The 576,716-nt window shown below is 38.3% G+C and overlaps 1 protein-coding gene and 2 non-coding genes across 7 annotated transcripts; 1 reads left to right on the top strand and 2 right to left on the bottom strand.

The window, feature by feature from the left end:
- Positions 1–194,079: 194,079 nt before the first annotated feature.
- Positions 194,080–574,735, bottom strand: CNTN3 (contactin 3). 5 transcript variants are annotated; one of them, XM_081528272.1, is made up of 23 exons: positions 574,293–574,735; positions 480,265–480,399; positions 452,553–452,679; positions 437,742–437,917; positions 371,965–372,060; positions 320,827–321,030; positions 319,273–319,375; positions 318,569–318,753; positions 313,305–313,441; positions 312,051–312,180; positions 309,471–309,621; positions 278,969–279,096; positions 276,515–276,690; positions 248,543–248,660; positions 247,526–247,684; positions 247,277–247,426; positions 245,320–245,390; positions 244,139–244,373; positions 240,959–241,074; positions 222,146–222,332; positions 200,458–200,570; positions 199,662–199,830; positions 194,080–194,233 (listed from the first exon to the last, which is right to left on the bottom strand). In XM_081528272.1, exons 2-23 carry the CDS (start codon positions 480,317–480,319, stop codon positions 194,130–194,132), a joined length of 3,090 nt encoding a protein of 1,029 aa, XP_081384398.1. In that variant the 5' UTR covers positions 480,320–480,399; positions 574,293–574,735; the 3' UTR covers positions 194,080–194,129. The 5 variants fall into 5 exon arrangements, with proteins under 5 accessions (XP_081384398.1, XP_081384399.1, XP_081384397.1 ...); XM_081528273.1 differs by lacking the exon at positions 194,080–194,233 and adding an exon at positions 196,460–197,374; XM_081528271.1 differs by lacking the exon at positions 194,080–194,233 and having other exon boundaries at positions 197,727–199,830.
- LOC145522140 (small nucleolar RNA U13) lies at positions 359,149–359,253 on the top strand. The gene has a single exon (XR_014065950.1). It is a non-coding gene; the product is annotated as a small nucleolar RNA U13 (small nucleolar RNA).
- TRNAG-CCC (transfer RNA glycine (anticodon CCC)) lies at positions 482,456–482,528 on the bottom strand. The gene has a single exon. It is a non-coding gene; the product is annotated as a tRNA-Gly (tRNA).
- Positions 574,736–576,716: the final 1,981 nt, after the last annotated feature.

Below are 576,716 nucleotides of genomic sequence, written 5' to 3'. Positions count from 1 at the left end.
GATTCAAATGTATTTTTTTTAATGGCTGAGTAATATTCCATTGTGTATATGTACCACAGCTTCCTTATCCATTCGTCTGCTGATGGACATCTAGGTTGCTTCCATGTCCTGGCTATTGTAAACAGTGCTGCGATGAACATTGGGGTACACGCGTCTCTTTCAATTCTGGTTTCCTCGGTGTATATGCCCAGCAGTGGGATTGCTGGGTCATATGGCAGTTCTATTCCCAGTTTTTTAAGGAATCTCATATTCTTATTCTTAATATGTTAATATTTTAACATGAACTAACTGAAACATATTTAGTATTTAAATTATATGTATGGTGATTGCAGCCATGAAATTAAAGGATGCTTACTCCTTGGAAGGAAGGTTATGGCCAACCTAGATAGCATATTTAAAAGCAGAGACATTACTTTGCCAACAAAGGCCCGTCTAGTCAAGGCTATGGTTTATCCAGTAGTCCTGTATGGATGTGAGTTGGACGGTGAAGAAAGCTGAGCGCAGAAGAATTGATGCTTTTGAACTGTGGTGTTGGAGAAGACTCTTGAGAGTCTCTTGGACTGCAAGAAGATCCAACAAGTCCATCCTAAAGGAAATCAGTCCTGTGTGTTCATTGGAAGGACTGATGTTGAAGCTGAAACTCCAATACTTTGACCACCTCACATGAAGAGTTGACTCATTGGAAAAGACCCTAATGCTGGGAAGGATTGGGGGCAGGAGGAGAAGGGGACGACAGAGGATGAGATGGCTGGATGGCATCACTGACTCGATGGCCATTGGTTTGGGTAGACTCCGGGAGTTGGTGATGGACAGGGAGGCCTGGCGTGCTGCAATTCATGGGTTCGCAAAGAGTCGGACACGACTGAGTGACTGAACTGAACTGAAATGATACAATCTTGACAGAGCACATCAAGAGCACATCTTCATTTAATGCCTATAAACTTGACTTCAAAAGAACCCTCCTTTGTGCAACTCTTAAAGAAGAATATAAAGTTGAAAACACTAAGTCTAAAAAACTATAATAAATATATATCAAACTTAGGACATATGACATGCTGTATTCAGAAGAAAAAATTTTAGCATGAAACATGTAAATATGAAAGGAAATATAAAACTAAGTGAATTAAATATTTAACTCAAGAAATATAAAGGATTTATAAGTCTTTTTAAAAAAGATGGCAAGAAATAGAGATGAATGCAGAAACTAAATGAAATAAAAAAGCAATAAAATAAAATAATTAAAACATCAATGACTTATTGTTATCCTACACAAATAAAATAATCAATTTCCCATTACACTAATCAGGAATAAAAAAGGACAATTAAAAAACGTGGAGATGATCACATATAAAGACGAATTATAGGAGCAATTTTTCAAAACTCTAACAAAGCACACTTGGAAACCTGAATGAAGTTAATCTTTTGTAAATATAAGCTAACAATATGGATCCTGATATAGAAAAGACAGAAATAAATCTGCAAACACTAGGAGCTCATTTCAGAGAGCCCAACACAATGTACTAACATCTTTTTAAGCATTTTCGCATAACCTAAATCTTTCATTTCTTAAACTGTTGCAGAAAATGACAAAAGAAGATAAAACTCCAAATTCTTTTTAAAACACCTAATATGTTTCAAATACAACAAAGATCATTATCTTAGAATATGTTAGTTGGTTCTAATTTATTAATGATATGACTCAAATCCTCTGCTAGATTTAGTATGTTTTACCTGCCATGGGCTCTCAAAACTGAGTTATTATCATTTCAAGTGGCTTACAACAAGATACATTTATTATCACAGTTCTAAAGCTCAGAAGTCTGATATGGGTCTCATGAGACCAAAATCAAGATGCTGGCAGGGCTTTGTTCCTTTCTGGAGGTTTTAGAAAGCAGTTTGTTCCCTTGCTCCCTTGGGGTTGGCAGAATCAGTTCTTTGTCCTGGTGCTCCCTGCTTCCTCGCTGGCTGTAAACTGAGGGCTATTCCCAGCTTCTAGAAGCTGCCTGCACGCCTTTGCTTGTGGATCTGTTCCTCTATATGCAAATCTGGTAACTAGGTCAAGTTTCTCTCATAATTCAAATCTCTCCCCTCTTTTAGTCCATCGCTCCTCTCTGAAATCAATTAAGGAAATGTCTCTACTTTTAAGGATGCCTGCCATTAGATAAAACCCACACAAACAATCCAGAATAATCTCTCCATCTCAAGCCAAATAACCTTAAGTACATATACAAACTCTCTTCTGCCCTGAAAAATAACATACTCATAGGTTTTGAAATTTGGGCATCTCTATGGGAATTAACTTTTCCTTTGAACCACCCCATAACAACCAAAAAAAAAAAAAGTTATACATTAATTTCATCTTTACATATTGATACAATATGGATAACCTATATAAACACAGTAGCTAGTAAATTTAACGGCATGTTAAAAGAATTACCCCTTTGGCTAAGTGTGATTCATCCTGAAAATTTGAGACTTATTTAAAAATGTAACTTATCATAATATATCACATCATTCAGTTTATGACAGATCAATACATGTTTTTGTTTAACACTTAAAAGTTTCTTATCCACCTCATTAAACTATTAGGAAAAGGATAAGAAAGTGGGCTGGAAGAGGTAGCTTGATCTGGACCTTTTCGTTTCAATGGCTCATGATACCAAATAAGCCAGAGCACTAACAACTGACTAACCACTCAATACAGCGAGAGGGTAGGTAGTACTGCACCATTTTATGCAAGAAATCAGGCTTCATTCATGAGATACCTTGCCTAAGAACGCTTGGCCTGAGGGTTTCCTTCCATTATCTTTTCTTCCCACTCCCTTCATGGTCCTAGTGGCCACCACATCGGCACACTGGCACTCTACTTCCAAAAGCCTTTCAGACACTAAATGTGGATGGAAGTATAAATGAACAGTTTAATTTCTTAAGAGTCAAAAAGGACCTTTTACAGTCTCTTCTTCAACTCTGTGTTTTTGCAGAGTAGAAAATGACATAAGATACAGGATTCTGCATTTATTTTGAAACATCATCTGGATTGAAATCCAGTCATCCAGTTCCTTCTGCTATTATGCTGCTTTGATCATCCTGGGTGAGGCAGAGGCAAATGCCACAGAAAACTTGCTTAGCTCTGAAATTAACTAAGTTCCAAACAAAGTGAGATCCTGACATTCTTGTGGTTGCTTTGGTTTTTTGGGGATGTACTTCCTGTTCTGCTCCTTGTCTCTTGGTCATGGTACTGTGTGTAAGATCACCATCAGAACTCGGGAAAGAAGGTAAAACTAAATTTGTGACTCTGCAATTGATTAAAAATCATTGAGACATTTGATCTCTACTGAGAAGCCATCTTCTTCCCAGGTCTTCACATCACCTTCCCTCTACACATAAGAATATAATCCAAGATTCACTCCTCAAATTCGAGTTTCACATCTTGACTTCCCAGCACACAATGACATATTCTCTTTCTAAACCCCATGTACTGAATATCTATTATGGGCCACATATTGAGTCAAACACTTTAAAATATCTTCATTTATTTAATCTCAGAACAACTTGCTGAGGAAGAATTATAAGTTTTAAGATGAAGAGTTAAGAAAATAAGAAAGGATCATAATATTAAGAGGACTAAAACCATAGCCACTGTTTACTGAGACTGGCCCATGGACCAAAATATGCAGTAGGTTTTCTGTGTATTAGCTTGTGAAATTCTTCAATAATTCTATAATAACTACTACGATTGTTCCCACTTCATAGATAAGAAAACTGAGGCATAGGGGGTTCAAGAAACATCCCCTGGAAAAGACACTTAAGTAGCAGCATCGCATCTTGAAGCCAGGCAGCTGAATACAGAACCTAGGTCTTAATCACTATTATATTTGCCCAGGTTTACACAGTAGATAAAAATAATCTTACAGAAACATGAAGCTAGGCTTCAACAGTACATGAACCGAGAACTTCCAGATTTTCAAGCTGGACTTAGAAAAGGCAGAGGAACCAGAGCTCAAATTGCCAATACCCAATGGATCATAGAAAAAGGAAGCGGATTCCAGAAAAAACATCAATATCTGCTTCATTGACTACGCTAAACACTTTGACTATGTGGATCACAACCAACTGTGGAAAATTGATCAAGAGATGGGAATACCAGACCACCTTACCTGCCTCGTGAGAGACCTGTATGCAGGTCAACAAGCAACAGTTACAACCAGACAAGAAAGAATGAACTGGTTCAAAATTGGGATAGGCATATGTCAAGGCTGTATATTATCACCCTGCTTATTTAACTTATATGCAGAGTACATCATGAAAAATGCTGGGCTGGATGAAGCACAAGGCAGAATGAAGATTTAAAGGAGAAATATCAGTAACCTCAGATATGCAGATGATATCAACCAAATGGCAGAAAGTGAACAGGAACTAAAGAGTATCTTGATGAAAGTGAAGAGGAGAGTGAAAAAGCTGGCTTAAAACTCAACATTCAAAAAACGAAGATCATGGCATCCAGTCCCATTACTTCATGGCAAATAGATGGGGAAACAATGGAAACAGTGACAGATTCATTTTCTTGGGCTCCAAAATCACTGTGGATGGTGACTGCAGCCATGAAATTAAAACACACTTGCTTCTTGGAAGAAAAGCTATGACAAACCCAGACAGCGTATTAAAAAGGAGAGACATCACTTTGCCAACAAAGGTCCATCTAGTCAAAGCTACGGTTTTTCCATTAGTCATGTATGGATGTGAGAGTTGGACCGTAAAGAAGGCTGAGAGTCAGAGAACTGATGCTTTTGAAATGTGGTGCTAGAGAAGACTCTTGAGAGTCCCTTGGACTGCAACGAGATCAAACCAGTCAATCCTAAAGGATATTGGTCCTGAATATTCATTGGAAGGACTGATGCTGAAACTGAAGCACCAATACTTTTGCCACCTGATGCAAAAGGCTGACACACTGGAAAATACTCTGATGCTTGGAAAGACTGAAGGCAGGAGGAGAAGGGGACAACAAAGGATGAGATGGTTGGATGGCATCACCAAATCGATGGACATGAGTTTGAGCAAGCTCCGGGAGTTGGTGATCAACAGGGAAGCCTGGCATGCTGCAGTCCATGGGGTCACAAAGAGCTGGACACAACTCAGAGACTGAACATAACAATACCTAGAGAAACAACCCACATGTCCATATTCAACTGAGAATGGATCAACAAAATATGGAATATTTTTACAGGGATATCATTCACAATAGAGAGAAATGAAATACTGACAAAGCCTACAACGCCTAAGTGATAGAAGCCAGTCACAAAAGAATACACATTAACTGAACCCACTTATATGAAATGTCCTGAACAGGCAAATCTACAAATATAAAAAATGAAATAGGGGTTACCTTAGGCTAAGAAGAGAGGGAATATAGTTGAAGGAAAATGCAGAGTGACTGCTAATGAGTATGAGATGCTTTTGCAGGGGAGGACAATGAAAGTATTCACAATTGATTGTGGTTGTCATTGCACAGTTCTGTGTATATACTGAAAAATCACTGAATTTTACAATTCAAATAGGAAAATTGTATAACATGTTAATTACATCTCAATAAATTTATCTTTAAAAATAGGGCTAGAACATCAACCCGAGTTGTTTGGATTTAATTCTGTGCTTTTTTGGGCTATACCTTGCAAGCCATCACTTATTAAGCCTCGCCTTGTATCACTAGTTAGCTCTCCTTATTGGTTCTTCTCCTCTTCCTAATCAAATAAACCACTGCTGGGCAAGAATGGCATAGTAATTATCTTTGTTGCATCAGATCCTCAAATGCCAATTCTGGTATTGTTATTCCCAAAGTCAGCTCAATACATTTTTTGTTTGTTGAACGATTAAAATAAAATACTTCCAATTGAGGTGATTCTAGGCTTATAGAAAAGGACTGTTTCTGAAAAGCTGAATAAGGTTTTAATGCGAATGTCTAAATATTCTTGTGTGCTCAATATTTGGAAAAAATCATTATCACCATGTCACTATCTCTGTCTTAGAGTGAACAGCCATCTGTCTATTTTGTATTTTTGGAAATCTGATTTTTGGAAGTCATACTCATGGCCCCTTAAAGCAGGTACATTTTAAATCTTCTTTTTCTCAAGTTGATTTGGTTCACTGGTACAACACTGGAGATTCTACCTGGAAAAATTGAAATGTATTACAAGTGTTTTTGACATTTAGTGTCATAATATTCTAAGTGGGTTTAACTTTTACATCTCCATTAGCTGGTGGTAATAACATAATAAAAAGTAACAAATGACTGGAACATTCCAAAGGAGGATAAACAGCTATAAAGATATGTGAGAGTAATGCTGCAACAATTTCCATGGATTTGTGCTATCAGAGAATCACACATAGTAGAATGCAATAAAATACTACTTTTAAATGTTCCATTTGTTCTTACCCACCTTGCGCAGTCACTACTAAGTCTTTTAATCATATAGTAAGGGCATTCCTTGCCCTTGTCTCTCCTCTCTATCCCTCCCACTACATATGATTTCTCCCAAGAGGATCATGGGAATCATCTGTTGTTGTTATTGTTTAGTTGCTGTTTAGCTGCTAAGTCATACCCAACTTTCTGCAACCCCAAGAACTGTAGCCTGCAAGACTCCTCTGTCCATAGGATTCTCCAGGCAAGAATACTGGAGTGGGTTGCCATTTACTGTGATGCAAAACATTCTTAGGTATCCTTGAAGACAATAGATAAAAGAAAGATGGCTGAAAAAGAGGGGATAGAGGGAAGAAGAGACCATTCTGTTTGGAGAAGAAAAGAACTTCCACTGAGATCACTAGGATGCCACCCTTTCTTTTACTGTCTGGATAACACAGTCCATTCACTCACTGGTATGAATACCGAGTTTGACAAAATGGGTCAAATCCCTGTCCCCACAGATTCTGCTCCACGCATTCTTCCCCTCACCTTCCAGGGCAGGTGCACCTACAGAACCTGGTAATAAATGTCAAAACACTTTCTTTGTTTGCAGGCAGCATCTTCTACGGCACAAACCATCTCACACAGCCTCATATTTTATGGAAAACTTAACTTGTGTAAGTTTGAGTATTTGCATTCAATTTTAAGGGTAGAGAAAGAGTGAATTAGTGGATGGAATATTTCAGAGGTGGATCATGGGACCTTATGATCTTTCTAAAATTCTCAATTCCCTTGCTTTTTTGGCACAAATATTACACTACATTAAGTTATATATTTTGGTATAAAATGGCTTCCAAAAGCAATTCAACCTCATCCATACTCAATCAAGGAAATAAAGACAGTTCCAATGCTGCTTGGAAAATCTAGCTGGATTGAACTGCCAAGAGACAATACATATTATTTTCTAAAGGTTGGTTCAAGAATAATACGTATTAGTTATGGCTGCATTCCACACTGGCTATAGAATGAATAATTATCCTATCATCATAGTCTACTTCATTTTATTAAGTTGGCCAAAATGTGTTCTCTGCATTTGCTTTTTTAGTGGGTTTATAGAATTTATATTAATTCAGTTCAGTTCAGTTGCTCAGTCATGTACGTCTCTTTGCGACCCCATAAACCGCAGCACGCCAGGCATCCCTGTCCATCACCAACATCCAAAACTTACCCAAACTCATGCCCATTGAGTCGTTGATGCCATCCAACCATCTCATCCTCTGTCGTCCCCTTCTCCTCACACCTTCAATCTTTCCGACCATCAGGGTCTTTTCAAATGAGTCAGTTCTTTGCATCAGGTGGTCAAAGTATTGGATTTTCAACTTCAACATCAGTCCTTCCAATGAACATCCAGGACTGATTTCCTTTAGGATGGACTGGTTGGATCTCCATGCTGTCCAAGGGACTCTCAAGAGTCTTCTCCAACACCACAGTTCAAAAGGATCAACTCTTCAGCGCTCAGCTTTCTTTATGTCCAGCTCTCACATCCATACATGACTACTGGAAAAACTATAAAAAATATAATTAGTTATATTAAGTATATAACTAAAATATCCTTTTAAAACATCAGCAAATAATATATCTGATAAAGAACTTGTGTGTACATATATAAAGAATACTTATACCTCATTAATGATTTAAAAAACAGCTTAAAAGTAAAACTTCATCTCTATGACATTCTATCCCCAAACTCATAACCCTAGTCTCATTATGGGAAAAATCATGAGACAAACCCAGATTGGGAGAGAGTCTGCAGGATAACCGGCCAACACTCTAAGACTTTCAAGGTCATGAGAACCAATGAAAGTCTTTGAAACTGTCAAAGACCAGAAGAGAAACATGACAACTAATGCAGTGTAGTATCCTAGGCTGAACACTGAATAGAAAGGGGAAATGAATGGGGAAATTGATGAAATGCACATAAAATCCATACTTCAGTTAATAGTAATTTATCAATGTCAGTTTCTTAGTTGTAACAAATATACCATGTTAACATAAAGTATTAAGAGGTATACAAGAACTCTCTGTTCCACCTTAGTATCTTCTTTGTCAATATAAATTATTCCAAAATGTAAAGCTTATTTTTAAACAATGGGTAAAATATTTGAATAAACACTTCACCGGAGAAAATATACTAGTGATTTAAGGCAAGGAAAGACATCCAACATCATTTAGCCATTACAGAAATGCAAATGAAACCCACAAGCAGATATCACTACAAACATAAATCGAAGAGCTAAAAAAAATAGTGGGACTTCCCTGGTAGTCCAGTGGCTAAGACAGTTTCAATGCAGGGGTACTGGGTTTGATCCCTGGTCAGAGAACTAGATCCTGTATGCTACAACTAAGAGTTTGCATGCTGCAACTAAAGATTCCACACATTGCAATGAAGCTTGATGAAAAACCAAGACACAGTGCAGCCAAACATAAATTAAAAAATAAATATTAAAAAATAAAAATAAAAAATAGTGACAACACCTAATGCTCTTAAGGATACAGAGAAATTGGATCACTCCTACATTACTGGTACAAATGTGACACAGTAAAACCCCTGCAGAAAACTGTTGAGTGGTTTCTAATAATATTAAGTACAAATTTACAATGTGACTTAGCAACTCCACTCCTAATTATCCATCCAAGAGAAATAAAAATATATGTTCATGGCAGCATTATTCATAGCAGCCAAAAAAAACAATGGAAACAACCCAAATGTCCATCAACTGGTGAACTGATACACAAAATATGGGTTGTCTATACAATGGGATATTATTCAGCCACACAACTGAAAGAGGTGCTGATTCATACTACAACATGGAGATATGTATACACACACACACACATATATATATATACACACACACAAACACACATACATACATACACATACCTTAAAAACATTATGCTGAGTAAAAGACAGACCTAAGGATGGACCACATAGTGTGTGATTCCATTTCATTGACAGAAAGTAAGTCATTGGTTCCCAGGAGTTAGGGGTGGGAACTGGGAGTAACTGCAAATATACACAAGGCTTATTTTGGGGCTGAGAGAAATGCTCTAAAAATGACTGCAGAGATGATGATAGAAAATTAGTAAATTTATTTTAAAATATTCAATTGTCTTAAGTGGATTTTGCTTTATATAACTTAATATATCAATAAAACTGAAAAACATGCTTTCTGTATAAAATTGAAATTATGAAGGAAAGTATAAAGTACTGCTAAGTCACTTCAGTCGTGTCCGACTCTGTGTGACCCCATAGACGGCAGCCCACCAGGCTCCCCCATTCCTGGGGTCCTCCAGGCAAGAACACTGGAGTGGGTTGCCATTTCCTTCTCCAATGCATGAAAGTGAAAAGTGAAAGTGAAGTCGCTCAGTCGTGTCCGACTCTTTGCGACCCCACGGACTGTAGCCCACCAGGCTCCTCCATCCATGGGATTTTCCAGGCAAGAGTACTGGAGTGGGTTGCCATTGCCTTCTCCGAAGTATAAAGTACTTATTACTAATTATTCCATCACTTAAAAATATATTTTGGTACATATCTTTTCAGTTTTGCTGTTTCCTATTGATTTTGATTTTAAAATCAGGGCAAGTCAAATTTATTTTTTCAGTTGATGTGTATTAACTTAAAAAGTTAACTAATTAGGGTTGATATCTTAGGAATTTTATTGACAGAACATGATCACCCCTTTCTCTCATCTGGTTTAGTCCTCGGTGATGTAATTGCCAGGTAGCACTGACCGCTGGTCCAACCAGCCTGGAAAATCTCGCTTCATCTTTGCTCCCAAAGTACACACAAGTCACAGCTGCACTTCTAATCCAATTAGAAACACAAAAGCTCTGTATCCAAAAGAACAACTCAGGAAATCAGGAAGGTTGCACACTTGACTTTGGCTTTTCAGACCAGAATGCAGCGGGCACTTTTCTTGTCATAGGAACATGTGAGGATGTCAGACCCTGTCTGTGACCTTTGGTGGCCATGCTGTGCAGGGAGCTTCCTGCAGTTCTAAGAAGGCTCAAAATGAAACATGTAAGGTTATTAGGGAGGTGTTTTTTTTTTTTTTTTTATTCCTTTGTTTCATTTTCCTTTTTTATTATGGTCATTTTTGGTTTTCCAAGTAGAAAGGGACAGTTCAGACATTTCTGAAATGAATAACAACATCCCCCAGCCCAGACTTATCCAGAAAATTTTTAGCTGATCCTAAATGAGATTTTTAGCACATGCCCGAGATGCAATTCATCTTAACCTGTGTCTAGACGATACAGGCAAAGACAAGTTTGCAGAACAAAAGACGCTATAGGCCAGATACACACAAACACCAGTATGGCTTATATTGTTTCTTTCAAACCACCTGCTGTCCTACACAGACTTTCTTCTCAGACAGGCAAAGGGTACAGACAAATCTTGTCTGTCATAATGGATAAAGTGAGTGAAAGTGGAATATCTCAACAAGTCTATATATTTTTGTTCTTTGCCAACTAAGAAGCACTCATAAGGTTTCTCATGCTGTCTGAGTCTTGATTTTTTTTTTTTTCTCTGCTTGCTGTGAAACAATGGGGAGGCATCTTTCCTAGCACTTAACTTAATTCTAAACACCCTAATTAGAAGATGTAAAGCACCATTAGAAACATGCCCACAAGCACTAGAGGGCAATGCTGGACAAATATTACTGAGATTCAAGGAAACACTAGTGAGTAGGGACTAGCACCTCAATCGTTTTCAAATGAACGGTGCTTCAGAGGCAACTTTGAATATTCTACCTCCCTGAGCAGGACGCAGCCTTCAGCTCTTTCCTTCCAACCTGATTACAGGAATGGACAAAGAGGGTGAGGCTTTCTTGGTAGCAATCAACTTTGCTTCCTGGCTTCATCAGGGCTTTTTGCCCAGACTGAGGCTGGGCCAGTTAAAGAGCAGGTTGGCAGAGTGAGGAGATAATGGCCAACGTGAAAGCCAAGAAAGTGTCTGGAACCAGAAATCAGAATCAAAGCCTGACATCTGCAGTAGAAATAAAAAAGGCTGTGTACTCAGCTGGCTCTCATGATCTCAAAAAGGATGTAACAGGGCTGAAGGAGTTACGTGAGAGTGAGAATTATTCATACATATTCATAAAAACTAATTTGATTAAAATCTAGATAACAACTCACTAAACTATAAGATGATATTTTGTGACAGGTGTGGTGATGGTGGTTGTAGTAACAATACAGGATTCAATTCTGTTTATTTTCCATTTCTCTCTCTAATGCAGTCTCCTCGGGCTGTGGAATCATGGTGGCTGCTCAATCAGTTCAGTCGTTGTCGTGTCTGACTCTTTGTGACCCCATGGACTGCAGCATGTCAGGCTTTCCTGTCCATCACCAACTCCTAGAATTTACTCAAACTCATGTCCATCGTATTGGTTATGCTATCCAACCATCTCATCCTCTGTCGTCCCCTTCTCCTCCTGCCATCAATCTTTCCCAGCATCAGGGTCTTTTCAGATGAGTCAGTTCTTTGCATCTGGTGGCCAAAGCATTGGAGTTTCAGCCTCAGCATCAGTCCTTCCAGTGAATATTCAGGACTGATTTCCTTTAGGATGGACTGGCTGGATCTCCTTGCAGTCCAAGAGACTCTCAAGAGTCTTCTCCAAGACCATAGTTCAAAAGCATCAGTTCTTCGGTGCTCAGCTTTCTTTATAGTCCAACTCTTACATCCATACATGACTACTGGAAAAACCATAGCTTTGACTAGACGGACCTTTGTCGGCAAAGTAATGTCTCTGCTTTTCAATGTGCTGTCTAGGTTGGTCTTAGCTTTTCTTCCAGGAGCAAGCGTCTTTTAATTTCATGGCTGCAGTCACAACCTGCAGTGATTTTGGAGCCCCCCAAAATAAAATATCTCTCCATTTCCATTGTTTCTCCATCTATTTGACATGAAGTGATGGGACTGGATGCCATGATCTTAGTTTTCTGAATGTTGAGCTTTAAGCCAACTTTTTCACTCTCCTCTTTCACTTTCATCAAAAGGCTTTTTCGTTCTTCTTCACTTTCTGCCATAAGGGTGGTGTCATCTGCATATCTCATGTTATTGATATTTCTCCCAACAATCTTGATTCCAGCATGTGTTTCATCCAGCCCAGCATTTTGTATGATGTATTCTGCAAATAAGTCAAATAAGCAGAGTGATAATATACAGCCTTTATGTACTCCTTTCTCTATTTGGAGCCAGTCTGTTGTTCCATGTCCAGTTCTAACTGTTGCTTCTTGACCTGCATATAGATTTCCCATGAGGTTGGTCGGATGGTCTGATATTTCCATCTCTTGAAGGATTTTCCAGTTTTCTGTGATCCATACAGTCAAAGGCTTTGGCATAGTCAATAAAGGAGAAGTAGAGGTTTTTCTGTAACTCTCTTGCTTTTTCTATGATCCAATGGCTGTTAGCAATTTGATCTCTGGTTCCTTTGCCTTTTTAAATCCAGCTTGAACATCTGGAAGTTCATGGTTCACATACTGTTGAAGCCTCACTTGGGAGAATTTTGAACAATACTTTGCTAGTGTGTGAGATGACTGCAATTATGCAGTAGTTTGAACATTTTTTGGCATTGCCTTTCTTTGGGATTGGAATGAAGACTGACCTTTTCCAGTCCTGTGGTCACTACTGAATTTTCCAAATTTGCTGGCATATTGAGTGCAGCACTTTCACAGCAACATTTTTTAGGATTTGAAATAGCTCAGCTGGAATTCCATCACCTCCACTAACTTTGTTCGTAGTGATGCTCTCTAAGGCCCATTTGACTTCATGTCCAGGATGTCTGGCCCTAGGTCAGCGATCACACCATCGTGGTTATCTGGGTCATGAAGATCTTTTCTGTATAGTTCTTCTGTGTATTCTTGCTATGTCTTCTTAGTATCTTCTGCTTCTGTTAGGTCCATACCATTTCTGTCCCTTATTGAGCTCAATTTTCTTGAAGAGATCTCTAGTCTTTCCCATTCTATTGTTTTCCTCTATTTCTTTGCATTGATCACTGAGGAAGGCTTTCTTATCTCCCTTTGCTGTTTTTTGGAACTCTGCATTCAAATGGGTGTATCTTTCCTTTTCTCCTTTGCCTTTCGCTTCTCTTCTTTTCTCAACTATTTGTAAGGTCTCCTCAGACAACCATTATGCCTTTTTGCATTTCTTTTTCTTGGGGATGGTCTTGATCAATGCCTCCTGTACAATGTCACAAACCTCCATCCATAGTTCTTCAGGCACTTTGTCTATCAGATCTTTTTCCTTGAATCATGGAATCATGTTGCTGCTGAATACTTGAATAAAATCCCCTAGTACATATTCAGCAGCATCGAGGAACTTGCTAGAAATTAATATTAATACTCAGACATGACTGCAGTCCTCCCAAGGCAGGATATCTGGCAGTGAGGCACAGAAATCTGCATTTTACATCATACATATGAAAGTTTTACAACCACTAGACTAGAGTGAGGGCCGAACAGGCTGTATTTAGGAAATAACTTTTACATGGTATCATATTTATAACAATCATGCAGTATGTTATCAACTATCTCTTTTACACTTGTTTTTTTTATCATATACACACAATAAAATCTTTACATGCTAAAACTTATTTCCCAGAATACATAAATTATTTTTATGCACCTGAAGATGTATTTTATTCATAGCATTGATTTAAATATTGATGGCTAGATTCTAAAACTAGCACAAGAATTCTTATTAAATTTCTAACAATAGTACTGATAGTAAAGCATACAAATGTATAAAGCTTAAGTTTACAAAAAAGGCTTCAAATAGAAGATACAATAGATTCAGGCAACTTTCTTAAGGGCATACAATTAGCACCGAGTAGGGAGTCACATTTGAATCCAGAACTTGGAACACAAAATCTGTGTTCTTCTCATGACATCAAAGTTCCTTATACTGTAAATGAAGTACTCTAAATATTCAACAACAACACAAGGAATATTGTCACCAGGATATGATTTAGACAAAATGGTACTTCCTTAAAATATTCTGGTGTTTGATGAAAATCAGGTTTAATTAGAAAGGAAGGAAGTGGACAGCATTTTCTGGAAGTGGAGGGAAATTTTGGACCATTTTTCAAGAATTAAAGAGGGACTCCAAGTGTGTAAAAGAGATTATGTGGGTGAATCTCACTGAGTTCTAAACTGGAAAATGGAAACCCTGGGGGCATGCGGTGAGTGCCCAGTGCCTCTGCAGGGGAAGAAAGGCAAGAGGGGTATGTGTTTGAGTTGGGGGTTGGGTGGTTACTTGCTATGAAAGCTGAAGGTCTTGGCACATCTTAGACTGAGCAAGACAAGGGAAATTGTGACTGGCTTATGACCAATCCATCAACATTTACTGGGGCACCACCAAGTCCTAGGGCTAGGACAAGGGTGAAAGGGGTGAGGCTACTGCCTCCGCTGCAGAATCAAAGCGGGCAAAACAACTAGTCAGTAGTGGTTTAAAACGCAGTATTTTAAAACTTCACAATAAACTCATAGAGCACAGACTTGTGGTTGCCAAGTATGGGGAGATGGAGTGAGAGAATTTGGGACTGGCAGATGCAAGCTAGTCCTATTATATATAGGATGGGTAAACAACAAGGTCCAGCTATATAACACAGGGAACTATATTTAATATCTGGTGAGAAACCAAAGAGGAAAAGAATATTAAAAAGAATATATATATGTAATGTGTGTGTGTGTGTATATACTGAATCACTTTGCTGTGCATCTGAAACTAACACAACATTGTAAAACAATATTTCAATAAAAATTACAATAAATGTAAGAAATCCATGAGGATGAAAATAGCAAAATTTTAAATAAAGATGGGCTCCATTTTAGTTTTTCATTTGTTTCAGGCTCCAGTATATCACTAATACTGATCCTGTCTTTATTACAATTTTGACATATTAACTTGGGGTGTTTTTTGCATTGATTTTGATTTTGGAAAATATAGCAGGAAAATAATATTTACTTTGATTGTCAGCTACCTTGATTATTATCTAGTTAAAGACTCAACCTTACACAATGCACCCTAGTGTTGGGCTGAAAGCTTTACATCAAGTACCTGAAGGCATCATCACGACCCACTAAGCACACAATTTGTTAGGTATGCATATTATGGGGCTATTTGATTCAAGAAACAACTTTGTATTTGAAAATCAACACAAGCACATAAAAATACATGCATATATACAAATATCCCAAATATTTGAGAGACAGCAGATATCCATTAAATTCCACATGCCGGTTTCTCTTTGTAAAAGCAACAGAACACAAGACACAGTTCCATGTGTTTGAATCACTTGTTTTCCTAATTTTGTATGTGAAACATGCTTGGATTGTATTAGTCCTATAAACTGTAGGAATCACTGGACCACCACTGAAAGAAATGTTTCTCAAAATCTATACTTCAGACTGTGAGTGGAGGATCTATTCTGGCGGCTTCTTGAGATGGAGAGATCTTAACAGTGAAGGAACTGGTTGGGGATGGAACTACGTAAAAGGAAAAAGAGAAAGAAGATGAGGCAGAAGCACCAAAAAGAAACACAGTCCCCCCCACCCCCCAAGGTAGTTCTTGACTTCCTTTGTCTCAGAATCACCTGAAGCTTGTGAACTTCTCCCGAGTTTTAGTTTCAGCTTGTCTGAGTCGGATCCCCAGCACCACAGAGGATGCTAGGTGCAGCTAGGCTTGAGAACCACTATACTAGGGGACACAGAAGGCCAGCCTGGACTGGGTCAGTGTAAATGGAACTCTCTAAAGTCCTGCTCAAACAATGGTAGATACTCAATGCTGGGCATCCCCTACAGTTTTACTGGGCTGTGAATGGGTTTGTAAACTGTGAAATCTGAGCTATTCTGGGGAATAGAGGAAAATTTTAAAGGAGATGTGTGACTGCAGAAGGAGAGGGAAAGATGAGAAAACTGAGGATGAGATTTTCAATACCTTTACGGTGTACAGGGTAGCACATCTGTCCTTCTATCCATGTGCCCATGTGATCTTCAGTAAAACATTTATTTCTCATGATGGCCTCTGGCAAAGGCTGTCTGTGGGAGCTGATGTCAAATTGCTGAGGGCTTTTTAAGAACAGAGAGTTAGAAGAATAGGAACTTCCCACAGGAGATTATGCTTCAGGTACAAAGTTTAATAAGGAAGGGGATCCTGGCAAATACAGGTCAGCGGATCCCAGCTTCTGAACACAGAGGGTGCCCTGTGTGGCTGCCATCCTCTGAATGAACTGGAATTTCACATGAATGGCGACTGGAAAGCATCTCATTTTTCTGAAATCATAGTCTGAGTGGAATCTGTACTCTGGGTTTTTTGGTATTGGGCTGTTACTACTTATTACATCCCTTTTTACAACCTCTTGTTGAAGAGATTTTTCACCAGTGAAAGTGGTGGTGTGTCAGTGTGTTATATTTTTCAAGTTGAGCTAAGTGGTATGAGTCATCACAGCCCCCAACAGGTACATATAGTCCCTATGAGGGTTACACACACCTACTCCTGATCATTTTCTCTCATAAGCGGAGTTAAAAGCAAAGTGTTATAAAAGAATTTCATGAAATGCCAGCGCCATGAAAGTGTTAAGGATAAGAGCAGCAATTTCTATTTGAAGATGATGTAGCCCAGACATTTGGAGGTAGAGCTGACTCCTCATGGCTGTACCAGCTTCGCTTCTGACCTTGGAAAAGAGATCTAGACTTCTGTGCTCAATTAACACCATCTTCCCAATTTTTCATATTAAATAAAAAGAGAGATAGGGTGGCATTAAAAAAAAATGGCCACAGCAATATCTCTGCTTGGCATGCTGCTTTCCAGAACCTTCTTACTTTATTTTTCTCTCCTTGACCTGGACATCCTTGTGACTATGTGGACAAGGCTGGCAGAGCTGATGCTCTGAGACTTCCTAGACTGGTCACATCCCGTCCTTGGATGATACATGAGATGGTCCATTGCCCTCAAGACACAGTGATAAAGAGACCATATCATGCAAAGAGACCCCAGAAAGACAGAGAGAGGTGCCTTAGGAGCCATGATTATTCCAGAGTCTTCCCAGCTCAGGCATGTAGTACATGAATATATAAGTGAACTTTGTATGATTCTAGCCCCCATCTATGAGCTGCCCCAGATGACACAAAATGGAGCAAAGAGGACTCATGCCACAGAATGCTGCATGAATTGCAGATTCATGTGCAAAATTAACACTGTCATCATTTTAAGACATCAAGTTTTAGGATGGTTTGTTACACAGCATTAGATAACCAGAAGAGAGACAGAATGTCTATCAGTAGCAGTAAACACCATCAATGAAAGGAATATTTCTGATCATCTAACATAAGAATAGCAACCTTTGCCAGCCACTTTCTGTACTGTTTATATATTTTACTTTTCTTTGTAGTAAATACCACCACCTACTAATATATATTATATATTTACTTGATTGCTTATTTATTTCTTTTTCTCTACACTAACAGAGTAAGTTCTACTAGGTCAGAAAGAGACTATAGTTGTTCACTTTTGAGAATCCTGATGCACTAAGTCATAGTATTGTGACTGGAATGAGCAAAGACACTTTATGAGGGGCCTGATACTATCAGAACAGTTAGGAAATACATTTTAAATCTATATTTCATACTGCTTATGAGATCGGGTCAAACACTTGATTTGAATAAAAAATATTCTTCAACAAACTTCCTTTTATTTCAGCAGAATTTGCTGAATTAAGTTTTTGTTAAGTATTTTCCTACCACTTAACACCATGAGAAGAGACAAATCCAACATTTGAAAGGTGTGTGTTTCCCTTTACTGAAAGAAACTTGATGATTTATGAAATGTAGGTATGCCCAAACTTCTCATGAACCTAATGAGTGATATCTTCATAAAACAGTTAAAGAAATGAAAATTAAGGTCAGATTTATAAAACCCTAGTAAGGATTCTGGCTTCCCAGGTGGCATAGTAGCAAAAAGTCCGCTTGCCAATGCAAGAAGGAAATGGCAACCAACTTCAGTGTTCTTCCCCGGGAAATCCCATGGAGAAGCCTGGTGGGCTACAGTTCATGGGGTTACAAAGAGTCAGACACAACTAAGCACACACACACACACACACACATCATGTAAGAAAGGGGTCTATGACATGACAGAATATTAATTACAATAAATGGTTCAGGGCATTATTTAAGTCTCAGATCCATGGACACAAGTCACCATATTATTGTGGAATGACTGAAAAGAGTATTGAAATAACATATGATCTTATTCACTGTGACCACAAAGCCAATTCTGTTCAATTTTTCTTTTGATTCTAATTTTAAATTTCTCAATTTTAAACTCCACATCAAGTGTTTGCTGAAAAGAATCTGCTAAGCAAGGCTATCAAACAGGAATGGAAAGGTTCCTCTGTGTGATCCAAATGACTTGCTCTAAGCTCCACCCAAACAGAGTTAATGAAAGGGCCAGAGCTTGATATAGATGGTCAGATTTTATAAACCAATGGCTCTAAAACAGATTCAAAGTTTGGGAACATTTTAATAGGAACAGTTCAGATATTTGAACAGTCTATGCAAGTCTTCCCGGGCATTTATGCATTAATGAAAACTTTTCCTTCCTTAATTTTTATCTAGCATTACTAAATAAAACAGTTACAGAAACTGAGTTAAAGAACACCGGATGCCTCTAACACCACACATGCATACCTTGAGGGCACTAGAAGCCTTTAGACACCATATTCTCACAGCAGAAAACAAATAGAATCAACTTTATTCTCTAACCATATAATCAAGACTCACTGTGCTTTCCAGGAGTAGACTTGAGTAACACAAAATATCCATTTCCTTAAATGCTGATACAGCAAAACCAGTTACTTTGTGTGGGATATTAACAACAACACAACAAATGACAAAAAAGAGCTTCAATGAGCAATTAATACAAAATAGCTGTTTTTACATCAATTATTTTCTTAAGGGAAATATAATCATTGAATTGACTGAAATATAATCACCAAAGTGAAGAGGAACTAAAGAGCCTCTTGATGAAAGAGAAAGAGGAGAGTGAAAAAGATGGCTTAAAACTCAACATTCAAAAAATGAAGATCATGCCATCTGGTCCCATCACTTCATGGCAAATAGATGGAGAAACAATGACAGACTTAATTTTCCTGGGCTCCGAAAACACTGCAGATGGTGACTGCAGCCATGAAATTAAAAGACGCTTGCTCCTGGAAGAAAAGCTGCGACCAACTTAGATAGCATATTAAAAAGCAGAGACATTACTTTACTGACAAAAGTTCTCCAGTCAAAGCTATGGTTTTTCCAGTAGTCATGTATGGATATGAGAGTTAGACCCTAAAGAAAGCTGAGGGCTGAAGAATTGATGCTTTTGAACTGTGGTGTTGGAGGAAGCTCTTGAGAGTCCCTTGGACTGCAAGGAGATCCAACCAGTCCATCCTAAAGGAAATCAGTCCTGAATATTCATTGGAAGGACTGATGCTGAAGCTGAAACTCCAATACTTTGGCCACCTGACGTGAAGAACTGACTCATTTGAAAAGACCCTGATGTTGGGAAAGATTGATGGCAGGAGGAGAAGGGGATGGCAGAGGATGAGATGGTTGGATGGCATCACTGACTTGATGGGCATGAGATTGAGCAAGCTCTGGGAGTTGGTGATGGGCAGGGAAGCCTCACATCCTGCAGTCCATAGAGTCACAAAGAGTCGGACACAACTGAGCAACAGAACTGAACTGAATCTTTGAATCAATAACTAACAATCTTAAATTCTCATGACACATGTTGTCATATTTGCTTCCAGAAATGCAATGTGCATTTACATTCCATTAACAGTGTGTTAGAGTGTTTATCTGAGTGAGCTTTCATCAGTAATGGGCATTATATTTTTTTAAATCTTTGTCTACTTCCTAATTGAATAATTTCCATTTTTTTGCTAAACAGTAAGGTTCAGCATTTTTAACTTCCTAACTCATACTTACTTTTTTATTGTGGTAAAATATATATAACATAAAATGTAACATTCAACTCATTTTAAGTGTACAGGTCAGTGACATTAAACATATTCACAGTGTAGGAGAGAAAGAAGAACATTGCACTAGCCAAAAAGTTTTATTTGGGTTTTTCCATAAGATGTTACAGAAAAATCCAAGTGAACTTTTCAGTCAATGACATAATTTCCCTCTACCCTTCTGAGTTCTTGGCTGATACTTCTGTAATACAAAACAGATTAATAAGACAAAACATACAGAATTTATTAGCATGTACCTCATATATATACATATATATGTATATATATGTATATGTGTGTGTATGTGTATATATATATATATTTTATATATATGTATATATATATTAGTGTGTGTGTGTATATATATATATATATATATATATATATATACACACACACACACACACAGGAGACACCCAGGGAAAATGAGTAACTCCCTTAAGTGGCTTAGAATGCAGCCTTAAACACTATCCTAATAGAAAAAGAGGGGGCCAGATTGGGGGACATATAGACCTTTTAGAGGAGCACAAATGATTTCTAGGAAAGATGAATGGGTGCTTAGAAGAACAAGAAGGAGACATGATAGCTTGGGACAAAATTCATCTGAGTGTAATGTCAACCTCTAGTCTCCTTTCCTGTTACAAAAGTCAAAGTTTCCTGGTGGATGAAACTGCCAGGGAGGGGATTAACACTTAAACCCTTTTGAAGGATCTGTCTTTTGACAGATAAGGGAAATTCAAAGAAAGCACCTCCTTGCATTTGCTATTTATTAAGTGCCTAGAGCTCAACAAAAGTAAATATGGTAAGGCGGCCTTTTTTTGGGTGACATACTCTGCTACCCCCCAGCAATGCTGGGCAACCATCACCACTACCCAACCACAGAACTTTTCCACCACCCTCAACAGGAATTCTGTACCTGTTAAATAATAACTCTCTATTCCTCCCTCCTCACAGATTCTAGTTATCCCACGTCTATTCTCCATCTCCAATGATCTGCTTACTTTAGGTACCTCATATTAGTGGAGCTGTATAATATTTGTCCTTTGGGGATTAATATATTTCACTAGCATAATGTTTTTAAGGTTCAGCCATGTAGCATGTATCAGAATTTCATTCCTTTTTAAGGCTGAATACTACTCCATGGTGTGTATAAGTTGTTATATAATACCTTTTGTTTACCCCTAAGCTAAACTAAAGCACATGGGAGAAAGTTTAATCACAACTCATGAAAGGAGAAATGCTGCTTCTGAGAAAATAAAAAGGGGGAAAGCAAGCAAAACAGTCTTTGGGGACAGAAAAGGCTTGTATCAATGTGTGGTTGAAAGACAAGGGCAATGTCCTGGTTGAAAGATATCCAGTGGGCATTTTAAGAATGTGGATATCTAATGTTTATTTTTAACATGACTACTTGTAATACAACTCCTCTTCCAACTTTGTAAAATCAACACATTACACTCAGAAGTGTACAGTAGGAGTGATGCTATTCATTTATTTGTCAGCATCAATTGAAAATGAACTGATCTTTACGACTGGTTCGGAAGGACTCAGAATTGATCAAGTAGTGTCAAGTTCCCGGGAATCCACTGAAATATGGCAGAGGGCTTTAGACTCTCTCTGGGCAGCATGAGGGCCAAGGCAATGACCTCAAACTTCAAGGGCTTAGGTGTGCATTTTATGAGATAGCTGGTCTAGGTATACTTCACTGCATTTTGCACTTGGGGAATTTTGTGATGCTGGGCAGTGGCAGCAAACTTCAGTTTCCAGTCAGCCACTTAATCAGGAGGGTCAAAAACTGACACACTTAGAGTGATTCAGCACCCAGAAAACAATTCTATTTTTCAATTTTCAGTTCAGTATCTCACAAATTATATGAGTTATTCAAGACTTTATCATAAAATAGCCCAATGGTTAGATGGTTTTGCCCAATGGTAGGCTAAAGCAAGTGTTCTGAGCATGCTTAAGGGAGGCTGGGATGAGTGATGATGTTTGGAAGGAAGGGATATTAAATGTATTTTTTGTTTAAGGTATTTTCAACTTTAGATATTTTAATCTTATGATGGGCTCATCTAGCTGTAACCCCATGTAAGTCAAGGAAGATCAGTATTTTAAAAAAACTTCCACCTTAACTATTAGAAAACTTTCTCCTGGTTGGTGTTGACAATCTTTCCATTGACACACAATGCTTTCTATTCAATTTCTCTTTGTGCATTTTAATCCCCATCCCCACCCTGAACACACACACACACACACACACACATGTACACACACACACACACACTTCATCATTCTTTAACTTTTTGGCTGCTTCTTGCCAAAATTAGACATCTTTCTCATAACATCCCTCTCTTTTGAACAGGTAAGAAAATCTGTTAAGATATCGATTTGGACATCATTAAAAGGCAGTGTTGGCCTCAGTGACTGATATGTTTGCTATAGTATGTGAATCCTTATCAGCAATCAGCCTGATGAAGGAAAAAGTCACCAGGACAAATAAATGAAGGGCCTAACGATGCTATGAGGAAATGGGTTTTGAAGCTCTACTCCCAGCATGTTTATTACGGGGCCATGTCCCACATTATGCTCATCAGTTGTTCCTCTGGAATCACTGATGTGGGCTGATGTCAGTTCTGCCCTCTCAGGCATATCTCTGAATTACGAGAAAGATAAACGGATCAGATAGAGTAATCAAACTCTCTGTCGAGTGTAATTACTTGAACTCATTTTACAGGCATCCTTGTTCATATGACCTTGTTTAATTCCCAGAACACAACTTGATGTTCACCCTTTCGTGACATGCACACTGAAGAATTCTGGCACAGCGACCAGGGATGCCTGCACTCTGCAGGCCGCTGCCTCCTCGCTTTCTGCACTGCTTTCTGATACCACATGGACAAACTGGAGGCAAGTTTGGGAAGGCTCCGATCTAGACGGTGGACACGAAAATCAAAAAGTGAAATGAATGAACAACTGTCAAGGGGATGGTTTAATTGTTCTTTCCCTTGTTCAACCCACAAATTAGCTATTCTAAAAAATGTCAACATGTTCACTGCCCTTGAATATACTTTCCATGAAAGACTGACATTGAAATGAATATTACGACACAATGTGCGTGGAAAAATGCTATGGCCAAAAGACTACATGAAATGCTTCCAAGGCTGGGAGTTGAAGCTGAGTCAAACGGAAAAATTCTTAACTTTATACATTCATTTTGAGTATCCCTTTCTACGTGTCTTTCTTATTTACCTTTTTTCTTTTGTGGTTCTTTCTATGTACTGTAGACATGACTATGAATATGAGGTTGAACCAGAAAAACAGGCTTTTTCCATTCATGGAGTTTATGATCCAAAGATTACAGTACTTTGTCTTAGAAGCACTTTTTATTTACTAATAATTTCACCACCAACAAAATAGCAACCCTTCATGATATTGATAGGTGATATTTCTCAGGCAATTGGTATGGGCCCTGGAACTTTGAACTTGGTATTGGTGAAGACTCTTGAGAGTTCCTTGGACTGCAAGGAGATCCAACCAGTCCATCCTAAAGGAGATCAGTCCTGGGTGTTCATTGGAGCGACTGATGTTGAAGCTGAAACTCCAATACTTTGGCCACCTCATGCGAAGAGTTGATTCATTAGAAAAGACCCTAATGCTGGGAAAGATTGCAGGCAGGAGGACAAGGGGACGACAGAGGATGAGATGGTTGGATGGCATCACTGACTCAATGGACATGAGTTTGGGTAAACTCCGGGAGTTGGTGATGGAGAGGGAGGCCTGGCGTGCTGCGGTTCATGGGGTCGTAAACAGTCGCACACGACTGAGCAACTGAACTGAACTGAACTGTTCCAAGCGTCATTAAACATATTTAATTCTCACAGCAATGTTGATGTGAGTATTCTTATTATTCTCCTTTTTACACATGAAAACACTAAAGAGCAAGGACATTAAATAATGTCTGTGGTCACATAAGTAGTAAATGGGAGAGTCACTCTGTGATTTGAGATGTCTTATACCAGATAGCATTCTGTACTCTCTTCTGAATATTGGGTGCTGGTGCACCCCTTGAACCTAATTTTTCTCCAAGTTCTGTTCTGATCGAAGGAGAGGAAGGTCAAATGAAGCCAACAAACAATCACTCTCTCACTGAGCGAACAAAACGGCCCAGGAAGACTAGAAGTGCTCAGTAGACAAAACAATGAAAACAATGAAAGAGGGAGAGGGTGAAGAAGTGTTAGGTAGGAGAGATTTGAATTTAGATGAAAAAAAATCTAAAGATATGCTGTTGTATCTTTAAGCAGCTAATGAAGAACAGTCACACTCTAAACTTTTCTCGATGAATCGGGAATATCATTATGAACAGCAACTAATTATCAAGGATGATCTCAGCAGTAACCTGAGGGTTGGAGGTCTTTCATTTCCTAAAATAACTGAGTCGAGATCTCAAAACTATTCTAAGCACTTTCTATCACTTCTTTTGATATGAGGCTCCCTGTTATGGTTGTGTGCCTTGAAGGAAAACTTCCTCTAGTACTTACAAGCATCTAAATTTTGGTAAATTGGTAACCAAAATTTTAGAATTCTATCTAAAATTCAGTGACTGGATGGGATTAGAGGCTTTTCTCTAATGAGATCATTCTACTTTGGCCATCACTGACATCTGTATGGCCACAGGGTGCAACTGGTACAGATCAAAATGAACGACCATCATTGGAGGGAACAATGAACCAACCATTCAGAAAAATAAATGATTTATTTTTGCCTATGAATGTGTTTTAAAATAGAAAGTAGGTGCTTTTTAAAATATGGGCCATTATCTTCCATTTCTAGGTAGTAAATTTGTTTCTTTTTATTAGCCAACTTTGATGCAAAGTTCAAAGGTTAGTGGAGAGTGGAAAATATGAGACAAAAATGTTCAAAGACCAATTTTTGATTTATGCAATAGCTTTTAGAAGGGGAAGTGATTGTGTGTGTGTGTGTGTGTGTGTGTGTGTGTGTGTGTGTGTGTGTGTGTGTGTGTATGTATATATAATTGGCTAAGCCTATTCTGGATCACCATCTTACAAGAGACGGCCAACCAAATGATGCTGCTTTACAGACATGGGAATTAGTACATGTTCTGTCCTGTGTCTGTGTTGTGGATATGAAGGCAGATGAAAATAATCATTTCTCAAGATGTTTCAGCACTCTCTGACATAAATCACAGCAGGATCCTCTATGACCCATCCCCCTAGAGTAATGGAAATAAAAGCAAAAATAAACAAATGGGACCTAAGTAAACTTAAAAGCTTTTGCACAATGAAGGAAACTATAAGCAAGGTGAAAAGACAGCCTTCAGAATGGGAGAAAATAATAGCAAATGAAGCAACTGACAAAGAATTAACCTCAAAAATATACAAGCAGCTCATGCAGCTCAATACCAGAAAATTAAATGGGCCAATCAAAAAATGGGCCAAAGAACTAAACAGACATTTTTCCAAAGAAGACATACAGATGGCTAACAAACACATGAAAATATGCTTAACATCACTCATTATCAGAGAAATGAAAATCAAAACCACAATGAGTTACCACCTTACAATGGTCAGAACGGCTGCTATCAAAAAGTCTACAAACAATAAATGCTGGAGAGGGTGTGGAGAAAAGGGAACCCTCTTCCACTGTTGGTGGGAATGCAAACTATTACAGCCACTATGGAGAACATAGTACAGTGTGGAGATTCCTTAAAAAACTGGAAATACAACTGCCATACGACCCAGCAATCCCACTGCTGGGCACACACACTGAGGAAATCAGAATTGAAAGAGACACATGTACCTCAATGTTCATGGCAGTACTGTTTACAATAGCTAGGGCACAGAAGTAATCTAGATGTCCATCGGCAGATGAATGGATAAGAAAGCTGGTACATATACACAATGGAATATTACTCAGCTATTAAAAAGAACACATTTTAATCAGTTCTAATGAGGTGGATGAAACTGGAGCCTTTTATACAGAGAGAAGTAAGTCAGAAAGAAAAACACCAATACAGTCTATTAACACATATATATGGAATTTGGAAAGATGTTAACAACGACCCTATATGTGAGACAGCAAAAGAGACACAGATATAAAGAACAGACTTCTGGACTCTGTATGAGAAGGCGAGGGTGGGATGACTTGAGAGAATAGCACTGAAACATGTATATTACCATATGTGAAATAGATCACCAGTCCAAATTCAATGCATGAAACAGGGGACTCAAAGCTGGTGTACTAGGACAACCCTGAGGGATGGGATGGGGAGGGAGGAGGGAAAGGGGTTCAGGGTGGGGGACACATGTATACTCATGGCTGATTCCTGTCAATGTATGGCAAAAACCACTACAACGTTGTAAAGTAATTAGTCTCCAATTAAATAAATTAAATTAAAAAAAAAAAAGGATGTTTCAGGAGTTAGAAAATTTCCAAATGGCTTCTTTGTGCCCTTTCTTATCTCTGAGTCTGAGTAAGCATGCGGTTTCTTGGCCCCTTATGCAGTCCCCACAGAAGTGAAAGGTAGTCTCTGTTTGCTAGTGGCAGCCTCATTAATAACTGGTATCTGTGAATATTAAAATTATTTTGTTTCTAGATTTTTAATATGAAATGCACATAGCAAGTGATTTCAGCTCCCTAAGGAGCCATGGAAAACACAATTAAAACAACTAAAATGTTCATAAGAAAGCCCATATAACAAGTCCTTTAAAAAATCAAATAGCAATACCGAGGCAGTGAGGATCTCTGAATTTTGTTTTGAGCTATTGGAGCATTAATACATAGAAATAAAGACCCACTTGATAGTGTGATTTGAAATGTTTCCATCTGATATCGCTTTACCCACTGAAAATTCATTTTCTTGAAAACTTTTGGCTTAAAATATGCTGGCTTAATGCTGAGGTGAAGAGTGACTGTGGGTGTAATTGTGACATTTCTCCACATCTTTGGCATTTTGTCCATTTATATATCATCACCATGGCTACTGTGATAACATTTAAAAGAATTCCGATGTAAATCTGACAGCACCTCATTAGGTTTTCTTAGAATCATGTAATTAGGTCAGAAAAGACCGCTGATTGAGAAGGTTAAAGCTGCCTGAGACTGGATCACATATCCCGATTAACAATCACAACATTCATCTCAAAAGTGCTCCCTAATTTAGTGGATGCTCCTTTCAGCTGGGAAACAGGAGATAGTTTTAAAACTTAAAGGTTTAACAGGAAAAAAGAACAACCTTGAGAGATCATTTCCTGTCTTGGAGGTGTGGCCAGACACAAAGAGAGAGGGTTGCTTTTCTCCTTTCTTTTAAAAGGACTCACACATGCTTTGATGCTGGTTTCAGAAAAGCTTAGCACCCTGTGAAGGTTAAGTCTCTGGATCTCAATATTGTAATTTACCATCTTTATTTTGCTTAACAAATTGAATAAAATTAAGGACAGTAAAAGTGCCATTAAATCAAGGTTCTCTCAGGATGAAAAGCCACCTACCGACAGATATGGCACACATCTGATTCATTTCCTTAATAATTTTTAAATATAAGGTGTATTCCTGGGTCCAGAGGTGAAGTTGAAGTTCAGCATAATTTTTAAACAAACACACTCTGTATTCTGTAGAAGGGAGTGTGGCATGAAAGCTATTTAAGCCATCACCACAGCCGCCTTGTTTGCAAAAAGGCATCATAAATGCTCAGTTTGACATTCTTTGGGGTTTCAACTGAGGGGAGAATGTTTACACACTTGAAATCTTCTATAATGAGGAAGAATTTACACTAATTGGCAATTCTAATAGGAGAGCTGATTAGCTCTTACAAATAGCTCAACTCCATTATTTGACACGACTGCGCAACAGTGGCCTTAAGAGAGCTCTCTTCAATTTTATAACAGAGTGGGGAAAAAAATGCAGACAAAATCAATTTGCTATTGTTTCCAAAAAGTGTTGCTGTCCACCATGGAATTGACTTATAAAATTTGTGCTTAGCATCAAATGATCCAATCTGAGAGAGGAATCTATGTAGACGCACCTACCATACCAAGTGAGCGGAGTCAGTGGTCTAGAAGCAAACTGCAGAGCGGAGCACTTGCAGAATATTTGTTATCATGTGATGCTGGTATAAAATGTATGTTACATTAGAACAGATTTCTCATCGATAATACGATGGTATGCCCTCTGCTTTTCCTCAAAATAGTGTGTTTCCAACTCTTCACCAATCCAACAGTCAACAACTTGAGCTCTTTACCACTCCACCTGACTTTCAATCAGTGATGATTAATTGAGATGGGGATTATTTGAATTTCTTAAGACACATTTCATTGCCATAACATAGGGTTGTCACAGCTGAGGGTTATGCTTCTGGCATCTAGTGGGTTGCTTTCAAATTGTGGTGCTGGAGAAGACTCTTGAGAGTCCTCTTGGATTGCAAAGAGGTCAAACAAGTCAATCCTAAAGGAAACCAACCCTGAATATTCATTGGTGGGACTGTTGCTGAAGCTGAAGCTCCAATATTTTGGCCACCTGATGCCAAGAGCCAACTCATTGGAGAAAACCCTGAAACTGGGAAAAATTGAAGGCAAAAGGAGAAGGGGGAGGCAGAGTATGAGATGGTTAGAGAGCATCACCAACTCGGTGGACACGAGTTTGAGCAAACTCTGGAAGATAGCAGAGGATAGAGGGGCCTGGCATACTGTAGTCCATGGAGTCACAAAGAATCAGACATGAGTGAGCAACAGAAGAAGAATAACAACATCTAGTGTGTGGAGGCCAGGGATTCTGATAAACATCCTACAATGCTCCAGATGGACCAAACATAAACAGTGCAAAATGTCAATGATCCTCAGTTTGAAAAAAACTCTTTACATAAGTCCACTGATTTTTTTCTTAGTAAACAAGTAAATGTTTCTTTAAAAATCATTCATTGCCTAGCCTTCCAAATTTGTTCATTCCATCTTTTTATGAAAGAGAAGATTCTGATGGAGCTTCAATATGTAAAGAACCCTAAATCTTTCAAAGTCATTATCTCCAGAAACAGAGGAGCTGACATTTTTCTCTGAAATCACTAGACAGAATCCCTTCACTTTGCTCTTTAAAACACATGTCTAAAGAAGGTGGCCTTTTGGTCTAAAATCCTGGGAGGAATCAGCAATCTTCCAGGCAAAGATGCTCCTTAGGAAAAGCAATTTGTGGCATGGTCAGCTTTACTGTTATCTCAAAAGAGGGCATGAGCAAAGGCCAGTTCTGGGCTAAAAGCCAGATGCGGTGAAAATCCTTTATAGTGACCAACAATGGACCCTTGGGTAAGCTCCAAAATGCCACTAGTGATGAGAGGAACAGCAAAGCAAGTCAGAAAAAGTCCTTGTTTTTAGACCAAGTGAAAACACTGCTGAAAAGGCAAATCTGAGCTGCCTGCACACCACTCCATTTTTAGACAGACAGGACTCTCTCTTAAAAACAGTGAGGGAAACTGAAGGTATATGTTTCACGACAAACATTAAGTCAGAACAAACTTATTCTTTACAGAGCAACTTCTGTACTGGAGATTATGTCTGTTGCCACATAATACAAATATGCAAGTATTAAATTATTTCAAATGGCAAAGTAGAAACTTCTCTAAAAATGGGCTCATGTATCATATATCTACCTATCCCACCTAACTCTGTGACAAAATGGTTTGGAGTCCACAGGAATTATTGCCCTATAGAGAGAAAGCTTATGAAGTAGGTATTTTAAATTCAAGACTGCAATTAAGTTAGCTCAAGTTAATGTTTCAGGATTTATGCCAACACAGAACTCTGGAAAAAGCTGAGATCAGACCGCAGACTGCATTTATTATTCTGCATATATATGGGGACAATAATCCTAAAAAGACAAAGCATTCCTCTTCAAGCTGTAATCAAAAGGGGATGTATGGCATGAATCTAGTTGAATTTTGGCAAGATGATGAGATGATATTTTGCTGTAAGTTCTGCAAAGATCAAGTGTCTGTTAAACTAAAAATGAAACTGGCAGTTTCTGCTTACTCTTAAAAAATTAATGGAAAGCCAAAGCGTAGAAATTAGCAAAAGTTTCATGTTTAGCAAAAGTTTATGTTTCCACAAGAAGTATTCTACCTTCTTAACTTCTCTATTTGCTTCTCTTGCCAAGGTTTTTTTACAACCTATAAACTTTCTTACCAAAAAAAAAAAAGACTTGAATTTCATTGGAAAGACTTCATTTGGTTTAAAGAATTTCATCCCAGTTCACCACTCTTTTTTAACATTTTTCTTTACTCATTTATCTGACAGTTTCTGGAAATACAAGGCAGGTGCCATAGTATACCATCTATACCACATGGAGGTAAGAAGAGAGAGAAAAAAGGGCTTAAGAAAAGAGGGGAGGAGGAGATTTAAAAAGCTCTTATAAACCGTATGACCATGAAGAAAGCCAAAATTTACTTTTTCTCATCTTATGCCAGAGATACAGGGAGATTAGACATCCAAATACACATCAGTTAGCTTATATACTTGTGTTGTATGGTGCTTGTTAGTCATTTTTAATTGAATTCATCACTTGACAGGAAAAAAGGAAAATAGTTAGAAACTGACCAAAAACATCACAGCCTTTCCCAGCCCTCCCAACAGAATATTGCCTAGATTGTCTGACTCCATGGGGTCTCTGGGCATTTCATTGTCTTTGAGCTATTTTATAGCCCTGTAAGCTGTAAAATACTGATAACAACACAAATGATTATTGTCCATAGAAATGCAAATTGCTCCTAGTGCAGATATACGAATTGATGATTATTGCCCCATGTATTGGAGAAGGCAATGGCACCCCACTCCAGTACTCTTGCCTGGAAAATCCCTTGGACGGAGGAGCCTGGTGGGCTGCAGTCCATGGGGTCGCTAAGAGTCGGACACGACTGAGCGTCTTCACTTTCACTTTTCACTTTCATGTATTGGAGAAGGAAATGGCAACCCACTCCAATGTTGTTGCCTGGAGAATCCCAGGGACGGGAGAGCCTGGCGGGCTGCCATCTATGGGGTCGCACAGAGTTGGACAGGACTGAAGTGACTTTGCAGCAGCAGCAGCAGCCCTATGGATATTGCCCAGATTTCCATGAAGTAAGCAAATTTATTTCAGTAATCCTGTTTGCCTATGTATGTATCTGCTATTCCAATGCTTCTTTCAACTAGTTGTAACATCTGACTGTTTCCATTATTAATTCATTAGTTAAGCAAAATATTTGATACATATTCATTTTCCATGTAAATGAAAATCATGATTATATTGTCTTTTTTAAATTATACTTTGAGGTAACCAATGTTTTAAAATTGGAAGATAATACTCAAAAGTCAAGTTCAACATCTTCTTTTAAATAACATATTCCAGCAATCAAAGGTTGTTGTGTTTTACAGGGATCAGTTAGTTCTAACAGAGAATTAAGTTGCTTATATTTATCAAACCAATCAAATCACGGCATAACAGTGACCATTTCCCTGTCTTTTGTTTTATCCAACGTATGCATGTCTTCACTCCCAATTCCCTCCCCTTAACATTGGCAGACTCTCTAGTATATTTAAAAAATGCTCTTCCAATCCATATTTTATAGATTTATCTAGATATATGGCTCCTTAGAAACATTTAGTTAGATCTATGGATCCTTGAAAATACATAGTGTTGTTCTGTATGTTTAAGTTACACAACCAGTAGTTTAAGACATATCTTACTCTGTTTCTTTTTTTTTTTTTTTTTTTACACAATATTGTTTTTGAGATTCATACAGCCATGGGTAAATAAAGTTCATTATTGAGGATGGTTGCAGAGAATTCTATCATATGTATTTAACGCCAGTCCTCATCCTTTTTCCTGTTAATGGAATCAAAGTAATCTCCAACTATCCGATACCCCACAGCATAGCAATGACCATCTTGGTACATTATCTCCTGTGGACCTGGGAGCTAGATGTGAACTTCTGGTCTGACAATATTCACATGCTTGGTTAGGCTCAGCAGTGCCACATAGACCCCCATTAAATAGGGACTCCTCTCCCACCATCATTGCATGAGTGTTCCAGGTCCCACAGTACTTCAGTATTAACACAACTTTTCCATTATTGCCAAATGTACAGATTGTGCAATGGTATCTTTTTTCTATCTTTGACATAAATCACAGAAAGATCTTTTTGATTCACCTCCAAGAGTAATGAAAATACACAAAAATAAACAAATGAAACCTAATTAAATTTAAAAGCTTTTGCACAGTGAAGGAAACCATAAACAAGATGAAAAGACAACCCTCAGAATGGGAGAAAATATTTACAAATGAAGCAACTGACAAAGGATTACTTCCCAAAATATACAAACAGCTAGTGAAACTCAATATTAAAAAAGCAAACAACTCAATCAAAAAAATGGGCAAAAGACCTAAACAGATATTTCTCTGAAGAAGACATACAAATGGGCAAGAGGCAGATGAAAAGGCGCTCTGTTGTTGCTGCTTTTTTTTTTTTTTTTTTGGCTTCTTGTTTTAATCGCTAAGTCATGTCTAACGCTTTTGTGACCCCATGGACTGTTTACCCGCCAGCCTCATCTGTCCATGGGATTTTCCAGGCAAGAATACTGGAGTGGGTTACCATTTCCATCTCCAGAGGATCTTTCCCATCCAGGGATTGAACCTGCATTTCCTGCATTGGCAGGTGGATTCTTTACCACTGAGTCAACAGGAAAGTTCACAAAGATGTTCAACACTGTTGATTATTAGAGAAATGCAAATCCAAACTACCATGAGGCATCACCTTGCACCAGTCAGAATGACCATCATCAAAAATTCTACAAATAATCAATGCTGGAGAGGATGTGGAGAAAAGAGAACCCTCTTAAACTACTGGTGGGAATGTTATTGATATAGCCACTATGGAGGACAGTATGGAGGTTCCTTAAAAAACTAAAAAAAAATACAACTACTATGAAGTGTGTATTAGTCACTCAGTTGTGTCCAACTCTTTGAGACTCCATGGACTGTAGCTCACCAGGCTCCTCTGTCCATGGGATTTCCCAGACAAGAATACTGGAGTGGGTTGCCATTTCCTTCTCTAGGGGATCTCCCAGGCCCAGGGATCGAATCCAGGTCTCCTGCACTGCATGCAGATTCTTTACCAACTGAGCCACTACTGGGCATACACCCTGAGAAAATCATAATTCTGTCTTAATTTGCATTTTCTTCCCTATGACTTATTTTCTTCTTGAGGGTGCCCTTGATGTTAAGAGAATAGCAGCTACAGAAGAAGAGAGCCAATAAATACAGAGATGTAAAAGAATTATACCCAATTAATTCTTGTATTTCCGGTCCACAAATAAAGAAAGAATCATTGATTCAACCTTTTTAAGATTAGATCTTAGGCTTCCCTGGTGGCTCAGACAGTAATGAATCTGCCTGCAGTGCAGGAGACCCAGGTTCTATTCCTGGTTTGGGAAGATCTCCTGAAGGAGGAAATGGCAACCCACTCCACTATTCTTGCCTGAAAAATTCCATGGACAGAAGAGCCTGGCTGGCTATAGTCCATGGGATCACAAAGAGTCAGACATGACTGAGTGTCTAATCCACACACAGGATTAGATCCTACAAAATGTAGGTTATGTGATTCACACATTGAAAAACAAACAGGAAAACACATGCAAATTCTAAAAAAAGAGAAACAAATTGATCAAATATTTAACTAAATTTCTGACAACTAGCAATTAAAATTTAGGTACGGTTCCATTGCATACGCTGTGTACACTTATATATGACACAGATTATTTATTTTCATTTCACACAGGGCTAACTTCATCAATCATAGTGGATATGGTACTAAGGGACTACAATGCTGTTAGTGGCTCACAAAACTTTTTTTATTATTACCATTATCTATTATTCTGACATCATACATACTTGTGTTATGTAGTCCTGGATATGCTAAAAACAACAGTTTACACCTGAAAACCTTAAAGAACACAGATAATCTTGTCTTTTATGCTTCCTCTTTTGGCGGTGACTACAAAATAAATGAAACAGGAGCTCTTTTGCAGTCCAATGAGAGAATAAGGACATGCACAAAAAATAGATGGTAAATGCACACTGTCATGATGGAGCATATGGGGTCCCTCGGAGTAACACTAAATCCATTCTAAGAATCACCTTGGGGTGCAGGTGAGGCTCGGGGAGAAGATTTCAACACTCTCTGTTTACCTTCCTTTCCTTTACCTTCTTTACCTTTCCTTCTTCTGCCCTTCCTCAGTCTATACGATGACCAAACCTCTTCCATCTTAAATAAGACCCTACAACCTCATCCCATACTGCTCTTTACCGAGCCTTTCTTCTTAAATCTCTTAAAAGAACTGTTTATATCCCTGCCTCCACTACCTCACTGTCTCTCTTCTCCTTCTTATGCCTCTTCTATCTAGATTCTCCTCCCTCACTCTACAACTAATACTATTATATAAAAGAACTACAACAAATTGTTTAAGAATCCCTTTACTTTCAGACATTTATTTTCCATCTTTGGCCATAAAAAATGATGTTGCTATGAAGATGTTTGTTGACTCTCTCTGGGCATAGGCAGGGGGTATTTCTTCTGAGATGAATTTCTGGAAATGGAATCGACAGGTCCAAAGAACAAAAGATTTAATAGATACTGCCAAAGTTTCTTCTAAAAGGACTGAATTCACCAACTGATATCCCTCTAATGGATTTCTCTGTAGCAACTGGTATTAGATTGTTCTTTTGTGTGTGTGAAACTCCCAACCCTATTGATTCTCAAATTCTAGTGGAGAGGAGCAGAATTAGGGGAGTTGGTTAAAATGTGGGGTCCTGGACCCTCACCCTTGGCCAGAACTTTCGACAAGCTTCCTAGATGATTCTGAGGCACTGAATAAGAGTTTAAAGAAACTGTCCTTGTCCCTTGGCCTGCCTCCTGCCTCTGTCTGTCCCATGGAGCTTTTCTTTTTATGCTCAGCCCTTCGACTGTGGTTACTCAGGTTTATCTCCTCTCACTCCACATAACATCCTAAAGTATTAGTAATGTTACTCACTCACATAGTTTTAATTACCACTGATATGCTGATGAATCCCAGAAATACATCTCCAGCTCTGAGCTCTCCCGAGAATATCATACCACATGTTCGGCTGTCTATGGGCTCTATCCAAACAGAGAGTCCACAAATTCAAAGTGACCAAATTCAAATGGCATCATCTTTCCCCACAAATCTACTCTTTCTGTATTCTGTTGTTGGCAACCGCATTAGAAATCTCTCTGCTGCTTCTCATTCATTCCCCGTTTCCCATCTAGTTTCAATATTAAATCCTATTGATTACATCACCTAGATAATTCTCCAGTTCTTTTGTACCTTCTATACCTAGAACTACTGCCCTCATTCCTGTCATCTGTAATCTCACAGAGGCTTTCTAAATGGTCTCCAGGTCTCCCTCCTTTCATCTTTCTCTTTCTGATCTACTCCTCTCAGAGCCAGAATGAGCTGTCACAAAGGCAATGTGGCCAAGTAAGTCCCTTCTCTCAAACCTCTGCAAGCCTCCATAAAGTAAGATATGCCAGAGCTTCTCTGGTCCCTCCTCTCTCACCAGCTTTCCCCTCCCAGCTCTTCTCATTCTGCACATCATTCCATCATAACACAAAACTGGGTCCATTTTCCTGGCACAATATGCTGCTCACGACTTCAAGCTAATGCCATTTCCTTTGTCTAGAAAGACTGCCTGCCTTTTATTTTACTGTGTCCAGTAAATTTTTATTCATAGTTTAAGACTTAATTTAGGCATAATCCCTTCTGGGGGGCAGTCTTGGAGTTCAGCTCAGATAAAAGACGTACCTTTTGTGTTCCAGAATCACATATTCATATTTTCACCTTCCCTTTCTGCAACAAATACTAACAGAGTAATTCTTATCCACAGGGGTCATCATAATAAACATTGGGGGCACAGTGGAGAATAAAATGGAAGGGACCATGGAAACATTATAGGATTTACTGTATCACAGTCAAGTGTGGTTTTGCATCTGCCTCCTCAAATAGACTGTCACCTCCTTAAACTTAATGACAATGTCTTACTGATCATCTTTGTATCCTGTTTCTTTGGAATAGGTCCTCAATTAATACTTTGGTCAAACATGGACAGTTTCCAACCAAATGAGACAAAGATGACTTACAAATTAAGTGAAAGTTTCAACTAGTATTTGAGATGAGTCTTAAGCTCAGTTTTCTAGAAGAGTGTTTTAATCTGAGACAGGAAAAAGTTATTTTTCACAAAATAATCATAGAGATAAATATTCTAATGAATTCCAGGGAATCCAAATCACCTTATATTTTACCATGTAGTTCAACAGACACTTGGACTTAAAAAATTTCCTTGTGGAAAAGAAAGCTTTAATTAAAATTGACCAGAGATCCGTTTTACTAGTTTGTAAAATATGGTGGCTTATCAGAGATACCCACAAACATCTCAGATGAAACTGAAAGGCCACAAACAAGCTCCATTTGAGTGTCAGCAACTCCCTGGACAATGGAAAGGCCTGGTACTTTCATAGGATTCTGATTATAGGCTTGAGAAGGGTTTGTAAACTCAGCATACAGGTTTATCAGAAATACCAGATGCTTCCTGACTATGAAGAGTGTTCAGTCCCTGTGAAAGAACATTTTGCTGAATTAGACTTCTATTACATGAAATTTCAGGAGTATGAGTTTGGGTTCAGGAAAGTAGTATTTGGATCTCTTTAGGTTTAATTTTTTAAGCATAGGTATTTCCTAAACGGTAAGGCCTACATGGTGTTTTAAAAGTGCCTACATTCCATTTCAGAGTGATGGTAGAATATATATCATGTCCATGAGTCAGAACACCGCCTCACACCTTTTCAGCAGGGAAGTTTTCGAGAGTCCTCTAGACAGTGAGAGTGATGTAGCAGATGTTAACACAAAGGAAAGAGCAAATGAGATGTGAATTACAGGGTGACAAGGCTTGTAAGAATCTCATTTGTTTAACCATCTGAATGGCACACTCTAGGTACTAAATGAGCTAGAGAGTATGGAACACAATTTTCTGAATAGCCAAGAAGGTGATTTAATGAACTATGCCCACTTGAATGTCCTCACAGCCTCTTGCCTTTTCAACCAGCCATAGCTTACTTAGCTTTTCTCTCCCAGTCTTTGAAAGGAACCCTTTGGATGATGATGACCTTGTCATTCCATTTTCTAGGTAATGTAACATCAGGGATTATTACATGATTAGTAATTTAATTACCAGGTGTATTAGCAGATATTTTTTTACAAATTAAGAACTTACTCTTAATATCTTAATAACCACTCGACTTCAGATTTGGCGGTTTGTGTTATGCACATTTAATGGCTCCATTTCTTCATTCCCACCCTGGCTGCTGGGAGGTATGAAATCCCCAACTTTCCAAAATGTTGCTTGTCTAAAAACAACTCTGTGGTTTCCCCGATGTTTTTAATGGCTTCACAACGTGATCAGATTCGTGATGCAAAGGTACTGGCCCAGGAAAGCTTCTCTTTTCCTGTCACTTCTGAAACCAGGTGAAATCATTTATTCTTGAGTTGAAACTAGAGACTATAATTTAATTTGCCAACAATAATGGAGAGTTGTACCACTTATTTCTCATTCGCTGGATGTGTTTCCCTGTTCACAGATGAGAATTTCAGTGAGCTGGGAGGATAAGTTAATTTTAAAGCTCACCCACAGACCTGCTATCCTCCACCTACTTCTGGGAAATAATTGGATAGGGAATAACATTTAAAACAGACAATAGGTCTGTGGCTGCAAAGTCAACATTTCCAGGAAACTTTTCTGACTTGTAGACAATGTGGGTAGGCTTGTTTTAATGTTCTAATTAAAAGTAATTTGACTGCACTGTATATGTCAGTATAGTAAACAGGATTTCATTTTTCCATTTTGTTAACAGCTACGCCAGTTCAGGAATATATAAACCTAATACAACTGATGTGAGGGATACAAAACATGTTTTTGTTTTTAAATATTAACATTAAAATATACTATAAGTGTTATGTCCTAAAACTTAAAGATATCCTCTGTAGGTGTCTTATATTTCTGATAACTCAGAAACAAAGAAAGACCAAAAAGAAAGGAATTTCTTTAAAGGTAAGTTGAAGGGTCACAAGAGGTGAAATGGGGGAATTTGATGATCCAGCATCCAAGGTTAAAACAGACACCCTCTCAAAGAAGTTAATAAAGTAGGGAAATCACAGGAAGCAACCACACTTATCTCTTGCACCAGTGATGTGCTGGAGCCAGCTCCAACAAGGACGAAATTATTCCCATCACTTCTTGACTCTGAGTTAAGTGGTATCTTGTCGGTTGCTTAAAATTGGCCAAGATAGAATTATTTGTACCATGGGAATTAGCAAAGGCTGTGGATCTATTATTTTGCTTTTGTTTTTCCAGGCATGCCACTATATTTTGACCATTGGCAGTTGGGTCTCATAAGGAATGGAACCTGAAATAGAGAAGAGTCAACCAAGACGATTCTCTCTGTAACCCTAGAATTTCAGAGCCTCTTGTGACTCCTGTTGCTGCTTTCATTCTCTTCCTGTGGACTTTTTTGTCAATTGACACGGTTTCCAAGTTGAAATAGCCTAAGGAGACATAGAATGAAACCAGAGCCCCTTGCATCATCAGAGTCCCTAGTATCAGCAAAGAGAAAATGAGTGGTCTGTAAGAAGAATCTTGAGTCTTCCTTTGGAATGTGGCTTCCACCCTTGCCCCCATAGAGTCTAGTCCATACTCACCAGCCAGAATGACCTTTTCTATCTGATAGTCAGTGCATATCATCCTCTGCTCAAATCCTCTAATGGATTCCATCACGTTTAAAGCAAATTCGGCTTTCTCTCCATGACCTAAAGGACCCACTGTTCCCTCTCCAAGATCCAAGGGTGCACAATTCTCTCCACTTGGTCCCCTTTCTTCCGGCCATACCCTTCTCTTGCTGTTTCTCAGACATGCTGGGCATCTTACCACCTGAGGCTTTTATAAATTCTGGTGAATGTGGACTAGAAAGGCGAAGTTACATGGACTACAGGGGAATGATTGCATCGGGACAGGTGTTAGTCAACATTAGTAGTTTTATGAAACATATGCCCTGAACAGGAGGTGCAAGCAATATCTAGACAGTGAATGAGATTTGTGAACAGATGAGATCAAAGGAAACTAAGAGAAAATGAAGAAATGCTAAGGAGGAAGAAAATACTTGGGTGCAAAGTTACATCAAGGCTTTCAAGTGACCACAAGACACATAAGAGCAAACTGATCACTATTAATGAGATTTCTTTTCTTTTAAGCAATGCATGGTATTTTGGAGAGAGTCAAAGAATTGTGAGCTAAATCAAGCACAAAATTGAACATAGACAAGGTTGGCAAGTGTTAAAAAATGTGAGTCAATGGAAGCATATACTATAGTTTTCTTCTGATAAAAAAGGATTCCTGCTTTTTCATACCTAATACAAATCACTATGTAAATAAAAACATTTTTCAAAAGCTAGGCATTGAGATATTATATTAATCCCTGTAGTAAGCAATCAATAACCACTAACTATGAGCCAACTCTAGAGAATTAAATTATATAGAGAGGATTTAGATAGATATAATTATGTACATAAGTTAGGTATGTATAATTTTATATATATATATAATATATATATATATATAATATAATTTAGATAGCTGTAAGTACCAATCCATGTATGTACAATTTTTCTTATATCCCAACAACTCAATGTGAGGGATGATATTAGGAATTTCGTATTACTCATGAAGAAACCAAAGTAGGGAGTGGTTAAATAACTAGGCTGTAGTTTGATTAATCAGTAAAGTTGCTTATGCATAGGCAGTTTACAGCCAAAGCCTACTCACTTAGCCATTTAGATTCAGATTTTCAAAAATTATTTCTTAAATATTTATAATTTCTTAAGCTTTTAAGGTTAAGACTTCCTTCAGTGAGAAACTTCCATGTTAGCTGTTTCCTCAGTCTTTACATCTGAGTCACAAGCTCTCCTGCTCTCTGCCCATCCTCATCACCTGGCTCTTGTATTACTACCCAAACCCCTAGCTCCAGTCTTTTCCATTTCAATCCACGGTGCCAGCATAAAGGTGCTCACCCTCACTCTTCTCAGTCTGCACAATCGGCCCCTCATTCCTGTGTGGTCTGTGTCCCTGGGCCCGTCTCTAAATGGCTTGTTACTGGTCCACAGTGAGGGAAACATAGACATGGAAAGCATGCATTCAGTCACTTATCGCTATGCATCAGAGTTATTGACATATTTTGAACTCAGTGATGACAGTTTGAGTTTGGATTTTTTGTCTGTCCCTTTTACTTTCGTTTTTACAGTAATTTTTTATCACATTTTATACAAGTATGGATATGCAATAGATTAGAAATGAAAAAGGGCTTTTGCCACAGATAACTTTAGCAACACTTCTGCCCTGGAAGGTGATCAACCATCCCACTTGGCCAGGATTCAGGGAGTTCCCAGGACCCGGGGCTTCACTTTTTACAGCCGAGAAAGTCCCAGGTACGCCGGATGTGTTGGCCAACTTGGTCTCCAGGGCCTAACCTACAGTCTGAACGCCTCCGCTTGTCTTCTACAGTTTCTTTTTTATTTGGTCTCATCTTACCAGCCACCCTGGCTTTCTCCTTTGCCCCAACATATACCATTTTATTTTCTGAAATTGAGACTTGTCAGTGGAAATGCTCAGGGCTGGAGGACATGATCCACCTTGAATGCCAACTCAGATTACATATCGTTACCATCCACAGTGCTGTGCTGAGTCCTTGTCTGAGAAAGTCAGAGGATTCAGGGCAGAGGGAAGAACAGGGCCTTCAGAGTAAGATGGCAGGACCCATTCTACCATGCCCCCATGCCTGTCCTATGACAGTGACCTCCCTCTTTAATCCAGTTCACTCAGTTTAGGTTAATTTTATGTGTCAACGTGACTGGGCCACAGGGTGCCAAGATAATAGGCTAAGTATTATTCTGGGTGCTTGTGCACCTGCGTGAGGGTGTTCTGAGTGAGATTTGCATTTGAATCAGTAAACTGAGTAAAGCAGAAGACCCTCTCCTTTGTGGGTGGGCCTCATCCAGCCCATTGGAGGCTGGAAGAGAACAAAAAGAAGTTAGGGAGAATTAGCTCTCTCTGCTAAATCTGTTCTGAGCTGAGATACTGGTCTTCTGCACTCAGATTAGAATTTACCATTGGCTGCACCGTCAGCTCTCCTGGTTCTCAGGCTTTGCAGACTAGACATAGAATCCAACGGCTGGCCTGCCTGGGCCTCCACTTTGCTATTGGCAGACTGTGGGACTTCTCAGTCTCCATCAACATGTATCCTGTGAGTCAAATCTTTATAATAAATAGAGAGATGATATAGACATAGCCACAGACATAGACACAGATAGAGATATATATGGTTCTACTTTTCTAGAGAACAGCGGTTAATACACTCGAGCATAAACTAGGGTTGGTGTCATGGGACTCCTGGGCAGATTACAGGACACAATGTGTAAAGCAGGTTAGCAAGGCACTGAGCATGTTACTTGGTACAATTAAATTATTACCACTATTTCAATAGTGAGTAATGCCATTGTCCATGGGTTGGAGGGTACATGGAGGTAAGTGAGAGAGGACTGTGTAGATGGCATGTATTTGTCTCTCTTTCTTCAATTTGACAAAAACACATGTGGATCACTCTGTGGAAGTTTTCCAATTTACTGTCGGAATCAGGTCCATATTAATTTTGAGTCTCAAAAACCCATACTGTTAAAAAGAGGTAGATGATGTCTGATCATATCTCTAATGTATGTATTATATTATAATGCATCATATTAAGCACACAACATTGATAAATATATTTTAAATAAATAAAGGAGACGTCTCAATTCATTGCTGTTCCAAAACAATACTGCCTACTTTTTACACATCAGATGTCACATTATTTTTTCATGATTTTGTATTTACTTGATTTAGTTGATATCGGTCTTAAGTTTGTTATGCTTAAATCTATACACCCTAATTTACAAGGCAGTATTTGTTAACAGCATGTAAATATTTTTGAAAAGGCGAAAACCATTCCAATCAGACTGTGAAACTTTGCACTGTATATAAATTTCACTTTCAAAGCCAAACTTTTGTATGAGACGTTATGCCACGATGTTTGCCTTCTTGCTTTGTATCAGCATATCTCGTAGGTCATTAGGATGGTAGCTGTAATTGTCACCAGTCTAGTCAAGTGTGAATCTTACATGTGGCGCTTTCTACTGTTGGCTGTAAAAATGCCGTAAAAAGCTGAAGGTCATTCTTACCGTCTGTTCATCTCTAACTGCAGAAAAATACAAGCATTCCTTAATGCTTAATATTACCAATTACAATATTCATTTTAGGAATAATCGAACTGCTGTAGAAGTCTGGTCAGTTTGCTTAGACTTCATGTTTTTTGCTCCAGTCAACACTGAACTTGGTCATTTTTACCGAGTTCTGCCTGCTTTAAGCGGCACAAGTGAGGTCTTTGGTCACAAGTAGACCTGAATTTAAAACTTAATTTGTACCACTGCGTGATTATTTATCTTTCAAGCTGTTAGTTTAACGTCTGTAAAATGGGAAACCAATACTTACTGAAAAGGGACTTTGTGAGGCTTGAATGGGATGATTATTTCTTTATTTACTCAACAAATATTTATTAAGTATCTACGGACTGAAAGCACTCTTCTAGATGCTGAGGGTACAGCAGTTAAGAAACACCCCCATTTCAAGTACAAAACACGTGACGTGGTGTTAGCGTCAAACGGATCGTTAGTGTTGAGGTCTTTCTCTTTTAAAGTCCAAATTATTTTATGTTCTATGCTTTCATGTGCACCAGATTATATATAATATTTTAGTAGCTTTTCAAGTGTTTCTGTCCCATAACCAACTAGGCTCTTTGAGGACAGGGGTAATATCTTAAATGTTTTTCTGTTTTATATAATGCCTGGCAGTACTAGGTGGGAATCAGGCAGCTCACTGACAGAATCACCAATGAATGACTGGTATTTTGTCTGGAGAAGCTGGAGGGGAGAGATGGCTTGAAGACCAATAGCATCAATTTAGTTCTTAACTTCAAAGGCACATTCTTTGACGACTAGACTCAATTCCCACATTTTACTGGATATCCCAAAGTGTGATTGCTGAAAGAATATTATTATTTGTCAGGCAGGATTAGTAGAGGAATACACTCTGCATCACTGGCATTTCTCTGCACATTCTAGCATCAAAAATTAATGTTTGACTTCAGAAAAAAAAAATTAAAAGCCTTGAGCAGCATGACTATTTTTAAATGTCATGCTCAATATATTTCATCACCACACAACTATTAATAATTTTTTAAAATATTTAATTATAAAATTATCTTCCCTTGGATAAGAACTGGGGTTTTACAATATTCCTCCCACCTTTTCATATTTATACATTCATGCACATGCCTGTACACACACACACACACACACACACACACACACACACACACACAAGCACTTTCCCTGCATTCAAAAATTGAAAACTTATTCTCACTCTATTTTTAGTCTAAAATAAATAAAAATGACTTTTGCTCAGTATTGTGTGAACTTTAGTTTCTAGAATTTTTTGAGTAGGGCATATAGATTTTCAATATATTATGACTGAATCAGCATTTTGGTAGATATGTAAGACTGTCCTCAAGAATGTTTTTAACTGTTTTCATTAATGCAAAATAATTAATCCTCTATTTCTAAATGCCCCAAAGATAAGTCCAGGAGAGAATAAAAATGGTTTGAAGGAGAGAATATATAGAGTCTTCAAAACTATACTTTCACTTAAACAACATTGTGACATTCATTTAATTTAAACTCTGTCCATTATGACTATAGAAATCTAATTCCCTATAATGCAAATATTACCAGACACAGGAATTTTATTCATTTCTGTATGTTGAGATCAACACATTTTTTCTGAATAATTTTAGAGGGCAGAAGACCTTGTTCAATTACAGGACCAGCAAGTAGAACTATAAAACACATATATAATCATATCCCAAATTACTTTCTTTGAATTACCACATTTTTTTTATTTTCTTTTGTGTAATAACCACTAGAAACTAATGCCACATAGTTACAAATTGGGTCTTGTAGAGCCACGCTTGTTCTTGGATGACAGCCTCTATTGTTGATTGACACTTCCAGGTGCCAAAGAGACCTTGCCAGTTGGAACTTGATTTATCATTAACTTTTTACCATTGTACCTCACCACCTTTTTATTCAAGTCACTCGGACTGCATAAACTACAGAAGCTATTTTCGAATTTTTACTGTTTTTCCCAATTGCATTTCACTGCCCAACTATTGATTTTTCCTTCATGGAATGCTTGGATTCTGAATCAGACACTTTTTCTTGCCAGTGTCTGATTCAGAAACATGATACCAGATGCTTGTGTGACAGTCAAAATTGTATAATTGGTCTCCTTGGTTTATATATTTTTTTTCAAATCCTTCACTGATTTATCTCTCTTTATACTCTTACTGGTTTATACCCTTCCTTCCAATCCATTCTACACACTGTCACAAAGACCGATCTTCCTCAACAACACTGTGAAAATACCTCATCTTTTCAGTCCTTCCTTGACTTCACAAGGCACAGAAACACTCTACAACTGCACCAATGTTCTGTTAAGTCCTGATTCTAGTATCTCACTGTCTTGAGTATATTGAAACAATAAATTAGCATCAAATGAATGGTTACTCCTTGTGCCACACTGTTACAAACATTAGCTGCTTTTACAAATGAAATATCTTTTTACTGACATATACATAGAGAGCAGGGTGTGTAATTATACAGCTTGATGAATTTTCATGTACAAAAGACCCCTCTATAACCTGCTCCCAAATTTCATTATTTGCTTTAATCATCACAATTATTTTATGTGATATTGTGATCTGTGTAAAAGAGGTCAGTTATAAAAGGATGAGCTTAAATTTAAACTGACCCATCAAAATCCAGAGCCTATGGTCTTCATGACATTTGTAAGCATTATCTGCTTTTGCTCCAGACAAATGTGTATAATCGTTGTCCACTAAACCCACTTTGTATTTTTTTGCCTCCATTCTTGTTTTTTTTTTATAACCCCTAACTATTCCCTCTCTTTTTTCCCCTCTCTTCTTAACGTTCCTTCTAACTCTGACTTCTGTTTTAATAATCAAATCAAGTCCTATTTCTCACTGCTTGGTACATTTTGGCAGCACTGGGCAGCAAACAGAATCCAAGATTCATAGAGAGAGAATTCTGGGTTCAAGTTCCACCTGGGCCCCTTACTGGCATTTACCAAGAGTCCCTGTGCATTGTCCCCATGTACTGGGTGGGCCAAAAAAGTAGACTTAAAAATAACCTTAGAGTTTTTCTAAAGTGAAAACCATCCAACATAGACTGCTTAGCACAATGCCTGGTAAGTAATAGACAGTCTTTAAAAGATAATCTTCATCCTTAATAACTCTTCAGCATCTCTTTCTCTCCCTCTAATAACTGTTAGTCTCCACCCATTATTTAACTTATTTACCCACAGCTGGTGATTCTCTTTATCTTTGTCCTAGATTATTACTGACTCCTATTCTACTTCATCTGTATATATTTCTTGTGTTTCCTAACAGTTGGTAAGCTTCTTGCAGGGAGAGAAGGCATTTTGTGCTTATGTGTACTGTTCATTACAGACAGGCTCTGAAGCCACCCTGTATGTATTTGCTGTTTCATAAACAAACCAGTTCATAGTAACCAACAGATGAGAAATTACGACATGACACATAAAAATAACATCTAACAACAACCTGAACCAAATTTAATATTTTCGGTAAAATTATTTCCCCAGTTGCACTGATAAGAGGAAAACAACTGACATGAATTGAGCTTCTTAGTTTAATTAAATTACCTATTCCACCATGGTTCTGGGAAGAAAAAAATGCATAATTCCATTAAAAGAAAGAAGAATACAACTCTCTGTGAAATTAAACTGCTGTTTTGAAAAATCCACAGGATTTGGTATTGTTGTCTTTAAATGAATGATCTAACCCTTTGGCTGTAAGAAGCATTCATTGTACAGGTGTAAAAAGAAACAAAAGCAGCCATGCAGAGAAGAAATAACTGCATTCTTGGAACAGAAAGTAATCAGGTTGGAAATGTAAGAAATCAAGTGGGAAATGAATGAGAGTCTTAACAAATCATCAATACACCAATTCTTGCCAATGGTTCCACCCGTTAAGACAGGTAGTGATTGTTATAATTTGGAAAATAATTTCCTTTGAGATTCTTAAAGGATGAGTTGTTTGAAAGTTGTTTATGTCCTAGGAAAGTTGTTTAGACCTAGAGTCTAGGTTTTTACAAGCTGTCCCACTGTTTATTGTTAATATTTATATGTCAGTGATACAAAGAAAAGATACTAAATGGTAAGTGTTTGAAATACCAAGATGTTTCTGAGAAGGAATCATTCTTGCTCACCTGGTCGGATCCTGAACACTTCTGAAAGGATAAAGTCCAGGTAAGGGGAAATAAAAATAAGAAGGGAATTAGCAAGGATATGTGGGTCTTATAATAAAGAGCTTATCTAGAGAGTAGAGAGAAGAGGCTGCAAGGGAAACTAAGAAGGAGAAGTTGGGGGTGTTGGAATGAGGACAGAAGATTTTAGAGCAACGTATTTGAGTTTGACAGACTGTGAAAATAAGAAGGAGGATGAGAATATTAATTGCTAAGAGATATGAATACATGCTCCCTCTGCCATTTTTGTGAGAGGCAAATATTATACCAGAGCTTCCCTGGTGGCTCAGTGGTAAGGAGTCCACCTGCAATGCAGGAAACACAGGTTTGATCCCTGGGTTGGGAAGATTCCCTGGAGGAGGAAATGGCAACCCACTTCAGTATTCTTGCCTGGAGAATCCCATGGACAGAGGAGCCTGGTGGGCTACAGTCCATGGGGTTGCAAGAGTTGGACACGACTTAGTGACTAAACCACCACCACCACATTATACCAGGGCAACAGTCAGCACAAATTTGATGAGCTGAGAGCCTTACTCTACTTTAGCAAACTTAAGAAACAAAATAATGCCCTCCTGCTCTCAACATCCCCCTAATGTTTCTTAGGAGATACATCTTAGGTATCTATTTGGGGGTAACTTACTATAAAAGCAGCAGCAGCAGCCATAACAGCTGTTAATATTCATTGAACACTTACTATGTGCCAGTGGGAATCAAATAAGAATGAGTCTCTGGGTCATTCTACTGTATTATCACAAGCATATTTTATGGTAATTGCTTTTATTATCCCCAAATGACAAATAAGGAAACTGAGGATCATAGTAGCTCAGCAATTTTCCATAGCACATATACTAGTTCAGTTGTAGGACTACCCCAGACTCCAAATACAGAGTCGTAATTACTACAATGCCTTATAAAACAAACAAAAAACCAAACTGTGACATAAATTTATTGAGTGCTTACTCAGTGCATCAGAAAGTACATTTGGAGTTTTACATGCTTTGTCTCTCTTAATCTTCAGGAAAAATGTTTTAATATTGCATAAAGTATCTCTAAGCCCCAATCATTAATGCAATTTGATACCTAGAATCTACAGTATTGATTAAATGTTCCTCAAAATCTAAACTGTTTAGTGACAAGAATGCTACTAATTTAAAGTAAGTAGACTGGGAGTTTGAGGTTGACATGCACACACTGCTTTATTTTAAATAGATGACCAATGGGGAACTGCAATATAGCTAGCAAGGGAACTATGCTCATTGGTCTATAATAACCTAAATAGGAAAAGTACTTGAAAAATAATAGATATATGCATAAGTGAATCACTTTGCTATACATCTAAAACTAACAGAGCATTGTTAACCAGCTATGTGTATGTGCTCAGTTGCTTCAGTCATGTCCAGCTCTTTGTGAGCCTATGGACTGCAGCCCACTAGGCTCCTCTGTCCATGGGATTCTGCAGGCAAGAATACTGGAGTGGGTTACCATGCCCTCCTCCAGGGGATCTTCTTGACCCAAAAGTGAACCTGCATCTCCTGCATTGTAGGCACTGAGCCACAGGGGAAGCACTCCAATATAAAATAAAAATTTAAAAATCTAAAGTAAATAGAGCTCTACGTGCATGATACATTGCCTCAGGTGTGTCTGACTCTTTGTGATCCTATGGACTGTAACCCACCAGGCTCCTCTGGTTTGCCTTTTCCTTCTTCAGGGATCTTCCCGACCCAGGGATACAACCCACATCTCCTGTTTCTTGCATTGGCAGGTGGGTTTTTTATCACTAGCACCACCTGGGAAGCCCAAATAGAGCTCCAACTACAACCAAATCCAGACTACTTTCACTTTTGAGAAGGTGGAGTCAAGGTGTTTTCACCATCAAGTACAACTCAAAACCCTAGAAATTATATACAAAGTAGATATAAAGTAAACAAATCTTTGAGCTTGTTGGGATACTCAGGGCCCAAGGAGTGACAGGGTGATTGGTTTCCTGGGTTTTCTATGTATGCCTGATAGGGTACTGCCATGCCAAAGGGCAAAGGCAAAATATCCTAACAAAAGCCTGGTATCTTCAACCTAAGGACAAGGAAAAGATAGCCGACCAAGACAAAAACAAAACAAACAAACAAAAAAAACAGTTTTTAGAAAACCAACACTACTCTAGCCAACCATCACAGAAAAAAACACTGTGGAATCTCCTTCACCCATGCCAATAAATGTTAAGGCAGACCCTCTGGTCTACCCTCTCCAGGCTGTAATAGGGTACTCCAATCGCCCCTCTAGCCTGGTGTCAGAAAAGGCTGAGTAGGGAGTTTGGACATTAATTCTATGAAAGTGAAAGTTGCTCAGTTGTGTAGGACTTTTTGCAACCCCATGGACTGTAGCCTGCCAGGCTCCTCTGTCCATGGAATTCTCCAGGCAAGAATACTGGAGTGGGTAGCCATTCCTTTCTCCAGGGATCTTCCCAACCCAGGAACTGAACCTAGGTCTCCCACATTGCAGGCAGATTCTTTACCATCTTGAGCCACTAGAGAAGCCCTTTAATCCTATGGGACAATAATAAACCCATTTTTTTCCTCTCTGTAATGTCAATGAAGACCACATAAGAAACTTAGACTTCCACCTCCACGTGGCAGGAATGGAGATACACTCTTGCTCTTCACTGGGGTGATGTCGAAGGAGACCTGATGGAGAGTCAGGAATTTTACCACCACCCAGTGTTGGCAATAAGGCCCCTGTCTCTCCTCACGATGCCAGTAGGAGAAACACGGGAGTAGTCAAGAGACATTCTTACCCCTTTCAGCCGGGTAACTATCTTATCATTGAAGCTTACTGAGATCAACTTAGCAGGAAGGAGTTCACTCCACTAAAATGAGTGTTAACAGAGACACCGTGGGAAATATAGACTTCTCCCTTTACCTAGCAATAACATAAGAGCAAACATCCTTTCTGCCATAGCAATGTGAAAGGGTTACAATATTTAAGATAGAAAGATCTAGAGTCTGAAAGCATAATACCCAGGATGTCTAAGTTTTAATAAAAAAAAAAAAAAAAGCACTTATTATATAAGGACCCAGGAAGATCTTAAACATAATGAACAAAAGACAATAGCTGTCAACCCTATATTGACACAGATGATTTAAAGCAGTCATCATAAAAAAGCTTCAATAGGAATTAATTATACATTTGAAACAAACAAGAAACAGAATGTCTTAGGAAATAAATAGAACATTTCAGTAAAGAAATGGGAGAAATATAGGAAACCAACTGGAAATTTTAGAACTAAATATATATATGAATGGGGAATTATTTTTTTAGAGTCAATGCATAAGCTTATCAACAGAATGGAAGGGAAAGAGCAAAGAATTAGTAAACTTGACGCTAGAACAATACAAATTAACCAACTTGGACAACAAAGAAAAAAAAATTCAACAGCAACAAAAAAATAACAAAGCTTTTAGATCCTGTGGAACTATAACAATCTTGCCACAGGAGTCCCTAAAGAAGAGAAGAGAGAAGCAGAAATGAAAAGATAGTGAGAGAAGTATTGGTTGAAAACTTGCCAAATTTGATTAAAAGAAACACAAACCTAAAGACTGTAGAAGCTGAACAAATTCCAAATGGGTTAAAACCAAAAACGTTCACTCAAGCATGTATAATTATACTTCTGAAAACTAAAACCAAAGAAAAAACCATAAATGATAAAAGCTAGAAAAAAATAAATGCATTACATATAGAGAAAACAATTTTATTGATAGCAGATTTCTCATCTGAAACCACAGACATCTGAAGGATGTGGCACATTTTTTAAGTGTAGAGAGAAAAAGATTAACCCAGAATGCTAAGCACCTTCAAAAATGGAGAAAAAAATCAAGATATCAAGATATTCTAAAGATGAAAGAAAGTTCAGAGAATGTGTCAATTGCAGACCTACCCTAGAAGAATGGTTACAAGAAATTCTCTCAATAGAAACTAAAAGGAAATTAAGAAAGAAGGAAGCTTGGAACCTCAGGTAGAAAGAATAAGATAATATAAAATATGCATAAATATTCTAGACTTTCTTTCTTTCTTGAATTTTCTAAATCATGTTTGATGTTACATCAATAAAAAAGTTTAACAACCATTTGCTGCTGTTCAGAACACACTTAGAAGGAATATTCAAGAGAATTATGTAATAATTGTGAGAAATTAAAGGAAGATAAAGGGAAATAAAATGTCTTTGATTTGTTCTAAATAATAAATTGAGGATACAAGTAGATTTCCATTAGTTACATGTGTATAAGAACCTACGACCTAGAGTAGCCACTTAAAACTATGCAAATAAATACACTTAAAAATGCTACATATAAAATATGACTATAAAATATCCAAGTAATTCACGGGAAGATATGAAAAAGAAGACAACAAACAAGCAGCATATTTAAGCCCCGATATATCGATAATTACATTAAGTGTAAAACCAAATAGTTTGAATTCACCCATTAAAAGGCAGAGATTGGCAGACTTAATTTATAAACATGACCCAACTCACTTCAAAAATAGTAACACAGGTTGTTGAAAGTAAGAAAATGCAAAAGCTTAAGCAAGAGAATGCAGGAGTGGCTACATTAAAATCAGATATATAGCACTTCAGAGCCATGGATATGATCAGATTCAGAAAAGAGCATTGTCTAATGTTAGAAGTGTCTCAAAAGATAAACCAACACTAAATGAGTATGCAGCAAACAAGAGATGCAAAAGATGTGAAGCAAATATTAGCAGAACTGAGAGGAGAAAGGGGCAAATCTGTAAGAATAATTAGAGACTTAAACGATCATCCTTAATGATTCATAAAATAGCAAGTCTAAGTATTACCAGGAATATAGAAGAACTCGACACCATCAACCAATAGAACCTAATCAACAGCACAGAAGAGTCTGCAGAAGAACAGCTGCAAGTGCCCACAGACATATACCAGGACAGGCCATATCATGGACTATAAAACAAATCTCAAAAAACTTAAAGAACTGCCATATGTAAGTATGTTCTCTATGATGGTATCATATAATAACAGAAAAATAATAGGAAAAAAATCTCCAAATATTTGGAAACTAAGCAACACCCCTCTAATAACCCACAAACCAAAGATAAAGTCTCAAATGAAATAAAAAACATTAAATTAAACTTAAAACATAATATTTCAACATTTGTGGGACACAGACAAGCAAGTGCTGAGATGAATATAGCACTAACTGTGTACACTGGGAAAGAAAAAAGGTACCTCAAATTAATAGTCCAAGATCCTATCAAAAGACCTTTAAAAAGAATAGCAAAATAATTCCAAATCAAGTAGAAGCAGGAAATTAATAAAAAGAAAAGCAAAACTCAATGAAATTGGAAACAGGAAAATAACCGAAAAAATTGATGAAATAAAGAACTAGTTGTTTTAAAAAATCAATAAAATTGGCAAACTAACCAGATTAACAATGAAAAAAATTAAGAGGAGAAAAATTTCAGTATCAGGAGAAAAACTAGTTATCACTATGGATCAAAAAGCAAAAGCAAAAAAAAGGAAATAGTACACAAAACCATGCACACATACAATTTTGATAATTTATGTGAGATAGATCAATTCCTCTAAAAAATCAGTGTACCACATCACATGCAATATGAAATAGATAACTTTAATAATTCTATACCTATTAAGTAAACTGAATTCTTTCATTATTAAAAATGTCCCAAGAAAACTCCTTGCCTAGGTGGTTTAACTGGAGAATTCTACAAAATGTTTAAGGGATTAGTACCAATTCTAAGACTTCCGAGGTGGTGCTAGTGGTAAAGAACTTGCCTGCCAGGCAGGAGACTTAAGACATGTGGGTTTGATTCCTGGGTTGGGAAGATCCCCTGGAGGAAAGCATAGCAACCCACTCCAGTATTCTTGCCTAGAGAATCCCATGGACAGAGGAGTCTGGCGGCCTATAGTCCATAGGGTCCCAAAGAGTCAGACATGACTGAAGTGACTTAGCACGCATGCACACACCAATTCTAAATAATCTCTTCAAGGACGTGTAAGAGAAAGAAACCCTTCCCAGTTCATTTAATGAAGCTAGTATTATCCCGATACTGAAATCAGTCAAAAACAGTACAATAAACGAAAATGACCTATCAATATCTTCATCAATATAGACAAAAATAATCCTTTAAAAAGTTAGCAAACAGAATTCAACAATGTATGAGAAGGATAATACAATATGACTAAGTGGCATTTATTCCCCAGATGCAAGCCTGCTTCAAAACTAGAAAGATAATCAGTATAATCCACTATATTATTAACGAAGAGATTTTTTCAGATAGTATGAATCATTACAGAGAAAGGATCTGACATAATTCACTTTCATAATACACTTTCATGATACAAGCTCTCAGAAACAGGAGAAACAGAGGGGGAACTATAATGAGTCAATAAAAAACATCTGCAAAAACCTTCAACTAACATTTTTAACAACTTATTTACATCTAAGATTGCTTCCCTGATAGCTCAGTTGGTAAAAAATCCTCCTGCAATGCAGGAGACCCTGGTTTGACCCCTGGGTCGGGAAGATCCGCTGGAGAAAGGATAGGCTACCCAACTCCAGTATTCTGGCCTGGAGAATCCCATGGGCTGTATAGTCTATGGGGTCGCAAAGAGTCGGACAGGACTGAGCGACTTTCACTTTTCATTTGCGTCTAAGATTGGGAACAATGCAATTTGGTCTGCTTTCCCCACAATGATTCATCACAGTATCGAAAATTCTAGCCAGCAAGGCAAGGAAAGGGTAAGAAAAGGAAGTAAAAGTACACAAATTAGAAATGAGATGTGAAACTGTTCCTTTATATTTATTTACAGTTGATATAATTGTCTATATAGAAATTTTCAAGAAAATCTCCAAAAAAAGGTAGAATTAATAAGAGAATTCAGCAAGGTTACAGGATATAGAATAAGATAACAATGAATACTTGGGAATCAAATTTTAAAAAGTGTAATACCATTTACAATGGCTCAAAGAAACAGAATGCTTAGGTGTAAATATAATAAAACTTATATGCTAAAAATTATAACACTAATGAAGGAAATCAAAGATTTAGATAAACTGAGATGTAACATTTCTTGGATCAGAAGATTAAACACACTAGAGATGTTGATTTTCCCCAATTTATATACAATAATGAAATTCCTATAAAAAATACAGCATGTTCTTTTTTTAAATAAATATAAGGCTATTCTTAAATTTATACTTAAAGACAATGGCACTAAAGTAACATCCTCCCACAAAAAACAAAATAAAAATTGAAGGTCTCGCTTTTTAATCTACTAGACACAGCTGACTCCAGAAATTTAAAAAGGTGACTCAAAAAATTATTTGATGTACAGAATGGGGGAAAATATTAGCAAACCACATATCTTGTCATGGATTAGTAACTAAAATTTGTTTTTTTTTAAAACTCTCAAAACCCAACAGTAAAAGGACACACACAACTCAATTCAAAAATGGATAAAATATATGAAAAGGTATTTCACCAAAGAGGACATAGAGATGTCAGATAAACACCTAACATTGAAAAGATGTTCAATACTATTAGCTATTAGGGGAAGGAAAATTAAAACCACAATGACATAACTGTACTCCTATGAGAAAGGCTAAACAGTAGTGAGGACAAGGAAGGCTGGTGAGGATGAGGAAGAACTGAGTAACTAATAAATTGCTAAAGACCATGTAAAGTAGTAAAGCCACTATGGAAAACTGTTTAGGTGTTTCTTAAAAAACTAAACAAGCAACTGCATTATGACTCAGTAATTGCACTCTTCAGTATTTATCCCAGGAAAATTAAAACTTACATTTATACAAATGCTGTACATGAATGTTTACAGCAGCTTTATTCATAAAAGCCCCAAACTGGAAAAATCAGAAGTCTTTCAATGATGAATGGTTAAACAAACACTGATACACCTATACCCTGAAATGTTACTCAGCAGTAAAAAGGAATGAAATATTGATGGATGTAGCAACCTGGATAGATTTCCACAGAACTATGCTGAGTGAAAAAAGCCAATCCAAACAAATTATACATTGTATAATTCCATTTAAAGTCCTTGAAATGAAAAAATATATATAGAAATGAAGAACAGACTTGTGGTCACCAGAGATTAAGAAGCAAATGGGCGTGAGAGGAAAGCAGTATTATTACAAAAGTCTCTATGAGGAATTCTATTTTAATCACTTCCTCTTTACCCCATTAGTGAAGGACAGATTCCTGCCCTGGGGCTACGGGGATGGCCAAACACCTAACATCCAATCCTGGACAAAGGAGATCAAATGGAGCTTATCCGTCTCATGCAGTCACAGCCCCGAGAAGGAAAACTGCACCACACTTGACCACACGGGGGCTGCGTGGAGATGGAGTGAACGACCAAAGGTTGCAGAGGGAGGCTTTTGTGGTATAAAGTTTGGGGTGACCCTTGGTTCCAATGTAGAGATGTGATTGGTTTATTTGAACAAATCCATGGGTGCCAGGGAACCAAAGCTCACTGCTCAGGGCTAAGCAGGAACTGGGCTTGCCCCCCCTTGTAAGGAGTGTTCTTTAGCTAAGGGTCCTTATCTGCTGGGCAGGAGAGGGAGAGGGCTTAAGATCAGGTCATTGGAGGACCTCTCTGTTCTTGATACGAAAACAATACCATATCGGGCCTGAAATTGAGGACCTATACTGTAAATCGTTTGGCAAAGGAAATGTTCTGCATCTCAACTGCATCAAAGCTAATAACCTTGTTGAGGTGATATATACTGTAGCTCTGTTAGTCCTGACTAGTGGAGGAAACAGCGCAAACCAGCAGAATGGTAGCTTAAGAAGATGAGGGAGTATTTGGCATAACCAGGACTTATTCCAGGAAGAGAAGAGTTGCTTGTGAAAAGAGACAGGACTTGAATAGACAGCCTCCAAAACAATGTAAGCCTGCAAGTCTCAAAAGACTATTACAGAATTCAACAAGTATTCTCTCTATGTATTTGCATGCTGTCTATAGTCCATTGCTTTTTTTTTTTCAGTGTATATTAGGATGTGCAAAAGAGGGAGAAGAATGGCCTTCCCTCCTGGGCAAGATGCAGCTTATCAGTTTTCAGACATATGAATGGATCAGAGAAAATAGAAGCTAACACAATCCAGTATGGTTCTGGTCAGTACAATACAAAAGTGCTCAGTGAATACACGAAAGGTTAGATTTGGGTGTACTCATAAAGCAGGAAATGGAAAATACACAAAATCGTAATAATATAATTTGGAGATGTAAAGAGAAAGAGAACAGGATAGGCTTTGAGGAGTAAACAACAAAAGGTACAGAAATATATATAGTGTATCCAGTGACAACAATAAGCCCAGCCCGAAGAGAAATTTCATTGTGGAGTTCTCAGTGGTTAAAATATCACATTCTGATATTGGACTGTCTAGTTCCAGCCATTTAATATAGGGCAAGTTATCTAACCTCTCTGAGCCTCATTTCCTCATCCATAACAAGACATGATGAAAATGGCACTTTTAATAATATGGTTGTGATGTAAAAATGTGAAAATAGGTACAAAGAGTTTGTCATAGTGCCTGCCATACAATACGCACTTGATAATTATTAATGATGATTTAAAAGTTTTAATCATACATAGATTGGGCCAGATAATCAGGAGTTTTAAAACTTCATGACCCAGAATCACAACCTGGTGGGTCTAGGAATCAATGAGGCGCCATGGAAAGCGAGAAAAGGATCTAAAATCATTAAATAATAATCTTGACTGGAATATTTATTGATGGTAGAACTCTTTCATTTGCTGTTCCTCGCAATTATTTTGTAATATTGGAGTTATTATGACTGTTTTATAGATAAGGAAGATGAGGCAGAAAGACAGTGAGTTACTCAAGTTCATACAGCAAGAAAGATTAGGACCAGGCTTACTAACTCTTGGTCCAAAGCTCAGTCTGTCTGTCAGTGGTTTCTGTGGAGAGTTTCTGGCAATCCTGCAGAAGGGCTAAGTTCCACATCAGCAGGGAGAGGATGAGGCGTACACATGGAAGCAAAGAAGCACAATATAGAACTTCATTATTACATACCAGGAAAGGAATCATTTAGACAAATTCATCTTTTAGTAGAGTAAAAGTTGGGTGGGGAGAGGTTTGAGCTGAGGGATCATGTTATCACAATAATCCAAGAATATGAAGAAAACATCTCCCTTGCTTTTGGTAATTGGAATGGACAGGGCAGCTGGAACATCTAAAGGAGGAGTCTACAGGGAAATCAACGAATATTTTGAGACAGATGTTTTAAATCTTAGAGCACTGACCTCTATCCTTTGATATCTTTTATATTCATTAGTTAACCTGGCTTTTTCCAAAATGTCCCCCCAAACTATTAATAAAACCCTCTTCATTATGATTACAAGGGGTCAAAGATCTTTATCTTTTTTAAACTATAATGACTATTGTGAAATGCTACTATTATTTCCTCTTTGGACAGAGGTTTTTGACACATATAATTTTTCTGAGAGTTTCTTTGTCTAATTTTCTCTCTAACCACAAATTTACTAGGAGAATGGTAATTATATGGTAAACATCTGGCTTTGCCATTATTGCTCACAGTATTATAATTTTCTAACAATAAACCTGAAATTTTTCATGAATTATAAACACAATTAGCTGTCAAAGCCCCTTTTTAATTCACAAAGAATTAGAGAGACAGTATTCTTGAGTTTTTCTCAAGAACAAAATTTAGCATTATGATAGCTATGCTTCTTTTCAATCTTTTAACGAATATTGTCTGTAATTCTCAACTCTGAATATTATTGAGTGATCACATTTTTCTTCTGTTTTAATTTTAGGTGAATTCTTTTGTTTGACAATTAGAAACATAATTAACTGTAATTTCAAAGCTTACCTTTGATTTCTAAGAAAAGGAGCTACACTAAGATTTAGAATAGCATATGAAGTGAAAGTAAAAACAATGTGATCAAATCTAAAGCAGACTGGGAAACAATCTAAGCCCAAAGACCTAATTTAGCTGTCTAACAATCACAGAAATAGTTTCTCATTTTGACAAAACTTATTTTACTTTTAAATTTCACTGACATTTGTACAAAAGATGTTGATATCTTAGAAATGAAAAATCTAGTCCCACTGACAAGTATTAGAGTTTCTGTGTATGCAATGGGACACAAATTAATTGGGGAATATTCACAGTCTTTCCACCCTCTCCCTTCCTCCTCTGAGAGGCTCATAATTTAGCACAACTATCTTCTCCCTTCTTCTTTCTAAAGAGCAAATATCTCATTCCACTAGAGAGAAGCTAGGTCAACCTATAGCATATAGGAATGGATTGAGAGGGAGCAATGGAAAGATCTAGAAAGGACTAAATGTTATAAGGATGGAGGAAATTCTGAAAAACTAGCACATGTAACAGAATTGAGTATAAGAGAAAAGGAGATATTAGCTTCTCCATGGAAAATACTCCTAGATTCCTTTTTTGTAGGGTTATCAAAAAATACATGGGCTCTTGTTGGATAACAGAAAAGGAGTTCACCCCCCTGGAATGGGTGTTTTCTCTTTTTCTGATATGTGGTCTTTGATCCCACCCTCAACAAAAGGCTCCCCCAAAACCTGTAGATTCCCAAGTGATAACAGCACTAGGAACAACTTTTGTTCTAATGAGGCAACTCTGGGTGGGCTTCTGGATGGCCTCTAGATGCAGACTGGTCACCAGAAACATAAAACCATAAAGCTTAGAATTTTTAGCCCCACCACCCATTCTCCAGAGAGGGGAGAGGAGTTGGAAACAAGCTTAATGGTTGATCATGCCCACATGAGGAAGTCTCCATAAAATGCCCACAGTGTAAGGTTCAGAGAACTCCCAGGTAGGTGAACACGTCCACAATCTGAGAGGGTAACACCCCCCCAATTTCACGGGGACAGAAGCTCTTGTGCTCATGACCCTCCCACACCACTGCCTACGTATTTCTTCATCTGGCTGTTCATCTGTGCCTTTCTCGCATCCTTTAATAAACTGGTAAACATTAGTGTTTCTCTGAGTTCTGCAAGAACCTCAAGCAAATTAAATGAACCTAAGGAAGAAGTCATGGCACCCTGAAGTTAACAGAAGCACAAGTAACAACCCAGAATTGCAACTGTCACCTCAAGTGGGGTGGGAGAGGTCTCGTACAACTGAGCCTGTAACCAGCAGGATTTGATGCTATCTGCAGGCTGGCAGTGTCACGATAGAGCTGAACTGAAGAACATTCAGTCAGTGTCATGAAAATTGCTTGGTGCGGGAAATCACTCCCTCCCATTTGGTGACCACAAAGGTCAGAAGTTAAGTGTTCTGTAATAAGCATCATGTAGACACAGCAGGGAAAACTGGGTTTTTCCTATTACTGATGTTCAGTTAAATGTGAATTTCAAACAACAAATATTTTTTAATGTAAGGATGTCCCAAATGTTGGGTCATTTGGTACTTACTCCCCGCCCAAATCTGTCAGTCCTTCTTCATATTATCTATTAAGGAATGGATTCTTTTAAAATTACTTTAGCTGTTGGACTAAGTATCTTTGATAAGGCCCTATTTTGAGATAGGACTAAGAGGATTTATGCTTTAAGAGTCACATTTCTAATAACAGGCATCAAAGTGATGTCTTGGGAACGTTGTTAAAGAGAGGTAGAACCTGTGTCTTGAATACCCTGAATTTGCTGCAACAGACTCAGCATTGAAAGATCTGAGTGTGTAAGCATGAACGAAAGAATAATAATAATAACTTAACAAGATCTCAGAAGCTCACAGAATGTCATGATATAATCTGTTTCAATAATTTTTTTCTGTTTCCTCGGGATTTCACTCCATAATTAAAGCAATCATGGAAAGAACCAGATGTACACTGTAAGGTCAAGCTTACTGTAATTATTCACTATCACATTTTTGGCTGAAATTTTTAAACACAAAATTCATTCCCATAGCAGAAGAGAGAAGAACTGTGCTATTGCAATTTCACTCACTTATTTTAAAATTTAAATATGGGGAAGAAATTATATACACAAAGCTGTTATTTGGCTGTCTCTTTGAGTATGCAGAAGACAGATAGAACTCTTCATGCGATATGGGGCATGACTGCATTCAAATAGGCACTATAATTAGTCACAATAACTTTTTTTCACGCTGCTGGAAAATGCAGAATATCCATACGATAAGCTCTGAGCCTCAGCTGGCTGTATTTTATTACACTAGTAAACGGGTATCTGATTAAAATAAAAGTTGAAGGGCTTTCTCTTTTGCAAGTTTTCCTAATAAATTTCTTTTCTCAGCCACCCTTAAAGTTTCTGTGGTTCCAATGTTTTCATACAAACTTTCAACAGTCCTTGACTAAACTCTGCATAAAATCCATGTGTGCTTTTTATGGCTGATGATGCACTTTGTTATGTGGCTCCAGGGACTCTGCAGCCCCAAACTCCACGATCGTGACACGATGGGCAATTTTTTGGACAAAAGCCTGTGCTCCCTCTCAGGTAAGCAACTTTGCTCATGGTGGCCATCCTGGGTGGAAAACACTCGTCTCTATACTGCCACTTCTATCTGACTGACTCCTACTTAGTCTCCCATTATCAGTCAGCTTAGATGCCACTTCTCCTGAGAAGTCCTTCTTAATCAAGATTCATTGGGTGAAGCTGTAGTTAGCTCCCATACATCTAGACTTTATGTTAATGATGGCAATTATTACACTATGAGCAATTACATTAGAGCAATATTACACTCAGTTGTACATGTTCATTTATCTATATGCTTGGTAAAGAACCCACCTGCAAAACAGGAGATCTAGGTTCAATCCCTGTGTGGGGGAGATCTGCTGGAAAAGGGAATGGTTACTCACTCTAGTATTCTTGCCTTAGGAAATCCCATGGGTAGAGGAGCCTAGTGGGCTATAGTCCATGGGGTCGCAAAAGAGTCGGATACGACTGAGCGACTAAGCATGCAGACAGAGAAGTTCTTTTAGGATCGAGTCTTATTTATATTTTTATCTCCAGTACCTACCACACTGTTCTTACATAATGGGTCCTCAATAATTGCTGTTGAATGAATGAACACATAAATGTTTGTGCTGCTGGGAATTTAATCTGTTATGGCAGATTTTCCATTGGCAAACTGATTGTATCAGCAAAGCAAACAGCCATTCCAGTGAGAAACTGCTGAAAATTGCTGCAATTAGCAAAAACAGGTGGAATTTTGCAGGCATCTGCTTTTAGTACAATTCATTCTCTTCGAAAAATACTCAGAGAAAAGGGGTTTACTTTAGGTGCAACCAACTGTGTTCCAGTCTTGCATCACACATCACATCTTGAAACTGTAATAATCGCTAGCAGGAGTGAATGAAAAGTGATACTTTTATTGTTGTTGTTTAGTCACTGAGTTGTGTTTGACTTTTATGATCCTTTTTATGGACTGTAGCCTGCCAGGCTTTTCTGTCCATGGGATTTTCTAGGCAAGAATACTGGAGTGGGTTGCCATTTCCTTCTCCGAGGGATCTTCCCAACCCAGGGATTGAACCCAAGTCTCCTGCATTCCAAGTGCATTCTTCACCGCTGAGCCACCAGGGAAGAAGAAGTAGTAGGAGATACTACTCTCTCTTAAACACCTTCACTCTTCAGGAAGTCATGTGGATGGTGTGGACTTCCATGCAATCCATCAATTGATGAATGATTCAGTCCATTTTTAATTTCAAGTTCTACTCTAACAAAGGCCATGGATGCACAGTCAATACTTGACCACTTGAAGCTCTATTTCCCAGGTTGATAACTGTTCAATTGGTCAATTGCTCAGAAGATAATCCAATTGACTGTCTAAATAATTGAAATACTAGAAATTATATTGTATTTTAAAATTTCTTAAAAGTCTTTTGAAGGCTGAATCAAATTAGCCAATTAAAATCTGCTGATCTGCTCAGCCATCAACATACCAACATCTGCCTTAAGTAACCATACAGATTCAGACAACGGTGGTGAGAGAAGATGAAAAATTTGATGATTTATGTATTTTTTTAAATACGGTGGCTCAGATGGTAAAGCATCTGCCTACAATGCGGGAGACCTGGGTTCAATCCCTGGATCGGGAAGATCTCTTGGAGAAGGAAATGGCAACCCACTCCAGTATTCTTGCCTGAAAAATTCCATGGATGGAGGGGACCTGGTAGGCTACAGTCCATGGGGGTCGCAAAGAGTCGGACACGACTGAGCGACTTCACTTTCACTTTCTAAATACAGGAAGACAGTAGAAGAGGAAATGAGAAGTCCCCAGTGTTTGAATCTGATTTCTATAAGAACAAAATAGAAAATTCCAAAATGCATCCCCAAACTAGCTGTTTAAAGTAAGAGTATTATCTCCACCCCGCTCCCAATTATTAATAGCTAGAATACCAGGATAAGCTTAAGTAATTATACATAATGGTTACAAGTATTCCAAGAGTCAGGAGTTACCCTACAATGCTTCAGTTCAGTGTCAGGCATTATAAACAAATCTGTCGTTTATTGACAACTTAAACAATACTGAAATATTTCAGGAGTTTGTATAATTTACTATTATTGGGGGGGCAGCAAAATGTAATAACTTAGTGATTACCTTGTATTATTGTTTCTTGAGTGATCCGGGATATAATGGCAGAGTGAGTTGAAATATCAAATAGCTACCTTAAAAGTGTTGGGAGCTGGAGTAGCTACATCTCTGAGCATCTATACCAAAGAGGATCAACCTACTAGATTTGATATAAGCTTTCCAATTTATCCATTTTGTTCTGAGTGCTACCCATTTGAAATCTCTGCAGTGTGATTTTTACAGCCAGATAGGAGAAATTTATTAGACACTGATGGAAAGTGTTGGGCCAGATATAATGGAAAAAAATACCTAGGTTCTACCCGGGCTATTTTCTTGGGCTTCATAAAAGAAATATAGAATACTTAGTGTTGCCTTGGGATTTATTGCCTCAGTTTGGGGACCCCTGGACATACTCAATGCTGACATCTTCATTTGATTTACACTGTCTGTTACAGACTGATGGGTCTTTTGAGAAAATACCAAGTACTAATTATAAATAACCTTAATGAAGTTATAAATATGGCCTCTGGGCCTTCAAATTTTCATCCGTTTTGCTTTCATGAAACAAAAAGCTTTCAACCTGCAGTGAGTCACAGTGTCATTTTTTTAAACATTTAAACTGTCTCAGAATCTGACAGGTGTGTATCACAGAGCATTTAAAGGAGAATGTTTTACTTAAGTAAGTTACAATGCTACAAAACACTGTCAGAACCCTGCAAAAACACTTCACTTCAAATATGTGACTCAAGAAAATGCTAGAAATGATGACTTCCTAAAACATCAACTAATTTTTATTTTGGGTTTGTTGGTGATAGACTAGGACAGTTTTCTTTGGGAATGATAAAATCCAAAACTGGCTGGAGATGATCCATTAATATCCATTTTTATTGCTAGTGCAATACTGGCCTGAAGTATGTGGAATGGGAAACTCCCTTGGTTACATCAGCTTGGGAACAATGCTATAAACTTAAGAACTCTACTCTGAACATCGTAACTCTCCTCATTTCCATGATCTTGATTGGAAACAAAGCAGTCAATTGTAAATAAACTTTTCCAAGGAGTCAGGGGGCTTTCTTACTCGACTTGAGCATCACTTACACTTAGTTCAATTCAGTCACTCAGTCGTGTCCGACTCTTTGCGACCCCATGAATCCCAGTACGCCAGGCCTCCCTGTCCATCACCAACTCCCGGAGTTTACCCAAACCCATGTCCATTGAGTCGGTGATGCCATCCAACCATCTCATCTGCTGTCGTCCCCTCCTCCTCCTGCCTCCAATCCTTCCCAGCATTAGGGTCTTTTCCAATAAGTCAACTCTTCGCATGAGGTGGCCAAAGTATTGGAGTTTCAGCTTCAGCGTCAGTCCTTCCAATGAACAGCCAGGACTGATCTCCTTTAGGATGGACTGGTTGGATCTTCTTGCAGTCCAAGAGACTCTCAAGAGTCTTCTCCAACACTACAGTTCAAAAGCATCAATTCTTCGGCGCTCAGCTTTCTTTATAGTCCAACTCTCACAGCCATACATGACTACTGGAAAAACCATAGCCTTGACTAGGCGCACCTTTGTTGACAAAGTAATGTCTCTGATTTTTAATATGCTGTCTAGGTTAGTCATCACTTTCCTTCCAAGGAGTAAGCGTCTTTTAATTTCATGGCTGCAATCACCATCAGCACTGATTTTGGAGCCCCCCAAAATAAAGTCAGCCACTGTTTCCACTGTTTTCCCATCTATTTGCCATTAAGTGATGGGACCAGATGCCATGATCTTAGTTTTCTGAATGTTGAACTTTAAGACAACTTTGTCACTCTCCTCTTTCACTTTCAACAAGAGGCTCTTTAGTTCTTCTTTGCTTTCTGCCATAAGGGTGGTGTTATTTGCATATCTGAGGTTATTGATATTTTTCCCAGCAATCTTGTTTCCAGCTTGTGCTTCTTCCAGCCCAGTATTTCTCATGATGTACTCTGCATATAAGTTAAATAAGCAGGGTAACAATATACAGCCTTGATGTACTCCTTTTCCTATTTGGAACCAGTCTGTTGTTCAGAAACCTCAATAATTACCATGTATAAACTTGAGATTTACAGACCCAAACTCTCCACTTCCTTCCTGCTCTGAAATGCAGAAATAACCTAAATGTATCTCCAATCACTTTCCTTAAGAATGTAATCCTCCCAACCCATCTCTCTCTTGATAGATTTAATTTACTCTATAGCATGAAGGACTATTCCCTCTTTTTTTTTTTTCAGATTAATTAGACAAAGGTTTATTCACAAGGAGACTATTTAAACATGCGGGTGGGGTATAGAGGAAGACAAGAGATAGTTCAGGAACCTATCTGGGCTGTTAACGCTGCTTGACCTGAATGGGTGGGGAGAAAGGGTAGAAATTAGGGAATCTGTAGAGTCCTATTCATCGAGCCATCTTGAGAGGGGAATTACCTTCAAAGGAGGTTCATAGCCAGCCAAAGGCAAGCTTACTGGGAGGTTGCCAGGGAATTACTCCCTGCCTTCTCTTGCCTCCCTTTCACCAATCTCCTGCTAGGGTGCTGCCCCTACTTAAGCTGAAGCCGGTGAGCAAAGAGCCCATTGACTTACTCTGCACAGTTTCAGTGCACTGGGCAGACCATGGGGGGACAGTGGATCTAAAGGAACCAACAGAAGGTATTCAGTGCACAAACTCGACCATCCTCTTTCTTAAATGTTTCACTTATTTATCTGTCTCCCTAAACTGCAATGCAAGCTCTAACAAAAAAGGGGCTATGTTTTTCTTTTTGTTTTTGTTCACTGCTTTATCCCCAGGAATGTACAGAGGACAAATCAAATAAATGGTTGTTGAATATAAATGAATAAGCACATAAACTGACAATAATAAGCTACTGATTAATAAAGGTTGTCAAGTGGAAAACAAATCTGAAATTAGATAGGGAGAGAATTGATTCAAAAATACTACTGCCAGGCGCGGAAGGAGCATATTGCAATTGGGGAACGGAAGCTGGTGCTCTAGAGAGAAGACCCTGACTGTAAGGTCTGTAAGCATCTCAAAGGACATGTAGAAAGATTAGTCTGGTACACGAAGGGGTAAACAAGGTTAGAAAGAACTAGGGGTGTGTGTGTGTGTGTGTGTGTGTGTTGTTAGGGGAAGGTGGAACAAGGATATGGTGACCTTGTAGAGTTCATCAGGAATGTTCTTCCCTGAGGTTAGCCTGTTTTCAGTAGGAACCATTGAGGAGGTGCTGTTCTGCTTTCCAAGGCTTGTTGTGATTACTCTACTCACGTCAAGTTAGCATGTATTTTGTCCAGATTGGATAGTGGGGGCAAAAAGACAGCTAATCATTAATAAGACAAAGAATGAGAATTTGGAAGATCTGTCTCTGGCCTTGTAAACAAGAAGGGGGAGGAGCAAGGCATTTAAAATCTTATCTAAGTCACATGGGGATGTGTAGTTCTTTGCAGTAAGCTATTTCCCATAATACAAAAGCGCAAAGCTATTTCTTGACCACTGGGATTTTCCAGAAGCACAGGGCTTGGAGAAATTTTGACATTGTCAAGGGATTTATGTCAGTTCAGTTCAGTTCAGTTCAGTCGCTCAGTCGTGTCCGACTCTTTGCGACCCCATGAATTGCAGCATGCCAGGCCTCTCGGTCCATCACCAACTCCCGGAGTCTACCCAAACCCATGTCCATCGAGTCGGTGATGCCATCCAACCATCTCATCCTCTGTCGTCCCCTTCTCCTCACGCCCCCAATCCTTCCCAGCATTAGGGTCTTTTCCAATGAGTCAACCCTTCGCATGAGGTGGCCAAAGTATTGGAATTTCAGCTTCAACATCAGACTTTCCAATGAACACTCAGGATTGATCTCTTTTAGGATGGATTGATTGGATCTCCTTGCAGTCCAAGGGACTCTCAAGAGTCTTCTCCAACACCACAGTTCAAAAGCATCAATTCTGCGGCGCTCAGCTTTCTTCACCGTCCAACTCTCACATCCATACATGACCACTGGAAAAACCATAGCCTTGACTAGACGGACTTTTGTTGGCAAAGTAATGTCTCTGCTTTTAAACATGCTATCTAGGTTGGCCATGACCTTCCTTCCAAGGAGTAAGTATCTTTTAATTTCATGGCTGCAATCATCATCAGCAGTTATTCTGGAGCCCAAAAAAATAAAGTCTGACACTGTTTCCACTGTTTCCCCATCTATTTCCCATGGAGTGATGGGACCAGATGCCATGATCTTAGTTTTCTGAACGTTGAGCTTTAAGCCAACTTTTTCACTCTCCTCTTTCACTTTCCTCAAGAGGCTCTTTAGTTCTTCTTCACTTTCTGCCAAGGGACTACCAAATGAATAACATTGTAAATATAAAATGTAGTCAAACAAGAGATAGTTAGAGATTGTAGTGTACATCAAGTACATCTCATTATATTTTTTCCTACTTCTAGCTGTGTCATTCTAGTAAGATGTTGCTTCATTTACACATTTATCACAATAACAACTACAAAGAGAACAAGGGTGGGAGTAGTGTTTGCAGTCCTGCCTGCCATTCATGGGTTAGAGACAGTGGGAAGCATGATATGATTCTTTCCTCCTTTATTTGGCAGTACTAATTGTGATGCTACTATTTAAAGATTCTTTGTTGATGTTGTTGTTGTTTTTTAATGATAATGAACCCCATGAACAAACCAACTACTTTCATGTGGTTTTTCCATCTCAGTAAACAGCAGATTCATACTTTCTGTTGTTAACGTCTCAAATCTGGAGTCCTTCTTACTCCTATCTTGCATTCACAGCACATATTCAATTGACCCACAAAATGTCATCAAAACACAGGTATAATACAACCCCTTCCTACCACCTCCCCTACTGCCTGGTCCAAAGACATCAACTGGAGTTCTACAATCATCACCATTATCACCATCAGGTCAGACATGCTCCCACTTTAGTGGTCCTGGCTCCCTGTTCCTGTTCCCTCTGTACAGAATGCTCTTCTTCCTTCATGCTCTCTCTGTACATTTTTTGGTTCTTGGCTTAAATGTCACCCTATCAGAGAGGTCTTTCACATCCACCCTGTACAGCTACCCCCTCATCCCTCAGAACCCCCTTTCTCTGCTTTACCTACTTTATGACACTCATCACCATGATTCATTCATTCATCACTTCCATCACTCAACCATAGAATGTTTTATTCACTATTGTGTCTCTGGCACCTAAAACAGCATCTGGCGTAGCTTAGGCATTCAAAAACTATTTGTGGATGAATAAATGACTTCTCTTTTCATGAAATTTCAAATTTTCTGTATAACTACCTTGCTCTGGAATAGAGGAAGAAAAGAGAATGACTTATCAGCACTACTGAAGAATTTTTCAGATTGTCATAATGATCTCCCCTTAGGAAAAGAGAAAAGTTATACTGACTACATTCAAGTGATTTTTTTTTTTTTTTTTGGTACAAATTCTCCTGTGAATATAAGTTATATACTATAAACATAAACTTACATTTTATGTTCCATTCAGGTAGATGTTATTTTGGGTCTTATTCATCCTTATAGACATAGCATTTGCCACATGAATATAGGTTGGCATAACTTGACCAGAAAACAGGTTTTTTTCAGTTTTTCGGAATTTGTATTTTTAATCAGCTGGGTCAGTAGTTTTTAGACCTCTACTCATTATAGTAGGTTTAGGGAAGATACGATAACAACAGATATGGGCCAACCTCTAATGGAAAAAGTCTTGTGAAAGTTGGACCAATCAAAAGCCAGCCTTGGGCTTCCCTGGTGGCTCAGTGGTAAAGAATCTGCCTGCCAGTGCAGGAGACAGAGGTTTGATCCCTGATCTAGGAAGATCCTAGAGGCCATGGAGCAAAGGAGCCCATGCTCCACAACTACTGAGCCTGTGCTCTAGAGCCTGAGAGCTGCAACTACTGAAGTCCACGTGCCCTATAGCCCGTGCTCCAAAATAAGAGGAGCCACTGCAGTGAGAAACCCGTGCACCACACCTAGAGAGGAGCACTACTCTCTGCAACTAGACAAAAGCCTGCACAGCAACAAAGACCCAGTACATCCAAAAAAAAAAGCCAGCTCTGCTTTAATGGAAAGGACATGAAGAGAAAGCATTGCAAAAGCTCTGAGATGTGAATCTAAACTGAAAATGGTAGAATTGGCACAGAAATCTGTACTCTTTGCAAGATATTCCAAGACTGAGCTTACATCTCACTCTTCTTGAACAGGAACATTGGCCAGACCACACAGTGTAGCAATCCATCAATGGGATTTCATCCTGGGCCCCAACCACTGCTGGGAGAAGGAAGCCAGGGACATGAAAAACCTTGCTCAGGAACTAGGGGTGGAAGAATAAATATAAGAACATAGATATGAGTTTCTTTCATTGATAAAATTTAATAAACAAACCTTCTTCTTTTCTGTGGAAGTTCAAAAACTATTTGGGTATAAAATATCCTTCAGGATTAATTAGACAGCCACATGTGAAAGAACAAAACCAAACCATTATCTTATACCAGGAACAACAACTAACTTAAAATGGATTACAGATTTGAATTAAGACCTGAAGCCAGGAACTCCTAGAAAAGAAAATAGTAGGCTCTGTGACATGTGTCTTGATGATGAATTTTTTGGATTTGATATCAAAAGCAAGGGCAACAAAAACAAAAATATGTAGGGGGCTTACATCAAACTAGAAAGCTTCTGTACAGCAAGCCATCAATAAAATGAAAAGGCAAACTACAAAACAGGAGAAAATATTTGTAAATGATATATCTGCAAAGGAATTAATACCCCAAAATATATAAAGAGCTCATACAACTCAACAGCAAAAAAAAAAAAAAAAAATCTGATTTTCAAATAAGCAGAGGATCTGAATAGACATTTTTCCTAAGAAGGCATATATTTGGCCAACAGGCACAAAAAAGAAGCTCAACATACTAATCATTAAGGAAGAATAAATCAAACCATAATGAGATATGACCTCACATCTGTTAGCATGGCTATTATTAAAAAGACAAGAAATAACATATGTCTTTAAGGCTGTAGAGAAAAGGGAACCCTTCTACACTGTTGGTGGAAATGTAAATTTGTACAACCACTACAGAAAACAGTATATAGGTTCCTCAAGAAGTTAAAAATAGTGCTACATGATTCAGCAATTTCACTTCTGGAAATTTTTTAAGGGCCACGAAGGCAGGCAGGATGGACTCTAGAGGCAGTGCTGGTCAATGGCTGGCTCTTGTTTTCACCTTCTAGTGACAGAATCTTGGATCATACTGAGGGCCCTGGGAGAGGATCCAAGGCAACACAAGAGCACCTAAGGAATGGAGCACTTGGGAGCTCAGTGCTGCCTATTTTGTTCTTTTAAGCCTTCCCACCTTCCCACCCCCCGCAAAAAAGTGGGCAAGTGAAAGGGATAACACAAAACGTATTGGCATGTGTCCTGAGTCCTGGCCCACATCTCCTAAAAGCTGTGCAAGTTCCTCAGTGATAGGAGTGTTTTTCATCCTAATGGGATGACTCTGAGTTGGCTCCTCGATTAGAGCTCATTGCCAGAAAGATAAGCCGTGGTGAGAAGTATGGCATTTTTAGCCCAGCTCAGCATTCCCTTGAGTAGAGAGAAGGGCTGGAAATGGTAATAATAACCCATCATGCCAATGTGAGGAAGCCCTGGGAAAATCCCAAAAGAACAGGGGTTTGGTACGTTGCCAGGTGGGTCAATTTGTGGAGGTGCTGGGAGAGAGCATGGAGATTACACACACACACACACACACACACACACACACACACACACACACACACACACACAGCTTGTACCTATGTGGTTCTGTGCTTCTTCACCATGTGGATGCCCATCTGTACCCTTTATTCTACCCTTTAACAAACAGGTAAACATGAGTGTTTCCCTGAGTTGTGTGACTCACTCTTGCAAATTAATCTAACCCTAGGAGGGGATCATGAAACTTCCAACCTAGAGCTGGTTGGTCAGAAGCACCAGTGATAACCTAGGCTTTTGTGTGTTATCTGAGATATGTGTTGCTGAGGAATGCAGTGGAGGGGGTAAGAATTTGGGGAGGGGTAGTCTTGTGAGACTGAGCCTTTAACCTGTGGGATCTGAAGCTATCTCCAGGTCAACAGTGTCAGATGTGAGTTGCCTTGAAAGATACCCAGCTCATGTCACAGAGGACTGCTTGATGTGAGGAAAACGTCCACATATCTGTTGATCCGAAGTGGAATATTTTGTGTGAGTAGAAAAGGAGAATCACAAGAAAGAAACACACAAGTAGGGAAGTACTGGGTTTTTCTCTACACAATGAAAAAAACTGAGTTTTCAATTCCTAAGATGGAAGAACAGACTTGCTCAAGCCCCCAAGAGGTGACTCTGAATCTAGTAAACTTTCCATTCCTTCACCCAACCAAAAGAGGTATGAACATCGCTAAGGCATTTTCATGCTAGACAGAACTTAAAGGATGACCTTCAGACAGGAAACAGAATGACTGTGCTGATCTGGGTGTCCAGGGAATGCAGAAGCCTGGGGAAATCAACAAAGGTCAAAGCCTGAGAAATGACAAATGAGTGTCTCAGGTACTGCCCATGGAGAAGTTTCTAGACATGAAGGGAGGCAACTACATGATTTTTTTTTTTTCAATAGCTGAGTTTTGTACTTCAAGGTACCTTCAAAGATGGCAGAGTAGAAGGACATGCACTCATCTTCTTCTGCAATAACTCCAAAATTACAACTCACTGCTGAACGACCACCCACTGGAGAATGTTGGATCCCACCAAAAAGAAGATACCCCATGTCCAAGGACAAAGAAGAAGCCCCAGCAAGACGGTAGGAGGGGTGAAATCGTGTTTAGAATCAAACTCCATACCCGCCAGAGATGCTCAGAGAAATGCAAAAAGACAAAATGGTTCTCTGAGGAGGCATTACAAATAGCTGAGAAAAGAAGAGACAATAAAGGCAAAGGAGAAAAGGAAAGATATATCCATGTGAATGCAGAGCTCCAAAGAATAGCAAGGAGAGATGAGAAAGCCTTCCTCAGTGATCAGTGCAAAGAAATGGAGGAAAACAATAGAATGGGAAAGACTAGAGATCTCTTCAAGAAAATTAGAGATACCAAGGGAACATTTCATGCAAAGATGGGCACAATAAAGGACAGAAATGGTACAGACCTAACAGAAGCAGAAGATATTAAGAAGAGGCGGCAAGAATACACAGAAGAACTATACAAAAAAGATCTTCATGACCCAGATAACCACAATGGTGTGATCACTCACCTAGAACCAGACATACTGTAATGCAAACTCAAGGGGTCCTTAGGAAGCATCACTGCAAACAAAGCTAGTAAAGGTGATGCAATTCCAGCTGAGCTATTTCAAATCCTAAAAGATGGTGCTGTGAAAGTGCTGCACTGAAGATGCCAGCAAATATGGAAAATTCAGCAGTGGCCACAGGACTGGAAAAGGTCAGTTATCATTCCAATCCCAAAGAAAGGCAATGCCAAAGAATGCTCAAACTACCGCACAATTGCACTCATCTCACAAGCTAGTAAAGTAATGCTCAAAATTTTCCAAGCCAAGCTTCAACAGTATGTCAACCATGAACTTCCAGATGTTCAAGCTGGATTTAGAAATGGCAGAGGAACCAGAATGTTGTCAAATTGCCAACATCCGTTGGATCATCGAAAAAGAGAATTCCAGAAAAACATCCTATTTCTGCTTTATTGACTACACTAAAGCCTTTGACTGTGTGGATCACAAAAAATTGTGGAAAATTCTGAAAGAGATGTGAACACCAGAATACCTGATCTGTCTCCTGAGAAATCTGTATGCATGTCAAGAAGCAACAGTTAGAACTGGACATGGAACAACAGACTGGTTCCACATAGGGAAAGCAGTATGTCAAGCCTGTATGTTGTCACCCTGCTTATTTAACTTATACTCAGAGTACATCATGAGACATGCTGGGATGGATGAAGCACAAGCTGGAATCAAGATTGCTGGGAGAAATATCAATAACATGAGATACACAGATGACATCCTTATGGCAGAACACGGAGAAGAACTAAAGAGCTTCTTGATGAAAGTGAAAGGGGAGAGTGAAAATGTTGGCTTAAAACTCAACATTCAGAAAACTAAGATCATGGCATCTGGTCCCATCGCTTCATAGCAAATGGATGGGAAACAATGGAAACAGTGACAGACTTTATTTTTGGGGCGCGCAAAAATCACTGCAGATGGTGACTGCAGCCATGAAATTAAAAGATGCTTGCTCCTTGGAAGAAAAGCTATGATCAACCTAGACAGCATATTAAAAATCAGAGATATTACTTTGCCAACAAAGGTGCATCTAATCAAAGCTATGGTTTTTCCAGTAGTTATGTATGGATGTGAGATTTGGACTATAAAGAAAACTGAGCACCGAAGAATGGATGCTTTTGAACTGTGGTGTTGGAGGAGAGTCTTGAGAGTCCTTTAGACAGTAAGATCAAACCAGTCAATCCTAAAGGAAATAAGTTCTGAATATTCATTGGAAGGGCTGATGTTGAAGCTGAAGCTCCAATACTTTGGTCACCTGATGCAAAGAACTGACTCATTGGAAAAGACTGTGATGCTGGAAAAGATTGAAGGCAAGAGGAGAAAGGGACAACAGAGAATGAGATGCTTGGATGGCATCACTGACTCAATGGACATGAGTTTGAGTAAGCTCCGGGAGTTGGTGATAGACAGGAAAGCCTGGTGTGCTGCAGTCCACGGCGTCACAAAAAGTGGGACAGGACTGAGCGACAGAACTGTACTTCGAAAAACAAACATCCTTTTGCAGATTAGCATTCAAAGAAATTTTGCTTCTTCCTTTTCTTGGTCCACTGACCTTAACAGGTTTTCATTTACTTTGTGCTCTCTTGCTTTCATCTTTAAATACTGTTTTATCTCTCTACAATAAAGGATAAGAATGGTAGAAACTAAGTTTCAGAAAAACTTCTAAGCACTGCATTTAAACAGTTACAATTTCTCCAAAGGTAACATATTCTACTCTCCTATTAAGTCCCATAGCAATTCAATTACTTTTCAAAGTGCCAGAACTTTATTCAAACTGCAAGCATCTTGGAAAGGGGGCCATGCTCAGAAGCCTTGCCAGAATCAAACTTTAACTAGACATTTTAAACCTGTAATTCAGTACAATTCTGGCAATCTGACTGCAATGACTGGTTTAGAAATGGATGCAGAACGTTCACTGGTTACCTGGATACAGCTGAGAAACTTTTACTAGAACTGGATAGGAAGAGAAACTTTCCCCGTGACCTTTGTGAGATTTCTTTCCCACATAATACATAAGAAAGCCTGATATAAAGTGCTGATAAGTCTATTACCAATGTGTCTTTTCAGTCAACAAAAAAGAGTTCTAACATGATTTGAGTTTCTGGATGCAACATGTCTGAAGCTCTCATACTCCCATTAACCTTATTTTTGGACTATGGCCGGCATGAATTTACTTTTTTGGCAACTGACTAGTACACTTAACTTTTAAACTTCATGAAGCCCTGTGTTGTTATCAAGTCGTCAGGATGGGTATGGACACATGGCCCACGTATTTAACCTACAATTTCAAAATGCTGAAAAGAGTGAACAGAAATTGCCACCAAAAAAAGGGTGGGGTAGATTTTTACCTCAGGAATTTCTTATAGAAAACTGTATTTATCCATAAGCATCAAAAGAACTGATCTTCTTTGAAAATCTTTCAATTATGGCAGGATAATGAAGATATTTCATTCATTTTTCTTGTACCTAATACTCGTAACAGTCACCTTTCTCTATTTGCACTTTCATTTTTTATGTTCATATGTGAGTATTTCAAGTTTGCAGTTCATGTAGAGGAATCACTGAATTGTTTTCTTTCTTTTATGAGCCTTCATGGAGGCTTCCTGGGTGGCTCAGATGGTAAAGAATTTGCCTGTAGTGTGGGAGACCCGGGTTTAATACCTGGGTTGGGAAGATCCCCTGGAGAAGAGAATGTCCACCCACTCCAGTATTCTTGCCTGGAGAATTCCACAGACAGAGAAGAGCCTGATGGGCTATAGTAGATGAGGGTGCAAAGAGTCGGACACGACTGAGTGACTAAGCATGCACACGTGCAAGGTGCTCTGGGGGTTACAATTCCTCCATTGAGGATACAAGCCTAGGTTATAGGTTCCTTAGGAGAATGGGCAGTGTCTCTTTCATCTGTGTCATTTCTGCTAATCAACATGAACCCCTTTTTTGTGATCTTTATCTTTGTTCTGTAGTTTGTATATGAGTCACTTGGCTACATTTATGGCCTTGAATGAGTGAGCAGTATCACCTTCAAAGCAGAATAAATTTCACAGTACCTTTGGTCAACAGTATATTATCAGCAAAATATTAGAAAACAGCCCTGCCCAGCCTCCCTCAGCCACTCATCCCTCTTTCCTACAAGTGTAAGAAGCTGGCATTTTTAATTTAAAGCTATGATCTACCAAAAGATTTGCCAATGGAGAGCTTTAAAAATTCCTTTTTGAGAACCCTGAATTCAGCCCTATTTTCTGAAGAAGAAACATATTTCTCTTTCTGATGCTGAAATACCATCTAAAGATTCTCCAAAGAACTTGAATTGGGTTTTCACAGATTTTTGAGAGAATTTTTTCCCATAGCCTCTAGAGAAAATTGCTTCCCATTTCTTTAAGTAAAAGGAAACAGTTAGCGGGGGGAAGAATAATTTTTTCTATTCAAATTTTTTTTGTGCTGTGATGTTCTTTGGTTCCCCTGTGAGAAAACAGCTGCTGCTATCTTATTTCTACCTTTGTATCTGTTTCTAAATTAACTTATGATTGATGCTGCCTTTGTTTTATTTTACCACTACCACTGAAAGATGAATTATGAATTAATAGGGAATTGCTAATTTCAGCACAATCAAGAACGTCTTTAATAAATGAGGACTGCTCATAAAGAACCAATAGATCATTATGGTAAGCATTAATAACTTACACTAAACTCAATGTGACCAATACATAAAAGAAATTTATTATAAGTATCTAGAAATAAACTTATGCTCACCTTAGATATGAGTTATACTTGTTGACTCGAGTCAATATGATAATGAGAGATATTTTCAAGGCCTTGGGAGCAGGTTTTTATGTCAGAGACTGGAGAGTAAATTTAATTGACACCTCCCTGATATTCAGACTTGCCTTATCTGTATAGCCTTCACATGAATTTTCAATTCGATTTTGACTTCAAATGGGAGTTCCCACAAATCCAAACACCTTGTTGAAGCAGCAGAAAATGAATTATGTGGATAACAATATTTCATCAAGCTTGAAACTCCACTGTGTTATGTCCAAAGCAGTAAAACTGTGTAAATAAATTGTTAAGTCACAGTGAAATTGATGACTTGTATCTCATGTTTTAAAACCAAGATGACTAGTTAAAAAGAGAGAGAGAAGGAAAATCATTCCTTTGACTTGGCTCATTCTATTGTTATTTTCAAGTTCAAATGAATGTTGGAGCAAAAAGCTATCCTATGAGACCTAAATACCTTCAAATTAACTTCTGTGACTCTCTCTCTCTGGGTGTGTGTGTGCATGTGTGCATTTTTTTTGGCTGCCTTTATTTTACTGAGATTTTCCTACTCAAAGATTAAAAAAAAACAAACCATGTGATTGCATTATCACTGTGTAGGAGAGTAAAGTTTGCCGTGACACCCCCTCCCAATATGTCCATTAGGTATGAGAATTAATTTAGGCTGAGTATTTTTAAGAAACAGAAGATTCATAAAAATCTCCTCTTCTCTACCCCTTCACTATCTAAAAGAATTTAGATGGAGGGCCTGTTGCCAGAATAGAGCTACCACTAGAGATATATGCCAAGCATATAGGCTCAATGTGCTGAGTAAACTTCGCAGGGCCTAGGGCTCAGAGTCCACTGTATGTCTCAGCAGCTCTGTCTGGCCCAGCAAACATGTGTGTGCCATTTGCTTTTCCATCTCCAGGTGAAATGCCGTTTTCTGCTTTGACGTCTCAAATCCCTATCCCCAACATCCTCTTCTGCTTTTAGCTGAAGATGGTATTTAAGGTGAAGGTTTCACTCATTCTGTTGAGTTCCTAAGTTGTTTAGTCTCTGTCATGCATGCATGTTATTAAACGTTTCATTTTATCCTGTTAGTCTGTCTCACGTCAATTTGATTTTTCGACCAGCCAGAAGAATCTAAAAGGATAAAACTGTCTTCTTGTCTAATAACTGTACTGTAACAGGACATACTGTTTAACTGTAAGGGATGGAAAAGTTTTCCTCATTCCTCTAAGGATCCCTGGCTAGGTATGAAAACTGAAGTGAAAAAGACAGACGAACAGGAGAAAAGCATACACTTGTTATGAATTTTTACGTGTACACGGGAACTTTTGCAAGAGAATGAAGGCTTAAAGAAGTGACAAGAGCAGGAAGTTTTTATTTCATTCAGATAGAGAAGCAATAAATTTGTGAAGAGTTCACCAAAGAGTTTGGTCCAGGAGTAGTAGTGGCTAAGAGTTAAATAGAAGTTAAGGATTAGTTTAACGAGGTTTATTTGTACAGATTTCTCAGCCCCAGGTTCCCAGTCTCTGGTGACAAGAATACATTCCATCCTCCTGGTTCAAGCAGGGTGACTTTCACATGGGAACTTTATGACTAGTCTCAAGAAAGAAGGGCTTGGGGTAGGGGTGGGTGATCACAGTGAGTGACCTTCCTGCTTCTGCCATTTTTTTGTTTCAAACTCTTTTTGCTTAAGATATTCAATATGCCAAAGTCCCAAGTTGTGTGGTAGATTGTTCTGAACCTCAAACCAGCTTATCATCAATAAAACTTTAAAAAATGTACATGGCTGGAATATCAATTTTGATACAAAGGATAACCCAGGTAAGTTAAGTTCTCTACCACTTGTCACACATTTTAAGCATCACCACCCCAGTCAAACTCAAATACCATTAAAAATTTCCTCACAAAGGGCCAAAGTCAGAGACCCACCTGGATTTCGTTTTACCAGGTGGGTCTCTAACAAGTTGCTGACAAACAAACAAAAATATAAAATCAGCGGTAATGGCATCACCATCTCCTTCTCAAAAGACTATTTGAAGATATTTTTGAACTCTGGTCTGAATCAGAAAGATCAGTAGGGAGAGCTACTGCTAGAAGAAATCTACTCTGGGGAAAAACAAAATTTCTTAGGTAGATGCAAGTAGAAAAGAAGGAAAACAAATAGCCTGAAAATCAACATAGAAGTAAGGCAAAACATGGTGGTTCCCAACAATCTAGAATTATCAGTGTAGCTACAGCTAGAGTGTTAGGATCTGCACTAGACCTCTGGCACCCAGAAAGTAGGGTGAGTGTATTACATACTAGAAGTCCCATTCCATTGGCTAAAGTACTTTCTTTTTAAAGGTTCCCTTACCAGATTCGAACATTCCCAGAAGAGACAGTTTATCTGTTTATCGACTACTTTCCCTTGAGGACTACAAACAGAGCTGGCCTGAGCAGGTAAGAGGTCTAAGAAGGATGTTGAGATCTCAAAGGGGAAGGAGAATAACTTCTGTTGAAGATAAAAGAAGGGAGAACAGGTCTAGTCAGAAACAACATAGGAAATAACTGTCATTCCTGCTGCTGCTGCTGCTGCTAAGTCGCTTCAGTCGTGTCCGACTCTGTGCGACCCCAAAGACAGCAGCCCACCAGGCTCCCCCATCCCTGGGATTCCCCAGGCAAGAACACTGGAGTGGGTTGCCATTTCCTTCTCCAATGCATGAAAGTGAAAAGTGAAAGTGAAGTCGCTCAGTCGTGTCCGACTCTTAGCGACCCCATGGACTGTAGCCTACCAGGCTCCTCAGTCCATGGGATTTTCCAGGCAAGAGTACTGGAGTGGGGTGCCATTGCCTTCTCTAAACTGTCATTCCTAAAAGGCAGCAAAGATAGCAATGGTGGCAAATGAACTGGTGGGAGTTGTTTACCACATTGTTTTAGCACCTTCCATTGAAAGCAACCCATCTGTTGCTGCTTCAACGCTGGTCTTCATCTAGGCAGCCATTCAGGCTGGGCTGCTTTGCTCTTCAGTGGTTGAGGAAAGATTTCTACATTGAGTGGTACCCGGACCTGATGATGATTCCCACTGATTCTTCTGTCAACTGCATCTAACTAGCTCCTAACCCTCTTATTTTTTGAGAAGGAAATGGCAACCCACTTCCGTATTCTTACCTGGGAAATTCCATGGATAGAGGAGCCTGGTGGGCTACAGTTTATGGGGTCATTAAACATCCCATAAAATTGGGGATGTGGGCTGAAAATCAGTGTATTTTCTACCATGCTTGTCTTTATTATTTTAGTGATTTCATTGAGAATTAGGGATGGTAAAGAGAGAGTGTGTGGGTAGGAACGGTTTTAATTGGCTGTGTTCGTTTTACCATCTTTACCCAGAAAAGTGGTTGCTATTGGTTATTTGAAATCGATTCTACACTATTACAGAATTTATTCCTCTTTTAACTTTTAGAGAGAAGCTCGCAAGGCAAGATAGATAATGTTTTCAGAGATGTGACCTGGCTCTATTTCATTTGGGGATGTAGGAATAATAGACTGCATTTATTGTTTAATATGTGTCAGGCATTGTTCTCAGCTTTAAATATGCATGAATGTAACTTTACAATAGCCTTATAAGATAGGTATACTATTATTATCCCAAGATTATAGCTGGGATACCCACCTGAGAAATTTGGTTCCTTGGGACACACTTGTATCACTAAAACACACTGCCTCCTTTTATGCTGGGGGAAGCTGTGACCATATTCTCCATGCTTACAGATAAATTTACACGTAATTCTTTGTTGTCTACATTCTGTGTATTTGAATATTAAGTTAAAATAAAGACAAAAGAAAACCCAGACCTCCATACTAGCCTTGTATGCTTCACTGAAGTTACACAGACTTCATGCTTTCTGAATCATGACTATTAAGAGTCCTTTTCCTTGCACATCAAAAAACAAAACTGGCAGTTTCCATGTGCTGCGTATCAAGGGCAGAGAAGGCAAAACCCAGGAACTCTATCACAGAATATATAAAATTTCTACTCTAAAAATCAAACTTCTCATTTGCAATGATTTCCCTTTCTTTAACCTTTCACCAAGTCGGAGTCCAATAGTTTTTTCTCCTCCAGGAGATCACACTTTGGCATCACAATGGAGGGAAATTGTCAGTCCTCAGGTCAAAGTTCTTTTAACAATTATGTGCATTTAGTTCATATTTTAATCAAATTTTCTTCATGTGCATATCATATATTCATTGTCAAAGTACTGAGTTTAAATCGAAGAGCAAGGTACTTCCTGTGATTAGCACAGTCAGTATTCAGACAGCAGAGACAAATCTCTCAATGTCCTTTGGTTGTTACAATTGGCCCATTGTTCCAGAATGGAAAGTGTCTCTCTACAGATTTATTTTTCTTGGTCTCCAGAATGCTTGCAAAATGTTATCTCTCTCACCATTCTACAACATGTTGGCAACACCTGGCTGCCATGAGGCTGACATTATTGTTGTACTGCTTTGCCATCAGTTGCTCATGATTGAATGTCTTCATTCTATGTCATCTTTTGATGTCTTATTGATACTTTATGGGATATTTTGTTACTGTCATAAATCCCACATTTTAGAAGCTCTTTAGGTAATAATAGGTTTGATGACCACATTGGGAGAATCACATATTTTTTGTGGAGGATATATTCCAAAGTACTTCCACAAATCAAAACTTGTATAATCCAAATCCCACTCTGACAAATGAAGTAATGTCCCTGCATGGCAACAACACTGGCCCAGTCAAGAGGTCACTTAACATGGACATTTTGCAAGTCTGAGAAACTTAAAAATCTTAGACTCATCTTTCTTCTATTTTTAAAATATAGACTTTATTCATACTTTCATGTTGTATGCTTTTAAATTTCATAATCAAGATTAGAATAAATAAAGCCACACTGTATTCTATCCTCTCATCTAAGTTTATGGAGGAAAATACATATTAAAAAATTGAATTTAGTTTTTGGTTGTACTTCAGTTCAGTTCAGTTCAATCGCTCAGTAGTGTCCAACCCCATGGACTGCAGCATGCCAGGCCTTCCTGTCCATCACCAACTCCCAGAGCTTACTCAAACTCATGTCCATCCAGTCGGTGACGTCATCCAACCATCTCATCGTGTTGTCCCCTTCTCCTCCAACCTTCAATTTTTCCCAGCATCAGGGTCTTTTTCAATGAGTCAGCTCTTCACATCAGGAGGCTGAAGTATTGGAGTTTCAGCTTCAGCATCAGTCCTTCCAATGAAAAACCAGGACTGATTTCCATTAGGATTGACTGGTTCGATCTCCTTGCTGTCCAAGAGACTTCCAAGAGTCTTCTCCAATACCACAGTTCAAAAGCATCAATTCTTCGGTGCTCAGATTTCTTTATAGTACAAATCTCACATCCAAACATGACTACTGGAAAAGCCATAGTTTTGACTAGATGGACCTTTGTTGACAAAGTAATGTCTCTAATTTTCAATATGCTGTCTAGGTTGGTCACCGCTTTTCTTTCAAGAAGCAAGCATCTTTTAATTTCATGGCTGCAGTCACCATCTGCAGTGATCTTGAAGCCCCCCAAAATAAAGTTTATCATTGTTTCCACTGTTTCCCCATCTATTTGTCATGAACTGGCAGTGACAGTATGACAGTAACAAAATAGATGAGACTGGATGCCATGATCTTAGTTTCCTGAATGTTGAGTTTTAAGACAACTTTTTCACTCTCCACTTTCACTTTCATCAAGAGGCTCTTTAGTTCTTCTTCGCGTTCTGCCATAAGGTTGGTATCATCTGCATATCTGAAGTTATTGATATTCCTCCCAGCAATTTTGATTCCAGCTTGTGCTTCATCCAGCCCAGCATTTCTCATGATGCACTCTGAAAGAAGTTAAATAAGCAGGGTAACAATATATAGCCTTGACATACTCCTTTCCTGATTTGGAACCAGTCAGTTGTTCCATGTCCAGTTCTAACTGTTGCTCCATGACCTGCATACAGATTTCTTAGGAGGCAGGTCAGGTGGTCTGGTATTCCCATCTCTTTCAGAATTTTCCACAGTTTGTTGTGATCCACACAGTCAAAGGCTTCAGCATAATCAATAAAGTACAAGTAGATGTTTTTCTGGAACTCTCTTGCTTTTTTGATGATCCAACAGATGTTGGCAATTTGATTTTTGGTTCCTCTGCCTTTTCTAAATCCAGCTTGAACATCTAAAGTGCACAGTTCACATACTGTTGAAGCCTGGCTTGGAGAATTTTGAGCATTGCTTTGCTAGCATGTGAGTTGAGTGCAATTGTGCGGTAGTTTGAACATTTTTGGGCATTGTCTTTCTTGGGATTGCAACAAAAACTGACCTTTTCCAGTCCTGTGGCCACCACTGAGTTTTTCAAATGTGCTGGCATATTGAGTGCAGACCTTTCACAGCATCATCTTTTAGGATTTGAAATAGCTCAGCTGGAATTCCATCACCTCCACTAGCTTTGTTCATAGTGATGCTTCCTAAGGCCCCCTTGACTTTGTATACCGAGATGTCTGGCTGTAGGTGAGTGATCACACCATTGTGATTATCTGGGTTGTGAAGATCTTTTTTGTACAGTTCTTCTGTGTATCCTTGCCACCTCTTCTTAATATCTTCTGGTTCTGTTAGGTCCATACCATTTCTGTCCTTTATTATGCCCATCTTTGCATGAAATGTTCCCTTGGTATCTCTCATTTTCTTGAAGAGATCTCTAGTCTTTCCCATTCTATTGTTTTCCTCCATTTCTTTGCACTGATCACTGAGGAAGGCTTTCTCATCTCTCCTTGCTATTCTTTGGAGCTCTGCATTCACATGGGTTTATCTTTCCTTTTTTCATTTGCTTTTCACTTCTCTTCTTTTCACAGCTATTTGTAAGGCCTCCTCAGACAATCATTTTGCCTTTTTGCATTTCTTTTTTGGGGGGATGGTCTTGATCCCTGCCTCCTGTACAATGTCATGAACCTCTGTCCATAGTTCTTCAGGCACTCTGTCTTGCAGATCTAATCACTTGAATCTATTTGTCACTTCCACTGTATAATCATAAGGGATTTGATTTAGGTCATACCTGAATAGTCTAGTGGTTTTCCCTACTTTCTTCAATTTAAGTCTGAATTTGGCAATAAGGAGTTCATGATCTGAGCCACAGTCAGCTCCCCGTCTTGTTTTTGCTGACTGTATAGAGCTTCTCTATCTTTGGCTGCAAAGAATATAATCAAACTGATTTCGGTGTTGACCATCTGGTGACGTCCATGTGTAGAGTCTTCTCTTGTGTTGTTGGAAGAGGGTGTTTGCTATGACCAGTGCGTTCTCTTGGCAAAACTCTATTAGCCTTTGCTCTGCTTCATTCTGTACTCCAAGGCCAAATTTGCCTTTGATTCCTGGTATTTCTTGACTTCCTACTTTTGCATTCCAGTCACCTATAATGAAAAGGGCATCTTTTTTGGGTGTTAGTTCCAGAAGGTCTTGTAGGTCTTCATAGAACCATTCACCTTCAGCTTCTTCAGTATTACTGGTCGGGGCATAAACTTGGGTTACTGTGATATTGAATGGTTTTCCTTGGAAATGAACAGAGATCACTCTGTCATTTTTGAGACTGCATCCAAGTACTGTATTTTGGCCTCTTTTGTTGACCATGATGGCTACTCCATTTCTTCGCAGGGATTCTTGCCCACAGTAGTAGATATAATGGTCATCTGATTTAAATTCACCCATTCCAGACCATTTTAGTTTTCTGATTCCTAAAATATCGATGTTCACTCTTGCCATTTCCTGTTTGACCACTTCCAATTTGCCTTGCTTCAAGGACCTAACATTCCAGGTTCCTATGCAATATTGCTCTTTACAGCATCAGACTTTACTTCCATCACCAGTCACATCCACAGCTGGGTGTTGTTTTTGCTTTGGCTCTGTCTTTTCACTCTTTCTGGACTTATTTCTCCACTCATCTCCAGTAGCATATCAGGTACCTACCGACCTGGGGAATTGTACTTACCAATACCAAAAATATAACAGTGAGGGATGTGAGGAAAGATACTCTTTCCTAGCATGGTAAATGGAACACAGTTGTGACTAAGTATATATTCAATGAAAAAGTGAATGAATGAATGAATAAGCTCTTATTGACCTCTAAATTACTTTCTTAACATGTGATCTCCCTGTACGTAGAGTAAAATTTTTTAAATATGTAAAGTCTTTTCAACTTTGTAGAGGAATCTCTATTTATTCTCTTGGCATTTGTAATGCTTCATTAGGAACATGTTAGTTGTATCCTTAGCGTTATTGATTCTAAATGGAGTGAGTGTGAGTTGACTGATGTAGATGCCAGCAAAACCCCATTCTATCTAAGACTACACAGGTAAAACTACAGTTTCCAGAAGAAGGGGGACAGCATTGATTTAGCTTCGCCCTGCCCCTCACCCCCACCAGGCTGCATCTGGCAGGCTGAGGTCCTGTTAGGGAAATTTAAAAAATATATTCTTGTTTAGGCTTCAGAGACAATGCAGAGCAGGCCTCTGACCTTGCTTCTAACCTGCCTGGACACTGCCCTGACTGAGTGACTGTAAGTGACTGTCTGCTGTGAGTGCAAGACTTGCAGCTCCTTAGATAAGATGGGAGAGGAAACTTGCTGTTGAATTGTTGAGCCCCTGAAGGGGACCTGGCCAACCAAGCCCCAGGTTTAGCAACATTCCAAGTTTTATAAGACACACAGCATTAACCTGAAACCAGGCTTGCCATCTGGTCACAGACTGATGATAATATCAGTTTGTGTCTGTCCTGGGATTATAAGCAGGAACCCTGAACTGCAATCTTTGAAGTCTTACCTGTGGAGCAGACACGCTGCCTGGGCCCCTTTCCCAACTGGGGACCCCATATGTGCTGTGACACAGGACTCCCCAGGGCTGTTTAAGTCTGAATGTTGGTCAAAATCCAATTTGGTGACGTATCCTCTGCTCTTTCCATCTCTCTTTTTCTTTTAATGTTAGTATACTGAAAATAAGCTAGATAATTCTCTACTAAATATTTGCATTATTTATGTGTATATAATGAGTGGCTTATTTTGTTAACAAATCCTTTGAACCTGAGACCAAAGTGAAAACTTTCGGCAAAACAGCTCTCCAACTGCAAACCCCCATTTCCGGAGCAACAGGCATATGCCAGGCACTGTCTTAAGCACACAGAAGGCACCCTCCTCTTGATTCCCCCAACCAGCTGCATGGAAGACCTTTTGTTAATACCCATTTTATACATTTAGCGACATTTACCCCGAGTTCTCAGCTAATAAATGAAAAGATTCAAACACTATTTGCATCTTTAACCACTTTGCCTACTGCCTCAAAGATAGAGAAATGATCGGGATGAGAGAGAAATCAAAATACTGGTTTTTTAATGATCAGTATTACTCTGGGAAATTAGTCTGGATGATTAAAAGCAGGGAAAGACAGGGTAACGATTCTCAACTCTCTGAAAGGTTACCATGAAGTAAAAATTAGATTTGTCTATAGAACACCCAACATTAGGTGTTAGGGTTAAGAACGGAGGTTTTAGGGTGAGCAATTCAACTTCAATACACAAGAAACCCGAACAATATCTACAACAAAAAGATTACAGGCTGCTTTGGCAGGAAACAAAAGTTTCAACCAGAGACATGCTAATGACTTGCAAAGACGATAAAGAATAGATTTGTAGATAAACAGGTACATCAAGCGCCGTTAATATCCCTTTCAAAGTAAAGATTTTATGATTCAACAGAAGCTAGTAAAAGGAAGGAGAAGAAAGGGGGAAAATATTAAAATTTATTGGCCACCCAGTTAAGAACCCTATTTATGCATCATCTCACTATTCACCATAAGGTCAAGACTGCCCATCAGGTTAAAATCTCCATTTCTATCTTATGTACAAGGAACAAAAACCTGATATTATATGCCCATCTTGCATACATGGAAACTGAGGCTTAGAGTATATATGTGTGTATATATACACACATATTTATAAGTATATATAATATGTATATGTGTGTATGTGTGGGTTAAGTCATTCAGTCATGTCCAACCCTTTGCGACCCCATGGACTGTAGCCCACCAGGCTCCTTTGTCCATGGGATTCTCCAGGCAAGATTACTGGAATGGGTTGCCATTTCCTTCTCCAGGGGATCTTCCAGATCCATGGATTGAATTAGGTCTCCTGCATTGCAGGCAGATTCTTTACCATCTGCGTGACCAGGGAAGCCATAAGACATAAATAATTTATCTAACACCACACAGTTGTATAATAGCAGACCCTCAGCTTAACTTCTGACCTTTTTGACTCTAAGCAAAGGTCCTGAGCAGAAGGAAGAACAGTGGATGTAGAACTACTGGAAAAGAGACAGGGAAGCTGTTAAAGAAAAAGAATATTCAATAACACTTGTTATAGTTGGCAAGGCAGACTAAATTTATTCAGGATCATCCCAGTAGGTGGGGCTTCCCAGGTGGCTCACAGAATTGCAGAATCCACCTGCCAATTGCAGGAGCTGGGGGAGACGCAGGTTTGATCCCTGGTTCAGGAAGATTCCCCACAGGAGGAAATAGCAACCCCTTCCAATATTCTTACTGGGATAATCCCATGAACAGAAGAGCCTGGCAGGCTATAGTCCATGGGGTCGCAAAGAGTCATACACAACTGAGTAAATGGGCATGCATGCACACACCAGAGAAGGTACACGAACCACTGCAAAGGAATTTTACAGTGTGGGAAAGAGACTGGGCTCAACACTGAATACAGACAGGCAAGTGGGGACTGACTTTCAAGAAGCAAGCATGGAGGTCAGTGGATGGGGAATTATTAAAAGGGAACGCCAGGGGTAGGAGAGATTTGGGCTCAACCAACTGAAAAGGAACCTTGCTGAAGACCAACCAGGTTATTGACACACCACTGGTGGAAGTTGAGGAGACCAATCAGGTATCAAGGGTGGGGAGTTCTGATTCAACTGATTCACATGTTTCTGCTAAAACTTGGTTTTCCTAGGAAGCACAGAGATGGACCTAGGAGAAGTTTCAGGAAACTTAATCAAGTTAGGTCAAGCAAAGAATCTCAAGGCCAAATGTAAGACAAATTCATTGTAAGAGATAAATAAGGAGAAGTCAGAAGCTGGTGCTTGGCTGAAGAGGCAGAAGCTCCAGAATCTACCTTTGAGGGAAGGGATGGCAGTCAGTGGGAGTTGTGGGGACAGGAGGGAGAAAGTATGGGTGCAGCATAAATACCTGCCAGGGGAGCCTCATATTTGCACTAAGGACTTAATGTTACTGCTCCACATAAATCCATTCTAAAACTGAATATAGAGAAACTGGTTGATGCAAAAGAGATCAGAACTGGGGTGGGAGGATTATGGAGGAATAATTCATGTATTTCCATCTAGTTAATTTATTAGCCACTGACTAGAAGCCCCATGACAAGTAGTGTCTAAGTAATTTGGTTATGACTTCTTACGGGCAACTTGGAAGTCTTAATGGGCATTTCTCCACATTCATTTCTTCAGTGAGTATGTGCTAGATGCTCACTCTCTGTCACCGGAAAAAAGACATGAACCCCTATCTTCATGGTGCTTACATTTGGGAGCAGAGACTAAAATAATGAATAAATACATTCTTGAGCACACCAAGAGAAGTGCTGTGAAAGAAAGAGCATAATAAATGGGTTGGAAGGTCGGGAGGAAGCTTTCCATTTTAAATTCAGCTGCTGAGAAAGACGCATTTGAGGAAAGGCTGGCAGCAGGGGAAGAACTGACCGTTGTAGATATTCTAGACCCATCCTTCTAGAGGGAGGAATGACAGGCCACAAGGAAGGAAACATGGCCACGTGTGCTCAGAAGAGCGAGATGTGTACGGGAGAGAAAAGAGGAGAGGTTAGAAGAACCAGAAGCTGAGCTCACGTCAGACCTTCTGGATCACTGCAAAGCCATCAACTTGCACTCTGTATGCAATGGAGAGCTACTAGAAAGTTCTGAGTGTAGGTGTAGCATGATCTAACTTGTATTTTTAAATTATAAAATAGATACCAAGATATCCCACTGTGTTCATGAAAAATGGATAGTCTGCTAGAGGCACCATAAAAAAATAGAAGATTCCTACTGCCTGTCACATGGAGGAGCATATTAAAATTCCCTTCCATGAACATATCTCACTTGCCCTAAAAAAAAAAAAAAAAATTCTTACTGCTAGTAACACCGTCTCCTTCCCCTCTTTCTGACTGAGCTGCCAAAAGTCTTGTCTACTGTTCTCAGCTCCTGTTTTCAGCCTCTCTACCTCACTTGGCAAAACAAGTGTTCTCTATTTAACTCTAGAGCATACTTCTTATTTTCTGAAGCAGGCCCCTGGAAAGGCTCCATCCCTTATTCGACCCAAACTGATCAAAATGTCCACCCAAGGAAACCAGGTCCTCCCCTCAGGATACTTTTGCTGCTAAAAATAAATAAATAAAATTTTCCCTATATATGCTGACATTCAAAAATACACTAAAAAAGATTTGAAATTAGGGTTTTTTAGAGTTAGAGATCAGAGTCTTTTCTGGTGTTAGTTCCTTGGACTAAGGTGTGTTTGCTCTCACACCTTATTTCAGAAGAGGAAGTATTTCATCACACTGTGGGAAGTGATGAGATATCAGCAGAACCCTGAACAGAAGGTGAGGAAAGGAGGTTTCCTTTCCACTTCCAAACTGAAGTGGAAATTTCAGTTTGTGGAAGTGAAAACTTCCACTTCCAAATTATCCAGAAACAGGCCTGTCAACCAAGGACTAGTTAAAAGGCTCATGCTGTGGTATGACTAGAGGAAGAGATTTTGAGATTTGGTTTATTCAAAACCGTGTTCTTCATCAGTTAAAGCCAAAGCCCCAGAAGCAGAGGCAGCCTGCAGGGAGGAGAAGGAGGAGGATGGCTGGGCCAGCTGACCACCAGGAGGAGACAGACGGGAAGTGCTGACAGAGTGGGTGGATGTGTGAAAGTCAAGCGTTGCGGTTTTGCCCAAGGCTTAGCCAAAACAGAGACCAGAGGCTGTGAAAAGCAGGAGACTCAAGTACATCCAGTTCCTTCTCCCACTCTTTGCAAAGGTGGTACCACCCGCGGGAATAACAACTCTTCACTAGTCTTCATTATAATAATAGAATGTCCTCCACAGATCAAACATCCACAGTACAAAAGATTCCCAGTCTTCATTCCAGATGGGCAGTGGGTAACACTAGAAAATTTCCTTATTCACAGTTACTCCAAAAATACAAGCCATGCCTTAGAGCCCTGCTACTCAGTGTGAAACTTACCCAGCAACATCTGAAAAGTTCAAAATGCAGATTTTTGAACTGCCCCCCCCAGTCCTAATGCATCACAAGCTAATTTAAACATCCTTAGGGGCTTCCCTGGCGGCTCAGATGGTAAAGAATCTGCCTGCAGTGCAGGGAACACAAGAGACACAGGTTCCCTCTCTGGGTTGGAAAGGTCCCTTCAAGGAAGAAATGGCAACCCACTCCAGTCTTCTTGTCTGGGAAATCCCATGGACAGGGGAGTCTAGTGGGCTACAGTCCAGAGGGTCCCAAAGAGACAGGACTAAGTGACTAATACTTTCACTTTCAATGATTTACATGACCGTTAAAATGATAGCAGTAGTATCTTACAGCAGTGATTCTTGAACTTTGCACATTACACTCACCTAGAGAGCATTTTAAATGTCCCTATGTAAAACTGGTACTTCAATATCATATATTTCTGTTACTAGTACTTTTTAAATCCTCAGGAGATTCCAATAAGTAGACACGTTTGATGATCAGAGCCCTAAAGATGATAACTACATTTGCATTCAAATGGGAACATGCCCCCAAACCTTGCATTACTGATTACCACTGAGGTTTTTCCTGGTAACTTAAGTATTGAAAATCTCAATAAATCCTACCACAAAAAATTCATGGTTAAATTTCCAAATTCTGGTGACATTAAACAATTTCTAAAATTCCAATGATACTCATTTTAATTTGCAGCAGATCTGTAACTGACAAATGGTCAGAGAAATCCAGAAAGACTGCTCAGTCTCTTTACCCAGAAATGTCAACAATTCTTTGTCTTTAAATACTGTTCATACTTCAAGTTTGTTTTTTAGATGCAATAATTTCTTGTTTCTTATTTCTCAAATCATTACTCAATAAGGGAAATAAAGAACCTTAACTATGCTCAATATTTCTAGGCATGATGATTACAAGTGTTTTGCAAGTTAGCTTCAGGAGCTGAAAAGATTTCTCAGTGGCAGGTGATGTTTTTGTTGAATCAACAAGATAGACGGGTCTTGTGGTTGGTGTTTAGTAAGTCAATCATCTTCACTACACAATGGGTAACACTGAAATAAATTTTTCTTTTATTCATTGGAAGGCTATCTTGTGACATTAAGAACAAAGAAAATCAACTCTCCAGGGAACCAGAGTCAATCTTCCAAAATGTAACACATCCATTAGCAGAAAAAAAAAAAAAGTGTCAGATGAGAAACAAATTGGCTAAATTGGTTGAAACATTTCTTTAAAATTGTTTACATACTAAAGGGAAGATAAAATAAATAAGATCATCATTTTCTAACACACAAGTATCTACTGATTTTCAACTGTTTCACATTTCAGATTTTTCTGTTCTTACATTTTAGCACTTTTGGTTATGCTGCTGCTGCTGCTAAGTCGCTCAGTGGTGTCCGACTCTGTGCGACCCCATAGACAGCAGCCCACCAGGCTCCCCTGTCCCTGGGATTCTCCAGGCAAGAACACTGGAGTGGGTTGTCATTTCCTTCTCCAATGCATGAAAGTGAAAAGTGAAAGTGAAGGCGCTCAGTCATGTCCGACTCTTAGCGACCCCATGGACTGCAGCCTACCAGGCTCCTCCATCCAGGGGATTGTCCAGGCAAGAGTACTAGAGTGGGTTGCCATTGCCTTAAGCAGCAGAAAATAAAATCAAACTGACTTTAAAAGAAAAGAGGACATATTTATCGGTGCACATAGCTAAAATATTCAGGTGTGTCTGGCTTCAAGCACTGCTGTATCCAGATGTCCAGATTATGCTAGAAATGGCCTTCCTCCTTTCAAAGTCAAACTTTTTCTCTTGCTGTCTTAATTTATAGTTAAATTTTCACTTCATAATAGGTCATTATATTCATTAAATTTCCTGTATATATTTCACTGACTTGTCTTGTTTCAATTGCCCATCTCCTTAATCAAATTCCTGCTGAAGGAGATGTTCGTTGGAAAATCAACAAACATCTGGATTCCAGTGGAAGATGGAGCCAACTTTGTTTAAACTACATACAGTGAGAAGAGGGGAATGGTATTTCCCTAAAGGATAAACAAAGGTTTGATGTCAGAAAAGAAAATACAAATTCTGCAGAGGCAAAATAATACTCCATAAAGGCTCCTAAATTATTTGTTTTGAAAACAAATGTATGATATTACAATTATTTTTGAGAAGTTCAGGAGAAACCAGCTTGGAGCATCATCAATTTTCTTTCTTTTTTTTTTTTTTTATCTTGTGGTGTGGGCTTTCAACACATAGAGGTTGTATCAATTCCATTTGAGGAAACAGAAACTGTCTGATGTTCTCAATCACAAATCTCAACAGTATGTCTCTTAAAGAGGAAACTAGGGACAAGGTAGGGTGAGATGTTCAGGCACAGTGTGGGAAGCCTTACTTGTCGAGTGTTTGCTTTGTTGGATGCATTGTTGCATTGTGAAATCCATCTCTTTTGAGCATGGCCAAGTGCTAATTTTTATAAGTACTGTCTCCTTTATCCACCTATTGTTGACATAAAGATGCTTACCGTCACTGTATCTCAGTAACTAGAACAATTAAAATAAGCTCTCTAAAGATAAAGACTCTGTTTTCCAAAATGCAATACATTCAGGATTTCAAGGTGAAATCCTAAGATTAATAGCTATCTGTTCTCTATTAGCATAACCTCTAGCTGCCAGAAATTCAGGGTGGATCCTGTCAAATAGTAGCTAGTATCAAGGCTACAAGGAACAGAGAACATGATTTGGGGTCTTAGGGATGGCAATTCTAGAGACAAATTCAAAAACTAAAAGGATGTTCTGGAGACCAGAAAGGGTCAGGGACTTGTAAAGGCAAAGCCACAAAGTCGTTTAAGCTATCTTGCAAGAATTAGGATTGGCTCTGAAGCACAAATGAATATTTGTCCTTAGGGGACTGGGTGTCATAGGATAGGGACCCAATAAACAGTTTGAGTTTCTGGAACATTGTGCACATGTCCTGAGCACCTGCACTGAGACAGCAAGTGGTCAGAATCCACATTCCATCAGCAGGAGACTTGCCTAAGTCTCACTTTCACAGTGGCCCCTCAGCTCCAGTTTACAGAGCTCTCTTAACAATATGCCTCCATTTTCGTTTTCTTTTCACAACCCAGACACAGCAGTCACATGACTAAAAGTGAAATCTCATCTATTTTTATGTCTTGTATTGGATTTTTTTTTTAAGTAAAGATAAAGCATTTACAAGACTAAGTGAATTAAAGAAATATAATTGATGAATGAAATAGTTAAGAAATGCTCAAATATTTTTGTGGAAGCTGTCTTTCAGTGAATTATGGGTATACAGAGAAATATGCTATATAGCTGCCTCAGCATCTTGTCTATCTTCTACCCATTCCACACCAAGAATTAGAATATCAGCCCTTATTCAGACTTGTCAATGTGTCAACCTACAAGATTCACAGCATGGTATCATTTTAAAAAATGAACACAGTTGCTTTAAAGTACTACTTCACAATCTCAGCACTATTAATATTTTGAGCCAAATAATTCACAGCTGTAGCGGACACTCTCATGCGCTATAGTATGTTCAACAACTGTGCTAGATTCTACCCAATAGATGCCAGTACCAGCCCCCAATTTTGTAAGAAACAAAAATGTCTCTGACATTTCCAACTATCCCCTGGGGTGCAAAATCCAATCTGGCTGAGAACCACTGCTTTAAAACCTAAAATAAAAACAGTGAAATATGTGGAACACATTTTACCAACATAATGTGAAAACTGTAAGCCACTGGAGGCGGGGGCAAAATTTGCCATGCCTAAATGTGTCTCCTTGGCATGAGGATTATTTTAGGCTATTTTTAAGAAACAGAAGACTCAGTAATTTGTTCTTTTTACCTCCCCCTTAACTGCCTAAAAAATTTTAGTTGAAGACCCTGGTCTAGGAAAGCACTCTCACCAGAGATGTCTACAAAGAACGTGGGCTAAGCAGGGGAGAGCAAGCTCGGAAGGGGCTGGAGACCACTTTGTTGTCTCTGTGTGGCACAGCAAACATCTGTTCACCAAATATCTAGTTTCCCATCTCCATGTGAATTGCCTTCCTCCTTTTTGAAGTTTCAAAACCCTACCCTTCTCCCTTTCTTTCAAATGACATATAAGCCTCAACTGCCTAACTTTTCCTTGGTCTCATTTCTCTTATGGGGGCCCTGTAGGCATAAGATTAAACTTGTTCTTTCAGTTCAGTTCAGTCGCTCAGTCATGTCCGACTCTCTGCGACCACATGAATTGCAGCACGCCAGGCGTCTCTGTCCATCACCAACTCCCGGAGTCTACCCAAACCCATGTTCATCGAGTCGGTGATGCCATCCAACCATCTCATCCTCTGTCGTCCCCTTCTCCTCCCGCCCCCAATCCTACCCAGCATTAGGGTCTTTTCCAATGAGTCAACCCTTCGCATGAGGTGGCCAAAGTATTGGAGCTTCAGCTTCAACATGAGACCTTCCAATGAACACCCAGGATTGATCTCTTTTAGGATGGATTGATTGGATCTCCTTGCAGTCCAAGGGACTCTCAAGAGTCTTCTCCAACACCACAGTTCAAAAGCATCAATTCTGCGGCGCTCAGCTTTCTTCACCGTCCAACTCTCACATCCATACATGACCACTGGAAAAACCATAGCCTTGACTAGATGGACTTTTGTTGGCAAAGTAATGTCTCTGCTTTTAAACATGCTATCTAGGTTGGCCATAACCTTCCTTCCAAGGAGTAAGCGTCATTTTAATTTCATGGCTGCAGTCACCATCAGCAGTGATTCTGGAGCCCAAAAAAGTAAAGTCTGACACTGTTTCCACTGTTTCCCCATCTATTTCCCATGGAGTGATGGGACCAGATGCCATGATCTTAGTTTTCTGAACGTTGAGCTTTAAGCCAACTTTTTCACTCTCCTCCTTCACCTTCATCAAGAGGCTCTTTAGTTCTTAGGTTAATTGAATTCTTAGAACAGCCAGAAGAACCTAGAAAGGGCAGAGGAAAATATTTTCCTTCCCCAAACACCATAATATAAATATCTTGCCTTGTCTCATCCCTTAAATTCTGGCATTGTTACAATAATCTTGTTGCAATTACCCATGAACCTATTTTTTAACAGTTGTGAGAATAAAATCTGAAACTGCAAAATAGGGTTCCCCTGGCCACATTAACCTTGAAAGTTACAGTAAAGAGAACTGCTGTTTAAAGCAGTGCCTGATGGACATGCTTGTTTAAATGAAGATTCCTCTTTCCCACTTTGCTTCTGATGTCTGCTGGTCACTATAGCAACAAGAACAGGGGAGATTCAGAACCAGGACATATGCACTCCAGCATGACAAGTTCAATTTAAATCTAGATCAGCAATGTAACTCCCAAAAAAAGAAAAAAGAAAAAAAGAAAGAAACCCCTCAAAACTCAGAAACATAATGAGTACACATACACCATCAGAACATCACCATACTTTGCTGTGGCATTCCTAGTGACACTGGTTTAAAAAACAAACAAACAAAAAACCCCAAAAACTTTGGGATTAAGAGTAGGAAAAACTCAAATATTTTCATTAAGGCATCACTTTTTCAAATCCCTTCTGGGTGTTTTGGATCCTTCAAATCTCAGGCAGGTTTAATAGAGTGTCCTTTTTTAGCACTTGGATAATTTTTTTGCCCATAAGATAGAGTGGTGATGTCACCAGTAATAGTGAGTGAACAGAATTTTGAGTATTTAAATCACGCAAGAATACTCATATATTCCAAGTAAGGAATGAGCACAGAATCACCAAAGAGGGTGGAGGGGGAAATCTATACTCCAATGGAATTTTTAAATTTTATGTCCTATCAAAGTTTTAAAAATAAAGTTAGAGTAATGTTTACAGCCAGAGATTTATTTCCAAATCGAAATTGCAAAGTGCCAAAGAGAAACAATGAGTTATTTCCTAGTGGGATTAAAAGTCATTATTTAGGATATGTTATTTCCTGATTTTTATCACTGCAAATTCTTAAAATGATGTTTAGAGCTTTCTTTTCTTAGACACTGCTATAGCAATACTTCAGTTTAAGGAGCTTGGGGATTGAATTTCTTACTCTCATAAACTCAAACTTCTAAAGGTGACTTTAATATATCTCACTATGGATTAGTTTTTGTGTAGAACCAAATTTAAGATATTTTTAAAAACCCATGCTATAATTTTAATAAATCTCCTAGAAAAAATTAGATAAAATGTATAACTCAATCATTCCTTTCAAGAAGGCAGTTTATACTTATACTCAATTTAATTCCTCATATGCATCTATAGGGCTTTCCGGGTGGCTCAGTGGCAAATAATCCACCTGCCAATGCAGGAGATGCAAGAGAACCAGGTTCAACCCCTGGGTTGGGAAGATACCCTGGAGGAGGAATGGCAACCCACTCCAGTATTCTTGCCTGGGAAATTCCATGGGCAGAAGGAGCCTGTTGGGCTACAGTCCATGGGGTCACAAAGAGTCAGATACAACTGAACGCTACATACACGCCTCTAAAGACCACTCTTCCCAGCAACTGACAGAATTTATAACTATGTCTGCTCTGCTGTGGGGTTGCCCTTCAAACATTCTTGAGAGATACTGGAGTTACATTTCTATTTCTTATTCTCCAGGTTAGCTTTTCTAACTCTAAAAGTAGTTCTTGGAACTGGCTTTCAGCTTTAATTTTTTAACCACTTTGGGTCTCTCTTGATTCAGAGTAACTTTGTAAATGTGGTTGTACCTATGTACCGAAAAGGAATGGAGTTTAATAAAATGCAGAGCAAATAAAACCTTTTAAAGTCTATTCATATAAACTTTGTATTTTATTACTTAAGGGCATATCTATGTCTATCTATCTATATATACACACACACACATATATATAAAATATAGTACATATATACATAATATATAACATACATATGAAAATATGTATACTAAAATATGTATGTATTTAAAAACTACCAAGGGTTTAAGTGATGAAAGACTGGCTATTTTCTTAATGAACTTAAGAGTCTTTGGAATTTAATCCATAGTTTTTCTTTAAATTATCTTATCTACTCTCAGATAAATATCAAGTTAGTTATCTTTCGTATGTGATAAAAACGACAAACCCCACTAGGCCCAAGACTAACAATGATATAGGGAATTTGCTAGAGTTCAGTTTCTAAGGTTTAAATGTGATGATGGATAATCACAATGAACCATAAGATATTAAAGAAAGGTCCTTGACTAAGAGTAAGAAACATGCAGCATTAATCACAGGACAACAATCTGTTCCCATGAGGGCTTGGTAAAGATAAATTTATAGAAATTTCAAGTTAATTTGTCCATGTAGAGAATGAAAAAAATGAGAAAAATAGAAGAGTACTTGAGTTTGCTAATATATTCCCTTTTATATAAAATTTAGTCATGTAGACAGTAAAATTTCTGAACATTAAGTTAAATGGAAAATGATATTTTCTTGTCAAATTCCAAGACATATTTAGATGATTTTTTTAAAGCCAAATATATATTTTATCTATATCTGGCTTCTTATTAACTTTATGTTAACTGTGGAAATGGCAATAAATCCAAAAAACTAACAATTGGCTTAGATGCATATATTTTGAAGACTTAGAAGTTTTTCAACAGCTTACAGTTGTAATAAAATTAAAAAGGAAACAAACAAACACAATTCTAGGGTCCTACAAAGCATGTAAGGTCAAAACAACTTATTTTGAAAACAACTGAAATTAATGATCCAGAATATGCAGACACACCCTTATTTCAGAGAAAACTACATGCTAGGTCAAATACCCTGTTTAACTCCTCCGCGAAAACTGTTGCATCATTTGTGGGGAAGATAATTTTTAACCAGAGATTAGCTAATTTATTTTATCTTATAATATAATGAGCCAATTTTATATTGATGTACAGGGTCAGGCATAGGCCCAGGTTGAAGCTATTAGGTGAAATGACATTAGGTGTTTATTGGTGGATAAATGACTTTCCCCCAAGGTTAAGTCAGGAAGAGTCATCTCTTCTGTAAGGCAAGTGAGGCACCTGCCTCAAGCAGAAAGTTTGAGACAAATTATCAGTGATCAAGACAAACAATGCTTTAAATGCACTAGTTCTAAAGATTAAAATAAATACAGAAATACACAGAGCCACAAATACCACATTTTTTAAAAAGAGGAGAATCTGTATTGATTACAATTTATTACTGGTAACAACAGCTAGCCACTTGCTATGTGAAATTTTTTTGTGTTTAAAGACTTTTAAGATTCACTCTTTTCCACGCCACACTTTGAGAAAAGGGAGATGACTATTCCACTTTTTTATTTGGTCTTTATGCTACTGTTTCATGGTTAACTAAGAAATATTTTCACTTCATACTCATTGCTATCATAATATGCAGTTGAGTATGTTGCCTTATAAATATACTGCTCCCTGATAGTTCATTTTAGATATTAGGAGTGAGAGTCACCCTGAGCACCCACTCTTCCCTGAACATTTACTCAAGACCCAGCACTGTCATTATGCCTCACACACTAGGTGCCAAATAACTATCGACTCAACTGAAAGTTAAGGTAACAGCTCTGGCTGTGTCCACTTTCAATCTTTTTCTTTGATAATCCCAGTTGTATACTTAAAGCTTATCCTCTTTTCATTTTCTTGAAGTTGGCTACAGAGCATTTATATTTTTTTATATAATTGAATACGTTAACAATGCTTGTCTACAACTAATTGGATGGTAAAAATTATTATTATTTATTCCTTCTCCTTTTGTTTTGTTGTTGTTGTTCAGTTGTTCAGTAGTGTCCAACTTTTTGCGACCCCGTGGACTGCAGCATGCCAGGCTTCCCTGTCCTTCACCATCTCCCAGAGTTTGCTTAAATTCATGTCCATTGAATCGGTGATGCCATCCAACCATCTCATCCTCTGTTGTCCCTTCTCCCGCCCTCAGTCTTTCCCAGCATCAGGGTCTTTTCCAATGAGTCAGTTCTATGCATCAGGTGGCCAAAGTACTGGAGCTTCAGTTTCAGCATCAGTTCTTCCAAAGAATATTCAGGACTGATTTCTTTTACGATTGACTGGTTTGATCTCCTTACAATCCAAGGGACTCAAAAGAGTCTACTCCAGCACCATAGTTTGAAAGCATCAATTCTTCGGCACTCAGCCTTTTTTATTGTCCAGCTCTCACATCCGTACCGGAGAAGGCGATAGCACCCCACACCAGTCCTCTTGCCTGGAAAATCCCATGGACAGAGGAACCTGGTAGGCTGCAGTCCATGGGGTCGCAAAGAGTCGGACACGACTGAGCGACTTCACTTTCATGCACTGGAGAAGGAAATGGCAACCCTTTCCAGTGTTCTTGCCTGAAGAATTCCAGGGAAGGGGGAGCCTGGTGGGGTGCCATCTGTGGGGTCGCACAGAGTTGGACACGACTGAAGTGAGTAAGCAGCAGCAGCAGCACATCCATACACGACTACTGGAAAAACCAGTATTTGGACTGGTTTTTGACCATACAGACCTTTGTAGGCTAAATAATGTCTCTGTTTTTTAATATGCTGTCTAGGTTTGTTTTAATGGTCATTTAATAAATGTGAATTACAGGCATGCTTTTTTTAAAAATTCAAAAGGAAGGTACTTTGAAATAAATCAGAGAATATATGCACCCCCAGTTTTTAATTTTAATTCACCGCTGTATTTACCTAAGCCAAAATGTAACATCCCCATCATATTTCTAAATGACTTAGCTTAAAATGTTTCTTGAGATTCTCAAAAGCAAAAAACACTTATCCTACAGTAGAGGTCTTCCTGATTTTTTTTTCGTAAATTTTTTTCCGTTTATATATAGAAACTACGAAGAAATAAATTATACACCCACTTCATGGAAAGATATGCTCTACCTTAGCAATTTATACTTTTCCAAAGACATTGCCTCTGCTTGTTACTTGGGGAAAAATATTATTACATCGAATATTTATACTGCATTCACCCATTTCTTCCATCCCCCAACCCCCATCTCTGGCAACTACCAATAAGTACTATCCATGAGCAAGCTGTGTTTTTTCTTTCCCAGATTATACATATAAGAGAAATCATATACTATTTGTCTTTCTCTGACTTATTTCACTCAGAACAATACCCTCGAGGTCCATCCATATTGTCACTAATAACAAGATTTCATTATTTTTTATCGCTAATATATATATATTAGCCATATATATGTATTTGTTATATTTACTATATTTATGAATATATATGAAATAATTATATATGCATATATAATTCAGCCATTATATGGGGGGAGTTACCATAGTTTTTTATTCATTCATCCATAAATGGATATTTAAGTTATTTCCATATCTTGCCTATTACGAAGAATGTGTCAATGAACATTGGGGTGCCTATATCATTGGAGGTTAGTATTTTCATTTTCTTTGAGTAAAAAGCCAAATGAATTGCTGGGTCATACAGTAGCTCCATTTCTAATTTTTGAAGACACTTCATACTATTTTCCATAGTGCTTATACCAGTTTACATTCTCACCAACACTGTACAAGGGTTTGCTTTTCCCCACATGTTCACCAACACTTGGTATGTCTCATTTTTTTGAGAATAACCATCATGACAGGAATGAGGTAACATGTCATTATGGCTCTGATTTGCAGTTCCCTTATAATTAATGATGTTAATTATTTTCTCACACGTCTGTTGGCCATCTGAATGTCTTCCTGGAAAAATGTTTATTCAGATCTCTTGCCCAATTTTTAACTGGGTAGCTTGTTTCTTTACTACTGTGTTTTATGATTTTTTTTTGAGTTTTTAAAATATATTTTGGATATTAGCCTAAGTAATTCAGGGCTGCAGGGGCAGCACCTCAGTCTTGAGGGTCTAATCGGCTTCTCTGTGTATTGTGAGTGTCGATGGATGGCTTCCGTTTTGTGTTCTGAAATGGTTGCCCGGGTCCTACTGCCAAGCTCACTTTTCCGGTAATTCAAGACGTGGCCGTGTTTCTGTGCTGTGAGGTCATGGCTGAGACGTTGCACACATAACTTTCTTTCTCAGCCCACTTTGGCTGCTATAAAACATACCACAGGCTGGGAGCTCATCAACAACAGAAACTTGTATCTCACAGTTCTGGAGGCTGGGAAGTCCAAGATCAATGTGGTCAGGTTCTGGTGAGGAGCTTCTTCCTGGTTGATCCTTCTTGTTGTGTCCTAACATTGTGGAAGGGACCAGGGACCTCTCTGAGGTTTCTTCTGCAAGAACGTTAATCCTATTCATAAAGTCTCCACTCTCATGATCTAAGCACCTCCCAAAGGCCCCACTTTCTAGAATACCACCATCTTTGGGTGTTAGGATTTCAATATAGAAAGTTTAGGAGGACACAAACTTTCAGACCACTTTCCTTTGCAGGCCAGAGGGAGTATTTCTTTGTATGACCATGTCAGTTTGAAAGAACACAGCTAGTGAATACAATTTCTAACTTTTTGGCCATGTCCCAATAACAACTGAGAAGACCTATTACTAAAGAAAGAAAGGAAAGGATCCGTGAGGTAACCAGCATTTTCTGGCACAAATATTAATGGAGGTGGAAATGTGAATTTTGTATCAATTGACTGTTTGATATTTCTCCATTATCTTTCTTTCTAGATCACTGAGCCATAAAATTACATGCATATGCTGAGAACTGTATCACACATGAGATAGTTAAGATGTAAATCCCCATGAGGACAGCCAAAGGCAGATATACTTGCCTTCCAGGGCATGTGGCAAGGTTGCAATATAAAGATTAATCTTTGAGTGGCTCCAACAGAAACTGGTGAATATGAAACAACTAAGCCAACTATTGTTGACTCAAAGAGTATGGGCAGAGTCAAAGAAAACTGCTATGAGGACACAGGATAGAGAACATACACTCTTCCAGTCAGGCCAGGGTGTGGGGCTCCAAAAAGAAATTTGTGGATTGGGGGAGGGTCCAAAAAGAATGCCTAGTGTTGTAGGAACACAGTATGACTCAGGAAAACAAAAAATACCATCCGGAATTTGGATTGGCATCTTGGAAGATGCAGAGAAAAATAAATTTTCTGTTCTTAAAAAAACATACAGTCTCACTGTCATTCACAGAATTAACTCAGGTAAAAGACTTAAACAACAATGTGGGAGGGAGCAGGACTGAACTAAAATGAGACCTTAAAATATAAGAAATGTTTAAAGAGTGTCTCTGGCTGATTGATCTGTAAAACCTGAGCTAGACAGAAGATAATCAAATATATACTGATCCTTATACTATGCACTGGTTTTAATGCTATTTTAAAAACTCTTCCTCCAAAAACAGAATCTGGGTTTCCATCCTCCAAAGTTCTTTTTCCAACCTTTTGACAAAATCAATTGATGAAATATTTGTTGAATACTAAGTAATACGATCTGCTGCCCAGTGTGACCAAGATAGAGCTGTGGCATTTGAGATGCTTACAAGTAGGGCAGAAGGAGGAGGTAGGCTCCCACACAGATGGCAATGCCACACTGTAACATAATGCTAACCCTAAGACGCAGCAAAAAGCAGAGCCTACTGGACTGAGTTACTTCTGAGAGCAGATTTCATGGGGAAAAAGTAGCATTTAAAAAATCTCCTCGAGGAGGCAAAGATTTAAGAATAACTACCAGTGGAACAGAAAGGCAAGAGCATGCAATGAACTCTCCGTATCAAAGAAGAGAAGGAAACAGAGAATGCGGGACACAGACACACCCGCTACATTCTGTACAATGGTCTGTCTGGTCTGTCAGACATTTATTCTACCACCAATGACATGCTCCAAACCATGTCTCTTTTCTGCCTCATATTCCACCTACAATGCCAGTACCTCCAACTAAGCATCCAAGACTCTGTCTTCTATCCAGCAACTGTCATGGCCTCCTGTTGGATTGCACTCTGATGCCTGCAATTCATTCTCCATAAAGCAGCCAGATGTCTTTTTAAAAGGCAAAGCCTATCCAATCTTTTTCCAGCTTAAAGCCTTGCAGCAAATTCCTAATGTGAACAGGGGAAAATTTTTATGTTTTTAACTCACCCTTTGAGGCCCGCAAGACTTGGCCTTTTATAGAAGCCCAACAAATCCATCCACACTCACCTCCACGTGTATCGTAATGCTCTGTTCACAATGCTCCACTTTGATTTCCTGCCTTACAACTCCTGAGCATTCTGTTCCTTCCTCTAGAAATAATTTTATTGGGCAAATTTTCACTCATCCGTTAGGTGACATCTTAGATGTCACGTCCTCAGAAAAATATCCCCTTCAATCTTAGTTGTGATTCTTTGTTAAAATCCCTTACTAGTTCCTTATGATTTGTAGGCTGTCTCCTGATTTCCAACATGTGTGATCAATGTGTAATATCTGTCTCCATTAGGGCTATTAAACTCCATGAGAGTAGAAACCAAGCTGATCTTATGAAATACTTTGTCTTTGGTGAATATCACTCAAAAGGTCTTCATCGAATAAGTGAATTAATGTATGCATGAATGAACAAATAATTAAGGACTTTCAGCAAAGATGCAATCTAACATGATTTTAAAATCCTTCTGATGTTTTGTCTTCACAAGATGAAGACATCTTTGTACCAAGATACACTGAAATAGCTTACATTTCTACTGTAGGGTTTTTGAAGACCAAAGTAAATAAAATTCAGACAAGTAAATGAAAATATCAATCTTGAAGATTCTGCATATCTGATAAAAAGATAATTACAGATAGCACATACTTGAAATGATATCTAGACAAATTATGCATTATCTAATTTATGCTCATACAAAGGTGACCATTATCATCCCCATTTGGTTGTCAGGAAAAGTGAGGCAAAGAACTATGAGGGGATTTCCTTTGGATTGTCCAGCTGTTAGGATGGCAAAGTCTGGAAACCACAAAGTGTGACTCTTGGTCATAATACCTCTTGGTTAGTTTGTCCTTTAAGCGAATATATTAAGTTGATAACGGTTTCTCTGAAAATTTAGACTTTTGCTGCTTGAAGTAATGTTTCCTTTACTATAGTTAAAATATGATCTAATCCAGGGGTCCCCAATCTCTGGGATCCAGTGCCTGATGATCAGAGGTTGAGCTGATATAAAAAAAAAATAAAGCATACCATAAATGTAATGTAGTTGAATCTTCTCCAAGACATCCCCGCTTCTGGAACCCACTCTGAGGAAAAATTCTTCCACAAAACTGGTCCCTGGTGCCACAAAGTTTGGGGACCACTGATCTAATCAACAGTAAGGAGGAATTTAGACTTTGACTACAATAAGACATACTTTAGGGCCCACAATGGTTACCTTTGTATGGGGGTAAACTAGGTTAAAATATATCCTCTATCATGTGAATACTTTGAGATCACTAACCAATCCCATTGTTTTCAGTTTTTTTAAGCTCTGTTAATGAATTTTAACTTTTGAAAGGATTACTGTTTCTTGTAAAATTATGTCATATTTTATGCTGCATGGCAAGATTTAAGGCCCAAAATAATGGCACCAATTTAGAAAGAAAAATATCTGTTGGTAGTTTAGTAAATTATACCAGATGGGTCTTGTTAAATACAACTACTTGAATATTTGACTTTTTAGTAAAGAATATTATGGTAAGACATAATTTTAATACAGTTCCTTGGAATAACTTTTTTATTCTAAACCAGTTTTTCTTTTTTTTTTTTGTCTAATACATATGAATCTAGAATTTCATAGATAGAATTATCCTCTACTAAATCCTGTTCTTACTGTTACTTGGGCAACACTTTTCACATCACTAAAGAATGAAGGAAGACATCGTTAGATTCAATTTGAGTTAAACCAATCCTAATCAATATTTTTTGGGTCTCTAAGTATTAATTTTTAATAAGTGCATCAACTTGTCTCTTGGATGATATAATTTATACACTTGTCTAAGTGACCTAAATGTCAGTAAATTACTGTTTTAAACCTTTCTCTGTTAATTAATTCTGCATCTTAGTAGATGCTAAGAAGAGTTTTCCTATGTTTGGTATACAGATACATAGGAACTCCTACATGTGCAAATATGTGTATGTGTATTTCAGCTAATACAATAGGTATTCCAATGAATACATACAACCTAATGGTTAAGATAATGAGTTTTAAATAAAGATCATCTGCAGTCTAATCCTGGATCCAAATCATCTATTAACTTTGTAGTTCTATGGCTGAGTAAATCCATTTATAAAATGGAGATGAAATTGCCTATCTTACAGAGTTTTTATAAAGATTAAATGTGATAAGATAAACTTTTAACAGGAAATATTCTAAGTGTATGTTCAATAAATGTTTGCCATTGTAATACAATTATAAAATATCTGAGCCTGTTATGACAGAACTTCAGAAATAACTTAATAAGTGAAAAGATTTCAATTCTGTTATTCTATAGGATTTGAAATTTTTGATCTATTTATAAAGAGATTTTCTGATTTGTACTGAGAGATTCATTTAAACTAGCACTATTTCTCATGCTCTACTGTATCTCTCATTTTGATTCATTTTTATCTTGTGATGTAAAAGGAAAACAGTAGGAAGCAATATTTCAACACTCAGTGAATCTAACTAACCTCAATTCATCACTAACCACTCTTAGAAATCAAAACCATTCTAAGAAAACAATACTTACAATGAAGAGTGATACTTTAAGCCTTCAAGTAGGAAAGATTTAAGCACAAATACAAATCAGTATGCAGTGTGCAGGGTCTGAGCCTGGGTTTTACCAACTGGCACTCCTGAGCTGACATTTTGGCATATGGAATTTTCATTTGAGCAACAAAATGCATCTAGTTGTGTAATTTGCATTCCTCAATGAATGCATGTAGAAAGCAAGAGTAAATAGTGTTTTAATTTTTGAAGTGAAAAATGATTGGCTCCTGGAAGACACTGCCTTCCAAGAATCTTCCTGGCTTAGAGTATATTAATGAAATTGTAGGGGAAATGAGAAACTGGGGTAAGTTTTCAATAGACCATATAAATCAAAAAACTCTGAGATACAAAAACCTTCAATGAATATTTGTGTATGTGTATATCTTAAATATGCCTCCCTCAATTTATCTTTTTCTATTAAGCTTAATTGTTTAATGTTGAATGAAACAATAATGGGATTATATAGAGTGACACTGGAAGGTTTATTAAGTTTTTCCACTCACTTGAACCAGGCAAATGCAACATTTTCATTTGAATAATGTAAAGAATCGTTAATTCTGTTATTGTTAATATCACTCTTAAAGCAAAATGGAACGTATGGCTGAAAGTAACTTTCTGATATTCTCACTTCAAGAACTTCATATGCAGTTATTCATTTTTGGCATAAATATTTATTGTATATCAGGCATATGCACACATGAATTTGATACTAGGACTTCTTCTCTTACTGTTTTATGAAGAAGCAAAATGATGTAGAATAGATTGTTATTCTCACACTAACCATTTTATCATTCCTCTTTGATTTGAAGAACTAACCACCTTAAAAACTGCACTGTTTTGCATTCATTGCCTATATAGGTGTCCATGCAAATGGATTCTAGCCTGTGAAATGTAAGCAGACTTAAGGACTGTCATACAGAGGGAAGTTAGTCAGAAAGAGACAAACAAATATTGTATATTAATACATATATGTGTAATCTAGAGAAAGGGTACAGATGAATCTGTTTGCAGGGCAGGAATACAGAAGCAGAGAACAGATGTGTGCATACGGGTTAGGGGAGAGGGTGTGGAATGAATTGGGCGATTAGCATTGGCATATATACACTGCTAAGTCACTTCAGTCGTGTCTGACTCTGTGCGACCCCACAGACGGCAGCCCACCAGGCTCCCCCGTCCCTGGGATTCTCAAGGCAAGAACACTGGAGTGGGTTGCCATTTCCTTCTCCATTGCATGAAAGTGAAAAGTGAAAGTGAAGTCGCTGAGTCGTGTCCGACCCTTAGCGAACCCATGGACTGCAGCCTACCAGGCTCCTCTGTCCGTAGGATTTTCCAGGCAAGAGTACTGGAGTGGGTTGCCATTTCCTTCTCCGATATATACACTACCATGTGTAAAACAAATAGCTAGTGGGAACCTGCTATATAGTACAGGGGCTCAGCTTGATGCTCTGTGGTGACCTAGCTGGCTGGGATATGGGGGTGGTGGGAAGGAGACCAAAGAGGGAAGGGATATATGTGTGTGTGTATGTATATATACATAGATGACTCGCTTCAAGATACAGCAGAAACTAACATTGTAAAGCAACTATACTCCAATTTAAAAAAAAAAGTAAACCACACGTGTACATGTTCTCATAACTATATTAGCAAATTCTTCTATGAACAAAATAAGTCTATTTTATCAATAAAACAGAAGTAATTAGATGGGGTTTCCAAAGGAATTTATCATGAAACAATCTTAGCCCCTTGACCCAAATAGTCTTGCTACCTACATTCCATAAGTACAATGCTGTCCTAAAAATACAGAGAACAAATATCAGGAAATTTGCCTTCTAAAGTTTTTGTAAAACTTTTACTATATAAGACTTCAGACTCTGAAATTGTCACATAAGAGAAAAAAAATCCAAGTCTTATTTAAGCCATTCTTGTTTGAGTCTTCTGTAATGAATACATAAAGCCACTACAGAAATGATGTTTGGGGACTTATAGTCCCAAAATCATTTTATTAATGCATTGTATAAGTTATTTAAGTTCTATAAATTCAGTAGGGAGTATATGGAATTTACAGAACTTATTTAACATACAATGCATTAATAAAATGAATTCAGTAGGGAGTATACAACTCAGTATACTGAATTTACAGAACTTAAATAACTTATACAATTCATTAATAAAATGAATTCAGAAGGGAGTATACAACTCAGTATACTCCCTACTGAATTTTTGAACTTAACTGATTTATACAATTCATTAGTAAAATAAATTCAGGAATGTAGGTCCCCAAAAGTCATTTCTTATATTGCATATATGAAAAAAACCTATGGTTAACATTATACTGAATAAACACTAAAGGTTTTTCCCTTAAGATTAGGAACAAGACTAGGATACTCACTTTTACCACTTCTATCATCTAGTACTGAAATTTTACTCAGAGCATTTAGGCAAGAGAAAGTAATTAAAAGCCAACAGCAAAATTTTCTCTGGTATCAGAAGACATTATCTTGTATGTAGAAAGTCCTAAAGAGTACACATTTCTGGGCACATACACACAGGCAAAGTCTATCAGAGCTCATAGACAAATTCAGCAAACTAGCAAGTAAAAACTGAATGCACAAAAATCAGTTGCATTTTTTTGCACTAACAAGAACCAATGCAAAAAGGAAACAAAGAAAATTCTATTCATAGTAACATCAAAAAGAATAAAATAGCTAGAAATAAATTTAACTACAGAGGCAAAAGATTTGTACAGTGAAAACTACAAAACACTGCTAGAAGAAATTAAAGATCTAAATACATGCAAAGACAACCAGTATTCATGGATTAGAAGACTTAGTATTGCTAAAATGGCAATACAATTCAAAACAATACATAAATTCAATGCAATTTTTATGAAAATTCCAAGATTTATTTTCAAAAACAGAAAAGCCCATCTGAAAGTTCATATGGTATATCAAGGGACTCCAAACAGCCAAACAATTTTGAAAAGAGGAACAAAGTTGGAGGACTCATGATTCCTAGTCTCAAAACTTACTACAAAGTTATATTAATCAAAATAGTGTGGTTCTGGCATAACGACAGATATACAGACCAAGGGAATAGAAAAGATCACAGAAATAAACGTTCACATATATTGTCAACTGATTTATTAATACAAAATCAGTGTCAAGGACAGTAGGTAGAAAAATGTACTCTTTTAATAGTGCTGGAAAAACTGTATATCCACGTGCAAAAAAAAAAAATGTAGTTGGACCCTTACCTAACACCATGTAAAAAATTTAATTCAAAATAGATTAGAGACCTTAACTTAAGTGCTAAAACTAAAGAAATCATAGAAGAACACATAGGGAAAGCCTTCATAATATTGAACTGGGGAATGACTGCTTGAATATAACACCAGACACCCAGGTGACAACAGAAATGTTGTTTGAACAGAAAGGTTGGATGAACTAATGAACTGGATTTTATCAAAATTTTAAAACTTTAATGCACAGAAAGAAAACCGTCTAAAAAATGAAAGGCAACCTGCCTACTAAATGGCAGATGGTGGTGGTGGTTTAGTCACTAAGACTTATCTGTCTCTTACAACCCCATGGACTGTAGCCTGCCAGGCTCCTCTGTCCATGGGATTGTCCAGGCAAAGATACTGGAGAAGGTTGCTATTTCCTTCTCCAGGGGATCTTTCCCACCCAAGAATCAAACCCAGGTCTCCTGCATTGCAGGCAGATTCTTTACCCACTGAGCGACAAGGAATGGCAGATAATGTTTGCCAATAATATATCTGATAAGACATTAATATTCAGAACATACAAAGAATACCTACCACTTAACCATAACAAAATTAACCAACTAACCTAATTCAAAAATGAGCAAAGGACTAGAACACATATCCAAAGAAGATGCACAATGAGAAACAAGCACATGAAATGATGATTAATGTCACTAGTCACTTAAAAAATGCAAATCAAGTCCACAGATATATCACCTCACATAGATTAGGATAGTTAATATCAAAAAAGGACAGAAAATAACAAATGTTGGTGAGAATGTGGAAAAATTGGAATCCTTTTAAATTGCTGGTGGCAATATTAAATGCTGCAGCTGCTATGAAAAACAGCTTGGTGGATCTTCAAACAAATAAACAGAACTACCACATGGTTCTGTGGAAAATTCTTCAAGAGATGGGCATACCAGATGACTTGATCTGCCTCCTAAGAAATCTGTATGCAGGTCAAGAAGCAATAGTTACAGCTGGACATGGAACAACAGATTGGTTCCAAATAGGGAAAGGAGTACGTCAAGGCTGTGTACTGTCACCCTGCTTATTTAACTTACATGCAGAGTACATCATGAGAAATGTTGGACTGGATGAAGCACAAGCTGGAATCAAGTTTGCCAGGAGAAACATCAATAATCTCAGATATGCAGATGACACCACCCTTATGGCGGAAAGAGAAGAAGAACTAAAGAGCCTCTTGAGGAAAGTAAAAGAGGAGAGTGAAAAAGTTGGCTTAAAACTCAACATTCAGAAAACCAAGATCATAGCATCTGGTCCCATCAGTTCATGGCAAATAGATGGGGAAACAATGGAAACAGTGACAGACTTTATTTTTTTGGCTCCAAAATCACTGTAGATGGTGACTGCAGCCATGAAATTAAAAGATGCTTGCTCCTTAGAAGAAAAGTTATGACCAACCTAGACAGCATATTAAAAAGCAGAGACATCACTTTGCCAACAAAGGTCCATCTATTCAAAGCTATGCCTTTTCTAGTAGTCATGTATGGATGGGAGAGTTGGACTACAAAGAAAGCTGAGCACTGAAGAATTGATGCTTTTGAACTGTGGTGTTGGAGAAGACTCTTGAGAGTCTCTTGGACCGCAAGGAGATCCAACCAGTCCATCCTAAAGGAAATCAGTCCTGAGTATTCACTGGAAGGAATGATGCTGAAGCTGAAACTCCAATACTTTGGCCACCTGATGTGAAGAGCCAACTCATCTGAAAAGACCTTGATGCTGGGAAAGATTGACGGTGGGAGGAGAAGGGGATGACAGAGGATGAGATGGTTGGATGGCATCATCGACTAATTGGACATGAGTTTGAGTAAACTCTGGAAGTTGATGATGGACAGGGAAGCCTGGTGTGCTGCAGTCCATGGGGTTGCAAAGAATCAGACACAACTCAGTGACTGAACTGAACTGAACTGAACCACATGGTTCAGCAATCCTCTTTATATATAGCCCCCCAAAACTGAAAGCAAGGATTCAGTGAGATGCTTGTATACTAATATCGTTTGTATGCATGCATGAGTGCTTAACTCGCTTCAGTCACGTCCAACTCTTTGCAACCCTATGGACTGTAGCCTGGCAGACTCCTCTGTCCATGAGAGTCACCAAGCAAGATACCAGAGTGGGTTGCCGTGCCCTCCTCCAGGGGATCTTCCTGACCCAGGGATCAAACCTGAGTCTCTTCTCCTGCACTGGTAGGTAGATACTTTACCACTAGCATCACCAGGGAAGTCCAATGTCCATTGCTGTATGGTTCAAATAGCCCAAAGATGGAAGTAACCCAAATGTCTATCAACAGATGAATAAACAAAATGCAATATATCATTAAAATGAAATACTATTCAGCCTTAAATAGGAAAGACATTTTTACACATACTAAAACCTGGATCAACCTTGGAAATACATTAACTGAAATAAGTGAGGAAAGGATAAATATTGTATGACTCCAATTACATGAGGTATCTATCTATAATAGGTAAATTAAGAGAGACAGAAAGTGGAATAGGGCCGAGGGAAGAGAGGATGGAGGAGCTGTTTTATAAATAAAGTTTCTGTGTGGTGTGATGCAAAGTTCTGAAACTGGACAGCAGTAATGATTGCACAACATGAAGAATGTACTGAAGGCCACCAACTTATACACTTAAAATGTTTAAAATTGGTAAAGTTTATGTTACTTATATTTTATTACAATTTTAATAACATACTGCAAGGATTCCGTATATGACTTTTCATTGTATAATTATTAAAGTTACATTTAAAACTTTAAAATATAAATATATAATATTTATTATACTCATCTAGGAAAACAAACCATAAGGTTATAAAAATTATACAGTAATTGGTTATCTAGAATTTTTAAAAAGATTATAATGAAAGATATCAATTTATTTTTATCATCATGGCTTCCATCATTCTGCATTTTTAATATTAAATAAAGAATTCAAAAACCACAGAGATTCTATAGTGAAAAGTAACTCTGGTAAATCTAATACTAGAAGAGGAGGGATTTCAATTTAGTATAACTTAGTATCTCAATTTATAAATATCGGTATAAAGGTGAAATCTTATGTAAGAATCCACTCGCCAATCTGGCCTTAGATTGTTGATGTCTAGCCTTAGAATTGTAAGCTAAGGTAAAATTTATTTTGAAAATAAAATAACCCACATTGGATTTTTACCCTAATTTTACAAGATCTTCTTGCTTTTTTTCTTTGTGCATTTTACCTCAGAAGAAAGAAAAAGCAAAACAGCTTAATTTAAAACACAAGCGTTACCCATATTGTAAAGAACTCTAAAGAGCATTCTATTTCATTCATGTTTTCTAATATGCGTAGGAGGAATATCAGTCATGGCATTTGCAGAGTAAATGAACTAAGAATGTAGTATGTGGCCAATTCTATGGTGTGCATTCAAAACAATTCTTTAAAGATCAAGCATATGATCACTGTGTTCTGATGCCTTTGAATGTTAAGCTTCTTTTCTTTGATGGAAATCATGCAGTTTATTTCTGAATATCAAAGCCCACCTTGCTTTGGGAGAAACTGGACGCAAAACATTTTTTTCACAGTTAAGATAGGACAGAAAGTAAAACAAGGATGTTCAATCACAAAATTCAGGAAGGAAATGAATAGCTTCAAAATATTACTTCTCTAATACTCCAAATTATCTTTATAATCAACATCTATTCTATCTGAACACGAAATTTCCAAACATTAAAAGCAATTTCTAGAAGATGTGTATAATTTTCCTTTCACATACTGCCTCGTGAGAACTGCAGTACTCAACAGCCAGCTGTTCTTTGTTCTTTAATTAAAGGATAGATGATTTACAGAGTTGTGTTAGTTTTGTTAGTTTCAGGTGTAGAGCATGGTGTTTCAGTCAGTGGTTCAACCAACTTTTCCTAAGCAGCTTCAGTTTCAGCTCTTAGCAGTTAAAAGTGAAAGTAAACATTTAACACTTTGTGAAAAATAAAGCATGTCTGCTTTTAGAATTAGAGCAAAATAACAATCATTTACTTTTTGAAAAGTGTTAGACCACTGGCTTTGGGTGCGGTCAATATTCATCAGGAATTGTTTAGAATGTTCTAATAGAAACCCATTTCATTTATTCTAGCTCTTGACTTTGAAAGACAAGATAATTACAAAGAAAGAAAACTTGGCAAATAAATATTGCAACATTTTGGCATGACTTATATCCTTCCAGTCAATGGGCAGTTTTACAGTACATAATAAGAAATTCTAAACTCCCAAACTATTATTGTACCAAGCACATGCATTAAAATGTTAAAAATAATTCCCAGCACTGAGGCAGCTGTATTAGTCCCCATATATTTGCACATAGATATGATGGTTCAGACCAAATTTACTAACAAAGCAACTTCTTGTTTGTCAACTATTTATTGTTGGACAACTGAAACTGAAAACCTGTCCTACCTGCTCATCCATAAACAGTAGCTTCAGAATCCCATCACTTGTTTAAAGGTGAAAGTGAAAGTCGCTCAGTTGTGTCCGACTCTTTGCAACCCCAAGGGCTGTAGCCTGCCAGGCTTCTTTATCCATGGAATTCTCCAGGGCAGAATGCTACAGTGGGTAGCCATTCCCTCTCCAGGGGATCTTCCTGACCCAGGAATCGAACCAGGGTCTCCTGCATTGCAGGCGGATTCTTTACCAGCTGAGCTACCAAAGGTGAAGCATAGCCTTACGTTTAGAGTATTAGCATATCAGATACAATATAACTTGTTGATTGACAACAAACGTTTCAATATTTTAGTCTGAAAAATGTAACTTATTTATATGAAAAATCATTACCAATTGGAGATTCTAGGATAATAGTTCACTCATTTATCATTTCAAAATCCTCTGAGGGTTCTACTTGAGAAAGCTGGCTACCAAGTCACCTAATTGTTACGGTGTAAGCCAGCGACAGAAGATGAGCTAGTTGGATGGCATCACTGATTCAATGGACATGAAGTTTGCGCATCTCTGGGAGATAGTGAAGGACAGGGAAGCCTGGCGTGCTGCAGTCCATCGGGTCGCAAAGAGTTGGACACGACTTAGCAACTGAACAACAACAAAGCAGAAGGTCTACTTTGTCAACTTTAGGACATTAGACATCATTAGTATTACCCACTGACTCAATGAACTATAAATTAAGATTTGGCATTTTATTCTCAAAATTCTTTAGGTGTCCAAGAAAGAAAATGTTCTGACTATGACAATGTTTTCTAGAAAAATTACACTAGTAAGCTAATAAAAAATAAGAATTCAGATGGCTTTTCAACTAAGTAAAGCGATGCTCTGAATGTGAATTCTAAATCATATCCATTGATATTAAGATTCAATATTCAAGCATCAACATGCATATGAAGACAATTTTTGCCAAAGTTAAGACATCTTTCACCAAAATTAAGTAGCAGAAATAAGATAAACCTTAGACTAGTGACTCCTTCTCAAAAATTGGATGAAATCATTGTCAGGATACCAGCACTTCCACCCAAAACAACTAGAATCAGTGATGTAGATGATCTGAACATCACTTTTAACCTAATTTGACATTTATAGAAAACTGCACCCGACAATGACAAAATAGACAATCTTTGGGAGTCCACAGACAACATTTGCCAAAATAAAATATGTGATAAGTCATCAAATAAGCCTAAACAAATTGCACACAATTTAATTCATTCAAATTATGTTTTGGGGACATATGATAATTAATTAGTCCAATAAAAAATAATCAGAATATCTCCCAGATTCTTAGAAATTGAGACATAAATTTTAAAATAAAATGTAGGTCAAGAAAGATATCACAAAGAAAATCAAGCAATCTTTGTAATTAAATGCTAACAAAGGTATAATATATGAAATCTTTGGAGATACACATCTGACACAGTATTTAGAGGTATGTATAATAAAAGGCATATATTAGAAAATAATAAAGATTGAGAACAAACCAAGCATCCATCCAAAGAAACTAAAAGATTCTAGTGCAAATTAATCCTAAGAAAGTAAAGGAAGGAAGTAATAAAGGACAAAAGATAAATTTGGTAATTCAGTGAAAAGTGTATCATTCTTGAAAACTACTGATTATGAAACCCAACACATGAAACCCTAAGTCCAGATGGTTCTAGCAATGAGTATTTCTAAACATTTAAGGAAGAAAATGTGAATTTCTAAAAAAGGAGGGCTGCTTCTCCTGTGGTTAATGAGGCACATCTTTGATACAAAACCTGATAAGGGCATTACAAGAAAGAAAAATTATAGGCAGATATTTTTTGTCAACATAGATATAAAATCTTAATAAAGTATTATATAAAATTCATTTATATATAGAAAGGATAATACACCACAATTAAGTGAGGTTTATTCTGTGAATGCAAACTTGGTTAACATTTGGGGAAAAAATGTATTATAACATATTAACCACGAAAAGAAAGGCAAATCCAATGAATGTTGATAAAGTTTGTGATAAAATTCCACATTCTTTACTAAAAGCAAAACAAATGAGCCACCAGAGAAGCCCAAGAATGCTGGGGTGTGTAGCCTATCCCTTCTCCAGCGGATCTTCCTGACTCAGGAATTGAACTGAGGTCTTCTACACTGCAGGCGGATTCTTTACCAACTGAGCTACCATGGAATCCCCAAAATTCAAATATTCTCGGCCAAGGTGGAATAGATAAGAGTTTTCTGAATATGCTATCAGTTTCCAATGCAGCAGAAATTATACACAATGATGAATTACGAAATGCTTTCTGCTTGAGATAGAGAGTTAAGAAAAAGATGACTGCTCTTACCATTTCTGGACACCATTGTACTGAAACTCCTATCCAATAATACACTGAGGGAAGGGTGAAAGAAAAGTTAGCCAAGAAAAATACATCTTTGTTCACAGACACATGAGAGTATCTGGAGAAAAATCTGAAAGAATCAATAAATGAAGTTTAAAAATAAGCTAAACTCATCTCTAATGAAGAAAGCCACGTTAACAATAACTCCTGGGTAATGGTAAGAAGTAGTTTCTGCAAGGAACATGTAAGAATACGCCACTTCTTGGTCTCAGTGCTATCTAGACTAATATGTTTCCTTTTTGAAAAATTTACTGAGCTAATACAGTTAGGTTTTTATGCACTTTTCTTTATGTATGTGAAACTACAAATGTTTACATTAAATGTCACAGGTAATATTTATTGAGGCATGGAAATAATCATATTCAAAGCACTGTACCATTTAATATTCAAAACAATTTCATAAGGCAGATCCTGTTTTTAACTTCATTTTACAAATAAAGAAATAAGTTCTTGAAAGCTGATGAAACAATCCATGTATCAAAATCCATGTGATACAAAGAGTCAAGAAATTTCAACCCAGATCCTTCTGTTTGACAAGTGCATTTTCTTTTCACTAAATGTAATGCTTTCATTGCTTCTTAGTTCAATGGTTTTTTTGTTTTTGTGTTTTTTCAAGCTCTCTCAACAATTCTGTTCAAGATTTGGAGCAACAAAAAAAGGCTCAAGTATAATTTTAAATGATTGTGAATTCACAACAGCCATGACCTCAAATGATTACCCGCCTGAAAAACCGATGCTTAGGGAGATAACGTTGAGTGCACACTTCATTTTACTTACATTCACACAAGATTGACTCAACCTGCCAAATGTTTAAAAATCAAAGCCAGACTTACGGTCCAAACATATATTAAATCATGCGCACAAATGATTCATAACAAAAGCCAATCCACCTGCCGTGTGCTGGCAGCCATGAACAAGTCACAGTTACAACTAAATCTGAAGAATTATTCTGCTCATATATTGTTAATGATGCGATTACAAAAACATCAAAGCACAGGAGATAAATGAGTGTCCATAAATATAAGACATATTCTCTGGTAAGACTCAAAGTGATTGCAAGAAATTAGATCATGGCACTAGTTTTTTCTATTCCATCTTCTTTCTTCAATCTCCCAGCAGAAGTTGATGTAAGAAGAGAAAATATTTGCAGTCGATACACCAGGCAGTAAAACCTTCCCACTTTTGTGCAGATGGAAGCTAGCTTTATCTGGTTCATATGTTCTAAGCACATCTTAAAATAAAAACTGGAGGCTGATCTGCACCAAGAAAAACTGCATAAAACTGAAGAAGCAAGGAATTTAAATTTCCAATATGTCACTGCAATTTTTTAATTTTCAAAGGGATAATAATGCTGCCATTTTCACTTCATCTGATTCCTTTTGAAATCCACACATATTTCAAATATTACATCTGACCTAATTATTGCAAGGATGCTGAAGTCACTTTAAAAAATTCAATTACAATACCCAGTATGTTTTGTTTCCACTTACAAATTCATTATTTGAACTTGCTGTCAGAATTCACAGCAATAGAGTTTCCAGTTATAACACATGTATGACATCTGTTATTTTCTCTTGAAGTGAAGTCCTTGAAGTACTTTGGCAAACTTTGTTAAGAAAATATACAGTAACCATTTTAGCATCATCCTACATAACTGTACATCATCCTACATAACTGTACATAACTGGACAGTGCTTATCTAACAATTATCTTTATATCTTTATTGAGTTTTAAAATCATATGCTACTCTTAACAACATAATCCATTTTTTTCCGAAGAAAAACAGAGAAACCAAGCACTACATTTTAGTGAGGTGTTCGATTAAAGGATTAGGTCCTTTGTTTACTTTTTTACAACTCATGGGCATGTTTTCCATTTTAGAAAAAAAAAATTAAAAAGGAAGGATAAGCTGAAAATAATGTTGTCTTTGTCTTAGTCTATTATTTCAATCCTTGATGAACCCAAATTCCATGAATGTAGGGACCATGAAGGCCTTATTCACAAATTTATTCTCAGATTAGCATGACACCTACTGCGTAGTAAGTACTCAGTAAATTTCCATGGAAAGGATGAGTGCATTTGTCATACAAGGTCACCTTTGATATCCAGGAACAAAGGAACAGAAGATTGCATTTTGGTCAAGAGTCCTCAAGATCCCACTGAGGTTTGATGAGTTCCTAGGAGAACTCCCAGGACTCAATTGTACTCTCAGCTATGATTTATTACAGCAAAAGGCCACAGAGCACAATCAGCCATGGATTCAGGGTATTAGGAAAATGAACACAAGCTTCCAAGAACCGGCTCCCAATGGAGTCATGAAGACATGCTCAATTCTCCAGCAGATGTGACAACATATATGAAACACTGTCTCCCAGGGAAGCTCACTAGACTCACAGTTTCACTGAAGGCTGGTCACATATGCACCTGCTGCCTAGCCCATATCAAAATTGCAGACTCCTTGAAGGAAAATAGATATTCTGCATATATCATACTGTTTGCATCAACAGTTTAGGCACAGTGAGTCATTGTTATCTCTAGGCATGGTGGGAACTCTTTTAAAGTCTGGGTTCCTAGACGCCATCCAAGCGTTTACGATAGAAGTGGCCCTCTTGATGGACAGCGGTCTCAGGACTACTATGTTACAATTTTCTACAGAAGACTCATTTCAACTTCTCAGGTAAACACAGTGCTGCTCACCTTTTCTATCTGATTCCCCTCTTCCATTTTAACACAGCCCTGTGGGGAATCCATTTACCCAGTATCACTGATTGTTAGCATATGTATTTTAACACTAAGTAACATAACTAATAATATGCACTTTTTTAGTGGAAGTTGTGATGAGAAACATATTAGATAATACAAAACAAACATAAAAAGTCAATTGCTTTATTGGACTTATGTACTATTATGACTAATTTGATGGGTCCAGGGAGGGGTCATTTTTCTGATATGACTCATTGTAAAAGGTAGAGATATTGTCTTATTAGTATTTTGTTCCTTGAAGTACTTCGACTTTCTGTAAATTATCAGTGCCACAAATATTTGTTGAATGAATGAATAAATTTATGAACACATATTTACATATGCTTTTTGAAAGATAAATTTAGCTATTGGCTGAAATTTTATTACTCAAAATTCCTTTTAAAATACTGCTTTGCTGCCTCCTAGGTAATGTGTTCTGGTTAAGGACATAGACTTTTTTACTTAATGAATTAATAAAATAAGTCTTAGCTTCAAATGGAAAATGCTTGTGTTTAAGAAGGGAGTGTGAATTAGAAAATTACTGTCTTCTGATGGGAAGACGGGGTGATTATGGTAAGTTACCTTAATGTCACCAATACTTCATTTTTTAAGGACATGCCTTTGCCACGTAACTGTGTATGTCCTCCCAACAAGAGGATGAGTATATTCCTCAACCTATTGCATCTGGATTTGATCACTGACTTTCTTTGATGCCTAGCTTGTCATAATGTAAGCAGAAGCTTGAAATTCTTTGTGAGACTGGGTTTCTGCTCTCGTGCTTCTATCGTTGCCAAGAGAAGGATGTGTCTGGGCTGGCCCACTGCTCCAAGGGAAGGGATAGGAGACATGGGGCAGAAATGAGTGCTCCCATCCAAGCCCCATCTGGAGCAGCTGGCCTCAGGCCAACTCTCACATGTCTGAGTGAACCACAGCAAGACCAGCACTGATACAGGAGAAATCAATGTTTATTTTTGTATGCCACCTGACTGTTAATGAAAGTCATATAAAAAGTCATGGAGGCAAATTACAGGGAACCATTTGCCAAGTCACTGTGAGGAGAGTTTGTAACAATACAAAGCACTTATAGTTGACTGGAAGCAGATGCCAGGCACATCCTGGAAATGGCATTTATAGTCTCAAAGGACTTTTTTGCATCAGTTAAAACCAAAACATAAGATATATTTTGTAAGGTCTATTTTAAGATATAACTTGAGTCATTCTAAGTAAAACATTAAAAGTTAATTTGATGTCATTTTATATTCACAGTCTTCGGAAATCTAGACTCCCTAGTTATACTCTATGAATTAAATTTTTATTTAAATCTTAGACCAGTTTCAGTGTAAAACAAAATGGCATGGCAGAGTGAACAGTGAACAGCAAGAGTGGTAAGTGGTTGTCAAACTATTCTCAGATTGGCACTGAGTTCACCAACAGGAGGGTGAAAAATAGAAGAGATAAAAGTCAAACACAAGAATCCATGCCTTCATCTCATTTCATGTCTCTCTAACCAGAGGGAAAATAAAGGCAAGACACAGGAAAAAGGAAGCAGAAACTGTCTTGTTATGGCCATGAAATCTTGAATTTCCAAACGGCTTGACTGGCTTACACACACCCACCAACTCACAAGAATAAGGCAACCTGCTCCAACACGTATTTTCTTTCAGATCCTAAATTCAATTAGGTCAAGTTCTATCTGATTATGTGAGGATTAGTACTATCTACTATAACAAATTAATCCCCAAATGTCGATGGCTTAAAACAGCAAATGTTGATTTGTTTATCTAATAGTCCAATCTGGGGGCCTTTTGTCCTTGTCAATCTTCAAACACCCAAACTTTGTCTTTCTTGTGGTTGCATACTTTCAGGGCCTGAGAGCCCTCTGCAAATATTTAATGCCAAAAAAATAAAGAAGAAAGCATACCTGCTTCTTTAAAGGACCAGAAGTCACACTTTCTCTGATTTTCCATTGGCAAGAACTAGTCACATGGACACACGGAGGTGAGGATGTGTAGTTTCAGGCTATATGGCAACCTAGCAGAAATGTCACACAACGGAAGTGGGAGCACACATTTTAAGAGGGGAAGTAGCCATCCCTGCCCTGCTGATACAATTGTGCTTTGCCCAGAGAGACCAGCACAAGTCTTCAACATAGCAAATGCTCAATACATATTGGTAGAATACTTGAATTAGTGAATGATACAAACACATGTACCCATTTTTGTCTTCTAATGTTGATACAGATGTTATTATTGCCTTTATTGGTTTTCATTGAGTAACTGCTCTAGGCTAATGGCTAAGCTTATTAACTCACTCTTTAAAATAAATATATCAATATCCCCCTCTTTTGCTAAGTGTTGAAATAAAAACTCAAGCCTAAGTCTGACTCCACAACTGAAACTTTCAGAGGCATTTAGTGACTCCTTCACAGTTTTAGCTCAATCACATGATCTGTAATTTAACATTTTCCATGTATAGAAATCTGTACCAGTTACTGCAGGCTCTTGGAGGACACAATCTCAGTCTTTAATTATTTTTTTCCTTGTACCCCCACCTTCCTCACAGCTAGCATACATTTCACCTTATAGCAATTTATTGAAACATAGGAAAATAAAAAGTTGAATAATTTGTTTCATCCTGCAAATTGAGTCTATTTTAGTATATCCGAGGTATGTGTAACAGTGTATATATATAAAATAGTATATATGCATATACATAACAGTAAGCATACTATGTGTATATGTATATATATATATGTGTGTGTGTGTCATATATCTATATATAACAATAAGTAAATACTGTTAAACCAAATCAGATTCTCACCAATTTTCCTGCTCTACAGTCTGGTTTCAAATTAAGGTTTGAAAAAATAAAGAGAAAAATATAAATTCAGATAAGATTTCAGTTCTGTTTTTTTTTTAAAGAAACAGGTTGAATTGTTCCAGGGTTATAAACCAAAAATGAACCGTTAATTTAGAGCAGTCTTAATTATGATCTGAAGATACACCTTAAAGATCAAAACCATAGGTTCTGATTGAATCCATCACTAACAAATTGTGCACTTTATTCTGAGCTCCAGGATTGAAGAGAGCAGAGCAACCTGTGAAAAAGATTGAGAAGCATAATGTCCCTATAGAATTATTTTGATAAAAGTGGTGATAAATTATTATTTCTTACTGAATCCAAAGTATTTATTTCAAACATCTAAAGATTTTTTTTTTTTAATATTGAGGTTAGTGAACAGATTTTCCTATCATTTAGTAGAAGCTAGATAAATTATGAAGGCCTTAATTTGTGACTGGAGAAATACAAAGTAAATAGCCAAACAATGAAAATTTAGTACTAAATTCTTTGTGAGATCACACTTGTGTAGATATATTCCTTTACCTGTGACAGTTTAAACAAACTTATCCCAGAGTTTTTGGGCTAGCAATTTACTAGCATTCAGTTTTGCCAAATATTTTTACAGGAATTATTCTATCTTTTAAATAAGCAAGTAGCTACCTTCATATAAAAATTGAATAAAAATAGAATCTATGATTTATGTTCTTTGTATCAGAGGATAATTGCATTAGCTACCACATCAGACAAACCTACAAAACCCAGTGGCTTCTACATCCCTTCGTCTCTGACATAAGGTCTACTGAGGGTTGGATGGCCTCCTTCCATCTTATATATATGCTGTATGTGGCTTCTAAGGCTGCAAAGACAGGGAAGAAGAAAGGCAGGAAGCACATCTCCTAATTGCCTTGACTCCTAAGTGACATGTGTGTCTTCTGACCATAGTCCATTGACCAGAAGTAGTCATGTGACCTTGACCTAACTACAAGGCAGACTGGGAAATATAGAGACCCATGGAATTAGTTGATGACCACTGTGTTTGCTACATTTACAGCAAAAACAAGCACACAACTTTCCTGAGAGCTGGTCCAGGGATTTTTCCATGGATCTTAATGCTCCAGCAAACTGTACTTATTGAGTTCTTTTTTAGTTGTGTTCATCACAGCTATCATTCACATAAAAAAGATATTTCTGGTAGAATTGTAGTGGCAGACATTATCATAACATTCTGAGTCTTGTAACTCTGATTCTGAATTTCTGCATGTTGACCTAGGGGATTTATTTTACAAGCTTCAAATGATTCATAGCTGAAACCAGGTTACCTGAAACTTGATTTAGTAGGCCTGTATAGTAGTAGAAGGCACAGATATGCATACTAGCAGGCACGGGTATGATTTAGTAGGGTCCTTCTCATAAAGAAAAATATTTTTTTCTCATTGGATATGAATTCTGTTTCTCAGATTCTTTAACAAAACCAAAGTATTTAACACCAAAATCTTTCTGCATGTATATATAAAAACTGCAGCATTATTTTTAAGCACTAAAACCTCAACATAGAATAAAAATAACATAGCCAGATATTTTTCTTTTCTTTTATAATATGGATCATGTAAAAAGTATTATAATAAAATGAGGAAAGTAATTTTTCGACAGCATCAAAACTTTTTAAAATTAATGCCATGCAAGTTAGAATGGTATTTTCTAGTCCTGTTCCTAAGAAAATTGTGATGTACCAAATTTCATAATAATTTGAGTTTATTATTCATCAATATCTCAAGTGTTTTGTAAGCAAATTATTATTTTAGCAAAGCAAACCGATTTCCTCCAACTCTGCTCACATTGATTAGCAAAGATGTGCCTAAGGGAGTTTTGAAACTCTTCTAAGTGTTCTTGAATGTTAACTCCTTTTCATTATGATGAAACGCAGCCTATTCTTCATATGGACTAGTGGACAAGAGACACTATTTTAACCTAGATTATGAGATATGGAGAAAATATTGTCATCATTCACCTACAGCAGATTATTGCAGGCATTCCTTATTGTGAAATAATTTAATCAGTAATTTCAATAGAACAATATTACACTGTGCCTTAACTAATGCTTGCTTTCCCTGAATTTGAAATACCAGATGATGATATTAATAGTCACAGAATGACCTCAAAAATAATTCTGTTTGTATGCTATTTGAAGTTTGTATTCCCTAGACTCTAGGAAGAGGCTTTAGGAATTCTGATGTGTTGTGTTTTATTTATGCCTAAAAGGGGGTTCTGTCTGTCTGGTTTAAGCAAGCTAGAAAATGAGCAGAATTTCTATTTTTTTTTAAGACATTTGAAACAGTCCATGAGTGCAAGTGGCACTCAGCATGGAGAATCCTCCCTTCTTTGAAGTCCTAAATATTTAGGTGAGCTTTTAGCATTAATTGGCTACAAAAAAAGTGTAACAGTGAGCTTTTCAAATACAAAAAAAAAAAAAATTGTAAAGGAAGTTGTGCATAAAGTTGAATCATACATGTAGTGTACTTATACAAAATAAAGAATGAAAAGCATGAGAAAGTGAAGGAGAAAAACATTTTATTTAGAATCAGTATTATTTTCACTCTTTCCACTCAGTAAATTATGTGCTAAAATGGTCATAAGATTAAAGAAATGAAGCTGCTCGTTCCTGACCTTACATTTCAGTGACTTCTACGAGTGTGAGCATCTCCCTACCTTAACAATGATTCTAATGAAGAAGGTTAAGTGTTTGCATACAACATTTCTCCTAAATATCTATTATCATCTTGATCTATTCCTCAACCAACAAAACAGCAACAAAGGAAGAACTTATCGTGTTGGCTCTACCGGGAAATAATATGCACGTACAATATACTTTATGTGAAATTGAATGGATTTTCAAAAGTAATTTTAGCAATGTGTACTTTTTACTTTATCATCTAATTTAAGACTTTGAGCATCTGAGAAGTTTTAATTTAATTATCCTAATCAGATCCATAGCCACAGCCATCAGATCTATCCATTCCCTCCGGGGTGGGAGTTGAGGGGACAGGGGGAGTGGGTTGTGGGGGAAAGGTAAAAGTATTTTGTGGATAGCTGGCAGACTTCTGAGGGTTTCTCCGGAGGAAAATGACCAATAATCTGAAAAGAGTGAGCTAGAGATTGAACAGAAAAGCCTGAAATCAACTGACTGAGTGCGTTTAAAACCCACAGTGGTCAAGACCCGGGCATCGTCTTAGAAAAGCAAGTCCATAACCAACTTACAAGACACTTTCCCCTCTACCTGGATGGGGTATACACATCGAAACAAGCATTATTCTCTGATTCAATCAATGTTCAACAAATAGCTTACAAACTGCCCACTACCAGCATGCAAGCCTTGGAGTAAGACACGCATGGGGGTTCAAACTCCCTATCTTACACTTACTACTTGAGAGTTGAAACTGGCTAACATTTTCTATGGCTGATCCTTTCTGTTGTAATTCCTCAACTCTTCTGTAGCACAAAAGCAGCCAAGGCAATGCCTACATGGATGGGCGGCGTTGTGTTTCAGTAAAGCTTTATTACAAAAATAGGCAGCTGATCAGATTTGGCCTGAGGGTTGCATCTTTTCAACCTCTGGTAAAGGCAGGCTCCTGAAGGCGACACAAGACCCAGAAGCAACTGCTGCCTCTGGGGAAAATAAATCAGATGTATGAAGTTCAAGAAACAGAGATTTACTTTCTATTGTGTAACTTTCTATAATCTTGAATTCTGTACAAGGCACCATATTAAATCCATAGTTGCATTTACCTTTGGAAATAATCATTATTCTGATGTATTAATAGCAATCAACTTGCCAAGGCATCTACTTTATCATCTCTGTAAAGAGGATATTTTATCTCCTCTCCTTCTTCAATAGGGCCATGGTAAAAATGAAATCAAACACTGGATGTAAAGGAGCTGTATAAAAACCTAAAGTGCCACCTAAATGTACAGGGCTACTTTCATTATTTTATAACTGATACTTTGGGGAAGGAAGAACAGCTTAGCAGTTAAGATCTCATGCATCAGAGTCAGACTGTTAAAGATCAACCAGAATATTTTCAGTTTCCTTTTCCTTTCACCCTTCAGTTGCTCAAACAGAAACAAATTCCGCATCAGTACTAGGCTTCGAGTAATTTAGAAGGCAAATATGGTGTATTAAAAATTAGTATATGGAAATAAAGTTCTACATGGAACTCACACTTTTAATAATTCATAGTTATTGTTTTCTTAAATCTACTAATTTACTAGAAAAAGACTGAGATGAGAAATATGATTTCCTTTCATCCTTTTTTTTTGTTTGTTTTTACTTTCCAACTCATTTCCAGATTCAACTCTGGACCCTGTCCTTTTGACATTTACTGTCTCTATAAGTATTGTTCTATTGGAATTGATGAGGACCAGAATAATGACCTTAAGTGCAACAGAATCCTCAAACACTAAGCAAAATTTAATTAGATCATGTAAACATGATCAAAAAAGAAAACAGAAATGTCTATTTTAAAACCACCTTCAATAATAAATCTTAACATTAAAAGAAACCTCATGTTAAGCAAGTTAAACTAAACAATCTGTTTTCATTAAATATAGATTGAGATTTATTGAAGGCAAATATAAAAGATTTTTGTATTACACCCTCCCAAGCTTTATAATTGCTGAGATAGTTAAGTAAGAGATGGAAACATTTTAAGAGATAAGAGGAAAGACAAACAAATCAGCATGATGAAATCAAGTACTCACTATTTATAAAAAAATATATTTAAGCACACTGATTAGTAATTGGTAAAATGGACACTTATCATGGCATTTGAACCATCTAAAAAGACTGAAAAATTCCTCACTCTTTTAAAGATCCTTGAGCTACAGAATCCACAAAGTAATGAAAGCTGGAGATGAGATGTGAAGTCTTTTGGGTATTATTCCAACAACAAATCCAATATTGAAGTGGAAGATACCATATATGTCATTGAGTCTTACACCCTGAGGTAAGGTAGCTATGAGCAAAAACATAAGTATGCATAATTCTGAACTCAAGAAGTAATAAACTGGATGGGGAAATGGATCTTGAGTAGCAAATTCTCTGGGCAGCCAAAGATGAAAGACGTTCCTGTTTACAAACAGAGGCACAGGAGCAAAGAACGGGTTCACTGAGGCGAGAGCTAATTACATCTTGAGGAAATTGTTCCAAGGCGTGGAAGATGGAGAGTGAATATCAAAGGGACTAGTTTAAGAGGAGTGCCCTCAGGATGAAGGAAATAAAGCAAAATGAAAACTTCTTAGGGGGAAACAATGGAAAACAAAGAGCCATCACTGTGGGCCGCATTCTTGCTGAAGCAGGTGGTGGTAGAAGTTGTGAATAACACTGCAAATTTCTGCTAAGAATTACTAACATCATAATGGAGTCACTGATACTCCAGAAACCAAATACAGTGTCAGTGCTCATCTCACAAGGGGCACAGTCTGCTGAAGTGGTCTCACTAGTCACAGTTGGAGGACAACCTCTAGAGTTCATGTCTGAAGGTAGAACTGCAGGGCTTGAAGCATGGACAACTTGGGGCCTTTCACCAAGTGATTAATTAAAAAAAAAAAAAAATTGCTAATGAAAACTAACAGGGAATGTTTATCTGGAGTGACAAAAGAAACCACAACTGATTGAGAATGTTAAAAACCTAACATATGCCACAAACAGCCCAAAATTCAGAGAAAGGCTTCACAGCATTTAATTCATATCTTGACATAAATCTGACCCTGCACCTTTTGGTCAAGATGTCAGGGAAACCGGCAGTAGAATACCAGGGAGGCATATTCATAATCCAGGATGGTTGGCCATGATTTCATCACACAGACACAAGGAAGTGACTTTCAGCCATGCAGTTCATGTAACCTCCCCCACATCCCAAAGTGAAGGTAAGTGTACACCTCAACTACACCTCCTTCAGCAAATTTTATGTATAATTGGCCAAAGTCACTTCACAGGAGAAGAAATGAGATGGAAGGCATTTCAGAGGTGGGCAAAAGTGGTCCTAAACAATTGAAATCACAGTGTCCTAGTTTTGCAAATTTTACAAGAACACATCATGCTCAACCCATAGTGCATACTTTGTTGGACTCTTGCTACAATCTGGCGGGGGCCGTGTACACAAGGAGCCCTGCAGCTTCGCTCTGCTTCACTAGTTTCACAGCAAGTGTGCCTCTGCTCAGCCTCTGGGGCTTCTCAACTGCACCCTGCTGGCCACACTTTGTCGAGACAAAACGAGTGTGGGCCAATGTGCATAAGTGCCGGGCAGTAAGGTTTTAATTGCTGAAGTGTCCATTTCAAAGATAGTCCATCTCAATTAAAGGTATAGCCAACTGTACAACACACTTACTAGCAAATCAGCCAGATAAGGAACTAGGCCACCCACACTCACAAATTTCCCCATTTAGAAAGGCCTGAGTGCCCTACATAACTGCCATTTGAATGATCCCCCTTTTCCCACTTTGTATCCCAATTCTCTCTCTTGCATTTTAAATTAACTAATGAAGAGTGAACCCACAAAATATGAGGCACCCCATTGTTAGACCCCAATAAAGAGACAGAACCCCAGGCGTGCCTTCTTTCTCTCTTTCACCTCCTCTCTCCCTCTTCCCCACTACACCCTCCCAACCCACAACCACACTGTGTGACCCTCAGGCATCTCCTGTACCCTCCAGGACTTACAGACAGACTGGGAGTTAAGGGCTAATATGTACACACTGTTATATTTAAAATACATGACCAACAAGGACCTATTGCATAGTGCAGGGAACTCTGCTCAATATTTTGTAAATAACCTACATAGGAAAAGAATTAGAAAAAGAATAGATACATGTATATGTAGCACTGACTCACTTTGTTGCACACCTGAAAACAACACAGCACTGTTAATCAAGTATATTCCAAAGTACAATAAAATTTTTTGTAAATAAAAATAAGTAAATAAAAGAGAGTAGTAACTCTTGCTCTTTTAAAGTTCCAGGAGGGTTGTTGCTGAGGTGGATCTGGCAGTCATAGTAAGAATCATAAGGGCTGGTCCAGCCACAGCGCTGGCTCCTGTTGGGAAATGTGTGTGGGCCTCACGCCCAATAGCAGAAACCCAGGTGACACCTCAGATTTTCCTAGCCAATAGCATCTCTATCGTAGGCTGCGACTCACACAGACCAGCCAGACACTAGATTTTCACAATGTTGAGCAAGATGCAACGGAATCTGCTTCTAACTACCCTGCTTCTTCTTTATGCTTACAAAGCTTACTGAAAATGAGAACAGTAACAGATACTTTAAAATATTTAAATAAAAATTTTTCTCACTTATTTCTTTGAAAATTCCAGACTCTTTTACAATGAGACTAATGGGACTTCAGTTCCCAAAGATTTAGAATTTCTATGCTAGATAGTATGATCTGCAGGAGATTTTGGAAAGCTCTCTGCTCAAGAAAAATCAACCCAAGAAGACTATTAAACTTCTCTCTCAATCATCATTTTAGAATAAAAGAGAATGAGTCAAGGCTACTTTTCCATTAAAATTCAAATCTCTTCTCTAGCACAGAACTAAGAAATCTGGCCACATTATTATCAATTAGAAAGCTTATCAAGAATCAGTATATTACATCAGAGAGTGATCAACCATGTATCTGAGAGAATATTACCCAGGAAAGTTGTGTTCTGAAGTTCTGAGTCAACACAGAGGAAAGGAATATAGATGGAAGAAAATGCTGTCTTCTAAGATCTCTGCTTCTAGAGGACAAACCATCGATAGACTTTCAGTATGGGGTGGACATCGAAAGCATATGGGCAGCTAGAATTCTTGAAAAGGTAAGAAAAATGGAGAAGGAAGAGGCAGTGCTGAAGTTAGATAAATTTTTGTTGTATAGTTTTGCCAATGGCCTGCTTTGCCCTTAGCTCCTAACCATGGTCAAAGCTACACATTTAACGCTGTATGGTCAAAGCCATGAGTAAAACTGGAGAGCATTCATGTCTGCTCAGTCATGTCTGATTCCTTATGACCCCAGGGACTTAGCCTGCAAGGCTCCTCTGTCCATGGGATTCTCCAGGCAAGAATACTGGACTGGGTTGCCATTTTCTTCTCCAGGGGATCTTCCCAACCCAGGGATCAAACTCATGACCCCTATGTCTCCTACAGTGGCAGGCAGAGTCCTTGCCATCGGGAAGCCGATAAATGGAGAGGTCAGAGTAAATTACAGTGAGTGAGCAGATGACCCCTTTACATGCCAGGACCTTTAATTAGGGGAGGTTTGATAGGCGGCCAGTTTAGAGCCCAATCTTAAGCCAGCATTTAAAAGGAAGTACAAACACCACCCTTGGTATGCCAGATGATGTAACATGAGTGGCCATTTCTATTAGATACTTGCATTTTGCTTTTTATTTATCTTAATGTAGTAAAGGAAAAATTATATCTACCTAGTAAGTTTACAGAAATGATGCTTTCTTTATAAATTAATCACTTAAGAAAAAGTGGATCAACTCAATATTTTTTTATTAGATGATCCTGGGATCTGATAAGAACTATCGAGGTAGGACAGAAGTAAATCGAAGCCTAGAGAAGTTGAAAAATTGTCATACATAAGCCTCTCCTTTCTTAGGAGTGTAGAGAAGAAGCCATTTTTCAAAAGATGAATAGAGACACAATACCTGTTATATTAAGGTACCCATACCTCAAATTCCTAAAATTTTATCAAGTAGCAGTGGATATAGTTAGAAAACTCAAAATATACCTAAGTTCATTAGGTTTAAATTTGAGCAGGGATCATGCACTCCTTTTTCCCGATGAGGAGCTTGAAGTCTGGAGTAAGTAGCTTAATTTCAAAAGTGCAAAGAAACGAGTTAAAGTTGAACATAGGTCTGCTACTTCCAAACTGTGTTACCCTAGCACTAGTTCAAGATGATATGATGGAAAATAACTGATGTCAGAGAATCAGTATGAGCAGGAAATTGGTAACGATCTCAGGTATAATTCAGAATATTTACTCCAACAGCAATTTCTAACTAAAATTTTATATTCTCCTAGAAGAGAAATGTGAACATCAAATCTGCAGTCAGGATATCCAACCAGAAAAATAAGAATGATGCATGCAAGAAAACTATGTGTGGACATGTACATTAGGCACAAATGCCTATACTTCCATTATATGCATATGTGATAGGGTAGGTAGTTTATTGATAAAAATCAACAGTATATTATGCCATAGAATGAGAGATTTGAAACCTTATCTTCTGGCCTCAAAACTCTTACCTGCTATGTGATTTGGGGCAAGTTTTTCATCTTCTCTAAGCTTCAGTTTCCTCGAAACAGGGCTAGTGACAGTAGCTGTACAGTTTCTGTGAAGATTAAACAAGGTAAGAGCCTCCCCCAAAGAAGGATTCCACATATATATACACAGAGATTCTGAAAGGTAATTCCTGCCATATGCAGGAGAATAGCCAAGAATTGAAGCATCAATACAAACTAAAGATCCCAACAAGGTAACAAACTGGCTTAATTAGAAACCACAAATACTGACAGCACTAGTACTTCTCTTTACTGTATTTTCTAGCAAGAGAGCTCAAATTATTAGATTGCCTCTTTCAATACCAGACATCAGGCAACCTTCCAGGCACTAACTCTGTATGCTGTTTCTGATTGCATCTATACGTACAGTGCCATAGTGGATGTTTACTAGGGATTTCTCCCCAGATCCATCCCACTCCTGGCAAGCACAGTCAGTTAGTGGGCAATCCCCACCCCCGAATCTCTCTCAATAAGTATGGTCTTGGAGGTTTTCATCCCACGAACACATATACCAAGGCTAAACCAATCACATTCCACCAGCCACATGAGCTACATTTGCCCAATAGCAACTCTCAAGAGTTTGCAGAGCTAGCTGACAAGATTCTAGCTGTTTCCACTGGATATGAACCCAAGGGGCTGTGAGACTGGAGCTCCTGCAACCAACTCTCCACCAAAGTAAAGAGGCTGACATTAGAGGAAGAAGTTAGCATGTGGACAGTAGGGCAAACAACTAGGGATCAACAGTTCTGTGGGCACAGTTTGATGCCTGAAGGCAAAGCTAACACCGGCATTTTAAATTCAAAAGCCAGTGGTTCTCTTTTTTACTAATACAAATAAACCCAGAGTGATAGAAAATTATTACTAGATAGAAAAGATACTAACAAAAATACCCAATGCTCATGTATTTTGAGAGAAAATTCTATGTAGTTCATAGAGTAATGTGGATTCATTGCTTCTCAATTTGTGATTGTAGAAAGTTACCACTGTTGTAATCACATCTTTGGTTCCCATATTGTGTTGACCACATTTCTTAAGCAGAATTTTGGCACATGTACTCTGAGAACCACATGCAGCAGGGCCACGTGGGGTGTGGGCAAACAGTAGACATTCCTGGGTTCGAGGCCAGATGTGTTTAAATTTCTAGAGAAAATGGTGAGGCCAGATAATCTGCATTTTTCTTAGAGTTGGCACTGGTCTCACACAGAAGTGTATGAGGACCTTCTTCCTTCATGGTTACTAAGCCTGCAGAGTGTACGGAGAGTGTGGGTTTGTGGTACAGTACTGGACTAATTCTTCACCAGATGTCTTTTGTATTTTTACCTTACAATTTCACATTACAGATTGGAAGTTTTGCACTGTGATTTGTTGTGCTGAAATGGTACCATGTGCCATAATTTCTGAAGACACTGGTATCAAAGTAGATTCCCAGGACTTATTCTGGATTCAGTTAAGAATGAATGGAGGGAGCCCTACAAAATCTGTACATTTTCACAACAAGTTTCCTAGGTAACTCTGATGCAGCCTTATATTTAAAAGACATTGGAGTGTAAAGATCAAGAAAAAACTGAATTCTAAGCAGAGGAGAAAGAATATTAAATCTGAAATTTTTGAATTCCCTTTTTACCTGGTCAATCTAGGAGACACATTCACTTTTCTCCACTTGCAATAGGTTTTTCCTTTTTCAGCATACCACAGCTTCACCTCTGTAGAACTTTGAAATTCATGGTGATCTCTACACACAGCAATGCAAGCCACTTGCAGACCACAGCCAGTTTTTAATTAGGAACATCCCTAAAGGAAAAACTCAGACAGTCTTACAGACACTGCTGTGCCCACACCTTGTCACTACCCAGCAGGGCTTAATGCTTGATGAATTTTAGGATATTTTTAAAGTAGGAAATTGAGCATACAATGAAAATGTAAAAACACTGCTGCATTCATCAAATAAATTCACTGTGAGCTCTGAATTCCATTTTGTCCCTCAGTTAAAATTGAGTTTGGGTTATGCACATACTTCAGGAATAGGAAAACTATTATTTGCCTCTTTTTCAGATATGGGTTTTGGCATCCCCTTCAAGACAGCTGTAGAAATTGAGCTGCATATAGGCGAGAAGAAATGCAGTTTCTTATGAATTTTTTTTTTTTTTTTACAATGGCTTTAGATAGAAATGAGAATGCTTCTATGTTGTAAGATCTTAGGAAGAGGAAAAGGAACTGCATTTATAAAAGTTTTTCATTCTATCAAATGGACAGAGTTGCCTTAATTTGTTAATTTCTGGGCTTTCCTCAATTTTTTTTTTTTCTGCATAGATACAAATTAGACTCTGGGAAACAGAGACCGAGAGACAGAGATTTGTTTAATCAATCACCTCCATATCTATTAGGAAGCCAAAAGAAAAACACATTATTTTTTGTAAGTATATCTATTACTTCCTTAATTAAGAAATTTTAAGAGAAAAAATCCTTTAAGGTAATATTTTCATGAAAGTTTTAAAAACTTAATGCTTACAGATTTTATTATAATAAGCGTTTCTCACATGTCACAATAATAAGACAAAGAGATTTGATCACATTTCCCCCAAAATAGAGGCATTTAAAAAAAAAAAAATAACGGCATCTTTAACACTGTACAGGTCACATACATTTCCTTAAAATGCACCTCCAAATAAACCCTTGGCAATAAGGCTGCACAGAGCATTTCATTTCCACTTGATCCTGAGAAATAAGCAACCTAGAACACCTGAAGTGCTGTGTCGGTATTTCCCATTCCTAGTCACACAGTGATCTTTAACAGTAAGGTCTTACTCAGCATGTAACAGAAGCAAGAACCTACAAAGGCTTCTGGGTTCTGTCAATGGCTTATTTCATATACGGAACCATTAAGTGTTTATCCTTATTAGGGATCCTATTAACCAAAAGGAAATACTGTACACTTGGTTCAACTTTTCACATTGAATCCCATCTTATGTGCAATATTTGTCAAGTGTATCAGGGAGGGTTTGATCAGAATAGGACCACTATGAGCCACGTATGAGGATAGGACATTATGCAAATGCAACAGTTAGGGGTTAGGTCCATGCAAGGCTATGATTTCTGCATCTGGTTTTGGGCTTCACTTGTTACAGATCAGATAGGCTGGCCTCCAGAAGTGTACTGGATATGAGGTGGGGTGTCAAGCACAAACAGAAACCTGAGAGGATGAACTGTAACCCACCAAGATCAATGACTCTCCTCATTTCATGCCATGTGACATGTGTGTAACAAGATAATGACAGTGCAAATGACAGACAATGCTTATCACGACACTGTCTCCCTAGTGTCGTCTCCCTAGTGATGAAACAATCTGCTTCAGAACCCTTCTAAACACAGATAACTAGGCAGTCATTTCCAATTCAGTGGAATTGATTGCAGAGAAGATTGCTAATGTCAACACAGCATTCAATAAAGGGTTGCTCTTTTATAGGATTTTCTTAATCTCTTGATCTCAATCTTCATCGATTTTATGATTTAAAGAGGCTATGGGGTAATTAATCAAGATTTAAGACATTACTTTTCAAGGGAAAAATGAATTACAAGGTTCACCAACCAACTTATGAATGCTATGTTTGATCGATTATCAAGAGAAAGTATTTTATTAGAAGTAGTAATAATAAAACCTGCTCTTATGAAGACTGAAAGTGAAAGTTGCTCAGTTGTGTCCGACTCCTTGCGACCCCATGGATTATCCAGTGCGTGGAATTCTCCAGACCAGAATACTGGCGTGGTTAGCCTTTCCCTTCTCCAGGGGATCTTCCCAACACAGGGATCAAACTCAAGTCTCTAGCTGAGCCACAGGAGAAGCCCAAGAATACTTGAGTGGGTAGCCTATCCCTTCTTCAGGGGATCTTCCTGACCCAGGAATTGGACCAGGGTCTCCTGCATTGCAGGCGGATTCTTTACCAACTGAGCTAACTATCTACATTTATTTTTCTTTGTTCTAAACTTAAAATTCTTTGAGTCTATCTGAACTTGCTCAAAAAATTAGCGCCTAGATCTTAACAATGGGACAAAAGTCAAAAGGGGACATGCTTTCAAAAAAAAAAAAAAAAGATAGGTTGGAGCTGGCTTCTGTCTTCACTCACTGTCTGTGGGAACTCTTCTCAGCTCAGTTGCTCAGTCGTGTCCCACTCTTTGTGATCCTATGGACTGCAGCACACCAGATTTCCTTGTCCATCACCAACTCCAGGAGCTTGCTCAAACTCATGTCCATCGAGTCAGTGATGCCATCCAACCATCTTATCCTCTCTAATCCCCTTCTCCTCCTGCCTTCAGTCTTTCCCAGAATAAGGGTCTTTCCCAATGAGTCAGTCCTTTGCATCAGGTGGCCAAAGTATTGGAGCTTCAGCTTCAGCCTTTCCAAAGAATACTCAGGACTGATTTTCTTTAGGATTGACTGGTTGGATCTCCTTGCTGTCCAAGGGACTCTCAAGAGTCTTCTCCAACACTACAGTTCAAAAGCATCAGTTCTTCAGCACTCAGCCTTCTTTATGGTCCAACTCTCACATCCATACATGACTACTGGAAAAATCATGGCTTTGACTATACAGACCTCTTTGCTTTTCAATATGCTGTCTAGCTTTGTCAGAGCTTTTTGTCCAAGGAGCAAGGGTCATTTAATTTCATGGCTGCAGTCACCATCTGCAATGATTTTGGAGCCCAGGAAAATAAAGGAGAACTCTTCTATAGGTGCTAAATAAAGCGAATGCTTCTATAGGTATTAAATTCATAAATGTCACAGGTGTGTGAACTTTCTTTCTGCTCTTAATCATATTTAGTTCAAATATTCCTTTCCTTAGGTCCAGTCACTTGATGTGAATTCTAAATTCCTTTTCTCTGTGTGATCTTTAAGTTCTTATTTTCCTCTCAAATCTCTGCATCTGACATCTGTTGTTTCATTAAAAATTCCTTTCACCATACAGCATTATTCTTCACGCATTCATATACGTACTGATTGTTCTTCGCTAGAAGCATTCTGGTTTACTCACACTTCTTTCAGAGTTGTAAGAGTCATACTATATTAAGTACAGAATTGAGCCTGAGTATTACAGCACGTGTTCGGGAATATACATTTCTATAATAGCCTTGGGCTTCCCTGGTGGCTCAAATGGTAAAGAATCCGTCTGCAATATGGGAGACCTGGGTTTGATCCCTGGGTTGAGAAGATCCCCTGGAGAAGGGCATGGCAACCCACTCCAGTATTCTTGCCTGGAGGATCCCATGGAAAGGGGAGTCTGGAGGACTACAGTCTATGAGGTCGCAGAGAGTCGAATACCACTGAGCATCTAAGCACACACACATATCCACATCATACCGCTTCCTCATATTGATCTTGTGGTCAATTAAACTCCCGAAGGCTTTCCACACAAGGTGTTTTAAATGACAATACCATTTCCATAACTGCACAACTGGAATATTTAGACTTGAGAGCAGGTCATTATATTTGTCACCTTTACAGTTTACTGGCCTCAAAAATAAAATGGAATGAATTGGGTCCACAGTGAAATTTTTAATTGAATATACAGTCATTTTAAGCAATCGTCACTACCTTTTCCATGTACTCAGGAGTACAGACTTTCATAATGTTACTTTGGATTTTTCTGGCCACTTGTAGCAAGTCCACTTGTATGCTCAGGACAATATACTTATATTCTTATGAGACCGTAAACCACACAAGAGTTGAAATTTTTTTGCTGCTTTTTTCACTAATGTATCTCTAGCAGTAGGTGCTCACTCAAAACTGTAGAATAACTGAATGAATACAACTGGCACTTTCCATATACTGAATTATTTAATCCATTTAGTAGCCCTAACAAGTAAATGTTATTTTTATTCCATTTTACTGGTGAGGAAGTGATACATTTATTTACACATTCAGACAGGATATTGACTGGTTACTGGAAATAAGCTCTAATATGTATATGGAAAATAAGAAACTACAGCCCAGAAAAGAGACAACCAACTTTCCAAAAGCTAATTACATTTTCTTTATATACAAAGTCCAGCTATTAATTTACTCAGGCAAATTTTGAGTACCTTTTCACCCAAAATTGTATTAGCTCCTAGGAAGAATTAGGAGATGAAGGACAGCCCCTCGCCTGAAGGAGCTGTGAATCATAGTCAAAATAACAGGAAGTGTGTACTGTGTGTAAGATGAGAAAATAGGATGCAGATGAAGAACCACGCACATGCTCACTCAGTGTCTGAGTGGACATAATCCAAACTTACAAATAGGAAACCATTTAAAACAAAACTGATCAAAGGCTCAAATGGGAATTATAGAAGTTGAATCAGACTTCAAAATGAAGTAGGAATCCCTTCTGAACTGCATAAAAGCTGAGATGATGGGGGCCATTATGAGATCCAGACCAAGATTTATGAAAAGACTTTGTATTGTTAAGAAAACCATTGATGCTTTATTGCCTCATAAATAAGAGTTGGGCTGACCACATACATACAAAAAGACAGTTACTCCTCTGTCATGTGGATGGAATTAATCAACTGAAGTCAAGCCGGGTTTTCAACGGGTCGAGCTTGACTAGTTATGGTTTATATCTATTCTCCATTCTTGACCTTAGAAAAGTTCTTTAATTACAGGACTTCCTATGTTATGAAAATCTTTTTTGGATTTCTTTTTCTGTTTTCACATATATCAATAATGCACTAAAACAAATGACCAATTGAAAGAGTTTGAAGCATGAGATTTCTAAAAATAAAACTCTGAAGTGTAATAATCTATACAGCTTGTGTCAAATGCTTAATACACATGTATTCCAACACAGTAGTCATCTGCTGTTGTTGTTCAGTTGTTAAGTCATGTCTGTCACTTTGCAACTCCATGGACTGCAGCACGCCAGGCTCATTTTTGCCAGTATCTCTCAGAGTTTGCTCAAATTCATGTCCATTGAGTCTGTGACGCTATCTAACCATCTCATCCTCTGCCAACCCCTTCTCCTTTTGCCTTCAATCCTTCCCAGCATCAGGGTCTTTTCCAATGAGTTGGCTCTTCACATGAAGTGGCCAAAGTATTAGAGCTTCAGCATCAGTCCTTCCAATGATATTCAGGGTTGATTTCCTTTAGGATTGACTGGCTTGATCTACTTGTAGTCCAAGGGACTTTCAAGAGTCTTCTCCAGCACCACAATCCAAAAGCATCAATTCCTTGGCACGCAGCCTTCTTTATGGTCCAACTCTCCTATCCATACATGATTACTGGAAAAACTATAGCTTTGACTATATGGACTTTTGTCAGCAAAGTGATGTCTCTGCTTTTTTAATATGCTGTCTAGATTTTTCATAGCTTTCCTTCCAAAGAGCAAGTGTCTTCTAATTTCATGGCTGCAGTCACCGTCCACAGTGATTCTGGAGCCCACTAAAATAAAATCAGTCACGTGTAGGCTATTTGCCTTAATTTGACTTGTACTAGTAAGAATAAGCATGTGATATGAGCGATTAGGGCTAATTTCAGTCCAATGAGGCATTTGGGAGATGATTTATGAAATGATAAAATTCAGAAGTGAAATATTATTTTAGGTGATTCATTTCTTTAGATGGTATATTAATCTTGCTCTCACCACTACAAGCAATTCCAATCACAAGGTCATAGTCAAAACCAATTCTCTTAATTTCAGCCAAAAAGCTGACTTTTACCCCATTTTTTACTTCCTAGTAATATAAGAAGCAATTTTAACTTTCTTGGCTACTGATGAGACTCTCAATATTAAAATTATTGAGAATCCTTTGTATTAGGTTGGCCAAAAGGTTCATTCAGGTTTTTCTGTAACATTTTATAGAAAAACCCAAATGAAACTTGTGGCCATTCCAATACTTCATGAGTCACTCCTCCTTGCTTCTTTGATTTGTTTCATTTTGTGTTTTTTAAGACTTCAGTTTTTTCGAGCAGTTTTAGGTTCACAGCAAAATTGAAAGGAAGGTACAAAGATTTTCCATATATCTATACACATGCAGAGGCTCCCCCATTATCACCCTTCAGATGGTATATTTGTTACAGTTGAACTTACACTGACACATCATAATTACTAAAACTCCATAGCTTACCTTTGTGCTCATTCATCGATGGTACACACTTTGGGGGGTATAATGCCATGTACCCATTTTTAAAATATCCTACACAGTATTTTCACAGCTCTGTACTTTGTGCATGCAATCCTCTGCCCACCCCCAACCCATGGGAACCGGCGACCTTTTTATTTTCTCCATAGTTTTGCTTTTTCTGGAATGTCATAGAATTGGAATGAAGCCTTTTCAGATTGGCTTTTCTCACTTAGTTACATGTACGTAAGTTTTCTCAATTTTTTTTAGTGGCTTGACGGAATTTAGTGAATTCAAACTATTAAAAAACAGCTATGTATATGAATATTTTGAGATTTTTCTATGACTCTGGTAGAGTTTATAATAAACATTTTTTACTGTAATAATGTCAAATATCCAAAACAGAACTTTATAACAATGATAGACAGTAGGGTTAATAATTTTGAAACATGCAAAAAAAAAAATAAATAAAGGTTCGGACATTCTGATCTATCTAAAATAGATAGACTTATTTTAATAAGATAATTTAGATGTGTAGGAAAATCACAAAAAGGTAAAATAATTACAGTGATTCATCATTTTCTTGGGGAAATACACATCAAATGTCATTTTAGTTAAATGGAATTAAACATGCACCAAAGAAAGCATGAGAAGAAAACAGTGTGTGGGCACTGCTGCTTACCAGTTGGGGCCGTTAATAGAAATTAGTTCTTACAGCTACTAATAAATTTAAGTGTCTCATTACGTTGCATCTGATTCTAGTGTTTAAAGAAACATTGCTGGAGAACTTCTTTTTTGCAAAAACATTTTCTCCTGGGTAGGCACTGTACATGTAAACATCCCTTTTCTCATACAGCATTTGTGTATACATATATATGCTACACGCATAGTGGATTGAATAGAAATCCCCGCAAAAGTCTCATTCATCAGAAATGTTAGAAGGTGAATTTATTTGGAAATAGTGTTTGCCAGTGTAACTGGTTAAGATGAGTCATACTAATGAGGGTGGGTCCTAAATCCAATGACTAGTGTCCTCATAAGAAGAGGAGGGGCCTCACAGGGATGCACCCAGAGAGGAGGTCCACAGGAAGCCAGCCGGAGACCAGAGTGATGCAGCTACAACCTAAGAAACACCACAGCTTGCTGGACGCCTGGAAAAGGCAAGGAAAGGTTTTTCTCTAGAATGTTCGGAGGAAGCATGGTCTGATAATACCTTGATTTTGTACTTCTACCCTCCAGAACTGTGAAAGAATACATTTCTGTTGGTTTAAGCCACTGAGTTTGCGACATTTAGCCTTACAAAACTATTATACCAAGTATCCCATATTTGAGAGGAAATACAAGGAATTTTCAAGGGTAAATTTAACTAGACACAATTCAGCTTTATTTTCACCTTAGGCACTGACTTAAAACCACCCCCTCACATCACTTATATAATTCTACAGTACAAAGAATTTCATAATTGTAAATGCACAATTTCTTTGGAAACTATTTAAAACACAATGCATATTAACTACTAAAATCTGATCTGTATTATTAGTGATATCATTCAAATGCTCTGACCTTCAAATTTTTCACTGGGAAAATGGGATTTTGCAGCCTCATCAATTACAATCATTTTTTTTACATGTGCACAGAAGTTTGCCTAAACTCCTCTGATGGAATTTAGACTATTATTGAGTATTTAAAATCTTTGAGTCCAGGAATATTATTTTATCATCTTTTATTTCACACAGAATAATATCTTTCCTGTGTTTTCCAAGCACCCAGATATTGCCTATATCATATGAGGCATTCAAAAGTTTGTTGAAATGATGCTATCTGCTCAATACCAGAATAATACTATTTTAGCGACTTCACTTTCACTTTTCACTTTCATGCATTGGAGAAGGAAATGGTAACCCACTCCAGTGTTCTTGCCTGGAGAATCCCAGGGACGGGGGAGCCCGGTGGGCTGCCGTCTATGGGGTCGCACAGAGTCAGACACGACTGAAGCGACTTAGCAGCAGCAGCAGCTGCAGAGCTGAAGAAGAACTTTAAGGTGACAGTACAACGGACAGAATCTAATCCTTTCCTTCTGGGTACTGAGGCTCAGAGAGTTTATAGCCGCAATGAAACTACAGTCCATATTCTCAACTTCCACCTAACACAAAAATTCCTGTTCTTATTAGGAGAGATCCCAACATGCTTTGCAGAATTGGCATAATGGGTTAAGATGGAAGGCTTTTGAAAGCTGACTTCCTAGGTTCAAATTTTGACTGTACCACATACTAACTTTGCAACTTCAACAATCAATGCAGTTTCCCCAGAACTCAGTTTCCTTATCTGTGGAGTGAATTTAATAATTACAACCCCTCAGAGAATGAGTTAAGACATACAGGCAGATAACAAGGGCATGAAGAATGTTGGTGGCTGCTATGATTGTAGCCAAATGTTGCCTGTACTTTTGTAAATAGCTGCTGGTAATATATTTTGTGGCTTAATTCTGCATGTGCTCGCTTTACTGCTTCATGGAGCACAGGGTTACTCTCTAGGCACTACTGACATTTGGGGATGGTTAATTTTTGGTTGATGGTGGCTCTCCTTTGCATTGTAGAATGTTTAGTGGCATTCCAAGTCACTGTATGCCAGTAGCATACATTCCTTTCTTTGTATAACAATGAAAATGTCACCAAACATTGCTAAACACCCCTGGGGGGACATTATCTCTGATTTAGAACTACTGCTCTAGCCTTATGTTTTTTGAGGGCTTGGAGTAGCTCTTACATCACTTTTTTAAGTACCAACCACTTGGCCTCATGCCCTTCTATAAACACTGTATTTTATAATTCGTTGTATTATTCAATAAGTGTAGCATGTTTAGAATATTAGAGTCTAAAATAAAGGGTTTTCCCACTCCTGCTATCCCATCAAAACTTTTATCTGATATTAAAAGCGACCTCAGTGCTTGACATATTAGAGAGATTTCATTAATGATGGCTGAATGAATGAATGTTCGTGGGAAAAACTGTGACCTTTATTGAGAAGGGTGAAATGTATTCCCTATGTACTGAATTTTTATCATGTATGAGGCACTATACTATATGCCTTATACACATTATAACAATTACTCTAGCTGCCACATTGTGGCAGAATCAGATTTTGTAGACAAACCAAGGTTTAGTTCGAAGTCACACAACTAGTAAGAGACAGAAGCCAGTTTTCAGTGCAAATATTCCTAAATCTTCATCTATACTTTTTATCCTTTAGATATAACTGAGTTAAATTTAACAGTCCTTGAATGAATAGAATCATCTATTTATAGTATCCACCTTTTGAATGTGTTCCCTAAGAGTATGCAGACATGGTAGAAAGTTTTATATCCAAACAAATGCAATAGAAACTAATGGAAGCCTCTGAGGATGGCTTTGAAAGACACTTTTACAGTGTAAGGTTGAGGAAAAGCAAGCAGGTAACTTCCCCAAAGCATTTATTCATCAGTCACGAGCCCAGACCAACTTATCTTATTTGACATACATCTCATCACCTCTACTCATGCTTGTAGCTTTCATTTCAGGATGGTGTGTTCACGGCAGAAAGTAGTCTCAAAGATTTATTATGTCATTAATCAATACTCGGTGCCACAGAGCAAATAAACCACAAACATGCCGAATCTGCCTGTTCAGTTGTCTTTAATACTGTCAGCCCAAACGGACTGAGATCTGAGTGTGCTCATCCTTGGGCCGACCGTGTCTGCAAATGCACATGTGCCAGGAAAGTCCCATCTCAAAAAATTAAAGACTACTTAATCATGACTTAGCACTTCTCTCAGATCACACCATACCTTTGTAAGTTAGAGCCAGCCCTGTTATTTTTAAAATAGAGTAAAAAAAAAAAAATCCCATGAAAAAAATCACCCCATCTCCTTTTAGGAATATGAAGACTGATCACTGCATCTTTTAAAAAATATATATATTTTGAATTAGAGGATAGCTGCTTTACAATGTTGTGTTAGTTTCAGATGTAAATCAGCCATAAGGATACATAAGTCGCCTCCTCTTGAATCTCTCTCCCATTCCCAACCCCATCCCACCCATCTAGGTTATCATAGAGCACCAGGTTGAGCTCCTATCTTATATAGCAACTTCTCACTAGCTACCTATTTTACCCACGGTGATGCATATATTTCGATGCTAGTCTTTCCATTCATCCCACCCTCTCCTTCACCCCATTGTGTCCATAAGTCTATCCTCTATATCTGTGTCTCTGTGCCTGCCCTGCAAATAGGTTCATCAGCACCATTTTTTCTAGATTCCATATATGTGCATTAATACATGATATTTGTCTTTCTCTTTCTGACTTACTTCACTCTGTAACAGCTTCTGGGTTGATCAATGCATCTTAATGGGTAGTGTTACCTTCAAACATGTGAGCTCTTCAGCAAAAATGAAACAAACCAGGTGACTGGCATTTCTTTTTAATGGCTACCAGCCATTACATAGATTCTGTTCTTTGGGGACAGCAAGGGGGCTTTTGCTCCCTTCAAACATAATACCTTAGGCGATGCACTAACAATTATGTACATTCAAATTTGATTATTTTAAGTTCAATCTTCAACTGTACTGTAAATATGGAACTGCATGAGTTTGTTGCTTTTCAGTAACATTTAAGAGGTGCTTAATACAACAATGCAAATCAAGTGTACTTCAATAAAAAGATAAAGTAAAATAAATTTTTAAAGAATTCCTTAAAATTATACAAAATGTACAGTTACTAAAATAGATTTTTTTTTTATTCTCTCCCTCTTAGAAAGGAAGGGGATTCAGTTGTTCCTAGCCTAGCTAGAATCATAATAAAAGTATACCAGTAATTCATAATTTAAGTATTACAACATGTTAGAAACAATCTTGCAGGCTTATTTTCCAAAGTTCACTTTATTGTGATCAGTTTAGATATTGTACTGTTTTCAATATTTTCATTATATGAAATCTACCATGTGTCAGAGATGATTTAATCTAATTAAGAACTGCTAGCAGGACTTCTACATTTACAGTAATTCAGAATTAGTAAGGAAAACAGTTTATCATTGTCTAGTTTTATATTAAGATGCTCAGGTTGAAAGAGTGGTATAAAAAGCAAAACTAACCAAGAAACAGAAAACACTAAATTATATAAGTTGTGCTCAAATTCCATTCAATTAAATATTATTTTCTGTTGCATACTGTCATTGAGAACTTGGTTATAAATAAGTCTTAGACATTCAACTTGAAGGCAATCGTTTCTATGTTGGAACACATTTTTCACTTCATAACTACAGGTTATAGCTACAATCAATCTACACAACTCTAAGTCAGACATGCAACTGAAATACATGGCATTATTTCAACTATAATCAACCATTAAATATATAACTTTTATTGAGCAATATATTAAAAATTTTTGGAAAACAAACCTAAGTTCCTTAATAGTGATGACTTAATAGCAGTATCAGAGTCAAGAATTCCACCAGCAATATAGTGTAAAGAAAGATCAAGATACTGGTTACTGAAAAGTTCTGTTACCTTTTAAATTCAGTTCTAGCTTATTAAATACTGATTCTAATTTGAACTTTGTATCCTGCAGTCTGCATGATCATAGATGAAAATAGGAAGCAAATGTAACTATAAATAACAGCAATAAAGTGAGATAAGAATAACAATAGATTGAATACAAGTTACAGATTATGTAGGGAGGAGAAGAGGAAGTGGGGATGGGAGTTTGGGGCTTAACAGGGACTTCATGGAGGAGGAGAAGATTTCCAAGATGCATAAAGGAGGTCACATATATAGGGCGTATTTAGGAGATTTAATAAAAAAGACAGAAGGTATGATTTTACTCCTTCCTATGATACCTGATGAACTCACTTATAATTCTAGCCTTTCTCAGAGAATCTGGTAATTAGATTATATCACATCATAAGTACAAGTTATTATAACTAAACTCTGTTTTGAGTTTGAAGTTCTGGAAAACAATCTTTTTAAATTCACATTTTTCATAACTGGGAATTATTTCAAGCAATTTACATGCATTATCTGATTTAATTCCACGACATACTCACAACTGCCCCCATTTTGTAAATAAGGAAAATGAAACACAGCGTGATCAATAACCTTCTGAAATTCATGGGGCCAAGATTTAAACCCAGTCAGTCCAATTCTAGTCCTAGTTTTCACCAGAATCTCAATTAAAGTAATAAAATTTAATTAATAATATAACTAACATCTACTTTGATGTTTTCCCAGTTGCCATTTTATTTGAGTGCACATATCACACTGCTATTAAGGGGACTTAGCCCAGTTCCTTCTGTGAAAATGATCTCTACTTTTTTATCTACTACATAGCCCATGACCCAGCAATTCCACTTTTCAGTTTAAACTCATTACATCCATGTGTTAGTACATTTAACAAAAGGATCCTCAAAGGCCTACGGCAGCATCATTCATAATACTGGCATACTATAAAATAGCAAAATGTCCTTCAGTACTAAAATGGATATATAATCTGTAGTAGACTCATGTAATGGAACGTTATACAGCAAGGAGAATAAAGGGCTTACAACTACACATATCATGGATGAATCTCCCATATAAGGTCTGTAAAATAAATCGGACACAAAAGAGTATGTACCAAATGAATCCACGTACATAAAGTAGAGTAAGAGGCAAACCAATCTAAGATATTCACGTCAGGGCTTTTTAGGACACCAATGATGTTCTTTTTAAAAAATTATAGCTGTTGATTACGTGGATACTTTTACTTTGAGAAACCTCATTGTGTTCCTCGTTTATGATATGTATACTCTTCTGTATGTGTATTATATTTTGAAAAAAATGTTAAAACGCTAATGACATAATGCATTGATTACTGAACAGAATAACTATATAACAAACATACATTGAATGGAGGAAATACTAACAATTAAAAATAGCCTTATTTAACCAAAAACATGGATTTGGATATCCAACTTTATATATTCAGCCATCTAATTGTAAACTTATTTAAGCAGACATTTTATAGTCTTTAAGTAACATAAGCTAAGAATTTCACTCTTCTGATTTGCATCCGGGAAAAGGGTAATACATACACACGAGCCAATCTTATCAGTAAAACAGGGCAAATATTTTTGGGATGGGAGCAGCGGGTGAGCAGGAAGCAGGAGAAGTAAATCAAAGCCTTTAAAAAAAATTCGGGAGCCCAGTTACCCATCACATTGTGGCACCAGACTCCAGAAATAGTAAAGACAGTCTAGCCAGGCATGAGTCTATAAAGGAGTGAAGGAGGCTTTCTCTGGCTATGACTGCAGGGTCAAAGTCAAGTGTGAAGGACCACGATAAAAAGTGACAGCTGCCATAAACAGCAGTTCCAGCCACAAATCCACGGTAACCATCTTAAACTGTGTTCTATTCCCCTGTTGGTGTTTTCAACTGTGCAAACTATAACCACCTTTAAAGCCATTGGAAAAATCTCCAAATATTAAACATTAGATATATGACTATATCTAGAACCAAGCAGTTATATGGGCATTGACTTTGTTATTCTTTTCCCACTAAAGCCTCCTAACAAAGTGAGAAATTGTTTTAGTCCTTCCACGGAATGTTCATGTAAAATATTTAGAGGGGTCAAATGTTTGCAGCTGTTAAGTATGAAAATGTGAATAGCTGTCCTGAAGCACATAAAACACCATTACAAGTTGGAAAATATTAATAAATTATTGGACACTTAAATTGTGCAGCCTGTGGCTCCCCCAAATGATGAAATAGCTCTTTGGTTGGGCTCGCCAGGCATCTACTCATTGGTAGAAGGTAAATAAGCAGATTAATCTCCTTTGTGTTTGTGCTCTCTTATCTCCTTGTTAATCTATAATTTATTTAGGGAGCAGCACATATGATTTGGGACTAGAATCTGTTTTATCTCCCAACATTACAATGGTAAATCCCTTCATTAACAGAAACAGGCCATAGGACAGTTATTAAACTAATCCTTATTATGTTATACTGGATATTTGTTTCAGATTGCAGTTATGCATGAATGGGTAACATAGGATGCTTTGACGACCTTTAGAAATCCTTCTGATTAAATGCTGTTGTACTTCATTATGACATTTCCCTCCTTGTACTACCAGATTTGATGTGTATGGCTTAATAATGCAAGTAGACACGAATGTTAATAACTTTACAATTCACTGCTTTGCTATTTTTTAATGCACATGAAATTTAGTACAAGTTTCACTGGCTGGAGGCTTACATGAATCATATAAATTAGAGGGTAACAAAAGAACATATCAGCATTTGTTAGCCTAGATGCACGAATTTTGTACTAACCATTTTAATATGTATTACAATTTTTCCACCCTCAAGGTAAAAAGTCTTTCAATTTTTCAACCAACATCATAATTGAATTGCTTCTCTTTCTGCCTAAGGATGACAATTTTACACTGATGCAATCTTTATTAGATTCCAAGGATTATACTGATGGTACTGGTTTTTCAAGTTAAACAACTCACCCAGCAAAAGGGGTATTTCAACAAAATTATGAGTCAAAAACAACAAAAACAAAAAGTTAAATCTGTCTTTAAGGTTTAAAATGCCTGTTTAATTATTGTTTCAAAATAAGCTGAAAGACATTTGATAACTGATTCTCAGGAGAGCTGGCTACACTATGAGAAGGATATAAAGCCTAGAACTTGATACAGCATTACTGGCCCCAAACCATAGTAACAAAACACCACATTTTTCACACTAGGTAGTGTTCTGTTACTTTCTGATAAATGCATTTTTAGGTTAGTGCTTGAAACAGAATTTTAGAAATCATAAGATACAATCTTTTTGTAGCTGAGAATTTTCTCACCTCAATTATTATTTTTGAAATAGGGTTTAAATCAACAACTTCAGAGAAAGTTTTAAATATCCTGCACTTGACTTTCAAAGTCTGAATAGTATCCTGACAGTGATAGAAAGAAAAGCTTCAGATGCTCTAAAATTTAAAACTCAAAAGTTACACACAGGAAATTAGAGATGAGCTAGATAGGCCACTTGTGTTTTAAACAATGAATCACAAATTTTGAAAAACCAAAGAACACATATACTACAACAGGTCATTTTGATGGGTTCTTGTGCACAGTATCAGATCTTCCTGTTGCCTTTGGTTTCTGGCTGAAATCTGGGTGAACAGCAAAAATGAGGGTTGCTGATCATAAGGAAGCATTTGAGAATAAAAAGAATCACCAGAAAGAAAGCAATTCATGTGACTTTCTTGACTGCAGGCCACACAAAGAGACTTCATCTAATAAGCACATGAACATGTATACACACACACACACTCATATACACGCACACAAGTCAATTGGAAGAAAACAGGATAATTCTCATAATCAAAAGAAGAATAGTCTTCTAAAAAGAGATGAATCAGGGTCATTCTGGGTTTCCAGGTAGCATTAATTCAGGGCATATGCTTTTCCTATCCAGCATTAATCCAACTTTCTTCTGATAAATGTACCTAGATTTTTCTCTCAGTAATCAACTCTTTTCTCACTTAGCTCAAAAGTAGATCATATGAGCTTAGCCTAAGCCAATCAGAGTGTCATTATTTTCTTAGCCTTGGTAATTGTCCAAGCACACACACGTAACCCAACAAATAACATCTAAGATTTCTAAAGAATACTTCTATTCCTGCCACCTCATATTTAAACCCCAGAGGTTATATATTTTCAGGGTTACTATGATAAGTTATTATGACTGAAAACAAATCACTGAAAGTTAGCAAAAACTTGGAGAAAAAAAAATACATATGGACAACAAAACCATTATATGATAAAGTAACTAATGTAGCAAAACCAAGCCAGATATTTGCTCATAAGCCTCAAAACTAATACAATTTTTAAGAGAGTGAACGCTCAGTAAATGATGCCTGACACTGCTCAGAGAATAAACGCACAAAAGGTCTTCACTGAAGACCAAACCCTAACCAGCTAACTGGAGGCCTCCACTTTCATTAAGATCTTGGTGAGCCTCTGGAGAGGGTCCCTATTAAGCCACTTAAGTCTTTATCCTAAACAAAATTTCCATGTGTAATTAAATGTAGGGATGATGAATTAAACTGGAATTGAAGTAATTTGTTGAGTTCTACAGCCCAGGAATTATTAAAAAAGATTTAAATCCCTAAATAAAATATCAGTCATATATCCGAAAGTAGACTGTTCTAAAATTGAACTTTAACAATGGCCCAGCCTCAGTACTAGGTATATTGCATACTTCTCTCATTAAATCTCCACAATGACTTTTTCAGGTAGGCATAATCAATATTACTTTCCAGCTGAGAGGCAGGGGTACAGTGATAATGTGCTGAGCTGGGATTCAAATCTTGAGTCTGAGTTAAGCCAACATCTTTTTTTTTTTTTTCTACTGCCAGTCCTTGTCCTATTTGCACATATCTTTTGATTATGTTCATAATGTTATAATTTCCATACTGAGCTATTTTTTAATCTGTAAGCTCAAACTGAATCCCCTTCACATAGTTAGAGCTCGTTTATTATTGATCTCTCTCGTATCAGGTCCCCTCCTCAACAAATAAAAATAGGGTTGTTGGGATTGTACAATTTTTCTAAAACATGTGACAGCATGTTGCCAAGGTTTAAAAGTTCTTATGCTGTTTCAAACAGCAAGGTTAATTTTTAAACTAATTCCTAAATGGCTGAATGTGATCAGCTTGTTACATTTCAATGTAGTTTAGAATAGTAAAAAAAAATGGAATGCAATTGAATATCCAAAAGAAAAGTGGGTAAATCAATTACTAAACAATGGAATATTCTGAAGCCATTTAAAATGTTTTCATAGAACAACATATACCATGAAAAATACTTACAGTATATAAAAAATGAAGCAAGACACTAAACATTACGTATAATACGACTCTATATTTCTATTTTAATATATAGAGAGATATTTTTGGTTATTTATGAATAAAAGGATTATGGGAATTTCTTTGCAAAGACTGTTGTGATTGTAAGGAGAAATCTATTACATCTAGCTTAAGCATAGAATGTGAATTTATCATGAGGATCCAAGGGTCTGTAAATGCAGTTAAAGGTGGAAGTAGAATTGGGCTTCAGGAGAGATGGCAGTGGAAACTAGAGAGATGGTAACATGCATGGAATCTCTTTTTCCTCAAGACTTTTTGGACAACATCTTCTGTTCCTTTGAACATCTATCTCCTTCTCCTCTCCAGACTGGCTTTCTTTGCTTCTGGGTGTGTGTGGCAGAAACTGAACATTCCACTTTACCCAAGTTCACAGTCTCACTTTAAGCAACTAGAAAACGCAGGTGAGTGTCTCTGAATTCAAACATTAATAGGAGTTTCTCATTCACCTAACATGGGTCACAGTATCAATCCTGGCTTAATACATGGTAACCAAGGGGAACAGGTCACAGATTAGGAACCTGAGCTTTTAGTGCCAACTCCAGGGATTGGGAGTGGGAAATCAAAGTCTGGGATGCTATGCTAACATTTTTTTCTGTAAGAGGAAAACTGTCAGTACATCCTTGCTTTTGCATTTTTAATTTATTTATTTTTCTGGATTTAGAAAGTGAAAGCATGCATCTTTTGTACTAATGAGGGGAGAAAAAGATGTCTGCTAGGTTGAACAGACCAGGTGAGTCTTCCTAGATGGGCAGTAGAGCCATGGGCTATTCACACCCTGATAAGACTCATAAAATTTAGGGGACATTTTGGCTAGGAACTTGATACAAACTTTCTTTCATTACTACTCTCTCTGCACCTCCAGGTTTCAAAGATCCTGAAGGTAAAATAGCTCATGGGAGAGGGAAAGCTCAGTTTGGGGCCCAAAGAGCTAAGAGACTTGAAGTTCCCAGCTTCATCTGATGCCTAAAAGGATATGAGGAAGAAAAACAGAAGCAGCGTGATACAGTGTACCATTCACTCCCACCTTTAAGTCTGTCCCACCTTTTTGAAGTTAATCGCACTCAACTGACTCTTAATTTTACAAAATGAATAGGCTTGAACCAGGTGATCTACAACTCTGAAAACATGCACTCCTAAATATCCAGTAAGATTAAGTCATAAAGTAATGAGCTTCGGATATTCACTTGGGTGTTTCGACAGCCAAACTATATCTTCAAGCTATTTTAGCCTGTGTTCTAGAAGGGAATTTTCAATATTTGGGGTCTTGGTCATTTATTGCAGAATAAGCCTTGTCATTCAGGAACAATCAGGTGTGCAATGCAGTGCTACTTTAATGGGTTTTTAAACCCTCCTTCATGGTTCATCAACATGGATGGACATAATTTCAGAGGTCATAAAGCACAATAGCTTTCCTACACTTAGTTGATAAATAGGTCAATCAGCTTACTTTACAGACTCAACAACATTCCAGACAAGCACAAATTGAAACTCACACACAGCTAATTGTATATGGGATGTCCCAAATGTCAATACAAAAATAACATCTACGCATTAAACTACTATCAACTACGTGAGACTGCCTTTTCAGTTTACTCTGTCTATATGCCACAATGTTCCCATTAAGAATGTTGTGACACTTCTGCTGTTTTGAGAGAGAGGGTAAGAAGTCATAGTTTTGCATATCCAATGAGTTACACCTTCCTCTCATATATGTTCACGATGGAAACTGATTCTCCATATGCCACACTCATTATTCTGTATTATTTTCCCACTTGCCCACTGCACAAGTACATTTTAGTGTCAGTCAACGTGGCTCTTTTCTTAAAAGATGTGCTACACATCATAAATGGACTTGCATTCCTACTCTGATAATCAAAAGCCTGTCAGGAGGTTTGCTGGCATTCGACTCTGATATTACACTGTTTGACATCATTCAATAATGTGTTGCACACTGAACAAATAAGTGTTACTCTTTAGTGTCTAACATACATCAAAACAAATGGCTATTTCAGTTCTAGCTTTCACTGAGTGACATTTCTATGTGGTGGCATGCTTTTACTTATCGACCTTAGCTTCCTGGAATGATGAGTCTCAAGACCAAATATTAGCTCTATTGTTCCCCAGCCTACTTTTAACAAGTTGTCAAACCCAGGGATTCATTCCAAACAATTTCAAAAAACAGATTGTCATGCCTCATCTACTAAACTGCTTTATTATCTTCTGCACCACTGGCACTCTCACCAGACCCTGTCTTCAAGTTTCTGATTTCATGAACCTCAGTTTCTATTTCTATGAAACTTTTTTCCTCAACATAGCTATAGGTTTCTGAATTGTTAATGCACATTGACAAGATTATGTCTGGGGATATAAACTTAAATAATTGGGATTATTTAAAAGTTATCTTTGCAAAGTGCTTTATAGACACTGCAGAGGCTTATAAAGGAAGAGACTAAAAAACTGAATTAGTTGTAACTATGCCAGGCACTCCACTCAATGCCAAAGTCTTACCACGGATAATTCAAAACTACCTTACGAATTTAGTCTGAATTTGTGTGTTCATTTATTCTCTCTACCAGTGTACTCTGTAATGGGTACTATGACAGATACCCAGTTACATAAAAAAATGTCCCTTTTTTCCTTTAAGGATTTTGTTCTCTCCTTTTGTAATGTGGAGTCTTTTAGATATTTCAAGTAATGTATTTGTCTTCCCCATATTTTTTATATATTGTATCTCAGGCAGTAAAGAATCCGCCTGCAATGCAAGAGACCTGGGTTCAATCTGTGGGTCATTCAAGATTCCCTGGAGGAGGGAATGGCTCCAGTATTCTTGCCTGGAGAATTCCATGGACAAAGGAGACTGGCCAGCTACAGTCCATGGGGTTGCAAAGAGTCAGATATGACTGAGGGACTAAAATTTTTGTAATATGGAGTCTTTTAGATATTTTAAGTAATGTCTTTGCCTTCCCCATATTTTTGATATATTATTTTTTGCAAGTGGATCATGGTGGTGAGAAGAGAAAAGGTGTATATATGAATCATGGAGAACACTCAGACTAAAAAATAACATCAAAACTACTCATATATTACAAAATCAAAGCATTAGAAATGAAGCCATCATGCCCAGCTCTACTGTATTCCCCACCCTATCCCCCAAAACAGAATCAACTACTTGTAAACATTTGATATTAGGTCTTTTAAGGATTACCTCCAAATCCTAATTAGTATACTTACATTGATATTCCTAGATTTATCAGTGTGAGACACTATTAAGTATCTAGTTAGAATGTGAGAACTTTGTTCATTTATTCTGCCTTTTATCTCCTCACCTACTTGTAAGCAACACTGTAATGAGCACCTGTCGTCTCATCCTCACCCTCAGTTCCCAATACATTCATAGATTCATTAACAGGTACTGAAAACTACGATGTGACAATACCTTTTAAAAGTGCTTAGAAATATACCAGTGAATATAACACAGCAAAACCTCCGTTTTTACCGGGAAGAAGGAGAAAATAGGCAGCAGACATAATATACCAGGTATTTGCTTACGACAGCTAATATAAAGTGAATAGGAGTGAAGGGGACCTAAGACCTATTTAATGTAAGACCATTTGACACTCTCAAGGTCCATCTACATCTCTACAAATGAGCCAGGTTCATTACTTTTTACTGCTGGGTAATATTCCATTGCATATATGTACCGCATTTTCTTTATGCATTCTTCTATTGATGGATATTTAGGGTGCTTCCATGTCTGACTGTTGTCAACAGTGCTGCTATGAACATTGGGGTTTATGTATCTTTTGAATTAGGTTTTTTTCAAGATATATGGCCAGTAGTGGGATTACTGGGTCATAGGGTAGTTCTATTTTTAGTTCTCTAAGGAAACTCCATACTGTTCTCCATAATGGCTATATCAGTAAAACAGAAACTAACACAATATTATAAAACAACTATCCTTCAAGAAAAATTAATTTAAAAAATCATTTGAGAAGTCCTTTTTCTCAAGGTAACATTTCAGCAGACTCTGAAAAATAAGGAACAAGTGAGCCATGTCAATATCAGAGGGGATATCAATAACAATAGCAAAAGCATAATTGATTTGAAAAGGACATCATAACAAACCTAGTGTTGATGGAGACAGTACATTGAAGTAGAACAGAAAATGAGAAGGTTGGGGATAGTGGGCAGGAAAGGGATGTGTTGCAGGGCATGGAGAATGTATTCAGCCAATAATAAAGAAATCTATGGTATACTGAGTGAAATGAGATCCCAGCAGCTTCATGCACTGTGATGAACAGAGACATACAATGTCATCACCCACTGTATCTCCAGCCTGGGCCCCTCCAGCATAGCCTATGTACCTACTACTAAGCACCCCCAGATTCTTCAAATAATATAACACTATTCTTAACAGTATTATGGAAAAGACACTGAAGTAGGGACAAAGCCATGGTAAGAAGAAAAGACAATGACTTAGGTAAATCTAAGTAAGGTGGAAAAAACCCTTGAATGAAGGCAGTGACACAAGGTGCAGAGAACAGTGGACAGACTCAAAAGAAATTTCCTGAAAGAAACTGGGGCTGTTTAAGTGTAAAGTTTAAAGAAGTCACAGGAAAAGAGATTAGACTTGTCCAAAGTGTCTACCTTAGGAAATAGATATAGTTGAGAAATTCAAGAGAGGAGGCAGGCTTGCTGAGATTAAAAAAAGTTTATTATTGGACAATTTAGGTTTTAGGTATGTGTTGGGTATATGCCTTCACAAGTACAATGTGAAAAGCATCATTTCAGGGAGAGGTTTTTAAAATTCTCCTTTAGAATTTACTGTGTACTATTTTTTTGTTGTTGTTGAATTAATTATTCTCCTTTAGTTTTACTGAATGAAAACTGTAGCTCATTTTGAAAAGGTGATAAGTTTAAGCCAAAGGTTACACATCAGCAAGTTGACAGAAACCGGGAGAACTATTCTGGAAGCAAGATCACTAATAGCTGATGATATTCTAGGTGCTTGTTACACGAATGGGCTCATTTTGTGGCAAATGAATTGAAATGAACCGTAGCTGATAATCTGTGTACATATGTGTGCTATAATACTTTAAAAATATTTTTAAAATTAAAACCTTTGGCCATCTTTTAAATCCTAACAATTTTGGAATTTCTATTATTTCCAATTTGAAAATGCACCAATTTTGCGATTTTTCCCCTCACAGGAACATCAATGACCATTATGAGACATAGCTAAAATCACTTGCAAGGACGTTTAAAAATAAAATATCAGCTCATGAAAAATAACCCCAGGTTTCCAGTAAAATTAATTTCCTTTTTTCTCTAAAGGGTCTTTAAAGAAACTAAAACTTTTGTTTCACTTGATTTTACATTTATGTCAAAATACTGTAAATAAGAAATTAAGCCAAATAAAAATTTGGAATTACATACTTCAAAAAAAGGAAATATATATCAAAATTTTAACAGTTTGAGCATTTGAGCATTTCCTTTCATGAGTTGGGTAATGGACAAAATAAAAAATAAAAAAAAATAAAAAAAAACACAATTCAGATGTTTTTCATTTTTATTGCTTATATTATACATTTATTTTCATACACTTTCCCTCTGAATCTTCTAAAACGTTTGCTATTTTTATTGGCCATTATTTCTTTGGATGATAAATACAAACCATGTATTACAGAATTTACTTGGCAAATTCTCAGATACATTCATTACATAGTTTTTGTGTGTGTAAACCTGTCAATTTAACTCACTAAGTCTACAAACACAAAATTAAAAGCTAGTAAAAGCAGAGAGCAGATAATTCCATTTTGGAAATTTCATTCTCTTTGCTAATGACTGATGTAGAAGATTTGTGATTTTTTGTGATCTCACTTCTTGAGGTAACGTGAAGGGAGGGTTGTGGGGCTTGGGGACAGTTTCGTTTGTTTGTTTTTTTTTTTTTGCTAAGAAAGAGGCACTAGGAAAGGTGCTGGATTCCTGTCTTTACGACGGTATCTGGGGAGTAGCAGCAAATATGAGATCAACCAACAGAAATCAAAGCTCACAACCTTTACTTAACTTTGGTAAGTAAACTTGTGACTATTCAGGTTTTTACAACTGACTTAATCTGTATCACAGAACAGAATTTACAGAGTTAGAATAATAAGCCATCATGAAAGAAAAGACAATGGAACAACCCAAGTCCTTGATGATGTTACTGATATACTCATACTGCCTCACCTGCAGCTGTCATATCACTGGGCTTCTACAAGAAGATGTGATAATACATGTACTTATTTTTAACCAATTTTTAATTGAAGTTATATTAGGAAAACTAAAACATCCTAAGGATGTTACATCCTCAGTAATCTAGGGGGACAAATCTTTTTTAACACTGCCCCATGTATACAAGTGTCCCAAACTTGACAAATAAATATTTCCTGAATTTTCAATTAGATTTAATTTGCAGTTTCAGTTCTTTAAATCTATATAGCTACAGCAGTGTTTCTAATTTTTTTTCATTATCAACTCCTCCCTTCACCTCAGCAGAAAAATTAAATGACATTTAAATGTATGTAAAATGGATTACTACAATTGATTTAAACTAAAATTTAATTTCTCCTTAAGGAGAGTGCAATATATCTCACAAATCCATTAAAAATATAGGTTTGTGCTAGCCCCCACGTTCACTGCAGCAGTATTCCCAATAGCTAAGACATGGAAACTACCTATGTGTCCAGTGATGGATGAATGAATAAACAAACAGAGTGTATACAGACAATGGAATATTATTGAACCATAAATAATGAATGAAATCTTGTTATTTGTGAAAATATATAGGGGCCTTGAAGGCATTATGCAAAATAAAGTAAGTCAGACAAATCTTGTTATGATTTCACTTATATGCAGAATCTAAACAAAACAAGCTCATTGAAAGCATAGAATGGAGGCTGTCAGGGACTGGGAGAGGAGGGATGAAATGGGGAGACATTTGTCAAAGACTACAAATTCCCAGTTATAACAGGAGTAAGTTCTAGGGATCTAAGAAACAGCATGGTGACAAGCATTGACAAAATTGTACTAAAAACTTGAAAATTGCTAAAAGAGCAAATCTTAAACAGTTTCATCTCACACACATGCACATTATATATATATATATGTGGTAATCAGGTGAGGTGATGGAAGTGTTAACTAAGCTTATTGTGGTAATCATTTTGCAATATATGTGTATCAAATCGCTACACTGTAAACCTTAAATTTGCACAATGTTATATGTATAAGTGAAATCTCCATTAAAAAAAAAAGAATACATGTAACAGAGGATATGTTATTATGGCTGAATTTTTACACAGCACCCAGCATTTTCACCCAGTGTGTGTGGTAGTTGGGTGGGTAGTGTGTGTGCGTGTATATGTGTGGTAGGATGGGGTGTGAAGATAGTGTAACATGTCATGTAACTGCAAACTAGCTGTTGGCATAAAAATGACAATGACTGTTGGTCATTGTTCTAAGAGTGTGTGGTGGTGGGTGGGTAGTGTTGTGTGTTGCGGGGGGGGGGTACGATGGGGTGTGGAGATAGTATAGCACGTCATTTAATTGCTAGGTAGTTTTCAGCATAAAAATGACAATGACTGTGGCTCATTCTTCTAACTATATAAAGTACTTTTCTTCAATACAGAATAAACAGAACTGCACAATATAAATATTTACAAGTTTATTTTATTGGATATAAATAAATATTAAGCCTAGATTACAGGCTGTTGGTGTGTGTATGGTGTTTAAAGGAACAGATATTTTTTCTTTGGGTGACTGGGTGTACTCCTATCTTCTGAAACTTGTCTGAAATATTTCCATAAGATGCATTATGCAATATATCAGCAACTAATGAAGAAGAAATATGATGGCCATGCACTGTAAAATGTATTAGAACACTAATTAGACTATTGCAGAAATGCTTACTGATGTCTTTTAAACACCTGCTTGGTAATTTTGAAGCCTGGGTGTTACCTCATTTAACAATACATGCTTAATTAGGAGACCAAGTTAGGATTAAATAATAAACTCGGGACAGCCCAGCACGCTCTACGACATTAACTTTCTACCTCATCCACAAAATTTAAATAATGATCATTCATTTACAGGGGAAGCGATAGGATAGATGTATCAGCTCCCTCAAGGCAGTGTCCAGTGGCTATTAGGAACTTCATTTCATAGAATGACAGGGCAGATTTAGGGATGAAGGTGTGTACAGGGATTTTGGAAAGATGTTACATGGAGCCAGGAGGGGAAGGCTGATCATTTCCAGGATTTCTCCGCAGGTTCTGGTAGCCAATGTCCCTGTGCTCAACGAAAACAAAATGTCTCAGGTTTCCATCCTGGTGTCCTGCAGCATGTACCTGTTATTTTACACATGTGCCATTCCAACTCCTTTGCATATACATTTATTCCCCTCTATTTTGACACATGAATACAATGGGAGATTCTATAGTCGTAAGCATGACAACACCCCGTTGGCCACAACTGATGACTGGTCTCTTGCTACTGGAATATTCCATGGGCCAGCAGTATTGACCTCACCTAAGAGGCCATTAAAAGTACAAAACCTCTCACCCCACCGTAAACTTACTAAATCAAAATTTGCATCTTCAGAAAATCCTCAGATGATCTGCAGGCCTGTGAATATTTGACGCACTTTGTTATGGATAGCCAATCAGTCCAAGCTTTTGACTCCTTGTAATACTTTCAAGTTGTTGTCGCCTACACCATTGGTCCTCTAGTTCAGTAGGCTTTGGCTACCTGTAACTAGCAGAACCTAGAAAGCTCCACTTTACCTATTCAATCAATCTCATTTCTTAAAACAAAACAAACTTTACATTTAACTTGCAAACAATTTCCCTCTCCAAAGCAGCATGAATGGCAACTCGTACCAGGATTCTTGCCTGGAGAATCCCACGGACAGAGGGGCCTGGAGGGCTACAGCCCATGGGGTTGCGAGGAGTCAGACACGACTGAGCACCTAAACTACTACTACCACTAAAGCAGCATGGAAATAAACACTGAGAAAAAATAACATTGGGGGATCTGGAAGAATCATCTGTTGAGGTTTAAAGAGTGATTTAACTTCAGCTTCTTTGAACACAGAATAACTACTCATGTTCAATGGCTGAATTTATCTGCAGGAAAAGCATATCACCACCTATAATTGATGATTTTTAAAAATAACATTATGCTGACAAATTATAAGAAAAAGAAAAAGGATGGAGAGAGAACCCATAGATTAAGAGAGACTTAAAGGATAAGAGGCAAGACAAGATGCAAGGGTCTCTGCTTCAGATCTGAGTGATAAAAAAAAAACAAAACATTAAAAATGTTTACTATAAACCAAGGTAATGACTACTTACTACTTATGGAAGGGGGAGGGGTTGTGATTGAGAAGGAGTCCATGGAAGGTACTGGGGTAGGTGGCCAAGTTCTATTTCTCATCCTGGTTGTAGTTGCCATGCAAGAATTTATTAGAGCATACATTTGCTTTGTGTGGTTTTTCTTTAACGTATACTTTATTTTATTATAAAAATACATAAACAAGTCTAGTAGGACAGTGTGGTTCTACCCAAGAGAATAAATATTACCTTTTCTACACATTGGGCTCTTTACAAATATGTCTAAGGCATTTACTTTACTGGAGCAATATTAAAGTCACATTAAAAAGAAAAATGAATACCCTTTTAAAACAAAACAAAACAGAATGAATACTGGACACATTTTCAGGACTCATCATCCTGGATTCAGCTGTTATTGATTCATTTCTTAAATCAGTTCCATTTTCTTATCTCAGCATTGCAGTAATCGTCCAGGGCTTTAACAAGAATCTCTGGATCCTGGATGCCCCAATGCTAGCATGACCTCAATGCATGAACAATAGGCCATTTACTCATCCTCATCTGGGAAAGAGGGGTAACTATAACAACAACCTCAGAGATTTCATAAGGATGCAAGTGTTCATATTAAATCACTGAGGCTGACCCATATATGGTGTTAAGACCCATTAGTTTCTAGAAGCTGTGAAAAGAGCAGAGCTTATGGAGTCTAATGGTTTAGACTAAGTCCAAATAATTTAAGAAGAGTAACTATTTTCTGCCTGATTTCATAAATAGTATAAAGGTTCATTTAGGAAAAGTAAATGTGTAAGCCATTTTCTATTATTCTTAACATCTGAAAAATAGGTTATATTCAAGTCCTAGATAATTGGTTTTTGGAGAAGGAAACGGCAACCCACTCCAGTATTATTGCCTGGAGAATACCAGAGACGGCGGAGCCTGGTGGGCTGCCATCTATAGGGTCGCAGAGAGTCGGACACAACTGAAGCGACTTAGCAGCAGATAATTGTTTTAGAATAATATCCTACTGGTTGAAGCGCAGAGTCAAATTTTTGCACATTATAAAGTCTTTTGATAGTTACCATTTGCTGGTGTCATATCTAAGAATAGTTCATAAAACAATTAAAAAGGTTTTTGATCAAAATTGTCTTTGAATCTTGATAAATGTTTAATCTATTTAATGGATATATGGTGGTTCACTATATTCTACCCTATATTTTTTATACTTTTGTTAAAAATATCTCCAAACTCAAAAACTTATATACATTAAGTATGTATAGGTTTCTGTTTACCAAGAATACCTCAATGGAGTAGTTTAAAAATATATTCCTCTTAAAAATATATCCCTTTGAAATAAGGAATAAAATTATAAGCACACACACACACACACACACACACACACACGCACACACACAGGGCTGCTCTTTCAAATCTCTTCTAGAAGGAAGGATGTTAGGAAAGCCTAACATGTAATCTTTCTAGAAGTCCAAACCCAGTTAGCCTTTCCAACTGGGTTGATATAGAGCATTTTTTTCCTTTGGTTAAGCAACATGTTATATAAAAGTAAAAGTTGCTCAGTAGTGTCTGACTCTTAGAGATAGTCCATGCAATTCTCTGGGCCAGAATACTGAAGTGGGTAGCCTTTCCCTTCTCTAGGGGATCTTCCCAACCCAGGGATTAAACCCAGGTCTCCCGCATTGCAGGCAGATTCTTTACCAGCTGAGCCACAAGGGAAACCCAAGAATATGGAGTGGGTAGCCTATCCCTTCTCCAGCAGATCTTCCCAATTCAGGAAGTGAACCAGAGTCTCCTTCATTGCAGGAATTTGATACAAAGGGCTCACCGATTTGACAGGCAAAAAAATTACATTTTTCTTGTTTAGTTTGTATTTCTCAGAACTCTAGTGAAGTGGCCTGTTACTTTCTACATTTATTAGTCCTGTAAAAATCTTCTTTCTTATTTTTGGCTCATTTTTCAGTAGGTTATTCACCCTGTTATTATTACTAAGAATTCCTTATATATTGCAAGTATTAACTTTATTGTAGAATACACGTGCCACATTTTTTGTTTTGTCTAATATTTATCATATATAGGTGATAGCCTTTATTCATATCGGTATACACTTTATGTATTTATATATATATAATTTTTCCTTTATGTTTTCTTTCTTTGCATTTCTACTTAGAAAAACCTTTCCCTTTCTGTTACCTATTTATATATATAATTCTCATTATTCATATATTATTAAATATTATATATATAATCAGTTCAGTTCAGTCGCTCAGTCGTCTCCGACTCTTTGCGACCCCATGAATCGCAGCACGCCAGGCCTCCCTGTCCATCACCAACTCCCGGAGTTTACCCAAACCCATGTCCATTGAGTCGGTGATGCCATCCAACCATCTCATCCTCTGTCATCCCCTTCTCCTCCTGCCCCCAATCCTTCCCAGCATTAGGGTCTTTTCCAATTAGTCAACTCTTCACATGAGGTGGCCAAAGTATTGGAGTTTCAGCTTCAACATCAGTCCTTCCAATGAACGCCCAGGACTGATCTCCTTTAGGATGGACTGGTTGGATCTTCTTGCAGTCCAAGGGACTCTCAAGAGTCTTCTCCAACACCACAGTTCAAAAGCATCAATTCTTCAGTGCTCAGCTTTCTTCACCATCCAACTCTCACATCCATACATGACCACTGGAAAAACCATAGCCTTGACTAGACGGACCTTTGTTGGCAAAGTAACGTCTCTGCTTTTAAATATGCTATCTAGGTTGGTCATAACCTTCCTTCCAAGGAGTAAGCGTCTTTTAATTTCATGGCTGCAATCACCATCAGCAGTGATTTTGGAGCCCAAAAAAATAAAGTCTGACACCGTTTCCACTGTTTCCCCATCTATTTCCCATGAAGTGATGGGACCAGATGCCATGATAATCAGGTGGTAAAGAATCTGCCTGCAATGCAGGAGGCCTGGGTAATCCCTGGGTTGGGAAGATCCCTTGGAGAAGAGAATAGCTACCCACTGTCAATGCACCTAGGAAATTCCATTGACAGAAGAGCCTGGTGGGCTACAGTCCATGGCATCACAAAGAGTCGGAATCCATTGAGTGACTTTCACTTTCATATATTTTTTGACTTGGCATGTTTCCATTTAGAACTTATTTAGATGCATTTTGTGAAGTAGAACTCTCAATTTAGTTTTCTCCCTCAAGAAGTCAAGTACTGTTTATTCTAAAAACAAATACATCTGTACTAATATATTTGAATTGTCTCCTTCATGTTATAAAAATTACAAAAATAGGGTATTTTTGTGCACATAGAATCTCTTTGTTATAGTTGACCAGTCCAAAAATGACAACAAGCAACTTTAAGTCTCTATAGCTCAAAATATTTTCTCAGAAAGAGATATGCTTTGACAAATCAAAGAAAGAAACAAGATCCCCATTTTATAAATATATATATGTCTCTCTCTCTATATATATGGATAGATACATATATATATACATTAATAGGATAAGTAGGAAAGAGACAGAATTTAAACTTTTACATTTTTCTACAGGCACTTCTATGGCCCATTCTGGTGCTGGAAACATAATTTTATGACAATGAAGTCAAAATTGTGGTTCACACAATATTGAAATGATCTTGAAATTCCATGACAGGGGCAAAATTTTTCATTTTTACTTTGAAGATGAGACTTAAAACTGTAAATAGCCTTAGAAGAGTTTATATCTTGTCTTTAGTGAACTTTAGCTGTGACACTGACAGGGTCCAACCCTGAGGACAGATACTGATGAGCCGCTGTGGAATCCTGTGCCGACTAGGACCCGCTGGAGAAGAAAAGTTAACCAGAGAATATGAAAAATAGAGGTTTCTATCACTAGTCTCGCTGCATCCTCCATTTCTAGAAAGGCAATCATATCCTAAGTACAATCTAGCATATCCTTCTCTCGAAGACAGGCAAGTGGGTCCATCTAGAGAAAGCAAGGAAATGCTCTAGGCTGTACATTTCATTTGACCTTTCTGATGAAAACTCTAAATCATAGGTTGATGAGAAAGAAGAGATAAACAAGGAGAGTTATAAACACAAGACATCAAAGTGTACCACAAACACAAATAAATCACACCTGTGCTATATGAGAAAACAATTTAAATTCTAAAGAGAGAAAAAATACTGTTCCTACAATCAGAGTGGACAAAGCTTATAATTTCAGGGAGGGCAGAGACCACATTTTGGTGACATAGGTGACAAGTTCTCCCGACATCAAGGGATGCAATGATTCACTGGTTAGACAACATCATAATTTTGGTGTGTACCTAGAGGCAAGAGATAACCCTTCCCAGAGACACAATGACCTAGATAGATAGAAGCTGGATCTATCAGTTTAACACACAGGTAAAAGATTAAAACACCTTCAACACAGAAAAAATGTGTGTTTCATTGAAAGAAATACATAAGAGTACATTTACCCTTATGTAACAGAATCATCAAGGGAAGATATTTTCTTTTACAAAGAGCCCAAGAGTACTTTTCAATTTTATTTTTTCCCTCTTAAACCAATGAATTTCAAGCATTTTCCAACCCAATGCAATATATATATTTACAAGAAAGGGAAACACCGGCAGTCTGGAATATAATCCCTTGCCTTTACCCCTCTCTATCTGATTGTGTTTACTTTCAAATAAGATATATTTTCTCATTTACATTGTCCTTCCTTGGAAATTGACTCCTATTGTCACATGTCTTAAAGCCAAAACCAGAAGCATGTTTATGGTCTTTACTTAACTGCCCTTCTCTGTAGATTATGCACTAGGTGGAATTCTTATGAAACAGCATCTCTATGATATTCGCCATTATTTATAAATGATATATTCTTTTGGTTTTTACGTGGCAGTTAAATTGGACTATGAATATTCAGGGTTGATCCCCTTCAGAATTGATGGGTTTGATCTCCTTGCTGACCAGAGACTCTCCCCTGATGGTGAAGCTGAACCTCTAATACTTCGGCCACCTAATGCAAAGAGCTGATTCATTGGAAAAGACCGTGATGTTGGGAAAAATTGAGGGCAGAAGGAGAAGAGGGTGACAGAGGATGGGATGGATGGATGGCATCACCAATTCAATGGTCATGACATTGGGCAAACTCTGAGAGATGGTGAGAGTCACAGAGGCCTGGTGTGCTGCAGACCACGGGGTCACAAAGAGTTAGACATGACTTCGCAGCTGAACAACAACAAAATTGGACTATGTGGATATTCCCCTTAGTCATTTCATCTTTTATTGTTAGTGGTAGTGGTTATGTGTGTGTGTGTGTATGTATGTGTTCACCAACTTAAAGATGCTCCTTATATGGATGTTCATCCAAATCAGCATCTCTGAACCTTCTTCTTAATTTGAATTCACACCTCACACTGCCTGCTGGGTACTTCCTCTACATCTCACTTTTACCTAAAATCTAGCATCCTGGCCAATTGCCCAGTCTCTGTCTCCAGTACACAAACAAATGCCTTTGTTTGCTGGTTTCCTTTCTTATCTCCATTATGCACAGCAATGATTGTTAGCAGAGTCAGAATTCGACACTAAGAGAGTCAACATCGAATTAAGATGAGGCTTGAAACACTTCATCATCTTTGCTTCCTCCTCTACCCTTCTCTCTCCTCACATCCAACTATCCAGTTTGTGTGGTTTTCTTTCTGTAACTTCTCTATTCACGTACAAAAGCCAGCAAGGTCAGTGGACAATTCAAACTAGTCTATGTCTCTACCTTAGAGACAGCATCATAAGTGTTTCACTGCTACCAAGGTCCTGAGGACATTCTTGTTTCTTCTCTGGATTCCTAACTTACAGCACTTTTCTGTGTATAGCTTACTATTTCATCAAGCTTTCCTTTACTCCACTCTGGAATGACAGCTTTTTTTTTTTTTTTAAAGGAATCATCTTGATTTAATTTGATATGTATTTCTGAAGCATAAAATACATGCCCAACTTGACAACAGAAAAAGAAACCTACCTGCAACTGAGGAGAATGGACAGAACCTATGTTTCAGAAATAAAGAGGAAGGGCCCATTTCTGTGCTGGACGCTTCAGCCCAGCAGCTTTACACTGAGCTGTTCTTACAAAATACCAGTGGCAGAGACCAGGAGCATAACTAACTGACAAGATTTAAAAAAAAAAAAAAAAAAAGGTGTTGTTTTGGTGGTAACTGACAAAAAAGGCCGTCTTTCCCAAGGGAATGATCGGATTCTGTAAAAAACACATAAAACAATGTAAAAAATTAGACAAAAATTCAAGATCTGTTGTATTAGACTGCAGCTTTCAGGATACAAGCCTGAATATGAAAGTGTCAGGGTTACTGAAGAGTCTGGTTCCCTGTGAAAGTCCTGAGTAGTGTGATTTTTCAGGCCTGACCGTGGGTGTTTGCAAAGGCTTCAACGGCAGGTATAGGTGCAGAGCTGTGTCTCCACGCAGATGCAGGTATGCAGTCTCTGAAAGGGGCTGCAGGCGAGGACACAGGCCCCTGGTCAGATCACGCTCTTCACACATTTCCATTTCCAGCTCCAGAGTCCTCACCCCCCGGACTCTTTATCTCAGTTCTCAGGCAGGTATGTCCTTCAGGTACCTCAGCCGAGGCCCCCTGTTAAGGAGGGGTCCGCTCCTAGTGACTCCACACCCAGCATTTTACTCTTCTGAGGTCTTCCCTTTCCCATTCCCCTCAACTTCAGGGTCCACAAAGCTGCCAGCGCCCTTGGTTTGCAGCTCCATCAGCAGGGGAAGGGCCGCCCCTCTCCCCAACCCCACAGAGGGGTACAGCGCAGTGGGAAGAAATGGGACAGGGCAGAGGGCTCCTTCTCTGGTTTTAAACTCCTACTTTACTGTCACATAAAGTGGTGATGAGGCTTAAGGTTTCCATTTTTATCTGTGGTTTTTAACAGGAAACATGGCCTTGCCAACTCTTTTGTGGAAATAATAAGCAGGGCCTTCTCTATGGGTCACGATCAAGAGGCTGTTTCTCCTCCAGGCCTGTGGGGCCAGGGCTTGGAGCCAGGAGCTCAAGCCTTTATCTCATCCTTGTCCAGCTGCACAGTGACAGCAGAGGGCCGGGCCCTAGAGCTGGGGCTAGCAACACACAGGGAATGGGGAAGGGGGGCTTTTCTACAGAGAGTAAAGCTCTGGGCAGACAACAGACAGAGCCAACACCCTAGGCTGAGTGCAGCAGCGACTATAGTGAGGACTGGAATCGGGCCTTTCATTGTAAGCAATGATGGAATCTGTGCAAAGTGGAGAAGAGACTCCTTCATTCCCCTTCCTAAGGCAATGAGTACACAGAGGCATGAGGACAGCTTGCCTCACCACAACACAGTGGAGGTGAACACATTCATAACTGAGAAGAAAATCGCATAAAGGAACAAAGGCGCTCCAAATAAGCACCCAAACATTCTCACACCCATTGTGTCACTAGATCCATGATTAATACCTTGAGATGAGCATATTTATCCAGTCCTTTGTCAATGTTTGTTTTTATGAACTGTTAAAAGCTTGGATCTCGAGCCTTGAACTTTCTATTTCTATTGCTAAACTATAATTTCTATGCACAAACTAAAGAGATGATGAAATGTAATTAGAATACACCTTTCAAGAAGAGAGATGAATACGTAATAGGAGCATGTCAAAACAAAGTTTGAGCTTGAGCAAGGATAACCGCCAAATACTCGCAGTGTTTCGCCGTTGCATGTGATGATGTTTGCATCAGGGACCGCTTACTGGATAGAGATGACTGAACTCTCACTGAATTCAAAAGTGACCTGAAAAAACTACATCTATCTTTTTCCTTTGAAAAGGATTTGGGATCTAATCTTTACCCTTTAAGTATAATCTTTTCAAGTAAGCACATTTTCAGGACAATATAATGACCCGGAGGTGGTGAGTTGTTTTTTTTTTTTAACGTATGTCCTTCCCAGGTAGAATAATCACCTGATTTCTAAAGTGCCTTTAAGTATGATAGTACCATTTTAGCTACTTTTAAAAAGTCAATATGAATGTAATCTCAGATCCTATTATTATTACACTTTCAAAAAACCATTCTCCTCATCTTAAATCGAACACTTTTACAATCTACAGTAGATCTCCATCATTCAGAGATTTAAACTTCATGATTTTGACAACTGGCAGTGACTATGAATGTATGCTAAGTCACTTCAGTTGTGTCCGACTCTTTGTGATCCCGTGGACACTGGCCCTCTGTACATGGGATTTCCCAGGCAAGAATACTGGAATGGGTTGCCATACCCTTCTCCAGGGGATCTTCCTGACCCAGGGATCAAACCAGTGTCTCCTGAGTCTCCTACTTTGGCAGGCAGGATTCTCTACCACCATCACCACCTGGGAACCTATACATGTCTACGACATATAGTAATTTGTCATTTTCTAGAGCCCTTCATTGAAAGGAGTAAATCCTTCCTTTCCCTTCCTTACCCACACAACTCCCTTCAACCTACCCATGAACTCAGCAATCAGATGCTAATATCTAGCCTGGGAGGGGACCTCCCAACATTTTCAATCCATCATCACTCTTGCTTTAAAACGCAAAAGAATATATCCTTTGTCCAAGACCAATTAGAGCCCACCTTATCCAGAAAGAAGGGAAATGGAAGACATACTAAGGCTTCTTTTTAATTAAAGAAAAAAGTTGACAAGTTTGTTTATGCCTGCTGCAGTAATGGTGGATTTCTTTTTTTTTTCCCTACCATGGAACAACCTGAAGTTTCTGTGATTTCCTGAGGCTCTCAAATCTCCCACACTTGTCCAATTGTGTCAAAGATTAAAAGGAATCTAAGAGGGAAATTCCTGCATTAATACGAATGCACCTAATTTCAGAGTGCTCTTTTTACTTTTAGAGAATCACAGTGTTAACAGGCAGATGAGGATTTAGATTTGGGACACAGCCATCTCAACGACTCAATGAGATGAAAATGTCAACAATAATTTGAAAGTTGTCTCATACATAACCATATGACATAATAATGAATGCATGAGAATTTGTCATCACCATATGTTTTAAGATAATCATTGGGTTTAAAGATGTTCTAAAGCAGCACTAATACAGATATCCAGGGGAATGTCTTAGTCAAATCTTGGACAGATTTTCCTCCCATTCCTGATGGCTAAGTTCTTCATGTGTAAATTATGCCAGTTTAAATTTAATCACTCTTCTCCATTTGGTCCTTAAAGAAACAATTGGTGTACCTCATAAAACGCTCCTTAAATGTGAAACAAATGGTTTAAAAATGTCTGTCACCTTCTCTATTCCTTCTCCTTTAGTCAAATCATTAAGCACCAGGTACTATGCTAGGTACTAGGGCTATAGATAAACAATACATAATATTATATATAACATATAATTCTTGTCCTCATGACACATGTCATGAGGGTCAGGTGTGACCTGGGGAATAGTAAGGAAAGAAGACAAGGATGAGAAGGCCTTGACTTGGAAAAGCTACTATGCGCAACAGGAAAAGAAGTTACTGTGTGGACATGGTGAAAGTCACTCAGCCGTGTCTGATTCTTTGCAACCCCATGGACTATACAGTCCATGGAATTCTCCAGGCCAGAATACTGGAGTGGGTAGCTCTTCCCTTCTCCAGGGGATCTTCCCAACCCAGGGATCAAACTCAGGTCTCCCACATTGCAGGCAGATTCTTTACCAGCTGAGCCACCAGGAAAGCCCTACATGGTGGATCCGACATGGTGGGAGAAGGGCAAAGAGGCACAGCATTCAAGACCTCATTGAAGATTTAAAGAACAGAAAATATCTGAAGACTTACAAATGAAATGTCATAAAGCAGATTCTGTTTTTAAAAAGATCTCTTGGGTCACGGTGTGAAGACTGTTTTGGATAGGACTAACAAGGAAACAAACAATCCTTGTAGATATTTCATGCCAGACATAGGATGGCTTGAACAAAAATGATGGTAGTGAACATGGAAAAACATGGACAGATTTGATATACATGTTCTTGCCTGGAGAATCCCAGGGACGGCTGAGCCTGCTGGGCTGCCATCTATGGGGTCGCACAGAGTCGGACTTGACAGAGGTGACTTAGCAGTAGCAGCAGGAGGTAAAATAACCAAGATAATTTGGTGGTGAAGTGAATACAAGGGATTGGGGTAAAGGGTATTATAAGGATTGAAGTAGTGGTATCATTTCCTCCATATTCAGAGTCAGGGGAGACTGTAATAGGGAAGAACAGAATCTGCCAACATTGGATCTGTTGCTTTTCCTTTAAGCTTTGCTCCTTTAACCTTTGCTCTCTGTTGCTTTTAATATTGTCATCACTGAAAGCATGCTGTCAATAGCTGTAAACATACAAAATGGCCTGCCTTGGGGAACCCTTCCCTTTGGCTTGAATGTTAAACGAAAATGCCTTTGTTCAGCTCAAGGGAGACATTCCAACCCTGCCCACCTGTTAATTTCAGCGGAAAAGAAGAAACTGACCCATCTCCTCCCGGATGCTGGCCAAGCCAGGAGGCATTTTGCAAGATTTACGGGCCTTTTTACTTTACTTGCTCACTTCCTCTCCCCCTGTGTTCTGTAAGAGAGCTGGCATCCAGGCCCCAGTAAGATAGTACTCTAGGACGCTAGCCTGTCATCATCTCAGACACCCAGCTTTCCGAATAAAGTTTCTATTTCCTGCCACAACACCTCATCTCCCAATTGTTGGCCTGTCATGCAGTGAGCAGGGCAAGTTTGGATTTGGTAACAAGATCAAGGGTTCATTTTCAGTTTTTCTCAACGCCCATCAGCATTCATAAGGAGAGATCATAGGTACGCAGCTCTCACTATTTAAGTCTAGAGTTCAGAAAAATTAAACTTAATCATGTTGGTCATTAGCATTTGCAAGAACAGTATACCATAGAGGAGAGTTTAGGCTTTGGATTCAAAGGCCTGGGAGGCAGAACCAAAGAGATTGTGAATCATCAGAGAAAGACTCTGAGCTAGCCTAGGAAGTACTTTTATTGTTTTCATGGTTTTCCAGTTCTAGTCCACAAGTGTTCACATAATAGTAAACTTGACCTTATGGTTGACTTGGTCTGTATCTTGAAAGCAAAGAAATAAACATAATGGATTTTCGTTTGGCTCTGCTCAGATGACTAACTGACTGGAGGCTGGATAAGGAGTCTAAACTCAAAGGGATCAATAATCAAAACACACAGTAGCTCCGTCTTGCTCTGGAGACTTCTTTATACATTTTGCTTTTTCACTCTAATTGCTTGGCACTCTAGTTAATGATTTCTGTGGGATTAAACTCTATGACAAATAGTACTGATTCTAGCAAGAATCAGCTCTGTAACCATTCCTGCCCTAGTCTGCTCAGATGTCATCAGCAGAGCCAGTGAGTCCTATCTATGTAATCTACCTTTCATTTCAGTGTGAAGCAGTAAGAAAAATTCTCAGAATATTAACTCAGCACCAAAAGTACCCACTCTATACAAAGAAAATCATTATCTTTTTCATCTTTTATGTATACCTTGCTTTTCCCTGTGCCAGCCTGGGAAATATTCTTTCCCTCTGCTGAAGGAAAGTATAGCTTCATAACAAAGTCACATTTGGAAGAGAGTACCTTAATATAAATTGCTAAATTGGCTATGATTAGTCATAATGTTTCTCTAACATGATCATTTTCCTTCTCCTTTAATCCCTGATTGGACAAACTCACTCTGGCTTCTGTCTTGTCACTTATAAGACCTACACTTGATTGAGAAATTACTGTATACTTGGGTAATTTGGGTAAATTCTTTAAAGTACATTACAATTTAACCACATTAAGAGGCAAGATATATCTATATTTTATGATATATATCTATGTTTATGACCAGGCTGTACTTATCTATCTATATATTTACTTATGTCTATAAATAGATATATTTTACTTTCATACTATAAACATATAAGTATACTTTGTTAATTACGGTCAAACAAGTTGAAGGTTAGTATATGCTCAAGCAAAACACCCAAGAGCCATCCAGCTGGTAAGTAGCATTTCTAAGACTTGAACTCTAGACTGCGCAATTTCCAACCAGAGCTCTTGGCCACATAAAGGTGGTATTTTCAGAATCATTCTTATCTGTAGGATTTCATAATATTTGTGACATCATATGCCTCAATGAAATTAAAGATTTGGATTAAATACCAGTATATGAAATACTACCTTCATAAAAGGTGCTGTGCATGATCTTTGGTGTTTTGAGACAAATGTAACTGAGTCGCCAAAGAAAGAATCATTTTCTCAGGCTAAATGCAGCTGCTGAGAATTATAGCCACTTGTTCAGCAGTAGCATCTACTTGCAGTGAAATGTCTTTAAAAATGATTGGCTCTCCTAGATATTCAGTTCATTTTCCAGCTGCAAATTATTTAGAAAAGGTATCATCTATGCAGTTCTAATAAATCCTATGGACTGTTTCTCATGATATCATATTTATATGAGAATGTGAAAAATCTCCATCATCTTCTTTGGAACCAAAATAAAATATAGCAAAGCTGCTGAAAACTAACAGTAAAGCCCTAGAATTATGTTTCCAAAAATAGTTAGGAAATATTCAAATAGAGATTTTTTTTTTTTTTTGTATGTGAGTGAAACTGATTAAGAGCCTAACATATTTGTGAGCCAATGGAGGTGTCAAACTGATGGTATAAAAGGTTTCAAGTAGGTGTCTACTTATTTTAAGGTGAAAACCATACCACTCACGGCATGTATATTGTTTTAATGCACACGTCTTCCTTAACGAGCTCTGAGTAATAAAAAGAGAATTATTCTAGGAATTTCATGTGGAATTATGTAATGCAATGAACAGCCTTTGCAAATGGTTTCTTTCCTACCCAGGAGATGCAGTGTGTAATTCACTAAAACCCTGGGTATTAACAGCTCCTGTATCTGGACTGAACAGCCTTAGCTACAAATGAAAATTTCATAGAAATATAGCCAAGTTTAAAACGTTGTTCTCAGAAGAAGTTGGGAGAGGAAGAATGTAATATTTCTACTTATATTTATTCCTTACCTTAGGAGGACAAGCTAAGAATGGTTTGACTTTTTCTGTGTTATATAAAACACCAGAATATGCCTAAGGGGCATCACTCATTTTACCTGACACATAGTGATTTCTACTTCTGCTTGGGAGTCCTCACCCTTCTTTACTCAATCATAATCCTTACATTCCAAAGCAAGCACATTGAAATGTCTTAAAAGTCCTTCCTTACAGCATTCAGGAGAATACTGTCCAATTAACTTCTAAGGAGGTTCATCCTCAAAAGCTTCTTCTAGGGACATGGAAAACAAGGTCTTTATTACTTACATAATCTTTAGATCTCAGAGTGTCTGACAAAGTGAAAAGTGTTAGGAGGTTAAACCATCTCTCTGATAAATCAGCTAGCAAACCTCAAATATTAGTTCGTGTTAAGTCAACCCTGTAATTTTGTCTTGAAGTTCTTTCTAATAAGAAATGTATACATCATGGAAATGGAAATTAATTTTCAAAAATCGGGGGTTCTTTGAGAGTGGTGTATACATGTATTTACAGAAATGAACTCTGCATATTACATTGTATTTGCTTTTTTAAATTCTGTCTTATCCTAACATTCTCAAAGACAAAGGAGACTTCAATACTTGGACAATATCTGGGAGACTTCAGCAAGCAGAAGATGGTATATTCCAGAATTCAAGAAACAAAGGCCCTTTTGTTTTCAGTAGTAGCTGATAGCCTCACTTTTCTCAGGACTCAATTTAGCATGGTATTCCCTCCTCAAAGAGTTCAGGCCTAAAGTCATTAGGTGGAGGTGAGCAAGGGAAGTGTCCAGGTGGGGTTCTGGGGATGGGAGGTACAGGGGGAGCCAGAGATCAGAGATGAAGAGGGGTGTTCTTGAGCAAGTATGGAATGGGGTGGAGGAGGCAGCCTGGCAGACAGCCTGGAGGTAGTGTCAGAGTCCTAGCAGGGTACAGAGGGCTATCAAGTGTGGGGTGTTAGAGCCCTGGAGGGGTTCAGAGGGCATGCATGTGGAAGATGGTCTGCCACAGGGGTACCTGAGCCCAAGCAGACTAAAGTTGTCATCTACACGGGAAAGCAGCTTGATTCAGGGTTTCAGGACTTTATCTAGGTGATGAAGGCATCCCTGCAGGAGGAGAATATAGTTAGAGGATGTTTGGGGGTGCAGTTCTCGGTATGAGGAACTGGGATGTGGACAGGGAAAGGAGAGGTGGTTAGGGTTTTAGCAGGTGATGGTGGCAATTCTATCTTGGTTGCACATAAGCAGAGTGAGCAAATAAGTAAATACTGGGTTGGTCAAAAAGTTTGCTTGGATTTTTCTATAACATGGAAAGGTTCAAACAAACTTTATAGTCAACCCAACACTTCAAAGGATGTAGAGCCTGGGATTCTCATTGTCAGAAAATGCAGAAACCAAAATGCCACAGAGACTAAGCAGATGCCCACTGAATCCCTTTTATGAGTGGGCAATAAGGAAGCACTTGGAAAGTTCTAATATCTGATAACTCAAGTCAGTGAAACTACATTGCTAGCCAACAGATGAGTCTCAGATGAGTCCTTAGATTTTCATGAAACTTAATACATAATTATACATCATAGACTTAAAGAAACATTTATGGCTCTAAGATAATCAAGTGTTTTTTAAGGTAAGGAGTTACTACTTTTATCCCAAATGAAAATTTACACTTTATAAGAAAGCTGAGTCTGTTTTTCTTGTTTCTAGTGACTTTCACTCATGGTGTCTTATTTCCTTATGTGTTTATCGATTTTCAACTGTTTGCTGCTCATTTTGTTCGTAGACTTACATGTGAAACTTCTTTTGAGTTGTGGGATGCAGGTGGGTGCCTCCTGAAGGGATTTGTCATCTGGTCCTGGCATGGGTCTTAAATGCATTATTACTTGGGAAACACTTATATCTAAATTTCTGGCTTGAAGTGGTTTTGCATTGACCACATAATATGAATTTATGTCATAGACTGGTTCAAATATCAGCTTCTGGTTACAGGCAATTCCCTTATTTTCATGTGGATACATAGTTATTTTTAATTCAAGTTTATATGGAGAGTATAGCCCTTTTGAGACCCAGCTATAAGAAAAGAGGGTCCCTGTTTCCCTTTCTCATTTTGGATTAGCTTTAGAATTTTTTTCCTTCTGTACCAGCACCTTTTCCAGTCCTGTGAAAAAGTATAACAAGAAATGATACTCAGCAAATCTGATTACATCACATGTGCCCTCAGGGTGAAAGCAGGTGGCAGTTTTCCAATTATTCTCGGGTTCTTGCCTTCACTTAATTATTGCTTTAAATTTTTTGCTTTCTTGCTAGACTATATGTACATTTCTTTTCTATTTTACTTACTGTTTTCAGAAGAAAGACTGGTCCTAGATCCTTACCTGCTACATTGCTAGAAATGGAACCAGAGGGTAAGTTTTTCACTAATTTCCATTCAGTTATTTAAACTTTATAGTTAAAAGTTCAATAATATGCATTGTTATTTACCTGGGGAGAAACTATTATAGATGACATGGATTATCTCATAACTTTAAATTCAAAGAAGAATTTTAAGCTATTTTAATCTTCCCCTGTTAATGGATTTCTATTCTTTTTGTAGAAGCTCAATAATTTTCTCTCAATATTCTAAGGAATAATGATTTATTGACAGGCCCACACAGAGACTTGCATTCTATGCTAGTTTCTATACTAAAAAAGCTGTATCACTTGGTAAGTGACAATCTCACTAGACTACAACTTTAAGAAATTAGTAATCTCAAATGGAAAGTTTTGTGTTTCCTATAGCATTTAATCATGGACAAGAATAATACACAGATGTAAAGAGTAAGTCACAAAGAGGCCGTTCTGGACCTAAAATCTCATTTGTAACCTTAAGATCCTCAAGCATGTTGATTTTAAATCAATGCCTAATTGCATAGCAGACACTTTCTACTTATAATTCTGGTATCATTTGGTCTCACAAGACCTAATCTAAAGTTGGTAATGCTTATTACATTAAAACTTACCAATGCCACTTGGACAAATTAAACTATGTTAGATAATTAAAATATGCAGTATTTAATATGATACTTCAAATCAGTACAGATACTTGACAGACATATAAGGGGTTTAATAACTCATCTTTTAGAATTCAATGAGTGAAGCTGCTTCTTTTCATCTTATGCATAATGTTGCACTTCACAAAGGAAACACACTGGAATGTACCAAGAGTAAACCAACAGTTTATTTTCACTTCTATTTATTTTGTATGAAATACAGGTTTCTAACAACTACACAATCAAATCATGTTGCTTAAGTTCTGATAAACATAAGATGAAAATTTCCTCTTGTTAAGTTCTGATAAAAACTAGAGGGGGTAATGCTTAGTAAATGCATGAATGCTTCCTTGTAAATTTTACATAAAAGTTGGTTCAGTCAAGATGCTTCACTGATTGTGGTTTTATGACAAAACCCACATGTTAAGTAATCACATAAAAATGTTTTGAGAATAATAGTGTTGCCTGACAGTGTCTGGCACCTAAGAGCATCTGGATTTAGTAAAATATATCTGGAATAAATCAACCACTGAATGAATAACATGTGTAACAGATTTACACATTTAAAACAGCTCAAATCAAATAGCGCATTATTCTTAATCCTATTAACTTATCAAATAGGTATTCTAGGTCAGAGCTTTTAGCTCTGTGGATGGACTAGAGAAGGTCTCATGCTTTTGGAAAGTATGTACAAAATTATGATTTATAAGCCTAAATGTATTGTTCCCCCCTGCTGAATGATCACTGCTCGCAAAAGATCCTTCAAGTGGCTGAGGTGAATAAAGGTCAAATATCACAATCTTAAGCAAAGATGGACTCTCTGTTTGGGATCAAGTTATTTTTCTAATCAACATGATTCTCTTTTACCAGAAAAAAAAAAGAAAACAAAATACTCTGATATAGCCAAGTGTTGGGATTTTAAAAGAACAAAACAGTATTAAGTTTTATCACTACACTTCCTGACATAAAATCTTATGAATGTAAACTTCACAAGGGCAGGGCTTGTTTTTTTTCTTTTTGTCTTGTTTACTGGATGTGTTTCCCAGCACCTAGAGTGGCACTTAACTTATAAAAGGTCGTCAGATTTTGTTGAATAAACGAGTCAAAATTCAAATAAAGTATTAAAGTGGAGAAAGACATTGGTGATATTTCAACAACTGAGTGAACTATCATTATAAATATTAAGAAACTCAAAGCAGAGGGTGTATCCTCCAAAATATCAAGTTATATAAATTTGAAATATTACATACAGATATTTTATGTGCTTAGATTCTGGAAAGCCCTTAATTATCAACTTCAGAAATACCTGAAGCACGGGCTTCCCTCATGGTCCAGTCTGTAAATTCGCCTTCCAATTCAGGGGACGTGAGTTCCATCCATGGTTGAGGAACTAAGATGCCACATGACACAGGGCAACTAAGCCTGCGGGTCACACCTGCTGAGCCCAGAAGCTCTGGAGCCCCCGCGTCTCAACAGGAGAGAAGCCTGCGCTGCAACTACAGAGCGCATGCGCTCTGGATCCCGGGCGCAGCCAGGAAAAGATTCTGTCAGCCACAGTGAAAAGATTCCGCATGCTGCAAGGAAGACCCGCCTCACCCAGTGGCCAAAAAACAAACAAAAAAATGAAATTTAAGAAGCTGTTATTTAAATGACCTACTGTAAGTTTTGAAAAACCTTCCTAGGGTATGGTAAAAAAAAAAAAAAAAAGAAATTGGAAGAATTGGCCCAGTGAATACCTATTTATAATATCTATGATGTTATACTGAGGTTTGATCTAAAAGCTTCAATAATCTTCTGGTTTGCTCTATTGAATGGTTTCCCTTATGCCAGTCAAGCTAAAAGGGTCCCAATTATTTTATTCATCCATCAAAAGCCCAGTGTGCCCTATAAGCACAATGTGTTAAGGAACCAGCTACATACGACAGAGCTTATACTCATGCAGGTGAAAATGGAGAGATCCAGGTCTTTGATTTGTGTTTTCTGTTTGAAAGGATTAAATCACAAATTACTAGATAAACAAAAGAAAGCAAAAAAAAAAAAATCAAGAACTAACAGTGAGTAATAATACATTATTCATTATATCCACATTTACACATTAATGACAAGTTAAACCTAGAAGAATATTTAGCGATGATCCAATCCTATACTCATTTGACAGATGGAATACAGAAGACCAAAGAGGTGACTTGGCTTATGCAGGATTAAAAGAAATAAAGCAAGAAATCAGAAGTTAGGATAGACAACCATGTTTTCGAACAGCTATCTCAGAAGGTACTTCCTCATAAAAGGGCCTGAGAACACACTTGTCCCCTAATATAGCTGCTCAGTGTTAGTTGAATATATTAGATACATTTTATTTCCCATATAAACAGACACATAATAGCATGCTAAAAAACTCAGCACAGTCAATAACTGAGATTTAGGTCCTCTGAGAGGTGATTATTTATTAGCTGGTGTGCTAGTGGTTCTAATCTAAGAGCTCCCTTAATAAGAAATTAAACTGTAGGTAATGGCTATCCTGGTGAAACATTGATGGTTACATTCTGATACACCATATTGGAGGGGCATTTGGCAATATCTATTGCTTATCTTTTGACCTTGCCATCTCATTTCTAGAAGGTAGGCCTACAGACATGCATACACATTGGCCAGGATATTTATAAAAGTAACACTTGTAATAGGAAAGAAAAAAGGCACATGGCTAGCTCTATTCAAATCTGTAGGATTACAGTGAAGTGACTGTTTAAAAAGTATCTGAAAATTTTAGTCCCAGCATCTATATACACAGTTAACCTTTGAACAATGTGAGGGTTGGGGCACCCACTCTCCACAGAGTCAAATATCCATGTATTGTCAGCCCTGTATATCCTGGAGGTGCTTCTGTGTGCTCTGTTCCTCCGAATCCACCTCTTCCACCAACCACAAATTATGTAGCACTATAAAGTTTACTATTGAAAAATATCCACATGTAAGTGGCTCCCTGAAGTTCAAATTCATTTCTTTGAGGGTCCAAATGTGGACTATCAAATTCATCTTAACTAATTCTTCAAAAGCACAGAAACTGACACCTCTTATATAGAGAACTTCCATAAATGTTCCTGATCAACTCATTCTACCCTAAATGTACTCACTCAGCCTACTAGGAGGTACCATGAGGGCTAGCATCCATGATTGGTGTCAAACACCTAGATACTTATCTAGACTCGAAACACTTAGACACTCAAAACCTGTTTTCCTTTTGTTTGTTTCTATAAAGCAGTGGTAACAGCACTAACTTCATTAGGCAGTTCTAAGCAATTATACTAACATCAGAGCCACTGTGAATGGCCATCATCATCATCATCTGTATACGCACACAGGCATTATATACCGGAAGCATCATTTTTGTCGTCTTTGAAGTGGTTAAAATACCGGATCCATTCTATTGGGTTGCAATGGAGCTCAAGGGAAATGTTGACTACAATATCCTTTACATTTCACATAATTTTAAAGTAGTATTATTAAAAATTATTTTAACAGAAATCCTAAGAATTCTCAATTGAGGTATATGTCTCATAATTACAGAGGTTGTGACAGAGCTATGGAAGGAGCAGTGTCTAGTAATATAGAAACCTATTTAAAGTAAAAGTACACTGATACGTCATGTGCCTACTATACAGAAATTCTGAAAGTATAATAGTATATGCAGTAAAAAAGCCAAAATTCCTTCTTTTCCTCCTTAAATATAACCATTTATTGAGGCTCGTTTATTTTTTTGAAGCATGTATAACCACTGACTAACATTGGGCTCTATCTTTTAAAAAGAGACAACAGTCTATGTTTTTCTTTGCAAGTTTTACTTTCTATAGACCCTCAAACTGTATGACAAACACCTCAAATCTGACAATCTGTATAATATCAATAATATATATTCTTGTGATTTTGTAGCTTCAAAAAGAAACAGGTTTAATTTTATTTAAATCGAGAGTCAGCAATCCTTTTTTTTTACCCTGTAAAGGGCCAGATGATATCTTCAACTTTGAGGGTCATATAGTCTTTGCTGTGACTACTCAACTCTGTCACTGCAGCATGAAAGCAGTCAAAGGCAATATGTAAACTCATAGGAACGGATGTGTTCCAATAAAACTTTATTTACAAAAACTGGTTGTGGGTCAACTTCACCTAAGGGTTCTGTTTGCTGAGCCTTATTTTAGATCACTTTTCAGTATCCAACACTAGTTCCTAGTCCCCTAAGTCAGACAGCATTTACATGAACTTTATATCCTTGCGCAAACTCATGCAAACTAGAGATTTCACGGAGACTTTTAAATTCTAAAGGCACACAATTTTCAAATGATGAGTAAAACACTGTCACAGGGCAAATGAAAGGCATCTTGAATATAACTGGCCCCCATGGATAGAGTCCCAGTAGATTGCTACTTTATATAGAGAAAATGGCACATAATTTATTCTTCATTAAATGAAAAGAACAAAAACTACTCAGAAAATATATTAAAAGCGTGTGCAGATTAAGTGAAAAAAGAAATAGATGAGGTATGGCAGCAAAAAGAACTATGTCAGTGCATTTTATTGATCATTAACCTTTTGCTTTAGGAGGCATTTGAAAACAACAGAGAAGTTTGTTATTAGTTTGGCATGAAACCTCTAATGATGCATGAGAATATATGCTCAAAAATGTCAAAGGTCACTGGAATCACATATTGGCAGATAAAATGTTTTTGATACTGTGTTATATAGAAGTAAAAGGGCAACAAGCTCACTTTGATTGTAATGCTCACTGGGGAGGTTTTCTGGCACCTCATAAAGTAAAGTTAAAACTGAATGTGGTGCAATGTAACTTTGACCTTTTTTCTACACACCATCAAATAACACTTTACTAAAATAACAATGTCATGGATGTATTTCTTACCAAGTATTCATTAAAAATGTCAAGTATCATCCAAAATTGTTATATTAATGGTGGTTCAACTATTTAGCAGTGTAGAGTTTTTGTCAAAAATTGGAAAACCAACTCACCGATAGACAGAGACATAGGTGTCTATCTTAGACAAAGTTCTCTGCCAATTTACTCATTCTGTGATTGCAAATGTCTAAAATATTTCCATGAGTGGTATTTTATCTAAGCTATTAAGACATTACAATAAATTTGATTGAACCTACTTTTCTAGAACAACAACAACAAAAAGGTCTAAGGAAAACAGGAATCTGCAAAGTTCTCTAAGATTGCATATTTTTTAAAGATCACCAAATAAACATTGGAATAAAAAAATAAATCCTACCATCCTCAGAACATTATACCTATAGGACCTGATCTGGATTTCTTGAGCTGCTTTATTTGGAAAATAATTCAACACTCTCTTTTCAAATAAAATCAATTTACAAAGTTAAGCTCTAGAGGTGTATTAATTTGATAAAGACAGAAATGAACTTTAGACCAAAAATAGTAACTTGGTATTAGGGTAGGATGGATTTCCTGATATTTATTGACAGTGATCTACAGTCCATCTGAAGAGAAGACAACACTTATAACATGTGGTATAAATGAGAATACCAAATACACATTAAAAGAAAATTACCCTCATGCATTCTCCTATAGAGGCTTTTTAAAAATGAGATGCCCTGTGAGATTTACTTTCACACAAAAAACAAAAACAAAACAAGATATCATCCTGTATTTCTAGTTTTCCCATGCCCTTCCCTATGGAATTCATTAACACTATTATTGATCTTGTCCCCAGAATCTCACAGGTATTTCATTTCCATTTCTCTGTCTCACCCTTTCCATTTTCCACTCCAGTCCACACAACCGAAAGTCTTATTTATACAATCACACTGACCTCCCAACTGGCCTCCCCACTTTAAACCATTTAACACACATTGGCCAATTTGATTCTTCTAAAACTATCTAGATCATACCACTCTTATGCTTAAATATTAGATTGTTTTCCATTTTACTGCATATAAAATCCACTTATCATGACAAGTTTACAAGATGTTTGCATATTTCATCTGATATTATTTTCTCTTGTTCAAACTCTATTCTTGCCTCAAAGTCTTTAAATGCTTTCTCTGTTTAGAAATGTGAAGTAAAATTCATATTGTATGGCAAGACAAGAAAAAATTACATGTAAACTTTTTTCTGCACCCTTTCCCCCTGGCTGTGCACTGTGTATCTGAATTACACACGAGCCAAACCTCCACTGGCAGAAATACCTGCTCAACCATAAAGACCAATATTCTCTCGCATTAACAAGAATCAACCAGACACCTCTTCAAAAAACTAACAATCCTTCTTAATCTTGTAAGGGGTCACATGACCCACTGGAAAGACACTTAGATCAGGATTACATAAACTGTCAATAACATGTCATTTGATACAGTCTCCTCTGCCTCAAAAAACTTCTATAACTGTGTCTTGATTTCTAATTCGTAAAACAGAGTGCCTGCCTGCTTACTCGCTTCAGTCACATCTGACTCTTTGTGATCCTATGGACTGTAGCCCACAAGGCTCCTCTGTCCATGGGGATTCTCCAGGCAAGTATAATAGAGTTGCCATGCCCCCTTCTAGGGGATCTCCCCAGCCCAGGGATTGAACCCATGTCTCCCACATTGCAGGCAGATTCTTTATCACTTAGCCACCGGGAAAGCTCAGTACTCACGAGCTTTCTGAGATGCTGTTCCTGGGTTATAATCATCAAATTTGGCTCAAATAAAATTTTCCATTTCTTTGCCACAAATGATTAATTTCTCAGTGACAATAGATTATCAGGCATTAATGAATGAATGAGATACACATAAAGGATGAAAGTTCTGCAGATCTAAGGATAAAATAATGACAATATAAGAAAAGCATGCACATACAGAACTAGGTATTTTATAATTAAAGCCTCAAGTCCTAATTAGGCATTTTTTGAAAATGTCATAATTACAATCAGCTATTAAATGTAGACAGACAAGGGAGGGAAAATATTATTATATGAGCAAAAATTCAAAAACTCTTTTATGCTGAAAAAACATAAGAAAGCTTAAAATCAGGATGATTTTGTTTATGTAACTGATTTTATGTCCCCAGATTCAACAGGAGCCTGATTAGAAACATTCCTCTATCAAAATGCCATCTCAGTCAATTCAGTGCACTCCTAGCTACACTAGACTATGCACTGTGCTTTACATGGGTTCCACGTTAATTCTTACAACAACTTGACTGAGGTGCTATGACCATTGTCCTCATTTTGCAGATTAGGGAATCTTGAGTCTCTTATCTCAACAGGCTATAGAAATAATACTTCAGCAAATCATCGGCGAGGCTTATAGAAAAGAAGACACTACAGATTTCACTGCTGTGTCTAACCATTTATGAATCTTAGTTTAACTTCCGTCTCTTGCTAGAGAATGGAGAGACTGTGGGATCCCCAGTTAATTAAGGGAAAGGACATTTCATGTCTTTCCCCATAATTCACACAGAAATGTCAGTTATTAGAGACTGGCATCAGAAGCAACAGGACCGAGAAGATGACATCAGACTAAAAGATGGGAAGAAGACTCCAGAACTCTTATTAATTCATCTAATTATTTTATTTATTGATTCTCTACCAGTTACCAAGAAGAGTGCCTAACTCTAAGTTACAAAGATGAATAAAATGTATTCCCTGCCCTAGACTCAGTGACTGTCATTTGAGCAGAGACAAGTAAACCAATGATAAAAATATGCTGTAATAACTTCTATAATAGATGGTATTTATGGAACACGTTAAGAGTTAAATATATACCTAGCTTCTGAGTAAAGGAAACAGTGCAAAACCAGTTGGCATCAGATGCTTTCTTATAAGAAAGTAGGGAAACGTTGAAAACACAATTCATTAAATAATTATACACATCTTAGTATATATTAATAGATACATAATCAAAAAACAGTTTTCAGAAGGAAATAGAAAAATTGCTGTGAAACAAGAAAATTTACTTTATTACTGTTTGACTATTTACTTACTTATCCCACTCACCAAATTCATACCATATTGCTATTTATTTTAGACATAAAGCTGTCAGATTAATGCATGCTCTCATGCAAAACTTTATCCTTGATTGTCTGAATTTAATTCCTAAGTGCCACTGCCTGACAGATGGTTGCAACTTTTCTATTCTTACAACAGACAAGTTTACCCTTTTCAGGAAAACAATCTAAATTTGATTTCCAATAATTCTTAAGGATAAATTAGTGACTCCATGACATAGCTATAAAATGTCCAGCATATCTATGCAAAATACTTGACAGTCAATTGTCTGGTAAACCAAGTGATGTTTTTATATTGACAAGTGAAATTTAAAGCATCTTTTCAAATTAACGTTGCTGGGAATATAGACACATTATTGTAAACACAAATACTTGACAAAAGCATTTCTATTCCTGAAATATTTATTTATAAGATTTTCAAAGTTTATTTCCTTTCTTACACTTGATTCAAATATATTTCTCTTTGGTGATATTTGTATAATGCTGATTAGTATATACTACCATGCTCAAAAACTATTTTTAAATTTCAATATAATTTCTATGTTCAGTTTGCAACATTCTCTTCTCTTTTTCATGCTTGTTTTATGTCATACCAGATTTTTAGAGATTAAAGTTCAACAAGTTAAGGAATATAAAGAATATAAATATTCCATAATGAATACATGATTTATATGCACCATACATATTAATTATATCATCTTATATATATATATATATATATATATATATATATATCTTTAGGAAAATAAAAATGAAAAAGTATGATATATACAACACCAAGATTTTGCAAAACACAGCTTTCCCTCTGGCCACAGCTAGTAACCTTAACATGATTTCACAGCCTCCAAGTCAAGCAAGCATTTCAGAAGTTCCTTTGACCTCTTCTGATTAATCACCCAGTCTCTCCATAAGGAACTCTTCTTTTCACATCCCTGCTCCTTTGTCTAATATGCAAGTTTATCCTGTGCTTTATTGTATTATTCAAATTATGAGCCCATTCTTTTCCTGTTTTACTTGGCTCCAAGAATGATGATTTAAGATTCAGTTCAGTTCAGTTGCTCAGTCATGTTTGACTCTTTGCCACCCCATGGACTGCAGCATGCCAGGCCTCTCTGTCCATCATCAACTTCCGGAGTTTACTCAAACTCATGTCCATTGAGTCGGTGATGCCATCCAACCATCTCATCCGCTGTCGTCCCATTCTCCTCCTGCCTTAAATATTTCCCAGCATCAGGGTCTTCTCAAATGAAGCTCTTTGCATCAGGTGGCCAAAGAATTGGAGCTTCAACTTCAGGATCAGTCCTTCCAATGAACACCCAGGATCGATCTCTTTTAGGATGGATTGATTTGATCTCCTTGCAGTCCAAGGGACTCTCAAGAGTCTTCTCCAACACCACAGTTCAAAACCACTGACTCTTTGGTGCTCAGCTTTCTTTATAGTCCAACTCTCACATCCATATATGACCACTGGAAAAACCATAGCCTTGACTAGACGGACCTTTGATGGCAAAGTAATGTCTCTGCTTTTAAATATGCTATCTAGGTTGGTCATAACTTTCCTTCCAAGGAGTAGGTGTCTTTTAATTTCATGGCTGCAATCACCATCTGCAGTGATTTTGGAGCCCAGAAAAATAAAGTCTGCCACTGTTTCCACTGTTTTCCCATCTATTTCCCATGAGGTGATGGGACCAGATGCCATGATCTTAGTTTTCTGAACGTTGAGCTTTAAGCCAACTTTTTCACTCTCCTCTTTCACTTTCATCAAGAGGCTCTTTAGTTCTTCTTCACTTTCTGCCATATGGGTGGTGTCATCTGCATATCTGAGGTTATTGATATTTCTCCCGGCAATCTTGATTCCAGCTTGTGCTTCATCCAGCCCAGCGTTTCTCATGATGTACTCTGCATATAAGTTGAATAAGCAGGGTGTCAATATACAGCCTTGACGTACTTCTTTTCCTATTTGGAACCAGTCTGTTGTTCCATGAACAGTTTTAACTGTTGCTTCCTGACTTTCATACAGGTTTCTCAAGAGGCAGGTCAGGTGCTCTGGTATTCCCATCTCTTTCAGAATTTTCCAGTTTATTGTGATCCACACAGTCAAAGGTTTTGGCATAGTTAGTAAAGCAGAATTAGATGTTTTTCTGAAACTCTCTTGCTTTTTCGATGATCCAGCGGATGTTGGCAATTTGATTTCTGGTTCTTCTGCCTTTTCTAAAACCAGCTTGAACATCTAGAAGTTCACAGTTCACGTATTTCTGAAGCCTGGCTTGGAGAATTTTGAGCATTACTTTACTAGCGTGTGAAATGAGTACAATTGTGCGGTAGTTTGAGCATTCTTTGGCATTGCCTTTCTTTGGGATTGGAATGAAAACTGACCTTTTCCAGTCCTGTGGCCACTGCTGAGTCTTCCAAATTTGCTGGCATATTGATTTAAGATTAGTAAAGGAAAACTTTTCACTCATAACCAGAAGCTTTTCTGTGTGAATCAAGGAAACCTTCATTTGAAATCCACGTCGCTGGCTCTAAGGACTGGGGAAGATGAAGTATTTTCTCTCTTGTATGCATTAGCGTTTTTTCACTCACTGCCATGGCTATGAGCCCATAAAGGAAAACATACTCAAACCACTCCTGAGAAGACAATGCTATGATAACTGAATCTGAAACATAAATCTTAGATGAAGCCTGAAGACAACAGGATCCACATTTTAAGAGTGTGGAGCTCAACCTCCATGTGAGACTTATAAACTCTACTTCGATTTTAAAAAAATTAATTAATAAGAAAAATCAACATGAGGAAAAACAGATGTTAGGAGTCAAACCCCTGATTCATGCTAAATAAATAAATGTAAGAAGTTTATGAGTGAGGAAACATTTTCTTAAAATATTGAATTTTACTGAAGTACAATTCTCTTACAGGGTAAGTACATAATGACTCAATATTTATATAGACTACACTGCATACAAAGTTATTATAAGAATTTTGAGGAGGGTTTTGTTTCTTACCATCACAAATACTCACTCCCTTGAATTGGGAAGATAATGTTTCTCCCTCTTTATCTCAGATTTAGACAGAGGCTTCAAGGAGTTCACTTGATGTGTCGTCTGTATTTTGAGAACATATTGGATTGATGTGTGTGTGACTGAGCAGTGCCCTGTGGGGCCTTTCCAGGACAGACGCCTCCTGCTATGTCCTCTGCCTGCCTCTTATTTGTAGAAAAGCTGTAGTCTCCTAGGCCTCTTCTGAGTCACAAAAGTCTGGCTGAAGAATTAATGGCTAAAAGGATGTGAACATGAAGTGACAAAGATATCTGTCAGCGGCTTCCCTGGTGGTCCTGCCAATGAATCTCCTGTCAATGCAGGGGTCACAGGTTTGACTGATTGCTGGTCCAGGACGATCTTGCATGCCTCAGGGCAACTAAGCCCATGCACCCCAAAACTAAGCCAGCTGTCTAGAACCCAAGAGCCACAACTCCTGAGCCCATGTGCTTAGAGCTCATGTTCTACAACAAGTGAAGCCACCACAATAAGTCTGCACGCCACAACTAGAGAGGAGCCCCCGCTGACTGCAATAAGAGAAAGCCCAAGAGCAGCAACAAAGACTCAGCCATAAATAATAACTTTTTTTTTTAAAGAATAGCAGTTGGACCAGCCTAATTGGTAAGAATTTAAATAGTCTATCAGTCACATGGAAATCACAGAATATTTAGTTCCTCCTTGAAGTACACAGGTAACACTATTTGATGCACAATTCCTGAGTTGTTTTACAGATGCTGAAGCCCCCATCAAATGGAAGAAGTCAACTGCTTGATGGCCATGAGCACACAGCCCCTAGACTGGATGAAGCCTGATGATTGAGAGTGTTAATCCTGTGACACCACCCTTGCTACCTCACCATCAACCATTTAGAGAACTGTACAGAGCTGATCACATACCCTGTGATGTCCCTCCCTCACTTTGCCTTTAAAAGTGCTTCCCTGAAATCCAGTAGACGGTTTGGGTTTTTAGAGCATGTGCTGCCTGGACGTATTGTACAACACCTACAAAAAACGCTACACTTTCCTTTACCACAAGGAGTTAGTAGATTGGCTTTACCACATGAGGGCAAGTGGACCCAAGTTTGGTTCAATCACCTGTTTCTCACATGGGATTATCTGAAGGACAAGTTGTCCAGCCTGCCTTCTGAGCTGCAATATACAACATAATCACTACAGTTAACAATGACATATAGTATATATGAATGTTCTTAAATTCTGACTTCCCTCCATAAGAAAAAATTTTTTTCCCTTTTCTTCATATCTTTATGAGACAATGAATTGTGGTAATCATTTAATGATACATGTAAGTAAAATCATCATGTTGCATACCTTAAACTTATACTGAAGTGAAGTACAAGTCACTCAGTCATGTCTGACTCCTTTCCCTTCTCCAGTGGATCTTCCCAACCTAGGGATTGAACCCAGGTCTCCCGCATTGCAGGCAGATTCTTTACCAGCTTAGCCACAAGGGAAGCCCAAGAACACTAGAGTGGGTAGCCTTTCCCTTCTCCAGCGGATCTTCCCAACCCAGGAATCAAACCAGGATCTCCTGCATTGCAGGCAGATTCTTTACCAACTGAGCTATCAGGAAAGCCCCCCAAACTTATACTACTATGTACCAATTATATCTCAAAAAATCCAGAAAATAACAAAAATAACAAGGTGATAAAACAAAAATAAGATGCTTTATAGTTATATTCCATGAGCCTTGCTTGTTTTGTGGTATAAAAGAGTTATACCACTTTTTTTATATATACCTAAGTAAATCATGAAGCATGGAATGTATTACTTTAATTAAGGTGAATATTTTAACAAAATCAGCATGGGTAAGGCTAAATATGTCTTATATTACAACTCCTAATCTCAATACTGCCACTTCATTCCAAAGATAACTACTATTTTTGATTTAATACATTTTCTTTCAGACCTATGGTATTATAATGAAAGTATATCCATTGAAAATATCATTTACATTTTCACATGATTAGAACCATTCATTTTTTCATCTTTGTATTTGCCTGTAACTCCCAGAACTTGCAATGGGGGAGGTAGTTAGGAAAACTTGACTGCTGGTTGACCCACAAGCTAGACCCAGGCAGCTGGAGGCTGCCCATCCCAGGTACCTTGTCTTGGTATGTGTGTTCAATTTGCCTTCCTGTTCCTAGAAGCTGCTCCAGGGATACAGCCTCAAAAGAGGACTAGGTGAGTGACAAATCCACTTAGGCGCTCTACATAAACATTTAACCTCTGTCTGGTGGGCCAGGAGATTTCGTCTTGCAGCCATCCAAGATAAGCCTTCTTCTATGCTCTCCTGCTTATTATTATTATAAACCTGCTACTTAGGAATCTGGATGATATGCCTTTTCCTTTGGTCTTTCACACCCTCCACCTATTTCAGATTAAACCCAGGAAGTTCCTAACGAGGTTATGAAGCAGCAATCTTTCTTGCATATTTTTTACTTGCAGATTTCTTTTTAAGTACTCCATGCTAATGCTCAGCATCTATTTATCATATCATATTTAATAGTTTTCCTTCTTGTGGACTTCTAAATTGTTTTTTTTTTCTTTCACAGACAATGAATATCCTTCTTATACTATTAAGAAAGCATTTTGATGTAAATCTCACAGTTTATAAATTCTTAAGGCTAAAACATAAATACTTTAATTAGATTCATTCTTTCATAGATCTTAATCATGATGTCTTATTTTACTTTACACATTATTTGTCTTATTAAGAAATGTTTTTGTCTTGCCTCAGATATTCTTTACTCATTTGTATTTTAGAACAGTGGATGCCAAATCTGATGGTTAGTTTTAATCGGCTCATTAGACAAAAATCTGTAGATTCCTTGCCTTATCCTGAGAGACTCTGATTCAAGACACTTGGGGAGGAGCCCAATTCTGATACTTTGGTTTGAAAGACCACAATACAGAAAGAAGACCTAAAGACACACTCTTCCTTCTGTTAACCTTTTCTTACAGAAAATTCTCAGGCTAAGTTATTTTCATGCATATGCTATGCTCTGCCATGACAGCAGTATCTAGATAGTAACCTCTGATGTCCTAATACAGAAAACTGTGGGACTTGCTGGTATTTCTAACTACTGATATCATCTATACATCACAAATAGCTGTGCACAGGGCCTAGGTTTGGCCTGGGAAACATGGGATTTTCAAGGAAGAGCCAAGAAAAAAACCCACAGTATATGCTGGTAGGAAGGCACTCAAAGATTTTCTAGCTCAAAATTAGTGGCTGGAAAGCTTTCTGGGTTTTTTTTCTGCTGTTGGAAAACGGATCTTAGGTTCGTTCAAGTAAAATATCCAGATCCATATGTTTAGTTAAGGTACCACTCTCCTAGACAGCATATTAAAAAGCAGAGACATTACTTTGCCAACAAAGATCTGTCTAGTCAAAGCTATGGTTTTTCCAGTAGTCATGTACGGATGTGATTGTTGGACTTAAAGAAAACTGAGTGCCAAAGAATTGATGCTTTTGAACTGCGGTGTTGGAGAAGACTCTTGAAAGTCCCTTGCACAGCAAGGAGATCAAACCAGTCCATCCTAAAGGAGATCAGTCCTTAATATTCATTGGAAGGACTGAGGCTTAAGTTGAAACTCCAATACTTTGGCCACCTGATGCGAACAGCTGATTCATTTGAAAAGAACCTGATGCTGGGAAAGATTGAAGGCGGGAGGAGAAGGGGATGACAGAGGATGAGATGGTTGGATGGCATCACCAATTCAATGGATGTGAATTTGAATAAACTCTGGGAGCTGGTGATGGACAGGGAAGCCTGTCGTACTGCAGTCCATGGGGTCACAAAGAGTCAGACATGACTGAGTGACTGAACTGAACTGAACTCCTTAAAATCAGGGATGTCATGATTAAACTCTGTTTTCATGTTACAGTCTTACTCAAATTCTCAAGAAAAATCTCATAAATAAGAATAAGCCTGAAGATATTCCAGGGGGCTCATACATGTTTTATCCATAAAAATTTGAACGTATCTAAGAGTCAAGTTTTTCCTTTATTGATATCAGTCAGTTCAGTTTAGTCACTCAGTCATGTCCGACTCTTTGCGACCCCATGAATCACAGCACGCCAGGCCTCCCTGTCCATCACCAACTCCCAGAGTTTACCCAAACTCAGAGAAAGGCTTTAAAACTAACTCAGATGGGAATGTGCTTTTAGAGAAGAGGGAGAAAACAATTTTTGGTGCATTTTTTTCCTTAAGAATACCATTTTGTTTCAAGGAAAAAAATAAGTGAAATAGAACACTTAGGGATGCACGGCCCTAAAATTATTTACATATGAACACTTTGGGAAAGTGTTCTGAATCAGTAAAGAACGAAGGCTACTTTTCCTTTTTGATCTCCCCTTTAAACCCAAGAAAAAGCTGTGGGTATCTCTTTTCAATATGGCGTTTGTGTGTCAATTTTCACCCTGAGCAACAAGCAAGTCTACACATGGGGTCAATGAAAATGATAAACAAAATGAAACTTCAACATTAAGAAATTAGCATTCACCTTCTCATTTCTGTAACATTTAAGATGGGAGAAAAGCAGAACTGTTTCTAAGTTCAGAAAGCCGAGGGGTTCCTTTCTCAGGCAGATCGGTGACCACATTCTCTGTATTATTTCCTTTATTTATCACACACCAGAGGCAGGCACATCCCATCTTCTTTTCATAGGTGAGGAAAGGGATTTCGAATGCTTAGGAACTGAGCTTGAAAGCCCCAGGCAAGAGAGAGGCAGGTTCCGGCATTACAGGCTCTCTTGATTTGAAAGCACATTATTGTAATCATTTCTTAAACCCTCCTACACTGACCCTTCTAAAACATGATTTAAGTGTACCTACCAAGACTGGATGCTCAGCTCACAGGTCTGCACCACTTCTTTCCCAACAGTGTGTTGCTCCGATCTGGAAATTCTTTCCCTTCACTGCCCCCGAGCAAGCACCTTCTGCTTGCCTATGACCTTTCAGTCTCCTTCTCTCCTGAGCAGCTGGGGCTCATCTACTTTGAAAACACCTGTAGCCAGTTAGCTGCCTTTTCAATGGGGCTCTCTGCAGAATGGTCTCCACAGAACTTAGCAAGCCTCTGAACAGAAGTATGGGTATGTGTTGTTTTAAAGAAAATTCTCTTTGAAGGTAGTGAACAACCTTTCAGTGAAAGGTACATGTCCCTGAAAATAAGTGAAATGTTTTCAATTAGTATTCAGTTCAGTTCAGTCATTCAGTCATGTCCGAATCTTTGCAACCCCATGGACTATAGCACGACAGGCCTCCCTGTCCATCGCCAACACCCGGAGTTTACTCAAACTCATGTCCATTGAGTCGGGGATGCCATCCAACCATCTCATCCTCTGTCATCCCCTTCTCTTCCTGTCTTCAATCTTTCCCAGCATCAGGATCTTTTCAAATGAGTCAGTTCTTTGCATCCGGTGGCCAAAGTATTGGAGTTTCAGCCTCAGCATCAGTCTTTCCAATGAATATTCAGGATTGATTTCCTTTAGGATATACTGGTTGGATTTCCTAAATGGAAAACCACTTAAGTATTCTTGCCTTGAGAACCCCATGAACAGTATGAAAAGGCAATTAGTATTACCCTGGAAAATATACCTAGGACTTACTCTCCCCTCTGCCTTTTCTTTAGACTCAAACCTTGGTCTAGATCTATTGTTTTCTCTTTTCTCTCTCATCACTATCATTTCACTACTATATCAATGAATCTCCCGAGCTATGGCAACTAGATTTGTTTTCCCCCATTCTGCACTCCCTAGCAGCTCCTCTTACAGGAGAGGGAAAACCCAAGGAGAGAACGGCTTTCTTTCCTACCGAAAGCGTCTAGCCAGGTGTTGCAAATTAAGACAAATGCGCTTAATTTTTCTAAAGTAAGAAAGCTTTTCTTCATGTGGTAGCAGGAGCCAAAAAAATATCCCTGGACACTTGCAGTCCTAGCAGGACTTAGTCTGTCAGTCATGGGCTGTGGTCCTGGCAGATGAAAGTAAACTGCTCTAGGTAAGAACACCAAACTAAGAACTGTCCTCAAAATGAGGCTCTCAGACAGTCTTCCCATGATTTCCTTTTACTCAATACATTCCTTTATGCCAAAGCTCTGCAAAAACTCTCAGCTCCTCTTGCTCTTCAGACTAACATCTGGAACCTTCTCTGTAGCCACACAAGCTGTAGTAGGCCAAAGACACTGGTTTCAACTTAATTACATGAGGAACAAGTATGAGGTCATCAACAGGCCTGACTGACTGAAGGCTGAAGTGGTAACATTTTAGTCTGAGATTTAACATCTTTCTGAATAACATCCTCTCAATAGTATTACTGGACTTACCTGTGACAACATTCTGAGCTACCTGCCATTTGGATCTTGTTTTGAGAGAATAAGGATTGCCACTAACAGAGACTGAGTGCCTGACATGTACTCAGTATTTTGCTATAAGCCCCATAAATATTACTTTAGTTCTCACAATTACTTGAGCATGTATTTTATAGTATCTTTCTCATCCTCAAATTACTCTTTAGTCCTTTCCTTTGCTTTATAACTTGCATAGAACCTCCATAAAAGGAGACACCTTGTCCCAAGACCAGTATCTGAAACTATGGATGAAATAATGAACTACCATTTGAGGTTTAATACCGTTTGTGTATTTTGCAAGTAACCTTTGAAGAATAATTCAGCATTTAAAACCCAATCATCATAATATTATTATTATTAGACTCTTATTGAGTGCCCATTAACTAAACATCACCGACTCGATGGACATGGGTTTGGGTAAACTCCGGGAGTTGGCGATGGACAGGGAGGCCTGGTGTGCTGCGATTCATGGGGTGGCAAAGAATCGGACACGACTGAGCAACTGAACTGAACTGAACTAACCAAACATGATAAAAGCTTACTGTGATTGGATCATGTCCTCTTATCATGACTATTCTCCAAGGCAGGTCCTTCCTTTCATTGGTGTCTTTTTAGAGATAAGCATTGTATCTCAGAAAGTTTAACCTGCCTGCACAAGGTCACACAGTTCTTCAGAGATATGCCTAGGGTTCCAACCCAGACCTATTACTGAGAACAAATGTTCTTAACCACTATGTCACAATTCTTTCTTTCCAAGTCGGTCAACTTTCCAAAAAGAGATGATATATTGCTTTTCTTTATTTCAAATGCATTTTAAAATGCATGTTAGTCTCCTTGTCTCCAGGGGCATCACGGGAGAAAAAAAGGAAGCAAGTAAAATATGCAAGGGTGAGACAAAATGGTTCACTCAACTGTTACATCTAAATATGAGCTGCACACAGTGATGAGTGTACTTATTGTGCCACAGTTTATGATCCCAATGAGCATTTCCTTATGTGACTCTGAAACTTATTCTTGCAAGGGCAGCCATTCCTGTCTGAAGGCTTTGGAAAAGCCAAAACACCAATCACACTGAATGCATCCTTCACTTCATCAATAGCCAGTCTCCACCAACACTTCACATTAGCATGGGCATTTACATTAGTCTGTCCCATTCGACTGTCTGACAGTAAAATAATTCTACTAATTTGCTATTCTTATCACTTGTCTCTTTTTTTTATTTTTTCTGAGTTTTCCCAGGTAACATTCAATTATACAGGATTTAATTCTTTTTCTTCCCCATGGTACTACTGATCAAGGTAGAATCATCAGCCTGAAAGATCATTTCAGCAGGCAAAGTAAGATTCAAGAATAAGAATGAATGCTGACAACCAATAGAAACACCCTTTCTTACAAATTTAATTCTGTATTATTCTGGTGCAAGTTCAAGAGCTAATTATCACCTATGTGTAAACCAAGACATTAAATTGGGACACAGGGTTCAAATAAAAATAACAGCAGAAAACCTAACCATTCAAATGAATTATAGTCCATTCTGTTTACATATTTTCTTTCAAAAGTATGGTACAATTTACTAATTGATAAATTTGTAATTGCCGTTCTGGTTATTTTACCTCCAATATTTACTGAAGTGTCACCAAATGATAATGAATATCAGTGCAATTTTCATTTTTGAAAAGGGTAAAATACTTTAGAAAAAATGAAACCAGTTAAGATTAATTTTAAATTTAAAAAGAGATGTCATTATAAGAATATGAAACAGCAGGGGTGATTTTAATTAGAAAATAAAACTTGTAACACTCTAATCATTTTTCCTTATTTAATTGAACTATACTCTTAGGTTTTCATTTAAAATGGTAACACTATTGAACAACATAAAACATTTTCATTTTAAAAATGTCTGAAGAAAATTAAACATACAGCTTGAAAAATATTTTTAAAACAGACAAATAATTTTATAATTTTTACTAAAAGAATTCTGATACTTGGTCAATTTTAGATTGGATAGCCTTCCATGTAAGAATTAGAGAATATCAAAATTCACAATACCTAAAAGAAGTCTTCCTAGGTGTTTGGTTCTCCAACTTGAATTATCAATAACAGCAGCAGAACAAATTATACTACAAATTGGCATCAGAGATGCTTATTTGGGATCTCTAAATCTAATGGATATGATTTTCAGAGAGATTAAAAACCTAATCATGCCTCAGACTCGGGGACTGCAGCCAGATTGCCTGGGCTAGAACCCCCTTTCACTATGTCCCTGCTGGGATGATCTGGTACAGTGTCCTTAATCTTCCTGAACCTTGGTTCCCTCATTTGTAGAAAGGGCTCGATAATGGTTATCTAGTTAAGAAGATGGCTGTGTAGATCAATTGAAAAAAGATAAAGAGCTTACCTCAGAATCTGGCACATAGAGAGTGAAGACAAGTTAACAGCATCAATATTACATGACTATGAAAAGTTAATCTGATACTAGAATCACTTTACTCTCTCTTCTAGGAACTCCTGGAATCATGTACCTTTCTTCTCAGTAGAACGAGACCAAAGGAGGGCTCTGAACATATATAAGGCCACCTTCAAACATTGTCTTTTGTCTTCCAGTGTCATATAGTTACCTACGGATGTGAAGAAGAATGCTCAGAGCATGATTGTAGGCACTCACACACATCATTTTGTTTCTTAATTCTCAACAGGTAACACCAATAACCACCATTTTCTTAAGAGTGGAAACTTTTACAACGAGCAGTCACTGAAGATTTGACAACCCTGAGAAGATGACACCACTGGGGCTGGTTTGGATGGTCTCATCTGTTTCTGCACATTCCCCAGTTCTTTGTCCTTTATTTGCATGTTCAGTCCTTCAGTCGTGTCTGACTCTTTGCAACCCCATGGACAGTAGCCTGCCAGGCTCCTCTGTCCATGAGATTCTCCAGGCAAGAATACTGGAGTGGGTTGCCATGCCCTCCTTCAGGGCATCTTCCTGACCCAGGGATCAAACTCATTTTTCCGGCATTGGCAGGTGGATTCTTTACTACTGAGCCAGCAAGGAAGCTGAAGTTACGTTAATACAACCAGTGCATCTAGACTTAAAATCATAGCCACACACACATGTGTACACACGCATATGCATTCCCATACCCTGGCACAAGCCCTACACATACTTTTTCCACTGAATCTCCTGCCTCTAAATATACCTTAGAGTTTTCATGTAAGAAAATAATTGAATTATTATTTCATGTCTGATTTTCCTTACATCAATGATAACATTTAAAACTCTTTACTAATTAAAAATCAATCTTTTTCTACTACATGTATTCAAATACTTAGTGTATATTATAGCACAAGGATTGTTTAGAAGCAAGTCTCTAACCCTGATACCAAGGAGAAAATTAATGAAAGAGTTGATAAATTGATACCAATATTAAGAAGATATTTGTCAAAAAAGTGTGAGTAGCTGTATCAACCAAATCAAATCAGAAGAAACTAAATACCATAATTCAATAAGAGAATTTTCTGCTTCTCTTTTCTCCCATCTCCCCAGAGCTGAAATACCTTTAATAGAGAGGGCATTGTCTCAAACTACTGTCATGAGATTATAAAAAGATAAAGGTTAAAAGATAGAAAGACAAAAAGTAGACTGAAAAATATAAGCAATGATAGCATCAGAACAACTATTAAGGTGCATTCTTATTCCCCCCTTAAAATATTCTTTTTGACCATACACAATTAATCACACATAGGCATTTGCTTTTTATAAATTTTATTAGAATAATAAAAAATAATACATACAGATAACCATAGGATACACACACAGGAATTTAAAGGTAAATGTCATACTTTTCAATATGAAACAAAGTACATATCTCATGGAGATATATTTCTAGAAACGCCATGAAACAAGAGATTAATCATCTTGAAAATGAAAACTATAGGAACATATTATAGGAATTACTAAGTAATAAAAAGGTACAACTCCATTACATGTTGCATAAAATACAGGTATTGGAGAAAGTGTTTCCCCACTTTTTGACCTGAAATAACAATGATCATATGAAATCTACTTGTTCAGATTTTTTCTAGATATATACACTATATACAGACCTTCCAGAGAAAAGTTATAAATATTTTTCTTCTTTGTGTATAGTGATGTTATCTTAAAAGGAATCTCTAAATGTAAAGTATGCTTTATGGTGATATCAGAATTTTGCTAATATGTGTTCTCTTTTGATATTTGTTGGTTTCAAATTCAGGTATCTTTGCAAAGAACAAGTTCCTGAAAAATGTGAAACTGTTGGAAAGAGGTAAAAAATTGATTTTGCAATGCTTAACACTCAATCTTCTGATTTCCTTATATTTTTAACATATTGCTATGAAGTCATGTCTTTGACAATCCTTTGAACACAATGCATTGAGAGACTGAGTCATACATATCAAAGTCAGCAGCATGGCCATGGTTCTATTACAAATTTAGCTCAGGAGCTAAAAATACTGCCAGACTCACTCTGATAGACTGTTGGACTTCATTAAAAAACCATCTCCACCATCCAAAAAAGAGTCCCGTAATGGAATCAAAAATTGGAAATGAAGGATCATGTGAATTTTGTATAATACGTGGGTTAAGATTCAGGTCATTTCTTATTTCCTCCACCAGGTTTTAATAAAACCTGAAAGCTTGTTCACAGGTATGAAGGAAACGATTCCTTTTAAATTTATTCCACTTTTTAAAACTTTTGAGAAATGGATAGAATGTGATCATGCCAATATTATAATATCATGGAATGAAAGAGAAAGCAATGCCTACAATGGAAACTTTTTTTAAAGTACAAACTTTAAAAATATGACAGGTTCTCATGACTTTAATATTATTAAATAAACTCACACTAATATTTTGTACAGGCTTAGTGCATTAGGGGTAACAGAGCACGTTCAGATTTCCTTCTTTATCTTTTAGCAAATAACCCATGGGGCAGAGGCAGATAAGATGGGTATTATTATCTCCACATTTTATGGATGAGTAATTGAGAAGTAGAGCGAGAAAAGTGATTTGTAAACAATCTCACAAACACTCACTAGTATACCTGAACAAAACAGCACACTTCCAAACTCTAGTGGAGCATCTCTAACAACATTCTTTTGAATCACATGCACCCTTTCCCAAACAGGGTAATTTTTAAAATGTAACTTTTCATCCTTGAGTATTTCAAATGAGCATTTCAAAATAATATTAATTGTATCTTCCAAACAGTGCTATTACAATGGGAAGAAAGCATTTGGATTACATGAGTTTTTCTCTATTAGCTTAAAAAAAAAAAACACACTACAACCAATGTATGTGTCTGCATGTGTGTACACATGGTAGCACGTGAGTCTTCATCCACAGGCAGTGCCTAAAATCATAGCGTAAGAATGTCTCTATCAAAAATCAGATGTATGTAATATGTAAATTCCTTTGGTTTATCAAGTAAATATTAAGGCATTTCAGATTCCCTTAAAAGGATTTACTGTTTTTTTTTCTATTATATTCATATTTTACCTATGTAGAAATTTAGAAATACAGTTGAAAAAAAAAAAAACAACCATGCATCATCATTGTCATCATGAAAGCACTTCTTTTGTAACCAATTCAGTTTCCAATAAATAATTAAAAAGTGACTATCAACACAAGGTGTTTACAATAAAGAACATTATTACAGAGACATAACTTGACACAGGGTAGACAGTGGAGATGGCTGATGTACAACCTCTTGCATCCATATCTGTCAAAGATGATAAACAGCTCATTAATGAGAACCGTACCAATTTAAGCAACCAGGACAAAAGCAAAGTCTTTCCAATCATAAGCAAATCATATCAGGGACCTAATTTACTACCACAAGTTAACATTAGCTTTCATTTTACTTTATCAATGTAGCCGATATTATTTGCCATGAGTATCTATAAACACCCTGATGTACTTAAGTTTTCATAAATGATTCTGGGCTTTGTTTATCTAGTATTATTTAACTTTAATTGAAAGTAGAAAAGCAACTTAATCATTTTGAAAACAACTATACTCTAATACAGACAATTTTCAGCTAATTCAATGGTTTAATTAAAGCTTCATCAGAGAAGGGTTCTGAAAAATTTGCGTTTATTTTTCTTTTGTGCATTTCTACATAAATTGTTATGTATAATATAAAACAACATCTTAAAAAAGCAATCAGTAACAAGCTCCATTTCCCTAGAGATGGCTTTGTCTGCACTTAAGACCCGCAACCTATGCGTGCTCAGCAAGACTTCAGATGTCAGAGGAAAAGGCTACTCTTGAGTTGGCAGCCCTCAAATGCTAAAATCATGTCTGTTCTGCAAACACATAGAACCCGTTCCTGTTGACAGTTCCTATTTGGCCATGCTGTGTACCAGATCTTAGTTGAGGGCACGTGGGACCTTCAGTCTTTGTTGCAGCGTATGGGTTCTTTAGTTGCGGCATGCAGGATCTGTAGTTGTGGCATGCGAACTCTTAGCCACAGCATGCAGACCACCAGGGAAGTCCCCATGCTGGATCTTTTAGCTGTAGCATGCAGAATCTTTTTCATTTCGGCATGTGGCATCTTTAGTTGCAGTATGCAGAATCTTTCAGTGGCATCATGCAGGGTCTTTTAGTCACAGCATGTGGCATCGTTAGTTGTGGCATGCAAACTCTCAGTTGCAGCATGCAAACCACCAAGGACGTCCTCATGCGGGATTTTTAGTTGTAGCATGCAAACTCTTAGTTGTGGCATGTGGGATCCAGTTCCCTGACTAGGGATCGAACCCCAGGCACCGGCATTGGGAGTGTGGTGTCTTAGCCACTCGACCACCACAGAAGTACCTGGCCATATTGTAGTTTTAACTCTGAACCTTGAGCTATCGTAGGAACAGGACAGAATATCTTAATCTTAAGTTTAAAACTTAAATATTAACACTAATACTACCAATAATAAGCTTAAGTTAATTTCTGGTTTTGCTCTACTGAAGTGCATACACTTTCAAAAATGTCTGGAGTCCTAAATGGTTTCTACAGATTTTTATGTTGCAGAACTCAGTTCTGAAATAAACATTTCCCATTTTCTTCACATGGTTACTTGTTTGTCTTTGGTCTAAGTATTGCAGTCTTTATGCTTTCATGAAAAGATAAAATTCCTCCAAATTTCCACATCTCCCTTTCTCTATATTTGCTAAAGATGTCCCATTTTGTTTTCCAAGATTATAGATAAGGGTTTTAATCCTGAATGTCCAAGACTATACATTAGGTAGAGTTCAGTGAAAGGATACAAACAAAGTTATTTAGAGAATAAAGTATGAAGACAGGATGGCTTCTGCGGTACTTAAATGAGGCCCTGAAACTCCACACTTGAGATTTAAAAGAAAAGATAAAATGTGTTCTACCGCTGTCACTGATAAAATATGTATGAAAAGTCTGTTTTTCTCAACTCTGAGAGTGTAGCCATATATTGTAATAAAGTAGGCTTCATGTGGATTTTGAAAGGAAAAGTATGAACTTCCTTTGAAATCAGAGACCAAGAAATTGTTTTAAAAAGTGTCTTTCAGTTTGGCCAAAAGTGGGTTATGACCTTAAAAATGTTAAAATTTCTACTTGGTAAAGAACTGATAAGACATATCTATAATTTCTAGGAGGCAAACAACTGGAATATTAAAGATCTTAAAATTGTTTTGTGGGTTCAACATTGCCCTTGAGAAAAGGAATTCTATTTTTATGGAACTCCAAAGGCAAATTTATGCAAAGCTCAGAACACAAAAATTAAACTAATAACATTTGCTAAACATTTCTCAAGGTTTTTTTTTTCCCTGTCTTTCTGCTCTTATCATTCTCCTTACTTAGCAGCACTCTTGAGGAATTCCTCCTTCCCTCACTTCTCATATTCAAAAACCTTCTCAGCATTCAGATGAAAGACATAGTAGGAAAAAAAAAAAAGACGGGGGGGCGGGTGCGCACAAATAGACTCTCTTTTGCAGGCTCATAACTGATGCTGGGAATTGAGATACTGACTTCGACCAACTTACTGGTTATTCTTGGAATCCTGATCTGTTCGCTACTGGTCCCATCCCCGCCATCCGTTGTGGCCTTAACTTCAATAATGTAGTCCTCTTTAATGGGCAGCAAAAGTTCAGCTGAAGTTTTATTTGTGTTCAGCACTTGCACATTATTTTGACTGCTAGTCCTATAGAAAACCTAAAATGCATGAACAAACATATATATATATTTTTTTACTGTCTGCTTTTATTTTTCATCAAAATTAGTCCCCTGATGTTACTTCATTTATAGCGGTTGTTTTTCTATACCCACTACAGTATCTGCTGCATTCATAGATCTATCATAGATCTTAGATGAGGGATCAGCACATGGTAGAATCATCAAATCCTCCAAATCAAGGAGGTGGGGAGACTGAACTTCTTCCATGAAACATTCAGCTGGTTGGGTATCTGTAAGGCTTCAGAGATGGGGCAAGGACCTACTGTATTGAGCCTGAACACCAGACCAAGGAATCAGAGCCAACACTATGGATTGGCTAGTATATAGATGGGTATCAGAAACAGGAAACAACAAACATTTTAGCAACATTTGGCCTAAAATTCCCATATGAGCACAATTAGTTCACTTAAATTTATATTTAAGAAATCAGGCATTTTGGAAAAATACTCTTTTCACAAACAGGTCGATATCTGTATGTCAAAAGTAGTTTATAAAGACCACACCATCAACATTTAGGAAAAAAAAAAAAAACTGTTCAAATCTAGTTTCCTTTGAAAAGTACTATCAGAAGTGGGAAAAGAAAGCACTGCAAATTATACCACTTACTTTATATCCTGTTACTTCTGATTCATTCTCCATGGCTTTCACTTGCTCCCAATTAAGCAACACTTTCGTGTCTGTAGCATTCCAAACGACATTTCCTGGTGGCTGACTGGGAGCTTGAAATGCAAAATGAGAAAAGTAAAATAGATTTGAGCATGAAGTGATATTTTACATACAACACATAGATAAAGGAGGCGGCAGAAGTAAGGCAGAATCTCTTTGGTAACTCATAGTACATAGGCAGAATCAGAAAAAAATAACAGAATAGCTAAATTTCCTTTTACAAAGTCATTTCCAGAACTCTGTGAGACAATTTATTTTAGCATATTCATGATACACTTTAGGGCATTTCTTCCCTGGTGGCTCAGCAGTAAAGAATCCATCTGCAATGCAGGAGACATGGGTTTGATTCCTGGGTTGGGGAGATCCCCTGGAGAAGGAAATGACAACCTACTCCTGGAGAACCCCATGGACAGAAGAGCCTGGTGGGCTATAGTCCATGGGGTTGCAAAAAGTCAGAGACAACTTAGCAACTAAACCACCATCACCACAGTGATCTCTTGGAAAACTTGTTGATGCTGGAGATAAAGAAATTCTTTTATCCACCACTAGAGGGTTGCCTGTGGATGGGCCAGGAAAGGCAGGCAGTGTGCCCTGTTTCATACATCCAGAGGCTGAGAGAAATTGCCAACTGAGCAGATTAAAGTTGTAGGAAATGAAGCGCGGATGATTTTTAAGCCAGCCATGTATGATGAGATGAGAAAAATGGGAGGAAATCAAAAATAAAGATTACTTAGATTTATTCCCATGAAGTAATAGCTACACACATGAAAAATTGCAGCAAACAGTCTATATTTTAGTCTTCGTTTTCCAAGTTTAAATCAATTTTTGAGAAAAATAAGGCAAAACACTAAACCGTTAATGAGAATTCCATTACATAATTAATGAAACTCTCTGAGGTTTAAAAACTTGGATTCATAATTTAGTTTCCTCTCATGAACACTAGACGCAGGGGGAGGGGGGTTTGGTAGCGTTTGTCAAGAGCAACATAGTGCCCTGACAAGTCAGTTTCTTAATCACAGAACGGCAAACATAATATTATCCATTTGGCAAAAACATCACGATTGCCCAAAACACTGCTGGAATATGGTTGTACTTGTAGATTTAGCCACAAAATGTAACTTGGTTAACTGAATTTGTTATGGGGAAATGATCTAAAGGATTGGCTATGCTGAGACATTTCTAGATATCGCTGACTCATGCCATGAGGGAGAGGTGGCTGGATTTACATATGGGAAGAGTGCACAGATACACTGAGGTGACTACTGATACTAAACAAGACTATTCCCTGCAGATTCTCTGCCTTACTGTCTGTTCTTTCATACTACCCCACATTGCGTTCAAAATTTGTGATCTGGTATTCACAAGGAGTTTAGGTCAGCTCAGAGCATTCAAGTTGCACAGCTTACATAACAAAACATATATAATGGCAGTTGCCTAGGGTTTCTAATGACTATGTTCCGGGGGCCCCATCCAAATGTTATAAATACACTGTTGTGAGAACAGTTACCAAAATCTGTGATTCCCCATGGCCTAGCAGCACCAGAAAAGGACAGGCTCCATTTGAGCAGTTCAGATAATATACTTCAGCATGATGTGTCCTGTCAAGAGATACATGCTTGCAGATTATAGAAAACTTGAGTGATTTTGAGTGATTTCAAATCCTCAAAGGTGATGCTGTGAAAGTGCTGCACTCGATATGCCAGCAAATTTGGAAAACTCAGCAGTGGCCACAGGACTGGAAAAGGTCAGTTTTCGTTCCAATCCCAAAGAAAGGCAATGCCAAAGAATGCTCAAACTACCGCACAATTGCACTCATCTCACATGCTAGTAAAGTAATGCTCAAAATTCTCCAAGCCAGGCTTCAGCAATACGTGAACCATGAACTTCCAGATGTTCAAGCTGGTTTTAGAAAAGGCAGAGGAACCAGAGATCAAATTGCCAATATCCGCTGGATCATCGAAAAAGCAAGAGAGTTCCAGAAAAACATCTATTTCTGCTTTATTGACTATGCCAAAGCCTTTGACTGTGTGGATCACAATAAACTGTGGAAAATTCTGAAAGAGATAGGAATACCAGACCATCTGACCTGTCTCTTGAGAAACCTGTATGCAGGTCAGGAAGCAACAGTTCGAACTGGACATGGAACAACAGACTGGTTCCAAATAGGAAAAGAAGTACGTCAAGGCTGTATATTGTCACCCTGCTTATTTAACTTATATGCAGAGTACATCATGAGAAATGCTGGGCTGGAAGAAACACAAGCTGGAATCAAGATTGCCGGGAGAAATATCAATAACCTCAGATATGCAGATGACACCACCCTTATGGCAGAAAGTGAAGAAGAACTAAAGAGCCTCTTGATGAAGGTGAAGGAGGAGAGTGAAAAAGTTGGCTTAAAGCTCAACGTTCAGAAAACTAAGATCATGGCATCTGGTCCCATCACTTCATGGGAAATAGATGGGCAAACAGTGGAAACAGTGTCAGACTTTATTTTTTTGGGCTCCAGAATCACTGCTGATGGTGATTGCAGCCATGAAATTAAAAGATGCTTACTCCTTGGAAGGAAGGTTATGGCCAACCTAGATAGCATATTGAAAAGCAGAGACATTACTTTGCCAACAAAAGTCCATCTAGTCAAGGCTATGGTTTTTCCAGTGGTCATGTATGGATGTGAGAGTTGGACGGTGAAGAAAGCTGAGTGCCGAAGAATTGATGCTTTTGAACTGTGGTGTTGGAGAAGACGCTTGAGAGTCCCTTGGACTGCAAGGAGATCCAATCAATCCATCCTAAAAGAGATCAATCCTGGGTGTTCATTGGAAGGTCTGATGTTGAAGCTGAAACTCCAATACTTTGGCCACCTCATGCGAAGGGTTGACTCATTGGAAAAGACCCTAATGCTGGGTAGGATTGCGGGCGGGAGGAGAAGGGGACGACAGAGGATGAGATGGTTGGATGGCATCACCGACTCGATGAACATGGGTTTGGGTAGACTCCGGGAGTTGTTGATGGACAGAGAGGCCTGGCGTGCTGCAATTCATGGGGTCACAGAGAGTCAGACACGACTGAGCGACTGAACTGAACTGAGTGATTTTGGTGGAATCATTTATTCCAACACTAGTCTTGCAGAAGAAGTGACTTCATGTTTAGCAGTCAGGCTTATTTTGTATGAGTCCCAGAATATCAACAGACGAGCTGAATGAATGCATCGTGAACTGAATACGTTTTGAATGGACAAAAAGAAAAAACATAACAACAACAAAACAGAAAATGGGAAAGGGGGGGAAATAAAAGCTTCATTCTGGGTCTGATTACTCATTTTCCACACCGGTGTTTCTAAGCATCAGATAGTCATGTTCTGTTTTCATCATTTTTGCTATTTTTTTAAAAAATGAACTTGATTGAACAAAAACCCACATAAACATTGACTTTCAGTTCAGTTCAGTCAATCAGTTGATTCCGACTCTTTGCAACCCCATGGACCGTAGCATGCCAGGCCTCCCCTCCCTGTCCATCACCAACTCCTGGAGTTTACTCAAACTCATGTCCATTGAGTCGGTGATGCCATCCAATCACCTCATCCCCTGTCGTTCCCTTCTCCTCCCACCTTCAATCTTTCCCAGCATCAGAGTCTTTTCAAATGAGTCAGTTCTTCGGATCAGGTGGCCAAAGTATTAGAGTTTCAGCTTCAGCATCAGTCCTTGCAATGAATATTCAGGACTTATTTCCTTTAGGATGGAATGGTTAGATCTCCTTGCAGTCCATGGGACTCTCAAGAGTCTTCTCCAACACCACAGTTCAAAAGCATCAATTCTTCGGCACTTAGTTTTCTTTATAGTCCAACTCTCACATCCATACATGACTACTGGAAAATCCATAGCTTTGACTAGACAGACCTTTGTTTGCAAGGTAATCTCTCTGCTTTTTAATATGTTGTCTAGGTTGGTCATAACTTTTCTTCCAAGGAGTAAGCGTCTTTTAATTTCATGGCTGTAGTCACCATCTGCAGTGATTTTGGAACCCCCCAAAAATAAAGTCAGCCACTGTTTCCCCATCTATTTGCCATGAAGTGATGGGACCAGATGCCATGATCTTAGTTTTTTGAATGTTGAGCTTTAAGCAGACTTTTTCACTCTCCTTTTTCACTTTCATCAAGAGCTCATTAGTTCTTCTTTGCTTTCACCACCGCAAAAGGGTGATGTCATCTGCATATATGAGGTTATTGATATTTCTCCCGGCAATCTTGATTCCAGCTTGTGCTTCATCCAGCCCAGCGTCTCTCATGATGTACTCTGCATATAAGCAGAGTTAAATAAGCAGGGTGACAATATACAACCTTGACGTACTCCTTTCCCTATTTGGAACCAGTCTGTTGTTCCATGTCCAGTTCTAACTGTTGCTTCCTGACCTGCATACAGGTTTCTCAAGAGGCAGGTCAGGTAGTCTGGTATTCCCATCTCTTTCAGAATTTTCCAGTTTGTGGTGATCCACACAGTTTAGCCTTTTCCTAAACACTAACAGTCACATAATCATGAGCTTGTTATGCTAGTTGCATTCCTTTGGTATTCTATTTAATAAATGAAGCATTATTATATTTTAAAAAATATTTACAAGCTATTTTAAAATCATCTCTTATCACTACTGGTAAGAATAACATCTGGAAAATCCTTGATCAGACAAACTTTTTCTTCACATTTAAAATTCTATTACTGTTAGTGACTAGTGTTTATTAAAACCTAAAACATGTTAGGAATGGTAGAATATACTTTTTTATAATTTACTCAGTTCTCATTATACTGTATTATAATAATGCCCATTTTCTGTACATGGGTTACCTGGACCCATAGAGTTTAAAAAAAGATTCTACATTCATGGTGATAGCAGCATCATCCCAAGTAGACAAAAGGTTGGGCAACCCAAGTGTCCATCAACAGATGAATGAGTAATCAAAATGAGGCTTATCCATATAGTGGAATACTATTTAGCCCTAAATAGGAAGGAAATCCTGACACATGTTACAATATGGATGAGGAAATTATGAATTATGAAATAAACCAGTCACAAAAAGACAAATTCTGTATGTGAATCCACATATACAAGGTAGCTGGAGTAGTTAATCCATAAAGGCATAATGCAGAACTGCGGTTGCCAGGGGTGAAGGAGAGGAGAATAGGAGATGTTTAATAGGTACAGATTTTCTCTTTCATAAAACTCTTTTCATAAAAGAGTTCTGGAGATCAGCTACACAACAACCAAGCCTAACACGAAGGAACTATACATTTAAAAACAAGTAAGATGGAAATTTTATGTCATGTGTATTTTTATCACAAAAATTAAAAGCAAAGAACTTGCTAAGATGCACAACTGGTGAGAGACACCATGTGGATTCAAACAAGCTCTCGCTAATTCCAAAGTCTATGCTTCCCCTATTACATTGTGCTAACTACCTGTGACTTCAACTCTTTAAAGAGTTGACAAATGATTTGTCCATATGTCCACAGTTTTTATTCACTAATCCCGTATCTTGTCAAAGGTAGATGCCAACTTAAGATGTTATATGTAACTGACTGCCATTTTAAGGCAAGAAGTACAACACAAGGATTAAGAAAAAACTTTTGTAGTGTTACTAGAAAATAAGTTTGAGCTATTCCCCATGTGTCCCTAAGGAATGGTTCATGCAATGATAAAGTAAGATACTGAATTGGGTAAACAATCAGGAAAAAATATCAGTTACAATTCACCATGGTGTCAGCAGGACAACATATGGCTGGTCACTGTTCTCAAATATGGCATAACAGGATTTAGAATGAATTTTCTAGCTCAATGGTTTTGAAAGTCCTCCAAGACATAACCCAATAAATGCTATAAATTTCACAAAGACCAAAGTGAAAAATTTGCACTGACCATCAGCTTGAGAGCTTGAATATAGCCGATCATATTGAGGCTGAGAAGACAAGAAACATAACAGAAAGAAAAAATAAGAAAAAAACAGTGAAACAATTGGTGTGTTAATTAAATACTTAAATGATTTGTTAACTAACATAGTTCTAAGTGTTAAGGGAAAAAGCAGACAAGGAGGTGCCAATATCTCAAGTGGATTTTGAAAGATGATATGAGTTTCACATGCAGGGGTTGGGCTGGGCGTGGCAGGGGGTATCTGAGGCAAAGCACACAAGCCAGGGTGCAGAGGCCAAGAACTAACACGGTGCCATGGGGGGCTCAGCTCTGACAGTACAGGTAAGGATGAGGGGAAGGGATCAGAGCAAAGGTAGTTGGAGAGGCAGGTAGGAGCCATATTCTAAAGGGTCTAGAAGGTCAAAGGAATTAGCAAAGGAATTTTGTTTTGTAGGCAATTGGCAGAAGACTGAAGAAGGATCAGATTTGTGGAGGCAATAGGTGTGTGCTTTCATAGATCTTCTGTGTGGCAGAGGGAGAAGGAGGAGAACCTTGGTGGAAGCTCCGTAGGGAATACACTGTAGCACTTTGTGTAAAAGGCAATAAAGGTCCAAATGCAAGTGATGGTAGTGGAGTTGGAGGGATGGAGCTGAACCGGAATCTGTGAACAGGTCATGATGATGGCGGTCATATGAGTGGTGGTATAAGAAGGAAGTCTTGGCAGCCCGGATGAATGATACAGGCCTTGCAGAAAAGGTTTCTATCTGGAAATCCCTTTCAGTCACTACATACTCAATAAGCACTTGCTCTGTGTCAGAGATTCTCCTAAGTACAGTGAGCACAGAGGTAAAGATGTTGTCTGACTTCTAACCACGGACCACGTTAGTGGTTCCCAGAGATCAGTACTTGTACCACTAAGATGATTTACGTAGATAATATTTTAATCGCAAATATTTGCCTATATTTACATTAGGGGGAAAAAAAAAACCTACTACATCCAACTCTTAGTTGGATGCAATTATTCATAAGATGATTCTTTTTGATGAGGCTGAAATTGGCACATCAGTGGTAATCTACTTCAAATACAACACATAGATTAAACTGTGATCTAAATAATGACACAGAACAAAGGGCATTACACAAACAAATAACTCAGATGTTTTCAGTTGCACACAGATGTCTGGTAAACACCCCAAAACACACAGTCATAATTCAAATTAACTCTGACCTAAGGATATATTTACTACAAATAATTCATGTCAAATTAAGCAATCAAGAAAACAATATCACTCTATTAATAACAATCATTAACACTCCAATTGGCTCATTGCAAAACTTATTTTCATGGACACATTTTTGGCAAATTGATTATGTTTCTTTTTGCTATTCACTGTAGTTTTAACTGTTAAACTTTTCTCTATTTAAATAACTGATTTGCTTTCATTTTTATAGAAAAAAAATTTAGGACTACCATCTTGTAATGAAGAGAATATTAATCATGTTCTGTTAATAACAATGATACAAAGCCTTTTAAAATAAATATATTTGAGTATTAAAGTAAATATATTAGGGAAATAATATCAGGTCATTTGAGTATGTGAGTAAAATCTTGCAAGAATCATTCAATGACTGGAGATTGTAAAACATTAAGCAAATTATGAACAAAGTTTGATTATTGTATGATCCAAACTTCCCTTTCGTATCTTCATCCCTACTTTCGACTTCCACCCTTTAGTAATCATTAGTTACCTTGTATTAGGGGCTTCTCTGATGGTTCAGTGGTAAAGAATCTGCCTGTAATGCAGGAGACATGGGTTCGACCCCTGAGTCTAATCCCTGGGTCAGGAAGTTCCCCTGGATGAAGGCATGACAACCTACTCCAGTATTCTTGCCTGGAGAATCCCATGGCCAGAGGAGTCTGGTAGGCTACAGTCTAGAGGGTGGCAAAGAGTTGGGCACGACTGAAGTGACTGAGCCTTGTATTAAGCCTTAACTGCTCTTCTTTTCTAGCTTACTAAGGTCAAACTTCAAATATTAACCCTTTCCTTCTTTATTTACCTTTAAGTGAAAGTGTTAGTCACTTAGTCATGTCCAACTCCTTTGGACCCCACGGACTGTAGCCTGCCAGGCTCCTCTATCCATGGAATTCTCCAGGCAATAATACTGGAGTGGGTTGCATGCCCTCCTCCAGGGGATCTTTCTGACCCAGGTATCGAATTTGGGTCTCCTGCTTTGCAGGCAGATTCTTTACCACTGAGAAGTCCACCTGGGAAGTCTTTACCACCTGGGAAGTGCTAACACTATGCCCTCTCTGAGACATGAACTCAGAACCTTCAGATTATGAGACTGATGTACTGCCACTTCACTAAGAATTTACCTTGGTGCACCAACAAACAGCAAGCCTGAAACATCACAGACAAGATCTACCTAGTACACTTCAGACTTACTTCTGCCATTTACAAGTCACCTGTACCAAGCTTACTCCCTTGACCTTATAGAAGCCACCGTGTCTCAACTGCAAAAGAAGGAAAACAGCTGGCAGATCTATTGCTGAATTTAAAAACGCAAGACAGTGAAATATATGAAACTGTAAAGCTTCAAATCAGACGCTGCAACCTGAAAGTTCCCGAAAGCCAGAACCAGCTAACAAATATTTTTTGTCTAACCCAAATAACTATCTTAATTTTGGGTAGGTGCCAACAGTTAAACTTGGGAGGTTTCATTTAAGTTCTAGACTTCTGGTTTCTTTTGCAAAACCAGATGATGAGAAACACTGGTCCTACAGTGATGGATAGAAAAGATGGGATGAAGGAAGAAGAGATTGTCCCACCCATCCACCATTGCTTATTTAAAGCCGTCTGTCCATTGAAGGCATTTGAGGTCATCATTCTTCTTTCTAAATCAAGAGTCATTTGGGGTAATTTTTACATATCTTGAGGATATTTAATTGACATATTTATATAAGCAACACAACTGCACTCATCTCACATGCTAGTAAAGTAGTGCTCAAAATTCTCCAAGCCAGGCTTCAGCAATACGTGAACCGTCAACTTCCAGATGTTCAAGCTGGTTTTAGAAAAGACAGAGGAACCAGAGATCAAATTGCCAATATCCAATGGATCATTGAAAAAGCAAGAGAGTTCCAGAAAAACATCTATTTCTGCTTTATTGACTATGCCAAAGCCTTTGACTGTGTGGATCACAATAAATTGTGGAAAATTCTGAAAGAGATGAGAATACCAGACCATCTGACCTGTCTCTTGAGAAACCTGTATGCAGGTCAGGAAGCAACAGTTAGAACTGGACATGGAACAACAGACTGGTTCCAAATAGGAAAAGGAGTACGTCAAGGCTGTATATTGTCACCCTGCTTATTTAACTTATATGCAGAATACACCATGAGAAACGCTGGGCTGGAAGAAACACAAGCTGGAATCAAGATTGCCGGGAGAAATATCAATAACCTCAGATATGCAGATGACACCACCCTTATGGCAGAAAGTGAAGAAGAACTAAAGAGCCTCTTGATGAAAGTGAAAGAGGAGAGTGAAAATGTTGGCTTAAAGCTCAACATTCAGAAAACTAATATCATGGCATCTGGTCCCATCACTTCATGGGAAATAGATGGGCAAACAGTGGAAACAGTGTCAGACTTTATTTTTGGGGGCTCCAGAATCACTGCAGATGGTGATTGCAGCCATGAAATTAAAAGATGCTTACTCCTTGGAAGGAAGGTTATGGCCAAGCTAGATAGCATATTGAAAAGCAGAGACATTACTTTGCCAACAAAAGTCCGTCTAGTCAAGACTATGGTTTTTTCAGTGGTCATGTATGGATGTGAGAGTTGGACTGTGAAGAAAACTGAGCGTCGCAGAATTGATGCTTTTGAACTGTGGTGTTGGAGAAGACTCTTGAGAGTCCCTTGGACTGCAAGGAGATCCAGCCAGTCCATCCTAAAGGAGATCAATCCTGGGTGTTCATTGGAAGGACTGATGTTGAAGCTGAGACTCCAATACTTTGGCCACCTCATGCGAAGAGTTGACTCATTGGAAAAGACCCTAATGCTGGGTAGGATTGGGGGCAGGAGGAGAAGGGGACAACAGAGGATGAGGTGGTTGGATGGCATCACCGACTCGATGGACATGGGTTTGGGTAGACTCCGGGAGTTGGTGATGGACAGACAGGCCTGGCATGCTGCAATTCATGGGGCCGCAAAGAGTCGGACATGACTGAGCAACTGAACTGAACTGAACTGAATCCAGCTGGATGGGGTAAATGAACTTGCCATATCTATGAAGGCTTGAAGTTGAAGATGCTGTAGGAGAGGATATGAAGGACGAAGGCGCAGGCAGTATAGGCAGATGAAAGAGCAACTCAGGGATCCCTAAGCATCTCTTGATACCTGCAATTTATTCTTAGCTCCTTCAGAAACATTTTTAATGATCCTTATTACTGGCTGGTAGGATTGATTATCAGTGTCTAAAAATGTTTTGGCGTAGACTATACTATTATTGAAAGTCTCTGCAAGTCCTCTGTTCCTCACCCTCTGTGAGAAGATCAAGCTCCCCGTCTCTCTCTCACTGACAAGCAGCTTGGCCACAGCACTTGTGGTCCCCTGCCGTTAGGAAGACAAACGTCCCCTTCTCACTGGCATCTCACAGACATCAGGCTTCATCATATAGCTTTCTTCAGGCAGTGGAATGAAAGCAAATGTGAAATGACACCTTTAGAAGGCACTGAAGAGCATGGTTCATCATTTTCCCTCTGCCGTGAGACCAGCATGACTCGGAGAGCAGCTGTTCCTTCATTCTGGGTCCTGGAATGAAGATGGAATAGACTGTATCTGAACTATACCAGTGATGGACATGCAGTATGAATGGGAAAGAAACTCTTGTAAGTTTAAAGCTTCTGAGGTGTGGGAATTTTCGATATTTGAGCTATGCTAGCCCAGTCTGACAGCTATTAAGCAGTAGCCTAAGCAGCTCTAGCTTCCCTTGGTGGCTCAGAGGCTAAAGCGTCTGCCTGCAATGCAGGAGATCTGAGTTCGATCCCTGGGTTGGAAAGATCCTCTGGAGAAGAAAATGGCAACCCCCTCCAGTACTCTTCCTGGAAAACGTGAAGGATGGAGGAGCCTGGTAGGCTACAGTCCACGGGATCACAAAGAGTATTACATGACTGAGCATTTTTTTTTTTTTTCATTTTTTGGGATTCCCTGATAGCTCAGTAGGTAAAGAATCTCCCTGGTTCGATTTCTGGGTTGGGAAGATGGCTGGAGAAGGGATAGGCTACCCACTCCAGTATTCTTGGGCTTCCCCTGTGGCTCAACTGGTAAAGAATCTGCCTGCAATATGGGAGACATGGGTTCAATCCCCAGGTGGGGAAGATCCCCTGGAGAAGGGAAAGGCTACCCACTCCAGTATTGTGGCTGGAGAATTACATGGACTATATAGGTCACGGGGCTATCATTATTTGGGTTATAATCCTTAGGAGTATACAGTGGAAGTTAGAAATAGATTCAAGGGATTAGATCTGATAGATAAGAGTGAGGGAAGAACTATGGAAGGAGGTTCGTGCCACTGTACAGGAGGTAGCGATCAAGATCATCCCCAAGAAAAAGAAATGCAAAAAGGCAAAATGGTTGCCTGAGGAGGCCTGACATAGCTGAGAAAAGAAGAGAAGTGAAAGGCAAAGAAGAAAAGGAAAGATACACCCATCTGAATGCAGAGTTCCAAAGAAGAGCAAGGAGAGATAAGAAAGCCTACCTCAGTCATCAGTGCAAATAGAGGAAAACAATAGAATAGGAAAGACTAGAGATCTCTTCAAGAAAATTAGAGATACCAAGGGAACACTTCATGCAAAGATGAGCACAATAAAGGACAGAAGTGGTATGGACCTAAAAGAACCAGAAGATATTAAGAAGAGTTGGCAAGAATACACAGAAGAACTACACAAAAAAGATCTTCATGACCCAGATAATCATGATGGTGTGATCACTCACCTAGAGCCAGATATCCTGGAATGGGAAGTCAAGTGGGCCTTAGGAAGCATCACTACGAACAAAGCTAGTGGAGGTGATGGAATTCCAGTTGAGCTATTTCAAATCCTAAATGATGATGCTATAAAAGTGCTACACTCAATAAGCAAGCAAATTTGGAAAAGTCAACAGTGGCCACAGGACTGGAGAAGGTCAGTTTTCATTCCAATCACAAAGAAAGGCAATGCCAAAGAATGTTCAAACTACAACACAATGGCACTCATCTCACATGGTAGCAAAGTAGAGTCAAAATTCTCTAAGCCAGGCTTCAGCAGTACGTGAACCGTGAACTTCCAGATGTTCAAGCTGGATATAGAAAAGGTAGAGGGACCACAGGTCAAATTGCTAACATCTGTTGCATCACTGAAAATGCAAGAGAGTCCCAGAAAAACATCTATTTCTGTTTTATTGACTATGCCAATGCCTTTGACTGCGTAGATCACAACAAACTGTGGAAAATTCTTAAAGAGATGGGAACACCAGACCATCTGACCTGCCTCTTGAGAAATCCATATGCAGGGCAAGAAGTAACAGTTAGAACTGGACATGAAACAACAGTCTGGTTCCAAATTTGAAAGGAGTATGTCATGGCTGTATATTGTCACCCTGCTTATTTAAGTTATATGCAGAATACATCACACAAGATGCCAGGCTGGATGAAGCACAAGCTGCAATCAAGATTGCCGGGAGAAATATCAGTAACCTCAGATATGAAGATGACACCACCCTTATGGAAAAAAATGAAGAAGAACTAAAAGAGCCTCTTGATGAAAGTGAAAGAGGAGGGTGAAAAAGTTGGCTTACAGCTCAACGTTCAGAAAACTAAGATCATGGCATCTGGTCCCATCACTTCATGGCAAATAGATGGGGAAACAGTGGCTGACTTTATTTTTCTGGGCTCCAAAATCACTGCAGATGGTGACTGCAGTCATGAAATTAAAAGATGCTTGCTCCTGGGAAGAAAATCTATCACCAACCTAGACAGCATATTAAAAAGCAGAGACATTAATTTGCCAACAAAGGTCCGTCTACTCAAAGCTATGATTTTTCTAGTAGTCATGTATGGATGTGAGAGTTGACCTATAAAGAAAGCCGAGTGCTGAAGAATGGATGCTTTTGAACTTTGGTGTTGGAGAAGACCCTTGAGAGTCCCTTGTACTGCAAGGAGATCCAACCAGTCAATCCTAAAAGACATAAGTTCTGAATATTCATTGGAAGGACTGATGCTGAAGCTGAAACTCCAATACTTTGGCCACCTGATGCGAAGAACTGACTCATTGTAAAGACCCTGATGCTGGGAAACATTGAAAGTGGGAGTAGAAGCAGGCAACAGAGGATGAGATGGTTGGATGACATCATCAACTCAATGGACATGAGTTTAAGTAAGCTCCGTGAGTTGGTGATGGACAGGGAAGCCTGGCGTGCTGCAGTCCATGGGGTCGCTAAGAGTCAACATGACTGAGTGACTGAACTGAACTGAAGCAGCTCTCATGAAACACGGTGCATTTTTGTACCTGCATGGAGTTAGGTACTGACGTGAAAATGGGCTGGAGAGAGTTGACGGGATCTCTCTTAGGAATTCCAGTTTCATTTTTCAGTTCCATCTGGTTGGAAACCCAACCCAGAAGGCTGGCTGAGTTCCACACTTCATTAGAACTAACTTGATACATGGTCTACATTTTGAAATTTGTGTAATCACATCTCAACTTTCATAACCTGTAGATTTTTCCTTTGTCAACTCAATTTCTACTGTATTGGCAATATAGTAAAATAGAGAGAAAATGATACTAATTCTAGTAGAAAGTAGCACAGTGACAACACTAATTGATAGGCTGTAACATTATTTCATAATTTCAAATGTGTCAAGAATAATATTATGTTCAAGGGTTTAATTATTATCATTCTTTTAGCACATATAATGATATCCTCCATATATCTGATTATCAGACTCCTCAACACCAGCTCTATAAGTTTTACTAAGTCTGCAGCCACTTGACTGCATACAGGCAATTACAACAAGGCTATTGATTGGATGAAGCTGGAAATATAAGACATGTCTACCAATAGGAAAATGGCTAAACTGTGATGCATTATCATAATGGAATGTTATACATACACTAACATATTTATGAAAATTATTAATGACCTAGGGAAAGTTCTGATACCTGGTAACTAAATACGTGGCTAAACCTCCACTGTCTAAGAGAAATACTTTATAGAATATAAGTTTGAAAAGAAAGAACAATTTTAAAATGGTGTTTCTGAGTGATAGGATTATGGGTAATTACTTTCTTCTATTTTCCGCCATTTTTCAGCAATGAATGTTTTCCTTTATTTACAAAAAGTAGAGGTTGTTAAAGAATATTGCTGTCAAGAATTTTCAGTAGTGATATCTTCATAGTGTGGATAGGGAAATTGGCACTGACTTTCAAAACATGGAATTTTAAGAACATATGTTTGCTGTGACTTAAGGCAAAACTCAATAGATTTATTGACTACCTGATGGTAATGAGCCGACTTACATGATAAGTGGTAGCTTGAAGATATACTTTCCACTTGGATTTCACTTAGTTAAACATCAGCATTTGTAATTAAACTGCTAAAATATATGACATGGTGCAGAAAACAAGTCACCAAAATCCACTTTTTCCCAAATAATAAGATATATTTGTCCTGAAATCACAAATTGTAAATTTATTTACCATAGGAAATTGACTCCATTTTTTATAAACCCAACAAAAATACCTGCTTCTTAACTTATTTTAAACTCAGAAAAGACTCTGTGTGTGCGCGTGCTAAGTTACTTCAGTCATGTCCAACTCTCTGCAATCCTATGGACAAACAGGCTCCTCTGTCCATTGTGTTCTCCAGACAAGAATACTAGAATGGGTAGCCATGCCCTTCTCTAGGGGATTTGCCCAAGCCAGGAATCAAACCTGCATATCTTATGTCTCCAGCACTGGCTGGAGGGTTCTTTACCACTAGCACCATCTGGGAAGCCTAGAAAAGACTTTACTTGGGGTCTAATCTAGAAAGTCAGGGAAGAAATCCTTTCTTCATTTTTAAATGATTGGGGATTTCCTTAACTAAAATCTCTCCTTTAGAATAATATCAACATGAAAATTTGTAGTCTATAATTAGAACATTTACAAATTTTTAGAGAATTCATGAGCAAGGAAGACCAATTTTCAAAAAAGTACCAAAGCTCCTACCAAGTAAAGTTCATAAGATTTATACATTTGTAAAAAGGGAGTATTTGATTCTGTATTAGCTGAAACTTCCTAATGGAATCCTGATTAAATTCACTGTTATATTGCTATCTTGCTTCAGAGCTTACAAAATCAGGAATCCCTTTCCTGAAGTCCACAGACTGGGGGAAAAAAATGTCTAAATCTGAAGCATGTGCATTGTTAATAAACAGTGTATTCTAATGCTGTATGTGTGATCTGTGGCATGTCATAAACAGACATGAGTAGGTGATATATATATACACATATATATGTATACACACACACACACACACACATATACATGGTATGTGATACACACAAAAGCCACAAAAGCCAACAAATACTATTTAGTCACTGGGAGAGGAATTGTCTTTTACTCTTCTTATTGGTTTCAAGAGAAAGCTGGATTTGGGGGCCTTGAGCACACACGCATGCACAGGTCCTTCATGGCTTCCCTGGTAGCTCAGTGGTAAAGAATCCTTCCTGCAATGCAGGAGACGTGGGTTCAATCCCTGGTCCAGGAAGATTCCCTGGAAAAGGAAATGAAAACCCATTCCAGTATTCTTGCCTGGGAAATACCACGGACAGAGGATCCTGGCCGGCTATATAGTCCATGGGGTCGAAAAAGAGTTGGATGTCAACTTAAACAACAAGTCCTTCATATTCCTTTAGTGCTAACATCACAAACAAAGAGGAAGCAGGTTCAGATGTCTGAACAGACAAGACCATGTTGCTAGCATTTAAAATGGAGAATAGCTTATTTTTCATTATATTTATTATTTTGTCATTGTTATTTATTTACTATTTTTTAACATCCAATGATACTGGTTTCCTAACACAGGAAGTTAGTTTTCATTTTCTTTAAGTTTATTTAAGTAAAAAGAGAAGTTAGTTTTTAAGAAAAAATACTAGGTATACATTAGTAGAGAATGCCTACAGAAATGGCAAAAATTGAGAAAGCAGATCATCATCTAAAATTTGAGAAGCCTTACACTGATATATATATGCATCCTGAGTCTTAGAGTGGTTGGTTATATAATTAAATTGTACCTATAAAAACTCTAGAATTTCCAAATTAGGTATTCGAAGCAGGAATATTCATTTTATCAACAGATTCTGAAATATTCTGACTCATATTCTTTCCCTGCTTGTTTTATTCACATTTCCTTTTTACTTCCTGAGGACACACTTAATTCGCTTCCTTAAATTCAGGCAATTAATTTTGGCTCAACTTACACGGATGAGCATTCCATTTGGACATGTGAACACTCAAGTGAAAAACTGACTTCACCATTTAATTTCACTGTTTTCTCAAGTAGATACTCATGTATAGTCATTGGTGAAGGCATAAAACATAGGATTCCCTTTCTTCAAGGGGAGAATCTGTGCATGTGACAGAGGCCAGGCCAATCAACGTTTTCTACATACTGGCTACAACTTGGCTCTGAGTGGAGGAATCAGGAAGGAGCTGCCCAATTTTCCCAGCATGCTGAGTTGATAGAAATGGGCTTGGAGGTGCTCACTGGAAATTCTGTTACTCTGAAGAGGGTATCTGGTGAGAATGATGTTACCATGGAACAGAGAGCCAAGAGATAGAGAGTCTTGTTGGTTTAATAAATACGTATAGGGCACCAACTATGATTACTTAGGCAGTAATGATAGAGCAATGATCAAAACAGGGAAAATCTCTGCCCTGCAGGAGTCTGCCCTTCAGTCAAGGAAGATTGGTGAAACAATAATAAAATAAATATGAATATGCCACAGCATGTATGATGCCTCTAAGCGTCATGAGCAGGAATAAAGCAGCAAGGAAGATGAGGGGAGGGTGGGAGATGAGGTGCAGTGCTTTTAAATATGGCAGTCAGGGGGCACTGAGGTTACATGTGAGCCTGGGGGAGGCTGCCACACAGGCATCTAGAGGAAGAGTCTTCCCGGTAGAGGAAAGAAAATGCAGAGGCCCTTAAAGGAAAGTGGAATGAGTCAGGTGGAAAATAGTAGGAAACAAGTCTAAGTAGGATTTGAAGTTGGATTACACAGGCCTTGTCCAATGTTTTAAGGATTTAGCATTCATCTGGAGTGGGATGGGAAGTAACTGGAAAGATCAGAGCAGAGAAATGACACCGTCACTCCTACTCTGGGTGAGGGAGGCAAAGGCAGCTGGGCTGAATGACCAGGGCACTGCTCTGATCCCTGTGAGGGCTGTACCAGTTGGTACCAGGGCGGCCGCAGTGAATGCCTTAAGAAGTGGTGGATTCCTGTAGAAGTCAGGTTCTGGATCAGGTGTCGGGTATAAGAGAAAAAGAAAAGTTGAGAGTGATCCCCACCCAAATTTTGTGCCTGAGTAAATGAGATAATGGGATTGAGTGTACCAAGATGGGGGAAAACTGTAGAAGGGCCAGGTTTTAAATGGGGTGAATAATTTAAATAATTTAGCTTTAGAAATGGGTTTCCCTGGTAGCTCAGTTGGTAAAGAATTTCATCTGCAATGCAGGAGACCCTGGTTTGATTCCTGGGTCAGGAAGTTCCCCTGGAGAAGGGATAGGCTACCCACTCCAGTATTCTTGGGCTTCCCTGGTGGCTCAGATGGTAAAGAATCTGCCTGCAATATGGGAGACCTGGGTTCGATCCCTGGGTTGGGAAGATCCCCTGGAGAAGGGAACAGCTACCCACTCCAGTATTCTTGCCTGGATAATCTCATGGACAGAGAAGCCTGGTGGGCTGCAATCCATGGGGTTGCAAGGAGTCAGACATGACTGACAGTCAATTTGAGATAATGGATGATTCTCAAGGATGCAAAGAGCTGAATCTACCCACAATGAAAGCCAGAATTACCACTTGACTTTTCAAAGTCATACAAAGCAGAATATGTGGCCTTCACATTCTTTCTTGCAATCTCCACACATAAACTTCTTAATATGTCTCCTTTCAGAAGCCATATCATTTCATCATTTATATGCCATCTGAAATTTTTCCTCATCAGCACACTTAGATAAAAGTTGTTCTTAAGAGTTAGCTCTCTTTGGGTTGCCAGTAACAAAAATCCATCTTATTTAAAGATGCTAATTAGTGTTTAACTTAGAAATGCTTTAAAAAATACAAGTATTTGGATATCAGAAATTAAGTGCTTAATGGAAGCTACACGTGCAGTGTTTAACTTGAGAATCCTTGTATTATTTACATTAATCAAAAATATCACCCAAGATCTGAATGAATATAAAGCCTTGCATACAGAATTCCCTGATTACAAGTACATGAAACTTGCACATTCTAAGCAAGATGGTGAAGGACTCCAGAAATTTTGGAGCTTTGAATTCATCATGTTCAGTCAAGAGGAAATACATAATACTTCACACTTATCGGCTTTAGATTTTGTTCATCCATCTAGCCACCCACTCAACATTTAAGGAGGGACCCCCAGTGCCATGCTGGGCACTGGGGCTGGGTGAATAAGACACAGAACGACTCTTTCCCCATAAAGTTTACAATCCATAGGAGACGATAGACAGCAACGAAGGACTCAGAGATGCTATTTTCGTTTTTTATGCCTGAGGCATGACAATAATTCTCCCTCATAATGATAATCACAAAATCCCTATCAAAGTTCTTAACTAGGATTTCAAGCTAATACCACATTAAAGGTTAGGATGACTATTAAGAGCTGTCAGAAATACTTTTAAAGATTTTCTTAGTTGTCATTTTGATATATTTGAAAAATTATTACCATAAAATTTCAAAATTAACAATGGTCTTTATATACAATCTTTGAATAGTTACGGGATTTTAATTATCTCTATGAATTTCCCACTCTGCGTAAGAAAACTTTCTTTAATAACACCGACAGCCCCACAGACAAATTCCAGTTAAATTATGGCAGTAGGGATGTATCATTTTGAGGAGGATTTTACCGAACTGTTGGAATTTCCATCACGCTCCAGCTCCATGAGCACAGAAGTTCTGTCTATCTCTGATCACCTTACCTGGTTCCTAAACACAAAGTAAACTCCCAATAAATATTGGTGCTATGTATGACAGGAACATTCTAATTGTATGGTTGAAAGAGAAGATAGCACAGTGATTAAGACTAATTTGTATGGCTCTCTGGCTACTTACTCTGTGATCTCATGGAGTTATATATAACCTCTCATATAATTATATATATAGTTATATAATGTCTCAGCAAACTCATCTCCAAAGTGTGAGACTACTGATAATTTCCAAGTCACCGTGTTACTGTGAGTATTAAGAATCAATACATGAAACACACTTAGAACAGTGACTGGAAATTGCTCTCTAAATCGTTAGTCATTAAAATCATAATCATCATCATTATTGTAACCTGCAAATTTCTACTTTAGATGGGGTATTTATATGCTATCTTTAAATTTCAAAGGGGTTTTGCTTCCTTTTAAAATTTTATTTCACTCACTGTGCATTACCATGATATTCCTATTGATTTATAATCAATCTCTTCCTTCTGTCTAACCAATTCACTAAGCTCTTCACTGATTCCATGATGATGTCACACTGTCTTTTACAATCATAATTTCTTAGTGAGTAACCACATCAATTATTAAGTCAGATGAAAGAACCAGATAAATCTGTTTGCATATATTTGTGCAATCAGAAATTTTGATTAATACTGTGCTTTGAATATATAAATAATGATGTGTATTTAAATCCTACTAATTCACAAGTGTTACTGGGAGTACCAAACATACTTAGTGAGAAGTTCTAAATGCAGAATATTTTTAGCTTATTGTCACATCTATATGTTCCATGGTCTAAACTCCAACCACATGCTATAAATTAGAGATTGGGTCAGGCTTCTCCTAATAATTAGTGAAGGACAATTAATTATCACATTAGATGGCTGCTTGTAAATGCATGCTGCTTAAAGGGATTAAAGTGTTTTATTGCTAAAGGTTTACTCCAAACTCTCTTTTCTATAGATAATATTAATACAAAAGTAACCATATGGACTTTCCTAATCAAATTAACACTGGTTAAAACAAAAAAATCCAAAGTAGTAGAATTATGTTGTTGTTGTTTGTTTTTCACTTTTTGGTCACACTGTGTGGCATGCAGGATCTTAGTTTCCTGACCCAGGACTGAACCCATGGCTCTCTGTAGTGGGAGTATCTTAATTGCTGGACCACCAGGGAAATCTCTAGAATTATCTTTATATGTATGTTTTAACTTAGATCTTCCCTGGTGGCTCAGATGGTAAAGAATCTGCCTGCATGTGGGAGATCCCTGGGTCAGGAAGATCCTCTGGAGAAGGACGTGGCACTCCAGTATTCTTGCATGGAGAATCCCATGGGCACAGAAGCCTGGTGGGCTATAGTCCATGGGGTCCCAAAAGAGTCAACACTAGCCAATACAATTATATTTTATACTATCGTTGTTCTTAGAAATTTTAGCCAGCCAATGAAAATCTGGGAATTATATATGGAAATAGCATTAATGAAGTTGGTGATCAAGCAAAATAACTATTTCATTCCCATATAGAGCAAGTTTAAAAACATATTTTACTGAGCTAATTAATTTTGGGAATAAATTTAGAAGAAAAATTGTTTTCTGCAAGTCAAAGTAATACATCATTATGGTAAAATTAAAGTTAATCCCTTCATGCCTCACATTCCTCAACTTTAAAAAAGAAAGAAAAATGATACCTATCTTAATGTGGTAGGTCTGAAGTGTAGATGTGAAAATACATGTCAAACATGTGGACATAAAATGTTCTCAGTTGCTATGATGATGATGACAATGTAACTCAAGTGGCTGCATTGCATACAGTGACTACACAGATGCTGGCTGCTATCAGTTTCATGGAAATATATGTGAACAGCAATCAAACTGCAAATCACTGATTTTCTTGTAGCCTAACTTAAAGCCACGTTAATGTATAGCTCATTATTGGTGTTTGTGACTGCACCTGTGAATACACAGTTACCAAAGACTCAGCTTTGAAGGCAGCACTGACTGACATCTCTGGTCAGATTTTTAAAAATATCAATATATTCATGTGGACCAACATCTTTGGATGGTAACTTTTTATTGTACACTGCCCTCTTTGGAATAATGTAGGAAAGAAGAAAAAAATCACTTTTGATTGTTTGGCCTGAGCTTTAAGTTATTCATGCTTATCAAAAATCCTCAAGGTTTGGAGACCTAAAAATACACAAAACAAACCAATTAGTATGATCACATTTTTAAAAGAAAAGTGGATAGACTTGACTGAACATCCACACTAAGATTTTTCAAATGTGCACATTCATATTCACATGGAATTTCTAACCAAAGATTTAGGGGAGTCAGGAAGACATGTATGTGTGCCTCTGAGTTTGAGCTGGCTTTACAGAATCCAATGGGCTTATGGACTTGGGTTGTCCATCTAGAATAATAAAGAAGACTATTATTTTTAAATGGAAAGTATGTTTTTTTGCCATTTAAAATATCAGAATGTACGTACGAGTTTTCTTGGTGGTTGCATTAACTGTGGCACTAAAGGGACCGGTACCAGCGCTGTTGAAAGCCCGGACAGCCGAGTAATATGCCAGGTTGCTCTTCAAGCCACGGAGTCTGGCTGATGTCACATTTCCTGCCACTTTCAGTTTGCTTGATGACTCCTCTTCTCCTCCATTATTCCAGTACCTCACCTGGTAGACAGAAAACATAAAAGATGCGGAGGGTTGATAAAAGAGCATCCTTACATTAAATGATTTTCACTAACACGGGCACTGTAATTTATGTACTTCATCAGTTATTCCACAAGTAGTTATTAAGGACCTACTATGTGCTAGGTGGCTCAGTGATAAAGAAACTCCCTGCCAATACAGGAGATGAGGGTTCAATCCCTGGGTTGGGAAGATCCCCTGTAGGAAGAAATGACAACCTATTCTAGTATCTTTGCCAGGAAAATCCCATGGACAGAGGATCCTGGCAGGTTACAGTCCATGGGTCCTCGCAAGGAGTTGGACATGACTTAGCATCCAGGCAATGTGCCAGGTCCTGCTTTAGGCTCACAGAGGTGAAAGAAAAGGGATCCCAGGAGGAGACAGATATTAAGTATGCAAATAAACCAGACACATTCAAAGAGTGAGTGCTACATGCGAGTAGACCATAGCCTTATAAATGGGAAAATGAAGGAGAAATCTGCATTTCTAATAGAGTGAGCTGCTCCTCTTTCTCAGACCCTAATCAACCTGGCCCAAGTTCTACTCCAGAAGGCTAACAGCTATGCTTAAACTCTAAAGGATGGTGAAGATTCCTTCTATGAAGAAAGTGACTTGTCAGAGCAAAGACCATCAAAAAGCCAGGACTGTCCAGTGGCTTGTTCTACAGTGATAGCTAAGTGTCACCAAGGCTCCCTGTGCAGGCAGAGCTGCTGCAGAGAACAGGAATGCAGGTGGCAGGTAAATTTATGGATATATTGAAATATTTTATTTGTATTTCATTATACTGAATTGTGTAATATGATATGAAACTTCTTATAAATATATATATTTACATTCACAGTATAAAAATATAAAAGTAAGTTATGAGAGCATTTGATAAATTAAAGAAATAAGGGTAGAAGAGATAATCATAATAAGACATGTTGCCCAGTGAACTCCAATTTATGCAATGAAGTTTGGCTATGTTTGCTAGAGAGTCTGTACCCTTCATAAGCAAAAAAAAGAGACAAAACCAACAGCAGCAAGAAAGTTACCAAATGGTTCCTCAGGTTTTCCTGTGATATGTGCCCTTTGGTTTGATTTTCATTGTTCTACTTTGACAGCAAAATATGAAAACAAGAAACTATTTCTATAATTTGAGTAAGTAAACAGTTGCTTGAGCACTATGAAAAAGGCAATCAAACCTTAGCCATCAGAGTCATGAAGGCAATAGAGACTTGTGGGGTCTGTGGAAAAAAGACAGGCAAGTCTCATCTTTGTAATGGAACCCCTGCTCAGCGCTGGCTGATGGGGAGAAGATAGATCCAGTGTTTATGTCTTTTTACAAAAGAAAGCAGAAATCCTGCTTTTAATGTCAAATGGCCTAAGTGAAGAGTTGGCTCCATCTTTTAAAAACAATGTGTAGACAAACAAAATGTGTTTATAGGCTGCATAGGGTAAACCCATTTCAGTTCTCTGAGAAAAATACACCTAAAGTTACAGTTTTGTTTCGTTTTTTTTCTTTTAAATGATAAACTATAAAATTATTTCTTTAAAAAATTAGTAGTAAAATATAAAATCTCAGGTTTTTCAATAATAATCACAAAATGTCACAGTAATATTATGCTAGATAAATAATTTCCCCATATATGTGCATGTATATCATGCATGTATGTTTACATATTTATATCAATGACCCCTTAAATACATGCAAAATACTGGGCTAATGGATAGGTGTATGTGCATTTTTCCTGGAAAGCAGCTGTCAGTTTTCAAAAAAACCTTGAAAGGAAGATGCAAGCCCAAGTGACTAGGATTAAACTGATCATGTAGTTCCTACAGCTTTAAAGCATTAGATATACTACAACTTGGGCTTCCCGGTAGCTCAGCTGGTAAAGAATCCACCTGCAATGCAGGAGACCCTGGTTTGATTCCCGAGTCGGGAAGTTCCCCTGGAGAAGGGATGAGCTACCTATTCTTGGGCTTCCCTGGTGGCTCAGATGGTAAAGAATTGTCCCGCAATGCAGAAGACCTGGGTTTGATCCCTGGGTTGGGAAGATCCCCTAGAGGAGGGCATTGAAACCCATTCCAGTATTCTCGCCTGGAGAATGCCCATGGACACAGAAGACTGGCAGGCTACAGTCCATGGGGTCAAAAAGAGTCGGACATGACTGAGCGACTAAGCACAGCACAGCACATACTAAAACCTGATGATAAAATTGTAGGAAAAAAAAAATCCACCTATCTGACAGACACCATTTACCATTCTCAAACAAAACTACATGTTTTTTTTTTAAATTAGAAATAACATGCCTAACTGTCTTTTATAAAGTCACACCCAATAAATTGGGGCTTCCCAGGTGGCGCAGTGGTAAAGAATCCATCTGCCAATGCAGAAGGTGTAAGAGATGAGTTCGATCCCTGGGTTGGGAAAATCCCCTGGAGTAGGAAATGGCAACCCACACCTGAGCACACGCATGCACACATGTGACAGATGGCTAATGGCTACTGAAAACACACTGAGTTAGCCAAAAATTTCATCTGGGTTTTCCTATAATGTCTTACAGAAAAATGCAAATAAACTTTTTTGACAACCCGATACATTCTAAATTCGCCAACTGTAAGCACTAGAGGTATTGCTAGGTTTAGATGACTCCAAATATAAAATGCTCTCCCTGCCCTTGAAAGCATTGTCTAGTTATTAACTAAGAATGACACATAATTGATAATTTTAATAAAACATTATGGGCAACCTCAAAACTTGTGGCCGGGGATATAGCATAGATTAGGGAAAAGATCATAATCATGAGCTTTAGTAAAGGTCACTCAACAGATGGAAGGGCAGAGGTCAGTTGAAGTTACGTAATCAATCAGGATCCTTACATACTGGCCTCTTGTTAGGTTCCAACCCTTGTACCGTTCTTCTTGTATTCAAATTACCTCAATATAAGTTGCCTAAGAAATCTCTCCTTAGAAGACTGATTTAAAGAAGAGATAAAAACAATTTTCAATTGGCATACGGATTATCTTTCATAAATCAATTCATAAAAGGTGCTTGAAGGCTCTTAATATCAGCTTCTGAAGCACTTCAAGCAATCTCCATGTATCAAAATGAGAGATTTATTTTTAGATCTCAGTTGCTGACAAGTATTATCAATATTTAATCATAGAGAAAATTAGTGCAAAAATTGAGCATGGTATTAGTTCGAAGTGATTACATGATCTTCTCAAATAGCTTTAAAAGTTGAATAAAAATGCATATAACTACAGCATAAAGAAATAAAGCAGTGACATATATATTTCTAAGTAATAAATCAGTTACATTTTGGTCAAAATATTTATATGAGGATAGATATTTTTATTACATAAGTAATAAATTACTTATATTCTATAAAATTTTGTTCAAAATATTTATATGAGGATAGACTATTTTTAAAGACGGAAAAGCCAAGCATGAAAAGAGACCAAAAGTTCCACACCTGAGGACAGAATATAACTCCACACTAATTTGGATTTCCTAGGCACAACCACAGTACAGGGATGAAGAAGGAAATGGGTCCAGGCTGAAGGAACAAACTCTGAAAACACAACTGTGTAAAAAGAGTTAGTGTAACACTGACAGAACATGAAGGCAGCATCTACAAAGGATGAGCAGAGAAAGAAATACTACAAAGCTCATGAAGAGCTCTGCCGACAAGAAACAGAGTCAGCAGACTGGACCACAGGAGACCAGCTATAACACACTTATCTGAAATGATCTTAAAATAAGTATATTTAAAATGTTTAAATTTACTCAAGGAGGGACTAAACTTATGATATGAGAAGAGGAGAGAAAGAAAAAAGATGGGGCAAATCTGAAAAATATCAAGTAGAATTCCAACCCCTGAAGAATACAGTGTTAAGAAAGAAATCAGTCCCAGAACTCAGCTGAAGACTGGAAGGCATAGAAGAATGGATAATTTCAGAACATGAAGAAAGAAACAAAAATTATGAAAGCCAAGTTAAGAAACACTGAGAATAAAATGAAATGTTTCAACCAGAGTTCCAGAAGGAAAATTCCAACAATTAAAGGCAACAATTAAATAGAAAATGTCTTGAGAATTTTCCAGACCTGAAGAAACACAGACGTTTTCGTGTGGTAGCTTCACTATGAGTTCAGAGCTGGCAAAAATAAAAGGCAAAGCTACTCCAAAGAAAAAGGTGATTAAGACTGAACTGTGGCTCTCAACATTGTTTCATCACCTGAGAGGTACAGGCCATTCTCTTCATCAGTAGAGGATGACCCTGCCTTGGTTTTTGCTAGAGGGAGTGTGCCCCAGGGGTAGCAACTGCATTCCTTGGCACAGCAGATAGCAGGAAGGGAGGATGCTAAAGTAGAATCAAGCACAGGAGGCAGATTTGTCTTAGTCATCACCATAGCTCTGCCACTCAGTACAAAGCTTGTACACATCAAGTACCCAATATTGTTTAATTTGTAAATAACTTAAACACATGCAGTTTACAAATGCCTCCCTCCTTCCCATCACAGAGATACAGCAGAAATATGTATCTGGTCTCTGCTGGAGTTTCCTGACACACACCTCCCTCCAAATCCTTAGGATGTCAGAAGTGATAAGTGTCATTGTATGCCAACAAGATATCTGGTGACTGTGCCTTCCTGGTTACCTTCAGGATGGAGACTGGTTGCCAGGGTAATCAACCTTGTAAATTAGAGGGTCGGAATTTTGAGGCCCACCTCCTGACACAAGGCTGGAGGTTAATTTAATTTGGTTAACTAATAGTCAATGATTCAATCCTTCCTTCCTGGCAATGAAGTGCTAAGGTGCTTCAGTTGTGTCCGACTCTTTGCAACTCTGTCCATTGTAGCCTGCCAGGCTCCTCTGTTCCTGGGATTTCCCAGGCAAACTGGAGTGGGTTGCCATTTTCTCCCGCAGGGGATCTTCTCAACCCAGGGATCAAGCCCACGTCTCTTATGTCTCCTGCATTGGCAGGCGGGTTCTTTACCACTAGCGCTACCAAGCCTACATAAAAAAACTCTAACAGACAAGGTTTGAGGGCTTCCTAGTAACTGAACATATTGAGGTGCTGGGAGAATGGAGGGCATGGAAGTCCTGTGGCCCTTCTCAGGTACCACATTCTAGGCATCTCTTCTACTTACCTGTTCCTGTGTTGCATCCTTTATGATAAATGGATAATGGTAAGTAAAGTGCTTTCCTGAGTTTTGTGAGCCATTCTAACAAGTTATCAAACCCAAGGAGGGGGTTGTGGTAACCCCCCAGTTGATCAGAGGAGACCTGGACTGATGGCATCTAATGTTTGTGTGTGGTGGGTACCAGTCTTGTGGGACTGAACCCTTAACTTGTAGGAAAGTGAAAGTGTCAGTTGTTCAGTCATGTCCTTCGCTTTTCGATCCCATGGACTGTAGCCAGCCAGGCTCCTCTGTCCACAGAATTCTCCAGGCAAGAATATTGGAGTGGGCAGCCATTCCCTTCTCCAAGGAATCTTCCCGACCCAGGAAGCCTTGTAGTATCTGAAGCTAACTCCTTGTACAGTGTCAGAATTGAATTGTATTTTGGAACACCTAGCTGGTTATCAGGGGCTTCTCTGGTGACTCAGACAGTTAACAATCTGCCTGCAATGTGGGAGATCTGGGTTCAATCCCTGGGTCGGGACAATCCCCTGGAGGAAGGCATAGCAACCCACTGCAGTACTCTTGCCTGGAGAATCCCATGGACAGAGGAGCCTGGTGGGCTACATACAGTTCATGGGGTCCAAAAGAGTCAGACATGACTGAGCAACTAAACACAGCACAGCTGCTGGTATCAGAGAACAGGTTGGTGCAGAGAAAAAAACAAACAAACAAACCCGTATTTTTCATGTCAGAACTGTTCTGTGGATAGAACAGAGAGGGATATTTTTTCTCCTTTAATTCACCAAGCTGGTTACTCAAGTCCTAATACTCTATGTGCCTATAAAACACTGGGACTCCAATTTCTTGATGAGATAATAATTTTTTCTTTAGAACTGTAACACCAGTTCACAAGCCAATATATTTTGATCTGAGTAGGTAAACAGAAGCAAACTTGAGGAATGTCAGGATTTAAAATGCTATCTCTATTCCTGCAAGTAATTTGGTTATTCGGAAAACTAATGTCCTTGCAGTGAGGAGTCCTTCATATTATGGCATCACAGATTTCATTTAACCTTAAAACAAAATGCAGTTTATGAAAATAATCTACTGAAAAATGGCACCTTTTTTAGCCATTAAAGTACAGGTATTAAGTCAGAAATGCAATTTTAATAGACTGAAATAATTTTGTGTATACTTCTAGATTTTCAGGGAGACAAATATTTCATCTTAGCTGCCAGACAAAACACATTTCAATAAATATCAGGCAGGCAAATGCATTCGATGGTGTTTAAGAAGACAAATCCAGATCTATCTTCTACTCTTCTTTAGGAGTTCCCCGGCAGCTCTTCCCTGCTTGGCTCTCAGTCCCTGGAGGGCTGACTTGTGAGAACTACATGCCAGGCTCGCTGACCCTCCGGCTTCTCACTGGATGGAGACGAGATGGAGCAGGACGCTGTGGGACCCACCAGGTACAAATCCTTTCTGTGTCCCCTATTTCTTGTTTGCAGGAGATAGTTTCATTTAACCTCCTTGACCTTCCCTGATTTCCAAAGGGCAGATTCAAATAGTTGCTTATCAGGAAAGGGAGGAAATGCAGAAACTAAGGAGAAGCAGTAAAGAAATAATAGTGCATGGGAGTGGAGTGGAGGCGCAGGGTCCTCAAGAAATATATTTAACAACACCTCTGAGTTCTTCTGCAGGAACCAACCAGCACCCTTCCCCCCATCCAGGTAAAGGATGAGCACAAGATTCCTGGAGTACTTCCCTGTTACCTCACCAACAACCAATTAGAAAAACGTCTGCACGTGAGGAAGATAGATGAAGGCTCTGATCCCCTCCCCAAATGATTCTCCCTTTAAAAACTTGCACGGTCAAGCAGAATCTTTAGAATCGGTTTGTGGACACGAGTCTGCCATCTGCCCAGGTTGCTGGCCTCCTGAATAAAGCAATCTTTCCGTTCCTACCAGCACTTGTCTCTTGAGCTTTTGAGAGGTGAGCAGCCAAACCTGAGTTTAGAAACAGAGAAGCCAGGAGATGGGCCGGTGCAAGGTAAGAGAGGCTGGGGTATTTAGTCTCTCAATGCTGAGTGAGTCACAGTTTGGTAAGGACAATATTTGCCTAATAACAAACCCAGCTTTGTTTGGGCAACCCGCACTCACACACATACTTACTGCTCTCTCCAGCATAACAAATCCTTCCATTACCTCCCAACAGTCTGCTTTTTATTTACTCAATTCATTTTTTGCTGGCTTTCTATTTATTTAAAAGGGCTTGAATTGTCTCTATCCAATTTTCCTATGTACCTGTGACTCATCGTTCTAGAGTGAAGTTAATTCTTTGCCTGATTGTAAGGAATCAGACTCTTTCTATATGTTTTGATTTTTGCCAGTAGAAATTTTATATTCAAAAAAAAGTTCAAATATTTAACATCTTTTCTTATTCTAATTAAAATGATGGGAGCTAAATATATTCCATACAGCTATTTACAACAGGAGGCTGAACAGAGATATTAGTGAAGTTTCAGTTTGGACTTCTGTATACATTTTTTTTTTTTATTCTTCAAACACATGATAATTTATTTCATTAATTATTGTTGAATATTAGATGGTTTCCAGTTTTTCTTCATTATGGAAAAGTAACTGCCTTTATTCAGGTAGAGTTTGTTTATTTGTTTTTTTGTTAGAAAGGCATCTTTGAATATTTGAGAGGCTTAATGTGGCTATTTTTTTTTCTTTTTTAATAAATTTATTTATTTTAGTTGGGGGCTAATTACTTTACAATATTGTAGTGGTTTTTGCCATGCATTGACATGAATCAGCCATGGGTTTACATGTGTTCCCCATCCTGAACCCCCCTCCCACCTCCCTGCCCATCCCATCCCTCTGGGTCATCCCATTGCCCCAGCCCTGAGCATTTGTCTTGTGCATTGAACCTGGAATGGTGTTCTGTTTCACATATGATAATATGCATGTTTCAATGCTATTCTCTCAGAACGTACCACCCTCACCTTCTCCCTCAGAATCCATAAGACTGTTCTATGCATCTGTGTCTCTTACTCTGTCTCGCATATAGGGGTATCATTACCATCTTTCAAATTCCATATATATGCATTAGTATACTGTATTGGTGTTTTTCATTCTGGCTTACTTCACTCTGTATAATGGGCTCCAGTTTCATCCATCTCAATAGAACTGATTCAAATGTATTCTTTTTAACGGCTGAGTAATATTCCATTGTGTATATGTATCACAGCTTCCTTATCCATTCATCTGCTGATGGACATCTAGGTTGCTTCCATGTCCTGGCTATTGTAAACAGTGCTGCGATGAACATTGGGGTACATGTGTCTCTTTCAATTCTGGTTTCCTCGGTGTGTATGCCCAGCAGTGGGATTGCTGGGTCATATGGCAGTTCTATTCCCAGTTTTTTAAGGAATCTCCACACTGTTCTCCATAGTGGCTGTACTAGTTTGCATTCCCACCAACAGTGTAAGAGCGTTCCCTTTTCTCCACACCCTCTCCAGTATTTATTGCTTGTAGACTTTTGGATAGCAGCCATTCTGACTGGTGTGAAATGGTACCTCATTGTGGTTTTGATTTGCATTTCTCTAATAATGAGTGATGTTGAGCATCTTTTTATGTGTTTGTGAGCCATCTGTATGTCTTCTTTGGAGAAACGTCTGTTTAGTTCTTTGGCCCATTTTTTGATTGGGTCGTTTATTTTTCTGGAATTCAGCTGCAGGAGTTGCTTGTATATTTTTGAGATTAATTGTTTGTCTGTTGCTTTGTTTGCTATTAATTTCTCCCATTCTGAAGACTGTCTTTTCACCTTGCTTATAGTTTCCTTTGTTGTGCAAAAGCTTTTAATTTTAATTACGTCCCATTTCTTTATTTTTGCTTTTATTTCCAATATTCTGGGAGGTGGGTCATGGAAGATCTTGCTATGATTTATGTCGGAGAGTGTTTTGCCTATGTTTTCCTCTAGGAGTTTTATAGTTTCTGGTCTTACATTTGGATCTTTAATCCATTTTGAGTTTATTTTTGTGTATGGTGTTAGGAAGTGTTCTAGTTTCATTCTTTTACAGGTGGTTGACCAGTTTTCCCAGCACCACTTGTTAAAGAGATTGTCTTTTCTCCATTGTATAGTCTTGTCTCCTTTGTCGAAAATAAGGTGTCCATAGGTGTGTGGATTTATCTCTGGGCTTTCTATTTTGTTCCATTGATCTATATGTCTATCTTTGTGCCAGTACCATACTGTCTTGATGACTGTGGCTTTGTAGTAGAGCCTGAAGTCAGGCAGGTTGATTCCTCCAGTTCCATTCTTCTTTCTCAAGATTGCTTTGGCTATTCAAGGTTTCTTATATTTCCATACAAATTGTGAAATGATTTGTTCTAGTTCTGTGAAAAATACCATTGGTAGCTTGATAGGGATTGCATTGAATCTATAGATTGCTTTGGGTAGTATACTCATTTTCACTATATTAATTCTTCCAATCCATGAACATGGTATATTTCTCCATCTGTTTGTGTCCTCTTTGATTTCTTTCATCAGTGTTTTATACTTTTCTATATATAAGTCTTTTGTTTCTTTAGGTAGATATATTCCTAAGTATTTTATTCTTTTTGATGCAATGGTGAATGGTATTGTTTCCTTAATTTCTCTTTCTGTTTTCTCATTATTGGTGTATAGGAATGCAAGGGATTTCTGTGTGTTAATTTTATATCCTGCAACTTTACTATATTCATTGATTAGCTCTAGTAATTTTCTGGTAGAATCTTTAGGGTTTTCTATGTAGAGGATCATGTCATCTGCAAACAGTGAGAGTTTTACTTCTTCTTTTCCTATCTGTATTCCCTTTATTTCTTTTTCAGCTCTGATTGCTGTGGCCAAAACTTTCAAAACTATGTTGAGTAGTAGTGGTGAAAGCGGGCACCCTTGCCTTGTTCCTGACTTTAGGGGAAATGCTTTCAATTTTTCACCATTGAAGATAATGTTTGCTGTGGGTTTGTCATATATAGCTTTTATTATGTTGAGGTATGTTCCTTCTATTCCTGCTTTCTGGAGGGTTTTTATCATAAATGGATGCTGAATTTTGTCAAAGGCTTTTTCTGCAGATAATCATATGGTTTTTATCTTTCAATTTGTTAATGTGGTGTATCACATTGATTGATTTGCAGATGTTAAAGAAACCTTGCATTCCTGGGATAAAGCCCACTTGGTCATGATGTATGATCTTTTTAATATGATGTTGGATTCTGTTTGCTAGAATTTTATTAAGGATTTTTGCATCTATGTTCATCAGTGATATTGGCCTGTAGTTTTCTTTTTTTGTGGCATCTTTGTCTGGTTTTGGAATTAGGGTGATTGTGGCCTCATAGAATGAGTTTGGAAGTTTACCATCTTCTGCAATTTTATGGAAGAGTTTGAGTAGGATAGGTATTAGCTCTTCCCTAAATTTTTGGTAGAATTCCGCTGTGAAGCCGTCTGGTCCTGGGCTTTTGTTTGCTGGAAGATTTCTGATTACAGTTTTGATTTCCGTGCTTGTGATGGGTCTGTTAAGATCTTCTATTTCTTCCTGGTACAGTTTTGGAAAGTTATACTTTTCTAAGAATTTGTCCATTTCTTCCAAGTTGTCCATTTATTTGCATATAACTGTTGGTAGTAGTCTCTTATGATCCTTTGTTTTTCTGTGGAGTCTGTTGTGATCTCTCCGTTTTCATTTCTAATTTTGTTGATCTGATTCTTCTCCCTTTGTTTCTTGATGAGTCTGGCTAATGGTTTGTCAATTTTGTTTATCTTCTCAAAAAACCAGCTTTTAGTTTTGTTGATTTTTGCTATGGTCGCTTTTGTTTGTTTTGCACTTATTTCTGCCCTAATTTTTAAGATTTCTTTCCTTCTGCTAACCCTGGGGTTCTTCATTTCTTCCTTTTCTAGTTGCTTTAGGTGTAGAGTTAGGTTATTTATTTGATTTTTTTCTTGTTTCTTGAGGTACGCCTGTATTGCTATGAACCTTCCCCTTAGCATTGCTTTTACAGTGTCCCATAGGTTTTGGGTTGTTGTGTTTTCATTTTCATTTTTTTCTATGTATATTTTGATTTCTTTTTTGATTTCTTCTGTGATTTGTTGGTTATTCAGAACGCTGTTGTTTAGCCTCCATATGTTGGAATTTTTAGTAGTTTTTTTTCCTGTAATTGAGGTCTAATCTTACTGCATTGTGGTCAGAGAAGATGACTGGGATGATTTCAATTTTTTTGAATTTACCAAGGCTAGATTTACGGCCCAGGATGTGATCTATCCTGGAGAAAGTTCCGTGTACACTTGAGAAAAAGGTGAAATTGATTGTTTTGGGGTGGAAAGTCCTGTAAATATCAATTAAATCTAATTTGTCTATTGTATCATTTAAAGTTTGTGTTTCCTTGTTAATTTTCTGTTTAGTTGATCTATCCATATGTGTAAGTGGAGTATTAAAGTCTCCCACTATTATTGTGTTATTGTTAATTTCCCCTTTCATACGTGTTAGTATTTGCCTTACATATTGTGGTGCTCCTATGTTGGGTGCATATATATTTATAATTGTTATATCTTCTTCTTGGATTGATCCTTTGATCATTATGTAGTGTCCTCCTTTGTCTCTTTTCACAGACTTTATTTTAAAGTCTATTTTATCTGAAATGAGTATTGCGACTCCTGCTTTCTTTTGGTCTCCGTTTGCATGAAGTATGTTTTTCCATCCCTTCACTTTCAGTCTGTATGTGTCCCTGGTTTTGAGGTTGGTCTCTTGTAGACAGCATATATAGGGGTCTTGTTTTTGTATCCATTCAGCCAGCCTTTGTCTTTTGGTTGGGGCATTCAACCCATTTACATTTAAGGTAATTATTGATAAGTATGGTCCCGTTGCCATTTACTTTGTTATTTTGAGTTCGTGTTTAAACATCCTTTCTGTGTTTCCTGCTTACAGAAGATCCTTTAGCATTTGTTGGAGAGCTGGTTTGGTGGTGCTGAATTCCCTCAGCTTTTGCTTGTTTGTAAAGCTTTTGAATTCTCTTTCATATCTGAATGAGATCCTTGCTGGGTACAGTAATCTGGGTTGTAGATTATTCTCTTTCATTACTTTAAATATGTCCTGCCATTCCCTTCTAGCCTGAAGGGTTTCTATTGAAAGATCAGCTGTTATCCTTATGGGGATCCCCTTGTGTGTTATTTGTTGTTTTTCCCTTGCTGCTTTTAATATTTGTTCTTTGTGTTTGATCTTTGTTAATTTGATTAGTATGTGTCTTGGGGTGTTTCGCTTTGGGTTTATCCTGTTTGGGACTCTCTGGGTTTCTTGGACTTTTGTGACGATTTCCTTCCCCATTTTAGGGAAATTTTCAACAATTATCTCCTCGAGTATTTTTTCATGGCCTTTCCTTTTATCTTCTTCTTCTGGGATTCCTATGATTCGAATGTTGGGGTGTTTCATATTGTCCCAGAGGTCCCTGAGGTTTTCCTCATTTCTTTTGATTCTTTTTCTTTTTTCCTCTCTGCTTCGTTTATTTCCACCATTCTATCTTCTACCTCACTTATCCTATCTTCTGCCTCCGTTATTCTACTGTTGGTTCCCTCCAGAGTGTCTTTTATCTCCTTTATTTCATTATTCATTATATATTGACTCCTTTTTATTTCTTCTAGGTCCTTGATAAACATTTCTTGCATCTTCTCAATCCTTGTCTCCAGACTATTTATCTGTAACTCCATTTTGCTTTCAAGATTTTGGATCATTTTTATTATCATTATTCTAAATTCTTTTTCAGATAGATTCCCTATCTCGTCCTCTTTTGTTTGGTTTGGTGGGCATTTATCATTTTCCTTTACTTGCTGAGTATTTCTCTGCCTTTTCATCTTGTTTAGATTGCTGTGTTTGGCGTGGCCTTTCTGTATTCTGGTAGTTTGAAGTTCCTCTTTATTGTGGAGGTTCCTCACTGTGGGTGGGGTTGGACGGGTGGCTTGTCAAGGTTTCCTGGTTGGGGGAGCTTGTGTCGGTGTTCTGGTGGGTGGAGCTGGATTTCTTCTCTCTAGAGTGCAATGGAGTGTCCAGTATTGAGTTTAGAGTTGTCTATGGATTTGGTGTGCCTCTGGGCAGCCTGTATATTGATGCTCAGGGCTATGTTCCTGTGTTGCTGGAGAATTTGCATGGTATGTCTTGCTCTGGTGTATACATTTTTAGTTATATTCCCCTGCCAACAACAACAAAAATCTACTAGGTCCCCGCCCCTTTACTGCCCAAGTTATTTTCCTGTCAAATATTCTTTAAAAAAATCTACTAGCTCCCCTCCCAAAATATACTTACCTGTAATATTTCAAATGCTTCCCAGGTGGCTCAGTGGTAAAGAATCTGCCTGCCAATTCAGAAGACCTGGGTTCAATCTCTGGGTCAAAAAGATTGCCTGGAGTAGCAAATGGCAGCCCACTCCAGTATCCTGTCCATTGGGTAACAAAGAGTCCGACACAGCTGAGCACGTGCGTGCTCACACACACAAACACACACAATATTTCACAGTATAGCTTTTCCCATTGCTTGTCAAGATTATTATCCCGAGTTTTATTTTCTCACGACACAAAATGACTGTAAAGAAATGGACTGTATGTACCAAAATAGAACTTTGGAGCTTTTGTTTCTCAGGCACCTACTACCCATGAACTTAAACCATCTGTCTCCTCTTTATCTTGTTCTTATCTGTTGTTTCTACAAAAAGGCGCACAAGAAAAGATCTGAGCCTGAGTGTTGTGGTTAGAAGATGAAATAAATTGGAGCCCAGGGAAATGAGCTCCTGAACGACTTCTTGGTCAAATCAGAAAAAAAAAAAAATTAGTCTAGATGCTAATGATGATGTGTGCTCAGCACGCCCCATGGCACATGATCAACCCCCACTGAGATGAGAGGAAGGCAGGAGCTATTAACAATTGCGAAGATATATTGGGGAAACTGCAACCCAGAAAGTTAGCCACACGACTGCTAATTAAAAACTCAGCTAAGTCATTTATTCTTCCAGGTTACTGTTTAAATCATTACTGAGACTATGAAAATACGTATTTCTATCTTGGCACAATTATATACACTATTTCTTGAGCTGTCCCAAAGAGTATATCTTTGTCTTGTTTCTTTCTTTTCATACAAACCAAACCCTTGGGGGCTTCCCAGGGGGGATTAGTGATAAAGAATCCACCTGCCAATGCAGGAGATTCAATAGATGAGGGTTCCCTGGGTCAGGATGATCCCCTGGAGGAGGAAATGATAACCCACTCCAGTATTCTTGCCTGGGAAATCCCACTGACAGAGGAGCCTGGCCAGCTCTAGTCCATTGGGTCGCAAAGGGTCAGACACCACTGAGCACAGCCAGCACAGTGCAAGCCCTTCCGGGAGAAATTTTCACTAGTTGTTTCCTTTCAATACTATATTCAGGCTTTATGTGGATGTTAAGTTTGCTACTCTTTACAGGGGAGATGCTATAATTAATTCAAGGCAATTTCCATTTGCTCATCACTCCCTCATCTTTTTTGCTCCCCTCGTGAATGGCAACACCAGTGGCAACACAAACAACAGTACTGAGTCCCATACTCAAGACTGTGCTATGTGTTTCTATACTACTTCACTGGTTTTCACAATTTTCCTTCCAATGAAATCTCATCCCAATGCCCAATATGCAAAAACAGAAAAGGAGAAGCTCCCAAAGTCTCTTTGGCCCATTTTCACAATGGCTGCTTTATCTCATTTAAAATTTCTCTAATGATGCTGTGAGTTATTTACTATTATCTTTATTTTAACAGGGCCTTGGAGAACATTCATCACGTGCTCAAGGCCACAGAGCAGTAAGATAATGGAGCTGAAATTGCATTTACTCAGTCACCATGAGCTTTCCGCATACTTCCTGTGTGCCGGATACAACTGCTGGCACCTGGGATACATAGATGAACAAACAGGCAGGGTTTCTTGTCCCTGATGGAGATTGTATTCTGCTCTAGTGGATATGAATGCAGGTTTGTCTAGTTCAAAAATGGTGTGAACTTAACAAGATCACTATTCTGGAACTACATGGATTCTTTGGTTTTCTCTCTTGTTCCATCAACCTCTCTCTCCTGAACTGAGCCACAGCGGTGTAATTCTCTTTTCTTATAGAGCTGCTTATCTGGATGACTTCTGATTCACTTAAACTGACATATTCTTACACCAACATCTACCTGCCCACAAGCTGTCAGACAATCACAGTGACTGGTACCATCCCTGTGGCCCTTGGAAGCCTACCAAGCCCATCTATATATAGTCTCTTGTTTATTTCTCTTAACTGTTTCGCAAGCTACAACCAGGTCAGGAAGTATGCCCCTGTCATAGAGTGTACCCTGGAGAAGGAAATGGCAACCCACTCCAGTATCCTTGCCTGGAAAATCCCATGGACAGAGGAGACTGGTAGCTGCAGTCCATGGGGTTGCAAGGATTCGGGCACGACTGAGCGACTAACACACACTAAAACTCACACACAGAGTTTGTAAAGGGCAAGGTTATTGAATGGGGGAGGTGTACCTCAGTCTCCTGTCAGAGGGATGTATGATGAGCTCATTTATTTTCTATAAGTAAATCTGATTTAATATTGAATTTCATATCCTGCTTGACTTCAATCACTCCTGAGGATCCCTTCCCAAAGCTTTGCCAAGATAACTTACTGTTACACTGTTTGATCCCTTTAGGCCCAGAAATTCTGCCATTCTAGGGGAATAAGAAGTCCTTGTTGAGTAGAGGAAGCTCATCTGTTCACTTCTGTGGTCTCACCATCACCCTGGGCACTGCCAGGGAGAAAGTGATAGGACTCACAGGACTTCGTAAGACTAAGATCTTTGTTTCTTCCAAAGTCACCAGAAATTTCTCTTGCATTTTTTTCCTCTGTGGTATTTTCTCTTTCCCCACTTTCTAGGATACATGAAATAATCTGCTTAAAGGCCTGAGCTTTGGAAACAAAGCCAGGAAGGAAGGAATCTCACAGGTAATCCCATCTTAATAGCTGTCACAAACTCTCCTGAGACAAAAGAGCTTGGAGTTGAAGAACTGCTTGAGAATATTCACTGGGGAGACATCTATAAATTTATATCTCAATATTCTTTGGGAATATGGCTCATGCTTCTTCACTGGTTACTAATATGAGCCAGAAACTGTGAGATGCACAAGTATCTAATCTCAGTTTATGCTCTCAAAATCCTATAGGTTAGGCCCATTGTTCCCATTCTGCAGGTGATGAAAGTAAGGCTCATAGAATTTACATCACTTTTCCAGCAAAGTGAATGGCAGGGTTGGAATCTGGCACAGATTTGACCTCAGAACTATGCTATTACATCTGTGTTCCTTCTATGTCTGTCAATGTCACTTTTCCAATTATTGGGGTGCTACTATTGGTTGCCCATTATCTTTCACTGCTTCCATTCACCATTAGGGAATTAAAGGAATTTTTCATCCGAATGTTCCTGGCTTCCTTTAATATGCTAACCAAGTTGCTCTTCTATATGGATGCGGTGCTTTGCTTCTTCAATATCATTTTGCCTTCCTTAAGTCGGAACAGTTCTGTCTGTGATCAAGGGTCTCTGTGTAAAGACCAGGGCCTCCTAAACATACGTGTGCAGGAAGATATTTCCCTATGGGTACTCACTAAAAATTCACATTCACGACATCTATCCCTAGATGTTTGGGTTCAGTGGGTCCAGGGAGGATTCTGGGGACTCATCTTCAGCAAAAATTCATGTAATTGTGGGAAAGTGGCCTATGGTGCCTCCTTTGAACATCACTCCTCTAGTCTATCCTTTCTTGACTTTGCCATTAGTGCTTACTCAAGTCACTGCTTGTTTGGTTACAAGGACCCGGAACTCCTGGAAGTTCACATGTAAAGAGAGTTGACTGAAAAGAAGGACAAGGCAACATTATGAGAAAGAACACAGCCAACTTGAGAACTGGATGCTGTCAAAGAGCTATTCTGTTTTGTTCTTTAAGGCTACATGGGTCCTTGTCTCCTCCATTTTTTTTAGGGTTGCATCAGAGTATGTCTGCTCCATCTCATCTCTGTAGAGCTTCTTGGTTCTATTTGCAATGTCCTTCACTGGGCTTCCAGAGGGCTGAGATGGTAAAGATCTGCCTGCAATGCAGGAGACCTTGGTTCAATCCCTGGGTCAGGAAGATCCCCTGGAGAAGGAAATGGCAATCCACTCCAGTATTCTTGCTTGGTGAATCCCATGGACAGAGGAGCCTGGCACCCTATAGTCCATAGGGTCTCAAAGAGAGTCGGACAGGATTGAGTGACTAACTCTTTCACACTTTCACTTGGCAAGTCTGACCTGGGTCCTCAATTTGACATATAACTGCGTCACTCTCACTAAACACAACCTCTGTATTGCTTGCTTCAAGACATCATACAAGAATCTGACGTAGTTCAGCTGAACTGTCCATGGGCAGTTGCCTTTGATCCAGTGGCCACCCTGGTGCAGTTATTTGAAGTTATGTTGGCAGGTGGCAGGGTACATGGTCCTGTACTGCAAACATGTGCTGCATGTAAACCTGCCACAGAATCAGGAATTAAAAGCATGAGGGAAGCTTCCTAACAAGATGGCTGGGGGTGGAAGTGAAATCACAACTATGGCTACTAAAAGTCATTGCCAGAGAAATTTTAAGACTTAACTTTTTATCTCATCTGCTTTCTGCTTTGTTGTTTTCGGTTCTCTCTAACTGCTCCCTCCTAAACATGGGGCCCAGTCAGAATGGTTCTTCTTAACAGTGACAGCCATCTGTGACCTGGCCCCAGTGTATTTTTCTTTTCTTCACCTGAAATCAGCTTCCATAGGTAGACCTCTACTCCTTCCATTCCTCCAAAGTGCCATGCTCAGTCTGGAATGTGTCTACTTTTTCCATGTTTACCTACTTTTTCTGTTAAACCTGAATGCCCTTAAGAAACTTTTCAAGGTCTCTCATCCCTCTACCATTCCGTGTGAACTATTCTGATCTTTATTACATTTGGTTGCGTGTTATCCTATTTCACACCATTCATCTTCTTTCACCAAAGAGAATTATTTGAAGGCAAGAATTATATTCTACACAGCTGGCTTCTTTAGAGCCAGAAGCAACAAGTCCACCAAGAAAATAAGACAAAGTACTGGAGATTGATTTAACTGTCATCACGATCATCCTATGAACTTAAAATACTACAGTTCAATCTTATTGTCAATCCAGCTAAAAGATTAGGCCACAGGATACATTATTTCCTTTCATTTTATTATTATTTTCTTTTCTACCATGCTCAAGTTATTTTCATTCAATTGGTTGAGTTAAAATCAATATTTGTTGATAGTCACAGGGAACAATATAGTGATACAATGGAACAAAAGTCAGACTTTAGCTAAGATGTCATTGCTATAAAGACTTGTAAATGAAAGAAGAAAAAGTAGCCTGCCAACGTTCATACACGAGCTAATTACTTTTAAAAGCTATTACCTCATAACCGAGTAAATGTCCATTGCTCAATTTCCAAGGAATAGCATTCCATGAAACTTCAATTTCTGAGGAAGATAGGCTATTTGCAGAAACTTGAGATGGAGCTATTGTAGGCTCTGTTTGGGAACAGAACGTGAAATATAGTTATAATTTTGATAGTTAATTTTAAAAATCTACTTAAGTTTTTATTTTAAAAAAGCATTTTAACATATTTGAAAATACTATAAAATACTCTTTAAAAATATTTGAAAATATGAACCATGTCTTGGTCATGTCCCATTTCCTAGGAAAAGATGGCATCATAACCACAGGCTTTTTCTTGCTGAACAACCAGAACAACTCTACCGTCCTCTCTGGTACTCCCTTCTTGGTATTCTACTTTTCTCCCTTTTTTCCCCTCTGTTCTTTCCATTATATCATTATTTCTCTCTTTTTCATCCTTCAGCCCCTGTGGGAAATCCTATGTCTATAAACGCTACCTATTTTTATTTTTGGTCTTGCCAAACAAAAGTCAAGGTCTATAGAATTCATTTACTCAATAAGCATTTAGTGAGTGTCTTGTCCAACCAGGCTCACAAGAAGGGCAAAGTTCAATGAGATCTTGTACTCTTCTGAAGCAGATAAACCTGCATAGAGCTATTATACAGTACAGAGATCCCCTTGGTAATGGAGAACTCCTGGGGTTTCACAGGCCCTCCGCAGTGATTCTCCCGTCTCAGGACACAGCTCATTCATTTCTATGTTAAAGGATCCTGCTCCCTGGCCATGGCTGATGGGTACTGACAGCCTGGTCCAAGGAGGGGTCTATTAGATACCTTTCTCTTGAGAACATGGGCTTGGAGAAACAAGGAAGACTTGAGGCCAGTCAATCAGCCCTGGGCCCTGGTGCCCTAGAGAGGCCCTAGATTTCTGAGGGCTCAGAGTTTACTTGATTAAGGCTCTTCATGAGGTCTGCTATTCAATACCTCCCCCTTTGGTTCACTGAAATGTCTGAGGATATTTCCAATAACTCGCGCTTTTTTCAAAGACGAGTCAAGTCAGATTCTGACATCTGGAAAAGACAGAAAGACCTTTAACTGACTCATCAGTGGTGGCAGGAACGGTAACAGGAGAAGGAATGTGCAGGAGGCAAGAGGATACTAAAAGGCTCTGGCTGTCACCTCCTTCCTAGCTGCCAGCCCCCATCCTGTCCAGGATGCACATGGTGGACAGCACCCAAAACGCCCTGGTCAAATACCATCACTCCTCAGACCCCTGATCTGCCTTTGTAATGATAATCCTTCTCAGTAACTCTTGGAGAAGAGTTCTATCTATGAATTTAAAAGCTCTTTCTGCCGCAAAAATTTTGATAAAGCCTTTTCCTTTTTCTCTCAGAACTCTGTGGAAAAAGAACAAAAATAGGGGGCGATGGTATGATGAAAAAGTGAGCTTTCCTTATTTGTTTTTAGGAATGACAACTGTGGACCCACTTCTGCAATTTACTGTAAGGCTTGGTGGATAGAGGAGATGCTGTGAAATCATATTTCATGAGCTCAGACTATTCAAGAGCAAAAGCCTAAGTTAAAATACTAGCTCAATAGGTCTGTATGGATTTTGGCAAATTCATTAATTTTTCATCAAGCTTCCATTTTCTCCTATGTAAGTGGGAAATGACAACAGTACCAACACATCATTCCTCTTTGGAAAATTCAAATTAGGTAATGTCTGGCTCATAGTAAGCATTCAATACTTGCTACTCCTGCCATTCTAATTAGGTAGAACCACATGAGCTAGCAAATATTCAGCTGCTTTTGACCTACAAAATGGCTTTATAGACTTCTCCTAACACTACTATTATTTTCTAAAGAGGTGCAATAACTAGGACAGAAAGGCAGACAAAGGGAATGAGTCCAGAGTGGAGTGTGTGTGAGTCTAAACCAACCGGAACTGGTGAACCCCATCCTTGAACCTGCACATTCTGTGCTTCTCCAAGGTCATACTTGTGGTCTTCCCTCTCCAATCTGCTAAAACCTCTTAGCTCTTAGGAACAACTTTATAACTTGAGACTAGGGCTATTCAAAGAGATTATCTTAATCTTACCCCCAAAAGAAGAAAGCTCTGGAAGGCAGAGCTGCTCCCTGCTTCACAGACTAGAATTCAATGAATTTCCCCTGAACAGATGTTTAACTAATTGTGAACCCCTCTGACTATTCACTGAGCTTCACACTTCAGGTAAGCATGGTTGATCTTTATTACCTGGATGAGGACTCTAACTGTGACTTCAAACATTCTTCTTTTGAAGAAATATATCTGAACTCACAAAGAACTTTCAAATTGGCGTTTTGGATCACAATTGGATTATTAAGTTTGGAACCGAGAAAAAGAGCTTCCTCCATTTATGATGAGGTTACATAACAACAAACACATAGTCATTCAAAAATATAAGTTGAAAATGCATTTAATACACCTAATATATTGAATAGCATAGCTTAGCCTGTGCTGTGTGTGCTTAGCTGCTTAATCATGTTCTACCCTTTGCGACCCCATGGATTGTAGCCTGCCAGGCCCCTCTGGCCATGGGGTTTCTCCAGTCTAGAATACTAGACTGGGCTGCCATGCCCTCCTCCAGGGGATCTTCCCAACCCAGGTCTTCCACATTGCAAGCAGATTCTTTACCTGCTGAACCACCAGTGAAGTCCAAGAATACTGGAGTGGGTGGCCTGACTCTTCTCCAGGGGATCTTCCCAACCCAGGAATCAAACCAGGGTCTCCAGCATTGCAGGCGGGCGGATTCTTTACCAGCTGAGCTACCAGGGAAGCTCTAGCTTAGCTTAGCCTACCTTAAACAGGCCCTGAACACTTACATTAGACTCCAGTTGGGAAAAGTCATTTAATACAAGGCCTATTTTACAATAAAGTGTTGAACATCCCGTGTAATTTATTGGCTACTGTACTTAAAGTGAAAAACAGAATGGAGAATGGTTAAATGGTACAGAATGGTCATACGTGTATCCACTGTTGACCCCTATGGTTGCCTGGCCAACTAGGATCTGTGTCTACTGCTGTCCAACACCCTGATACATTATTTGACTCCACATCACCAGCCCAGGAAAAGACTGAACCAAAGTAAAATTTCCACTGAATATGTGTCCCACTTCACACCATTGTAAAGTTGAAAAATCATTGATAGCCTTTCCATACCTTCTTCTGCAGAGAAAACTGTTGTCACTGGGCTAAACGGTCCTTCACCTTTGTTATTATAAACACCCACTTTAACTTCATACAGTGAAAATGGCAGGATGCTTTCATTCCTAAAGACGTATCTTGGAGTATCAGGAGATGTGACCACTGTCTGGATCCAGTTGGTTACTCCAAGAGGGCGGAAAGCAACAACATACCCAAAACCTTCACCATTCTGTAGTTCTTCAGGGACTGGCTATAAAGGAAAGACATATTAAATCATACTTTCACATGAGGGCAAGGCAAAAATAAATTCAGCTATAATATGGAGTCTTTTCTAAAAGTCATCAAATAATAATCTTCATTGTACGAAGTGGCTGGATTAAGAAAGGAGAAAAGGGACAGGGAGACAGTGAGCTGCTTTAAAATAGACACACGCCACTCTCTCAGCCATCCAGATAACTAACTAGAATTTTCCAAAATAATTTAGATTTTTGAGCATCCTGTAGCCGCAATCTGAGTTCTGAATAATAAAGATATACTTTCAGTTGAAATACTGCATCTCTATATTAAATAAAAATCGTCTTCTCCCTAACGTTGATCTTATAGAAAAAATTATATATTGACATGATAATTCAGTGCAAGAGTAAAGCTTTAAAAAAGGAAGTAAAAAGAAGGTTTTAAACTCAAAGCTGTATTTGTATCATGTCAAAACTTTCTATTGATACTCCATGATCTCTTGACTTCTTATTTCTCCATCAACATCTTCAAAATAGAGACAACTCTAGTGTTTTCTGGTTTTGTTAATTAACATTTTTCCTAATTACGACATAAAGCAAAGGCTGAGAGAATGGCCCAAAGCAGCACTGCGTGGAGAAGTGGCATGTGCATCATCAATGGGGGAACAGCTCCAGAGTCAACAGTCTAGACTTGACTCATCCCCAGCCAGATGACCTTGGGCAAGTTATTTAATATCTCTATGCCTTAGTGTTTTTAACCTATAAAGAAAATGTTGTGAGGATAAAATGAAAAAAAAAATTGTGAAATGCTAGGAACAGAGATTAACACAAAGTGAACATTAAAAAATATGAGCCAGTATTAATAGCTCTACCACCATCACTAGCACCACCAGCATCACCCAGGAAGCCTTGGCTGTGGGAAGACCATCACCCTAACGGGGCAGACGCTGCCCAGACACTTACATCCCAGGTGATCACCAGTTCAGACCGGCTCCCACCTCCTCCACTGACTTCTGAAGGAGGCACTTCCGGCACTACACAGGTTAGAGAGAAGAAATGAAACCCTGTTCACATTTGGTAATATTTATTGGAAGGACGACTCAACATTGTTTACTTTTAATATCTGAATAATTCTATAATTGGCATATGACGTGTGTGTGTGCATGTGTGCATGTGTGTATATACATGCAATATGTATGTGTGTATCTCTAAATAATCACATAATTTACATTTGCATAAAATTATTAAAGATTCAAAATATCACAAACAGTAAGAAAAAATTACACAGTATGAAGGTTAATAAAATGAGAAAAAGCGTTTCACGTGGGACTATGATAAACCAATCCAGCATGGAAATTTTTTTCCCCAAGTGTCAAAGCTACTTTTTTTTTAATTGAAATATAGTTGATTAACAATGTTTTAGGTGTACAGCAAAGGGATTCAGTTACAGACATATATACATACATATGTACACATACATATATATTTTTTTCAGATTCTTTTCCCTTATAGTTATTGGAAGATACTGAATATAGTTCCCTGTGCTATACAGTAGGTCCTGGTTGTTTATCTATTTTATATATAGTAGTGTGTATCTGTTAATCCCAAATTTCTAATTTATCCTGCCCCTTTCCTTCTCCCTTTGGGAATGTTTCTTTTCTATGTCTGTGAATCTATTTCTGTTTTGTAAATCAGTTCATTTGTACCATGTTTTTAGAGTCCACATATAAGTAATATCATATGATAATGTGCCTTTCTTTCTGCCTTAATTTTACTTGGTATGATAATCTCTAGGCCTATCCACATAAGCACGGAGATTTATCTTGTGACTACTCTAAGTAAAGATAGAGTTCTCAGAACATTGGCTTTATATAAAAATGACTCACATTGAAATCTTTAAATCCTGTTCTTTCATGAATCTCACACGGGCATTAGATTTCTCACTAACAGAAATTTATGTTTTGTAAATCTCATGACACACCTAGAGTGTAAGATACCTAAAGTTAGGTCCTTGTTGTGTTCACAGCTCTACCCACTGTACCTAGAAAGTGCTCAGCACACAGCAGAAACTTTCTAAACATATTTCTGTGAATAAATGAGCAGAGCCTCAAGACAGACGTGGCTCCCCAATTTCTCATAATCCCTGGCACGAACATTCTATGCATTGTCCTAAGTGAGAAAGCATCATTAAAATTACTGAAATATATTTCATGACTTCTATCTTGGCTTTGTTCCAAAGTGATACATCGGCTGTATTTCAAACACAATTTTAGTCTACAGATTCTGAAAAGCGAAGTCTTAAATCCTGTCTGATGCCTCAATAATGTGATACCATATACACTTCCTGTTCTGCGGTTTCAATGTTAGGCTGTTTTTAGCATTACAAAGGGGTCTTATGGTTAATATTAATAGTCGCCCCTCATTAAAATTTTAAAAATAATTCTCTCTTAATTTAATACTCAAGGAGCCAAAATATACCTATTCATCAATCACTCAAGCTCATTCACTGAGCTTGGAGGGCAGAATGAGATTTCCTAGCAGCTGATCTCCCAAAAGTCATTATCCTACCAATTTGTCGATGCTTGTTATAAATGAAAACAGCACTTCCCCTGTTAACAGGGTGACGATGTCAGATAGTAATTATAACCTTAAGTGACAAAAACACAGTCACTCTACATGCACTAATGAAGGCCGACGCTGGACTGAACTCTTGCAAATGTCACACTACATGAGATTCACTTACACGTGTGTCTTTTGACAAATGCCATATGGCCAGTCTGCTGTGAGATAGGTCAGATAATTGCAACGAGGCATTATTGAGGCTGAATCCCTGCCGGCCTGGGGATCAAGGGCAAGAGAAGTGGAAACACACACCGAGGAAGACCTATGAAGCCAGGACTCAGAAAACAAAAACACTAACCTGCCTCTTCAGTTCTTACTTTTTCTGAGGGTAAACTGGGTTCTCCACCTCCGATTTTGTTACTGGCTACAACCCGAAATTCGTACTCCACCCATGGATTTAACTCGACTACTGTAGCTGTGTGTGTTTTCCCATCAATGACCTCAGGCACTACAAAGGAATATTTCAGAGAGGTAAACGTTTGCACATCTTAGGGTTGAACTGAAATCCATTCATTTGTACCAGTGGCATCTGCTTCACCCCCTTTACCTGTTGTGGCCGTTTGCCAACCCACAGAGAAGGGCGTCCTCGCCTGGACAGAATAGGCTATAACTGGGCTGTGGTTGTCTGTACCTTCTTTCCAAGAGAGCTGGGCTGTTGTGTCTGTAATTTCATCTACCTTCACGTTCTCTGGTGGCCCAGGTGAACCTATGGAAGGCAAAAATGCAAACAACAGTTCAGTTCAGTTCAGTCACTCAGTTGTGTCCGACTCTAGTTAGCAATTCCATAAACCAACATGAAGACCTGCCTCATGACACGTGAATACCTCCAATGGATCCCAATTTCAAAAGCACTTATGGAAAAAGGAAATTTCCCTGGCAATTGAACAACCATTTTCTTTCTTTTGCATTCCTGTTGCTAGATATTAAATCTGGATTTTGAGCCATAAATTCCTAAGGCATAACACTCCACGACTGCAAATGACATCTGCTTTTTGAGTCCTCTGGCAGGATTCCTGTACCTTTCCAAATTCAGTAACCTTCACTTTTGCGTGAAGCCTTTTTTTCTTTTTTTTTTTTTTCTTTTAATCTCCTGGGACATCTCCGTAGTTTCCAGTTTGTTATCTAGAGCTGTTTTATTCTACAATGCACTCTGGGTCATTTTTCAGCCCAGCAGCAAATCAGTACTTTGGACAGTAGCTCAGACTGGCAAATTTTCTGAGGTATTCTGGATGATCCTGGTTTTCTAGAAGTACACACAGACACAGACACACACACACACACACTATCACTATCACTGAATTAATGATATGTTCAAAAACACATCAGCTTGGCAGCAGCTGTGGAATGCTTATTACTGTGAGAGCTACTGGAATGACAGAACTGAGATTTTATTTCTTTGAATTAGCATCAGTCCTCATTGGTACATCTTTCTGGTCTATTTGGGTGGGGTGGGGATAAAATGAATATTATAACTTGCATGCTCATATTGCTATCTCATTTTTCTTCAGCAAGGAAGGCTCAGTTAACATGTTTAAAAACAAAACACTGAGCCATTAATGCTTACCTCTTACTATGAGGTCAGCAGCAGATGAAACACTGTCCACCCCTGTCTGCACCATACAAACATATTTTCCACTGTGCTTTAATTGAATGTTTCTGATCATTAAATCACCTGATGAACTCTGTTGGAAAACACAGGTAATGAACATATTATTATTCAGAAAACACAGAATCTTAAAGGCCATATTCAACAACACCATTGGGACAAAGCCCATATTTAGAGAGAAGACCTAGGTGGTTATAAAACAGAAGATTGCTCCAATGCAAAGTATGGAAATAAAAACAAGTTAAAAACCACACGGGACTGCAGCCATAGGTTTCTGTAGCTAAATAAATGACAAGCTTTCCCCTGAGCATTTATGGTTTCACAGATAAATAAGGGCAGAGATTACAGTCTCAGAGTCTATTTACTTCCAATAGGGTGACACTTCTTTTTATATCCACTGCTCAGCACCAGCTCAACTCTTTTCTCTTGTTCCAGCCTCTCTGAAATTATCTGCCTGAGAAGAAGAGGGAAGCACTTGGGTATCTGGTGGGAGATAAACGCAGCACGACAAGGGGATTACCACGGTTGAGACACTTTTCTGAGCTCTTTGAAGCTTAAAAAGCCTAATGCTATTTAATTCCTTTGCTACAGAATTTAGGGACAGTCAGTATGAACCCCTCAGTAAGAAGAAATTAAACATTTTAAACCAAAAAATAATAGCTGCCCATAAAGACATTGGCTGGCGTTTCCCAGTGCCAATTAATGAAGCAAATGTATTTCTAAAAGCTCAACTTCAAATAGTTCTCGTTTTAAAAGAATGTAAAATCATGTTCATAAAATGACTAACTGCAGGCCAGTTTCATGCATTAGTAAAGTATGGATTGAAATAAAATGATTTGGAAAGCAAAGCCTTTTGAAAAGGATCACTTACTGGGAAAATCTCTAAACTGGTACAGACAAGGAAGCAATGAGTGGTTTGTCTTATAAATTAAAAGGATAATTTTACTTTTGGGTTTTCCTAGTATTTGTTGAAAGATGGATTCCACTGTCTTGTTTTTAGGTAATTTCCCAAGATCTTCTCTAGGGTGATTTCTTAAATATTGCTTCAAATCCTTAGGACTCTTAATGGTCTATACATTCTCTGATGGTTTGGACAGTATGGCTTTAGCATGATTTTCTTGAGTACTGGGAATAGACAGATGTGAGGTGATTGATGGCTGTAATTAAATCATAATCCAGAAACTGTTAAGTTTGCACATTTTACTTTCATCAAGTTAAACTTTTTCCTTTCTCTCCCTCTCTCTCTTTCTCCTCAGGGTTATTTAGAAATTTATCCCTAGGACAAAACCTTCAATGCTTGCTGACCTTTAGAAACTCTCAGGTTTTATGAGCTCCATATCCTCACAGGAGGTTGATTATCATTTCTGTAGAAATCTCTTATTTTCAGTGAAGTAAGAACTGTTACGATTAAATTCCATTAAGGCATTAGGGTAAGCTATTATTATTTCCTGTGTTTATTTGCTTATTTTGAAAGCAGTTGGGTAAAAAGGGGCTGAAAGCAGGATTTTCTTTATGTCCATAGATTCATGAATACAGTTTCTAGGCACATAAGCTAGTTTTGTTTCTTGAAGAAGTTAAAAAAAAAAAAAAAAGACTGATGTTGGGTTTGTCATTTCTGTTCATTTCGGTATTGATGGGTGAAGAGAGACATAACTTAGCTAGTTTATGTAATACTTAAACCGTCTTCCTGAAGAAATATAGCTAGGCTCACGATCAAGAGAAATATAACTTTTAATTATTTTTTACACTGAGTGAAAACGGAAGCAATGAACACGCAGACAAGGAACAATTGAGTTTTTCTTTCAGAACCATCATGAAATTGAGTGGATGAATACATTAATGAAAAATAAAATGCAGCAAAAACTAAGAAGGATCCTGCCCTTAATTTTTGTCTTTCTCAGTAGACTAAATTTATATTGTTCCTCTTCCAGCACTTTTTCTCTCTCACCCTATCTGTTGTCTTTTAATTGAAGCAATATAAAGAGTCAAGATTGATCCTAACAAAATTTCATTAAATGCTTGCCATATATGATTCACTTGAGGTTAGAGAAGTGCCTTATATATAACCTCTGCTCTCTAGGATAGAAACCTAAGTCAGGGTTTTATGTGTGTGTGAAAAAAGTTATGTTTACAAATTTATGGAAGTTTATTTATTAAAGGTTCAATAAATCGCATGGCACATATCTTGTATATACAACCTCAGAATGAAAGAGGAAAGAAATTTCCAGTCCCGCCAAGGATGTGGAGCAACCAGAACTCTTATTATTACTAATGGGAATGCAGACTGGTGCAATTACTCTGGAACTCTGTTTAGAAATATCTACTAAGGCAGGATATAAGCATAATCTACAACCCGGCAATTCCACCCCTATTACAAACTTTACAGATATGTGTGCATATGCTCACCAAAGACATTTATAAGAACGTCTGTGGTAGTACTATCCATAATAGCTAAAGGATGCAAACAATCTAATATCCATCACAATAAAGCAGCTTAATAAGCAGTGAAATATTTGTTTAACAAAATACTAATAGACCATGAAAATCAATGAACTATAACTACACAGATCATGCATAGCCAAGTCTCAACATAAATAAAAGATATATATCAGATAGAAAAGAGTAAAATGATACTGACCTATTATATTATAAATCTGGATTGTGCCTATCTTTGGTGGGATATTTAGTACTGCAATGAAGCAGTCACTAGGACTTCTGGAATAGGGGTTCCTTTGTTTCTGGATTTCACTGTTGTTTACTTGAATGGATTCATTTTGTGAAAATTCATCAGGCTATACATTTATAGCTTGTGTATTTTGGGGGAGAACATAATAGCTCTCAAGAAGCAGTTATTCTAATGTGTAATTATGGCTCTAAAAGCACCACTGTAAATAGGACCATAGTTGAAATGGTCAAAAAACATGGCTATAATTCTAAACTTCAATTTCTTTCACAAGAATAAAACACTTAATAATAATAAAAATACTATTAATTAGACCATTTGATACTTTCTTATTAAAATGAAAATGACTATTCCCAGACATTAAAAAAAGATAAAAAAAATCTGAAAGTTCACAGTTCACGTACTGCTGAAGCCTGGCTTGGAGAATTTTAAGCATTACTTTACTAGCGTGTGAGATGAGTGCAATTGTGTGGTAGTTCGAGCATTCTTTGGCATTGCCCTTCTTTGGGATTGGAATGTAAACTAATTTTTTCCAATCCTGTGACCACTGCTGAGTTTTCCAAATTTGCTGGCATATCGAGTGCAGCACTTTCACAGCATCATCTTTCAGGATTTGAAATAGCTCAACTGGAATTCCATCACCTCCACTGGCTTTGTTCGTAGTGATGCTTTCTAAGGCCCACTTGACTTCCCATTCCAGGATATCTGGCTCTAGGTGAGTGATCACACCATCATGGTTATCTGGATCATGAAGATCTTTTTTGTATAATTCTTCTGTGTATTCTTGCCATCTCTTCTTAATATCTTCTGCTTCTGTTAGGTCCATACCATTTCTGTCCTTTACTGTGCCCATCATTGCATGAAATATTCCCTTGGTATCTCTAATTTTCTTGAAGAGATCTCTAGTCTTTCCCATTCTATTGTTTTCCTCTATTTCTTTGCATTGATCGCTGAGGAAGGCTTTCTTATCTCTCCTTGCTATTCTTTGGAACTCTACATTCAAATGGGTATATCTTTCCTTTTCTCCTTTGCTTTTCGCTTCCCGTCTTTTCAAGGCTAATTATAAGGCCTCCTCAGACAGCCATTTTGCTTTTTAGCATTTCTTTTTCTTGAGGATGGTCTTGATCCCTGTCTCCTGTACAATGTCACGAACCTCCATCCATAGTTCATCAGGTATTCTATCAGATCTAGTCCTTTAAATCTATTTCTCACTTCCACTGTATAGTCATAGGGATGTGATTTAGGTCATACCTGAATGGTCTAGTGGTTTTCCCTACTTTCTTCAATTTAAGTCTGAATTTGGCAATAAGGAGTTCATGATCTGAGCCACAGTCAGCTCCTGGTCTTGTTTTTGCTGTCTGTATAGAGCTTCTCCATCTTTGGCTGCAAATAATATAATCAATCTGATTTCACTGTTGACCATCTGGTGATGCCCATGTGCAGAGTCTTCTCTTGTGTTGTTGTTCTATGACCAGTGCTTTCTCTTGGCAGAACTCTATTATCTTTTGCCTTGCTTCATTCTGTACTCCAAGGCCAAATTTGCCTGTTATTCCAGGTGTTTCTTGACTTCCTACTTTTGCATTCTAGTCCCCTATAATGAAAAGGACATCTTTTTTGGGTGTTAGTTCAGGAAGGTCCTGTAGGTCTTCATAGAACTGTTCAACTTCAGCTTCTTTGGTGTTACTGGTCGGGGCATAGACTTGAATTACCGTGATATTGAATGGTTTGCCTTGGAAACGAACAGAGATCATTCTTTCATTTTTGAGATTGCATACAAGTACTGCATTTCGGACTCTTTTGTTGACTGTGATGGCTACTCCATTTCTTCTAAGGGATTCCTGCCCATAGTAGTAGATATAATGGTCATGTGAGTTAAACTCACCCATTCCAGTCCGTCTTAGTTCACTGATGTCCTAAAAAATGACAAGGGAATTCCAAAAGGAAGTTTCACTTTGACCAAACCAATCTTGTCCCCATCCGTTTTCACTGTTAATGGTTAAAATACATGTAATTAATTACTGATTACAATAAAGAGAATAGGAGAAGTGTGTCCAAAAAAAAAAAAAAAATCCAAGTAGAATTAGTTTATATACAGTATAACAGCACTTGATAGATTATTTTTCAATATAGTCATCAGTAAAATTACATCTATCATTTAGAAATATTTAGAAACAAGCTTGTAATCCCTTAAGTGTAGTCATAATTCACATAAAGCAACTTACAAACATTACAAACATTAATACTCTTTGAATAAATTGTTAGGAGCACTAATAACTCTCTGCATAAATTAGCTTCTAATTGATTATCTCTTAAATTAGTGTTTTACTCTTTCTTTATACAGTTTTCCTAAATTCTCCTTTCCCCCACCTCAAATAGAATGGACTAGAATTAGAACAATACAGAAGCAAATCTTCATTTCCCTATCCCTATTTCCCTTAAAACATCTCCCTCAAACTGCAGCAGTATAATTTCAGTCTTTCAGAAAGCAAGTCCTTTTTCTATGCTGCTGATCATAGCATTACTTGAAAATGGAGCTTTTCAGTAACAGAAGAGCCCTGTTCCTACAGGTTAAACAGGGTTTTAAGATGAGGGAGACATTTCCCTAAGTCATATGAATTTTAGCTCTTTATAAAAAGCACTATCTTTTTCAATATGATCATTGATTCAAAAAATATTCATTAAACAATGGCTATACTTTAGTCACTGGGGATATAATGGTGAGGGAAAAAACAAACAAACAAACAAAAAAACAGTCCTTATGTTCATGGAGCTGACAGCTGAAAGATGGCCATTAATCAAATGACTACTACAAATCAATGTAAAAGTACAGTGTAATGCAAGGTCAAAGTATACAGACAAATCTATGAGTTTCTGGAGTCTTAACATATTGATAGTTGAGTTAATATCTGCAATAGAACAGAAGCTATCCAGCAAAAGAGGGTTAGAAAAAATGGTCTACACTAGAGACTTACACATATGCAGAGACTCTAAGACAGGTGAGAAAATAGTCTACTTTGAGAGTATGAGGGGTAGGGTATGTCAGGGGGATAATCAATTCACAAATCCAAATGAACAAGCCTCCCTCACTACCAAAAGCTCCATTTAATTTTGCTGTAGCTGATTTCAGGTTCATACTCATGTGTTAATGACAGTACATTTTTTTATTATATTTGAAAAACTCAAAGAACTTTGGTAAGTAATTAAGAATTATTTACTTATCTAATCATTTCTTCATCTAATTACATAGATTTCTAAAAGCAAAGATCATATTTACAGAACATGTTACATATATAAACAGTAAATGGATTTATAAGCCAGTCACCTTTGAAGTAAATGCTAAGGGAAAGTCCAGAGTACATGAGATGAATTAGAAGAGAAGTTTGTTAATTTCCCCATATATTTTCCTAGATGATGATGATAATGAAATTTCTGATAGAATTTAAAAACCACTCTGTATTGAAAGAAAAACACTACATAATAACCCACACCAGGTGAAGATAAGGAAGCAGGCAGCTCATCACTAAATACAGGTAAGCTGAAAGTACGTTGCGAGATATACTGCATGCTAAAAGTCAGTTCAGTTCACTCACTCAGTCGTGTCCGACTCTCTGCGACCCCATGAATTGCAGCACGCCAGGCCTCTCTGTTCATCACCAACTCCCGGAGTCTACCCAAACCCATGTTCATCGAGTCGGTGATGCCATCCAACCATCTCATCCTCTGTCGTCCCCTTCTCCTCCCGCCCCCAATCCTACCCAGCATTAGGGTCTTTTCCAATGAGTCAACCCTTCGCGTGAGGTGGCCAAAGTATTGGAGCTTCAGCTTCAACATCAGACCTTCCAATGAACACCCAGGATTGATCTCTTTTAGGATGGATTGATTGGATCTCCTTGCAGTCCAAGGGACTCTCAAGAGTCTTCTCCAACACCACAGTTCAAAAGCATCAATTCTGCGGCGCTCAGCTTTCTTCACCGTCCAACTCTCACATCCATACATGACCACTGGAAAAACCATAGTCTTGACTAGACGGACTTTTGTTGGCAAAGTAATGTCTCTGCTTTTAAACATGCTATCTAGGTTGGCCATAACCTTCCTTCCAAGGAGTAAGCATCTTTTAATTTCATGGCTGCAGTCACCATCAGCAGTGATTCTGGAGCCCAAAAAAGTAAAGTCTGACACTGTTTCCACTGTTTGCCCATCTATTTCCCATGGAGTGATGGGACCAGATGCCATGATCTTAGTTTTCTGAACGTTAAGCTTTAAGCCAACTTTTTCACTCTCCTCCTTCACCTTCATCAAGAGGCTCTTTAGTTCTTCTTCACTTTCTGCCATAAGGGTGGTGTCATCCGCATATCTGAGGTTATTGATATTTCTCCCGGCAATCTTGATTCCAGCTTGTGTTTCTTCCAGCCCAGCATTTCTCATGATGTACTCTGCATAGAAGTTAAATAAGCAGGGTGACAATATACAGCCTTGACGTACTCCTTTTCCTATTCGGAACCAGTCTGTTGTTTCATGTCCAGTTCTAACTGTTGCTTCCTGACCTGCATACAGGTTTCTCAAGAGACAGGTCAGATGGTCTGGTATTCCCATCTCTTTCAGAATTTTCCACAGTTTATTGTGATCCACACAGTCAAAGGCTTTGGCATAGTCAATAAAGCAGAAATAGATGTTTTTCTGGAACTCTCTTGCTTTTTCGATGATCCAGCGGATATTGGCAATTTGATCTCTGGTTCCTCTGCCTTTTCTAAAACCAGCTTGAACATCTGGAAGTTCACGGTTCACGTATTGCTGAAGCCTGGCTTGGAGAATTTTGAGCATTACTTTACTAGCATGTGAGATGAGTGCAATTGTGCGGTAGTTTGAGCATTCTTTGGCATTGCCTAAAAGTCAAAGTATAAAATAAACCTTGGAACTTGGAAAACCTCTTGATCCCTGCAAATATAACATGAACTTTCAATAAAACAAATTTTCAGCAAAAACTAATTCCCTGGTAAGCACTCTTGATATAAATGCTGCTGCTGGGCTGCCAAGAAGCATAATTTGCTACTTTAAGTGGGAAAAAAGGTATTTTGAAAACAATTTGGAAGGCAAGGTAGAACAGAATTTCTTCTCTTTTTAAAATCACTTTTATACAGCCTGTTGTTGTACAGACTCCAATATTAATCATTCATCCCAGCAACTGGGTTGTCTTCCAAGCCCTGACACTGCATGTAAATCATACACAGGAACCTTGCAACAGTCTAACCAATAGACTATTTCTGAAACCTGAGTGGTAGTTTTAACTGTGAAGGTCCCTGAGGGAATTGGTGGCAGATGTGAGTCACCTCTGTATTTCTGACCAACCAAGTTAAGTTCCTCCAACACATCCCAAATGGCTATGACATGGCCACCTGTTTTACAGATGGACACTGCTCACTCAAGGAACAGAAATAACTGGCAGCCACTGAAAGATGAAGATAGGCCCTAATGCTGGAAACAATGTTAGTTTTTCTGATTAATAGTTTCATCTGACACTTTGATGACAAGTTATTTGTAGAGGTCTATATTTAGGGCAGTAATAAGCAATGCTTTACATCAAAATGTTTTTGTCTTTCTTTGGTACCAATACATCGGAATAAATGATCCTTTATAGATTCAAAGGATTAGATCTGATAGACAGAGTGCCTGAAGAACTATGGATGGAGGTTCGTGACATTGTGCAGGAGGTAGTGATCAAGAACATCCCCAAGAAAAAGAAATGCAAAAAGGCAAAATGGTTGTCTGAGAAGGCCTTACAAATAGCTATAAAAAGAAGAGAAGCAAAAGGCAAAGGAGAAAAGGAAAGATATGCCCATTTGAATGCAGATTTCCAAAGAATAGCAAGGAAAGATAAGAAAGCCTTCCTCAGTGATCAATGCAAATAAATAGAGGAAAACAATAGAATGGGAAAGACGAGAGATCTCTTCAAGAAAATTAGAGATTCCAAGGGAAAATTTCAAGCAAAGATGATCACAATAAAGGACAGAAATGGTATGGATTTAACAGGAGCAGAAGATATTAAGAAGAGGTGGCAAGAATACACAGAAGAACTGTACTAAAAGGATCTTCATGACCCAAATATTAACGATGGTGTGATCACTCACCTAGAGCCAGACTTGGAATGCGCAGTCAAGTGGATCTTCGGAAGCATCACTACGAACAAAGCTAGTGGAGGTGATGGAATTCCAGATGAGCTATTTCAAATCCTAAAAAGACGATGCTGTGAAAGTGCGGCACTCAATATGCCAGCAAATCTGGAAAATTCAGCAGTGGCCACAGGATGGGAAAAGGTCAGTTTTCATTCCAATCCCAAAGAAAGGAAATGCCAAAGAATGTTCAAACTACCCACAATTGCACTCGTCTCACATGCTAGCAAAGTAATGCTCAAAATTCTCCGAGCCAGGCTCCAACAGTACGTAAACCGTGAACTCCCAGCTATTCAAGCTGGATTTAGAAAAGGCCGTGGAACCAGAGATCAAACTGCCAACATCTCTTGGGTCACTGAAAAAGCAAGAGAGTTCCAGAAAAACATCTACTTCTGCTATATTGACTATGCCAAAGTGTTTGACTGTGTGGATCACAACAAACTGTGGAAAATTCTTAAAGAAATGGGAATACCAGACCAACCATCTGCCTCCTCAAAAACCTTGATGCAGGTCAAGAAGCAACAGTTAGAACTGGGCATGGGACAATAGACTGGTTCCAAATCGGGAAAGGAGTACGTCAAGGCTGTATATTGTCACCCTGCTTATTTAACATAAATGCAGAGTACATCATTTGGACTGGAATGTTGGACTGGATGAAACACAAGCTGGAATCAAGATTGCCAGGAGAAACATCAATAGCCTCAGACATGCAGATGACATGACTCTTCTGGCAGAAAGAGAAGAACTAAAGAGCCTCGTGATGAAAGTGAAAGAGGAGAGTGAAGAAGTTGGCTTAAAGCTCAACATTCAGAAAACTAAGATCATGGCATCTGGTCTCATCACTTCATGGCAAATAAATGGGGAAACAGTGGAAACTGACAGACTGGGCTCCAAAATCACTGCAGATGGTGTCTGCAGCCATGAAATTAGAAGACATTTGCTCCTTGGAAGAAAAGTTATGACCAAACTAGACAGCATATTAAAAAGTAGAGACATTACTTTGGCAACAATGGTCCGTCTAGTCAAAATTATGGTTTTTCCAGTGGTCATGTATGGATGTGACAGCTGGGCTACAAAGAAAGCTGAGCATGAAGAATTGATACTTTTGAACTATGGTGTTGGAGAAGACTCTTGAGAGTCCCTTGGACTGCAAGGAGATCAAACCAGTCCATCCTAAAGGAAATCAGTCCTGAATATTCATTGGAAAGACTGATGTTGAAGCTGAAATCCCAGTACTTTGGCCATGTGATGTAAAGAACTGACTCAGTTGAAAAGACCCTGATGCTGGGAAAGATTGAAGGAGGGAGGAGAAAGGAATGCCAGAGGATGAGATGGTTGGATGGCATTACCAGCTCAATGGACATAGTTTGAGTAAACCCAAAAGTAAATTTTTGAGTATAAGTTTGGTGATGGACAGGGAGGCCTGGCATGCTGAAGTCCATGGGGTCGCAAAGAGTTGGACACGACTGAGCAACTGAAATGAACTGATCCTTTACAGGATTTAGATATCAGCTTCTCCTATCATAACTATTGCAAGAGTGACATATAAAAGATAAAAACTTGGTCAAAGACCCTTCAGCCATATTTTTAATTGTATCCAATACCCAAGTTACCTTAGAGGTATTAGTTTCTATTTCAACATCAAGCTCATATTAACGACTCGGGGATTTTTTTTTTTTCTGGTCAGGGTAGTGTTTATGGAGTATCTAACTGGAAGCTGGTGATCTCACGATCCCTAGAGTCTGTTCCCACACAGTGATTGTTCCCTCAATGCTTCCTAAACGTCAGTCATTAGAAGGACACCTCTGCAGTTTTGGTAAGCCACATCCTATGACAAAATGCTCTATTATTTACTTAATTTTTTCTTAAACTATTTAACTTACTTAAACTTAAATTATATAGAAGTCAATACAGAAATATGTGTACTTTTATATAACATGGAACACTCCTGACCAAAATAATAGCTAAATGATAAAATGAAAAGGGTAGAAATAGAAAATAATGCAAACAGACATGGTCCAAAATAATGTAAATGGACAGTAGCTGTACATTTTCAAAGTCTCTGAGAATGTGACCTTTGCTCTTTTAATTAGATAGACAGATTAACAAGAATTGGAAAATCATTCGTGACAAACCTAACACCACACTGAATTACTCTCGTTGATTTAACCTAAATGATTGAAACAAAACTGAAAACAGCATGGATCTTATTCTACTTTGTTTAATGTCGCCTATTGGGTACCTTATCTGTGCTTTGCAAAACACTTGGCTACCCAGATCATTAAGCCAGTAATTCTCAACACTGGCTGTACAATAAATTCACTTGCACAGTCTTTATAAACATCCCGGAAATCATGAAGCCACATCCCAGAACAGTTAAATCAGGATGGATGAGAAAGAGACCTTTTAGCTAATTCTAATGATCAGCTAGTATCAGAACTCAATAAACTCCTGAGATTTCATATTCTTCATCTTCACTCCTCCTGGAACTAAAAGGTTCAAGACAATCACCAACATCTTCTCCCTAGGTTTAAAGTGCTACAGTCAATAAATGCATAAAATAATCATCAAGTTAGGTTGTTTAGTGCTGGATTTATAAGCTGAGAGAAGTACTCCAGTACATATTTTCATTCTGGAAGATGGGTGAGAAAGTAGTATTTGTGAAACAGGTACTATAGGTCAAGCACAAGGCTCATTTCCTTGACATTAGATTGCACTGATGTACTTGTTGTCATTTTAAAAACAATAGCCATTGAAATAATTCAACACAGTGATAGGTTTCTACAGAAACTGTTAGTCAATGTGAATCACCCTAAGATTACTCTGAACTGATGTGACAATTCTGACATAGAATGAAGGTGTTTAAAGTCACGATATCTTAAGCACAATATCTAAGAGCATATCTTGAGTAGCAATCACATCTCACAGATCAAACGTCTTTTTTGTCTTTGTTGTTTTTACCCTGATATGAGAGGTTTAAAATATACTGGGAGTAGATCTGCCCCTTGTAGAATTATAAAGTTAGCACATAAAAAATGAAATCCATTGAAAGGTACAAAAAGCCACTGTTTCATGCAAACTTGAGCAAGCAATTTGTGCCAAATGTCTTGCGTTCACTTCCTAGTTCCAATTACTTTTGGTGTGTAATAAATTACTCCCAAAATTTAGTGGCTTAAAAAAATGATGATCATTTATACCACTCAACAATGTGTAATCTGAGCAGAGATCATCAGCTCATCTCAGCTGTAAACCTTATCAGATGGGGCAGCTTGAATGGGGACAAGCAGTCCAGCTTACATGACTGTTGAATGGTGTTGGCTAGTGAGTGGAAGCACAGCCATGCTCTTACGGTAGACCTCTCTGCCTACCTGTTTGTACTTCCTCATATTATGCTGGCTGGATTCCAAGCAAAACTGTACCAATACAACAAAGTGGAAGTACATGCATGTTTATGAGCTAGCCTCAGCAATCACAGAGCTTCACTCCTATTTTTCTGTATTGGTTAAGGCAGTCACAAAGGTCTACCTGGGTTTAAGAGGAGAGGCATACATTTCACCCCTTGATGAGGAACAGTGTCAAAGTCATAGTGAAAGAAGAGAAAGTTGGGCAAAGTGTGCTTGTGTAGCCATTTTTGGAAAACACCATGAGCCACATCCCTTCAGATCCATTCTGTAGCTGCCATACTGCCTCTTTTGAGGGCAGGTTACCTACAAAGACTATATAAAATGGTCCTCTTACTTTCTGTCTTTTCCTTGGATTCCTCCCATCAGCAGTTCTGAGAGAGGGAGAATGGTGAGTTTGTAGTCTTTGTTTATCAAGATTCATCCTTGCAGGGTTGTTTTAAGCTGACTGTGCCAAGAAACCAAAATAGATGTAAAAAAACTCCAACAACCCTGATCTAGATGTCCTTTCATGTCAGTAGCCTGTGTGATAAGCCAGAGAAAAGATACCCACAGTCAGAGAGAATAAAATTATACTCTCTCCTAGGAGAGCTGTTCACAAAGTGATCATGCTAGCTTTATTAAGAATTCAGACCAAAATATTCCAACAGTTTTCCTAATACTCCAGAAATATAGATTCTTAAAATCTCAAAGCGAAAGAAAGAAAAGTGAAAGTGAAGTCGCTCAGTTGTGTCCGATTCTTTGCAACCTCATGGACTGTAGCCTACCATGCTCCTCCATCCATGTGATTTTCCAGGCAAGAGTACTGGAGTGGGTTGTCACTTCCTTCTCCAAAATCTCAAAGTCTTATTAAAAAAGATGACAAAAAGATGAGAGACTGAGAGAGTCAATTCCTAGGCAGGTTGATAAGAAGTCCAGGGTCCCCAAGGAGGTCTCAAGGAGGAGGAAAGGACAAATGTCTTTTTTTTTCTCTACATTCCTTAGTCTTAGTCACATAAACCGTTTTAAAATGTTACATAAATTAGTCACATAAAATGTTTTCCATAACTGATGATTATGCAACACACAACTCAGTTTAAACTCTGTACTAAGGATTATATAACAACAATGTATCTTGCTTGAGGACAGTTTCTCCTTCTTGAAAACCTTCTGACTAAGCCTGTTATCTTAAAGTGTATATTATGGGAGTGGGTCTAGTAAGATCTTTTCAACCTTGAGACATTCTTTTGATTTATTACAATAACTAATTAAAAAAATATATAGCTCTCTTGCTTAGGCTAGCGAGGGGGCACTCTCCATCCCCCTTCTGATGTCTATGTCAGAAGCTTTCTCTGTCACTTTTATTACTTTAATAAAACTCTGCTACACAAAAGCTCTTGAGTGATCAAGCCTGGTCCCTGGTCCCGAAGCTAAATCTTCTTCTTTGGAGATCATGAATCTGACATTGTTCACTGTAAGCTATCAAAGACAGGAGGTTGGATGTCAAATATTATCATTAGACTATTTTTCTAGTAAAAAGCATCATCTAAAATTTTAAAGTCAGTATTAAAAATGGTTTTCAAAACTATAGTATTTACTGTAATAAAAAACAGCTAAAATTCCCGGGTTTTGTGTCTAAAATTTTCAATTGCCCCAAATGAGCCATTTATTATTCACTTTCTTATTCATGTCCAGATCAACTATATGGTATAATTAAATATATTATCTTGTAAAGTAGAATAATTTTCTTTCTGAAATTGAGACATAAAAACCCAAGCTACTATGGACGATTACAACTCAATAATAAAAAGTCAAATAACTTAATTAAAAAACAGACCAATCACCCTGAGTTCTGATTTTCAACTGGCATATAAGCAGTTTAGCAGTCATCACTCTGTTCTGAGAACAAGTAAAAAGGTAAGCAACTCCTCTTAAATCTGACAGAGAAGTGGGTCACAGAATAAAACCACTGCCTCTAAAATGGAGAAACAAACAGGCAAATACAGAGAACCACCACTTTCTGGAGCAGAAATCCAACAGCAGAATTTTCCCTGGAAGCCAGTACTGGAGTAGAGAAATCTGAACTGTGACTAATGAATTTCTGGAGGGTCAGCAGAACAAGTCTAAGAGGTAACACTCCTGGGAACCCAGGACATAGATGGTTCCCCACACTTTTCTGAGTTTTACCTCCAGGAACTCAACTGGATCTTCAGAGTGAATAATGATTGAAGATCCTTTCATATTTCTGGGAGGGGAAGGTAAAATGAACCATTCTGCAATAAGCCAGAGCACTATAGTCTTCTTAAAAAACAAATTTTGCCTGCAGAAGAAACTATTTACCAGAGCCTAACCTGCTGGGATTTTGTAATAGCCTAGTGAATCTTGCCCATGGGGGTCGCATAGAGTCACACATGACAGAAACACAACACCACCACCTCTTTCTAAGAAAAATACCCAAATCTAGCTTCCCACATGGGGGAAGAGAAACACACAGCTCCAGTACCTCCAGCCATCCTGTCTCACCAAATGGGTGAGGAGGAGACAAAGAACTGGTGAAGCTGATAATTCAGGACAGGTTCACCAAAACAATGGGACCAAAACACAAAACTAGAGAATACTCCCTTCTCACTCCCATACTTTCCCACTATATTTGTAAAGCCCTATTCACTGCACTTCTTTCAGCCAGTACATCATTCATGGGTTTCAAGAGAAAACTTACACAGCATATTAAAATGCAAAAAACACAGTATTTAGAGGTTGAATACACATCAGGACAGGCATCAGACATGGCATGAGTTATCAGTCCAGAAATTTTAAAGAACTATGATTAATATGCTAAAGTATTTAATGGAAAAAAATAGGTAGGATACAAAAAATGGATAATGTAAGCAGAGAAATGGAGATTCTAAAAAAAAAAAAAAGTAAAAAAGAAATGCATAAGTTGAAGGGCACGTTCCTATCATCTATAGGAAGCTGTATAAGACAATATACCTGTTTTGTCAAGGATCTGTAGAGAAGAAAGTCTCCTTGAAAAACATGCTTAAAAAAAAGAAATGCTAGTGATCAAAAATACTGTAAAGAGATAAGTAATGACTTTGATGGGCTCATTAGTAGACTAAACGTATGTGTGTGTGTGACAACCAAATGCTCTAAAACTTAAAAGATGAAACAACTGAAAATAAAGAAGAAAATACTTAAGAACTGTATAATGGTGGTAATAGAGGAGAAGAAAGAAAAAAAGGAACAGAAATAACATGTGAAGCAGTGGTGATGAAGAATTCCCCAGATTTATATCTGAAATCAAACCACAGGTCTCTCTCCAGAGAGTACGAAAATGATATAGGCCAGAAACACAGGCCTAAATAAGAAAAGAAGAACATCAGAAAATAAATAAGTAAAATATTCTTAATTGATCTAATAGTTTTTTCCAAAATAACAATTCACTGCTAGGAGGAAAGTGAAACTAAATATATTCTTACCATATGTTGTATCATAGAAAAAACAAGAGAATTCCAGAAAAAACATCTACCTCTGCTTCACTGACTATGCTACAACTTGGACTGTATGGATCACAACAAACTATGGGAAATTTTTCAAGAGATAGAAATACCACACCACCATACCTGCTTCCTGAGAAATCTGTATGCAGGTCAAGAAGCAACAGTTAGAACTTGACATGGAACAATGTACTGGTTCCAAATTGGGAAAGGAGTACGTCAAGGCTGTATATTGTCACCCTGCTTATTTAACTTATCAGGCAAAATTCCAGGCTCGATGAAGCACAGGCTGGAATCAAGATTGCCAGGAGAAATATAAATAACCTTAGATATGCAGATGACACCATCCTTATGACAGAAATCAAAGAGGAATTTTTCATCAACCAAAGACTTCTTGATGGAAATGAAAGAGGAGAGTGAAAAAACTGGCTTAAAACTCAACATTTAAAAAACTAAGATCATGGCATTGGGTCTCATCACTTCATGGGAAAAAAATGGGGGAAAAGTGGAAAGTGACAGATTTATTTTCCTGGGCTCCAAAATCACTGTGAATGGTGACTGCAGCCATGAAACTAAAAGACACTTGCTTCTTGGAAGAAAGCCTATGAGAAACCTACACAGTATATTAAAAAGCAGAGACATTACATTGTTGATACAAGTCTGTCTAGTCAAAGCTATGGTTTTCCCAGTAGTCATGTATAGATGTGAGGGTTGGACCATAAAGAAGGCTGAGCACTGAAGAATTGATGCTTTTGAACTGTGGTGCTGGAAAAGACTCTTGAGATTCCCCTGGAGATCAACTAGTCAATCCTAAAGGAAATCAACCCTAAATATTCACTGGAAGGACTGATGCTGAAGCTGAAGCTCCAATACTTTGGCCACTTGATGCAAAGAGCCAACTCTTTGGAAAAGACCCTGATTCTGGGAAATATTGAGGGCAAGAAGAGAAAGGGACAACAGAGGAGGAGATGGTTGGATGGCATTATCGACTCAATGGACATGAGTTTGAGCAAGCTTCGGGAGACAGTGAAGTACACGGAAGCCTGGCCTGCTGTAGTCCATGGGGTTGCAAAGAGTTGGACATGACTGAGTGACTGAACAACAAAACAAAAAGAACCTAGAAATCTTACTCCTTGATGTTTAACAAGATTGAAAACTTATGTCCATACAAAACCTGCACACAGATTTATTCATAATTTCAAAAATTTGGAAGTGACCAAGGGGTCCTTCAGGAGGTGAGTGGATATACTATTATATTCAGTCCAAAAAAAAAAAAAAAAACCCAACCTCTTAAGCCACTAAAAGATAAGGAGGAAATAAAAATGTACAGTACTAAGTGAAATAAGTCAATCCAAAATGGCTATATACCACGTGATTCCAACTACAGGACATTCTGGAAAAAGGTAAAACTATGGAGATAGTAAAGATTATAGGGTGCAAACGGTTGTTAGGATACTCTAAAGTTGATGATGATGATGATGTAGATCTCTTTGAACATACCAAAGCTATTTAGTGGTACACTTAAAATAGTTGAATTATGAGAATTATTTCCTAACAAAGCTTTTAAAATAATAAGTCATCATGAATAAAAGATAATGCTACGATTAGCAGATACCATTTATCTCCTCATTTGGTTTGACTGATTTGTTCATTTATTGGATTTGTTAGATTTAAGCCTATTTTTGACAAGTTTTCTTTTTCAGAATGTATTCATGAACCTTAGCCCCACCCCAAAAACAAAACCAAAATTATAAACTGCTAGTTCGTTCCTCCACCTCCAGAGATGAGATATTTTAAATTTGCAAATCACAGATACAAGCAAATGCCTGTTATTTACAATGGAGGATCTGAAAGAATTATAAGCAACATTGAATGGATTATTACTGACTCATAAATTCCTTTAGAGATTTTTTAAAAGTATCTGTACATAGCTGCATTTAGATTTTCATGTGATGGGATATATACAAACATATTTATAGGTACACAAACATACACATTAGTATCTCTTTGATGGTAGCTTATAGTTTTCAACTGGCTAACTGTAGGATGGGTCCAATGGTAGAATCTCAATAAGTCCTAAGATCAACAGTAAACAACAGACACCCCACCCCTGAGAAAAATTCAATTCCTAAAAATTGGAGTGGTGGCATTTTATAGAAGTTACAAGAGGAACAATATGAAATTCACAGCAAAATCTCCCTGAAATATTCTGTTAATATCTGCATATCTCCTCAAGTTTCTCTCCCATAGCTTTAGCCTCTCTACTTCCCCAAATTCTCTTAAGTAACTCTCCATGAATACCAGTTTTAAAATCTTCATATTTCTCTTCAAATTGCTACAGTTTGAATATTCCATTCAATCCAAGAAAAGTTATGAAAACTATTAGGAAAAGAACAATACAGATTTTTTTTGACTACATGAAAACGAAAAGTTTTATTCTGAGTGATATAACAATAGACAAGTTTAACACAAAAGTGACATACTAAAAGAAGACATTTCCAGTGAATCACACTAAGATATAATTAAGAGCCTGACTACATAAAGACCTACTGTAAATCTGTAAAACAAAAGACCTGACTTCTAATGGAAGAAATGAGCAGAGGATACAAATCTGCAAGGTATGGAAGAGGAAAAAGAAATGGTCAGTACATACTATGAACTTGTGTGTAAGTGGGGGATTTCCTGCTGTGACCTAAGGAGAACACTATCTAATGGACACACACAAAAAATAGGTGAGATTAAAAATCTATTATATGCAAATATCAATATCATTACTTTGTTTCTAGCAGAAATAAAATAGGTCTTATCTAGCTGATGGTTGTCTTGAAGCAATGTGTTTTGCTTTTGCAATCTGGGGAAGTCATTCTCTACTGCTAGATTTAAAATAATTTTTTGAATATTCTTCTATACAATAATTCAGGCAGCTGGGCTTTTGTAAATTTCTTGAGCTAGAAATGAGGTAATTTTTTTCCGTTTTCGGCAGCAGTTTCATGCATTTCATAAGTCAGTATTAAGCTCTGAATTTTCTTGATTTGGAGGAGTTGGTTATAATTCTGAATCTTCTTTAAGTATCCAAGTTACTAATAAGTAACATGGAAAGATTCTCAATTTTACTGTTTAACCTGAGAAATGAGAAACTGTTCATAAAGAGATAACACTTCTCAACCATCTGCTTGGGAATATTTTTATTTAAAAAAAGTCAAGGGAAAAAATGTGTGGAAAAGACTGGGCAAACAGGCACCCTCCTGCTCTGCTGATGGAACTGTAAATTGCTGCAGGTTTCCTAGAGAAAATTTTAGAAACAATCCTACCAGCAGTGCTAGTTGTAGTAACAGCAACAACAGCAGCAAGAGCTAACACAGTTGGTCTAAGTATTTTATGCATACCTAAGAATAAAGTACTATTATCATGTTAGTTTTATAGATGAGGCAAAGAAAGATAAACAACAGTTCATAGGCAAATGAAACAGGTTACGAGAGTTGGAATTTGGAGTTCAGATGATTTAATGATACACCTATATGCATAATTCCAATCCTATCCAGCAATTCATACCTGAACAAATACCCTCCAGAAAACAACCTGGGAATTGTTGACAAAGTGTCATTACTCTTCTTTCAGAATACCGTAAACTTTTCTTTTCTGTACTTCAGAATTGTCCCAAGTGGAATCTGACTGATAGTCATTTTGGAACCATGGACAAATCTAAGAAAAATGAAAAGCCTTACGATATATAGCTCTTATATTTCATCTAGGAGCACTGATGCTTTTTATTATTATTTCCCTGTCTTTCTCTACATCCACCCATTCATCCTAAGAAAGTACTGTAGCTGCCTTTATTTAGACCTTCTGCACTTGTGCAAATTATTAACATGTATTTTAATCTATCTTTTGAGGGACATTTCTGTCCCATTATACTTTTCATTGGTTATTGTTGATACATAAGTAAGTCTATTGCTTTTTGTGAATTTATCTTGTATCACAGTAGTTGACTGAACTCTGATCAGTTTTTAAAAATTTTAGAGTTGATACTATTTGGTTTTGAGAAGCCCTAGTATCATTTTGTTCTCAAATACTCATAATTCTGTCTCCTTATTTCACAAATTAGACATTTATTCTTGTTCATATAGACTGTATTGGCCCAAAAACCTCCAAATGGATTTAAGGTAATGGTCTATATGAAAGTTGCTCAGTCATGTCCAACTCTCTATGACCTCATGGACTATACAGCCCATGGAATTCTCCAGGCCAGAATACTGGAGTGGGTAGCCTTTCCCTTCTCCAGGGGGTCTTCCCAACCAAGGGATCAAACCCAGGTCTTCCACATTGCAGGCAGATTCTTTATCAACTGAGCCACAAGGGAAGCCCAAGAATACTGCAGTGGGTAGTCTATCCCTTCTCCAGTGGATCTTCCTGACCCAGGAATCGACCCAGGGTCTACTGCATTGAAGGCGGATTCTTTACCAATTGAGCTATCAGGGAAGTCCAAGGTAATGGTACTGGTGTGCATTTTGTCTTTTTCCTGGTGTAAATAAAAGGATTTCTGGTATTTCCTTTAAAGAAATTTTTGAGATGTAGAAGAAGCAATTATTTCTTCCTATATTGATCATTAATTTTATTGAATGTCTTATAAATGTTCATTGAGGATACAGTGGTCTATTTTATTATATTTATTGATATGAAGCATGCACATTTCTGAAACTATCACTGAGTGCTTATAAAAGTTTATTCTTTTAGTACAATGTTCATATTTTTTTGCTAAAATTTTATTTAGGTTTTCATACTATATTGATGAAATTGATTCATATTTAGTTATTTTTTGTAATCTTGCCAGGTTTTGTTCTCAGGAATATACTAGCCTAACAAAAAAAAAAATTAGAAAGATTTAAAACTTTTTATATTTTCAAATAGGTTATATAACAATTTATCTATTGCCAAAAAATTGAAAAAATTACCAGTAAAACTCTAGCCTTAGAATCCTTTTTTGCGGGGGTAGGGGGTTACAAATTTTTTTATCATTTTGGGCATACAAAGGAATTATTATTAATATTGATCATTTATATTCTTCCCAAAAGTTTATATATAATTGGGTTTTCATACATATGACTTGTACATGGAATGCTCTGTTTATTAATTCTTTCTTACCTATCACATTTTCTTTCTCATTTCTAATTTTAGCTGTTTTAACAGCTTTATTCTTCATTAGTATCTTTCACAGCTCAACCATTGCTCTTGGCCATTCCTCCATCCTTCCATTTCTTCCTCCATCTATCTCTTTTCTATATAATTTTTTTGTTATTTTTCTTTTCTAATATTTACAAGGGGGTGAAAAGGAAGGTGTATTTTCTAATTTTAGGATCAATGTTTTATATGTATCTGCTACTTCCATTATGAAATAGTTTTTTTCTAATTTCTGGCAAACTGATCTGTTGATGGTTAAAAGAGGAGTTCTCAGACTATGTGACAAATTTTGTTTCTCACTTTTTTCTTTGTTCCTGACTTGATACATTTTAATGGCATATTAATTGGACTATTATGATTCATGATTACTATCTTCATGGCAGAGCAGACTTTTTCCAAAATAAATTCCTTTTTTATGTTAAAGGTTTGCCTTGAATTACTATTGCTTTTTGAAATTAACACTTGTTAACCTTTTTTTTTTTCTGTTAAATATGACTGATAAGTATTTGCACATCTTTTCACTCATAGTGCTGGTTTTGTTTTAACTCTGGTTGATTTTATGGGTTTTAGCTCAAGTTATAAGTTACTTGGTCTGACTTCTGCTCATCTTCTTATAAATTTAAATCTTGCAGGGTTTCTACTAGGGGTGGAGCTTAATAAGCACTGTACATAATAAACACAGCCCTGGGATACTAATCACACCTTAATTAGGAACTGAGTCTCTCTATACCTGGGTGGGCAAATAATGAACTAGTGAAATAAGCTCAACTTCACAATTATTTTGTGCAGTTCCCCTTTTCCAACAGGCACAGGAGAATTCTTATTTTTTCATCCCCAAATAGCTTTGTGGGAGGGATTGTGAGGGGCTGTTGTACTATGTTCAAGATGAATAACAATAATTCTTCTGGTCTAATCACCAATTTTTATGGGCTCAATGCTGAATACAGTCTCCTAATGATCTTTCCAAGTCAGTTGATATTTTGAATTTGGACAAGGTATAACATTTATATGACAACTGTAAGTGGAAGATGTTTAAAAACACAGTGTATTACCACTTGTACTGCTTGGAATGAGTGCTTTGTCTCGGTTCTGTATTTCAAATGCACATAAAACCTCTCACAGAATTTTGTATCATAAAATAACTGGTATTTTCAAACCCTTAGTCCTCATACCCAAATAATTCTATGAAATTAATCAAGTCAAAGTGACCACATTGTGTTATTACACACAAAGTATTTCTTTCAAAGATACTCTTTCCTGCCATCGAGGGCTGGGAAATCCATCAAGACTCAGGCTCACAAGGAGTGGCTGTCATTTGACTGTGATTGTGGCCCATGGGAGAAAAATCACACTGAAGGCAGTCAGTTCGATGAGTGGCAGATTGGTTGTCACTGCTAAACCTCTTATTGCTTCCAGTGATTTTTATCCCCACAAATTCTAATCCATCACAGGTCCAATTCCACAGAAGGTGTATAAAGCTCTACAGCTTGGCTCTATACATTCCTCATTTCTAAGCTATCTGCCCCACATCAGGTTTATCAAAGCAAATTCATTTAAACACCCTTACAATATACAGGGAACTCATGAGATGCTTTTACATTCAAAAGTTTCAAACTACAGTCAGTCTCCATTATGTAATATGTCTAAGTCAAAAAGTTGGCTTATCAAGGCAAGCCAAATTATTTTTGAACGTTCTTAAAAGCATACTTAAATTGTCAGGCCCTTAAATCCTTAGGTACCAGCCAATAATGTTCTTTCATGTCTCCTGTACTTGGGGCTATTATCCCCTTTTTCTTGTCAGTAGAAGCTTAGATATATTTAAAAGCTGAGAAAGAAAGATGCTCTACTGAGTACTGGGTGAATGAGGTAATTCCTCTTTTTCCTTTCTCCTTTTCTCTTCTTTTATTTCTTTCTTTTCTTCTGTGTTTTTTTTTTTTTTTTTTTTTTTTTTTGGAGGGGGAGTGAATGGAATAGAGTTCTGTTGATTAAGCATGGCTATGATAGAATGTTACTACTGTAAACATACTGTTGGGACTGTGTCTCATCCTATTACTGTGCATATATGAAATTTAAGTGTATACACAAACCCATATACATTCTTTTACCTACATATATACAACTACATATGAAGATATCTAGACACAGGCAAAAGGAGAGAGAACAGTATTCTTGGAAGAGGGACCAATGTGTGCAAAATCTCGTGGTGGGAGGGAACATGGCAAATACTAAAAAGTTTTGGGAAAAGAAACCAGAAAATGGGGAACATAAAGGACCCCAGGCAAGGGCATCATCTAGTGAGCAAGAGGATCTAGACCTCACGTGTACCTGAACACAAATTCCCTGCTTCTCTAATTACAGCACATGGTGCCTGCAAACAAGATTTGCTTGGCAAACAGTGGACTTAAGTGGAAGCCTTTTACTGTTGATTTAGTTACACAACTTTGATTTGTCCTATGGAACAAAGCCTGTATTTGACCTATATTTCTCCTTGGTGACATGTCAATTTGCTTTACACAATTAGCTTAACAAGCTTTTCTGAATGTAATACCTTCTGACAGAGCAGAAACCTGAACTGCAGTTGAGACAGGAGGTAAGTGGGCAGGACACAACAATAAGATTAATGAAGAAGGGGTGCAGCCTTATCACATCCTTGTGATAGTAACTGGACGGAACTGGCTGAAACCAGCTGAATGCAAGGTGGCACGGAGAACAGTCTGGTCATTGACTTTTAGCTCACTGTATCTTCATCATAATACTCAAAACCAGTCTCTTGTACACCGTGAGAATTCCGAGGGCCATAAAAGACCAAAAAGCGGGCAGTAGCCCAGTTCCTGGAGATCTGCATCCTTCCCTGGAATAGTAAGAATATTCTTCCGACTCCTTACAGCATGCAATTACTCAGTCCATAAAAACCAACAATCCCATGCCCTGGGGCCACTCTCACTTTCTGAGGAGGTGCCCGTTCTGCCTATGGAATGTCTATCTCTCTAAATAAATTTGCTTTCACTTTACTCTGGCTTGCTCTTGAATTCTTTCCTGCATGAAGCCAATGACCCTCACTTGGTGACATGTATTGGACATGACAATTCCCTTTCCTCCAACAGTCATCACACTCTTTTGGCATGAAGTGCAAGTCTATACAACAGATTTAGTCTAATTTGTTAGAGGTTGTTTTGAGCGTCTGGGTATTTCTAGAAAGGTGTGAGCTTTTTATAACAAATGAATGAATGCTGAGTACCCAGAGTAGTCTCAAGGACAAGTGGCTGGAACAGCTGAAAGCTGTATGTTTGATTTTCCATTTTTTTATTCTTTCTCTCTTTTTCTTAAAAAAAAAAAATGGCTCTTAGACTATCCAGCTTTCTAGACAGCTTTCCCACTTACCAGCTCCTCCCTCACATTCTGTTGCTTTTGAAAACAGGGAATCTATCTATGAACACAATGCGATAAAAGAAAAGCAGACTTTCTAGATATTAACATGAATGCTGCAATGAACACACAATCAGAGGATATGCGCTGTTATGTGACTCCCTTCTCATGCAACAGAAAACCAATTTATTTAATTGCCTGTGCTTAAGGATAATGTCATCTTGTAGGGCTTACCATTTTACACTGATGAGAGAATATTAAGTTAACTAATGCCACAAGTCAATAAAAAATTCATAGGCCGTGATCAAGCATGTTAGGAAAAGAACAGAATTAGCAAGTGATAGGGTTAATTCATGAAATTGCATGGTTCAGATACCTGACTCTTGTAGCAAGATGGCTGACTTAATACTTTACCTACAACCTATCCATAGCACAGCAGCAGTTAAGTAACATCATTATCTTGAATATTCTCAACTCCAAAATCCTCTTAAGAAAGCAGCTGTCTACTTCAGTCTTAGCAAATGTTTCTTTGAGGATGTTTGATGCACATAAAATCAAAATGCTTTGAGTTTTTAGTATATCAACATATATTTCTTTAGCATTAACTCAGATGGAGGACATTGTATTGGATAAAATATCATCAACAGTTTAAAATCCAGAGGATAAATCACAAATGCTGTTATCTACAATATGCAGAAGAGCAAATGTTTTAAATCAAATTCTTTATGAATTAAAGTTAGAGTAAGAGCTGGGTTACAGGAGAAGCATTTTTCTGATTGGATAAGCAATCATTGTGAAGGTAACATTCTAGCCTTTTTTTTCCCATTGCCTCCTCTCCAAGTAAAGGCAAATGATGAACCCTAAGCATGGAGTAAAGAGCTGGCAGAGGATACTGGCATATGCCTTTTCCTGTTGTGATAGAAGAGATTAGTGATTTTTTAAAAAAAGCTTTTAAAGCAATAGTGAAAGAAATGGTAATGCTTTGTAGCAAGTGGTGAAGTTCTTAAAAGCTTTGAATCGGTCAGAACAATTTGGAAAGTTAACTAGAACTTTGAAAACAAAACAAGCCAGATGACAGAAAATAGAAACGGCATTGAAATTGTGCTTAACTGTGGCTAAATATCTAAACATCTCCAATTTCTTCAAGACCATTTGTAGAGGGTCACTAGGGCTGCTATAACAAAGTAACATAAACTGGAGGGGCTTCAAACAACAGAACTTTATCCTCTTAGAGTTCTGGAGTCCAGAAATCTGAAATCAAGATCTCTCTCCAAAATTTCTAGGATAAGACCCTTCCCTGCCTCTTCCAGGTTCTGGCAACTCCAGGAACTCCAGGACTTGTGGAAGCATGACTTCACAGTGTCCGCCTCCATCTTCACAGCGCCATCTTCCCTGTGTCTGTGACTTCACAAGGTGATCTCCTCTCTGTATGTTTGTCTGTGTACAAATTCCCCTCGTCTTATAAGGACAACAGTCATACTGGATTAGGGTCCATCCTATTCAGTATAACATCATCATAACTTCACTATTTCTGCAACAACCCTTTACAAATAAGGTCATATTCTGAGGTACTAGTGTAGAGGGCAAACTCTTTCTGTGTCACCTCTACGGTCAACTACTCTACACACATTCAGAATGCCAAATGTGTGTGTCTTCCATACCAGGCAAATCTCCAACACTAGGTCTGATAATTCAATTACAGGGAGTCCTATAATTCAACTCTGATACTAACTGCCTGGAGATAGCCTCAGAGCCCACCAGTCAAGGGCTCAATCCCATGAGATTGGCCCTACTTCAGATATCAATCATGAGTCTCAGATTGCCATTTGTACCTCATACCACTTATAAACTGATGTTCCCATGACACGCTCCTTGGGCTCAATAATGTGCTAGAAGGACTCACAGAACTCAGAGTAGTATTTATTTCATGATATTTTAAACATTAATACCATAAAGTATCATAAAGAATGCATCTAAACATCCAGAGGAAGAGATACATAGGGTGAGATCCTGAGGGGTTCCAAGTGCAAGAATTTCTATCCCAGTGGATGTGGGGTGTGTCACCCATGAAGCATGTAGCTATGTTCACCAACTCAGAAGCTTTCTGTGGTGAAAAGTACTTTACTTTTGGGATGTTTATGGGAGCTTCATCACATAGGCCTGGTCAATCATAAATTCAATCCCCACCCCCTCCCTCCTTCCTGAAGGATGGGGTTGGGGTAGGGATTGTTGAAGTTCCAGGCTTCTAATCATGGCTTGGTCTTTCTCGTGACCATCCTGAAGCTATCCAGGAGCCCAAAGATTCACTTCATTAGGGCAAAAGAGGTTTCATCACCCAGGAAATTCCAAAAATTTTAGAAGCTCTTTGCTAGGAACCAGGGTCAAAGACTAATAATTCTATTATTTCATAGCTAGGCATTAGGATTATAACAGATCTTTTAAGAGGACACCATTCAGGTGGCTCAGTGGTAAAGAATCTGCCGGCCAGTGCAAGAGACACAAGAGACACAGGTTCAACTTTGGGTTGGGAAGATCCCCTGGAGAAGAAAATGGCAATCCTCTCCAGGAGTTTTGCAGGAAAATTCCATGGACAGAGGAGCCGAGCAGACTACAGTTCATGGGGTTGCAAAGAGTCGGACACGACTGAGCGTACACACACACATTCAAGTTTTAACACCAACCTTTGAAGTTGCACACAATCCTAACACATTCATAGACCCATGTATATACATACATACTTTTAATAAGAAATACTTTCAAATGAATATAGCTGAATTAACCATCATATTGTTTTGTCCATAAGGAGAAAAGCCAGACTTTATAATGATGCACCACTGACATCTTAGCCAAAATGAGTGAAGATAATCATGTATCGATGCAAACTGGCTGGCAAGGGAAACTGGCCTTGTGATTCTGGATTCACAGACATGTGGCCAGGTATGAGGTCTGCTGTTTAATCTGAGTGGTTCACAACACTGAGTCCCTTCTTAGCAGTTCTCTTCAACGTATCTATTTTCCCTTGAAATTTATAATTCTCCCTCAAGTAGGACCATCACACATGAGGTGACAAAAGGGACCAAAAGAAAATATTTGTGTTTTGGGGACTCACAGATTTAAACTTGGATCTAAATCAGCTCAGTGACGTTGGGCAGATTAATAAGTTTACAACTCCTTGGTTTAAACACCTGCAAAATGACAGTTCTTACCACTAACATCCAGCGCACTGCAAGAATTAACTGGGATGAAGAACCTGGCCTGATACATTGGAAGCACTTCATAAATGTAAATTTCATAACATTTTATGTTGAAAATACACATTTGCATAAGAACACTTTCCCTTCTGGAAGGGAATACTAATGACAAAAGTATCACAAAGTACTTTTAACACAAACACAAATTTATGTTTATGTTAAAGTAATATTTAACATAAACACAACAAACATTAATTTTAAATAAAATTGTAATTTACAAATTGAAGTAAATGTGCTCACTTTCTGGTAATTACAGTAATAAAATTAGATCATAGATCACTACAGAATTGAAACCCTAGTTCTCTCAAAGAACAAACATTCCTGGCATAACATGTATGTCCCTGATGTTTCTATGGGGACAAAACATCAGAGATGTGTAAAAAGCATGAGAAAATTGTCACGACTTACCCCACCAACTTTCTCAAAGTGAGATCCATCTTTCTTAAAATCCGTGAGGGCCCCATTGAAATACCAGGTAAACATGATATCTAACAGGGGGTCATGTTGCACCTGGCAGGGCAAAATGACACTCTCACCCACAGAGACATCCATGTTGGATGGCGCCAAAGTTATTCTTGTCGGTTCTATGGGGGAAATAATAAAGTGTTAAGCAAAGCTTCAGCATTTTTATTTTGATAAAAGAAATTTTCACAGGCAGATTGTTAATCTCACTTATAGTGTGTATGTATGTGTAGACATATATATGTGTATATATACCTCTATATAATGAAAAATTTTCAAGATTAAAACAGACATTTTGATGAAGACCCATAATATATTTCACTGCATACACAAATTCTTGTTAAAAGAATTAGGATATCTAAATCTATAGGCTATAGAAGTTGAAAAATTAAAGTCACCTGTAAACAAGAGTTATAAGACTATTACAAAATCAATTTCATTTTAGTTTTATTGCTTCATGAAATATAAGAGTAGAAATAGAAATCACCGCATTTTCAATGCTTGGAAAATATACTACTACCAAGATTTAAATAAACTCAAAACTTTTGAGATACTACAAAAAAAATGATGTTTAGAATAGGTAGGATACTTAGTTGAAGTGCTAATTAATTTCTGTTTCTTCCCAAATGCAAATATCCACATGTGCATTTCTGTCATCACAGTCCTTCCAACTTTTGTGAATTTAAAGTTCTCTGACTCCACTTTCCCATTGCTACTTCCCATTTCTTGCTCCATGTCACAGCAAAAGTCTTCAAAAGAGTCACTGACTATGTTTTTTACAACAGCAATCTCCTGATGCTCCTCCTACCCCATCCTGTAGGACCCCAGCCTTTCTCATCTTGGTTGTTTTGGCTGATGTTCTTCCTGGTGTTCACCACATACCCTGCAGGAATGCTTCTCTTTCCTTCTCTGAGCCCTCATATCCAGTCTGTCAGTCATGCCAGTGACTCCCCATTCAGAATATATTTAGATTTGCATGCCTTCCGTTCATCAGCTGCTCTGCTGCCGCTCTCACTGTGGTCATTATCACTCCCGCCTGCATTACTGCAATGTCTCCTGGGGCCCCTCCCACTGCAGCCCTTGACTCCCCATAGTCTGTTCTCTACTGAGCAGTGAGAGTAACCCCTTAAATATACACTTTCCATCATTTCATTTCTCTGCTCAAAATTCTGCACCAGTCTCTACTTTTCACTCCAACTAAAACCTTAGTCAAACTAAGTGCTAACAAGCGTTACAAAACCTCTACAGGATTGTCCCTAAGAAATCAACTGAATTCCTTCATCTCCATGAAATCTTGGTTCACATCTTTCCTTCTCTGATCACCTGGTTTCATGCTCCAGCTTGTTTCTCAAACACTCCTCTGGTATTTTCTGCTTGTTTGCATTTTGTTTTCATTGTAAGTATTTCCTTGCTTTATATTCCTTGTAGTATATTTACTTACTGCTTATTTTCTTTGTACCTCTGGAATAAGGTACAGTGCATGTGGGCAGCCACTTTGTCAGTTTGTTTACTGAATAACCCAAGCATGTTGTTGCATTGTGACAGCTGCTCAGTCGTGTCTGACTCTTTGCAACCCCATGGACTATAGCCTGCCAGGGTCCTCTGTCCATGGAATTCTCTAGGCAAGAATACTGGAGTGGGTTACCATTGCCTTTTCCAGGGGATCTTCCTGATCAAAACTGTATCTCTTGAGTCTCCTGCATTGGCAGGCAGATTCTTTACCACTGCACCAGCTGGGAAGGATAACCCAAGCATGGTAGGTACTCAATGTTTTTCTTTGACAAATAAATGAACAAAAGTACAACCACAACTCGAAGTAACTCTGACTGACAGCAAGGATTATTCCAGAGAATTAAACATCTCCAGAAAATATTAAAGATATTGAAAAGGGAAAAAGTGTACAAAAGATTTAACATAATAGAATAACACAAAATAAAAGTATAGGAGCAGCATATGCTACTTGCAGTTCTATTGACCATTATGCCAACTAGTAACTCGTGGATTCCTGGTACACACTGTGATGCATAAGGAAATATTAAGAACTGTTCTCTTGACTGTCATTTGTTAAAGATAGTGAAAGTGTGAAACTGTTAGTCACTTAGTCATCTCCAACTCTTTGCAAACCCATGGACTGTAGCTCACCAGGCTCCTCTGTCCATGGAATTCTCCATGCAAGAATACTGGAGTGGGTAGCCATTCCTTTCTCCAAGGGATCTCCCTGACCCATGGATCGAACCCGGGTCTCTTGCATCGCAGGTAGATTCTCTCCCATCTGAGCCAAACGCAAGGCTGACCTTTATAGTACATTGTGTATCATAAGAAACATTTTTTTCCTTTGATCTTAGTAAGAAGGCACACAGCATATCCCTATGTAAAGAAGTCTTTAAGAAAGGCACCTACCTGTAACAACCAACTGTGTTGTGCCATTTGCTTTCCCAAACTGGTTTTCTGCTATGCAGGTATAAATTCCAGCATCAGCTTTAGTTACGTTGACAATTTTGAGTCCTCTATCATTTAGAAAAGAAGTTCTAAAGGAAATACAAGTGAAACAAATAAATGTCTAGAGGTCACTTTTTTCCCCAAAGTAAACAGAATTTTTTAACAGAAGTATCACCTTTAGCTACTATATTTAAAGCAAGATAAAGCAGCCCCTTAGTTTTCTTGGCTATAAAGAAAATTAAAACAAAATTAACATACACATGCATACAGATGACTAAAAAAAGACATTCTACCAATTTGAGTATTTCTTGATATTTTTACACAAATTTACTTAACAGCAATACCAAATATTTTACCTGATTTCAAGGATGCCTTTATCATATAAGTGTGGTATGTTTTCCAAAACTATACGGTGAAGGAGATTACTCATGGTTTAGCCTTCTCAATTTGGAGAAAACAAAAAATAGACAGGACACTATTTTCCTTAAATGTGAAATAGCTTATGAGAAATAAGAAACTCCTTGGTCTTTAATGATGAACTTGGGAAAGACATATCTAACCCAGTATAAATCCAAATTTTGCAAAAGAACATGCACATGGTCACCCACGAAATACTGCAGAGAATTTGGACAACGTAAATGAATATCACATTTGAATTTCTGAGTGTATGCTTAAAGTACTTAAGGCTTTTGCATCTAACTAATTAACTAAGCACATAGAACTGAGTACCTTACATGTGCTAGACACTATCAGAATCCCTGAGATCACAGAGTAAGCGAGAGAGAAAATCTCTACCTCATGGAAATAACAGTCTAGTGAGTGGCACATGCAGTAAATGATGAAACAAGTAAATGTGGTAAGTTCAGATTTTTGAGAAGTAATCAGAAAGATTCGGATGGGGTGATACAATAAAAGCAATGGCCACAGGGAATGTTTCCATGAGAGGGTGCTTCTGAAAAGCCTCTTAGAAAAGGTGCCATTTGAACTGAGAAAGAAGAATGAGAGAGAGCTGACCTTCATTAGTCGGATTCATGAATCTTTCCCGCCCATCTTGTCTACCCAGAATTATTTTCCTTTTCTTTGAATCTCTAAAATCTTTACTATCTATATTATGCATTTAATGCTTTGAATACTTTTTATCGTTTACGGTTCACATCTTTGTTACCTGAGTGTCTTATCTATCCAAATGAGTGGTAAGCTTCTTACAAGATCTGCAACTCCAGCATCAGCATGGCATGGTAAGTGTAAATCTTGGTCAAACAATGCTCCAACTTCTCGGTGACACAATACAGTAGACAGGAGAGATGCTGAGGACCTTAGACTAGAGTTGGAGGATCTCAAGTCAATCTCTAAATACTATCCCATTTGTGGCAACATACTTACGTGTGTGTCAAAAAATGTGACTATTAGGACAAGTTAATGTATCAAAATACACAAGATACAGATTTTGTGCTATATATGTATGTTTATATATGTGTGTGTGTGTATATATATAATTTGCATGTAGTTTCCATAGCTTATGATTCACCTTTACTTGTATCGTGGTTATATTTTCTTGGGTGGGAAGGTTGCAGTGGAATCAGAGCTGGCACACAGTGACCTGTTCGTGATGCTGGGTAGAGATACCCATGACTGTTAGTTGCTCATATGATTTTTTTTTTTTTGACATGTCCAGGTATATTTCAAATACAAAGGTTTAAAAGCAATGGCTTGGACAGCTAACCAGCGAATACACAGCACTATTTTATCTCAATCTAAAGAACTACGGTAAAGGGTTAAAAATTCTAAGATCCTGTAAAAAAGGTGCTATATCTGATTTCCTTCCAGAGGCCCTGCCCTCTTTGCTGGGTGTGAAATGTAATCTCATCACTTTTTGCAAAGGGATGATAAAAAAAAAAAAAATCTCTTTATACCTTATCATAGAAGAGATATTTTCTTAAATAGCGTGCAATAATAACTGAAAGAGAAAAGCCTGCAGGGAGGTACACATGAATGAAAGCTTAAGATATGAAGATTCTTTGGAAGAACACGGGGAGTAAGCGTAGAGAAACAGAAATGTGATCCTGCCTTACTCCCTCCTGCCCAGTTCTGGCTTAGACCTCCTTCTTGGCATCCTACTACCTGCAGGAAAAAGATGACATCCTAAGCTTAGCCCTATCTTCCCATCAGGACCCTGCCTCTTTAACTACAAAAGGCCTTATGAATTCTATGCTTGGTTTGCTTTTCTCATCACCCAAGCCTTCTTTTAATTGCTTTTGTGCTTCTTGTCTTGGGGCCTTTATAAAACCGGTTCCCTATGTCTGATAAACGTGTATTCAACAATCAGATTTGGGTCACTTCCCTGAACCCATGGGTCACATTACATCTTCCTCTACTGATTATACATCATCTGTGCCTTTGTCATAGCATTGGGCAATTGGCCAATTATATACCTGTGTATTTATCTGGCTAATATTTTCCTCCTCTTGTGATTTTAGAGATGGTAAGGTCTTTAGAAGCACGGAGAGTGGATAGTGTCAGGATTTTTCATCACTAAATTCCTAGAGCCTTGAACTATTTCTGGTACAGAGAGATGCTCAAATATAAAGCTTGCTGATTGAATAAATGACTATGTGCCTTTAGAGAGTCAGTGTAGAAGAGATGGGATTAGTGAAGGCAGGTTTCAAGGGACTGAGAACTTTACAAATTACAAGGAAGTAAGTTCAGAAAGTGTGCAGACTTTTATACACACACATATTTATGTATATATGCACATATGTATGTATGTTCTCTATATGTATGCTGTTGTTGCTCGGTCACCCAGTCATGTCTGACTCTTTGCGACTCCATGGACTGCAGTGTGCCAGGCCTCCCTGTTCATCAGCATCTCCTGGAGTATGTTCATTGCATCGGTGATACCATTCAACCACCTCATCCTCTGACGCCCTCTTAAATGTGTGTGTGTGTGTATATACACACCTATACATATGTATATAAATATATATGTGGAAGAGGAAAGATGAAGCAGTAGAGGGCTGAGTGAAGAGAATTCAACAACTCCTAAGATAAGAGGACTGAAAATACACTTGTACTATTAAGCAAGATGCTAATAAAGGGGGAAGGACTGAAAATAAGGGGAAGAGAAATGGGCGGGAGGAGAAAGGGAGAAAACCAGCTGAGAAATGTCTCAGAGGAAGAAGGAATGAGAATAAATGAATAAACAAGGGCAATGTTCCTGACCCATTCTGGTTGCTAATGTACTTGTTAAACTTTTGACCAAGATCCCCAAAGAACATAGTCCCTGATCCACAGCTTCACTCAGTAAATTTTCCCTCCCACTGCTTTAAAAAGAAAGCAGAGATTTGCTGGAAATTTTCATATTTAAAACAAAACAAAACAAACAACAACAACAAAAAAAAACAAGTTGATATCAGAAAGATGGTATCAGAAGGTCTTGAAGACATTGAAAAGCTGAGGCAACCTTATCTGCTCTGAGTTGGAGGGTGGAAATAGAACTGGAAGCTCCAGGAGACAATCAACCACTTCTGAGATTAGTAAGTGATAAAACAAAGTAAAGATGTCTACTGTTGCCTGAACAAATATTCAACTTAAGCACAGAGCTTCACATTTGGGTACCACAGAGCAGAGACAGGCAATTTCAGAGATCTTCTCAAGCTATAAACTAGTGTAACTGTCAACCTTTGACTACAAATATAGAACTATTTAATGTTGGAAGAACTAGAAATCCTTTAGTGCGTGAGGTTTAATAACTCTAAACAAGCAGGCCTAGACTAACGACTACGTTAAGATAAGTAACAGTTTAAAAGGCAAGGCTGGTACCTCGGGAATCACACAAAAACTCCAAAACAAACATATTGACTCTCAAAGAATACAAACTCTGTACATTGTAAAATTTTGAGCTAATTGGATATTTTCTTCCTCAATTGGTTCTTCCAGTCAATTCTAAGAGGCCCACAGGGCATTTCACACAACATAAAAATAAACAATATTCAGTAAATGGATAGAGTAATTGTTTCTCAACAGAAAACCTTCAATAACCCATGCTTCCCTACAGAGATTCAAAGTGAAAATTTTATACCACTTCACTATAAATGAAATTGCTTTCTGTGCTTTCTGGGAACACGATTTTCTGCAAATGGGTAGAGCTGAAAATGTAGATAACCATGAGTGACTCTAGTCTTGGCACAAAAAGTTTAATGAAGATTTATGAGACTGAAATTCAGAAATGTGGTACTCCGCTCTGATTTGAGAAATGTGTAATTTTAATCACTGTGGCATTTTAACTCATTGATCAGTTTTATAATATACCTTTATATGAAACCTTTTACCGGTTTTTCCTTTTGTAGTAAAAGAGGTTAAATATTTCACTTAACTTCATGTAGTATATGGTTAGTTAGGAATAAGGAAACTTAATTGCTCTATGCTGCTCTAATGGTCCATTCTGTAATTTAGTGATAGCATTAAATTTATGGCTGTTAAGAAACTCCGTTTGCTCAGAAAGTAGCCTGCCGTCTATGCAACACTGACCTGTACTATATGATGACATTTTAGCATAAAAACACACTATGTTTTAGAATGGAAAAGGTGTGTAGTATTATGCATGCAAGGCAGGAAAACATTGTTTTCCCCCTGCCTAGGTTCTGAATATTACGGTAATTTATTCAACTTGAATTTTAACAAACACACGGCAACTCTACATTTTCTCAGGAAGCTCATCTCAGTGGAGATGAGATCACATGAGACTGTAATGATTAAACTGCTCTATAGAAAATAACAAGGCTATTTTAGACTTCACTTTCTGAGTACATATTGTAAGAGACGGATGCTTACAATTAGCAACAAGAAAAAAGTACTCATGATGCATATATTACAGGATAAATAATGACATTTAAGAAAAGCAAATATAAATTGAAAACGCATGAGAAAATAAATGTCAGAAACAAAGAGCATATAGCGTATGTTTTCATTTACAACCAATCTCACTCCTGTATGCTTGGTAAATAACGTTTCTCCCTTGAGTTCAAAGATAACCTACAAATAGTATTTAGGAAAATAATATTAGAATTTTCATCCTTTTAGCTATACCATTTGGAGCTTTCCTCTTATGAATTCAACAGTGTTAGTTTAGTGATTTATTGGTGAGAAAGTCTCCAAGGAAAAGAGAGACAGAATAGAGAAGACTCAGCAGTTAATTATCCTATATTTGAGTAAGTACCAGGCTAATAATATGCAGCTCTGTTACTTTGTTGGATACACATGTTACACGGAACAGGCACCTGAAGTCCTAAAGAAATAATACAGTGTGGCCCGACTCTGTAGCCAAAATAAATGTGTATTTCTCACATTAATACTTACCCATAGTCATAAGAAGAGAACCAACAAAAAAGAACATTTTCATTACATTTATAAAACTTTTCCAAATGCGTATCTATCATAACAAATATATCTGGAGCTAAATTTATTGTTATGACAGAGACAACAGTTTTTCTCCTAAAATGGACTCACATCTATACAACAAAAGGCCCCTAAAAAGAGATTTCCAGTTCGAATGATTATATAAAACTATTTAAGTAATTCACGAAGCCTCGGCAACAACCCACTTGAAACATTTAAATTCTCATACAATAGATCTGAAAAAATTACAAATACTCAGATGAATGAGTTAGTAAAACAAACAAACATGACAAATCAACAATTCTCTTATGGCTCATGTATTCAAAGAGAACCTCATAAAGAATATTTAATAAGATTCATAGGGGCCTCATACTTGACACTTTTCTTCTCTGCCTGAAAGAGAGATTCATGAATCAAATCAATGTAAATCAAGATGTCAGCTGTATTACAGAGAAAGGTGGTGCAAAACTGCTTAAGCGAGAAGCTGTGGTTTCCTGACACCTCACCCTAGAATTAAGCAGATCTAGACTTCCTGGCACAGGTACATGAGCACAGATCCTCCCTGTAAGGGCAAGCTCCCTTCCTGTACAGCAAAGAGAACAGCAGAATATATTCATTCTCTACAGGCAGATAGACCCACAGAGAAAGAAGAGTTCTGAGCTATAATCTCAAGGTCTTCCACTCAATTTCAGGAGTCAGATGCTTTCTCTGGGGAGGTGTTGAAGAGAGACACAAGTGTTATCCAAATTAATGCTCTTCTTCCTAGAGACTAGCAGTCCTGGAATGGAGCCCACCTTCAACAATAACTATAGAAGCAAGATACCTTGTATGCAAAAGGGAAATGTCATTGACTCAAGGAGTGTAGAAGGTGCTGGGTATTTGTTGGTTGCCTAGAATCTATTTCCCTTTTTTAAGTAGTCAACACTGACCTTTCTTTGGAGAATTCTCTTCCATTATTGTATGCGGTCTTGGTAGGAATATGAATTACGGTCCCCATCCTACCCCAGCTGAAGGGGAAATATGGAACACAGGGCTGCAGCGTTTCTCAAACTTTGTGTGCATGCTCAGTTGTGTCAGACTTTTTGCCACCCTATGAACTGCAGCCTGTCAGGCTTCCCTGTCCATGGGATTTTCCAGGCAAGAATAATGGAGTGGGTTGCCATTTCCTACTCCAGGGTATCTTCTCAATCCATGAAAGGAACATGTTTCCTACAATGGCAGATTCTTTATCACTGAGCCACCTAGGAAGCCCTTCTCAAACTTTTGTTGTTGTTCAGTCATGTCTGACTCTTTTTGACCCCATGGACTGCAGCACGCCAGGCTTCCCTGTCCTTCACAATCTCTTGGAGCTTGCTCAAAATCATTTCCATCGAGTCAATGATGCCATCCAGCCATCTCATCCTCTGTTGTCCCCTTCTCTTCCTGCTTTCAATCTTTCCAAGCATCAGGATCTTTTCCAATGAGTCAGTTCTTTGCATCAGGTGGCCAAAGAATGGGAGCTTCAGCTTCAAAATCAGTCCTTCCAATGAATATTCAGGACTGATTTCCTTTAGGAAACCCCAGTCCAGGGGACTCTCAAGAGTCTTCTCCAACACCATAATTCAAAAGCATCAATTCTTTGGCACTCAGCTTTCTTTATGATCCAACTCTCACATCCATACATGACTACTGTAAAAATCGTAGCTTTGACTATAGGGACGTTTGTTTGCAAAGTAATGTCTCTTCTTTTTAATAAGCTGTCAAGGTTCGTTATAGCTTTTCTTGCAAGGAGCAAATGTCTTTTAATTTCATGACTGCAGTCTCTATCTGTAGCAATTCTGGAGCCCAAGAAAATAAAGTCTGTCACAGTGTCTATGTTTCCCCATCTATTTTCCATGAAGTGATGGGACCCGATGCCATGATCTTTGTTTGTCACTCTTCTCTTTCATTTTCGTCAAGAGGCCTTTGTTTGATGAAAAGTTCCTCTTTGTTTTCTGCCATAAGGATGGTATCATCTGCATATCTGAGGTTATTGATATTTCTTCTGTCAATCTTAATTCCAGTATGTGCATCATCCAACCTGGCATTTTGCATGATGTACTCTGCATGTAAGTTAAATAAGCAGGGTGACAATAGACAGCCTTGATGCTCATTCCTAATTTGGAACCAGTTCGTTGTTCCATGTCCGGTTCTAACTGTCGCTTCTTGACCTGCCTACAGGTTTCTCAGGAGGCAGAGGTTTCTAGTATTCTTATCTCCTTAAGAATTTTCCACAGTTTGCTGTGATCCACACACTCAAAGGTTTTAGTATAGTCAATTAATCAGAAGTAGATGTTTTTCTGGAATTCTCTCGCTTTCTCTATGATCTGATGGATTTTGGAAATTTGATCTCTGGTTCTTCTGCTTTTTCTAAATCTAGCTTGAACATCTGGAAGTTCTTGGTTCGTGTACTGTTGAAGCCTAGCTTAGCAAATTTTGATATTACTTTGCTAGTGTGTGAGATGAGTGCAATTGTGCAGTAGTTTGAACATTCTTTGGCATTGCCTTTCTTTGGGACTGGAATGAAAACTGACCTTTTCCAGTCCTGTGGCCATGGCTGAGTTTTCCAAATTTGCTGGCATACTGAGTGTAGGACTTTCACAGCATCATCTTTGAGGATTTGAATTAGCTCAGCTGGAATTCCATCACCTCTGCTAGCTTTGTTTGTAGTGATGCTTCCTGAGGTCCACTTGACTTTGCACTCTAGGATGTTTGGCTCTAGATGAGTGACCAGACCATTGTGGTTATCTGGGTCATTAAGATCTTTTTTTGTATATTTCTTCTGTGTATTCTTGCCACTTCTTTTTAATATATTCTGCTTCTATTAGGTCCATACCGTTTCTGTCTTTTGTTGTGCCCATCTCAAACCTGATTTTGCACCATTCACCTGGAGGACTTGGTCTTTCAAATACACCCTCCTGAGTCCACCACCAGATTAGGGGCCAAGGAGTTAAATTTCTAATTTCCCAGATGGTTCTGGTGCTACTGATTTGGGGATACACTTTGAAAAACAGTAATGTAGGCTATGTCCTTTGGACTCACCTGCTTCAGACTTAGGTTTGTAACATAAGAATGAAAATAGTTACTAGTTCACTCATTTTAGCACTTGCTGTGACAAGATGTTGCAATGCAGGATTCCTGGAGCCATTCAATTCCTGTCCATTCCTAAGTCAGTTCTTACAGCTTACTTAACAATTTGTTCAATATCTTTGAATTGCTTCTCAGCTAGAGTGCCCAAATCCCTAAAACATACAAGTTACTAAAAGTCAGTGCCATGCACGTAGTACCTGTTCAGTAAAATTTTGTCTTAACCAATGTGAAGGGTTCAGAGACAGTTTTCTACATAGAGAGGATGAGGTTTTTCTACAAATTGAGTGACTCTACTATTTCAATTCTAGAGTCATCCTCTTTTAGAGATGTCCATCAATGTTTAAGTGGCTTATTTACAACTTAATGCAGTGTTTATCTGGGACACAAAGAATATTTGAATATTTGAAAAATCCAAAGACTTCATTGTAGAAAACACACACACATAAACAACTATAATAATAATAATAATATACAATTCAGGATGCATCATTTATGTTACCGTGGACACCAGGTTAGCAACTCTTGGTAGAAATTCACTCATCTGATGACTTGGGTGTGTTTAGAATCTCTTTGTCTTAGACGTTTCAGTGTGAGTCTATTAAGCTGTGCTTTATTAAGCTTTTCTTTTTATAATGACTATATACATTAGATTACTGGCTACTTATAAATTATTTTGTACAAAAGAGAGTACTGATATTACACAGAAGGGAGAGTCTTAGATCCCACGTCATCTACACACTGGAGTGGGTCTCAAAGTTTTCTGAGAAAAATCTCAGCCCCAATAACCTGAACTTGCTTTTCCCTCCTTTACACAGAGGTTTAATCATTACCATCTATTTTGACACAGTATCTGGTAATCCACCAACCCTTAATGAGATGATACAAACTTTAACATTGGTCCAACTAACTAAGCATTTGACTGTGCATTTTCACAGCAGCACCTTCTCTTTCTCCAAGATTCTTGACACTGAACATAACCTTGGAATATTTTCTATTTTCAAGTTTATTAAAACATACATGTGAGAAATAAGCTTCATGGAAAATTAGCTAAAAATAATGGCTATCTATTCCTCAAGAGTATTAAGTCTTAAAACTCAAAGTTACCCTTGGATTATGGGAAACAAAAAAAAACTTTCAAAGTCATATTTCATCTTAAGGACATTAATCTATGTATTGCTCAATGTTATCTCCATCACAATCCACTGAATTTGGACATATCCATTTGCATATTTTTGCCTAGGAATAGCTGCATGTCTCCTCATCAAATGGCTTCATTCAATCTTATAGACAGCATGGATTCTGTTATTAGCAATACTATTCTTTGCTCATTTGTTAAAAGCTCTGAGTCAACACTGTGGATCTCAACTAAGTGAATTAATCTGTTGGCATATGTTTTGTACACCAACCTCAGACATTCATTCTGTAAGTACTTAATGAATGTGGACTATGGACCATGCTCTGTGATAAGCAAAAAGGATTTACTGGGAAGAATTTATTCTGTCTCAATGAAACCTGTGTTCTAGGAAATTGGAACTTTGGCATATTTTTTTCTCCTCAATGTTCACTTTGTGAGTACTTTGATAAACTATCCTCAAACTCTTCGGAATGAGGCATGATGTCAGGAAATGAAATTAACTAGAAGATATAAAGTTATTAAATCAGTAGAGTCATAAGCAAATAATAAATTTAGTGAGGTATAAGATGTTTCAAGAACCTAAACTAGAAAAACATACTTTATATCAAGCTTTAAAAACAATTTTCCCAATTATGTAAATTAAGAAATACTGCAGAAAATTAAGTACCTAGTACAATCTTCAAGTTAAAGGGGCTTCCTTCTTTAGCATTTGAATGTAAAAGGTAAGAAAATGATTTCTTCAAAACAAGACAGATTATATATATTCAACCTCAATTACAGATTTTTTTTCTCAGAATTATAAGACTCACAAAGGGTCAAACACTCTCATGCCCCAGCAAAAACTGCTTCAGCAATTAAGTCTACATTAAGATATTAATGTAGTCTACATTAAGATAAAACATTGCAAATAATATCAGTAAATGAGAAACAGGTGAAAGTACAAAATGATTTTTTTAAATTTTTTAAAATTCGTTAGGCAGTAAGAAATGTAACTCTGTGCACCAACTGATTAGAACTTATATAACAGATTATAAATTATGAATAACTCCTTTCCAGCAAAAGAATGCAGGAGGTAGTAACCATCAGTGCCAGTCCACATGTTTACTCCTTTTTTGATAGAAGTGCAATGCCAGCTCACCTAATCATTCATTCAACCATCCTTCTATCCATTCCACCCCTCTTTCTATTATAGTCTTCAAGAGGAGGGAAGAATAAACTAAAATACAGCACTTTCATATTTTAATAGGAAGCTTCAAGTATAAATCTATAAAAAAATCAATTTTATCCATTTCTAAGAAATTGTTGCAATAAATTAAATAAGAAACCTGTAGGTACTTTTAAGATATGGGAAACTATCCAAAAAAAGAATAAAATTCATTTCAACAAATACTTGTTGAGCACTTACAACACACCAAGTTTTCTGAAAAACTCACATAGGAGAAAGAATTGGCCCCCATTCTTTAGAGACTTACAATCTAATGGCTGAGGGGGATGCATTTAGTTCATGCACAACCACCAATAAAATCTGATGGTCTGGTATGAAATTTTGTATCTGAGGTACAAATTTATCCAGCTCAATCACAATACACACAGTAACCTTTTCTCCAATGCCTACACTTTATTCGAAATCAAGCCTCTAGTAAATACTGCCTGGACAACTCCAAGTTGCCTCCTAACTAGAGTCATCATGCTTTATACTCTTTCTCTCCTCAACCCACTCTCCACACTACAGCCAGCGTGGTCTTAAGCAGAGCATGACACACCTCTGTGTTAAAATCTCCAATGACTTATTATTCCATTTAAAATAAAACCTAACAGCTTTATTACGGTCTTCAAGGATCCCATTTCTGGATTCCGCCCATCTCTGGGGCTGTTGTTGTTCAGTTGCTAAGTTGTGTCCAACTCTTTGCGACCCCATGGACTGCAGCACGGCAGGCTCCTTGGTCCCCCGCTATCTCCTGGAGTTTGCTCAAATTCATATCCATGGAATTGGTGATGCTATCTAACCATCTCATCCTCGTTGCTCCCTTTTCCTTTTGCCTTCAATTTTTCCCAGCATCAGGGGCTTTTCCAGTGAGTCGGCCCATCTCTGGGACCTCATATTTCATTATTCTTCCTCTCTATGCATGACACTTCAGTCACACTGGCTTTGCTCTTGAGTCTCAAATAACTCAATTTCATTCCCATCTCCTGGCCTTTGTTTTTGTCAGCGCCTCTCCATGAATGGCACATCTTGGCATGACCCACTGCTTCTTACTATTTAGTTCCTGTCCAATAGTTACTTCCTTAAAGAGGCCTTTTTTGAAATATCCTATATAATTAAATACCTTTTCCCCTTGGTGGCTAAAATAATTGTATTTTTACCCTATTAAATGTGGTTTCTACTTCTCCAAGTTCCACGAGGAGGGGACCATATCTGTCTTGTTCACTGCAGTTTCCTCCATCCCAGCACAACGCGAGGCATGTGGTGGGGGTGCTAGATTGCGTTTTTCAAAAGTGGCCACAGAAGGACTTCCCATCCTAAATGCTCTCCTAGAATCTCGCCATTCTCCCATGAAGAGGGAAAGTCCAATTCCCCTCTTTCTGAATCTAGTTAGGCTGGGAATTCACAGGTATTTTCATGCAAGGAAAATGAGGTTTTGTGTCTTTGAAGCCTAGGCAATTACACTTCCACTTTGCTTGCTTGAATATTCACTCTTGAAGCCTTTATTGGCCTTAAGCATTTCAGCTTCCCCTGAGGCCGCTATGTTTTGAGGGAACCCAAATGAGCCCACTTGGAGAGAATACACAGAGAAGCCATGGGCCTGCCAGAGAGACAGCAGTGCAGCCAGGCCCCAGCTCCTGGAGCCCCAGCACAAGCTTGACTGCAACCATATGAGCTGCTCTGAACAAACACTGCCAGCCAAGCCTCTCCCCAATTCCTGACCCATGGAAACTGCAAGAGATAATAAAATGATTGCTGTTTTACATTGTTAAGTTTGAAGGTGATTTGTTATGCAGCAATAGTTACAGGGAACAGTAGGAACTGAATAAATATTTGATAAGTAAATGAATGCTAAAATGGATAAACATGTCTGGAACGGTGATCAAGGCTACACAGATAGAGAAGCTGAGAACCCAGGCGAGACCGCCTCCTGCACGAAGAGCCATAATACACTGTGTTAAATGACACAATTGGGCCTAAAGAAACCTCAAGGGTAAAGCAGAAGAAAGAGCTATGAATCTCACCTACGGGGCTTGGGAAAGGCTTGCCATAGTGAGTAACAATAAGACGAGCCTTGCTTGATAAGGAGGGGTTTGCTGCGCTGAGAAGAAAAGACATTCCAGCCAAGGAAATACAGAGTTATAAATGAAAGAATATATATGCGCACTGCAGTAAGAGTTCTGCTTTGTTCTCCTTTAAAAAAAAAAAAAAAAAGAATCATAAAAAAGGCAATGGTGTATACTCTTGATAATGTTAAAGGAGTCAATATTCTTATTCTGAAAGTTCCTCTTTTTTTTCTATCTTAAACATTATTATCAGAAAATGTGCAAAGGTAGTACATAATGATATGACAGGATTCTACAACAGAATAGTTTTTCTTTAAATTTTCAGTGAAAGCAGGGATATAAAACATGATTAGGCTGTAGGCAAATACACAAGGGATTTTGGGGCTTGAGTGAGAAAATCTATATGACCATATGGATGCGGTACGGGGAGATACACCCAGTAAATAAAACATCTATGCTGAGCATCATTATGAATTAATGTACCCAGTTCTAACACAGAACTGGCTGGAAGTGAATTCCAACGCCCAGGACATTCAAATTCATTAACCAGCTTTTCCCTACCAAAATCATAAACTGACAAAATATTTTTAAAGGGGCCTTAACTTTTACATCCACAAAAATCAAATTTAAAATATGGATTTAAGAACCACACAGTCTCCTGCAAAATTTAGTTGATATAACTTTAGGAAAACATTCGAAAGCTGCCAATTCTTTAATAATACTTGGGTGGAATTTATTCACTTGAGGTTAAGTAACATAAAACTCAAAACTGGTTGTTGTAAAAAAGAAAGGTATTATTTGTTTTGCTTTGTTTTAAGAAAGGTCTTTGCTCATCTTTCTTTTTAACACAGTGTTATTACTCTTAATGTATATGAGTAACATGATGAAAAAATAATATTAAAAATGTAGATGTGGGGATTAGCAGACATAAACTGTTATATATAGGGTAGATAGACAACAAGGTCCTACTGTATAGCCCAGGGAACTATATTCAATACCTTGTGATACACCAAAATGGAAAAGAATATGAAAAATAATATATATAAAGAACATATATATATATATATATATATAAATACACACGCACACACATACACACACGTGTGTATGTGTGTGTGTGTGTTTGTAACTGAGTCCGTCTTCTCTGATGGTTCAGTGGTAAGAAATCCTCCTGGAATTCTGGAGATGTGGGTTTGATCCCTGTATCAGGAAGGTCTCCTGGAGAATAAATGGCAACCCACTCTAGCATCTTCGTCTGGAAAATCCCATGGACAGAGGAGCCTGGCAGGCATCAGTCTATGGGATTGCAAGGGTTGAACTTGACTTAGTGACTAAAGACAGTACCTGAATCATTTTGCTGTACAGCAGAAATTAACACAAAATTGTAAATCAAACATACTTCAATCAAATAAATTTGAAAAAAAAAACTGTATCAACAGCAGCAGGTACCTTTTTTTGAGGGCCTATGCAGAAGCCACCACCATAGTGGATGCTTCATATATTTCATTTTATTATTTTTATTATTGCAACTAGAGTCTACTGAGACAAAAAAAAAAAAAGAATGTAAGAGAAACAGGGCAGGACAGAGCTGGAAGTAACTTGTCCTTTCTCTGCCTGTCAACCAAGATGAGTCTTTTTAGCCAACCTCTTGCTAAGAGTTGGCTATGCCACCAAGCAAATGCCACCTAATATACTGACTAACCCTGCACGGTAAGAATTTCTGGCCCTGATGCACAAAATAAGGAAACCAAAGCTCAGGGGTTAAGTAACTTGCCTAACATCACACCTGTGTGGTAAATGGCAGAGCCACAATTTGACCAATACCTTATGACTTCGATGCTCTGCTCTTTCCATTTATTAAAATTAAATCAAGAATCAAATAAAATATACACTTAACTTCATCTGACACAATGAATAATATGCACAGAATTAGTATGCACGTAAATAATGATACAAATAGGCAGAAAATTAAGCTGACTGAAGTTAAGAGGAGAAAATCTGTAGGTCTTGTTTGTGGCTGGAGAATGAGAAGGAGGAGAGAAGTGATTATGATCCCTTTCCACGAGTCCCATTCCAAACCCAGTCTTGGGTTGCACTGACTCCTCTCTTGATGATCTTCACTTGTCTCTTAAATACTAGTTTATTCTCTTAGGGTGTGGGGATTATGTGGCAAATGCACTCTTTCCTCTTCTTTTTCCAGCTGGAAGCATAAGAGAAATGGAGGTATGGGTTGGGGAATCCAGCGACAGGAGAGGAATGTTCTCTGTTTTCTGAGATTCTTGTGTATTTACCCAGGTGTATCAACCTCCCCTTCAGGAAAAATTATCTTCCTCCAGGTTTCACATCCTCTGAAGGAGAAAGATGGTTGTTTATCTGGGAAGGAACTCAGGTTAGCTCTTCTTATTTTCCTTGTTATATGTGAACTTTACTTTGGACATATTTGGAATATATAAGCAGTTTTACTTCCTGTCCATGCAATGATTTTGTTCAGATGGTGTTTTCCCTACTGTTTTTGCTTTGCTTGGTTTCACAGATCCTTCACAATGGAACTTCATCATCACTTCCTTTGAGATACCTCTCTGTATGGAGTTGCTTGCCCACTCCCCCAAGATGCTGGCTGAGACAACAAGTCTTCTCTGTGTTTCTTACTGTCTTACAAACATCTCCATGATAGACAGGGTGGAAATGTCCCATTTCCTTGGGCAAGTCTCGGTTTCTATGTGTTGTCTTGGCAGGAATCACCAATAGAGCCCCCTTTCTCACCAGAATGCCCCAGACTGTAGAATAAATTATGTATGGTCACCTTAATCATACAGTCTCTCCCATATTAACTTACGGGTAAATTCTCCACATTCTAAACAGAATGTGTGTGGACTCCCTGAGGGTTTATCTCTATATTCCCAGCCCAGTGCACAGTCACTAGTGTTGAAAAGATAAGAAACTAATGGGCAGCCTGAGTACCTTCCCTGCAGACATGAAGCAGAGACAGCAATCTCGAAACAACTAATATCTAGGTCCTGAAAGTTGTGTTAAAATTCTCCTCTGTTACTGTAAATTTACCAGTAAGAGATTAATCTGGAGTTAAGGGTACAGTCCTTTGGCCATTTGATGCGAAGAGCTGACTCATCGGAAAAGACCCTGATGCTGGGAAAGATTGAGGGCAGGAGGAGAAGGGGACGACAGAGGCCAAGATGGTTGGATGGCATCACCGACTTGATGGACATGAGTTTGAGCAAGCTCTGGGAGTTGGTGACGGACAAGGAAGCCTGGCGTGCTGCAGTCCACGGTGTCACAGAGTCGGACACAACTGAGAGACTGAACTGAACGGTACAGGAGTAAAGGTTCCTTGAGATCTTGGCTTATGTGCCCAGGGGTAGATGAACTGAAACTCTCTGAGCTTCATTACCTATCTGCTTAGTGTGAGGGGACAGTTGCTGAGATGGGACACCAAGGGTGACAAGGAAGATAATCCAGTCTGGATTTTTGTGAAAGGAGCAATGGCAGGCAGAGAGAGAACAGCATTTTTGAATAGTATGAAGAAAAATCGACTCCAGTGTGATAAGAGACAGAGGAGCCAAGAAATGTGAGGAAATAGGGAAGGAATGGAGACAGAAACGATTTGGCAAACAAATTCTTCATCTTCATCTAAAAGCTCCAGCCAAGGGAAATACCATCTAACAGATTTGCTGGATAGTAACAGAGTCCCCAGACACATCTTTACAAAACAAGACTGTGGCGACTAGTAGTAGCAATGGCAGAAATGCCAAGTGGTTCTTGCTCTGACGAATTATCCTGTTTACTGGCAAGAGGTTAGATGCTACTTCCAAGTAACATCATCAAACTATTTAGTGTCCTAAAAGGGGCAAAGTGACCAGTTGGGGGCATTTCTTGAGCTCTGAAACTCCTATATTAAGCTACTCATGAAATCAAGAGATGTATTTAAAATTGCATGCAAAATTTTGCTTCAAATATCAAGGTACAATTTATAGACAAAATAAGCTTTTTGGCACAGAGTTATGTAACTTCTAAAGAAGGAATGCAGTCATGTAACCATTGTCATAATCAAGGTCTAGAACAATACCTTTATCCTCCAAATTCTACCATGACCCAAAAGAGACACTCTTTCCTCCTGAGCTCTGGACAAGCAGTGATCACTGTTTTATGTCTGTATACATGGAATTGCACAGCATACAAAGCTAACTGCCTTTTAAAGCCAGCTTCTAACCACATGTAAAAAAATACATTAAAATTGGGTAATATATTTTAAAACACTGGATTATGGCTATTAATATTTGGGGAAATCTTTATTTCTTTCTTTAGAAAGCATTTAAATTTCTATAGTATTAAATGCTGCCTAAAACCTTTGAGACAACTTTAATGTGTTTAATTAGAAGTAATGGGTCATTCTTAGACTCTCTGCTGAATTGAGGCTATTGTAATAACATATTTACTATTATAAGCAACAGCATTCAAGAGAAAACCCCATTTTTAAAGATAATTGGCTAATGTGTTTTAAGTACCACTAAGTGTTACAGAAAAGCTAAACATTCTCTAAAATATGCCAGCTGGCTTTCTCTTCTTGCATACCATGCCTATTCACATTCTCAAGCATCTTTTACAATTCTCCTTAGCTGAAAGGAGACAAAACATCCTGTTTTATTTCAAGTCTTTTGAAAATATGTGGATTTAAGTAAATGAATATAAAAGCACTAAAATTTTGACATTTAGTGAAATACCATTGTATGCTCCAAAGGGTAGAGCATTTCTGTTTATAAAGAAAATCTCCGTTTTACAGAGTAAAAAGCAGAATAGTTCTTCTTAGTACTGGATGATACAAATATAAAACAAAAAGAAGGGGAAAAAACTTTATCAAAATTAATACTAGTAACTTAAAAGTTTAGAATATCTGCATTCCAAGTAACAAGTAGACCTTTACTTAACAAATCAATTACTATATAAATAAATTGTTGGCCATTTAAATGATGTTGTAAAAATAGGCATCCTCTACTTACATTTAAATTTCCATCAGCTTCAGAATTAAAGATACAGACTCTCTTTTAAGTAAATGATTTACTACTTAATGATATGTACCTGCCTAGAAACTTTTATCCACTGCCATGTTTTCAGCTACCATCTATATACACATAACACCTAAATTTCTATCTATAGCTCAGGCCTCATTCCTGAGTTCCAGATTCAAATAGTCAATCTCTAAACCCACATAGATATATCCAGTTGGTTTGAATAAGCAGATCAAACTAAATTTCAAACTGAATCTATCACATTTGCCCTCACCTCCACTCTTTCTGTATTGGTCCCCATCTCACTAAATAGGTCTAACACAATCCTGATGTCTGAACTGAAAATTTAGGATTTGACTTTTACTAGCATCTTCCCTCCTTATCTTTAATCGAATCAAATCCTTTGTCCTGTTGATTTAACTGTTTCACAACCCTCTCTATTCTCTTTGCTATTTCTTTAGTTCAGGCTCTAATTCTCTCTTGCTTATACTGCTGAATGGTTGCTAACTGGGGTTGTTGCCTTAGGCTGCAATCATTTCAATTCATGTTCTCTATTGCCACCATTGTGTTTTTTTTAGAACATAAATTTTATCTTTCTCCTGAGCATATATCCAGTGCATGGGTGCATGCGTGCTAAGTCACTTCAGTAGTGTCTGACTCTTTCTGACCTTATGGACTGTAGCCCTCCAGCTCCTCTGTCCATGGGATTCTCCAGGCAAGAATACTGCAGTGGGTTGCCATGCCCTCCTCCAAGGGATCTTCCCGACCCAGGGATCAAACCTGAGTCTCTTACATCTTCTACATTGGCAGACAGGTTCTTTATCACAAGTGCCATCTGGAAAACCCTCACATATCCAGAGAAAACTATAATTCTCAAAGATATATGTACCCTAATGTTCACTGCAGCATTATTTACAATAGCCAAGACATGGAAACAACATAAATGTCCATCAACAGAAGAATTCCTAATACACACACACATATATATACACATACACACACACACACACAAACACACACAATGCAACACTACTCAGCCATTAAAAAAGAATGAAATAATGCCATTGGCAGCAACATGGATGGACCTAGAGATTATCTTAAGTAGCAAAGTAAGTCAGACAGAGAAAGATACATACCATACCATACCATTTGTATGTAGAATTTAAAATATGACACAAATGAACTTATCTACAAAACATTATCTGACTCATAGAGTCAAACCTGTGCTTGCCAAGGTAGAGTAGAGTGAGAGAGGCATGGAGTGGGAGTTTTGGATTAGCAGACGCAAACTATTACAAATAGAATGGATAAACAACAAGGTCTTACTGTACAGCACAGGGAACTAAATTCAATATCTTATGATAAACCATATGGAAAAGAACATGAACAGAGTGTGTATATATGCATAACTGAATCACCTTGCTGTGCAGCAGATATTAACACTATATTGTAGATCAACTATATTTCAATAAAAATTTTAAAAATAAATAAACGTGATATTTTAACTCTGCCATTTTATTTTGTTGCTTTCATCAGAAATAAATTCATAACTGTTTATTTCATTTGGTTTCCTGTGCCACTCACAATAAAGTCCTTGCTCACCTCCACGGCCTCTCTCCACAGCCTTCTCTCCTAAATCACTTTGGTTCCATAAACATCAAACGCCTATGCTGTTATTGCCTTTGTGCATTTGCACATGCTGTTCCTCCTGCACAGAACACTCTTCTCCAGTGGATCCTAGTCATCGTTCAAGTCTTTCTATACATATTACATCTGCCAGACAGCCTGCTTTACCCCCTAATTTGAAGATGGGGCCTGTTCAGCTAATCGCTGAACATTCTGTACTTGGCCATTTGAGTTTTATTATAACTGTCCTCTGTTATCTGTCTTCATACCCTGTAAAGCTACAAATAATGGGATGTACATCTCTGATGAAATTTAAACCTAGTGCCTAGCCCATAGTAGGTATTCAAAATATTTCAAGTGAATGAATGAACACTTAATTTTAAGAGCTCAGGAACCACTATTTCATTATAAGCCCTTAGCCCTTATTATCTATTCAGATCAGCTTCACTAATACCTCTGGTGCGAAGTAATCTCTTTATTACCTTAGCTTGAAAGGTTCTCTCTACTTGAAAGCACTAACACTGGTTTAAAACTTTCCTGTAATTCAGGTGTCTCACTCACTTAGATCTATAATACTATGGCTGATGCAAAACTACAAAGCTGTTACTGTGCTAGTACAAAAACCTTCACACCATGTAAATTATAATTATTCAAATATATTGTGTGGTTTACACTGGGTATATCTATCACTTTATGAAATTTTTAAAAAACACATTTAATCTTTGAGTTTGTTTTTCTGGTTAGGGTTTGAATGATACTATGTATCTATATAAATACATAGATATCTACAATTATGACTCGGTAGCATACTAGATATGAATGTAGACATGTGTTTATGCATGTGTGTGTGTGCTTGGTCACTTCAGTCATGTCTGGCTCTTTGCGACCCCATGGATTGTAGCCCACCAGGCTCCTCTCCCTGTTGGATTCTCCAGGCAAGAAAACTGGAGTGGGTAGCCTTTCTCTTCTCCAGGGAATCTTCCCAACCCAGGAATTGAACCTGTGTCTCTTATGTCTCCTGTATTGGCAGGCAGGTTCTTTATCACTAGCATCACCTGAGAATGTATATACAGGTTTAATCAAAGAACAACTGTCAAAAACCCCTACGTTAGGCTAGGGAAAGCTTTCCGATTTATCGTGTTTCTTATTCATTGACAAACCCATTTTGATTTACCTAAAAACACCAAACAAAACAAACAAACAAAAAAACCACAAAGTACAACCAAAGTAAGTAAGAAATGGATTGAAAATCTTGCCATAAATATGTTACCAAAAAAAATTTTGCCTTCTCTTGTATTTTTAAATTCATCAGTGAATTCATTTGTCCCCAAGATGAGATCTGAATCTGCACGTATTATGCTGGAACAGCCCATGATTGAACAACCACAATAAATCTATCATTTAAAGTGCTTCCCCAATTTGGCTTAAGGCTGCAGACCAAGAGGGATAGATATGGGGTTTCTGTTGCCAAATGATGGCTGAGACCCACTCCAATTTCACATGAACTTGGAGAAGATTCAACTCTGCAACTTGTTCCATAATTGCTTTGAGCAGCTTTTCCCCTAAGCATCAAGGTTCTGGCTTATCAGTGCTGTCGCTGTCCAAAGAGATAAAAGCAAAATCCAAACCACCAGCCCTGGTGCCATATACTGAGTACTAGTGTTTCCCCAAAATTTTTATGTTAAATCCTAGTCTCCAATGTGGCGGTGTTCAGAGGCAGGGCCTCTAGGAGGGGATTTGGTCATGAGGCTAGAACCTTCATGAATAGGATCAGTGCCCTTATAGACAAGACCTCAGAGAGCTCTCTGGCTCTCTTTCTGCCTTGTCAAGGATATAATGAGAAGGCAGATGTCCTTACCAGAAGTCAACCGTGCTGGCACCCTGATTCTGGGCTCCCATCCTACAGAACTGTGAGAAATAAATTTCCAGTGTTTAAGCCATCCAGTTTATGGTGTTTTGTTGTAAAATCTCAAACTAAGATACCTGTGAAAAACTGCAGCACTATGACCCTTGCCTTAAACATGTTTCCTCTTTTTAACCTCATTTTTATACCTCAAAGTTTCCTTATTCACTGAGGAGATGTTAAAAATACTTCATATGGGAGGTTCAGGACGGAGAAGACATATGCATACCTATGGCTGATTCATGTTGATGTATGGCAGAAAGCAGCACAATATTGTACAGCAATTATCCTCCAGTTCAAAATAATGGCACTTAATTAAAAAAAAAAAAAGAAATACATCATACAAAGTAGAAGGTCAGAAAGCTTAAAGGGGCTTCCCTGGTGGCTCAGATGGTGATGAATCTGCCTGCAATGCAGGAGAGCCAGGTTTGATACAGAGGTCAGAGAAATAACAGTAATAAACATGAGACAGGGTTGGAGTGACCACCACTTTCCCCCCTTTCTTCTTAAATCATAACCTCAATTTCTCAGTGGACATATTCCCATCTAGGAAAGAAATCTGTATTTCCCAATCTCTATGGTAGCTACATTTGGCTAGGGAACTAACTTCTGACCAACTGGGTCAGGGAACTAATTTTCCATAAGAAAAATTGTTGGATGGAACTTCTGGGAAGTTTCTTAAAAGGAAGTAAGTAGAGCCTGATTTCTACCTTCCTCTCTCCTGTCATCAGGGGATGACACAGGGATGACACTGGGAAGAATGTCTTTGAGAGGCGGAAGCCATCCAGCAGCCAGCCTGGTTCATGACGGGAAGCTGGTGGAGCAGCAAGATAAAAAAGGTATGTATCTTTGATGAGTGTGGACTCTGGGTAGCCTTAACTGCCAACCTTCCAAGAGACCAACCAACCAATAAGTAGCCCGACCCACCAACAAAAAACTTCTATGTCTTTCAGCCACTGCTTCTTCCAATGTTTTATTTATAATGTAACCTCATTGGTCTGTATAGTAAAGGCTATAGTTTTTCCAGTAGTCATGCACGGATGTCAGAGTTGGAGCATAAAGAAGGCTGAGCCCCCAAGAATTGAAGTTTTCAAACTGTGCTGCTGGAGAAGACTTTTGAGAATCCCTTGGACAGCAAAGAGATCAAATCAGTCAATCCTAAAGGAAATCAACCCTGAATATTCACTGGAAGGACTGATGCTGAAGCTGAAGCTCTAATACCCTTTGGTTACCTGATGCGAAGAACCATCTGTTTGGAAAAGACCCTGATGCTGGGAAAGATTGAGGGCAGGGGCAGGGGGCGACAGAAGACGAGATGGTTGGATGGCATCACTGACTCAATGGCTGTGAGTTTCAGCAAACTCAGGGAGACAATCAAAGGCAGGAAAGCCTGGTGTGCTGCAGCTCACAGGGTTGCAAAGAGTCAGACATGACTTAGCAACTGAACAATGATAACAACAACCACTACCTCATTCTTATTTATCAGTGTATCTGCAGACAGTGGGTACCATGGTGAATGCTTACTTTATAGCAACTGCATAAGGTAGGAGTTCATGTTTCGGTGTCATATCTTTTTGCCTTTTCATACTCTTCATGGGGTTCTCAAGGCAAGAATACTGAAGTGGTTTGCCATCCCTTCTCCACTGGACTACGTTTTGTCAGAACTCTCCACCATGACCCGTCCATCTTGGGTAGCCCTACATGGCATGGCTTGTAGTTTCATTGAGTTAGACAAGGCTGTGGTTCCAGTTTGATTAGTTTTCTGGGATTGTGGTTTTCATTCTATCTGCCTTCTGAAAGATAAGGGTAAGATGTTTTATGGAAGCTTCCTGATGGGAGAGACTGACTGTGGGGGAAACTGGGTCTTGTTCTGATAGGTGGGGCCACGCTCAGTAAATCTTTAATCTAATTTTCTATTGATGGGCAAGGCTGTGTTCCCTCCCTGTTGTTTGATGTGAGACCAAACTATGGTAGGAGTAATGAAGATAATGGCCACCTCCTTCAAAAGGTCTTGTGCACCCACTGTCGTATTCAGAGCCCCTGACCCTGTAGTAAGCCACGGTCAACCCACACTTCCACTAGAGATTCCCGGAAACTCACAGGCAAGACTGGGTCAGTCTCTTGTGGGGTCATAGCTCCTTTTTTCTGGGTCCTGGTGCACACAAAGTTTTGTCTGTGCCCTCCAAGAGTCTGTCTCCCCAGTCCTGTGTACATTCTGTAATCAAATCCCACTGGCCGCCAAAGTCAAATTCCCTGGGGGAATTCTTAATCCCTTTGCCACATCCCCAGGATGGGAAATCTGTTGTGGGTCCTAGAACTTTCTTAACAGTGTGAGAATTTATTTGGTATAACTGTTCTGCAGTTTGTGGGTCATCTGCTCAGTGCCTCTGTGGTGGGGTTCATGGTGACCTCCTCCAAGAAGGCCTATGCCACAGGCTGTGTGACCCAGGTCTGCAGCACCCAGAGCCCCTGACCCTGGGACAGGCCACTGCTGAACCATGCCTCTGCAGGAGATACTGACACACTCAAAGGCAGGTCTGGCTCAGTCTCTGTGGGGTCTTTGGGTCCTGGTGCACACAAGGTTTTGTTTGAGCCCTCCAAGCGTATCTGGCAGGCATGGGGTTAGATTCTAAACACGATCGTGCCCCTCCTATCGTCTTGTGGGGCTTCTCCTTTGCCCTTGGACATACGGTATTTGTTTTTGATGGTATCCAACATTCTCCTGTTGATGGTTGTTCAGCAGTGAGTTGAAATTTTGGAGTTCTCACAGGAGAAGACGAATGTATGTCCTTCTATTATGCCATCTTGCTCCCAGTATGAAAAGGCAAAAAAAAAATATGACACTGAAAGATGAACTTCCCAGCTGAGTAGGTGCCCAATATGCTACTGGAGAAGAGTGGAGAAATAACTCCAGAAAGAATGAAGAGACAGAGCCAAAGTGAAAACAACACCCAGTTGTGGATGTGACTGGTGATGGAAGCAAAGTGACTGGTGATGGAAATAAAGTCTGATGCTGTAAAGAACGATACTGCATAGGAATCTGGAATGTCAGGTCCATGAATCAAGGCAAATTAGAAGTGGTCAAACAGGATATGGCAAGAGCGAACATCAACATTTTAGGAATCAGTGAACTAAAATGGACTGGGATGGGGGAATATAATTCAGATGACCATTTTATCTACTACTGTGGGCAAGAATCTCTTAGAAGAAATGGAGTAGCTTTCATAGTCAACAAAAGAGTCCAAAATGCAGTACTTAGGTACAATCTCAAAAACGACAGAATGATCTCTGTTCATTTCCAAGGCAAACTATTCAATATCACAGTAATCCAAGTCTATGGCCCAACCACTAATGCTCAAGAAGCTGAAGTTGAAACGTTCCATGAACACCTACAAGACATTCTAGTACTAACACTCAAAAAAGAAGTCCTTTTCATCATAGGGGATTGGAATGCAAAAGTAGGAAGACAAGAGATACCAGGAGTAACAGGCAAATTTGGCCTTGGAGTACAGAATGAAGCAGAACCAAGGATAACAGAGTTTTTCCAAGAGAATTCTCTGGTCATAGCAAACACCCTCTTCCAACAACACAACAGATGACTCTACACATGGACATCACTAGATGGTCAATACTGAAATCAGACTGATTATATTCTTTGCAGCCAAAGATGCAGAAGCTCTATACAGTCAGCAAAAACAAGACCAGGAGCCGACTGTGGCTCAGATCATGTCTCCTTATTGCCAAATTCAGACTTAAATTGAAGAAAGTGGGGAAAACCGCTAGACCATTCAGGTATGACCTAAATCAAATCCCTTATGATTATACAGTGGAAGTGAGAAATAGATTCAAGGGATTAGATCTGATAGAGTGCCTGAGGAACCATGGAAGAGGTTCGTGACATTGTACAGGAGGCAGTGATCAAGACCATCCTCAAGAAAAAGAAATGCACAAAGGCAAAATGGTTGTCTGAGGAGGCCTTACAAATAGCTGAGAAAATAACAGAAGCTAAGGCAAAGGAGAAAAGGAAAGATATGCCCACCTGAATGTGAGTTTCAAAGAATAACAAGGAGAGATAAGAAAGCTTTCCTCAGTGATCAATGCAAAGAAATAGAGGCAAACAATAGAATGGGAAAGACTAGAGATCTCTTCAAGAAAATTAGAGATACCAAGGAGACATTTCATGCAAAGATGGGCACAGTAAAGGACAGAAACGGTATGGACCTAACAGAAGCAGAAGATATTAAGAAGAGGTGGCAAGAATACACAGAAGAACTGTACAAAAAAGATCTTCATGACCCAGATAACCATGATGGCGTGATCACTCACCTAGAGCCAGATATCTTGGAATGGGAAGTCAAGTGGGCCTTAGCAAATCATCACTACGAACAAAGCTAGTGGAGGTGATGAAATTCCAGCTGAGCTATTTCAAATACTAAAAGATGATGCTGTGAAAGTGCTGTACTCGATATGCCAGCAGATTTGGAAAACTCAGCCATGGACACAGGCCTGGAAACGGTCAGTTCTCATTCCAACCTCAAAGAAAGGCAATGACAAAAAAGTTTCAAACTACTGCATAGTTGCACTCATCTCACACACTAGCAAAGTAATACTCAAAATTCTCCAAGCCAGGCTTCAACAGTACATGAACTGAGAACTTCAAGATGTTTAAGCTGGATTCAGAAAAGGCAGAGGAACCAGAGATCAAATTGCCAACATCCATTGGAGCAGCGAAAAAGCAAGAAAGCTCCAGAAAAACATCTTACTTCTGCTTTATTAACTACGCCAAAGCCTTTGTGTGGATCGCAACAAACTGTGGAAAATTTTTTAAGAGACGGGAATACCAGATCACCTTACCTTCCTCCTCAGAAATCTGTATGTAGGTCAAGAAGCAACAGTTAGAACCAGACATGGAACAAGAGACCGCTTCCATATCATGAAAGGAGTGCGGCGAGGCTGTGTACTGTCACCCTGCTTATTTAACTTATATGCAGAGTACATCACGCGAGATCCGGGCTGGATGAAGCACAGGCTGGAATCAAGACTGCCGGGAGAAATATCAATAACCTCAGATATGGAGATGACACCATGCTTATGGCAGAAAGCAAAGAAGAACTAGAGAGTCTCTTGATGAAAGTGAAAGAGGAGAGTGAAAAAGTTGGCTTAAAACTCAACATTCAAAAAACTAAGATCATAGCATCTAGTCTCATCACTTCATGGCAAATAGATGGGAAACAATGGAAACACTGGGCTCCCAAATCACTGCAGATGCTAACTGCCAGCATGAAATTAAAAGACACTTGCTCCTTGGAAGTAAAGCTATGACCAACCTTGACAGTATTTTAAAAATCAGAGACATTACTTTGCTGACAAAGATCCATCTAGTCAAAGCTATGTTTTTTCCAGTAGTCATGTATGTATGTGAAAGCTGGACCATAAAGAAGGCTGAGAGCCAAATAATGCTTTTGTACTGTGGTGTTGGAGAAGACTCTTGAGAATCCCTTGGACTGCAAGGAGATCCAAACAATCCATCCTAAAGGAAATCAGTCCTGAATATTCTTTGGAAGGACTGATGCTGAAGCTGAAACTCCAATACTTCGGCCACCTGATGGAAAGAACTGACTGATTGGAAAAGACCCTGATGCTGGGAAAGATTAAAGGTAGGAGAAGAAGGGGATGACAGAGGATAAGATGGTTGGATGGCATCATTGACTCGATGGACATGAGTTTGAACAGCCTCTGGGAGTTGGTGATGAACAAGGAAGCCTGGCATACTGCAGTCAGTGGGGTCGTGAAGAGTTGGACACGACTGAGTAACTGAACTGAAGGTAGGAATTATTATCTCTCTCTTATGGATGAGGATATTGATGTTTATAGGTGCTAGAGAAGTGACCTAATGACACCAATGTAGCAAGTGGCCAAGTCAGAAATACCAGGTGAGATTCTAGACCTTAATTTTTTTTTGTGCATCATCCCATCATTGTGTAAAATGAAAGTCGCTTAGTCTCCAACACCTGGGGCCCCATGGACTATACAGTCCATTGAATTCTGCAGCCCAGAATACTGGAGTGGGTACCTGTTCCCTTCTCCAGGGGATCTTCCCAACCCAGGGATCAAACCCAGGTCTCCTGCACTGAAGGCGAATTATTTACCAGTTGAGCCACAAGGGAAGCCCACCATTCTCTAAAGTGGGAGTAAATCTCTCCCGTGTGCCTTCAGCTAAACCTGCTAATCGTTTGTCCTCTTTTAAAGTTAAAATTAAAACCTCTGCCTACTATAGGCACAACTGTGAGGACAAGTGTGTTTATTATTGTGCAAAGCATTTAAGTCCTTGGAACATAATTACTATTTAATTTATGTATGCAATTAAAAGTCTTTAAAATGTTTTCAACAACAAAAATGTCACCATTTATACAGAAAGGTTTAACTTGCAGCATTGTAAAAATTAAATAGTTTGTATCTCGACTTGTTTAAACTGGCTTGGACAACTAAATTCGAAATCACTAATTACTTTCTGTTCCAGAAATCTATTCTGTACTGCCTAGCACTTAGTTAGATTGTGTTTTGTAACCGCTCAGTTCACAATTTAGCCTTGTCATCCTGCTGTTGCTGCCTGAGGCATACAGTATCATGTAGTCTCCCACAAAGTATCATAAGAATAGCAGATTGTGTTATCCCAACCAACTCACAAAAATAACTTTGGGACTACAATCTAAAAGCAGTTCAACCTGACTGGCTGGCTGCAGTAAGCCTTAGCAGTTTTGGAAAAGTCAATTTGCATTTCTTAGTTTAAGAAATCGTTTCCTTGTTTCCCCCATCTCCAAAAAGAATAATTTGGACCCCATGATTTCAAAGGCTGAGATCACCTCTCAGATTCTGTGTTCTCTCTACAAAATGTTGCCCTGAAAATGCTTCATGGTTATGCCCTAGCTATGGAATTCACTCTGGCTGTGTGACTTTAGGCACATTACATAATTCCTCTAAGCTTCAGTTTTTTCATTAGTGAAATGGAGATAATAATATGACGTAAACAGCACAGAGCTGCAGAAATATTTGCAGGAAATAATATGTGTGGCGCTCTGTATCAGTTTCCTTTTTCTCCAATTACAAATTACTATAAACTTGGTGGCTGAAAACAACACAAACGCATCACGTGACAGTTCTGGGGGTCAGAAGTTCAGTATGGGTCACAACGGGCTAAAATCAAGGTGTTGCTGGTGTTGTGCTACTTTTTGTTTGTCGTCGCTGTCGTTCAATCGATAAGTCATGTCAGACTCTTGCGACCCCATGGACTGTAGCCCACCAGGCTCCTCTGTCCGTGGGATTTTCGAAGGCAAGAATACTGAAGTGGGTTGCCCTTTCCTCCTCCAGGGGATCTCTGCCCCCAGCCCCCGCCACCCCCCAGGGATGGAATGAATGTCTTCTGCATTGAGAGGTGGAATCTTTACCACTGAGCCACTTGGGAAGCCCTGTGTTACTCTGGAAGGTTCTGAAATCATTTTCTGCTCCTTCACATTGTTGGAAGAATTCACTTCATTGAAGTTGTGGGACTGAGATCCCTATTTCCTTGCTGACTGTCAACTGAGGATTTTCCCATTTGATAGAGGGATCTGGAATTCCTTTCTTCATCGGCCCCCTCCCACTATCTTCAAAGTCAGCAGTCCCGATTAGGGTCTCCCTCATGCTGGAAATCTCTTCTGCCCTTTCCTTCATTATCATACATTTCTTTCAGACACTTCTGCTGTCTGCTTCTCCTTTCAAGTGCCCATCCAGAGGATCCAAGATAATCTCCCCATTTTAAGATCAAGTTGTTGGCAACCTTAATTGCACCTTTACTTTCATTATCTTTTGTCATACAACGTAATATAATCAGATTCTCCAGAAGAAGGACATGGACACGTTTGCGGCCATCATTCCACTTATCAGAAGCTTTCAGCACAATGTTCCAAGAGGTGTCAGTACTCAGTCAATAATAACGATACCCAGTACTTATGTTTACTCTCTGCCAGGTTCCTTCCTACCTAAGTGCTGTATAGATATTTATGGGATTTACCCACATACAATCAATCCTGGGCGTTCATTGGAAGGACTGATGTTGAAGCTGAAACTCCAATACTTTGGCCACCTCATGCGAAGAGTTGACTCATTGGAAAAGACCCTAATGCTGGGAAAGATTGGGGGCAGGAGGAGAAGGGGACGGCAGAGGATGAGATGGTTGGATGGCATCACTGACTCGATGGACATGGGTTTGGGTAAGCTCTGGGAGTTGGTGATGGACAGGGAGGCCTGGCGTGCTGCGATTCATGGGGTCGCAAAGAGTCGGACAAGACTGAGTGACTGAACTGAACTGAACTGACCCACATACCAACCCTCATAATGTGAAGTATGTGCCAATATCACCCTATTAATTAACAAATGAGGACTCAAAACACACAAAGAGTAAGTCCCTTCCTTGAGCTGGTAAAAGAATACAGATTGGAACCCGACAGTCTTGCTCCAAAATCTGTGCTTTTAACTAAGCCCTATTCTGCTTCTTCATTTTAAATGTTATCACAGAAGTCAGGGAATCAAGAGAGCCTTTGCTTAAACTAATACCCATAAAATTACTTCAATACAGGGCAACAGGATTGAGATTCATCTGGCATATGCTGGCATCTTGTATTTCCCTTGCCCTGAGAGGTTGGGCCACCAGGAGCTGAGAGGGCCTGGGTCCAGGGCAAGCATTCCTTTGTCATTCCAGTTTTGAGTCTTACCAGTCAAGTGGGAAAGAAACTCATTTCTAAAATACTCTATGTTGAAAGAGGTGAGGTAGATCTGTTTTTAGATTTCAAAACCTGATTAGTATCATCTCGAGAGTATTACAAACAAAAATACTGCTGCTGTGGTTCCTGAACACCTCACATTTTATTGAAATGCTACTGCATTTCATTTCATATTGAAAGTCTACTTCAGCATTACTATGGAAAGCAAGAAGGTGGTAAATCACCACCTTTATGGGCAACAGAATACCTTTCATTTTCCTGAACGATCACCTCTCCTTTCTTCCAGGAGGAGAGTGCCCTGGGGGAAGCTCTGGGTTTACAATCCAAGTTGACCTCACTGCCCACCTGCACCTGAATCAACTTTTTCATTGGAGTCTTTGAAAAATCTGGAGCAGAAGCTGAAAAGGAGGAAAGAATGTGAATTTGATATTTCATTTCATTTCTTTAAATTCCCATAAATTTCAAAGGTTGACTTTATAATGATTTTTTTTAAAGGTTCTTGACACATGAGATATTACTACTTGATTTATTTGACTGATGAGGGACCACTTACAAGATGCTTTCAATGTTCAAAAGCTAATTCCTACTATTGTGTTTTCCGGCAAGTTCTAATTCTTGAGACAGTTACTTTATATGAAAATTTTAAGTTTACCATGAACTTTTAAAATAGCTCAGTCACGAATTTAATAACACTAAAAACATTTATCATAGAACGTTCTTGGAAGTTCCATGAAGACAACAGGGTCAGTCTCTCTCGTGACTTCAAAGACACAACTTGTAGCACAGTGCCTGACAGTCAGTAGGTGCTCAGCAATGTTTATTGTATAAAGGCTGAGTGCTGAACACTTATTCTCTTGTATAAACATTATCAAGATCTACTATAAACATTATTAAGATATATCATAAAATTTTCATGTGGTTAGCTTTAACTTCAAAGTTGGAGAAGTATAACATGCATTATTACACTATGTTACAATATTCCATTAAATACTATAATACGTAGAAAATACGTATAATAATGCATGGAATATTGCTAATAATGCATGGAATGCTGATCTTGAAACAATACCTTAACATTCAAGAGACAAAATAATGTATCATTTGAAGGAAAGTATATGTTAATCAGAAAATCATCTTCCTTTTACTGAAAATGCGGAAAAAAGTTAAGAACTCAGTGCATTTCTATAAATATCTAATCTACTTCTCTACAGCATATCCCAGTGAATACAATCTATTTTTTAATAACTGGATATCATACAATGAATTATATGATACATATATGTGATTGCAGATAAAGAAAACATGTTATCTTAGAGGTTGCTGGCCTTAAAAATTAAGATTCTAAGAGAATAATTTTTACTAAAACAAACCAAAAATATCTTTATATATCAGTATAATCTCTTTTCAAACACAGGTCATATTTTTTCATACAAAAACCCCATGCAACACTAGGCAGAGATTCATTTGGTTTAAGATGACTAAACTATGGTTTATAAGATTAATTAAGAGAACAGCAAGCTTCAACATCAGATATATGCACATTTCGCCTCCTTTCTGTTGTAATACCATATGTCTCTGTCATGGATAACACCAGCCAGATTTTCAGGTGATGATCTACTGTTCCCAAGCTTTAGTCTTCTTGGTACAGATGATGTGTTTCTAACTTCCAGGCACCAAGAGACACCTGTTTTCCTTAAACCAGTGTTTTTCCATGAAACACATAACATTTTGGCTATCTTGGGCACTGAAGGACATTGAGCAGTCTCTCTGGCATCTGTCTGTAAGATGCCAGGAGCATATGCAGGCTCCATCCTTTGCTACCATACCCTTACACTGTGGCAGCCAAAAATGTCTCCAGACATTTCCCACTATTTCCAGGGTGCAAAACCATCCCCAGCAGGGAAGCACTGACTTAGATCAACAGGACTGTGACTTGCACTTAAGTAATTAAGAAAGCTATCCCTCTTTCACTAGATTGACTCTGATAATGAAAATTGAATGTGCTGGAGATCATCATATGAGGCCTGAGAGTGGTGATGATGCTAGAACCCTGAGTCGAATCAAACTGGAATCCAAATTCTCTATTTTAATTACAATGAACAATAAATTTCCCTACTCCCCTTCTCTTTCCCTCCTTCCCACATTCTTCCTTGCTCTCTTCCCTCCTCCTCCCCTCCTCCCCTTCCTTTTTTCCTCCTCTCTTTCTTTCTTATCTATACATATTATGTTATGCTCTGACAATTTTGGTTGGACTTGAAGTCATTTGCACCTTACAATGTCTTTTCTGGACAATGGGCCTAAACATAACATTTCCTTTCTTTTCTTATACCTGAAGTACAAGAGAAACATAATTCGTAATTTCATGTAGTTGAGCCTCGGTTAGTTAAAGCTTTGGTGTGCCCAAAGCTTGAAGCTTCCATCAGAGTTATTAAAGACAAAGACAACAACTCCTTTTGGATCAATAAACTATTGATTTGAATTTTGATATTTACTTTTATGGACCAGCAACTGAGAACACCAGAGTCACTTATTCTCCTAAAAGGTACTACTTAGTTCATACTATTGGTGCTGGATAAGGATGTTTTAGCTCAACACTCTCTCCCTATTTTTCTCTACTTCAAACTTTGGGTTTAATTGTGGCCATAATTGCTGCTTTTCCTTAAAAATTATTAAAGTGTATGCCTCGATTAAAAACTCTGCATGATTCTGCTGCGATACTGAAAATGTTATTAGACGTAGGAATCTCATATGAAAGGTAAATATTTCTGCTTCTGGCAAAAATGGAGGATTTAAGAAAAATAAATTAAGATGAGAAAGTTGGTCTTACCCATGACCTTGAGCTCAGCACTAGAATAGACGAGACCATGTTTGTTCTCTGCTATGCACTGGAACATTCCAGAATCGGTCACATTTAGGTTTGATATTGTAAGGGCACCATTTTCTATCTGTATTCTCTCCTAGACAATAATAAAAATGCTTTGCATATAAATGTATATACCATTGTAGATGAAAAATGATAACCACTGAATATGATTTCAATCATGCAAAAGTATCATTAATTTCCCTCATGGTATTAGGCAATCTGACCTGAAATTTAAATGATTCCCTTATGTGAAATGGTGATGGTGACTTAACATAACAGCTAGACATTAAAAATGCTAATAAACATACTACAGTCAAAAAATATATATCAGTAAAATAAATAACAAAGCATAAATGGAAAATATTGCAACTATTTCATTTTTCCCTATGGATAAAGTTGCAGACTTTAAGAAATGTACCAGACTTTCCACCCCATGAACTGGAAAGGTTTTCACCAGTTTTTAAAATCATGCAAATTGAAGACATAATAAATTCCGTGTATTAAAAACGGTGCTGGGAAACACGTATCTATTTAAGGTTTGTAGGTATTATGAATGGTTATGTGGAGAAATCTGAAGGAACATAAGTGACTTAGTACAACAATGTTTAAAAAGAGCAAAAATTACATGGCTTGAGAAGTGATTAAGAAAATACTCATGTAACAAGGTAATGATATAATTGATACATTTATTCTCCAGAGGCCATCCATGTTATCAAACAGGAAAAATGGAAATTACATTCTACATATGATTAAAATAAAGCCTTCTCTAATTTTCAAAATGAAAAAAAAAAATAGTGTAGTGAACAACAAAGTTTGAACTATGGTCCACTTATTTGCATACTTTTTCATTGAAATTGTAAATACTAGAGGACCTCACAGTCCCTGGTTGGTTGCATCCATGGATCAGGGACACAGAGAACTGACTATAAATTATACAAGAGCTAACACTTGCACGTTCATAGGTTGACTTTATATCATAAACTAAATTCATAAAATAATCTTTCTCCAATGAAATTCAATACTGAAAATATTTCCTCCTTGGAAGACTGGGTACTTGATTTTATCCTTTTTTCCCTTGCACTGCTTCTTAGATGAATGTGATAAAAAACTCTTCAGATGAATGTGTGCAAACTCACCAGTTTACTCTGGCAGTTGGTACCAGAAAAGGCATTTATACAAAGTGGGAAAAAGGCGTATTAACCAGGCACATTATCTTACCTCAAGCACAAGGGCTTCTCCATTTTTCAACCATCGGTAGGAGGGTTTGGGCTTACCACTAGCCCGACATTCCCAGTAAAGACTGTCCTCCACTGCTAATTCTACATCTTGTATGAGTTGAACCCAATGAGGCTTTGCTGCAATGAAAAAAAAAAAAAAATTAAACCACTCCACAATTAAAAACAAATACTTTACCCACATAAATATAAGTGGATATGACTACGGGCAATAATAGATTAATGTAAGCTAATGTAATGTAAGTGGCTAAAATTGTATTTAATTCACTCAGTCAGTCAGTTCAGTCACTCAGTCGTGTCTGACTCTTTGCAACCCCATGAATCGCAGCAGGCCAGGCCTCCCTGTCCATCACCAACTCCCAGATTTTACCCAAACTCACGTCCATAGAGTTGGTGATGCCATCCAGCCATCTCATCCTCTGTCGCCCCCTTCTCCTCCCGCCCCCAATCCTTCCCAGCATCAGGGTCTTTTCCAATGAGTCAACTCTTCACATGAAGTGGCAAAGTATTGGAGTTTCAGCTTCAACATCAGTCCTTCCAATTACTAGGTATTTACTAAGTGGGTATGTGAAACATTTCTAGATTTGAGAATGGATGTTACAACCTGCCCTTTCCTAAGTCAAATTCATTATGCTTTCTCTGTTTTCAAAATTCTGGGCACTGTATTACATTTTTCAGATATCAGCAGAAAAATGCAGGTACACAAACTATATAGATTTTCTTGTCCAAGTACATTTTTGAATTATGAGATCACAACTGATGACAATTTAATATGTGAATGACAGCAGATACCAGTCTTTATTATGCACTAAAAATCAGCATCAATAGAAGAGAAACTTGTACAGCACAAGGAAAAAAATATTTCCTTCAAGTTAGAAATAACTCTTAATTAAATACAAACCAGTGAACATCTTATGAACCTCTGTGCAAATTAAAATGAAAGCAGGGAAAGATGGATAAATTTGTTCAATTTGAATCAAATGATTTTTTATGAAAAAGAAGTAACTCATGCAACCTTAAATTATGTATGCAAATCAGGTACATCAAGTGGATTTATCATTTTTACTTACATTTTAGAAGACACTTGGGAAATCTTTTTACATATGAAAGCAACATACCACTCACAATGAAAGTCACTCAACATTCAAAGTATATTCGGCCAAATCTCAGTCTGTGTTTTAGATCTGAGACTAGGAGGTGAGATGTCTTCCCGGTTTCACATTGCATTATACATGTGATGTGTACTTCGGGGTTCACATTTGTATCCTCCATATGAAGAAAGATTTTATCTATTTTAATTTAATTTCAGCTATGGGAAGATTTGTCTTTCTGTTTATAGCTCATAAAATTGCCTTTTTTATAAATGAAACTGAAACTATAGCTATTCAGCTTTTAGAGAAAATGTACCCATTGAAGTTTTACCTTATTTTGTCTTTTTATAAAATATAAATGGCTTGCCTAATCTGAAGTATAATTCAGTCCCAAATCACTCCTGTCTACTCTATATTGAAACACACTGTCTTCTTTCAGGAATTAATCAGCCTAGGCAGGATGAGACTACAACAGACTCACATATGATCCCTTGACTGAGGCTCAAGTTTCTAGCAAAAATTTCCACTGGCTTCTTGTACTACTGTTCTCCAAATGGAAAGATAATTTGTTGGACTAAGCGAATCCTAAGATTGCAATTGCCATATAATGTGATTTATCCCCTTATTCCATCATATGAGATTCAAATATTCTACTGGATTATTTTTTACATGAAATATCAGAGCAGATAATCAGAGAACTGCAAGGCATTTATTCAATACAGACTTCAGACAGAATTTTAAAGTAACTTTCATGAAACTCTCTAACTGATCTCTGATTTCTTTTTTTTAATTGAGTTTTTTTTTTCATTTTATTTTTTGGCTGCACTGCACTGCATATGGCATCTTAGTTTTCTGATGAGGGACCAAACCTGTGACCCCTTCAATGAAAGTGCAGATTCCTAACCACTGGACTGCCAGAGAGCTCCCTCTAATTTATTTCTTAGGTACATATAAAAATGGACTAAAGCAACCATCTGCCTCATTTACTAAGTATAGCGGATGATGTTTGTTGTCTATTGTGTATCCATTTTCTCTCTTCTTTATTCCTAAGATGCCCTAATTTTTTATTGAATTATCGTCTCTTCTACAAAATCCATGGAAACCTGATCATATTCTGTGTTCCAGAAAAAGCTCGTAAGTTGTTTAAGCCAATTTGCCTTGTTAGCGATTGGTTTAGGAATGAACACGCAGCCAGTGAGATCTGCGAAGTGAACTGCAAGATGTTTTAGAGAAAGGAAGCATGGACAAGAACTAATGTGCTGGTCACTGCTGGTAGCCATTCTATGACTATTAGAGAAATCAACATGCAGAGAAAGGGAAAAGGTAAGGGCAGAAAGAAATGTCACAGAGAAACTGAGCAAGGGCCTGATTGTAAGGCACTTAAATGTCAACTTAGCTTTGAATGACTTGTTTGTGGTCGACTTAGAGCCATATAACCACATGGCTTAGGTGTCCCCAACACATATCCATATCATCCCATCAACATGTAGAACATGGCATCTGGGAAACTGCAACTTGATGCTGTGTATTTTAATCAAATCTCGTAATGAGAAGGAAGAATTACAACACAGAATGGCTCATGCTATCAATCCATACCTCCATTTTGTTCCTGGCAGATCCTATAAACTTACAATAAAACAAGTGTCAATCTAATCAGATGTAATACACTTGCAAACTTCACATTCTTTTGAAGAGGGTTTACTTGTCTTTATACTTGTCTTTGCAAAATTTTTCCTCTCTGCAACATTTATGTACACTATACAAGTTTGCATTGCAAATTATTTCAATTTTCAGTTTTTAAAATAAATAGAATATATTATCTTTTTCTGTTCACAAAAGTGATCAATTCTCATTCATTTTACAATATTTTTAATGGTTAAACTGCAAAAATACATTCACTGAGTTTACATCTTCACATATTTTATACTACATTTTATAAAATGATTTATTTCTATGTTCTAAATCATACTTTCATAGAAATACTTAATATATGGATTAAAGATCTAAATGTAAGACCAGAAACTATAAAACTCCTAGAGGAAAACATAGGAAAAACACTCTCCGACAAAAACCACAGCAGGATCCTCTATGACCCACCTCCCAGAATATTGGAAATAAAAGCAAAAATAAACAAATGGGACCTAATTAAAATTAAAAGCTTCTGCACAACAAAGGAAACTATAAGCTAGGTGAAAAGACAGCCTTCAGAATGGGAGAAAATAATAGCAAATGAAGCAACGGACAAAGAATTAATCTCAAAAATATACAAGGAGCTCATGCAGCTCAATTCCAGAAAAATAAACGACCCAATCAAAAAGTGGGCCAAAGAACTAAACAGACATTTCTCCAAAGAAGACATACAGATGGCTAACAAACACATGAAAAGATGCTCAACATCACTCATTATCAGAGAAATGCAAATCAAACCCACAATGAGGTACCATTTCATGCCAGTCAGAATGGCTGCTATCCAAAAGTCTACAAGCAATAAATGCTGGAGAGGCTGTGGAGAAAAGGGAACCCTCTTACACTGTTGGTGGGAATGCAAACTAGTGCAGCCACTATGGAGAACAGTGTGGAGATTCCTTAAAAAACTGGGAATAGAACTGCCATATGACCCAGCAATCCCACTGCTGGGCATACACACTGAGGAAACCAGAATTGAAAGAGATACGTGTACCCTAATGTTCATCACAGCACTGTTTATAATAGCCAGGACATGGAAGCAACCTAGATGCCCATCAGCAGACGAATGGATAAGGAAGCCGTGGTACATATACACAATGGAATATTACTCAGCCATCAGAAAGAATACATTCCAATCAGTTCTAATGAGGTGGATGAAACTGGAGCCTATTATACAGAGTGAAGTAAGCCAGAAAGAAAAATACCAATACAGTATACTAACACATATATATGGAATTTAGAAAGTTGGTAAAGATAATCCTGTATGAGAGACAGCAAAAGAGACACAGATGTATAGAACAGTCTTTTGGACTCTATGGGAGAGGACGAGAGTGGGATGATATGGGAGAATGGCACTGAAGCATGTAAATTATCATATGTGAAATGAATCACCAGTCCAAGTTCGATGCATGATACAAGGTGCTTGGGTCTGGTGCACCAGGATGACCCAGAGGGATGGGATGGGGAGGGAAGTGGGAGTGGGGTTCTGGAAGCAGAACACATGTACACCCATGGTGGATTCATGTCAATGTATGGCAAAACTAATACAATATTGTAAAGTAAAAAAAAAAAAAGAAAGAAAGAAATATTTCGCAAAAAAATACTTAATATTATTTTTTAATAAAAGTGATTTGAAAACAATTTTGGGCAAAAAAGATAATCTAATTTTCCTAAGACCCTGATGCTGGGAAAGATTGAAGGCAGGAGGAGAAGGGGACGAAAGAGGACGAGATAGTTGGATGGCATCACCCACTCAAGGGGCATGAGTGTGAGTAAACTCCGGGAGTTGGTGATGGACAGGGAGGCCTGGCATGCTGTAGTCCATGGGGTGGCAAAGAGTCGGACACGACTGAGCAATTGAACTGAACTGAATTTTCCTAAAAATAGTCTCTAAACAAAGGTAACTGTATTAACCTTTCTTACCCAAATATAACAGTACATAAAATGAATGTGACTACAAATTAAAGGCAGCAAACATGGTATATTTTTACTATTGTAAAGCATAGAATAACACTGAAGAGGTCAAGCGAGACTGAGTTTATGTGGTTGGACTAATGCAGCAATTACAAGTTTTCCCAGTAGACAGTTTCTTTCTGCTTTGTAAAGATCACAGAGAAAGATATAAAATCCCATTTTCTAGAGGTAATAGCAGAGAGAAAGGAGATATCTCCTTGATTCAGTTAAGTAAGTAAATTGCTATTCTTAACCCCCCCAAAAAAGTGAATATTTCATTGTCATATGAATCAGTTTAAAACGCAATATGAATATGTCTCCAACTTCATTGCAAAATTTTCTTTCTTTTTAATTCCTTTTATGATAAATATTTATCCTCACTTAACAAAGTATAGAACAGAACAAGCTGGACATTGGGATTCTGCTAAAATATCCTACCCAGCCTCCAATCCCAATACCAATAATTTATAAAGAGAGCAAAAGGTAAAAATCCAATATGCCGAAAGTGAAGGCTTACCATAGTAAGTGAGACGCCCCCTGGCGACATTTTTCCCTCGTGAATTCTCAGCAATGCATTCATAGGAACCTGAATCTTCCTGCTGGAAGTTGGGAATTTCAAGCACACCACTGAACTTCCTTAATTTAATTTTACTGGGAAAAGGCAGTCCATCACTTCTTCTCCAATTAATCTGAGGTACAGGACTGTGAAGAAATTTATCAAGTTAATCTCTATTTTCAGCAGATGTCTGGAAGCCTTTTAGGCTTGACAAAATAAAACTTTTGTTAGGACAGAATAAAAATGGCACAGATTTTTCAAATGCAGAAACACTCAGCTGTCAATTACATAAACCTGCAATGCAAAGATTTATCTCTTTAACTTGATATTTTAATAAAATAAACTGTGCATTTTCTCGAGTGAATTCATAATTTAGAGAAAATGCATATCCACAGTATTATAATACAACAAATGAACAAGCAAAAGAAAAATAACACCAATTTAGTTTATGAAATCAGGCAGGCACAGTCATTTACTGCAAATTGCCTTTAAAATTTCAAACTAAATTATATAATGTGAATTTCCCATCTATTTTATTTTTCCTTTACTTCTAAATGAAAGAAATTTTTAGAAAATAAGGAAAAGAGGAGTCTGTCAAAAGCTATCTTGATCTCTCACAGCAACCAAATGTTTCCACATATCGGAGTAAATGTTATAAAACTTACTTTCCAAGGGCAAAACATTCCAATTTCACAGTTGAACCCTTAGCTGCTGGAAGAGTTTCTGGAAACTGAACTTCTATTTTCGGCTCATATTCACCCATCACACCTGTAAACGCACAATACAAAGTTAATGGTTTCAATGTTTCCTTCGGAATTCTCTCATTTTTCTTAAATATATTTTTTTGCTCTATTTTGAAGTAATTCTTCCTAATGATTTAAATTATTGACTTGCCATCTGGTAGGTACTTTTAGAAGCAGTGTTACCTTGGACCAAATATGTAATATTATTAAACATGTGGAAACTTTGGATTCCATGATTTATAAGTTACAGCTTACAGAGGAGTTTCAAGAAAACAACTAGATCTTTTTTACATTATATAAAATGGGAGGCTTTTTTATTCTGTATTCAATTTGGAAATTCTAGTCAAACTTAAATCTACGATACATTATGACTTCTTAAGTTATCCTAAAGAGGAAAAATTATGGGAGGAAATTTACTTAATGGTACCCTGGTAGCACAGACACCAACCTTAAACTTATTAAATAGCTCCCTGAAGACAAGAAATGGTAACGTAATAAACAAGAAAGGTCAAGTTCAATTACACCTGACTGGAAAGAAGTACTTAGATACTCTGTGTTCATGGCACTGTGTTGTATCAGATATTGTTTTGTGTAAGTGGGACAGTTACCCAGGCTTATAAATATGCTTTGCAGTTCATGGGCTCCCTTGAAACAGTCACTGAGGGGCTAAAGAAACATATATTTTCCTTTTTCCCCTCCAGTTTTAGTGAGTTATGACTGACAAATAAAAACTGCATAGTGTCATTTCTTAGGGTGTACAATGTGATGAGTTCATACATGTATACATTGTGAAATAATTGCATCAGTCAAGTTAACATATTTAACACCTCACATAGTTACTATTTTCAATTTTTAAAAATAATTTTTTTTTCTCTAGTGAGAACACTTAAGATCTACTCTCTAAGCCAATTTCAAGTACACAACACAGGATCACTATAATCACTATGCTGGTAGGGGTAGGGGAAATGAGGTGATGTTGGTCAGAGTGTACCAACTTTCAATTGTAAGATGAATAAGTTCTAGGGATCTAATGTACAAATTTTTTCCTTTAATTTTATTTATAGATGTTTTCTAACCTGTAACAAAATATTTAGAACTTTAATAATCTCAGGCTGGCAAAAGTTAAGAAAGGCGACGTCATGAGAATACAAGGCAACACCCAGGCCTGAAGGGTTCATATTTGGTTTAAAGGCATAGTGCCACCATCTTGAAATTCTTTAAAAATTTTTAACAAGAAATTCCTCATTTTCACTTAGTACTGGTCCCTGCAAATCAGGAAGCCAGTTCTGAGTAAGAATTACATTACAGGGACTTATGGTTGATGGAATCATTTTAGCCACTGTACTCATAAACATTTTTTTTTTTCTGAAAAAAAAAATAATTCTGCAGGATATACTTTTCACTTCTCCTAATTTGTTTTGTCTTGTATTCACAACAGCATTTCCACTTAGAATTGCCCCTTGAAATATTCCCTACCGTCAGAACGAAGCACCAAAGGAGTTGGGGAACCCAGCACTCTGGCACTTGTCACTGTACTAGTCACCACACACGTATAATTGCCCACGTCAGATGGTTCCACTTTGGCTATGTAGAGGTGGCCTGTCTCTTGAGAGACAAATCTCCGACTATCTTCTTCGACAAATGATGGATATTCATTGAAGATCCAAGCATATGACAGTTCTAGTAAAATTTTCAGAGAAAAGAAATTCCATCATGAAGGAAAACTTTCTACAATATATTAAAAATATCTGAAATCACCTTTACTGCAAAGCAACACTTAGTGTTTTTTGCAGGTCATGGAGAGAAACAATTATGTGACACAATGCTGTGTTCATTCTGCATTCTACAGAGGTCACTGTCGATCAGCATTCTTGTGGGAACAATATTATCACTGTCATCATTATCACTACTCTAGAAACCTACTAACAAGTTTCTCTGGCTTGTCTTGCTCCCTTTTAATTTGTGTCTCCACACTACATGCTCTATGATCTTTCAAAATTATCAATCTCATCATGCTACCTCCTGCTATAACACTTTGACAATTACTCGGTAGTCTTTGGAATAATGAAAAATTGCTTAACTTGAAAATGAGACCATGCATGATTAAGCCCCTACTTATTGGCTTAGAAACTGAGAAGCCCACTCCTGTCTCTCTCTCTCTTTTTTTTTTTTGTGGGTCTTTTCTTTACATATGCTGCTCTCAGAAGCTGCCCTGTCCTTTTGCTCCGTTCAAGGCTTTACTCCCCTTTCAACACCAAAGCTCATTCTGTCGAAATAACTTATAAATATTTTTCAAAAATTGGTTCCTACATCATGAATCACCTACTCAGAGAAGTCTTCCTTATCTCTCATTCTCTGAGTAAGTGCTTATATACAGAGCAACTCTACGCTCATATTACTTAAATTACTTGCCACTTTTATATAACGATCTATTTACTTATCTGCCCTCCCACCACTTGGTAAACAAAAAGAGATGTCAATTTTTATCCTGCTTGCCTTCCTCTTCTAAAAGCAGCAAATGGAAACATCCAAAAACTTCTAACTGTCCTCAATAAATATTTATTGAGTTAATTAAGATAAAATTATGTCCCTAATGTCTAAATCAAGTCCTATAGTCGAGTTTTCCTGAACTTGGGGAACAAGGTAAACTAACTCTCCCTAAAGGAACTGTTGTTCTCCTCCTCTGTGATAATGAGAGCTAAATATTATGCTGCTTTGTTCTAGATGCTCATATTTTTCAGAAGCAAGTCATTATGTAAGTATAGTTATTGTAGTTGGCTTATTTAATTCTTTCTTTCTGTGGCTGTATTTTCTTTTCCAATTTCACTAACCTTATAGCACTGGTTCATACTGTAATGCTTTTCCAAAAGCATCTTTAAAAACCAGATGCAATAAAAATCAATTTTAATGAATAACAAACTCAAAAAAAAATGTATTTAAGGCATAATTCCAATGGTGTAGGGTCTTTCCACTTGTTAGAGGGAGGCAATTAGTCATTACACAAATAACAATGACACGATGTCACTGGGCGAGAGTTACTATGGGTTTCAGAGGAATGAGAGACGACATTCTCATAACTGAAGAACAGGTCTTAAAAAGCAGGAGAACATTCTGACCTGAAGGGATAAAAGTGCTCCTGAGGGAGGGAAAAGAGAATGCAAAAGGGGAACAGGGTGAAGAGCAAGCACCTGGTGAAAATGGAAAATGACTGTCTCTCTTCTACCTTCAAAGCAACTGGGAATGTTGGATGATTCTAAAGCTTAGCAAGTCAGTGTCATACTGTGCAGATGGTCAGAAACATTGATTTGTAATCCTGAACTGAGCTTTACATCAGGCTATCATATCAGCAGAGTGTTTCATGAAATTCTACTCAGTCATGTGATTTGTTTGTTAAATTGTATGAAAACAAAATGTATCTCCAACATCCACTCCACAGTTGGTCTCTTGCCTGTCCTGATGGTGCTTTCTCTTGCACTAGCACCAAATAAACTACAGAACTAAAGAATGTTGTAGGCTTCCCTGACGGCTCAGTGGGTAAAGAATCCACTGCAATGCAGGAGACCTGGGTTCCGTCCCTGGGTCGGGAAGATCCCCTGGAGAAGGGAATGGCAACCCACTCCACTATTCTTGCCTGGAGAATCCCATGAAAAGAGGAGCCTAGCAGGCTACAGACCATGGGGGCTCAAAGAGTCAGGACGTGACAGAATGACTATGCAGGCTTTCTTTGTTTTAAAGAAAGCAAAGCAAAGTAATTTTATTCTGCTTTTTGACATGTTTTATTCATGAAATTAATATGATTGCACCTCTCTCTTTAATCCAGGGAGAGTAAAATTTCTACTACTCCCTAACAGAACAGGCTGCTTCCTGCTGAGGAGGTTCCCCCAGGGTGTTAATGCTGCCATTCCTACAGGATTCCTCACGAGGGCAACTACAGCTTGAGGGCTCCCCAACAGAATGGCCACAGTATTTTCAGAACTGTGCTCTGGCATTCTGCCTGCCCAAGTTTTCCTCCCCTATCTTTGTTCAAAGTTTTCAGAGCTAAATCTCAGTCTGATTCTCCCTTGACCCATTGTTGCTCCCTCCCTCCTTATCCTTCACAGGCACTTTTTCTGTTTTGTTTGCTTGTTTATGTGTGTGTGTTTTTAATGTCTGATTCTTTGATCCCGCCTTATAGTCTGTTTCTTAGGAGACCTGAACTCACATGGTGTTGCTGAAATTGAGCAATACACTCTCTTCCTTCATTGAGGGGTATTTAAAAACTGCCCCTTCCGTCAGACCTGGAGGAAACATTTCCTTTCACTCACTTTCTTTCAGGCAACTGTCCCTCTCCACAACTTCCATCAGGAGAGTCCCGCCCCTTCTTCCCCAAGCTCCTCAAATATACAAATTGATCCTTGGTTTATTCTTAGTGGCTCAGCTGGGAAAGAATCCACCTGCAATGTGAGAGACTGGGTTCGATCCCTGGGTTGGGACGATCCCCCTGGAGAAGGGAAAGGATAACCCACTCCAGTATTCTGGCCTGGAGAATTCCAAGGAGTGTATAGTTCATGGGGTTGCAAAGAGTCTGACAGGACTGAGTGACTTTCACTTTCACTTTTATTCTTAGTATCTGCCCTCTAGAAAAGTCCAGACAAGTCAGTATCCCAGTCAGTGTAAGCCTCTCTTGATACCTAACTCATGCCCCCTCAAAGAAGAAAAATTTCCACCATTTATGCAATCTTTCTGGGCTTAGTTACTGATTTCTTGTTGTTAGTCACTAAGCTGTGTCCAATTCTTTGCAACCCCGTGGACTGCATAACGCCAGGCTCCTCTGTCCTCCACTGTTTCCCTGAGTTTGCTCAAACTCATGTCCATTGATGCTATCTAACCATCTTATCCCATGCTGCCCCCTTTTCCATTTGCCTTCAATCTTTCCCAGAATCAGGGTTTGTTCCAATGAGTCAGCTCTACACATCAGGTGACCAAAGTATTGGAGTTTCAGCTTTAGCAATAGTCCTTCCAATGAATATTCAGGGCTGATTTCCTTTAGAATTGACTGGTTTGATCTCCCTGCTGTAGAAGGGACTCTCTAGAGTCTTCTCCAGCACCACAGTTTGAAAGCATCGATTCTCTGGCTCTCAGCCTTCTTTATGGTCCAACTCTGACACATGTATATGGTTACTAGAAGAACCATAGATTTGATTATATGGACCTTTGTTGGCAAACTGATACCTCAGGTTTTTAATATACTGTCTAACTTTGTCATAGCTTTCCTTCCAAGGAGCAAGTGTCTTTTAATTTCATGGCTGCAGTCACTGTCGGCAATGATTTTGGAGCACAAGAAAATAAAACCTGTCAGTGCTTCCACTTTTCTCCTTCTAGTTGCCATGAAGCGATGGGACCAGATGCCATGATCTTAGTTTTTTGAATGTTGAGTTTTAAGCCCGCTTTTTCACTCTCCTCTTTCACTTGCATCAAGAGGCTAGTTAGCTCCTTTTCACTTTCTGCCATTAGAATGATATCATCTGCATATTTGTGGTTGTGATATTTCTCCCAGAAATCTTGATTCCAGCTTGTGGTTCATCAAGCCTGGCATTTCACATGATGTATTCTGCATATAAGTTAAATAGGCAGGATGACAACATACAGCCGTGATATACTCCTTTCCCAGTTTGGAACTAGTCTGTTGTTCCATGTCCAGTTCTGTTACTTCTTGACCTGCATGCAGGTTTCTAAGGATACAGGTAATGTGGACTGGTACTCCCATCTCTAAGAATTTTCCACAATTTGTTGTGATCCACACAGTCGAAGGCTTTAGCATAGTCAATGATAGCAAAAGTAGATGTTTTTTTTCTGGAATCCTCTTGCTTTTTTGATGATCCAATGGATGTTGGTTCCTCTGCCTCTTTGAAACACAGCTTGTACACTGGAATTTCTTGGTTCATGCTCTGTGGGAGCCTAGCTTGAAGGCTTTTGAGTATAACCTTGCCAGCATGTGGAATGAGTGCAATTGTATGGTAGTCTGAACACTCTCTGGCATTGCTTTCTTTGGGATTGGAATGAAAACTGACTTTTTCCAGTCCTGTGGCCACTGCTGAGTTTTCCAAATTTTCTTACATACAAGTACAACAGTTCATGCTTCATGTACTGTTCAAGCCTAGCTTGGAGAATTTTGAGCATTACTTTGCTAGCATGTGAGATTAGTGCAATTGTGCAGTAGCTCGAGCATTCTTTGGCTTCGCCTTTCTTTGGTATTGGGATGAAAACTGACCTTTTCCAGTCCTGTGGCCACTGCTGAGTCTTCCAGATTTGCTGGCATATTGAGTGTAGCACTTTAACAGCATCATCTTTTAGGATTTTAAGTAGCTCCGCTGGAATTACATCACCTCCACTAGCCATGTTTGTAGAAATGCTTCCTAAGGCCCTCTTGACTTCACACTCCAGGATGTCTGGCTCTAGGTGAGTGACCAAACCATCCTGGTTATCTGGCTCATTAATACCTTTCTTGTATAGTTCTTCTGTGTATTCTCGACTGGTTTTCTTAATGTCTTCTGCTTCTGTTAGGTCCTTGCCATTTCTGTCTTTCATTGTGCCCACCCTTGAATGAAATATTTCCTTGATATCTCCAATGTTCCTGATGAAATTTCTACAGTCTTTCCCATTCTACTGCTTTCCTCTATTTCTTTGCATTGTTCATTGAATAAGGCCTTCTTATCTCTCCTTGCTATTCTCTGGAACTCTGCATTCAGCTGCATATATCATTCCCTTTCTCCCTTGCTTTGCACTTCTCTCCATTCCTCATCTATTTGTAAAATCTCCTCAGACAACCACTTTGCCTTCTTGCAGTTCTTTTTCTTTGGGATGGTTTTGGTCACTGTCTCCCGTACAATGTTACAAACCTTTGTCCATAGTTCTCCAGGAACTCTGTCTCCCAGATCTAATCCATTGATTCTATTCTTCATCTCCACCATATAATCATAAGGGATTTGATTTAGGTCATTTAGGTGAATGGCCTAGTGGCTTTCCCTACTTTCTTCAATTTAAGCCTGAATTTTGCAATAAGAAGCTCATGATCTGAGCCCCCAGCAGCTCCAGGTCTTGTTTTTACTGACTGTATAGAGTGTCTCCATCTTTGGCTGCAAAGAACATAATCAATCTGATTTTGGTAGCCTTAAACCACTGTACAATAACCCACCTACTGGAATATGATGTAACTAGAATAATACAGTGGTTTTCTTCCACTGCTTTCTCCAAAGACATCCTCAGAAAATCAATAGGGATAACAAAAATCTAACAACACAAAATCCTAACTCTAAGGTTTTGAGCTGGAATAAACAGAAGAAACAGGAAAATCAGAAAGAAATACCACTGTGGAGATGGGAAAAATGTTGTCCTGAAAAAAGATTTTGAGACTCTAGGAAGATAACTTAGAAGCAAATGCCTAACACATGGGCAGAAACATAGCAAACAAAAGTTTAAAAAAGAGCTTGTGCTTAATAATGGTAGACAGAATAGTTAAGATTCTTTGAGTTTACATACTTTTACCCTAGAACATGTCTACATCCTAATCCCTAAATTCTGATTATGCTACCTGGGAGGGCAGGAGGGACTATGCAGATGTTAATACATTGAGGGTGTTGTGATGGGACCATTGTTCCAGATTATCTGGGTGGGCCCACTGTCACTACAAGGGTCCTTATAAGAGTGAAGCAGGAGGGTCACAGTCATCGAAAGGATGTGTGATGTCAGCGGCAGAAGTTATAGTCAGAGAAATATTACTTCAAGATGCTAAATTTTTGGTTTGAAAATGAAGAAAGGGACCACAAGTCTGGGAATGCAATGACTTCTAGAAGCAGGAAAAGGCAAGAAACCAGATTTTCCCCCTGCACCTCTGGAAGGAAAGTATATCTGCCAACATCTTGATGTGTAGTCAAATGAAACTAGTTTTGGACTTTGGACCTTCCGAACTAACAAAGAAGAAATGTGTGTGTTTTAAGCCACTAAATTCATGGTGATTCATTACAGCAGCAATAGGGAAAATAATTCACACAGCAAAGGAAGTCTGCAGATGTGATGAAGTTGAGACTCTAAGATGGATCTGGAATTATGAAATGTAATCCCAAACATCCTAAGGAGCAAAAAGGGGAGACAGGAGAGTCAGAACTGTAACTAGGAAAGCAGAGAATAGAGTGATGGGATTGCTGGCTGAGACCAAGAGCCAACAAATGTGGGTAGCCTCTAGAAACTGCAGAAGCAAGTGAACACAGCCCTTTATTTTAGCCCAGTGAGACCTATGCTGGACTTGAAGGAGAGAAGAATATAGCACCTCAAAATATGCCTGTTTGGCATAAGGATCACTTTAAGTTGATTATTTTTAAGAAGCAGCACTTAGGAAAAGTTCTGAAAACTGAGCAGAAATTATCCTTTTGTAAGAGACATTTACATTTATAAGGGGAATCTCTCTGTGTGTACCAGGAAGAAAAGGATGACTGAGCTCTAATCAATGGGGAATTTAAGAACTTAAATCTACATAACCATCTTACTTTTGTTGACCATACTTTTCCTGACCACGTCCAATAACAGCTGTCCTCTTCCCTACCACATTTTCTTCTGTCTTTTATCTGGAAATGTTACTTAAGGTGGTGACTCTGGCCATTACAGGGAATTACTCATTTTTCTTGGGTCTCTTCAATGTACATATGAGATATATGCATGCATGCTCAGTCAACTCTGATTTTTTGAAACCTATGGACTGTAGCTTGGCAGGCTCGTCTGTCCATGCAATTTTTTCAGCAAGAATACTGGAGTGGGTTGCCATTTCCTTCTCCAGGGCATCTTCCCAACCCAGGGATCTAACCTATGTCTCCTGCATCTCCTGTGATTGGCAAGCAGATTCTTTACCACTAGTACCACCTGGGCTATCATATATAGAGTATGTATATATAATATATAAGCTTTATATTCAAATTCTGCTTGCTTTTCTTCTGTTCATTTGTCTCTTATTATGGGTAGGGGGTGTCTAAGCCAAGAGACTGGAAGGGTGGAAGGAAAACTATTTTCCTCCTCCACAGGTTTCTGACCTGCAGCACTGTGAGATAATAAATCTGTGGTGTTTTGAGCTATGAAATTTGTGATAATTTGTCACAGTGGCAACAGGAAAGTAATATAAATGATGACGACAGTTCCAATGAAGTGTTCACTATGTGTCAGGCACACTAAATGCTACAGATACAATTTTCAAAGAAAAGCAAACAACCGGGGACAAAAAGTGGAGAAAGCCTACTCTGCTAATGACTAAGGAAGAATTAGCTTTTACATAATCTGTTTATAAGATCAATACAAGTAGGGAGCGGTAATTCCAAAAGAGATATTAAGCTACAGTGAAACCACAAAGCAAATGAATTAGTGAGTGAGTGTTCCATATAAAGATTCAGACCCTCAAAGATTCATGGAAAGAAATCAAACCTATAGTTATGGTATATACTGTCATGAGTGGTACACAGAATTTTCCAGCACCAACCTACCTTTCATTACAGACTTTCTCATTGAAATGGAACAAAATATAACTTTTATGTCTTAAAGAGAAAGAAGATCTGCACTATTTCATTTATTGCCTGCATGTCTATGTTAAAATATATACAGTGCCACTCTGATTAAAAATATTAGAAAATTATGTGATTCACTGTGTTCTGAAAAAAGAAAAAAAAATACCTGGCATAATACTATCTGAGTTTTATTCATCACAAAAATCTGCATTTGCAATAAATGTTAATTGTATACTGCAAAGTAAAATGTATATCAAATCAGCATTCTTTGGAGACTTTTCAGCATCATTTTATGCATGATGATAAATACAAAGCTATAATAAAAATGATAATTTTATATACTCAAACAAGCTAGGCTTTATGAAACCTTTCCCAACCTCTTGTGTAAATCACAAACACATTATGCCAAAACTTCTTGGCCGCTGGGCTTTCTATTAACAATGTTACATGAATATTGGGAATGAGAAATATTTCTTATTAGAGAACAAAGACGTTTTACCAATCAAAGCCATAAATTAACAAAATGTAGTACTGAACCTCAGCTTTCTAAAAAGTAATAGTTGATGAATGACATCATTCCTCCAATCACATGCCTTCCTGAGTAACTTAAGTGTAAGGCCAGTCAACTTAACATGAAATATGTCACCTGAGTGTTTACCTGGAGATACATTAATACACATATTACTGACATTTAAGGGTTTATTTCGGGTTCCATTATAAAATTCTATTATGAGGGATATCCAATCCTTTGTATAGGCATTTTCTAGAAGAAATTCTATCAAAAGAATCACAGTTGAGCAAATCTGTGCAAGTAACTTAGGCGATTTTCTGTGATGCCAAGTGGAAAGTGTGACCTACTTTAAAATAAGACATATTTAAAAGGGTCTGAGAGCTTGCTTGATGAATTTTTAACAGTGATTCATACAGTTGAGAAGGAAATTTTGCTAGTTTACACCTGACACCACAATGACAGAGGATCTAGAACAAATAACATATTCAAAAATCTAAACCAATTGTAGACAAATGAAAATTTGAGTTTCAAAGAAGGATTGAGGATTAGGATTGAAAAGTCTGCACCTTGAAGCAGAAGGCATCTATGGCCACTTCTAACATTTCAGTGTCTTGTCTTTCAAAAGTTGTTCTGTAATAACTTTTGGTGACAATATTACTTACACAGGTTTCCAATCCATTCTGAGACACAGTACTTACAGGCTTGGCTTGTGAAGGTCCTAGGATTAGAGCAACGATCAGAGGGAAAACACTAAAGGTCACATTTCTTTCCTCCTTTCATACCAGGTGGCCACGGTCAGCAAGCAACAGCTAGGAGGTCAAGACCAGACTGCTGCCTGCTTTGTAAGCTACATCTTTTGGTACATACTCACACCCATTCAGTTGCTATCATCTAGGGCCACTCTCAGGCTGTAAGAGCAGAGTGAGTAGCTGACACAAAGACTATATGGCTTGTGAAGCTTCAAAGATATATCTGATCTTTTTCTTTTTTTTTTTTAAGTTTGTTGACTCTTGTTTTAGGTTAATATTATCTCTAGACCAAATTTATGAGCTTGACAACCTTTTAGTTGTCTTATTTATTTTTACTTCTCTCTTCTTTATAGAGCTGTCATGTTGTTCTTCTTTAGTGAAAAAAAAAAAAAAAAATCACAGAGCTCATGCTAGCCCATTAGCCCCCTGTACTTCACATTTTTTTGTTTCTCTCTCTTGCTTTAGTCAGTACCATGAGGAAGCATATACCAGCCATTCCATTGTGTAATAGCTTCCAAGGAATAATGCAGTTCTGTGACCACTACTTTTGATTCTACTATTTTCTTTTAGGAATGGGGAGTATTTTCAGTGGGTACCTGCAACTTCCATCACATTCTGACTTGACAATGGTCTTCATTTTTATTGCTTCTGCTAGGGAAGCTCATCTCCTAACAAATGCCTTCGGGGTATCATGGCTGCTAAAACTGATTTGGTGTCAAAGTGACACTCTTTCCTCCATATTCGTTGAAGCAGAAATGTGCACTGCCCTCTCTAGAGGCTATTTTTAAATTTTTGTTTCTACAGACATGTCTGTGCGTAGGCGCTCAGTTGTGGCTGACTCTTTGCGACCCCATGGACTTCAGTCCTTCAGGTTCCTCTGTCCATGGAATTTTCCAGGCAAGAAGACTGGAGTGGGTAGTCATTCCCTTCTGCCGAGGTTCTTCCTGACCCAGGGAATGAACTCGGGTCTCCTAAGTTGTAGGCAGATTCTTTGTTATCTGAGCCAGTGGGGAAGCCCGTTTCTATATATGCATTCTTCCTTCTTCTCAAGAACGTTTATTTATTTATTTTTCCAATGCACCTCCTCTCTCTCATCCTTAGTTCAAGTTATTTTGGTGAGACTGTCTCCTTGCTACAAGGCAATCTCAAGAGGAGGAAAGACAAGTGGGAGTCAATTGCAGTGACATTCAGTACTTGATGCCCAGCAATGATCTGGGGTAAAAGAGGAGATAGATTTGGGCATGGATTTGCAAAAACACTGGCAAGGCATTTACTGACATAGTTCTTTGCAAGGGTGCTAAAGAAACAGGATATTGCTACAGAAAGTGGTTCAGACTTCTGTTATAGAAGATGAGATCTAACAAGGACAGGATGGAGTCATCATGATGCTTTATGAGGATATGACAAGACTTCTCATGCCGTAGACCCAATCAGCAGTTACTCATCCCCCAGCTTGTATGAGACTTGATGGAATTACAATGACACTCAGGAAGAGAGCCACAAAATGGTAGTTAGAAGTTAAGAAAAAAGAGACTTTGGGGAATATAATGCATTTCTTCTTGGCTTCCTCATCTTTATTGTAAAAATGTACCTTTTCAAAGAGTTTGCTGCTGCTGCTGCTGCTAAGTCGCTTCAGTCATGTCCGACTCTGTGCGACCCCATAGATGGCAGCCCACCAGGCTCCCCCGTCCCTGGGATTATCCAGGCAAGAATACTGGAGTGGGTTACCATTTCCTTCTCCAATGCACGAAAGTGAAAAGTGAAAGTGAAGTTGCTCAGTCGTGTCCGACTCTTAGCGACCCCATGGACTGCAGCCCACCAGGCTCCTCCGTCCATGGGATTCTCCAGGCAAGAGTACCGGAGTGGGGTGCCATTGCCTTCTCCTTTCAAGGAGTTTAGATACCCTGAAAATGTTAGAAAGTGATTTTATGATTAGCTCAAATGCTAAGACATTGGAAGTTTCATTGCCATGACTTGCTCGTGCAAGCTAAAAGAAAATGCTTTGTAACAAACACATTTTTGTACACTGCTACACTTGATATGGGCTTCCCAGGTGGTGCAAGTGGTAAAGAACCCCCGCTGCCAATGCAGGAGACATAAGAGACAAGATTCAATCCCTAGGTCAGGAAGATCCCCTGGAGGAGGGCATGGCAACCCACTCCAGTATTCTCACCTGGAGAATCCCATGGACAGAGGAGCCTGGTGGGCTACAGTCCATGGGGTCAGTCAGACACAACTGAAGCAACTTAGCGCGCGCACACACACACACACACACACACACACACATGCTTGATATACTGTGCATTTGGTTCACAGATGTTAAATATATGCCATATCCTTTGCCCAGGTTTGTACTTGCTTCATCACTTACACTGAATAATGGATATTTTTAATGACTTCAGTGACAGTAAATAACATTTTCTTTTTAAGTGCAGTCCAAGAGAAGGTAAAGAGTCCTACAGCTCATGGGAGTGCTAACTGGAGCCAATTATAATTTGATTGACCTGCCTTGCTTATTAAAATGATATGCAAAATTTACCCTGCCTTTGCAAAATGGAAATTGTCTTTAGTACAAGCTATCTATGGGAAGGCCACCTTTTAATGAATCTAAAGGTGGTGCTTTGGGGTTGTAATTCCCACATCAAACCTCAGAAGCTAATTCCAGATAGGGATTTCATGGGATTGCAAATGATACAAAAGAAATCTATGGAGGGGGAAAATGTGCAATAAAATAAATGAAATAATTAAGGGCTAGTGAATAAAGGAGCAGCATCACAATAACTCTGTCCATTCCTCATCAAGTCTCATTTTATGAAAATTAAAATGATTTTCTTAAGGAATGTGTTGAGGACTTGATATTTCTCTTCTTACCATGTAGGTGATTTTTTTAAGCAGAATAAATCTTCATTTTCACTGATAAATAGAAATCAGGTTATTAGTAGGAGATGAAGTCATTATGCCAAATCACAAGGGTCTTTGTACAGAGGACAATAAATGAGTTCTTAGGAAGGTAAAGACATTAATGTTTCTCTCTCTCCTTCTCTCTCTCTCTCTCTCTCACACACACACACACACACACAGTACTACTACTTAACATTAGTAACCATATCAAAGTGTTCATCAAAATAGGGTTGAATACCAATTTAAAAAACTTATTTTAAGATGGATCTTCACCCTTCCTGGTCTAGCTTTTCTGAATGACAGATTTTAAAAAGTGGTGGCTCCAAAAAAAAAAAAAAAAAAAGTGGTGGCTCCATGATAAATTATACTACTAAAATAGTTCTAAGTCATCTCATTAAAAAATAAATCAAATGAAAATCAAATGAATCCAAATCAAATAAATATTTGATTATGGCAGGATGTGCAATTATGCCTGAATAAGTGAAATAAACATGATAACAAAAAAAACAAGGCCCAAAGAAATCAATCACCAAAAGTAATTCCCTTCCTCAAATCTTCAGGGCTCTATAAATGCCAATTTCTTTAGGCACTAAAGGATATGCTCTAGAGATTTCATAGCAGCCTCAAGTTCAAGTCAAATATAGATAGAAGTTTGCAGGCTTTCAGAAAAGTGATAGATCACAGAGTCAGAAAAATAGCTTTTAGACCACTTCACATTTCCCTGCCTCCCGTGTTCCCTAACACATGTATAAAGGCATACATCACTTTATTGAGTTTTACTTTATTTTGCTTTGCAGATAACCTATTATTTTCCAAACTGCGAGTTTGCAGCAACCGTGTGTTACATGAGTCTATCGGGGCCATTTTTCCAACAGCATTTCCTCACATCCTGTCTCTGTGTCACATTTTGGTAATTCCTGCAATCAATATTTCAAACTTTTCATTATTATTATGTTTATTATGGGGAACTGTGATCACTGACCTTTGATATTACTGCTGTAAGTGTTCAGAGCATCCACTTAAGACAGCAAATTGCTGGGGGCCAGGAAAGGCTACCCAAAATATGACTCAATGGCATATTGATTATTTTGAATTAAAGTTACTCAAATGGCTAATGCAGGAGATACACTCTGGCCCCCGTTTCTGTCTCTCTGAAAGAAAGAAATAAATGTCTCCTGGGAAAGGTGCACTCCCTGTGTCTAGAGGTAGAAGGACATCCTTATCACCACAGATAGGAATCTGGGGCCAAGAAGCTCATATAAACAAACCTTGTTATTTCCTTATTTTACTGCCCAGAGCCCATACTTTGTTCAAATTCTTCACTTATTAAGAACCCAAAGCTTCAGTTTCTTTGTCCTGTCAAATCTTTACAAATGTACTGTTTCTTTTCCTAAAGAGTCTAACAGCAGCCTGTTTGGCTCCTTCTGAATTCACTCTCTGGTCACATGAATTAAAATGTGTTTCATTTCGTCTTTTCTATCTTGTGTCAACTTAATTATTAGTCAAGCCACAAGAGGGCTTCCCAGGTGGCTCAGAGGTAAAGAATCTATCTGCCTGTCAATGCAGGACACGAGGGCTTGATACCTGGCTCGGGAAGATTCCCTGGAGAAGGAAATGGCAAGTCACTACAGTGTCCTAGCCTGGAGGATTCCATGGACAGAGGAGCCTGTCAGGCTCCAGTCCATTGAGTCCCTAAGAGTTGGACAAGATGGAGCAACTAACACAGACACAATAACAAGGAAGGCTTGTGGAAAGCTGAGAGGCAGAAAGCTAGGCTTCTTGTGCCAGTTAGGAAGTTGTGAAGGCAAAGGAGAGGTTCTTGAAGGAAATTACAGGTGCCACTCCACTGAAGACATGGATTATTAAAAAAAAAAAAAAAAAAAAAAAGCCTAACAGCCTAATTGCTGATATGGAGAAAGCTTTTGTGGGTTAGATAGAAGATCAACCAGCCACAACATTCCTTTAAGCCAAAGCCTAACCAAGAGCAAGGCTCTAACTTCTTTTCTTTCCAAGAAGGCTGACTGAAGTAGGAATAGGAAGATGCAGAAAGAAAAGTTGGAAGCTAAAAGAGCTTGTTTCATGAGATTTAAAGAAAGAAGCCATCTCCAAAACATTAAAGCACAAGGTGAAGCTGCAAGGACTGATGGAGAAGCTGCAGCAAGTTATCCAGAGGATCTAGCTAAGATAATAACTGAAACTACCTACACTAAACAACAGGTTTTCACTGTAGGTGAAACAGCTTTATGTTAGAAGAAGATGCCATCTAAGACTTTGATAGAGAGAAGTCAATGCCCAGCTTCAAATCTTCAAAGGATAGGCTGACTCTGTTGTTGAGGATTAATGCAGCTGATGATTTTAGGTTGAAGCCAATAATCATTGATGATTCTGAAAATCTCATGGCCCTTAAGAATTATGCTCCATCTACTATGTCTGTGCTCTATAAATGCAACAACAAAGCCTCGATGACAGCACATCTATTGACAGCAGCGTTGCCAATACTTGAATGCTTTCTGAGACCTACTGCTGAGAAACAAAGACTCCTTTCAAAATATTACTGCTCCTTGACAAGGCACCCAAGAAATCTGATGGAGATGTATGGGAGTCTTGCTGTTTTCATGCCTGCTAATAAAATGTCCATTCTGCAGCCCACAGATCAAGGAGTAATTTCAACTTTTAAGACATATTATTTCAGAAATACATTTTGTAAGGCTACAGCTGCCATAATAGTGATTCCTCTGACAGATCTGGGCAAAGTCAATTGAAAATCTTCTGGAAAGAATATCACCATTTTAGATGTCATTACGAACATTCATGATTCCTGAGAAGAGGTCAAAATATCAACACAAACAGGAATGTGTAAGAATTGAATTCCTACCTTCATGAATGACTTTGAGGGTTCAAGACTTCAGTAAAGGAAGTAATTGCAGGTGTGGTAGAAACAGTAAGAGAACTAGAAGTAGAAGTGGGGCTTGAAGATGTGACTGAGTTGCTGCAATCTCATGATAAAACTTTAACAAATGAAGAGTTGCTTCTTATGGCCAAGCAAAGAAAGTCATTTCTTGAGACAAAACCTACTCATGGTAAAGATGTTGTAAAGTTTGTTAAAACAACAATAAAATATTTAGAATATTACATACTCTAATATGTAATATTTGAGAAATTCGACTTTTCAGAAGATTTCAGAAGGTTCTCTGATCCTGAAGGTTCTACTGTGGGTAAAATGCTATCAAACAGTACTGCATGCTACAAAAAATCATCCTTGAAAGGAACAGCCAATTATGAGGCCAACTTCATTGTTGTCTTATTTTAAGAAATTGCTGCAGTCATGCCAACCTCCACCAACTACCACTCTGATCAGTCAGGAGCCATCAACATTAAGGCAAGTCCTTCACCAGCCAAAAGACTGCAACTCCCTGAAGGCTCATAGATTGGTTAGAATTTTTTAGCAATAAGGTATTTATTTATTTATTTTTGGCCACACCACTCAGCTCACGGGATCTTAGCTCAACAACCAGGGACTAAACCTGAGTTCACGGAGCGAAAGCCCCAGGTTGTAACCACTGGACCACGAGGGAACTTCCAGCAGTAATCTTTAATTAAGGTTAAAACACTCATTTCAAAAAATAAAGTTATTTCACACTCAATAAACTACAGTCTAGTATAAATGAATCTTTTACATGTACTAGAAAGACAAAAAAATCATGTGATTCACCTTACTGCAGTATTTGCTTATTGTTGTGGTCTGGACTGAACCTGCAATTATACCTGAAGTCTGCCGCCAGTGGTACTACTGACAACTGTTTCCAAAATGTAGTAAATTTTATGTTTACTATTTTAATTAATTTCTTTCCTTTTACTTTTTTCAAACAGGAAACAATTATAATAAAAGCTTTAAGAGAAACTGACTCTTTTTTTTTGGCTCAATATATTTAACTGAACCAATACAAAGAAATGCAAAACAAAACCACCACCTGCTCACTCTTTCAAACATTTCATTGCAAAATGTTTCTAATAAAGGAGAGAGGTTTCCTTTTGAAAAGGAACAGCAGCAATCATGTAAGCTATTCTTCAGTTGATATGATGAAAAGTTTTGTTTTGATTTTTTGTTTGTTTGTTTCCAAGAAGCAAATATGCAGATCTGCAGTATAAGAGTATTAGATCTGGCCTTGATCAAAGTCAAGAATAAATATATCTAGACATTTTAATCTGTTTGACATAAATGTTCACTGATCCTCTTTCACTGAGAAGGATACTGAGCTTCATTTCCTCAACTTCTAATTCAATATTATGTCTTCTATTTATTTCCCTAACAATATTACATTTTTATTTTCAGAATAAATTCATATTAAACAAGTTGTCCTGCTGATTTAACTTGCTTTCTTTGATTCTTTTCCTTTCACATTACCTGAGGTGATATAAAGATTTCTTCTGTCAATTATGTTTCAGCAGTTAATACTCTATTATAAGCAAGAGTAATGCATTTATTTTAGTTACCCTGTAGGACTCTAGTCTTCTGCTTCTAGACAGGTTTGCTGTCTTTTTTGAGACCATTTGTTTAAGGCTCTGGGAATTATTGAAACGGCTCATATTTGTTTTATACCACATTTCATTTCACCAACATATCTTCTGGGAAATTTATAAGAATGCTTATTTCTGTCATTCCTTTATTTTATTAATTCAATTAGTTGACCTTCAGCTGGCATGTAATGAAGGACTTTCCTAGCTTCCACTGTGAATGTGTTAAATCGAAGAATATTTAACATGCCATGTTTTGGATCAGAGCTATATTTTATTTCTGTTGCTCACAGACACTTAAATTACTTGGGCTCCAATAAAAAAAAATAAAATTTATCCCTTCTATTTAGAAAAAGATTTTTTAATTCCAGTCAGAATTCTCTTTTTGCATCACTTGTTCACAGAGAACATGTAAGAAGGCAAGATCTTAACACTGAGGATTCAGTCATCAACTCCTAGGAGTCAGGAGACTCGAAACGGTAACAGTTACACAGGGTGGAAACTGTTCTGTCCTTTCTCCAAATTTCCTTTCAGCCTCATACAAGAAGATACTAAGGGAAGCTTTTCTACTGCTTAACAAGGAAGCAGTAAATATAACATGCATAATGGAAACTAAGAGAGGTTGAAATACTGTTTAAGGATGACACAAATTTTGACCAAGCTATGTCTTTGATTGTGAAAAGAACCTGAAATAAGCTTTGATGGTGTGAGGCATCTTTGGAAGAAAGAAGGATTTCTGCACTGGAGTCATGGGATTTGGGGTTAACACCTGACTTTCTCTCATTCTAGGTATGTGCCTTTGGTAAATTCACTTAAAATATCTGGCCTGTTTTTTCCCTTACATTATAAATGAGAGGGTTGCATAAGATTGCCCTACGTGCCAACCTATAGGTTTTATGAGATTGTTCTGGTTGCTAACCTATAGGATATGGGTTCTTTGGGAATTGCCATAAGATTGGAAAATTCATATGCATCATCATGATGGAGAGACTGGACACATTATATACTACAAAATATATAAGAAGGTTCTGCTATTTAAAATGTGAGTTATACTGTAATTAACAAAACTGTACATTCAATTAAAAAGTGTTACTGAAGTCACTGTGACTTTTGGGTATCATGCATTTTCTCTCTCAGAAATACAAAAAAGTAATAAAATTACCTGAGTCCTTACTTTGAGCCCGATACTGATGTTAGCAAATTAAACATATTACATTATTTAATCTTCACAAAAGTCTATAAGTCAAGTCTATTAACATACTTTTTACACAGACTTGGTAACTAAGACAATGAAGGAAGTTCCAAGTAATAAATAGTGTTAGAAGGATTCGAATCCATGCAACGTGGAATGGCCTGGAGAAGGGAATGGCAACCCACTACAGTATTCTTGTCCGGAAAATCCCATGGGCAGAGAAGCCTGGTGGGCTACAGTGCATGGGGTCAAAAAGAGTCAGACACGACTGAAGCGACTTAGTACGCAGCATCCAGTGTGGACACAGGGGCTTCCCTGGTGGCTCAGATGGTAAAGAATCCACCTGCAATGTGGGAGACCAGGGATCGATCCCTGGGTTGGGAAGATCTGCTGGAGGAGGGCATGGCAACCCATTCCAGTATTCTTGCCTGAAGAATCCCCATGGACAGAGGAGCCTGGCTACAGTCCACGGGGTTGCAAAGAATCGGACACGACTGAGTGACTAAGCACAGCACAGTGTGGAACAGAGTCGATCCCGTGATACAGGGATATTTTCTGTCCAAATCATGTGACAATAGTAAAACTTTCACAGTTAAGATGAATCCATAAATTCAAAAGGGTTGAGGACTATTTGTGTTTCAGATTCCCTTTTATCCTTTAAAGACAGTCTAGGGTAGAGGTTAAAAACAAAAGTTACTGGTAAATTAAACAACAAACCATGCCTACAGTCTGTTATCTTAAGTCATAGAAATATCTCCTCACATCTCTATGAAGATATTGAGAGAGGCTTTGCCTTTAAAATCAGAAGGGCTGCTAATTAAATGCTCAAGTGTGCTGTTGTTTTGGGAGGCATACAGATATTAAATGAAACATTCTACTATCACACACACAAAATGGGATCCCAGTGATTAAGAGTGCTCTCTACTATTCTTTAGTTGATGAATTCTTACCCTGAGGTTAAAGGGAGAAAGTTTAAAGGCAGATGATCAGCCCAAATTAGCTCTTCTGACTGATGGCTGAGTCAGGATGGTTTATTCTAGGCTCTCTGAATAGCCAGACAATAGCCCATCCCAATGCCAGGGTGATTTCTGATAAAAACTGTATCACTGAAGTAAAATTAGCCTAGTGTTTCTCAAAATGTAGGCACCTAATGGATAGTAAAAACAAACAAGCTAATATGGACAAATTTTAAAAGGAACATGAGTTTAAATAAAATTCTACATTGCAAATGTTTATGAAAATTTAACATGCTAGAAAGGTAAGTATTTAAAGCATCTTAGAATTATTAATTATATAATATTATGATCATATACATTCAAATTGAGTGGCTATAAAGTCACTAATTTTTGGTAAGTACCTTAAATATGACTCAAAAATTAGTACCAGAAAAATTATAACATATGAATCCTCAGAGATGTTTCATAATTGTTTAAAAGAACAAAAGAAACAAAAAAAAATAGAAATAGCTTTTACAACCCAGCAAAAGTTTATCTTTATTAAAACCTTGCCTACCCCACAAAAAGGTTTTCAAATAAATCCTAATTTCCTAATTATCACATGTAACAAGTTTTTTCCTAAAAAGTTGTATTCTAAGGGGCAGCTAAAATAGTCTTTGGATATACAACATAGGTTACCCATTTTTCTTCACAGTACATCTCACAAAATTGCTTACAAGCACACAGGCAAGAGAAAATTGACTGGCCTTTATGACCTTAACAAAGAAGGCACTCTTGTAGGCCACTTGGCAGAAAGCACTGGAAAAACTCAAGGAAATCAAGTTTTATAAGGATTTATCCTTATACTTACTTCAGAGAAAAGATGGCTATTCCGTTAGATCCTCTTCTTTTTTTATCTTTTTCATCTTTAGGTTAGTTACCAAGTTTTAATTTGATTACTGAAGCTAATTCTCACAATTTTCCATATTAGAGATCAATATATATACTCCTGGCATTTTTCCTAAACAACTGATTAATTTTTCAGTTTGGATTCAGTCTGTGAACATCAAGCAAGTGACTTTCTATGCAAGTTATTGGCAGAAGAAATTAAGGCATATAAAATATAATTTTAATTATTGAGCCTTGTCTTTCAACTATTGTATGTTCAAATAGATAATTTACAGACAAACCTATTGAATCAGATATATTTACAGAAAGACTAAATTAAGTCACCCTCATTTTGTCACTTAATAGGTTGGATTAATTTGGGAAATTAACACACTGCTTAATAAAGTAAGAGTTTACGAGTTACATGAGAGGAAACAGGTATCCCCCTTTCTTATGGGAAGAATATTTCTGACTCTTATTGTCTATTTAAAAAATACTTCTTAGGACTTCCCTGGTGGTCCAGTGGCTAAGACTCCATGTCCCCACTGCAGGACACCCAGGTTCCATCCCAGGTTAGAGAACCAGATCCTGCGTGCCACAACTAAGACCTGATGCAGCCAAATAAATAAATATTAAAAAAGAACCCCAAACCAAAACAATCCCAGTTCTCACAAACAATATAAAAAACTCACATAAGGACCGTGACATTATTTTTGTGCTGGTTGCTATGGTTTGAGAAGTATTACATAAATGAGAAGAGAATCTTATCATTTTAATCCCATTTTATGGATGGGAGTATTGAGGTCCCAAAATTAAATGAGTTCTCATACATAGTATGGGACTAAAGTAAAGTTGAACCCAGGCTGGTTCCCAAGACCCTGCTCTTAAAATCTAAGCAGCTCCATATCCACTAATTCAGGCTTGCCATCATTGTCCGTTTTCCCTCTTTAATCCAAGCTCTGTTCCATATGCCTAAGATAGAAGAGAGAAAATGAAGGCCTAAAAGTTAGATGCCAAGCCTAATGACTTGGAAGGAAATCTTATTATTCTCTCTGAAATAAATAATGAACTCCTGGAAGATGTAATTAAGATTCTGGGGAACAAGCATGATAATGACTTGTAGGAGTCAACATATACCCTTGCCTTTCTTTAGATCTCTTCTTTTGAATTGATCCCCTATTCACATGTCTCCCTCACCTCTCACTGAAGCTAAACGGTACTGAGAATTACATTCAGTGGTCTTCAAAAAGTACTCTGTGAAGTACTAAAAACAAAATTCTCATTTATTAGCCTAGTGATCTCATTAAGGAGCATTACTCCAGCTGTCAGCTTAAGAGCTCTAACAGGGCTGGATTCCCAGATCCTGAAGTATTTGGCTGGGGTGGGACGAGGGCCGAGAATGCCAGCTTTTTTTGTCAAAGGGTTTGACTAAATAGAAGAAAAATGCTAAACAACCCTAACACCATGCCGTTTTATACTTTCTCTCTCTGGTGAGAGTCTGCTCTTTTTAGAGAAAGGGCCATTTCATGACAGAATAATTGGTTCTGATTCCACAGTTTTCTATGTCAATGTTCTTTTTTCCATGAAGCCTCAGAAAGCTCTGAGCTCCATTGGGGGCGGGGGGGGGATGGAAATCAGGATACAGACTCAACTCATTTAGAAGCTCCAGCCCAGTTGGAAAATCAGGCACTGGAAACAGAGCAGAAGTCACAGAAAGCAAGGAGTCCTTCCTCTGAGAATTGCACAAGGTCACTGTACTCAGGGGCTTTCCTGGTGGCTCAGATGGTAAAGAATCTGCCTGCAATGTGGGAGACCTGAGTTTGATCCCTGGGTTGGGGAGATCCCCTGGAGGAGGGCATGGCAACCCACTCCAGCATTCTTGCCTGGAGAATCTCATGGACACAGGAGCCTGGCAGGCTACAGTCCATGGGGTCGCAAACAGTTGGACGGGACTGAGCGGCTAAGCACAGCACAGCACTGTACTTGTGCCTGGAGAATTTCATGGACAGGGGAGCCTGGCAGGCTATGGTTCATAGGGTCACAAAGAGTCGACATGACTGAAGTGACTGAGCACGGTCATCACTGTCATGATCAGACCATGCCTACCAGGTGACCTGGGTCAGCCTGATGCCTCTCCTAGCGCACAGTATCCACCCACTCACCTGTTCTTCAGGTCCCCACTTAACACTTCCAGAGGTCTTCCTGACACAAATTACACCATTGTAAAGTTGGTAATGGGCTAACAATAAAAGTCAGAATCTAGCAGTGTTCAGACAAATGGGTAAAAGTAACTGAGCAATCAGAGATATGATACACATGCTAATTTAGGTGAACAAGTAGGATTATAAACGCATCCTGCGCTCTGGAAGCATTTCCTCTCACATTTATTAGTTTCTCTGCCACAACGCTATTTATTAAAGTATAATAAGAGCCCATTCGTGGTCATGAATTACCGGAGATGGGTCTTACCAGAGGAATTAAACACGCAACAGCCTGTGATATGAATGAAGGTGTTTTAATAACTTTGGGTTTGGCAGCCCAGTAAAACATTATGATCATCTTGGGATTTACACTGAAGTTAGCATTCCTGCTTAATGGAAGCAGGTTGCACGTGAATAGCCTATGCTCACCTAACTACATGTTTCCTCCTTAGGGTGATATGGGTTCAGATTAAAGAACATACAGAGGTATATCATCTCACAGGCATAAAATTGCAAAGAATGTGGATGTTTCTATAAACAGTAAACACTTGTTTCCTGGGTTAGGAGGCAGTTTTAAGTAGTGCTCAAGAGCATCAACTCTGACCCTGCTGCTCATCAGCTACCTCTGAGCTTCCATGCCCAACTGTGAAATGAAGAAAACAATACCCTGACCTTTATGAGGTTGTTGAGAAGATTAAATAACTTAACGTACTTCAGTGGTTGAAATTAAATGCTCAATAAACTTTAGCTATTAGCCTATTTTTTTTAACTTGTATTACTATTTTGCACTCTCCTACTTAGATTGGTGAGGAAAACAGTGCCCTCTAATTTTGGTAAGAACTGTTATGTGACTTTACTCACGTAAGTAGAGATGGGATGTGGAATGACAGAAAGGGGATGAGAAGGAATGGAAAAAAAGGGATGAAGATGAAGTAAGAGGAAGGGGAAGTAAGGAAGGACTGAGAGGAGAAAAAAAATGTCAGAGTCTATATCAGGATCCAGTAATGTGGAATATTTAATTCAGGAGAGATTAATTAGAAAGCATTACTCCAATGGAAAGGGCTGTGCTTAGGCAAAGAAAAGTTGCTGGTGAAGAGAATTAGAGGCGACCAGGCAAGGGTAGAAGGCCCATAGCTCTGCTTGTCCTACTGACACTTCGTCCTTTCTCATCCTTTCTTTCTTTCCTTCCATGTTTTACTCCTTTTTTTTTCCTGTTTCCCTCCTACCCTCCATCCTTTCCCCACTCCTTCTCTCCTTCCTTCTTTCCTCCCATTCACCCAACAAACATTTATTCAGGCATCATTAAACCCTCAGAACATCATAAAAATACACGCTACATAAACCTCAGTAACAAAGGCGGAAAGATTAGGTATCGGGTAGAGGATATTGCATAGTCCATCAAGACAGAGAAATTCAGTGCCAGTAGAAGTGTGAGTGTATGGTGACTAACAAGTTAGAGGAATGCTCTGCTTTTAGGGAGCCTGCATTTTCATAACAGACACAAAAATCTCTATCAGAATAATATCATTTGATGAGAGCTACTACGAAGAAAGTGTCAGAAGGTAAGAGAGAACTCACAGGGTGCAGGGTGGTCAGGAACAGGGTTTACTTCCCTAATTTTTGAATCGAGGTTTAGCATTCACCTACGGAGTGCAGCATTCTAAATGCATAACAGAGTGCATTTTATATCTATATATACCTGTGCAACTATCACCAAGATCAAAGTCCAGAACATGTCCAGAGACTTGGTTCACATATTTTAGTTTTTCATAAATGATATTAATAGCATGCTATTTATCTCCTTTTTTTTTTTTTCCACCAGGCACTATTTTAAGACCTCTCTCTACTACACTATTTACCTATGTTTTCTAACCTCTGTACATACTCCGTGATGTGCATCAACAATACTTCTATTCATCCTCTAACCTGGTAATGGGTCTAAGGTTGCTTCCAACATTCCAGCCATCTAAAGAACACTGAAATGGACAGCTTCAAACATTAACACTTACTGAGCTGTATGAATTTTTTAAAGAAAAACCATGAGTAGAAGTAGTAAGTCACTATCTGAATCTATAGGAAGAATAATTTGATCAATGCCAGACTACTTTCCAGAACACATATCACTCTGCACTCCCACCAGCACTGTGCATTTGACTGTTGTTTTGTATATTTACATCCCCTGACATCTCAGAATTTAGAAAATCTTTTCACATAACTCTAAAGCTTCTGAATTTCCTCCTCTTAAACTCATCATTCCTTTCCTGGGGTACATTTTTCAAAGTGTGTGGCTGTCCCCTTCTTGATGATTTATGTGTAAGAAGAATATTATTGAGGTAATACAAGCTGAGATGTGATTAACACAGGGGAGCAGACCCTGAAAAGATCGGGGAGGACCAGGCAGAGGACAATGGCCTTCAGGCAGCACGGAGGCCCACTGTGTAGAGGAACAGGGAAGTTCACCACTGTGGCTGAAACACAGTGGGAATGGGTTGGGAACATTGGGAAGGAAAGCAGATGAGGTCAGAGATGGATAAAGAGCCGGAAATAGCCATGTGACTCAAAATCTGCCAGATGGGACAGTTTTCCTGTTCCACTTGCAGAATTTTTAATGTTGAACCTAACCTTTTACTTGCCATCAATGAATGGAGTATGGCAAGCACAACTGCAGCTGATGTGCTTTCAAGAGGTTAATAGTAATAAAAGTGTTGTGTTAGTCGCTCAGTCATGTCTGACTCTTTGTGACCCCATGGACTATAATCCATCAGGGTCCTCTGTCCATGGAATTCTCCAGGCAAGAATACTAGAGCGGGTTGCCATTTCCTCCTGCAGAGTATTTTCCCAATGCAGGGATCAAACGTGCGTTTCTTGTGTCTCCTGCACTGACAAGCAGATTCTTTACCACTGCACCAGCTGGGAAGCCCAGTAAAACAATTGTGATTCTAAGCATTTAGAATATCATAAAAGTGCATTCTAAATAATCTTAATAACAAAGAGTTAAAATATTCCAAATCATGTAGAGGAGAGTTTGTGTAGCAGACTAAGACACACCACTGAGAGAGCTCAGAAAATTGCTTCCTCCTCACGGGAAAGACTAAAAATAATAATAATAATACATTTATTTCATTAGACCAGTCTGTGGAGATGTTCACCTCAAATTACTATTGAAATGAGTCTACACAAGGTAAGGGATTTTGAGATTTAAATTTAAGGACAAACTTCTCATTTTTAAGTAAAAACTCAAAGGGTAGTAAAGGGTAGTAAGTTAATAGCTATTATAAAAAAAAAAAAAAAACAACCCTAGGACTGATTAGTGAGAACATTATATAGTCTTAATAAAATATATTAACTTTTCAGATGTTAATTAAGCGTCTAGCAATATAAAAATAATGTGATTCAGAAGCAATGTATCCTAAGCCTCCTGGAGAACAGAAATAGAAGATTTATTATTTTAATCTGTTAGAGAGTGAAACAGGAGAAGGAAATGGCAACCCACTCCAGTATTCTTGCCTAGAGAACCCCGTGGACAGAGCAGCCTAGTGGGCTGCTGTCCATAGGGTTGCACAGAGTTGGACACGACTGAAACGACTTAGCATGCAAACATTGGAGAAGGAAATGGCAACCCACTCCAGTATTCTTGCCTGGAGAATCCCAGGGGCAGAGGAGCCTGGTGGGCTGCCATCTATGGGGTCTCACAGAGTCGGACATGACTGAGAGACTTAGCAGCAGCAGTAGAGAGTGAAATAACAAAGAATTTGTTGTTTGACATTGGGACACGTGACATCTAACCTCAATATGTCTGGCCGACAGTAAAAAATCATGAAGATAATGACGAGCATGGTTAAAAAAAGAAGCAAAGAAGAGTAAACACGGAGATAACTATATTTATGTTTGTTGTTGTTTAGTTGCTCAGTCGTGTCTGACTCTTTGCGACCCCATGGTCTGTAGCCCACCAGGCTCCTTGAGAGATTTCCCAGGCAAGAATACTGGAGTGGGTTGCCATTTCCTTCTCCAGGGGATCTTCCCGGACCAGGGATCGAAACTGCGTCTCCTGTATTGGCAAGCAGATTCTTTATTGCTGAGCCATGAGGGAAGCCTCCATATTTATGTTTATTTTATAAATAATTTTTTTCAAATGTTAAATGGGAAGTTAATCTCTCTTTTTAGCTATTTGATTTGAAAAGATGGTGTGGAATAATAAAGGGTGAAGATAGTTTTTAAGCCTTTGCAATAAATGTTAAAATAACCATCACAATTAAGAAAACCTTTGATTCCTCTCTCATCTTTAACAGTTTTGCTTCTAATTTTAAAAGAAGATATGATTTTAATCATTCCTTGTTACTCTGCAGTGATGATTAGTAATTTGATATGCACGGAAGTGCTTTGAACTCGTAGAAAAAAGAGTCTATAAATATAGAACTCTCATTCTTTCAAATAATATCAGAAAATGTTTAATGTACAATGAAAATGAAATATATGTTAATAATGTAATAAGATAAAAATGCAAATAATCTAAATTGATATAACGATCAAAACAACTGTAATTAACTGAGTGGCCTGAGAAGTCTAGAGCAGATACACTTGCTTACACAGATCTATTCTGTTTATTCTGTTTTCCTGCAAATTGTTCATGTCCTTTTCTGTTTCTCCTGTTGGATCCTAAGCATCTCAGATCAGGAGCATCGTCCTCAACTCTGTGTCCCCAGAGCATGGGATAGGGTAAGAGGTCAGGAAACATATGAACTCACGCACTTGAACTGCTCTACCCAGTGAAAAACTGAGGGAAACACACATGCTTTGAAAAATAAAACCAAAATTGGCTTGATTCAGCTTTTCTGTAATCATCAGCATGCTAAGCATTCATCATTGCCTACTCTATTATATACACACACACACAAACCCATATACAAGGAAATCAGAAAGACACTGAAATCAGAGCAAGACATATGAGTCTGACTCCTAATAAATATAGATTTATTAAACATTTATGATAGCGTCTAGTGTTTAGTAAGGCTTACATAAGTGCTTGATTTATTTAAAAACAAACAAAAACCAAGCTAGGCCAAACCTATGGTGGCCATTACCTTGTCAATCTTGGGCACCATTTTTTTACTGCTCTGAGCCAGGGTTTCCTGTATCTGAAAAATGGAATACTTCTTACTTAACAGGGTTTTTGTCAGGGGTAAAATATGGAAATGACTAGAAAAGTATTTAGCATGCAGGTTCAAACAACACCATCTCTTTTTCTCTAATGCTGCTGTCTACACTTTAAAAAATGATCTAGCTTGACTGCTATAATGTGTATCTCTAAATTTATTCTTAAATAATTAACTTTTGGTATAGTGAGTTTCTATGATGAAGAGTCATACAATGAGGTTTTACAGAATTCTGTGTAAAGGTGAAACTTTAGTCCCTTGCTAACCTGTGAGTCCCACCTGTCCACCCCCAGAGCAATTTGTAAATGCCTCCATTCACTGCTTATCATTTGGCTTAAAGGTCTCTTTTTCACATGTTTCTCTATTCCTAGATTATGAGCAGCATCAATGCAACAATTATGTCTTCTTTACTGTTATATGCTTTGAGCCCAGCACAGAGTAAAATAAACACTTGCTGAATTAAACGAACAAATGATATTGGAGAAATCTCAAAACCTCCTGACTCATCTGCTTATGCCTGGCTGCATCACAAAACTGGAAAAGTTAACCTGCTCTGGACAGAGACTTATAACTGGGTTTAAATGGTTAAAAATAAATTTCTGAATGAAGTGTCTAATTAAAATTTGAAAGTAAATTTTACACAAAGATTCTCCAATTTAACATAAGGCTCTTCCTTTCTCCTGCAAAGATCCCATTACTTTTTCTTTTAACTTTCCCATTTGTTTATCTTCAAACAGGAGATGTTCATAATCATCTCTATTTAACAGATAGGAACACTGAAGTTCAGAGCTGCTGTGAAATTGCCTTCTCAAACAAGAGCACCATCCTAGTTGGGGTCATGATAGAAGTCCTTTACCTTCCATTACTCTTTCAGTTAGACTCTGCTTCCAAGTAATTAACACATTTCCTTTAGCTTGCAAAATAATAATCCTTTGTACAGCTCCAGTGTGGAAAATCTTTATTTGAGAAAGACTTATTTTGGAAAGTTTTATACGAATGTGTAATCGCAAGCCATTGTGAAAATCACCATGGCATTTCAGGTTTAAAAGTGTAATCATCATCAACAATTCTCTGCAACCACGACAACACAATGTGTCCCTTTCTATCTGTTTACTCTTAAAGAATTAGAGACTATTTAAGGATTCATATTACCATGCATGCTATACCAAATGACCTTACAAAGGAGAAGATAAAAGCTCTGGGTACTCAGCTTTGTAAATCAGTGCTAATGATTACTTCGGATTACATAGGTATACATAAAAATTTAATTCCTTGGGAAGCATTAGATTAGATTAGATATAGAATCCTATAGGAATCTAGCAATGACAATGATATTTTAAGGAGAACTTTATTATAATATTTGTTTCCATAAGTTTATGGATCAGTGTTTAGTACCTGTTATGAGATCAAAGCAAAGGAAGATTTCTTCTACCTTGAATTTCCAAATCAGAAGACTTTTGACTACTTCTGTTAAAGATATATTAATGTTCATGTAAGATGAGGAGAGAAGAAAAACTCAAGAGGGTTAAATGTGTGACCTTGTAATAGAAAGAAAAAAAAAAAGCATCTTAACTCCAAGGTTATTTGTGCCTGACTACCAAGAGACCAATTCAGTTATTAACAAAAATATCAAGAACATACAAAGGCTTCATGTATTTTGGTTCTACTACTCTTAATCACAACTTTTTAAACTGTTTATACTAAAAAAGGGATTCAAATTGTCCTTACTGTAACCAAATTAGTTTTCATAAAAGCTCGTGCTCAAGATCAAAAAGAGATAGGAAACCAGTATTTAAAGAAATGATTATTATTATTTTTTTTTACCAATTTACCTCTAAGCCACAGGTCATTAATTCATCTAGCTGAATTCGAATGCTTTAATCTTATATCCCAGTTATTTGAAACAAGCTGATTTAGGAGTCTAATTAAACATTACAGTATTTGTAAGAACCATTCTAAAATGTATGACACACTTCTCTCTCTTAGTATACTGAGTCTGAGGAACACAACTCTTATAGCAAAAGCATTAGTTAACATAATGTAATAAACTGATGCTAAGAGATGCTCCAGGGAGCCACAGGGACAGAGTTGAAGTCACTGTGATGAATGCTCCCAATGCCCCCTCAGCCTCTTGTGTCCCTCATCCTGTCATATCCACACACCCCACAACTCTGCTACTCAGTGAGTCCTTTTCCCAGACGAGCCCACTCTTCTAACCACGCTCATCTTTCTTCAACAGTTAAGCTTTTGTATCATCATTCTATGGTGAGGGACAGGAAAGCCTGGTGTGCTGCAGTCCATGGGGTCACAAAGAGTTGGATGTGAATTGGTGACTGAACAACAACAACAAATCAGCATTCTGTATTTACTTTTAAGCAACAGGCTGTGGTTGGAAAGCTCTTACAAAGCAAGCTCATCTCCTAAGGATAAACTTTGCAAAAGATATAAGATCTTTTATGTTTATTAGACTGAAGGGTATGCTCCTCAGAAGCAGAAGCCTGGCTTCTGGCGGTATGTGAGGCTCTGGGGTACACACTGCACATCTTCCAAGGGCATCTATTTTACCATGTGGATACACTATGGGGCAGGAGGCAAAAACTGCAAGAATCTTCAAAGTAAGATCTGAGACTTCAAAAGGTTCTTGGGTTTATGTTTGCTTTCCCATGGCTATATCCCAGAACCCCTAAGGTCTGTGCATTTTTTTCTCTCCTCTTTTCAGAAAGAGAGAGAGAGAGAGATGGACATTATAGGCAGAAAGAACAACAGCATAACTGCCCTAAATGCTGGAGGTTCTGAGGAGTAAAGGATAGAAGGTCTGGTTAGAAGGAAACATTGGCAAGTGGAATGGGAGAGTGTCCTAACCTGGGTTGATACCAGATGGTCCACGCTGCGTGGGCAAGACAAGAATCTGAACTTGACTTTATCTGTGATAAGCAGCTGCTGAAGGGCTTTAAGCAAGAGAGTAAGGTGACTGAATTTACATTTTAAAGCCATAACTGGCTACTATGTGGACAAGGACTGTAGGGAGAGGCTATAGTGGAAATGGGAAATTTGAGAGGAGACGCCTCAGGTGCAGACACTGGCAGTTTCCAGGAGAATTGGAGAACTTAAAAGATATCCAAGCCTTTGTTGAGTGGAATTGCTGAGGTCAGAAGAAGGGAAGAGAAAAACAGCACACCTCACACGCATTCTCTCAGCTTGAGGAGTCTGGAGGTCACATGATGACCCCATGAAAGGTCATAAGGTCCTGCTGCTGCTGCTGCTGTTGCTAAGTCCCTTTAGTCGTGTCCGACTCTGTGCAACCACATAGACGGCAGCCCACCAGGCTCTCTCGTCCCTGGGATTTTCCAGGCAAGAATACTGGAGTGGGTTGCCATTTCCTTCTCCAATGCATGAAAGTGAAAAGTGAAAGTGAAGTCACTCAGTTGTGTCTGACTCTTCACGACCCCATGGACTGCAGCCCATCAGGCTCCTCCATCCACGGGATTTTCCAGGCAAGAGTACTGGAGTGGGGTGCCATTGCCTTCTCCGCATAAGGTGCTAGGAGGTTTAATCAGGACTGAAAGCAGAATTTTGACTCCACCCACAAACTTCTTGATGTCAACTGATCAGTTCAGAAATTCTAGTTCTTCACTAGAAAGCAAGGCAATATAATCAGAAAGAACTTAAAAGTCTAGTTCAATCTTAACCCAATGTTTGACTGCCCTCTACCACCATCCCCAACATACCACAAAGCAGTGGGTGTTAAATATTGCATAATTTCAGTTTTTTTTTTCGTTTGTTTTCAAAAACATGTACTCAGAAAAATGTCACAGGAAATAGGAACCTGTTCAAGGTGATCATGAAATCAAACAGAAGTTTCTAGGCTTTCAGAAATATTCTGACTTCCTTCTTCTTGTTTGCCATTAAACCCATTAAGGTAGGGAGTTCAATTAATTCTCCTCTGATTCTCGTTTCTCTCCTTTGTCTAGATTTATTGATTCTCCATGCCCTAATTCTGCAAAGCCACTTTGCCAGGAATCTCCTGCTTCTCATCAAGTAAAACAATCTTTCACAAGCTGTCTCCTTCTTGAAATCTTCTCTCTTCTCAGCTCCTAATATGGGGTTGGCCAAAAGCTTCATTTGGGTTTTTCCTTAACATCTTATAGGAAAAACCAATTGAACCTTTTGGTCAACCCAATACTTTCATTCACTTGGCTCTGATGGGTTCACCATTCTCTATTTTTCCTTATTTAGACCAATGTCTAAGGCTCCCGCTTAAGCATTAGAAACTATTTCTGATTTATCTTTTTGATAAGATCCTTTCCTCTCACACAAAAGGCAAAAAATAAATGTATACAAAGTAAACAATTACCTAACTTTTAAGCTAAGTTTACTCTCTAAGGGGTCCATTCTATTTTAGAAAAGATGCCAAGGGATCAGGAATTTTCTTTCTTAATTGAAGTTGGTGAAAGTGAACTCACAAACATCTGTTAATTCAGTAATTATTTACTACACCTTTTCAGTAAGACAGTGATGCTGTACTCACTGGACAAATGAAAGAAAGGAGGATGGCTAAGTCTCCTCAATGTCCATTATTCTGGTTCCTCTAACTGGGGGACCTTGAATATGATAAATCATTTCTATGCTTGACTCTCTTTGACTACAATGTCACCTTTTCCTCCCAACTAAAATTGAAGTCTGTTTCCTTTTAAGAAAAGCTTAATACACATTTTTCCTTACAGAACTCATCATGTTCTTAAAAGAACCCAGGAGACAGACCACTGTACTGAAAAGAACAATTAACAGTTATCAAAAAACCTGAGTTTGACTAGGGCTCTGACATACACTATGTGATTTTACTCAAATCTGTCTATAAAGATCTCAAGATTCCTTATCTGTAACTAGACTTTTCTATAGTGTAGCTAATGACCAGCATACTACTGCAAACATTGATGTGGTTATGAAACAATATAGTTTGCTTGAGATATTGGGGGTTTTTTGCTTGTTTTTTTGTAGGGATGTTTTTAAAGTAGTGGAAAAGAAGAGAAAAAAAGATAGATTAGACAAGAATGGTTCATATTCCAACTACAAAAATTGTATCATCAGGTTCACTACTTGTGGTCTTGAAAGGAAATTCAAATATAGAAAAATCTTTTATAATAACCCTAAATATGAACTAAATTTTACACTCAAAACTATTCATCACAGCATTATAACAGCAGAAGTGCAAACAATCTAAATGACCAACAAAACCATGATGAGATTATCTATTAGAACAAAAGAAAGCATAGCCCTAGTTACATAAGAGCAATGGAATCCTCCTCCTCAAAGAAATTCTAGATAGATCAGTATTAAAGTTAAAAACAGCATAAAGATCTGAAAAAATACATATTTAGTTGAACATACTTATAACGTGGAGACTTTATCAAAAATGACACTCAAGGCAGAACACTATAAGTAAACCAAAGGGATTTTACTATATAAATTTTTGACACTCTAATAAAGCAAAATAAGGAAACAAAAACGAAGCCCACTAAATAAAATAATAAAAGGTGACAAATCAGATAAAAAGCACAAAAATGTGCCAAATATGACAAATAAAATGATATTCATCTTAAAATATAAGGAATGATTTAAATCATTATTTTTATATTAAAGATTTTCAATAAGAAAAGATTGTTTCTAAAGTGTTCATACTAACATGGAAATGTTACAACAGTAAGAGAAAAAAATGTAAATATGTCAGTGCAGTTGCTCTCGATTATGAAACAAAATATGTTAAGAAAAAATAAAAGAAAATAAGTGGACCAAAATTATGGCTATTTTGGTAATGTGGGTAATTTTACCTCTGTGATTTAAACTTGTTAAATTTTCTATGTTCTGTAACAAGCATCATTGATTTTAACACCTTAAAAAAAAAAAAACCCACAAACTTTTTTTAAAGTATCTTCAAGGGAAAAGCTTGGATTTACTTTACAAATCTTACTTTTCATATGCTCCTTAGTTTAACTATATTTAGTGGGGACTGTGTGTCAATAAATACCTCCTTTTCTCCAAGCATGCCATTCTCCTTCATCCAGACAATTCCCTTCCTTAGCATATCTACAATTTTGCAAAAAAAAAAAGCAATGTGTGCACATGCACACAGGAAGGAAATAAACAGCTGAAATAGAACAGCTACATTATTTCTCATTGTTAGTAATTATTTTCTTCCTGCCAGAGGAGGAAAGCAATAAAGAAAAGATATATAGAATTTTAGCAGTGAACATGTACTTATTAATTCTTTTTCAGGGCTAAAATGACAACTCTACTTCATTTCATACATTGTATCTTGAAAAATTTGCAAAGGGACAAAAGAAAAATGAAAGTTCCTGTGCTCAGCTTCCCGTTCTCAGATCTGAGGTTTACAGAAAAATGTGGTAGAGTGGAAGGAGGCCTGTATTCTCCTTCACAACTAAACACGGAAGTCTTCTTTCAGTTTCAGTGGTCAACTGGAATTTGTTATACTTTTCTATGTAAAGCTCAAGATAAAGCTTTGTGGAACCGCAGAGAAACAATAAGCGGAAGAATAATACATGCTAAATGTTCTTCGCAAAAGACTCAGAATTTTTTGTGCCCAAAGAAGATGTTTAAGTAGCAAGTTTAGAATACAAATAAATAAATACCTGATGGTAAAATATAACACACATTGCACCCATTCAAAGATATCCATTTAAAGATATCTCAGCTTGACAAAATATCTCAATTTGACCGCATATTAAAAAGCAGAGACATCAATTAGCTGACAAAGGTCCCTATAGTCAAAACGATGGCTTTCAAAAAATTGATACTTTTGAATTGTGGTGCTGGAGCAAAGAGATCAAACCAGTCAATCCTAAAAGAAATCAACCCTGAATATTTGTTGGAAGGACTGATGGTGAAGCTGAAGCTCCAATACTGTGGCCACCTGATGCGAAAAGTCAACTCATTGGAACAGACCTTGATGCTGTGAAAGATTGAGGGCAGGAGGAGGAGGAGGCAACAGAGGATGAGATGGCTGGATGGCATCACTGACTCAATACATGAATTTGAGCAAACTCTGGGATATAGTGAAGGACAGGGAAGCCTGACATCATTAACTCAATGGACATGAGTTTGAACAAACTCCGAGAGATAGTGAAGGACAGGAAGGCTGGCATGCTGCAGCCATAGGGTCACAAGAGTCAGACACCACTTAGTGACTGAAGAACAGCTTGACAAAGCATAATATCTTGTCGACATTTAAAGGAATCGTATCCTCCCTCCTAACTATACAGGATGCATATCATAAATGCAATGTACATACAAGACACATTCTCTAATAGGGGCCCATGTTTGTGAGCAACGTGACCAGTCTCTAGTTAACCTTTCTTTGACCTGATATTTTCTAGCTTAGCCAGAATGGCCCAGGCAATCATTGGCTTCCTGCAGACAGCTTATAACTTGGGGTAGGAAGGACCTTAAGAGGTCATCAACAGTGCCTGAATAAATTTCGCTCCATGGTGAGAGGATGCAAACTTCAAGCTCATGTGCTTCAAAGGAAATTAATTTCCCACTGGTCTTGCAACTTTGTGTTATATAAATCCCTGGATTTAAGACTAGGAATATTTCTGATGTGCTTTTGAAAATCTGATCTAAGAGTTTTAAAAAAGGAAAACAAAATTCTCCAGAACGAAGCACTATAGGCCTCTAATAAAAGGTTTGTACTGAGTAAGTCTTATCCCTGGATTATCTCCCTAGTACAGTAACTGGCTGGTTTTTAAAGGGTATCACAGAAATAAGACAGACAATAAAAATAGGGCATGCTCCGGAGGTGGTTCATGTTTTCATTCTTTCAACTGTACTTGGAAGTTCTGCCTGTCCTTGGAGGGCACACAACTGAGGCCTGAAACCAACCTGCAATTCAAATGTCTCTTGATGCATTTCCAAACCAGGCTAGATTGTTGGAGACATTCTCCCAAGGGTGCATTCAAACCCCACACCCCTATCCTGACAGAGATCATGCTGAATCTCTGTAAACAGACTTGGAATTCTCTGGAGAACGTCCCTCATTTCCCACGTGGAATTGTGTACGTGACTTTGTTAAAGAATTCCTTTCCCTTAGTCAGGGCAATTATCTGGCAAAGGAGGCTCTTGCATTCTCCGATTCCAAAAGAATTTGCATAGAACTCACCTGTTCTTTAGTCTTCCAGTGAAACACCCCATTGTTCAAAAGACCATTTGAAGATTATTTCCCTAAGCTCTTACTAGTATTCTACTAGCACTAAGATAGAGTATGATTGTCTATACATTTATCAACTCCATTATGTTTTTTCAATCCCAGGTATAAAGGTTCTCATTCATTTGGCTTGCACAGAGCTTAGAAGAATCAGTTTTATATGATACAAATTTTTTAAATAAATTTGTATTTTTAAAATAAATTTGGTTTTAAGTTATGTCCTCTATTAGGATGTCTTATCGTAGTCCTAGTAACCACTGCTGCGCTGTGTCCTATGCTTAGTCGCTCAGTCGTGTCCGACTCTGCTACCCATGGACTGTAGCCCACCAGGCTCCACTGTCCATGGGGCTTCTCCAGGCAAGAATACTAGAATGGGTTGCCATGCTCTCCTCCAGGGGAACTTCCCACCCCAGGGATTGAACCCAGGTATCCTACATTGCAGGCAGACTCTTTACTGTTTGAGCCACCAGGGACCCACTGCTAGTTGTCTCAATTTCTATTAAAAGAGATTCAAGGAATTAGTCTCTAATCATGTGCATAAGACTCAGAGGGTCACAAATGTAACAGCAGATATACACAGATGCTGTTCTCTGGGCAAAACCCTCTCACATTTTCAGTTCTAAATTTTCTCTACATAATGCTTCCAATGGAAATTCCCAGGCTATCTGTTTAATGCTTCCTTCCTTTGACTAGGTATCCAATTCGTGCGCTGTTTTCAAGTTCTCCCAACTCGGAGATACCCGGATTTTCAGCGAGTTTTGCATTTCATCTACTCCTTTCACTTGCTCAAGATTTCCTTCATTATATTACAATGGGCTGCTTATTATGACTTGGCTTTAGCAGACCAGCATTTCTTTCAGTTACACTTAGGATTCTTAATAAGTCTTTGTAGCTTGGAATATATACTCCCAAAATACTTCACTGAGAATCAGAAAAAAATCATGAGCACTTTGATATGTTCCAGTGCCTATTGGAGATATGTAATTGTGCCTCTGTTCTACTTCCATAAGAGAAAGATTAGCAATGCCTTAATTTTACCCTCTTTTGCATCTGCATCTTGTTCTAACATTCCTTTAACCTTCCTTATTCTTCACTCTGGGGCTTCCCCGTTGGTGCTAGTAGTAAAGAACCCACCTGCCAATGCAGGAGATGCAAGAGATGCTGGTTCAATCCCTGGGTCTGGAAGATCCCTTGGAGAAGGGCATGGCCACTCACTCCAGTATTCTTGCCTGGAGAATCTCATGGACAGAGAAGTCTGGTGCGTTACAGTCCACAGGGTCACACAGAGTTGGACACAACTGAAGTGACTTAGCACGCACGCATGCATTAGCCACTCTAGTAACGTAAAGGACAAAATTCTCTCATTTTATGGCTGAGGACTCTTGAACCTCTGCCACTCAACTAATCTATACTAAGGAATCCAAGACTCAGAACCACAGCTACGGAAAACCAAGAAATAACTTTTACTGCTTACTGGCATTAATTTAAGAAAACTCATACAGATTCTGTGTTATAGCCATGGGAAAAAAACAAAATATTTCACATGAGTATTGGAAAGCAGTTGGCAATATTAAGTATGTGCTAAGAATTAACATTTCATGTTTAAACCAGATGTCAGGTATACCACTTCTCTCTCTGAGCTGTCAAAAAAGCATAATACAGAGAAAAAAGGTCAAAGAATCCTGAGGGACGTTAGTGGTGCTTAAAGGTATAATGATTGAAAAAGATTGCTTTAAGTCTACATACATCACCACTTCAAATGTCATTTCACATCACCAGTGGAAACAGAATAGGCCTTCTCAAGAGATTTGTGGAATGCAATATGTTTTGGCAGTAGTCTTCAAAACATAGTATGGTTACTGTAAGCCAGCCAGCATGGGCCCCCTTATCTGAAGATCAATGATTAGAGATGATTGATGGACTCATTTTCTCACCAGAAAACACCAGCCTGTTGTTATTACTGTAACAGATGTAATGTGATCCACACATAATTAATCGAATTTATAAAATGCTAGAAGTATATTAACTAGTCAAAGCAACCCTTATTTTTCTCCCCCAGTTTTCATAATGATATAATGAAGACTCCACCCCCTAATACATTAAGAATTCTACAGCCAAGATTAATCAGAACAAATTCAGGGAACTGACTGCACGTGCTCACTGATAAGATATACGTGTCCTCTACCACTGCCCTTCTCTTTTCTTTCCTCCTCTCCCCCTTCTTTCCTCTCTCCCTTCCTTTCTTTTTATAATATGTCAGTACGGAATTCTATCTTTAAAGAAGGTTCATGTGTAACTACAACATTTAAAATTGGTAAAGACAGAATTGTTCTATAATGCAGGAGACCTGGGGTTTGATCCCTGGGTTGGGAAGATCCCCTGGAGAAGGGAAAGACTACTCACTCCAGTATTCCGGCCTGGACCATTCCATGGACTGTATAGTCCATAGGGTCGCAAAGAGTCAGACATGATGGAGTGATTTTCACTTTCCCTTTTGGGGAAATGTGAAGTCTGTACACTAAGCTATCCCAAACTTTCACAAACCCTTAGAGCATTTGGCAGAGGATATTTTGAAAATGTTTCTGGTATGTATGGTCTTTAAGCTATGTAAATGTTTCCTGAAGTGTACTTCTCAGAATATCCGGTCTTGCAAGATGCTACATAAAGGGTTCTCTTGTCAAGTAAGTTTGGGAAAAGATGCACACTAGAATCCTCCTTTAGGTTACATAAAATTAACACTGTGCTATTAAAAGCTCTGAGAAATAAAAGAAAGATGTTTTCTTTTGCTTTTCCTAGCATTTTTGCAAACTTTTTTTTTTTTTTTTTTGTAAACTGCCTCACTCTTTTATCTGATGCCTATTACTATTCCACAAGAACACATGGTGAAAAATGTTGCTCAGTGTCAAACAAATGGTCTATGAATAAAAACATAAAACCACAAGAGAAAATAAGGAGTCTATGGCAGGTACACAGAAAGCACCTCTACCTAGTGTATATAATGTTTCAACCCGATCCTTTTGTAGTTCATGAGCGTGATGATTGGGTGTTCACGCTGTTGCGTGACATGTGCCTCCCTGCAAACCTTGTTACGACACCGGCACATTACCTATCTGACGTAAAAAAAAAAAAAAAAAAAATGTTTCAACCCATGCATCAGATGGTCGTGGCAGGGGGGTAGTGCACAGGAAGGTTCCTTATCTGTGATGGGTGATCAAGACGAGGAAGTGCAGACAGTATGTGTCATGTTGTATAAAAATTAAAGGGAAAATTAAAAGAAGTGACAGAAGTGGGCTGTAAAATACGTAATACTTTCAAGTACATTAATGTCACTGAAAACAGTAAGATTATATTAGAAACACAAGAAAAAAAATGTCTTTTTTTTTTTCTTTGGCTACTCTGCTTGGCTGGTAGAATTTTAGTTCGCCGGATGAGGAACTGAACTGGGGTTCTCTGCAGTGCAAGCATAGAGTTCTGACCACCGGACTGTCAGGGAATGCCTGAAAAATTCTTAGCTTTCTACATGTACATAAAGATTTACATTAGGAATAAAAAATGATATACCCATAGCTACAACAGAAGAACTAGCAGGTGGCACCAGTGTAATGAACCCGCCTGCCAATGCAGGAGACACGGGTTCGATCCCTGGGTCGGGAAGATAGCCTGGAGGAGGGCATGACAACTCACTCTACTATTGTTGCCTGGAGAATCCCATGGACAGAGGAGCCTGGCAGGCTACAGTCTACGTACGGGGCCACAAAGAGTCACACAAGATTGAAGCGACTTAGCACACAGACACTGCTTAATTATCATGTTTACTCTTGGGAATACAATACTTCTTTATGGCAACTGAACTTTAGCTGACATCTACCACTGACTTTCCAAGTTCATTTCTTTTCAGATAAAACCAAATAGAATCTCAAAAATTACAAAATTTGTACTTTAATAAAACCTCACACGTTAGACCCTCATGACTTTGCTGTGTATAGTTGACCGGTTTATCCCCACTTTGGGGGCATAAAACATTTGCTAATAAGTGTAACAATGTAAACTAGACTAGAAGGGAAGAATGCTTAAGTGCTTCAGAAAATGGATATACAGTGAATTTGGAAAACTGTTTAAAGAAGGATTGAGGTGCTACTTCCAACACTGCAGGCCTCCAGGAGCCCATAATTAGTTGTTCTAATTAGCCGTGTTTGGAATTGTTTTATGTACTCCTGAATCTCATAAAAGATGAATTTTTAAAGGCTATAAACAATATTTTTAACTTTCTCTTAGACATATGTCCCCTTGGACTATTGAGTGAATGAGACTTTTTAAAAAATTAGCATTAATTGAATGTCCTTGAAGAAGAGAGTTCTAACTACAACCCACAGGCTAAAGGCACCCTCAAACCAAATACTGTCTGATCCATATTGCTAACATTTTGGAAAATTTTGCCAACATACAGTTTCTAGCTATTCTTGCTTTCCCCATGGAAATAATCAACTGGAGATGAGCAACATTTGAACACTTTGGGTGGCTTGAACCTTTCGTATGCCATTTTTCTTCATGATATATTGTTGTACTTCCACATTTTCTTGTTGGAAAAGCGGGATATCTTAAACTAGTTGTTGGATCTAGATGTCATCACATCTGGGGAAATTGAAAGAGAGATTACAAGGCCAAAAAGCTAAAGAAAACAATAAGAACATATGGTCATTTACATTATTATTAAAGTTATCTGTTGCTCCTTCTGTGACAGAATGGTTTCTGGCTCATGTGATCAGTATTGGCCATAGTACATGCTTCGCAAGACAGAATGGGAGCAAAAATGATATATATACCACCTGTGAACAGGCTGAATGGGTCTTACATTTTTTTTTTTTTTCCCTCCCATGAGAATGACATATCCCAGGGACTTCCCTGGTGGTTCAGTGGTTAAGAATCCTCCTTGCAATGTGGGGGACACGGATTCGATCCCTGGTTGGGAAACTAAGGTCCCACATGCCTCAGAGCAACTAAGCTCGAGTGCTACAACTAGAGAGCCCACGTGCCACCACTAATGAAGCCTGCTCACAACTAGAGAATAGGTGTACCACCAAGAAAGAGCCTGCATGATGCAAGGAAGACTTTCTACAGCTAAAAAAATAAAAGACAAATCTCAGACAGGGGCTGCTTTTTCCCAAATTAAGTAAGTCCCATGGGCTTCCCTGATAGCTCAGCTGGGAAAGAATTCACCTGCAATGCAAGTGACCCTGATTTGATTCCTGGGCCAGGAAGATCTGCTAGGAAAGGGACAGGCTACCCACTCCAGTAATCTTGGTCTTCCCTGGTGGCTCAGTTGGTAAAGAATCTGTCTGCAATGTGGGAGACCTGGGTTCGATCCCTGGGTTGGGAAGACCCCCTGGAGAAGGGAAAGGCTACCCACTCCAGTATTCTGGCCTGAAGAATTCCATGGACTGTATAAGTCCATGGGGTCACAAAGAGTGGGACATGACTGAGCAACTTTCACTTTCATGGAATATAGCGGCAACCAACCTACAGATAAAAGTGAAGCCATTCAGTCGTGTCCGACTCTTTGCAACCCCGTGGACTGCAGCCTACCAGGCTCCTCCATCCATGGGATTTTCCAGGCAAGAATACTGGAGTGGGTTGCCATTTCCTTCTCCAAACCCACAGCATAGAGCCTACAAAACTGGAAATCAACCTAAATTATTATAAGCCACTGAGACTCTGGAGTCATTTGTTACTGCAACAGAACTTAGTAAAAGCTTGACTGATACAGAGGAAATTTCAAATAAATAAAGAAAAAAAATTCTATATGTTTAATATGCCAAGTATGTCTGTATCTAATGAATTTAACTTAAGAAGACATTAGGAAAAAAGCCACAGTAAGAACTGTAACTAGCAAATGCAAAGTATGTGTGATAAACTCTCCATAAACTCAGAAAAGAACTGCATTTTCTGTTTTAAAAACTGCATATAAAGTAAATGATGCTGTTAAGTGATTTAAATATGCTACTGGGGAAAAAATTGTCCAAGTCTCAAAATCTGGCCCTGCCCATTCATCTGAACCATTTGGCTGGTCCCTGCAGACCTCTGAGAATACACAAAGGTGATCACTGTGATTTTTTTTCTTTTTTTTTTTTTTTTGGATGCAATTATCAACTGATTCTTGTAATCTAACTGAAAACTTCACACTAGTCATTTTACAATTTCCTGGTTTTGAATCCAGTATCACTTCCTAAAGTTAATAGGGAAAAATAGGTTTTAAATAAGAGCCAGACCTAAAAGGGAAAAAGGAGGTGGAGGATTTTAAAACTCCTCCCTGACAAGATCAGTCTGGGTTCTACTCCAGATGGGCACGTCCCCTGGAGATGAACACTCACACACAAACACACACAATAACAACAATAAAGAAATCCAAACTGCTCAAGGATAAGATGCTCTGTAAACTTAACCAATGCTCAGTTCTGTGATTATCAACAAGCACAGCTGACTGGCTGGCACCTATCAATTGCTCCACACGTGGGAAAGTGGATGAGCTCCAGGGAATATTCGGCTATGCCGTACGCTGGCAGCGGTACTCTCTGAGGACCAATGTTAATGAAGGACAAATTGAGCTGAGATAGGAATCGTCCAGCTTATAAATAAATGAACATCAATGTCCTATACAAGGCAAAAATTCCACTTTCTTTCTAAAGTCCAACATGCCCTACTTAACAAAATGCAACTCCTGAAATGCTTCAGTGCAGTCCCTCAGGCTCCTCTGTCCATGGGATTTCCCAGGCAAGAACACTGGAGTGGGGGTGCCATTTCCTCCTCCAGGGGATCTTCCCAACCCAGGGATCCAACTTGCATCTCCTACACTGGCGGGCAGATTTTTTACTGCTGAGCCATCTGGGAAGCCCAAAGAGTGGAGATTCCCAGGAAAGACTCCACATTAAAGAATGAGCATCTCTGAGAGTGGGATCGTGGAATACACACTTTCAACAAGTTCTCCAAAATGAGCTTCTTATGTTGCCACTAGAGTTCATGAAATACAGACTTTTGAGACACTCTGCACCTTATGTGTCTTTGGTCTTAACATGGTTGTGCTTATTTTCAAAAGTACGTGTCTAAGTGTGGCAGAGAGACCCGTTCCCACTTCCCCGGGGACACACAGTGGCCTTCCTTTGCTCTCACTGTGACTGTGTGACTGGGGACCAGTCAACAGAAAGTACACTTGGGTGACGTGCCATCTCCTGCAGTCAGAGGTCCATAAAAACCATCCATGGGACTTTCCCCTACTTTTTTTCTCTGCCAGCTCTACAAAGACAGAGGTAGTGACCATGGATTTTAGATGCTGAAATGGAGAGGCATAAATAGATGCAGCCAGAAGCCTACGATCAAAAACACTTGATGTGGACTTTGAGCAATAAATACGATTTGGTTTGAGCTAATATATTTTCAGATTTCTTTGTTACAGTAGCTCATGTACGCTTAATTAAAACCTTAGTACATACAAATGCATTTTTATGGCAAATCAATGAACATTTAACTCTCTTGCTAGCACACAAATTAGTTCTTAGGTTTCACCTAATGTTACTGTGTTTTTCTTTTTTGACAAAACCCACCAAGTAATAATTATCCTTAATTTCTGCTTAAGGTGTCAAGAATCAAAGCCTTTACCATCCCCGATTTGTACTAAAGTAACAGTGCAATTTTTACTTGAAGCAGAAAGCATCAGAGCTCTGCTATCTTTAAGCAAGTTCTTATAGAAGCACTATGGCTATAACAGAGGATTTAAACCTCCAGCTTACACATGTGATTTTTTTGTTGTTTTCATGAGCATAATGCTCTTTCTGACTTCTCTTTGTGAGTGGATGGAATTACAGTGAGGAAAACTCTGTGGACTTTCCAGTGGGAGAAAATTATTTTCTCACTGACTATAGCAGACCATTTACGGGATCTGAGAATGAAATGGGGGGCGGAGTGAGCCTTAATTCATGCTGCTGTGATGAAATATATGCAGAGCGGTCCTAGGTAGTCCTAAAATTTTCAGGAAACTTATTCACAGAATGAACAGGTAAATAACCCTAAATGCAGTTTCTTCAAATTGTCTTCTGTGACCCGTCTCCTGCCAGGACCACTTATGGTACATTCTGTGCTGACTTCAATCACAAAAGGATGCTTGAACAGCACAGGGGCTATTGTGCAGACATGTAGCTTCTCTTCCTTTGCTTTTTACATTAAATTTCCTCTTCTCCTTGCATCAGTTACATTACCTCTCCACCTCCACACTGGTATAGCCCTAACTATAATGCCCTTTGTATTAGCTTGAGCCCTTGGATGTTAAAAACAGAAACCCAGTAGACTCAGCTTAAAATATTAAAGGGAACAGAATACATATCCCTATACTGGGGCTGTTTCATGGCAACAAAGGGTAAGAAAGCAGCTGCTGAGGGAGGAAGGCTGGAGGGCCGGCAGCCATGCAGTCTTTAGCCTTTACTCTGTCCCTGGTCTCTGCTTTCAGTCTCTGAAGGGTTGCTTCTCTGTTCTATGGGCATCAGCTTTCTAAGCATGATAGGAAAGTTCTGCCTCAAATATCCAAATTCAAACACTGTAGCCTATTAGGTCAATTTTCTAACTTCTAGGAGAGAGTAGCTGATTGGGCCTTCTCTGGGCTAACCAGCTGAGACTAACTGGAACACGCTAGGTGCAGATCTAGGCTGTGGAGGCGAAGGAGGGAATCCACAGGAGAAGAGACAGTCACTGATGCTTGTACAGGCCGGGCACCACAAAGCCCTCTCTATTGCTCTAAGTATCACCGTGTTGTTAAGCAAAACACAAGTAAGTCTAAAGTCTCCAACCACAGATAATCCAACCCTGATGGTTGGAAGCAGGAAACCCAAACACTCTCCAGAACCATGTTTTCCAAAATGGGGTACCAATATTCCAGACAAATGTACAAATGTACCTTGGGGTACAAGAAGAAAATATAAATAAACTCTCTGCATAAATGTACTTAGATATTTTAATTTCATATTTTCTCCACAGTAAACATATTAGGATTATAGTATATTTTGATATATATAAATAAATCAGACATAAATTCATATATATTATTTTCATAAATTCTCACAACCACCCTATAAGGTCTGTGATTATTCCCTGTTTACACATAAGAAACAGAGATTCAAAGGTTAGTTCTTAGATGCCTGGTTTGTCCTCCCTATGCCTGCAGGTCTGTCTCAGTGTATATGCATGTGTGTGCATTGCGTGGCGGTGCTTAAAAAATATTTTAATTACATCAGTGCATCTATGAAAAGGGTTTGGAGAATGCTGTCCCAGAATGAAGAAGATATGTAAATTGGAAAACTGAAGCTTGCAGTTTATGTAAGCATAAGAAAATTTTCCATCAAAAAACAATAGACCTAGGTCTGAAGTCAAATTTGTTTGTGTGTCTTTGGACAAATCACCTGACTGCTCTGAGGCTCAGCTAGTTGGTGCAGAATGAGAGTTATACTCCCTTCCTTGATGCTATCAGCAATAAGCTCAGCGTCTAGTTGAATAACAGCACTTATCTTATTGTCACTACAGGGTTAACCAGTCACCAGCAACCCCACCTTTCTCCCTTCCAGTGGAGCCATAAGCTCTTGAGGACAGGTGGATTTCTATTTCCTATAGTATGAGTGCACTGCATTTCATTTGGGGAGCAGTTTGGGTGGGGTTCAAAAAATATTGATTTGATACACTACTATCAAGTTTATCAGTAACGCTTTCTACTTTATTCTATTTAATATTAACATTATTTGAGTAAATGGTCATATTTATTATTGCAAAAGTAGCATTATAAGATATAAATACCTTTCCTACATCAACAGATACTTGATGAATGCATGAATAAATCAAAACATGAATAAAATAGTTGGATGGGTAGGTGGACAGATGGAAGGGTGGATGGATGGATGCAAGTAAGGAGGCATGGCAGACTCAAGGAATATTTTTAATTCACAGTTTCCACATTTAAGTAATTTGGAGAAACTGGGGGTTTTTCATTTCCATTTCCAACTACAAAATGAATGTGCAGGAATAAGAGTATTTACTACAATAGATATTTCCTTGAAAGATCAAAATATTTCATTGTTATCCACGTAAGTAGTGACTGAGGCTTTGGTGTCAACAGATTCAGAATATACTTGTCTAAATGTCGCTAGGAATTTGTTAATATTTTGGACTCCTATAAATGTCGACAGTCACATCAACATTGGCATATAGTCAAGAAACAGTTTTACAATTGAAAAATATGATTCATTCAGAAGAGATGCGTTCTCTTAACTCTTTGTCATGACATGTTAGCATACCTCCGCCTTCCTGGCTTAGGGGCATTAAATGAGGAGTGATATTTTGTGGTTGAGATAGAAGCTTACTCTCAGTAACCCACCAATCATCTGCTGTATTTTGATTTCACATTCTGTGACAGTATTAAAGGCATGCCATGGCGCATCTTTCAGATACACTGTTTTAGGTAAGGGGAAATCGCTGGGTTCTCAGAAAAACCTTTTACACAGTGACCAGTGATGCAAATATCATGGGAGGCAGAAAGCACATTTTGCCCATGAACAATCTATGTATTCTTTACCTCAAAGTTTTGTAAAAAGCTATTGTTGCTGTTTAGTCACTAAGTCGTATCCGAGTCTTTGTGACCGACTCTTTCTCGCCTCTTTTCCAGGCAAGAATACTAGAGTGGATTGTCATTTCCTTCTCCAGGGGATCTTCCGGACCCAGGGATCAAATGCACATCTCCTGCATTGGCAGGCAATTCTTTACTACTGAGCCACCTGGGATCCAGCTACTAGGTTTTCATAAATTAGGAAGTTGAACAATAGAGGAGTGGAGTTCAAGGAAAAATGAGTGCCCAAGTCAAGACAGTGCTAAGATTACGCATTAAGGTATTTAGGGAAATTATTGTTTGGGGTCAAGATCATATTGAAAATGCTTGGTAATATCTCATTGCCTTGAAACAAAGTCTAGTAGCTGGATGAATTTTTCCAGAACATTCCTACTTGGAAATTTTTCTTTAAGTTCCCCCATCTAAACTATCTGAGTTAGCTTTTGGGTATTGGTCCTCGGTAAAGGGAAAAAAAAAAAAAAGATGTTGATACAGAGGGTGTAAATCCCATGCCATCTGGTTATGCTGCTGACAGTTCTCACCTCTGTCACACCAGGATTTACACAGCAATTTTTAGGATGAAGTTGCTTCAACCCCCACTACTTGTTTGGCATCTCACACTCTCCTTTTCACGTCTCAGAGGGTATGTTGTTGTAAGTGTATGGTAGTGTCCAGGGCTGTTATTGCAAGAAGAATATTCACAGAGCACAGACATGGGAAACTGAATCAGACACCAAAGTCATTTGCTTATGAAACACTGGGAAACACTCAGGTCTATTATTTACTCAGACTAAATCTCATCAGCCATCCTTGGACAAAAATCGAGTCTTTGTTAACATGTGTGCCTGCAATAACTTGATAAACCTATGAATTTCTGTCTAATTAGTACTTACCATGAAGGACTCATAAACCAATGTTGTGTCTTTATTTATACTAGGATAATTTTTTGCGTGCATTTGAATTTCTAATGGTCTTGTAGTGAAATCAGTAACTGACTGGTAATTATACTAATTCCCAGCTTTTCACACTACTGGTAACTAGAATAATAATTAAGCCACAGATAATCCCTGGCTGGTACCTTATTTTTGGCTTGCCAATTCCTGATCTTCCAGCTAATTTTCAAGAGTATACAAATCCCTTTCACCTTAGAGAAGTGCTGCATTATTCTGCAGAGAAGATGATGAATAGGAAGTGGCAGAAAGGTCACAGAATGAGTGAGAGATAAGACTTCCGTCAAATGACAGTAGCCTGCATTGCTTAGGAATTATGAGGACTCCCAAGAAACATTTCTAATTGTCACCCATTGTGAAACAATTTTTCTTTCTTATGGCATCAAATAAATGGGGACTGCTCTTCAGCAAAGCAGCCCCAGCTTGCTGCTACTTTCCTATAAATTATCTGCATACATGAATTAATTAAGGGAGTAGGAGGAACATATGCAGTTTCCACACTTTGGAACTCCTGTTGAGGCTCTCTCCTTGCATATCTATCTCCCTTGTCACTTATCCAGTTCCTCTCCATACTTTTAATCAAAAGAATCTCCTAGAAGATGATTTATTTCCACCAAGAGCCAGCATACTGCTTAGCAACTAAGTAGCACTCAGTAAATAGAGGGTAGTGTTATTTGTTGTTGTTATTATTACTGTCATTACTACTATTATTATTTTGCCCCTGTGTCTACTCTGTCAGGCTATGACTCTATTAGAGCATATGAAAGATGAATAAAATAGGAGGGTATCTTCAATATCAGAAAGTAACAATGACATTAAACATTTCTGACCACTGAGAAGAGACAAAGTAGAATGGAAGAAACATGGCAAAGTGAATAAAAATAACACAGCGGTGAAGACAGAAAAGGGAAACTCATGTCCTGGAGGGACGATGGGACTTTATGGGAAGAAGACAAAATGGATCACACCAGGGCGGCCAGTGCCCCACATCACGTGTGCTGATAAACCCTGAGGTCATGGCTTCGGCTGCTCTATGCTGCCTCATATCCTCCCCTGAACTAGAAGTCTCCCAGTCCACAAGAAAATGAAGCAGGACGGATAGAGGTGCTGTGGTCAGAGTTCGCCATGATCTGTCCGTGTCTGCACCTGCCTGCTTGGTGCCCAGGGCATATCAGCTTAAATGCGTCTACCTCTAGAAAGAGGATTTGCAGTGCTTTCTCAAACAGCATTTATCACTGGCCAAATCTGAAAAGATTCCTCTATTCATTTCATGACTATGTTCATTTGTTAACTATTATTTACTGACTGCTTGTTATAAACCAGCCTTGTGCTGGGCACGTGGGTGCAGAGCGAACTTGAACGTAGGCTCTGTCTTCAAGATGCCCCCAAACCAAGGGGTCACGGCAGTGGATATAAATCGTGTCTCAGCAGGCACAACATTAGGTAGACCCGCATCAATGACAATCCTGTTTTCGGTGTCTAAATCTGTTGCTCTGGTCCCTATCATCTTCCTGCACAACCTAGCATGCTTTTGTTCAGCTGTTGGTTCTCCCATGCATGCACCGAGTTCTTAAGAGCTAATGCACCATATCCAGGTGGATTTCTTTCCTTGTTTGCCAACAATTCTACAGACTTCCATGGTCATCCCAGACTGTGAGATTTAAAAATGAAAGGAGAACTATATGAAGTCACCAAAGGCAGAGAGAAATCAGGATGTCATTCCATGAGGAGAGCTGTGATTGGCGGGCAGTTCTCCAATTTCATGACAACAGAAATGATTCATCTTTTATAATATGTTTTATCCAACAGCTTATTAAGACACCCTCACTGTGTGCAACTAAAGAGCCCCTCCTCTGTCATCAGCGAGTGCATCATAAAAGCACTTAAAGAAGATCTAGTCAGGCTCATAAATCGGGTCAACATTCTCCAAATACATCATAGACAAGATTGCCCAGCTACTATTTTATGTTGATTTAAACAGTAAATTTTAGTTATTTTGATTACTGGGTGTAATTCTAACACTGTTTTAGTGGTTAGTGTGTATCTAACACATCCTTCTCCCTTGTTTTTCCTTTTTTCTCATAATGAAACCCTTTTCCTTTGAAAACTATGTCTTTCTTATCCCAGTGCTTGTCATTAGATGGAGCTGATTTCAGCCCTTTGCTGGAGGGAAAAAAATCTCATAAGCAAGGCCGATCCAATTAAAATCAGGAGCCACTGAGCAACAGGCTGTCTGGTCCAAGAGGATCTTTAGCATTAAGGACCATGAGAGCCTGGAGTTGCCAGGGGCCATCTGTGCTACACAGGGAGTCTACAGAACAATGGAATCAACACCGACGGAAGCAGAGCCAAAAAATACCACGAAAGATAAACTGCTTATGAAATTGGCTAAACTAGTGGGTCCAGTAGTTTGGGTTTTCAGGGAACAAAGACTAGAGTCTGGGATAAAAGATTTTGATTAATGATCAAAACCTGTGAAAACAAGGAGGCATAAGCAGGATCTGAGATCAGAAAGAAGTCAAACTGGGGTCATCCAAAATAGTCATGGTTATCCTGGCAGGTAGCTCTGGATTGAGCACTGCCCACCAGAACTGCCCAGTGTTAACAGGCAGAAATGGCTGACCTCAAGACATCTTCTCCTTGTTCAGACACAAGATGCAGGCAGCACCTGGAAGGGTGAGACCACAGCCACGTGGCTCCTGCAGGCAAGGAGACTGGCAAGGAGCTGAGAGTAGGAGGCCACTGGCTGACCCCACTGCCCACAGTGAGGCAGCGAGTTGTTCTGGGTGGCACATCTCCATGCTAACCACACAGCTCTATAGACAGCACATGATCAACCCAGTTATATGAGCCAGTAAACTCCCTATTTTCTTCAAGTCAGTTTGAGATCAGTTACTTTTCCTGCTAATCAAGAGAATCTATGCTTCCCTTCAAAGTCAAATATCTGATGGAACTTCATGATGTCAGCAAAATATATACTGCTGAATTAGACTGGGGAACCCGATTTAAACTCATACCCACCAACACGAGGGCAGGCAAGGCAGATAAGCCCCAAATTTGCAGTGTGCAGCTGGCTCAGACATTTCAAATGATCAGATACCGAAGACGGGAAATGTCTGTTTTACTGGGCTGAAGGTTTTGTGATTTAAACTGCCAAGTCACCAAAGGGCCACAAGGACTTTGGTTCAGATGTCATGAAACGAATGAAGTCTAGCATATTTTCCTTTGAATATGCTTTACTATCATGAGAAGAAGACTTTTCAGTTTCCCCTCTGGTCAGGAGCATGAGAGGAAAATCCAACCAGCACTCCAGGCTCTTAACACGGAGCAGGGCTTATTAAATTATTTTCATATGTGCAGAAGTTCATTTTCACTCTTGTAGCTATTTCATTAAGCTCCTGAATTTCCAGCAATATTTCAATTTATACCAATGTAGCATAAAATTTGCAATTTCAACACCTCAATAAAAATGATGTGAATATATAAACATATTTCATTTTCAATACATATTACATATATATCAAGAGGTCCAACAGCATATATCAATAATCATGTATAAGTGTGTGTGTATGAGGCAGGGGGGAGAGACAGAAAGAAAGAGGGAGGGAAAGAGGAAAAAACCCCACAGACACCAATGTATGTCATGGTCTAAAACTGAATAATAAATGATAATAGTGTAAGGATGAAGCATTGTTCAGCACCATTAGGCAACTGAAATGAACTTGATCTTGCCTGCCTTTAGACCTTTTTTGTTGGAATGAGTAAATCATGTGTATAAACTTCTCTAGATAGACAATGTTTTGTTGAGTTCCTTATATTCCAACTCAGCTGACAGAATACAATGCTTGAATTATCAAGTTTCTCAAGGTAATTTCGGAGAAGGCAATGGCAACCCACTCCAGTATTCTTGCCTGGAAAATCCCATGGACGGAGGAGCCTGGTAGGCTGCGGTCCATGGGGTCGTGAAGAGTCGGGCACGACTGAGCGACTTCACTTTCACTTTTCACTTCCATGCATTGGAGAAGGCAATGGCAAGCCACTCCAGTGTTCTTGCCTGGAAAATCCCAGGGATGGCAGAGCCTGGTGGGCTGCCGTCTATGGGGTCAGACAGAGTCAGACATGACTGAAGCAACTTAGCAGCACCAGCAAGGTAATTTATGGAAACAATAAGAGCACATATGCTGTTGGTCTTGCACTGAAACTTATTTAATAAATATAAGAAGCAAAAACAGAGCACTTGTTACCTCCAGAGTGTGGCGGGGGGCCGCAGAGCAGGACGACTCCCTGGCCTTCACGCACTGACACTGTACTTCTCATTTTGGTTTTAAAATTTTCAAGATCTGATTTGAAAACAAAACAAAACAGGATTTCAGAAAGGACCATAAATTTAAAATGTTCACACAAGAGACATTCCTTTCTTTTTTAGGAAAATTTAAAAAAAATCCCTTCTCAGGAACCTTAGGAGAACTTTCAGCATTTGCTTTGAGAAGGAAAATTTGGATTTTGATTTATTAAAGTTTCTAGAAAGTCAGTAATAAAAATAAAAACTATACTAATGGTGTAAATTAAATTCACATATTTCTTTTTATTTATGGTGAAAAAATACAAACTGTTTTTATCATTGCCCACATAATTATTTTTAAGTATTTAATAAAGCAATTAAGGCAAATACTATTTTGATCACCAGTGATTATTTTTAAAAACCATTTGATTTCTTCTAATAACAATCCAGAATAGCAAATTCTAATTCATATTCTCCAGCTTATAGCATGGAGAAAATTTATGGGCTTCATTTTGAACAAAGCTTAAGACTATGTGGAAAGAAAAGAAAAACCTGTTTCTCTAAACTCTGATTTAAAAAAAAACAATACTGTGCATTCCACAGTTAATACACCATGAGGTGTTACTTTCTGTATCAGAACAATTGGACTGTCAATTTATGAAAGAATATACTTACTTCATAGCTTTTAAGGGTTGATATAAATTGCCTATGTGGTGACTATGAAAAGTAAGGCAGAGCATGAATTTTAAGATACAACTTCAAAAATTTCAACTTTGCCTTGAAAAATGCAAAAACCAAACAACCATCTTCAAATTGATAAAACTACAAACTGTAGACACATATGAATATTCTAAACACTGTAAATCAATACATCAAAGGGAAATAAGAAGCCTTACGTTATTTCATTTTATTGTTACTAAAAATAGTATTAAATTGTTAGATTGTAAACATGGAATAAAACAATCAGCAAATCTCATCATATGTGTGACTATAAAAGGAGAAAACATAGTGTTCATGGACTTATTCAGAGTTTACCCTAGAAAAGTTATATAACATAGCATTATATCATCTTAAATCTATAACCAAAAGCAGCATTACTAAAACAGTAAGGCTCTTGCAATGTAACTGAGTGAAAATGCAATACTGGAATGTTTCCCAAAGACTAGATAGAAGAGTACATCATATCAGAATGTTAGCCCATACATGGAAAAAGTTTAAAATCATTATTTTCTGACAACCAAGTGTGTATCATAATTTTTACTGATTTCTTGTCCAATTCCTTGTTCTCTTCTTTTACATATAACTTCACATCATAAAACATATTCATCACTGATTTTACCTAGAATACACCAAAAAAGATAAAGTCCTACAGAAACTAATGTCTCTTCTCTTCCAAAGGTGAAATTCTCTTTTGCCTAAACACTATGTCTGTCACAGGTTTGTCCCTTGCTCTGCAGTGACAGTCTCTACAGTACAGAAAGGCATGTGTGTGTGACTCTCTGCTACCTTGCGGACTGTAGCTGGCCACGTTCCTTCGTCCATGGGATTCTCCAGGGAAGAATACTGGAATGGGTCGCCATGCCCTCCTCCAGGGGATCTTCCCGACCCAGGGATCGAACCCGTGTCTCCTTCATCTCCTGCATTGGCAGGTATATTCTTTACTACTGTGCCAGCTGGGAAGCCGCACAGTATATAAGGGCAAGGTACATTATTTGTGGAAACCTGATGTGGCCTGTTCATGGAGAATATGCACCAGGAAGGACAAACAAAAAATACCTGTAGTGCTGTAAGTGTTTTCCCAGCTTTTTTTTTTTTTTTTGAACAGTAGGGAGTATAGAGATAAAAGCAGTATAAACATTCAAAAAGTTTCAGATTACTGATATATCCTCAGATTACATATACAACCCCAAGCCCAAGTCAAAGCTTCATATGGTTCAACCTTGACAAGAACTATATTAGAAAAAATCCTGTCTAGGAGTCAAAATAAATAAGAAGTCATGCCAGAAATTATCTGGTAGAAACTTGTCCGATTTTTCTTCCTGTCTCCTAATTCTTGCAAACTCTGACATTATTCTGAAGCCTCCAAAGCCAGATTTCAAGAAGAAACCAACATGATAAGGAGCATCTAAAAAGAACTACAACTAGGATCAAAGCTGGATGTGAATTTGAGAAAGAGGATGGATTAGTGGTGGCCAGTGTTTAGGGAAGTTGGGGGCAGGGCTCTGGGAGTGGTTATAAAAGGGCTTTGTGAGGGATCTCGACCACGAGGTGGATATACAAACTACACGTGATACAACTGTATAAAACTAAATACGCAGACACACACAAAATAAGTATGTATACAACTGGGGAAATCTGAATTAAAAGCCAAAGCTAGAGACTTCCTCGGCAGTCCAGTGGTGACGCCATGCTTCCAGTGCAGGGGTGCATGTTTGATCCCTGGTCAAGGAACTAAGATGCCACAACAAAGATAAAAGCCACCTCTCCACACGTTTTACTTCCTTTCGCCTTCTTCCACACCACCTATAGGCTGCAAGTGGCTCACCTTGACTGTCCTTCTGGCCACGCACCGTGCAGCTCTAAGACATCCCAAGTTCTGATCACACCCTGGAGACAGTAACTCCCACACTGACCTTAAAGGCAGGAACGTAGAGCCAGGAGAGATACACTCCTTATTCTAATTGCTTTCTCTGTGAATACGCACATGGGCCATTCTTGGTGTATGGAACAGTTCATCCTGACACATGTTGACTTTCTATATAGGGTCAGGTTTTCTAAGGGCTGCTCGCACACTTCACTTTCAAGTTGATCTCACCAGACCGGAGACGGGAAGACAAGGCCACAAGACAGCAGCAGTGCACACAGAGAAGAGTGAGGGGTGACTGAGATTTCCTCTGTCACTCATGAGCTCAGTCTGGAGTCTGAGTCTACTGGCTACATATCATTGACGCTGGTTTCACTATGTGGATTCATCCAGGTAGGCTATCAAGCAGGATATGCGAAATGTCATATAGTATAACTGCAGGGCTAGAGCAAACAAATCTACTTCCGTAGGACTTAAAAGCAGCCAAAGAATGACTACCATTTCCCAACAAGAAGCACTTGTTTCTTGAGCGACAAGATGTGTTCAGCTAAGCAAAATGAGAAACATCAAGTACAATATGGCAGAGACAGAAAATAAAATAAAATATGCACTGATAAGGTCTACTACGGTGGGATGGATGTTACAGAATGGCCTATACATTTTTGACCGAAGAATTCTGTATAGACTGTTTTATGGGAAGTGCTGGAAAAGGTCATATGTTGAACTGGATATACATATGTGCAGTTTGGTATGTCATAAATACAAAACATATGACAATAAGAGATGTCAAGGTAAAAAAAAAAAAAAAAAATCCCCCTAAGAGGATTAAAATGGAACATACAAGTAGCAATAAATCTGAAACTGTGGCCAGCTGACTAAATGGTCCTAAAGTTTAAAAATTTAGAGCTCAGTCTCAAAACACCTTGTGATCACTTGCAATTAGAACATGAGAAGCTAATAAAATCAGCATCACTGAAAACTGCACGTGAGCTTTACTACTTGTATAACACAACCCTACTGTATTCTATGAGGTGCTGCTGCTGCTAAGTTGCTTCAGTCGTGTCCGACTCTGTGCGACCCCATAGACTACGACAGCTCACCAGGCTCCGCCATCCATGGGATTTTCCAGGCAAGAGTACTGGAGTGGGGTGCCATTGCCTTCTCCACCAGTAGTGATAGTTAAATTGCAAATGGAATACAGATATTAGCAATGTAATAGCTTTCTACACATAATTCCTTAAATTTCTTTAATGTTTAATATTGAAATGCTTAATGGTTTATAGTTGCTAAATTAAATCATTACCCGAACAGTGTCCATGAAAAGATTGCTTTTGAAGGAATCAGAAAGCTTCCAGCAAGAGAAGTCATGCGTGTTTGTAAAAAAGCTAGGGGAAAAAACACAATGAACACATCCAAAAAGATAATAAAGATCAAGACTGCAGTTCAGTGAAGGTTTTTGTCTGAATCTCTCAGATACCAGATGTTATAAATAAAGAAGAATCCCATGCAATGATCTAGCGTCCATGATCACAGGTATAATTTCAATTAGCTGAAAAATCTCAGTAAAGGATGCCCTACTACAAAAAGAAAAAGAAAACTAGGGTTCAGGGGATGATCACGACTTTTCCTTCTTCCTGACAATACCTGAAGCCTCTGGAAGGCAGCCCAAATTCACATATAACACAGAACCCACTGACTCTTAATTATCATCAGTATCAGCAGGACATAAATGTACCCATTATTTCGTGCGCTATATTCTGACCTCCAAATTTAAAGCGTCTCCGCCTCTTTTGTTCACTTTCCTACTTAACATGTTAGTCAAATTCTCAAAATGTTGAATCAACATTGAAGTTTCTAAGGGAAAATTCTATCATGACAGGCAAGATGTATGTCCTGGGAAAATAAGTATTTCCTTCTGTAAAAACAAGCTTGCTCAACAAAGTCAATGGTATCTTAGTTTTTCTTCCCCAAAAGCAGAGCCAAGAAAGACTTGAGTGACTGAGTGTATATGGATCATTATCTCAGGAGGTAAGAAAAAGAGTCTGAGGTGAGTAAAAAAGGGATGGAGTTAAAATAATTATGTGGTACATTACTTACCACAGTCAATCAGGGCTTGATTCTGCACGAACCTCTGGTAAGTGTACAGAATGCCTCCTAGAACTGTCAGTTTGAAAGATGGGTGGGGAAGGGGGTTACTTCCTTGGTTGTCCAATGATTAGGACTTCCTCTTCCAATGCACAGGATAAGGGTTTAATTCTCACTTGAGGAGCTAAGATTACATATGCTTCATGGCCCCCCCAAAAATAAAAAAAACAAACAAACATAAAACAGAAGCAATAATGTTCAGTTCAGTTGCTCAGTCATGTCCAACGCTTTGCGACCCCAAGAACCCCAGCACGCCAGGCCTCCCGGTCCATCACCAACACCTGGAGTTTACCCAAACCCATGTCCATTGAGTCAGTGATGCCATCCAACCATCTCATCCTCTGTCATCCCCTTCTCCTTCCGCCCTCAATCTTTCCCAGCATCAAGGTCTTTTCAAATGAGTCAGCTCTTCACATCAGGTGGCCAAAGTATTGGAGTTTCAGCTTCCACATCAGCCCTTCCAATGAACACCCAGGACTGATCTCCTTTAGGATGGACTGGTTGGATCTCCTTGCAGTCCAAGGGACTCTCAAGAGTCTTCTCCAACACCATAGTTCAAAGCATCAATTCTTTGGTGCTCAGCTTTCATTATAGTCCAACTCTCATATCCATACATGACTACTGGAAAAACCATAGCCTTGACTAGATGGACCTTTGTGGACAAAGTCATGTCTCTGCTTTTTAACATGCTGTCTAGGTTGGTCATAACTTTCCTTCCAAGAAGTAAGTGTCTTTTAATTTCATGGCTGCAGTCACCATCAGCAGTGATTCTGGAGCCCAAAAAAATAAAGTCTGACACTGTTTCCACTGTTTCCCCATCTATTTCCCATGAAGTGATGGGACCAGATGCCATGATCTTAGTTTTCTGAATGCTGAGCTTTAAGCCAAATTTTTCACTCTCCTCTTTCACTTCCATCAAGAGGCTCTCTAGTTCTTCTCCACTTTCTGCCATAAGGGTGGTGTCATCTGTACATCTGAGGTTATTGATATTTCTCCCAGCAATCTTGACTCCAGATTGTGCTTCATCCAGCCCAGCTTTTCTCATACTATACTCTGCATATAAGTTAAATAAGCTGAGTGACAATATACAGCCTTGACGTACTCCTTTTCCTATTTGGAACCAGTCTGTTGTTCCATGTCCAGTTTGAACTGTTGCTTCCTGACCTGCATACAGGTTTCTCAAGAGACAGGTCAGGTAGTCTGGTATTCCCATCTCTTCCAGAATTTTCCACAGTTTATTGTGATCCATGTAGTCAAAGGCTTTGGCATAGTCAATAAAGTAGAAATAGATGTTTTTCTGGAACTCTCTTGCTTTTTCGATGATCCAGTGGATGTTGGCAATTTGATCTCTGGTTCCTCTGCCTTTTCTAAAACCAGCTTGAACATCTGGAAGTTCACGGTTCGTGTATTGCTGAAGCCTGGCTTGGAGAATTTTGAGCATTACTTTACTAGCATGTGAGATGAGTGCAATTGTGTGGTCGGTTGAGCATTACTTGGCATTGCTTTTCTTTGGGATTGGAATGAAAACTGACCTTTTCCCATCCTGTGGCCGCTGCTGAGTTTTCTAAATTTGCTGGCATATCGAGTGCAGCACTTTGACATCATCATCTTTCAGGATTTGAAATAGCTCAACTGGAATTCCATCACCTCCACTAGCTTTGTTTGTAGCGATGCTTCCTAAGGCCCACTTGACTTCACACTCCAGGATGTCTGGCTCTAGGTGATCACACCATCGTAATTATCGGGGTCATGAAGATCTTTTCTGTACATTTCTTCTGTGTATTCTTGCCACTTCTTCTTAATGTCTTCTGCTTCTGTTAGGTTCCTACCATTTCTGTCCTTTATTGAGCCCATCTTTGCATGAGATGTTCCCTTGGTACCTCTAATTTTCTTGAAGAGATCTCTAGTCGTTCCCGTTCTATTGTTTTCCTCAATTTCTTTGCATTGATCGCTGAGGAAGGCTTTCTTATCTCTCCTTGTTATTCTTTGGAACTCTGCATTCAGATGTTTATATCTTTCCTTTTCTCCTTTGCTTTCCACTTCTTGTCTTTTCACAGCTATTTATAAGTCTTCCTCAGACAGCCATTTTGCCTTTTTGCATTTCTTTTCCATGGGGATGGTCTTGATACCTGTCTCCTGTACAATGTCACGAACCTCTGTCCATAGTTCATCAGGTACTCTATCAGATCTAGTCCTCTAAATCTATTTCTCACTTCCACTGTATAATCATAAGGGATTTGATTTAGGTCATACTTGAATGGTCTAGTGGTTTTCCCTACTTTCTTCAATGTATGTCTGTATTTGGCAATAAGGTGTTCATGTTCTGAGCCATAGTCAGCTCCTGGTCTTGTTTTTGCCTACTGTATAGAGCTTTTCCATCTTTGGCTGCAAAGAATATAATCAATCTGATTTCGGTGTTGACCATCTGGTGATGTCCATGTGTAGAGTCTTCTCTTGTGTTGTTGCAAGAGGGTGTTTGCTATGATCAGTGTGTTCTCTTGGCAAAACTCTATTAGCCTTTGCCCTGCTTCATTCTGTACTGCAAGGCGAAATCTGCCTGTTACTCCAGGTGTTTCTTGACTTCCTACTTTTGCATTCCAGTCCCCTATAATGAAAAGGACATCTTTTTTGGGTGTTAGTTCTAAACGGTCTTCTAGGTCTTCATAGAACCATTCAAATTCAGCTTCTTCAGTGTTACTGGTTGGGGAATAATTCAACAAATACTTTAAAAATGGTCCACATCAAAAAAAAAGAAAAAACACCTTTAATCAGAAAGAAAGATGGTAACCTGGAGTATTTGAATACAGGTTTTTAACCTTAATAGAGAAAGGCTTTCTCTGAGAGCAATACTTACTCTATAGGCATCAGATTTCTCCCTGTGAACTTTCATGAAACTCTGTCTTACCCACACTGAACATTAATCAGAGGTGGGCAGAGGAGATGTAATATATTTGGGGGGTATCAAAATGTATACTGCAAACAGATTTCATACTTAAACCCCTGCCTTTTTAGAGGTTTTAAAGCAGGTTCATATTTGAAGTTTCCAAGCAGACTTAAATATTTTAAATCTGCTTAGGAAATAGAGAAGCACTTCATAAAGTCTTAACATCTTCAGGAACTGTTTTTGTTTTGTAAACACACTTGGAATACTGGCACAACTGGTGAACTCTAAGTACCTAAAAACACGTTATATGAACTTTCCACACAGGTAATCCACAGTTCAGCTTCCTCTGTCTCCCATCACTCCATTATTCCAGCACCCCCACTCTCAGCCACATACACTGAAACACAAACTCCTTGGATGTCCACAAGCACAAACACGCTTGTTCAATCATGCAATGGTGCTCCCACTCCTTCACTGACATTGGACTTTTATTCATCTTCAAAACCAGCTTCATTCACACCATTTTCTTGAAACTCTTGCAATTACCTCCATCCTTTTACATCGGTATTTTGTATACTTTTCTGTTTTTCCATTTTGTCCTCCTACTCTAGGGGCTCCACTAAGATTAGAGCATTGTCATTTTCATTTTGATAGTTCTAGGCTATGGAATATTTGCTGGCATTGTATGGGTCATCAATAGTTGTTTGAAATGAGTTAAATTATCTTTGCATCTATCATGTCATTTCCCTTGGAATCTCCATGCTGGGTCCCCCCACCAAAGTTAAATCCTGTGTGCCTGGGTTGTAGATTTTTAAACTTTCTACCAGTGAAGTTTAGGAAAAGAATACAAGACTGAGCATACCAGGGATCCTGTCTCTGCTCTAAGATAAGCCAGGTCTGTGAGCCTGGAGGAGTTATCACTTGATTGGTCTGTTGTTGTTCAGTCACTCAGGTGTGTCTACCACTTTGCGACCCCAATGGACTGCATCACACCAGGCTTCCCTGTCCTTCACCATCTCCCAGAGCTTGCTCAAACTCATGTCCATTGAGTTGATTATGCATCCAACCATCTCATCCTCTGTCGTCCCCTTCTGTTGCCTTCAACCTTTCCCAGCATCGGCATCTTTTCTAAAGAGTTGGCTCTTTGCATCAGGTGGCCAAAGTATTGGGCTTCAGCATCAGCATCAGTCCTTCCAATGAATATTCAGGGTGGATTTCCTTTAGGATTGATTGGTTTGATCTCCTTGCAGTCCAAGGGACTCTCAAGAGTCTTCTCCAACACCACAGTTTGAAAGCATCCATTCTTCAGGGCTCAGCCTTTTTTATGGCCCAAATCTGACATCCATACATGACTACTGGGAAAATCACAGCTTTGACTAGACAGAGCTTTGTTGGCAAAGGAATGTCTCTGCTTTTAATATGCTATCTAGGTTGGTGATAACTTTTCTTCCAAGGAGTAAGCATCTTTTAATTTCATAGCTGCAGTCACCATCTGCAGTGATTTTGGAGCTCAAGAAAATAAAATCTGTCACTGTTTCCACTGTTCCTTCACCTATTTGACATTAAGTGATGGGATCAGATGCCACAATCTTCATTTTTTGAATGTTGAGTTTTAAGCCAGCTTTTTCACTCTCTTCTTTCAGTTTCATCAAGAGGCTCTTTAATTCTTTTCTGCTTTCTGCCATAAGGGTGGTGTCATCTGCATATCTGAAGTTATTGATGTTCCTCCTGGCAATCTTGATTCCAGCTTGTGCTTCATGTAAGTTAAATAAGCAGGGTGACAGACAATATACAGCCTTTACATACTCCTTCCTCAATCTGGAACCAGTCTGTAGTTCCATCTCCAGTTCTAACTGTTGCTTCTTGACATGCATATAGGTTTTGCAGGAGGCAGGTAAGGTGTTCTGGTATACCCATTTCTTTAAGAATTTTCCAGTTTGTTGTGATCCACACAGTCAAAGGCTTTAGCATAGTCAATGAAACACAGGCAAATGTTTATTTCTGGAATTCTCTTGCTTTTTCTATGATCCAACGGATGTTGGCAATTTGATCTCTGGTTCCTCTGCCTTTTCTAAATCCAGCTTGAACACCTGGGAATTCTCAGTTTCTGTACCATTGAAGCCTGGCTTGGAGAATTTTGAGCATTACTTTGCTAGCGTGTTAGATGAGTGTAATTTTGTGGTAGTCTGAACATTCTTTGGCATTGCCTATCTTTGGGATTCATCTGTACCTCCCAGTTTTTCATTTGAAAACTGTGGACAACACCTGCCCTCTGAACCTCACAGGGCTTTTTGAGAGTGAATCTTCAAATCTCTTTTCCAAAGAGTTGGCTCTTTGCATTTAGGCAGCCAAAGTATTGGGCTTCAGCATCAGCATCAGTCCTTCCAATGAATATTCAGGGCCTGCAGGCTCTTTGAAGAACAAAAATAATTCTAGAAGTGCAAGAGTCGCTTATTCCTTTTGTGTCTCTTTTTCCCCCAGTATTCTAGCACTTATATATTTTAAACTATCCAATAACAATCTAAGACGTTCATAATTAGTTTAATGTTCACAATCAGAAAGCTTGATGAGGTATCCAAGGCAATAGCTCTCATTCTTCTAGATCCTGAAAGCAGGTGCCAGAGCAGAACTCACAGGAGGACTTATTCCTGCAGCATCCTGTCCATCACAGCGTATGGAAATTGCCGATGCATATTGCTGTTTTGTTGTTTTTGCATTTTATTTTTTTTTTTAATTGGAGGAAAAGTGCTCTACAATATTGTGTTGGCCTCTGCCGCACATCAACATGAATTAGCCACAGGTATACATATGTCCTCTCCATGTCTGTTTTACAACTATCTGTATTTCAATCTCTTTCATCATCTTGTGTACGATTTCAAACATGCAAAGGTCATGCATACAAAAGCAAAATATATCTTCCAATAACTCTCATGCTCCACTTTTCTTAAATAAGTTCCCTTTCCAACTGACCACCTCTTTGTTTCCTTCCACTTTTTAACTTGGGCTAAACTCAAGCCTGTATTCTCAAGAGTCAGACAAACCCAGTCACAAATCCCTTTCCTGAAAATAACTGTCTGACCTACGGTAGATTCCTTCACTTGTTGATCCACAGTTTCATCATCTGTAAATTGAGGATAATAATAGAAATTATCTCTGCTATTGTTATGAGGAAGAAATAAGATATGCTATAGCGCCGCAGAATTGATGCTTTTGAACTATGGTGTTGGAGAAGACTCTTAAGAGTCCCTTGGACTGCAAGGAGATCTAATCAATCCATCCTAAAAGAGATCAATCCTGGGTGTTCATTGGAAGGTCTGATGTTGAAGCTGAAACTCCAATACTTTGGCCACCTCATGCGAAGGGTTGACTCATTGGAAAAGACCCTGATGCTGGGTAGGATCGGGGGCGGGAGGAGAAGGGGACGAGATGGTTGGATGGCATCACCGACTCGATGAACATGGGTTTGGATAGACTCCGGGAGTTGGTGATGGACAGGGAGGCCTGGCGTGCTGCAATTCATGGGATCGCAGAGAGTCGGACACGACTGAGCAACTGAACTGAACTGAACTGATACCATTTACTTAAAACAGTGTATAACACATAAATGTTCAAAAGTGATAACTATCATTTTTGTTTACATTCTCTCAGAACTCTTGATGCTTCTACCACTGTGCCTATATCAATGCTGTGTTGATCAAAATTTTGATTCAAAACATGCATTTCTGCTTGCCTTCTGGATACGTTTTGGAAATCTAAATGCCATCTCACAGTCAACATTTCATTTTCCTATTCTTACCGTGGCCACTACAAAACCCTACGACTTCTGTACTGCATTGTTACCAAGACTCCCATGTAATTTGCCACTCGTCATTTCTACATTTGTTTGATTCATTCAATTTTATCATGTTAATTGTTTTGCTGAGTTCATCCTCTTTCTTCCCATTTTTCTCTAATTTCTCACTACCACCATTTTAATTTTATTGGAAAAGTTTTAGAATGCAAATTCACCTGGGGTATACAAAGCATATGGCCCCAATATGCCATGTCTGTCTTTTAAATCTCAGCATCCCTACTGTCATAAGAATATGCTCTATCAAAACTCACTAAATTGATACATGAAGGGATTAATGGATGAATGGATTTACAAGGCTGTGTGACAGAATTTTGTGGAATTGAGCTCATTAATTTTCACAAAAGCTCCATTTAAAGGTAATATTTTTCCATTTTCCAAAAAAGCTGTGGCTCAAAGCAGTTATGGACTTTGACAAAGGTGACACAGTAAGTGATAGAGCCACTTACATTGATTTCAAACCCAATTCTTTTTATCTTTATACCATGTGAGAAGTTTATCTAACCTGTGGGCTTGTCTCCCTACCTGTGGTCTCACCCTTCTCATCAATCCATCTATGTGCCCACAGAGTTGAGTTCAGCTTTCTTCATAAAACACGTTTCCAGTTGTTAACACCTGCTCAAAATTTTACATCAATCAGTCATTGCCTAGATGATGAAGTCCATTTTCTTGTCCTAACATTTGGCCATTCATTCGACAGACATGTTTATCTTTGTAAATATATGTGTGTGTATCTGTATGCATGTGTGAAATATGTACCTGTGTTCTAGGTATTGGGACAAGAGAGCATGGTTTGTCATTCTGAGTATTTCTGACTCTAAAATTTTACTTTTTCCCCATCCTTCTTTCAACTTATGTTGGGCTTCAGCATCAGCATCAGTCCTTCCAATGAATATTCAGGGTTGATTTCCTTTAGGATTGACTGGTCAGATCTTCTTGCAGTCCAAGGGACTCTCAAGCATCCCTTCAGCACCAAGTTCAAAACCATCAATTCTTCGGCGCTCAGCTTTCTTTATAGTCCAACTCTCACATCCATATGTGATTGGAAAAACCATAGCTTTGACTAGACAAACATTTGTTGGCAAAGTAATGTCTCTGCTTTTTAGTATGCTGTCTAGTTTGGTCATAGCTTTTCTTCCAAGGAGCTATCGTCTTTTAATTTCAAGGTAGTCACCATCTGAAGTAATTTTGGAGCCCAAGAAAATAAAGTCTGTCACTGTTTCCATTGTTTTCCCATCTATTTGCCATTAAGTGATGGGATCTGATGCCATGATCTTAGTTTTCTGAATGTTGAGTTTTAAGCCAGCTTTTTCACTCTCTTCTTTCATTTTCATCAAGAGGCACTTTAGTTCTTCTCTGCTTTCTTCCATAAGTGTGGTGTCATCCGCATATATGAGGTTATTGATATTTCTCCCGGCAATCTGGATTCCAGCTTGTACTTCATCCATCCCGGCATTTCGCATGATATACTCTGCATATAAATTAAATAAGCAGGGTGACAATATACAGACTTGACTTACTCCTTTCCCAATTTGGAACCAATCTGTTGTTCCATGTCCAATTCTAACTGTTGCATCTTGACCTGCATAGAGATCTCTCAGGAGGCAGGTGAGGGGGCCTGGTATTCCCATTTCTTTAAGAATTTTCCACAGTGTGTTGTGATCCACACAGTCAAATTTGGCATAGTCAATAAAGCAGAAGAAGATGTTTTTCTTGAACTCTCTTGCTTTTTCTATGATATAACGGATGTTGGCAATTTGTTCTCTGGCTCTTCTGCCTTTTCTACATCCATCTTGAACAGCTGGAATTTCATGGTTCATGTACTGCTGAAGCATGGCTTAGAGAATTTTGAGCACTACTTTACTAGTATGTGAGATGAGTGCAATTGTGCGGTAGTCTGAACATTCTTTGTCATTGCCTTTCTTTGGGATTGGAATGAAAACTGACCTTTTCCAGTCCTGTGGTCACTGCTGAGTTTTCCAAATTTGCTGCCATACTGAGTGCAGCACTTAAACAGCATCATCTTGGTCCAGTTAAAAATACTCATCCTTTGTGACAGAAGAGTTCTCAGATAATTCTGAACTATACAGTAATTGTGTTTTAGATTAGCTGCTCTCATAAGACTAAGGATTATGGTTAGGCCCTCCTCCACCTGCTCTTTTTGCTTTCCGCAGACTTCAAAGAGCACCTATCCAGCACAAATGGCTTCCACTCAAGCAGTATGATTTACCCCCTCTAAGAAAGATACTGTCCGCTGTCAAGAGCACACGGAATGCTTGTACCTAGTAGCTACTTGCTAACATGCCTTTCTGCTTCCACCAGGTGAACTGCTTATATTTGTTAACAGAACTGATCACCCTTGCTACACATCTTTGCTGTTGTTGAAATTAAATTATTAGTGAAACACTAAAAATGTTGATGGAATAAGTGTATGAAAAAATGGAACTGTTGCTTACAAAGAGAATTTTTAACTTTTGAAAAACTCAATAAAGAATCTCACTCTTTCCCCAAGATCGATGCTAAAATAGATGGAATACACGTTGCAAATACCATAGAAGCTTATAAATACCAGATAAAAATCTTAGACTATTTCCATACCCAGGTTTCTTAAGAAATATTTTTAAAATTATCATTAAAATTCAAAGAAAAACAGTAGCTGGAAATCATAGCAGACTCATATGTGGTATGGTTTATACAAATAATACAATGAATAATATCTTCCATCAAAGAATAGTGCTTGGCACTACATTAAAACTAAAAACAAAAAGCAGAAGACATATATAGATTCATATTTGAAGCAGAAATAAAATTTTTATAATAAGCAGATACTTTTTCTTTAAATGATTATCTATTTTAATTTATTAAGGAGTTTTTCAGCTAATGGTCCAACTACTGGTCCTGACTATATCAAAGCCCCCTATGTATTTGGGGAAAAGTAAATGTTGGATTTTTAAATCAAATGAGAAAAATTATGATGTTTTTGATATTGACAGTTCTACTCTTCTAGTACATTAAATCTAGGAAAAAGAAAAACAAAAAACTATTCCCAGTTGACTGTGGATATTAATTTCACCTATAATACTATATTTTAAAACATGAACAGTTTAATGTAAACCAAAGAGTAATATAAATCTTACTTCTGAAAATTTTTTCTTCTCATGCTTCATGTATATTTTAAAAAGCTAGCTTTGTCATTAAGACCACATTTAAAAAAATTTATGTGGCAATATTATAAATCATTTTCCTTTTCTGTGAAACTAAGATCTCCAGGTATGACAGAGGTTTGAGATAATTAATAAAATCTGCATGAGAACCATCTTTTAAAAGACAATTTGATTTTTACACTGCCATAGAAACCAGTGTTCTTACACAAAACAGTACCAAATACAGAAAACTATTTTCAAGACTTTTTAAAAATGTTATATTTCAAAAACTAACCATCATTGGGTGTGTCACTGAGGAATTCTAATGATTAGTTATACAGAGATGTGCTTGATCTTTTCACTTAGAAACATCTACTTGCCAATTTGGAAATAAAAAGATCACATAAAATGACAATATTCTGAAAATTGGAACAAATCACATAATTTCAATGCAGTTATCTTAATAATATCTCAAACATTTTTAAAAAGCTTTTCAACAGTCTAGATTAAAATGGTTTAGTGACTTCTTCAGCAAAGAATCTAAGTTAGATTTCTGTTAGAGTCTCTGCTACTAAAACAAGTTTTGTGGTTTTAGACAGTTTTCTTAGACTCTTTGGTAAGCAGATTGTTCTGAAAAATGCAGATAATATGACCTGTGTTAGAAACCTGCTGAGACGACTATATGAGAAAATAAATACAAAATTCTTGGAACTTATTAGGTGCTCAGTAAGTATTACCAAGCTGCTTCCCCTCCCCAGCCAAGGATAAATTCTACATACTCATCAACCCAGACCTGCGTCATGAAAGCCCAGCTAAAACTCTCCTTTCTCCTTTGAAGATTTTAACAATATTCCAATTTATCTATACTTAGTCTCTTGCTTTTAACAGGCATGTCTGTCTCTCCAGGAACATAATGATTTCCACTGTTTTCTCCCTGCAATTAGTAGAGAAGCTGCTAAGTAGTATTTATTGAAATTCAACACATGAGGTGAATTTTTAAAAAGCTCCTGTTATTTGCTAACTTGGCTGAGTCACTGAGCCTGTTTATACATTTCATAGAACAGTTGCCATTAAGACACATGTGATTTTAGCAATGAATATATGGTGTTACATTATATGCTTACTTCCATCCATTATAGGAATAAAGAAAAATAAAAATAGTGACTGAAGAACAATCTATTACAGGAATAAAGAAAAACAAAAATAAATTAGCATAATGCAATAACCCTCCAACCTTATAAGAAAAAAATATCAAATACTGAATCCTTACCCTTATTTATAAATAGCTTTTCTTTTAATGATTCACTCAGCAGCACATTTGCAGACTAATAGCAGGGCTCACAGGTGATAAGAACTCCTATGGTCTGGCATTTAAAGATTACCTTTTTTTACACAGAAAGAAGCTAATTAGGTTTATTTTCCTTTAATTGTATGAACACTTCATACTGTCAATTTTCATCAAAGTGAGAAAGAGAGAGAGACATCAAAGATTAGTTAGGGAGTGCCTGAAAAAAAATGCTTACTTAATTCAAGTTAAATGAAGAGTACTTTCTAAAGATTCAAAATTACTTGCATGTGAACAGACCTCTTGAGGTTGACACATTTTATCGCATGATTCTCAAAAACAATCTGTGAGACAGGCAACACATAGATCATTATTCCCAATTTCTACAAGAGCAAGCCAATTCCAAGAGAGGTTAGATTTTACCGAAAGTCACACTGCTAATTAAGTATCAGGGCCAGACAGATGACATATCCTCTGATTTCTAACTTGGAGAACAAAGGAGGAATATCACATCCAAATTAAACTTTAAGCTTCTGATTCCTTTTCAGTCTTTAGAAATCTACCAAAGAAAACTGAAATGGATAATTCGCAAATCCTATATGAGGTATGTTCATTCTTTCAATCATTCATTCAATTCTTCAACAAATGTTACTATGTGCCAACAAGACATCGAAGAAGACGTGCTCGCCCTTCTGAAACTTGCCAGCTCACTTTTTAACCGTGCAGTGCCTTGGTTTTCTCTCTCAAAGCAAGGAGGGATAACACCCTTCCAGGAATCCCTTGGGGTTTGATACAATGATCAAAGGCGATGATCAATGAAACAGAGATTTCAAAGTGTAAATGATAGCGACATATTTAGCTGTAAATGTGCCCATTTGTCATCAATCTCTTCATCTTATGTACTTTTTGTTTCTTCCAAGTCATTATACAATATTGTAGAATGTACTTACTGTTTCTTCATTTACTGCCCATCCATCCCTCAATCCTGGATAGAAAGTAAGCTTTACAAAACTAAAGCCTTTCTTCTGCTTAACTTTAATAGTAGGTAGGCATACAGAACAGTGTTTTGGATATATTATGGGTCAAGTATATAAATTAAAGTTATCATAGGATTACAATAAAAGATCTCATTCTCCATGCCCCTATATTAACAACACATAAACTAAGTCCTGCATGTTGCTGCAAAATTGAGAATACCTTAGATTATTACCTTGTGCACAGCTGACTTCTGTTGTTCTGCTGTGTATCTCCTGAATGATTAAGTTAAAGCTTACAAAGCAAAAAAGCTATAAAAAAAACTCCCCCAAAATATCATTGTGAAATCTAAAGTTATGCATGTATTTCTCCCTAATTTTCATACTGGTCAGACTTACTGTGTTGTGTACATCAATTTCAAAAATTTTATAAACAAATAAATGTATATAATTTAAAACAGGGAATAATAAAAATCACATGATTCATGTTGAGGTTTGACAGAAAACAGCAAAATTCTGTAAAGCAATTATCTTTCAATAAAAAATAAATTAAAAAAATCTAAATGTGTAATAATGACTTCAATTTTCATGATGTCTTCAAAAACATTTAACACAGAAAAAAGAAACTTAATATAAAGTTATTTAAGAAAATAAGGGCATATGTTATTTTGTCACCATACCCTAAAATAAACTAAAGCATAATAGATGATATAAATATTATGATAGTCTGCTTGTTGCCATGGAAACATCACTATCAGTCAACCTCTGAATATGCATTTGCCTATGTTTCTCTGAAGAAAGCAAGCATAAATTTGTTTTCTTTATAAGTTATATCTGAATTTGAGAATAAGCAAAGAACAACAGTGCAATTTTGTGCTATAGAAATACATTACACATGATACTAGGTGACATAAGGATCCATTAGCCTACATTAGTCTATTAGACCACCCCACACACACACATACACTTAAGTACTTAAAGAGTTCTTGAAAAGGTTCTATCGGTCTAAATTTTTAAAGCACAAATGTGTATACAAATTAGAATGCAATTACGGCAAATGTGCTGATGCAGAGGGTAAAATAAAGTGAAAATGGGACAAATGTAAATATATTACTGTTAGAATAAATGGGATAATAATAATAAATAAATAATTTATTTATTTAATAATAATAATAAATAATTTATTTATTTAATAAATAAATTAAACTTATTTAATGGGTTACATTATCCTTAGGACCTGTTGATTAAAGGTGCCAGAAATCATGAAGCTGGTGGGAGAAATGCACTCCATCAATGCTGTGAATGATGTTTCTATCCATAAATAAGCCGTCTCTTGCATTTAACCAACATGCAACATTAGGCTACCATTCTTCCCTAAGTATATATTCTATGCTTGAGTGCATGCTAAGTCGCCTCAGTCATGTCTGACTCTTGGTGACCCTATGGGTTGTACCACCAGGCTCCTCTGTCCATGGGATTCTCCAGGCAAGAATGCTTGCCTGATTACCATTTTCTCCTCCAGTGGATCTTCCCAATCCAGGGATCGAACCCGCAACTCATGTCTCCTGCATTGACAGGCAAGTTCTTTACCACTAGTGTCACTTGGGACCTCATATATTCTGTAAAGCTCTACTTTTCAAACACAGAGATCGCTATGTTCCTGTTCGAATCAAAATCATTTCTTGTTTAATGATTACCTAATCAGGTAGGAGGTAGATACATCACTCTAATCTCTGCCTTCATAGTCATATGCCTTCTTCCTGTGTGTGTCTGTCCTCACAAGGATGTCTTCTTATAAAGACATCAGTCACATCGGATCAGGAATCCACTCTACTCTAGCACGTGAAGTGTGAAAGTGTTAGTCACTCAGTCATGTACGACTCTGCAACCCCATGGAATGCAGTGTTTGCCCATGGAACTCTTCAGACAAGAATACTGGAGTGGGTTGTCATTCCCTTCTCCAGGGGATCTTCCCAATCCAGGGATTGAACCCAGGCCTCCTGCACTGCAGACAGATTCTTCACCATCTGAGCCATCAGAACCTGATCTTAATTATTTACATCTCCAGTGACCATATTTCCAAATAAGGGCACATTTTGAAGTCCTGTGTTAAGACTTCAATGTAGCTTTTCTGAAAGAACAAAATTCAACCCACAACAGGTAGTGAACAATATAATAAATACAGCAAGTAGAAATGTTGTGTCTGGGGCAGAAAGGCATTCAAGAATAGAGACTTGGGCATTTTTCTTCATCTATGCATATTTCAGTGGATATCCTACTGAAAGCCACACTTTTTATGTCTCTTCCCAGAACTTTTCACTTATCAGACAATGAAGTATGTTTAATCACAAGCTTCAAGTTCATGACAGTTTTCTTTAGATTCTTCTTATGTCAAACAGAACCAACTTTCCAGTTTTTAGCAAATACTCTTTTCCTTGGTGTTGTCTACTTCTAACACAACTGGCACATTAAATGCAGCATAACTTGACTTAAACTTTTTTTAAAATTACTACTTTAGCTAAATTTTGATACACTCTAAGAAAACCATTTTAATTCAGGTACTTTATTATAACAACAATTTAAATTTTCTCCATTGTAAACCTATCAGGAACTAGCTGAATATAGCCTGTTCCTTTACTGCTCAATAAAGGGACATTACCAACCAGAAACAATTAATTTTAATTGAAATCCACAAATGGTTAAAACTAGGTAATATTGAATATAAATGACTCTGAATATTTTTATATACTACCAAGATATGTTACCTGTGATACATGTTAATACAGAAACACGATAAAAACTATACCCAGAAGAAATTAAATATAGCTATCTTTCCTGAAGTCAGCAAACAGAACAGATTCAATAAAGTATATATTGTCTAGACAGCTACTGTAGTATTACTCCATGATGAATACTGTGTTTCAGTATGCTTGATGCCTCTAACTGCATTCATAATATTTAAAGCACTCAAGATATATTTTAGTTAGGAGGTTAGCTGATGTTTTCAATGCAACACCTTCTAGAATGTCACAGTCTTCTGACAGTAATATATGGAAACATTAAAAACTACTCTTGTTTTATGAAAGCCTTCTATTAGAATCAATGAAATTAAAGAGAAATGCTTTAATAAGATATGTATTTAACTATGACAGTAGGCAAAAGCAGCACTACTAAGGCATGAATTTGGAAAGCAATACATTTTATGCAGCTCCTTAATGTGTATTGCCAAACCAAGGGTAACAAAAATGAGGGACAGTGGGAGAAAGATGTGTTCCCTGTGATTAAGAATCACAGGACAAGTCAGGGCCTCTGTGATGGCATCAGAGTATATTCTTCATTAGTGTTTTTTTTTTTTTTTTTAAAGAGTGGGAACTCTAGTAATTTGCCTATTGATCTGGGGTACATATGCACCTGAATTCAGGGCTGCCACCCACGGCTGCACAGATTGTAATTCAAGTGAGAATCCTTCACATGGATATGATGTGAACAGGGCCCTGAGGATGTGTTCTCTGTTCAACTGTCAATCAGAGAGAAGTTCTGCTTAACTGCCAAGTCTATATGATCCTGATCTTTACACTACATAACACACATCTGACAATGTTGTTGCCCAGGGCAAAGGCAAGTAAATGCCAGATCAGAATTTCTCTCTTTCCCACTGTCAACCCCTATAGGTCAAACCAACCTCTACCTAGTCACACCTGGAGGACTCGGACTTTTGACTTCTAAGTGCATTGGTTTTAGAGTCATAAGAACTGGATAAGAGTCTATGATCTGTTACATAAAACCTCTGCAACTCTGGGCTAGCTGCTTATTCTCCCTGTGATTCAGTTTCCTTATCTGTAAAATAAGAATAATACTCACTTAGAATACCTTAAGAAGATTTTAATGACAACCAGTAACAACAAGAAAAAATACATACAAAGTTGTACTATGCACCAGGTTTCCTTGGAAGAAAAGCTATGACAAACCTGGAAAGCATATTAAAAAGCAGAGACATCAATTTGCCGACAACGGTCCATCTAGTAAAAGCCATGGTTTTACCAGCAGTCATGTACAGATGTGAGAGTTGGACCATAAAGAAGGCTGAGCACTGCAGAACTGATGCTTTCAACTGTGGTGTTGGGGAGAAGACTTGAGAGTCCCTTGGACAGCAAGGAGATTAAACCAGTCAATCCTAAAGGAAATCAGCTGTGCCTATTCATTGGAAGGACTGATGCTGAAGCTAAAGTTCCAATACTTTAGCCAAATGATGCAAAAGGTTGACTGGCTGGAAAAGACCCTGATGCTGGGAACGATTGAGGGCAGGGGGAGGGGGTGACAGAGGATGAGATGGTTGGATGGCATCACTGACTCAATGGACATGAGTTTGAGCAAACTCCCGGAAATAGTGAAGGACAGAGAAGCTTGACATGCTGCAGTCCATGCGGTCACAAAGAGTTAGACACAACTAGGAGACTGAACAACAACTATGCACCAGGCATTGCTTTAAGTGTTTTACAAACATTAATTGTTGCAGCCCAGTAGAGCAGTCACTACCCTTAGAAATGTGACTAGTCTGGACTGCAGTATACTGTAACTGGATTTCAAAGATTTTGTATAAAAAAATAGAAGCTTCGTTAATAAAATCAACTGGTATAACATCAAATAACTCACTAATAATTTTTATATTGAATTCATGTTGACAAAACTTAGGATATACTGTTCAATAAAATATATTATTAAAATCATTAATCTCACCCATTTCCTTTTACTTTTAATGTGGCTACTGTGACATTTTATATTACAAGAGTGACTTGCATTATATTTTTATTGGACAGTGCTGCTTAAAAGTATTTTTCATTTGGAAGCCAAACTACAAATATATTTCCAGAAATTAGGGTCAGAATGTATGGATTTTGACTTTTAGACAGAAAGACTTACTTGCATTATAGGGCATGCCAATAAGTCTTACCTTACTATTCTCTACACAAATATTCCACACCAGGTCTTATTTATATGAATATAATACAAGTAGTTTGAAAGTTCCAAATACATTTTCTTCCATTTGGGTCTATTTACAATTATTTCATAAATGCGTATTCATAAAGCTTCCTGCAGTGTACAGGGGGCACACTTCACTGGGACAACTGCAGGAGAGTTTGACAAAGAGCAGGGTATAAGGAAGCTGACAAAGCATGGAGCAGAATTGCAGGGCTAGTGACAGTAGGGAACAAGAATGTGCTTAGATCTGAACAGTGAGGGGATTGGAGGTTTCCAAAACCCAGAGATGGTTACTATACAGAAACAGGTACTGTTCGGAGCTGTAGCCTCTAGTAGGAGGACTCCTAGATAACATACAGTGATCTAGCAGCCAGAGAGCTGGGTTAGTAAATACCCTGACCTTTCCTCTTCCCACTCTCCAACTTCCTACACTGTCTCTCATTAGCCAAAACCTACCCAAAAAGCCAAATGACAAAAGATCCCTCTGATGTGGTCCATATGGGTCTCCTGGGGGGAGAAAACAGGGTGGAAGATGGATCTGGAAGGACAGATGGAAGACAACTAGCACAACTTGTTGTTGTTTTTTTTCACTATTCTCTGGTCAGTTAATTGAATAAAGAGATTAGCAATTATGGGGAAAATAAGACATGCTAAGATGCTCCCCCAAACATTTGAAATTGAATTTAGTTGAACGCTCTGGCATTTTTGTCACCAGTGAGGTCACAATATTACTCTCACCACCTGTCCTATTTTCAAGTTCAAGATTTACCATTAACTTTCTTAGAATGAATGATCTAGTTTTTAGGTGTTATTATCCTTTAGGTGAAGAGTGCAGGAGTTTCACTGCTCTGGGTTTCTAAAAGGAGGAAAATAATTTAGATCTCAAATTAAATTGTTCTATTTGAAAAACATGATGCAGTTTATAATGAATAGAGGAAAGCAATCTCAATAAGTCTTTTTTTTTCAGTTACTTGGAGAATAACTCATTCTGGCAGACCCATCAGAATGCAGCCCAGCTTCAAACTGGATGATCCACTGCAGCCCACTGCCTGATGTCACTTTATGGATGAGGCACTCAGCTGGGAACATCTGTTTTAAGATTTTCCAGGTTAAAGCTTTGTCTTCTATACTACATGGGGCAGAACTCCAGGGCTTTTAATGAATTGCTGGCACACATACTCAATATGATCCATGAATCTCCTATGGACAAAGAATCGTTTTACCCTACTACCTTCATGAATTCCATGATACACACCCACACTGCAGTTGGTAAGCCTGGGGTCTAGGTGCGAATAAGAAGGCAAATTCATCTTCCTTCCTTGCTTACATCCATCCCAAACACATATGTTTGCCATGTATATTGCCATAAAAAGCTCATAAATAGATGGGCTTCTTTTAACCTACAATATAAAGTAACAACAGAGTCTTTAGACACCAGTTTCATCTCAGGACACTAGATAAAGGGATTAAGGTAATTTGTCTGGGTCTAGAAAATGAAAGGCTGAAATAATGAAACTACAAACTCTCTATTCATCCTTATTCTCCAATATGCACAATCCATTATTTTAATTTAGATGAATCTGATAAGCACATAAAGTATAATACGAGACTCTCAAGTCAGGATGACACTTGGTAACCCAAGCAACTCAAATTACTCAGCCTCCCTACACACACCTAAGGTTCTAAGACGTAAAACAAGAAGAACAATATTATATACATTTCTGGGGTTTTTTTGAAGATTAAATGAAGAACCATATACCAGGGCAGGACAAACACCAAATGTTAGCTATTATTATAAGGTATTAGCCAAACAAGAAGTGTCTTTCATGGCTGTATTTAATGCAAAGCTCTCAGAGTAACCAGAACGATACATTTCACAAATATTTTTCTCTATATTTTGCAAAACATTTCTTATTTTCTCTGTTACACAATATCCATCACTATACAGCCCACAGTCACACTTGCTTATTTAGTTCAAAGAAAAAAAAGTTAGCCTCTTCTGACAGTCATATATGCTTTCTATAACCACGATTAAAAATGTATAAGCCAACGTGTTTCATTTGGTGGCAGTGATCAGGATACTTTCCAGCTGTTAGAATCAACATCTCCCAGATGCCTCTGTATTTTAAATGGTCTCCTTCCATTATCATCTGTGGCTGTCCTGTTTCATACTAACTTTCCTCTGCAAGCCAACTCTAGTATTTTCAGAAGGCATTAAGTATAAATCATGAAGAAATATCTACATATTTATAATAAAAATTAATGGAGATTCACTGCAGCTGCTTATTGCACCTGCTCTGGGGCCATTTCATTGTCAACTGACATCCTACCACAAAAATGACAAAGTAAGAGAAAAGGACTGAAAATCAGTTTTAGATGAGGTTCTGAGTTTTAAGTAAATCATATACCATTATAGCAAAGAGTTTAAACCTGAATTATTTATATGCTCTTTTAGAACACTAATCTCTTTAGTCATCTGTGCTCAATTAAAAAGAAAACCAGCCATCATTTTTAATCGAGAGAAGAATAAAATTCACTCTGGTATATTATAATCAGCAGGGAAGTATGTTTAAAGATCCCCAGGCCCCAACTCTAAAGATTCTGATTCTGCCAGTGGGGGGGGGGGCTTTTGGATTTATTATTAATAAATACAAAACACGTGTATGCATGCATGCTCAGTCGTGTCCGACTCTGCAACCCCAAGGACTGTAGCCCACCAGGCTCCTCTGTCCATGTGATTTTCTCAGCAAGAATACTAGAGCGGGTTGGCATTTCCTCCTCCAGGGAATCTTCCCACCAGGGATTGAAACCACGAATACAAATATAAATATAAAATAGGTACATCTGGTTAGTGATTTGAGGGCCACATATTTTAATATTTTGCACAAAGGGGTAGTCTACTTGACAGGCAGAAAAACCCGCTGACAGAATTTACCCTTCGTTAAAATGTAAGCCTGGGTTGACTGAAGTCATTTTGATTCTGACAGTTACCAAAAGCTATGTGGCCTTAATTGGTCTTTTCCCAAATGTTCAGGAGAACAGAAGACTACTCCATTATAGAGTAAGTAAAATATATGTACCCAGGATCCTAAGATCCATAGGAATATCCTTGAAACACTGTCATTAAACATAAAAAGTGCTTGAAAATTCTGGACACATAAGGCAATTTAACTCCATGTTTCTCAAAAGAGCATGTTAAAAATACATTTCTTACTTTCACAATAATTTTTGTGATCATAAGTAGTTACATAATAATTCAGTCACAAGAGAATGAAATACACTGAGTTTATTTCCCTCATCCCTTATCTAAAAATGAAAACCCTTCACTTGAAAGCTGATGAAAATTAAGTTACCCAATTTCTAAAACATAGTAGTCTTTAAGTAAATAGTAGCTATAAGCATCTTACTCTATGGTAGGGAAGATTTTATATTCTGTTTTATAACTATTTTAAATATATTTTACATATGTACAATTCTTTGACATATAGTTTTTAAAAACTATTGAATCTTCCAATTATAAGGATACAGACATATATCATGCATTTAATTTCCTAAGCATACCAGGAACTCAATATTTTAGACTAATTATACATGTATGCAGTCTATAAATTATTATGAATTTAAGAACTTGCCCATTCCAAAAGTTCAGTTCCCAGTTTTTTTGACTGGAGAATGCAAAACAAGAAATACTTAATTTTGAACTTATTATTTTTAAGCATCTGCCTCTACCTTCACTGATCTAAGAGTGCTAGAAGCCTATTAGATCTTAAAGAGCCGTTGTTCCAGTTTTCTACTGCTGTGTAACAATCACTCCAAATAAATTAGTGGCTTAAAATAACAATAATAATTTGTTTCTTCACAAATATGTAACCAGGACAGGGTTCAGCAGGGAACATTAATAATCTCTGCTACATGTGACATCAGGTGGGGCAGCTGTTGGGACTGGAAGGTATTCTTCAAAGAGCAAGCTGACATTGACTGTCAGTGGGGAGTTAAGTCAGAGCTGAGAGCAAAGAGCCTTGGTTGTCTCAATGGGTGGCATGGTTTTGTTTTGCTTTGTTTGGGTTTTTTGCATAGTTGCTTGGTTTCAAGAGGGACTATCAAAAGAGGACGGACAAGCAATATTGCCTTTGATGACCTCATCTTTAGAAATCACATATGATCACTTCCACTGTAGTTACAGGCTTGCCCAGATTCAAGAAGGGCACACAGATCCTACTACTTCTCTTCAGGAGGAATGTTAATATCACACTGTACATCGGCCATCCTGAAACGAACAGTCTTCCACAGCCCTTTTAATATTCTCTCCTACTGTAATCACCTACCTATCTATAGGATCATATCTTCTCAGTCTTTTTGGTGGCCTTCTCCCCCTAACAGATCCTCTATCTAGCCCTCTTAGTCATTTGTTTATTATCAATACTAATTTTTAAAAGTTACAAGAATAGAAGAAAACCTCAAGAAAGATTGTTTTAGAAATGCTTAGAAAAATCTCCTACATTATTGGTGGGAATATAAATTGGTATAACTTTGAAAAGCAGTTTAACAAAGATCCATCAGTCTCCTTTAAAGGTCTATATATAAGGATCTTCGCTGCAGTACTATTCATAAAGGGAAAAGGCTAGAAAAATCTTAAGTGATTTTCAATAGACACCTCTATAAAGATGATTCATCTGAAGCCCTGCATCTCAAGCTTTCATGGGCATCAGAATCTCCTGAGATCTTCTCAGGTCCTACCTGAAACTGTCTGATGCAGTAGGTCTGAAGTAGATCCCAAGAATTTGGATTTGCAATAAGTTTCCAGGTGAAGCTGATGCTGCTGGTCTGAAAGAACTATGCTTTGAATATACTGGTCTATGGTGTGGACTGTTACACAGCTCTGGGGGAAAGCCATATATTCTGATAGGAAACAATATCCAATACATACTGAATGGGAATTGTAAGGTGCTGAACAATGTGGTGTTACTATTTTAAACCTATGCATGCTTGAATAGTCATACAAGAATTGTTGCCTGGCAACCAAAGGTATGGGGGTAGGAAGGAGACATCCTTATCAATACAAACCTTTAACATTTTATAGGGCTTCCCAAGGCACCAGTGGTAACAACTGCCAATTCAGGACACATAAGAGACTAGGGTTCAATCCCTGTGTCAGGAAGATGCCCTGCTGGAGGGCATGGCAATCTACTCCAGCATTCTTGCCTGGAGAATCTCATGGAGAGAAGAGTCTGGAGGGCTACAGTCCATGGGGTTGCAAAGAGTTGGACACGGCTGAGTGACTTAGCACACATGAAAGCTACTTTTAAAAATGAAGATCTATTAATTGAAAAAAAAATTAACAATATTAAAATTTAATTACTTTTCCACTGACTCACAAAACCCTTCTACATCTTTCTTGCCTGCTGCTGCTGCTGCTGCTAAGTCGCTTCAGTCGTCTCCGACTCTGTGCGACCCTATAAATGGCAGCCCACCAGGCTTCATCATCCCTGGGATTCTCCAGGCAAGAATAGTGGAGTGGGTTGCCATTTCCTTCTCCAGTGCATGAAAGGGAAAAGTGAAAGTGAAGTCGCTCAGTTGTCCGACTCTTAGCGACCCCATGGACTGTAGCCTACCAGGCTCCTCCGTCCATGGGATTTTCCGGGCAAGAGTACTGGAGTGGGGTGCCATTGCCTTCTCTGCTTTCTTGCCTAGGAGCATCTTACTTCAAAGTTATTGCAGTAGCATAAAATATGCAATCTGGAGAATCCTAAAGCCACTTATACACTTTTTTGGCAACGTGTTAGAATCATGTTGCATTAACGGGTTCAGGATGAGTGGTATAGATATAAAAAGTGATTTGTTTCTTTTAGAGCAGTAAAGTACACTACTAAAATATGAACATAATGTCAGCATGTAGGAATGGATGAAAACACTGAAAGAGATAATCTGCTCATTTAGCATTAGGCGGTATGCGTTGGTAAAAGCACCTGATATTCATGCAGGTGTCAGAGGTGGAAAGTAGATTATTAAAAACAGTTGGGGTGTTGAATGTTTTGCTATATAGGAAGCCAATGACTGGTAGGAAGTTACACTGTAGGTGATTTTGCATTTGCCATTAAATAAAACACAAAACTTTTTCAATTTCCCTTTTTACGACTTAGGTTAAAACTTTCTTGGTAGATGAACACGTGGTGTTCATTTCAACTGGCTGAGCATTTACAACGTTCCTTTTATGTTGAAATAGCAAATTAGGACACATTCAAGGGAAAAATAAAATCTTTTTATGAAGAATTTTTTATATATACTTTTCATACTATAAAAATAAAACAAAGTAATTCTTAAGGCCAATAAACACAAAGGATATTAATAAATCTCCTTCCACAAATATGCCATGTTAATGGTAGAGTTTACTTTACCTTCATAAAATATTATATTTTGTAAATGTCTACGGTAAATTAATATTCTAGTAGTTAATAGTCTTTTATTTTAATATTATAAAAATCTGATATTTTTGCAGAAGCCTAAGATAAACAAAATTATACAACTGAATTTAGTGGAAAAAAATCACCATTTAACGTTAAGAGAAAAATTAAAAACTGTTTTAATTGTTTGCAAAGGTTTAATGTACTCCAAATGGGTAACAGTTTTCAGAAAATAATTCTGCATAAAGGCAAGAATTTACAAGTTAGATACGCATAACAGCCTTTCAGCTACAGGTGAGTAGCCAAGGTTTATCATTATCTATATGCCTAAAGCATATCACCTTAAAGTCTTTGAGACTCAGCATTCTCATCAGGAAAAGAGGAATAACAGAATAATACCATTTACCATAACCAAAATAAGTAAGACAGCCCTCCTAGAAGCTTCCCCAATCCAAAAAAAAAAAACAAACCACTATTCAAATTTTAAACATTATTTGTAGAACAAGGTGTAGGTGTAGCAAGAACACTGTATAGCTATTCTTGCTGCTGCTGCTGCTAAGTCGCTTCAGTCGTGTCCGACTCTGTGCGACCCCATAGATGGCAGCCCACCAGGCTCCCCCGTCCCTGGGATTCTCCAGGCAAGAACACTGGAGTGGGTTGCCATTTCCTTCTCCAATGCATGAAAGTGAAGTCGCTCAGTCGTGTCTGACTCCTGGCGACCCCATGGACTGCAGCCTACCAGGCTCCTTCGTCCATGGGATTTTCCAGGCAAGAGTACTCGAGTGGGGTGCCATTGCCTTCTCCAATAGCTATTCCTACTGCCCTTTAAAAATAATTAGGCCAATAAAAAATTTACTTTCACTCCATATGTTTACTTTGACTTCTTATACTATCAAAACTAAGAAATCTTTTACACTTAGTATGTATAAAGAAAGCATGACAAAACTTAAAATTCATTAAATTTTAAATGTCTTGCCTTTTTTAAGAAAACTTTTGCATGACTCAGAAGGACAAGACAAAAAAATAATAATAAAGATCTAATAAGTGTAAAAAGTAAAAAGCAGTGGTATAAAATACAGAGAATTAGGAACTGCATAAAGTCCTACCTTCTTACATTCTAGTCATAAATTTCATTCTGAGCTTTCTAATGATTATGAAGAGAAGAAACATTTGTTTGGTTTAGCAATGCACTATGTCCAGAAAGTGTTTTGTTTTTGTTTTTTTTTTCATTCCACAAGTGAAACACAACCTTAGCTGATACTAAATATTCCCATACAGAGAACTCTGTTGGTGTTTCTGAGTGTTTCACAGCTATTTCTCACAGCATCTTCCACATAGGCTGATGAGCTCCGGATTGACCACATAACAACATCTGCTACTGCTAAGTCACTTCAGTTGTGTCCGACTCTGTGCGACCCCACAGACAGCAGCCCACCAGGCTCCCCCGTCCCTGGGATTCTCCAGGCAAGAACACTGGAGTGGGTTGCCATTTGCTTCTCCAATGCATGAAAGTGAAAAGTGAAAGTGAAGTCGCTCAGTCGTGTCCAACCCTTAGCGAACCCATGGATTGCAGCCCACCAGGCTCCTCTGTCCATAGGATATTTCAGGCAAGAGTACTGGAGTGGGTTGCCATTTCCTTCTCCGATAACAACATCTACCTCAAGACAATTTTGAACGTGAAAACAGGCACTGAATATACATGCAGATGCTTGCTCCTTGGAAGGAAAGTTATGATAAACCTAGATAGTATATTAAAGGGCAGAGACATCGCTTTGCCAACAAGGGTCCATATAGTCAAGGCTATGGTTTTTCTGGCGGTCATATATGGATGTGAGAGTTGGACCATAAGGAAGGCTTGGTGCCAAACAATTGATGCTTTAGAGTTGTGGTGCTAGAGAGAACTCTTGAGAGTCTTTTGGACTGTATAGAGATCAAACCAGTCAACCCTAAAAGAAATCAACCTTGAACACTCAGTGGAGGGACTACTGCTGAGGCTGAAGCTCCAATGCTTTGGACACCTAATGTGAAGAACTGACTGACTGGGATGGACCCTGATGCTGAGAAAGACTGAAGGCAAAAGGGGAAGGGGGCGGCAGAGGATGGGATGTTTAGATGGTATCACTGACTCAGTGGACACGGATTTGAGCAAACTCCAGGAGATAGTGGAGGACAGAGAAGCCTAGTGGGCTAAAGTCCATGGGGTGGCAAACTTTTGGACATGACTTAACAATTGGATAACAACAATGCACCAAGAAGGGAAAATAGATCTAATCTGAAAATGCCCCAGGCAAACTGACATCAGTGGTCACCCTTGCTGAATTTATCAGTAAAAGTAATTCTTCAGAGACTGAGGAAGAGAGTGGCTAGTACTTTGATGAGGTCCAGGTACACAGGTCTCTGATAGAATTAATACATACTTTATCCTCTTCTAATCAGCAATGGAGATCATAAGACTTATATAGTCATCAACAATAAAAGTAGTTGACATTTTCTAGGATTTACAATGTATCTGGGGTTAATGGTTTGAGGTTTGGCAACCTACTGCCTAAAGGCCAAATCCAGTGTGCCATCTAGTTTTTGTTATTATTGTTTGCTGTATTTGTTAAAAATAATGAAAAGAAGAATTCTCTTTAATGACACGTAACAACTATAAGAAAAAAAAAAATTCAGTGTCAAAAGACAGTTGTACTGGAACACAGCCAAATCCATTTTATCTATACTTGTTCTATGGCTGTATCTACTACAAAGGGAAAACTGAGTATGAATGGACAGAGACCAATACGGCCCATAGAGAAGCCAGAATCAAAAGGTTATGTACTGTAAATCCCATTTATATGACTTTATGGAAAAGGCACAACCATAGACACAGAGAAGAGATCAGAGATTGCCAAAAGTAAGAGATATGGGAAATTGGACTACAAAGGAAAGCTGGAGAAAATGTGCTTCATTGTGCCATCGTGCAACTGTCAACACCTGTACATCTATATACACCAAATGGTGTGAACTACATAATTAAGGGAGAGAAAAAAGATCTATTTGGTTCCAAACTCTGTGGCCATCCAGACTCAATAAAACACGTCTTTTCAGTTCTGTTTTCTTCCAGCTGGAAGCTACAGAGCAGCTGTAAATCGGCAGTCTCAATTCACATACCATTTAATGCAAGAGATACAATTTATTCAGTTAAAGACTGCTAACTGCATCTGCCTCACATGAAGATCAGCCAAAGGCTTTGTCCACCTGATTGACCTGGAACCCCACAGCCATTCCTACATTGACTGGACTGCTCAGTGCTCCTCAAATCTTCGGCCCTCTGCCTTGTAACAGGTTTGTGCAGTTTCCTCTGTAGAGCTTGCTCTCTTTACTCCGTGCTGCCTCTTCATACCCCCTTGTTTCCCCAGACCCAGAAAGATCTTGCTACCACTTTTCACTTATTCTTCCTTACACTCAATCTACCACCAAGTTCTGACACTTCTAATTACCTCATGAACCTCCAGGGTTATGATCTTTTACTGGGCCACCATGATCAATCCATTCTACCAAACATCCTCCACAAACATCCAAGTGCAAATCTCACTCTCCTACCTCCCAGCTTACACCACTTCAATGTCTTCCCACTGACTGACTTCTTACTAAGGCTTGAGAGATCCCTGCATGCCTCATCTCTTTCCACCGATCTCTATGAATTCTAGGGTCCAATCATCAAAGTACTCTCAGGCCCTGGCATGTCGTATGCTTGCTGCTTTTCCAACCACTAAGACTCTATACATGCCATTCCTCTGGTGAAACTTTTCTTCAATCATTCTACTTGTGTCCTCACCCTGTATTCATCCATTAGTCCTCAGTTAAAAGCCGTTTTTAACCTTGAAGGTAGTCTGCCTAAATTTAGTTTGTGAACAAGATCATGTCCATCTTTCATCACACTTTTACTGAGGTTTCATACATTCTACTTTTATATTTTCCTGGGGTACTTTAAAGCAAATCCAAACAGCTCATTATTTTAAACACAGTCAGCTCTCTGTATCCATGGCTCCTGCATCCTGGGATCCAACCAACCACAGTTTGAAAATATTCAAAACAAAGTTCTACCAAGTTTCTTCCAAAACGCAAAACTCGAATTTGCCTTGAGCTGTCAACTATTTACATAGCATTTACATTGCATTTACAACTATCTACATAGCATTTACACTGTATTAGGTATTACAAGCAAACTAGAAATGACAAAGTATATTGGAGGATGTGTATAGGTTATATGGAAACACAATACCATTTTATATAAAAACTTGAATATGGGTGGATTCTGGTATGTGGGGTGTTATCCTGAAACCAATCCCCTTGGATACAGAGACACAAGAGTATTGTAGTATTATTTCTAATAGCTACAACCCATTCCATTCCATTCACATATGAGCTTTACCATTAGCACACACAGTGTACACAATAATTTCTTCTAGTCCATAGGATAGATTTTCATCTTCTTCCCATGGCCTTTGATAGAGCAAAACATGATTCTTAATTAATGAGGTCTAATTTAATATTTTTCCTTTTATGAATGATGCTTTGGGGCCCAAGCCTAAGAACTCTTAACTAGTCCTTGGTCTCAAGAAATTTGTTTTCCTATTTTTTATAAGTTTTATATTTTTGCATTTTGCACAGAAGTTCATGATTAATTTTGAGTTGATTTTTGTAAAAAGTATGAAGTTTCTGTCGAGTCACTGTTTTGCTTAGACATATCCAATTGTTCCAACACCATCTGTTGAAAAGGTTGTATTATCTTGAACTGCCTCTGCATCTTTCATCAGAAAACACGTGAAGGTCTAGGTATGGATCCTCTATTCTACTTCTTCTGTGTGCTACCCATTTTCCAATACAGTGGTCTTCATTACTGTAGTTAAATATCAATCCTTAATACCAGGAATCAGAGTGATTCCTCACACTTTATTCTTCTTTTCAGGAGTGCTTTCAAAGTCTGTGCCTCATATAAATTTTAGAGTAAGTTTTTCTATATATAAAAGCAAAGCAAATCAAGATACAATTCACTTTGTTTATTTTTTTTTTTTTCTGGAAGGTAATTAAACCTTCAGGTCAGTTTGGGGAGAACTGACATGATGGCATTGTGTTTTATGAACATGGTATTTCATTCCATTTGTTTAGGTATGCTATTTCCTTCATTAGCATTATACAAATTTCAGCATAAAGATGTTGAATGTACTCTTCAAAGTGTGTATCTCTAGGATTTCCTTTTCTTTGGAGCACCTGTAACAATTTTGATTTCAGTGAGTTCACTTGTCATCGTATAAAAACATGATTGTTTTTCGTGTGAACTTGTTTTCTTTGACCTTGCTAAACTTAGTTCTAAGAGATTTTTGTAGATTCCTTTGGATTTTACATGTATCTGTAAATACAACTGTGTCTGTTTTTTTTCTTTTTACTTTCCAATATGTATGCCTTTTCTTTTCCGTGACTTACTTATTGCAGGGTCTACAATTTTCAGTACTATATTGAATAATAAAGGTGAGAATGGACATCTCTGCCTCATTTTTGTCTTTACATGGAAACCATCTAATCCTTCACCATTAAATACAATGTTAACTATCGGGGCTTCCCTGGTGGCTCAGATGCTAAGGAGTCTGCCTACAATGAGCGAGACCTGCATTTGAATCCTGGGTTAGGAAGATCCCCTGGAGAAGGGAATAGCTACCCACTCCAATATTCTTACCTGGAGAATTCCATGGATAGAGGAGCCCGGCAGGCTACAGTCCTTGGAGTCACAAAGAGTCGGACATAACTTAGTGACTTTATTATCCTTATACTGAATAAGAACGTGAGACTAGACATCTCGGTCTCATTTCTGATCTTACATAGAAACCATTCAATCTTTCACCATTAAATACCATGTTAACTACAATGGAGGTAATTCCCTTGTATTTTTAACTTGGTGAGAGACATATGGGTTAATAAATATGTGACATGATCATATGATTTTTCTTGTGTATCATGTTGATAAATATACTGGTTGATTTTTACTCCTTTTACAAGGTAAGGATACAAGAAGTCTGTGACCCTCTGTGAAGAGGGCCCTCAACTGACCAGGCTGGCACCCTGATATTTGACTTTCAACCTCCAGAAGTGTGAGAAATAAATGTCTATTGTTTATAAGTTCCCAGTCTATTATTTGATATAGCAGCCCAAATGAACCAAAACCACAAGCTTCTTGTTTCACTGATGTGTTTTACCTCCCCTTCTTCCTGCTCCTTCTCTTTTTCTTCATGTCATTTATTTGTTGAAGGAAATGAGTCATTTGTGCTGTTGAAATTATTATAATATGAACTAATTGCATCCCTGTGATTTCTTTTAACTTGAACTTCTATCCCCTAAACTGGTAGTTTGACTTATAAACTTAATTAGAGTCGTTATTTTTTACTTATTTAAGTTAACCATCATTTATAGGTTTTACTGTAGGCTTCAGCAATACGTGAACCATGAAATTCCAGATGTTCAAGCTGGTTTTAGAAAAGGCAGAGGAACCAGAGATCAAATTGCCAATATCTGCTGGATCATCGAAAAAGCAAGAGAGTTCCAGAAAAACATCTATTTCTGCTTTATTGACTAAGCCAAAGCCTTTGACCGTGTGGATCACAATAAACTGTGGAAAATTCTGAAAGAGATGGGAATACCAGACCATCTGACCTGTCTCTTGAGAAACCTGTATGCAGGTCAGGAAGCAACAGTTAGAACTGGACGTGGAACAACAGACTGGTTCCAAATAGGAAAAGGAGTACGTCAAGGCTATATATTGTCATCCTGCTTATTTAACTTATATGCAGAGTACATCATGAGAAACGCTGGGCTGGAAGAAACACAACTTGGAATCAAGATTGCCGGGAGAAATATCAATAACCTCAGATATGCGGATGACACCACCCTTATGGTAGAAAGTGAAGAACTAAAGAGCCTCTGGATGAAGGTGAAAGAGGAGAGTGAAAAAGTTGGCTTAAAGCTCAACGTTCAGAAAACTAAGATCATGGCATCTGGTCCCATCACGTCATGGGAAATAGATGGGGAAACAGTGGAAACAGTGTCAGACTTTATTTTTTTGGGCTCCAGAATCACTGCTGATGGTGACTGCAGCCATGAAATTAAAAGACACTTACTCCTTGGAAGGAAGGTTATGGCCAACCTAGATAGCATATTTAAAAGCAGAGACATTACTTTGCCAACAAAAGTCCGTCTAGTCAAGGCTATGGTTTTTCCAGTGGCCACGTATGGATGTGAGAGTTGGACGGTGAAGAAAGCTGAGTGCCGCAGAATTGATGCTTTTGAACTGTGGTGTTGGAGAAGACTCTTGAGAGTCCCTTGGACTGCAAGGAGATCCAATCAATCCATCCTAAAAGAGATCAATCCTGGGTGTTCATTGGAAGGTCTGATGTTGAAGCTGAAACTCCAATACTTTGGCCACCTCATGCGAAGGGTTGACTCATTGGAAAAGACCCTAATGCTGGGTAGGATTGGGGGAGGGAGGAGAAGGGGACGACAGAGGATGAGATGGTTGGATGGCATCACCGACTTGATGGACATGGGTTTGGGTAGACTCTGGGAGTTGGTGATAGACAGAGAGGCCTGGCATGCTGCAGTTCATGGGGTGGCAAAGAGTCGGACGTGACTGAGCGACTGAACTGAACTGACTGTATACTTTCCATACCATCACATCGAGAGACACCTAATTATGGATGCTCGTTTTTGTGGATGTTAAAATTGATCAGTAGGTTCCGATATTATTTGTTTCTCTACCTAGATGCATTAATCTCCTTCACTCTGGAATTTTGATAAAACTGCAATTCCACTTTTCAATCTGTTTCCATCTAATCCGCATTATCTTATTAGATACTTGAATTATCACTGAGATGGCTTGAGAAAAACTTAGGAGACGTCATAGTTGACACTAGGGTAGTAAGGAGAGATATTTCAATGTGGAATGCTTTTATAAGTGCTTAATTTATTAATGCTGGATCATTATAAAAGCAAGAGAGTTCCAGAAAAACATCTATTTCTGCTTTATTGACTATGCCAAAGCCTTTGTGTGGATCACAATAAACTGTGGAAAATTCTTAAAGAGATGGGAATACCAGAACACCAGACCTGCCTCTGGAGAAACCTGTATGCAAGTCAGGAAGCAACAGTTAGAACTGGACGTGGAACAACAGACTGGTTCCAAATAGGAAAAGGAGTACATCAAGGCTGTATATTGTTACCCTGCTTATTTAACTTATATGCAGAGTACATCATGAGAAACATTGGGCTGGAAGAAGCACAAGCTGGAATCAAGATTGCCGGGAGAAATATCAATAACATCAGATATGCAGATGACACCACCCTTATGGCACAAAGTGAAGAAGAACTAAAGAACGTCTTGATGAAAGTGAAAGTGGAGAGTTTTCACTTGGCTTAAATGTTGGCTTAAAGCTCATTCAGAAAACTAAGATCATGGCATCCAGTCCCATCATTTCATGGCAAATAGATGGGGAAACAGTGGAAACAGTGGCTGACTTTATAATTTTGGGCTCCAAAATCACTGCAGATGGTGATTGCAGCCATGAAATTAAAATATGCTTACTCCTTGGAAGAAAAGTTATGACCAACCTAAACAGCATATTAAAAAGCAGATAGGAAACTATAAGCCAGGTGAAAAGACAGCCTTCAGAATGGGAGAAAATAATAGCAAATGAAGCAACAGACAAACAATTAATTTCAAAAATATACAGGCAACTCCTGCAGCTGAATTCCAGAAAAATAAACGACCCAATCAAAAAATGGGCCAAAGAACTAAACAGACATTTCTCCAAAGAAGACATACAGATGGCTAACAAACACATGAAAAGATGCTCAACATCACTCATTATTAGAGAAATGCAAATCAAAACCACAATGAGGTACCATTTCACACCAGTCAGAATGGCTGCTATCCAAAAGTCTACAAGCAATAAATGCCGGAGAGGGTGTGGAGAAAAGGGAACCCTCTTACACTGCTGGTGGGAATGCAAACTAGTACAGCCACTATGGAGAACAGTGTGGAGATTCCTTAAAAAACTGGGAATAGAACTGCCATATGACCCAGCAATCCCACTGCTGGGCATACACACCGAGGAAACCAGAATTGAAAGAGACGCGTGTACCCCAATGTTCATCGCAGCACTGTTTACAATAGCCAGGACGTGGAAGCAACCTAGATGCCCATCAGCAGACGAATGGATAAGGAAGCCATGGTACATATACACAATGGAATATTACTCAACTGTTAAAAAAATACATTTGAATCGGTTCTATTAAGATAGATGAAACTGGAGCCCATTATACAGAGTGAAGTAAGCCAGAAAGAAAAACACCAATACAGTATACTAATGCATATGTATGGAATTTGAAAAATGGCAATGATAACCCTATATGCGAGACAGAATGAGAGACACAAATGCATAGAACAGTCTTATGGACTCTGAGGGAGAAGGTGAGGATGGGACGTTCTGGGAGAATAGCATTGAAACATGTATATTATCATATGTGAAACAGAACACCATTCCATGTTCGATGCATGAGACAAATGCTCAGGGCTGGGGCAATGGGATGACCCAGAGGGATGGGATGGGGAGGGAGGTGGGAGGGGGGTCCAAGAGGGGGAACGCATGTAAACCCATGGCTGATTCATGTCAATATATGGCAAAAACTACTACAATATTGTAAAGTAATTAGCCCCTAACTAAAGTAAATAAATTTATTTGAAAAAAAAAAATAGCAGAGACATTACTTTGTCAACAAAGGTCTGTCTAGACAAGGCTATGGTTTTTCCAGTAGTCATGTATGGATGTGAGAGTTGGACTATAAAGAAAGCTGAACACCGAAGAATTGATGCTTTTGAACTGTGGTGTTGGAGAAGACGCTTGAGAGTCCCCTAGACTGCAAGGAGATCCAACTAGTCCATCCTAAAGGAGATCAGTCCTGAATATTCATTGGAACGACTGATGTTGAAGCTGAAACTCCAATACTTTGGCCACCTGATGCAAAGAGCTAACTCATTTGAAAAGACCCTGATGCTGGGAAAGATGGAGGGCAGGAGGAGAAGGGGATGACAGAGGATGAGATGGTTGGATGGCATCACCGACTCAATGGACATGAGTTTGGGTAAACTCCGGCAGTTGGTGATGGATAGGGAGGCCTGGCGTGCTGCAGTTCATGTGGTCGCAAATAGTTGGACACGACTGAGTGACTGAACTAAACTGAACTGAATTTAGTAAAGAATATTTTCTTATTAAAATCACTTTGCTACTCAATTGTACTTCTTAACTATAAGGAATCAGACAATGACTACTTGCATATTGAGAAGACATCCTATCCTTCGGATGACATATCTCCCATTCTCTTCCATTACAGTTTATCCTCCTAAATTGGAAAATACTGAGGAGGGCAACAATAAGCCCTTTCCTTAAAAACACTTGCTTCTCCCCTAGTACATAACTAAAACATTGGCAGTTGAATAATATATCAATAAAAAACTTCTCAAAGAAAAAAACATTTTTTACCCGGTCTTCTCAAGCTATCACAGCACTCTTCAATCTCCCCCTTAAACAAAAGTAAAAGCTAAGAATCAGCCTCAGAGTCATCTCGCTTCTTTATTCATTACTCAGGTCTAGTCTAGACTATCTTGAACGTGTTTTATCAATTCCTCTCCTGTTGTGTCTAACTGTACTCTAATTAGCCTTCCATTTTCTAGCCTCTTCACCTCCAAACCATCATATAATCCTGCAGATCAAACATCTGAAAATACACACCTGGTCACCTTGTCAACTCTGACATTTAATATCTTTCCATTGACTATAAATTCCATACAATTTCATATAACACCTATGTCATCTAATCTTATTTCTCACCAGTCTCCTTTGTGCAAAATTTACTCAAGAAACAAACAAAAAAACCTCTTTCCTTGTATCCATATGTCTGTACTTTGTTTAAAAAGGACTAAGGGCTAGAATGTTGTCTCTAAAAACTGAAAGCTGCGTCAATATTCAAAGCTTTTGATTAGCTGTGTAACACAGGCACCAACAAACAGGTTGACTGTCAGCCAATAAATCCCACTGGTTGGTATAAGTTTTAGAGCAGTCTGATTGCCAAGTCTCAGCATTCTTTGGGAAACTATGCATTGAGCTATTTCCTCTACAATATTTCTATTTATTCCTCCAGATTCCCATAGTTCTGCGAAGACTTTAAAGTATCGCCTCATCCCATTTTCAATAGTTAAGGCGTATGTCATTTTCCCTTTTAATCTGTAAATATCTTGAATTAAGAGCTCTCAGATTGATCTTTAATGCCTTTACCATGCCTATAATAAAGCCTGTGCTCTATTTATCTAAGAAAGACCTGTAAGTCTTCAAAGTCCAAGAATAACTGGCATCTCTGAAGTACAACCTTCCAGAACTTCCTTGAACTGGTTAATTTCTCCCTAGTCTGTACTTCAATAATTTCTTCAAATTGCTACCTGCAGATAAGTCCGTCTTTCCTGGTATGCCATAAGTCAATTAAGGGCATGGAAGCATGCCTTTATATCCCACATATTTAGCATAAAGACTGGAACATAGAACTTGCTCATAAAGAATTATTAATTTATATACAGCATTAAATGTGCTCAGGATCATTGCTTCAATGAAGATTTGTAACAGCTCTGATCCATTAAGTGTTAGATTCTACAATGTCTTGACTTAGCTAATTTGCATTTTGTGTATATCTTTTTTTGGCAAAAGACTGGAAACCTCATGAGTATGTGCTATGTCCCTTTTGTCTCTCCCATAATGTTTAATATCTCTGAATACCTGCAGATGATTGACGGCTAGCATCAATACAATTAGACACAAAGTTCAGTTACCGAGTAGATGATTAAAAGCTCACTCTGTAGGATTCTCGGCAGAGTGGAGAGGGAGTGAGGCGTACCTATCCTGGTAGCCTGCTGTTAGAATGCACGGTTCTTTCTCTCATTATAAAGCCGACTCCCTTCCTGAATGCCACTAGGAGGAACTAATTGGTTTTCTGGATTCCAGATTTTCTACATAAGACGTCAAATGAGTTTGCACCTCATGCAGACATATCTCACAGCAGGGACCAGACTATCTCAAAAATGTTATATGTTTCCAGTTTAACACTGTTCTGGCTGGTTTCCTGGTCAGTCATTTAGGGAAATCTGAGAAAACATGTCTTGTGTTGTTGTTTTGTTCTCAGGTCAACATCTCCTAGAGAGCTGCTGCTGCTGCTAAGTCGCTTTAGTCGTGTCCGACTCTGTGCGACCCCATAGACGGCAGCCCACCAGGCTCCTTCGTCCCTGGGATTCTCCAGGCAAGAATACTGGAGTGGGTTGCCATTTCCTTCTCCAGTGCATGAAAGTGAAAAGTGAAAGTGAAGTCGCTCAGTCGTTTCTGACTCTTCGCGACCCCATGGGCTGTAGCCTACCAGGCTCTTCCATCCTTGGGGTTTCCCAGGCAAGAGTACTGGAGTGGGGTGCCATTGCCTTCTCCAAGCTAGCATGTCTTATTCACACCTTTCACTTTCTCTCTAATGAAATGATGCTGTTGTCTAAATAATCATCTGTCTTGTCCACCACCATCTTTAAATCAATCCATATTACACAAGTGTTAAATCTGAAAACAAAAATCCACAAGGACAAGAAACAGTGGTTTCCAGCCAAAGGTATATGTGTCTGGTTTTACTGTTTTTATTACATTTGATCCAGTTGAAACTGCTAAATAAACTTTCCCTAAGAATCTCTTGACAATGTTTCCATAAACCTAGCTGGGCCTTAAATGTCTTACATAGTTTCTTTTTCCCCCCTAGAGTCAATCTAGTTAGTGGTTAAAGCATGGACTTTGCATGAAAAGTATTAGGTTTCAAAATGCGGCTCTCCTCTTGCAAGCTGTGCGACCTCATAGAGTCGTTACAAGAATTAAAGGACAGGACTACACAAATGACTTCATCAGACCTGTGCAAGTGTTAGTCACTCAGTCACGTCCGACTCTACAGACCCCATGGACTGTAGCCCACCAGGCTCCTCTGTCCACGGAATTCTCCAGGCAAGAATACTGGGGTGGGTAGCCATTCCCTTCTCCAGGGGATCTTCCTGACCCAGACATCAAACCCAGGTCTCCTGCATTGCAGGCAGATTCTTTATGGCCTGAGTCACCAGAATGCAAGTTCACAATAAATGCTTTACATATTTACTATCTCAAATACACAAAAGGAAAAAAAATCATAAACTATGTTTTATTAACTAGCACTGAAAATTCTCAAGTGAACATATTATCTATTGGCCCCCAAATAAACTTGGTTATGGGACCCAAACTAATGTACTGTGATTTCTTCTTTGCTAAAATACTTGATGGTATATGCAGATATAATAGCAGAGGTGTAGCAGAACAGTGCTAAGGCATGACATAAGAAGAGGGATTTAAAGGAGAGAATGGCAGTAGCAGAACCTGCTGACAGCTTAAAAATCAGCTGTCAAAGCCCATACAACTTATACCTCAGTCAAGAGGAGGCCCATCAAAACCATTTATGAGGAACCACTGAACTCAGAGGACAGTATGTGAAAAGTGCCAAGTCAGGAAAAAAGTCTACCTTATTCGGTAAATTCATATAACAAAATTGTTCAATTTGAAAACAGTCCACAGAGGAAAATGGTGTTTCCAGTCAAGAATACATATGTACCACATTTTACTGTTTCTATCACACGTAACTCTGTTATTAGTAAATATATGTTCTCTAAGAACATCCTCTGACATCCTCAGTTTCCTGTGAAATCCCACTGATCCTAAAATGCTTTCCCAGATACTTAAGAAAGCAATTGGTATATGGAAGGCCCTCATAACTGTTAACAAGCTATCAAAATTATTTTCCTTCAGGCACTGTGTACCATTCTGAGGACAAAAAGTCTATAAAATGAGCCCACATAGTGTACTAAGTGCTGTGCATATAGACAAAAAGCACAAAAAAATAAAGGTCCTTACACTGCTAGTAGGCTCATGAATCAGTTAGTGGGGGTGCTGACTGGTACATTATTTAAGAAAGAAAAAAATAACTACATAGTACAAAAGTTCTAGGGGAAAAAAGCAAACAACTTGACTACAGCCTCAATTAACCAGCTACCTCTGAAACTGTTTTCTCCTGCTGCTTCTCTAAAAGAAAGAATCTAGAAAGCACTGTAAAGTGGTGATTGTTTCCAGAGCATTAAATGCTTTCTTACCCTTGCCCAGGAACCATCTTTGCACACACACAATATACTTCTATCCAAGAAAATGGTTACAGTGGGATACTCGTTTTTGCCTCTGCAGCCTCCATCCCTCCTCTGGTAACAGAACCTTTAATTTCCTTTCAAATCACTTCCCAACCTGCACTCCCTCATGCCTCACTGTAAAAAAAGTGAAGGAGGCTTACCCATTGGTATATTCCAGCCACCTTGTCAGAGTTGGTCCAGGAGAGAAAGGCCTCCTATTCAAGGTGGGTAAGGTTTACATTTGGGATCCTGTCTCCTGAGATTGGTAAGCTTGGGATTCTGACAGTGATCCTGACATGGAGTAGACAGAGGATGACCCAGAGTGAGGCCAACAGAGAGGAAAGGAGACATTGGAGAAACCAAGGGTTGCAGGGCATCATTTGTACCCTTGGATTCAGTCCTGAGTAAAGCCAATTTACTTAGGACTTTTCAGCTGTAGGAGCCAAGAATCCCCTTTGGAGCTTAAGCCAGTTCTGATTTGAGTTTGTATCACTTGTCACTGAAAGAGTCCAAGCTAAAATAAGTGGAGTCTGAAAAGAAACAGAAAGACACTGCCAGCAGGAGAGAACGATAGAGAGCACCAGCTGAGTTTGGTGGGAGGGCAAGAGACTCCTGGCAGGAGCAGAGGCCAGTTAGGAAGCAGTAGGAGACGACAGGGGTTCCCTGGTGGCTCAGTGGTAAAGAATCTGCCTGCAATGCAGGAGACGCAGGAGATGCGGATTCAATCCCTGGGTTGGGAAGATTGCCTGAAGGAGGAAATGGCAACCCATTCCAGTATATTTCCAGTAAAATTCCATGGACAGAGGAACCTGGCAGGCTACAGTTCAAGGGGTCACAAAGAATCAGACATGACTGAGCAGAAACACACACACACACACACACATACACCAGACAATAGGAGAAGATAAACATGCTAAGTGGCATTATATTAGTCTTACTGGACACTGAACTCCTTGCAGAGGAACTCACGATCTACTCAAGGCAAAAAGGTTTTGAATTGCTGACACCAGTGAAACACAATGTTTAAAAGAAAAAAAAAAAATCCATGATTAAAACATTACTAACAAAGAAATTCATAATCAAGAAAGATAGGGAGATATAATAATGAAATTGAGATCACATTCTAAAATTTATGTTGTGTAACTATTATTATTCATTAGGAGACATAACTATTTTGATGGGTGAGAAAATTATAATATGTATAGTTATATGCCTTATCATTAATAACTCCTCTGATAGGAGATTCAAGTCTCAATGAGTTGTCATGGGGGAAAATTTATCTAAAAATTCTGGGTTGAGGGAGACATTTTATTAATAAGTTATCTACTGGAAAACCTGGAGCTATAGATTTTTAGGAAACATTTTCAGTGTGCACATTAAAACAAATTTAATAATATGAAAAGTTAGTTACCACTAAAAAATGTGAACTTGATAAAGTCATAATCAAGATACTATGGATAAAAAAGAAATGCTAAGAAATGAACATTAGCTACTGACATGAAACCATTAACATATTAGTGTTTTTGAGAAGAAAGGGATACAAATTTAGTGTGAAAGTGACAGACAGCATTGTTAATCATAATCTGCACATATAAGAAAGAAAAACTGATTAATGTTCACAGTAGGAAATTTTTATCAATAGCTTTACCAAATCAAATAACTAAAGTGATAAAATAATAAATTTTATAAAGTACTGTTCTTTGAGATTTTGAAATAAAAAGTTCTTAAGCATATCTATAAGCAAATAGAATTTTTAAAAAGATACAATGAACTCTTGAGTAGCATATTCTTTCCTCTATCACAGAAAAATTAGGGCAGAAAATTCACAAAACAAAAAGAATAATGTGTTTTGCAAATTAAATCATTTTAAAACTGACAAACAAGAGATGACTTACCAAACTAGAATAATGAAAAGATGTACAGTGAAGTATTATATGCTTATAAAAGCTATTTTGATTTTTAAAGCCATAACTTCAAATTGAACAAAAATAAAGGAAAGGAGGAAGAAGAGACAAATCCTCCAAAAGAGATCATTACTCTGAAAATTACAGGATTTCAGGTAAGATTTTAAAGACATTTTCCAACATTTGCAAAATAGAATCACAGCAGTATAATGGATGAGCATTAAGCCAGAACTCAATTAAATTAGATGCTCCTGTAGAAGAAGAAACCATAGAATATTTTTAGCATGCTGCAGCAAGGAAATACAACAGCCTAAAAATTATGGTACACGATATACTATAAAACACCATACACATATAATAGTGCCTTATCCTAAATTAAATGCTTGAGTTCATTCCAGCCTTTTCACAAGCCATTTGGTTTTAACTTTAAATATACCACCCAAGCAGCTGCTTCCTTCACCAGGCAACACTTTCTTTCACAGACAAGCCGTAACAGTTCTACTATAGGCAAGAAATTGCTTTTAGAGTCCTTAAGAAGAAGTGATAAAAAAAAAAAATACCAACAGAGGAGCAATAAAGGAACACTCCTATAGTGACCAAAGAGGGAAAGTAAAACAAAACAAACGGCAGATGATTTCTAAGCAAGAACTTCTCTGAGGTTCAAGGAAATAAAACTGATCTATCCAGAGAAATATCCAATCTACTCCTACTGTAATGGCACTGTACGAACAGAAAAAAATCCTTATGAAAGAATGCCAGTTAATCCAATGGCCAAATGGGCTGATGATATTGCCAGCTTTGAGAAATTTCCAAATTTCTGGAATACTGCATTCTGACAAGACAGGATTTCATATGCATATGTACATATATTACAGCATATATATATATATACACATACATATATATATATAGCATCTATATAATGAATATATTGCATTTAATTTGAAAGCAATTTGAATCAGCTTCATTAAAAGTTAAGCAGCACTTTTTCTTTGATCCCTACCATGATGTAATCAACATGCTTTGCATTCAAAAATATTTATAGCAAGTTAAAATGTTATTTCTACTCAAGCAAAATCTTGAGTCTAGAAGTTTTCCATGACAGATAATGGACAAATAAGGGAAAGGGACTAAAGTCCAACCAAGGCTTAATAGAAAAGATTTAATTTTTTTTTTTAAAGAAATGTAATACAAACTAAATTGTATATGTAATTAAGAGATTAGAAATCTTCTAGATGCTCACACATGAGATGTATTTTCATCATTATCAAAGAGTCTAACTTAATGAATATTATATAACATCCAGTGATTGGCCCATGCTGATGAGACGACTCTATTTCAATAGCAACATGTCTGATGGAAATACTCTATTTGAATTCTTACAATTAACTGGTCAAATTTTTTAATGATGGCATTAACCAAAACCAACTGGATAAGACAAACCACAGCAGAGAAAAAAGCAAAAAAAAAAAAAAAAAAGAAAGAAAGAAAAATATATTAACCATTAACTGGATTTCCAAGAATGCTACTAAATTTCAATACAGGAAGAGGAAGTACCTAGACTTTCCAGAGTAACAACCTGTGGTTATAGCCAAGGAGAGCCACTTCCAATAGTCAGCCTCCACATGACAGATGAGTCTCCTTGAGACCACAGATTCTGGACGAATTTAACATTATTGTTCAAACTGTGAATCATTTTATAGAAACAGTTTATAAGTCTATTATTTGGTTCTTAGTTTCAACAAGACTCCTTGGAAGGGAGAAATGCAAGGGGATTCTAAGAACCATTGTAGTACCCGGACATTTGGAGAGTTCTCAACAAAAACAGAAGAGGTGAAAGATGTTCCATCCAAACTCTCAGTTGGGTCAAAATCCCGAAGTTAGAATCTTTGCTTGGAAAGGAAAACTAGGTTCACTCTCTTCAGCTTAACTTCTAAACTTAGAATTATACAACAGAAGAAGGAGAGTCTTTTAGGGGCTAAATTCTTCCTTACAAATAAAGCAATTAAAGCCCAGGGTGGTCAAGTGACTCCCACATAGTGGCTGAGCCAGAACTAGAACCAAGATCTTCCACATCTAATCCTAAATTAATTCTATTCTATCACATTGTCTGATTACTATAGTATCTGAAATATTTCATTTTAACCTTGCTGCATGACCTTCAACCTTTTCAGCCTACTAATCGCACATTTCTACCACTGACCTCAGAAATTTAATGATGAATGGTAGAAACCAACACAGTATTATAAAGCAATGATCTTCCAATTAAAAATAAATTTAAAAAAATAAAGTGAATTAACACAGAAAAATAACAATAAAGAGGTGACTCAAAAATTCATCTTATCAATATAATGTTAGGAAACATTACATGAATCTGACAAAGGACTTCTTATATCTAGTATGTATAAATAATTCTTAAAATTTAGTAAGACAAATAACCCAACTAGAATATGAGCAAAGGATATAAATAGACCTTTTTCCAAACCAGAGAAATGGCCAATAAATACATGAAAGCAGGTTTGAATCACTAGTCATCAGGGAGATGAACATCAAAACCACAAAGAGATATGACTTCATACCCACTAGGACCATTGTAATCCAAAGGACAAATATAGCAAATGTTGGCTAGCTTTGGGAAAATTGGAACCTTCATACACTGCTAATGGGACTGTTAAGTGCTGCAGTGACTTTGTCAAACAGTATGACACATCTCCTTAAAAGGTGAAACGTAGAGTTATCATAGAGTGTTGTGATTTCAGTCTTAGTTATAAATACAACAGAAATGAAAACTGTCTACAAGAAAACTTTTACACAAATGTTTACAGCAGCATTAGGCATAACATCCCTAAAGTGAACACAATCCTAATGACCATCAACTATTGAAACGATAAACGGCAAGTGGTATATCCACATAAGGAATACTATTCAGCAATAGAAAGGAATGAACTACTGATGTATTTACAATATAGATGAAGCTCTAAGACATTATACCAGATAAAAAGAGTCAATGAAAAGTGACTATATATAATATTACTCCATTTATATAAAATGTTCAAAACAGAGAAATCCATGGAGATAGAAAGTAGATGAGTGATTTCCAGTAGGAGGACCCTTAGGAGAAAATAGAGAATGACTGCTAAAAGGGTACAGTTTCTTTGGGGGATTATAAAAATGTTCTAAAATTGATCATGCTGGTGGTGAACATGTATATTGTACACAACACATGAATGAATTTATATATTTAAAAACTCTGTGAATATACTGTAAATCACTGAGTTATATTCTTTAAATGGGACATTATATGGTAATGTGAATTATATCTCAATGAAGCAGTTGTAAAATAATATAAACTGAATCTGTCCATTGTCTCAACTCAAAACACCACTAGCTATTGACAGAACCATCGTGGCATATACAGCATCCGTGTAAGAACTGTAAAAAGCTCCCTCCTCTAGATAAGAAAATAAGTCATCTTGTTCTCCATGCAGACCCAGCCAGAACAAGGGCAACCTGCCTCAATGGAAAAGGAAGCCTAAGTTGGATTTCATCAAAGTGCCTCCGGGCAAGGCCTGGTCCAAACAAACATGCATGGCACTTCAGGCTGATAGACTGCTCCATTATTATCACATCAGATGGAAGAGATACTTTTCAAGTTACTTATAGAAGATGTCATCAAATGTGTTATTGCTGTTGAGTCGCACAGTAGTGTCTGACACTTTGTGACCCCATGGACTGCAACATGCCAGGCTTTCCTGTACTTCAGCATCTCGCAGAGCTTGCTAAAACTACATCTATTGAGTTGGTGATGCCATCAAACCATCTTGTTCTCTGTCGTCCCCTTCTCCTCCTGTCTTCAATATTTCCCAGCATCAAGGTCTTTTCTAATGAGTCAGCTCTTGGCGTCAGGTGGCCAAACTTTGGAGTTTCAGCTCCAGCACCAGTCCTTGCAATGAATAATAAGGATTGATTTCCCTTAGGATTGACTGGTTATATCTCCTTCAGTCCAAGGGATTCTCGAGTCTGCTCCAACACCACAGTTCAAAAGCATCAATTCTTTAGCACTCAGCCTTCTTTGTGGTCCAACTCTCACATCCACATATGACTACTGGAAAAACCATACCATTGACTAGACGGACCTTTGTTGGCAAAGTAATGTCTCAGCTTTTTAATATGTTGTCTAGGTTGATCATAACTTTACTTCCAAGGAGTAAGTGTCTTTTAATTTCATTGCTACAATCACCATCTGCAGTGATTTAGGAAACCAAGAAAATAAACTCTGTCACTCTTTCCATTGTTTCCCCACCTGTTTTCCATGAGATGGGACTGGATGCCATGACCTTCATTTTTTTAAATGTTGAGTTTTAAGCCAGCTTTTTCACTCTCCTCTTTCACTTTCATAAAGAGACATTTTTAGTTCCTCCTTGCTTTCTGCCTTAAGGGTGGAGTCATCTGTGTATCTGAGGTTATTGATATTTCTCCCAGCAATCTTGATTCCTGCTTGTATTTCATCAACTCCGATATTTCACATGATGCACTCTATATCAGTTCAGTTCAGTTCAGTCGCTCAGTCGTGTCCGAATCTTTACGACCCCATGAACCGCAGCATACCAGGCCTCCCTGTCCATCACCAACTGCTCGAGTCTACCCAAACCAATGTCCATTGAGTCGGTGATGCCATCCAACCATCTCATCCTCTGTCATCCCCTTCTCCTCCGGCCCTCAATCTTTCCCAGCATCAGGGTCTTTTCCAACGAATCAGCTCTTTGCATCAGGTGACCAAAGTATTGGAGTTTCAGCTTCAACATTAGTCCTTCCAATGAATATTCAGAACTGATCTGCTTTAAGATGGACTGGTTGGATCTCCTTGCAGTTCACGGGACTCTCAAGAGTCTTCTTCAAAACCACAGTTCAAAAGTATCAATTCTTCAGTGCTCAGCTTCTTTATAGTCCAACTCTCACATCCACACCTGACTACTGGAAAAACCATAGACTTATCTAGATGGACCTTTGTGGACAAAGTAATGTCTCTGCTTTTTAATACACTGTCTAGGTTGGTCTAGGTTCTTATTTCTAAGAAGTGTCTTTTAATTTCACGGCTTCAATCATCATCTGCAGTGATTTTGGAGCCCCAAAAAATAAAGTTAGCCACTGTTTCCACTGTTTCCCCATCTATTTGCCATGAAATGATGGGACCGGATGTTATGGTCTTAATTTTCTGAATGATGAGCTTTAAGCCAACTTTTTCACTCTCCTCTTTCATTTTCATCAAGAGGCTCTTTAGTTCTTCTTCACTTTCTGCCATCAGGGTGGTGTCATCTGCATATCTGAGGTTACTGATATTTCTCCCAGCAATCTTGATTCCAGCTTGTGTTTCTTCCAGCCCAGCATTTCTCATGATGTACTCTGCATAGAAGTTAAATAAGCAGGGTGACAATATACAGCCTTGACGTACTCCTTTTCCTATTTGGAACCAGTCTGTTGTTCCATGACCAGTTCTAACTGTTGCTTCCTGACCTGCATACAGGTTTCTCAAGAGGCAAGTAGATGGTCTGGTATTCCCATCCCTTTCAGAATTTTCCACAGTTTATTGTGATCCACACAGTCAAAGGCTTTGGCATAGTCAATAAAGCAGAAGTAGATGGTTTTCTGGAACTCTCTTGCTTTTTCAATGATCCAGTGGATGTTGGCAATTTGGTCTCGGTTTCCTTTGCCTTTTCTAAAACCAGCTTGAACATCTGGAAGTTCACGGTTCACGTATTGCTGACGCCTGGCTTGTAGAATTTTGAGCATGTGAGATGTACTCCCTTTCTAGTGTGTGAGATGAGTGCGATTGTTCAGTAATTCAAGCATTCTTTGGCATTGCCTCTCTTTGGGATTGCAATGAAAACTGACCTTTTCCAGTCCTGTGGCCATTGCTGAGTTTTCCAGATTTGCTGACATATTGAGTGCAGTACTTTAACAACATCATCTTTTAGGATTTGAAATAGCTCAACTGGAATTCCATCACCTCCACTATCTTTGTTCCTAGTGATGCTATGAAAGTCCACTTGACTTCACATTCCAGGATATTTGCCTCTAGCTGAGTGCGAGTGATCACACCATCATGATTATCTGGGTTGTGAAGATCTTTTTTTTACAGTTCTTCTGTGTATTCTTGCCACCTCTTCTTAATCTCTTCTGCTTCTGTTAGGTCTATAACATTTCTGTCCTTTATTGAGACCATCTTTGCATGAAATGTTCCCTTGGTATCTCTAATTTTCTTGAAGAGATTTGTAGTCTTTCCCATTCTATTGTTTTCCTCTATTTCCTTGCATTGATCACTGAGGAAGGTTTTCTTATCTCTCTTTGCTATTCTTTGGAATTCTACATTCAAATGGGTATATCTTTCCTTTTCTCCTTTGCTTTTCACTTCTCTTCTTTTCACAGCTATTCGTAAGGCCTCCTCAGACAGCCATTTTGCTTTTTTGCATTTTTTTTCTTGGGGATGGTCCTGATTCCTGTACCCTGTACAATGTCATGGAACTTCCGTTCGTAGTTCATCAGGCACTCTGTGCATCAGATCTATTCCCCTTAAATCTATTTCTCACTTCCACTGTATAATCATAAGGGATTTGATTTAGGTCATACCTGAATGGTCTAGTGCTTTTCCCCACTTTCTTCAATTTCAGTCTGAATTTGGCAATGAGGAGTTCATGATCTGAGCCACAGTAAGCTCCTGGTCTTGTTTTTGCTGACTGTATAGAGCTTCTCCATCTTTGGCTGCAAAGAATATAATCAGTCTGATTTTGTTGTTGACCATCTGGTGATGTCCATGTGTAGAGTCTTCTCTTGTGTTGTTGGAAGAGGGTTAAATATGAAGGATAACAATATACAGCCTTTACATACTCCTTTCCCAATTTTGAACCAGTGCATTTTTCCATGTCTGGTTTGAACTGTTGCTTCTTGACCTGCATACAGGTTTCTCAGGAGGCAAATAAGGTGGTTGCCTGGTATTCGCATCTCTTAAGAATTTTCCAGTTGTGATCCACACAGTCAAAAGCTTTAGCATAGTCAATAAAGCAGAAGTAGATGCTTTTCTGGAACTGTCTCACTTTTTCTATGATCCAAAGGTTGTTGGCAATCTGATTTCTGGTTCCTCTGCCATTTCTAAATCCAGCTTGAATATCTTGAAGTTCTTGGTTCATGTATTGTTGAAGCCTAGCGTGGAGAATTTTGAGCATTACTTTCCTAGTGTGTGTTGCTCCTGCTGCTTATTCGCTTCAGTCCAACACTGTGTGACCCCATGGACAGTAGCCCTTCAGGCTCTTCCATCCATGGGACTCTCCAGGCAAGAATACTGGAGTGGGTTGCCATTGCTAGTGTGTGGGATGAGTGCAATTGTGCAGGATTTTAAACATTCTTTGGCATTGCGTTTCTTTGGGATTGGAATGAAAACTGACCTTTTCCAGTCCTGTGGCCACTGCTGAGTGTTCCACATTTGCTGGCATATTGAGTGCAGCACTTTCACAGCATCATCTTTTAGGATTTGAAATAGCTCAACTGGAATTCCATCACCTCCATCAGCTTTGTTCATAGTGATGCTTCCTAAGGCCCATTTGACTTCACACTCCAGGATGTCTGGCTCTAGCTGAGTGACCACACCATCATGATTATCTGGGTTGTGAAGATCTTTTTTATCTAGTTCTTCTGTGTATTCTGGCCACCTCTTCTTAATCTCTTCTGCTTCTGTTAGGTCCGTGCCATTTCTGTCCTTTATTGTGCCCATCTTTGCATGAGATGTTCCCTTGGTATCTCTAATTTTCTTGAAGAGATCTCTAGTTGTTCCCATTTTATTGTTTTCCTCTATTTCTTTGCACTGATCACTTAGGAAAGCTTTCTTATGCCTCCTTGCTATTCTTTGGAACTCTGCATTCAAATGGGTATATCTTTCTTTTTCTCCTTTGCCTTTCGCTTCTCTTCTTTTCTTAGCTATTTGTAAGCCCTCCTCAGACAACTATTTTGCCTTTTTGCGTTTCTTTTTCTTTGGGATGGTTTTGATCACTTGTGTCCTGTCCAATATTATGAACCTCTGTGCATAGTTCTTCAGTTACTCTATCAGATCCAATACCTTGGGTCTACTTGTCACTTCTACTGTATAATCATCAGAGATCTTATTTAGGTTGTACCTGAATGGCCTCCTAGTTTTCCCTACTTTTGTCAATTTAAGTCTGAATTTTGCAATAAGTAGTTCATAATCTGAGCTACAGTCAAATTAATATGTTTAATAAGAAACACACGATTTCCCTGGAGACCTCCTCCTACCACCCAAAATATCCTGGTCCTCTAATGTCACTGATCTTGGTGAACTGTACCTCCAACCACTCAAGTCTAGGAGAAAAATATAGCCCCCACATACAATCTCTTACCAAATGATACAATTTTTATCTCAAACCTTCTAAATGCAAGTTCTCCTTCAATACTCGTAGGCTGTGTAAATATAGGTAATCATTTCCTGAGACTGTTGATTTGCATTCTCGATACCCTTTGATCTAATTGCTACAGAACAGCCAGCCATTTGATCTTTATACATGAAAATATGTAATCTTGTTTACTGGCCTCTAAAGCACTTGGAAAAGGACAGCTTACATAGATAAGAACGATCCAGCCAATGAATACTTCTGCCCAGTCACCTCATGTCATTTTCCCCTTCACTGGTTACACTGAACTGACCATTCAAATCTACATCATACTAAGCTCTTTCTGACCTCATGTTCTTTAAGGGTAAAGAATGAAGACTGAAGTGTAGAACTTCAAGTACTAAAGACAGATAATGGGGAAAGGCAAGGCAACTGTTTTCCTTTAGAATATCAAAGTTGGTACATATTTTGTATTAATTTGACGAAATTCTATTCTCCATTAGATCCTCAGTTCCAGGAAAATAAGATTCATTCCAGAATGCCCAATCACTTGTAAAATATCTAATAATAGCAAATACTCAATAAATGCTCACTGAATAGATGAATGAACTTTAGCCATGGCATATCTATAATCTCTTTCGGTGGCTCACTTTCACTATTACAAACTTTTCAGTGAAATACTTTATCTACAACTGGGAAGCTGTCTATCACAGGGCAGCTGATTGAATCATAAATCATGCCATTCTCATGCAACAAAGATTTCAGTGAGGAAGATTCCAAGTCCAACTCAACCTCAGTGGTACAGATAATGCTACTATGCAGTATTCCAACACAAAAGAATGTCCTGGGATGAAAATTCATATCAAAATACTTTTAAGATAAAATGGATTGGGAAACAATCTGATTAAATCAGGAATGTTCATCAGATATGCCCCACCTGCTCCGTTTCACTCATTTTCACATTGGTATTCAGTCACACAGTCGTGTTCGACTCTTTGCGACCCCATGGACTGCAGCACACCAGGCATCCCTGTCCCTCACCATCTCCTGGAGATTGCCCAAGTTCATGGCCATTGCATCGGTAATGCCATCCATCCGTCTCATCCCCTGATGCCCTCTGTTTCTTCTGCCCTCAGTCTCTCCTAGCATCAGGAACTTTTCCAATGAGTTGGCTGTTCACATCAGGTGACCAAAATGCTGGATCTTCAGCTTCAGCATAAGTCCTTCAAATGAGTATTCAGGGTTGATTTCCTTTGAGATTGACAGGTTCGATCTCCTTGCTGTGCAAGGGACTCTCAGGAGTCTTCTCCAGCACCACAGTTTGAAGGCATCAGTTCTTTGGTGTTCTACCTTCCCAGCTCTCACAACCATACATGACCACTGGGTAGACTATGGCCTGGATCATACGGACCTTAGCCGGCAGATTAACGTCTCTGCTTTTCAACACACTATATAGGTTTGTGATCGCTTTCCTGTGTTGGTAGTATAGTGGTGAGCATTTTCACATTAAGTCCCTCAAAAACAAGAGAATTGAATTGTAAACACAGCAAACCCAGTGGAAACTTAGATTAAGACACTTGTCAGTGTAATCTTCCAACTAGCTTTTGCCTCAAAATGTAGAGGTGAAATAATAATATTTTCATAAATGCCCTAAGATATCAGCAGTTATTTTATAAACTAAAACCTCTTTATGATTCAAAGGCAAACAACAAATATATTCCATTTACATGGAAAAACATAAAACACATAGACTGAGAAGTTACTGAAAAAACACTGACTTCTACAGAATCTTAGCTTTAAAACTCACAACCTTCCTGTGTGACTAGGTTGAAATGTATTGTGTTTGACTAAAACATTTTGCTTTTCAAACTCACAGAAAATGAACAGACTACTGATAAAGTTACAGCCTTCTGTTTGAAATTTAACTTGTTAAACCATCAGAGCAAAGTAACTTTGAACTTCATCAAAGTCTTTATATTCAAAGATGAAATTTATTTTTTTAGTTTCACTTTTAGTTACGAGAAATAGCACTGCCTATAACTCACAGCAAACTAAGCTCCTACTAATTATAACAGAACAATTTTAGCTAATTAGTCTTTAGTAATTTTTCTTTTCAGATACAGCCAGCCACTCTGGGATTCATCCTTCAAAATTTCTGCACTTCTTTAATCTTTCTTCAAATTTACTTTTCTAAGTCTCTATATGCTTTTAAAGAGGAAGAAGTAACCTTTTGTAGGGGGAATATGGTCAACTTATGTTTTATACAAAGATTGCAAATAGCAGCTAAAAGGGAATAAAAAAGGAAAAAGCAACTTTGGGCTGAAGAAATGAGCTCTTAGATATCTTCTTAAGAGACGTAGTTAGGAACATTTCATAATCCAGTGTAACATTTTTTTATGTGATGAGAGCATCTGTTCTCAATATCTAGGCTGGAAGTCATTAATGACAACCCCTGGGCTATATCTGACTTTCACTTGTCTGCTGCAGATAGGGTTGACCCACACAGTGTTTTCATAAAAATTAAACTTAGTCTCTAACATGTAAAAGGTCAAAACACTGTATGTAAATAATGGGTTCTCGGTTTTTCTGTAAAGCGTTCAGCTTTGTTAACTGTATGGTCAGGCCACTCAATGTGGCTATCCTCCTGCTCTCTGTACAGACCCAGCTCAACCAGTGCCCGATTCTCCTATATCCTCCTGACTGACATTTCTGGCCCAGGCCCCAGCTAGAGATTGTACTTATCGAAGAAGTGGTGAGGGGCTTGCTGTTATGCTAGTCTCCCTGGTGACCGAAAAGCCAACTTGGCATCAATTCCCCCTATAACTTGCAATCTCCTCTTCTCCCCAGGAGTAAAGACTCCCACCAAGTCCTGCTTGCCTTCTGTAGCACATTGCGGGGTATCACTGCAGGACTTTGTTTCAGACATGTCAGATCCCCCATCCAATAAATTACTGATGTCTCTGTCACTGACTCCGGGCTCTTTCTTGGGTCTTGAATCTGGGCAAGCACAGGATTTGTAGACCTGTGGGCTGCAACCCAACAGTAATACTGTTCCTGCATTTCTCACTCATTATTTCATTCATTAATTCACTTATGAAATCATGAATAATCCATTTATTATTTTATTCATTACTTCACTCATTAATAGCAAAGGAGTGAAATTTTGATCACTTTTCAGAATAACCCAGAATCCATTATTTACAAAAGCCTGGATGGGTGCACAGTGAGCACCCCCTATAGGAAGAGCACATCATGGTCTCTGGTTCATTCCAGATCTCACTATCCTTAGTGCTTACACAAAGATGGCTTCACTCATGAACATTATCTTCCTAAGTAGTCCAAGTGATTATAAATATAAAGAAGCACAAAAAAATGGTAGGAAACTTTGAGTTCCAAAAATGGCTTTGCAATGCTGGCTTAAATACAACAAAAATTTAGTTGAATGTAAAGCTGAGCAAACAAAGTAAGCTGCAAAGCAGAACGATTAATTCTAGAGCCTAGGCTGTGACAACCAGGGCAGCAGAAAGGTGTGGAGAATGAGAGATCAGTCTCGGCAATCTGATACCATAGGTTTAATTGCCTTTTTGGAAATGGGAGATGAGGAGGCCCTGGGCTTAGGAGCTGGATATTTGAAAAGGAGCCCTTTCGCACATGGCTGGGTTTCCCAGGTGGCTCAGTGGTAAAGAATACATCTGTCAATGCAGGAGATGCAGGTTTGATTCCTGGGTCAGGAAAACCTCCTGCAGGAGGAAATAGCAACCCACACCAGGATTCTTGCCTGGAAAATCCCATGGACAGAGAAGCCTGGTGGGCTACAGTCCATGGGATTGCAGAGAATCAGACACAACTGAGCAACTGAACACACATGCATGCTTAAAGGGCTGCACTTGTGTTAAACCCACCCACAAACCTAGAGAGAAGGCGAGGGAGTTAATCTGTCCTTTATTTTCTTTTTAGAGTGAGGTTGCAGTGAGGTGGCAGACTTGGAGGAAGCAGCTACTTCAATGAAGAATTCATGATTGGGGGCATGTGTTTCACGTGATTCAGGGTTTTGTATGCATTTTACATATAATAGACCCTCATTTGTGGAATTCATATTTGTGAGTTCACCTGCTCCCTAAAATGGATTTGTAACACCTTCATCAGTATTTGTGCACTTTTGTGGTCATTCTCAGATCCGCTCAAAGTGGTGAAAAATCTGAATCACTCCAGATGCATGTTTCCAGCTGAGGTGGAAGACAGCAATGCTCTCTGCCTTGTTTCAGTGCTCAAACTGTAAAAAAGGGTCCCTTTTTCTATATACTTATGCCTTTTTTTTTTGGCATCTTTGTGCTTTTTGTTGACCCTGCTGTTTAAGTCAGAACTCAAGCATAATGCTGAAACGTTATCTAATCTCAAGCCTAAGGAGGCCGTGCTGGCCTTATGGAGAAAAACCCATGTTAGGTAAGTTTTGTTCAGGCTTGAGTTACAGGGTTCCTGACCATGAGGTTAATGTTAGCAAACCAACAATGTCTATTATATAAGATGCCTTTAAACAGAAACATCCATAAAACAAGGTTATGTATCGAATGGCGGACGAAAACCATATGACCTGAGATTTGCAGGAACCTGCCAACCCTACTTTTCCTAAAAGTGATGGTGCAGTATCTACACATTCATTTTTACAGGTGACTGATAAGAAAAAGTGACTATAGATGGTAGGCTACATTGAGCCAATACATTAACATAGTACAGTTTACAGGCTGGTTATATCCCTGGTTCCTGGGGAAACCCACAAAAGCTGTTGGGTATGGACACTTCTTCAACCAAGGCTAAGAACAATCTCATGTTGACATGGGAGGGGGAAATTCTCCTAAAGATCAAATTCACATCAATCATTACAAAAATGGTAATATGTTCTACAAGTGAGAGTGAACAGATCAACAAATTGCAGGTTAACATCAATGATATCCTGAGCTTACAGAACAACATAATGAAAGAACACCTAAACAAACTTGAAGCAATTTAAGTAATAAGAAAATGAAGATGGGGGTCAAATCATCAGAAAAAATAGGATGCTCTAGGGAGAGAACAGAAACATATGGAAAAGAATCAGACAGAAAGTCTAGACAAGAAAAACATAACCACTGAAATGAACAACTCAAAGGACAGTATTAGGCAGAGAAGAAAGGTTAGTGAACTGAAGACAAGAACTAAGTAAGCAGAGATAGAAAACATGAAAGACAGGTTAACAGACATGGTGAAATGAGAAATTTCAATATACATTTATAAAGGAAAACCAAAAGGAGTACAGGGCAGACAAACAAAATTGGAAGAGATAACAGCTATGAAATCATCAGTTACCATAAGACATGTATTTCAAGATTTCGGAATCATAACCTAGAATTGTCTAAATATGATAACAGCTTATCCTTGAACAGCACGCACTATGTGCCAGGCACTGCTCCAGATGCTTAACAATAATATTATAGCTCATACCTCACACCTGATTAAGTAAATTCTACTGTTATCTTTGATTTACAGCTGAAAAGTTGGAAAAATAGGTTCAATATTTGTCCAAAGTTACATGGCCGCTAAGAGGAAGGATTTGAATCCGTGCACCCTGGCTCCAGTCTCTGCATCTTTAAAATTACATTTTATAGCAGAATTATTTTTGGAAGAATAAGGGCAAGTAACATACTCTCTGAGGCCAAAAGAGAGAAGAAAAGAAAAACAAAACAGTACTGACCATCAATGGAAACTCACAAAATGAACTTCTAGAATATAAAAAAAAAAGGTCATAGATGCATGAATGAGGGTGCACAAAGGAAATAATAAATGTGGGTAAATCTAAAAAAAAAAAAAAAAACACTGATAATATGAAATAAGAATAAGTCTCCTAGGGCAAACACACACATCTGTACTTTCTCTCTTCCTCTGAGAGATTACCCAAAGTAAGACATAAGTGCAGCAAAGACGTTTTTTGAAGGTACAAACTCAACAAGAACAGGAAAATAGAAGAGCAAAGTGCAATAAAATTTTGGAAAGTAGAAGTGATGGTGTTGAGAGTTCAACATAATAGAGAAAGATGTCTTCAAACTCACAGTGAGGGAAGGAATGGGAGGAAGTGGTAAAGTTGGAATTTTAAGCAATTGTTAGGTACCCAGCTCCCCTGTCCCACCTACATACCACTCCACATCAGGACAGAGGAGGCTTCACTCTCTAAAGAGGGTAAAACATAGGATGTATTGACAACAGGTCACTAGGCAGATTTTATAGAGGATCTTGTGAGAAAAGGGGGCTTAAGTAAATGTATATGTACACACACTGGATGCTGCAGTCTCTCACGCCTCTTCTCCCATCAGGCTTCCAAATGCCAATGGAGCCTTTCATCATCTAAGGGGGCGTTTGGACTGTCTCTCAATCAAGCATGCCAGTATAATAACTTTTAGAACGTATGCTCCAGAACAATCACAGCTATCCTTCATCCTTTCTTGAGATACTTGAGGACACGGTGCTCTAAGACACTGAACACCAAGAAAAAGATTATAGCTGAAGGAAGATTCCGGAAATACAGCCTTGCCCCTAGTGTGTAGGAAAACCAAATCTAAACCGGAGCACCTCAAAACCTCCAAAAAAAGATTTCTCCAAGAAGGTAAAATATATAGAATTCTGGACACCTCTCAAAAATTTGAGAAGAGGTTTAGAAAACTGGCCAACAATGTGGCTGACATAAGTATCTCTCTCTCTCTCTCTTTAGTAGCTAAGTCATGACCGACTCTTGCGACCCCATGCACTGTAGCCTGCCAGGCTCCTCAGTCCATGGGATTCTCCAGGCAAGAATACTGGAGTGTGTTGCAATTTCCTTCTCCAGACATAAGACCATAGAAAAATGGGAAATTAAAAAGTAAGATTTGTAATTTGAAGGAAAATAATTATGCATGGAAGGAAAAACAATCATAATTATAGTGTGCTATAAAAGTCAGCTCTGAATATCATTTATAAATTCAGAGTAATATAAACACTGAATATTGACCTAATTGAAATTCTGACCCAATAAAAGCCTGTAATAAAATGCCCTGAATTAATGCATATTCAAATGTTAACCACTGGCAACTGGAGGCAAGTGAAATGTTTATTCTCTGTGGAGGTTTGATTGGGGATTGAGTTGAGGAATGGGCTTGTCATCACTTGGGACTCTAACCAATTAAAGTACAGTGAATGGAATATGGTGTGGATTTCCCTAGTTTTAATTTTTGTGTTTTTGTACGAGCTGTGAGTTTTAAAATGCTGTTATTTTCATAAACCTCATAGAAAGGCAAACTTACATTTCTGTGGTGGCAAGGTGGTGGTATGAAAGTGTTAAAGCACCAGCTACCAAATTTGATGGCCAACAGTAATACTTAAAATTGAAAAATCAAGAGGTAGCAAATAAGCAAATTATTTCAAAAAAATGAAGTAAATAAGAGCCAATCAAAAAGTTGAAAGTTGTTCCCTCTAGGAAAGGAGAAATAAAAAGGATGTGAGCAGAAGTCTGACATTTTTCTTGAAAACAAACAAGAAACTCCCAAACTACGTAGAAGTTTGCATAGGCTTACATTATTTCAGATATAAAAGAACAACTAGAAAATAAAAGGAACAGTAGCAATAATATCTAATTAATGGTGTTAAAAATTTTAACTAAACTACTGGACAACAATAATATTAATATAGCATCCAGGAGACATGACCACAAATTGCTTTACAGTTTTTTAAGAATGGTCTCATCCATCAACTGAGCTGGTAGAGTTGATTTCCCCTCTGAAATAAAATAAACAAGTAAATCCACCTCACAAGATATACAAAACCAATTCTAGGTAATTAAAGACTTAAATGCAAAGAGGAGAATATTAAACTTTTATAAGTACATTTAAGAAAATGTTTTTACAATTTCAGGGTAAGGAAGAAAAAAATTTAAACAACTCATGAGAGAACATGAGCTATAAAAAAACATCAATACTTTAATGTAAAACTAAGAACATCTGTTCATCATTTGACAGCATCAAGGAAAAGTAAAAAACCTAGCCACTAAAATGGAGAAACATATATAACTGGCAAAGGATTAATCCAGAATATACAAAGAACTCTTAAGTTAAAAAAAAAAAAAAAAAAAAGACTACCATACAGTGAAAAAGTATCTGGATAACAGAAACATAAAAGTGGTCAACAAATATCTTAAAATGAACTTAATTTCACTGTAATTATAGAAATGCAAATTAAAACCAAAATTACATTTTAATTTAAAAATAAAAATGAAAAGTGAAATACAATTTTATATTCACTAGATTTGCACAAGTTAAAATACAGAACAATAACAAATGTTGACAAATATCAACAGATATTCATAAATATAATGTTGACATGAGAAGTAGTGTAGATGTAAGAATGCTGCTTAATGTCACTACATAAAAGTTTAGAAATTAAAAAGGTAAAAAATGTATCTGTTTCTTAGAAACACATACATATTTATTAAAAAAATAAAAAAAACACATATAATTCAGAACAGTGACCGCCTGTTCAGAGGGAGATTAAGAGAGAAGGAAATGTCATCAAGGCAAGTTACCAGGTAAGCTTAATTGAACTTTGAATTTTTAAATCTTAAGATAAGTGGTAGCTACACAGGCATTCTTTATACTTTTCTCCATACCATTTGCATGTCTAATATAATTGATGATTAAAATGTATTGCCCCTTGAAATAGGTAAAATGAAAACATTTTAACAAAGAATGACAGGAAATTCAAGAATAAGAGAAGTAAAACTGTCAACAAAGCAAAGGTATTTGTAGTTTTGGAGGTACTGTCCCAACATTTTGTGGTTGGGATTAAAACTCTGTCAAAAACACTTGGAAACATATTTAAAAAGCTTCAAAACATGCAACATAACAGCAAATCACTAAGAAAATGTCTACAATTCAAACACTGCATTACTTCATGTATTTTTCCCTCCCTAAATTTTGTGATTGTTCCACAAAGAATGTGTTAAAAGGGATAAAGAATGCTTACATAAAGCAGGCTGCTTAAACTATGAATGAGCTTTTCATCTTCATTTAATTACAAAAACTGCTTTTAAGCATCTTGAACAGTAAGATAAAACTTCATTGCATTTTCATCCGTGTTAAAAGTGGTGCATTGAAGATAATGTTATTTATTCATTTCTCCACAAAAGACATTTTGAATATATTTTTCCATGGCTGACAGAAACAAAGAAGTATTACAAAGCTTGCAAACATAGCTATAGTGAACAATTAGAACATTTTTCAACGACAACACTTTATTGTTTACCTGTGGCAAAACCAGTCACAGCTCCCCTGGAGTCATGAGCACCTAGAAGGATATACTTGGAGGAATACAAGTCTCCTTATTAACGCCTTCTTTCAGTGAATGTATTACATCCCTTCAAGACCTCCAAGTGAAAGCAATGCTTTCTAATGCCTTGTAACTTGGAACTCTGATGTATTCAATATTCTCCAGTTTTTGCCACCTTCTTTGACTTCTTTACCAGAAAGCTGTATCTCAGCCTGTACCTCAAAAATTCATTTTTATCTTCTCAGCTCAATGAGGCATCAGGCTAAGAATACCCAATATTGCTCTTCATAACTTCAAAAAAACACTTGTGAAACCATTAAAAAAAAAAATACAAAACAAACAAGACTAAAGAATATCACTGTATGTCAAAACCCACAAAAGCAATCACATGCCAAGCATATGAGAAAATAAAACTTATGAGGCAGATGAGGATAAATTGCAGGGAAACCCAAGGGACTAAATGATACATTCTGGGTTTTCTTTATGAGAGAGAGACTTCATAACAAAGTAGGAAGGTATTCTGTACCTTACTGCCCACACTTATTCTGACTGGATACACCCAAAAGAGAAACTCAAGGACAGTAGTACCAAGCCAAAAATAGAAAAACTTGGTTGGGAGAAGCAATCCACTCCATGTGCTCTTGCTTCCTTCTAAGATTTTCTGGGTTTGCCAAGAATGAAAGGCCCAATCATTCTTTACCAGGCCCATTTCTCATGAATATGTTTTCAGAGAGCAACCAGGAGGGATAAGACAAGTTCTCCCTCTAGGAAAAGCAGGTTTGCTTACTGCTTGCTATAAAAGAGGTGGATTCTCTAATCTCAATGCTCCTCTGGGTGCAGCATCCACCCTGGCTAAATCCTACCACCTCTGTGGGACCTGGGGGCAAGGGGAATTGAACCATGGAGCTTGCTATGTGGTGAGTAATAAACCTCTTTATTCCTGACCCAGGAAATCGTGTCTTCTGGTAGCATCTATAAAACAGCAACAAGCTAGATTAGCTTCTAAGTGGGGTAAAATAAAATCCCAGACTCAACAACTTTATCCCACTTTGCCTATAAATCACTGGCCATGAAGTAGGAGCAGACTGCAAGAGGCATGATATACTTTCAGAAGTATTTCCAAACAAGTTACATTCTCCAGGAAGAATAGACTGAGGAAAAACTTGTAAGTTAATGATACTTTTTCAGATATTAGAAAAGTATAGCATGTAGTAAAAATATACTCCAGTATTTCTATATGTGTTAAGAAATATACTTAAATATGTGAAAGTCGCTCAGTGTCCGATTCTTTGTGACCCCAGGGATAGTCCATGGAATTCTCCAGAACAGAATACTGGAGTGGGTAGCCCTTCCCTTCTCAAGGGGATCTACCCCACCCAGGGATTGAACCCACGTCTCCCACATTGCAGGCTGATTCTTTACCAGCTGAGCCACCAGGGAAGCCCCAAAATACTGGAGTAGGTAGCCTGTTCCTTCTCCAGCAGATCTTCCTGACCCAGGAATAAACAGGCATCTCCGGCATTGCTGGTGGATTCTTTACCAGCTGAGCTACCAGGGAAGCCCCTACTTAAATACAGTTAGAAGAAATAATGTATTTTGTGAAAGACTTCTGGCAATACAAAATTAAAACTGGAAACTGCACCTTCCCCTGTAGATCAGAGCAGTGCATCTGACCTCTGCAAATTCAGGGTCATCAACTGACATGTGTGTATAAAGGCTGACTTTGGACAAAATTTGCTTTCTAACTTATTAAACATTTTAAGCATAAAAATGGGAGGACCAAATGGAAGTAGGAAGAAAGACTGCCTCTAAGAGTCAAAATGGCATTTTAGAAAACTGACTATATCTTCAGAATAATACAAGCAAACAGATACGCCTTCGATAAATCAGAAACAGAAATTCATAGGAAAGAACAACCTGAAACAAAAAGTATTTCAAGGAATAAGACAAAAATAATCCCTTTCTACCCTTTTAAGAATATTAAAAAAAAAAAAAAGAATATAAATAAATCAAACATACAACTAATAGATACACGAAAATTTCCTAAATTCTTTATGGGATGTGTAAGTATAACAAAATAAATTTTCAAGTTCTAAGCCAAGCAAATTAAGAGATCTAAACCAAACTACATGCTGGAAAATTAAATATATATATATATATATGTATGTATGTATGTATATACACATATGCTATGCTGTTTTTAATGGCTCATTGTTCAACTATTTGCAACCCCATGGATTACAGCCTGCCAGGCCCCTCTGTATATGGGGATTCTCCAGGCAAGATCACTGGAGTGGGTTGCCATGCCCTCCTCCAGGTGATCTTCCCAACCCAGGGATCGAGCCCAGGTCTCCCACATTACAGGTGGATTCTCTACTGACTAAGCTACCAGGGAAGCTGAAGAATACTGGAGTGGGTAGCCTATCCCTTTTTCAGGGGATCTTCCTGACCCAGGAATCGAACCAGGGTCTCCTGCAAACTATCAAAACACCCAGGGAAGATACAGGTTAAAAATTTTATATACATTCAAAGAAAGAAAAAAGCAGAAAACAAAAGAAGTGAAAGAGCAAGAAGTATGAAAAAAAAGAACACAGAGAATATAATGGCAAGAATAAAACCATCCACTGCCATTATAAAAACAGACAGCAAAAAAATAAGCCATGCATTAAATGACACACCATCAGTTTATTAATGGCTTGTGGCAGTGGAGGAAGACTACTACCACATTATTAGAACATCTGCATTCTAATTTCATTATAACTGAGGTATAAAGAACTAAAAGAAATCTTAGAACCAAGGTAATGATGATATGCATTATATATGAAACACAACAAAAACAAAGGAAGACAGACTAGCAAAAAGAAAGAAAAAGTAGAAAATGGTCTAAATATACATCAGGAAGGTAAAGACTAAATTAGGTCTCTGGTCTCAATTCTAAATTCCCAGCTAAAAAGCATGTGATTTCCTCAGGATGGGACATGGGTTCACCCTGGTCCAATTAACATGGTACAGAGTTTGTCTCCAGAGCCAGACCTCATGGGGGTTGCACTGAAGGTCATCGTGAGCTGGGCAAAACCGCAATAGAGGTCAAAGATATGTTACATTCTTTTCTTTCTCACTGTCTTTGTTCCTTTATATTTTCAGATTTCTTAGATGTAATTCTCTAATTTCAATGTTCTGCCAGAGCAAAGGTCATGACTGACAATTCGTTCATATTCTTTTTAGTTCTAACATAGTACAAAGCACAGAGTAACTAATGAATAAACACATCCATAACTAGATTCTTTTTCCTCCCTTAAACAGAATCCTTACAAAATAGTCAAACAGAAAACAGGCATGCACTCATACATCCATATTCACACACACACACACACACACACACACACACACACATTTTAAACTCTGCTTTGTACAGTATATAGAGATAAAAAACATATTGAATTAAGTTCTCAGCCTATTTCCTTAATTAATAAAAATCATCATACTGTTTCTGATATCCAAAATGACCACACAAAGTCAGTTATATATTTTTAAATGTTGGATTTGTTATATGTGTAAACATACACTTACAGGCAAACTGGAGCTTAGCTTCTCTGCTGACAATTGTCCCGACTGAATTTGTGGCAAAGCATTGATAACTTCCTGTATCCCAATTTCTGTTGGGGTTAATAACCACAAGATTTCCTCTGATCAGCTTATAACGATACTCCATACTCAAATCAATATCGCTTCCATTCAGCTGCCATCTGTAAAACAAATGTCCAGGATTTCTCCCTTAGTATAACTTTCTTTAAAAAACCTACATCATAGAATCTACTTTAAACATTGGCTCTCTTATAAATGAAAGGGAACAAATATATCATTCAATTGTTACATAACTGGAAATCAAAGATGCCCCAGTTTTTTGTTTTTTTCAACAGAACAAAAGGTTAAATTATAGTAGAAAGCAGAACAGAGTAGTATCTAAAAGCTGAAAGTTTTCAAGAATTTCTGAAGAGGTGAAAATAATTTAGTTTGCTCACTAGGGGGAAAATTAGGCTAGGTCTGCATAGGCAAAGATGAAGTAGAAATTTGAGGTAATTATCTCATACACTTCAGGCCAGTTTCATGCTGCCGATGAAGGAGGGGGAAGCACATTTCTTTGATTTATCCAGACTGACTGAGCACATTTAATAAATTAATTGGATAAGTGTTCAACTATCCATTTCAATTTGTCTGGGTAAAAACCTGTCCCCGAGGCACCTTTGGCTCGTCTAAGCCATCACAGAGCTATTTGCTAAATGGTACACTGTGGTAAAAGACCCTAAATGCTACCTACAGGGTCGGAAACAGTAAAGGCACTAACCCGAGAGCCATATTTATCAATGGGAAGCCAAAAGAGAAAAACAAAGAAGTTGGTTTTTAAATAAGAGTTTTTAAACAAAAAAAAAAAAAACGAATTTTTTTCAACAGCAAGCACACGTGACATGTCAAAGTAAAAAGTAGACATTACATTTTAAAACTCATTAAATATCCCACAATTTCAAGAACACATCCATTGTATAAAGCCATCGACCTGCCAGAAGACTTGATTTTATAAGAAAATTACACTGGTATCAGGTCTGTAAATTTTAGGGTATTATGGCAACAATCATCTCATTTCCTCTTTATAATAACTTTCAGAAAATGGGTAATAAAATGCCCATTTCACAGACGAGAATTTCAATAAAACAGCTGAGTGAGCTGTTGTCAACTTTCTCAAAACTCTTAATTACAGGTCAGAACTACCACCCACTTGAATTCTGGCCCAGAGGTTTTTAACCATGTCATGGGTCATATAAAAACTGTATTAACATACCAAATATTTAAACTGGAAATAGTAGCATTGTGAAAGCACATAAAGTACTGTGAAATGTGAACATTATCACAAATCAAAGTGCATAAAGTTAAATGAAATATCACATAGCTGTGAAAAATGTATGAGATTTTGTAAACGTAGAAAAGCCTTACAAAGGTGAAAACATTTTTTCAAAATGCAGTTTGAGACTATGTATATAGAGTTTTAAAAGATATAAAGTAATACTAAGGAAGTATTAAACATGTTTTAAAATGCATAAAAACAAAACACTTCAAGTTTAAGGTATTTTAGAGCTTTCACAGAGCGAAAAGTGAGAAAGGGTTACAGGGCAAACATTGGGAAATTTAGTTTTTTAGGTTTGATTTCCTAAACTGAATAGTGTTTACATGGATATTCATCATTACACTTGCCTATATGCTTACATCATTTTCTATACCTGAAATAGTAGAACATAAAACAATTTAACACTAAGAAAGGAATAAATTTTCAAGTTTAATTTCTATTGATCAAAGTAGTATTTTACCATTTGCTAGTCTTAAACATTAAGACTTCCTTGATTTTTCTTTCTATATTCACATACAAGACTCCTAGGTTTAAAGCAACATTCTGAAATTACAAGGAAAATCTGGAGGCCTCATGTTTTTTCTTTTGAGCTTAAAAGAACAAAATGATAAAGAACTAGAAAACGTCATAACTTCTTTTTCATTTGTGGCAGATTTTTGCTATTGGTTTGATTTTGCTTGGCTTGTACAATAACTCTCTTATGATCCTTCCCAAGGCAAGTCTATATTTCCACATGTCTTTTAGATTACTTTGTTCTATTTGGACTTTAATGCTCCCCTTAGAATTTTGAAGTGGGACCATAAACACCTATTAACCCTTCTTCATTTCATTCCTGCCCAAATCCTAGAACTATGGAAACTCAGAAAAGGAAATTAAGGAAAATTGTTCATCTACATTCTTTCTGAATACTCTGCACTCTTGATACACAAGGTGGTCTGCAGACCAAGGTCATGAGCACCCTCATTATCATCTGAGAGTATGCTTGAAATGCAGAATCTTAGACTCTATCCAGGTCTACTAAACCAGAAATTGGCATCTTAGTGAGAACTGCCAGTGTTTAATAGGCCCATTCAAGTTTGGAAGAACTGGTCTATATTATCCCCAAGAAGTAACCATGGACTGCCTATGAGGGACATAGGTAAGAGTTACCCAATATTGATTTATCCTATTTCATTTTCAAGAACTATTATTAGAGAAATCAACCTTCCTTCCCTCTTTCCTTCTTCATTCTACCCTTCCTCCCTCTCTCCCTTCATCCCTTCTTGGCAAAAAAAATGTTTGAAAGGGAAGAAAAAAGTGTTAGTTGCTCAGTCATGTCCCACTCTTTGCGACCCCATGGACTGTAGCCCACCGCGTTCCTCTGTCCATGGGATTCTCCAGGCAAGAATACTGGAGTGGGTTGCCATTCCCTTCTCCAGGGTATCTTCTAGACCCAGGGATTAAACCCGGGTCTCCCACAATGCAAGCAGATTCTTTAACATTTGAACCACCTCTGAGTGCCTATGTGTCCAGGCTCTAAGTAAGGGGTGACAAAGCTCCTTCATAGAGCTTACGTTTTGGGAGAAGCATTTTCTCTGTTTCTCAGTTCCTGCCCCTCCTCCCATGTCTAGTCCCAGTCTCTATCCAACCCTACCATTAACAGCAGAATGAACAAAAATGAGATTCATAACCAAGTGCTCCTTGGTTTAGGGGTTGAACTCATCATGTGACCATGAGCAATTAACCAAACTCCATTAAACCTAAGATTTCAACATGTAAAATAAAGACAGTAGCATCTTCCCCATACAGTTGTTCTATCAATTTATTTACAAACAACTGAGAAAAAAAGTAAAGTGAAGGCGAGGGAAAAAAGGAAAGATATACCCAGCTGAATGCACAGTTCCAAAGAATAGCAAGGAGACATAAGAAAGCGTTCCTAAGTGATCAATGAAAAGAAATAGAGGAAAACAATAGAATGGGACAGATTAGAGATCTCTTCAAGAGAATTAGAGATACCAAGAGAATATTTCATGCAATGACAGGCACAATAAAGGACAGAAACAGTATGGACCTAACATAAGCAGAAGATATTAAGAGGAGGTGGCAAGAATACACAGAAGAACTGTACAAAAAAGATCTTCATGACCCAGATAACCATGATGGTGTGATCACTCACCTAGAGCCAGACATCCAGGAATGCAAAGTCAACTGGGCCCTAGGAAGCATCACTACGAACAAAGCTAATGGAGGTGATGGAATTCCAGCTGAGCTATTTCAAATCCTGAAAGACGATGCTGTGAAAGTGCTGCACTCAATATGCCAGCAATTATGGAAAACTCATCAGTGGCCACAGGACTGGAAAAGGTCACTTTTCATTGCAATCTCAAAGAAAGGCAATACCAAAGAATGTTCAAACTACCGCACAATTGCCCTCATTTCACACGCTTGAAAGTAATTCTCAAAATTCTCCAAGCTAGGCTTCAACAGTACATGAACTGAGCATTTCTAGATGCGGGAGCTGGATTTAGAAAAGGCAGAGGAACCAGAGATCAAATTGCCGACAACCGCTAGATTGTAGAAAAAGCGAGCGAGTTCCACAAAAACATCTATTTCTGCTTCATTGACTATGCTTAAGCTTTTGACTGTGTGGATGACAACAAATTGTGGAAAATTCTTAAAGAGATGGGGATACCAGACAACCTTACCTGCCTCCTGAGAAATCTGTATGCAGGTCAAGAAGCTACAGTTAGAATGGGACATGGAACAACAGACTGGTTCCAAATTGGGAAAGGGGTATGTAAAGGCTGTGCATTGTCAACCTGCTTATTTAATTTATATGCAGAGTACATCATGAGAGATGCACAAGCTTAAATCAAGATTGCCAGGAGAAATTCAAGTTAACCTCAGATATGCAGATGACACCATGCTTTTGTTAGAAAGGGAAGAGGAACTAAAGGGCCTCTTAAGGAAGGTGAAAGAAGAGAGTGAAAAAGCTGCCTTAAAACTCAACATTCAGAAAACGAAGATCATGGCATCCAGTCTCATCACTTCATGGCAAATAAAAGGGGAAACAATGGAAACAGTGACAGACTTTATTTTCTTGGTCTTTCAAATCACTGCAAATGGTGACTGCAGCCGTGAAATTAAAAGATGCTTGCTCCTTGGAAGAAAGGCTATAACAAACCTAGATAGCATATTAAAGAGCAGAGACATTACTTTGCCAACAAAGCTCCATATAGCCAAAACTATGATTTTTCCAGTAGCCATGAATGGATGTGAGAGTTGGACCATAAAGAAAGCTGAGTGCCAAAGAATGCATGCTTTTGAACTATGGTGTTGGAGAAGACTCTTGAGAGTGTCTCGGACTGCAAGGAGATCAAACAAGTCAATCCTAAAGGAAATCAACCCTGAATATTCATTGGAAGGACTAATGCGGAAGCTGAAGCTCCAATACTTTGGCCACCTGATGAGAAGAGTCGGACTCATTAGAAAAGACTCTGATGCTGGGAAACATTGTAGGAAAAGTAGAAGAGGGTGGCAGAGGATGAGATGGTTGGATGGCATCACTGACTCAGCAGACAATGAGCTTGAGCAAGCTCTGGAAGATGGTAAAGGACAGGGAAGCCTGGCATGCTTCATTCAGTACATGGGGTTGCAAAGAGTCAGACACAACTGAGCAACTGAATAACAACAACTATCAATCAATCAATTTATTTAAACAGTGTATATAAAACCAGTGGCTCATGGTAGTCATCCAACAAATAGGCAGGCACCAGTGTCAACATGGGAGGAGTTTCGATCCAAATATGTAAGTCCGTCTGTTTGCTTTGTTTTTCTTTTCTTCCATCCTCATCGAGTGTATGTTGGTTAAATGCAACCTGTTTGATTCAATACTTTGGGTTATCTCCTCTCATGTGGAATGAACTGTGTCTTCCACATATGGTTTGTCTGCATTTGTACCTGACTGAGAAGTAGAGAAATGTGGGACAAAACACATGCTGGGCTTGACCTTCAGAGAATAAATCTGACAGTAAATCACAAGTAGGTGGCTGAATTTTCAAGCTGCAAACGGTTTGCTAGTAACTAAGTTATTTAATGGCTTGTGGAGGAAGAAGGGAGAACTCCTCTAAATGCAAAGCAGGAAAAATACAGTTAATTTCACACACTTTTGAATGGAGAACTCTCATGACAAATGGTACTTGTGGCTTTGTTACCTACAAAGAACAGTATGTATCAAGGAAAAAAAGGTTTCAGCTCCAAAGTCTAGAATGTTTATGGCCTGATGAAGCATGCCTGATGGCTTCATTTGAAAATTCTGTCTTCGTGTTTAGCTGATGAATAATAAATGTACAATGGCTATGTGGCAAATTGTAGAGATAAATAAAAATATATTTGTCTTCTTGTCTATTTAATAGCTGGAAAGATTTAAGAAATCATAAAATACGTGGGAAAATACCTTATTTCAGAAAGCATCTAAGATGCAAAAGCTATCATATCTCTAAGTTTTGACTGAAGACCCAAAATGGAAAACATTTCTTACATTATGCATGAATGTTTCTTACTTCTGTTATCTCACTCACTGTCATATAGACACAATCTCTAAATTATTTTACTGTGCAAAAAGGCCAAAACTTCTCTTTTACATATGTTTCTGCTGTAACAAAATTATAACTGCGTTTGTTTTAGTAAACTCATCAGAGTAAAGGTATACTTGAGATACTCAGAAGATGGTCAATATTCTTTTAACAAAGCAATATAATTATTTCTCTCCTTCTTAATACTATTCATCATTAAATGGAACTCATCCTCAGGTGATATAAAATTTCTCAATATCTTATTACACATAGGTTGCCTTTCTTCTTGCTAAAAAAATATGTTGATTCAAAAGGGTTGTTTTTAAACTCTGCAATGTGTAAGTAACCCGTGAGCCAGGGCATCCAAATGTTATTTTATTCTGAGAAAATAGTGCACTTCACTTCCTAATACAGAAATTCATTTCTGAATATTTTCAATAGAATCTTTTGTATAGAAAATAATCAGGAAAATTGAAGGCACACAAACATACTCCTTCCACAAAGAATGTGTCTAATAAATCTACAAATTAGACTACATTTCTTTGCAGTAAATTGTAATCCAACTGTCCAGAGTTTGTGAACATCATGCATAGTGGTAAGACAGTGACAGGTAAATGGTGCATTTAGGTCATAAATTTAGGAAGCTTTCAGAAGCAGACACTGCCTTTTAGCTTTGAACATGCACAATCCTTTGTGAAAGTTAAAAATGTCTACTTTTATGAAGGAATTTTGAAGTTCCTTAGGAACTTTAAAGTCTCAGAATGAAATACTTTTTGAAATATGGAAATCGTTTAAAACTTCATAAAAGTAAAATTTGCATATTCCAATTTTATTCCGAAAAGCTTAATGCAGTGATTTGGAGCAAAAGAAGACAGCTCTGGGGCTCTTGGGGTGATGTACACTAGCATTTCAATCGTATAACATTTACACTGTGCTCTAGAAGCAGACTAACCTTGTAGCTTTAGTTCAGTGGTAAATGTCACAAGATTAAGCACCTTTGCATAATCATCATCTTGTAACACTCTTGAATGATCTTGTAAGTTCACTGTCAGCTTTCAGTGTTCAAACGCTCATTCTACATGGATTAGGATTTGCTTTTAGAATCCACAAGTGAGAAATGATTTGTTATTCATATTTCACAACTCTGATTCTCAGGCAATAGGCTCTCAACCCCTTTAACTGCTTGGTGTGGAGCTTATATGTGAATTTGTTCCTAGGTCAATAACTCGAGGTTCGGGTTCTGGAAGAAGCTGCAGTTCCAGAAGAAGTCCTGGGCCACTTACTCTGCCAGCTGATCTGAGGTAGCATGTATTGGATCAGTCCATTTCTAAATTTCAGTTACACATTTTATACAACAGGAACCTGTTACTGGCCTACAATTTCTTTAAGATATTGTGCAGGCCCTTGGGTTAACAGTTTTTGAATCTTAAGTATAAAACATAAGGTGGGGATATTTCAACTGGCAGTTATTACTTTTACATGATGGAAACAATAATTGTGACTTCTAAGAAACAACAGAATCATCAATAATGGGGAGTATATGAATCACTGTCTTCCAATACAGAGAACAAACTATGTGTAAGATTCTGTGTATGTTTGTGTAAACAGAAGTTTATGTAACAATGAGTTAAATTAACATAAAAAGCCTAGATTCTAAGTGTTGAAAGGTACTTTTTAAACCATATAAGCACTCTATCAATCACTGCTGAATTTCTGCCATCAGTCTTAACAGGTAGGTGAGCATACTAGGTGCTCACAGAAGTTTCCTGAATGAAGTGATCTTATTTTACCCTCTAACCTAGCCATCCTAGCCTCCATACAGTCATCCCTCCCACTGTGGTCATCCATATTATCAATAAATATCTCAAAGACAGGGAATGAATGTGTAATCATTTTCACTACCATCTAGTTATTATTTATCTTCCATACTAGTTATTATTGGATATGGCAACCTCTTTACTCAAAACCACACTAGTATGGAATGAGAATCATGAAGACAAACATGGATATATCTGTTGTCAGTTTAATTTAAGGCACTAAATCCTAACTTGGATCTTCCACTAAAACTTTGTAATAAAAGGTTAGAGAATATCACCCTTGGAAATCGAAACTAACAAAACTCAGTGACAATAAATTGAGTCACATCAGGTAGTTTCAAAATGATCTCAGGATGTAATTCATCTCATGGCTGATTGTATTATCCTTCAAGGTATCTACACCACCTTATAAAGTTTGGTCAGGAAAATGGAAACATAAACAATATTCCAGAGAAAAACAAATGTTACATATTAGATTTTGATGAAAAACCAAGCAAAAAGGCAAAATAATTTACTAAATTCTTTAAGAAGCTGGGGCTGGGTTTTGAAAATATGCCCACATTAAACACTTGTTAAATCAACAAGCAATACTTTATTTAGGGTTTGACAGGAAAATTAGGAATTTAATCACAGAAGCAATTTGTGGTTTTAGATGCAGCTTTCAAGTTAATAAGTAAATGCATTTGTGTTCAAATGCAATGTTTGTTAATATGTTTACTGAAGTGATGAGAATAATTGCAGCCCTTGAAAGAATGAATGCCTGAATTTGCATATTCAATACTTTATCCAAAAATAACTAGTTAGGCTTCAGCAATAATTAGTGAAGATACAAATGAGTTAAATTGTATTGCTGTGTTTTTAAAAATCAAGTTTCTAAAATATGTTTCATGACAGAGATTCCCACTCATTGATAAATTTAAATCATATATAATTAAAACAGACACGAAAAGAGATTAGACCTACACTGGGATTAAAAACAATTTAACTGTTCAGGTTATATAGGTAAAGTCTAGCTCGGATTGACCAGAGATTATCTTTATATTATTCTGAGAAGAATCAAAGAAGATGGCTGCTCTTTCTGCCATCTCTGCTTCCATTTCAGCCTTTACTGGCAGCATCGTTCTCATTCTCCTCTGGAGAGGCCACGCCTCCCAGGACCCAGGCGTGGCCACTGAGACCATTCCTCATGTCAGGCCTTAGAGATTAGTGAGGAATACAACGGTGACCCAGCTGATTTAACTCGTGCTTGATCAGTATGTGTTTTCCTTCCTTCTTGCCTCATGACAAAAACATAACAACAACAAAAATATGTTAATTTTTCAATGACCATCTTTAATATCTAAAATCTGACCTCTACATTTCTCCTGGGTTCTGACTGCTGACAGTATTAGCCGTGTTTTTATTTCATGTTTTTCTGACACCATTCAGAGCTTTCGGTAACACTAATAGGAAAGATTTCCTCTTTTTCCAGTTAATATTTTGTGGAGGATGTAAGTAGACCTAGGCAGTCATCTTTGCCACTTCAAGGGCAATCTGTCTTAAAATAGAGCCCAAAAGAAGGGCTCCATCCAAATTTAAGCATATCCTATAGAAGAAACTATAGATTGCTTCTGTTCCTGTGATGCTTCATGACACTTAACTCCTGAAATAAAACCTAATCCCAAACTGTCTCTGTTTCCTCCCGGTTAACTTCATCTCATTTCTTTATTCATGCCACCCATTTAGCTTTCACTATTTGCTAGGCATTTTGAACGAAGGATGAAGAAAGAACTGTCTTCACCTTAAGGGAGTTACATTCAACCAGGAAAGTATACTTCATTTTAGTAAATTTCATAATCCAGGAAGGCTTAGGTACAGTGCACGGTGGGAACATGGAACCCAGCTCTGAGGGCATCGAGAAGGCTTCATGGGAGAGACAGTAGCATAGTCAAGTTTAAAACGCCTACCTCTACTTGCCATCAGGCACCACAGAAATTCTTTCTACTTAGTGTTTGCAATCATTTCAACCATGTAAACATTTCACTGCTCTTAGTAAAATTGACTGTGGGTTTGGGGACCAGAGCTCATCAGCTAGAGAAGTCGGGATGCCAAGGGAAGTTGAGCTTGAGGATAAACAGAGAATTGAGCCCAGGAACCTGGCAGAATGCACTGTATCTCCTTAGGACCCTTATTCCTCCTTAGGACCTCCTTATTCCCTTTAGAAGAATAAAGGGGCAAACTGCATGTAATCAAAAATATAGTAAACACACGTCATATTGTATTAATATAATGTATCACATACTATATAATACATACACTATATATGCTCTACCCTATAAACTGTATGTGGTCCCATGTACAGTATTACATTTGTGTGTCTGCAAGGATGTGTGGTTTTAGATAACAAGTAAACACCTTACATTTACTCCCTGGATAAATGATGAGCAGAAATTAGTCCATTATTATTATTTTTTCTTTCTCATACTGGATGCAGTTAGTGGACTTTCAATAAATTAAACACATGCAAGCTAACTCCATTACAGCAAACTCTACTTCAAAGGGAGAAACTGTTGCTGAAAAGCTGCATTTTGCAATGCTATGTAGTCCCTACAATGTGTGTATCCAAGAGTGCTCCACTGTACTTCATTAAAATTGCTTACTTATTATATAAAGCTGGAAGAGAATTATATTCTGGTTGCTTCCTTGTGCTGAGAATAAAACAGAAGAACATTTATCGAAAAGGCCTGTGGATCCAACGAGGATCAAAGTAGAGCACCGCTGTCCAAGAGAACTTTCTGCAAGCATAGAAATGTCCATTTGTGTGTCCAATACAATAGCTATTAGCTATGTGTGGCTACTGAGCACTTGAAACGAGGCTGCTATGACTGAGGAATTGAATTCTTAGTTGAACTGATTTAAACATACCTGGACACATTTGGCTACTGGCTACCATAGTGGATAGCACAGCCTGTTAAGTCTTGAGCCAGACTAAATGTTGTAAACACAAAACCCACATGGCCCACATTCATCTTTAAGGCTTATCATCTTTGGCCTTTACTATGTTTAAAAAGTGAGAGTCAACATTAGAAATACAGAGATTCTTTTTATTTTTATTTTTTTATTTTTTTTATTTTTATTTTTTTCAAAAAAAGAAAATTTCTCAACTTTAAACATCTCTTGAAAAGGTTTTGTAGTAGTGGACCAGGATTTCTGGATGATACCAATTGGCCAGTGCTCAGAAGCAATCATGACCACTGGATGGACTTCTGGCTAAATGTGGGACAGACAGTCTCTCATCATGATTCCATGTGTCTACATGTTATTAAGGGCCACCTCTTTTAGTTTGTTACTTGCCTGGTCCCCACTGATATTTGCATATTATACCCTGGTCAGTCCAATATGTGATCCCTTGTAATGCTGAATGGCATTAGTCGAAGTGACCAAGGAACTTTCTATTTGCAGTCTTTCATCTTAGCAAATTATGGGCATATTTAACCCTATGAGAAGTCAGAGAAAATCCTCCCCATTTAAAAAATGTTATTAATACTTCCTCAGGGCAACCTCTTTCAGCATCATCAGCAATTACGACGAGAATGAATACTAATTAACCTTTAAATACAGGCTTTCGGGCTCAGGCAGGAAGATACAAAAGAAAGAATAAAATTCTCAATTAAACTCTAAAATGAGTAATTTCTTTTGAGAATTTCTGAACTTTTGGATTTCTAATATGGCCAATTAAGAGTTCTTTTTACCCAGTGGGATAATAACAAAGACAAGATCTCTCATCAGAAAAGTTTGCCTCAGTCTACAAGACAGGATCTAGGCTTTCAAAAGGATATTCCTTTACAAGATTCTTAGACTTTACTCTGAATCTTAGAGAATGTGTTTGGGTTGCTTTTAATTTCCATTTTCACATGAACTGTTAATTTCCTCCTTGATATCTTTCTTTTACCCTCCCTTCCTCCCTCCCCTCATTCTCTCCTCCCTCCCTCCCCTCTCTCTCTTATCTACGTCCTTGTATTTATAAATACTTACAAAAACGTATCCTTTCTCTAACTTAATATAAAAAAAAAATCCCCACGTTAGATGGCTCAGATGGTAAAGAATCTGCCTGCGATGCAGGAGACTCGGGTTCAATCCCTGGACTGGGAAGATCCCCTGGAGAATGAAATGGCTACCCACTCCAGTATTCCTGCCTGGAGAATTTGATGGACAGAGGAGCCTGGTAGGCCACAGTCCATAGGATTGCAAAGAGTTGGACACGACTGAGCAACTAACACTTTCTTTCACTTTCAAAGTCATTATCTATTTGTACTATGTATTCATCATTTTTTGGAGAAGGCAATGGCACCCCACTCCAGTACTCTTGCCTGGAAAATCCCATGGATGGAGGAGCCTGGTAGGTTACAGTCCATGGGGTCGCTAAGAGTCGGACACGACTGAGCGACTTCACTTTCACTTTTCCCTTTCATGCACTGGAGAAGGAAATGGCAACCCACTCCAGTATTCTTGCCTGGAGAATCCCAGGGACGGCGGAGCCTGGTGGGCTGCCGTCTATGGGGTCGCACAGAGTCAGACACAACTGAAGCGACTTAGCAGCAGCAGCAGCAGCATTCATCATTTTTAAAGGATAGCAGAAAATAAGAACCAACAAGTGTATTTTCTTCTGGAACAGGTAAAGGAATAATGCAGGATATTACTTGGTTGACTATTAAAATCAAAAACTAGGAGAAAAATCAGGCCATAAGTGAAAGTGTTGTCTAAGTAGATGAGGTTATAATTACAACCCACAGTAGTCTATAATCCCATCTACTCATCAGCATAATTACTGATTCAGATAACATGGATAATAAGGAATCATTGCTTATTATAGGAAAGCCTAATATTTTCACAGTGAAAAGAGGTTTCCTCATGCTTTTTCCAGGTCTCAATTTCTAATGACTCTAAAGTGAAATTTTATACTGGTCAGAAGTCTTAACTTCAGAGTATCTTTAGAGCTATAATGAAAGTGTTTTCTATTTGCCTATAAACCAAGTATTTTAAAACAATACCTAGCATGTAAAATTTCTTCATTTATCAAACTTAAAACTGATTAATTAATTTCAGTCACACATCTCCTATTTTCAGGTACAGATTTGTTTTTAAGTGCAATATATAGTATCTCAGGACATATAATAAAACATAAAAAGTACTGTAAAATGGCAGAACTTTATCAACATTTTATACATGTTATCAGTTTATTTAAACATATATATCAGGTTTATACAATAGCATTTTGTAAATACCTGGTATTTTAATTGTATTTACTCTAATTGTAATACACTGGCATTAAAATAAGCACCTGATAAATAACTAAACACAACACAAAGATATTTCTGAATTTCTAAGCTCAAGACTTCTTGCTGTTTGATTAAACTTTACCAACACAATTAATCTATTCATTTAGAAATAAAATCCTATATGACTATATCTTATATCTTGACAAGTTTTCAGCTGAACACATTCATCACCAAATTTTTCACATGATAAAATGCCAGGAAATAACTTTACTGACAAGAACCGAAAAAAAAAAAAAAAAAAAAAAACAGCCCACACATGAGTCATTCACATGGATTCTTTAAAATATTTACAGTCATATCTAAAAGGATAATCTTCCATTTTAGGGAGAAACAAACAGATGCATTGAGAAAGTGTTAGAATGTCCTACAAAAACGCTGGTGAAAATGTTTCCAGGATAATGTCCTATTAAGCAGATCTGTTCATCTTCCCTCCAAAGAAAAAACTATTTCCACCTGTTGTATGTACTGTGTCTGATTAACTGACCAAGCTCATAAAATAGTTTCTTGTTTTATTTTAAATCATGTTAACAACTTTTCTTATTTCTATAGGTTAAGGAAGAGGCAGAGAGAAAAAAATCTTCTATCACCTCAGGCAATTCTGACCAGTAACCAGGATCATTACAATTATTGTGTTGAAAATACTCAACAGGTGCTCAATATATATGCTGTTGAATACTGTTGACAGAAACTGACCTTTACTTGCAAATGCAAAAATACAAAGGTCTACCTTCTAACCTAATGTTGACCCAAGTTAACAATGATTGTTGGCTACTATTATCAACATGGGTTAAGAGAACAATAGGAGTTCAATAAGATCTACATCACTACTCAAAACACTAAGAATTTCATTAATAAAGGCTGAAGTCTGCTTGCTCTTCAAGGTTATAGAAAAGGTTTTGCCAAGCGAAGGAATCTGTAAACAGGGAGTTTGAGACAAACACGAGCACGCTGTTTCCAAGGTGCCTCAGGCACTTTCTCAAAACCATTTAAACAAAAGCAGCATATCCTGTTTATAAATAATTCATCTCTTCATTAAAGTGGGTCCCCTGAGAACCCTAAAAGCAAGAATCATTAATCCTGTATTATTTAAGTATATATCCATCACATCCAAATAAACTATCATCACCTCCCCAAATGTTACATTTTTATCTTACGATGACGGGAGTTCAGGTGTTTTTTTTTTTTTTCTTTTTTTCCTTATACCTTTCTGTGTTGTTGGAAGGTTTCTAGTGAACGAGTTATTATTTATACTATTTGAAAAATGTATACTTTCACCTGAAAAAAATACAATAAAATTTATTTTCTCTTCAAGAATAGTTAGTATGACTTTAATAGGAATGTATTTTATTCTTCTACACTGTATGAAACTTCTAACACATAGTCAGTAAAATAATAAAGGAAGAAGGATAGACGCTGTTACCTTTTTCTAAAACTGTGATTGCTATATACTTTTACAACATATTTAATTTCATCCCTACAATGGATGTGTTCCCAAAGACTACATATAAATCCAAGTTTATACATTAATTTCTACCACAAATCAATGAAAAGAAATTGCTTATTTAAGAGACTCTATCATGTTTTCTTTAATTAAGAATTCTTACTGTAAAATAAATAATCAAATATACAAAATATGGACCCAAATGTTTAGGTATGACTGTTGAATATAGCAGACAACTATAGCTTCATATATTATAACTTACTGATAGCATAAGTATACTGAAGCAAAAAAATATGTTCACAGTTGCCAAATTGCTTTTTCTTTATATGGAGTTTCAAACTTTCCACTGTACCTGTAATGAGGTGAAGGGTTGCCTTGTGCTTCACAATTTAAAGTTATTTTTTTATCCTCTGAGCCAACAGGAAAAATGCTGTTGCTGGGTTCTTTGACAAACACTGGGCCCTGTAAGAGCAGCTCACCTATATGGGTAGAAGACATCCAAAAAATAATCATAATAAGTAAAACGTACTGTACCAGCTGAACTCTAGAATTAAAGAAGAAAAGCAACCAACCAGTGTCTCTACTCTTTTAAAAAAAGGGAAGCAGACACTGCTCCTTCCCTTAGAGATGCTCTGTAGGCACTGCTTTGTTTACAAGGCATCACTGAAGCTGTACTTGCAGCCTAGTAACACTTCTAAGAGAATGAACATTACTATCAAAACCACTGCCATATTAATAAGATTACTTAAAAGAATAAATAAGGCTGGACTAATCACTTTTTATAACATAAATTCTACCTAAATTATCATTGGTGAATTACCTGGTCCAGGAAGTCTTTCTGTCTTAAGCCTCTTTACAAAACTAAAGCTGTATTCAAAATCACTTGAATCCCTGAGTATTGTCTTTCTCATAATACTTGCCATGAATGCAAATCTGAATGTTGACAATGTTATTTTGCATTCCGGCCTCAAAATGTTCAATATTTGGTAGGATTTCCATTTGATTACTAGCAAATTGAAGAGAGGGATACAACACTGAACAAGTGTACTTTAACAAGTGCTTTTACTTTGGTTAAGAGAACTTGAACTTTCTGAGAATTTCCACATGTACACAACTAGAAACCTGTGTCTTTGTATGATGAATTTAAAAAGGAAACAAGTAATGCCATCACTAACAGCTTATGCCACTGCAATTGTTGCCAGAGCATTCTGAAAACAAACACATTCACAGGAAAAAATAAAAACACAACCAAACTCCTTACTCCTATCTTGAAATGCTCAGTAAAACTGCAGGAAAAAATAAATAAATAACCAGACTAAGAGACAAAGAGAACCCCTGAAGAGATGACAAAGAAAATGAGATGCAAAAGCATTCAAAAAGCCTAGAAACAATTTAGGGTACCTAAGTAGTAATAACATTATAACATTAATAAAAGATTTCCCATAACAGGAATAGTAAAATAACACACTACTGAAAATAATCATTGAAATGATGAAAAAGCCGCAGTGAAAGCCACCATGTGAATTTTATGTGCCCACATCTGAATTTATGTGCCCACATCTGTTCTTTAACTTTAACGCTTTGTGAGGTACAGAAGAGAAGCGTTGAGTCTAAGAGTGGGTATAGGAAACATGCAAGTACACAGAGCTTTTCAGAATATGCAACTGATGATAGAAACGGCAGTCTGGGGACTGTGCAGTCAAATTTCAAACTTTGGCTAACTCTGAGCACTCTTTCACTGACACATCACCACAGAGTTAACCCTTACTATGGCCTACAATGATTTAAGAAAGTCGTGGGTTGTCCTCGGAAGTCTCTGCTTTTTATTTACTTTTAAGGGGAAAATGTCACAAGGGGGAAAAAAGTCTTACTTTTCCTTTGGACAATCTCCAGAAGAAAGGGATTTTGAAACAGATACTAAACAAATAGCTCTTAATTAAAAAGAGCCAATGCTGTCATTTTCTTGAATTTCCCCCCTCAGTTTATTGCATAAAAGTAAAAAAAAAAAAAAAGTGTATCATTAATAATATTTATTGTCTTAGAAATTTGAACATATTTCTGTCTGTTACAATGTCTGCCTGTAAATATTCACAAAGAAGATAGATTTTTTCCTAGTATTTTTTCTAACGCAATGGCTTCTGAATATTTTGAGTGGCATGTATTTTATTCATTTAGGAGATGGTATAGCACTGTTGTACTGACCAACTGATGTCTGCAGGGCTGAAAGCAATAATATATTAACATAATAGTGTATGTTTGAAACCAACAGGTAAGTTGGGGAAGGAAACCAACAGAAGGAAAATCGGGTATAGATAAAAAGGGTGATTTCAATGAAAAAGACAGGTGTTTTTAGAGAATCAACTTATAGTTACTAGGGTGAAGAAGGGTAAGAATAGATTGGGAGTTTGGGATTGATATGTACACACTGCTATATTTAAAACAGATAACCAACAAGGACATACTGCTAATGAAAGATAAATAGAGGTGTTTTTTAAAATTTTCCTACAAGTGACCACAATGAAAACACAAACATTCAACATAATTTAGTAAAAGTCAAATTCCCAAATGATATTCTAATTATTCTCCAGAGACTGCTATTAATTTAAGGTGACAGTATTAAATAATTAGAAGCATTTCTTTCTGAGATCCTTTTGAAAGAGGGGTAATAACAGCTAATTTGCTAACATTTATGAACCAGGCACTGTACTCAGCCATTTACAAGCCTTGTCGCCCTTATTCCCAGGCTGCATTTGACCCATTGCCTACTTTCTGAGGTCCAACTGCACCGTCGTCCTTGTCTTTGGCTTTCAGACACTTTGAGCTTTGGGTTGACCGTCCTTCTTATTCTTGTGTTCTGGTTTCCTTTTGTCATTTAGAACTCAGCATAAATGCCATCTTCTCAGCTTAAATAAGACTGCCCCTCCCCCAACTATGTCATGACTCACCCCTCACTTCCAACAGTCACAGACATCAGTTGTGTATGTCACTATCTATAAATATTAGACACATTTATATAAGTGCTTGCCATTTATTTTATATCTAATTCATTGCTGCTCCTCCAACTCCTACAGCATGGCAGCTATTTAATATCTGTCTGCTGAATGGATGATTAAGATGAAGAAATTCTCACAATAACTCAACAGAAGACAGATATTATTTTACAGCTGGTGAATGATAAAGTTAAGGTTTTAATTTCGGAGCTTATATTCTCACCTTATAGTTGTTTAGCATCCCCAGAAGAAATGAGACCCAGAGAGGTTAAAAAACCAACCATGGTAACACAGTTTTTGGCTGAGAAAACTGGGATCACAGCCCAGTGGTCATATTCTTGGTTGTTTCTCTTTCCATTCAACTACACTGTTCTAAATAGAGTCAAAGGTGAAAACGAACCATCAACTTGCTTTGTCCACTTCAGTATTTCCTGATGATGGTCTTCCCAGGTGGTGCTAGTGGTAAAGAAGCTGTCTGCAATGCAGGAGACATGAGTTCGATCATTGGGTCGGGAAGATCTGCTGGAGAAGGAAATGGCAACCCACTCCAGTAGTCTTGCCTGGGAAATCTCATGGACAGAGGAGCCTGGCAGGTTACAGTCCGTAGGGTCACAAGGAGTTGGACACGACTGAGCAACTGCGCACACAACATTTCCTGATGACACTAGAGTTAACAGCCTCTGAGACACATATCAGACACTTCCGAAATTTAAGGCTCCTGAAGGCATTCCAGACCACCAGCAGCCATTCCAGAGTCTCCAACGACTCCTAAAATATAAGTGCAAATAATCAACCATGACAGGTTGGTTCATGCTTCACATTCAGAAAAGAGACAAAGGCCACTCAATCTTGTTTCCCTGGAATGAAATCGGTGATGAGAGATGCTGGGTTACAATATTCTAGTCTCCTGCTAGCAATATAAGCTTAAAAGGAAAAAAAAATCCGAGGCCTTCACTAACCTAAAGGAAATTATCAAACAGTTTCTTCAAAGCTAATTTTGATCCTCCAAAGGACAAAACCTTGACTATTCACACAGATACTCGTAACCAGCAGAAAGCAGTTTGACTGAAAACAGAAGGGGGCTTCATGCCTAACTAAAGGGATTCAATGTAACATTCAGATTGATGCTCAACTTTACTTTTTGTGACAGGGGCATTTTTTTGATATGTTGGCCTTGCTCCCAAGGTCCATTTTAAGTTTACAACCTAAAATAAAGGGCATATAACATTTCCGAACAGGACTAATAAGTCGAAAAATCCAATCCTGAGGTGTTTTCTCCCCCTCCCAAACACCCAGAGGCTACGAGGAGTAACTGCCTTTGAATGTAAGTACAAGCTTTATGAGCTCCTAAGGTAATGTCACTAAAAGATCAAACTGTGGCAAATCAATTCTAATGGTCATACTCTATATAATTTTTATGAAGAATGACAGAGAGAAACAGACAAAGGCTTACAGGCAGTTGGCATTACTTTTACTAGAAGAAATGAAAATCCTAAAAGACTATAATGTTACTCCTAAAATTCACACAGAAAAGGAAAGCATATTCCCCATTTCCCCTTGCAGATTTGCATCATAGCTACACGGCACAAAACAGGAGGAAATGAAGAAGGTCAACCCAAAAGGGAGTTAGGATGGTAGTGCTATGTAAGGAAGAATTTAAGAGACAGTGGATCTAGAAAGGAATATTCAATATACTTAAAAGAGATACCCAACCCAAACAGAAGGATGTCTAGTGTCAGTCAGAGAAAGAAAAAAAATATATGCCACCAATGATATGAGATCTATATAACAAGCCCTATTATTCCACAGGAAAGGATATTTAAGGTGGAAAGAAACATTTTGTAGCAGTGGGACATCACCATTGATTTTGGCATTGGTGGCTTACAGCTAGAAAATGCTAGGGAAAAAAAAGGCAAGAAATGATTGAAATACAATTTCATTAACACTATTTCAAAGTCAGAAAAGGCCAAAAATTTCAATCTTAAGATAATTTATTTCTTTAACAAATATCTGTATGCCAGACATGTGCACCACATGAAAAACTAGCTGTGGCAAATAATCTATGCAACAGTGCTTCCGTAAATGTCTTCCCAACCAACAGAACCTGCCTTTCACCTGAGATATGAAAAGCACCAGATATGTTACCTTTTCAGATCTCTGTAGTTTCTGACTGGAGAGCAGGGTGGACAGCGAGGATTAACTTATAAGACCACTAACACGCACAGAGGGGTATATTAGTTTGCTAGGTCTGCCATAACAGAGTACCACAAACTGGGTTGTTTAAGAAACAGAACTTATCTCACAGTCTGGAGACTAGAATTTTGAAATCAAGGTGTGGGCAGGGTTGAATTCTTCAGAGGGCCCTAAGATGAGTTCAGGCCTGTCTCCTTGGCTTGCAGGTGGCCACCTTCTCCCTGTGTCTCTTCACCACATCTTCCCTTGTGTGCGTCTTTATGCCTGAATTCTAACACCCCCCCCCCCAATAAGGATACAGTCATAATGGATTAGGGTCTGCCCTGATGATCTCATCTTCAAAAATGATATCTGCAATGACCCTGTGTCCAAATAAGGTCATGTTCTGAGGTCCTAAGGATTAGAGCTTCGAACACAAATACTCAGGGGATACAATTCAACCAGGAACAAGGGAAGTGAAAGTTGCTCAGTCGTGTCCGACTCTTTGCGACCCCATGGACTATTCAGTCTGTGGAATTCTCTAGGCCAGAATACTGGAGTCGGTAGCCTTTCCCTTCTCCAGGGGATCTTCCCAACCCAGGGAAAGAATCCAGGTCTCCCACATTGCAGGTGGATTCTTTACCAGCTGAGCCACAAGAGGTAGAGAAAAATCTGCTAGGACCTTCTAGAAAAGAGCCCTCACATCCTTGAGCTCTTGAATCAATATGAACTATGTTAACTCTAAACATTATGTGTTGGAAAAATAAACCTTTAATGCATTGTTGTCACCTGCAGCTGAATTTACTGTCACCCACACACTAAAAAAAAGGGGGGGCGGGGAGACAATGCAGCATACTTTAGATGAGAAAGGCCAATAAAATGCTTATGAAGAATAGCTAATTCATCCATTTTCCATATCGGAAATGCTATCAAGCAATTAGGTTAAAAGGAAAAATGTTGGAGCATGACATATATTTGGTGTAGTACAGCATGACAGAAAAACTGATAAAAATTCTTTAAATTGTAAGTTAACAGCTTACTACATGATTTGCTCAATCTTTACTTCATGCTTCATTCATATCCAGAAATGGAAAAACTGCAAGGGAAGCAGTGTTCAATAGTTAGAGAATTAGAACTGAAAGCAGCTGTTTGAGCTTTACAAGTACTAGAAATAAATGTTCACATAAATGAACGTTCTTCCATGAAGTGGCAGATCCCTTTCAATGCATGAAAAAGTTTTTTAGCCAAAAATTGCATTTTTCCTTTCGTTGCAACCTGCCTAAAAAAAAAAAGTAATAAGGCTCATACCCAGACACATTTATGTACATAACAGTCATGTTTAAGGTTAAATATCTGGATTTTGGCACTTCAGTAAACCAATCACAGATTTTGATGAAAGATCACTGGATGGATTAATATTCAATATATAATATAGCTGAGTAATATTAGAGAACTTGAGTATATTTCTGAGAGTATCTGATATTTTATCTTGATGCTTTTAACCCAATGGCTGTTATTTCTGATTTGTGGAATATTCTTTACATTTGCAAGATGTTTAAACAATTTAGAGTCATATGACAAGAAATAATGTATTGGGAACATAACAAACATGGAGCAGATAGGTTGAAGTCTTTGTAGGTTAAAATGTTTTCCTAATACTGCCCCTTTATTTAAATACATGTTATTGTCTTTTATGAATGTGAGTTCTAGTGCTTTTGAATCTCTCTGACATATTTCCATAATACCCACTACAAAATTATACCTTTCTTGATAGATGGCTTAATAGCAACTCAACATGATAAATACGTTACAATGCTATTGAAAGACACAGTGTGCAATGTGTACAATACACTGAGGAGTACACAATCCATGGCTCATTTATTCAAAATGAAGAAAAAAAAAAAACACTTATATCCCCGCTTTCCATTATACCAACTTCCACTGAATATCTTTGAAGTATGCAAATTCACAAGGTTCTCTCCAACCATGTTGAATTGAAAAGACTTCATTATTTCATTAATCAATTAAAAAAAAAAAACATTTCTTTACTAAATTTCTCTTGGAGAGTTTAATAGAGTTGGTTATATTTGTGGTTTCTATTCTTTACCAAAGAGATTGGGTCAAGGCTTTCTGGGGCTCAGGCATGATTCTCTTTGTGTATTTTAATAAGGATGTTTCATATCAAACTCTAGTTGAAGGCTATTGTTTCTATGAAAAAATAATTATACAATAAAAAAAATTCCTATTATAAAATGGTTGTAATGGAGAAGCTATTAAGAAATAATATGAACCAGTGACTGCATTTTGTAGTATTTTTGAAGCTGTAATTTCATAAAGTAGAAGAGAGAATATTCTTTTCTTGCCTGCACATCAGCAAGCAGAAGCGGGAATTGTGTCTGTAAATATCTGAGTATATGAGATACCATCTAGTTCCCTCTTCCCACTTCTTTTCCCAAACAGGGACTTGCTTTTATATTTCTAGACCATAAGTGGGGAATTAAACTGGGTTATCGGGTAGGTATAGAGATCAAAGAAAGCAAGACAATGAATAGCCACTCCCCAAACTGTATCTGGAACTATAGGGTATTCTTGGGTGAGTCTCAGAGTTGCAGAAACATAAATAATTACATAATTTTTCAAATTATTTTTCATTTGACCTACAACTTAGATTCACTTTTCATCATGATTTATTGTAGATACAGTGTGCATGTGTATATACTCACATACACAACTGATTAAAAAGTTCCTTTAAATAGTACTAATTCTTACTGCATGCTGAATCATAACATTTTTTTCTATTCTATTCTATTTCATTTCTATCCCCAATTTGATAATCCATGGTCTAGAAGCATCCTTTCTTGTCCCCAGAGTCCAAGATTACTATTTTTGGGGAGGGGAGTAAAATTGTAATGATTGCAAGGTATTTCTTTCATTTCCTTCACTTAATCTTGGCAATGAAGGAAAAGAACAAACCACATTCAACATGGAAAGAGTTTCTGTGGTCTCAAGATATAGGGGTGACAAGTAAGCCCTCTCCAAATCTGTGAAATCACTATATCTGCAGGCTTGGGAAGAACAAACAGGATTGTGTCCTACTGGTAGTCAAATGAAGCAAACAAATTTTACTCTGAAAAACACAGTTCCTTAGTTATGTATAATATGGAGAAAAATCCCTCATCATAAATACTTCATATACATGCATGCACAGTCTCAAAAGTTAACAAAGAAAAAATTAAACAATGATGATCAGGCCCTACTCTAGACACTTTGCATCCACCCAGGTCACCCAATTCTAAGTGAATATTAAATAGTGAATGAAAAATAACACTCATTTGAACATGATTGCTATTGTTAATATTGATACAGATTATAAATAATAAACCTAAGGGCTAGTAAGAATGAGTTACATCTCTCTAGAATTTTGGTACCACCATCCTGAAGAACATTTTGCTGGTATGCATAAGAAGTTACAGGCTACCCAGGTGGCTCAGTGGTAAAGAATGTGCCTGCCAATGCAGGAGATGTGGGTTTGATCCTTGGCCTGGGAAGATAACACAGAGAAGGAAACGGCAACCCACTCCAGCATTCTTGTCTGGGAAATCTGAGGGACAGTGAGGCCTGGTGGGCTACAGTCCATAGGGTCACAAAGAGTCAGACACGACTTAGCGACTAAAAAAACAACAACATGAGAAGCTACAGTCATTTAGGAAGTCTAAAGAAACTCACTAGAGTATTTCATTAATTCTTCCTCCATGTAACCATTTAGTAGCAATCTTTTCCCATTGTGAATTATTAGAACAATTTTTCTATGTTTTATTCATCACAATTTCCCTAGCGTACTACACATTACCTTCACTTATTTCTCACTCATAACTCCTCTATCACCAGTCTTTAAACTTTCAGAAGACAATGACTATATTCAACATATATATTTACCCCCTAAGCATCCCTATCATATTTTATACATTGGATAATTTGATAAATGAGTATTTTAAAGGAAATGTGTGTGTTTATGCTTCATTGCAAACGGCTTTAACTTACAAGATGTCAATAGAGGATCAAAAGAAAGAATATAGCCATTCTCAGGATAAATCTATAAGCAAATATTCTATCTCCAACTGGAATATGCATATCTAACTGAAAAATAATTCACTTTGTGAGAATAGGAGCTTACTCCTATAAGCTAATTGAATGACTATATGTGTGACTCTTAAAAAATACCCTCATTATGTTTTTACAGTAGTTGTTGTTCAGCCACAAAGTCAACTCTGACTCTTTGAGAACTCATGAACTGCAGCACGCCAGGCTCCTCTGTCCTCCACTATTTCCGAGAGTTTGCTCAAATTCACGTCCATTGAGTCAGTGATGCTGTCTAACCATTTCATCCTCTGCCACATCCTTCTGCTCCTGTCCTCAATCTTTACCATCATCAAGGTCTTTTTCAATGAGTCAGCTCTTCGCATCAGGTGGCCAAAGTGCTGAAGCTTCAGCTTTAGCATCAGTCCTTTCAATGAATATTAAGGGTTGATTTCTTTAGGATGACTGGTTTGATCTGCTTGCAAGCAAGGAACTCTCAAGAGTCTTCTCTAGCACCACAATTTAAAAGCATTAATTCTTTGGCACTTAGCCTTCTTTATGGTCCAACTCTCACATCCATATGTAACAATTTGACTATACAGACCTTTGTCAGCACAATGATGTCTCTGTTTTTTAATATACTGTCTAGGTTTGCTATAACTTTCTCTTTTTTTTTCTTTTTATTTTAATTGGAGGTTAGTTACTTTACAATATTGTAGTGGTTTTGCAATATGTTCACATGAATCAGCCATGGGTGTAATGTGTTCCCCATCCTGACCCTCCCTCCCACATCCCTCCCCATCCCATCCCTCTGGGTTATCCCAGTGCACCAGCCCTGAGCACCCTGCCTCATGCATCGAACCTGGACTGGTGATCTATTTCACATATGTTAATATACATGTTTCAATTCTATTCTCTCAAATCATCCCACCCTCGCCTTCTCCCAGAGTCCAAAAGTCTGTTCTTTACATCTGTGTCTCTTTTGCTGTCTTGCATATAGAGTCATCATTACCATCTTTCTAAATTTCATATATTTGTGTTAATATACTGTATTGGTGCTTTTCTTTCTGACTTACTTCACTCTGTATAATGTGATAACTTTCCTTTCAAGGGGCAAGTGTCTTAAATTTCATGGCTACAGTCACCGTCCACAGTGATTCTGGAGCCCAAGGAAAGAAAATCTGTCACTGCTTCCACTTTTTTCCTTTCTATTTGCCATAAACTGATGAGACCATATGTCACGATCTTAGTTTTTTTAATATTGAGTTTCAAACTACCTTTTTCACTCTTCTCTTTCACCCTCATCAAGGGGCTCTTTAGTTCCTTTTCACTTCTGCCGTTAGATTGGAACCATCTGCATATCTGAGGTTGTTGATATTTCTCCCAGAAATCTTGCTTCCAAATTGTGATTCATCCAGCCCAGCACTTCGCATGTATACTCTATATAGAAGTTAAGTAAGTAGAGTGACAATATAACAGATCATCACACTCCTTTTCCAATTTGGAACCAGTCAACTGTTCCATGTCCAATTCTGTTGCTTCTTGACCCTCATTCAGGTTTCTCCCAAGACAGGTAAGGTAGTCTGGTATTCCCATCTCTTGAAGAATTTTCCAGAGTTTGTTATAATCTACACAGTCAAAGGCTTAAATGTAGTCAATGAAGCAGAAGTAGATGTTTTTGTGGAATTCTCTTGCTTTTTCCATGATCCAACGAATGTTGGCAGTTTGATCCCTGGTTCCTCTGCCTTTTCTAAGTGCAGTTTGTACATCTGGAAATTCTTGGTTCACATACTGCTGAAACCTAAATTGAAGGATTTTGAACATAATCTTGCTAGCATGTGAAATGAGAACAACTGTCTGATACTTTGAAGATTCTTTGGCATTGCCTTTCTTTGGGATTGGAATAAAAACTGACCTTTTCCAGTCCCGTGGCCACTGCTGAGTTTTCCACATTTCCAACATAATGAGTACAGCACTTTAATGACATTATATTTTAGTATTTTAAATAGCTCAGCTAGAATTCCATTACTTCCACTGGCTTTGTTCATAGTAATGCTTCCTAAGGCCCACTCGACTTCATACTCCAGGCTCTAGGTGAATGATCACACCATCGTGGTTAGCTAGGTTATTAAGATATTTTTTGTATAGTTCTGTGTATTCTTGCCACCTCTTTTTAATTTTCTCTACTTCTGTTAGGTCCTTATCGTTTCTGGCCTTTATCATGCCCATCCTTACATGAAATATTCCCTTAGCATCTCTAACTTTCTTGAAGAGATCTCTAGTCTTTCCCATTCTATTGTTTTCCTCTACTTCTTTGCACTGTTCATTTAAGAAGGGCTTCTTATCTCTCCTTTTTATTCTCTGGAACTGTACATTCAGTTGCTTGTATCTTTTCCTTTCTTACAGTAGAAGCATTCACTATTATTGGGTGGCTATTTCTGTTTGGGCAATTTGTAGGATCTTCGCCATCTACATCACACATACTCCCTTGCAGTACTGAGAAAACAAATACTACACAGGAGTTGTTTTCCTAAAGCCACACATGAAGAGCACTTTAAAAGCAACAACACTTTATTAGTAATCTCGTTTATAAATTCTGAGTGCTGAAGCAAAGTCCCATTTCTGAATTTTAATAGCCACCAGAATCATTTAAAAAAAAAAATTGAACTTTTGGTGGGCTGTTTATTACTCAGATATCTAAGGAAGTTTTCTAAGCTTAATGTTATTTTTAAGAGGGGTTTCAAGAGGATTTCAAAACGTTAGCATTTGCACAAGTTTGACCATTCCATGGGATGGATTTGCAGAACAATCCAAGATCTATGATACATTGATACCTGTATCTGTGACACATGTGAATCACAAATTTCCTTACCATATAATCAGCCTTTAGTCTAAATCTTTAGGCTAAATTCTTCAGTTCAGTTCAGTTCAGTCCCTCAGTCATGTTCGACTCTTTGCGACCCCATGGACTGCATCACGCCAGGCCTCCCTGTCCATTGCCAACTCCCGGAGTTTACTCAAACTCATGCCCATTTAGTCGGTGATGCCATCCAACCATCTTGTCCTCTATCATCCCCTTCTCCACCTACCTTCAATCTTTCCCAGCATCAGGGTCTCTTCCATTTAGTCAGTTCTTCATATCAGGTGGCCAAAGTATTGGAGTTTCCGCTTCAGCATCAGTCCTTCCAATGAATATTCAGGGCTGACTTTCTTTAGGATGGAATGGTTGGATCTCCTTGCAGTTCAATGGAATTTCAAGAGTCTTCTCCAACATCACAGTTCAAAAGCATCCATTCTTCTATGCTCAGCTTTCTTTATAGTTCAACTCTCACATCCATACTTGACTACTGGAAAAACCATAGCCTTAACTAGATGGACCTTTGTTGGTAAAGTAATGTCTCTGCTTTTTAATATGCTGTCCAGGTTGGTCATAACTTTTCTTCCAAGGAGTAAGCGTCTTTTAATTTCATGACTGCAATCACCATCTGCAGTGATTATTGAGCCCAAAAAAATAAAGTCTGACACTGTTTCCACTGTTTCCCCATCTATTTGCCATGAAGTGATGGGACCAGATGTCATGATCTTAGTTTTCTGAATGTTGAGTTTTAAGCCAACTTTTCCACTCTCTTTTTTCACCCTCATCAAGAGTCTCTTTAGTTCTTCCCTTTCTGCCATAAGGGTGTTGTCATCTGCAGATGTGAGGTTATTGATATTTCTCCCGGCAATCTTGATTCTAGCTTGTGCTTCATCCAGCCCAGCATTTCTCATGATATACTCTGTATATAAGTTAAATAAGCAGGGTGACAATATACAGCCTTGATGTACCTAAGTCTAAATCTTCTAAGGTTAGGATGGAATGCTAGGATTTCAGTCAGTCACCCGTTGAATGCCTGAACACGCTCCACATTTCTCTTTACCTCAGAATTTGAGCTTTACTTAGGAAGTCATGTTCGCTTTTCAGGTAGAACCCAAGCTAGACTGTCTTTCCGGGGTTCTGCAAATCTGTGATTCTTTAATTGTATGATGCTTGTATGATGTGACCCATCATATATATTTGGAATCTTTAATTTGACCTCTCTTAAAAATCCAAATGTATTAGGTATAAAGTCAAAATTCACCTTTAAAAAAAATTGTAGGTCTAGCAATACTAGGCCTTCTCTGTCTCCTGGCACCCTTGTCTGGGCACTGTCACAGAGACAGAGCACATTCTCAGCTTCCCCTGAAGGCAGTCCTACAGGCAGTAACACATTCAGGGCTGTCAGTAAGAATGTCATCTATAATTATATGCAAAATAACTGTGTTTACTAAATAAGTTATCTTTAATTGATTGATGTCATTCTTCTCTCTGGAATGTTTCCCCAGTCTGTCCTTCAAGACACAGAGTCTTATTTTGATAGTCCAGCCAAAATTAATTCCACTTTATAAGAAATTCAATGGAGTGTACTGGCTTATACCTCTCCCAAAGTATCTATATTTTAGTAATTTCTGTGCAGGTTTCCTTCTTTTTCCTCAACCTACTGCCTTTTTAATTCTCTTAGAGCATACAGCAAAATACCTTGCCCATGATAGCATGATAAGTGCTTGATAAAAAATGATCTGAAAAAAACATGTATTTATGCTTTAGAACTGGGATCAGAAAACTATGGCCCATTGGTCAAATTCAACAGCCATCTGTTATGTTATGCCCTGTGAATCAAAAATATAATATTCCATGACACATGAAAAATATATGAAATTCAAATTTCAGTGTCCATAAATAAAGTGTCACTGGAACACAGCCAGGTACTATCTATGGCTGCTTTCGTATTACAGTGGCAGAGATGGGTAGTCATGACAGAGACCATATGGACTGCAAAGCCCAAAATACATCCTATCTGAACATTCTATTAAAAAGTATGCTGACCATGGCTTTAGGAAGAGTCACGTCTGTTAGCAGAACAGTGACTTTGCCTTGTGAGAAACAAGATGTATTTTGTAATAGTTCTATCTAGGTTTAGGAAGTCATTTTAGCTCTCAGAGTCCATGAATTCTCTGCGATACAGGAATGATACCAATATTATAGGGCTTTTGATGCAAAGATAAGCAAAAAATTTTAATATAGCAATCAGCAGTGTCATAAATGGTATTGTTTCTGCATTTTTTTGCCTAGTCCTCATGTCAAATAATTAATTATTTCTGGTTGAGGACTAGTAATTTATCAGAAAGTAGCCTAATAAATGACTTCATTCATTAGAGTCTCACATCTACATGGCATGAAAAATAGGATGAAATTTTCCTTATCTTCATGATGGTTGTGAACACTGGTACCTGTTTTCACTAGCCTGGTTTGAGCAAATAATTGCAAGCATTATGCCAGAGACAAAAGGTGCCTGTGGAGGGTGATTACTTCAAAAAGTTTTAAAATATGGAATCTTCATGACACACATGACATCAGTTCTCACTGAGAGACAATTCTACAACAAGTATTTACTTTCCACTCTGCCTTCAAATAATTACTCACCACTGACATATCAATGGAAAACTCAACAAGGTAACAGCAAAGAGCATTCAAAAACCCCATGAAGCAGAAAAAAACATGGGATTCTCTTATATTGCTGTTAGCAGGATGTGTATCTTCTCTCTTCTCCCATAATAGAAATAATTGCCACAGCACTGAGGATCCTCGTTTTACTTTGCTGTGTAATCATGCACATAAAAAAGCCTTGTGTGGCATTGAATATGCTGTAGTAAATATTATTTCTTAACTAAAAGATAGATGGGCACTCAGAAACCCATGCATCACTTTGTTCAACATCCAATATTTCATAATTATCTACATAATTATGCTCTGCATGTGACCACTTTTCTATATTTCTTATACATATGTTTCAGTTTAAATAACATGTGTGAGAGTGTGCACACACACATACTCATGAGGTCAGAATGAAAAGCTGTTTTCCTATAGAGTCAAAAAGTCAAAGCATATTAAAATCCTGTGAAAGAACATGTAGTTATGCAAGTCTTAGGTGTAGACTAAAATTCCAGAAGTCCTGCTACAAAAACTTAATGCTAGTATAAAAATGCACACACACAAAAACCCCACAAAACTGCCATCCTTCCTTAAACCTACCTGGGTGGCACTTGAGACTGCCTTTTATGTGGTACAGATTCTTAGAACAAGCGACTGATGTTTCCACAGTGAACAAGGAAGAACAGGGAAATTCTGTTCCCAGCATTCATGTGTTCTCTGAATAACTGTTGAAACTTATCAATGCCTCATGTCCATAGGCAGCAGCAATCAATGTCACAACGGTTGAGACCAATTCCAGCACTGCCTGGATGCCTTAAGTCCGGCCAACAGTAGCCTTCACCACCCCTCCTTGCTTGTAGGATTAGAGGCACAAATAAAGTTCACATGCTTGGAATTAACAATCATATGTGAGACAGCAAAAGAGACACAGATGTAGAGAACAGTCTTTTCGACTCTGTGGGAGAAGGCGAGGGTGGGATGATCTGAGAGAACAGCACTGAAACATGTATATTATCATATGTGAAACAGATCGCCAGTCCAGGTTCGATGCATGAGACAGGGTGCTCCGGGCTGGTGCACTGGGATGACCCAGAGGGATGGGATGGGGAGGGAGGTGGGAGGGGGGTTCAGGATGGGGAACACATGTACACCTATGGCTGACTCATGTCAACGTAGGGCAAAAACCACTACAATATTGTAAAGTAATTAGCCTCCAACTAAAATAAATAAATTAAAAAAAAAAAAAAAAAGAATCATCAGAGCCACTCAAAATAGCAGTTTACAAATTTCACTCTCTCAAGTTAAAAAAAAAAAAAAGTGAATTAAGTCATGGGTTCAGAGAATGTGAATTCAAGAGTCACCACACCGTCTCACATCATCCCTTGAGTTTTCTTTCTCGACCACAGATGACAGGGCACTCAGAGACTATGCAGTAAGTCCAAGAAAAGAGCCACTTCTTTCTTGAAATAGCCTCCCAAGGTCATTCAACACAAGTCGGGCATCAGATCTACCTGAGAAAGCCCTCCTTTCTTTCTTTCTTTTTTTTTAACTGTCCTTTTAGTTAAAAGGAACAAATTGCCTCCTGTTTAAGTGACAGGTGGGAACATTACCTTTGTCTCCAGCAATCTCATAAATAAGTAAACCTAACTGGTGACTCTTATCCTACTAAGATATAAGCTTAATTCCTCAGCTGCCAGGCAGAAGTTGGAAGAGGAAGCACATTTACATTGGTAAATCGAGTGCCTAGTAGGGATACAAGAGATTTTTTTGTCTTTCCCTTTTTTGCCAAGATCAAGTTTGTTGTTTTCCTCCATTTTACACAATAAATGCCCAAAATACAGTCTGACCGAAAAACAGTGTTTCACACTCAACAGATGCTTTTCAAAATGAATGGAACATTGAACAAACATTTTATCAGCAATACTTTAATCTTAACCTTCTAACATGGAATTTTATAAGTAGAAGTATCTCAGTGATGCAAAACTGCACAACTGCTTTGGTAATGCAATGCCAGTTATTTCAGGCTCCAATTATTATGGCATTTATTTGAAAGATAAAAGAAATAATAAATAAAAAAGGATGTTGAGCAATTATATTTATCTACTGAGGGACAAATAAATTCTAACATTTCAGGCATTTACAAATGTCATTTGCCTTCTCATTTTCACTGACAACCTTCAAAGAAATAAATGTGGTGTTCCTTGTGGGCATTGTTAGTTACCCTTCTGTAAAAAACAAACCTGGCAATCACTGGACAATTACACACACAAAAAATGGCTAAACCTCCACAGTTGGCAAATAAAACCTCTAAAAGTTGTTTAGTAATGTGATAGTGCTTTAAGCTTATGGAAAGCTATATCAGAACAGATAAAACGTCTGTCTTCTCCTATAGTTTCTTCAAATTATACACACAAATACTTATATATGTAAAGATGTATCCATAATTCAATTGCTCCCTACCACATACTGTTCTCATAAAATAATTTTAAATATAAAAATATTTTTGTAAAATAACATAGAGTGCTGAATGCATTGCCTGGTGGCTCAGATGGTACAGAATCTGCCTGCACTGCAGGAGACCCAGGTTTGACCCCTAGGTTGGGAAGATCCCCTGGAGAAGGGAATGGCAACTCACTCTAGTATTCTTGCCTGGAGAATTCCATGGACAGAGGAGCCTGGCAGGCTACAGTCCATGGGGCAGCAGAAAGTCAGGCATGACTGAGCGACTAAGCACTCAGTGCTGCATATCTACTCACAGAGTTCTGTCTCTTGACACTGTCTCAAACTTAAAGTGAGGACTCGTGTTCAAAGAAAGTGACATGCAGAAGTGAAGATAAATTGGATATGTATGATCTCTGGTGAGGAGGAAGTACAGACAGGGCACCTTAGGGTTCACTAACAAAATGGAACAAGCAGCCATGCCACTTTCCCAATTAAAATATGCAGCAGTTTTTTGGGTGAGAATTTTCCTTTGAAAGTAATATGGATGAAAAAAACAGTCCCTCTGCATGGATATTTTCTTATAACCAAGCTAGGCATGTATGGAAACGGAGGGTATTGGGGTGTGGGTGAGACTTGAAAAGATGGTCCAGTGGCAGGTAGTCCTCGGAAGTGGGGAAAATGACCCCCATGGAATACCTGTCAGGTTTTTTCACTACCATGGGATCCAAATCATATATTAAGCAGAAGAAAAAGAAGTTTTAAAACTGAGATACAACGAACGACAGAAATTATGTGAGAAGGCTTCACTGATGGCTCACTGGTATAGGATCTGCCTGCCAATGCAGAAGACAGGGGTTCAACCCCTGGTCCAGTAAGATGCCACCTGCCATGGAACAACTAACTCCAAGTGCTACAACCACTGAGCCCATGTACCACAACTACTGAAGTCCATGCGTCCTAGAGCCAGTGCTCCACAACAAGAGAAGCCGCCACAATGAGAAGCCCGCACATCGTAACTAAAGAGGAGCCTCTGCGCGCCACAGCTAGAGAAAATCCCATATGCATGCAGCAATGAACACACAGCACAGTCATAAATAAATAAATAAATAAATAAAATGACGTGAGAGTCAGATACCACACACTTGATGTGAGAATAACAGAAACACGTAGTAAAATACCTTGCACAGTACCTAGCACTGAGGACGGCCAAACAATGATGGTCATAATTTTTATGTAAGCTTTGAGGCACTGACTGGAGAAGGCAATGGCACCCCACTCCAGTACTCTTGCCTGGAAAATCCCAAGGACGGAGGAGCCGGGTAGGCTACAGCCCATGGGGTCGCTAAGAGTCGGACACGACTGAGCGACTTCACTTTCACTTTTCCCTTTCATGCACTGGAGAAGGAAATGGCAACCCACTCCAGTATTCTTGCCTGGAGAATCCCAGGGACGGAGGAGCCTGGTGGGCTGCCGTCTATGGGGTCGCACAGAGTCGGACACGACTGAAGCGACTTAGCAGCAGCAGCAGAGGCACTGACAACTGATATTTGTGAGGAAATGGCTGATTTCCACCCTGGTGGGCATTTCCAATCAGGCTCATATACTGATTAGCAAGACGGCATAGACACAGTATAGAGGATACATACAGCACACTCACGGAGAAGGCAATGGCAGCCCACTCCAGTACTCTTGCCTGGAAAATCCCATGGACAGAGGAGCCTGGTAGGCTGCAGTCCATGGGGTTTCGAAGAGTCGGACACGACTAAGCGACTTCACTTTCACTTTTCACTTTCATGCATTGGAGAAGGAAATGGCAACCCACTCCAATGTTCTTGCCTGGAGAATCCCAGGGACGGGGGAGCCTAGTGGGCTGCCGTCTATGGGGTCGCACACAGTCGGACATGACTGAAGCGACTTAGCAGCAGCAGCAGCAGCAGCAAGAACCCAACTCCCAACACTCAGCAATGGGTGGGATGAATCAGCAGTCACTTGAAGCAGTACACATTAGTGTGTGTCCACAATCTATTCCAGGAAAGCACTTGACAGTCCTCAAGAGGGAAAGAAAAGGAGATAAACACAGAGGCCAGGGCTAGAATTTTATTAGGAACAGCAATGTGATCCCTCAGCCAGCTGGCCCATCAAGGCAATTCTAAGCAGGCTAATACCAATTAAGCCTCACACTTTTTGAATTCAAGGTGGCTCTATGTCACAGGCACCATTTTCCTTTCAGCAACCCAGTCTCTCTAGGGCAACACTTTCTGTCCACTCATTTCAACAGTCATGTCTGACTCTTTGCGACCCAGTAGACTACCAAGCTCCTCTGACTATGGAATTCTCTAGGCAAGAATACTGGAGTAGGTAGCCATTCCCTTCTCCAGAGGATCTTCCCAACCCAGAGACACAACCCAGGTCTCCTGAAATGCAGGCAGATTCTTTACCATCTGAGCCACCAGGGAAGCCCATTTTTCTTAAATAGGATACTAAACCTGCAGCCACGAAATTAAATGATGCTTGCTTCTTGGAAGAATAGTTATGTCAAACCTAGACACCCTACTAAAAAGCAGAGATGTTACATTGCCAACAAAGGTCCATATAGTCAAAACTATGGTTTTTCCAATAGTCATGTATGAATGTGAGTGTTGAACCATAAAGGCTGAACGCCAAAGAACTGATGCTTTGAACTGCGGTGTTGGAGAAGACTCTTGAGAGCCCCTTGGACTGCAAAATTAAACTAGTCAATCCTAAAGGAAATCAATCCTGAATATTCATTAGAAGGACTGATAGTGAAACTAAAGCTCCAACACTTTGGCCACCTGATGCGAAAAGATGACTCATTAGAAGAGACCCTGATACTGGGAAAGATTGAAGGCAGGAGGAGAAGGGGACAACAGAGGAGAAAATGGTTGGATGGCATCACTGATTCAATGGACATGGGTTTGAGCAAGCTCTGGGAGATGGTGAAGGACAGGGAGGCCTGGCTTGCTGCAGTCCATGGGGTCACAAAGAGTCGGACATGACTGAGTGACTGAAAAACAAAAATCTTGGCATTTTTTCTCCTCTCATTGTCTGCATGTGCCTTCTTTCACTCTCAGAATGCAACCTGACTTATTCATCTTGGACTCCTCTAAAGCACTTACCGCAATGCCCCCCACAAAGCAGACATTCCGTAAATGCCTGCAGAATGTCTGCACAGAAAGAGAACTCTGGTTGCAATGTATGATATGCACTGCAGAAAGGAAGGAAAAGCAGGCACAGAGAGGAGGAGCAAGACCAGGGCAATAGTTGAGATAAGAGATAATAAAGACAAGAGCTGCCCATGGAAACATATACTAAAGTGGGAGTAGGGACAAGGTGAGAAAAAGGGGACAATGAAGAGGAAGTATAATTTAGTATGACAGCATAAACCCTGCCTTCTCTTTGCCTACAGGCATATTTGCAAAAAAAAAAAAATGCGTTATTGACTAGAATCAAGATTCAGTTTGTCGTGGTTTATATAAACGTATATATACATGTGTAACTGTCCTATACTTAAAGTTCACCATTATTCACGAGCTAATACTTAAGAATGCACCCTCACATCCCAGGAGCCCAGACCATTTAGCTCTGCTAATACAATTCATAGAAGACATAATTTGCACAGGAGTACTTAAAAACACTTTCATGTGATGAGTACTTTAAGAATGCTTACCACTTAGGCAATAGTCAATTAAATTGGTTTGAATGAGCACTTTATTTGGAGGAGTCAGTGAACTAATCAACAGAAACTTTTGAGACAAAAGCTATTTTAAAAGCTAAATAAAATTGTCGGTTTTATTTAACCTTACGTGCTTGTTGAACTCTAACAGCATTTCCGACATACATTATTTTTTACGTCCCCCCAAAGCCTTCTTAGTCACCACAAAGCTTACAAAAATCCATTATTTGGAGATCAAGATTACAGGAACAAAACACACCAATAATGCTTGCTTTTCCTCTCCCTGATTTTCACATGCATATTCTGATAAACTGTCAAGATTTAAATAGTACAAATGAAAAGCAATTCAAGATTTAGGGTGGTACAACCAAGAGAATGATTTGAAATAAGTTTACTGGTGAAATCATGGAGGATGTCAAGATTCATAAGCAGAGATCAGTGACGTCTCCATTTCACCAGTATCAATGCTATAACATCATATTACACACAGAAAAATGACAGCTATTTGAGTTTATGGCAACTGTTTACTAGAAGTGCCACATCCAATGCCACAAACTCATTTTCTCAATGATTACAAGGGTGGCAGTTATTAAACCAATTGAACAATATTCCTCAATTATCTCAAAGAGAACTTGGAATGTGTATTCTGTTTTCAAAACTTTCCTTGGATGAAAGACTAGTGCAGAAAGTTTTCATATTAAGATGACAAAGAACAGGATGGAATCTATGATTGAGGGCACTCTAAGATGTGTGCCAATAAGCTTAATTTGGTTTGTATTTGCACACAAACTATCAGCTTTAAAACAGGCAGAGTTTATGATGTGCAAATGCAGCCCAGACACATATATTTTCTTTGTACATGCTGTCCATTATTAAATCTATACTGTTAAAGAAAGCCAAGGCTCATGCCTAATGATCACACATTTTAGCCTCAATTATAGTACCAACAATTTTAAAAAATGATTTAATCTAGATGATCTAAATCTTCTCATAAAGCTGAAGTCTGGTCTCATTTATAATATATTCAGGGATATCTATGAGTGGACACAACCTTCACTGCGTTGGTAGGTCCTGAAGAGGCAAACATAAATTTCATAAGTCAAGCAGCTCTGTGGAATAAGGGTTATGCCAGGTCATAGGGGCTGGAGGAGAGGCGTTTTCTGCTTTGGATGACGTGTAAGCCAGAGGGGGCATGTCAACATGATTTCATAAGGGGGTGGTGTCTTCTGATTTCTCTGATCTGACTGCACAGAGTCAGCTTTGCCTTCAGCCTGGCTTCCCAGGTGACTACAGGCTGGACACCTCACACAACCAGGGTGTCGGGATTCCTCATTCAGATACACTAGGAGAAAGGGCGCTTTTCTTACAGTTTGAACAAAATGTCCTTGATTTAATCAAATCTCATGGCCCTCCCCCCAAAAATCCCTTAAGCTCAATGGCTTAGGCCAATCACTGGGGCAAATCAGAGGGGTCTATCTGTAGAGCTCTGCATGGGGTTAGTGTCTTCCAGGCCTCAGGGCTGTTTCATGACAGCAATAAACAGTTGATACTGGAGACACCAACACAATATCCACTACAAGAAAGTTAAGGACAACTAAATATCATCTTCCCTTCTATGACTAATCCCTTCTAGGATTGATGGCTACTTAAGTTCACAAGTAATTTCTAGGTACTATCAAAATAATAATAGATTCCAAGATGTTGACTGTTGACTACAAATCTAAGAGAATAATCTGATGAGATAAGAACACCAGAACTTTTACAGAAATATGATATTTTCCAGGGTGGTGTTTTAAACTAGCCATCAACAATTATTTCAGTTATCCAAGGAGGTTTCTCTTTTCAAAACACCTATAAACCTTGCTAGACCCATTGGAAGATTAAGGAAAAACAAAACAGAATATTCTCTGCAAAGTTTAGAATTTTCACGTGTACTGATAAAGGATTTATCTTATCTACTCCCACAAAGCAATGATACCTGAAATCTGAACTCATCAGACAAAGGATTGAGTATTTGCTGCTAACACTCGGGAAATATTTATAACTTTTCACGGGAAATTAGAAAGTTCTCATTAGTTTCCCAGATGTAGGTTACTTTGAGATATTAGATATTGGAAGACCTTTGCAAAATGGTCAAGTTTCTATTAAATATCGAGAGCAGTGCTGTCCATCAGAAATATAATACAAGTGATATATATATTTTATAATTTCTAGTAACCACATTAAAAAGGTTAAAAGAAACAAGTGAAATTAATTTTAATAATGCTTTTAGTTGACCAAATATAACTAAATTATTATCAATGCAGCATTTAATCCAATATAAAATATTGAGATATTTAAATAATTTATTTTAACTCAATCTTTTTGGTAACAAGTCTTTTTTATTCTGGATGCATTTTACAGTCTCCACTGGGGCACATTTCAGTTGAGACTAGGTGCATTTCAAGTGTTCAGCTAGCATATGTGGCTAGTGGCTCGGCAGACAGTGAACATAAAATGTATCTAAAACAGCTAAGCAATGAACTAGTAGGTAATAAAGGACCAAAACAATGATTTCTTTGGGTCCTTGTAATTTTTAACCCATGGCCTATACCTCTGACTTCATTCCAGAAGACCAACCACTGAAGTGATAAATTCTAGTGATTAAGGAGCTATATTCTGATTGCAAACATAAAAAGAAATCTTGAGATAACCATATAGACTGGAACTTGTGTGTTAAGTCACTAAGTCATTTCTGACTGTTTGTGATCCCATGGACTGTAGCCCACCAGGCTTCTCTGTCCATGGGATTCTCCAGGAGAGAATACTGGAATGGGCTGCCATGTCCTTCTCCAAGGGATCCTTCCGACCCAGGGATCAAACCCACGTCTCCTGCATTGCAAGTGGATTCTTTACTGTTTGAGCCACCAGGAAAGCCTATGCATGTGTATGTATACACACACACACACACACACACACACACACATTGGGCAAGTTACTTAAACTCATAGGGATTGTTTCCTCACTTCCAAAATAGAAATAATAATATCTGTCTTACTGTGTTTTTGTTCATTAGATGACCTAAGTAAGGCTATTTATTCCACAGTGCCTAAGCATCCATTAATGAGTACTGTTAGTATTACTAATTTTGAAATCTTCACTATTATTTTCTTCATCTGAGCGTTACTTCTTTTTCTGGTTTCTTAGACTTCTAGAGGGTTCCTATCTCTAACTCTCTGTTTTCTACATATTTCTCAACTTTTTTCATAGCAGTTCAGTAAGAAACATATGTAAGATCAAGACTCAATTCACATATATTAAAAGGACAGTCTAGGAGGACTGGGACATTGTCTGTTTTGTTCACAGGTATATCCCAAATGCCTAGAAGTGCTCAGCAAACTATATTTACTAAATGGACAGTAAATGCTGATACATTATGCTTATTTTAATTTATTTATTCTAATAAAAATTGCTTGACATGATCCAAAGAATCGATCTTTTAATCCCTTACTTCCTAATGACCTTCAGTTTGGAAAACTCATCCCTGTCTTCTGTCGGTTCTTCATTCCATTCACAAGGTACACCTCTTCAAGTGGACGCAAGGTGACACAGAGCCTTGAGGTCATCTTCAAGCCTTTCTTTCTTCTCATATCCCACATACATCCCATCCATAAATCCTCATCAATATATATTCAAAATATATCCAAAATCTGACCACCACCCTGATACTTTGGCCACCTGATGAGAAGAGCCAAGGCCTGATGGCTGGGAAAGATTGAGGGCAGGAGAAGGAGGTGACAGAGGATGAGATGGTTGGATGGCATCCCTGATTCGATGGACGTGCGTTTGAGCAAACTCCAGGAGACAGTGAAGGACAGGGAAGCCTGCCTGGCATGCTGTAGTCCATGGGGTCACAAAGAGTTGGACACAACTTAGCAACTAAACATCAACAATCCCTGCTACCATTCTGGAGTCAGCTACCAACATCCCTTCCCTGATTATGGCATTAACTTCCTACTGCGGTCTCTGCTTGCTCACCTGCACCTCTACAATCAACCCGCAACACAACATCCAGCCAGGTCCTTAAAAAAAAACAAGTATGCCAGATTACATCACTGCCCGGATCAAATCACACTATGGCTCCTGAGGGCATTCAAAGCAAGAACAGTAAATATTTTCAGTGATACACAATACCTTCAATTTCTGCTACATCCATCTCCACATTACTTCTTGGCTTTCACCTACTATTTCTTTACCATAACTCTTCCATATCCAACCAGGCTAACTTTCCTGCTATTTCAAGAAATACTCAGCATGTCATATATTACACACTTGCATGGATTGCTGACTCTGCCTGGAGCTCTCAAGGTCAACTCGTTCACTGCTAAGTCTTTGTGCCAAATACCACCCTGTCTATGTGGATGAATCTGAAGACCTCATTTAAAATGGTAACTCATGTCCCAGCCCCTCAAACTTTCATGTTATGCTGCTTCTTTTTCTTCATAGCTCCATCATCTACTAACTCAGTGTGATTCTCTACCACAACCTGAGGGAATATAAACCCCACATGACACAGATCTCTGTCTCTTTTCTTCACTGGAAACAATGTACAGGATATAATACATGCCTAATAAGTATTTTTTAAAGAATGAATGCAGCCTGGTTTACTGAGGAAAAAAGTGATCATGTTCATCTTAGGAAAAACTGCCAGCTCAAAACTGCAATTTGCGTCTTTGCTGCAGAGAGAAACATGCAGAGACGAAACAATAGAAGGAAATAGTTTTTAAAATGCACAAAATAATGGATAGCAGAAAGCTTGCTGCTGCTGCTGCTAAGTCGCTTCAGTTGTGTCCGACTCTGTGCGACCCCATAGACGGCAGCCTACAAGGCTCCTCTGTCCCTGGGATTCTCCAGGCAAGAACACTGGAGTGGGTTGCCATTTCCTTCTCCGATGCATGAAAGTGAAAAGTGAAGGTGAAGTCTCTCAGCCGTGTCCATCTCTTTGCGACCCCATGGACTGCAGCCTATCAGGCTCCTCCGTCCATGGGATTTTCCAGGCAAGAGTACTGGAGTGGGTTGCCATTGCCTTCTCCAACAGAAAGCTTAGATCTGAGAAAATAGAAAATCAAAATTATCAAGCATTTGCTCTATTTATTGAGTTAATGTCTTTGGATAAACTCTAGGTGGTGAATTCACACAATATGTCTTTACTTGGTATTTATTTATAGATACCTACTACATCATGAACCGATTTTAACTTTAATATTTAAAAAGTGACCCAATATTGGTTAACAGAATATCATACTCACAAGCTGGCTTTTTAATCTAAATTTTACATAAATGTAAAAAGAGTACCAATATTCAATATATAAAGAACTGTATGCAATCAATACTCTTTAGAAAACTGGTCAGAGACAAATTCTTCTCCATACTGTAATTGTAAAGATTACCAATTCTGTAAGTAATACTCTCTATATAATTTATCATATATTAATCCAATTCTCCTTTACCAACTTTTATAGCTTTTTAACATACCTAGAAAATCAAGTGTTCCTTTAAAACTTTTTAAATAACATCTTAATATTTTGTAAATGAATACTGCTTTTACTGCTTTCTCTATAGAAAGCAGTATCATAAGTGTAAAACATTTCTAAGTTACTGAAAGCAAGCAATACATTTTGTACACAGTGCAAAATTAAAACTTAAAATTTTAAACCTTTGACACACTAACCTCACTTCCTTTAGTTATACTTCCACTTTCTGAGTATATCTACCTGCTTCCAAGTAACTGTAAAATTTCAAGGTTGTTTCTATGAAAGTTGATATTGTGAATAATACTGCTGAAGTATATTCCCTTTCATTTTTTTCCTTTAACAACAGAACTCAAATTTAAAATTTTTTTAAATGAAGGAAATAGCGCAAGAAAAAAAAAAGTACTTTCATATCTGTGTTGATCTTCTCCAAAGACTATTTAAAACAGTAGAAATTTAAAACAATTATTCCTTTTTTTCTCAGTGCTAGGTTAGTAGCAAAGAAAATCTTCTAGAAAACAAAACTAAGGCATCAGGGAAAAACCTGCTTAAAAAAAAAGTTTATTTTAAAAGTTGGAAGTTTAAGTATCATTTAAATACTTTAAGAATGTTTAAAACGTGACATAAGGGCTCAGAAGTCTACTCCAATATAAACCTGTCTTCAAGTAACATGTTTTACCTGACACTGCATTTGACCTCATTCCACACCAATTTCCTCCTCTTAGAAAAGAAAAATGACAGCCCACTTTTTTTGTCTACTTTCTTTAAGTATCAAAAAGTACTTGTTCATCTAGAAAATAGGTCATCTTCTCAGGAGACAGATGCTGAAATTTTGGGGGGTGAGAGGTGAAAATTTCTGTAACCTACTTTCAAGTGGTGTAGTCAATCTATCAATAAATGGAAAATGCATATACATATGTATATAGATAGAATAAGTACAATTAAAGATACAATAAAATGGTGCATATGTGGGTATTCATCGTACCATTCTTTCAACTGTTTAGGTACTGGAGAAATTTTATAATAAAAAGAAATAAGGTAAAAAGATGAAAAAGCAAAAAAAAAAATTAATCATTGTACATATATTACTTCATTTAAAGCAATCTTTGTCTTTACTACCCTACTGTTGCAGAAAATGAAACAAAATGAACAAAGTGAAACACATTTGAAGAGTTGCTTTTGGATATAGGAGAATCTTCCCCTTTTTTGTTTTGTTCCAAGCTACAAATTTTCAAAGTTTAAAAAATTAAAACTCTATCTTTATTTTTACTCCCTTAAATAAGTTATTTGGTAGAAGAAAAACTGTACTGTTTTTAAGATTAGACATGAAAATACTGAAATTCTTTAAAACCTATATTCTTTCTTTATACTAAAGTTTACAAGATTTACACATTTTGGAAAGAATGTCATACACTACTATTCTCAAGTTCTGATTGTTATAGTCATAGCACTAAACTAGATCCATTATAATAAGTGACACTATATTTGTGACGAAAATAAAATAGCTTGCAAAAATTAGGAAGCAAAACAAGACTCCATTTATCAGAAAAGTAGTATTTTCTTTCTGGGAAAAAAAGATTTGTGGGGTATTGTTCAACATTTAAAAATTATTTAACATATGACTCAAGTGTAGTTCTAACTTCAACTCAGAAAATACAGTTTATTATTACCTCCTATGCAGCCAACGAATGAAAGGAGGATCAGATGCTTCCATGACAACAACATCTTTAATTTCCAAAAGCAAGAGTAACTCTTGTCCAGTTTCTGATGAATAGAATGCTTAGTCTTCAGGTAAATCCTTTAATCTGTAAAATATACATACAAAGAAGTCAGACTTTAAAAAAATGAATTGCTTTAAAACATAGATTTTCTTCTCATAAAACTGTACCATTCACAACACCCAAAATCCCCAAATGAAATGAATCTTTTTGGTGCAAATAAAGATGTATGGTATGTATATCCTTAAAAAGTCTTTATGTAACTGATAGGCATACTGAGGAAGCTTCACAAAATTAGAAATGTCCAACAAAACTAAAATATTAAATATTAAAACTTTGCTAGCTAGTAATCATAATAAATAAAATATGGCCTTGAAATTAAAAATTTTCTCATTTTCTCTCATGATAATAATTTTGGTTAAACTAAGTGAGTCAAATCAGAAGATATCTTGAAGCACTGCTTTTCATAGTCTCTCAATCCTACATAAGACATATAAATTATAAATAACATTGTCAACGTTCATCCTAGGCCTTTTTTTCAGGAACAACTGTAGAAAGCCCTCAATTACATATGCTTCATAAAAGAGATAAACTTGCTAACAACGAAAATTCTTCAGTCAGATAAGCTTGCAAATGGAACTACCTTATTTTTTGCTTTCTTGAATTTTCATAAACTTGAATGTGCTGGCTGAGAGTAGATAATTATGTGAATATCCTGTGTCATTTTTGGTTGCCATCTGAAAGTACCTCAACTGCATGGTTAATGATCAAGTAGGCTAGATGCACACACACATAAAATCAGAGAATCACTTTTCGATTGCTGAAACTCAACTGGTTCCACACAGGAGAATTAATGACTTTAATGTCAGTCATTTTAGCAGAGAATGTGTGTAACTTTCAGTCAGCAGCTGCTATGGATTGGGCTATCTTAGTTGTTGCTAAGAAAGAAGAGCAATCTCAGTAGTGCTTAACTACAGGATCTTGCCATGACATGTGATGTATTCAGTCAGAATTAAGTGTGTCCCAAATAATAATTTCAAGAGTAAAAACATCATATCTTGCAACTTACATACTTAAAACAAGTTATTAAATCAGTTACTGCTATATGATGTTACTCTTGTTCACTTATAATACAATTCTTGGGGGAGGCAGAGGGAGTAAGAGGTAGAACTGCAGCCAGAATTCTGGGATTTAGGCATAATTTTGACTTGGCCTATGGGAATCTGAGATAGATGGAAATACAATTGAGAACTACTCGAGAAATGCAGGTTGACAATTTACACCATCATGGGATCTGTCACCATTTTTCACTATTAAGGTTCCCCTTACTGCAAACACTGCAAAACAAATTCAAGTGCAAGCAGTTTACATGAGAGGTGAACAATAAAATCGGTCGGGACATGGAGAAGTGAAAGAGAAGGGAAGACAGCCAATAAAGGGTAAGATATGAGAGCTAAGCAGAGGTTATTCCTTCTGGGGAAACTCTTTAGTCCAGCTTGTGTAGAACATATGCCTCAGAATAATGACAGAGGTACACTTGAGTTGTCCAGTTATTCTTGCCAAGGGGCAAGGGATCTGAGGTATTTATACACCAGCTCCCAGGAGTCACTGTTTGGAGGCTGTTTTCAGGGAGTATTAATGACCCAACACTTCTAGCCTCTCAAAGGAGCAGCAAAATGGCTCTAGGAGCAAAAAAAAAAAAAAAAAAAGCCATTAAGTCCAATCAAAAAAAGCATTAGGTGACAACTGGAAGTGATGTGTGTACTGAAGTGAAAAAGGAAAGAGAATATGAATGAGTCACATGTGGTGTCTGTCACACTGTGCATATGAAGCTAAGATGTTTTGAAGCTATTTTTAGTAGCATTCAGTTCCAAGAGACTTATGCCCAAAATCATGAAATGATTTAAGAATAGAAGGAAGGACACATATTCTACCTCATTCAATCATTGCTTCTCAAAGATTTCCAGTGGTTGATTTCCCCCACCTAGACCAAAGGGTTTCAGTTACCTAGCCTGCCTTCCTTTTTTCTGCTCAATCAGTAAGATATTTTTAATTTTTTTTTTAATATCTTATTTACTTATTTGACTGTGCTGGGTCTTAGTTGCAGCTTGCGAGATCTTTAGTTCTGAACTGTGGGATCTAGTTCCCTGACTAGGGATTGAACCCAGGCCTCCTGCATTGGGAGTACAGAGTCTTAGCCACTGGACCACCAGGGAAGTCCCTGTATTTACTTGCAGCCATTAACATGAATAATAACTTAAATGATTCTACATTACACTTAAATATGACAGCCTTGCAAGAGTCCCATGGACTGGAAGGAGATGAAATCAGTCAATCCTAAAGGAAATCAATGCTGAATATTCATTGGAAGGGCTGATGCTGAAACTAAAGCTCCAGTACTTTGCACAACTAATGTGAAGAGCTGACTCATTAGAAAAGACCCTGATGCTGGCAAAGACTGAAGGCAGGAGGAGAAGGGGATGACAGAGGACGAGATGGTTGGATGGCCTCACTGATTCAACAGACGTAAGTTTGGGCACGCTCCAAGAGATGGTGATAGATAGGGAAGCCTGGTGTGTTGCAGTCAACAGGGTTGCAAAGAGTTGGACACAACTGAATGACTGAACAACAACAATCATGCATGTGAGGATACTATAGTGTGTATGTCACTCTTCTCTCAATTTCTGTGCTATACAAACATATACACAGTAGAAAATTGAAAAAAAAAAATTTCAAATAAATACAATGACAGTTATTCATAAAAGGCATTGCAAACATTAAATGCAATAATATGATATATGAAATGTCAAATATTCTAAAAAGTTAGGGAACAGTTGCAAGGAATATTAAAGTCTGGGGACAACAGTTAAGTCTCAAACACAGGAAGCCTTGAGGAGTGTAACAATGATTGAAATAATACTTCCTTCTTTGAGAAGTTAAAGCTATCCAGCTTATACATTAAATGTACTTAGAAAGAATTTGTTAATAACAAAATAATAGACTTAAAAAGAACAGTTTGTTGGAATTTTCAAGAACAAAATAAGGATAAACTTTAGCAGAAGATCCTGTGGAAACATCACAATCATTAAAATGCATCCAAATAAATATGAAGCTTTGCTTTATGGTCTACAGAGAGAAAAATATATGGTCTACATGCTAATATGGCAATGGGAAAACAAAATATTATAAATGCTTATCAATGGAATAAAGAGAAAATTACTAGACTGAAGTTAGGACCACAGCTTATCCACCACTGGCTGTTCCAATGTTCCCAACACCCTGTACATTATCGTAGGCTTTTAAGTAATTTTTCTTGCTGAGCTTTAAGGAAAATGAATAAATCAGCTCTGAAGATTAAATCATTTCACTGGACATCAAGTGAGTGAGAAGCATTTCTACTGGAAAGAAAAGATAAATAACAGCATGGGATAAAGCCACCACTACTTAAAAATTTATTTCAGAAAATTGTGCAAGAAGCCATTAAGAATATGGCCACTTTAAAAAAAATGTTATCTACTCAACAATGCATCCCACAAGTAACATGCATATCAGTTGAATTTGCAAAATATCAACATGCTCAAAGAAGTTCTAAAGTCTTTTTGAGAATTCATTCATTCAATAAATATTTACCTCCTATTAGGTATTGAAATTTTAATTCTGGAGGAAGGTGGAGATGGGATTGTCTGTTAACTGATGACCCCTGCCTTCCTGGATTATACAAACTAAGTGGAGTGACAATATGATTCAATTACTTACAAAGTTTATTTGTAAACTGACCACTGTGAAAGATACTGTGAAAGGTACAATGTGAAGAGACAGGAGTTTCTAATGAAAACCTCAGTGAGAATAACCTTTATCAGGAAGGTCAGGGGAAGCTCCTCTGAAGAAGTGAAGGGAAATGCAAGAGAAGAAAATATGATATAATCAGATTGTGTATGTGTTGCAAGGTGAAGACAGAAAGAAATTTTCCAGGTATACAGAAAGACTTAGTATGGCCTTCAGTTGGTAAGTAGGCTGGTGAGTAGCCATTGTCCGGATCCTCTCCCATCAACTATCACCTTGCCTCCCAGGCTGGACCAGGACCCCAGCCCACAAACCAAGATGCATCACCTAAAAAACTAATGACTGGCTCAGCAGGGGGCTTCCAGAATCCTGGGTTAGTCTGTTTCTCTCCCAGTTGGTCAGTGCCCATGCCCTATTGCTGGTTAAACGCTCTGGCAATCGACTCTCGCTGTAAAGGACAGAATATGCAAAGGCCCCGTGGTTTCAGTGTTCATGACTTGTTGTAAGAACAGAGGAGACTGATGAGATGGAATGCAGATGGCCAAGTTCACTGTGGGGTGAAATGAGACAGCAGATATATAATAAGGGTCAAGCTTCTGTTTCTGGCTAAGAATATTAGTATCAAGATAAAGCTCTTAGAATACAAGACACAATTTTAACCAGGAGTTAACATGATCAGATTTATAATGAACATTTGCATCAGACATATTATAATCTGTATCAGGCTTAAAAGGGTAAAAAGACAATACATTTTTCAAGACACCAGTTTCATTCTTGCAAATTAATAGAAATCAGAAACTAGACCACACTAACCAAACTATCTAATTTAAGAGAAGAAATAAGTATATTCCATTATTATATATGCTCACATACATACATAGGCACACACTGTATAAAGTTTGAGGATAAAAAGAAACTTCATTCAAGAATATTATTTTTAAAAATTATGTTGCTCATTTTTAATCATTGCTAAAGTGAGGCACTGACTTTATAAATAATGAAGGTAATTAATACAATCATGACCTAACTTGTCAGTGCTGCCAAGTATTGTCACAGAGAGCAGGGTCATACAAAAGCTCATTCGCCTTCTGAAATCACCATGCCAAAATAACACAAAGGAAGGTAATAAAGCAAGACAAATACAAATCAAAATGTCATCTGCTACAATAAAAACATTCTACTAGTCACAGAAATGTTTTAAATCAAGGAAAAAAAATAGATACCCTTTAGAATTTTCTCTGTTAATAGACATTTGCATCTGGCAGCTAAAGCTTAATATATTCATAACACATTTCTCACAGTGGTCTTTAAAAAGCCCCCCACATTCATACATATTAACAATGGCACTATCTATTCTTAATGTCAGCCGAGTTAAAAATACTAGACCTTGGACTTAAAAACCAAAAATGCCCTAAATAGTTGTTCCTGAATGCTCTGAAGAGACCATTTGTGACTTTTGTCATACACTTTACAAAATTGCTACTAAGCTTGTGGATCATGAAATACTGATATATATTTGATAATATTAAATGCATACACACAACTTTGAATGCAGTCTTAGCAAATGCTCAGTTAAGTTTCCCTATGCAGTGGAAAGTTTTGGTGGGAGAATGACTTGACTCCATTTCTATCAGAGTAACAGATACTAACGATTATTCTCCTTTTCAAAGAGACAAACCCTATAGAAATTTTGTTGAGAAACATTGCTTAACACATTTCTCACATCTAAAAAAAAATCACCTCCAACTCTGATATTCGAGAAACAAAATCTATTCATGAATATACATTATTTCCAACCCATACAAAAAGCCCCCACAAAAAACCTTGAGCAGATTACAGATGTTTAGCAGACCAAAATGTTTAATCATTAATACATAAAAGTCTGATGAATATGGTGTTGTATTTTGAGTATTATAGATAAATTACCTCACCATTGTGGTATGCAACATACTACCACAGCAGTCAGCTAATAAATGAGTTTACTACTTGATAAGATTGCATATCATGCCAGTTCAGAAATCAGGCTTCATACACCACTTGATTTTCATTCATAATCATTCATTCATTCATGATCTCTACATCTTCCAAAAATGTAGTTGATCCACTCTGCATGCTCAACCTCTTTCCTGCTGAAAATGAACAAGCAGAGGATGAAATTTACATGAACACTGGGCTCCAAGTCCAAGATTCTTGACAACTTCACATACATCCTCCCTACATTTTCTAAGTGTCCAGCAGCTAAGAAGTGGGGGGAATATAATGAGCCCAGCTTGATGTTATCTTCACACAACAGTTCTGTGCTTACAGGAGCACAATCAGCAAATAAGGCAAACGACAGCTGCAAGCCCCCTCCTGTTCTTAAGGACATTTACAGCCCTTTATCATCCTTCCCCTGACCCTCAACACTTTCAACACCTTCCATCATAGTTAGAGAGACTACAGCTTTTCTCCCCAACTAGACTACAATCTGCAAAAAACAGTGATTCATTACCTTCTGTAGGTTAAGGTACCTTTTGAGAAATAAATCAAATCTATGGACCCACTTACCTCTCCATTCCAAATACAGATAGACTGACATAAGATAACTTTTGTTTCGTGCACAATTTGTTTTATTACACTGGAATTTTTTTTCTTTTACATTGATGTTATATGTCTGTGTGTGTTGTGTGTACCTATACATGTTTATATTTATTACATAGAGGTGGGGTGTGTATGTGTATGTATGTGAGTGTGTACATGTACACATCTGTGTGTATGTTTTTTGCAGATTTATTTCTTCTTTCTTTTTTCATGCAGAAATCAATGAAAAATAAATCAAAATAGAGGTTAATATAAAACATGAATGTTGGTAAGAAAAAAATTGCTAAAAAATAAATGCTCTTGAAAAGGCCACTGTTGAAAAGCTTGACAAGCTGAAATCATGAAAGTCTTTGGGATGGAGAGGCATCTTATCTCTCACATCCAGTTAATTTTTTTGTTTGATCTTTTAGTAATCAGTGTACATAGGCAGTAGCGAATCAGAGCTCTTTTTGTGCATACTGCAGTAGATTAATCAGCTATATAAAAATACTACCGGAACACTCTGAGACACCTTATGTTGATTTCAAAGCCTCTTTTTACTTTGTCCTCAACTCAAAGAGGTCTTCTATGGCAACTCAAGAGACCTCTCTGTCCTTAACTCAAAGAGAGTTTCACTGAAATCACCTCAGGAAAAAAAAAAAAATTACAATTCCATTTTTCAGTTGGTTACACTAATTTCATCTAAGTGCAAGCTAAAGAGGACACAGCTACCAAATCATGCCAAGCTATTTTCTGCTTCAAAATATTAGACACAATGTTGATACTCCTATGTATACTTGACAGAGGGTTTACTTCAATTTTTGGCTTTACTATAAGTCTCAAAATAATGTGGCTATTTCCATGGCACAATGTTTTACAAACATCTCTCCAATCAGGGGTGGCATGCAACAATGACCCTTGAAGACTGTTGTGTTATGGAGCAAGTCCAAGTTTCAGTAAAGTTACAGCATCTTCTAATGGAATCTTCATCCCTGAAAAAGACTGGCACGCTCATGTTCTTCCAAGGTAATCGGAGTGAAGGTGCTCTTGGGGGATTTTTTTTTTAATTTAATTTGTCCAGTGAAAAGAACCTTGCCCTAAGAAAGGGCCTTAGACTTCTGGGTCCTATCCCATTTAATGGCAACAGGAAAACTAAATAACAAGCAAATTCTGTGGTATATACTTATCCTTGACATTTTCCAAATTAAACAAGAAACAAAATGAACAAAGACAAATTTCTGTAATTATAAATACTGCATGAGTTTTCTTCACTTCTTACTGGATGGGAAATTACTTCAGACCTCGTGACATGGTGATGAGGAGCAACGGATCTTTCTTAAGTCTACACCACAACATTCATTGCCACTATATTTTTACTTAGAATTTAAAAATAGCTCAATAATCACATGATGCAAATGCTTTTCTACAGGTTTCCAAATATCAGGAAGGAAAATGAATTGTGATAGAATAATCACTGTGTTTTATTGTTTGTAACTTGCCAGATATTGTTTCATACGTTAACTCACTTCATCCTCACAATAACCCATGAGGCTCATTCTATTACTACCCCCATTTTTCAGGTAAAGAAAGAAAGGCAAACATGGGTGAAGACATTTATCCAAGATAAATGAAGACAGACCCTTGTATGTTCAATTTTTTCATACAATATGTAGCAAATGGAATATTTAATCAACACAAAGTGTGATAAGTACCATGCCTTTTTTATGGAGACAAATATATATACCTATATACATTTACAAGCACAAAGAACAGTTCGAAAGAATATGTGAGGACTGGAGAAAACAGTTGTCACTAGGGAGGAGAACTGTGCACTTTAGAACAGAAAACAGACAAAATCCTTTTCTCTCTACATTCTACATATGTTTTAAATTTTATACAATGTCCACATATTGATTTCTCAAACACTACCAAACATTTTGAACAGGGGAAAAAATCCTCCTTTAACATCACAATAGGTTCCAAAATATGTAAATAATTCTTCTGTGGGGACTGAGGAGAAAGGGGTCAACCGGTTTCAAGGGGCTTAAAAAGTACTTTCTGGCCCAGATGAAGCAGTACTCAGTGGGCAGTCCAACTCTGGCAAGGCCATTCTATATTTTTTATCTTGTAATTTTGAATGGAGAATAATCTTGGTGAAAAAACTCACATTCACTGAGTGCTTACAGCATGTCAAGTACAGGCACAGACAGAATATTTTAAAATAAATCATCATCTTTGACCTCCAGGTACTTACAGTCTCAAGAAGCAAACTGACCCAGAAATACTTTAACACAACCTTCCAGACCAGAGGAGAGAGGCCTGTAACAGGATGTTAATGGGAAGTTGATCCTCCAGTAGCCAAGACACAGCAGGTGTTATACCCTAAAGGTAAGGGAGGTGGAGGGACACATTTTCAAAGGAAATACTGCAAAATCATCGGTCTGCCTTGGAGACCCTCGCTCACATCAGAGGTGTTTGGAGACTGAGCAGAGGATTTGAAAAAAAGCTCTTTGGAGAGAAATCCTGTGAGTTCTACTGATTCAGGGGGAAAGGGAGGGTATTCCTCTAAATATGCTGAGGGGGGACATGCTCTAAGGAGACCACAGCACATTTTGAGGGATGCAGAGGTAGAGCACCACACTAAGGAAAAAGACTAGACTAAGCAGAAGATTACAATTATGAAGAGAGAGGTCCTCAGAGACATTAAGGGCACAGAATGCATGGTGTGTTCTGGGAGCCAGACACACCCCCCATACCTGGGAGTGCCTAGGGGGGGACACAGCTGTCAATCATCCAGAGCAAGAGAACCACTGTGGGTGGGGGGTAGGGGAGGGGGTATGGGAAAACCTTCCAGAGGGAAGGTAGGGCATCTAAGGAAAGAGCCACTAACAGAAAACACCAGTTCTACATTCCTGGTTAGTCCTTGATAATGGTCCTAACTCATGACAATGGAATCAGTCAGGTTAATCGTGTAGTTCCCCGTCTCTTCTTTTGCAACACAGTAAGCAGAACTGGAAACAAGTTAGGGGGAGAAGGTGTAAACATATTAGGTGAGAAAAGAGGCCAAAACATTCTTTCTCTGATTGCAGACTTCCCCTCTCCAGCAGTGAAGCACTGGGAAGGGAGATTTGTTTTATCTTTAAGGGAAGTTCTAAGTTGTAATGATTATACAGGACCGAACATTACAGTTTTTTGATTGAAATGATGTCAGATACCTAAAGCATCATCAAAGATGGAGTGGACAGGGCTGCTTGGGTTTTATTCCAGGGGCAAGCCAGGAACTAAGAAAAGAAATCCACAGAGAGAATCTAAGAACACAAAGAGAGACAACAAAGTTGTCTGAGGGTCACAGCTCATGAGCTGTATTTCTTTAGGTATAGCTGTAGATAAGAAGAATGAATGGTGTTAGAAAATGGGAAGACTTCACAGTAGTGGTGGCATCTGAGGTAATTCTTAAAAGAAAAGTGAGGGCTTATCTAGGAGGAAAGGAAGGAGATGAGTAAGGGGAAGTGAACAGCGTTGGCAAAATCTAACACCATAGATTAGATTCATGGGAGTGAGAGAAATGGCTCACGGAAAATCCAAAGAGCACTGGGTTGAGACAGTAGGATGAAGAAGTCCAGTGTTTAGGACGTGGGCAGAAGAAGATCAAATTCTTGAGGATGACAGAAAAGGAACATGCCTAGAGGTCCAACACAACTCATGCCTGTCTGGGTTAGGAAAGCTAAGGGTGCACGCAGAGCGTTTTGTTTTCCAAGGGCCTGGTGGACATCACAGAAAGAAATAGGTTGCTTGGGGCTGGGAGTAGAACAGACATGACTGAAAATAGGCAGGGAGGTTCTTTCTAGGATGATGAAAGTATTTTAAAGTCGGTTTGTAGAAATGACTGCACAACTCTGTAGATTTACTAAAATCACTGAGTTGCACAATAATATAAGTACAATTTATGGTATGTGAATTTTACTTCAATAAAGCTATTTTTTAAAAAAGGCAGAAATAAAAAGAATGAGAGCAAGAAAAAACTAGAAGGAGAGACAGAGGGGGGAAAGAGAAAGAGAGGCTATAAATTAAGGTCTCCTAATGCCTCTGGTGATGTCACTGTGCCCAGTTTCAGCAGAGTCCTGGGGGAGCATCAGCCTCACTGTGGTGGGCAGAAGTGTGAATAGAGGGTGAGGAAGCGGAAATAGCAAGAATCAGCTACTCTTTCAATAATTTAGAATGAGAGAGATGGGACTGCGGTTGGAGATGGCTGGAGGGTGGGTCGATAGAGAGTCAATGAAGGATACTTTTAAGTTGAAAAATTCTTGAGCATATTTATAGACTGAAGAGAAGAATTCAAACTACAGAAAATGAAAGGTATATTTTACTAGAGGAGAGACTCTTCTGAAGTGAACTTTCATGGTAATGACTCTGCCTCAGCCAAAATCACATGAGCAAGATTCAAAGTAGATGCTGAAAAGGAAAGAGCAATGATTCACCACTATTCAGTGACCAAAAGGTGAAATTATGGAGTGGAACACTTTCTGGAGCATTTCAGGCTCATCACTGTGGTTTTTTTATCAGTGTCTCCAGAGGGTGCAGAGCATGACTCAGACTATACATTCTAAGTAAACAGTCTCAAAGCACTGAGATACACTGAGGAACACTAGTACCTAAACATGATATTAATACAGATCCTGACCCAGGGATCCAACTCGGGTCTCCTGCATCGCAGGAGGATTCTTTCTATTCTCAGCCACCAGAGAAGCCCCTTCACTTTCCAGAGAATCCCTTCATTCCTCAACTACCCAAACCACAATTTCAGCATGAGTTCTAGGTAGGTGATAACAGCAAACCCTTAATGTATGCCAGGCAAGACTCTGGGTGGTTCATAAATATAAACTCATGTAATATCACAAAGGGGCTGTCACCCATCCCCATTTCACAGAAGAGGGAACTAAGGGAGAGAAGAGTTAAGCAAAGTGCCCAGTTTTACACACATGACCCTTCCTGAATCTGGTGTCTCTAAGTCAATCCCTAGTAGTGATGATTCTGCCTGATGGATTCCTCATTTATCTAAGACACAGGCAGAATGTAGTTCTCTGAAGTTTTGTTCCTCTGCTCAAAGCTTAGCTAGACATATATACAAGGTGGGCACAGGCTCTAGGGCAGTGGTTCTCAACCAGGAGTGACTGTGCCCCCTGCAGGGGACATCATTGGTCCCTGTGTGAGGAGGTTTTCAGTTGTCACTGCTGGTAAAGGGAGGGGTCTGCATGTACCACCTGCCTGGGTGGGGGGTGAGGGGTGGGGGAGGGGTGCTCTACAATTCTAGGGAGCACAGCAAAGTCCCTCACAGCAAAGAATTATCCACCCTGGAATGTCAATCGTCTCAAAATTAGAAACCTAACTTTACAGCAATATGGCAGCAGAAGAGTATCAAACCAGCATCTGTCCAACCTGGCTACTTACTGTTCACAAAACTTTACAGAATAAAGGTCACACTTCAACCTACACAGTCCTGCTCTCATACAACCAGGAGCCTTGTGGGCAAACAGAATAAAGGATCTTGGAGGCCCTCCTACTTTGTCAAAAGATCATTCTGTTTTGAAAAAATCCCAATCACATACAAAGTAAAGCAAATAGGATGATAAACTCCCATATACTCACCACCAATTTCAAACAAATATCAATAATCTGCCATTCTTGTTTCTTCTATAGCTCCACTCACCCCACCCCACCTGATTATTACTTTTTATTTATTTAAGGTATAATTTGCATACATTAAAACCACTGTATAATGTTTTAATATGGAATTACTTTATTGTAAAATAAAACAAAGACCTTTCTAATGTAAATGAAACACATACACAGAGGCAAATGTATGTCTTCATAAATTACTGGACCACAAAATCTCCTATATTTGCCCTCATTTTAAAAGCATCTGCCCTCCTCATTCTCGCCATCAGAAACGGATTCCAGGACATCTATCTTCTAAGTCAGTGTTTTACAAACTTCAGGTTGTATCCCATTTGGAGGACTAGGCACAGGGCTTTTAAAACACCTGTGTGTTTGCTATAGGGGCAAATGAGAGAACAGACTAGAATAGAAATGATCAAAATGTACCAAATTTAAATAAGGACTAGAACTGGTTTGTATAAGGACACTATGGAAGGATGACATATTAAGCATTAAACTCTGAAATAACTAGTATTTCTTACTATGAATGGCGGTCAAAACAAGTTTAAAAACATGACAGGCAGAATTAACTGTGGTTAAACATGGTATATGTGTATATGTGTGTTTACATATATGTGTGACATAAATATATCTGTGTATACACACTCTGCTGTATAACCTCAGGCAAGTTATTTGTTACTTAAACCTCTTTTGCTTTTGAATTTTGCAGCTGTAAAATGGTAGTGGCAAATATTCACATAATTGGTTTACTGTAAGAATTAAATATGATTGTGATTATATGATGAACCAACTCTTTGGTTTGCAAGACATGATAGTTACTGCTATTATTTCAAAGATATTAAATATAATTGACACCTTCACTGAAATCAAAGACTTAAAGTACTAACTCAAACATAGGTCTCTAACTCATTTTAAAGAGACATTAACACCTCATGGACTGCTTACATCTTTTTTTTTAAACACTTGTTTTGCTTAACTGTGTTTTTTAAAATTGCATTATCACAATGAAAGGAGTGATTCTGACACCCTTTGGAAATGCTAACCATGGCTATGAATAGTTATCTGCTTAGCATTCACACCTATTAGGGGCTGTATTTAGGTGTGTAAAACATCCACTCTATCAACACAGAAGTGTAAATCTAAACTGAAGCAAACTGTGATAGAGGCTTGAATTTACATTCATAGTATCATTTTCAGCTGAGGAGACAAAGGAAAAGCATCCTGGACCCCCTCCTCCACTGCAACAAACTATTGTTATCACACAAATAAATAATGGTTCACATGAAGCCCATAAACCACAAACTGACTGCCTGTATGGAATAATCTGGAATGTACACACATAAAATCATACGGAGGGGTGGAGCCAGACAACTCAGCCTCAGGGGCTGTCTACTGGGGGAGAGAACCCTGGACAGACAGAGCTTTCGATACAATCTCCTAGTTTTCAAATGTTAGCAAGCAACTACTTACAACCATCACATCAAAACATTCGTGTTGACCGAACAAAATATGTCTGCAATTTAGATACAATCCATCTTGAAACCTCCAACCAAAATGCACGCTCCTGATTAAAATTCTGAAAAACATAATCGATCACTCTATTGCTCCCAGAGAAATAGACAACACTGCATACTAAAAACATTTTAATATTTTTTTTCTAACCAGGAATACATTTAAAAAAAAAATTTGTTTTATGTTTCCACTAGGGAAAGTATGACAATGGAGAGGTTGCATCTCCCCGACTCTCCAGAGCAGGAGATCTCTGTTATGTAGAAACTCTTCTGTTTTCTTCATTGAGATGGTTCTCATTCACCCACTAATGACCTCAGGCCTAAGAACCAAAACTATGCAAGAAAAGTTCAGAGTGTCCCAAAGACTGTGCCCTCAATGGAGATTTCCTCAGCTCTGTGTACTCAGGCTACCTCTGTCACAAGGAGACTCCTTTTTCTACCCAGATGCTCCACATAGACACTTACATTTCTATGCACGCCACACAGGAAATCTTAGGAAAGCATTTGTAACCACTGGCAGAAAAAGTTTGAAGACCTTAAGGAAGACTAGGAGCTTCAGCTAAGAGTTGATCTAGTTTAGTTCACACAACAGTCATCACTGCGGTTCATTTCCCCATGCAGTTTGATTTAGGAGATGGAAGGAATTTACCAAAAGGCTACATGCAGATCTGTAGGTAAAGGTACAGTTTGGAATATCAGTACTGCTTCTTCAGCACCAAGAATTCTACCTGGAGGAATACATTTATAATATATATGCTTCTAGGAATGGACTTCTGAGATTTCTGGTTTGTTCAGAGCACAGATGCTTACTTCCTGGTTTTCTAGTTGTTCAGTCTCTCTATCTGACTCTTTGTGACCCCATGGATTGCAGCACACCAGGTTTTTCTGTCCTTCACGATCTCCCAGTTTGCTCAAGCTCATGTGCATTGAGTCGATCATGCCATCCAACAATCCATCTCATCTCATCCAACCGTCTTTGTTGCCACCTTCTTCTCCTGCCCTCAATCCTCCCAGTATCAGGGTCTTTTCCAATGAGTAGGCTCTTTGCATCAGGTGGCCAAAGTATTGGAGCTTCAACTTCAACATCAGTCCTTCCAATGAGTATTCAGTATCGATTTCCTTTAGGATTGACTGGTTCTCTAGATCCTCCACATAAAGTCACATCATGTGGACATTTGAGGATACATTTCATTTTGTAGATCCTGAACAAATTCTGTTCACTGAATCTTCACATTTCAAAATAACAAGTGATACTTTTCATGAACACATATACAATTTTCTTAATATCCTCATAATGTCAGAATATTAAAGAACAGGCAGACATTACAAGTTAGTGAAAACGCCAGGTGGGGATGGCACGGAGCTGCTGAAAGGCTACCTAGTAAAAAGGGACAGCTGCTTCTCAGTTTTAGAAAATAGCTACTAATTTTTTTTTGTTTTTTCATGTCGGTGATTCTTTTTTTTTTTTTTTAACATGGGGCTGTCCTAACAAAACTGTATGTATACATGATGTGGCCTCCAGGCCAGGAATCTGAGGCCTCTAGATACAGTTACAGGGAAGAAAAAACAAAAAAAAAAAGTACAATAACAAAAATCCTCTTAAGAGAGACACTCTTCTTCACAGAGATGAGCTCTGTTGTGCATACTGTCTGCCTAGCCATTTCTGTGCACATTCCTGCTGCATGCCCAAAAGCCTATCGCAGTGCTCGGTCCACAGAAGACATTCAAAACAATATGTGTGGAATTAATGAACGTCAGATTTAGGGCAATAGCTGCCACACTTGGCTACATATCTGACCATCTGGGGAAGCTGTGTAGAAACGCTGATTCCCCTGGTCCCACTGCTCCAACTTCCAGGCACCAGGCCCAGAACTGCTTGTTTGTTTGTTTGTTTGGTTCTTTTTAATTTCCCAAAGTAATTCTGCTCTAGGGTCATCCACGCATACAGGAACAGCCGCCTCGGACTCAGCGAGCCTCCAAATTCTAGCCCTAGTGTCAGAGACAAGACTGAAAGGTATCTTTAGCTCTGGGGCTGTTGTTAATATTTTTAATTTGCTTTGTTTCCCCTGAATCTCCCCCTTTTGCTAGCTCTGTGATTCTTTATCACAAGGAAGGAGGAGGCAGGAAGGAAAGTTAAAGTTGTCCTCCCAACAAACTGTTTCCAAAAGCACAAGTTGTTCCTAAGAAAATGTTGAGAAGATTCAACAAAAGGATAGAAATACATGAATACCTCCCAGTTATGGAGGTCTGAAAGTCCACAGGAGGGTGACTGGACTCAAGAGAAGAACAGTTACCCAGAGCTCTCAGGGACATGAATTTGGAAAAGAGTCTAAGAAACGGGAGCTGGGACAGGCAGCTGGACCAGAAGAGACAGTGGAGAGAGACAAGCTCAATGGGTAAATGACCCATGATCCATCCTTCCAAGCCTTGCTCATTCTCACTCAATTCACAAGTCACGGGCTCTGTGATGACTCTGGCAAATGTAAGAGGATACCTACAGAGGCAGAATGGAGTATGCCATTTAAAAAAAACAAAAAAAGAGCAAATGGTGAAGTTGAGTTACAAAAATATAGGAAGTAGAGTTCTTTGCAGCATACGAACTTGGGGTGCAGGGGTAGGGGGTCAAGATTTCAATCCCTGAAGTGAAGAAGTAAAGTTGCTCAGTTGTGTCCGACTCTTTGCGACCCCATGGACTGTAGCCCACCAGGCTCCTACATCCATGGAATTTTCTAGGCAAGAGTACTGGAGTGGGTTGCCTTTTCCTTCAGGGGATCTTACCGACCCAGGGATCAAACCCGGGTCTCCCGCATTGCGGGCAGATGCTTTACCATTTGAGCCACCAGGGATTCCCTATCAACCCCTAACACCTGTCTAGAATAGCCTTTTTATATAAACTCAGGGGTGATGCTCAGTTGAAAGGGTTTTACACAGATTAATTAGTAACTGTGAAACAATTTGACTGGTGCAATAAGAATGTTCCTTATTTTGGTTACATAATCTACTAATTCTGCAGTTGGAAAACAAAGTGATTAAGGTTTGATCACAAGCTAAGAAAGCTGAGAAGGCTGAATTTCAGTGAAAGTTCTCTCCCTATGTATTCCTCCTGAGCCCAATTATCTGTAGGGTCAGACATTTATAATTTTATTTAGCAAAACTGGTGCTCTGAAACACAGTTTCAACGAACAATAAGAATGATTTTGGTGTATCATAATTAAAAACCTTCCTGTTTTATTTTCATTTAGGGGATGCTCTATTATATTGGAGCACATGTATTTGAATAGATAATATTTATTGTCATTTGGACATTTTGAGAACTTACATTTATGATATAAAGGCTACAAAGGATGTGTGGTTACTCAGCTCCTTGGTAGATGGTATGTTTTTTTGTGAGAGGAGCTTCCCTGGGGAAGGATTGGTGGAAACAAATCAAAAACAAAGCTGCTGGCTCTGTAGGGACTAGTTACTAAAAGACTGGGAATGGAAACGGCTAAAGATTTGCAGCCACAACCCAGACTCTCCAAGCCAGGTTCAAGGTTGCTATTTAATTCAGGTGTCCACAGTACAGCCATGGCAATTATATGGAGTTGCTGTGCATTCTGATAGGGAAATACCACACCCTTCCTAATGTTTTGACTATCACTCTCACTACATTAAAAAATAATTTAGTGGATTTTTTCACATTATATGGGAGCTTATAAACGATCTTTTCCTAATGTTTTAAAAAGAAAGCTGCCCGATAATTTCAATGTGCACCAAGATATCAGGCTGGCCAAAAAGTTAGTTTGGGTTTTTCATAACATATTCTAGAAAATCCTGAATGAATATTTTGGTGAACCCAACGCTTCCCTCTCAGTACAGCATCTCCCATGGACATGGGCCTGACATAAAAGAAACATACCAAGCACAGGATGAATGGTAACAGTGAGATCCAACTATTTAATGTGCCCTTTGTGGCAAGATTGTCAATTTGAAATTTCAGGATTCAGTTTATTGTATCAATATTTAATGTTGAATAGTGGTGCTAAGAAATGTTTTTATGTATTAATTGGAAAATACTGATAGTGATTCCTGTCACTTAATGATTACCATGTGCCTGGCACTGAGTTTATTTAATCCTCCCAGTAGCCCTCTCAGGGAAGGGCTTTGACAATTCCCATTTAGAGAGGAAAAACTAAGGCTTAAGAGAGTGAAGTAATATATCCATCATCACACAGCTACAGAAAAGTGGTTTGGAACCCGCTCCAGTGGAATTTTAAGACTGAGCTACTAAATTTCCACTTCCTGAAACAGCCATGTGTCTCTTTAAAACATCTGTTCCTTCTGGGATAGAATGACAACAAAATCATAATTTAAGACATCATCCTCCAGGCAGTCGCTGCACAGATATTTCCACTGTGGAATTCTGGTGCTGCTTTTTTGTTAGGTAATGGCTACCACTTCTTTATATTTTTATATTTGAGTTCACTGACATGCTTGTACTTTCCTTGCCCCTTTGTGACTCTGAGGAGGGGATGGAGGTGGTAGGCAAACTAAGATGGGAAAGAAGTAGGAATAAAGGAACACGTCAGTACAATACAAAGCCCCTCACCAGAGTCTAAACATCGAAGATAGGCTCCATTTTGCTTTAAGAGGTGACAGAATAATGACTTGGCAGAGAGCCTTCTAGAACCATACGACACATAAAATCCAGACTGGCATGACCTGTCACACCAGCATGTTCTCTTAGCGAAGCTCATCTTCTACAAGGTTACCACTCCAGGGGACGAAGTTTCTAAGAACTAGGGAAGTGTGTGGCTAGCAAAACACATCTCTCGCGGAGATCTGGCAGCCATCCACGCTTCAAGAAGTAGATCTCTGAAATAGAAAGCCAGCTTTCTGAACACCCTAACTCCTCTCTGGTTTCTATTTCTGTTCATACTTTTTTCCTGAGATTTTCTTCAGAGATTCCCCTCACTGGTTATTCAATAAAAGGGATGGGGGAATGGAGAAAACTATGGATAAATAAAAAATAAGGAACAGTTTGGGGGATTCCCCTTCATGTACCACTTAACAGTTAATACTTTCATCCTTAAAAATGAGTTTATAAGAACAGTGATTAGATCATACATGATGTATCATTTTGCTTTTGACAGTTAGTATTTGTTTTCCTGTATTATTATTTTCTTTATGTACGTCCTGTTTCTCCAAGCAGATGCTCACCTAAGTTTGCTGAGCACTTACTCCATGCCATGTTCTACAGAGAGTTTTATATAGATTTTATCAATTAAACTTCACACAAACACATAAGGCAGTCATTATTAGGGCCTTCCTTACACTAAGGAATTTGAATTTGAGCTTTGAGGAATTTAAGTTTGAGAGATTAAGCAATTTGCACTTGGCTAATTAGTGACGTAGCTGGTAGACAATCCCCAAAGTTCTATCTCCCTATCCCCACTCCTCTACACTGCCTCCTCACCTGCCCAAGACCTTCTTCTGCTTCTCTGTATCCAAACTACAAAATTAATCCCTAGGCCAAAAAGGATACAAAGAATAAAGGACATTGCCAAGTGGTTCTACTGAATCAAATAATAGTAATTAAGCATTCACGTGTTTCATATGTGTGAAGTGAAGTGAAATTTGCTCAGTCATGTCCAACTCTGCAACCCCATGGAAAAATTTATATGTGTGTTTGACTATGTATACACGTATATACAGACAGCTGGTACATATAACTTATATGTTTGCAATTATAACATAGGGATTGTCCTGTAGTCTACATTTTTCCATGTAAAATATTCAAAATGTTTGGTCTTAATTTAATAACATAAATTCACCGTGTAAAGTGTAGAATATGATGGAAAATCGCTTTTACTTTACATGTCAACTCACTCTTTGACTATAGCTTTCTGTCAAACTATGTTAAAGGTGCTCAGACCAAAACTGAGTTCACCTGGAAGGAAGGTCATGCCCCATTGCCAATGTACACCATGGGTTCAAGTGGAACCCAAAAGTTTAGTGCCAGGGATTTCTGTTGCTTGATATCAGTTAGAATTAAGGCTCTATTTGTAGTACATTCTAGCCTTTTCTAGGGTGAGGAGTGGATAAATGAAACACCACAATGTATGAATGTGCTCACTTGTTAAGTCGTGTCCAACTCTTTGCAACACCATGAACTGTAGCCCACTAGGTTCCTCTATCCATGGAATTTTCTAGGCAAGAATACTGGAGTGAGCTGCCATTTCCTTCTTCAGCAATCTACAAATATCCTCCTATAAATATGGGGACTGACCTAGGCCTTGGAATAAAGATGTATTTAAAGGTCTTGTATTTAAAGAAGTGATTTTAGAATTCCCTAGCAGTCCAGTGGTTAGGACTCAGTGCTGGGGCCGGAGTATAATCCCTGGTTGAGGAACTAAGATCCCACAAGCCATATGGCACAGCCAAAAATGAACAAATAAATAAATAATGAAGTGCTTTAGGGAAATCAACCTGGTAGTTACTTGCAAGATTACAATAAGATAAATCAGACCACTGAACCAGAAGATTACTGTGAGGCACAGTTTCTGAAACCCATATGTTTTGCCCTACCCAAGAAAAATCTAAGGTTTGGGAATGTACATTTGAAAAAGTTCTTAATGCAATTCTGATCCACATAGCTATTTGAGAATCACCTATTTATCATTAATTATTCTTATAAAATGCACTGAGTAGTATTAGATAATATGATGAATCAGAAACAGTGACTGTTCCAATTTGATATGAGTCAGTAGTAATCATATAATCTTCACTGTAGCTAGCAGTTTAAATGTGTCAATCACACATACTGTTTAAGTAGCATGCAAAAGATTCACTAATTTCTATTTATTTCTTTCTACTTTCACAATTGCAAAGGTTGTTTGATGGCTTTATATATTCTTCATAAAATAAAAAGTACTAATTAAAAGAATACAGTTTCAATGATACGCAAGTTGACTTGATAGCTGAAAATAGTGTATTAAGTTTCATAGTATTCAACAGGCAGAAAACCATATGGAATCTGTGGCAAACTGGGACACATTTCTCAAGATAAAAAGAACATGTGGGGCATTTAAGAAGACAGTCTTATCAGATGAAAAGTTTAAAATAACAATATATTGCCTGGGAACAATGAACTCTAGCGGTAACAGATCTGAGAATACTTCAAAACTGATGTAGTCAAGGTAAGACTATGGAGTTAATACTCCTGGCAAAGAGTTGGTTATGACACATTGTTTTTCTACAATAAGTAGCTAAATTGAAAACAGTCTGAGATCCAAAAGGGACAATATAAAAAATTCATTCACAGGAAATATGAATTAATCTGGATAAACTAAAAGATTTTTCAGGTCTAGTAGTATAAATTGTTCTGATCCACAAAGTCAAAGGCTTTGGCATAGTCCATAAAGCAGAAATAGATGTTTTACTGGAACTCACTTGCTTTTTCTATGATACAACAGATGCTGGCAATTTGATCTCTGGTTCCTCTGCCTTTTCTAAATCCAGCTTGACCATCTGTAAGTTCACAGTTCACATACTCTTGAAGCCTGGCTTGGAGAATGTTGTGCATTACTTTGCTAGCATCTGAGATGAGTGCAATTGTGTGGTAGTTCGAGCATTCTTTGGCATTGCCTCTCTTTGGGATTGGAATAAGACTGACCTTTTCCAGGCCTGTGACCACTGCTGACTTTTCCAAACTTGCTGACATATTGAGTGCAGCACTTTCACAGCATCATATTTTTGGATTTGAAATAGCTCAACTGGAATTCCATCACCTCCAACAGCTTTGTTCGTATTGATGCTTCCAAAGGCCCACTCGACTTCACATTCCAGGATGTCTGGTTCTAGGTGAGTGATCACACCATCATGATTATCAGGGTAATGAAAATCTTTTTTGTATACTTCTTCTGTGTATTCTTGCCACCTCTTCTTAATATCTTCTGCTTCTGTTAGGTCCATATAATTTTGGTCCTTTATTGTGCCCATCTTTGCATGAAATGGTCCCTTGGTATCTCTAATTTTCTTGAAGAGATCTCTAGTTTTTCCCATTCTATTGTTTTCCTCAATTTCTTTGCACTGATCGCTGAGGAAGGCTTTCTTATCCCTCCTTGCTATTCTCTGGAACTCTGCATTCAAATAGATATATCTTTCCTTTTCCTTTTCTCCTTTGCCTTTCGCTTCTCTTCATAGCTCTTTGTAAGACCTCCTCAGACAACTATGCAATTCTTCAAGAGAAGGCAATACCAGACCACCTGACCTGCCTCCTAAGATATCTGGATGCAGGTCAAGAAGCAACAGTTAGAACTGGACATGGAACAACAGGCTGGTTCCAAATTGGGAAAGGAGTATGTCAAGGCTGTATAATGTCACCCTGCTTATTTAACTTATATGCAGAGTACATATGAGAAATGCTAGACTGGATGAAGCACTAGCTGGAATCAAGATTGCCACAATATCAATAACATCAGATATGCAGATGACACTACCCTTATGGCAGAAAGCAAAGACCTAAAGAGCCTCTTGATGAAAGTGAAAGAGGAGAGTGAAAAAGTTGGCTTAAAAATCAACATTCAGAAAACTAAGATCATGGCATTTGGTCCCATCACTTCATGGCAAATAGATGGGGAAACAGTGAAAACAGTGACAGACTTTATTTTTGGGGGCTCCAAAATCACTGCAGATGGTGACTACAGCCATGAAATTAAAAGACACTTGCTCCTTGGAAGAAAAGCTATGACCAACCTGGACAGTATATTAAAAAGCAGAGACATTACTTTGCCAACAAAGGTACATCTAGTCAAAGCTATGGTTTTTCAGGTAGTCATGTATAGATGTGAGAGTTGGACTATAAAGAAAGCTGAGTGCTAAGGAACTGATGCTTTTGAACTGCGGTGGTGGAAAAGACTCTTGAGAGTCCCTTGGACTGCAAGGAGATCCAACCAGTCCATCCTAAAGGAGATCATTCCTGAATATTCATTGGAAGGACTGATGCTGAAGCTGAAACTCCAATACTTCGGCTACCTGATGTGAAGAACTGACTCATCTGAAAAGACCCTGACGCTGGGAAAGATTGAAGACAGGCAGAGAAGGGGAAAACAGAGGATGAGATGGTTGGATGGTATCACCAACTCAATGGACACGAGTTTGAGTAAACTCCAGCAGCTGGTGATGGACAGGGAGGCCAGGCATGCTGCAGTCCATGGTGTCGCAACGAGTTGGACACAACTGAGCGACTGAACTGACCTGAACTGAATGATATAAATTAATATAGTAGAAGGTCATAAGTACTACACATTAGACCTTCAAAATTGTTACATAATTTTACCTGGAAGATATTCTTAACATTCATATCTTATGTAGAGATATTTCTTTTTATCTCCATCCCTCCCCCAAATTTAGAGGAACTTTTCCATCATAGCAACTGCACAAGCATAGGCAATGTATAGTCTAATCTGTGGTTGGACCATGGTTACCTTAACAAAGACCTGATAGCCACAGCCTCACTTTTCCAATCAGAAGATCACAGAAATGCCAAGGTTGGGCAGAACAACTGAGACAATATGGGGTAATTGGACAGAGCAGCGATGTGATCATCCAACCAAGTCCTCTTAGGAGTTTTTCCAGAGGAAAGGAAGGTCAAATACAAAGATAGGTCAAAGAACACAAAAGAACATTAACATTTCTTTGCAAATGGTTGTTCCTCATATTTGACTGGGCAGTTCAAGTTAAATTCTCAGTTTGCAATGGTGGAGTTTGTAGAGCCATTGAGGATAAATTCATCAGCAACTCTAGGAATTCAAAAGTCAAAAAGAACACAGACTGATTTTTCTATATTGATCAGAGACCACAAGGTAGGAAATAAATTGAAGCAACTAACATGGGAGGTCAGGCTGACATTGAAAGGGGAAAGGCATTATTAGAATTTCTTCTTGATAGATTATGATATGAACTCACAACCTTATGATAAAACAATACACACTGAACATTCAAGAGTATAATCTGGCTGACTTTGAGAAACTTTGAAGTCTAAAGGAGGCTTTATTCATTTTCAGATGATCTTATTGAACTCTTCACTGAACATATATATGCCTGAATATTTGCTTCTAATACAGTATTTGTTAGTATTTGAACTAAAATTTATTCAATGATGGTCAGACATCATTTTACCTAAGAACAGCTATTTATAAGTCCATGACGAATTTTCTAAAGTTGAGAGGGTGAATGTAGACAATCTTCTACTCTAAAATAAAGAATGTATGGTGCCTTTAGAAAGATATCCCCTCCAGAATCCCTTGGAGTACTTATTTTAAAAAGTATATACAAAGTGACAAAAGTTCCAAGACATTGTTGGGGTGTTTGCCCTGTAGGGCTACTGTTTCAAATACTCACTAGTTAACTGACAGCTATTACTGTCTGTTACCCCAAATTACAATTTAATCTCTATTATCTACTTTAAAGTTTTCTAAATAGGAATCTCTCCTAAACACTTCTCTAATCTCTGATAACCTGTTGATTCAGATAGCTAATATTTTCTATATAAGTAATTTGCCTTAAGTTTGACATAGAAAATGTCTGTATATTTTCTGGATTGCTGTTTGACTAAGGATTGTTTTCTCACCACTAAATTAAACTTGGAACCTCTTAAATGTCTTTCATTCATACAGAATTAATATCTAATTATTTATCTCATACATACACATACACACACACACACACACACACACACACACACACACACACACATACATAGTAAGATAAGGGGCCCACCTTAATTTTTACCCCAGATGGATAGTCACTGGTGCCAATACTACTTCTTAAAGGATTCATCCATATACCATTACACTGAAATGCCACCTTTGGTATATATTAAATTTCCACACATACTAGTATCTATTTCTGATTCTATATTATAGTTCATGATTCAATTTGTCTATTATGTCAAATCCTACAGATTTGTTGAAGTAAAAGTGTTGGCCCCTCAGCCATGTCCGACTCTTGGCAACTCCACGGACTGTAGCGCACCAGGTTCCCCTGTCCATGGAATTCTTCAGGCAAGAATACTGGAGCGGGTAGCCATTCTCCAGGGGGTCTTCCTGACACAAGGATCAAAACCAGGTCTCCTGCATTGCAGGCAGATTCTTGATCACTTTAGCCACCAGGGAATCCCTAATAAAGTTTTCTGACATCATTTGATCAAAGGCATTGTTGTCTATTTCTTAATTTAGCATTAATGCGTGGCCATTTTGGCCAAAATATGCAGCTTTGATGGGTTTTTCTACATAGCCTTTACTATATCTAAATACTGTCTCTTCTATCTATGTACTAAATGAGGAATGACAACTGAACCCTATCAGATGGCTTTTCACTATATATTTACCATGGTCACATGATTTTTCCAAAATAACTTGTTGACTCTGATGGCATAGTAAAATCCTCTTCCTTTCCTTGAAGAAACCCTCCCTGGTCAGAATTATTATTCTCTAACATACTGCTAAATTTCAGCTGTTACACTGTTTACAATAGCCAGGACATGGAAGCAACCTAGATGTCCATCAGCAGACGAATGGATAAGGAAGCTGTGGTACATATACACAATGGAATATTACTCAGCCATTAAAAAAATACATTTGAATCGGTTCTATTGAGATGGATGAAACTGGAGCCCATTATACAGAGTGAAGTAAGCCAGAAAGAAAAACAACAATACAGTATACTAATGCATATATATGGAATTTGAAAGATGGTAACGATAACCCTATATGCGAGACAGAATAAGAGACACAGATGCATAGAAAAGTCTTATGGACTCTGAGGGAGAAGGTGAGGGTGGGACGTTCTGGGACAATAGCATTGAAACATGTATATTATCATATGTGAAACAGAACACCATTCCATGTTTGATGCATGAGACAAATGCTCAGGGCTGGGGCAATGGGATGACCCAGAGGGATGGGATTGGGAGGAAGGTGGGAGGGGGGTTCAGGATGGGGAACACATGTAAACCCATGGCTGATTTATGTCAATGTATGGCAAAAACCACTACAATATTGTAAAGTAATTAGCCCCCAACTAAAATAAATAAATTTAAATAAATAAATAAATTTCAGCTGTTAACATTTCAGTTATAATTTTTACAGATCCTCTGCAGAAATGATGTTATGCCAATAAAATCATGTTAATCAGACCAAATGAGCAAGATATGTCAAGGATATTAAAAGCTCTGATATAATACACGTGTTCCAGGAGGTGGGAGGAAAATCTCATCAACATCCAGGGGTCTTACTCATAGCTGAACTGTATTTTTTTTTTTTTTTAATGATTCAATGATCTGGGACAAATGAGGACATTTTCACCAGACTGAAGGACAAATTATTATATGTCAAATCTTTTACTACCGGTTTGTTCTCTTTGTCTTACGAATACTACTCTGACCTGTTTGTCATATAATACAAAGGTTGCCAACATTGAGTAGGTCTAGAGTGGCAAAAGACTCTGCAGCAGACCCTTCTCCTAGGGCCAAGTGAACTGACAGATGCTATGGGTTTAGAGATATCAGTGGTGGGTAGATGCACTGTAAAGTTTCTGGCAAGTTCCAGTAAGAGAATCACAGCATATCCCCTCCGGGTCCAGGAACAAGTACATGCCATCTGCAGTGAAGAATGATACACCAATTGAAAAACAGTCCCTGGAATGCCACTAAGCTCCAGTAAAGAGAGATGTCTGACTTTATATGGGACATGATACGACCATTCCAACAGAACTGCTCATCACAACTTGGGTTCAGTCAAACCCACCAAATCATACAGCCAGGCAGGCACATTCGAAACCCATCATAACATGAAAATGGTATTCCTGGGATCAGGCATGAACAGGGCCAGACCAGCCAGTTGTGTATGTGGGTACAAATCAAAAGTAAACCCCTGTACCACATCTTCAATCACAAGTCACCCTGAAAGACAGCAGTGAAGGAAAACTTCCACAATGGGTAGAGCATCCATTTTCTGTTAAAAGAGAAGCATCCCAAGGTGAGAATAAATGTACTGACAGGCAGTGGTAAATAGTTTGGCTAAGGTGGTCAGCAGACTGAAAAAAAAAAATTGTAGACCACAAACAAGGTAACCTAGGGAATAGTCTTGTGAACAGAAATAGGAGTGAGAATAAAATGTGAAGACCTTACAATTTAACACATACCAGTGAAAGTGAAAGTTGCTCAGTCATGTCTGACTCTCTGCAACCTCATGGACTATACAGTCCACGGAATTCTTCAGGCCAGAATACTGGAGAGGGTAGCCTTTGCCTTCTCCAGGGGATCGTCCCAACCCAGGGACCAAACCCAGGTCTCCCACACAGCAAGTGGCTTCTTTACCAGTTGAGCCACCAGGCAAGCCCAAGAAAACTAGAGTGGGTGGCCTATCCCTTCTACAGCGGATCTTCCTGACCCAGGAATCGAACCAGGGTCTCCTGTACTGCAGGTGGATTCTTTACCAGGTGAGCTCCCAGGAACATAACAGAGAGGCACCTAATACCCAATTCAGGCAGAACAGCTCACCTGATAGTATCAACCACTTTTGCCATCATTCACCAAAGAGCCGGCACAACAGGTGTATGCATGGAGTGGCAGCATAGAGAGAGGCTATGGATGGGCCCAGAAACATGGTCTCCCCATTCACCAAAGTCAGGGCACCCCACCATCAGGAAACCAATGATGAGTCCCTGAAATGGCACTATCCCACCAGCAAACAACTAGCAACTTGGCAATGAGCTGATTACATCAAACTCCTTCTATTACTGGAAGGTGTAGTAATTCATCTGGACAGAAATTGATCTATATTCTAGATACAGATTTGCCTTTTCTGCCCATGTGTCCTGGCTAGCACCACTATAAAAGGGCTTACAGGGTATCTAAATCATCCAACATGAGATCACATACAGCACATAAGGTGAAAAAGAATACTCTGCAGCCACGGAGATGCCAAAGACAGCACAATGGTACCCAAGCCACTATCTTAACATACTCCACAATATCAAGAAGCTGACAGCCTGATAAAGTGATATAATAGCCACTTTTTAAAAAAGACTTTATTTTTAGAAGTTTTAAATTCACAGCAAAAATGAGGAAAAAACATATTTCCTATATACTCCCAGCCTCCACACACACACACAGCCTCCCCCACTATAAATATCCCACACAAGAGTAGTACATTTCTTACAACTGATGAACTTACACTGACACGTCATTATCACCCAAAATCCATAGTTTATCTTAGGAGTCACTGTTGGTGCTGTACCTTCTATAGGTTTTGGCAAATGTGTAATAACTTGTATCTACCATTAAAGTATCATAAAGACTAGTTTCACTGCTCTAAACAATCATCTGTTCTCCACCTGCTTATCCCTCTCTTCCCCTTGTTGTCATGTTGCTCTCAGTCATATCCGACTCTGCAACACCATGGACTGTAGCCTGCCAGGCTCCTCCGTCCATGAAATTTTCCAAGCAAGAATATTAGATTTGGTTGGCATTTCCTACTCCAGGGTCTCTTCCCCTTCACCTCTGGAAATATTGATCTTTTTATTGTTTCCATATTTTTAACTTTTCCATAATGTTATGTGGGCAGAGTCATTACTTCATGGCAAACAGATGGGGAAAATATGGAAACAGTGCCAGATTTCATTTTCTTGGGCTCCAAAATCACTGTGGACAGTGACTGCAGTCACAAAATTGAAAGAAGCTTGCTCCTTGAAAGAAAAGCTATGGCAAACCTAGACAGCATATTAAAAAGCAGAGATATAATTTTGCCAACATTAGTTCGTATAGTCAAAGCTATGGTTTTTCCAGTAGTCATGTATGGATGTGGGAGTTGGACTAAAAAGAAAGCTGGGAGCCAAAGAACTGATGCTTTTGAACTGTGGTGATGGACAAGAGTCCTGAGAGTCTCCTGAACTGCAAGGAGATCAAACCAGTCAATCCTAAAGGAAGTCAATCCTGAATATTCACTGGAAGGACGGATGCTGAAGCTGAAGCTCCAATACTTTGGCCACCTGATGTGAAGAGCTGACTCACTGGAAAAGACCCTGATGCTGGGAAAGACTGAAGGCAGGAGGAGAAGGGGACGACAGAGGATGAGATGGCTGGATAGCATCACTGACCCGATGGACATGAGTCTGAGTAAACTCAGGGAGACAGGGAAGGACAGGGAAGCCTGGTGTGCTGCAGTTCATAGGGTTGCAAAGAGCTGGACACAAATGAGTACCCAACAACATACTGCAAGTAACCTTTTCAGATTGGCACATTTGCCTTAGGAATATGCACTTAAGGCTCCTCCATATCTTTTCATAACTTAGTATCGCATTTCTTATATCCCTGAAGAATATTATACTCTCTGTAAGTTTCATAGTTAATTTATCCATTTACCTACTTAAGGATATCTCAGTTGCCTCCATGTTTTGCCAATTATTAATAAAACTGCCATAAACATCTCTGTGCAGGTATCTGTGCAGACATAAGTTTTCAACCTTTTGGTAAAGACCAAGGAACATGGTTACTAGATCATGTTGTAGGAGTATGTTTCCCTTTCTAATAAACTTTCAAACTGTTTTCCAAACTGTATTTCCACCAGTTTGGAAAACAGTTTGTATTTCCACCAGGAACAAATGAAAGTTACTGTTGTTTCACATCCTCACCCGTATTTGGGAAAGTCAGTGTTCTGGATTTTGGCCATTCTAATAAGTATGTAGTGGTATTTTCTTTTCATTTGCATTTCCCTGACAATATATCATGTGAAACATCTTTTCATATATTTATTCTCCATCTGTATATGTTCCTTGCTGAAGTCTCTATTAAGATCTTTGATTCATTTTCTTAAAATCAGGCTGTTTGTTTTCTTATTGCTGAATTTTAGGAGTTCTTCATATATTTTGGAAGATAATCCTTTATCAGAAATGTCTTTTACAAATATTTTCTCCAAGTCTGTGACTTACCTTCTAATTGTGTTGAGTGCATTTTTATATGTTTCCTGGAGATTTCTGTATCTCCTTTACAGAACTGTCTATTCAAATTCTTAGCCCATTTTAAAAATTAAGTTATTTGTGTTTTTATTGTTGCCTTGTAAAAGTTACTTATTCTAGTACAAATCTCTTATCAGGTATATGACTTAAAAAAATATGTCACCCCATTCTATTGGTTGACATTTTCCTTTCTAAATGATATTCTTTAAAGCATAAGCATTGTGCTTTTGACAAAGTCCAATTTGTGTCTTTTTTTTTTTACACTTAGACAACATATCTAAGAAGTCATTTCCCTATTTCAAATCCATGAGTATTTACCCTTTTCTTCTAAGATTTTTATAGTTTTAGCTATCATAGTTTGGTCTATCACCTATTTTGAAATAACATGCCCTGTTGTGTGAGGTAGCAGTCTAACCTCTTCTACATATGGATACCCACCTGTTCCAGCATTGCAATCGCATTTCCAAGGTACAATGAGGCATCAGCTTAGAGCATTCCTTGCAAGAATGTGTACAAGAATTCTCTAGTGCACAGAATATACCCTAAATCAATGACCACCCTATGGTGCTGTGTCCTTAATAAGGAAAACACATCCATTTATGAACCAACGAATGGAAGCAGAAGTGGCTTCACTTGTGACTCTAACTCACATCAAAAATTTCTTCTTTAGATTTTCTGAAACTCTGATCATTTAAGAATCTGTTTATAGAGAGGGAATATTTCTGCCAGAGGACAAAGCCAGAGTCCCACTGAACTTTAAGTTATAGTTTGCACCTTGTCACCTCAGTGTCCCCATGCTAGATGGTCTATAATAAAAGGCGGTAGAAAAGGAAAGGCTAGCCAAAGAGAATCTAGTATTTTTAATATATTATCTGTATAATGATATTCAAATTGTATACTTGGAGGCCAAATGCAAAGATAAACAATGCATTTTGTCCCACAGGCTGTCCCCTAATCAGACCAAATGTGTTGGTAAGTTTCTTCAAAAAAAAGGCCAACAGGAATCTTGGAAAAGCTGTTTTCAAAACCTATTAGAAAACACAAGTGGATGTGTTCAACACAAGGAGTGGATATAGTGGTCCTTTCAGAAGCACTCATGACCCCAACTGCAGGAAACACAGGTGAGACAACTCAACAGCAGTGACCGACACATCCATGTATCCCTAAGCCATATATTAAAAATGATGATCTGAATTGTCCTTTTCTTTAAAAAAAAATCAGATATATATCATTTCAAAATCAAGGGAAAAAAAAAAGAACAGTATACAGATGATTTTCATAGTCTCTGATACGATGTACTTGAATTTGAGTCCTTAATCTACTACTTACTGTCTCTGACTTTGGGTAAATTACTTAATACACATATACTATTTTCTTCACCTATAATATGGGGTTAAATAAAAGAAACTGTGCTCAGGGAGTCATTTTAAAAACTAAATAATCCCTGGCACAAAAGGTAATGAGCAACAGAGCTAAATAAAAATTATGTATTATTTTCACAATTAAAATTACTAGGAAAAAACTCATAGAAGTGAGTTTAAGCTCCAATTCTGACACTGTTAAAGCTTAATCAGGTTTCTTTGTCTAGCCTACACCTCAGTTTCCTTAAATGCAATATGAAGAAAGCAGAGGAAGACTTGCTGAGCTATTTTCTCTAACAAAAGAAAATAAAAACACCATGATTCTTTGGATACATAGACCCAAATGACTTACATCAGTGAGTTTTTCAGTATTAACAACCCTGGGGATGCTGTTGACTCCTTGGCAGTCAAGGAGAGGCACTGGCAACCTCTGCTCTTCTGGGGCCTCATTAGAGCCTGGCTCCCCAGCAACTCAGAGGACCCCTCATTCTCAGGGACTTCCGCGTGTGGCAGTGGCTTGTGCCTTTACATACCTAGGCCAGCAGGGAGCTTTGTGGCTGACAGCCCATCCTGACAGAACTGGAGGGTAAACACAGAAGATTAAAATAAACAAACACACATACAACCAACCTGGACTGGAAAAAAAAAAAAGCAACACTGAGCAATATTTTAGCACTTGTACAGAAAACAAAGGAGAAAAACAGAAAAGGAAGAAAAAAGTCTGCCTCCTTAGAAGAAATGAAGATGCAGTCATCCTAATTTTACTTCAATTTTTTTCTTCTCTTTAGATGGCTTCCTGATCACATGGTGCAATTATTTGATGTAATAATATAGAGATTCTGTGGCTCCGCAAAGTGTATTTCAGGGACCCATTACCAGAATCGTGGAGACAGTTGTCTCAGTTACGATGGAATTTAGTGTCCAAGACCTTGGGGCACTCAAATTATCTGGAAGTCCCATCTCCTAGTCTAGAACATGCATCGCCAAGGAAAGTAAGATCTTGTATCATTTACTCAAAGAGTGAAACTCAATAAGCACGATACTTTTCTTCTCACTTATGTGGACTGGATGACTATAAATGATGCATGTATAGTGTCAGCACCATCCACGCTCTGAAGCCACAAAACCCTGGGTACAGATCTCAGCAGTGACCTCATGGCCAACTACCATCAGTTCCTCCTCTAGAACAGGAATTACAATGGCACCGACCTTCTGAGAACTGTATGAGCTAATACCTATGTAGCACTGAACATAGCACCTAATAAAGGGTGATCATCTGATAAGGGCTATTTTTAAATTTCAATGTATTTTTAATTTTATATTGGAATACAGCTGATTTAAAATGTTGTGTTAGTTTCAAGTGTACAGTAAAGTGATCCAGTTATACATATATCCATCCATTCTTTTTCACATTGTTTTCTCATATAGGTTACTATAGAATATTAGGTAGAGTTCCCTGTGCTATACAATAGGTCCCTGTTGATTACTATATTATATACAGAGGTGTGTATACCTTAATCTGAATCCCATAATTTATCCCCTCCACTTTTCCCTTTTGGTAACCATAAATTCATTCTCTAGGTCTGTGAGTCTGTTTCTACTCTATAAATAAGTTCATTTGTATCATTTTTTAGATTCCACATATAAGCGATATTATAAGGTATTTGTCTTTCTCTGTCTGACTCATTTCACTTCTTATGAAAATCTCTAGGTCCATCCATGTTGCTGTGAATAGCATTACTTAATTCTTTTTATGACTAAATAATACTACACTGTACATATGTACCATATCTTCTTTATCCATTTCTCTATCAATGGACATTTAGGTTGCTTCCATGTCTTTGTTTCAATTCAGTCACACAGTCACGTCCGACTCTTTGCAACCCCATGGACTGCAGCATGCCAAGCTTCCCTGTCCATCACCAACTCCCGGAGCTTAATCAAACTCATGTCCATCAAGTCGGAGATGCCATCCAACCATCTCATCCTCTGCTGTCCTCTTCTCCTCCTGCCTTCAATCTTTCCCACCATCAGAGTCTGTCTCAATGAGTCAGTTCTTCGCATCAGGTGGCCAAAGTATTGGAGTTTCAGCTTCAGCATCAGTCCTTCCAATGAATATTCAGGACTGATTTCCTTTAGGAATGACTGGTTTGATCTCTTTGCAGTCTAAGGGACTCTCAAGAGTCTTCTCCAATAATACAGTTCAAATGCATCACTTCTTCAGCGCTCAGCTTTCCTTATAGTCCACCTCTCACATCCATACACAACTACTGGAAAAACCATAGCTTTGACTAGATTGACCTTTGTTGGAAATGTCTCTGCTTTTTCATATGCTGTCTAGGTTGGTCATAGCTTTTCTCCTGAGGAGCAATTGTCTTTTAATTTCAGGGCTGCAGTCACCAACTGCAGTGATTTTGGAGCCCCCCCAAATAAAGTCTGTCACTGTTTCCATTGTTTACCCATCTACTTTTCCATGTCTTGGCTATTGTTACTGCTAAGTCACCTCAGTCATGTCCAGCTCTGTGCGACCCCATAGATGGCAACCCACCAGGCTCCGCTGTCCCTGGGATTCTCCAGGCAAGAACACTGGAGTGGGTTGTCATTTCCTTCTCCAATGCATGAAAGGGAAAAGTGAAAGTGAAGTCGCTCAGTCGTGTCCGACTCTTAGCGACCCCATGGACTGCGGCCTACCAGGCTCCTCCGTCCATGGGATTCTCTAGGCAACAGTACTGGAGTGGGGTGCCATGCTGCAAAGAACACTGGGGTGTATGTATCTTTTAGAAGTATATTTTTCTCCAGATATATGCCCCAGAGTGGGATGGCTAGATCATATAGTAGTTCTAGTTTTAGTTTTTTAAGGAATCTGCATACTGTTCTCCATAGTGGTTGTACCAATTTACATTCCCACCATCCGTGTAGGAGGGTTCTCTTTCTCCACACCCTCTTCAGCATTTATTGTTTGTAGACTTTAATGATGGACATTCTGACCAGTATAGGGTGATATTCATTGCAGTTTTGATTCGCATTTTTCCAATATTCATGATGTTGAACATATTTTCAAGAGCTTTTTGGCCATCTGTATGTCTTCTTTGGAGAAATGTCTATTTTAATAATCAGTCCATTTTGATTAGGTTGTTTTTTGTTGTTGTTGTTTGTCTGTTTGTTTTTTATATTTAGCTGCTGAGCTGGTTGTATATTTTGGAGATTAATCCTTTGTCAGTCACTTCATTTGCTAATATTTTCTCCTACTCTGTGGGATGTCTTTTATTTCATTTATGGTTTCCTTTGTGGTGCAAAAGTTTTTAAGTTTAATTAGATCCCATTTGCTTATCTTTATTTTCATTAGTTTAGGTGGTGGATCAAAAAAGATGACTTCAGACTCTACTACAAAGGTACAGTAATCAAAAGAGTATAGTACCGGCACTAAAACAGAAATATAGGTCAATGGCACAGGATAGAAAGCCCAGAAATAAACCCACATCTCTATGGTTCATTAATCTACAACAAAGGAGGCAAGAATATGCCACAATAAAAGACAGTTTCTTCAATAAGTGGTGCTGGGAAAACTAGAAAGCTACATGTACAAGAATGAAATTAGAACATTCTATAACACCATGCTGCTGCTGCTGCTGCTGCTGCTGCTGCCAAGTCACTTCAGTCGTGTCCAACTCTGTGCGACCCCAGAGACAGCAGCCCACCAGACTCCCCATCCATGGGATTTTCCAGGCAAGAATACTGGAATGGGATGCCATTGCCTTCTCCGCTATAACACCATACACAAAAACAAATTCATAATGGATTAAATACCTAAATGTAAGACTAGTTACTATAAAACTCTTTGAGGAAAACCTAGGCAGAAGACTATTTGACATAAATCACAGCAATATATTTTTGAGTCCACTCCTAAACTCCTATTACTCCTAGAGTAATAAAAAAAAAGGTTATTATTTATTATGTGTGATGTTATTATTGATGACAACCTCAATATAAGTCACATATTTTTAGACATGCTTCCAATGTCTCCCATAAATGCATTACAATTTTTAACTTTATATATAAAATAAAATACATAATGATATTTATATCTCCTTACACATGTATACATTTATGTGTATACATGTATGCAAACAAAGATTTATAGAAACTTAGAAATAATCTATTGATGACGCCCATCTTCAGGCTATCATCCCTGTGGAAACTAATCTCTTAAAAGGATTATTGAAAAGGACATTTAACTAATCTGCTTCTACTCTTGCCCTCCTTCTTTTCCTTCTTCTAGGAACCAATGCTCAAAACCCAAATTGGCACTTAGTACCTGTGTTCAAACTCTCTAACATCCCCATTGTCCATGGAATGAAATGCAGACTCCTGATCATGGGCTACAAGAGCCTTCACATCTGGACCCTGTCTCTCCCTCTGACCTCCTCCTCTTTTACCCTCAGGCTCCCGCACTACACTCCAGCCACAGTGGCCTTCTTCCCACTCTTCGAGTAAGACAGATTTATTCCCTCCTTAGCGCACCTGCACTTGCTACATTAGGTCTTAGAATATTTCTTCCACCCCAGCATTCCACAGCTGGCTTTTCTTCTCATGTTTCTGGCCTCCAATTAAGAGAAGCCTCCTTTCATTAAGAGTCCTCTGTCGCTCAGCTCCCCCATTACAAAACCTTGTTGTATCATCCTCATATTCATTATCACTCCCTGGATTCATGACAGTCATTTATTTTTACACTTACTGTTCACCTCCTTTCCACTAGCAAGGACGTTCCATGAGAAAGGGACTGAAAACAGCCATCATATCCTCAGTACCTTCTACAATACTTCAGGCACAGTTGAAACTAATCAGGTACATTGTAAATGAATGATTTCCTGAAATCATTTTTATAGAGGAAATGACTTATACACCAAGAGAACCTATAATCATATTTTTTACAGAAATGAATTTTATTTTTATTTCTACTGACCATCTATTTCACAAGTAAGAAAGACTGAATTGGATTTAGCATTCAAAATGCAGCTCTGCATGATCCTTAGAAAATGTTTCCAGAAAATATGAAGTAAGCTATTCTCACAAACCTGACTCATTCAGGACAGTAATTCACCTAAACCCTTGGGATTGAGATCCATCGCAGGTATTGGATTCTAGCATATGTGACTAGCTAGGAAAATAAACACATTCAGTTTTACAAAGTCAGATCCAAGTTGAAGTAAATGAAGACCTGCTTTTCTTGCATCTGGTGTTAGAGACATAATTTCCCAAAATAATACCATTCTCTCTTTTTAAATTTCTCATTTTTGTGTGTTTACTTTCCCTTTTTAATCTTTCTTTTGGTATCTAAAGGGAAAGCTCACGCATCATTGTTATTTCTTCTCTGTTTGCCAAAGAATTAAACGCTATGGCAACAGTACTCAGAAAACCATTATTGAAAATAATTAGGATTTAGGCACTGACACAAATTATATCCAGGTAATAAACTTTAGAAAAAAAAAAATAAACGGCTAAAGATGGGCCTTGGAAGGTAAACTCTTTTTCAAAAATGAGTTCAACGTAAGCTGGTGAAGGTGTCTATAATCTTGAAAACACTAGCTGTAAATGGTTCTTCCTCTCTGCCTCTCCCTTTGCAACCCTGGCTCAGCACTGAACTCTGGAGGCTTTATATTAACAATTTCAGAGCACTCTCACTCAAGTCACTGGGACTACTTCTCCCTCCAGGACACTTTAACTTTTCTAACCCTTTCCTTCAAAGCAGTTTAGACAAGAGAAAGCAAAAAAAAAAAAAAAAAAAAAAAATTACTGTTTTTGACCTTAAATCCCACCGTTTGAATTTCAGTGCAGTTAAAAACAGCTGAAATGTAAACCCCACAGTGAGCTTCTATTAGAAAGGCTAGGAGACACTGAGGCATCCCCAGCATGCAAAGACAGTATGCCCATTTGAGGATAATGATAAGGCAGCTGCAGATGTTCAGTCAATTAGATTGCCTGATTAGCTCAACGTTCCAATGCATCATGCAATTCAATAACAGTCTGCCCCCCTGCTCTGCTTCTGGGGGAACGGCTTTAAGCAGCATACCCACCACAGCTGCTGGGTTCCATCTATTTGTTTCTACACATTCCACTACTCAACCCACCTCTTCTTCATGCTCCTTTTGGTTGCCAAGTTGCAGATGTTTCTGCCTTCTTATTTCCCCTCTCCAAAATACCTTTTTTTTTTTTTTGAAATCAAATAAGCCCAAAGGGGGAAAAAAATCCACAGTAGCTCTTCAAACGGTGGGAGCTAAAAACAGACACATCACTGTCTACTGAAGAGGTTACATCTGCAAGTGCCAAGTTCCAGGGTGCTACTGCTAAGTAAGAATGAAACCCACTTTACAGTCACCTCTCAATGGAGAGTGATGGCCACGGTGGTAGGTCCATTCATTTCCCGGAGAACACACAGCAGCGATTCTAGCACTGGATCTTATATTGGTCATGATATTTATGACATAATGTGTGAGGTCCATGGTTTTTGTCTGTGTAAATTCTTGGCCTAGCTCTCGGGTCTCCAATATTTTCTCCTTCATTTATCAAACATCCTTTAAATAAATTCCCCTCTCTGCTTAAAGTGGTAGAGTCAACCTATATTGCCTACCAATTAAGAATCCTGACAAATATGGCCACAGGAGAACAATGATATATGATGGTTAGAGTATAGGTTGGTACAAAGAAACACATCATACAGTGACCCAAGTAAGACAGACGCTTATTTTTCTCTGAATAATCCAGACATCAACAGCGCTGTGCCATGAGGTCACTTAGGGATCTGGGTTCCTTAGAGCTTTTTCCATCATCTTCTTCTGCAGGGTCCAATTTAACTGCCACCATTTTTACAGCTCAAACCAGAGGAAAAGGGAAAACAGTTGAGTGGAATACAAGTAGTTTTCTTTTTTGATTTTTTTCCCACTAATGCTATAAAAGATTCCCCAACTTTGTGGCTTAAAATATCATAAGCTTATTATCTTGTAGTTCTGGAGGTCAGAAGTCGAAAATGGATCTTACAAGCTAAAATAAAGGTGCCAAAAGTGTTCCTTCTGGAGGCTCTTCCAGTTTCTATAGTCTGCCTGCATTCCTCAGCTTCTGTCCCCTCACTTCATCTCAAAACCAACACTCTAATATCGGCTCCCATAACACATCTGTATGACTCTGATCCTCTGCAGCCCTCTTATACAGACCTTTGTCATCACATTGGTCCCACTGGGATAATCCAGGATGCCATTTAAAGATCCATAAACTAACTGCATACAGAAAGTTCCTTTTGCCACAGAAAGCAAGATGCATATTCAGGGGTTCCAGTGATTAGGACATAGACACACTTGAAAGACCATCATTCAGTCAACCACAGAATGGACCCCAGAAGCAGAACCTATCATTTTCACTCACATTTTACCAACTTAAAATTAGCCACATAGCCACCTATAGCTGCAAGGGATCCTGGACATTTCAGAAAACCCTGTGAACATGTGCCCTGCCAAAACTTAATAATAATGGTAAAGGGCAAAGGTTTCTATAACTAAAAGGAAGATGAGAAGAATGGAAACTGGGTGTGTCAGTCAGGGTTGTTTCAGCAGGAGAGGGTAAATTCAAAAGCTGTAATGAGTTCAATAAAGGGACTGAGTTCAATAAAGGGACTATTCACAAATGTATGAACAAGGAAACTCTGTGAGATAGTGGAGAACAGGGAGGCCTGGCTTGCTGCAGTCAATGGGGTCGTAACAAGTGGGACACGACTTAGTGACTGAACAACCACAATATGAATAAGGATAGAGGAAATTATCATGGGATATTATCTTAAAATTAGCAACAGTGGAGAGCGCTTACCACTCTTAGGCCTAAGGGAGGGGCAAAGGGAGGAATGTCTCCTAGGGCTGCCATAATCAAACACCACCAATCAGCTGACTTAAAATAACAAATTTATTCTCTCAGTGCTTTGGAGGACAGAAGTCTAAAATTATGGTGCTGGCAGGACCAGGCTCTCTCTAAAGGCTCCGAAAAACCCTCCCCTACTTCTTCTAGCTCTTGGTTGTTGCTGGCAATCCTCAGCCTTATTTGGTATGTGCCATCATAACTCTATTCGTTGCCTCCAACTTCACATGGTTCTCTTCCTTGTGTCTTAATTGGTCTTTACATTGCTTTCTTTGTCCTTATAAGGAGGCTGGATACCAGCCCTTGGGTTTATTTAGGAGCCCCCATCCTAATCCAATATGACCTCATCTTAATTTGATTACCTCTGCCAAGATCCTGTTTCCAACTAAGGTCACCTTCATAGGTACAGGGCTAAGGACTTTAATTTTTTTTTGCGGGAATCAAGTCCAACCCACAATAGAAGGGGACGTTACCAGGTACTGGAGAGGGCTTCCAGCTTAAAAGAACACAGCATATGAGAAGTTGTAGCCTCCAGTACGGGAACAAAGCCGATGTATGGTGACTCAACATGGATACGGATGATGGAACGACCACTGTGACTACCTTCTCCTCACTCTCTGATGTCCTGCCATCAACTGACTGATATCAACTAACTGGTATCAACTAAAATGGGGGAATGAGCAGCAAGAAAGTCCATTAGACCAATCCATACAAGTTCAATCCCTTAGGGCATAGAGCAGACTGCTCTCCATGGGATGAAGAAGGAAACAGAGTCTACACTAGGGGGCACTTAAAGTCTCTGCCAAAGGGACCTTCAGCAACACAACACCTCAAGTGGCTTCTGAACCTTTGATAAATGTGTATTAGTAGAAATCAGTTCAGCATGTTTGAGTTCCTGCTGTGCAACACATACCATGATAAGCACTAGAGCAATGACAAAATCTGAAATACGGCATCTACAGTGCCTTTGTCGGTGGGAAACAGATGGCACCTGCCTATCTTCCAAGAAGTAAACCCTTTCGAATCTTGAGAAGATAAAGGGTGCAGGCTTTTTTCACATGATAATTTTCCTCTGCTGATAGCCTGACAATTGCTTCTGGTTATCTGTTTTCAAGATGCTCAGAGTTGCATGGAGGAGACACACAGCTCAACAAAAACAATTTGATGGGAGATTTAAGAGTATGTAAAAGAGCTAAGAGAATACAAATGAGAGAACAATTAGCTGGGTTCAGTACACTGTTGGCTATACTGGATTTCCTCTCCTTGAAAAATTGTCAATCTATGAAAAATAACTAGAGGAATATTTGCATCAGCAAGATTGGAACAGTTCTTGTAGTTCTCGGTCTTTCTCTGTAAACTGGGAGTTACTAATTGAAGCCCACTTGGTGACTGCTCTCAAGGACATTCCTCACGGCAGCGCTGTAACTTTCTAAACCAAAATAGAAAGAAACTGCTAAGCATTTTAGAAATCATCAATATCAATTCTTAATGACTGAAAGGCAATATTCTCTCAGTGCTGTCCAACAAAGAAATTCATGTATCTAACAACTTAAAAAAAAAGTTATGTGACATTTGAGTAGTGATTCCTAAGTGATTTGATGATGGCAAATGGAAATATTCTCATCTGCATTTACAGAAAGTCTAATAAAGACTCTAAATACATGTGTTTGCACTTGAATGTGAGCATATGTATATGTGTTTGGGGAAAACAATTTCCTCCACTCCTTCTATGTGGACACAATCTTATTAACCTACCACTGCACCTTCTTATTCCCCTGCTCTGGGAGATGAAGAGTGATTCAAGTGCCTGATCCAGTTGTAAACAATAAATTGAACATGCTCAGCTCACTCCATGCTGCTATTCTATGATTCCATGCTCCTTCTCCTGCTCTTCTGGAATAAGAATCTGGGCAGTGAGACCCTGTCCATCTTTGCTTATAAGAGTGCGGACACACTGTGCTAGTTGTAGGTTTCAGTCTTAACAAGCCCACTTAGCCCACAGCACTAAAACTGCTCCCCGACTTGGCCTCTACCAGTAACACATGTAATAATTTAGCTTCCATAGACGACTTTATTTTCCACTGTTTCAGAATGTAAGTAGGTGAATGGGGTTCTATTTATTGAGAACCCTCTCAATGCCTTTAGGCTTCAGGGAACTGTCTCGGGTACGATGAAGTACACATCAAAGTGTCCAAGTTGGTGAAGCACATGGTGCTCTCAGACTCTAAAACCTGTGGCTTTTAGTCTCGCATTTTATCATGTGGGTAAAGGAAATAAATTTTGATGGCTGAGTCTTAAACTTTAGAGCGTGGGCCAAAACAAAACAAAACAAAACATTAATAGATGGATAAACCTTATGTAAGGCCAAGAGGGTTCAACACCCATGGCTTGAGAAAGAGGATTCATGTCTGCGGCTTGTGGTACTTTGAACCTGGAAGACTTAGGGAAAATAGCTGATATTCTAACAAGATCCACTTGGATCCATTTGACAGCTCCTGTGTATCTAACTCCCAGTTTCTTTATGCTTTGTGTTTATAAACATTCATTTCTGTTACCTATAACCTCCATTAAAGATTTCTCCTTGTATTCCTAGAGATGGATCACCATTCTAAGCACAAAACAAAAAATGCCTGGGAGTTACATCACATGGTATAACCCAAAGCCAAGAGGTGAATGCATGGGGAAAACAAGGCCCAGCTTCCTCCACCTAACATGGGACAGACTTCAAGGGGTAATTTACACACCAAGTTCCCTGCAGGAGCAAGATCAGCCAGGACTTGGCCTGGATCTGACCACAGCTTGGCTGCTTCCCCTTTCTTTACTCTGACCCTTACTTCTCTACCAGCCCCTTCTGGAAGCATTTCCTCAAAAACTCACTAATACAAAAGTCCTCACCTAGGGGTCAGCGTCGGGGTGTCCAGCCTGAGAGACACCAGAGCTTTGGCCCAAGTGAGTAGCTGTGTACACAGAGACAGGAACTAAAGCACAGCCCAGGCCTTAGGCACAAGTACAGAAGCAGGTAGGCCAAGTCTGACAGCAGTGTAGGGGTTGAGGGCAGGGGGGTGGGGGGCGGGGGTGGGGAAAGCAGCACTGTCTCCAACCAGGAGAAGTGGGTAGCTTCCAGCCACAAGGGCTAGCTGCTGTAGTTGACTAAAAAGACACCACTATCTCCAGGCAAGGTTGGGGTCAAGATTTTACTGAGCAGAAGAAAAGCATTTGTAGGCTTTGAGAGGCACAACAATTTTTACAATGTTTAATAGCATTGCTCCACTTGCCACACAGAACCAGAGTGCCAGACCTAGGACAGCTGCACTAAGTCAAGAGCCCTAGAAACCATTCTGTATTCTGGGCCGCAGGCAGGAAGTCGTAGTAAGACTGAGACTGAAGTCCTTTTGCTGGTCCACGGATTCAAGAATGTAGAGCTTTCAAATCACTCAGTGACTAAGTGATGACCTAACTATGACCTTTGAAGTGGGTAAATAAGTCAGGTCTGAACCCTGAGGGAACATGATGAAGAAATAAACAGAACTTCAAAATCAAGTCTTCAAACAGAAGTACCGGTTTTCAACAGCTCCTGAGGTACAAGCTTCAGCAGCATCAACAGCAGCCTCCAGTCCAAGCATCAGCTTAGAGGAAGTTTGCACGAGAAGATGGCAGAAAAATCTTCCCCAGGAGACACTGAGGCAGCAGGAGGGCTATGGGGGCAGGGAGGTGAAAATGTACAACATCATGAGAGATGATGTGTCGGAAGATGAAGCCCACACTCCACTCAGGGCTGGATGGAGTGAAAATGAAAACATATCTAGTGGGTAAGATAAATAAGACCTACTAATCAGAGCCACCATCACTGCACTTTTTTTCACTTTGCATATTAATTTTCTGTGCACTTCCCTTGTGGCTCAGCTGGTCAAGAATCTGCCTGCAATGAGGGAGACCTGGGTTCAATCCCTGGATTGGGAAGATCCCCTAGAGAAGGGAAAGGCTACCCCCTCCACTATTCTGGCCTGGAGAATTCCATGGACTGTATAGTCCATGGGGTCGCAAAGAGTTGGACACGACTGAGAGACTTTTATTATTTATTTATTAATTTTCTGTAGCTGCACAACAAATGACCACACATTCACTGGTTACAATAACACAAATTTAGGCTCTCATAGCATCTGTGAGTCAGGAGTCCAGGCACATTTTGCCTGCGGCCTCTGCTCAGACACCTGGCTGATCTCAAGGCGTCAGCTGGGGATGTGACCTCACCTGAGACTCTGAGACGTTTTCCACAGTGACTCGGATTGGTGGCAGAATTAATCGCTTGAAGTTGTAGAACTAGGTTTTTGGTAGCCTGTTAGCTGTCAACCAAAGACCACTGTCTGCTCCTAGAGTTTGCACCTGAGTCCTTGACACATAGAAACCCAGGACAGTCCAGAACACAGATGGCTGCTTCCTTCCAAGCCAAGAGAAGTGCATTTCTCTATAGCCAGCTAGAGAAACTGCTCTGCTTTCAGAGGGCTTACCTGATTAGATCAGGTCCATGTGGATAATATCTGTTTGTCCTATAAGGTTCCAGTACCATACAGTGAGATCTCATTATATTCACAGAGCTCTATCCATATTCAATTAGATGATATAATACAGCAGAGGCTCAGGAATCTTGGGGCCACCTTGCAATCCTGCTTACTACAGTTTGCAAAACAAGCTAATGTCTAAAATACCATTCTCTGAAAACAGTATGCAAAGGTGGATTTTTCTCCCAGGTATGGCAAATGGATAGCATCAATTTTAAACTCTCAGGGAGACAGAGCTTCTTGTCATGGGGAAGATTCTGCAAAGGAAGTTTAAATCAAAATACTCTCTATCAGCTCCTTGTGGTACTGGAGCACTGGACTTCTGGCAACATTAAATGCTGGGTTCTGCAAACATATGCTGCCTGGGATAACTGCTCTGGAGACTAGAGACAGGTTTGTTTGTTTGTTTTTTTAACTCAGATTATGTTGTAGTGGAGCCAATGTTGTGTAATAATCTTGTGTGTCACATTAACTCTCTGGTTCTTAAAAAGGAAAAGACATCAGAGTCTTGGTCTCAATTTCTGAGGTCTTCCTCAGACTGCAGGAGCTCAAGGATCACCAATTTTCTGAGGTATCGCTTAAAACGAATTAGAGGGAATGGATTTGGAATCAACTGTTACTTAAGATTTTGAAACTGTAACTGAAAGACAAGGAATTTGATTGCAGATTTTAATTTACTTGAATTTGAATGCATTTGCTTACTTCTGAGAAGGATTTGATTTTTAGACTGAACATTATCCTTGGGTACAGGATAGTGGAGCATTTACTCATATTTGAATTTAAGGCATTCCTAAGATAACGTAATTCATAACACAATAGAAGAGAAACATCATAGTGTGTCACATCTGCATGGATAACTGCTTTTACATGAAACTATAACTTACGAATTATGTATATTTGTGCTTGGTTACAACATAAAATGTATTTCATACTATGTGTTAGTCACTCAGTTGTGTCTGACTCTTTGTGATCCCACAGACTGTACAGCCTGTCAGGTTCCTCCATCCACGGAATTCTCTGGGTAAGAATACTGGAGTGGGAAGCCATTCCTTTCTGCAGGGGATCTCCATAACCAGGAATGGGATCCTAGTCTTCCCCACTGTAGGCAGATTCTTTACCATCTGAGCCACCAGAGAAGCCCATTTCATAATATAGATTGTAGCAAAAGCAATTTGAAAGCCATTTAATACATCTCAAGTGCTTAATGTAGTCTCTGGAATATAAGAAGCATTGCTATATTTTAGACAACGTTCCTATCAGCAGTAGTACTGGAATCAGTGGCTTTCACCCTGGGTTGACCATTCCATCATTTGGGGAGCTTTAAATGTGCATGCTTGCTTCCTCACACCCACTCCATGAACCCAGATTCTAATGTGGCTGACCTGGGATGTGGCCTGGACTTTTATGAAGACGATGATCAGCTTGGAGGTTCAGACCTACAACTTGGCCTTTCACTGTTGTGTCACCCTGATGCATGGTAACATGGGTACAATTTTACTGTCTGTTTTACAGAACTCTTCCATAACAGGATCATTAAGAGGCTTTAATGCCTTAATATATAGAAGTGTTAGTCGCTCAGTCGTGTCCAACTCTGCCCACCAGGACTCAGTCGTGTCTGACTCTTTGCCCACCATGGACTGTATAGCCCACCAGGCTCCTCTGTCTTGGAATTCTCCAGGCAAGAACACTAGAGTTGGTTGCCATTTCCTTCTCCAGGGAATCTTCCCAATCCAGGGATTGAACCTCAGTCTCCTGCTTTGCCGGAGGATTCTTTACTGCTGTGCCACCAGGGAACATCACATATATAAAGCATTTAGCAAAGGACCTGCCCTCTATGTTCTAACGTGGTAGCTATTGTTCAGACATACTAAAAACCTATAACAACAGGAAACATGAACTTAGATTCTTACTGATGGCTTTTGTCAAAATAATCTGGTCATTTCTTAAGATAATATACATTAGAAGTCATCATTTTACAGTCTGAAACTAGGAAACAAAACTTATAGAACTTAGGTCTCTCTTTGACTAACACCAATTATAAATCCCATGTTAACATATTTGGTCACTTCTTCCTGTTCAACTATCAGTTGCCCAAGTTCCTATTTTCTCTTTCTGGCTTTGCAGTCTTTCACAGCTGTCAACTAAGGTATAGTATCAAATATTTCACTGGTGGCTTTGGGTCATATACTGACCTCTGTCTTGACTGCCCCACCATCTGTGCTCCACCTGTCACAGGCTCCAAGTCTTTGCAAATCTTAACAACTTCTTTAGTGTTTCTGAGTTACTTCTAAATAAAAGAAAGGGGCCTGCCTTGCTTTACTACTTTCTTCACTAAGAACGGCTATCCCCAAAGGTCACCAACCAATGCACATAATGAATTTTAGTTTCCTGGGTCTCCAAGGAAGGCTAAGCTAAAAGAAAATGCCACTTTTCACCCATCAGGTTAACATACATTTCAAAACCTGGTAAAACCAAACACTGGTAGAAAGGAGGCCAATAAGAAGTCTCCTGTACTGCTTGAGGGAATGAAATGAGTTACCGCTTTGAATAGCAACTGGAAATTATCAAAATTTAAAACGGACTTATCTTTGCATGATACACTTACTGATGAACCAACAATTAATTCTGAATATTTAATGTAAGAGAACTCTTCCTACATTTGAAGAAATAGGTACAGCTCATGACATTCACTGCAGCCCTGGGACCAATAACAAAAATCTGGAACCAACATAAATGTTTAGCAGAAAGGGAATGGCTAATTAAACTATGATATATTCCACTATGGAATACAAGCAAGAGTCACATCTACCTACAACACAAGATAATATTAAGTGATAAAAGGATGATGCAAGAGGACATACTATGAAGTTACTCTTTTTAAAACAATATAGGACACTACTGTGTGTGTGTGTGCACGCAAGTGTATATGCGTGTGTGTGTAAAAGGCCCACAATATAAAAATGAAACTCTTAAATCTGACTGTCTCTAGAATGGTGGGTAACCTTATCTATACTACTTGAATTTTATTAAAGGATTTATTTATTAATTATGTAATTAAATCCGTGTTTATAAAATTCCTATTTCTAAAATAAGAAAAACTGACCTCTGTTTTTCTTTTCCCCTTGCAGCACTTAAACTGGTGATAAGTGAAAACTTTTAGGAGAAGCCAAGAGAAGCCAAGGCACGAGGTACCTGTCTACATGCATGGAAAGACATCTGTAATCTGGAGAATGAGGTAAGTCTGAATTATTCTACCTTTTAAGTAGCTCCCCCCAAAAGTACCTGAGGGGGTAATCCAAGAGCCATATTTAAATCACCATGTTGGAATATAGTTAGTGCTTAGATGGACTGAAGAGAATGGAAGTTCCTTTTTATCTTCATAGAACAAGCTGGGATGGCAGTTTCCACAGGGCACATGATTCCCTGACTAAATGCCTGAAACCCAGAGCAGGTTGCCTTCTACCCAGACCAATGGAGGGGATCCATCAGCACACCACTAAGTTGGGAAGGACCTATTCAACCTGAAGGACACCCCAAATCTCAGGGAAAGGACATAAAGAGACAGACACAGCAGACTATGTGGGTGGGTGATAGGGCAGGTCAAATAAATGAAAGACTGTTTAATTGTGCATGCTTCCATAAATACCAGTTCCAAAATACCAGGCTGCCACAGAGTAAGGTCAGTGTATTTCCTATGCACTTATATTTCCAAATATATATGATAAATCACAAATCACCACTAGTATTCTGATTATGGAAAATAACTTTGACAGGAATGAAAGTTGTAGTTAATGCCTAAGCCAAGCCATAAAAGTAAGTCTAGGAGTCATGGTCTACCTACACAAGAAAATGTTTTCAAAGGTTCAAGGCATGCAAAAATTATACCCAACTTATATATCCAACAGTTAGGGATTGATTAATAGACTACAGTATACCCACAACTGGAATATTATGGGCCTTTTAAAGGGGTAGTGGAGACATAGATTGTTCAACATAGAAAACTGCTCAGCAGAGATAAGAAGTGATATAGTTCAACAGAGGGATCCTGAAGCAGACAACCTAGGACTGAGTCTAGGATATTGCATTTGTGATCTGTGGAAATATCAGCAAATCTCCCACCAAGTCTCTTAGCTAAGACTTTAGCAATACCCATAAGCTGTGTCTCAGTATTATAATGCATCAGACTTATAGAGGCTGTTGTGAGAATTAAACTATACACACGCATACCTCAGAAAGGTGCCTTGGATGGAGTAAATCTTCAGTAAATAACAACTATTACTATTCATATCATCATTAATCAAGAATCCCCATTAAATGATACCCAAAGTTCATAATACAATGAAATATTTTCTCATTTTGAAAAAACATATAAATTTATACACAATCTATATTGATATAGAAATAGCCAAACTACACAAAACATATGTATGTATCAAATTTTAATGATACAGAAACAACTGAAAACATAAATTTACTGAATACTCTATTTCCTCTCTTTGCTTATTGGAAGAGCACAGTTGTTGGAAGCCTGGGCTGTCAAGCCAGATCATTAATGTTCAGTTTCTGGGTTGACTGACTACTTGTTGGCTATGTGACCTTAGGAAATTCACTTAATTTCTTTGGGTCTCAGTTTTCCTCATATGTCAAAATGTAAGATTATTTATATTTACATTAAATAAGAATGAGATATTTATTTAAAAATCATAATATTTATTTACCATGCCACATCAATTATTGAAGATCAAATGATTTAAATATATGTGCCAGACATAAAAGCATCATACCATTTTTTGTTTTCTATCATAAGTCTAAAAAAACAGAATTTTCAGATGACACATTTTTATATGCAGACAATCCTAAAGAATCAGCAAAATAACAGAAATATACGCACAGAATGGAATATTATTTAGCCATAAAAATAATCACTGATACTTTCTACAACAAGGATGGACCTGGAAAACATTATGCTAAGTACAGGAAGCCAGACACAAAAGGCCACTTATTGTATAATTCCATTTATATGGACTTTCACATGCTGGGAAATCCATAAAGAAAGAAAGCAGATTAGTCTTTGGTAGGAACTAGAGGGAAGGGAGACTAAGTGACTGCAATGGGTATAGGATTCTTTCAGGGTGATTAAAATTTTCTGGGATTAAATAGTAGTGATGGTTGCACAACTCTTACAATTTCCCTCCTTTTGAGTATACTGAAACCCACTGAAGTGTACACTTTAGTGAACTGAATGATATATGATTTATATTTAAAGAAAAGAATACTGCTTAGAACATCTTTACAAAGCTAAATAAAGTTAATTCCTAGCTATGTTTCATTGTGATGAAACCAAAGCCATTTAGGCTTTTGAACTTCAAGATCTTCCAATAGAATTCATGTCACTTTTCTTTAACAAGCTTTTTCTTTTTCCCAGTGTCACACCTATGTTTTCAATCATTCCAATAGTACCAATAATTTGGGGAGTCAGATGTTACCAAATTAGATTAACCTATTTTTGTAAGATTCTTGGAAAAATCAGCTTACACCAGACATTTCCTGAAGGAGCCACAATATCTCCCTATACTTAGTCTTAGTCCTACCTCTGAAAAAAGATTAAAACTGCTGGTGAGAAAGTGAATATGAGATACTAAACAGCATACTGATAATTGTGATGAAAATAGATGTTTTCTCAGAATTTTTTACCTATTAAAAATAAAAGGATTAATTTTTAAGATATGTAATTGTGAGTCACTGACCCTTCAGTCTCTCCCACAACACACACATATGCACACATGCATGCATACACACACACACACACACATACACACACACGTTTCAAACAGTACAGCCTAATCTTTTGTGGCTCCTTGATTTAAGGAGATACATCAGTGCCTGGCTTTGTTCTCCTAATATCCTTTAATTTGGGGTGTCCCTGTCTTAAACCATGTGAAATTTTTCTGAGCAGCTTCTCAGCCCACTGGGTTACTATGGGAATACCTACTATCTCAGCCCACAGGGTTCTGAGAACCCAGTATGTTTGTTTACTTTTTCAGAGCCGAGCTTGGGTGGGTAAACTGTTTCTAGGATGGCCATCGTGGTACCCAGAGCCCAGCTTCCCTAGGTCCCCCATATGCGCTGCTGCCTCAACCAAAGCACCCCAAGCCCAGGAAGACTCTCCCACCTGTGCAGGACTGGCCCCAGGCACTGCTCCTGCCAACACCCCAGATCTCCACCTCCTTCTAATGTTAAGCTTCCTTCTCCTGCTTCTTATCAACTCATTTCCCTCCCTACTCTCTTTTCTCTTCTGTTTGTCCTTCCCTCATTCCCAGAATCTGACATTTTCCCTGAGAGACAATGCAAAGGAACAGTAGGAATATCACACGCAAATCTGTATCTTCAGAAATTATCTTGCTATGCAGGTATGTGAAAATAAACACAGGTCTCTGATCCAAGCATATCAAATAAGCTTCCAATATTTTCATCAATAAAATGAAAGAAGCTGGAGAGCTAACCTGCCTAGCCTCATCCTTCCCATTTAAAAGAGAAAAAAATTCAATATCACATACAATATTTCTAGTTAAATGGAAAAAGAAAAATTTATCCCCGAAAACTAACCAGACAACACGCCATATTTTGAATGTACAAAACCAATAATCCTTAACCTAGCCACAAGCAAGGAGGAAACAATTGTGTAAATCTGTAGAAACTGAAATTACATTAATCATTTATTGTAAAACAAAAAAGGTTTTTTAATGGCTGAGATAAAAATTAAGCTAATCATATATTATTCTATTATAACGTCCTTAAACTGACATCCTTAAACTGTACCTACACTTTAAAATTTTTTTTCCTAATAATATAAACTTATACTAAGTAAAAAAAAACAAAAAAACGGGGGGGCATACCCCAATGCTTAATGATGTTTTTTCCTATTTAGAAAAGATAAAAAGTAATCCTACACAGTACTAGCTTTAAACAAGTGTATGGTTTTTGCTTTTGTGTGTGTGTGAGCGTGTGTGTGTGTTTGTTTGTTTTTTTTTTTGGCCATGCCTTGCAGCTTGCAGGATCCTTCTAGTTCCTGACCAGGGATTGAATCTAGGTCCCCCAAATGAAAGCATGGAGTCCTGACCACCGGACCACCAGGGAATTCCTTCAGCAAGTGTATGTTTTTAATGTTGTTTAGGTGCTAAGTCGTGTCCAACTGTTTGTCACCCCATAGACTGCAGCATGCCAGGCTTTCCTATCTCCTAGAGTTTGCTCAGATTCATGTCCACTGAGTCTGTGGTGCTATCTAACCATCTCATCCTCATGCTTTTAATGAAACAAATTCAAAGAAAGCCTTAAATCCTAACTCCCATGTTTAAGATGATGTTATTTTTCAGATTAACCAACAACTCCTGAAGAATCCCAGTGACCATCGTTGGCCTTCTAAGGAGAAGCAGGAGAGAAATTGTAAGCAGACTTCCTACTATACCTGAGAGTAATGTAAATGAACGCCTCCTGGAAGTTTATTGTGTCCCTACTTCGTTCAGGAAGGAAAACAAAGCACACTGCTTCCTAGAAAACAATGTAGTTACTCTAGTCAGAACAATTCAAGTCCTCATGACCTAAAGTCAGGAGAAAAGCCAGGCAAGGAACCACGCCAAAGATGTTTTAGATGAATGGATAAACTAATATCAAATGAGTATCAAACGCTTCCATGCACTATAAAAATGAAGAGATACCTCACTAAAACAGATCGTTAATCTAAAGGATATCAGCAATTTCTTTCTTGGAAGTTGTGATTTCTAACTGCTCAAACTTCCCAAGTGATTGCATTAAAATGCATCTGGCTTCATTCCTCGATTGGCTTCACAGCATTACTTATTCTATTACACATTTTCAACAGTGGAGGGGAAAAAAAAGAATTATAGTACATGTATGTTACTGCAATGACCTCAAACCCAAATAGCATAGTTCTCTCTCATTTAACCAATGCATATTTCATTTTTACTACCACACAAGAGCTCAAGTTATTCTAAATTATTCATGATCACTCCTTCCCAGTACCATCCATATGTTCTCACTCACCCAAAAAAGAAAAGCCGTTTCCATTCTTGATTAGTAGCATTTGTAACCCATTACCTTTCTTTACAATAAAAGGTTGAGTATTTCAAAAAATAAGCATTATAACACTGGCAAAAGCTGAACACTTGGTCACATGCTAGCATTAATTTTAGGCAAAAGTTTTCTCTGAACCACTGATGGATGTTACTGACAGAAACCTATGATTAGATATTTTAATATTAATTACTTTACCAATACATATGCAGTTTGCAAAATCTTGAAACATGCTTGGCCCAAAGCAGGAATTTTACACACATTTGCTAACTTTACTAATGAATGCCTAACTGATGGAAGTTTCATTTTAGAGTTTTTTAAGAAAAGGATATATTTATTTAAATTTTCCATATTTCCATTACAATAAATTTCTGATGAATCCATACCAATTTGCAAATTAAGCAACAAAAATAGCAACTTCCTTATAAGGTAAAGTTAATGCTATTTATGAACTCCCTATTAATGAAAGCCTAAATGACTGTATACTTAAAATTCCTATTTATGTTAAGCAAGTTATCAACAGGTAGAATATCAAACAGCCCTATAACCAGATTTGGGTTGTAAAATATAAAAGAAAAAGTTGAAACTATAAAAATACTACAGAAAACAGTACATAAAATAAAATTCAGCATCAAACTACCCGATAACACAGTCAAAGGTTTCTTCACTGTTGGAAATTCATGTAAAAAATTTCAAATCACACACAAAAGAGATTCTCAAGCAATTCCAGTAGTGAATTAATGAAATCATGTTCTATGAAAGGCTGGCAGGTCATCTCGAGTTAAATGAAAGTACTGTTCTTCCACAGAGTGGAATACGGACATCTGTTCTCTACAAGCCCATGCTGCAACTTCATTTACAAGTGCACTCATTAACCCTCAGAGTATTCCATCAAGAAATCCGGAATCATTAACAATTCATAGTTGGCTAAAGCAGCATGTTCCACAAAGGTTAAAATGAAGGGCCCTTCCATAAAGGGCCCCGGGACTTATTACATTTTATATGTGTTCTGGAAAAGATTTAGGGGAGGGGAGAAAAATTACTAGGTTTTAATCACTAGTTGCAAAAGCTTTATCTGGTTTTAAAAGGGATACCTAGCTTTAATTTAAAAATCTCAAGTTTGTTGATTATATCTCAACAAAGTTAAAGAATTAAATTAGTAAATTTTGAAAATTAAAATGGTGACTTTGTCCCCTTCCTAAACAGGAATCAGGAGTGAATTCATGTATACCAACATATGACACTCTTACCTAATCACATCAACAGTTAAATGTAGGCAGACTACTTGTTGCAATTAAGAGGCAAAGACTATTATATTAAATAAAAATGAAGCAACTATATGCTCCTTATAAGAAATACACTTTAAATAGAGGTAACAGACAGATTGAAAGTAAATAGGTAAAAAAAAAAAAAGGTCACCATGCAAACTTTAAACATAAGAAAGCTAGTGTTACAAATCAACAGCAGACGAAGTAGACTTTAAACCAAAGACTATTGCTAAAAATAAAAAGCATTCCATAATAATAAAAAGATCACATCATTAGGAAGATATAACAGTCCTAAATGAGTAAGCACATAACAGAGCTTCAATATAAACAAGCACAAATTGACAAATCCAAAAGAGAAATAGAAAAATCTATAGTAATGGTTGAAGATTTTAAATGAACCTTCTCAGTTATAGATAGAACAAGTAGATCCTATCTGTGTCTCTGAAAAATTCCTAGAGACAGAGAAAATCTGAAAAACAGAAATCAGGCTATTGTACCTAACCAGTCTGTATGTATCCCTAATACGGCAACAACATAAAATACATTTTTTTCAAGAGCATCTGGAACATACATGGAGACAGGCTACACGTTGCTCTATAAATTAAGCTTTGAAAACATCAAAAAATTGAAATAATAAGTAGTTATCTTCTCTGACAATTAAAGTATTAAATTATAAATTAATTTAAAAGGACAAACTGACAAATCCAAAAATATTAGGAAAAAACATGATAATTTAAAATAAACCACAAATTTAAAGATGAAATTAAATATAAATAGAACAAACTTTAAAATAAAAAAAATAAAAATTAACCTATCAAAATTGTGTATTGTAGAGAATTCCATTCTTATAAGTATATAGTTCTAAGTCTCAATAGAGAAGAAGAAAGATTCAAAATTCATCATCTGAGAGCCTACTTCAAGAAGCAAAAATAGAGGAGCAACTGAAGTTCAAAATGAATGTAACAAAGAAAATGTTTTTAAAAGACCATGAATAAATGAAAATTTAAGGCACAAACAACAGTGAAAATCAACAAAGTAAAACACTGTTTTTCTGTATTAATAAAGTTGATAAATCACCAGTAATTCCACACATGAAGAAAAAGAGAAAATGCAAAATTCAATATCATCAAATGAAATGAACAGTATCACAATAGATCCTGCAAATATTAAAATGATAATAAAGGAAGATACTGCAAACAACTTTGTGCCATAAATTCACAAAATTTGATGAAAAGGATACATTGTTTCAAAAACAAAAATATACCAGTTGATGTAAGCTGAAGCAGAAAATCAAAGTTACCTGTATCTATTAAAGAAATTGAACCTGAAATCAAAACCCTTCCCAAAAAGTAATCCTCAGGCCAGATAACTTCACTGAGTTCTAACGTCAAGAAAACAACAATTATTTTGTACAAACTGTTTCAGAATATAGGAGAAAGAATACTTCCCAAATCATTTTATGAGGTAGCACTATCATGTTACTAAAAATATCTGAAAATACTATAAGTTACTGACCAATATTTTCTCATGCAAAAAAAAAAAAAGATCCCTTAAGATTCTACAAAATGCAAAACTCCTTAAAAGTACTAGCAAATCAAACATTCAATATATAAAAAAGTAAAATATCGTGAAAAATACATGGTTTACCTCAGAGGATAAGACTGGTTTAACATTCAAAATACTAATCAGTGTAATACTGCCATGTTAATAAAATAAACACTTTCAATATAAGAAGAAAATACATATAAACAAAAGCCATGATCGTCACAATAAAACCTTCAACAAAGTAGGAATACTAACCAATCATATAAATACACTGAGTATCACCACCACCACCACCAACAAAAACTTCTGTCTATAACAAAAACCCACAGCACTTTTGTTAATGGTAAAAATTAAACCCATTTCCCATACCATCAGGGATACAGAAAGTAAGTTTTCTATAAACACATGTATTTACCATGGTACTGGAGATCCTAGACAATGTAATAAAGCAAGCAAAGGAAATAGAAAATAAAAGGCAGTCAGATGGAAATATTGATGAAACTCTCATTCACAGACATTGTAACTGTGTTTTAAATGTACAAAACAGGCTCACACATGCACATCACACACACACACAACTGCTTAGATTAAAATGTGATTTAGCGATGTTGCAGAATATCAGGTCAATACACTACAATTAATTGTATCTCTAAATATAACAATGATAAATTGGAAAATGAAATTTTAAAATTATACTTACAATAGCATGTAAAACCATCAACATATCCAGGAAGAAATATAACAAGTATATGCAATATTTCTACACTGGAAACCACAAATATTGGTCAGTTAAATTAATGATGACCCAAATAAAATGCTATGTAACGCTCGTTGATTTAAAGACTCAATATTGTTATGAAGTCCATTCATTCTAAAGTGCCTTGTAGATTCAATGCAATTCCTTTCAAAATCACAACAGGCCCTTTTGAAGAAACAGATAAGATGATTCTAAAATTTATATGCAACTGCAAAGGATCTAGAATAGCCAAAACAAATTTCAAAGAAGAACAAATTTTAAAAACACTAATTGATTTCAACCTACAATTAAGACAGTGTTGAATTTACATCGATAGACAAATAGATCATTAAAGAAGATGACAGACTTCAGAAACAGACCACAAATGTTAGGTCAATGTTTTTGTTATTAAAACAAGGTACCAAGGCATTTCATGGGGGAAGTGTTTTTAATAAGTGTTATTGTAGAAACAGATAACTATATATTAAAAATCCTCAAAACCTCTGTCATTGCATCAACAAACACTTATTTGACATGGCTCATAGATCTAACATGGCTCATGCTTTCCTGATAGCTCAGTTGGTAAATAATCTGCCTGCAATGCAGGAGACCCTGGTTAGATTCCTGGTTCAGGAAGATCCCCTGGGGAAGGGAAAGGCTACCCACAGCAGTATTCTGGCCTGGAGAATTTGACGGACTGTATAGTCCATGGGGTTGCAAAGAGTTGGACACGACTGAGTGACCTTCACTTTCACTTGCATACATCTAAACATAAAACAGCAAACCAGAAAGCTTCAAGAAGATCATATAGGAGAATACTTTTGTGATCATGGGCAGGACACACAAAAACTCAACTTAAAAAAAATTAAAAATTGGATTTCTTCAAAATTAAAAATTTCTCATCACAATGTCATTTAAAAAATTATTAGACAAGCCAGTCAGGAAAAATATTAGCAGTCAACTTGTATGTTGAATATGTAAGTAAAATATAAAAATATAAAAAGCCCTATAAAAATGGGCAATAGACTTGAACAAACTCTCCCCAGAAGGAGACGTATAAATGATAAACTAGCATATGAAAAGATGCTTAACAGCCATTAGTCATGCAAATTAAAATCATAGTACTATACACTTTTTCTTTTACTAGAATGGCTAAAATAAAAAAAAGACTGACAGAAATATCCCAAACAAGAATTGTAATAGAAACCTCCAAACAGTCTTGATGGGAATGAAAATTGGTACAAGCACTTTAGATAACTAAGTGTGTGTGTGTTTTTGCATGCACGCGTGTATGACCCAAGGACAAAGAAGTTCTATACTTAGGTATTTAACTCAGAGAAAATTAAAGCATGCACTCAAAATGAATGATATACACGTTTCTGTGCCTACTCTTTGCAACCCCATGGACTGTAGCCAGATAGGCTCCTCTGTCCACAGAATTCTTAAGGCAAGAATACTGGAGTGGGATGACATTCCCTTCTCCAGGGGATCTTTCTAACTCAGGGATCAAACCCAAGTCTCCTCTATTGCAGGCACATTTGTTACTGTCTGAGTCAAAAAGGAAGCCCAAACCACAATTCAAACTGTCTCATTTGTACCTGTGGGATTTTAAATTATGAAGGTGACTGAGGAAAGACACAGAGAGGGAAATGCCACTGAAAGAAGATTCACAGCTTACATATTCCAAGAGAAGGGGACAAGCCAGGCCACACAAGGGCACATGGGGAAGCACCAGTTCTGGACAGGAAGGAGAAGCAGGACAGCGCCGAATGCATAAGACTTAGCCTTTCTAAGGGAGCATTCTTTGGCATTGCCTTTCTTTGGGATTGCAATGAAAACTGACCTTTTCTGGTCCTGTGGCCACTGCTGAGTTTTCCAAATTCACTGGCATATTGAGTGCTGCACTTTCACAGCATCATCTTTTAGGATTTGAAATAGCTCAACTGGAATTTCATCACCTCTACTAGCTTTGTTCGTTATGATGCTTCCTAAGGCCCACTGGACTTCATATTGCAGGATGTCTGGCTCTAGGTGAGTGATCACACCATCATGATAATCTGGGTCATGAAGAAATTTTTTCTATAGTCCTTCTGTGTATTCTTGCCACCTCTTCTTAATATCTTCTGCTTCTGTTAGGTCCATACCATTTCTGTCCTTTATTGAGCCCATCTTTGCATGAAATGTTCCCTTGGTATCTCTAATTTTCTTGAAAAGATCTCTAGTCTTTCCCATTCTATTGTTTTCCTCTATTTCTTTGCACTGATCATTGAGGAAGGCTTTCTTATCTCTCCTTGCTATTCTTTGAAACTCTGCATTCAAATGGGAATATCTTTCCTTTTCTCCTTTGCTTTTCACTTCTTTTCTTTCACAGGTATTTGTAAGGCCTCCTCAGACAGCCATTTTGCCATTTTGCATTTCTTTTTCTTGGGGATGGTCTTAATCCCTGCCTCCTATACAATGTCACAAACCTCTGTCCATAGTTTCTCAGGCACTCTATCAAATCTAATTCCTTGAATCTATTTCTCACTTCCACTGTATAATCATAAGGGATTTGATTTAGGTCACACCTGAATGGTCTAGTGGTTTTCCCCACTTTCTTCAATTTAAGTCTGAATTTGGCAATAAGGAGTTCATAATCTGAGCCACAGTCAGCTTCTGGTCTTGTTTTTACTGGCTGTATAGAGCTTCTCCACCTTTGGCGGCAAAGAATATAATCAATCAGATATCGGTATTGACCATCTGGTGATGTCCATGTGTAGAATCTTCTCTTGTGTTGTTGGAAGAGGGTTTTTGCCATGACCAGTACATTCTCTTGGCAAAACTCTATTAGCCTTTGCCCTGCTTCATTCTGTACTCTAATGCCAAACTTGTCTGTTACCTCAGGTATTTCTTGACTTCCTACTTTTGCATTCCAGTCCCCTATTATGAAAAGGACATCTTTTTTTGGTGTTAGTTCTAGAAGGTCTTGTAGGTCTTCATAGAACCATTCAACGTCAGCTTCTTCAGCACTAGTAGTTGGGACATGGACTTGAATTACCATGATATTGAATCATTTGCCTTGGAGATGTTCAAGCTAGTTTTAGAAAAAGCAGAGGAACCAGAGATCAAAATGTCAACATCCGATGGATCATTGAAAAAGCAAGAGAGTTCCAGAAAAACATCTATTTCTGCTTCATTGACTAAGCCAAAGCCTTTGACTGTGTGGATCACAATAAACTGTGGAAAATCCTGAAAGAGATGGGAATACCAGACCACCTGACCTGCCTTTTGAGAAACTGTATGAAGGTCAGGAAGGAACAGTTAGAACTGGACGTGGAACAACAGACTGGTTCCAAATAGGAAAAGGAGTACGTCAAGGCTGTATATCGTCACCCTGCTTATTTAACTTATATGCAGACTACATCATGAGAAACGCTGGGCTGGATAAAGCAGAAGCTGGAACCAAGATTGCCGGGAGAAATATCAATAACCTCAGATATGCAGATGACACCACCCTGATGGCAGAAAGTGAAGAAGAACTAAAGAGTCTCTTGATGAAAGTGAAAGAGGAGAGTGAAAAAGTTGGCTTAAACCTCAACATTCAGAAAACTAAGATCATGGCATCCAGTCCCATTACTTCATGCAGGTAGATGGGGAAACAGTGGAAACAGTGACATACTTTATTTTTGGGAGCTCCAAAATCACTGCAGATGATGACTGCAGCCATGAAATTAAAAGACGCTTGCTCCTTGAAAGAAAAGTTATGACCCAATCTAGACAGTGTGTTAAAAAGCAGAGATATCACTTTGCCAACAAAGGTCTGTCTAGTCAAAGCTATGGTTTTTCCAGTAGTCATGTATGGATGTGAAAGTTGGACTATAAAGAAAGCTGAGCGCCGAAGAATTGATGCTGTTGAACTGTGGTGTTGGAGAAGAGGGCTTTCCTGGTGGCTCGGACAGTAAAGGAGAAGGAAATACACTGGAGAAGGAAATGGCAACCCACTCCATTATTCTTGCCTGGGGAATCCCAGGGACGGGGGAGCCTGGTGGGCTGCCGTCTATGGGGTCGCACAGAGTCGGATACGACTGAAGCGACTTAGCAGCAGCAGCAGCAGCAGACAGTAAAGTGTCTGCCTGCAATGCGGGAGACCTGGCTTTGATCCCTGGGTCGGGAATATCCCCTGGAGAAGGAAATGGCAACCCACTCCAGTACTCTTGCCTCGAAAATTCCATGGGTGGAGGAGCGTCGTAGGCGACAGTTGATGGGATCACAAAGAGTCAGACACAATTGAGAAGACTCTTGAGAGTCCCTTGGCCTGCAAGGAGATCTAACCAGTCCATCCTAAAGGAAATCAGTCCTGAATATTCATTGGAAGGACTGTTGCTGAAGCTGAAACTCCAATACTTTGGCCACCTGATGCGAAGAACTGACTCATCTGAAAAGACCCTCTTGCTAGGAAAGATTGAAGGCAGGAGGAGAAGGAGACAATAAAGGATGAGATGGTTGGATGGCATCACTAACTCAATAGACATGAGTTTGAGTAAACTCTGGGAGTTGGTGATGGACAGGGAGGCCTGCCGCGTTGCAGTCCATGGGGTTGCAAAGAGTCAGACACGACTGAGTGACTGAACTGAACTGAACTTTCTTGGAGAGAGGGCAAGGCAGGGCTGCATACACAGTTTATGACTGGGTGGTTTGAATAATTAAGGGGGGGCTCTGTGGCATAGCAAATGTCCCCAGGTATCTGGCATCTGATTCTGGATTGATCTAGGGCTATGGAAATACTGGCTTGGTGCATGAGAGTAGATAAAGGAGGTGGTTCAGAATATGGACTCTGGATCACATGGGAGATATAAACAACTCTCGCCAGTAGTTTGGCCCTGTAATTAACAGATGCCAAAGAGACAAATAACAGAACCTAAGAAAACACAGTTAGAACAATAATAGTCTAAGAGTGGAAACATGGAAAGCTAACCAAATGTCCATCAGGAGACCAATGAATAAACGGTTTATGGTATATCCCTGTAGTGAAAGATTACTACTCAATCGCAAAAAAAACTGGTAGATGCAACACTACTTGACATAAATCTGAAAAACATGATGATGAACAAAACAGCCATACTATTAAGAATATATACATGATGCTTCCGGTTATAAGAAGTCTAAGAAGAGGAAAAAATCTATTGTGGCAGGGGGCGAGGGGCTTGGGATTGACTAGGAAGGGCCATGAGTGTCCTATATCTTGTTGTAGGTACCCATTTGTGACAACCTGAGGGTAATTAATTGTCAAAAAGCATCAATTTGAACATATAAGACCTATGCATTTAATTGCATGTTAATTATGCTTCAACTATTTAAAACAAAAAAAATCTGTTTAGTAAGATTAGAAATCTGAAGTACAGAATTTCTCTATTTTTATTGCTTACTTTTCAAGTGTATCCTTATTTAGAGTCCAATAAGAAGACAATAAAGGGCTCCCCCAGTAGCTCAGCAGTAAAGAATCTGCCTGCAATGCAGGAGCTGCAGGAGACTCAGGTTCCATCCCTGGGTCGGGAAGATCCCCTGGAAGAGGGTAACCCACTCCAGTATTCTTGCCTGGAGAATTCCCGTGGACACAGGGGCTTGGAGCACCGTAGTCCACAGGGTCACAAAGAGTCGGACAAGACTGAGCAACTGAGCACGCATGCACGCAAGAGGCAATTACAGTAGCTCTAAGTGGAGGTTTTCCGGATTTCTAACTTCCAGTCCTGGCTCTTGTTCCTGGTTCTTATCCAAAAATCTCTGTGACTTTTTACCAAGGTACTCATTCTTCGAAAGCCTCAGCTTTTTCACTTGACAAAAATGGAGATAACAGTACTTATTTCTTATCTACATAAATATTCTGGCAACAACACAACAGAGGTGATAACTGATAATCACAGTCACAGTAAAGATTATATTGTTAATAAAGCCTATATCAAACATGTCTCCAAGATGGATAATTAAAGGTAATACAATTGCCATATATGATTATTACATGTAGTATGTAAATTTTGTACTTTACTTTTTATAATAGAATGTGACACCTGATACAGTTGTTGACATCCAAATGAGAAAATATACAGGAATATAACATGTCATTACATTATCTTGTTTCTCAAAAGGTGTGAACTGTGGCATAGCACTTACAATCTGTTTTACATATAGTATTGCATGTGATGCTTGCAAGAGGCCAATTAAATAGATCCTATTATTATTCTCATTTGACATTTGAGGAAACTGAGGCTGAAACAAGTACCAAGCTCAAAGATGGCAAATGCATAAGAGGTAAAGATTTCAACCTTCTCATTAAGAACTCAGATTCTTTCCATCTTTCCATCCTGACAGCCTCAGGAAAAGTTAATCCCTTCCTGACTGCTCTGATTGGATGTCACATCTTTATACAGAATCCAAAGTCCAGAAGGAAGAAAGAGGGCCATTCTGCTTTGTTCTTTTTTAATCCAACCAGTTGAATAACTAACACAAAGAAGTTAGTTATTCCTTTGAAAGGAAGAAGGTAGGAAGTGGCCTATCTTGCTTTAAAAAAATATTGTAGCTGAGATTTTTACATGCATTGAGAGACATTAGATTGAAGGGTTCTGATGGGTCCATATTCACAAACCACAAGTGAGGACTTGCACAAATGAATCCAAGCTAGGGTGACAGGGAGAATCAAATTAAAAGTTGTAAATCCCGGACTGCACTTACGTATGATTGAAACAGAAGTGGAGTATCTAATTCACACTACTTTCAATGTTAAATAATAATGATGTATAAGTCTAAAATCTCTGGATTTTTTGCAAAAGAACTGTGGAAATCGAGTTCTTGCAAACTACAGAATTAATCATTTACTGACATTTGTGGGCTTAAATTGCATTAGATTTCTTATTTTGAAGTCAGCTTTTAGACAAGCAGAACATTGCATACTACTGACCACCCTTTATGGTATAATAAACTGAATTAAATGTCATATTTGCAATTGACCCAAAATCTCTTATGGAATAATATTTGCCTTTTGTAGGACATACCAAAGATACTACATGCTGACTTGATCACTAAACATTAAGTATATGTACATTTTAAAACAGTGTAAAATTAAAACTCTTTAAGTTTAAAAAACCTTTATAGTACCTATCATCTTGAAATACGAAATGGCTCTCTTAACAAAACCTAATGATTGTACAGTCTGAAATAAACAAAATTGAAAATGTAATTTTAATATATCAGATAAACAGATTAAAACTCGATCTATCTGTGCCCATTTAAGAGTTCTTTTAGCTGTCAAAATGAGCTGTAGAAGAACAAATGGGAATCGCGTTCTATTTTATTTCACCTTTCTACAGAGGCACAGTATGAAATTCTTTTCTTGTAACTTCCTTGTTAAAATTACAATGTATCAAGTTGAACACCGACCCACTGGGATAATGGTAAAATTACTGTCTTGGTATTCAGACTTCATTTCCTCAAAGATTCTGGAAGTTGTGACAAGCTGCTAGATGTCTTCAAACTACAAAGCAAAGCAAAATACCCTTATCTTGGCTGGCACAGGACAAGACAGCAAACAAAGTAGGGCATGTAGCCTCGGGCAATGGTTTCTCTGTAGAGATTCCAGATCTGAGAAAACCACTTATCAAAATATTTGCTCCTCTTAGTGATAGAGGAGGTTTTCAACCAAACATGGAATGGGTATTTCATCAAGAAAACGTACAAAGGTCATTAATAACATGGAAGACTGGAAGGAGAATATTAAATTATACACACACACACACACACACACACGCGCGCGTGCGTGCACGCACACATCCCATTAACTTCTTTCCTTGGGTTGACTGACAGAAACATTCCCCTTGATCTTGTGGAATTAACAACCCTTCTCTGCTTTTCAATCTGCATTAATGATGAGGGATATACTGTGCAGTTTGAGGAAAGATGTATTAAAATATATCAAATGGCTGCTCAGTAAATAATTACACTGGTGGAACACAGAGCTTCACTTACTGGGTTTAAAACCCTGGCACAGACAGTAAAGAATCTGCCTGCAATGTAGGAGACCCGGGTTGGATCTCTGGGTCGGAAAGCCCCCTGGAGGAGGAAATGGCAACCCACTCCAGTATTCTTGCCTGGGAAATCCCACAGACAGAGGAGCCTGGTGGGCTACGGTTCATGGGGCTGCAAAAGAACTGGGTACAACTTAGCCACTAAACAACAATAACAAGTAATACTAATATAACTATATTATAAATGAATGAATAAATAAGCAACAACTTAAGAAAGATACTATCTTAAAAACTCCCCATGGCATATTAAAAAAAAAAAGTATTAAGCATCTTTGTTCAAGAAATGATGAATCTAATAGGGAACACAGGATTGTCCATGGCATTTGCTTGCCTTTGCCTTGCACCTGTTCTGCCTTGAGTTTACTGTGATGAGCAGAACCCCCAAGCTACTCTCCCCAGACCTCTCCTCCCTCTGCAGCTACTCTCCCTATTTATAATTCAGGTGGGGCATTTCCCACTTCCTCGGTTCCCCAAAAGATTCAAAGATACACACATGGCCCAGACTTGGCTCCAAAAAGTCAATTTCAGAACTTGGTCTCTATTAATAAGAAAATGACCTCTTTTTCCACGGAGAAATAAAAAAGCATTTCAAAGATAACAGTGGAGTCAGGTAAAGCATGGAGGAAGGGGTGCGTATGCAGAGACAGTGCAGGCAGATAACAACAATGCAAAAGAAACCCACATGTGTTCAACATCAGGGCTTATCTGTCCACAAATGCTATGTTTTTCCTTTCAGTTCAGGCACAGGATAGGACTGCACTCCCACTTTGAATACAGACATGCCCATCTGACTGGTTTTAGTCAGTGAGATGTGAGCAGAAGTGACCTGTACTTCCTGTAGGCTTTGAGACAACTACACATTTGCCATGCTCCATTTTCCACATCATTGGGAGAACAGAGGCACAAGTCAGAATTGAGTTTTTGTCAACGTTGGTCCCTAAGTAACTACAATGAGCAGATTCCATCTGCTGCTTAGGTTAGACATGTAACATGAGCAAGACATAAGCTGCAACTGTATGAAGCTATAGTGAATCTGAGGACTTAGCCTGCCAGATGAATACATGAGCAAAAAGAAAAGAGGGAGATACAGGCAGAGCAAGCCAAAACACCATGGGTAAACTTCTGGTTTCGCTCTGCCCAGTGAATGAGTCCTGAACTTTTCAATAAGGAGAGCTGATGCACTTAGAGGGGGTGGAGGGTAGAGGCTTGAGCCAGTTTGAGTTGCAAATTTGACTTTTGCAAACAAATATATACCATCTACAACAAAAGAGGCACCATTCATGTACAAAAAATAATAATAATAAGCATACACAACAGGTGCTAAATTACCACAATGCGCTTTTAAGCAGACGGGAGGTCAGAGTGTAAGGTTTAGGCATGGATTTGATTCTGAGAAGCAACCAGAGAAGTGCAGACTTTCCCCAGAAGGGCGCACACAGGTAAAGGTAAGCGCACAGCACAGAGGTAGAGATGTCTGTGCAGAGATCAGAGCAGTGGCTCTTGACGCCATCCCCCACCTTACTGTGTGGATATTTTGGAAAACATCTGGGGGCATTCTGGTTCTCTCACTGGGGAATACCAGGGTCTTTAGAAAGCAGAGACCATGAAAGCTAGATATTTTGCAATGCAATTCCCACAGGGTTTTCATATGGGAAGGTTATGTAAGAAAAAACCTCTCCATCATTACCTGAGCTTATGAAGAATAATTTGCATGGTCTTAATATATAAGGATGCAAATCCTGGGTGAATCAAAGGAAGATCAAATTTGCAATGAATGTTCAGATGATAGCAAGAATTGCCGCTCATGTCATATACCACATCACCAGTGGCAACATCCATAATGGGAACCCAGTCAACAATCTGACTCACAGGTAACCGGTCTGCAGCTGTAGCCACCACATTCACCGTGATTTTATGATTATATTCACATATACCTACTTAGTTATCATGTTAATGTCAAATATGAAGACAATGCTAAAGTTTAGCTGACTACTGTCTAGTGTCCCTTCAATCCAACCTTAATGATTATAAGACAAACAAGCACACACAACCTTATCTCCTGGGGTGGGCACAACAAAACACTGAGAGACTAAAACAACAGAATCATGAATCAATTTCAAACAATAAATTACAAATCAAACAACATTATAATTTCAAACAACAAACTGTGAATCAATTTCCATGTATTTCTCTTTTTTTCTCATACATAAGATCTTACACTGGCCTTTTTGAAATCATGTGAACAATTCTGTTATATTAACCATAATGTCATGTCAATATATAAAGGGGATGTTACAAAATGCGAGTTCATATGTATGCTTGTTGAGAACCACTGATTTTGAGGAGAGCAACTGAAAGAATAATACTGTTGCCAAAATGCAGGAAGCCTTGGATGCCAGGTTAAGGGCTTTTTATCCCCTACAAGCAGCAGAAAGATATTACAGTCATGTAGTGAGAAAACTGAATGAACATGGCTATCTCCAAAGATAACTGATATGGTACCACAAAGGGTGACAGCAGAAGAGGAGAAACCAAGAGGCTGTGGCTGTGGCCATGGTAACATGACAATAAAAGTCTAAACCAGTGTAATGGCTTGGGAGACGGATCTGAGGAACAATGCAAAGATGACTTCAGCATGATAAGTGCCTGGTTAGGGAGGTGGGGAGGTGAGGAAAGAATCAATGGGAAATCCAAGGCTTCTGGCTCCTTTGACAGGAAGACTGATGATCCAGAGACAGAAATAGAGAAGAATAAGTCAAGAAGTCATATCTGAGGAGAAATAGGAGTTCGATTTCAGACATAACTCAAGTTTAAATCAACAGTAAGACATTCAGATGGAAATGTGGATAGTTGGGCAAACTGGGACTAGACAAGACATAATCAGCACACAGGAACAACAGAGTTACAGAGAGGATGGGAGGACTCTAATGGAAGAGAGAGGGGGAAAGAGAAAAGACTGTCAACAGCTGAAGCTCAGATAACATCCACAACAAGCAAGGAAAGGATAAAAATCAGCCAGATGGAGCAGACACATAAAAGAACTCCAAAAGGTCAGTGGTATGAAAGTCAAAAGAAGGAAAGTGATGGTAGAGATCAGCAGCAAATAGCACTGAGAGCCTGGAAACAAGGACTGAGACACAACCACTGAACCTGACCTGAAGAAGCTACCTGTGATCTCAGAAACGCCACTTGTACAGGGGTGAGATCAGAAGGCAGACAGGAAGGGAACAAGACTTGGGAACAAGTCAAGAGAGGACAAGTAATCAAGGGGGCACATACAGGGCACACGTTCTAGAAGCTCAGTAGTGTACAAGAGGGCAACAGGAAGAAACTTCAAGTCACTGATTACTGATTTCCACATGGAAGATGAAAACATATGTTGATCGGTACAGACAGGGAATTTAACCTAAAACTGAGAACTGGGGGAAAAATACATCTACTCCAAAATGCATCACGTGGCAAAAAGAAAAACAAAATGAAACATATACAAATCATATCCAATAATTCTCAAAGAAAGTAACACATACACTTTTTCAAAGCGCTCAGACTTCAGGATGTGGCTGCCCCATGTGGTTTGGCTGCAAGATGGACTGACATTCTGGGTCACTGCTTCCCTTGCACAGATTCCTAATAGCAATTTTGTTTACAGCAAATGATTGTGGGTCACACCTAACTAAAGATTTACCTCTCCAGTGTTCTTAATAAACTCATTTTTTAAAGAGCTTAAACAAATCTCTGGATCCGTATGTCTCACTGATCATAAATTCTCTCTAGGAAATCTCTTTCTAGTAAGGTTACAGAATAAAATATGTATAATTTACTACATTAACAATCGTTACCTTTAATCACTTCATAAACGGAGGAACCATTGAGTGACTCTTAGATTTCAGGCACAGATATAGCTTTAAAATAAACTTAGCTTCCAAAAAAGTAAATGATTATGCATATTGACTCAATAGTCTAACACTTATTATTAGATATTGAATTTTGTTTTTGTTTTTAGAAGTCTCACAAATTTTGACTAGCAAATTAACTGAGAGTTTTATAGCCTGGCAAATTTGTTTTCACTTTAGAACAATATATGACAAGGAGTCTAAAATATACTGTGGCTAATTAATGACTTTTTTGTGGTTTGACATACATAATGCATTAGCCTTGTGATAGCTTCACCTCACATCCTACTGAACCATCTCTCTCTCAAATTTCAATGCATGTAAGTGGTTGAAAGAATAGAAACTCCATTTTCTCTTCTCTTTTATAACAACTTCTGGTGCAAAGGTGATTTGCTACTGAACATCAAAGAACAATAGAGAGACTTTGAAGGTTAAAGAAGATTACTATGTGTAACTTTAAATTTCCAAAAATATAACACAGTAGTCCAGAATTCCTAATGGTGTTATAAAGTCTGTGTGCCCATAGGAAGAGAAAGTATTTTCATTAATGCTAAGAAAATACTACTGCTATTTGAGCAGAGTAGTTACAAGTGCCAATATTAACTCTGTGCCAGAAACCAAATTATTTTTAATTTGGACAAGGAGATTTTATAGGATACACACACACACACACACACACATATGACTTTAAAGACTATATACATATATATATACACACACAAAAGCCCCCACACCCACAATGCATGTGTGTGTGTGTGTGTGTGTGTGTGTGTGTGTGTGTGTGTACACACACACTTGGGGGTGTGAAACTATGCAAAAACCTCGCTTTGACCCAGTTCACTGGTTGGTATTGTTTTACCAGTGGGATCAACATTAGCTGCTGTTTCTATTATTTGAGCATCTGCTAAGGGAAAGCCCTGGAGAGTAAAAGCTGTGTCACTGACTTAAAAATCTTTATAAAATAGAATTATCAAATATTATATATCTTCTCCCAAACCCTCTCACAACCAAGCCACAATACAGTGTAGTAACATGAACGGAGTGACTGACAGTTCACTCTTGAGAAGAGGAGAAAGAGATAGCACTTCGGAAGACAGGACAGAAAAGACGAAGGGGACATGGAATAGAAGAGATGAAACTCTAAGGGGAACATTTTATTCTGCCCATTGAGAAATGAGGGTGAGATAAGAAGCACAAGCAGCCTCTCAATAGACCATCAGCATCTGGTTTGCTGGAAATGTCCTAATGCACTCCACATGGGTGTGCTAGGTTATAGGGGTGTTTGCAGTGGGCAATTCCATCAGTGCCTACACTTATAAGAAAATAAAAATAGCACTGTAATTACATATTCTAAACAACCTTTCCTATTTCAAAAAAGCATTAAAACAATGTATACAAAACAATAGTGGAAAACCTTACAATGTATTAATATCATCAACACTGAAATCAACGGATCCCATTCCCTGATCAAGTCAATGAACGCAAAATAAAAAAGGCAAATGGACTTGAGTACCAAAGGTCCTTCCAGTTGGAAAAAGTATAATTCTGTCACTACAAGGTATTACTGTTTATGAGGCAGAGTACTGTCTCCAACATGGCATCAATATGAACCTTATGGACCTGGAATTAATCCTTTTCCCTTCAATGGATGCATGAGCAATGTTGCCCTGGAATTAACATCCCTCCCATCCTCCTAGATACACTTACTTGCAGGAGAAGCAGGCAATTTAAATATACCATCCATTTCATGTACCTAGAATTCTAAGGCAGCAAAGTAATGAGAAGGATAAGAGGGCCCATTCACCATCTGATCAGTTCACAGGTCTGATGGGAATCATCACTGCAGATTGATTGTATACAAGGGTAGATAAATCAGACTTATACTAGGTTTGGTCCTGAACCAAAAAAACACCATTTATAACCATTTAAGAAAGAAAGACTTCATCATTATCCTTGGAAGAATGATTTCATTAGATACATAAACCTCTTCACATGATTTAATATCATATGGGAAAAATCTCTATAAGCAAAACTCTTTTCTAAGCAAAAATCTTCCTAGAACTAAAATTTACTGGGGAGTGGGTTGTTGGTTTTTCGTTTGTTTGTTTGTTTTCGGATAAGGAGTAACCTAGACTTTGTTCCGCCTACTTACTGAGCTGTGGCTATGTGAAATGGAATTTACAATTACTAAAAAGAGACCCAAATCCCACAACTCCTTTCACTTAATTATTCATGGCATTGATCAGCATATTTATTTTTAAAAACAGATAAAATTAGAGCAGGACTCATAGAGGAAGAATACTTCTTCCATACTTACATTAACTTACATTATAATGGACTTAGGAGTTTCTTTTTCAGGAGTTTGTACTCTGCATGTGTGAATTTTAAAACCAATCAAATATCATCAAAACATATTTGAAACAAGTTTACAATGTTCAAAGCTATCTTTGCAGGTGACACTTCTCATTCTAATTCACTCACCAGGATTAATTTCGGTTTATTGTTCTTAATCATAAGAATTAGACATGTCTAGCAATACTAAAATTAAATGTGGTAATGAGGGAAATAGAAGGGATATGTCTTAGAAGTTACCTCAGGTTTCACCAAAAAATATTAACTTTCAATAAATTACAAGACACCGAATTTAACAGAATAGACTTCCCATGCCCAATATCATTTAAGAGTACCTTGGAAATTTCTAGAAGAAAATTTAGAAAATACAGAGTTCCCTTAGAGCTGCGAATCGTCTGAAAATATGGCAGTAAACAATTCTTGGACTTCTCTGGTGGTGCAGTGGTTAAGAATCTGTCTGCCAATGCAGGGGTTCAGTTCAGTTCAATTCAGTCGCTCAGTCGTGTCCGACTCTTTGTGACCCCATGAACTGCAGCACGCCAGGCCTCCCTGTCCATCACCAACTCCCAGAGCTCAACCAAACTCATTTCCATTGAGTCGGTGATGCATCCAGCCATCTCATCCGCTGTCGTCCCCTTCTCCTCCTGCCCTCAATCCTACCCAGCATCAGGGTATTTTTCAATGAGTCAACTCTTCGTATGAGGTGGCCAACGTATTGGAGTTTCAGCTTCAACATCAGTCCTTCCAATGAACATCCAGGACTGATCTCCTTTAGGATGGACTGGTTGGATCTTCTTGAAGACCAAGGGACTCTCAAGAGTCTTCTCCAACACCACAGTTCAAAAGCATCAATACTTCAGCGCTCAGCTTTCTTCAGAGTCCAACTCTCACATCCATACATGACTACGGGAAAAACCATAGCCTTGACTAGACGGACCTTTGTTGACAAAGTAATATCGCTGCTTTTTAATATGCTGTCTAGGTTGGTCATAACTTTCCTTCCAAGGAGTAAGCGTCTTTTAATTTCATGGCTGCAGTTACCATCTACAGTGATTTTGGAGCCCTCCAAAAATAAAGTCTGACACTGTTTCTACTGTTTCCCCATCTATTTCCATGAATTGACGGAACCAGATGCCATGATCTTAGTTTTCTGAATGTTGAATTTTAAGCCAACTTTTTCACTCTCCTCTTTCACTTTCATCAAGAGGCTCTTTAGTTCTTCTTCACTTTCTGCCATAAGGGTGCTGTCATTTGCATATCTGAGGTTATTGATATTTCTCCTGGCAATCTTGATTCAAGCTTGTGCTTCTTCTAGCCCAGCGTTTCTCATGATGTACTCTGCATATAAGTTAAATAAGCAGGGTGACAATATACAGCCTTGACGTATTCTTTTTCCTGTTTGGAACCAGTCTGTTGGTCCACAAACAGTTCTAACCATTGCTTCCTGACCTGCATACAGGTTTCTCAAGAGGCAGGTCAGATGGTCTGGTATTCCCATCTCTTTCAGAATTTTCCACAGTTTATTGTGAACCACACAGTCAAAGGCTTTGGCATAGTCAATAAAGCAGAAATAGATGTTATTCTGGAACTCTCTTGCTTCTTCGATTATCCAGTGGATGCTGGCAGTTTGATCTCTGATTCCTCTGCCTTTTCTAAAACCAGCTTGAACATTTGGAAGTTCATGGTTCACATACTGCTGAAGCCTGGCTTGGAGAATTTTGAGAATTACTTTTCTAGTGTGTGAGATGAGTGCAATTGGGCGGTAGTTTGAGCATTCTTTGGCATTGCCTTTCTATAGGATTGGAATGAAAACTGACCTTTTACAGTCCTGTGGCCACTGCTGACTTTTCCAGATTTGCTGACATATTTAGTGCAGCACTTTCACAGCATCATCTTTTTGTATTTGAAATAGCTCAACTGGAATTCCATCACATCCAATAGCTTTGTTCGTAGTGATGCTTCCTAAGGCCCATTTGACTTCACATTCCAGGATTTCCGGCTCTAGGTGAGTGATCACACCATCGTGATTATGTGGGTCGTGAAGATCTTTCTTGTACAGTTCTTCTGTGTATTCCTGCCATCTCTTCTTAATATCTTCTGCTTCTGTTAGGTCCATACCATTTCTGTCCTTTATTGTGCCTATCGTTGCATGAAATGTTCCCTTGGTATCTCTAGTTTTCTTGAAGAGATCTCTAGTCTTTCCCATTCTGTTGTTTTCCTCTATTTCTTTGCACTGATCACTAAGGAAGGCTTTCTTATCTCTCCTTGCTATTCTTTGGAACTCTGCATTCAAATAGGTATATCTTTCCTTTTCTCCTTTACTTTTCCCTTCTCTTCTTTTCACAGCTATTTGTAAGGCCTCCTCAGACAGCCATTTTGCTTTTTTGCATTTCTTCTTTTGGGGGATGGTCTTGATCCCTGTCTCCTGTACAATGTCACAAACCTCCATCCATAGTTCATAAGGGACTCTGTCTATCAGTTCTAGTCCCTTAAATCTATTTGTCACTTCCACTGTATAATTGTAAGGGATTTGATTTAGGTCATATCTGAATGGTGTAGTGGTTTTCCCCACTTTCTTCAATTTAAGTCTGAAATTAGCAATAAATAGTTCATGATCTGAGCCATAGTCAGCTCCCGGTCTTGTTTTTGCTGACTTTATAGAGCTTCTCCATCTTTGGCTGCAAAGAATGTAATCAATCTGATTTTGGTGTTGACCATCTGGTGATGTCCATGTGTAGAGTCTTCTCTTGCATTGTTGGAAGAGGGTGTTTTCTATGATCAGTGCGTTATCTTGGCAAAACTCTATTAGCCTTTGCCCTGCTTCATTCTGTACTCCAAGGCCAAATTTGCCTGTTACTCCAGGTGTTTCTTGACTTCCTACTTTTGCATTCCAGTCCCCTATAATGAAAAGGACATCTTTTTTGGGTGTTAGTTTTAAAAGGTCTTGTAGGTCTTCATAGAACTGTTCAACTTCAGCTTCTTCAGCATTACTGGTTGGGGCATAGACTTGGGATTACTTTGATATTGAATGGTTTGCCTTGGAAACGAACAGAGATCATTCTGTTGTTTCGGAGATTGCATCCAAGTACTGCATTTCAGACTCTTTTGTTGATTATGATGGCTACTTCATTTCTTCTAAGTGATTCCTGCCCACAGTTGTAGATATAATGATCATCTGAGTTTAATTCACCCATTCCAGTCCATTTTAGTTATTGTTGAAGGAAATGGCAACCCACTCCAGTGTTCTTGCCTGGAGAATCCCAGGGACAGAGGAGCCTGGTGGGCTGCCATCTATGGGGTCGCACAGAGTTGGACATGACAGAAGTGACTTAGCAGCAGCAGCAGCAGCAGTCCATTTTAGTTAGCTGATTTCTAGAATATCAACATTCACTCTTGCCATCTCCTGTTTGACCACTTCCAATTTGCCTTGATTCATGGACCTAACATTCCAGGTTCCTATGCAATATTGCACTTTACAGCATCGGATCTTGCTTCTATCACCAGTCACATCCACAACTGAGTGTTCTTTTTGCTTTGGCTCCATCCCTTCATTCTTTCTGGAGTTATTTCTCCACTGATCTCCTGTAGCTTATTGGGCACCTACCGACTTGCGGAGTTCATCCTTCAGTGTCCTATCTTGTCCTATACTGTTCATGGGGTTCTCAAGGCAAGAATATCGAAGTGGTTTGCCATTCTCTTCTCCAGTGGACCACATTCTGTAGACTTCTCCACCATGTAATATCAACAATATAATGTGCATTTAAGCATGATTATCAATTCATTAAATGAATATGGAATGGCTACTAAGATACAGATTGTATGCCAGGAACAAGTGACCAGCAGGTAGAAAATTTTATAGTGTAGAGGGGTATAAAGGCAATGATAATACACAATGCCAAATGCTATCATGTGCTACCCTGTGCTAAAGTGCTTCAGTTGTGTCTGACTCTATGTGACCCCATGGGTTGCAGCCCGCCAGGCTCCTCTATCCACAGGATTCTCCATGCAACAATACTGGAGTGGGTTGCCATGCCCTCCTCCAGGTGATCTTTCCTACCCAGGGATGAAACCTATGTCTCTTAAGTCTCCTGCATTGGCAGGTGGGTTCTTTACCACTATTACCACCTAGGAAGCCCAAAATAACAGAGTTAAAATAAAGGTATGGAGATTTTTTTCTAAATCTAGAAATAAATATGTTGAAGCAATACAACATAAGAAAGGTGGCTCATTTTTTGTAAGGATTAAATGAAGTGGTTAGCATAGCACTTAGCACATAATTAGCCCACATTAAATGTTGCTGAAAAATCTCAACTATACAAAGAGTTACAAGAATTCAAACAGGGAAAGCTCATGAGTGGTTTGCAGGTTATTTTCAGATTTTTTCTAATTGGTTCAATAATTCTGAGAGGGTACCGTCTGCCCATTGGGAGTATAACCCGGAGGGGCCAAAATAAGACATGTTTCCTTCTCTCAAACTACTCAATCTGGAAAATATACACTAAATAAGAATAATGAGAGATACAAAAGGTAGAGCAAAAGATCATAACCTGTTCAGGAATGCTGTTTAATTTGAAATTCTTAAGAGGAGGAGGAGTAAGCCAGGCAATGGCTGCTGAGTATATATATATATGAATCTATTGATATGTGTGAGGGTGAGGCAGAAGCAATGGGGAAGTGTAACCCAGCCATTTGCAACAGTATATGCAAAGGTCTGGTCAAGAAATGGAAGACATTCATCATTGTTAGAATCAGAAAGCACAGGGAGGACCTCCCCATCGTAAGGCCAGAGGGGGCAGGAGGGTGAGAGATCACACGGAGTCCTCAGGACTCATGTCAAGTAACCTGGACTTTAACTTAAGATCAACTGAAATTTACCAGAGTTTTGGTAAGCATTTCAACAGGGTTTTGTATTTAAAATGCATGATGCAGTGTGAAAACAAAATCAGAATAGTCAAGAATAGATATTGGAGACAGAAGGCAGACTGTATGCTTTTGCAGTAATTGAGAAAAATGATGATGGTGGTTTAGCTGAAGCTGTTGGCATTAAAGGTGGAGGGAACTGGGCAGTTTCAGCAGATATTCTGGACGTAGGAAAGACAGGAATTGTTGCTAATTATGGCCTCAAAAAAGGAGAAGAAGTCAGCAGGAAATACTAGGTTTGTGGGTTGAGCAACTGATTTTGATTCTGGTGTTGCTTTCCTGTGGGGACAATGGAGAACACATTGGTAGAAAAGTAATTCTGGCCAGGACTCTGGCTGACAAGGTCAGCTCTATACATATCAAGGCTGAAGGGCTCTGAAACATCCAAGTACACATTGTATATTGACTAGCATAAAGGAGGTTATGCTATACCAACAAACAACTTGAAAATCTCCTTAGATGGCAACAGTGAAGTTTAACCCATGCTCATATTTGATGTCCACTGCAGGTCCACAGAGGGCTCTGCTCACAGCAGCCACTCAGTTCCCAGGCTCACAGAAACTCCATCTTACCTCAGGCTTCCATGGCTGCAGAAGCAGATAAGGACACAGAGAACCATGTATGGGCTCTCGGAGTCCCTGCAGGGAGGGACTAAATGTGAAATGTTCACATTCCTTTGGCCAAAGTAAGTCAAGGGACCAAGTCTGCCATCAACAATGCAGCAGGAAAGAAGTCATCCTTTCCTTGGGAAGGAGTAAATGATTATCAATAGCTTCTTACAGTAATAAAGCAAACAATTAAGATAAATAGGTTTAGACTTTTAGATTAAACTAACTAGAGAGAGCGAGAGGGCAAGAGAGAGACAGACAGAGAGAGATTTGAGAAGAGAGATGTTAAGGTGAATTTTTTAAAAGATGGGTATGATTTTCAAGGGGGTTCCCAGGTGGCACAGTGGTAAAGAATGTGCCTGCCAATGCAGGAGATGCAAGAGATGCAGGTTCGATCCCTGGGTTGGGAAGATCCCTTGGAGCAGGAAATGGCAACACACTCCAATACTCTTGCCTGGAGAATTCCATAGACAAAAGACCCTGTTGGGCTGCAGTCCATGTGGTCGCAAAGTGTCGGACATGACTGAGCAACTCATAATTGTGCTCGTAAGCACAGCACATGATTTTGACAGAAGAAAGAAAATCATTAAGGGCTTCCCTGGTGGTCCAGTAGTTGGGAATCAGCCTTGCAATGCAAGAGATACTGGTTTGATCCCTGGTCCGGGATGATCCCCTATGCTGTGGAGCAACTAAGCCTGTGCAACACAGCTACTGAGCCAGTACTCTATAGAGACTGCGAGCTGCAACTACTCTGTGCACCGCAGAGCCTATGCTCTGCAACCAGAGAAGCCACTGCAATGATAAGCTTGCGTACCACAAGGAGTAGACCCCACTCACCACAACTAGAAAAAAGCCTGCAGAGCAAAGAAGACCCAGTGTAGTCATAAATCAATAAATCTTAAAGAAAAAAAAAATAAGAGGATTCCAGATATTAATGTGGGATGATGGAAAGGAAAGCATCAGTGACAGGTGAAAGTTTTCATTAGATTTTGCATTCCTCTCTTTACAATGAAGAGGAAAAAGGGGGGGGGGGAATAAGTAAATGATTCATTTGAGAGGGAGTAGGAAAATGAGCCAATCAAAGTCTCCATGACCAAAAGAGGAAAGAGAAGACCATCTTGGAAAGAAGGGAAATGACAGGGTTAAGCTGGGAAGGGAAGCTGGGAAGGGAAGCTGAAATAGGTCCTGAACAGTAAAGTCAATTTTAGTCATAGAGATGAAATTTTACATAGAGAGAAAAGTGAGTCTACTTGGGGTCTGAGATGAGCAGAAAAGTTCACTCACAATCCCTATGGAAGACAAGGCAATAGCTCTCATTTACAGTTATATTTTTTTTTTTTCTTATAAGTGGAGGCTGTTCTGGGGTGAAAAATGCATTGCTTTCGGACATGGGACATGCAGATTCCACTTCTGGTTAGGTTATTAATCTAAGGTATTTGATTTAAGGTATTCAATTTGATCTAAGGTATTCAATGAATCTTTTTGGTCTCACTAGTTAAAATACATTCTAAGATGCTAAACTGTATAAGCATTTTTGGACCTAACATGAGAGCAATACAAAGAGAGACTGTACCTAGATCCACTCCCTCCTTGGTCTCTTAGTACCTGAGATTCACCACAGGACACGACCTCCATGCTCTAATACCTGATACTCCACCCAAAGCAAAATCTTCCTCTGTCACAATTCACAACCTGCCAACTATCCACCTAACATGTTCTCCACTGCAACAAGCATGGAAATGATCCACCGGTTCAAGAACTTGCCAGGACAGCTCTTACCAACCAGACAACCTGTATGTATTTTGACTTCCAACCCTCCATGCACTGAGGATTCAGTTCAGTCCTAGATTCACAGGAGGCCTTCCCTGATCATTCTACTTGATAGTCAGCTCAGATTCCTCTTCTTCTGAACTCCCTTGTCTTTTCACATATATCACATTTCCATTATTCTATGACGTTTTATATACACACACACACGGAGAGAGAAAGAGAGAGAGAGAATGCAAATAGAGAATAATAAGGACACCAACACTAATATTGTACAAACACAAATATCAATAGGCAGCAAAACTATTGACTTTCCCCTAAGGTCCTTACCTCTCATATTTATTATAACAAATCTACACAGTTGGAATCAATATTCCAACTTTAAAGCTGAAGAAACTAAGCTGAAGAATGTAGGCAAGGTCACAAACTATTAAGTGGTAAATAAAATTTATCTGGATTAAGACGCACAGGCATAATGACAGGCACAATTTCATAATATTGTTCACTAGGTTTCTAAACACATGTCAGTTCTTCCCACTGGACTGTATGCTCCCTTAGAGCCTTCATTATACTTTCTCTCTCTGTATCACTGGACCTCATACTGAACTCTTCCACTCAGGCAGCAATTAAAGAGTTATAATTCATTCAAAGGCAATAAACTTACATTTACATTTCCTGTTTCTTATTTGAAAAGCAACTAAAGTCTAGAAGGCATTTACAGTGCTTAATGGATATGAGGCTTGCTGGTATGGCAGTTTCCATTATTGGCTCAAATTCTCCACCCCTCCCTACCTGTGCCTTGGCCACGTGACAGTTCCTCCAATTTAAGGGGCAGAGGATAGTCCCACTCCCTGAAATTTGGCTTTGGCCGTGTTTCTTGTTATGGCCCACAGAACATACAAACGTGAAATGCTAGTTGCAAGCCAAGATCGTAACAGATCTTCTACGTTTCTACTTATCCTTTTGTACTCATGCAACTGGCATAAGAATAATTTCCACCACGGAGCTTCTCCTTCAGCTTGCACCCCAGAATAACATGTGGAAACACCTGAATCAGCCAGACCTGCAGCTTGAGCAAAGCACTCTAGCCAAGCCCAGTCAAGATGTGCCAATTCTCAGCTCATCCACAAAAATATGAGCAAGCATAGCTGAGTTCAGCAGAGCCACCCCAGCCAATCTACAACAGCAAGAACTAGATAAATTTCTCTTTGAGGCTACTGAAATTTTCTGGTTGCTATTTATGCAGAATCATTGTGGCAATAAATCAATCATACAAGTAAACTGTACTCATGATTCACAAATAGTTCTTCTTCACCCCCAGACCTACATGTGGAATGTGTTTCTGCCCATTGTCTTGCCCATGCAGTTTTTTGATAGCATATCAAGATATGAGACATACATAATACATATGGTATGTATTATAGAAGAAACTATAATGTGCTAGGAAGGGTTTGGTTTAGTTTCATAAGATGTTGAGACTTTACTAAAATCTTAGACTTCTAGCTTGACAATATGATTAGATAAGACTTTGGGGGTATAGTTTTTATAGAGGGAGTGAGTAAAATTTGTATACATGTGATTAAAAGTATACTTTGTGTGTATAAGGTACACTATGGTAGATTCACTATTATTTGTAAACATTTAGTTTATCTTTTTATTGGCCATGTGGTGGCTTCTGGCCAATGAAATGCTAGAAAACCTGATATATGACCAGTTCTAGCCAAAGTTTTGAAAGCAACTGCACAGTTCAGGTAAGCCCCTTGGGTTTCTATTCCCTTCCATGAGAATACACCGGAAATAAGGACCTTTCTTAACTTGAATTCCCTAGGAACAAAATCTGAGATGAAGAAGGTTTAACGGAGAAATTATTGTGAAAAAAGGAAAAAAAAAAAGTATTAGGAAGTTAAAAAAAGAAAAAAAGGCAAGAACAGCCAGAGGGGAACTGGTAAAGTAGGTGCAATGGAGGCATGGGTTGGTCCTAAAGGGCTTTTGGAGCTGGGATGATCCTTCAGAGTTGTGCCAAAACCAGGGGACCAGGTTTTGTTGTCCCTGTATCAGTCAGTCACTGTATGAGCCATGACCCAAGAAAAGGCATAAACTTGGCTGAGCTCCCTACACAAAAGGAAACTCCTAGGTGAGAGAGGAAGCTGAGGGCCATTGGTAGCTGGTATTCTGAGCAGACATGGGCAGATATATTGGCCCTGAATAGGTGGACCTGGAGAGAGCACCACAATATGCGCTACAACTGGGCCTTCAACCTGGACTCCAAAATGGAAAGCCACATCGGGCACAGTCACTTCACAGAATGGAAGGGAGCCAGACCGTCCCAGAGCCAACCCTCAGCTCACAGGCAACAGAGGGGAGGGTACTCCATTGTTAGAAACCCTTGAGATTTTCAGATAGTTAGTTACAAAAGAAAAGCTGACCAAAAACATTTATAAAATAACAAAAAAGAGATAAGACTTCATGTTTTAAAAACATTTATCTATCTTTTATAATATGCTTTTAAAATTAGAATGTGTGTGTTATTGCTGCATAAACTACCCCCAAACTGAATCACTTAACCGCATGTATTAGCTGATTATTATGCATTTGACCTGAGTTAAGCTGAGCATTTGGTTTGCCATTATGCCTGGGGTCATTCATGTAATATTAATCTTCCGATGGCTTAACTGATCACTCACATGACTAATTACCAATTTTGGCTATTGGCTCTGTCTTTATCTGGCTACTCATTGTTAAAAGGCTTTCCTGGACTTTTTACGTAGTGGTCTCAGGGAAAGTCCCAGGGGGCTCAGAGATAAAGAATCCGCCTGCCAATGCAGAAGACACAGGTTCCATCCCTGGTTCTAGAAGATCCCCTGAAGAAGGACATGGCAACCAACTCCAGTATTCTTGCCTGGGAAATCCTATGGACAGAGGAGCCTGGCGGGCTACAGTCCATGGGGTCACAAAGAGTCAGACGTGACTTAGCAACTAAAACAACAACTCATGGCAAGAATGGAACCTCTCAGTGTCTTAAGACTGAGGTCAGCATTCACATTCATACCTACACTTCACTTTATCTACATTTTATTGCTCAAATACCATAACTTAGCCCAAAGGGAAGGGAAATAGATTCACTGCTTAAAGGGAAGAAAGAGCAGAGTACCAAGGACAGTGTTATTGCAGCCATCTTTGCAGACAGTCTCCCACAGGGCTGATGTGTGCTTTGTCTTTTTCTAAAGTTATTTTTCTCTGACAATCAAACTTGACAGACACATTTTAGATTCTCCTTTCCCATCCCTGGGGGTGGGGAGTGGGGGACACCTGTAAACATATGTAATTTTTTCAATCACTGACAACTGAAACCAGATCTGATAGACAGAGTGCCTGATGAACTATGGACGGAGGTTTGTGACATTGTACAGGAGACAGGGATCAAGACCATCCCCATGGAAAAGAAATGCAAAAAAGCAAATGGCTGTCTGAGGAGGCCTTACAGATAGCTGGGAAGAGAAGAGACGAGAAAAGCAAAGGAGAAAATGAAAGATATTCCCATCTGAATGCAGAGTTCCAAAGAATAGCAAGGAGAGATAAGAAAGCCTTCCTCAGCAATCAATGCAAAGAAATAGAGGAAAACAACAGAATGGGAAAGACTAGAAATCTCTTCAAGAAAATTAGAGATACCAAGGGAACATTTCACGCAAAGATGGGCTCAATAAAGGACAGAAATGGTATGGACCTAACAGAAGCAGAAGATATTAAGAAGAGGTGGCAAGAATACACAGAAGAACTGTACAAAAAAGATCTTCACGACCCAGATAATCACGATGATGTGATCATTCACCTAGAGCCAGACATGCTGGAACATGAAGTCAAGTGGGCCTTAGAAAGCATCACTACGAACAAAGCTATTGGAGGTGATAGAATTCCAGTTGAGCTATTTCAAATCCTGAAAGATGATGCTGTGAAAGTGCTGCACTCAATATGCCAGCAAATCTGGAAATCGCAGCAGTGGCCACAGGACTGGAAAAGGTCAGTTTTCATTCCAGTACCAAAGATAGGCAATGCCAAAGAATGCTCGAACTACCACACAATTGCACTCATCTCACACGCTAGTAAAGTAGTGCACAAAATTTTCCAAGCCAGAATTCAGCAATAAGTGAACCGTGAACTTCCAGATGTTCAAGCTGGTTTTAGAAAAGGCAGAGGAGCCAGAGATCAAATTGCCAACATCCGCTGGATCATCGAAAAAGCAAGAGAGTTCCAGAAAAACATCTATTTCTGCTTTACTGACTATGCCAAAGCCTTTGACTGTGTGGATCACAACAAACTGTGGAAAATTATTAAAGAGATAGGAATACCAGACCATCTGACCTATCTCTTGAGAAACCTGTATGCAGGTCAGGAAGTGACAGTTAGAACTGGACATGGAACAACAGACTGGTTCCAAATAGGAAAAGGAGTCCGTCAAGGCTGTATATTGTCACCCTGCTTATTTAACTTATATGCAGAGTACATCATGAGAAATGCTGGGTTGGAGGAAGCACAAGCTGGAATCAAGATTGCCGGGAAAAATATCAATAACCTCAGATATGCAGATGACACCACCCTTATGGCAGAAAGCGAAGAAGAACTAAAGAGTCTCTTGATGAAAGTGAAAGAGGAGAGTGAAAAAGTTGGCTTAAAGCTCAACATTCAGAAAACTAATATCATGGCATCTGGTCCCATCACTTCATGGCAAATAGATGGGGAAACAGTGTCAGACTTTATTTTTTTGGGCTCCAAAATCACTGCAGATGGTGATTGCAGCCATGAAATTAAAAGACGCTTACTCCTTGGAAGGAAAGTTATGACCAACCTAGATAGCATATTTAAAAGCAGAGACATTACTTTGCCAACAAAGTTCCGTCTAGTCAAAGCTATGGTTTTTCCAGTAGTCATGTATGGATGTGAGAGTTGGACAGTGAAGAAAGCTGAGCGCCGAAGAATTGATGCTTTTGAACTGTGGTGTTGGAGAAGACTCTTGAGAGCCCCTTGGACTGCAAGGAGATCCAACCAGTCCATCCTAAAGGAGATTAGTCCTGGGTGTTCATTGGAAGGACTGATGTTGAAGCTGAAGCTCCAATACTTTGGCCACCTCATGCGAAGAGCTGACTCATTGGAAAAGACCCTAATGCTGGGAAGGATTGGGAGCAGGAGGAGAAGGGGACGATAGAGGATGAGATGGTTGGATGGCATCACCGACTCGATGGACCTCGGTTTGGGTGGACTCTGGGAGTTGGTGATGGACAAGTAGGCCTAGTGTACTGTGATTCATGGGGTCGCAAATTGTCAGACACGACTGAGCGACTGAACTGAACTGAACTGAAAACATTTACCCACTAGGGGTCAGTATAGAAGAGTCAGCTCAAAAATATGACCCTAAAGCAAGAAATAAAACTAAGAAAAGGAAATAAAGAGAAGGGGAGATGAAAAATAAGGGAGGAAGAAGATACTAACTTTAAATAATACTGACATTTAACCCTATATAAAACTGCACAAGCCTCCCCATCATTAGATTTTATTCTCTTCTGCTTGAACGCATACAAAATGGATGTATCTCTTACTCTATGAAGTTGTGTGTGTGTGTGTGTGTGTGTGTGTGTGTGTGTGTGTGTGTGTGTGTGTGTGTGTGTGTGTGTGTGTGTGTGTGTGTGTGTGTGTGTGTGTGTGTGTTGCTTCAGTCCAGACCAATTCTCTGTGACCCTATGAACTGCAGCCCATCAGGCTCCTCTGTCCATGGGAATATCCAGGCAAGAATACTAGAGTGGGTAGCCATGCCCTCCTCCAGGGGATCTTCCTGACCCAAGGATCAAACCTGCCTCACTTACGTCCCCTGCATTGGCAGGCGAGTTCTTTACCACTAGCACCACCTGGGAAGTCCTATGACTTTATGATTTGGGATTTATCTATTCCCTATTCTAATCTATGTGTTGGGTAATGTGTGTTGGGGAGATGAATCAAAGTAGGTGGAAAGAATGACAAAGAAGTAATCGGATTACTAATAATCATATAGAATATTAATAATAAAAAAAAAGAAAATCAAGATTCAAGAAGAAAACCCCATAAGAAGTTTCTGGAAAAATGACAAAGTATTTCCAAGCAAGTTGTAATGCAAAAACATTTACAGCAAGAGACAATTTTAACCCTATTAGATTAAAAAGAGATAATGCTGTAAGTCTAGCATTTCTCATCTTTGGAAATATGTATGCCCTCCATGTATAAGAATCTTTGCAGAATATATGGTTTGTTTCATGACACAAAAAAACTTATATATTAAGACCTTTTTGTTATTTTTAAAAACTAATATTTCTAATGAGTACTACAACACCAACCCCACAGAGGCAATTACTGCTTAATATTAGTGAAACAATAATTCAGTAAATTAGCACTAAATATAAACATGTATTACCTTTCCATTGCATATGAGAAACATTTTATTTAATGGCATGAGAATATGAGCGAGAAAATATTTGACACACAGGACTCAAGTTTCCAAACTGCACAGCAGGTATATACAGCGCTCAGTTGGTTTCGCTTGTCAAAAATAAAAGGAGTCCCAGTAAAGAGTCACTGAGAATAGTTGAGAAAAATGACAAACTGTCCAACATATAAATGTGAATGCCTTTGTAGGTATAGGGAATGGATGGGGGTAAAGGAGGTACTGTCTACTGTTGCAGGCATACAACTTGGGTACAACTATGCCTTATCTATATTCTAGAAGCTTCAGAATATTCATCAGAATTAGTAACAAGGAATGGTAATCAGCAACTCTCTGCTGCTTTACATTCACAGAGGCAGCCAGCCCAAGTGAGTAGCAGCCATAAGATTAGATCACTAGCTATACTGTTCGGTTGATTTTAATTGCCTGAAAAGGGTCATTACCGTCTACTGCAACGTGTTAAGTTATTTTAAAGAGTGACTATTTCTATGTAAGAAATAAAAATGGACTCTGATTCAGTTTGAAAGTCCAAGAACGCATTCAGCTGGGTCTTCGTCCTGGTGGCATAAAAGTGCTATTCAACTCTAAATAAACAAACACATTTACCTGCAGGACTTGTTAAAAGTAGTACTGAAAGTCAACACAGATTCCCAAACCAATGACCACAGATAACCACCCAAATGTCATATCCTGGTTTATAAAATGCCAAGATTTCCATTTCCATAGCAACCCTTTTTTTTTTTTTTTAACATACAGGCAACTTGAAGGTAAAGAACTACATGATATTTAAGAAGACAAATATTTGCATGGAAAAAGGTCTGTAGAAGTGGAACTTTTGACACCTCAAAGATACTTGGAAAATATTACATCAGTGTAGGTTCACATGGAAACTGCAGCTCTCACGATAGTTGTCCTTTAAATTAAAATTCTAGACTCATGAACCTATATATGGCATAAAACAGCACAGAGGTATATACACATTCTTGCAATCAGGTTAAAACAATAGTGACACTAGAATAAGATCTGTTGTCTAGTTAATATCATGCACTAGGATCGCTTTACTGGTTCTGGTATCATACTACAGCTACAGGCAACGTCACCATCACAGGTAGCTGGGTGAAGGATATTCAGAACTCTTTGTACTATCTCTGCAACTTGCTATGAGTATAATAACTTCAAAACAAAAAGTTTTAAGATGTAGGTTACCAAGCCTGACTCCCACAGGTAACTGTGAAAGTCCTGTAAGGGCGAAGGGATTTCCATTATTTCAAGAAGGACAGTCCATGTTTCTAGAAAGATCATTAACTAGGAAGCAGTGAAAAAAGAGTAGATTCGGCACAATAAAAGGGGCTTTCTGTTTGAAGGATAACTGGTGAGACTGTTTAATGCTCATAAAGCTTTCATCCATTTATAAGCAATTAATTATAGCTCAGGAAGAAATGCTTTTGATTTCTTGCGATGCAGTCATTTAGTTATTTCTTATCCCAATGTTTTATTCTAATAAGAAATGAAATTTGAGAATTCCAAATTGTCCCCTTGCACTAAAATGAACCAGTTACACCTAGGACCGATCCTTGGTATTGACAACCTTTAGCTTATGCTTCTTTTAGGGTATAGGTCTGTTAAAAGAATTTTCTAAATTCAGATCATTATCAAGATATTCATCTATTGTCAATGAATGACTTGTCACCCTGTGTAAAGTAAAATAAAATCTTTACATATACACTAAAATCATTTTAAGTCCAAAAAAAGAAACCCTAATATAAGATTGAGGGCAGGAGGAAAAGGGGACGACAGAGGATGAGATGGCTGGATGGCATCACCGACTCAATGGACATGGGTTTGGGTGGGCTCTGGGAGTTGGTGATGGACAGGGAGGCCTGGCGTGCTGCAGTTCATGGGGTCGCAAAGAGTCAGACACGACTGAGCGACTGAACTGAACTGAACTGAATATAACTACAGCCGAATCTATCTTTTTTTCCTTCCACAAATACTTACCAAGATCCTAATATGTGGGTTCTACTCTACTCACAGTCTATCAGGAGAGGCAGATGTTAAACAAATAAACAGTGTTAAACTCTAATCCATTCTTTCTCTAAAGAACTTGAAAACACAGGTAAGAGCAGACAGCATGAGGCAAATCTAGTCTGGGAGGACAAGAAAGTCTTCTTGAAGAAACATGGATGGGCCTAACTGGATAAACGGTAGGATTGAAAGTAAAGAGCTTTCCTGTCAGAAGTAACAGTGAATTGAGGGTAGAGATGAACTGAAATGGGAATGAGGGGCTTGAGATGGAACGCCTGGGTGCAGAGACCCTGAAGTTGTGTCACGCTGAATTGTAAGGAAAGTTAAAGATGGTGCCTGTAGTGGGAATGCTCTATGCGGGGGGACCCAGGGGAAGAAGTCTCATGTAGACAGGCTGCATCAGTGGCACTTTTTCTCTAGGCGATGAGTATCCAATGACACAACGTGGATTAACACAACAACACCATGGGTTGGAAAGACTGCAGCAAGAAAGGGAGTGTGGGAAGGAAGATCGTTTCTTAACCTGCTGTATTTAGGTAAAATGTGTACAGGAAATAAAGTGCTTGGACCCTAAAGTGAAGGTGTTAGTCATTCAGTTGTGTTCGATTCTTTGCAACCCATGGACTATAACCCACCAGGCTTCTCTGTCCATGGAATTCTCCAGGCAAGAATACTGGAGTAGGTAGCCATTCCCTTCTCCAGGGGATCTTCCTAACCCAGGGATCAAACCTGGATCTCCCGCATCGTAGGCAGATTCTTTACCTGAGTCACCAAGGAAGCCCTTGGACACTACACTGGTGCATAATAACCTGAATAAAAGTTCTTGTATTTTTAATTAGTTGGCTACCTACAGGAACAAAGGAAGAGGATGATGCCAAAGACCTCTGGTGCCACATGCTTTGAGGACCTCTATGAGAGTCAAAGAAAAAAGACACCATCTAAATTTGAACCAGCTTGAGAAGAAAAAGGATGACTGCCATACTGACAAAACAAGTCTGAAGTAGTATTCAAGAGATCTAAGAGACTATGCACAATGCCAAAGAGAGAATACTCTGAAAGCGAGTTGCAGACTTTTGCTGAACAGGGAGAATCTTCACGGAATCCTTGGTCACAGGGGTTCTCAGTCACATGTTGCAAACTCAGTGCCCCCAAAGCACAGTTCTCATGGGTGGGACCAGGGCTTCCTAGTGGCTCGGTGGTAAAGAATCTACTAGCCAAGCAGGAGACAGGGGTTCGATTCCTAGGTCAGGAAGATCTCCAGGAGAAGAAAATGGCAGCCTACTCCAGTATTCTTGCCTTGAAAATCCCACAGACAGAGGAGCCTGGAGGGCTATACAGTCCTTGGGGTCACAAAGAGTCAGATATAACTTAGAATGTGAACAGCAACAGGAAGCCGCACAGGTAGATCAAACTCCACTGTGAGCTGGGTACTATGTCAGGAACTGCCCTGCAGCAGCAAGGAAAACAGATGTGGTAATTGCTTAACCAAACTGATCACATGGATTCCAGCCCTGTCTAACTCAATGAAACTATGAGCCATGCAGTCTAGGGCCTCCCAAGAAGGACAGGTCATGGTGTAGAGTTCTGACAAAATGTGGTACTCTGGAGAAGGGAATGGCAAACCACTTTATCGTTCTTGCCTTGAGAACCCCATGAACAGTATGAAAAGGCAAAAAGATATGACACTGAAAGATGAACTAAGGTCAGTAGGTGCTGGATATGCTACTGGAGAAGAGTGAAGAAATAGCTCCAGAAGGAATGATGAGGCTAAGCCAAAGCAGAAACATCACCTAGTTCTGGATGAGTCGGTGGCGGGAGTAAAGTCTGATGCTGTAAAGAACAATATTGCACAGGAACCTGGAATGTTAGGTCCATGAATCAAAGTAAATTGAAAGTGGTCAAACAGATGACAAGAGTGAACATCGATGGACTCAGTGAACTAAAATGGATGGGAACAGGTAGATTTAATTCAGATGACCATTGTATCTACTACTGTGGGTGAGAACCCTTTAGAAGAAATGGAGTAGCCATCATAGTCAACAAAAGAATTCAAAATGCAGTGCTTGGGTGCTATCCCAAAAATGACAGAACGATGTCTGTTCATTTCCAAGGCAAACTATTTAACATAATAGTAATCCAAGTCTATGCCCCAACCAGTAATGCTGAAGGAGTTGAAGGTGAATGGTTCTATGAAGACCTACAAGACCTTACCTTCTAGAACTAACATCAAAGAAAGGTGTCTTTTTCATCATAGGGGGCTGAGATGGAAAAGTAAGAAATCAGGAGATACCTGGAGTAACAGGCAAGTTTGGCCTTGCGGTACAAAATGAAGCAGGACAAAGGCTAACAGAGTTTTGCCAAGAGAACACACTGGTCATAGCAAAAAACCTCTTCCAACAACACAAGAGATGGCTCTACACATGGACATTATCAGATGGTCAATACTGAAATTGGCCTCTTTACCATCTGAGCCATCCGAGAAGCCCATACCAAAATCAGATTCATTATATTCTTTGCAGCCAAAGATGGAGAAGCTCTATACGGTCAGCAAAAAAAAAAAAAAAAAAAAGACCAAGAGCTGACTGTGGCTCAGATCATGAACTACTTATTGTAAAATTTAGACTTAAATTGAAGAAAGTAGGGAAAACCACTAGACCATTCAGGTATGACCTACATCAAATCCCTTACAATTATACAGTGGAAGTGACAAAACATATTCAAGGGATTAGATCTGAAAGAGTGCCTAAAGAACTCTGCATGGAGGTTCATAACACTATACTGGAGGCACTGTTCAAAACCATACCCAAGAAAAAGAAATGCAAAAAGGCCAAAGGTTGTCTGAGGAGGTCTCACAAATAACTGAGAAAAAAAAGGAAGCAAAAGGCAAAGGAGAAAAGGAAAGATATACCTATGTGAATGCAGAGTTCCAAAGAATAACAAGGCGATAAGAAAGCCTTCCTAAGTGAACCATGCAAAAAATATAGGCAAACAATAGAATGGGAAAGACTAGAGATCTCTTCAAGAAAATTTGATACCAAGGGAATATTTCATGCAAAGATGGGCATAATAAAGGACAGAAATGGTATGGACAGAAGAGATTAAGAAAAGATGGCAAGCATACACAGAAGAACCATACAAGAAAGATCATAATGACACGGATATACACAGTGGTGTGATCACTCACCTAGAACCAGACATCTTGTAGTGTGAAGTCAAGTGGGCCTTAGGAAGCATCATTACGAACAAAGTGGAGGTGACGGAATTCCAGCTGAGCTATTTCAAATTCCAAAAGATGATGCTGTTAAAGTGCTACACTCAATATGCCAGCAAATTTGGAAAACTCAGCAGTGGCCACAGGACTGGAAATGTTCAGCTTTCATTCCAATTCAAAAGAAGGGCAATGCCAAAGAATGTTCACACTACCACACAATTGCACTCATTTCACATGGTAGCAAAGTAATGCTCAAAATCCTTTAAGCTATGCTTCAACAGTACATGGACTGATAACTTCCAGATGTACAAGCTGAATTTAGAGAAGACAGAGGAACCAGTGATCAAATTGCCAACATTCACTGGATCACAGAAAAAGCAAGAGAATTCTAGAAAAACATCTACTGCGGCTTCATGGACTACACTAAAGCCTTTAACTCTGTGGATAACAACAAACAGTGGAAAATTCTTAGAGAGATGGGAATAATGTACCTGCTCCTAATATATCTGTATGCAGTTCAAGAAGCAAGTTAGAACCGGACATGGAAAAACAGACTGGTTCAAAGTTGGGAAAGGAGTACTTTACGGCTGTATATTGTCATCCTGCTTATTTAAATTGTAAGCAGAATACATTATGCAAAATGCTGGGCTGGATGAAACACAAGCTGGAATCAAGATTGCTGGGAGAAACACCAATAACCTCAGATATGCAGATGACAACATTATGGCAGAAAGCAAAGAGGCACTAAAGAGCCTCTTGATGAAAGTGAATGAGGAGAGTGAAAAAGCTGTCTTAAAACTCAACTTTCAGAAAACTAACATCATGGCATCCGGTTCCATCACTTCATGGCAAAAAATGGGTTAACAATGGAAACAGTGACAGACTTTATTTTCTTGGGCTCCAAAATCACTGCAGATGGTGACTGCAGCCATGAAATTAAAGACTCTTGCTCCTTAGAAGAAAAGCTATGACAAACCTAGACCACATATTAAAAAGCAGAGACATTACTTTGTGAACAAATGTCTCTCTAGTCAAAGTTATGATTTTTCCAGTAGTCACACATGGATGTGGGTGTTGGATCATAAAGAAGGCTGAGTGCTGAAGAATCAATTCTTTTGAACTCAGGTGCTAGCGAAGACTCTTGAGAGTCCCTTGGACTGCACGGAGATCAAACCAGTCAATCCTAAAGGAAATCAAGCCTGAATATTCATCGGAATGATTAATACTGAAGCTCCAATATTTTCACCACCTGATACAAGGAGCCAACTCATTTGAAAAGACCCAACTCATTGGAAAAGACCCTGATGCTGGAAAAGACCGAAGGCAGGATGAGAAGGGGACGACAGAGGATGAGATAATTGGATGGCATCACCGACTCAATGGACATGAGTTTGAGCAAGCTCCAGGAGATGGTCAAGGACAGGGAAGCCTGGCGTGCTGCAATCCATGGAGTCACAGAGAGTTGGACACAACTGAGCAACTGCTGACAAGATGGCTCACAGAACAGTCAACAGGTATCAGATGAGGAAACAGTTCCAAGTTACGATGAGGAGGACATAAACAGAAAGTTATGGAGGATATGAACAGAAAGAGACTAACAGAGGTGCCCTAATTTAGAGAAGAAAGGAAATGAACGAGAGCCCTCTCTTAGAAACTGGTATTTGAACTGTGACCTAAGGAATGAGCATCAGGCAAAATCTTCAGTGTGTGTGTGTCTTCATGTGTTTCTGTGTTGGGGGGTAAAGGCTAAAGAGAGCTACCAGACAAAGGGACAGATGAAGCCCTAAGGCAGGAAAGAGGTCAACAAAACCACAGACATAAAAAATAAAGCCTAGTAAGTTCTTACTGGTAGCGTTTGAATCCTACAGGACTCTCTTATCACAAATAGCTCTGAATGCCACACAAAGCCATCTAAGTGCTTGGAGGAGAGGAGTACTAATTTAATTTACATTGAAAAAAGAAAAATACTGCCCTGACAGCTGTGCGAGAAGAATTTGGGGAAACAATCAAGAAAGGCAGGGAAGCCAGTGTAGTTTTCTCAGGAGAGAAGATGGTGAGTTGGACTAGGATGATATGACTGGAGGGAAGTGGGCAAATTGGAGAAATGTTTGAGAATTATAATCAAAAGGACACATGAGAACTGAGTTGGACTAGTTCCAAAAATAAGAGTTTTTCAAGTATTGTGGTCCCAATAATTCTTTATTCTATTAAAAATAGTATACTGTCAGTCTCATTTATCAGCAATATAATCAAAGTGCTTTTTGAATTACAGAGCTCATCTCTTAACATTTGCAAGGCATTCAGAGTCACGATTTAGAAAAACAAATCTGTTCTATTTTAGAACACAGAGAATTTATAGTCTGAGTTCTAAAGGCACCTAAGAGAGTGCTATGGAATTGCTATAACATACATAATCTATTTCTTAAAATGTCAATACGTCTGCCATAAGGAATATGCATACCTTCTGAATTATTTTATCCTACTTAATAAAATAGTCATTTCTTCTCACTTTTTTTGCAAGGCAGCTTCCTGCACAGTAAAGATTCTACAAATATTTACATTCCAAGTAGCAGAGCTGTTTGAGATGCAATAAAGTTCTGCCAGCACTTCTATTACAAAGCCTTATTTCTTGTTTATAACATGTACATAAAAAGGGGGGAAAATAAAACTGTACTGTGGATTGAAACTTGGCATACAAAGTTTCAAAGAGAAAGTGCATTTCTCCCGCAGCAAATTTTCAAAAGGAATATTCCATCATGTAGGAGACATACTGAGCTGCAATGGGGAAAGGGACTAAGGGGCAAAAAACACTTAGGGGGAGTGGACACAAAAGTCATTTCGCACACATGATCCTATACTCAACTCTGATTTTTTTATACAAATTAGATCTGAGACTGAGATCTGTAACCCATCAATCTCAAGCAGTGTTCTATCTTAAAATATTCTGTGGCTGCAGCATGCTAATTACTGCCAAACATCTTTGCAAAAAAGGGTATTACCCAATACATTATTATCAAGCGTAAGAAAGGAATAGCCCAATAGCATGAAGTGACTAATAAAACTATAGGAGTACCTCAGAGATGCCCATCTTCAGGGAAACAAAGTACCTCCCTAAGATCAGAAGGGTTATTAAAGTTGGACTGGTAATGATTCAATCAGAGATGGCAAGCAAACATACACAGCACCAATAAATCCTCCTGCCATCTGCGTATCTCCGAATGCATAAGATAACATTACTGCTAACAACTTACTAACTGGTGACTGGAACATAGAGCTTCTCTGTTTGGCAGCACTGCAACAATACACTGAGCTATATCTAGATCTGGCAGTTTGAAAGGGGCAATTATATCTATATACTATTTCAGCACAAAACATATTAAGAGTTAATGAGAACTTCAAGTTGGACACTTCAATTATGCAGTAAAAACAAAGCTGGAAAATGTGTACTAAATGGATGAGAAGGAGTTAGGAACTTATAAAAGAGAAAGACATATCTTGCCAGCAGAGCGAAGAGGTTATTATTTTGTAATAACTAGGCATATATGAAATGTGACAGTGATAAAACTGAACATAAATCAGCAACCGAAAGGCCACAGCTTGTTGTCCGCAGCTAATCTTTTGCTCCAGTTGAAATTGCTCAGCACTTTGGTCCTATTAAATGTTTTGTTCCCATTTGAAGGAACACTTGGGCTATCTGGTTGTGTTGTAAAGGATATTTGAAAGTTAGCGTTCTCCTGCAGAAATGAACTTAATGCCTCATGTCTTCAGGCTGGCATTAATGACATCCAGACAGCAAGTAGGGCATGGGGCTGAATGTTACTGTCTGCTGAGGCAGGCAGTGCCTGAATCTATTCTGCTGCAAATCAATTAGCCACTCAATGCCTCCCATAGCCCATCTTTAGAAAGGAGGCCCATGCACATGGATTCAATCCCACCACTCATGTAAAAACAAATGTGCAGCAATTTGCTCTATGTTCCTGATGGATATGGATCCTTTCCAGGGTCCTCAAACCACATGTTGACTCTCAACTGTTTACAAGCAACCATTGAAACATGAGTAATCCCTGAAGCCCCTAATTTTATAATTTGCAGTCTTCCCATTAAGAAAGCTGAACCTATCAGACATCTCTTATGAACAATGCTTGGGAAAACCTGTCTTATTGTACTCAGCAATTGGCACATAGTAGGCATTTTGCAAGCACTGTTCAAATGGATATGGATATTAACCCCAGACAACTTTGTCCTTAGTACCTTGACCCACAAAGGGTTAAAACCACAAACTCGGATGCCAGGTTACAGCAGCCAAAGTCCTGTTACTGTTAGTAAACAGGGGCTAACAAGGCAAAAGTAGCACATTTGACTTCAATATTGAGACATAATAGCTGTTTCAAAAGCAATTACTCCTCCTTTCAATCTCAGAAGGGCTCTGCTTCATTGTTCTGATTAATGCCTGTTTTTAATCTATTTACAGATCAGCATTCTTTTTCAGCTGGTGTGATATTCATCTCTGTGGGGGTAGACAGACCACAGCACTCACAGTCTTCCTACTTTTTTCCCCCCAGTTATTCTTGCTTAATCATCTTTAAATTATTTCTGGATTTAGCTAGTCACCATATGAGCTGGGGTTTCTGACCTCTCTCCTGCACATGACATATCTCCTGTCTGTTGCTTTCTCTAGCTGTGTTTCCTCATATCTTGATTTGAGATGAAGAGATTTAGCCACCCCTTTCCCAGAGCTCTGTCTGTGTCCCTCCCTTAGGCTCAGAACGGAGATTTGCTCTCCTTCCCATAGCGGGCACCGTTTGTTATTAAATCATTCCTCTGGGCGCATCTCTGTGTTGTAAATCGATAAACAAATGCGATACAGGGAAGGATACAGGGAAGGACAGGACTGGCGAGCCGCGGAGCTTTGCACAAGCGGAGCCCAGAAGCTGGTCATATCAAGCAAACCAAAAAAAAAAAAAAACAATCCCCCAAGGTGCTATGACTTGGAGTGCCCGGTTAGCATTTCCTAGTTTTCTGGTCTCAGTATTTTGGTACCTGCTTGGTTAGCTTCGCAGGACTCCTCAGAGAACTGAGAAGCATCCAAAGACGAGCGGCCAATCTCAATTACACTGGATCCCTGCCCATCAGAGAAAACCTGGCAAATGAACGCAACGGAGGATTCCGTCCAAGACTGCAGATTTGAAAGTGGAAACAGAATGCAGCTGGAAAGCTTGATTGCTAATAGAAGCATCCTCCACCCTGGCTTGCTCAGAGGTGGAAGCCAGGAAGGAGGGTTCTGGCAAAAAAAAAAAAAAAAAAACAGGTTTGCCATTTCCACTCTCTGCATCATGGACCTAGGGTTCTTCCTCTGCACCCTCATGGTTCACAACTTTTCCTCCCAACTTTCACTGTCCAAAACCGCTCCGTAAAGGATAAGCCAGGGGAAGCCACCTCGCGTTTCGCCACGCTCCTGCCAGGGATGCGGCGTCTTCCTATCTGGAAATCAATCCTCCCCCGAGAAATGGCAAAATAACCCCCCTAAAGCAAAGCAGCCAGGAGAGGCAGCTTTTATTCTCGACCCTTCAGGTGTATTTCTCCGCAAACAAACTTTGGGGCTGAGGAGCCATGAAGCCAGTGAGGAAAGTTTGCCCCAGCGGATGGCTCATCCCAGTACCCGGACCGGCGCGACGAGCCGGGCATGCCAGAACCTACCTGGTCCCTGCAGCTAGCTGACTAGGCGCCAGCCCCGCCAACTTGCCAGCCACAAACAGCCCGGGCCCGCTGGACAGCAGTGCGCGCCCGCGCGAGCCGCCGCCGCAGTGTCCCAGCCCGCGCTGTTCCCGGCCGAGCCCACGGCGCCCGCCCGACAGCCGCCGCCACCGCGCGCCAGGCTGCTGTGGCTGCTGCCGGCGCCGAGCAAGCGCTTCTTGCGCCTCAGCCTCTCCGCGCGGGCGCGGGAAGGAGGGGAGACGCGCGGGCGGGAGGGGCGGGGAGCGAGGCGGATCAGCCAACGAGGTCCCGCGTCTCGCGCCGCCGGCTCTCCCCGCTGCGCGCCGCCGGCTCTCCCCGCTGCGCTCCGCCGGACTCCGCGTCGCCCTGCGCTCGGGCCGCGTGCGCCCGCGTGCGTTCGCCCTCCGCAGGGCCCTGGGCGCGGCGCCGGAGCGAGGCGGCGGTCAGCGTGTCACCACTGGGTGGCCTCGTGCGCGCATAGTTGGGCTCCAGGGAGCACGGGGTTAAAGGTAGGGGGTTCCTGCTGCTTCGCTCCTACAAGTGCACAAAGATGGACAATTTTAATATTGAAGTCAGTAATATACTAAGGGTTCTCTTTGTACCAGTTAGTAAACTGCGCAGTTGAAGTGAATTAGTTATTGCTTGTCTCCAGAGCACCCCTGGATCTATTATTACTCTCTGCTTTAGTGATGAGGAAGTTAATTTGACTAAAGCTTCATTGAGTCACTTATGAGAATAATTCCCCCCTTGGTGGGGGTGTCTTTTTAAAAGGACCCTGTGAGATAGATCTTATCACCTTTATTTTCTTAAATAACAGTGTTTTGAGAACCTGGCCTTGAATGAAAGGCTACTGAAGTCCTAAACCCGTGCTTTGAACAGCTGGACTAGACTTACTTCCCTGCCTCTGCAAGGGTTGTTCAGTGTAGCTTTACTTCTAATTGAAAAATTGTAGGAAACAGCCTTATGATTAGAATAGCTAGTTAAAACATAGTGGAGGCATAGGATATAAAATATAATACAGCAACTACAGAGAGGGAAGTACATATACCAATATTGGCATGAAATGACCTTCAAGAGGTATTACTAGGAGAAGAAGGGTTCAGGAAAAGTATTTTCAGTTTTTTACTCATATACATGTGTGCATGCATATTTATGCCTTCAGCATTTCTGGAAGGATGTCCCAAGATACTGATGACAAGAGTCCTTGTGAGTAAAACTGAAGCTGGGATTGAATTTTATAATTATTTGACATTGTTTTTAAAGTGTAGCATAAATTTGCTTTCCTTTATAGTAAAAGAAAAAACTACTTTTTTTTTTTTTTAATTACACTTAAAAGAGCCCTGTCTCCTCTCCTGTCCCTTCCTCTCTCTGACCCCTACTGTCAGAGGAGCGCAACCTGCAGTCAAGGGCAGTGACCTGGGCCAAAAAGACCTGAGATGGGGTTTAAGGAAAATGGCTGCTTGACTGTTCTTTCTCATTTTTGCTTATTTCTCCCAGAAATATGTGTTCCTGTTTAGTCCTCTACAACTCAGAAAGGAATTCAAGCTTTTGGAAAACTCCTTCAAGGGGTATACAAGCCAACAGGTAGAACCCAGGTCAGTAAGATGCAGGGCACCGCTCCCTTCAGGGAAGCCCACACGCAGGGCTCCAGTCCTCCCTGCTGGCAGAAGGAAACTGCTTCAAAGTAAGGCGGCGTTCCCCCAGAACTATTTGGGCAGCTGTGCCTCCTTTCCCCTTGAGCACACAGCAGGGTCCTGGGATATACTGGGTAACTTGGATCGTGGCCACTTTAACCCTGTCTCTCACTTTATCAGGAAAACTGTTCTTCCCTGTCAAAGAAATGGCTGAATGAAAACAAAAAAAAAGAACAAGAAGAAAAAGATGGAATTATTTATGTTTCAAAAGAGGGGAGGTAAGCATAGATAGAGCTCACTGCTATAAATAAAAATAATGTGCTTTTCCCCATCAGAATTAAATTGCAGTAAATTTAGGCTCCTTAAGGTCTCTCTACTTAGCAAAAGAAAAAAATAGAACAGGTACCCAACGGTGGTTTATGGTCGTTTCAGTTGTTATTGGTTACTGTAAATAATCTTTTTGCTTGGAATCTGGGAACATGTTGGCAAACCCCCTGAGTGTGACAACATGTTTTATTGGGTAGAACTGGTGTATTCTGGAAGGAACTGAGAAAACTTTCCATGCAAATTATGTTCATGCCTTCACCTAGCAGGTGCAATTACTGCCAGGCCCACATCCATCACAGGAGTGCCTCTTCTCTTAATATTTTCAAGTTGATGTCTCACAATGCATTTTCCTTCTCATACATACATAAACATAGACCCTGTCTAATGGGAAGGGAAAGAGCATTTTTATCAAGGAGGGGGAGCTGGCCCCAGGCAGCAAAATGAT

The sequence above is a fragment of the Giraffa tippelskirchi genome, chromosome 9 (genome assembly GCF_054371585.1).
Source record: "Giraffa tippelskirchi isolate mGirTip1 chromosome 9, T2T-mGirTip1v1.2.pri, whole genome shotgun sequence".
NCBI lineage: Eukaryota > Metazoa > Chordata > Mammalia > Artiodactyla > Giraffidae > Giraffa > Giraffa tippelskirchi.
This window is presented reverse-complemented; position numbering and strand designations above follow the sequence as displayed.

Excerpts from the sequence above, each read along its gene's own strand:
- CNTN3 (XM_081528271.1), bottom strand. The coding sequence starts at position 480,319 with ATGTTGTTGTCATGGAAGCATCTGATCCTCCTTTCATTCGTTGGCTGC. Across the intron at positions 437,918-452,552 it reads AACCCTTCACCTCATTACAG|ATGGCAGCTGAATGGAAGCG; the intron begins GTACAGTGGAAA and ends TTTGTTTTACAG. Across the intron at positions 372,061-437,741 it reads AGCTAAGCTCCAGTTTGCCT|ATCTTGAAAATTTTAAAACC; the intron begins GTAAGTGTATGT and ends TTTTCAAATCAG.